Raw genomic sequence first — 519505 nt, forward strand, 5'->3', positions numbered from 1 at the left:
CTTTCCAAACTCCTTTCTCTCCCAGGTCTCTTGATTCCACTTGTGGCTAGAGCTGGGCTGTTAGAGAGCAACCAATTCTGACGCATTTTTTGGAAATGACCTCTAATATCTAGGCTCAGCCCTCTGCAGCCTCCCATGTTGTATAGAGCTTCCAGCCACAGCAGAGTGCTTTAAAGCACTGACAGATATTCTGAAATCTTAAGGCCAGATGAGAACACTGGATCAGCTCTTCTAACTATAACATGTACAATGGAGTTTCATCCAGTTATGCCAGCATGGGGCCTAATAACATGTGATTGTTGCAGCTTGTGGAAAAATACTAATTACTTTTCAGAGGTTATGTGTGTTATATATCACATAAATATGTTAACATATGCAAATTTTATTGTATGAAAAAAAATAGTTGCAGGAGGTTTCAGGATATTTTTGCTGCCAGTTTACGTGTCAGTCTGGGGCATGAAAAGAAGTTCCTGAAATGAGAGGCATCTTTGCTTTCTTGGTGAAATTCCTGAAAGTACCTAGGATGCAATTTCTTAGGCAAATGCCTGTTTTGTTCAAAAAGAGGAAATGTGAACCAGGTCCAGCTGCTCCTATGCTCTCTGGCCCTGGAGGAATGATTCACGTACCGGCTGGAGGGTCCAGCCCCAAGAGAGATGTCCAAGGGGACCCACCTGGCCTCCATAAGGATGCAAGGGGCTGCGTTCTCTGTTGTGTCTGCCAGCCCCGTGCAGCAGTTTTGGATCCCTGGCGGTGTCTCAGGAGGCACTGGAGGCTGGCGTGTGGGTGACTGAACCACTCCTTAGCTGTGCTAACACCACATGTGTACACATTAGAGCAGAAAATGCAGAATGATTGAACAGGAATAGGACCCTGAACTGTACTCTGAAGTGAGACTTGCCTATGGGTGTCTCTGTCCGTTGCTTACAATTAATCCAGAGACAGTAATTCTAATTCCTGTGACACCTTCTGTCCTCAGCCATGGTGCTCCTTCCCAAATCATTCAAATGGCCGTCCCTGCATGAGCCACAGGAGCATTTAGCTGGCTTCAGCTCGCAGTAGCCTCCAAGGGACCACATTTGCAAAAAAACTCCTTTACTTCCCTGGGCATCAAAGGGACAGGGCGCTGCAGGGTGCCGCCCTGCCTCGCATGGCAAACTCCGTCCTAGAGCTGCTGCAGGCTAAGCTGCTGAGTGACTGCAATTTCAAGTGCACGCAGGGAAGAACAGCTCTCCAATGTGTCCTTCTCATGATGCAGGCAGTTGGTTTCTCTCCTTCCCTGAATTTTAAGCACCTTCCCAATGCAGTCTATATCTACCTAAGTCAGTTTTTTCCACAACCCCCCAGAGAATATTTGAGCCTCCAACTCTTAGCAGTCTCGTCCCCGCAAGATCTTAATGCAAATTGTCCAAATTTGAGGACGCTGTAGGAAAGAAGTTGGGAATTAGGCCATCCTGTAAGGGTAAGTGGCTTGGCAGATTGTTGCAATTAAATCTTGTCCTTCACACAGGGAAAAGCCTTGGTAAGCTGAAGCAGAGCTGCCGGTGACACATGTGCATGGGAGGGAAACAGGAGAGGTGCTGGGAAAGGGGTGGCCTGACTATACCCTGCCAACTGGCCACACAGAGATGTCATTCACACAGGGAGGAAACGATAGGATTCCCAGAGCAAACACGACAGCTCCAGACAGCTCTCAACTGCTCCCAAGGAGCTGCTGGCGCTAGGAGGAACTGTGCCTCAAAAGACTAATAAGCCACATTGACTCCTTGCCTTTTGGTTTCTCTGCTCGGCCCAAGTATCTGAAACTGGGAGGGACAACACGCTCACCGTGCTGGGCCTCCTCTGTAGCACCAGACAGGGACTTCTCTCAGGTTTCACTTGAGGTGCTGGTCTCCCATCACTTGCTTGGTTCTCACCTCCTCTCCCGTGCAGCCAAATCTCCCCTTAGTCTCACTCTCTGGCAGCACAGCTCGGGGACTTCAACTTCAGTGCACCAACTGAGTGGGCAGATTTATGATCTGCTGTCAGCTGTACCTGGTGTAGAGGGTCCTGGAGTGGGGGTGAATTGTAACCCCTTGCTCGGTGGTGTCCTGCAAGAAAGTCCCCTCCCAGCTGCACCCTACCACAGTCCCTCCTCCATCAAATAAGCCAGTGTGGTGCCTTCAGGGAAAGGGGTACCTGTGATGTTTGCAGAAGGGCCAGTCCAAAGCGATATGGATGGAGGTGGTTCTTTGGAGCAGAGATGATGAGACTCAAGACACCATCCAAACCTTTCCCAGCCTCCCTGTAGTACCTAGCACCCCCTGCCCTGCCACACACTGTACCATTGGGATTTTTGCATATTCAGTCATATTAGCTGCAGCTTCAGTGTGTAACCACATGCTGGCCCTTTTCCTAATCATGTTTTCTGGGTTTGAAGTGTCTGGAAACTGTTTTCTGTGTCGCACTACACATGTACGAGTGAATCCCACTGCCCACATGCTCCCAAAAACACGGATTGCAGTGGACAGGCACAGATTTCTTCCTGCAAAGTCTTGTCCAGGAATACAGCCACCTCAGATTATCATGGACGCAGTGACTCCTTTCATTGTAGGTCTCTGGGAACGTTTCCATTAATGGGAAGAGTGGACAGCAAATGGTTTTTTTCTTGGCTTGCAATACTGCTGGATGACATTACTGTTATTAATAACATATTCTGCCATGCTGGAGCCCATGGGTCACAGCCTATTCCAGCAGACAGAGGCTCAGAGCTGATGGCAGGTGTCAGCAGACAGGGAGCCACTGTAAATGAAGTCATCAAAGATTAAAAAAGAAGGAAAGCAGGCACAGCCAGGCCTAAAGGGAAGAAAAGATTGTTTCAGCAGGCAGGTGAGGACGGCAAAAGGGGGAAGCAGGACAGGTCTAAAAGCATTAGATCCCCTTTCCTCAGTACTCAGCTCCCTCTTGGCTTCAGCCTCAGCTGATTGCAGCTGAATAATTAACTAGTTTGCAGCTCCCATTATAATTTGCAAGGTGGCAGTTTTCCCTCACTGCTCTCTTTCATTTCTCCAGTGCCCCTTCACCATGCTCCCTCCTCCACCAGTGCTGGGGCACCTCAGCAAGCAAATGCTCCCAAAAAGAAAAGACCTGATTAAAGTGCTCTGCGGGTCTGCTCCACGCTGCCCTAGGGACATGCTTACTCCATGCGAGGACATTGCTAAGCCACAGCAGGAACCTGGGGGATCTGAACTTCACCATCCACTCCCTGGATGTCCCTCGAGTGAGCTGCTTTCCTTTCCCCATGCCTCAGCTTCCCCAGCTGTACAATGGCAACAGCTCACCCTCCCAGTGAGACGGCAAGACTAGCCTAACCGATCTTTGCAAATTGCTTTCTAATCCCTGGAGAGAATGGCATAGTATGATTAATACGACTATTTATTTTGCAGGCATGCAGGAGGTAAAGGTGGAAGTGCTGAGACATATATTTGATTTGGCAAATTAACACATCATAAGACATAACCATAAAAAATGTGCAGTCTCCTAAAATTGCTTTACTGCCCCCCCCCATCCTTGCTGGATGTGCTGTAATGAAAGAATAAGGTAAGAGAACTGTCAAGATAATCTTCTCTGTTATACTCCACATAGTTGCAGGGATGGAAAAATAACACGTTTTGCAGCGTTCAGGACAGATCTCCCCATCAGTGAGCGAGGCTGCACGGCCCCCGTGTTTCCAGGCACTTACTCTGCGTAATGAGTGCTGCTCGCTGTGGAGTGAACTTGTCTCCATCCCGCTCTACTCCCTGCGGGTAGATTGCTGCATCGGAGGGAGACGAGCGGCAGGAAAGTGAGACAGGGCCAGACACCACCTCCCTCCTGCGCGAAGCCCGTCCTCAAAGGTCCCCACTCCGAACACTTTGGGCTGGATCAGCCATTCACGGAAACAGAGGTGCACCTACTTATTTGGGGCAGCTCTACTCTGCAGGGGATTGGTGCCTTCCTGTTTATTATTTATTGTTTATTATTACTGACTGTTCATTATTATTATCCTTTCACTCCTGCCAGGCAGCCTTGAGGTGCCAGGGGGCAGCGACACACAGGCAGGTCCCCTCTCCCCAGAGCTGGACACTGAAAATTGAGCCCTTTGAGCCAGATCTGGCCACCCCAGGCTCCCTCTCCCAGGAGCAGAGGGTAGAGCTTGTCTGCACTCCTTCCTGTAGGATGAGGCTGGTCATGGGATATAAGGACAAGCTTATTTCTCTCCACAGATGAGAAGGGGAACCTGCGATGACAGATCTAGTTTCAACCTCTTTTCAGCTTGAAAGCTGGCATCACAATCTTAGGGCCTAGAATCGGGTGCCCTGCCAAGGAGAGGGCATCTCTCCAGCCACTGGGCTTGTGCCTCACCATGGCTGCTAGGAGGTCATTCAGAGCCGGGCTTGAGAAAGCTGTGAGTACCATGCCCCTTCCATGAGTTTTTTGGTCCTGGTAGAATGGCTTATACTTTAAACCACCAAGATTGATATGGCCTTCTGGGGAAGCCCTTAGCAAATGTATGTGTCCTACCTAAAGTATCTCCTGCTTGTCCCCTCAAGGTGGCTACCAAGGGTGGGGGTGGGTGGCAGGGAGGTCCTGCAGCAGGACAAAAGTCTGACTGCAGGGGCTGAGAGCCGAGGGTGCATCTCAGGGTGAGGGGGTGAGACTGCACAGGTCCCAGAGTGGCATGTGGATCCGCACTGCAGTTAGGGCTGGCGATGCCCGTGCCTGACTGCATGTGTGTACTTGCCCTTTCAAATCCACCTTGTGGCTCACGGCCGGTGAGAGCTGCCTTTGACCCCTGCCAGTCCGCCACGCTCTGACTAGGCTGCATGAGAACATCATATAGGTTTGGAATAAAACGTCAACTTTCTACATCAGATCGGGCTACAGCAACCCAAAAACTGGTAGAGTTCCCGTCCTAGTGAAAACTGAAGGCTAATCAAGGCACAAGCAAAAGGGAAACAGGGTTAATGAGAATGAAATGCAGAGCCTGTCTGCAGAGCCATGCTGCTGCCAATAAGGAAGTGAATTTTGAATTCAATTGAGAGTTTCTCTGGCTCACGGTGACCTTTAGAGCACCCACATCCCCGCCTGCCATTCCCAGCGGCACTGGCATTGCAGCCAGCTCTCCATTCTCATCTTTCCAATTTTTTACAGCAGAAAAATTTATGCAGGTTTCAGGGGGTGCAACTTTCATCACTCAGACTGAGAGGAAACAGTCAGATCACAAAGCAGGCTACAGTATACAGCCCTGGGGATAGCCTGGTCTTTGGTAACGCTCCTTCCCGCGGCCTTTCTCCTAGAAAACCTAAGAGCAGGAAGGTCTGTGAAGCTGATCCCATCAGACCTCACGGAGAGACTTAGCCTAAACATCTGAAGGATGAGAGTCACGGAGAAAAGGGAGTGGAGGGAGAGAGTTTGTAGCAACAGCTTGAAATAGGAGAGAAGATTAGATACAGGACAAGAACATAAAGGAAGTCAGAGAAATAACATCATCTCATTTACCACTCAAGCATGCAATGTTTGTCATATTAAAATAAAAACAGTGGGGGATTACTCCCCATGGAGGCCTCCTTATCTGACTGCAGTAATGCAGGATAGACACATGTATGCATGCAGGCATTCACATACGTGCGCGTGCGCGTGCGCGTGCACACACACACACACGCACACACACACAGAGGATTGTCTTGAGGATGGGAAGGGAGCAAGGCACGAAAGCTTTAATCCACACTGGCAGAATGATAAAGTGCATCGACACCTCTCTGCAGCCCACAAAACCAGACACCATCTGTTTCCCCCTCCTGCCCTGGGTAAGAGAGAGACTCCGGGGGAGAGCAGCTACCCCATTGCGTATCTGAATGGTAGCTTGAACTTAGCAGGTTTTGGGCCGTGAAAGCCCCTCACAGGGTGGTGGCAAGAGAAACCCTCTCACAGAACTGGCCCCAGTTTGCCCGACTCCCTGCTCGTGCCTGGCTCAGCCACCCCCCAAGCAGGAGTAGCCATGTCCTGGGAAAGTACCTTCAGCCGAGCCGCTGGTTCGCCTTGGAGCGTCTCTTTGCTGCGAGCCAGTGCCCTGCCTGGCTGCCGTTGGGTTCAGCCTGGCTTGCTTTTCCAGCACAAAAGCCACTGCTTTACGCTAATCCTGCAGCCCTGCCCAGGCTTCCACTGCTTCAGCCTAGGGCTTTTCTAAGCAGCTGGAAATCCTTCACCACCTCACTCAAAAAAGTGGTGTTTTCCGTAGCGTATAATAACAGAAATGCTGCAGAAATGATTTGCCAAGGTCATTTCTGGACAGCACCTAGCACAGAGCAGCTCAGGTCGAAGCTGGGCCCCGCTGCTGATTTAATCTAATGCAAACACATAACTACCAACAATCTTGAGGCCACAATGAGAGAAAATGATGTTTAAACCCTTTTAAAAGCAATAGAGACCAAGCAAAAGGATGCTCTAAGAGCCTGATAAAAACTCAAATCATCTTCAGGGGGAAATTAGCAAGCACTGCTGCTGGCTGGATCCAATTTATTAAGGTCTCAGAGCAGGCAATCATGAAGAAAAGAGAGAAATAATCTTCAGAGAGAACAATTGCAGATCAGTTGTGACACAATCAGGAGACCAGTTTCTCAGGGCTGAGGAGAGGCGGGGATGCTGGGCCTTTCTCTCATTAATCAGAAATAAAAGCCAGAAATATATGTCTATCTCTGCTCTACAGTGGTGCTGCAATTGATTGTTAATTGTTCTCTTTGAAGATTATTTACCTCTTTCCCTCAGGATCAGTCCCTCCTCCCTTCTCTGCTCCCTCCCATAAAAAAAGAATGACCCTAATGTATCTTGAAAGGATGACTCGCATAGCAGGAGATGCTTCACAGTTGTCATTACCAGCTCCCAAGTAGCTGGATGGAGAAAGAAGTTACCCATTATGGTCACAATTTTGTCTATTTAGTGGAAAAGGGCAGAAAGTAGCTTTAAGAGAGGCATCAGAGAATTGATAGATGGGAAATCAAGCTGCATTTCCTTCTCTCTGGCTCTCAGTGCGCTTGGGTTAGGGGTTGTGTGATGTATGGAGAAAGGCTCAGAGCCCTGAGTGCGCTCATCTGGTAATGCTGGTAACACAAGGGTCCTGGCAAAGACCTCCTGAAACCTTGTGCTCTTCAGCAAATTAAGCAAAGCTGAGTCAAAGAGGGACACTGGGGTGGGGGCATGTGTGTAGAGGGGTTTCCTATTTTTTAAAGGTTTTATTAAAGGCTTTTTTTTTTTTTAGAGATTTATTGCATTCCAAAAATCTTATTTTGGCTGAAGCATATGATTAGGGATGCCAGCCTCAAATCTTTTAAACCCTTTCTCCAGCAAGCACTGGGCATGGGAAGATGCCTGAGATGAGATCGCTGGTAGTCAGTATTTTGGGAGGTAGCAGGAGGCAGATTGTACCTGGAACAGTAAATACCTGCCTGCTAGCCTCGTCTGCACCACCTCACGGCTGCAGGGAGAGGGCAGGGTGACAGTCTGGGCTCCTGAAGCCTGTGGGGTGATGTTTGCACCCGGACGTCTATGTGCAATGTGGGGTGAAAGACACCATGCTGAGGACAGGCACAGCCCAATGCTTCTACTTTTGCTTGGCTGAAGGCACCCAGTGGAGCAGCTGCTCTGCACGGTTCTGGGAAAGGTGGACTTTGGTCCCCCGGCACGGCTCATTTCTGAGCACAGCGTCTGGCAACTGCGTGCCGCCACGTTGTCCTTCGCTTACTCCACCTGTGGCGTGCCCCAACGTGCTGCGGTAAAGCTCTTTCAGTGCCTAACAAACTCAAACACCGTGTTTTGTTCATTTATTTACTTCTTTTCTTTGACAGGGTTTCTGGGTCTGAAGCAGAGTGTTTTGCTCCTTTGCTTTGCCAGACCGTGCTTGCATGTGCACCTCCGGGGCCGGCATGAGGACTGGGTGCAGGTGAGTGTGCCAGGCCCAGCAGCACGCTGGGCACCCTGGGGCCCCCCACACAGCACGGACCTAAAGGGTGTGCTGCCAAGTGGGAAGGAGCAGCCTGAAGGGCAGACCTCGAAAAGCATAGCGAGAAACTCAGAAAGCTGAGTTGCAGAGGGAAAGCTCCCTGGCGTGCGTCAGCCAACGTGCATCTCACCGCGAGCGCATGGGAGGGAACAACAGCTTTTGCTGAGTGACCCCACACTGTCATGGGCAGGACCTGGAGAAGACAGCGGTGAGGGAAAGAAATGCTTGTTGCCTTCCTCCACGCTCGTGTTCCCTGCCTGTAAAATGGAGATCATCTGTCCGCCTGCCGAAGGGGTGGCAAGACAAGATCTATTACTGTTTGGAGGCACTGAGGTCTCTGAGTAGAAGTAGCTACAGAAGGGCAAAGAACGATAATTATTATCACAGAAGAAATTCCCAACTGTGGGATCAGCATGTCTCATTAGCCTTTAAAAATGAGTATTCCCTAAAAGGAGAGCAACCTTGGATAAAGCTAGGTGTGAGGAGGAAACGTCTCATCCCACCTGCATCCAGCTGCAGAGAACAGCTTTCCTGCCTTCGGCATGCACCACTAGGGCCGGATCACCTGGAAGAAAGGCTGTTGCATCCTTTTGAAAAATCTGGTCACCTGTTAGGCAGCTAACTGGAGCCCGGAAAGCATCTATGTTCCAGTTCTTCCTCTCTCTGTGACTAGACACAGAAGCTCAGGTTTGTAAGACATGACATTTCAGAAGAGGCCCCTGATCCTCCTCTCAGAGCGCATAACCCAGTTTGCTCACAAAATACTCCTGCAGCTGCGAAAGAATATTCACTTGATTTCTTCACTTGCTATGCCTTACCAGGATTTAAGTTCACTCAAAATGCCTCTTCCTCCTCTGTTTTCCAGCTTGAAATGGTCATTACTTTTCTTTTTATTTGAAAAGGATGTTGCCCATTATTTTGTCATAAATAAATATATAAATCAAATTCACTGAACACAAAACACTCTGGTGCCAGTTTTGATGAGATTCTTTTTGGGAAGATTCATCAGTTCTTGGATGATATTTTTAATGAAAACCAAGAAGAGAGACACAAGATAGCCAGCAGTACAAAAGTTAAGCCTGGACAGGAGTGCATCACTGAATTCAGCTCTCCTACACCATGAGGTGGTCACTGGCATTGGCTAACCTCTAGCATTGCTCTTTCTATCTTTTTTTTCTCCACAACCCATAAATGCATTAAAAACAAAAATTAAGAATCTTGGTTTCACGCCAATGCAGGAGAAAAAGAAGTACAGTTTCAAAAATTTGTTATTTTCTGATAAAATGAAACTTGCTTTCCAGCTCTTCTGGCAGAGGAGGTGTCACCGTACTTCTGAGAGTGAAAAGGCTCATCAGGTGTGATGAATATTTGATGTGTGCAGAGAGTTCCCTATAAGATCGTCCACATCATCTGTACCAGCAAATATTTGTCTTCTGAGTAACAGGTAAAGGGATTCTTCAGTTGTTCTCTCAGCACTAAGGTCATTCAAGCTCTGGTACAACAAATATTGCATCTAATGAGAGCGAATAGCACTTGTTCTCCAGGTAAAGGAAGTCAAAACACATTTGGCGTGGTACATCCAGAGAGGGAGGGGGAGAACAAGCATCTAGAGAACAAAAGGAGCCCCAGGAGCACACGGATCTCGGAGAACAAAAGTAGGCGAGACTTCAAAGAGCACCTGTGAGGGAAGCACCGAAAACAACACAAAAATCACAAGTAAGCTTTCTTGTGAGGGCTGCTGCTCAGTCTCAGTGATCTCCTGTTGCCTACAGGGGAAGCAGAAGGGCAAATTGTGCTCTGATATTTCTTTCTGGACGTGAAGAGCAGCCACATTCACTTAGTTTCTCTCCTAGAGCTCAGAGAGGTCACTCTGCACTGAGATACAAGCATTTGGACTTCACACAACACCCAGAGGCCACCTCCTTCATGTCCAGAGACTCTTGTTGGGTCTCTGCAGCCGTGGGCACGGCGGACCCGCAAGACCCAGGCTCATGCGCGAGATGTCTTAAAATAGATATGACTTTAACTGGTAATTCCCTTCCATTTCTGCAGCACATTGGTGCCTTACATGTATCCACTGACAACCTCGCAGCAGCTGGGGTTTGTGAGAAGTGGTTGGATGAAGATAATTAGTTTTAATCTCTCTTTAATCAAGGCTGTGTTTTTAGGGCAGCTGGAGCAAACAAGTGCACAGCCCTGCCTCGAGGCCGCAATGGGAGCAGCAAGCTCTTCTGCTTTTACAGCCTGCAGGAAAACCTGTGTTTTACACAGCTTCCCCCATCCCTGCAAGGGAACGGAGCTGGACACAGCAGCTGGCAGGTAGCAGTAGCCCGGCTTGCTTCAGTAGTGTGGCTCCTCCATCCGACTCTTCCCTAGGGTGCCATGATTGTCTTCCCGGTGACAAATCACCCCGTGGAAGGCGTCCACCTAGAAATGTCAACAGAAGCTGCCAGAGGACAGCAAAGGAAAAAAAACAGTCGCTGTGTGGATGCCCCTTGCACCAAAGTTAAATGGGAAACAAAATCCCAGATCAGAGAAGGGAAATAGAAAATATAGCAGATAAGTTCCTCCGTGCTGGAGCTGTCACCCAGGAGTTTACATAAAGCTTAAGATACTCCTTCACTGCTACAAGCCAGCAGTAAAGGGGCCTGGCATTTATTTGGCAGCTTAGCTCTGCTCCTTCAGCAGTAAATATTGCTGGATCAAATACACAATGTGGAGCCGGGTCTGCAAAACAGACTGTGCTTTGAGGAAGCAGGGCCAAAGACTGCAACAGGGGCCAGGGACACTGGTGCTCCTAAACATGAGGAAGCATTGCGTGGCCAGAGTGATGGACAACTACTGAGAGAAAAAATGGGCGAGAAACCGGGCAAGGTGTCTGTACCACCGTGGCAGCTGCTTTTTATGGGACTGAGGGGCAAAGCAGGGTTGTGAGGATTTTCTAGCACATTTTTTAACCAGGAAAGCTCCTCCAGCCAGGGCTCAGCGTGGGCAATGGACTGGAGGGGCGTGTCCTTGCCCTACCGGACTGTAGAGGAAGCCAGAGCACGGTCAGGATCCTTCACATCCACCGACATCCTGTCTCAGCCCCCAAACTGCAACTGGTGCCAATCCTTCAGGACCCCACGAGGCAGAGTTAGGGGGCAATGCAGACTCCTCAGCTCACACACAGTTCACCACAGAACTGAAGTACCAACAGGCTTTGAACTCTGTGCTCTGCTCCTGGCATGTCACAACTCTTTGCGCCTGTGCCTTGGTGAGGATGAAAAGACCAACCCTCTCCCATGCTGGGGATGCTTCCGGGAGTCAAGCATGAGCAACTGGCAGACTGCTGATATTCATCTTTGGGAGTCCAGTGACAGCAACGCAATGGGGCTCTGGAGACACCAGGGAGCAGCACCCAGCACCCAGCCTTCTCTGGCCAGGGGTGACATGCCTTAGTAGGGGCATGGCTGCACAGAGCCGGTCACAGGAAAAGATCCAGGGCTGGCCAGAGCCATGAAACAAGGCTCTGAAAGGCTCAGTGACTGGCTTCTGTTTATTCTCATTTTTATTCTAGTAGTTACATGGAAGGCCCAGTGAAAATTTTACAGGCTCTGAGTACAAAAACATCATCTACTCAAAGCATTCACTTTTGAGAGAGGCATACAGCACGGGGCAGGAATGCCAGCTGGGTCTAAAGCTGCCCAGTAGGTCCAGGCAGGGGTGGGAGCACAGCAGAGCCCTTGCAGTAAAGCCCGACTACCTCCTGCAGAGACACCTTCAAGGAAGAAAAGCTCCAAGAATGGCTGCGTTCACCTTGCAACGCAAGTGCCCAGCTTGCCAAAAAAGACACAGTGGTTGGGCTGCTGTGAAGTGGAGGTGCAGGAAAAAATAAAAATAAAAACCAAAACAATCCCCAAACCTCCTCCCTGAAGTAAATTGCCCCAGAATAAACGTTGACACCAAACAGGCTGAGATTGTAACGTCTTAGCCTGCCTTGCCCTGCAAGGGTTGGCCAGGTAAGAAATAAATTCATGTTACAGTGAGGCATGGAGATGTTGCATGGGGGGCATATTAGGATCATTTGCTTCTGAAATGCCTTTAAGTCACGTTTCACAGCTTGCCCACTAAACGTGTGCACCTGGGTTTTATCGCATTTGCACAGATCCTCTGGTGCAACTCCAGCTGGATACTGCACCCTGGGCACCTTTCGGTTCATTAACTAACATTTGCCTGACGTGCTGTTTTCTCTCTCACCCTCTTGTAAGACAGAAAAACATGATAAGGAAGGCTGTGTTTCAGTTTGTTTTGTTTTGTTTTGGGAAGGAGGAGAGTGCTGGGTCATTTTGCTTCTGCTGTAGCTCCTGGCAGAGGAGGCAGCCTCTCCACTGGGATGCCCGTGCTTTTATACATGCAAGGAGCTAGGGCACCACTTCCTGGAGGACAGTATCCCTTCTCCAGAAATACCCATCGAGCTTGGGTTTGCCAGTCCATCAGCTCTGGGATGCACCGCAGGGCTGCATCCTCATAAGCCTCTGTCCACTCAGACCAAGCTAAGTTGCATCACAGTCATCATGGTTCAACTGGAAAAGGCTCAGAGATGTGGTCATGAGTTGGAGTTTGTCTTGGCTGGAGTGTGGCTCCTGCTCTCCTCCATCTAGCCAAGAGCAAGCACGCAGGTTGCTTGCTGGCTATGTCTCTGCATCCTGACAGCCCTCTCCAATCTTCTCACCCAAGAGCTGCTCTCAAGCGATGCGGATATTTTGGGTGCTCTCTCTGCTCACTAGTGTCCTTTCTCTGCACCTTGATGCTGGAGCTGCCCCTGCTATGCAGCCCACTCAACAAATGCCATTTCCACAGCAGCACAGCAGCACGGTGGTGGCATGTGAGGTAACACCCCTTGACCTGGCTGGCAAAGTAAGAAGAAAGGCAAAAGCACAGGCAGTAGCACATACATTGAAATGAAAGTCCTCTACCACATCTACGTGGGAGCTGCTGCTCCATGGTTGAATGGAGGAAGAGCCTGGCTGATTAGACCCCTCCATCTAGCTGTGCTGACCAGGGTAAGCGTTAGACATGGGTCCAGCCTCCATCTGCTGGAAACCTCAAGGAGCCCTGCACTCCTCTCTCCTCCTTCTGTCCTAACCCAGAGGTCCCCAGCTGGCATCTGCACTGATCCGTGTGTCCAGCCATTCATGGAACTCTGATAAACCCACCTGAATAGCGGTGTGGAAGGTGGCCCTGAGCTCATAAGGCAACTCCTTGGTCATATTGTGGGATGAAGGGGGTAAACAGTCCTAAATTAGTGCTGCCAAAGGCTGTCCAAGACAGGCCAGCACATCCCGTACAGAGACACCCAGTTTGTTGATCAAGCGCACAAGAGAGAAGAGCAGAGCAGTGTCTGTCTTTTCTCCCATTCTTTCTTTTCAATTAATGTGTTTCTGATTTAGCAGGCAGAGCAGCACACGCGGCTGGGGTTGTTCACTACAGTCAGGGCTCTGTATGCCTGGGAAGCCCTTTCATCAGCGCAGTACAAGTCTGGGCGTCTTCAGCTGTTTTCTGCTTTGAGAGTGAATTCATCACTGGTGGAAGGTGGGAGGCTGATGGAGCACAGACACTTTGGCGTTAAAGAAGCAGGTACAGCACTGTCCTGCAATGCTGCTTTCTCTTCTGACCTATTGATGCCAAGCCAATGGGTGAGAGGGCCGCACAGGCCTGAGAATAATTTTGCATCAGCTTCCTGGATGCCCCTAGCCTGCATTTTCCTACACCACACACGTCAGGCCCCGTCCAACCTTCTCACGGCATCAAAGGTTTCACTTCAGTGCAAATTTTCTGTTGTTTCTGATGTTTTTTTGTTTAATTATCATTCTGTGGAAAATTTCGAAATGACAAGTGTTCCGTCCCCTTTGGGGAAAAAAAAAACCAGACACTGAAATGTTGAGACTCCCCTTGGAGCAAAAATCCCACATTCAGTGGGAGAGGTCGGCGTCTCAATTTGGCTGAGGCTGGAGGGTGGCAGGGGATGGGGGTCCTGGAACAACACATTTGGGCCCTGGACACCTTCTGCCCTTGTCCCTCAAGAAACAGAGCCTGCAATCCCCTCAACCGTTCCCATCATCAGCACTAAAAGGCAGTCAGGACGCTGGCTCCATGCAGATCACTTGCAGAATGAGCCTGTTTCCAGGCTGCTTCTCCAGGGCTCAGGAAGGACTCTTCTGTCTCAGATGAAGCTTTTCTCACATCTGCCCTGTGAGTCTCCTCTCTTTTTACTTTCGGCTCTGCAAGACCCCAAGCACCTTCCCTTCCTCCTGCCATCCTTTCTGGGGTCCAGCACTTCTTCTCTGCTTCCTCAGCGGGGCTCTCTGCCCTTTCCTTGCTCCCCGAGTCTCTGTTGTTCCCCTGCTGCTGTTCAAGGAGTTGAGTGGGATGGAAAAGGAAGAAACAGAGAGTTTCCACGTGCCACCTCTTCCTCCTGAAACTTGAAATGTCGAAGTACTGTACCACTCGCAGTGTACTGTGCAGAGTTTCTGTTACACATTGCATGCCCGCATCAACACCGAAGGAGTTAGCAGTGCCCCTGTTGCCACTTGGTATCAGGACTGGCGCTCAGTGAGATGAGCACTGAAGTGCTGCTTGCAGATGAGAAACTATGGCTACAGTTGAGGTTTCTTATGGGAAATTGATTGCAATAGTACCAGGAACCAATTCCTTCTCCAGGCCCACCCTCCTGTCTTTTATTCCCTGTTAGCTTCAGTGGGCTCCAGCACACTGACTCGCTCGGATGCGTTAGGGCTCTCTCTCCAGGCCTTCTCCGTCCACAGATGAGGTCTGTAATTCCCCTCCTCCTTCGGCAGAAGGCTGGTTTCTTACCCCCACCTCTAATCAGTGTCACTTAGGGTTGGCCCCACCACGGTTTAAGCATGCAGCTGCTGGCCTGTAGCGCTGTAGCTAACCATCCCAGGACTCAGCAGCAGCTCCTCTGAGAAGACAAATCAGTCATTATGCATCTGAACAAATAGATTTCATATTCCAAATGGAGAGATCTGTCAGCAGCTCTGCTCCTCTGGGAAGCTGAGAATGTCAAGCCATTTAAGAGCCCTTTCCTAATGATGCCCCTGGTGAGCAGGCGTGAAGACGTATAGCCCCAGAGCTCGGCGAGAGTTTGCTGGAGACTATCGGGGTAGAGGGGAAGATTAGGAGGCATTAGCGTAGCAGTGCAGCTTGTTCCAGCACTTCCTCTGGAGTCCTGTGCAGCAGAAAAGGAGCACGAGGCATGGGCTCAGATTAATGGCTTCTTCACAAGCTGGCTTTGCCTTGACAGAGCAGAAAAATGATTGCACCCGCACACGCATGAACGACGGGAGATGGGCTGTTCTGCTTGGCTTGAACATTTTATAATGGAGAGCCTGGCTGGAAGAAGGAGGAGGAAAAGATGAAGTAGAGCAATGGGAATGTGATCCCTTTCTGACCTCCCCTCTTGCTTATTGACTGCAGACCCTGCGTGCAACGTGTCAAGGTTTGTTGTTTTGGCACTAGTCCCCCTGCCATCCCCCAAGGTGCACTTCTCCGCAGAGCCGGGGAGGGTTACCCCGGCTCCAGAGACTCTCGCCCAGGTCAGCGGGCTGCAGGAGGAGCCAGTGCACCCAGCAGTGCCGAGAGGGATGCAGCCAGCTGGGAGCCGGCCCTCACACCCAGCACCTTCGCCGGGCTCCCTGCTCCCAGCTGCCAGACTGAAGCCTTCGTGTATGGCGTGTCCATCGCCTGACCTCTCCGTGCCCGGGTGGGTGCTCTGCTCAGCAAATCCAGCGTTTCATTTTGAAAATAGCCAGGATGTAACACTCTCCATTTCCCAAATATGCATCCCCCTCCCACCTGCTTCTTTGCTAGATTTGATCCAGATTTACAAGCAGCGTCGGTCACCTTAAACAGGAGCTTTTTGACAAATTTAGGTTTGCCAGGAAATACACCTGTGCTGAGTGTGGCCAAGCACTTTGGACACCTCTCCAATCAGATGTGGCAAGTTCCTAAAAAGTAATAATTTCGTTTAAAAACAAAATAAAGCAAAATGTACAGACCAGGTAAAGATGACCAGAATCAAACGCCTGGCTCCAAGGGACGTGGCTAGTTTTAATTAACATTCCCTAACACCCCTAGACTTAAACACCTGCACTGATACACCCTGCCTGTATACGAACTGTGTGGCCCTATCTTCTTCTAAATGTGTTTTCCAACCAGTGCGTTATCTCTTCAGATAGAGGCATTTATATTAAGTGAAGAAAAACGCAAGTGTCTAGAGGCCACTTTTAATAAAGTATTTGATACAGTGCCTGGCAAAATCTTACCTGGCAAACGAATTCTAATTGGAGTGGATACAAGCTGAGACACCTGACGGAAAATTGGCTTAAGGTGTATAAACACAGAGCTATGATTAACTACAGGGGACCGCATGGGGAGGGATGTGTCCAGAAGGTGCCACAGGGATCGATGTTAGAGCTGGTTTTGTTTAACATCTTTATTAATGACAGGGAAGGAGAAGTAAACAACACATTAATAACATCCCAAGATGATACTGAACAGCGCAGCCCCATAGCCAGAGCCGAGAGGAGGAAGCTGCAGAGCAAGGGCTGACCCTGCAAAGTAGGAGTTTGCTTTTTTTATCAAGGTCAAGGGATAAATTGGGGACAGGCAGCAGGAGAGGGGCTGAGGGGAGGCGGGTAGGTCTAGAAGAGGAGCTCGGGCAGAAAATGTGAAAGGAATATTGTGAGATAGTGAAGGAAAACAAGTTTGGGGCCAATCCTATGCCATAGTCCCCAAGGGAGCCTATTTTGCCCCATGAAGAGGGTGCAACATCACTACACTCACATACAATGGGCTCTGTGAATCATCAGCTGTATATCAACAGCTAGACACTTCCTCCGAGATACCAAGGAAGATTTAGGCAAGCGTTTAAAATTACAAATGCTACCTTTCCTAACTCCAAAGTTATAGGGCCAGTATTAAGAAGCTCTGTGTCAGTAGGAGGGATAAAGATCGCTGCTTTGGAAATTGGTGACAGCTTGATACCAGCCATCATGGTTTCATTTCATTTGTTTCATCTTTCAGGGGACGGTCCTGGCTGGGGAAATATGTGCAAGCACAGATACACATACACACACGTACGCACACACACACGTATGATGCTTCAGAAAGAGTAATTTTCTAAATCTCAAGGCAACTATGAGCCAAATTGTTTGGAAGGAAGATGTAGACAGAAAAATGAGATGTTGAAGGTTGAACAAGAGGAGATGGTGCAGAAAAGAGTCACAGAAATGATTGTGGAGCTGAAAGAAAAACAGCCTTGCAATGAGAGACTGAAAAACCTTGATCTGCTTAGCTCATCAAAAAGAAGACTGAGATTTAACTGATTGCGGTTTGTAAGTGCCTTCCCAGGACAAAAACGTAAGGTGTGAAAGGCTCTTCAATCACATGGAGAAAGGAACACACAAGCCAACAGCTGGAAATTAAGGTCAGACAAATTCCAGTAAGAATTAAGGCTCAGATTTGAGGCAGAAAAACTCACCAGCTGTTCAGTCAAAATCCCAGGGATATGGTAACTGCTAGGATGTGATAATTTCTCCTCAACTTTGAGTCAAGGTATGCTTTTCTTTAAGAGGCTTTAGTCAAATGTATGTTCCTGGACTGAGCTCAGTAAAAAAAAGGATACAATCCCCTGCTCTATAGAAGAGGGGTATGCTGTCGAGGAGGTTTTGATAGATGACCTGGGATTTTATTCCAGAATTGCTTGGCTGAAAGAGGACATTTAAATATCTTATGCTGCATCTCATACCATTTCGTACCACAATCACTGATATATCTAACACAGAGCTGATTTTATCCTCTCTATGACCTTAATGCCAGACCTGCATTCCTCTTCTCGTGCCATATATATACCCCATAGAATGTCCGCATTTTGGGGTGTTTGCCTCATTTCCCATGCATTTTCCACACCCATAGTTAAAAACTCTATGGGACAGCTCCTGTTTTATTTCCAGACTTGCAGGAGCCTGTGATAGAAGGAAATTTATGAGGTGCTCCTTTTTAGGGAAGCTTTACTCTTCTCTGTGCTGTGTTAGATGCCTCTTTAGTCATGAGGCTAGCATCCTTCTCAGCAGCACAGGCTCATCTAGTCTTCTACTGCAACAGCCTGATGTAAAGTGCATTGAACTCAGCTCCAGGGAGGTATTGCTGCTCGCTCAAACCTGACTTAAAACTGCAGGAAGGTCTCAAATGGTCCTGGGAAGCAGAGAACACTGGGGACTGAGACTCCAGGAAGAAGCCAAGGTGGAGGATAAAGGCTGAGAGTTGTTTTGCTGTTATTATTTATGTTAACAGCAAAGGTAAGTCCCACAGAAAGAGTAGGACTGACCCTTACATTGCACTCCATAAGGGAGCTGGCTAAATGTGTTGTCTGCTTCCACGCAGGTTTCGCGCAGGGAGACATCTGGAGACAGGACCCATGTGGAGACGGGACCCCTCTCCTAGGGCACAGTGCTTATGGGACTTCCTGGACACTGTAAAGTTGTCAGGAATGCGAAGGGACTTCAGAAATGGGCAGGAGTGATGAAAGGTCTGAGAGAAAAGACCCAGAGGAGGCATAAGAGGGGGACTCGCCTGCCTGCAAGAATTTGGAAGGAGGGAGGGAGGTTATTTAGGGTCCCCTGGTGGTTTCACTTGGAGGAAGGGAATGAAATCGAGCAAGAAAAATTGCGTCTGAATATCAGGAAATGCTTTCTGTCACAGAGATGTATTAGTCTGGGGAATAGTCTCCTTAGGCGTGGGGTGAGAACATGGTTGCTCAAGACATACTCCACTAGCCTCTGAGCTCAAAGGCAAATATCCTGTTGAGGAATCAGTGTCTTGGAGCTGTGCCAAACAGGGACTGTCCCACCACTACTGTCATTCATGCGTCTTTCTGGCGTCGTGCAGAGGGTGCTGCTGAGCGTTCTGTGCATGGCTGGGACCTCGAGGTGTATGTTGTTGGGTGCTCTCCCAGCACACACATCAAGGAGAAGCGTGTGGTCTCGGGAGGAAAACCTCCTCAAGTCATCCAGAAAGCTGATTGGGGCTTTCTGTCCTGTGGCTGGCTCTGGTTCCCACAACTGCGTACAGTGACCTTGTCTTGGCTGCTCTGGTGGGAAGGAGTTTTTTACTCCTCTGTATTATATGAAGGTGTCTGTGATGTCCTGGCAGAGAGTATGATGCCTTCTACCCCCCTGCAGACTGGTCCTTCTTTCCAGGGTAAAGAGGTAGCTTCCGCCCCTCATCCCTCTAGCCCAGCCCTGAAGTACAGTCTAGTCATCATTCACATTCCCAACACTGTGGTGTAGCCTTATTGGTGCCACATTACAGACAGGCAGGCATGAAATAGTGGTGGATCTCGCCCAAAACTGCATAGCAGATCCAAAGCAGAGCTGGGCTAATTCCCAGGACCTTCTCCCATGGGTAGACACTTGGATAGCTCTCGTCTCACCTGCTCAGGTGCCAGCAGCGGTGGAGATGGGCAGGAGAATGAGGGCTCACCTGGGATCCCAGACATCTCATGCTGCTGTCCACACCAGTGCCTCTGCATTGCGGTGGGTGTCATGGATGGGAGGTCCCAGCTAGTCAGCATATCTCCATAGGTCCAAACTCACCTCCGATAGTGGCACTGAAGCTCTGGTGTGGCTGCCTCTCTGGTTTCCCTGCCAGATTTCTCCTGTGGGATTTTGGCTGATGTGTCTTTCCATTGCGTTCCCTCGTTCACCAGCCCAGCCTCTTGGACTGGGTTTGGCCGCAGGTGACCTGGTGCCCAGCGCAGACTGCCTTACCAAACTGGTGGGTTCCTACAGAAATCCTGCCTGCAGCAGCCAGCAGCTCCACTTCTCCAACAGATATATCTGTTTCCCAAATAAGACCTATTGGTGGCCTGTCTCTTATCTACCTTTTCCTCCTTTGTAGTCTCTCCTCTCCTCCCTGCTTCTCCTAGAGAGTTGTGTTGTTGCCATGGTTACTCCTTTATCTTTAAGAGATACTTTTTTTTTCCCTGCGCAGAGTGAAATTCCTGAGCTTCACCCTCGATATAGAACTGTCTCCCTCTAAAGTGGCATTAATTGAGCATGAAATGCTATGCAGCTAAATTATACCATAATTTATTCGGCGTTAAATGATTTAAGCAGTTGCTCAGGAGCGCTGGGAACAAAAAAAAAAAAATCACTCACCTCTTCGTACCCTCTTCACCTTTTTAAGAAGGTCTCAGCACGTCTCTCCTGCCCGCAGTGTAGCTGGGAGCATGCCGAGGGTCAGCGACCGGAGGAGTCGGAGGATCGCCTCCTCCAGAGAACGAGGAGCCCAAGGAGGGAGCAAGCAATTTTGTGGGCAACCTATGGCTTTTAGGTGCTTGTTGAAGAACCTGATCATGCCTAAGAGCGGCTCAGCCATGAGACAGTGGGTTTCCTGCAGTTTCCTGCTGCTGGGGATGTGACGAGCATCCTGCAGGGAGCACGGCCCTCTGTGGCCAAACCGCAAGGCATTCAGCCTCGCTGATCTTTTTTTTACACTGGGGAACTCAAGCTACCCCTAAATAAATAGGAAATGTCTTGTTTCCCTTTCTAAATTTTATTTATGAAATATCATTTTGAAAAAAAACCCAAAGGTTTCCCTTTGAAAGTTTTGACCTTTAGAAACATATTTCAGCATCTTTTCAGACTGAAGCTGGTTGGCAAAATTGATTAAAAAATTCAGAAAAATCCCCATTTGCCCGAAGTGTATTTTTAGAAGGAAAAGAGGAAAAAGTTGCATCTAAAACAAATAAAAAGTCACCTACTTCTACTAAGAACCGAGGCAATTTAAGCGTTGTGTAAGAGACTCCATGAGACATCCCTAAATAGAAAGGAAGGAAGAAGTATCAGCGTGATCAAAGATACAGAGCATCTCCCCCCCCCTTTTTTTTTTTTTTTGGTATGGGGACTATGGTTAAATGACAATGCTTCCAGACTTCTTCAAGCCAAAGAGTAACTGGAGACAAGGAACAGTAATCCTACAGAGCTGGAAGCCATAAGAAGAGCTATACAGAATCGCAAACAAGGCCTCTTCAGTCCATGCAATGCTTAAGGGATGATTAAGGATGGATATGACAGGAGTCCATGAAGTCTAAAATAAAATGGAAAAGAAGATTGAGGACGGATATTCTTCTACCTTTTCCAAGACATCACTACATAAAAATAAAGGTAGCAGCTTCAAGGGACGCTAAGGGATTTGGCTCTTTGTATATGTACGTAAACCTGTGTAACTGCTTGCTGCAGGACGTTGTGGACACTAACAGTTCATAAGGGTTAAAAAAAGGCCCGGATAATTTCACTGAAGGAGAATTCATTAAAAGCTGCTTAACCCTTCAGCTGTGTTTTGCGGGAAACTGGAAGATTGTTGTGATGAAAAAGTGTGATACATCGGTCCTGGTCTGGTAAACACCCTTGGGGATCTTTTGCTAGCTAGCATTGAGACAGGTTATTTAGTAGGATATTTGTTTTGACCAATATGCTCTTACTGCTGGATGGGAATTGGGTGATTCCCACCCAGCACGTCTGTTAGGACCCAGGGAAGGGACTACAGAGATACACGAGCCCGTTGCTCAGAAGTGCAGGCATCGAGAGCACCCCAAGCCTCCTCCCAAGCTGTGCATCCTGGATTGCTATTCCAGTGGAAAAGGTCAATTTATCCAAAGTATTTCGTTTAAAAGTGCTGCCTTTGGGATGAAACTCATTTTCAAAAAAAAAAAAAAAAAGAGGCAGAGCACTTCGATAAGGTTGATATGCTTCATCTGGATCCTTCTGGAGAGGAGTGTTTCAAGATGACCTTTTCCCCCTGTTTTCAAAGGAAATGCACCGTAAAATCAAATGCAAAATGAAAAAAGCAGAAACTGAAGCAGAACACTTTGAGTGATTCCAACATCTTTGCTTTTCTTATTCCTCTGCTCTTTTCCTTCAAGAAGACAGTTGAATTTGCCTGACTTTTGTTGCATTGCAGAATGGAAAACCTTTTAAAATTGCTTAACTCTCCCCAGATTCCTGCACAACCGTTTTCCTCCTCTTGGGGACGACCTCCTCAGCGGGAAGCAGAGACACCTAAGCCGCTTCTGAGCCAGCTGGGCCCAGGGGACAAAGCGCGAGAGCGCATAACGGGGAGGAAAGCCCACGCGGGCGATTTGGGAGGACAACGGGGAAGCGGTGCCAGCAAGGGACCCGGGAGGGTGCTGGGCTGGCACGGGCCAGCGGGCGAAGGACCACGCTCTCTGCTGCCAGCCTGCTCTGTGAACCGAAGCATTTATTTGCTTTGCTCCTCTCTCCTCCCATGTCCAGGAGCCCTGGAGGCAGTGTTTTTTCCTTGCTCTTGTCTCTTTTCTTGAGGTGTTTCCCAGCATACAGCAGCCCTCTAGCACCTCATGCAGTGAGGCCACGCTGCTGGCTAGCACACAAAATCACTGCCAGCCTACGAATAATAACTGAAAAGAAGCTCAGCTCAGAACTGGATTTGGACAAATAACATTTTTTTTCCTTTTTTTTTAATGCTTGGTTCAAAAATACCACTGAAAATGTTTTTAGCCCGGAAGTAAACCCTCTGGGTGAACTTAAAAGGTGAAAAACATTTTTCTGGCTCAAAAAAAGCCTCTTGTTTCCTTTCAGAACTTCTTTGTCGAGCTTCCCAACATTCCCTCATGCAATATCTCTGCAGAGAAAAAAATCCCAAGTTTCCATGCAGAAAATGTCAAAATGTAGTCTTAGTTATCGCAGAAGGGTTTCTTTTTGATTGCAATAGTCTCTTTTCTAACTGAAATTATTTGCAAAATTGGCACAACATTTCAAAATGCACTAGTCGCACCAGACCGCATACAATTTCACTCACAGGGTGTCATCACCTTCCATCTCCACTACCACGGAGGCATCGTGGAGGTCACAGGGATCCATGCCCACCCCTGCAAGGGAAAGGGCAGAAGAAGCACTGAGAGGGGAAAGCTGAATCGCTTTGAGAATTTTTCAAGTGAAAGAACAACCTTTCAGGAGCGGAAGTCCAGCCCTGGCAAAACAGATGTTGTAACTTACTGCATTTATGGTGGAAACTTAGGGCCAAGAGGGAATTCAAAGAGCAAAGCAGTTAACAGCATAAAACCAAATAACAAGAACTATGTAACTCGTATCAGAAGACTGCAAGGGAGTTGATTGGGCTGAGGGAGCAGCAGGGGGTAGAAAGGAGCAATTAAAGAGCAGAAGGAGGAAGAGGAGGCGAAGGAGGGCGCTGCTGAGGAGCCAAGGGGTACCTTTAAATCCGCAGGGGTAGAAATACATAATCTCTCATTAAAACCAACTGCCGTCCCAGCAGACCACGGTGCAACACGTGCTGTATCCATCTTCTGGAAACGACACCATCGGCTGGGGGCATAGTTATGGGGTGCTGTAATTCGCTTCCCCAAACTCCACTAACCCTGCGGGTGTGCACACCTGCCCTGCCGGGACATGGAAGAAGGCAGAAGGCAAAGCTCTGAAGCAAAACACGTCGGCAATCTGAACTGAAACTTTGGGAAACTCAGCTCCTGGAAGGGATTTATTCTGTGACACCCAAACCACAACAACCTTGCAGATGCACTGGCCAGACCATCAGCTCCTCTCTAAGCCAGTACAAAAGGCAGGACAAATTGTCCGTTTTGCCTTACTAACGCTCTACAGAGGCTGAACTCTCTTGCACTTCGGCTCACCGGCTGCCTCCCCCTTAAATGCTTTTGTTGACATGACGAATCGTTCGCCAGCTAAGCTATTACTTATCTGATTGTTTGTTAGCCTCTTTATCAGCTGTGCTGTACCGGGGCCTGTTTTTATGAGGCTAAAGTTGTGTGAGAAACTGCTTAGCAGGGCTGAATCTCCGTTGCAGGAAAGGGTGGATAAAGGAGGGTGTCAGAATATGAAACCGCCTCTGGCAAACAAAGCACATGGTTGCCTAACCAAGGGAGCCAGCAGTTAAGCAGTGGTGCGATCCTTGCCAGCATCAGTCTGCGGCTTGCTCAGATCTAGCATTCACTGTGTGCTATATCCTATGATAAGAGGAGAATGTTTTGCGGAGCTTTAATAAAGGTTGTAGCTCACAACGCTGCTTACTGAAGTCTTTCATCTTCCCTGTAATTAATTCATGCTAATTTCCTTGCCAGTTGGATACATCAATTTGGAGTCTAAAATAGAATCCTAGTTTGTTAGTAGAGCTGAGTATGTTGCAAAATGCAGCCGTTATATCGAAACATTGGTCTTCCAGATGGGATCTGGTGGGCTACGCGCAAGGTGAGGTGCAGTGTGGATTGGACAAAGGCAAAGCATTGCACCAGTACCCACGTCCACCCCACTTCTGTTAGAACAGGCAATTTACTCATTGGAAAGATCCTATCGGAAATCCCGTCCAATAACAGGGTCTTTCCACTCCTTGCGATGCCACCTTTGCTCTTACCAACATGAGGATGGGGTCTGCAGACTCCTTCAGAGTCACTCCTAAATCTCCTGATCAAAACAAGTTTGGTCAGAAGATGTCATTTCTTTGGGTGTAATGGGGTCTTTTTTAAATGTCTCAGTCCAACAATTTTTTGCCAAATCCAGCGATGGCCCTGATGGGTCAGGCGCAGAGAGCCATCATAGTCACCCTTTTCCCAAAACCAGCCTTTCTCAGTCCCTTCCTTGCAGATGTGTTGTTGAAGATTCCCCAAAATGGCAAGTCTGTTTCTCCCCAGGCAGTCAGCAAACAGTTCTTGCCACCTTGATTTACTTGCATCTTACTTAGCATTCCCTTTACTGTACGTAGTTCAAGCCTTTTCCTTCCTTCCTGTCCAGTCTTCCTTGCAACCCCAGCTTCTCTGCTTCTCTTTACAAATTGTTTTTATTAGGCCGTTTTCCTGCAGTGACACGGGTAGACGTTCAGACGCAAATGTGAAGAGACAAGCAGACACGTCGGAGATACATGTACATTGGCTCGCATGCGCACACATGTGCATCCAGACACGCACACATACACACGTTGAGTTCAGCCATTTTCTCCTTAAGCATTTTTTGCTAAGCCACTGGTGCCCGCTGAGGCTGTCAGATAAATAACCAGAAACACCATCCACACCTTTGGGATCCAGAAAGCAGATCCGGGTTTGTGACACTTCCTACCCCTAGTGGGCCTGGAAGAGCCAGAGAGCGGCGGACAGGGTGCAAGGAGCTGACCTGGCTCGTGAGCGCTCGCCCGGCGCCCTCCCTGAGCATGGATCAGAAGGGATATAACTCTACTAGGAGTGAGATGACGGGCACCCTCTGGAAAATGAAAGCGGCTGGGGATTAGGGTGCTCGGTGCTAACTGAATGCAGGTTTTTCTCAGACACCCAGCACTGCCAAGTGATGGACAAGCAGGAACAGACAACAACATCTGACATACGGTTCCTGCTACAGCTCCAGCATGTTGGAGAGGGGAAAATGTTTTTTCCCATGTGGAAAATCCCTTAGAATTCAAGAAGGGAAGAATCCAGCAGAAACAGTTGCAAAAGTCTCCTTACTCCAACCCTTTGTTTGTGGCTGACCAGCCAGCCATGAGATGGGTAGCACAGCAAAGAGAGTGCCCTCCAACCTTGGGTATGGTAAGACACAGGGTAAACTCCAAGGAAACGAAGGAACGTTTTGCTAGAAACGTGGCGTGTAAAGAGGTACTGCAAGTTCCAGACGGTTTGAATTTTCTCTGTATTTATAAAAAATAAATTGATACTTTATTACCTAATCAAAGTAGCTACTCATGCATTTTCACCGCCCTCTGCCTCCTCAGATTTAGCCTGGGTGTTTCAGAGGCTAATATACAGCTTGCAAAAGAACAAGAGAGCCTTTCTGTAAGATTTTTTAAGATATCTTGGAGGATGCTTAATAAAAAGGCAGTGTGAGGTGGTGTCTGGGTCAAGGGCTCGACAATTAGGATACTTGGATTTCTTCCTGGCTCTGCCGCTGCTCCAGAGCAAATGCTTTGTCACTCTGTGACTCAGTTTCCCCCCCCACAAGGTAAGATCTGGAGCCCACCCTGTCCTTTGATTTGAGATGACAGGGCACAAAGGGACACCAAAGTTGCCTGGGAGCCAGCTGAATGGCACCACCTGCTTCCACGGCCTTGTCTGTTCTGGATTTTAGCAAGCCAGGTGGGAAAAAGATTTCGGCTGAAGTGTTTTCAGGCATTGCCAACGGGAAAAGAAGAGGAAACGGTGAAAGTGCATGACACACTCTCTGATTGTTTCAGTTTCCAACGGGGGCAATATGCCACTGATGGAGGGGTAGGAAGGTGTGTTTTCTTTCCAGGTGAGCAAATATGGTAGAAATCAAAATATATTTTGCTTTTGACAGAATTTTTGGCAGACAGTTTGTTTGGCGTAGTCCTGTTTGGCGTAACTGCACATTTTGGTGGAAAGAACTGACAAAATGGAAAACAAGTCTTTTTTCCAACAATAATAATCTTTTTTTTTGAAAAAACAAGTTTTCTTAAAAACAGACATAAATACTGTGCTTTGTCTAGCTTTGCATGTAAAACCAGTGTGAGAGGAGACCCAGCACCAGGCATTTTTGTTGCCAGTTGTACTCTCAGCACCACTCTCATAGGAGCAGACGGTGGGATCAGCCTAGGACAAGCACCTTGTTTTGCCAGCTCTGCACACCCAACCCTGCAGGTGCGAGAGGGGTCTGGAAGTGCCTTGCTCTTACTTTGGAGCAAAGTCCTGTTCAGTAAAACACAGGACAAAGGAAAGTGTCTTGTAACAGCCCTCCCCACACACGTGTAGAATTGCTTTCTTCCTTATTCGTTGTTTCTCCCTTTGGTGTTTATTAGCTGATGCGGCAGGGGATGCTTTGAGACCTGTCCAATATGTCTCATGCAAAGCTGGGTCCATGAGGATTCACCCACCCCGATGCCCCACAGTCGCTGCCACCAACCTGTGCACGCAGCTTCTCCAATGACGCAGCCACAGCTGCAGCCTAGAAGAGTGAGACTTCGGCATTTCTTCATCCCCTGCTGCAGCACGGCATTCGGTCTGCCGGATGCTCCGCTCCCTGAAGAGGTACCTGAGCAAGGCCCAGGCACATTCGTGTGGTGGTCAGGCACGCGGCATACCCTGGCAGCAGGGGCAGTGGTAGCAGTGTTGCTGTCACCTCACGGAGATGAGCGCAGCCTACAGACCTGGGCTTTGGGCTGGTGCTCAGGGTGGCTGCCTGGAAGGGAGCCCCACCTGTCCACGCATTCCCTCTTGGGCGGGCAAACCATTGCGGTGGGTTTGGAGGTTTCCAGGGGACTTAAGGCTCATATGTGTCATCAGCACATGCGTGGCAATATGCCTGTCACATGGCTAAAATTTGGCAGGTTTGACACACGATGGGCTCCTCTCCTGTGATGGAAAGTTTGTAAGGCCCCAGAGAAATAGGCTGGAAAGAGCAATTTGTACAGCATGTGACATTTCTTGGATCCCATTTGGAGGTCTGCAAGAGGGTGGCTAAGAAGCAGCCCCTAAACGATGCAAGTTGTCCTCATGGGATGTAACAAGCTTAGCAGAAAGCTGACTTTAACACTTATGAAGCTCTGAACATCCTCATGTAACTCTTGCCATGCTGTGGTCTGGATAGCAACCACGCATTTTTGGTCCCATCAACTATATGGGCCATTATATGGAGCAAGTGGTTCAGTGAAGCCATCTAAGAAACCTGTGCCTTGATTGCAGATGTGTGTGGATTGCTGGACCTTGACACCATCCAGGTCTTCAGTCTTCACGGCTCTGCAAGGCAGACAAGAGCTGTGCCCTGCACAGCCACTGGGGAGGACAGGCAGGGAGAACAGGCAGTTGGCACAGAGAGCCTTCCTTAAGAAGACAGGAAAACATCAGGGTTTGTATACTTAGCAAATCATCCCTTAGTAATTCCAGAGGTCTTTCCCCATCCTGGAGGCTCATGTAGCAAGCTGAACACTCCCAAAATTCAGCTGAATTTACGTTTTGTCTCACATTGAATCTGCTGTCTGCAGGCATTTTTTTTTTTCCTTCATTTATTCCAAAGTTCTGGGTTAGACCGTGGAAGGGGATTTTTCCAGTAGGTGCCCATGGAGGGGAGAAGGAGGAAGGGAGCTGGTGACTCAGTTTCGTACTAACAAGGAGAAATTAAAATCTAAAGTGACTTCATACAACCAAATGCAGTGAAACAGGCCCTTGATCTAATCAGTGCTTTCTAAAGGAATTAAATGCCACTCTATTTTAAAATGCATTTCACTGCAACTTAATGAGGGCAACAGGGAAAAATCAATTGGTCGTGTAATTTGGAATTTCAATAATATAAACAATAAATGCTAATTAGGAACATCCTTATTAATGTCATAAAATTCTTGAATAGATGGTAGTCACACAATTAAAGTTTGACGAAGCTCCTTGAAGAGTTTGAGGCCTGATGGAAGCAAGCAAATGGCTCGCGCTGTCTGCAGCGAGCTCTTCCACAGACGGGGTGCAGAATGGCGGGTGCCTGTGCTCTGAGTTTCCATTGCTGCAGGGAGCAGCTGGATTCAGGGGGATGCCGAGTCCTGGGAAATTGGACCGTTCCAACATAGCTCAGCCCCTCCAGGTCACTCAGCTGTATAAAGACAAGGGTACGGAACTGAGCATCGCTCATTGGTACTAGCACTGGTACCCAAAATTGTCAAACTTATTCCCTGTCCTGAAGACTGCAGGGCCTCTACTGACATAGGATAGGAGTTTTCTGTCCTGACTTGCATCTAAAAACAACTGAGGTGAATGCAAGTTATGACCTAGATGTCTATGGGCTCCACCAGGTTCAGGGCTAGCTCCTCTATGGGTGGTGGGATGTCCTCCCTTGGCTATGCCACTATCTCTGCTCTTATTATATAAGAGATGAGCTCTAAGTAAGACAACTCACTTTTAATGTCTAAAGTGAAGTGAGAGTATCCAGTACCACTAAGGGATGACTCATTTCCTTCTGAAGTGCATGGATAAAATGCCTCAAATGAAAAATGTCTCTGCACCAAAGCATGTGCACTCCAGAAGCAAAGCCCTGCTTTGTGGCAGAAGAGGGACTGGGCTTATTTGCCCAGCCTCTGGCTGGAAACATAGAAATTTCTACCTGGAGCATTGGGAGGGGCCTGGATCAGTCCACGCAGAGTGAGATGAACATGACTAGAACAGGATCCTCATGAAATTGGCTTAGACAATGTCCGCAGCCTAGCTGGTTTAAAGTAGGTGAGTAACTTTCCCACACTTCACTGAGGAAAGTACAACTCTGCCTCACACCTGATCAAGGATCTTCCTAGCAACTGTTTTTCTCTGATGCCACTGTGAAGAATTACAGTCAATAAAGTTTTCAAAATATATATAGATATCAGAATTTATTATTTCAAAATTTTAAGCAATAAGGATCATCTTTCCACCCACTCCCTTAAAGTTTATGTTCCCTTAGAAGTGGTAACTTCCCAAGTTTGGGTGCCTTCATATTATATCTTCTTGCACTACTCCCCATATTCTGGCTCTTTCTCTTTTTCTCCTCTTTTCTTTGGAGTGAAAGAAAAGGAGATGGGGAAAAGAGAACTGAAGAAGTTTCAAGGTTGACTAAACTGGAATTACTTTATTAAAGAGATACTGAAAACAAAAAATAATTATTTTACCAGCGTTTGGAAATTCCAGGAATTCATGTGCTGTTGAAAAGTTTGACATTTTTCCCCCCCCCCCCAAAACCCATTTTTTGTTCTCTTTCAGATTTCCCAACACAGTCACCATTGGCATTTCCTCCTGCCAGAAGGGACATTTCTTTCCTCTTTCTCCAGCTTGAGGAGCGACAGGCTGCTTCTCACACCTGCAGCCTGTGCGCATGAGTACGGCAGCAGCTGCCTTCGCATGGCCTGAATCCAGCCCTGCCAGGGCTAAAGGGCACCATTGACCGGAGGTGACCTACTGCTCCAAAATCAGGCTCCTCCCCTTAAACTTACTGTTTGTGTTTAACATGCTAATTTAGCCATGTGGTTGGGTTCACGGGATTCAGCTGCAAAAGAGCTGCAGAGAGACATGGCAGTAAATTCTGGATTTACTTTGTCCTTTCCCTATTGCCGCTGAGAGTGGGAGGCAGCTGCAATTTCCCTGGTGAGGCATTTCCATCAGGAGCTATTCCCGTCCCAAGGCATCACTGACTGTTATTAGTCCCCTGAATTTCTCCCCTACTGAAGGGACAGAGGGAAACCCTCCTCTGGAAAGAAATGGGCGACACAAGGCTTTTACTCCGGTTGCCTCTCAGCTCCCTGCCTTCAGGACTGAGTTAAGGGACCAAAGTGTACAGGAATTGGTACCATGTGCTTGCGCCGCCTTCCCGGAGATTAACCCCATATGGGGAAAGAGCCGCGTTCCTGTCCATTTGAGATGGGGGTTGATCAAAATGTATAGCAGGCATTTTTCAAATATACGTGACAGCCCAGCAGACAGACTTCAAACATCGCCAAAACTGGCCCCCTCTCACTGATATTAGAAATATATGGTGTGACTGATTATGATGTAAATATACTTTCAATACACATTAACGGAGTCTTAAAATATGTTCCTACCAGGCTGTAGATTCTACGTGTCCTGACAACTGGCCTCTTTGACTATATTTTAAATATACAGGGTGTGGGCCCCGGCCGATTTGCCATTAACCCTGTGAACTGCCCCACAGATTTTAGGTTGGACCCTGCTATAGGTAAAGGCATTAAGCTGTGTAACTCCCTACAGCAAGAAGACACTGAAAGCAGGGACTCAGCAAAATTCAAGGCTTCTACCATGAGCTCTTGGTCTTGTCAAGGGTTATCTGTATAGATAATAAAACACCAAGAATTACCAGCCTTACAGACAATATATATTGGGAAGACCTTCCAACTTTGTGCTTTAAGCATCAAGAGGAACATTGCAGGGTTTACTTGCCAGCTGTAGTCGCACATCTTCCTCCAAAATGTCTGCTAATGGCCATGCAATCCCAGACTGTCCTCCAGTTTGATTTGGTGTAATCTGTTGACTCCAGGCTGGAGGGATACAACTGACAGCCCGTGGGCAACGTATCACATAATTATGGAATCAATTATCAGAGTCAGTTAAGATCATTGAAAACAGGTAGATGGTATTTTTTTTTTCTCTCAAATACTTTGAGATATTGGTGGAGTGATATAATTTGAGATTTGATTTTTGGTAAGTGCTCTTTTGTAAAAGAACATGTTACAGAAAACAGGAACACGTTACAGAAAACAGACTGAGAATGACCCGTCACTGTTAGCTTTGGTTTCAATTCAATTAGAAGTAGACTATAATGCCAGGTATACAATTAAGATTTCCAAGGACAGACTTTATGATGTGAAGGGATCTCTGTTGGGTAGCCAATGGCATTGAATTGGGCAATGCTACAATTGAATTCCTTCACAGAAAGTAGGAATCTCAAAGGGAAAGGCTCAGAGGTAGCAGGATGAATCTTGTCTCCAAATGGAAGCAGGGAATAAACAGAAACCCCATGGGGAATGGGAAAAAAGGCTAGCTCAGCAGAACGAGCTACGTGACAGAGGGCAGAAAACAAGGCAATAAGCTGAGCTCGAATTCCTATGTCTTTTAAAAATTCCAGAGGTGGTGAGAAATTTGCTTTTTAGTTAAGATTCCTAGAGTTTTGCTGAAAGCCTGTACAAGAACCAGCTGTCACAATGACTAAGACTGGAGGCAGACAGCACTGGAGGCAAACAGGGGTTACAAATTGACACAGTAGTGATGGGATGAACCTCTCAACTTCCTGCCGTCCTTTGGTGCATGGATGTATTATCCTATTGTCACAGCAACAGAGTCATTTTGCACGACATTTTTTTGCTTCCTGTTGGCAGGGGAAAATTGGCGCAAAAGAAACTGCTGTACCATTGTTTGCATTTCGCTTGGACCCTGCTGCCCTTTGGAAATGAGTGAGCTCACAGAATTGGCCATCTGGCTCTCAAACACACCAGCGAGGTCACGAAGGCAGCATGAGACTGATTAAAAATAGTTCTTTATGGAAAATGTGAGGTTTTTTCATTCACCTCTATCTTTTGCAGGTCTTGCAAGTGTTTTCTTCCCAGCGAGCCCGATCTCCCACACTGGTCAAATCTGTCCTGGTGCATCAGGCAGTGCTGGCGGAGCTGTGGCACGGGGCTGCAGCTGGGCCAGATCCTTTATCAAGGTCCAGATGAGCAGATATTCAGCAGCTACTTGCCCCTGCCACGGGCCATCACGAAAGTCCAAAGAGGAAGGTGGGAACCCAGTTCAGCATATGAGATCTGAGAGGCCTTTTTGGAGTCTGTGCTTTTTTTTTTTTTTTTTTTTTTGTAGTGGGTCTATGAGTAGAGATGAACCAAGGATGCACCTTCCTTTTGCATTTGAGGGAGAGTTACATGTCACTCAACAAGACACTCCCAACCCTTACCTTAGTGACCGTCCAGACTCAGTCGCAGATTCTGTACGTGAAGTTGTCTTAAAAGAAAGAGATCTAAACACTTCTCTCCCCACCTTCCCCCAAAATTCTAGTGTATCTCGGCTAAGCATGTTCAGAAGTGATTCTTCAATTGCTGTTTTTCTTCTAGATGGTTTCCCCAGCGCACCCCTAACAAAGACACAACCTCTCTGGAAGGAAAATGCCAAGTAGGTTAGCAGAGAGCTTTTCTAGCCTTGTTAGTTGCCAGGAAGAAAAATCCATTTTAAAAAGCCATAAAAGTGTAATTCTGCCCTACACACATTCCAATCAATCAAAGATAGCTAAAAGGATTTTCTTCAGTGAAAGAAAAAAATCATCATTTTTTGCCCTATACAAAGTATGAAAGTTTTAGTCTGAACAGAGGAATTTTTCAGAGGATGATGGTTGTGTGAAACTAAAGAGTTGGAAAGAAAAGCTCAGTGTAACCCAAGCACTGGCTTTTGCTTTATGAAAGCTATAATGTATGAAACACTACAGATCTATGGAAAATATATTCCCTTCAATGAGAGGAATTGTCGGAGTCCAGTGTCTATGCACCAAGATTGATTACAGGGGAACTGTTTTTCCAGTTGACATTTATTTTGCAGAGATATTAATGAGGAAACAATTTTTTTTCCCCTGCAGTTCAACCTGAGGTCATTTCCCGAGTCTGTTATCAGCCCAGGCAGCCCATCTGAATGTATGTGATGCATGCACTTGAGACATGAACTGTGTCCAGTAGGTATATTTGGGGAATAGCAGTGAACCCAGATTTCAACCTATTTTAAACTACTATAATTGGATGAGAAAGTGTTGCCTGCTGAAAAATGGAAAACATAAATGTAACTATATCTATTGCTTATGTGGGACCTACATAAGTTCGCAGGGCAGTGAAGGTAGGCAGAAGCAGGACCGTGCTGTTGCAGATGCCCCAAAAAGGAGGCGATGTCCGTCTGGCCATATATGCTGCGACAGAGGGGCTGTGAGCTCCCATTTTTCTGCAGCAGCTGATCTCCATCCTGTCCACACATCATGAGCAAGGCTTCAAGTCTGTCCCAAATGGCGCTTGCGTTATGCATTCACTTTTTCAACTGGCCTGTCTTAAATTTGTGTGCGAGGTTCAGCCTAAAAGCAAAGAGATGTATTGTTCTGGATGGAGAGCTAAAACATGTGCATCTGATAACAACTGTACTCTGACTCCTGAGCATGGACTTTATGAAGCTTTTCCTAATCTCTGTGTAGTACCCGAAGGACCAATATGTATGTCCACATGCACTGTCTGTGCCTAAGGATTGGCAAGGCTTTTAATTGTTCTCACGAATCTCTGCTCTTATTAATAAAGCAAAAAAATCTCTAGCAGATCTGATTGGGAAAAAAGTCATGAACACGAGTACAAGAGGTTCTGCTGCAGCTGCCTGGTTTGCAGGGAGCTTGTGCTCACAGCACTGAGCTGAGCACCGTGACTTTCATTGCAAAGGATGCAAAGTGTGTGTAATGACTCCTCCGGATTAGCAGCAGATTTAGTTTCAAAGGTTAAAGTAGGTTTTTCCCTGCACCTCTTTCAGAGGTCTCTACATCTGCAGTAAGAAAGGCAGAACATGCTGCTTCTGGCTGAAATGGGCCTTGGTAGATATTAACGAAACACCAGCCTGCAAACTGTGGTGGCTGAGGGACGGGAACGAGCCACATCCAGCCATCCCTGCTGCCGGAGGATTAATCACAGCAGATGGAGGGCATTCGGATAGCTCTGAGACTAGCCATGAATCGAATAATCTTATATCCCACAAAGGCTATTCAAAATCTCAGTTTTGTCTCCTCTTTCTCTGCTCACCCATGCACCCGAGAGTTTCACTATGCTTGTAAGTACACCAGTGTAGCTCCTGAGATCTGACTGTACTAGAGCTATCAGAAATGTTCTTTTGTAGATAGACTGTAAGAAAGGACATGCGGCATGATATGGGGGTGACCTCCCATCTGATACAGAAGGTAGGATTCATCCCACCTATTTTTGGATGTATTAAAGCTGTTTCTGATCCCTACCGCAGCTACCCTGTGTCCCTTTTACAGTTAGTGAAGAGAAATGGGACCCTTCATGAAAGAAACATCCCTTCTTCATACAAGTGTTACACAGATGAGGTGAATCTGCATCTAAAGTGCCCCACAAACAAGGGAGGTCCCAGGTGCCAAATGCAAATGAGATGGTGAGCTTTCAGACAGCTGAGTCTGGTGGAGAGAAGTCACACATAGTAGCTACTTGTTCTGAGCAAAGCCATAGCAGGGCTAAAGGAGGATGAAGCTGACTTTATTCTCCAAAGCAGAATGTGGCTTCTGACCCCTGGACAGTCCCTTTCTATCTTTGATACATGCTGCGGTGACAATGCAAGCGAGGCAACTGTGGAGAAGCAGCCTGCAGTGAAGCAAGTAAACCAACCACCGGGAGCTGTCATTCCTCCAAAGTCTCCTTTCCCCATAGGTGACTTTTTCTGATGAGCTGGGGTTTATTCCTCTACTCCCTGCCAGACATAATTAGCTACTAACGCAGGGAGAGATGGCATCCAGAAGAAACATCCCAGTGGATCGGCTCCACAATAGTGTCCCACCTCTGGAGTCCCTCGCAACGTCTTGAACTCACACGGACAAGCCTGGCAAATGTGCTCGGTGGTTAAAGCAGAGAGTTTGGAGCAACCACTGTGAGGAGCATTTGCCTTGACCAGACCTCTCTGTAGTGCATCCCAAGGGCAGCTGGAATAGCATGGTCATCCAGCATCTGGGGACAGGCCTTATTGTTTGGGAAGTCTTGGAGAAAACTGTGGGCATGGGTCTGTGGGCCACAGCTGAACACTAACCTCTCTTTAGTGGGAAGGGAAAAGAAGGAAAAAGCCCAGGGCTGCACTATATCCAGGAAAAATGGAGGAGGGCATAAGGCAAGAAAAACTGGCAAACCCTAGGGGAACATGAGCAGGGAACACCAGAGAGCACCCACGTCTCCTCAGCTGTATGCAAGAAGCTGGGGGAGGCTGTCCAGAAGACCTCTGCCTGGAGGCAGTTTGTGGGGAGGCCACAGAGCACCCAGCTCCCACACCTGGTGTTCTGAGAGGTATTCATCGCCAGGTAGATGTGGAGGAAGATGAGGAGGTGCTAAAAAGACCTCAGATGGGGGGAGTTCAGGTCCAAAATTCGCCAGAGGGAGGAGAACGGATGTCTTGTCACAGTCCAGGCTGCAATTCCTTGATTGCAACTGCTGCTTTGGAGCAAGAGGGACTGGGAGCATTCCCTGCTCACAGAGACCAGGTCATATACAAGAGGCTTGCACACGGTTCAGCTGCTTATTGCTGCTGCCTAGGCACATGGATAAGCAGCAGCCTCCGGCCCCCAGAGAGGCTGAGCCAGCCCTAAATCCACTTCAAAGCAAAAAAGAACGTTATGGCCTGTGCGTGAGGGTCTTAGCTTCTCACACGGCTCTTCCACTCTGGGTTTTATGGCGTGAAGCACACAGCCTTCCGACAGCACTTCAGCTGCATTTTTCTTGGCGAGCTTGTTCCCACCGGACATCATTCACGCACTCTTTGGAGTGGAAATGAAAAGGAGAGAGAAGTGGCCCCCTTGAAGTTCTGCTCAGCTGGGCTGCTCTTGTTCCTGACAAACACATCTACATTTTTATAACTCCCTGAGCTCGCATTTGGGGAGTCCCGGCTGGCTGTTTTTGCGAGGGGTGTGTGAAGAGGGTGCGTGTCCGTGTTTGATGACAGGAAAGGTGTGTTTGTGATCTGTGCTCCTGCGGGCATGCTAGGGAGCTGTGGGGAAAGGCAGGGGTGGATGCAGGGGCTGCTTTACGACGTGCGTGGGTGTGCTGGAAAGAGATGGAAAGCAGAGCTGAATGATGTGAGGAGAGTTATTCCAAAGCCAGATCTGGGGAGCCCCCTTTCCTTTCCCCAACACCTTTCCCTGTTCCAGGCAGACTCCACCACACTGCTTCTCCAGGAGGGAAGCAGACAGTATGGCCACGTCTATAGTAGAAGACAGACCAGGCCAGGAACTGTTCCCTTCCCTGAGGCCAGCAGCAACTGCATGGTTTGTTTCCGTATAGCCAAGATCTCCTACTCCCCAAACTGGGTGGTCATGTCCATACTACAAACCTTACCTGTTAGGAACGGTCCCTGTCCAGTGCTCACCCCAAACTGGCCCTGGACATCACCTGAGAGATGCTTCGAGGCAGTGCCAGGCCCCCTGTGAGTGCTGTAAGCATGTGTCCTGGCCATGCTGCTCTCATGACACTGGACACTGCCATCTCCTCACATCTCCTCAAAGCCTGGGGCCGCTCGCACTCCAGGAGACTGGTGACTGGGAACAGGGAAGAAGAGTGTCAACAGGGATAAGGGCAAGGCTCTCCCAGGGAGAGTGTGTCCAGTGCCAGAAAAGAGATAATGCAGTTTTCCCGTGGCTGAGACTGCAAGCAGGGCTGGATGCATCTTTGTGGGCACAGCCTGCAGCACAGGATCCCAGCAGGACTGGGTGCCTACGACAACGCAGCAGTGTCCAAAACACTGGGATCCACAGAGCTCCAGCCCTTCGACCCATCCCTCTCCAGGCATTTCCCTTCTCCCTGGCCTGTTCTGAGCATGCCACATCACATTGCACTGAGACGCCCAGTTCAGCATAAAAATAAGAGTTAAAAGACAAAAGACAAATTATTCTATTGTTATCCGAGACTTTGGGCACCAATTGTTCATTAGCTTCAGGCTTTACTCCAAGAGGTATTCCAGCCAGGCTGAGTCTCCCAGACACCCAAGCCATGAATGAAGCAATATGTATATTCTTTCCTGCGATGAACAGTCCTTTGGATTCTTTACAAAAAAGGACTGGATGAAGCCTGGAGAAGTGTTCTCGCAGGGAACCATCCTGCCTTGGTACTGTGAGCATGTGATCGAACACACTTTTGCCATGACTCATTTCTGTTGTTCTAAGATGAAATCAATAGCACAGGCAAATATTTGTCTTGGACTAAAGAGCATAGACGAGAGGGATGTGACTATCACCTCACTGCACTTCCCTCTTTGCATTTCAGGCTGACCTCTGAGGGCAAAATAATCTGGTTTTAGGCGTGCAATAGGGCAGCAGCAGCAAGCAGAGAAATTGTGTGTCATCTCACCGCTCCTGTGCCCAGTAGCACTTATTTTAATGTCACTCTCCCTGCAGCCCTCCTAGCAGTTTGGTGAACTTGGTGCATGCAGAGATCATTTGCCTGCAACTGGAAAGCAGCCACCTCTGGGGACAACACAAAGCAGCTGCTTCGTTGCCTAGATCTGTTTGCTGCCATTGCTGAAGAGAGGCTGGGAGAGAAGATGCTGCATCCAAGTAAATTTCCAGGGAGAATTTATTGAGGCAGGATGCAATTATCCAGCTGGAAGTTTTCCATGACACAGAGGCCAAGCCAGCAGTCTGTACTGAGCCCCCATAACCCAACAGTCCCTTCAACTCTAACAAGGCTATTGGCATGGGAGAGGATAGCTGGGGTCCAATCATTCCACTTTTATGGTCCTGTTTAAAGACAGTAATAAAATGCTTCAAGCCTAGTGAGATGTGGGGCAAGAGACAACACGACCTGTCTCGCTCACTTTCTCCAAAAGCTGTCATTTGGTAAAGGTGCTGTGCTGCATGTATGCCAGAGTAAAGGCTATCAAAACCACACACGAAATCAAATTTCCTTCATCCCTTTCCTCTTCAGCAGGAAACACGAGGGTGTCGGACTGTGTATCACAGTTTAAACAGTGGCGGAGCAGACACCAGTTTACCCTTCCCCATTCCGGATGAGCCTAGCTAGTGCAAACCCCCCATTACCATCCAGTCCCAAAGCCACCTTCGTTTGCTTTTGTCTCCCCCAGTTTGGGAACAGATTTAAGCTAAACTGAGGCAAGACTTGATCTCCCCTGTGCCTATTCACATGAAAGTTTCCATGGTTGTAATTAAAAGAGATTTGCTATAGCTAGCTAAGTGACCTGCTAACTCAGAAGTACTGAGGTTCGAAGGGATCTCTGGAGATCATCAAGTCCAACCCTTGGGCTCAGAGCCGGGTCAACCAGACCTACTCATCTCTGTATCGATGAGAGAAATGTGAGAAACCAGAACAAAGAAAGTGATTTCCTGAAAGATAGCTAATTAAAAGCAAAAATTTCTGCAGGAGAGCAGTGGAGTTGGTGCATTTGTCCTTTTGAAAACAAAAAAAAAACCTGGGGAGGCAAAACTCACTGTGGTCAAAACAGTCTATTTCAATGCTTGTTCAGGGTTGGGAGTTCCTTTGTGCTTCAAAATTACTTCTCTATCTGAATTACCTTTCTATCTGAAAAATTGAGCAAGTAGGAGGAAAATAAAATAAAAAATTAAAAAAACAGATTTCCTAAAATGCTGTTAAAAAAAGGGTCAATATGAAATATTTACCTTGCTCTAAATCAATTTTTTTCCTGGAGTTATGATGTCACTCCATTTATCAAGGTTTTGACATCTGTCCTCAATGCAGGCAAGAAAACACGACAAAATCTTAAGAGTTTTCCCAAGACAGGGAAAACGGCTTGTATCCATTTGTAACTGAGCTACTAAATCCCAGTCTAATGTCCACATTTTAAAAAGGACATGAAAATTTGAAAGGGAGCAGAGAAAAGTAAAGACTAATTTGAGCAATGGACCAGAATATATTGCGGTGAGAGATTTAAATCACCAAACCCATTCAGCTGATCAAAAAGAAGATGAAAAGGTGACTAGATAATAATGTCTAAGCACTCTCAGAAGGAGAGCTACAGAGTGCCAGAGAGATCTTTAATCTGCCACAGAAAGATACAAGAAAACCCTTCTGCTGGAAGCTAAAACCAGACATGGTTATATAAGAAATAAAGTGATCTATTAAGCCCTGAAATGGACTGATGTGGTGAGAGGTAGCTCCTCTGGCGGTGACGGTCCCCAGCACATTCCCAGACAGATGTTCCCAGGAGCAGGAGGATGCGTTGTGCACAAGGGCACACTCAATGGTGGTAGGGTCTGTTTGGATCCTAAACCCACCTGGCTCTGGGAGTCCTAATTAATGAAAGGGGTGTCCATAGCTGTAAGGCAGCCTAGCAGAAGTAGGCAGTCATTCAAACAAGCTCTTCATAGTCCTTCCTTGGTTTGCTTCAGCCTTCACTTTCTTCAGCTTGTATCTGCCCCATTGAACCCCTCAGTGAGCCTGAAGCATGATAAAGGCTGCAAAAGGTCTGTGTGGATGAGAAGAGATGAAAAATTCTTCAAAGAAACTTGTTTAGTATCAGCCTTTTAGGCTGATTCCCTGAGGAAGCAAGGCAAGGTCTGTTCCTCTGTCTTTCAAACGCTTTGGCTAACTTTATCCAAAACAGGCACAGGTATAAAGCTCTCGGCAGTGGAAAACCCTAAAATGAAAGCGCCCCAGGGAACCTGGCACCGTGAGACCTGCTGTCCACGGTCCTGCTGGGGGTTCACAGCTGCATGGCAACAGGACATTGTCGATGCCTGCTATAATCTCTGATCAAGTCCAGAAGCTCTTCTGATGGGCACAGTGAGCTGATCTGTGGATATAAAACATATAAAGCTATCTTCAAAGATGTGAGAGAAAATCCTTCTGCCCTCCCTTGCTAACCTTTGCTCTGTCCCATTTCCAGAGACTAGTGTTCCCCCATGCCAGCACAGACATGAAAACAGTGAAGCCGGTAGCACACAGCGAGTGTCTTACCGGAGTCTGCAAAGTATTTAGGACAAGGGGCCGGTGATCCCCCCTCCATTAAATTCGTTTGGCATTAGCGGCACACATCTAGCAAACACGAAGTGGGAGCAATGCTTGGCGCTCCAAGAGCTGATTCTCTCCAGTCTGCTGCCGACTTGATGTATTGCGTTGAACAAAAGCTTTTGTTTTCCCTCTTTGTGTCCTGTTTCCCCTACCTGTAAAATTGGAATAGCAGAACCAATGGCTTCTTTGCAAAGAAGGTTGGGATTTGTGTCATCAAAACTATGCTGTGAAAGGCCTTGCGGTTATATGAGTAATGAATCATTATAGCATCCTTGGATCCAGAACACAGAGTCCTTTGCCCGTTCCTTGCAGAGGTCTAACTCCGGAGAGCGGTCTCATCAAGTGAGTAAGGGGAGCATAAGGACAGCGCAGGTGAGCAGGAGTAGAGGAATGGGTCTAGCACAGGTGCAGAAAGAGGAATAGTGTTTGACACGAGCAGGGCACAAAGGGCAGTTCACACGCTGTCGCTTCAGTATGTCCCCCCAGCGCAGAAACTCCTATCTCTGAGACACTTTGTGTTGGCAAAAAGATAGTTGGAGAGAAGCCAGGGAGGCTGTGCACAGCTCCGAGCTGGCTCTCCTGGGCACAGAGAAACGCAGGAGCTAACCCCAGCCAGCAGCCAGCACCTGCCAGGATCAACAGTAGAGGAGCCATACACCAAGGGAAGATGGGCAGCAGTAGTGTGGACGACGGCAGAAATACCAGCTTTGAGGAGCTCAGGTTCAGGAGTCCAGCTGGAATGAGACACTTGCAGCCAAGTCCCTCATTTCTTCTGTTTGCCATGCAAGGGATGTATGGGTGGGTAGGGGTCTGATGCTGGACTCAGCAGCTAGGGCTTCTCTTTGAGCAGGACTCCTTTGCAACTCAGCTTAACATACTGTGCTGGCTCTTGGGCTCTACTTCCCATTATTTCACACACCTCTGCTGCAAGCTAACCCCAAAAGTTTATTTTGCAGTCAGGGACTGTCACTCTCCCTGGGGATGCAACCTTGCTAAGATCCGCTGCTCTGCTGGAGGTGTTTGTCCCATTGCAGTGATACCAGAAGGAGCCAAGGACAATTCTGTTCCTAATTTATCTGCCTCAGTGAGGTCTTTTATAGATTAAGTGGGATAAATCTAGGCCAAAGCATCTCTCCAGTGCCTGACAGTAGATCATTAGTCTGGTAGAGCATGATACTTGTTAATGAGGTGATCACAGGCTAGAGAGAGGAGTGCACACAGTCAGAGTTACACAAACTCAGTCTGTCAGAGCATATGTCTAATCAAATGCACTTTTCAGACATACTTTAATTTAGAGTGCTAATTGCATTGTTTCCCTTGGGCTTAGCAGAAGGAGCACGGAGACATCACGGAGGATGGTCTCGGGGCCTTGCTGGCTCTTCTGCAGCTGCTCAGCTCCCTTCCCTCTGCAAGCACACAGGGCACCAAAGGCCCTGGATTAGCAACGTGTGTGCCAACGCTGGACAATTTGCAGTTGCCTGCAGCCTTCTGCAATCAGTGGAAAGGCTGGCATTGACTAACGTGGGCTTCCTGCAAAGGGTATTCTGACGAAGGGTATTCAGTCCTTTATTTCCCCAGGTAAATCCCACCCTGCAAGACAGGGGTGCAGGAAAGTCTGCTCCTGGGGGATGGGGTGAGTACTGGCTCTGTTGGAAAGAACTCTGCTTTTTAAGCATCAGAGAATTCATAGATTATTTTTCTATCCATCTTGGCAATGTCCATTTTAGGCAGCTTAAGCAAAACTTGACCTGACTCTGAGGCTGGGAACTGATGTCAGAGGGAGATTTAGCTCATCGAATTACTCTTTGGTGGCAGAGCATTTTAAAAATAAGCTGAAATGTCCCACATGCTTTTTTTAGTGGAGAAGATCAAATGTATCCAGAGGGATTCAATAGCATTCCTATTTTTTCTTCATTGACATCTCGACACCAAGGCTGGGCAGGCCAGTTCCGCCTAGGTACTTGCTCCATGAGTTTACAGTTTTGTGCTAAGGCTCCTCTTCTTCTGGATGTGAGCTGGGTGACTTTGCTTCACCTTCCCTCGAGCAGGATTCTCAAAAGATTCCCAAAGCAAAATTTCAAATTGGCCACCCCAACTGTTCCAGCCCTTGCTTTCCTGAGCCACATTAGAATCGCCAGTTAATTCCTGTTTGCCTGAGCATTGGCCAGAAAATGGATTTGTGTTAGCATTTCCCTGGAAATTCATCTGAGCATGAATGTCTGTATACACACACACCATTGCCACTTTGCATGAGCATTTGCACAGGAGAGCCCTGTCCGAAAGTATTTGACATGCACTTGCACAAGCATCCTGGCTGCTCACTCACAGCCTTTGCACAAGTACCCAACTTTGTTTGCATGGATATCAAACAGTGTTTTCCTCTCATTTTGTATTTGCGTTCTTGTTTGCTTGTTAGCTCCCTTGCTTGTATATACGTGCACACACATTCCCTCACCTGGACATACATGGGGGGATTGCAGCACAAGTATTCACATCAGAATTTCTAGCTAATGCATTTGTGGACAAGCCTGTGAACAAGTGTTTCCCTGCTCTAGTATCTCTGAATAAGTGCTCACATGAGTACTCTTTTGCCAGCGTATTCGCAAATAAATCCTCATCAATTCATATAAGTGCAAGTACTTGCTTTGGGGTTTGCCTGCCAATACATATCTGAAGACACACTTGCCTGAAAATACCTATCCACTTGCAGCTCTGCATGCGAATGCACGTTCAGAGAATCTCACCTCGTGCTTTCCTTTTTCACCAGCACCTTTTCAGCCTGAATTCTATTGCAACGAGTATTCATAAAAAGCAAGCAATGGGGGAGGCAAAGGCCTTGAAAGCAAATCATGGCACTTATTCAGATGAATAGTGAAGGAGTCTTTTTTTATGATATAGTCCTTCCTGCTTTTGTGATATGCATATGACTCTATATGTTTCCATTTGAGGCCTGAGGAACTCTGCTGGTTCCCTCCTGCTGCCCAAGAGCCAAAAAGACGATAAGGGGATATAATGAACACAAACAATAGTGGAGACTGAATTTGACTTCTTTTCTCTAGGGGCAGGCAGGACTCACAGATGTAGGAATATTATTGAATTCCTTTGGATATATTTGATCTCTCCGCCAAAAAAGTATGTGGGACATTTCCGTTTATTTTTAAAACATTCTGCCACAAAACAGTAATTCGATTAACAAAAGCTCCCACTGATGTCAGCCCTGAGCTTCAGCCTGGCTGAGCATTTCACTGTGCTGTGAACACAAAAGCCACCTTAAAGGGGAGCAACCAATCTGCCTATAGTTGGAAAGGAAAAGCCTTCACGACATCCTTTATGATTAGAAGTGAAGGTAAGTAATGAATAAAGCGTGCTGCTCATTAAACTCACTCATGTGCAAACAGGCCTTCACCAGTTGGGTTGCACTGTTTCAGTCCCCCTTCAGGTGAATTTGAAGCCACAAGACATATCTAAGACTTGAGCTCAGGTGTTGTATCATGCTCCTTCTAAGCAGCTTACTTCCTTTTGCTCTATTCCCTCCTGGCAAAGAAAATAGGGGAGTCGATATAACTCCTCCACGAAACCAGCTTCATTTTCGTGCACTAATTCAGGGCGCCAAATTCTTCAGGTCAGAGCTGTTCAAAAGATGCACTTTCCCTGGAGTAACTCCCTCTTCCCTCCTCTAAACCCAAACAACTACCTTGGCCGTACGTTTTGTAAAAAGCACTTTTCACAAAGACAACATCTTCTGTGAAATAGGAGCTGACAGATCTCTTTTAATGCAACATTAAATGTGAGGTTTTAATCTCATAAACCTCAGGAAATTCAGAAGTTGATCTTCCCCTAGAAGCCTTAACTCTGCCCCCTTGTGCATATGCTGTCCAATAGGAGCATTCACTGCACAAGCACACAAAAATACTTTCTGCACTATAATCTAAATGCTACATGCATAATTCTGATGCCTCTCAGGTTGCAGAGAAAAGTGCAATTTAAACATAAATCAAAATCAGACAATTAAGGTTACTTAAAAAGTAATATTGGAGACACATTATTCAATATCATTTGGGAATATGTAATAGGATACGGAGATAAACTGATACCGAGATGCTGCAGTGGCAATGCATTCAAAATACCTAGGTAGTTTGATTAGAAAGAATACCGGGCCTCCAGGAGCCTTGCTCAAATCTAGCCAGGCTGAAAGAGAAAGTTGTTTCTATGTCAAAGCCGTTCAAAGTCGTCCACGAAACGAATCTCACAGATCTCTGTCTGCTCTTGAGGAGTGAATCTTTACACGGCAGAAAACTGCTGAGCTAATCGAAAACACTTTGCATGCAGTCTTAGCAGAGAGGCTGGGAGCAGCCAAACATAATGGACGCTGACTGGTCTTCTCCCACTCCAAGAGATGACCCTTGCTGTGGGACAGAGCTGGAGATCATCATCTGGCTCGTGTGAGGGAAGCAGATGGAGCTTGTCTGGCTCGGAGAGAGAAGGCTACACTGCTACGTGTGGCCTAATTGACTCCTTGCAAAAACAGCAAATTTCCCTCTACGCATGCATGTGTGCATATGTACCCATGTGCACACATGTGCACACCCAGACGATCCTCACCTGGGCCATGGGGATCCCTGCTCTGCCAGCTCCCAGGGGCCTGCAAACCTGGAGCAGGCAGCTCTGGGACCGCAGGGTGCGCGGCCATGCAAAACGCCAGAGATCGATGGAAAGGAAATGTGGAAATGCTCAGTTAAGCCCTGCAGGCATTGCTGCAGGTAGTGCAGGAGAGGGCTATGCCTTAAGGTTGGCCTCTCTAAACCAGCAACCTTTACATTCAGACCCGTTGCCTGGAGAAACATGCCTTGCCATGGAAAATGAACTGGCTGCTTAGCTACAGGAGAACAGGTTCATCCTCTTGCGTACTCGGCAGCATTTAGGGGCAGACTGCCAGCCTGGGGGGATATTGTAGTCTGAACAGAGCTTGAGAGTCTTATAAAGGGTTATACCAGCTCTTTACAGCAGTGTGAAGTGAGGCCTGGATAGTAAGGAGAAAGTTAATGGGGAAGAACTGGTTTTCTTGGCTGGCATATCCTTTGCGTAAGGTCTGGGCTCTGCTGCGCGCACGGCCTGACCTCCCTGTGAGCTGTGGGGCTGTGTGCTGTGGCTAAGCTGTGCACCACATTGCAACCGCACAGCCAGGCACAGCTGGGGGAGAGGAGACTGGGAGCCCTTCCAGCTCAGTGATCTCCTGGGATCCAAGGCTAATGCTACAAGTGACTTGTGGGACACGTGTTGGTGTTGCTAGTGCTACTCACGTTCCTGTGCTGTTAGAGGCTGAGGACAGGAGCAGACTGAGCCAGGAGCAGATTCCCTCTACTTCCCGCCAGACAGCTCCCAGTCCTGAGAAGCAGTAGGCACATTGATGGGTGGAGCGCATTGGCTGGAGCGCATTGGCTGGTCTGGCCCCACTCTGTGGGCCACCATAAGCTTGAAGTATGAGGTGAGATGAATCTCAAGATAAATATTTTGGCAAACTGTTGGATGCTTCAGGGCATTTGTGCATGACCCGAAGCAGTATTGCCACTATGCCCATTCCCCTCCCATGAAGCAGGGTGGCAGGGAGGTGTCCGGGTAAATAGTGACTTCTCTCCAGTTCTGCTCGACTCACAGGGCCAGAGCCCTTGCAGGCTGCTCTCTCCATGCAGCCTCTGGATTTTGGCACCTACACCACTTCTTGTTTCCAGTGGAACTGGTGACCCCAGAGCCGTCTGAACCCAGCCTACCCAGGAGCTGCAATGCCTCCGAGCAGCACGGGTGCAAACAGTGGGTGCGTGACCCTTCACTCGCCTGGCCAGCATGAGGGAAGGACATGCCTCACATGCTGGGCTGGCTGTTTCCAGCCCCCAACATGTTGTGCCTCTAAGCCGGCAAGGCAAAGCTGCATTTCAGAGGCAGAGCCGGATGCTTATGCCAACCAGCTTCAAACAAAGTCCTCATTCAGTTATCTGAGGCAAGGGAAACAGCTGAGGGTACCCCTGCTAGAGTCCTTCCTCCAAGCTCATCCAACTCCATCATGGCTGGGAGAGACCTTTTTGCAAACTGAGGCTCTTTGAGGAAGAGATCCTTCCCTTCAGGATATTAGAGGTCTGATCTGAGGTAGCCTCCTGCCTCTCATTGCTTCTGCATTGGAGATTCACTTTGCAAACCTAGGGAAACACTTGGACCCTTGTTCTGGGAGGAGAGGCAAGAGGTGTGGGGTACATGAGGGCGCCTAACCTGCAAACATCAGCCCCTGACACAGTCTGCCCCCAGTCTCTGGACCTCCCGGAGGCTGCCAAGGGCTGCCCAGCCACGTCATGGAGCAGGAGTTTCTCCATGCCAAAGTTGTCCCTGCTCAGCTCCTGGGGAAGGCTGGGAGCAGCCGTGTCTCCGTGCTGCTCAATCACGGCCGTGGACTCTGAGCACAGTCAAGAAAGGTTTTATGCAGTCTTCCAGTGGGAACAGGAAGATAAAGGGACAAAAAACGGAATCACAAAGTATTGTCTTAGAATAGTGAGGTATTTCTGTGCCTGAGCAGAGGCTGAGACTCCTTGGCTTAAAGAACAGGATAACGCAGCCTGCTTTTCTCAAAATCCAATCTCCCCCCTCTTCATGTCTCCCCATACTGAGGGCTCCTCTCCTCTCCCCTTCCTCTTCCTTTTTTTCATTCCTAAGAAAAAAAGAGAGGAAGGACAGAGCTGATGCTATTTTCCCAAAGTGTTTCCCCCAGGGGCCTTGTTGCAGCATCATATTTCCTTTGAAATGGCTATGTGGGAAACACAGTTTCTTGGGTCACTTCCCAAATGAAAAAAAAAAAAAGACAATAAAAAAAATCAAATATGAAAATAAAATTCAACATATGAAGAGCAGAAGCCAAATCACAGCAGCTTTCTGTCCTGTTTAATCCTTGGTCCTAGGGAGGAGACAGAAAGTGCTGTTGGGAACAGAGATTCTGCATTAGCACTTTCCCACTCCTAAATGTCTTCCTGGCTCCCTCCCTGGATTAGCCTTTTTGCCCTTTTTCCATTTAAATTCCACTAAGATTTGGGGCATCATCTATTCACAAGCTGAGTGTAGGAACAGACGGCAGAGTGGAATGTAATTCCTGGACTCTATTCCAGACCACCAAACCAACCCAGAGAAGAGGAAGGGTTTCTCTTTAAAGGACTGTTTGTGATTTAGAGAAAGACAGAGCTGATCATTATGGGTACAAGGAGTGGTATTTCTGTCTAGCCATCTGCCTCTGCTCTTAACCGATCCTTAGCTGTCATCTCTGTTTTGACCAGCTCCATGAAAAGACGTCAGTTCTCGCTCAGCTCTCTATCCCATGCAGCTGTAGGCACTCTGACTCCTCAGCAGCTGTAGATGAAGGTGCTGTGAACTCTTGAAAGCTGCATTCCAAAATCTCCACGTGGACTTTGCTGCCTCACACTGTTTCCTGTACTTCTCCTGGTGCCTGCTGACATCTGAGAAGCTTTCTGCAACCTGGCCTACTTGTCTACCACAGTTGCCATCCTACTTTGATCTGCTGTGCACAATTTTTGATCAGGAGTAGATCAAAATGCCTCAGATATTCTGTTTCTGTTTTCTGTACAATAAAGCAAAGGATTCACTTGGCTGAGGTCATTAATCCAGACCTCTCCACACCCCTGCTGGAACTGTGCAGGCAGATCTGCAAAGCATCCAAGGTTTGACCTGCACCAATGGAGCAGAAAGCTTTTCACAACTGAGATCAGCTTTACTTTCCCCATGATCCGCCATCCCCACATGTAGAACCTGTATTCAGACCGGTGCTGGCTGATACAACAGAAAGGCACCAAGAGAAAAGGCAGAGGGTAGACTCTTCAAGACAGCTTTCTTTGGGCTTTTGCTTATATATCATGGTTGCCCAGCCAAGAAAATGTGTGAAATACCCAGTCTTACTGAGACTTGAAAGTTGATAGTTCTGCTAAGTTGAGTTTTCCAGCAAATGTCCTCTCCAATCAGGTCATTTTCATGGGCTGTGTTAACTCCCCATGCACATAGTAAGTCAGCTCTGCTTTTGAGGTCTTACTGTGCCTCAAGGCTACTTTGCACGACTTCATGACATCTAGCAACCTCATGGCTATCCTGAAGCTTGATTTTCTGGTCCAGCGGAGCCAGGGCCCCTCCTGACTGAATCTGGTGATAGTTGTGCAGTGTGAGTTCCCTGAGCCCTGAATCCGGATCTCCTTATCACGCAGTTTGATTAAATCAACATGCTGGCATCTCTTGCCTGCAGCGCATCACCTCTGCGTTTCACAGAAATCCCATCAGTACAGTTTGTCCAATCTGGCCATTGTTACTGTCACGGGAAAAAATTTGGTGTCATTGACCACACCTGTGTCCAGCAAGCCCAAGTGAATCCCTGCCCCCAGATCTCCAAAAAATACCTGGATAATGGCACTGTATGGTACTTTAATTCAGCCTCAGCTTTTTGATACCCAAACAGTCTGAATTTTGGAGCCAGCATCTCAGTTTAAATACTTCATTCTTTCTCCAGGCTAGATTTTCAGCCCCTCAGGAATAACTTGAGGAAGGCTTAACAGAGGATTTCATTGACCAATATATCTCTCTCTGGTACCTTAGTCATGTTTGCTAGGAAAGGATAAATCTTGTTGTTGACTACATCAAATCATATGAAATAAATAATGATCAAAGCCAAATGTCATCTGTCTTTAATTAATGAACTGTCGAAAAGGACACAGAGTGTAAGAATGTTTATGGAGTCGGGCTTACGCAGACCTTATAGCTTCATATGTATTTATGAAGGTGTTGACTGGAAGGTTATAGTCTATATCAAACACATTTACTTTGAATATTTAGCTACGCTACTCAAGCCTGTTCCCTTTGCTGCATTACTTCAATAACTTCTACAGGGATGTACCAGGCCAATTCCTGGCTGGCTACCTGGACGATGCTGATTTTCTCTAAGTATCATGCTCTCTAGCTGGTGCCTGAGAAAATGGACTGGACATTAAACATGAAAAGTTCACCATAGTCAGGCTCCTTGGATACATCATCTCCTCAGAGGCAATAGCCACAAAACTAAAGTGTTATCTGCCACTGCTGGACGGACTCCAAAGGAAGTGTGGGAGCTTCACAGCACCTTTGGGTTCAGACATTTTACTGAGAATTTTTTCAGCACTGATGTTTCTGATCATCCTTATATGCATGAAAACAGTGAATTCGTGCAGACACAAGAAACCCAGCTGGTCGAACAGCTAAAAATACATTTGGCTTGGCATCTTTCCTCACGAACCAAGACTTTGCAGAATCTTTCATTCTTCAGACAAACGTGTACAACTACGCAGTCAGAGCAGTTCTTTTGTGTCACTCTGGGCCTCAAAATGAAATCCATCCCTGCATGTGGTATTCTTGGAAGCTAACGGGAATAAAATTCTGATATCAGCAACAAGAAAATTTCTGGCCATCAAAAGTACCTTCTACCTGTGGCATCACTATCTGGGAAGTACACAACGTTCAAGTCATTCATTCAGATCATAAGAAACCTGAGTATCCATATTCCATGAAGGCCGTGAACCAATGCTAAATCCTTCAGTCCTTGTTATTCTCCAGATGTGATTTCCTTCTGACATCTTGTCTGGGATCTAAAAATGGCAAGCCTGATCAATAAGCCGTCCTATAACAGTGAGTACCCTGACCCTGAAGGCAATATCAAAGAACGTGCCATTATTTTACCACTCTGTCAGTTTGTCAATGTCAGCTTGAAAAATGACTGCTATCTTGCATCAAATGCAGTCTACCCTGAAGTTCATTCAGCATTAAGATTGTGTCTGCCGAGGAGAGTGCAAGCTCAGCTATGAAATTCCAGACCAAGGAGGACATTTGTTTTGTTGTTGTTGAACAGAAATGCGCTACTTTCCCAAGCTATATATTAGGTCTTGTGACATGCTCTCAAATGAAGTGCCGCTGTGCCAGACTTTTAGGTGTCCTCAGTCCATACCTGCCTGCTTTAATCATGGTTAGGGATTTCCATTGAATTTGATTAAGAATGTAAGGATGGGTGCACACATGGAAACCAAAGGTCCGTTATAGTGCGATTAGGTCTCTGACAGTGGCCAACAGCAGGCACCTAAGTGGAGAACATAAGAACAGGGCAAGGATATAGTAATATTTCCCCTGAGTACTCTGCCAGCCTCCAGCAATTTGCAGCTCAGAGACTTCCAGAGGCAAGTAAGAACATTGTACATAACAGACACTTGTCCAGTCACTTTTTAAACTCATGTAAACTCCTAACATCCACAGCTTCCTGAGGAAAAGAGTTCGGCAGCTTAATTATATGTTGTGAGAGCAATTGCTCCCTTCTGTTTGTGTCATGCAAGTGAAGCTTTTTGAATCTTCACTGTGATTGACATGAGTCGGGTGCTGTGGCTGGAACAAAATGTCTGTTGGAACAAAAACGTTCCGCCTATGCGAAAAGTGTGATTGCTCAGGAGTGAGTGCATCTGTGAGCCAGTCATTTATTTTCAAATGTCACAGGTCGATGTTCTGCATTATTACTAGTAGTGAAACTCAATTTGTCTTATTATTGTGAGAACTGTTTAAAACGTTGCAAGCCGATAGGCACACCTTACCTGTCTATCACACCAAGATGGAAAGCCAGTTTGAATAAGTTAACCATGACTTGAACTATCCATTTTAGACTCACTGACTACTGCTGGATTTTACTTCTTCCACGTACTGAACTTTGCCTGTAACAATTCTAAGAATGTGTCTGTCAGCCACAACCTGCCACTTACTTCAACAACAATTTCATCTCACTTTGCCAAAGGTTTCTCATATTCCTGCAACTTAAAGCCTGATAAAGCATCTCCTGGCATCTTAAGGTCTGTAAGACCTTAAAGAACATACTGAGATTGCAAACAAACCATGCAAGGAGTAGATTTACTCTCATTATTGAATAGTCCTGGGTCTCAGAACTGGAGTAAAGTCATATTAGCGGTATGAGGTTTGAATTCATATCAGCTCTCATAGGAGCTGTGATTATTAACACCTAGGGTCATTTTGAATCACTCAACAAATTGAGTAGAGCAACCTTCAAGCAGGACTTAGACTGGAAAAAATCGATCTTGTGTTTCATGTGCTACTATTGTAAAAAAAAACACCAAAAGCCTTTCCCTCAAGCCATCTAGACTCTCTCCTCTCCTTGCGATGATATTCAAGCTTGTGAAGTTCCTGGTAAAATAGAACTTGGGTTTCAAAAGAATCTAATGAAGTGGATGTATTTAGTCAACAGCAAAAGATACATTATCAGTAGAACAGTCCTGCAAAATAGCAAGAAAATTATCTGTGTCCCTGATTGGTAGGAGTGCTTGAGAATCAAGACTTACCATAAGCCTGGAAGTCACTTTGAGGAAGGTGGCAGAAGCACAGTATGTGAGGATTTGTATCTGTGCAACCTTTTCCTTCTCCTGACCAGTCATGTACAGCCCTATCTGTCTCTAGGAAGTGCAAGAGCTTTGGAGAGTAGAACAAAGTGTCTCCTCAGTTGCATCAGTTACCCAAGCAGTTCTGTTCCTTGAACGCATGTTCATGCAGCCTAACAAAAGAAAATTTCCTTCTGGGAGATGTATGCTATGACTTTGTAAGCCAATTTCCCAAAGCTGAGGGAAAGTATGGACGTAACTCAGCAGGGGAAAAATGTATATATATATTTGTATAAATATATCAAGAGAGCTTTAAGGAGGGTTTAAGAGGACCCCAAAGCCATGATTTCATAAGAAAGAAAAAGGACAATCTTTGCCAAAAGCCCATTTTAGTTCAAAATTGACATGACGGCAGCAATTAGAACTAAAATAGTAAAGTAAAACAAGCACAAGAAGCAGAAATTAAAATCGGTTCAAATTTTAAGACAAAAGTCCAGAAAATGGAAAGGGGAAGCTATGGGTGGCAAGAAGAGATTCAAAGTGTTGAGGTGAATGAGGACAGGAAGGATTTTTCTAAGCTAATTTGGAACAAAAGAAACGCCAGAGATGTCATGGGCCAACCACGTGGAGACAAAAAGGTTGTGAATAATGATTTAGAGAAGGCAGAAACATTCAATAAATATGTTTGTTCTGAGTTTGGAAAGAAAGAAGAGGATATGTTTATATCACACGAGGATGTCGAAATACTTTCCACTCTACTAGCAACCAAGAAGGAAGTTAAGCAACTTTTTCTAGGGATAAACACATTTTACATGAACAGAATCTGCTAACTTGCAGCCAAGAGTCTTCCTAGAACTGGCTGAGGACATTTATGACCCCTTGACATCAATCTTGGATAACTGCTGGAGCATTAGGGAAATTCCAGAGGAGTCGGAGAGCTTTCCTAATGTGCCAGTATTGAAAAAGAGAAAGTGCTCCAACACAAGCAACTGTAGGGTGACTAGGCAGACATAATCTCATCGCAATAATGGAAAAACTAATACAGTAGTCAATAAATGCAGAATTAACACGTGGGAACATAATTAGGGCCAGTTAACATAGTCTAGTAGAAATAGGAGTTGTCAAATAGTCCTAATTTCGCTCTTTGATGAGAAAAGAAGTTGGGATGATGAAGGCGACTACCTATATATTTAGACTTTTATAAAGCTTTGGCTTTGCAGCTGCTGACAGCGTGATTAAAAAATTAGTGTGATTCAATATCCATGAAGCACACCTTAAACGGATTAGGAATTGCTAACTGAACTCCTAAAAAGTAGTTGTTTATGAGGCATCAAGGGCGGATGTGGGTGTTTCCAGGGAGGCAAGGTCCATCGGAGTAGGTAGGAAATCTGGCATGAGTGTGTCTTGTCATCTATAATCCGGGAGGAAAAATAAAATTGTTGCCAATAAAGTTATTTGGTGTCACAAAGACTAGCAATGTCGTTGGTGCTTACAAGGACGAGACAGCAATTCAGAGCTGGGAAACTGGGCCAACATCTTCTAGCAGAAGGTGTTTTCCTACAGCAAGAAGCAAAGTTAAACATCCTAGGCCTGGATGCGTAGGATGCACTTACAGCATAAGGAGCTGTCTCTGGAAAGCAGAGATTTGGGAAAGAGTTGAGAGTTTGTAAGCAGCAAGCAACTCATCATCAACTCTCCTTTGCGATGGCAGATTGGTTACGGGAGATTGGGATACATATAACTATATAGTGTGTGTGTGTGTGTATACATATATTAGAATATATAGTATGGTACAATATATAGTAGAATACATAGTAGTATATATACTGTACACATATATATAGCAGAAGCAAGACTAGATACAGGGAAGTTATTTTACCTTTGGAAATGGGGTTGGTGAAACTGCCCCTGGAATAATGTGTACAGTTTTGGTGCCCACATTGCAAAAGGTGCTGAAAATCTAGATAGGACTAGAAAAGTGCCACAGAAATTACTCCACGGTGGAAGAGAACAAGTGTCCTCATCTTAAGAGCTTAGGGCTAGGTGCAGAACGTGAGCACTGAGTCCTTCCTTTGGGATGTGGCTAGCTGAATTTCTCTCCAAGGCTGGGCGAAGCTGTAGGGCAAGTTTTCTGACTTGCTAGCTCAGATGTAGGGACATGAATTCTTTCCACATCTTTTATTGCCCGCCAAGCAAGTGGTCTCAGTTTTGCCCTCAACCTCTTCAGAGGAGTGAAAACAAAATCAAGAGATACGTTGCAACAGCACATACCCATATTAACAGGGTTACTACGACAGCTATTAAATATTTTCTGGAGCTGTTTGAAGCAGTGAGAAAGGCATGACAAGGACCAGTGCTGAGAACCTAAAGTGAAATTCAAACTGGAAATACACCCCAAATTTTAACTCCAAAGATGGTTAGAGAAAATGCAGAAAAGAAGTGTGTGAGTCTCTGTCTTCTGAAATCCTCAAGCCAAGTGATACCATCCCAAAAGAGAGTTTTTAACCAAACGCAAGTTACTGAGATAAACTTGGAACAGATGGATGAAATTTAAAGGCTCTTTACAGAGCGCGCCTTAAAATCCATGCATCTTTGAGTCTGCCTGCCGCAGAAGAAGATTGCTGAGCTCTTACAATGGGGCTCTGCTCACCTATCCAGTCCTTTCATGGTGTTAATTTTTTGGGTGACTGCATGCTTCAGCAACAGTGAATGAGGTTCCTATCCATGAAGATGGAGAAGGGGAAAGGGTTAAAAAGAAAGAAGGCAGAACTGATGGGAGAAGATAGACTCAATGGCTCAAAGAAGGGATTCTAAGCAAACAGAAGATCGGATATGGGAAAGAGTGGATAGCAGTGAACAGACACATCATCAACCATGTGGCTCAGCTCCCCAGCTGAGGGCTGCATCTTTCCCTTCCAAAAAGAACAAGGAATCAGTAAATGGAAGATGCTCAGGGTTTGGAAAGTATTTACTTGAATGTCTGCTTCTAGCTCTTCTTGGTAGCAATGCCTGGAGCTGTTACTTTGTTGCCTATGTGCAATTTGTTGATCCGTCTCCTGGCTCCTTTGCTCCCATTACCCCCATCAAAATACGCACTCAAACTTCCATAAAATGGAGCTCTTGTTGATAACAACAAGCGTGGAAGTACCAAAGAGCCTGAACTGCCCTTCCAGCCTATCACATAGAGATTCCGAGTTAAAGATGGAAAATATCTTGGGTGGCTTTCAGCCACCTGAATTCAGGTGTCTGCATGCAGTCGCCCACCCATACACACTCAGTGCCATCTAAGATAGCGTGTCTGAGACATCCACCTTGTTCTGGCAAATGCAGTGCAGAACCTATGGGAGACCCTTCTTTCTGGGGAAAGCCCAACGGGATCCCCAGCACATACCAAACGGGTCTCGATTCCTCTGGGTGGGTGAACTGAGCCATAGACAGGTTTGCAGACTCTCTGGATAGCACATTTCATGGACTACCTTTAATTCACTTTACCTCCCTTGCTGCTAGTTTCTTTATTTACACATGCAAGCTGCTGACCGCACTAGCGAGCTTAAAAGCCTCCTGAAACCACACATCCTACCACCCACACTGAGATTCCCCGGGGAAATGCTCTCTCCTGCCTTCACCCCTGCAAGCCCACCACCACCTCATGGACACATGAGCGGGGAGTCAGGGCATGCACTGTTCTGTCTCAACACCCTCCCCACAGAGCCACGCTGCCTTTCTACTCTGCTCAGACAGCTCCCATCATCACTCCCTTCCTCCTGGCCAGTGTCCTTTCATTACTGGGAAGACACTAGTCTGTAAAGGGAGCTGTCAGGTAGAAGTCAGTGCACCAATTTGTCGCTCATAACAGGAATGAGAGAGAACAAATAGCCATCAGAAGCTGTCTGTGCCACTTACCCATGTAATCCCAGGAGGGGAGACACTAAAGACCATTAATACTTAAAAAGAAGGGGGAGGAGGGGACTAAAAGGATGAGCAGCAATAAAAACTCCATTAGGCATTCGTCCTTCCCCAGCACAGGCCTTAAGTGCTTTATTTACCTCTGGTGCACAGGCGCAAGAGCCAGAGAGCTACTGCGCCTCTTCAGGCTGGGACCAAGTATTTTAATGCATATGAACAGCGTGCTGACTTCATTAAAACATTCGATTAACGCCAGAAAGGACCCACTCCAGACGCTGCAGTTGTCACTGAGGCGATGGCATATTTAGAGAGAGTGATTCAGTAGGCCGTTAGCATAATCTGAACAGATAAACCTACCTTGGGGAAAAAAAAAGATGTGGCTTTTAGTAGACCCATAAGTGCTAGTACGATGAATATCTATTGTGCCCATCCTTTCAGAGGGTGCATGATCAGATAGCCAGCAGAAGTGGGACAGGGTGGCATGCAAGAGCATTCAGTAATGCATGCCCTTGTGCAAATAGCATTGCTACTAACATCAGCAAGCAGACACTGACATGCCAGGCTCTCAGTTAGCTCGGCAGGCTGTCCCCAAAGCAGGGACACATCATGCTCACTTCTAGGAAACTCAATGGTCCTCAGGCAGGTGTCTCTTTGCAGCCATCAGAGAGGTAGGTGGCTCCACCATGAGATTCAGGTCTCAGGGGACTGCTAGGTCGAGAGGTGCCTCCCCCCTCCACATTGTTGATAGAAGGAGCTGAGAGCAACCGTGGTCCTGATGTGCTCTCCCCAGCCAGGAGCCCAAAGGTAGATGCCGTGACTCCAGGCACAAATGTCCCTGCAGGGCTTGGCACCCTGGGTCCAGCTCAAAGAGAGGAAAGGCCAGACCAAAGGCCCAGCGTCTCATCCGCAAGGATGGCCAACAGCAGATACCTAGACAACGTTAGAAGAGCAAGGCAAACTTCCTGGCCCAGCCCTCAGCAATCTGTGGACCAGGGTCATCCTGAACCAGCAATGGTAGCTTCTTGTCTGTTAGTCATTCTCTGCAGAACCGTTCTTCTGCAAATTTGCTCCATCCCTTTGTTTCATCCCCATCCTTCGTCTCTCCCCTGGCTCACCCATCTCCAAAGCAATGAGGAGTCTTCTTTCTTTTACGTTTATTTTTATGTCTTTGAGTTTCAGGGATTTCAGATTAATGGTCACAAAAATAAGTGAAAAGAGGCTGAAAGAAGACAAGAAGGGGAGAAGGAAAGAGAGAGTTAGAGGGAACTTACCCTTTGGGAACTGAAGAACTCAGTATAGATGATCTGAGGAGCACTTTAATGGCTGAGACATTAGAGTGTGTGTGTCTGTGTGTGAAGCTGGGAGTTTACTGGAAACTAGGACAGTGGTGGTTTAGCTAGAAAATCCCTAATAAAGGAGGAATAACCAGGACCATATTTCATAAAAGATATTTTTTAACAACCTCCTCGGGGAAGGGGGGGATGGAAGAGTATTTCACTTGGAAAAAAAATACATGGAAATTTTCCTTACTCTCTGGAGGCTGTTCGGTCAAATTAGGAGATGAAATCTGATCGCTAAAGTGTGAAGCAGAAGGATTTTAGCTCTGCTCTATGGTCAAATCTCAGTGCAGCTTGAATTTGAAGATTTGTACCAAAGATTTCTGCACATACATGTCACTGTAACACACACAACTTTGTATCGGTCTCTCTGTTTGCGTAAGGAGGCAAATACGTGTAGATGCAGGCAAAGATCAATTTTTTTTAATTTCTTTTCACCGCTAAAGATGTCAGTTTCTGTAATTCTCTATGCCTTATTCTCTAATATATGTGACCTTTACTAAGCAGGACTTAGAGTTTGACAGCAAGGACTACTGAAAAACGCAAGGAAATCCTGGCTGGATTAAATTTTTAGTCCATTTCATTTCCATCCGCTGCTTACAGCCAAGTTGTACGTGGATCTCAAACTAAAGATGGCAATTTGGGAGGTAATTTTCTTGAATTGCAGGTACAGCAGGATGCAGAGGAAATTAGGCAGTTAGACGTGGCATAAACATTTAAGCTACTGGGTAGATTTAATGGATTTTCATTCATTCACTCTCTTTCCCTCTCTCATTTTTCTTAAAATATCCATGAATGAGGGAGGGGAAAAAAAAAAAAAGAAATGCAGAAGCACAGGGCAACACCTTACCGATAAAGGGCTAAATTATTGGCTTTGCAGTTCCCAGCAGAGCTGGCTTCCTCCCATCGAAGAGAAACATCTCACTGAGGCATCTGCTAGTGGGCGTGTGAAAGGCTGCCAGAGATGCAGAATCAAGGTCACCCCACTTCCCCACGGGGAAGAAGCACCCTGCAGGCACCGGGGAAAGCCATGGACTTGGCTGTTAACGTGGTTTTTCTGCCCTGGCTGGAGTCTGTGGATCAGAAGGATAAATGCAAGAGCGTCCTTCATCCTTGATGCTGCAAAAGAAACAGTATGATCAGCACTTTTTTTGTTTTTAATGAGGATTTCGTGGCTTCTGGATTTTCCTGCTGATGATACAGTACAAAAAGGGGACTTTCAAGACCTGGTGAGTACATGTCCCTTGAAAAGCAAGCCCCCGACTTCCCATCGCAACATCTCAGACCCCTTCTCCAGAGCAGGCAGTCAAACTATTTCAGATTACCTGTTGGATAATGAGGTTTTGCTCTCACTCAAGTTTTCTGTCTGACTGTTAGTGTGGCATTCAGCACAGAACCATCCCAAGGCCATGGGATGGCTCAGCCATGCGATGCCTGGAGACGGAGCACGGAGCACTGAGATTGCCCTCACCAGGAAGATATAAAGGAAATGAAATTCAGCAGCACTAAAAGCAGGTCTATGTGCGTGCAAACCAGCAATGCACTTCACAGGTAGTTCCCATCTGCTGAGCTCTTACCCTGTATTGGGAGGGGGAAAAGACCCGAGTGCCACAACCTCTGAATTTCCAGCAGGGCATTTGCTCACCTCTACCAATCATTTGTGCATATTCAACCTGCTGTGAATGTGACCTGAATTTGAAATAGATGCAAAGGTCCACAAACCTGGACTTCCAGGTATCGGTAAAATGGTGCTCAAGGTGTACGTGGTATTTCAGGAGACAGATGGACCTCTTGTCAGGCATCCAGAGGAAAGCAGTGAAAACGATATAAGGAAAGATCAAAGACACTACAGCTATTTAGCTTCAAAAAGGGAAGTCCAAGACATATGCATAGTCTTTAAATGTTTGAAAAGCTGTTTCAGATAAGAAAGGAATTCTCCATAGGCAGTGGGGATGGGACAAGAAGTCCTCACCTAGGAGGTTCAAGTTAGATGTCAGGAAATCTCTAACACTAAGAATAGAAAACTGCTAGGATAAGTTATGTGAGGAAGAGGTGGAGCCTTCATCCTTGGAGGCATCTTCAGAGAGGTTAAACACACACCTGTCTAGGATGCTGTGGATGGAAACAATCCCACCTCTTGGCAGGGAACAAACACTTAGATGCTCCTAACTCTGTCTCCTCTTGGAGTATGGTTTCTACTGTGAACTGAGAAAGTGTGCCTTCCTAATAGACGTGCCTTGGGCCAAAGAGCAGTGTTAATAGTAAGTAAATAGGCTGGCATGACCTAAGGGACAGCAAAGAGATTGCGCTGCCAGTCACCATGGCTTAGCTGAGTGGCAATAACTCATTAAACCTCAGGATCTTGATTGCTTGCAATCACCTGGTTCCAGTCTTGTACAAGGCACTGGCAGCCAAACACGAGAACTGTAGCAGCAGACAAGCGTGAGCGGAATCGAGTCTGTATTTCCCTATGGAGGACAGTTAATTAACCCAGCACACAGAGACATGTCTGCCAGGGTGAACTTTTTCCATTGCCCGAAGCGGAGACAGAAACTTTTGCATGGTGAGTCTGGAGCGGGGGCAAGAGAGTGCTGGTTGTTGCTCCCCAGCCCAGCATGGGGGCTTCCTGCACGGCCCCAGCCACGCCAACCTGGCATCCTGCCCAGCGGCTTGTTGCTCTAGCAGTCACCGAAAGGGTCTAGAGCAACAAACCACTGGGCAGTTGCATCATTTATTCAGTGCCCCCTGCTCAGGCACAGAGCAGCACTGGCTGGAAATGAAAGGGAGATAGGAAGAGGCATGAACAGCCAGATGTACCCACATACAGTGCAGGGAAATGAAAGTCCGTTTGCTTGCATGCACAGAGAATTACACATACAAACACCATGTATTGGGGCAGTGGGCACACACAGGCAGGACACCTGTATACGCCAGAAATACACACAGGCAAGCACAGACACGCAGCCAACGCACAAATGCTCACCCCAACAGTACAGAGACACAGTTGTTATGCTGGCACACACAGATGCAGTGCCTGAGCACTGACCGCAAATGCACATAAGCTGCATGCCTCAGTACAGCTGATATATTCACAGGTAAACTGTCCACACACACACACACATGCACCCTCACAACCTCAACAAGCACATTTAACACACTGCAGACGTACAATGAGCGTGCCAGAGACTGCATACAGCACTGCGTCACAGACATGCAATTAAATATGAGCAAACACATATATGCACTGTAACCATGTGTTTGATCTATGCACACAAACATCGGTGCCCCCTCAGCACAGCAAGCACCTTCTGCACCTTGCTGACCTTCTCTCCTGGCAGATGGGTAGCCAAAATTTTTGCAAACTACTGACCCAGCCATGATGCAAAGAGTGGTCTCATTTGCAGAAGCAATCACCATGTGCGCAAAGAGGTTTTTCCACCCACCCCGCATGTAGCAGCTATTTCTGCAAGACCCTGCAAGGTATGATCAATGCACATAGAACTTTGTAGGTGCCACGAGGAGGTGGCCCCAGCAATTTTCCCTGCTTGTCCAAATGACACCCTGTATGTGAGCCCAGCAAAATGCCAGTGTGGATTTAGAGCCTGTTGCTGGCAGCCTGGTTTGGAAACGTCCTTACTGTAGCTTTAATAACATAAAAAAAAAAAAAAAACCGCTAATATGTCGTTCAAATGAAAGCTGAAGTTGAAAAGTCAGGAAATCCCCAGGTGAAGATTGCATGGGACAGTTTGAACTCTGCCAGCATGTAAGTCCAGCATGAGCTGGCGAACAGGATGGAGGTCACCAAAGCTCTGAAGTTATTGAGCAACTCGATTCCCTCCTGAGGCTCCCAGACTCAGCTGGACAGTTTTCCTTATTGACATGAGCACCATTTATTTTGGCTGCGCAACACTGTCTCCAACAGCCTCATGGATCCAGCTGTGTCATGAGAGGGCCTGCATACACAGCTCCGCATCCCACACGGGGTACAAATGTTACAGCCTCTCTTGACTGTGCTAGGGGAGGGAGCCCGATGGACCGGGTCAATCTGTCCCTGCGGGTGCACAGTGAAGGAAGAGATAGCTGCAAAGCTGGATTTTATCCTCGTCAATGCGAGTCCTGCTTCATTAGCTGTGCAACATCCAGCCTGCATGTGGCAGAACTGAATAGCAATTTGCCTCCGCAGCTCCCTTTGGCTTCCAATCAGACAACTTACCTAGGGGCCAAAGTCTGTGTTTAAGTGCCTCACTTCAGAAATGCCTGCTTGCGATGCTCTGTTGAAGCATTTACATCACAGAAATCTCCGCAATCTGCAGTTTCAGCAGTGAGGCCAAGGGCTGAATGAGTCACAAAGGTTCAATTTCCCTGCTGCACTCCTGGGGAATAGCATTTGCTTATCGACCCCTACCTGGGGCTTTTCGAGGATTATTCACTAATGCAGCCTGGCTGGAGAGGGGAGGCAGAGCTGGCGTAAGCAGATCTGCTCTGTTACTCTCAGGAAAGTTTGTTTTAAGCTTTAACTATGACATCTTGGTTGCTGGGTTTTTTTTTTTTTAAGATTTGCACTTCGCAAATCCGTACAAGCACAAAGCGTTAGTATTTTTGTTTCAAGAAGCAGCACCAAGGTTCAGGTGGGATGGATGGAGTGGGAAGAGTTTTCCTTTGCTGCTCTATCTTCTGCAGAGGAAGAAACTCCGATTCCCCAGGGCTGACTAGCAGTCTGGCTCCTTTCGCTAGTACTAAAGTCATCACAAACATGTACAAAGAATAAACCTGCCAAGGGAGGAGAAAACCAACAAAAAAACAAGCAGTGTTAGCTAGAAGGGAGAGATGCTGAGCAGAACAAATTTCCCACTTTCTAACATAGTGTCACAAGATATGGGAAGCTTTATGAAAAATAACCAAAGAATAATCATTCTTGAGAATCTGATATTGGGCAGGCACGTCTCCTTTGGAAAATGTCCCCTGCACTGGGATGCAGGTTAGCTCAGCACTTACTCTAAATGATTACTCATGATTGATCTTAATGGGGAGGGCAGGACAGAGCCCAGGGCTTTTTTCTGGATATCCCAAAAGGCGGCTTGATGGAGCTTGTGGAGTGTCCAGTCTCCCAAGGCTCCCTGGTGGCTATTGTACCTTGGAGCCCATCCTCAAGAGAAAGAGATGATGGACAGGACAATGTCTGAGCCTTGGTCAGGACTGCTCAGCCTGCTCAGCTGACTCCACCGGCTCTTGCATTCAGCCACATTAGGACAGGCTCTAAGAGCAGCAAAGAAGTGGTGTTTTGCTTAAAAGGGAAAATATGAAAACAAGAATGAAGTTCCCACTCAGTCTCGGTTTGGATGAACATGCCAACACACGCCAATCCCCTAGGGACCGACACCTGCTGTAAGAGCTCGCCTCCCTGAGCAAGCTGCCCGGCACCCAGTGACCAAGGATATTGCTATTACAATTTGCATCTCATTTGCCCTCAGCTATGTGTGTGCAGTCAGTTGTGGTGAGCTGTGCAGTGATAACAGACATGTTCCCAGTGTTGCAGTGGCACCCAGCAAGGGACCTGGTTCCTGCTTGGAGCTCCCCAACCTCTTGTGCGTAGTCACAAAAATAGCTCCCAAGCCATGGAAGAGCTTTCAGATACACCTCCAGGATAGCCCAAGCCTGCCAAGATGCCCATATTGACATATGAGACTTTATGAACCATCAGGGACTTATAAACATTCCTCGCTGCTCCATATTGGTCTGCAGTGGGTTTAACCAGCCTGGAGAAAGCAAAGAACGGGGTCTCAGCAGAGACCTCAGCCTCAGCGAATTTGCTCTAAAAGCACTCACAGAGTACTTTCGGTCCTGAACCTCAGCAGGTCCCACCTCACTTCTCCGGGACTCGAAGATTTATTGGTGTTGCAAGCCAGGCACAGTTATGCTGCAGCTGACAGAGGACACACACTGCCAGGACATCCAGCTGCCCCCACTGTGCTTTAGGTATTCACCTCTGTGCAAAGACTTGTACCTCATCGTGCAGGTGATGTAGCACATCCTTCTTTCAGAGGGGCACTGGGGATCTTGAATGACCTTGTATAGGCTGAGGTTCCAGCTGAGGCCTTAAAACCAAGGGCTAAGTATAGGCTGCAAACTTTTGCTGCTGTAAATGTGTTGAAGTGGTTGTGGTGAGGGGTAACGCCCACCGGTGCTATCCTACAGGCAATTTCTTTAGCACAGATGGTATCTGAGGAGCAATGCTGCACTCTGCATGTAGCGCTTGTTTTGAAACAAAATCATCACTGTTCTGGTCCTAGCTGAAATCTTGCTTGGGGTCAGCACTGCCTAAGGCTGGCCTGTCTGTGAGGTCTGATTTTGTAGAGGTTCAGTCCCTGCACAGATCAGAGCCCCACTCATAAATAGAGCCTCTGTTCTCCACCCCTTCTGCTTGCTTTGGTACCTTTGCAGGAAGACCATTAAGCTATTGGAGATGAGCCAGTAATTCAGAGCCAAATCAAAGCCAACAGCCCTAGACTGCAGCCTTACTGTCTTCCAGCGTAACAGGCTGCCTGCAGGCAAGTTCAAACAAATGCTCTACAGTGCCAGTCTTTCAATACAGGTACAAAACAGACATGACAGTTCAATATAGCCATATCACACTCTGACATATAAATAACTGGTTTGCAACATGAAGGAACAAGCCTAAATAAATCTTTTGGATAGAAAAATCAAGCCGGTACGGAGAAGGAAGCTGCTTCAAAGTTTCACTGCAACTTTGCAGGAAGGTGGGTAGGGCTTCCCAGTGTCCTCCCAGGGAAGGGCAGGACAGGAAGTTGAGTGGATAGGAAACAGCAGCCCAAGTGTGTTGCTAATGTCTGTTCTTACTAAATATTGCAAGAGTTAAGGAGCGATAAGGATGCTGACCATTTAAATGTGTTTGTGTTGATCAAAGCTAAGGACGTCCATGTGAAACCAGGCAGGAACACAGGGACTTAGACCCAAAGACCAAATGTATCTAGTCAAATTTTGCCAGTCAAGGTGTGCTGGGCGCAGCTGTGACGAGGGTAATCAGTATTGCTGTCCCCTTCTCCTTTGCGAGAGCACATTTACAGCCGCTGCAAGAGCTCACGTTCCTGGAGATAGATACTGAAAGAATTGTGCTGCAGAGAGTGGAGGGGTTTTCCCTCCGTGAGCTGCAACCCTGCTCAAGACTGGTTGCTGTTCAAGCATGTCTGTATTGCTACGCTAACAAACCCGTCCCAGGGCAGACTGCCTCACAGGCTAGGGAGAACGCATGGATTTTGCTCTATTGCTAGGTCCCTGCTGGGAGGCTATTTCTCTCTCTCCTCTGTTCCTCCATACTTTATCTGTCTCATCTGTATAGCCTGTGAGTTGCGTGAAGTAAGAACTGTCAGGTGTTGCATGTATAAACAACAGCCACAACATGGGTTTGTATTTTGACTGGATGCTTTTGATCCTACCAGTTAAAAAAGAAGAAAAGCTAATTCACACAAAAATAATAATAATAAGCTGAGCTTACAGGTGCATGTCTGTGCATTCCCAGCTGGACTGATCAATCCACGTGCCAAGCACAAATAACTGAGACGGATAAGGAGCAGCCGTTGTGGAGCAGAGATTACATAGCAGACATAGCGCTCAGGAGACCCTTAACTTGCTGAAGAATAAGAGACTTCGTGTTGCTTTTTACAGGCATTGGTACCCAGAATGGAAAACCTGATGTGCTAGAAGAGAAACCCCAGTGTCAGGAACAACACCAAAGCCTGCTGTGTGGCAGGAGCTTATAGTGCAACAGCAAGCAGCCTGTGAGAACCATTGATTGGAGCCGGTTTCCGATGGGAAGCTAAACTAGTGCTTCCAGGGGACGTTGCAACTCTCAAGGATGAAATGATAGGACAAGCCCTCAAAACATTTTGGTACGGGAGGCGGTGGGAGCTGTTGTCTAAACCCTTTCAAAGATGTGTGCATGAGTGTCCAGCCCTGGTTTGGGCACAGCAGTCTCTCGGCACCATTGAACAGCCGTGTGTGGGCCCCCACAGAACAGTGCTCTGTTTCATTCACTGTGTCCGTGCTCAGGACACGGCTCAGATACCAGTTCAACCCCTTAGTGTCCTCGGTGGAAGTTTATCGAAAGGTTATTTTCACTGGGAATCCTCTCAAAGGATGGGTCCCTCTAACTTCAGCACCTAGATTCCCCAAAGACAGGAGCCACCCTGATCTTTGGGTAATTGGGGGGGGGGGGGGTCACAGAGCATCAGGTGAGTACAGTTTTCAGAAGCACAGCACAAACCTATCTCAGCTCCCATGGGGCCTCCAGAGAGGTTGATCATGGATGTCTGCAGAGACAGTACCTCCAAGAGACCCTTTGTACAGTCCTGATCACATCACCATGCTTAGTGGGCTGCCTGCTCTCCCCCATCCCTGCTTCTGCAGCCCTGGGTCTAGCAGTGGCTTAATGCACTGGAATGACAGACATGTGGTGAGCAGAGACAAGATGATAAGTAGCACGGGGTCCTTCTCCCACAGGATGACAGTTATCTGCTCTGGGGAGTATGCTGCATAGCTGATCAATGGAGAGGTCAGTGCAGGTCTGTGCACGGCTGTGAGGCTGTTAGCGGGTCTCACAGCTGAGGAGACAGACAGAGGGCATTGAAGAGACATCCTAGCATCACTAGGTGGCTGCTGTGTGACGGTGATGTTCCCTCAGCCTGAGCTAGCAACTCATTTGAATCACAGTTTTCCACTGCGCTGCAGGGGACATCCATTCTCCTCCTGGTCTGCACATCCACAGCTGACTTGGGTGGGGGACCAACCCACCAAGCCCACCTTCCCCTGGAAAGCTGCTGAGTCCAACTGGATGTTATCAACTGAAGATGGGGTTACGGATCTTGTGACATTGGCCCCTGGGTTTCCAGTGGTCCTTTTGCCACCGTGGGCATCCCCTTGTCCTGTAGCAGCACTCACCAGCCACAGAGCGTGGCCTGCCGTAGCTCAGGGTAGCAGACAACTGACAGGCACAGCCCCTCAGCAACGAGGAGTAAGCAGCGTCCAAGAGTCGCATTTGGTTTTCCCCAGTTTTCTAGCGGGAGCAAAGATGGCCTCAGGATGATCCCAGTCTGCTCAGCAGACATAGTCTGTGATGTGCAAGTAAAACCCCTTGGACAACAGAGTCCCAGCCCATGACAAAGGTACTCAGAGGCCCCTATACACAATGTAAATCACACAGAATCACATAAATGAAGCTGCAAAGCAGCAATATTAATGGGAGTGATAAAGCTTCTCCGTCTTCTTAAATGATAAACATCGTTGGTGGCTGCTTAATAGGTAATAAGGGACTGGCACAGTCCCAGGGCAGATGTAACATGCCTGTGAGTATGCATATGTGTGACTTCCCATAAATCCACATCTGACACAAGGACCTTTATGAGTTGGCTCCTAAATAATTAACTGGGCCCATCTATATTTCTTTTTGCAGCACCACCATCAGTGGGATAAGAGCATAGGTCTCCTTCACTTATAAAGTCGTGCACGGTGTGGTTAGAAGTGACAGGTGATGGCTCAGGAGGTGTAACCCATCACAGAAACCCATCTGGATGTCCTGAGATGAGTTTGGCAGTTTGTGCTCAGCCAAGGAAACTAGTCCATCCTATCTGCATAAATTCCTCGAAGGTGAATGCAATATAACCTTTGGAAACTTGTTCCTGGTAAAAATTAAGGCTTATTTTGAGGAATTTACGATTACAGTGAATCAAGAACAGAGTCACCTTTCCAAATATAAGCTGGAGGTAGACCCTAATTTATTTCTTATGACGCATTTGATCTTGTTCTGTTGTCTTTGCAAATGCAGATCTTTATCACACTGACAAGTTTCTTCAGTTTGTGTTACATTTCTAATAGATATCTGATGCCTTGTTGATTTCCTGTATCATATTTCATTAGTCTTAGGGAGGAATGGAGTACTATTTTTATAAAAAACAGAAGTTTTAAAAGAAGTTTCCAACATGGGGCTTGTCTGCACTTAGCGAGTGATAGCTCTCTAACAGTGCCGGTATTGTTAGAAGTGGCACAACCTGCCTTCGCATGGACTTGGTTATCTCAGGATAAAGGTGCCTTATGCCTGTGTAACCATTTCCATGTGTGAAGAGGAATAGCTCCAAAACTATAAATCAAATTCACATTAAGGCTTTTAGTGACATAGCTTTAACTGGCAAAAATCACACTGCTAATGGAGCCATGGCTGAAGTGAGGAGAGAAATCCTGGTATAGAAGGCGAAATTCCTGGTATGGAAGCCATCTGTTTAGGTAAAAGAAGAGTTTCAGGATACCAGTCTGCAGTCCTAAGATACATCAGTATAGATTACTGGAGTGTACTGGCGTGATTGTGTGGTCACTTACACGGGCAATTAAGTATAGAGGGGATATTCTGCCTCAGGGCAGGGTCATCCGTGGGCAGAGGAAAACCAGCCCATTTGCCCCATGTGCTGAGGTGCCACTACAGGCAGAGGAGGGCTTGGGAGCTCCCCAGCACTCAACTCAGGAAACTGTTGTCCTGCCTGCACCCTTCTTCACCCTCCCGCAGTGACTCACGCAAAGCACACCCATGTGCACATCAGAAATCCCCAGCTGCAAGCACCAAGCATAGTGCAATTTGGGATAGGTTTCTTGACTCCTTTATTTGCTTTTGCCTTTTTTTTTTCCTCCCTCAGAAGTCAAGCAGGAGGTGAGGGCAGGAGATGAAGCTCATCTCCTGGCAGAAGCACTAACATAAGGCCTTGACGCTAGCTAAGCTCAAAATCAGTGTGACAGGAAAAGGTGGTAGTGGCAGCCCTGTGGAGGAATAATTCCCTACATAATCTGCTCAGCTCAAGGACTGAGTGTCCGTGTGTTTCTCCCACTACTGTACATCTCCATCCTTGTGTTACAATAAGGGGCTGAAATCTTTGTTATTCAGCTATCCTCCCCATGATAAACTACATTATCCTCAGTATTTCCAAGGATCCCTCTCATGGACGTATCTCTCATTTCCTTAACTCTGTTGCTTGTGATTGAATCCCTTTTTCTTTAATTGCTCTGCTCCAACCATCTCTGTTACTCTTCATAAAACAGGCAGACAATAATCCTAATATCCTCCCTTTTTTGTCACTGTTGCTCAACAAGAAGAGCCTTGAAATCATTGCCCCTTATTTCCCAGCCCTAGACAGCTGATAGGAAATAATTAACTCCTATCTGTGCCGACGGCATGGTGGCTGGTGTGTTGCCAGTTGCAGGTAGTTTGTTATTCTTGCTTTATCGCCTCCTGCAGAAGTAGGGCTGAAAGATTACTTAGCAAAGCTCTGCCTAGGTGTTTATCACTACAAGTCTGAAGAAACAGTGCTGGTAATGATTTCTTCTTTTTTTTTTTTTTTAATAAAAGGGTTTATTTAGCCTCAGTGTTGTGAGTGACAAACCTTCTTGGACTCATTTCATTACGGAACAAGGTTCTGGAGGCACCGTGTAGCTTGGAGGAGGAGGCAGGACAAGGTGAGGCTGCCGGTTGTAGACTCAGGGTATGTCTTTGCTGCAATGGGTGCTACAACAGAGGGTCATTCAGAAGCACCACAACCAGCTCAGAGCTTGCTGGCAGGGACAGGAGCAGAGGCTGCACAGGCCTCCAGATCCCACACAGGAGCTGGGGGTGTGGGCAGACAGCAGGGCCTCTCAGTGCCAGTTTCAGGGCTGCGGCTGTATGAGTTGTCCCCACAGCACACGTCAGGCAGAAGGCAAAGAGCCACTTGGATTTTGAGCAATCTTGTAATCATTTGTGTGAAAGCAGCTTTACCAGGTCACCCCAAAGTTCCCTGCAGTTCAGCCTCCCAGAGTGGCCAGCAACAGATGCCAGGAGAGGAGTATGCGCACAGGCCAGCATACCTAACTGACATTTCCCCACAGTACTATCCCTACCTTGTGACTTGCATCTCAAGGACTTTCTGCTATTAAAGGAGTTTCTGGGGTTGCATCCCATAACTTTTTGAACCTATTAAAGATTATTTACCTATTATTTACCTATACCTATTAAAGCAGCACCCGCAACATCCTGCAACAAGGAGTTCCACAGGTGAATTAGGTGCTTGTTTGGCCCTTGCACCTGCTAATTTCATTTGGTGCTCCCGATACCTGCATTGAAAAGGACAGTGAACAACTTTTCACTGCACTCAGCCCCCTGCCACTCAGGATTTATTATCTTCCTTCCCTCCAGCTGTGACTGCGAAATAACGTTGCTAAATCTCAGCTGGGGTAAAAATGAATTAATCACTGCCTTGATTAATTACTGAAGGATTATTTCCTCTCTATGTTACATGGAAACCCCCAAACTTCTCAAATCTGAAGTACACTCAAAGTGTTCAGTGTCACATCCATCATCCCCATGAACATCGCTGATGACAGAGGCACATGTGGTGGCCCAGACCTTGTGATGCTGACAGACTTGGATTCAAATTTTAGCAATCCCAGCAGTACACCTCAGTTTGTTTTAAACACCTCTCACATCCAATACTAAACTGATGCCCACATCTGCAATTTCCTTGCTTGGTCAGCTTGGCCGGGAATATATTTCCATTTCTCTGCAGTGTAGTGGGAGGGTAACCCCCTTCCTAGTGTCTTCTGGGAGTTTCACCTACCACATCTTCTGTTCTCTCAAGAACCACAGACTTTGCGTCTCCTGCATGCCACTTCCAGGACACCATAGGTGTAATTTTTAGTCCTTAGGTCAAATGTTTGCTCTGGTGCAGCCCATGTGCACAGCAGGCCTTCTGCAGCTCTTGGAGACTAAGCATCTGGTCCACGATCAACTCTGAAAGTGGTGGAGCCACTGAAAAGCCCTCACGAGCCCACATTCCGACAAGAAACGGCCAGTTTGTGTAACCATCCGGCACAATCCATGTTCAGCTGCGCAAACAGACTCAGAGCTGTCATACATGACAGTAGTGCCCATTTGGGGTACGCTGGGGACATCAGATTTAAGCGAACCCCATGCTCTGGCGCAGGAAAGGTCATGTGGCAATTCTGGAAGCTGCTGTGGTCTGCCTAAAACTTATCTCCCATGAAACACAGGCAGTCAAGTCCCTTTTTAAGTGTGGGTACCTGTTTCTCCAGGCAGGATTCCTGGCAACAGCATGGAACAGCAGATCCAAACAGTGACCTTGCGACCAATGTTAATTTATCATCATTCCCTGCAAGCACCTGTCTCTTTCTGTTGAACATAGAGTGATCTTCACTGATTATATGATTATTCGCATGACTGCTAGATTGGAAAAATCAGGAAAAGAGTCCTGTTCCCTGTGCTTTGGAGACTTTTTATCCCATCTCACAGAATAGTGGAGAAGGGACACGCCTCAGGCTTTTGGAAGCACCTAGTTGTAATGGAAACACAGATCTGCTTGGGAGCTACTAACCAGTTCCCAGTCCTGTGGTGAAAGTCTCATCCCTGCTTCTTCACAGCTTCTCCAGTGCTTCTTCAGTGACACTCTAGCCATCTCAGCTGTCACTCAAGACTGTGTGCACCCTAGAAAGTGAACGTCCTGGCTTTGCTCTGGGTTTATTCGCACTGCTCAGGTGTTACAGTTGTCTGTGGCGTGGTCTGGTCCAAAGGGTCCCTGAATTGAACACTCAGGGCAGCAGGACCCCAGAGCTGACCTGTGTTCCCCAAGTTTTAGCTCTTGGGGTCTGGGTAGACATTCATCTCACCACTATCTTCAGACATGTGGAAGAGCTCACTTAGGGATAGGGACCACTCTGAGAAACCCCTCAGCTTGCAGCAGGCCATAGACATCTTCCCATCAGTGAATGCGGCCTGGAGCCTGGACTCTGATCCGCTGCCCTTACACCCCTGTTTTTCCCTTCCTGGGCATGGCTGAAATATGTTGGGATCAGCAGTTGTTCTCCATCCACCTCCTCTGCTGCGCAAGACAGAGGATTTCACTTTCCAGGATTATCAAACTGGGGCCATCCACTGACATAAGATTCAGTTTAATAGAGGGGAGGAGGGTGATAATGGTAAAGCAGCTGTCAGCACGATGGTTGCAGCTGCAGGGAAAGAGCTATGTCATGTCATGGAGAGGATTCAGCTTTATCTCTGCTATGACTTCATGATACAGCTTCTCTCTCCATCCTCTGCAGCTTTCCAGCTTATCAGCTCCTCTGCCTGGTGATCAGCCAGGTAGTCTCGAGGGCAGGCAAGTGGGGAGGCAGTATAACATAGGAGCAGTGCATCAGAAAGAAACCCTTGGCCAGGAGCAGCTGGCCTGGAGTAAAACTCCATCAGGGCTCAGTTTGGAAGTGGATCTCCTCTGCCCCATATAGATGTTGCGGAGCAACCTCATCTTTTCCTTTGTTTTACCCTGTGGCTGCCAAACAGGCAGAGATGGGGATGCTGAGGGCCTATGATGTAGTTAAGCTAAGTGCTGATGCAGGACTCAGGGTTCTTGTTGGGCTGGGAGGTGTCTTTTGCACTACAAGGTCATGGAGCTGCTCTGGAGCTTGTGAAGGGTGACACAGAAGTTGTGTGGACCTTGATGGGCCAGATGCCTGGCTCACATTTCCTTGTTGGGTACTGAACCCAACAAGGGTGAAGCAGATCCTGGAGTCTGGCCTGAAGTCCCAATGTTGTCTCCATGTACAGCCCTGAGGGCTGGAAAAAGTTATCCTGGAGAGAAGGGAGAGGCCAAAATGGTTTAGGAGGCCTATCTGGAAGGGCAATGCCTGGCAAGATTTCCATTCACAAAAAAACAGAAGGGAGCTTCAGGTACTCATGCCATTTTCATCTGCACCCAGGACAGTACAAGGCATTGACCGGGAAATCCACTTTCAGCACAGCCCCCAGAAAGAAGACCACAACACTGGAACAAACATCCCCTATCCCATAGGTCTCAGGTCCCCATCCCAACTTTTGGGGCAGAACCCTTACCTATCAGGGTAGCGGAATCCAATTTCTGAGGCTGGGGTTCCCAGGCTCATGGCTACTGGCCATCCCTCAAGAAATGCTCTGACAGTACAACCCAGAGATAGTGTCTGATTCTTCCAGACACGACTTGGATGCAGCAAGCATTTCACTGTCCCCAGGGCTGTTTGGAGATGCTATGCCTCTCCAGTAGGGAGGAGGGAGGAGCAGAGCATTTCTAACAGGAGCCAAGAACGCTAATGGATACATTTCTTTTCCCAAGGCAGACAAATTATTTCTGCTCCCAGCTGACCCCTGGACCACAAAAAACACCATAAAACAGCAAGAGTGTGTAAAAAATAAACACAGGCACGCATCAGCCTTCCGGATTCCCGTCCCCTGAGCCAGAGGAGCATGGGCCGCGGGCAGAAGGAATGCGGTGTTATGTCGGGAGTCATCAGGATGGGATCAGGAACAGGAACATTTTACAAGTGGCCTCTGGACCCGCTGAGGAGCAGAGGGAAGGAAGAAGAGTGTGAATGATGATTCCTCAGATTACAAAGGGAGGTGAGTTTAAATCTCATTTGCATGTTTTGCAAGGACTGGGGCTGCTGTAACCACAGCATAAATTGCTTGCTCTGCTCCTCTGCCTTTTGCTGTTTTGGCTCCCCTAGCTGAGTTTGCATCAAGTCCATCCTGACCAGCCAGCAGCTCTGCAGACTAGATGTTACACACCGGGCACGATTTATTCTGCAGAGTCTCAAGGGTCTGTAGTGAAGAGGGTTTGAAGCAGTTTTTGTCCCCTGCTCACCTCGTGGATTGGTGGAGGAAAGCAAGGCCAAGCAGGTTTCCACACCATGACAGGAGTCTGAAGGTGTGCCAGGGCCAGGGTATGGAAGTCCAGTACAAGCCAAGAGATATTTAAGTTCACACCTAGACCAGATATCTTGCACTGAAAATGGAAACCAATAAAATCCATATTGAGAAAGAAACTCATGGTCTGCTTAGCTCTCTGACAAGTTGGCTTGGGGTTCCCTGTCCTGGGCAACGGAGCATGAGGGTCGTCCTTGCTTTACCCAGAGGTTTTCCTTGACCAAAATGGGAAGAGTTTGTGCTGCACACAAAGCAGCATGCTATTGAATGTGAACGTGAATGTGAAACCAATCAGCTTCAGTATGGGATTAAAGGGACTAAAATCCCCGTAGCTCTGCCCCTGGACTTCCAGAGAAATCCACTCCAGAGAGCTCACAGGCATAGAGATTACACAGAAAGATCTACCTCATGAGCTCTGCCCCCAGTTAGCCTTCACCAGCATCTCCAACAAGTGTGATTTCCAAGCATGCATTCTGCCACTGAGCACGAGCCCTGCTCAAATACAGAGCCGGCAATTCCATCCTGCATTGCTACCCTCCAGGAAGATGAGCACTGCAAGCTGCTTGTGCCAGGATCTCACCAGCTGGGGTCCTGCCCTTGCAGAGAATGGACACGTAAAGCGGTTGACTCTCTTCTTCCAACTATTTCAACTTACCCTCTCATGGCACCAGGAGTAACACAATGTTTCAATACCCAGTGTTCATGCCTTAGTAGCAAACATACATAATATATATACACACACATATATATACATATATATATGTATATAAAGCCATATTCGGAAAGAGAATATTGTTTGTGCCTGGTGGTGGAGGACACCAGCAGCAATTTGAGGGAAAATAAATCATTCTGAGAAATTCCCTGCAAAAAGTAACTTACATTTCTTCCTACCACTGACCCTCCAATTGTACCTCTTAAATGCATTTATTTTTCAAAAAGTCCAAAACAGATAACAAAGGCAACAAGTTCCTTTTAAAACCCATCTCAGCCAATCAGAATTAGAAATTAACACAACCATGGTGTAAATAAACCTGATGGCTTCCCTGGTGACTCCCTCCTGCCTTCCATTCATGAACCTGTCCCAGAAGTCAGGTCCCTCCTCTGGCTCCTGCCACTTCCAGCTGCCACCAGACCCCCTGGCCAAACACGGCAGTAATTGCAGTATGGGGATATGCCGGCTCTTGCGTTGGTGTCCATCTTGGCAGGCTGGCGCTGTGCCCACACCATGCCCCCGCATCTTTCCCTGCCCTCAGCGTGAGTGCAGGGGACGGTTCAGCCGAGTAATGTTGGTTTGCAAATGCTGGTATGAAAGACAATATTCACAATCCAAATGAGCTACACTAATGATGGTCAGCTTGTAACAAGCCGTTCCACATGCAGTCGTTCAATATCCCTTTCTTCTTCTTCAGAGAGCATTTGACTCTAAGAGTGATATTGATTTAAACTGCGGTTTAAAAACAGCTAAGGGAGTTAGCTAGTCACAGGTCCCATGCAGCCTGGGACTCTTAAGTGCTCAGCCCCTTACACTGGTTATATGCAGCACCTTCTGAACACAATTTGAAATATTTAAAACATTGCACTTCTCTATTCAAAATGTGGAGTGCTAAAGGGCATGGGGCCTGCTGCAGAATCCCAACTGTTCTGCAGAAACCGCTCGCAGAGCAAGGAGCTAAACCCGAGTTTATAAAACATGCTTGGAAGGAGCCCAGCGGCACAAATCCCAGTGCTAACAAAGCAGTTCTGAGTCGATCGCAAATAACAGGCTCTCACTGTCCAGCCGCAATGCAATTCCACTGAGTTTTGGCATCAGGTAATTCCGGTGTCAGATATTTCATGAGACCCTACTTGACATTTTGGCCGGAAATTCTGTGGCATGTTTTGATATTCCATGACACACTGCGTTAGCCGCACGGACTTCCTTCGTTGCTTTGACTGACACTGCTACCCACTCAGGCAGAAAGGAGAGTCTCTGGATGAGCTCTTCCTCCTGCCTCCCCCTTCCCTGCACACGAAGCAGCAGGCTATTGAAAGTACTTTGCTAGAGTCCAAAATCTACTGGGAGAAATAACCACAGTTCTGGAGCCCGCACGGCTGCATCCTCCCAGACAGACGCGTATGCAGTTTCCTAAGGCAAGGCAGACACTGAATATGATCCTTCTGAGAGGGCTATTCCAGAGGGGGCAGATAGTTTTGCTCCACTCTTGGCACTGCTAGGCTTGCCATCACCGAAAGGAGTTTTCTCCTAAGCTGATTCAAGCATTGCTGTGGTTTAGCAATGCACCGCTAACCCAGCAGCTCCCAGGTCTCAGGCGATGCCTCCTGCCTGGTCTGGATCTGAGGCGCTAGTGGTGCAGCACTACAGGTCTCTTCTGTGCTGCGCCCCACATGCCACGCGCAGTAGGTAGCCTGACTGCCTCTCAGCTGGCCAGCCCCATCTAGAGATCGCATCCATGGGATGAGAGAGGAGACCTTCCTGGACGGAAGCCCATGTCGCCAGCTTCTGTTCTGGGACCTGCCTCCCTTTGTCACGTGGTGTGACGCGTGGATGTGGCACATGAATCGAGGAGACAGTGCTCTGCTGACAGCCAGGAGGATGCTGAGAGGGAGCCTGGAGAAAATGAGGAATATTGGGCACACACTAGGAGGGATTTAGCTGATTTTTTGGACACAGATCTCCTTGTCATGACCCTATCTACCCTACGCGCCATGTGTTATCTGTCAACTCATATCCCTTGCACACCCAACTCCTTGTCCATCTAATCTATTCTACAATAAGACCAGGGCTAAGTGAAGCTAAGATCATGGCAAGAGACACAAGCAAAAACTCTGATCCTGCAGCACTGTTTGCTACCCTGCTCCCCACACCAGGTTCCCTTTAGGGTAAAGGAACGGCCCTTCTGACAGCAGGCAGGTTGCAGCTGTGCGTTGCCTCCACAGTCAGCCACAGACAGTAGAAATGGCTGCAGAAACCAAAGGAGTACCAAGGTTGCCTTGAGCTTTGGCAACGTTAGGGCTGCAGTAGTCCAGATGGCTGGACAGTGCTTTTCCAGAGGGGATGATGCTATTCTTGGGGATTTATCAATGATGTGGACCATTTCCAGTAAGCTGAGGATGCTGAAGACGTTCAAGAGTATAGCAGTGAAAAGATACCCAAGACACAATCCAGACAACTGCTATCTTATGGACTAAGCTTTAAATTCAGAAGCATGCACATCTCCTACCCATTCCGTATCAACACCATCTCAATGTCCTGATGACCAGTTTAGACCCTTTTGCTCCTGCAGCCGGAGCCTGACTATCTCCAGGGAGAAGGGAGGGAAGGGACACCATGAGCTCCACGCCAATATAAACCTCGGCAAATCAATGAGGAAGGCGGATCAGGCAGTGCCGGAGGCAGCAGGGAGAGGCAGAGGGCAGAATCCCAAAGGCGAGAGGCAGAGGATGTCGCCATCAGCTGTTGAGTAGGGTAGCAGGGAGCAGACAGCCGCAAGGAGGCATGGAAACACCAGACTGGGAGGCTGCCAAGGAAGGGAGAGAGTCACATTAAATCTTATTTGTCTTTAAACAAAGTGTTCTAATTGCTAACAAAGGGATTTCAAGCAAACTGTAGTAAAACTGAGTTATTCTGATCAATTACACAGTCAAGCAAATTACAGAAGGAGTCTGAAATATTGCCAGATACAAAAGAGAGGAAGAAAGAGGAGGAGGGGTTGCAGAGAGGGAGGGGGAGGTGGTAATTTGAGAGAGGAAAATTACTTGATGGCTTGATAAGGAGAATTATTAAGCATGAATTTGAGATGCAGGTTGTGCTAAATCTGAATACGAAATCAAGGGAAGAAATTGAAATCGTGTTTTAAGGTTGGTGAAATCTGAACAGGGGTAAATGCAAAAAAACAAAACATACAAAGAAGCATTAGAGGCAAATGTGGTATAGGTGTCTGCAAGGATCACCACTAACCACAGCAAAATGAAAGCAAGGCATGACCCAGAAAAGGACAGTCTTGTGGTGAGGATGGTGGATCGGTACTGAGCCGGCATCAAGCCATGTTGCTGCCATGGACTTCCCATTTGACCCACAGCTTCTTCAAAGCACTTAGCAATGGCCAGGTTTTGTCACTGGTGGAGTCACAAGGGCCACGAAGTAGCTGTGAAGGGAGGGGAGTCAGATCAGTGCTCATTCCTTAGCCTTGTTATGCCTTACCTGCAAACTGTGGCTGACACTGCCACAAAAAAACTGTCAAAAAAACTGTCTGTTTTGAGAATTTAAATCAGAATCACTCACTATCTATCCGCATAGCAAGTGCCCAGAGCAACAGGCAGGGATCTTGCATGAAACATAAGTCAAGCCAAACCATCGTCTTGAATGGACAAGTATGAAATCCCACTGTGACAGACAACTGCATGGGCTTTGGCTCTCGCAGAGGCAGCATATCTTGGGAGAAAGAAAATGACTAATCCCTGCCCCATGCCATTCCTGCGGGCTCCCAGCTGCACTGCTGGGGTCTTCAAGGTGCTCACGAAACAGCTACTGAACTGCCGCAGTTTCCAGCCTGGCACCTATGGGCAAGTTGTCCCCAATTTCATTTTTCAATAATGTACAATGGCATCATTTTTGTAGCGGATCAGTCGTGCTTTCCCACCTGTGGACCACCTCTTTATGGCATGCACAGAGCAGGTAGCAGGGCTAGGGAACACATCCTCACTGTTTGTGACAGAGTTACACAAGGACAATTTGCTCCACTTGGGGCTTGCAAGCCCCAGGCTCTAGCCTGCCACAATCAATAACACTTGGAGTTAGTCTGGGTTTACCTCCAAGAGTAGAAAAGCCAGTGCTTCAGGATCAGATCATTGTGTGGAGTACCTCTATAAAGCTGCTGCAAAGGTAGTCCAGAGAGCTGTACCCCAGAAAGTACAGCTGTCTTTGAGCTAATTTCCATATGCAATGCATAACCCTGCAGCTGACAAGGTTAATGGTTTATTGGCATGGAGTGCTACAGAGAGTTGCTTTTAAGAGAGGAAGACGAGAAAGACGAGAGATTATTTTTAATGGTGTTTATTTGCTAGCGAATTCCAGAGCTTGCGGACTTCTGTAGGGCTGGAAGTTCTGAGCCCAAAGAGGAGATAAGGGAAAGGATTTAGGGTATTACTGTGCCACTGGAGTTCATGTGTGTTATATTACTAATGTTTGTAAAGTACTTTGAAAATGAAAAGGACCATGAGAGCTCTAAGTGCTGTATTTAGCGGGAGCTGCAGAAGAGGAACTTAAGTCTGAAAGAACACTTCTGTGTTATCAGTGAGTGCACAGAGAGCTTGCTCTTCTGAGAGGATCCCGCAGTCAGATGCAGCCTGAAGTGGCAGACGAGTTGTTCAAAAGCTGGCATGAGGAGGGCATATGAACCACAGTGTGAGGAGGGCTACTGTGCCATGCACTAAAAAGGAAGCCATTTACCGTTTTTTGTATGGGGGTGGGGGGGGAACCATCCTGGCTGGCCCTTTTCTCTGGACCTAGTGCAGGAATGTTCTCTGTAAGGCACATGTTTTATCAAATCTTTCTTCAAAAGGCTCCTGGACAAATGATTTCCCCCCGCACTGTTTAGGAAATTTTCTGTGATGGAGGGAAGGTCCTGACCAGAGGGGAGGAAGGTAGGCGGCACTGGAGAGCCTCAGGAAGGTCCAGCACTTCTGGCCTGCACGAGCTGAGCTACATGGTCTCAAGCTGTTTGATGCATGGCTTGGAGCTGAGATTTTGGTTCTAGACCCTTTATTTTTGATACTATTGCTTCACCAGGGCAGTGGTTCCCAAACAGATGGGATGTAGCCAAGATGAAGCTGTTCATTACATCACTAAAGTCCCACCAACTCCAGAGCCCTCCTCCACCTGTGGTGATTGGTGGACTAAAGCCAAGAGTTTTGGTTTTTTCCTAGTAAAACCATAAATACAGCTGCAGTCTTCCCACTGACAACCCTGGGGAGCTTTCTGAGCCATCTTTGCTGAAGCAGAAAGACCTAAGGGCCAGCAGAGGCTGTAGACAGGTATTGATGGCATATAACACAGCCTTCCCCAGCTACAGACTTGTTCCTCCTCTCCTACTGCTTGCCACTCTCTCCAACGAGCAGGTGGCACATTCCTCTTCTCAGCCTTTTTTGGGATTTTGTGCAGATCTTTGCTCACGCAGCAGTCCTTCCAGCCGCTGTGTCAGAGCCTTTTTTATTTCATGTTCCCAGGCTACCCTTTTTCACCGTCAAATTAAAAACCTAAATCTGACCGAGAGGGGGGCATCTGCCAGGTCTGCGCATAACTGCCCCATTGGCTCAATCCGCGTTTGCAATCATGCATTGACCTTCACAATTTCAATTCCTCAGGGGTGGAGCCTTGGGCCAGATTCAGCTCTTGGTCACACCAGCATCAGTTCTGAGGTGATCAGAGGCTTATTAAGGCATTCCGATACCTGAGGTCCCAGCCTGCCAATACCCTCCAAGGGCTCCTCCCTCCTTCCCAGGTTTCTTGAGATCCCACAGCTGCTGAAGGACTCAGGAACCTTTCCCCCCCTTGTCATGACTTTATAAGCACCTAGTGCAGTTTCCAAGAAGGAGCAGGCTACAGCCCCTCTTCCAGAAGCTCTCATTGCAGCTGGGTGTGTGCTGTTCTGTAAAAGTGGTAGGTCACAGTGATAAATGTGGATATTTTACCCTCCCTTTCAGTATCTCAAATCCTGGTGCTGAGGAGCAGCCATGCAGGCGCTATTGCTTCCCCAGCCCGCAACATGACTGATGTTATATGTACCCAAAATTACATCCTTGCCACCTGCACCCCACATGAGCTCCTATCTCATATTTATAGCCCACTATCACCGCAAGATTTATGCTCTTCAAATATTTGTCAGCTGTTATCCCATCTCCCCTGCACATCATTTAACTGAGCTTGACGTATTTAAGCACTTTTAATCTTTCCTCATGAAGCAATTCCCTCCTCCCTGGGGTCCCTGATCAGATTTGGAGCTCTTCTTTGAGACGGTGTCAGTTCGTCATTGTAGCTCTGATAATACAGCGAGGCACACAGCAGCCGGCACACGCAGGCAGGGAGACAGGGGAGGATCATTTCCCCGCTCACTCACGCTCAGCTGGTCTGTGTGCTGCCCCTCCTAGGAGCACCTTAACAGGTTCAGCAGCTCTAAAAACTCTCCTCTGTGCTGGCCACCAGCTCACCGCTCCTGCTAAATGCCCAGGTCCTGGATTATTTTGCAATTTGCCTGAGCCCAAGAGGGATTTTGTTTTCTTTCCTTCCTGTCTTTCTGACATCTCCGGTGTCTCTTTCTATTATACCCAACCTGCGCTGGCATTCGCAATGCCTCCCAGTTGAGGCAGGAGAATGTAATTAACAAGCTGTTTACCTCTCCTTCCAGATCATTAATAAATATATTAAATGAGACCACTACCTTGCCAAGCAACGCACAAACCCGATGAGGCACGTAGATCTCTTTCAACTTTTTGCCTTTTTCAACCCGGGCTGGTGCCAGTGAGACTCCACCAGAGCAGATGCCTTTCTGCCCCAGCAGCTGAACTGAAGTTAATTCCCCCTCAACCCGGCACTTGTACGCTCCTTTACATCAGCTGTCATGAACCTGGTGAGGAGATACCAAAGCAGATGGCTGAAGGAGGCATAGGAGTTGTAAGTCAGCTCGGTTGCCTCTGCACAGGGGCACTGGGACCTGTCTGCACCAGCCACCGTTCATGTCGTAGCAGAAGATGTGTGGGAGGGCTAACAAGGCATACACATCTCCATAGGGCAAATTAACAGTCAAAGCAACTCAATTCAGCTGAGCATCAGCTAAATGAGGAGGAAAGAGACATGCACGAAATCTTGTTCTTATATTGCCACTGCTCATGAGTCACTGCTTTGAGCAAAGGTGTGGAGGATAAAGGCCAATCTGGCATGCTCAGATGGAAATGGACCTGAGCTGTCCCCTCTAGGTGGATTAGGCAGAAATTCAGGTGCAAACTGATAAGTGTGCAGTGGAGCAGGCAGTCCTGTCTGAAGGACCTTGCAGCATTTGTCAGCAATAGCTGCAGGAGGTCATGGGGCGATGAAGACTGAGAACAGATTAGGGATTTCAGAGGGTTAGAAGTTCAGGGGGTAGTGATGAGGCAGATCCTGCTTGCATTTATGGAGGATCTGGAATGAGCACAGGCATAAGAAATAAGCACTTCCTCCATGGGCCTCAGGAGCATCTTCTTTCTGAAGAGGTTTCCAAAGAGAATGACTAGGATCCCCTCTAAAAAGCATCATGAGAAGGTCCAGTTTGGGCTGTTGCACACCACAGACATCCATTCGGATTGTTTTATCTCCATGATCTAGGTCTTCCGAGGGTGGAACATCCCTTTCTGGTGTTCAGCTTGTACTAAGGCACAATAAAACACAGGACATCACTCCTTCCCTTTGCACAATGTTCCCTGTTTTAACTACCTATTGATATCAGACTTGTGGTTTCACTACAGAGCTAATTTCCCATTCACGGAGTACTGTTGTACACCCCATCCATGGGACCCCAAAGCACCATCAAGGATGAGTACTATTCTTGAAAACCCCGTGTCCCAAACTTTATTATCACTGATCTGGGTGAGCGTTTCTAAAGCTCTCCTGGCCTTTCTTTCCTGGCCAAAGGTACACGTTTATCACAAGAGGAGCTACAGAGAAGAGGAGCTCAAGGTAGACAGGTTAGAAAGGCTGTTCACTGGTAAATTTGATCTCTTTAGCCTCTTTTACATTTCTCTCTAAAACTTACCTGTGCAAGCAGGGGAGATTTTGGGGACATAAGGAAAGGCTTATACTTTTTTTCTGTTTCTTTCTTTTTTTTTTTTTTTTTTTGCTACGGTGGTGAGGAAAGTTAAATCTCTGTTGCCTGAGGTCTGTAAGGACAGTGTCAGAAACTCACGGTTGGTTTAGGTAGAGCTGATTCTGCTCCAGCGCAAGGAACAGACCGAAGAGCCCCTGACGATGCTTTTCACCTGTCTGGTTACATGATGTCCTTAAACCGGTCCTTCCAGGATCAGCCAGAACTGCAGTCAGTGTTCTCTGCTTTTCCTCATTGTTTTGCCTTTGCCTCACTTGCTGGAGGGACACCGGAGGGACTGTTCTCTGCACCCCTGACAAAGATGCTCTTGTCTTCTGCCAGATTTCTTTGGCAGTGCTATCATAAATTATGGAGATATATCTAAATATAGCCACAACACCAATTTCTTCTTAAAATAATGCTTTCCTGAAGGAAGAAAATTCTGCTCAATGGGGGACTGTAATGCTTTGAAAGTGTTCTGTTTTGAAAGAAGAAAGAGCTATGTGGGAATTCTTCAGGAAACAGGGGATGGAGTCTGAGGCAGCCCATTTGGCCATCTGCCCTGGCAGCCCACGAGTGCCAAGCAGCTGTGGAGGTCTGAAGTGACATTACCTGCCTGGGCTTCAGGTCTCTGGCCCATCACAGTCCTGCAGGAGAGCAGGTGGCCATGCCCCAGGGAAGGTCCCGGTAGACATGGCCCGCCAGCCTCCCGCTGCACCTCTACCAAGATGGAGGCATCTCTGCAAAATTCTTTGACATCCACAAAGCAGCAAATATGGCTGAAGGATGCTTTGCTAGTATCTTATTTTCCTGTTCAGCTCTAATAAGGGTGAAGATGAAGGGCACGAAAGCAGAGAGACAGAGGCATCCAGGAAGGCTGGGAAATCTCAGACTGTCCCATCTTAAGCTAGATGAGCAGCAGACCTGGCAAGTTCATCATTTGGATTATTATTACTCATATTTTTGATTTTATTGTGTAATTGCTGTCAGTGATGATACTGACATGGGTCAGGTATACATCTCTTCCCTCCACCAGACTCAGCAGAGCAGGGCAAGAAGGGGTCCCCCAGTCTCCTCCTACACTCCACAGTCACCTTGCGCAGGGAGACGGGTTTGCCAGTTTGTTTTCCTAATGAATCATTAACATTGCAGGCAGCAAATGACCTGGGAGAGGAGAGGAAGCTTGCAAAGAGTGCAGGCTCCCAGACGGTCCCTCCGGGCCGCTGCACGGCAATTTGGGCAGTTTGCTAACCTTGGCAGCTAGAGGGTCTTTCAAGTGACTTTTGCTTTCCTAATGCTCCGTTTGCTCCGAAGGTGCCTGACAGATGCCAGAGACATGTCTCAGCATTTCCCCGTCGTCCTCATTTAAAGGCCAATTAGTGGGTGCTGGTTTTGTTTTGAGGCCAGCAAGTTAGCCACCCCAGTGATTTAACAACTGCAATTTTCATTTACAGTTGACTTTGAACAGCCAGTTTTACAAATGCACAGCAAAATGATGGTAGAAGCAACCTAGGAAAATCCATTAAAAGGGTGTGGATGTTCGAGACATCGAGTACACAATTAGGAAACCCCAGGACTGAGATTACTGCTGAGATTTAATTCCTCTTTACATGGGTCATCTCTACACGGATTTGAGAAGAGAGCAATTTTCTCCCCAAGACTTTCTCACCAAAAGCCTCAGGATTTTTTTTTCAATTTTCCTTTTCTAAAGAAAAAAGATCAAATTTGTGAATGTAAAATTAACAAAAATGGTTTGGGTTGATGGAAACACTTGGAAATATTTTATGGTTTGTGTTAGTTTGGGTTTTCTCTTTTGGATTCCTTTTTAATCTCCAATTAGTTCATGCTTCAAAATGAGGAGCCATTTTGAAGCCAGTAATATTTTTTTGCTCTTTTGGAAAAGAGCAAAAGCTTTCCTCCATTTTCAAAGTCTTCTTTGCAGTTTTTTCCCAAGTTAGGCAGTTTCTCAAGCTGGTTGTGCCCTGGAGGAAAAAAAAAAACTTTCATAAATCTGCACTCCCTCCCCCTGAATGATTAAGAAGACATTCTCAGCCAGTTAACACAACTGCTGTTTAATCAGGTGTCCACAGACTGTTTGCTCCACAGAGCTGTGTGCACAGGATGGATAATATTCACTGAGTAAATATTTCTCGATATTTCTCTTTTTTTTGGCTCATCAGTTAGTTCTTTCAGACCTCTCTTCTGGACACTGTTCCCCCCTTGGATGAGTATTTAAATTCATGAAGTCGTCGTCTTGTGCACAGCACTCGTCGCTTGAGTCTGGAGGGCTGCAGTCCAGCCTCGCTGGGAAGAAGGAAACGATGGCTGTTTCCTACACGAAAACTGAAAAACGCAGTCTGCATCAGTGGGTATTACCAGCTCCTCGCAGTAGAGCTTCTGGGGCACTTTGGCTGTTGTAAATCAGTCCCACTGACTTGAAAGGATGGCGACTGAGTATTTGGTCTGAGAACTTGCCACGTGTGTTGGTGCCTACCACCCGGCCACAGCCCCTCTCACCCAGCTGCCTTGGCCCTATATTGCTGGATCTTGCCTCAGTCTGCCTTCACCTGGACCACCAAAGCCACACTCCACGACCAGTGAGCAACACAGCTGCACTGGTCCCTTCCTCTCCCTGTTTGCATTGATAAATACATTGAACTGCTCAGGCTCGGGGGTGACCTCGGGGCTCTCCACCATTAACCTTTCTGCCTGCTGAGAACTGGCCATTTGCTCCTTTCCTTCCCTCTCCACCTTATCTCAGTTTTAATCCATGCCTTGGCTTTTCCTCTCAGCCTGTGGGTACCAAGTTTCCTTAATAGCCTCCTGTGAGGGACCTTATCAAAAGCCTTTAGAAAGCTTAAATAAATTACAGACACCGCTCCACCATTCCTTGCTATCTTGGTAACCCTTCGGGAGGTTTTCCAGCTGAGGTTAGGGAAGCAGTGCCCCTGCCCATGCTGGGCCCTCAGTGCAGAAAGGCACTGTGGCCCACCACAGCTTCCTTCCTGGCCCAGGAAGACTTCTTGAGATGATGACAAATTTCCCTGTCCTTTTTCTCCTACCTCAGGAGAAAAAGCGACATCTGTGAACTGGAAAACCACCCTTCGATCACCTTCATCCCAAAAAACATCCCTTCACTGGTTGAATTTGGAAGTATTTGATTCCATTTCCCTTTCAATTTGAATTTTGATTTGCAATTGTGACTATAAATTGACAAGTATTATGCAGCAAAGACATTTGCAAGCAAAGAAAAGATCTTGTTTCATTAAAAATTGCCAGCAGATATTGAAAGAGGACATTTCAACAGTTTTTGAAAGGTCTTTTTAGAAGTCATTTTGAAGCAGAAGGATTCTAGTTGTGATGAATCCAGGTTGATGAAAAAGCTCTTTCAAGCAGCATGCTCTACCCCAGCTCCATGGCCCGTTCTTGCCATTTGAGCTTCAGCTCAACACAGGCCACAGGTGAAAGAGACATCCCTGCTCCTGGCTGAGGACAGGCAGCAGGCGATGCTCCTAGGCATAGCAGTTGCAACTTGCTTGCAAGATAGGGACATATTCGAGTGTCATACCTTTCCATGCGGGTGGTAGGGAGGCCAGGTCATTACTATGTCCTGTTTGGAGTAGACCATCCCCATCCCCTGCTTCTCCAGGTAACCTCTCGGACAGTGTGTGGTGGGGAACGCTCCCTGTCAACGAGATGTTTCTCTGCCCCCTGCTTTTCCTGAAACTTGGTACCTGGCTTTGAAATACCTCTTGCAGACTGAGCAGATGCGTAGCGCAGCTCCTGAAATCCCAGGCTTCCCTCGCATATCCCTGTTATTGCCCACTCCACCGCACTTTGCTTTCACAAAGTTTTCACAGAGGTCGCACCTGGGGTGTTCAACACCCTGAGGAGCAGGATGCTCAGATCCAGCCACTTCCTCAACTCCTGCCACCTCCAGGTAGTTTTAGGAGTCATGCTCCATCCTCCTGGATTTCCTCCTATCCCCTTGTATTTCAAGCAGTGTCTAAATCAAGGCGGCTCAATTACATTTTTGCTGAGATCTCTTGGGTAATTTGACAGAGATTGCCTCAGCAGGAAGCGATGTGCTGGCTCTGGCTCTACCAGGCTGGTCAGACACTGCGTGCCACCCCCATCGCCATGACAGAGTTCTGGAGCTCACCACCGCAGGTGAGGTCAGGTGAGCTGGAAAAAAAGATGCGATCACCTGCAGGAGTGTCTGGGACTGTGGGGAAGTCCAGAAAATTTCCACACAATCCAGAACTGCCCCAGGGTCCTGACTTGCTCTCCATCCTCCTACAAACCCTGTCTTTACACCCATCTCTTCCAGACACTGCCTTGCAAAGTTAAGACATGCCACACGTGCATTTATACTACGGTAACTGTAGACGGCACAGATGGACAAGAGGGGATGTGTGCTTGGTGCTGGATATCTCCAAGAAGATTGTCCTCCAGCCTGCTTTGGTCCAGAGCTAGCTCTCCATTGTTCAGATGTTCCCCCAAGCCAGACAGCCCTCATACCTGTTCCTGTTTTAGCAACGAGTCGCTGGGCACAAGGTTAATGTCTCTCTCCATTTGCATATAGCACTGCATACCTTGGCGGTTTGCTGTTAATAACAGTGAAAGGAGTTCTGCCATGTATTTGTACTTTTATGTCCCACGTAGCACAAGTGTGAATGCCTAATGCCTGCCTGATTATTATTCACTTGGTATTCAATAGGCTGAAAAAATAAAAAGTCCTATAGTTATAGAGTGAGATAGGGCTGTTTAATTTCAGGCCATTATCTCCTGGTAATTGCTGGAAGGATTTCATTCTGTGCCAGTGCAATGGAAAAAAATCAATTTTTTTCCCCCCTTTATGAAAAAAAAAAAGAACCTACTTTTCTCCAAGGGGTTCAGGGCTTTCAGGCCATGGCTGGGAGCGAGAGTCACGGCTGCTTTATCAAATTCGCATTTCATTTCCAGCACGCACCCAAGCCGCATGTAAATTATAATGAGAAAAGGAGAAAAAACAAAGAGATAGAGCTCAAGAGATGGAAAATGATAATGAAACCAAATGAACTCAGGGCCTTTGAAGACTTACGGAGCCACAGACCGATAGATATGTACATGGTGACAGAGAGAGACAAGTGAGACATGCGTGAGGAGACAGCCGGAGAAGCAGGCAGCTGGAGATGGAGGAAATGGGAGCTGTGCGCCCACAACAAGCACAGCAACACAGTGTGCGAGGAAGCCTGGAGGGGTCCCGTGGAGCTTATCACCTCAGATATGTGTGTCCATCATGTGTCCTCACTCAGGGACCATTTGCCCTGGGAGACAGGAAGGGACAGACATCCCTGTCAAGACCCCCAATAAACTGCTGCTTCCAACAACTCTGGAGACCCCACCACCAACCTGCCTGCCTGCCCAGGGATCTGAACCTGGGGCTGGGAAGTAGGAGCTCTTCTGCTGCTGGGTTAATGGCAGACCTCAAGACAACCTTGCATTTCTGCTGAATGTTGGTATTTAGGCCATGAGCCTAAATGAGCCAGGCTAATGAGAGCTCTGGTAGGGTTTTCAGAGTGCTCCAGTGGAGGAGGGACAGGAGAAGATTTGCTGCTCTCCCTGCCATTTTCCCATGAAATCTGTCCTTCCCCTCCAAATCCTGCACCTTCAGTGCAAGCACAGAGTCGGGCCCTGGGAATGACATTCTTCCAAGCCTGCCCGGCCAGTGGTACATTAAAGAGAAGATAGGTTCCCTCAACCTTGAGCAAAATTTGAAGACCCTGCCCCAAGATCTCCCACGTGCCCAGGGAGCGAGCCAGGTCTCTGCTCTCTGCTCCTTCTTTCCTATCTGCACTACTGAGCGCCAGATTCTGCACCCCAAAGGGAGCAGAAGAGCCAGCAAGAGTTCCTCAGTTTATTTTTCTTGAGCTTTAGGAAGCTTCATTCCTGGGCTCATGGAGCTGGAGGTGCAGGGAGAGCACCTCAGCCACTTAGCGTCAACCTCTAGCATCAGCCAGGCCAAGCAGCCACCCCATCACCCTGGTCCTGCACCCACAGTTCACATTCGAACCATGGCCAGTCCTTTACAAGGAAGAGGGCACAGAGGGTTCATGGGATGGCAAAACATCCACCTCCCAGGTCAGTTACTCCAGCAATTTACTCCCTTCACGTCTGGAAACCTGTGGATTGTTCCTAGGCTCAAAGGGAAATAGAAGGAAGAGAAGATAAGGCTGAACCTTTGGACATTCTCACTACCTAAATCAAAATCTCTTGAGAACAGCGAGGCAAATCCCAGCGCAGTGAAATCCCACAGTGTGGCCAAGTCCTGGTGCTGTGATCCAGACAATTCCCCAGCAAACCATGGAAAACACCTGTGCTTGCTTGAACGACTTCTGAATCACTCATGATGAATCACAACTCACTACAAATTCTTAATGACTTTATGGATGGTCATTGTCATTAATTACAGCAGTGGCTAACAATCAGTGCCGTTGGGTAGAGGGTAGGGTGCTGGGAGCAGATGGGGCACAAGGCCCCTCCAGCAGGTGTTGCTGCCGGTGCTCAGTGGGTGGCAGAGCGCTGCAGGAGGTCTGTGCTGGCCAGAAGACCTTTCCCAGCTCCCCTTGCAGAAGACAGCAGCAGCATCATGTCACCATTGGAAAATGGGCTGAGACACAGATTGCTGCTCCAGCTGGCCAAAAGAGGCAGGCAGGGAGCAAGTGGAGACAAGTTCTCCCTCTACCTTCCGGTGGGAGACACAAGGACAGGAGTGGCTGCTTCCCTCTGCCCTTGCTGGGTGCTGCCCTGGCAAAAGGCTAGGCATCGCTGAGGCTCGTCCCCTCCAGGACAGCAGTGGGTGGACCACCTGGAGGAGGAAGGTAAGCAACCTGCTCCTAAGGATGCTGGATGTGTTACAGGAGCCTGAGGTGTCTGGAATACCTGCTACCATGGGACTGGAGAGCAGCAAGCAGGTGAGAAGACAGCTGGGCCGTCTGCATGCCCTGTCTGCTACAACAGGAATGGTCTAGAAGGGAGGCATTTCTAGATTGGACAGCAATCCTGGCTAAAGCCCTCCCACAGAAAAGGGGCTGCCCTACAAGGCTCCAGCAGTCTCAAATCTGGAGTCTTCACACCATTGCAAAGCAAGCAAAAAATCTGCACTTTGCACGCTGGCATAAATGACTTTGGGCCAATGGGAAATGATGCTTGCAGCAGTTTTCAGGAGTGTGCTACCGAAATCCCAGTGTAGGGCAGGTTGTGCCCTTCACCAGACTTCTTGGTGCTCCACGGATCCCATGGGCCGCATATTGGCATTAACAGAATATAAATTTGTACGAGAATAATTTGAAAATCCTTCAAACTTGCTAAATTCTCCCAGCTCTAACAAAACTAATGCAGGAAAAGCAGGGGAAAAAAAAAAAAAAAAAAAGAAAAAAGGAAGAAGCCAGAGATTGATTCTTACCTCATATCATTAAAAAATAAATTGCTGTAGCGCTATAACATAAAGTAAGAATCAATCTTATTTTTTAACACCAGAAATAACCTAATGAAATACAAGATTGATTCTGAATATGGGCTTCTTGGTGGAGCCCCTGTGGGAATTGATTACAAAATTGAATGTCTCAGAGCTGATAAGATGAATTTGGAATAAATCTTACTTTTAACTACTCCCTTTTTATGCTCATAAAAAAAAGAAAGATTGATTCCAATCAAAACTTCTTTTAAAAAGTGAGACAGTTTCGATTTGTCGAGGCAGTTTTTCAATGGAACAACGCTGAACTTCAGAGCCAATCTCACTCCTAGTTATGCGTTCCCCAGGGAGGAAAAATACGAGGCACAATATTTCTGATTTACAGCTTGAAATGAGACAGTAATGATCATAATAATCAGGACAAGAAGAAGGAGAGAGCCTCAAGTGGATGGCAGCTCTCTTGACTGATGATGCCAAGGGTACTACTGGTTTGGAAAGCAAAGGTGGAGGAGCGTCTCCGCTCAGCCGCGCCACAGGGCGCTGCTGACGGTACCTCACACTACGCTGGCTCTGAGGTCTGATGCCAGCCTGGTTATGCTGCAAAAAAACTATCCAGGAGCCCTGCCAGCTTTCCAGCCCTGCACCTCCATCCTCACCAGCAGCCCCTCTCCCACACCACTCCCCATCTCTCCTGCGAGATACTGGCGGGTAGGAACAGCTTTGAGTTTCCAGCATCAGCTTATTTATAACCGGTTGAATCCTTCCTCTTTGTTCTCCCTGTGTGCTTACGGTGGACCCTGTCAGCCCTTGGTTAAATCAGACATTGGGGACTGAGTAAGCCTCTTCTTCACCAAACCTCCCTGACAAGGAGCGTGGCTCAGTTGGGGCAACCTGCCTTTGCCAGGCCACAGGGCATTTTTAGCCTATCTGCTGCATGTTATGTGCGCCCCTTTCCCAGCTTTTCCCATCACACCAAAACATGCTCTACCCACTGCAGGAGATGCTTAAATTCCCGCTAGCTGATGTACCTGCTTCCCAAGACAGAGAATGTCCAGTCCCGCCGTGCTCAACACATTGGATTTTTCAAGCTTCACCTCCAGACTGGCTGCTATCACTTCCATCCCCTCATTCTAATTACACTTCATGCCTTTGCTCCCATGGGCAACAGCACTAGCCTTATCAAAAAATGAGGCAAAGTGCTCATTTAGTCTTCAGTTCCTCTCTGTATTGTCTTTAATCTCTCCTCATCACTGCTTTGCAAACGGCACTTCCAGGACTCTTGTTGGTTAGGTAGTTTCTTCTCATCTGCAGCTTATATTTATTCATAGCCTATTCATACATATTTGTCCTTGTGATGATATTTTATTTCAGCTTCAGCAGATCTTCCTTGCACCTGGGCATCTCTGTAAGATGGTGGTTTGTTCTCGTGTCTTCTATCAAATTGTTCTACAGCAGAGAAGATTTGTAAGGAACATTTTTTTCTTTGAAATATTTCTTTTCACTGTCTTGAAGAAGCCTGCTATTCTGCTACTTGACTTGTGTCTGCTGAGCAGCTGCTAAAGACAATGTGAAGACCTTCTTTCCTTCCTTCCTGCCTTCCTTCCTTCCCTCCTTCCTGCCTTCCTTCCTTCCCTCCTTCCTTCCTTCCTTCTTTTCCCTCAAAATGACATGAAAAAGAACCATTATCCAGAGGAACTTCTGCATCAGCTAGAGTATTTTTTTTTTCTACAAAACTTGTTTGAGGTGGTAGAAACGCGGCCAGCTTTGCACTGGGATTGTGGGATCGTGAAATCTGGCCATGCTGGTTTTCCCACTATTGCGTGGCCCAGACCACTTGGCCGCAGCCCTGTCCCCGCAGCATGTGACCCTCCGACAAGTCACTCCTTCCTTTGCCAGGATCCTACATGCTCCCAGTGAAGGGCTGTGGCCTCTCACTCCTCCCAGACCCATACGTCAGACCCAGCTGGGTGGGGGAATCCTTTTATCTGCCAAGAAGTCATGTTGCTGCTGACATATGGGGTCCTGGAGAGAAAGCGGGCGCAGCGCAGCACTGCAGCTGGGGATGTACCATGTAGCAGGGCCGCCTGTTCAAAGGCGCCTGCCTGCAGACACAGAGCCCCAGCTGTGCCGAGCACCAGGACTCCCTCTCCGTCACGCACCCCGATGCGCCAGATGTATTCCCTGACGTTGTCCCACGCTTTGACGCACAGGAAAGTCGAGGGATCTGCAGGCACCCGCTTCATGCTCGCCTAGACTGGAAAGCCACGGAGGAACCTTCAGCATGCCACCAGCGTCCAGGCCATCTCTGAAGCTGCAGCACAGGGAGGAAAGGAGGATTCGTCCTTACTCTCCCCTCCCTGGCAAAAAGGCTGCAATTTCAAAAGGGCTGCAGGCTGAATTCAGCAATGAGGACCCTCCTGGTTCCTGCAGCTAGGGAGGCAGCTAGTTGCTGGGGATGAAGAATAATTTTATTCTCTTTTCCCAGTAAAATCTGGTCTGCATTAAAAATAACAAAAAACTCTCCCAAACCCACTGTGTTTAAATAATGTTACGGATCTGACTGAAAGCATCGAAAGCAAATTCCAAGCCCTAATGAAGAAGGATTGTCTGGCATGGTAATAATAATAAACTCAGTGCACATACGTACCTATGCATGTACGCCTAGAGAAAGAACTTCATCTAAAGAGCCGAGAGCCCCATAATTAGCCGGGTCTCCCAGCCTTGCTGAGACAGGTAAGTGCTCTTCGCTCACCTTCTTCAGCTTGGTAGAAGCAGGCAACAAGAAAAGAGGTTGTTCAGGGTTTATGTGAGAGCCAGAGGAGACAGAGAAGAGCAGACTGCCTTCTAGTCTATCCTTGCCCCAGCCACAGTCATGGGGCGACTGCTGGGCAAGAGGTCTGATTTTCAGCCCCAGCAGAGTTTGGTAGGAGAGCCAAGAAGACCCAGGCCCCTCTCTAGCCGCTGCCACATCCTGCTCTATCACAGATGTGCTGGCCTGAATACAGAGACCGTTCTGCTGCCACGAGGTGAAGGTGACACCAGTGAGGGTTTGAGGCCCTTGTGTCACTGCAAATGAAAGACGTAGGGGAGACACCGTGGCAGGTGGGCCAGGTCCCTCCTGTGCTCTGCTTCCAGGGACTGCCCACACTCTGGGCACGGGGCAAGGGCAAGCAATTATCTTCATTAGCCTCAGAAGACGGCAAAGATAAGGAGGTGGTAAGAGACCATGCACAGCTCCCCAGGGCTGAGCCCCCTGGAGCCATCCCCATCCCACAGGGCTGCTGCAAGTTTGCCCTTCCACACCATGGGTCTGCTCACCAGCCCTTTCTCTAACTTAGGTGATGATGCTTCCAGCCCCCCTCTAGGGACCCTGTTCAGCAGGTTCAGTCATAAGAATCTGCTTTATTATGCTTAACAGATCCTCCTCTGCCTTTCAGTTCCTGTCCTTCAGATACCAATGTGCTGGTGGGAGGGGACGGAAGAAAGAGAAGGGTGCCTTCTCATTCCTACCTGTGCAGGTAGTTGCACAGGGAGAGCAGGAGGAGTGGCGCTAATGAACCATGTGCTGTGGGAGCAGCAACAGCTAGCAGGTGCCCAGACACCACGATGAAGGACATGAGAGGAGTGCTGGCAAGGCTAGGGATACTGAACAGTTGAGAAACTCTCAGCCCAGGGCAGCCTGCACAGGGCAGTGGCCGAAGGGAAGTCAGATGCTGGTCTTCACAGCAGAGCCTGCTCCAGACCCACTGGCAGAGAGCTGGTCGGTTTGGAGCCATCTCTCTTGGTGTCCCTGTGACAGTCCTTCCTCGCTTCTCTGAGCTGGGCTCACTTGACAGTCCTGGATCATCTGAGGACACCTCACAAGAGCAAATCCGGACAGATAACTAAGCAAGCAGACACATATGTACTTGCAGTTACCTCAGTCTGCTCCCAAGGCCCCCATGGCCCTGTTAATCACCTGGGCTTGCTTACGTTGTGCAATTTGCATGGTAATTATATTTAACAAGAACAGCAATAAAGGAAATAGAAAGTGTAATGTTGTTATCAAGTCGTAATTATTCTTGAACAATTCCGTGATTACAGTTTGCTGTGGTTGGAACTAATTGTCACCAGGCCTCTTCGGTGTGCCATGCTCCCTCTTGCTTCTGCAGCTGCTCTGGCATCAGCTCCAGGTCCAGCCTCCTGCTTCTGGACCCCTCCAGGCACCGAGAGCTTTTAGATACCCAGACGTACTGCTTCGGAGCCTCCCGGATTTGCATCTAGCTGAAAGAGTCCTTGGAAATGAATATGATGAGCACATCCTTCCAGCCTCGTTCCTCCTCCGCAGGGTCTCTGCCACGTGCATGGAAAGCTCAGGGCTGTGCGCTGTGTCTGACACGCTTCAGCAGAGCCGTGGCAGGGCCAGGGAGGGGATAGCTCCCGCGAGGGCATCCCTGCGGGGAGAGATGCAGGTAGGTACTAAGGCGTCCCCGTCCAGCTGGGGCGATCACAAGAATTGGCATCTCCCTGGGAACACCAGCTGCCTCCCCCAGAGATACGCGTTACACTTCCTGCCATACAAGGCCTGGCAGACTAAAATGTGACTTGCCTGCCCAGCTCTCCCTCTCCAGACTTTGTCTGCATGCTGAGATTTGAGCCACTTGTGAGGGTTCACCTGGTCCTACAGACGTGCAGCAAGTCCCCCAGTCTGGCTTTCCCTCCGCTCACGCGTTTCACCTGCAGGCAGCTCCAAGGACAGGGTGCAAGGGAGGCCAGGGCTGTGGGTCAGAGCAGAGCTTCCATCCTTCCCTACTAGTGCAACAGAAAAACAGGGAGCGATTTAGATAAAAGCCAGCCTTCTCCTCATTCATAGCCCAGCACCTGGCCCTTCCCTGCACATGGGCTTTCCTGCACAGTGGAGAGATGTGCTCTCTAACTTCCCCAGTGAGACTCCAGGAAACCAGGAAAACGCTGTCTTTATCTTCTTCCAAGCTTAGGCAGAGATCAACAAGCAGTCTGTCCTGGGGGAAGAGGGTAACCAAAGTCTGACGCTGAGATCCCTTCCAAGCTGCAGCCTCTCTGGCTGCCATTTCTCCCCCTCTGCCCCAACCATGCCCTGTCCTGAGGAACACAGAAATGAAAACCCCTAAGAAAACAGGCATTTGCTCAATTGCCCTTTTACTGCTGTGCAGCACCAGCCCCGTTCCTGCCACGGCTGCAGGGACAGCAGCACATGAGCTGCTTTTGTTCTGCCAGGTGAAAGGATTTTGCCAGGTCTCAGCCAAGGATCAGCTGCAGGATGGGTGCCTGCAACTGTATGCTGAACATCTGCTTGCTCCAAGAAGCTTCTGCAGACTTCCAGAAAGGGATCTACATGCTCCCCAGTGGGTTTCTGGGGACACACAGATGACCACATGTTTTTCTCCAGCTCAGGGCAATAGATCCCACCAGCCTGTTCTGTGCTAGCTCATCACTTACTGCCCCAAGAAAGGCCTGTGGGACTGCGATTTAATTTCTCTTACAAGTTTGCAGAGACCTCAGGTCCAGAGCTCTGAGTCCAGCTCTTCTTCTCGGCTCTAAACACTTGTAGCTGTTTCCAGGAGTTTTCAAAAATCATTCAATCCTCCAAGACCTAAAGAGGAGGAGAAAAAAGCAGCCGTTCCATGATATTTAGCTGCTTTGCTCCCCAGCACGTCTCTGAAAACATCAGGCAAGGAATTCACTGGAGGCAGCATGCTTTGTAAATCACAGAGCACAGTCGTGTTCAAGTGCCTGGTAGTGGCTAAACTGAATCACTCAGGAGGCTGCTAATGAAGGAAGATGCAGGACACAAAAGCAGGAAGGGTTGCAAGATGCTGCCTGGAAAGCACAGGAGTGAGAGGAAGGTGTTTCCAGGGAGAAGGTGTGGGGGGAGGCAAGCTCAGGAGAAGCCACGATCTGTTGAACAGACTGAACCCGCAAGGCCTCAGACTGGGAAAATCATGCTGGAAATAGGCAGGTGAGATTGCCTTTACTCTCTCCCACCCTTCCAAAATGCACAAACAGAGCAGCGTGCCATTCTGCAGCCCATGGACGGGTGCTGCAGAGCGGATCCAAATCAGATATGCTGTAATGAGGACACGTCCCCTTGCAGCACCCGAATCCACGCCTGCACATGAGCCTGCAGCAGGCTACGCCCTCTGCCCGTGCTGTGAGCCCTCAGACCCTATCTAGGAGACCTTCCACAGGGGACGGTCCCCAAGGGTCTGTGTCTTTGCAAAGGGCTGGTTTCTGTCCACGCCGTCTGCACGGACCAGGCATGGGAGGGGTGGTGGCACTGGAGCCCAGCACCAGCAGCCATCCCAGCTCAGCAAGCAGTAGCTCCTGTTCCCAGCAGCATGCATGGAAAAAAACAGGGCTTAGCGCGTGGTAGCCTGGCTGGGAGGTTGGAGGGAAAGCAAGGAAGTATCTCGGCATCGCAACACCTTTGTAACCTTTATCCTTATCCCCGCTGGAGGGCAGGGACCCCATATCACCCCAGTCTGGTAAGAAAGCTGGTTCACCCTCTGCTCCAACCCCTGCCCTCTCTGCGGTTTTGGGCTGGGCTGGGAGACCCAGGCAGGACCCTAGAGCCACTCCTCCACCCCTGGCCTTCTAATCCCTTGCTGGACCAGGGCTACTTTATTAAGTGTCTCCGTGGATTAGCACCGTTTTACGAGCTGCGCTGGGAAGCACTTGGAAGCCGCAAATTGCAGTTTGCACCACTTAGCCCAGGAGCATCGCCGAAGCTCGGCAGACAGACGTAAAAAGAAACCTTCGGAAAGAACCAGGGGGATAATATGGAGCTTATCAGTGCCAAGCCTGAAAATTAATAGAGGAAATCAAAATTAATTAATAGACCAAATTCAATTAATAGACTAAATCCTCTCTGAAAACACAGTAGTCACCTCCGTGGCTGATCGTCTTTGCTCACTGCCACAGAGACAGACAGCTCAGGTTTTTTGACAGCCTGGGCTAAGGAAAGCCAGGCTGGAACAGCGAGGGGAAAGGATCGGAGCTTGGCGGGATCGGAGTTACGTGTGCAAGGGGAGGCCCCGGGACGACAGCCAGAGCCATCCCCCGGGGAGCCTGGGGTGGGCCTGCAGCAGGTATGAGGAATCCCTGAAACAATTAAAACGTTGACATCTTCTCTCTTTAATGAAAGCTCTGGAGCTAGAAACACGGCGCGTATTATGAGCAGTTGTAGTCCTGCTGGTTGGCTTGTATCTGGATTAGATTTGTGTTAAGGATGGAATATGATCCTGGCTAAGTATTCCTTTCCACAAACATTTGACTTTGAAAAAAAGCCCGAATGTGGAGTTTATCACGTTCAGACTCAAATACATTTCAACGGATACAAAGTGCAATAAAAGGTAACGGGAAAATGAAGCAAGGGGACACCTGGGGTGGGCACAAGGTGTGACGGGTGCAGGAGGTGGCTGGGACGGAGGGGAGGGAGCCGGGAGCTCGCAGTGCCACCAGCTGCTTCATGTCCCCAGTGTCATGCCCGGGCACCCCACTTGCACCAGGGCAGTCCTGCCTCATCGTCCAGCGAGCCCCAAGGAGCATTCGTCTCCCTCCGGATGCTGTAGTATTTTGCAGGTGGAGCAGGAGAGGGATCTTGCCCTTACAAAAACCAGTTTCATCTCACGGGCAACAAGGGAAGTCCAAAATAATCCCCCAAAACAGTGCGATTCTGTCCTCTAAATGCTTGTTTAGCTACTGTAAATGAGATTGTGGTCTGCAGAGTTTGCAGAAGTTTCCTATTGCCTAGTGCAGAGAAGGCTCCCCTCTCTTTAGCGGGTGGAGGGGGAGAAAAGGATCTCAAAACTGCTCTTAAAACAGGTGTGGGAGGCCTTTTCTTTGCTGAGTAACAGGCCTCCCTTGTCACCCAGTATGCCGTAAAAAATGACCCCAGGCAGCGTGGTATGAAGTTTCCTATGCCCATATGCCCCTGAAGCAGCCCGTAAGGCAGAAAGTCTTTCTGTGCTCACGTCCATCCCCTTCATCAGCCTGTGCCAGGAAACCCTCAAGGAAGCCACTGGACAGCTCTAGGGCAGGTGAAGTTATTTATAGGACCGTGTGAACATTTTTTTCAGATGGAGAGTTTACTTGCCAAAAAATGCAGTTTTGAGTCAACTGAAACTATTCATGAATTTGTGCCAAGGATGGCAAATACTTTGGGGGGGGAGAGCAAAAAAAAAAAAAACAAAATGAAAGTCACATTTCCAAGGCTCAAGTTTCCATTCCACAATGACACTTTGAAAGCCCATTCGCCTGAATGTGTTCGTGGCCGTTCTCAAACATCAAACAGAAAAAAAAAAACCCCGCAACGAGGAAATCATAGTATTTCTTTGAATGTCAAATGAGTTAACGAGTGATTAATCACAAAAAGCAGGCCAGTCTTCCCTTGGCTGTGCTCGGAGAAAGATAGCTGCTCACAGGCTCCAGATTTACCCGTGGCTTTGCAGCGGTGCATCTGAGAGGATGTAGGGGGGCAGGAAGGAGGCGGTGTTGCCCCGCAAGAGGATCCTGAATGAGGTGCCCTGGCGGGGTCCATCCCCCCAAACTGCAGACTTGCTTCCAGCCGAGCCGTGTCCCAGCAGGAACTGCTCCTCCTCGGGATGTCCCCAGTCCCAGCCACCTTGCATGGGTCCTGGGAGGACGTGTTTTCTATGCGTTTTCAATGCACGCAGCTGAACTGCCCCTGGAGCCGAGCGTGCCTCGGCTGCCCACCCCTCTGCCCCCCCGGGATGGGTTCCTCGCGTGCTGCTGGCCGGTCCGATGCCCGGGAAGCGCCCCAAGCTCCCGTGCAGCTCCCCAGCTGGGTGTCCCCCGAGGCCTCCTCCCAGGCACCTACAGCCGGGAGGAAATTCGGAGTTTGCTCCTCGGCAAAGCCGAGTGTTTCCAAACAATCCTCATTCCAAAACTGAACAAAACAAGGGCGATGTTTTCCCTGTGAACTGGGATTTAATCATTTGAGTCCCTCCAGTCAGCGCAGTTGGATAAAATCGAAATGTTTTGTCCTGATTTTAATTACCCGTTACTATTGAATTATTTTATATACATTACAGTATATTATGCACAAGCATTTTGATGTTTTGACCACTTCCTCTGTTCTTCTTGCTGTGAGAATGGAGTTTCCTCACAAGCCTGCATTTCCACAAGCTGTTTTGCTTTCAACAGTTTGGCATTTTCAATAGAAAAAAAAAAAAATCTGTCTGAAAACCAGCTGCACTTACAAACGCTGTAGGAGGAGAGTCATTCATTCAAAATGCAATTTCCACTGGATCCCTTTTCTTGGCTTTAGTTGCTATGAAGTTGAAAATCCAGCCTTGCTTTGAAGCGGTAACAGGAGGCTCCACATTAATTGTTTCCCAGTGACTCCAGATCAGTTATAAAATCCTATAAAGGAATTGCATTTTTCTTCCTAGCTACCCATTCCGGAGGCTTGAGCAGGGGTCAAGAGCAGAGGGTTTTTCCCTTCCTAGGCAATACTGCAAGTGCCTGGGGCCAGAGCATCCTTCCTGACGTCCCAAGGATGAGCTTTGGAGGTGGCTGGGTGAGTTTGCACAGCGCAGCCCCGAGTTGATGTTACAGCCCCTAGAGCCGCGACAAAACCCAGCCGTCTGCCTTCGGCCTCGCGGCTGCAGGAATCTGGGCTCGCAGGGCAACCGCAGGCTCAGCCCTGGCGGCACGGGACCTCCCGGGGAGAAGGTGCTCGTGCTCCTTCCCTTGAAGCAGCCCCATGCTGACAAGGGAGGTTAAGAGCTCTTGCAACTCCACGGGAGGTTTGCAGTACCAATATTTTTTTTAAGGGGCAAAGAGGATAAAATGAGCCTTGTTGACAACTGAGAAAAAGAGATCATTTCCACTGGGATATTTTCTAGTATTTAAAAATTTATATCGGAGGAAAAATAAAAAGGCTCATTTTTTATTGGGAAAAAAATGATAATTTTACCGAAGGGTGATCTTCCAAAGTAAGTATAGTCTGTCCCCTGTTTCCTTCATTTTTCATCTGGAAAGAAGAAGAAGAAGAAGAAGAAGAAGAAGAAGAAGAAAAGGAAGAAGAAGAAGAAGAAGAAGGAGAGGAAATTCCTACCTAAGTTGGAAGAAGGGGAGAACACCCACAAAAAAAATTGACATCTTTCAGGCAGCTGCACGGTAAAAAATCTCCTTTTAGGCAGTAGGGTCAGCAGGTCTGAGCCACACCAAGCAGCAGAGCCACAGGGCAAAGGGTGGCTGGGTTTCCAGGGGCTTTCCAGTGGCAGGCTGCGCGCACCCGTTAGTTATAGCTGTGTGCTTGTCTCGGCGCCAGCAGCACTTGATGTATTGTTATGGTTGTGTTTGCTGTATTACTAATTTAGCACCTCATTCCCTTTGAGCACTGTACAAATTACACTCATTGTTTATGCATTTGTGTCACTCCTCGTATGCTAAAAGAACTTTATGGGCAGTAATTAATCCACACAAGCGCTCTCCCGAGGTGACATATGTCCACACATACGTCCACGTAGCCCTGCCCAGGGAAACTGAGGCACGGAGGTGGCAGCACGGCACGTCAGTACCCGCTTCAAATCTGGGCATCTCAAACTGCTGCTGCCAGCTCTTCCGCCGCCTGGCCGTGAGTGCGAATGGATGCCGAGCCCGCCAGTAAATTTGGCTGGTGGAAAGGTACGGGGCTGGTTTGGGAGCTCCAACTGCCGCAGCAAAGTGCGGAGAAAGGATAAAGCTTCCAGATGGGGAATCAGCAGCGGGAGCTGGCAAAATCTTCAGAAACAAAGATTCTCTTTCTATGCAAATGTCCCTCAGAAATAAAACGCGGGGTGGAGGGGGGAAGAGCAAAAGGCAGCAGGTGACGTCAGCAGCGTTGTCTCTTCCCCGGCTGTTGTTCTCCCCCAAGCTCCCAGCGAGGCGTGAGCGGGTGGCTTAGGCAGATGTTTGCTGATCAGATATGCTGATGATCATGCCCAGGGGGAAGGAAACTTGAAGCGATACAGTTTAACCCGAATGAAATAATAACACTTTCCAATCGCTTCCTCAGCTTTGGTTTCTAACACAGCTGAAGGAATGTAAGAGATAATGATTAGAAACATCAAGAGGGTGAGAGAGGCTTTGGAGGCCTGTTCTGAAGAAAACCGGGGTTAGGTGGAAAATTTTTCAACCCATTAAAAATTAATTGCCAGAAAACTCTCTGGTGGGGTTAATGAATAATGAGCCTTTGAATTCCTCCACACAAGGGTAACGTTACTGAGAGATGAAGGACTCAGGTGCGAGGAGGAAGCATCTTTTCTGCTTTCTGCCAAAAAATCTCCCAAAAGGAGAGTGTGATGGAAAAAGCCTCCAAATTGCTCTGGAGCCTCCTGCGCCTTGGGCCAGCCCGGTCGTCTCCACACCATTTGGAAGCCACCCATGGGCGCACAAACACAGCTTGGGGTCAGGAACGCTGCTTCCCATGCCACGATGGAGAGGACAGGGTACCTGGGAGTGAATCCAGGCGGCTTTGCAGCCCTGAGACACGGGACCGACAGGGCTGGGTGACACAGGTGAAGGAGCCAGCAGGACCCCTGAACGGGGAGGCTCGCTGTTTCAAGTCACACCCTGAGGAGTGAGCGGCAGTGATTTTTCTGGCCACAGGCTCCAGGAGAGAGGGCACACAGCCAGTTCTGCCCCATCTCTTCCCATCCAGGCCCCAGTGCAACCCCTTGACCGCAAGGGGAGAGACGAGGCAGCACGGCACAGAGATTTCCCAGGACCCCAACCCGGCACGTGGCAGGGTGAAGCTGAGGCCCCTGCTCATGGGGCAGGTCTGAAGCTCATGCTGACTGGGCTTGTGAGCAGGTTTCCAGCCCCAACAGAGACCAGAGAGCCACGTGATTTCCAGCTCTGGCACGAAACCATCCCAGATCTTGCAAAAACATTTTAACTCAGGCCTAGCCCCCAGTGAGGAGGCATTGATGCCTAGGCACAGAGCTGGGAGGAGGACGGCTGATGAGCTCCCAGCTTCCCCAAGAGAAAACGCCCTCATCCTGCCTTGAACCCACCCCAGGGTCACAGTAGAGTGCCTTCATCCCCCTCACCCAGCCCCCGGTCACAGGCTGGACGGACTCTTGTTTAAACCCCAGGGGCAACTCGTTGCTCGGTTAACGCTCCTGGCCATCAGGATGGGTGTTCCCCAGCCCATCAGGCAGAGCTGCAGCCAGACACACTCCGGCGCCGGAGCAGGGCTCTAGGGCGAGCAAGAGGCTGCTGCGGGTCCACGGGATGCCTCCTGGCCGCGTTTCCCACTCACCTGCCTGCCCCACATCCATCGCCGTGGACTTGGCAGAGCCCAGCAGCAGCTCTCCCTGCCTCTCCCCAGCTGGGGCAGTGGGAGTCACTGCCAGAGTGGAGGAGAGAGCGGAGGGCAGGCAGCAAACGGGACTGCTGGGAGAGGGGAGAAGCGACGGGGGCCAGCAGGAAGGGCTGACACTTAAGCTAGTGGCAGGGGAAATGTGAGACGCGGTTGGTCTGGAAAGCATGCAGTTCCTGCCAAATTTATAGCTGTCTTGGGGAGGGCTGTGAGAGCCAGGGAAGGAAACCCAGGAGCGGGCTCGGGGGATATCGCCAGGGCCTGGCTTTCTGCCGGCGTGTGCTCCAGTGTTACAAGTGTCAAGAGGGCACCTTTAATGAGTGCAAGGGGCAGGGGCTGGGAGAGCTGCTCCACCTCCCCGGGAAGCACTGGAAGGAAACGCGGAGCTGGGGCTGCCAAGGGGACGGTGCCCCCCAACTGGCTCTGCAAAGGGAGAGAGGGACCAGGAGGGGACAGACGGCAGGAGGAAGTCAAGTTGCCAGGGTGGGGGCACCCTTGGGTTCCCACGCTCTCCCACCAAGTTTCCCTGTATGGATGAGAAAAGCCACAGTCCAGCCCTGCTTTTCCCTAAAGCCTGGAGCTAAACGGCCCCTGCCTGGCTGGCGACCTGAGGCTGCGGGAGGCAGGTGTGAAGCTTATGGGCTGGAAAAATCCACTGCCGCGAGCCATATCCTGAGCTTGACAGGGCTGCTGGGTCCAGTGCCACTTTACATTGGAGCCCTGCAGAGCCTGTGGGAGTGAGTGGTCTGATTTGACCTGCGTTTTCCTCCTGAAAAAAAATTGCATGAGAGCTGCTGGGATTTTCTGGTTGCGTGAAGCCTTCCAGCCAAGGCGAGCTGGGAGGCTCTGTCCCAGCAATCACAGGACGGCCCTAGCAGTGTGGGGACACATTGGAACAGCCACGGTCAAACATCCAGATTCATTTTAAGATGTTCCTTGATCCATTCTTTGGATGTGGAGCTCAGGATGACATAGGATTGGGTCAATGAATGCAGGGGAGCACACGGTGGGAGATGATGGGCAAGACTCTTGCTTTGTGCAGGAGATATGAGGAGCCCTCAGGCATGCCGGGGCCCAGGTGAGGGTGTCATACAGCCACCTTCGCTGCCTTCGAGGTCTGCTATGCTCTGCAAGGAGGTCTAAGGCTGCCCCTTGAGACTTGACAACTTGAGCAAAGGGGTTTCGTGACTTGGCCACAAGGCAGAGCCAGAAACAAAACAGAAACAAGGAAAAAGCAGAGAATTTGTCATTCAGCTGCAATTACCTGCCATAATAGCCGAGGCAAGGTAGGAAAATGGTCTACCAGGGAAATTGCTTTGGATAAAAATGATCCATTTCTTGCTCCTATCTTGCAGCCACAGAATTTCCCTTTTTAACCCCTTCTTGGGCTTTATCTTCCAGAAGATAAAGCAGCGCCCATGGTTTGGGCCATTACAATACCTCTCAGGAGAGGACAATTCAGAGGGTGTTGTCTCCACCAGAAGGCTATTAACCCTCTGCCGACTGGCTCTTCATGCCCATACGGTTTCTACCTCTTCCTTACAGACCGCTCCCAGTTTGAAGGCAGAAGAAGTCACTTCTTTACATCTCCCTCCCCCAGACGCCCGCTTGGCCGCAGCCGTGCAGGAGCAGCACAAAGACCAGCTTGCACGGCTGGGAGAGCACCACAGAGGCACAGTCCCTCTGCCTCCCACCGCACACTGGCAAAAAGACAGCAAGTTGGGAAATTGCAGCGTTCTCCGTCCTCCCGGCGCGTGGAAGGCAAGCAGACTCCATCTGCTCTGACCAGCGCCACGCAGCCCTCCCTTCTGCTGCAGGAAACTCATTAAGTGCCAGCAGCGTGGGGCTAATGACGTGCAGATGAGCACTTCCACCTCTGTCCGCCAGAAGGCCGCGAGGCTGGGAAGTTAGGGCAGTGGCACATTACCTTCCCTGACAACGGTGTTGCGAGGATTAATTAGGAAATACTCGCAATGCGCTCTGGCGCTGGAAAGTGCCAAGCGTTATTAATCAGTGTCATGACTTACATAAAAGAATTGCAGAAAACGTGAAGGGGCAGCGAGTGGGAGAAATAAATCACCCCGCGGCTTTTGGGGGGGTACGAGGGACGGGTACAGGTCATCCTGACCCCGCCACGCTACTGCCAGGCAGCCGGGCGCGAGCTCCCCGCCGGCTGCACCGCCGGCCGTGGCCGCAGCGAGCAGCGCTGGGTGACCCCAGGCCGTGGGCTTGGCACCCGTAAAAGGGGCTTTTAGGGCAGGCAAGCAAGAACAGGCACGTCGCCCTAGGACTCTGCACACCCTTGCTCTCGACACATTGGCATGATGTTGGTGAGGCCGGGGAGCCTGCAGGTGTCATCCCGCCCTGCGGAGACAACTCGGAGATGCCTGGGCACAACTCGGCGGCTGTCCCGCAGCCAGAGGCAACGAGCCCCCTCCTCTGCGGGCTGCCCCGGGCTTTGGGGAGAGACCGCGGAGCGACCCTCCCGTGCGTGGCAGGCAGCCACGTCCCCACCAAGCGGCCCCTTCCCTGCACGGCGTCTTGCACTGCAGTGAGGCTAGCAGTCCAGCCCAGCCCTTTCTGGCCTCTTCGCAGTCCCCAAAACCAGGGGGTGAAAAAACAGAGACTGGGAAGAGTCATCTCTCCTCTTCAGGCAGAAACCCCCTGCTCGGAGAGGGTCTGCTCTGTCCCACCAAGCCGGAGAGGAGAAGAAAAGGAGACCTCTGCTCCCATCTACGGGGAGCCGAGAGAAGTACCGTCGGGCAGAGAGACCCCCACGTGCCCCCGCAACGGTGGAGGTCACCAGGAGCAAGGGGGCACAGTGGGGCTGTGGCGAGTGGCATGATGGCTCCCACCGTGCTAGCGCAGGCAACGGCTCCTGTTTTGCAAGCCAACGGCACACCGTGGTGTCCGCATCAAGCCGGGCTTGAGAAAGAGCCTGACTGGGATTTTGCAGCGTTGGGTGGGTGCAAACAGGGGTCAGCAATGGTGTTTCGGGAGCAAAGCAGAATGGCTGAGCAAAGGCAGGCTCCTGCCTGGCATCTGGCCACAGCTGGGTGCACATTTCCCTGCAGAGCAGCCTGGAGGGCTCCAGAGGATCCACGAGCTTAAAAACCCTACGCGGGGTCACGCACGCGGAGACCGCCGTGAACACACGCCCTTCGCATGCATCTGTATGCAAACGCGCTCAGTCTGTGCCAAACATTTTTCATACCCTCCATGGAGGAGCAGAGACAAAAGTTTGCACAAAAAAACATTGTCCCATTTTTCTGCCCAGGGTTTGTCTGGAAGCGGACTGCAGACTCCTCAGACACAGATGGTAAGTCACAGTTATTGAAACATGCTGTTTAAATCTGTGATTTTTCTAAAAACAGCCAGTCTCTGTGAGGCCGAGCCTGTTGCAGCAGGACACGGCAGCTCAGGGTGGTTTCTCGTGTCCTGCTCCACGGCTGCCGCTAGAAACAGCCAATTCATCTTGGCGCTAATTTGCGTGCACAAGATTATGGCTTGCTCTCCCTGAGTCTCTGCACAGGTAAAACCCGAGGGCTAGATATTTGCAGAAAGCAAACACAGAAGAGGGCACAACCCAGACCGAGCAAATTCATTCTTCTAGACAAGTAAATAGTCAGGGGACTTTTTTTCTCCCCTGTGTTTGCTCATTCTATTTCAACGATTTTGAACATGTGGAAGGTCAGATTAGTTCCTCAAAATAGCTCCTTCTAGCTTACAGTTTTCTCTCTTCCTTTCTCTCCTCTCCTCTCCTCTCCTCTCCTCTCCTCTCCTCTCCTCTCCTCTCCTGTCCTGTCCTCTCCTCTTCTCTTCTCTTCTCTTCTCTCTTCTCCTCTCCTCTCCTCTTCTCTTCTCTTCTCTTCTCTTCTCTTCTCTTCTCTTCTCTTCTCTTCTCTTCTCTTCTCTTCTCTTCTCTTCTCTTCTCTTCTCTTCTCTTCTCTCCTCCTCTTCTCTTCTCTTCTCTCCTCTCCTCTCCTCTTCTCTTCTCTCCTCTTCTCTCCTCTTCTCTCCTCTCCTCTCCTCTCCTCTCCTCTCCTCTCCTCTTCTCTTCTCTCCTCTCCTCTCCTCTCCTCTCCTCTCCTCTCCTCTCCTCTCCTCTCCTCTCCTCTCTTCTCCTCTCCTCTCCTCTCCTCTCCTCTCCTCTCCTCTTCTCTTCTCTTCTCTTCTCCTCCTTTCTTCTGTTCTATTACTTTTTCTTTTTTATCTTCTCCCTTTCTTTTTCTTCCTCCCTTCCTTCCCTCCTTCTTTCTTTCCTTCTTCCCTTTTCTTCCCTTCTCTCTTTATCCCCATCTCTCTTTTTCTCTTTCCTTCGTTCCTTTGTTCTTTGATCCTTTCCTTTCTTTTCTTTCTTTCTTTTCCTTCTTTTTTTTATTTTCTTTCTTTCCTAAAGCCTGGACATTGACCCCTGGCCCCAGCACACACCTCCCCAAGGTTTCAGGGCCAGTAAGGAGGAGTTGCCCTGGGCAGCCGGCACCCCTGGGGCAGGGACAGCCTTTTCCTGTGCCCGTCCAGATCTGTAGCTGCTGCTCACCCCACCTGCCCCCAGGGCCCCACACAGAGCCACTGAATTGGGAGTTAATTTGAATTTGAGTTGACAAAATCCAGGCACATCCCCTCTGCGCAGGCAGGAAATGGCCAATGTGTTCACCTCCTAGTAGGGAGGGCAGGAGAGAGGGGAAATGCTTTTACCTTCCCCTCCACTCAAATTAGCTCTTAAAAAAAAAAAAAAAGGAGGGGGTGTTAAATAAAATAACACCCTGGGCTCACCTAAAGCCAAGGTGGAAGTTCCCCACCAGCATCCAGAGGAGTCTGGGGAAGGCAGGAAAACCCCGTCCCCCTGCCTGCTGGCTCCTAACACACCGGCGCGGAAACCCGGCCTTCAGCGAGGCCCGTCACGCTTTCCTCCTGGAAACCTCCCCTCCGCCTATAGCTGCATCTGCTGGGCTGTCAGACCACCACCTTCAACCACAGGGAACTTCGCCAGGGCCAGAAAGCGGCAGACTTCTCCCTCAGCTTTTCAGTCTTGCCCCCCACTGCTTCCCTGACATTTCTCTCTCAAAGACGGCACTTCCAGCTGATGTTGATTTTTCTTCCTCTGCAACAGTGTTCTTAAGCACAGGCAAGGCAGCTGGAATAAAATTAGCATTATTTAGCATTACCCAGCACCAAAGGCACTTGACAGACGCACGAGAACAAAGATTTGGGCCTGCAGGATGGGAGAAGGCTTTGTAACGCTTCCAGCGCTGAAAGGCGGAGAGAGGCGAGCCAGGAGACGCTGGCGCCGCCTTCCCCGAGGGCACCGACGAGCCGGAGCCAGGCCAGCGCACCCCCAGGCTGCGAATCCCCTGCGGCACCAACCACCCAACTCAAGCAACCCCCTTCGGAGGGGACCGCAGCGTGGAGCGATAGCCTTGCACCACCAAGGCTAATAATCCCCTGGGTTATTAGCTCCTATTACCAGTGATAAGGGGAGGGCAGGGATCCGCAACACGGTGGGAAGAGATTTGGGGGAAGGGAGGGGAGCAGCAGGCAGAGGATTTGGGACGGGAGCTGAACCCCAGCCCAGAATCTACCCTAACACTAATTTCTTTTGCCCGGCTGTCTACAGCCTCGCCTCACCTCTCGCCTGCCGGGTGCAGAGCCCTGGACGCTCCCGCCACCGCTTCGTGACCGGGCTCCAGCTAAGCGCAACGTCGCGGGAGCCGCAGCTTGTTCACCAGCTTCCCCGTGCCTGGCGGCAACGTCAGGTTTTTCCGGCGCTCTAGCGGCAAGCTGTCAAACAAACCCGTCCCCTCCGGAGACGCTCGGCTCAGCCTCGTGTTTGCACGGCCCCGTCCCGGCGAAGACGTGGCGCCGCGGCGGCGGCGGCAGGAGCGGCGATAAGCAAGCTCGCGCCGCGCCGCCTGCGTCTGTGCGCTTGCTCTCCCGAGGACTTTAGTAATTGCATCTTTGCCTTTAAATACCACGCCGCCCCTTTGGCATTTCGCTGTTTAAATGTCTCCCGCTTGGACGATGACATTGTCGGCAGGCGGACGGACCGGGCTGGTGCGCGCGCAGCTCGGCGCGGGAAACCGGCGGGGCTCTCCGGGTTTCTAACGTCTCTGGCGGCAGCGGGCAGGAGCGGGCGCTGGGAGGGCCGGGGGCTTTTGCAGGAGGGCGGTAGAAAGCTGGATCCAAGCCGGGAGCCAGGACGCCCCCCGCTCCCGGGTCCTCGCGGGGGAGGAGGCGGGGAGCGGTCCTTCCTCGCTCACCCTGCCCGTAGCTGGCAGGCGCTGGGCTGCATCCCCCTTCCTCGGAGGGCATCCGATCGGGAAGGGTGAGTCAGGCTCCCATCGCTGGGGCTGTTGGCCCCCGGCGCAGGCTGGGGCGCCCCTTTCGGACGGGGCTGCCCGAGGCGTGAGAGCCGGCGCCGCGCAGCACGTCGGCCGCGGCCGGGCGAACCGCCGACCTCCCCGGTGCCTGGGTCCCCGGGACGGGGATCCGTCCCGCCGCTCCCCGCCGCGCATCCCAAAGCATCAGCGTTTGATGCTTCTGCATTTTGTTTTCCTTGTTGCAAGCAACGGGTGAGCGGAAATGTTTTTGCAGTTAGCGTAACAGCATTGGGGACTGCAATTCGGAAATGTTCTTGTCAGGGGAGCGGGCAGCAGGAGGAATGTCCTTCCTTATTATTGGGGGGGGGGGAATGTAATTATTACCCCTTCGGCCTGTCTGCAGAAGGAATTAATAACGTCCAGCTTCGCAGCTGTCAGGACCCTGATTAATTGGGCTCCCTGTACTGAAACCTCGTCTGTTTGTCTTGTGTCGATGTGCAAATTGAAAACACAACACAATAAATCTTACTGGGCAGCCTGCACCTCTCGGCTTATCGGCTGCCCTCCTCCTACCCCCGTTCCCAAGCGGCCTGGAAGGGTCGAGCCGCTGGCTCGCAGCCGTGTTCGAGGTGGGTCTGGGCAATGTCATCACTGCCCTGGGCACGGCGGGGGTTAAAAGGCCCGGGACACCGTCTGCAGTCACACAGCCACCCTCCCTCTCTCAGAGTCCCACGGAGGGAAGAAGCTGCAGGAACGGGCTTGCAATTTGCTTTCCAGCTGGATTTGCCACTTGGTTAGAGAGAGGCCACCCGGCGAGGCTGCCTGCGTGTGTCCCTCATCCCTCCCGGGCGCCTTGGGGTGCGCAGCGAGGGGAAGGGTGTTGCAGGGGTTCAGGGGGATTCACGGATGATGTCTTGCTCAAGGAAGTGGGATTTGCCTCAGCTAACTTTTAGGCCGTGATTCATCCATCCCAAAGGAGGGATCGGGCCCCGAGCACTGCTGGCTCTGCCGAGACAGCAGGCTGGGCTCATTGCGCAGACAGCGGGCCAGGATTTTGGCTTCCCAATGAAGCCTTCCAGCTTCCAGCAGTACCACCAAATGGGTGCAGGGGCATTTGTATCTGCAAGGCAGCATGCTTTGCCCCTTGGTGCTGAATAAACAGATTACCATGATGATAAGGAAGAGCATTATTAATTAGAATGAAAGGAAGATGCTACAGTGCACGGGGTGCAAATCACAGGCATTTTTTGAGGGACATGAGGGCAAAGATGGCCAGAGCTATGTGGCAGTACAGTCTCAGAGCGGGGGATACAGACCCCTGGCAGGGTCTAGCCCAAGAACCGGGTCCTGCCCAGAAACAGCCCTGGGACAAGCTTGGTATTGCTCTGTCCCCTGCCTTGCATCTATGTTATACAGGGAACCGGAGGTAGAGGTGATAGAGGAAATAGGGCTGTGTCCCCCCTAAACTGCGACCCCAAGGGCCACGCTGTGCCAAGCGAGATGATCCATTGCTGCCCAGTGAAGCCGTTCCTGAACCTGACTGGGACAGGATCCCCCCAAACAAGGCTCTGCAGAGCCTACGGGCAGGTGGAAGACAATACTCTAAGTAAATACCCCCTCTCTATGGCTTTGTCTGACGCTCACAGAGTGGAAAAACAAGTGGAAAACTAGCAGGAAACCTCTGTTTGCCGTTTCTCATCCTATAATATGTAATGTTTTCTCAACGTGCCTTCAGGAGACTGTAAAAGAAACAAGTGCCTGGGAGCCCAGATTGAATGGAAAAGGTACAGAACAGGTTTTTAGAAATGCTGGGGAGGGGGAAAGTATGGTGACCCCCCACAGCCACTGCACGGTGGCCCGTGGCACAAACCCTAACAGGAGGAAAGGCTGGCCTTATATATAGCCTTACAGCAAAGCTTGACATGCAGAAAGGCAGGGGGAACTCCAGGGTCCCCGAGGACCTTTTGTCAATGCCCCTTCTCCAAAGGTCGCAGCCGCACCATCCACCTGCTTCGCAGCGGGGAAAAGAGCCCCCAGGCCCCAGCCTGGAGGTGTTTTGTGCTGTAGAAGAGCCTGCGCGGCCTCCCACCCCGACGCAGCCCGGCCACCGCGTGCCGAAGCCGCTAGCCGCGGCCCGGGGCTAAATCAGCAGCAGCGGGCTCCCAGGGAGACCGTATCCCGCAGCCAGGTCTCCCCGGGGAAAACAGCTCTGCAGCAAAGGACCCAAGGGTTGCAGCGGGACGGGGCGACCAGGCGGCGGCAGGAGCTTTTGGGCAAGGATGCGGAGATCCTGGCTAAGGCTCGGGGAGGGCCGGGGTCGGCTGGGGAGAGCTGCGAGAGCCGGCTGTCCGCGATGCTCTGGGAAGGCTGAGACCGAGGGAGGTGCCCTGGTACCTTCAAGGAAACCCTTCCCGGCGTCCTCCGTTTGCGCTGATCCGCCGGGGACCGCGCTGCCTCGAAACCGTTAGATCTATTTTCTGTAGCTGAGTAACTTTAATTTTCTACTCAGTTACCTTTTAGGTCTCGCTTCTTGTTTCTTTGGGTCTTAATTGCCTTTTCCGTCTCTCAGCGCTCCCTTGGCACGTTCTCCCTCCCTCCCTCCCTCCGCCGGCGTGCCCCCTTCCTCCTCCTGCCCTGTCTCCTTCCTCCCTCCCCGGCCCAGCTCCCAGCCTGTCTCCCCGGCGGCCTAAACCCCCCGAAAAAGGCCGATTCCAGCGGGCGCTGTGTGCTCCGGCCCGGCCGTGCCAGCCGCTCCCCCCCACCCCAGAACGGGCTGCAATCCTAAGGGATGTTGCACCTCTCCGGCAGGAGATGGTGCATGGCACCAGGATCAGGCCAGCCCTGGGGCTACCGTGCAGCTAAGTGACCCCCCCACCCCGTTGCGGACCAAGGCCAAAGGCTGCAGGTTGGGTCTCACCCGCTCCCCTCCTGAGCACTTGAGGGTTGCCTCTTTTAAAGAAAAAGCCCAAAAGCCCTTCGCCAGCCACGGTCGCCACCTCCGAGCCGGGCTGCCGTTGCCCCTGCTGGCGACGCAGCGTCCTGGCTCTGCCTCCTCCGCTCCTCGGCAGAAGAGCAGCGCCCAGACCACAGCGGAGCTGCTTCGTGCACCGCGGAAGAGAGCGAAGCCGCTGTCAACCTCTCCCGGCCGCCAGAAAACACCGCTCTCAACGGGTGCGCGCAGCCGCGGGAAAGAGCAGGTCGTGCGCTGGGAAGGCATCTCGCAGCACGCCAGCCCCAGCGAGGCCCCGCGCCGAGCAGACCGAGCCGCCAGGGCCCGCGGCGCGGCCCGCCGTCGCTCGCCGAGAGCCACCCACCGGCAAACCCGGGCGCGGGGCCAGCCGCCTCCCTGACATCGGGAACCAGAGGCACCCACATCGGGGCTCCCTTTGCTTCGAGAAGAAGAGGGAAGAAAAGGAAACGGCAACAAGCTGATCAGCGGAAAACCAGCTAGGGCAGCGCAAGGGACGGGGAGGGCAGGCGGAGGTCGGCAGCCAGCTCTGGCAGAGCTCGAGGGGGCAGGAGGGGACGAGGCAGGGCTGCTGCAGGGCGGGACGAGGGGCTCGCCGGCTGGTGCATCGTCTTGGCAGGCAGGACGGGGCGCCCCAAAACGCTCACCCTTCAAACGGGCGTCTCCAGCTCCGGCGCAAAACTCTGCCTGAAGAACAAGTTGGTACGTGGCGTGGCGTGCGCTGCGGCGCTGGCCTCGTTTCTAAACCTCTGCAAAAAGAATCGAATAAAAGGCAAGGGAGAAAGAGAAGGAAAGCGAACCGGACGGGGAAACGCAGCCCTCTGAAGAGGACGTGCCTCCTCCGAACCCGAGCTCTTCCGACGCCGCTCGCCAGCCTCGGTAAGCAACGGGCGTCTGAGCGCGCCGGCTCACGCGAGGGCTGATTTACACCAGCTCCCGTCGCCCGCGGGAGCGCGAGCGCTGCGGCCGGCCGGCCCGTGCGGCCGGGAGCGGGTGTTAGCCACCAGTCGGGGGGTTATTGGCTCCGTCCCCCAATTCCAGCCTCCTCTCCCCAGCCTGGAGATGTTGCTACCCTGGCCAAAAACGCCACTGGAAAGGCAGATAAATAACACGCCTGCAGCCTCGGGCTCTGCGCAGCTGGGGACGGAGGGGCGAGTCGGTGGGAGCAGGTGAAGGGCTGTCGGGGTGCTCCGGGGTCCTGCAAGACCAGGACCCTTCCCCTCGCAGGCCCCGTGCTGGGGTGGCCCCGCGTCGCGGTGCACGGTCGCTCCCCGGGCAGGAGCAGTGAGGCAGGGGACCGCTGGGGTCCTGATTGCACGATCCTGAAATTCAGGCAGTCGGCAGTGTCATTTAAACATCCCGGGCAGGGCAGATCTGATTGCTTTTGTTATCAAGATAATCTACTCCTCTGATATCAAGACACCTCCTGCAGATTCGTCCTAACATCACTGCAAGAAGAGCTTAATCCATAGGATGTATCGCCACTCCGGGATGCATTTGGTGTTAGCGTATTCCTCCGGTGTACACACACACTCCTAAACGCTAATGTCACCCAGAAGCCGGTATGCACAGTGCATTGCAAACAGGAAGAAATCGGTGCGGAAAAGTCTGCCTCTTGCTTTCATCAGGCAGCAGATAATGAACCCTTTCACCCGGCTCCCAGCGATTTCTTGGGGTTTTCTGCAGCCCAGGAGCTGGTCCTTCTGCAGAAGAAACGGTGCAGAGGGGGGACTGGAGCTTGGGGCTGGCATAGGGCAGGGGCAGCCACACACCAGTTCCTCTTCCATATAAATATTTATGCATGTATGTATGTATACTCATTTGTTGTCTGCTTTAATGAATTCACCGCCAGCTGGCTCTCCTTGGGAGCTGTAGCACAGGCCTCTGCTGGCAGTCAGAGAGGGGCTGCATCTTCCCCCGGCTTATCCATTTCCCAAACGTTACTCAGACGAATAGCGCAGGTCTCTAAGACGAACCAGGCTGCTGGCCTCTGACCTCTGTGCGTGCCCCCTTTACACATCCCTGAGCCTTTAAAAGGGAAAAAAGCAGAGAGAAAGCCTGGAGCATGAACCTGAAACCCCTCTTCCCACCAGGCGTCCCGAGGGAACCCAGGCGGGAATGGAGATACCCTGCGCGGAAGGAGCCAAGGATGCTTTGCTCTCCTACATAAGACATACCCAAAAGAAACCAGGCGAGCCAAAGGACGGGGTCCCATGGGGCAGGGTTTAATGACCTGGGAGGAGGATCTGAGGTGCAGAAAAAGCAAGAAAGGAGTGACAGTTTCCCATTCACTTGAACTCAAAGGAGCCCGAATTCCCATTTCAGAAATGGGTTGGGCCCTTCAGAAACCAACGCCCTTCGTTTTCTGCCCCTGAAAAACACAGGTGTTTTCACAGGAAGGAAATGCTGGTTTCTGGCCCGCTTGAGCATCTACCAGTTCAAACACGCTGCTGTTCTCCCCCGGTTTGTCCGCAGGTGCCCTCCGCTGCAGCGCCCAGATGTGGTCGTGGCGCAGACAAAGCAGAATTGCAGCTTTCCGTGGCTCACGTCCAGCCTCCAACATTGATGCATCCCAGGAGGCGGGCTGCCCTTTTTGCTAAGCCATCATACTATTGACTCACGCTAAGTTAGCGATCCATCTTAACCCCCTGATCCTTTCCTGCCGCCTCTGCAGGCTCCCCTGCCTGTACGTTTATGCGTTCGTTTATCCTTCCCGACGGCGGCACCCCGTGCTCTCCGTGCTAAATCTCGTCTGCCCGACGCCAGACGCTCTCCGATCCTTCCCCGTCATTTCAAATTCCGAGGCCGTCCTCCAAAGTTCTCGCAGCGCCCTCATTAATACACAGCCTTGGACTTATTTAGCAGATGCTGATATCAAAATGCATATGATTATTTCCAGTTAGCAAAGAAATGTATCTCTTTAGCCAGCAGGAATGTTTTTTTGGATATGTCTTAGAAAGAACTTCAATTGCTATCACTTGCACTGATAAAAATCCAAAGTAATAACTACTGACTCCAGCACAAATACTTCAAATTTATACTAGTAAACCTGAGAGCAGATTCAGGCCCGTTCTTGTCAGGCACCCAGCAGTCAGTCATAACATTGGTCTACGAAATGCCCACAATAGATGGAGCTATTTTATCCTCTCTCTCCAGTGAGAGATAGCTCTTCTTTCTTTTTTTTTTTCCCACCCCCATCCAAGCTGTTTGAGGAAAAGATCTCAGAAATGAAAAACAAAACAACAGGGGGAAAAAAAAAGCACTCTGGAGATGTCGCTTGGTAAATCGCAATCAGCTACTGCTCAGAAAAACAAGGCTGGTGAAAGAGCCGAGCTCAGTCTGGCTGCACTTGATGAGATAACACATGCTCTAGGACATCTTTTTTTATGTTGCAGCAGCTAGCTTTTAAACGTATTTCTTTTATTAATACAGAGCTTTTCATGGTAAACATGCCAGCAGTGCCAGAGCAATGAATCTCTCAGTGCCTGGTGCCCTGCCTCGAGTTTGCAGGCGAGAGCGTTTGCAGACACACAGATACCTGAAGGTGGAGAGAGGGGCTCTGCTCTGGCCACACTGCCCTGCCAGAGCCGTGACCTCAGAGCTGCCCCATTTCTGGGCTTTTTCAGCATCTTCTTTTTGGAGTTCGGCTTGGCTGGCCTTGCAGGACACGAGCTTTCGCTGCTGTGCCCGAGCACAGGGGCCCACGAGGAGCTGCCAGCACCGCACTCTGGCTCTCCCTGCCCTTCCCTCTTGCCCAGGAGGGGTGCAGGTACAATGCATCCTCCAGTGCATTCCTCCTCCAGCGCATTCCCAGCCTACTGCTGTTTTCATCTCAGGTGTTTCCTAAGCAAGAGGCAATTTCTGTGTAGCTACAAACCCTCAGGAGCTCCTTTCTCTGTGAAACTGCCCCATCTTCCCTTCGATCCAGGTGAGCTTATAGCATCTGTGGTAAGGACACTAAGCATCAGCTGCCAGAAGAACTAGCTTGCTTCAAAGCCTGGCTCCTCCTAACTTCATCCAGGGGCCCATGCTTCTCATAGCAGAAGAGACACCCTGCCTACCTACATCATGACTTAAATTTATGAGGAATTCTCTTACCCCCTTCAGCCTGCTGTGAGTTTGCCCATCCTTGCTATAAACCATGGGTGGGGACCAACCCACCACACTTGCAGGATGCTGCTCCTGTAATTATCAGTGATAGAGAGCGCCTTATTGGAAACAGGGGTAATTAGCCAGATGAGGCAGTGAGTTCAAGAAGGGGCAGCTAGGAGCCAGTGAAACCAAGGGGAATAGGTAGCCCAGTGCATGGGGTTGTATGTACAGGAGGTCAGAGCCTGGCTCAAGCATCTCTCCCAGCATCAGCCGGGGAGCTGGATCAGGGGACACAGAGCGGCTGCAGAGCCAGGCAATGGGGTCGTGAGTGCTTTGGGGCTGGGGGGAGCCCCAATTCTGCAGGTCAGGCTGGAGGGACACCGGCAGAGCTGTCACTGCTTGCACCGACACAGGTTGTGTTCCCCTTGCAGCACGTGCCTGTATTTCTCTTCCGTTTGCTGCTCAGCACTCCCCGGCTCGCTTACTTCTTTCTCTCCCTTTCTGACAGTGCCCTAGTGCAAGGGGGAGGGGGTCTCCTCCAAACATGCATTCAAGAGAGCTCTTTTCATTCTGCATTTAAAAGGAAAAGAAGAAAAACCAGAGCGAACCTGTCTCGCACGTAATCTGCTGCACAAATGCCAGCTCTCAGCAATCGATAGCTAACGCTCCCGGAGGGCTGTTTCCATTTCATAATATTTATTGGGTTGCTTTATTGTCAGAATCATTACAGTTCAATGTGCTGCATGGATTTTGTGCCAGCTGCGCTTAGTTTGTCTTGTTTTTAGCACTCCATACAGCTTACGTGGGGTTGTGGATACATCTGGGCTGGGACTGCTCTTAACGTGGGCTCCTCTCTGTGTGACAGGGGCAAGTTATTGCCCTTCGTTGGGTTTCTGCCCCCCCACCCCCCCACCCCCGGATAAACCATGGCTTGTCTAGCTAGCTGCAGACTCCCAGGGCAAGGACAGTCTCTGTAGGTACAGTATCTGGTACATAAGAGTCGTGATCTTGGCTGACCTGCTGGATGCAAAGTGGCCAAAGTAACAGAGCCCAAAAGGTGAAGGAGCTGTGAAACAGTCACAGGGGAACTGTGGGGAAGGGAGTGATGTGAAAAGGTGGGAATGAGGTTAGATGAGAGGTTACAGACAGTGGCTGCGGTAAAATATAACCTCTTCTGCGGGCACAGCACCATGGAGAGAGGGGTTAGGAGGGAAATTGGGTTAGAGTAACCATTCAGCAGAGGACTCCTTGCGCTGCTGGCACACTGCGATGCTCCCTGCTGCAAACCGGGGACCTGCAGGGACATGACTGTGCACCCATCACTCTGAATCCTGCTCCAAACCAGGGAGCTGCAGGGACGTGACTGGGCACCCATCACCCCAGACCGCTCCATTCCCCTTTCCCGCTCCTCAAGGCTGCCTGGGGATTGGGAGGGGAAAAGGAGGAGGCCGAAAGGCTCCCTCGTGTCCCCAGCTATGCCCTGGGACACAATCCCTCCCTGGTTGGACCCAGCAGCAGCATCCCAAGGGGCAGAGGGACAGGATGCCCCAGCTGGCCCCAGGGCAGGAGGTGCCGAGCTGGGAAGGGAAGCAGGTGACTCTTGACATCTCTCCTACAGCAGGTGTTTAACCTTTGCGCTCTGAAAAAGCCCATAATTTCTAGCTATAAAGGGAGCCTCTGGTGCTAACTCAGGGACTCATGACAAACCCTGGAGGCAAGTGTGGTTTGTTGTGGCTACCAGCAGAGGCACGTGGTGAGGATGCTTGTCCGGTGCCAGGCAAGTGGGTCCCCAGCACATCACCCGGGGGAAGTAGGCACCCAGGAAGGCTGTGTGGGGCCGCTGTCCTCCCCACCACTGCCAATTGTTTAGTGTTGTTATTGCCCGCTTGTGTAGGGAGTTATTATGCTGACGTGTGAGCCATTCGGTCGTGTCTCACTTTTTTTTTTTTCTTTTTTTCAATTACTGCCTGCATGCTGCCTTCCCAATTGCCCAGTGGGCCTTGGCTCACCTGCCTGCTGAGCATAATTTGTTTTTAATGTATGGCTCTGGCAAATTTTCTTCTCCCTCTCTCTCTTTTTTTTTTTTTTTAATTAAATAAAACTGATTATTTTTCCTATTCGTATTTATAATTAATCCCTAAACTGATGGCACCTCTGCAGGGCAGGAGGGGCTGAGCAAGGCATCCTCAAAGAGGTGAGATGGGCAGCACATCCCTGTGCCTATGATTGATTAACCCCTTCTGCACCCCCAGCAGCCAGTGAGGCATCCGAGGATGAACCGCTCCTAGGGCATGTCTAGCCCTACCAGGACAGAGATAACTATTGTGCTCGCTGAAAGCAGATCAGCTTGCTGCTAACTCAGGGCTGCCAAATCTCAGCTGGAGATCATTCCCAAGGAGGCCCTGGGAACAGGGCAAAGTGGCCAGAGACAGCCTGGAAGCATGTTGCAGGGCTTGTAATGAGCTCACCAATTTCTCCAGGGTGAGGGGGTGCTAATAAGTGGGGTTTTTTATGCTCTTTTCACTTACTGGGTGGTAATTACAGCACCACTCTCCCAAAACCTTGAGAGATGCTTGCAGCTGGGAGGGGCCCCACAAGGAGCCCTTTGCATCTCCAGCTCAGCCAGGAGCGGGGACAGAGCTCAGGAACGCATTCCTGCACTGGACACCGCCTCTAACCCCCCACACCCCTGCCCTCGCCGCAGGGGGCTGTGGGGACAGCAATGCTCTGCTCATAGCCAGGAGAGCAGCTCAAGTACCAGCAGAGCCAGCAGCCAATTTACACAGAAACTGCTGTTCAAAGGCACCGCTGGGCTGGGACGCAGCAGGGCCACGCTAACCTCCCTCCTTGCACTGACCAATGCCTTTGTGCTTTCAAGAGGGAAGCAATACCCAGGAAGCCCCAAAACATCTTCACACAGCTTCCCAGGGGAGCAAAAAAAGCAACCGCTCTTTAAAGGGCAAGCCAAGAAGGGAAACAGCTGCTCCTAATGACCCAATCCATCAAGGCAGCACCAGCCCTGTCACTCACCTCCTGAAAGCTCCTATCATCAGTGATTATCAAAGCTAGTCACATGTGTTTTGATCAGGTGTGATCAAAGCTGAGTGCAGCCACAAGAGTTGTAAAAGCCTGTGCAGAGGCCTGGCTGGGGGTCAGGAGGGAGCTGGTGGCCTGTGGGCTGCACTCCTGTCCTTGCCAGCCTGCAAGTGAGCAGCTTGGTTTGGAGCTGTCTGCGAAGAGGAGACCTGCCAGGGATGTCCACGGAGCCACGTCAGCAAAGAAGCACAAGAAGATCTTGGGATGTAGCTCAGGCAGGGGACTCCCCAGGCATGTTGAGGTATGAGACCTGCGGAAGGGGAGAAAATTGCCAGGAACAGGGCTTCTAGTCCTGCTTTTGTCACCAAATTATTTGGGGCTAATGAGTTAATATAGTCCATGCTCTTTTCTTTGCCTATAAAGGCAAGAAAATGTGAGGGACAAAATTCACTTAGAGCAGAAGATGTTCAGCCACTGTTTAAGAAAAGGCCCGCAGCAGAGTGAACATGATGCTGTCTGGCCATCTGTAAAGTGGTATAAATGAAAATGCAAATAAAATCATAGTAGTTAGCAACTCATAAAGAGATGAACACCAGGCAATGAAGTATGTGTTTGAGGCCTGCTGGTTGACACAAGATCTGGATGGTTATTGTGGTTCATGTGTTTGCAGTGGGTATCTGCCCACGAACTAGGTGTCTGGGAGATTCAACTGCTGTGAGGAGATGCAGCCAGTAGCAGTTGTTGCTTCGACAGGCAGTTTCACGTTCCTGCAAGCTTTTCCTTATGCAGGACACTTTGCCTTTGAGAAGGTGCTTGGTGCATCTCGAAGGTTTGATTTGCAGCACTTCATCTCATGTCGTTACAACTTCCAATTGCGCTAAAGACTTTCTATAATTTTGAGATTGCACCTGCTACAGTCATCACAGCCCAGATAGGAGAGGGGCAGTGCTGAAATAGGCAGACGGAGGTGAAACACCAGCAGGATTTGAGCTTTTCACACATTTCCAGCCCCCTGGATGTGCTATGCCCTGTTGGATCAGGCTACTGGAGCTCCCTCCTACCCTGTACCAGGCCCTGGCTAATGTCCTTCTGCCCATCCCCAAAGAAGGGGACCAGTGCCAAGGTTGTGCTCCAGCACTGAGTTGTGTGTGTTGTTGTGTGGCTGTGGCACAGGCTGCCCGGTGATGGGTGGGGATGATGCAGGAGTGTGGGAAGCTGTATTTAATGGGAAAAATAGTCCATCTTCATCCCTTGCTTTGCCTCAGTGACAAAAGATGATGGCTGTCACTGCCTGCCGGACTCCCCCTTTCATGACCTGCCAGCTCTTCCTGAGCTCTGTATTCTGGGGAAAACTGCCCTTTTCCACCCCCGAAATGAGCAGGTCCGATGCACAGTGGGGACCCTCGAACAAGGAAAGAGAAAGCATTGGGAGAGGCTAATGCTCCTGGCTGCTATGCCCCTCTTTCTGGTGCTGGACTCCCTCCCTTTGGGCTGAGCCTCGTGCTGGTGACGCAGAGCGCTTGAAAGGTTAGTGGTGCCTGTATTTAGCAGTTAAGATGCTTGACTCCCCAGGCTTGATTATTTCACTGTCATTAATGCAACTTGTAGGACACTGGCACAGACACAACACCACCATCTCCCTACCTGCTCTGAGCCACAGGAGCTGCAGCAGGGCTGAGGGTCTCCTCTCTGCTGCGTGTCTCAAGCTATGCTTTCCTATAGGGCAATCATCATGCTGGCAGGAACCGCAGGCAGCCAGTGAGCCTGTGCTCCCCAGCCCAGCCAGGCCCAGGCCTAACTTGTTCTTTAAAACTGATGATGATGATAGCTTCCACCGCCTCCCCAGCAATTGGTTCCTGTGCTAAGCTATCTGCATCATTGGAAAGTGCCCCTTAATGTCTTACCTAAATCTTCCCCACTGAGCACCTGTGATTTGTTATTGTTCTGTGCCTGGTGGAGGTGAGATCTGTCTGTTCCAGTCCTCTTTGCAGCTCCCTTTTATGTGTCTGGAGGCTGCTCTCTTCTCCCCTCTGCTTCCCCTGCTCCAGATTAAGTTGTCTTTATTCTCGCAGTCTTCCCTCCTAGGATAAGGTTTCTTTCACCCTTGAAAGACTTATGAAAGTCTCTGGAATTGGGACACTTCTAATGTTCAAGCAAAAAGGGGCTGCTGCTGGTTTTGTTGTGTCCTTAAATAAAACCTAGAGGAAGAACTCAAAGAAGAAGGCACCTGTGCTGGAGAAAGTGCTGGGGAGGAGAGAGAGGGGAGAGAGGGAGCTGGCAGCTCTGTGGATTTGGGCAGACCTATTTGCCGAATACCCCCAGCTTTGCTGGTGGCAGTGACAGCAGAGCCAAGGTGGAGGGTGGCGCTTTAGCCACCTTGTCTTGCACAGCTGCTCTGAGCACGTCTGGGAGAAGAGCCGGTTTCAGCTCCCAGGTGCTCACAGCAGTAGCGATAGACCAGCTGATCCACTGGGTTTTGGTAATATCTTGCAAAAAGCATGAACCATGAAGTAGTCTTCTGTGTTGTTCTGCCCAACATGCCAAGACCCAAAGGTGGAACAGAAAATGTGGCAGAGAGCCAGCAAGAGGGAGCTGAAGGAATGGTTCCCACCAGGGCATTTCCACCACTGCTGGGTGTCAGGTCTCTGTCACCACTGGAGATACTTCCAGCATGCTGGTGCAGAGCAGAGGGGATGCCAGGACGTGTGTGAGCAATATCTAACTTCTGGCATCCTTTCCTTTGCAGCAAAATGCTCAGAGCTCAGCCACTGATCCGGAGTCATCCTGAAATGTTAGAACTGTCATTAGCCTGATTAAAGCTCTAATGAGAGGAGATGAAATGCACTGGCCTGGTCAGCCTGCTGCACCAGGCCCCCTATGATATGTAAAGAGCTTTGAGCCTCTTCTGAAAGAGGTAAATCTTTTTCTTTCCCTCCACCTCGCTATGGTCCCAGAAGGAAGTTGGAGCAGACTGGAATTTCAGTCCTGTGTGCATTTACTTGCATTCAGAGCTTCCTGGAGGTGATGAAAACGTGTCTAGTTACATAATGTCTGCATTTTTCATGTCTGGGTTCCTGTTTTTATCTATGGAGATAAGTAATCTCCTGCTTAAGGATATTAAAATCACAGCAGTACAATAGCATCCCTGTGGGGGTCTCTGGTGCAGTCTGGCTGGCTCTCGTCCCTGCCTCTAGACCCATATTGGTGGTGAAAGCTTTAAACATGGGTGAGTGTGGTACACCCATTCTGGCCATTTGATTCGATAGCACAAAGCTGTGGTCTCGCTCCTGCATAGCACTTTGGATATTTTGTGGAGAACCTGTAGGTCAGTATTTCTCAACATATTCTCCGGGAGCTCTGTGGTGCTTGTAGGCGTCTTGCGGAGGTCCACAGGAGAGACCAATGGCAATGGTCAGAGGGCCTTAATGCACTAGAGGTTGGCATCTCTGCTGGGGAATGTGTGGAGGCCCCCAAACTAAACTAATTTGGAAAGCAGTTCTGCAGGTGGTGTGGGAAAGTGGCTTGATCCACTCAGGTTGGCTAACAACAGCAACAGGACATGTGACATGAGCTGCAAGCTGGCAACCAGAGCGAAACATTCGGAGGGGCTTCTAGCAGACATGGCTTTTCCAGGCTCTGGCTGCCTGGCTGTCCCACCTTCTCTGCCCAGTGCCTCCTACACATGCGGGGATGCTGGAAATGGGAGCTGTGAAATGGGCCCCAGCTGCAAAACGGCTGGATCTGGAGAGCATATGACTGCACCAGAACAGATGAGCATTTCCTCCTATTGGGTGAAGGGTCTGCGGTGGAAAGCATGTCCTTCCCCGTTCACACCTACGGAGGGTGCCTCCCCATGTTGTTTCTGTGGCTGCTATTGAAGAGCTGTTTGGTTAAAGACATCAGGGACATATGAGCCTGATACAAGGCTCGGACCCAGGTGTCCCAGGAGATGAGGCAACGCTGTTTCACAGTGTGGCTGTTGAGCCCTCTCTCAGGCTGTCCACCTTCCCCTCTCTTGAAATATTTCCTTATGGGGTTTCCATGTGAACACCCCAGCCTTCAGCCAGACTGATCCAGAGAAAGATGGGCCAGGCTTCAGAGGAACTGACTTTCAAGGGTCCTGTAGGGTGCACAATGCTATGCAGTGGCTGAGCCAGGCACCTGTGCCGGAGAGCAGTCCCTGCAAGCCAGAAGTCATGAGAGACCCCACTATCTGGGTGAACCAGCTATCTGAGACGCCTCTAGCAGAAATTCTTCTGCTGGCACTGATGGAGCTAGTCCCTGCAGCAGCAGAGACATAAGTGGGGCTCTAATATGGGCTAATGAAATCTTCTGAGAGGCCTGATCATTGCAAGCTGGGATGTCTGCCCAGTGCCCCAGGGACACCCAGGAGGACAGCTCACTTGCGAGCTGGTGATGCAGACATGGCCTGCGAGGAGGAGTAAGGAGCTCCAAACCCACGTTCTCCTCCTCCCACGCAGGGCAACACGCAAGAGAATCTCTCCAGTACACTAGTGTCAATCTTTCATTCCTCGAAACTGAGCTGGATGTTTCCAAAGCCAGTGGCTTAGCAGAGCATCCCTGTTGTGAAGGTTTCAGTGATGTGTGCTTCGGGGCTGACTCTCCGAAAGTAAACAGCCAGAGTCAATGGCAGCTTTTGGTGCCAGACTTTGCAATCTGACAAGCTGCCATTCCTAATTGGTGATTAATTAAGATTTGCATATGTAGTTGAAATCAGCTGGCTATGGCTGCTGACAGAACCGAGACAGCTGACAAACATGAACTGTCGCACCACAAAAACCTCTTGGTTCCTCTGCTCAATCCAGTGTAGTTATTTTAGATCACCCATTGGCAGGAGATATTTCAGAAGCACCCATTAACCCCTATGAGCACATGACAGACCGTACACTAGGCTTGCAGGGAAAATGTCTGTTCTAATCCCTAGAAATACTTGAGATTTCAGGAAAGTTTCCTGTCTCATACTGAGAAAAGAATGCAAAATCTCTTATTTTCTTGCAAGCTGGCAGTTCAAGGGCAGAAGGAAGGGAACTGATGTAGCTTGGTTTGATCATTTCAAGTAGTTTCATGCTAGTCTCAATTGTTTTGTTTGTTTGTTTAAACATACTCCAGTTTTGCGACAGCCCTATTTTGATTCATTTGCAGCTTTCTGGCCTGAAAGCACCTTGGCAGACAGTTTCACTTTATAGTTATTGCTGCTTTTGCCCCCAAAAATTTCTGTGCTGGGATGTTTTTTTTTCTAACTGGCTCTATTCCGCAAATAGTTTTGGTTTTGCTGAACCAGCGTTCTGGGCAAACACAAAAAGTTTGAAGCTGCAGATACGTGGCGCGTAAGTGTATCCCTGTCTAAGAACGCAAGCATATTTTTGTCTTTGCTTTGATTGTGTTTATTTTAGGCAAGAAAGTGAGGATTTAATATCAACCGGTTGCACAAAACAAGCTGGGAAGTTTTTATTTTGGCTTAGTTGTACTGCTAAATATCCCACACTTTCACCAGCATGGCTCAGGCTTTCTCCTGGCTTGTAGTCATGGTCTGGGAAGTGCTGGACCCCTGAGACCCTCCAAAGGGCCCATTTTCCCAGCTGCAGCCCAGTGTGCTGGTCACATCACCCAACCCACGTGTAGGCATGCCAGAGGCATGACCAGCACAGTGCTCTAGGAAGGCTGGTCTGATGGTCATAAAAAATCAGAAAAATGGATAGGGAAAAGGAGATTGCTGCACTTAACATGACAACACCTGAGCAAATCCTGCCAGCAACTCCAGTGATGGGAAGAACTTCTGTTTTTCACTCTACTCACGTGCATGGGTAGAAAAAGGCTTGCGGCTGCAGAAAAACATGTGTCCACTGGCTTCGCTTCAGGGGCCTGTCTGGGAGGTCCTTGACATCACACTGAGTCTGTCTGTCTGCCTGAGTTCACTTGGCTCTGGTGATCCCTTACCTGATCGTGTTATGAAGCCTAAGTCCAAATCCAGCTTGATTCCTGGGCCAGCTGTGGTATTTGGGAGCTTTGATTTTACCTCATTATGCTGGGAAAACCCTGAGCTTATATACACTTTAAAATGTGCTTTTGCCTGTGTTGCTTGTTTCATTCAGAGACTGGTTGGTGCAGTCTGGAGAAGGGACTTGGCCATCAGCATAAGCCGTGCCCTGGCTAGGAATAGCTCAAGGGATTTATTTTTCCTTTTGAGGATTGCAAAATCATGGCAGATTTAGAAAATCCAGCCAGGAGCTAAGGCTGGGATATGTTATTCAGTCTCCTTGCTAAGTCTGATGAGCTGGGGGCTTGTTGTCTGCTTTGTTGTGCTCCTGTGCTATGGCACTAAACTAACTAAAGCAACCTGAGAATTGTGTCAGTGGTCACCATTGTGGAGAAACGTTGGCTTGATGTGTGGCTGCTGAGCAAAAAAGCTGCAGAGCTGGAGTGCAGAGTGGTTTGAGATTTAAAAAGTGAAGATAAATCCACCTGGATACCAACCGGTCACCTTCTTTCAAAGGCCATTGCAGATCAAGAGGAGGGTCAGAGCAGGGAGAGCAGGACCATGGTGCACAGACTAAAGATGACGTGCAAAGCAGTGCCGAGGTTTCATCTCACCTGGCCACTTCAACGCAGTCGTAAGCCCTGGCTGTGGGAACGTAGCCCCCAGGAGATGTGTGCGGTGCTGCTCTGGGCTGTTCCACCTCCACAACACCCCAGAAGTAGCTGCACTTCTGCAATGACTGATATGACATCTCCACCCTGGGAGGTGAAGTGTCCTTCCGGACCAAGGAAACACCTTGTCTCACCTCTACCTCTCTCTATTTCCAGCCTTCAAAGTGAAGGGAGTGCCTTTTTTTTCTTTTCCAGTGTGTGGGGAATTCTCTACCAGACTTCGACTGCCTCTTCCATTTGGCTGCGGCCAGCAGCAGGCTTAGAAATACCAGGTTTAATTAAAACAATCTTTTATGTTCCAATGCAAGCCTTATTTCCTCTACCTGGTGAGAAACGGCCCTCGTCTCAATCAGCAATTGAAGTTGGAGATTGCTGTGCTGAGCAGAACGGGTGCCACTTTCTGTTAATTAAAAGTGCTGGTCTTTGCACAGCCGGGTGGGTTCCAGAGCGGCCGGGGAAGTCTGTCTCTGGGCACATAGATGTAGCAAAGGGACACAGGCGCTGATGGGATCCAGGAGGAAACCTGTTACGTGCCATCTCACTTCGGTAATTTCCAAAACAAAACAGAAGACCCTTAGGATTTTTTTTCTCTCTCACAAAAGTGCTTTTGTAAGTAAGTGTTCAGACAGCCTCCACGAAATGTACAGCCCCTCCAAGTGCAAGTACAGAGTTGGCGTTATTGAGAGTTTTCCTGTTCGATTGCATCTCTGGTCCCTTCAGGACTTCTCTCAGCCTGACTTTCTGCTTTCCTGCTGGATGCCAGAGTTTTGCTCCCCGCCACGGGTGCCTGCAAAGCCTTTCTTCACCCTGACTGCCGTGATGCCCTTCCCCTGGCTGCGCCATGAGGTTTCTCTGCTGGGTGCAGTGCTGCCCCTCAGATGGCTGGGAGCATTATCTGGTGGAGCTGGGCTTTTTCTAGCATTTGGTGTGAGGAGAGGGAGTGAGGAATTTCTCTTGACCGGCAGATGGTCCAGCCAGGCCAACTCTAAACAAGAGTTACAGTCGAAATAATGGGATCACTTAAAACACAGATTTGCAATGGTGGAATAAAGTCACAAAAGACAAGCAAAATAGCTTTAATAAGACTCTACTTAACTATAAAGATCCCTCCCTTGCTGCATCAGCACCTCACTTAGCTTCTTTCTTTATTTTACATTAAGCTGTAATCTTCCTCTATTAATATAAGACCAAATTTCTATAAAATACTTCCCTTTCTTTATTGGCCTCCTGCAGTGGGAGGTCAATGCAGAAAGAGTCCTATTATCTGTGCCCTTTCACATGGAGATATCTTTGTCTTGCTTACTTTCTCTGTACAAAAACTTCCTCCCTTGTTGCCCAGGCGTTTGCCAGCCCATGAGACAGCAGGAGGGTTAACTCTGCTCTTCCTGAAAGTCTCTTGCACCTGCTTGTACCGGGCACCCGCAGCCACGTCCCTGGCTCCAGCTCGCTGCCCTGCTGCTGCCTCCTGAAGACACCCTGGCAAAGCTTCCGGTGGTGTATTATGAGCAAATACAAAACGTGTAGCATCCTACTAGATTTATGGCTCCTGTTCGGGCAAAGGCTTCCTCGGGGTGGTAGAGACCTGCGCTTTGCAGCCCCGGGTGCCAGCTCTCACCTACGCAGCTCTGCAGGACTGGAGACGTCTCTGTGAAGCCACAGGTGGTCATAAATGCACTACTCATTTACAGCTTGGGACTTATTTCTGAGAAGGGGCTCCCCAGACAGAGCTACCAGCTCCTGCAAAACTCCGTTAACATTTTGGATTAAGTGGTGGGGACAACTGAGGGCTTTAAAACTTAATGGGCTGCTAATAAAAGACACAGGGACAGTCGGCTAAGGAGAGGCAGGGATGCTCCCATGATCAGAATAACAGTTCTCTCCCTCCAAGTGGTGGGCATGTGGATGGGCCGCTCCCGATGCTTCCTGCGTTTGGGGAGGGATTGCACACAACTAGGGGGAAACTGTTCCCATTTCACTGCCTGGTTCGCTGGCGTGACGGACTTGCCACCTTGGTAGCCAATTCAGCCTTAGAGATGCTCGTGCTGGGCAGCTGTGAATGTTGGCATGAGGCGGGTATCGGCCCCCGGATCGTTTTCTGGAGAACTCATGGCTTTCTGCCTGTGTCCCCAGCCTGGGAATTGGCTTGTCTGGCTTCAGGCTTCAGCAGTAACAGATGCTGGGTGAACTAACCCATGCCCAAACATATGTGGCCCCTGGGTGACAGACAGTCTCATGAGAATAGGGATGTGGCTGCACTAAAGCAGCCTCCCTTTGCCCCAGAGAAACTCAGCCATTTTCCGGGAGACAGCGTCCAAATCCAGCTGTCTGGCTTTCTGTGGCAAAACCAGGCAGAGCCGCAGCCGTGCTGGCCATAGGGAGTGCAGCTGAGCAGCCTTCCGGAGCATGCCGTTGTCACCCCAAGGCGGGAGGCAAGGAGCTATCTCTCCTGACAGCCTCATTTATTACTGTGGGCGTTTGGACTGTGCAGACCGCAGGAGGAGGGGTGAGGAGCTGGTTTCCTGAAATGTTTGCAACATATGAGCTGTCGCTCCGCTCCAGTGCAAACAGAAAGCAGCTTTTCCAGCAGCCGACAACAGCCCTGCCAGCACAGTTGAATCAGGCGGTGTTTCCCGTAAAAGAGGATCGACAGGGTCGCACACTATCCTGCCTTGTGCCATCCACAAGCGCTCACCTCTTCCCGGCACTGGCAGGAGTGCAGCTGCCCAACAGACAACTTTGCTGCAGCGGGGCTTCACCGTACTAGGGTGCTGCAGCCAGCAGTGGGCTTCCCAACCCTTGGATCTTGGATCTCTGGTCCAGGATCAGGATGTGCTCTGGTCTCTGGCATGTGTCTCTAGTAGCCCAGCTCCTCATACCAACTGGGACTGCGGTGGGAGGGATGGAGTGCCTGGTCCACCAAAGCCCCTGTCTTGAGTCCCCTGGAGGAATCACTGCAGCATCTGCTGTTGGGCCAGAGAGGACAGGAGACAAGAAGGGGAATAAAGAGATAGGGGTCCTGCCTTCATCCTGCCTCTCACCATTTTCCCTCTCCCATGCTCTGCTTTCCCTCCGGCTCTTTGCTGCTTTGAAAAGATAAAACTCAGAAGAGGAGGGAAAGCTGTGAGGATAGCATTTTCTCTGGCATCTGCTGGTGGTACATCTCTGGTACCTCATAGTCATGGCCCTGCAGAGCTGCCCTCACATAGCACATACGCTTCACTTCACCTGGCAAGGTGCTGAGCTGCAGCGAGCCCACTGCGTAATGCTGTCCGTTCCTGCTGCTTTCAGAGGAGGCAAGATGATAGCTCAGGGCCAAGGTTTCAGGGGCTGCAGCATGGCTCTAGGGGAGTGCTGATGGACCAAAGAGGCAGTCTTAGGGAGTGGAGGCTCAAGATGTGGTTCGGGAAGCCAACAAGATGGTCTGTCTGTTGTAGTATCAGTGAGGGCGGTGGTGCCTCCTCCACAGTCCCGGGCACCATCTGCTCCCAAGGATGATTTCATCTCATGAAGTCCCTGCTCTTGCAGGGCCCTGGATGGGGCGGGACATCCTGCATTTAGCTCCTCTACTTTCTCCCAGAGATATGTAGAAATTTCCAAGGCTTCTTGTCCTCTGTCCTGAAGATCTGTTCTCTAACATGCTTGACCACATCATCAGTTGCTCCTCATCTCTTATTGCCACAGTGGCCCTTTCTTAGCTTTCCAAGCCCGTCAGAGACCATGCACATCTGCATGAAACTTGGGTTAATATAAGGTACCTCCATCCTCTTCCATCTCTTCAAGGGTTAGCAGAAGCTTTTCTCTAGAAACCAGAGCTTCCTATAGTAGAACTTTCTCTGCCAGATCTCATTTTCCAGGGAGGCAAAACATGAGGCAGCACACAAATCCCATTCCCTGCAGCACCAAAGTGGCTCTACGCTGCAGCCCCCTGCAGGGAGCCTTGTGCTGGCTTTTTGCTGGAAAACTTGGTCCATGCTAGAGAGAAGCTATAGCAGTACCCAGATGCTGTGCTCCCAACTGCTACTACTCACTGCTCCTCAATAACTGGGCCACCAAGTTCAAAGCCAGCTGAGGCATATCTGCGAGAGAGGCAGTTGCAGAGATGCATGAGACCTGTTCACCCCCATGTTCACCAGAAAGTCCTTGGAGGGCTTCTCTATCCCCAAATGTTCCTCAGAGGTCCCCTTGCCAAGTGCAGGCCAGGCCCACCGCACTTAGTGCACTGGAGCTGTTGTTAGATCTGACACCACCTGAGATTTACTCCGTCCTGTGTGGAAGGAAAGTCCAAACCTTCACATCTGAGTTAATGAAACAGTCTGGGGAGACAATAGTTCCTGGCGCTGTGAGAGCTTGCATTAGCGAGCCGGGGTTACAGAGAGCTCTGATCAATAAATATGTTGCCACGGCTTTTCAGAGCATCTATCATTTGTCAGGAAATGCATTTAGGCTAATACCTGCAGAGGGCATAAACTAGCTATAGGAATTAAAACCTGCCACATGCCAAATGGTAATGCACAGTTTAATGATCAGAGGATCTGATAAATAAGCAAAACTGTGAAATGAATAAATACACTCTGGTAATAACATCTGCAACCCCACCTGGCCACATTTAGAGCCTCAAGATTAACCTGCAAGGTGCTCCTAGGGGCTCATCTGTTTGTAGTACGTGAGCAGCGAAGACAGCAGCCTGACATCCTTTCCCAGGAAAGCCCGCAGGACTCTCAGACCCAGCTTTTCTCGTCCCCTCCGACACTGGCATAAGCATGAAGCTAGCAGACTTCACATGCAGGGAAGGCTGCGGCAAAGAGAGAGGCAATAAACTCTTTTCCTTGGCTATGCCGGACAAAGTGAAACAGCGAGGGACTGAAACTGCAGGAAAGGGAATTTAGGCTGGACATTAGAAAAGAGAGAAGTGAAGGATCGTTCCTGATTGCGGAGTGGGGGGATTTTAGGAAGAGGCTGGACACAGGGCAGCCAGGGACAAGCTAGGGAGAGCAGATCCTGGGCAGAGGAGGGCCTGGAGGCCCCCAAGAGCCCTCCACCCCCAGCTCCCAATTGGATCTATCCCATGCTCCCACCACAACCAGCGCAGCCCGGGGCTTTCTCTGGTGTTGCCTCTGAGCAGCTAGGCACCAGGCATGAGGAGGGAGCTAATGCAGAGCAAGAAATAACCCCGTAACAGAGCAGGACATAACAGAGCAGAAAGTTCGATGTCACAGAGCATCTACTTCAGCATCCCCTGGGGAGAGCCTCTGCCAGTGCTGGTCCTTCCTGCAGGGCCGAGGAAGGCCAGCCACAGGGAGCACGCTCCGCTCGGGATGCTGAGCACAGAGCGTTCGCCCAGCAAAGGCTTTTGGCACCTGGAGTACTTTTGCTTTAATGATGCACCAACCGCAGCTCAGGTTGAGCAATGACGCTTCGTGGCATTTGAAACCCACTTGCTCACTTTTGGTGCTCCTGTCTTGCTCGAACACCTATCTACCAAGGGGATTGCTCAGCACAGAGAGGAGAAGATAAACAGCATGAAATTAAGAAAGGGAAAATTTCAGGTCCATAGCAAGAAAAAAGCTTCCTGACAAGAAGATTTATGAAACTGTGAAGTTTCTCCCAAGGAAGGTCTGGGACATTTAAAACTTGATTAGACAGTGGATCCAGAGATGCAGACCGGGGAACATGCTTGCACTGCAGAAGAGCTGGGCTAGAGGGAGCTGGGTGAGATACCCATTGCTGATTTTTACTAATTTATTCCTCATCTGCTTTGTTATCTATTCATGCTCTCATACCACATCCATCATTAAACTGCCTGAAGTCCTTGCCAATGGGGAGAGGGGACTTGATGGCCGGCGCAGACTACGGGGATCGTTAAACACCCCCCTCTGCCTGATTCGAGACCAGCAAACTCTCAGCTCGAGCACAACGCTGCGCTTCCTGTGCCAAAGCATAGCAAGTGCTGCTAACCCCCACAAAAGAGCCTGCAGCACTTCAAGTGAAACTATTACAGCACATGCAAGGAGAAGAACTGGAGGGCAGCTGAAATCGGGGTTACAGTTGGGGTAATTGGGGTTCTCCCTGGAATGTAGTCACTAAAGGGTCATATCACTCATTGCATCCCTGAACAGAGTTTGTCAGCTCTCGGTAACGCTGGAAATGCCAGGAGGAGGATGGGAGCGTTTTTTGCAACGTCCGCAAACTGCTAGGGGAGGCTGCCACAGCAGAAGCCATCGGGAGAGCTATGCTTTCAGCTGGTGTGCTCAGCATGTATGCTTTCAGCTGGTGTGCTCAGCACGGGGCACAAGAGAGGTGAAAACCCACCACTGCAAAGGGCCATCCTCTGCGTGAAGAGCGTGCATGTGTCCTGGCCCTCGCTGGACCTGCGTGGGAGGGATTGGGGCAGCAGACTCAGGTACAGTGTCCAAAGAAGAGAGGTTTGCAGGGGCTGCAGGCTGCGGCCAGAGCTGCCTTCAGCACGCCTTCCCCCTGGGCACAGTGGTGGCCAAGGATCCCACCAGTCTCATTCTCTCAGGAGACATGGCAACATGGCTAAAACACAGGCCTGGAATCAGGAGGTGGGAGCCCAGTTCTTGACCTTGGCCAAGTCCCCTCCACACCTCAGTTTCCCAGGGTGCACGGCAGGATCCTGCTTCCCCTGAGCGTGCAGGTTGTAAGCTCTTGGGCTTCTGTCACTGTGATCTGCAGCATCCTGTCCAGCATGGTCCTAATGCACCCAAATCTCACACGAGATGAAAGGCGTCAGCTACCTGCTGGGATTGGGTCTGGGCATCTCCTCCCCAAGAACCGTGCTGAAAGCACCGCCTCACTTCAGGCCATTGAATAGGTGTCTGTGGATTTCATGCACCCTGACCTGGACCAGCTCCTTCTCCTGGGACGCCACACTTCTCATCTGCAACCATTCAGGTCCTGCCCTGCCAGCTGCCCTGGGCACAGCCTGGAGCTGGATATGATCAGCACAAGGATCAGAGAGCTCCGCTGAACCGTACCCCAGGTTGGGCCTGAAACTGGGGGGGACAGGGGGGGACTGTGCCACCCCCAAAGAAAAGAAAAGTTGTTTTTCAGCCAACTCAGTGCCATTAGTTGGCTTGCCATGCGGTCACAAGAACACTGGTGATGGAGTATGTATAGGGGCAGCACTGCATTTAGGGAGCAGGCAGTACCTGGCAACCCATGTTCAATTTATGCTGCTGTGGCATTGCTTCCTGCAGCTGATGCTCATGCTATATTTTAATGAATCTATGCCAGCTCACCACCTCTGCAGAACACTGTGTCATTGAAGTCATCTTTATAAAAGAACAGAAACCTGCTTTTCCTAAAGAGTCCATGAAAGTATTTCCTGTGATAGAAAATTTTGGAAGAAAAATCTTGAAAGCTACCTATTATATGTCTTTTGTCTGGGGTTTATTAGCCAGTCTCACTTTTAGTCTTTGCTAGGGTGCTTACCTTCCTTCACAGAGAGCATCACTCGCTTTGCAGACATCTCCCCTTTTCAATGCCGTGTCCAGTTCTCATAGCATCCTCTCCCCGATTTGATTATAGAACAAGCAATTTGCTCTCTGATTAGCCCACCAGTTACCTGCTGCAACCCCCAGGTCAATGTGGGGGTTTAACAGCTCTCCAGCCTGACCTCCATTGGTATGTTGGTCTGCTCCAAAACCATTCATTGTCCCTACCCAGCCCCAGGGAACAGAAGAAGAGGAAACAGGCCTTACTAAGCGACAACATCATCAGGATGACATCTGCACTTGACTTTCCATGGGAGCTTTGCCTTTTCCCGTCCAGCCACTCCTAAAATTGGTTTTTCACTTCTGAGAGTATCAGGCTATTCCAAGGAGCAGGATCTCAACCTCATGGCCTCAGCAGCATCGCTCACTGCTGGAAAACCTTCAAAGGCTGTAACCACGGAGCTTGTCTCTGCACCCAGTCCCCTTCCAGACTGTGCAACCTATATGGTATAATTTTTGGAAAACTCTTTTGACACCATATAATCAAGCAGCACCATGCAAGAGGGAGCTCTAATTCCCAGCTCCTGTGTGTTGACAAGTGAGGAATCAGGAAAGATTATAATGCAGCACTGATTCAGACAGGAAAATTGCCCTCTGCTGCCCCAGGGCCCCTGTCATCACAACTATGGGACATCTACCTTCCCTCCTAGTCTGAGTGTGTAGCAGCAGAAGGAAGCTGGATCTGAGAACACCATCATCCGGCATGACCTCAACACATGCATACCCACCAAGTGCTATAAGCTTGGGGCTAAGCATATGCATGCCAAAAGAGAGCAAACGTGGCAGCCTGAAAAGCCACAGACAGCCCCCCACCACAGAGGAGAAGCACACCTGCTGCAACACAGCAATCCCTGATGTTCAGCAGCAGGATGGGAATGGAGCAAGACCTGCTGTTCTTGCAGCCCGTGGTGCACGAGAACATAGTAGTCCCATGGAGCATCCTGCTGATACCACCTCTGTTGTGCGCACACGTGGAGAGGAGGGCATACCCAGGTACGCGTGTGGTGTGCATACCGCTGTCACTGAACAACCTCAGTGTTCCGGCAAAGGAATGAACAAATCTACAGATATTAATGTCTTGCACAAATGCAGAACAGATGTCCTGTAAGAACCCATAAAAACACATAATTAAGAAGTAGATAGAGGAATTCTGTTCCTTTTTGCTTTGATTTTTTCCCTGGAAAGTGCTGTTGTGGACCTGAAGATCGTGCCAATGGCTCCCTGCAATGTCTCAGCATGGGATGGAGGAAAGATCCAGGATGCACCAACCCCCTTCTGGGATGAGCTATCCAAAAGCCGGACTCTTTTATTTGACATCTGCTGCAAGGGAAGCCAACTCAAGGAAAGGAGGAGCTCTGTTGTTTTACCATCTTGCAATAATTCAGGATAATCTAGGGAAAAAAACAGAAAACAACCCCAAAACCCGAAGGAGCGGGGAAAGAGAGAACAACTTGCAAGAAGAAAAAGAATCAGCCATTCCTGAACACGGTGTGGTGGTGCAGCCAAACCAAACAGTAATGATTCATTGACCTGTCTTCACCCTTCATTTTTCCTATAATGAGCAAAGAAACCACAGAAATGTGGAGCTGAAGGCTCCCTCTGCTCCCAAGGAATGGGGAGGAGAACGTACAAGCTGCTGCTTCCCTTCAGGGTGTTTTGTTGCAGCTCAACTCCTAAGTGCTCTGTTCAGCCCCACCACCAGACTCCTTGCCCATCTCACCGCAATGCGTGCATCATCCCCATACAGGTAACCCAGGCTTTTCCCCTCTGTGGACAGCGCTAAGGAGGTAGAAACAGGTCCCGCAGCCAGGTCTCTGCTCCTCCATTTGGCAGGGCTAGCAGATCAAGAAATATGTGTGCTCCCAAGCCAGCTCAGCTTGCAGCTCAGCCTGCTGCCGCTGAAGTCAGTGGTGGGGCTATCTCCATGCCAGGCTTGAGTAGCGTTGGCTGTGGAGCAGAGGCACACCCCATTTGGACATCCCTGCTGTGCATAGACCACTGGGCAGCACCATTCAGCAGAAGCCCAGCTAGATGTGGATGGGGCCCCCCGGAGAGGGAAGGGGCTGAAGACCACAGCTCAGCTAGCTAGTTGAACATGACAGTAAGCCCATAGCCACAGATGGACTTGCACTAACAGCTTGGTAACAGCTGCAAAAGCTCGAAATGCTTCTTCCTCCATCTCAAAGGTTTGGGAACCCTCTGCAGAGCTAGGGGAGGGACTGTGTTCTCACTTCCTGAGCTGCACCCAGCAAAGTCCACCGAGACCAGCTGAACAGCTTGAATAGGAGGTGGCAGAGCACACCCTGAAAAGTAGGGCTGATTCCCCTGCCATCCCTTCCTCCAGCAGGGCTAGAAGACAACAGCCTCTAACAAAGCACAGTGGAGAGCAACAGCACCTTGGATTCCAGCACAAACTTGTGTCCCCAGCCAAACTCCCCCAACCAGTGCAGTGGCCACCCAGGAGGGCTTTCAGGAGAGCAAGGTCCCTTAAGGATGTGAGTGTCCTTTGAGATGCTGCCTTGCTCATTTCACCACTGTGTGACAGAGCTGGAGGGGGGCTATCCACCATGTCCCTGCACTGCAGGCTACGGAGGAAGGGCAATTCATCATCCCGTTAACACGTCTGAGTCCATGCTCATCCACTGATTTGCTAAGGGACTCAGAGGGTCCAGTCTGCTCTTTAAAGCCACAGGTTGTCTCTCACCATCCCTCCAAGGAAGTAAAGAGCTCTCCACGACTTCCCAGGAGGTGAGCAGCTCACAGCCATGTCAAAACCAGGAGGTCCCCAGCCAGACATTCAAGCTAGGCAGGGGAAGGTTCATTTCCCAGCAAGGTTTGATCCCAGGGTTGTGTCTGGAGCCCACCAAGTTCCATCAACAGGGTCACAGCAATGACATAGCAGAGAGATCCTCTCCAAAAAGGAGCTGAGGGCGCAGACAGGTTGTGGAGGAGACATTACAGGTGAGTAAGGAGGTACAGACTGCTCCACTTCGGTAAGCCAGGGACTGCCCACAGAGCTGGGCTGGTTTCGGTGCTGAGCTCTGAGTGAAGCCCTGTTTCTAAGGGTGTCCAGGAGAAGATGCCTGGGGAATATGACTATTACCCAAGCATTATCAAGGCAGGCTTAACCTGAGCACCCATCCCCGCTCCAAATATCTGTATCACTTTCTGCATAGAAGCAGAGAGCTGGCCATGCTACCTGGTCGCTCAGCAGCCCAGGCCAGGCGTTGTCTGTGTCTCGCAAGGACTAGGTCTGCCAACTGGCTAACAATGATGTCCTCTCTTGCTCAAAGCACCACTTCAGTCACTGCTGCCATTCAGGTATACGAAAAAATTAAATCAGATCCAGCAGCTCAATAACACATTGCCTTGGACTTCTGCAGACAAGTGGCAGGGACCAGAGGGAGCAGTAAGAGATGCAGGAGAATTGAAATGGGATGTTCCTCTCGGTTATATTTCATTTTCATGCTGTCTCTGCAGGTTCCTGTTTGAGCTAGGAAGAAAAGAGACAAATTGCTGAAGACAAGCTGCTTTGTGAAAGTTTCCATTTCTATTTTGTGGCCCCCAGTGGTTCCTCCCACACTGCCCTGAAATCTCCTAGCGACCAGCTTGACATTTGCAGAGGTCGCTCACCTCCTCCGGGTGGAAATACAAGTGTTTGTTCAGCTTCCCAGGAGGCTGGTTATCTTGTTAGATTTGTAGGAGCGTTTAACAGGTTGCTTAGCTATCTGCCCTTGAAATAACTCAGGCAGTGTCATCCAAAAGTACCATCAGCATCATGCTGGGCTTGAGCTAATTAGCTCCATCTCCCAGCAGGGTGAGCCGGCTTAAGTCCAGCACTGCATTGACCCAGCCACAGGGCTTTCTCCACAGATATGTCTGCAGCTACCTGCTTTAAAGCCTGGACAGACACTGAGTGAGCACCACCTGCTTCCCTCCTTTCCTCATTTCCTCTCCATACCCAAATAAAGAGGCGACAAAACAACCAGATGGGTGCCAGCCCAAACCAAGACTTCACCTCTGCTGGCATGGAGAGGCTGTAGCACCCAGGCAGAGGCCCAAAACATCCCAAATTTTCAAGGGCCCTCTTGAGGTCTCTTGACCATCCCCTCTCTAGGACAGAAGTGATTCCCTCAAGAGTCCCTCGGGGCCAGGAAGGAGCTTGCAACTTCCCTGTCCTGCCAGCTCTATCCCATAGATTCCCTTTGTGCCATAGTAAATGTTTCCTCTCTTCTCTGCTCTCCTTTGTTCAGCCCCAGCTCGGTGGTATCCAGTCCCTCCTTTGCACCACCTGTTGGAGACTTGCTTATTGCTCATTACACTTCTTCTTGAACTGCAAAGGCCAGTTTCTTGTACTAGACAGACCCCAGTGAATCCTTCCAGGCCTCCTGATCCCCACTGTGCAGAGGGTCACAGCCCCTACCATCTCCCTCTGCTTCGCATGACACTTCCTTCTGCCGTACCTGTGGCTCCTGGTCAAATGAAGGAGAAGATAGCATGGTGATATTGCCAAGCTGGGCGCAGGGGTCCAGGAGGATGCCCAGGCCTGGGGACAAGCCCAGCTGTCTGTCCTCCCTCCCTACTGGGGCAAAGCCTGTGGAGAGCCCTGGCAGGGCCATTGCAGCAGCTGGGTAACTGGGGCAGCTGGGAGCTTGGGTAAACATATGGGACGGGGCAGTCACCCCACAGAGCAATAAATGTCACTAGTGCAAGCCATGCATAATTGCACCCTTGCTAACAGGTTCCAATTCATTGCATCACCCATGTAATTCATAACCACTTAACAAGGCAGTCGATGGCAAATTAGCCAAACATCAATAGGAAGGGAATGTGGTCATCACATTCACCCTGTTAACTGGTTGGTAATTATCTCATTGTGCATCCCATGTGCCAACTGCAAATTAACTCTTTCTTATATCCTATCTGTATCATGTAAAGATTAAGAATGATCCACACAGCAAATGTATTTTTCCCATCCTATTCATGCCTCTGTACACACTCTCTGAGTTACAATTGCAATTTCAAGGTACTGGCCTGCCCTATTTTTGTTAATGGCAATAGCAATTCAGAGAGGAGCTCAGCTATCCAGTGTCTCCAAGCGAGCACCCAGGCTGGAAGCGTCAAGAACAGGTCTGGGAGTTATCTGAACACCTTCTTATCTCTTGTGTGCGACAATGGGAGCGTGGAGCTGAGCTGCCAGGGCTCAGCCGATGCCTCCAGAGTCATGTCACACTGGCATCTGCGTGGACCTCACGGCACTCAGACTAGATTCAGCAACCACCCAGGCTGGAGTTCCCAGGGAAGCCCTCCTGCAAGGCCGCTTCCCAGTTATCTGGAGTTATCTGGCTGAAATGGCCATGTGACCTTAGTCCTTTCCTTTTCCTTTTCCAGCAGAAAATCATTCTTTAATCCCAAAAAACCTGTAAAAAAAAATCCAGCATTGAAAAACATTTAGCACGTCACTGGAAATACACCTTCCTTGGGGAGTATGTTGGGGACCTCTCCATATCCACCCCTGCCTCAAGTGTTAGAGATGTTGCCAGGGTCCCTTTGGGGGACTGAGGAGCCTGGCTGTGAAGCCAAGCTCTGGGGGGCTGCAGGCAGAGCTATGGGGCTCCACGCTACAAGCATCCCTTGCCAGCACCCTGTTTCCAAGCAGTCAATGAGGGGAGCAAGAGCCTCCTTGCCCAGCTGTGGCTACAGTGAAGGACGAGGCAGATGGAGGCCTTGCCCCAGCGAGAGCTGTTTGCCCTGAGCTGGGATGCAGCCTGGTAACACTGGGCTGGAAACACACCCTAGCTGCTTTCTGAACCTGGAAGGTGCTGGAAGGGAAACCTCAGGAGATGTTTCACTCAGCTGCCCTTGCTGTGCCCCACACCAGGGAAAAAGCACTGCAAACCCCACGCGTTGTAGCACTGGCCAGAGACATGGAGCTTTGCTCCGGGACACCTCACCTGATGCGATGCCCTCGGTCTCCCTTTGCTGCCCCTCCTTGCCCTCCCCAAAATCCCGTGTTGTCAACAGCGTGTATGAGGGCTGGAGGAGCCCCCCAGCTCAGAGGGCTGGTTTCCCCACCTGGACCAGGAAAGGAACGTCTCTCCTGGATGCAGAAATGGTGACACGCTGAAAAGAGGAAGCAGTGAGAGAAGGGACAGAAGGGGAAAGACTCCTGGAAGCATCCGTGAGCACCAGGGATTATGAATCCCTACCAGATTCTCCAGATGTTTAATTAATAGGATCCCAGCTTATCTGGCAAACTCCAGTGCAAAAGGCTCCCTGATTTGGCATCAGTTCGACTCTGCAACAGAACGGAGGCAGCTAGCAAGCTGCTGGGCCTGGAGCAGTTCCCACTAGCCTTCTTCCTGCCTAATTTGGGTTCTCGATGTCTTTGCCTGGTGGGGGGCAGGTGAGACAGACACCCAGATCAAAAAGGAGCTGCAACAGGGCCATATCCAGTCCTTGGGAGGCTCCTATCCCATCCCCACTTGCTGGAACTTCTCACGCTTTTGGTCTCCAAAGCAGCCATGAGGACTGACAACATGCAGAAAACATCCCCGCAGAGCAAGTCAGTGCTGGCCTCCAGAGCAGCCTGGTAAATTCTGCCAGCTGTGGGGCAGCTTGCCATGAAAACATCTTCCCTTTGAGCTGTGGGTCTGCTAAAACCCTAAAGTAAAACATTACTGTGGAGAGACAACTCCCGGCATAGCTTGGCTTGTTTTGGGAGACCGCTCTCAGCAGGAGAACAGAAACAAGCATGGGCAGCAGGAGTTGAGAGCTGCAAAGTAACTAATCGAGAGAACAACTCTGCTCTTGTACAAGCAAAGGTTGATAGCAAGAAAATTGAAAGGAAGCCTAATTCATGTTTCCTCCCCAACTTAGCCATTTTTGCCAGCTGGGAAGCCATTTCTCCCCAAAATGTCTGTGGAAGGCGATCTTAAGGATCCAGCTGCGTACATTCTCCTTCTTCCGACAGACCAGGCATAGCGAGGCAGGCAGGTGTGTTCATTGTGCTCCATTTTAGTGTGGAAACAGCCAGTGCTCAGGGCTGCTCGTTCAGAAAGGAGAGTGAGAGACCTCTCTTGGGGAAGGAGGAGGGATGGGAGGTGGCGAGGACAACACCACTGCCGACTTCCAGTTTGAAGGACACCTCCAGGGTCCCTTCCCGCCACAGCTCCTGGGTCTTGGTGAAACCAAATTAGCATTCATTTTCCTGTGCAGAGCTGAGATGGGTTTTTGGCATCGGAGAGGACTTTACACAGAGCAGTTGGTTCCAGAGCCCATGTGAGGAGCAGTAACACTTTGCTGTCTCCTCCAGACCAGTGCTACCCAAGAACCACCAGTAACGTGATCGTAAAGTACATGCAGGGATGGCGAAATTTCATTCCTCTAGTGTTTACTTGAGAGAGGGAGGAGGACATCATGACCAAGACAGGCACTCATTAGAAAGGATCTAAATGAGATAGATAAAGCACCAAAGAGATTAAACGTGTGCAGGCAGCATGGTGACTGTTTAAAGAAACCCTTGTGGACACTCAGCACAAACGCGTTCCTTCTCACAGACAAAGACTTTTGGAAGGCTGGCATGGTTAAACTGCAGGGCAAAGGAGGCTGTGAAGCGACAGAGACAATCTTCACAAGTTGAAGGCATATCCAAATGAGGAATTAAAGAAGAACACAGCTTCTGGCAGAGTAAATGTAAAAATACAGTAAGGTGGCCAGAAAAGAATTTGAAAATCATTTTGTCAAAGGTATAAAATGAATGGTTCCTCCTTCAGCCACATGAGCAGCGGGAGTGTGCAGGACCAAGAGATGATCAGATGGGGACAAGACCACAGTAGGACCATGCAGAGGACCACCTTCATCCAAGCACACTGCAAGTAAGTTTGGAAAGGTTCCCATCCTAGAAGCTTTCTTTACGGCCTGTCTCAAAATGAACCTGAAGACATGCAGCAGAATGACCATTAAAGGAGCTGATGTGTAAGCCAAAGAGCAGGGAAGGTTTTCTCCCTTGTTAGAAACAGGCAAAGAGGCCAGGACACAGGGCTGGTTTCTCAGTGGAGGAGTAGAGCCCTGCAAAGGTGTGGGAGGACCCAGGCTGTTTGATCTGTTCATAAATGAACCAGGGAAGGAAGCGGACAGTGAGGTGACAACATCTTCTGCCAATATCGTGTGTTCAGAGTGATCAAAAAGGAAGCTGATTTTGAAATCGCCCAGAGAATCTTGCAAAACTGCTCAGCAATGAAATGACAAATGAAACACAGCGTTGACGAACACAATGGAAACAAACTGACCTGGGCGCTGCTAGGGTCATGAGCTGGATGCTGCTGCTCAGCAGAGAGCTCTTGGACTGCAACAGTGAGCAGCATGAAAACAGTGCTAGTTGTTAGGAAATGAGAGCAAAACAACAAACATCACCGTGTCACAGGCTAAGTCCACACACCTGGAACGGAGTGTGCACTTCCGCTTGGCCAGCTCAGAACGGATCAAATGGAAATGACTCAGGGTCTGGGGTGGCTTCTGTACCAGGAATGACTGAGCAGTCTGGAAAAGAGATCATGTGGGGCCAGAGGGGAAAAAAATCTGTACAGACAAAGAGAAGGCATGGAGGAAGTAAATATACTCTTCACTGTCTCTTAATACAAGAGGAGAGGTCATCAAGTGAACTTGTCAGGTGACATGCCCAAAAATGTTCCTTCATGCTGGTTCCGCTGGAACTCACTGCCACAGGATTTTTTGACGGGGTTCAGAAAATGACTAGATGAATTCGTGGAAAAGAACTCCATCAAAAGGTAGTGGACAGAAAATGAAACATGTCTAGTTCAGACCTCCTGAGATGCAAATTATTAAGACATCTAAAATGTGCTATGGGGCCAGACCAGCGCTCTGGCTAGCCCAGAGCTTGTGGCAGGCTGAGATGTTATTTGGGAGAAGGAAGAGGCTTTCCTAGGCATGTGCTGTTGGCTGCTGGTGGAGCCCAGATACAAGGCTTTTCTTTTCTCCTCACTGGCTCTACGGTTCAACTTGACTCTGATATGTCCAGAATGAGCCCCGCTGTACGCAGGGAACAGCTCATCTCCAGAGGAGCTGCCTGGGCAGGATGGGAAGAAGTGCAACAAGGAAATTGTGGCAGATGGTGGTACCGCTCTGCGTTTTCCCAGTGCGACATGAACTTCTGCTCAGCACTACCTGGCTACTCTGACAACAGGTACGAAGAATCTGTTGGGAAGATGCAGAGGGAAACGAACTGGCGGCTTATGCTCAGACCCCTCTTTGCAAGCAGCTCCAAGGGAGTTCAGAGGCTGCTGGCTGGAGGCAGGTGCAAAGGAACTTGAACTGGTGCTCTCATGTCCGAGCTGGACTCCTGGGGCTGCAGTTGCTGGTAGGTGTAAGCACAGCATGGTGCTTTCACAGCACCTCCCAGCATCCAGCAGCCTCCATAAATACCCCTGTGAATGTCCATCCAGCCAACCCAGGGCTCCCTCCCTCTTTGTGCATCACCCAACATGCAGTAGTGCCCTGGCTTCCCCACATCCTGCTCGGTGAGGTGGGAAATTCTCCCAGTTCTGGAGGTAACAAGCTCATTTGACGAGCTGAAGCAGAAGAGCTGTCCGGCACCGCCAGCCCGAATGCTCCATTAAAATGAGTTATAACATGGCTGCTCTCAGTCCCGGTGCTGGGCAGCTCACAGCAGCACGGCTGGTGATGTCTGCAATGAAATCTGTGCCAATTTTGCCCGCACAATAGTGCCTGGATCAAAGGAGCCCGAGAAGGAAACTAAATGCAGTACGGGTAGGTTTCCTGTGCCTGCCCGTTATAAATGCACACCACAAATGTTAGCTTTTAGGCTTAAATTCCATCTCCTGAATGAATTCCTGAATCTCCTGAATTTCAGCACAGCCAAGCAGCCAGATTAGATTCTTGCTTTTGTATTTGAATGGTTAAAGAGGATCTGACATGCTGGATGCCTATGATCCAGCCTGGAGCTTTCTTCTGCGCCTCATCAGCCATGGTCCCCGTACCTCAGCCCTAACGCGGAGCAGCACAGGGCTTCAGGTATTGATCAGGAAGTGCAAAACCTTTACTGAAAAGTACCCGGTGTCCTCATGGAGTTGCTCTGGCTTCATTACAGTATCTGTGGCACTGGAGGGACAGGGAGCACCGTTTGCAGCACGAGCAGGTGCGGGGCTCAAGGGGAGGTGCGTCTCTCCCAAATTAGGGTTCCTCTCTCCCGTATTAGAGGCTAAACTTCGTGGCTGAAACTCAGTAGCTACCCCCAAGATGCTGCTTCTCGAAGAGGCAGGATGCTGGACACAGCATAACCAGATGCTGTTATATGGAGGGCGATAACAACCTGGTGCTCTAAGGACTGAGCTTTCCACACTGCTCAAGCTGCTTGTCAGTCTGTTTACCAGGAGCCAAATCCAATTTTAACAGTGATCATAGACAGCAGAAACAGACCGTGAAAGCCGACTATGTCCGTGCAGACGGTTTCATCTGAACACAAGCCTTTTGTCCCCTGCTTCAAGGTCATTGGCAAGGCAAATATCTACTCATGGGCTCCCTTGCAGCTGAAACGCAAAAAGGGTCTTGGCATGTGCCAACACCTCTTGTCTGCTGCTGAACAGCATCCTCCAAAGTGCTCCCTGCACGCAGGGTGCTGCAGGAGGCTGCCATGGTTGAGAGGGCAGCAAGGCTGAGCGGGGCTGTGGGAGCCCAGTGGGAACCAGTTTTCCTCAGGAAACCCATGACACAGGTGTCCATGGGCCTCCAGGCAACCAGGAAGGCTACTGAAAAGCGCCATTGAACCAGAAGCCAAGCCAAAGGCATGTATGGAGGCTGCAGTGGAACTAGAGCAGTCTTTCGATCTGGTTATCGAGGCGCCAGCAAGTCCCATTTCAAGGTAGACAAGGCAAGAATCAGGAAGGAGAAATATTCCCGGAACAGCATCGCCGCAGGTAGGCTGCAAATGTATCTGTTACTAACCTCATTAACAGCAAGATGTAACCAAGAGGGGTAGACCCTTTCCTCTAAACTTCAGAGGATGCGCTCTTTCCACCGTGAGGCCGTGGGAACGGGAGCGCTTCACTCCATCAGCAGGACCGGTGCTTCGCTCCGCTTTGCAAAACTGCAAGCAAGAGCAGGATCCAGCCCCACAGCCCTTTTAATATCAAAAAGAAACATCTGTTTCTTTGATTTTTTTAGAAAATAAGCCTCAGACAACAGCCTGAGCAGCTTCTTGAAGATTTTGTTTTCTATCCTGTTTTTTCAAATGGTAATTTCGGGCTGATGAAAGGGAGGTAATGCGAGATATTCACTGTTTAAACTGTCTCCACAGGGAGAAAACGGCTGATGCCAGGAATGCAGGGTGCTGCTCTGAGTCTTCCCTCACCTACTGATGCCACGTCGTTGCCCTGGGCCTCAGTCTCCCCATGTGGCAAAAGATGCTCACTCGTGGCAAGGCATGGTCCACCTGGAAGGGCACTTGACAGACAGTTTTTGGTGGTCCTACAGTTCTCCGCAGTAGAGACGAGTACGAGGCAAGGCTTCCTCTTGGCACTTTCTAAACTGCAGGAAAAAAACTCCAATCTCAGCCCTCGGCAGGGAGATTTCACCTCACCCTGCCCACCAGGTAAGGAGGCCAATTTCAGCAGACATCTGGCTCGTTAGGGACCACAAGATAGAATAGATGAGGAACCAATTCATTTTAGCCACCCCATGATGCAGTGACTGGTAGCAGTCCTCCGGGTCACAGGCTGCCATCCCCCTGTCCCCTGGGTCAGCTCGTGGGAGTCACCTACCCGCTGCCACCAAAATCAAGCATCAGAAATGATGTGGCTCATTTGCATCTCTTTGCTGGTTGGGTTTGGTTTGGTTTTCCACAGGCTATTTTTACTCTTGCCATAATCCCAGTCATACTTGGGATTTAATGTTTCAGCCAAAGCAATGAGAAATAGAGAGCAAAGAAAGTGAATCGGGATCCAGAGCATTTCAGTAAATTAAAAGAAAAAAAAAATTAGAGGGAAAAAGACACAACTCTACACAGAGGAAGCAAAGCAATCAGAGCAAAAGCTGTCAGCTTTGCCAGTTCCTGTTTGTTTGCAGATCTAACTCAATGTCTCTCCCGTCCAAAAGTAACAACTCCTAAGTCTCCTCCGCGCTCCCAGCGGAGGTGTTTTCCACACTGGAAACAAATCTGCTTTGACGTTCCTGAAGCTGTTTTGCCCAAATTACCCTCTGTCAAACAACCCCTTGCATTTCCCATTCACCCCACGCTGCATCCCGGGGACAAGCAAATGGCCAAGGTGACCGCTGGCAGAGCTGGCGCCGACTTGGGCTCGTGCTCAGCTGCCCCGCAGGTGCCTCCAAGGCCTCCTCTCCCATCACCTAAGGGCTTTGAAGAAAAACTGGCATTAGCCTGGGCTCATTTGGCAACCGAGCGCCAAACCGAGCACTGCCCAACTGGGAAGTGGCTCGTGGCCAATCTCCAGCCACAGCGATGTCTGTTCAAATGTCCTTTCCCTCCAGCACCCCAAAGCTCCACGTCTCCAGGGAAAACCTGCCTCATTCCTCCCAGGATCTTGTCACCAATGTGAATCCCAGGAAAGAAAAGAAAAAAGCGTTGCAATGGGGGTCGCTGTTGGACGTGACAGAGGGATGGTGCGCACATCTCCAGAGCCGCTTGCGTGCCCGAGCCCTGGGACAGCCCTGCCTTCCTGCTGGGCTTGTCAATGCCTCCACCAGCACCAGGGATGAGAGACATGACACGGCGCCGTTACAGCCCGCAGGGAGCGGCGGAGGCTCAGCCGGTGTCGGGCAGCTCAGGTGCAAACAAAGGGATGAGGAGACACTATACAACTGGCAGCGCCTTCAAACACCCGTCTCAGCACCTTCCCAGCTGAGTATCTCACTGATTACTGTGGGAGTCCTCCCAGCGGGGATTTCAGATGGTCCTAGAAATTGCCCCGAGGCAGCTCCTGCAGTGTCCGCTCCAAGCTGTGTGCCGAAATGTGCTGGCTGCCATCCTGGGTGCAGAGTCCCAGAGCGTCCCTGCTGCAGAAGTGACTGCACGGGGCTTAAATAAGTCATTTGTAGATCGTCAGCAGGAACCGCTCTTGCAGAAATGGTCATGCAGGACAGTCTTTTGTATGTAGCTAAGGTATGCAAGAGATGTTTTGTATGTCGTTAAGTCATGTCAGCAGCAATGAATTATGCTCGTGCTAGTGTTATCATGTAGGACCGTGGCCAGCCGGACTGTAAGAACTGAGCAAAACAGTGTTTCTCAGTCTCTCCCAACCCAGCTGAAGATGCCATGGCAGGGACCTTGCAACGGAGACTCCTGTCACCACCTAACAAGAGTCACCACCATCCTATCTAGCAGATTGTATTTTCCATGCAAGTGTTATCCTGTCCCAAGGTCCTAGTGAACTTTTTTTTCCTTTAGCGCTGTCTGAGTGTCTGTGCAATCCTTGAGAGCCAGAGCATCCGACAGGGCTTTTCTCCCACGTGCACCCATGGTCCCACACAGCCATTTCAGCTGGTTGCCGTTTGCAGATGCAGGACTCATCTCCCAGAGCCTTTCCCTAATTCTACCGACTGTTGCTGACCCAGCCTTGCTAACCCATTGCCAAGACAGGTCCCTACTACAGGTCCAAATGCCACCAGAGCTGTGGGATTTTAATTTGGTCCAACCGGGCACAGTTTGGAGCCGGTATGGTTTCACCAAAGTGACCAGTGTGGGAGGCAGATCAGCCCTGTCGGCCGGGGAGCTGCAGAGACCTATCCTCACCCTGGCTTGTTTGCTTGAAAACTATGCTCCTCCGTGTGGATTGCTGAGGGTGAGAGACAAGCAGAGAAGCCAGTTTAATATCATTTTCTGTGTTATTATCGCTCAGCTTCTCTCCAGCAATTTGCTCTAACTTCTATAAAACTCCTTGCCAAACAAGCCACTGCCCAGATAGAGCTCTGTGTCCACAGCACTCTATTTATAACCGAGATCCCATTTAACAGATAAGCCTAGGGAATTTAAGCAGGATTTAAGCTAAGCAGTTATCTGTGACCAGCGGACACAGTGTGCATTACGTTCGATTTACCGGGGACTTGGGAGGCGGAGGGATGGGAGAGCAAACAGCAGCCAGAGCGGCCGGCCAGAAACCTGAGCGATGTCATTGCCGCCGGCACGCAGGGCTGAGGCGGGCAAGGGGGGTGTCCCCAAAAATGGCCGTGCTGCTAGAAATAAGCTTTTGCAACGTGTGGAAAAGGTGCCCTGAGTGTTGGGGAAGCCCCGAGAACTGGAGGCTTTCTGCAGCCAAAAGACGGGACCCCCAGAGAGCTCCCAGGGAGCTGCTGAAGAACAGGGAGCAAAACCCCCTCCCTGGGACATGGGAGCACCCAGCGCTTCCAGGGCCACCCCTCCTCTGATCCCCGGGCTCACGGGCAGGTATCATCACTTGCAAGGGTTTCACTTGTCCTCCTGGCCAGACATTACAGTCGAAGAAGATACGCTTAACAGGGTTGTGAAATCTGCCATAAAGTTTACTGCATTACATCAATATAATGTCCTGCAAAGTTAATATGGGGATACCTGTTTTATAACAAGGACAAATAAAAACAACTGCCATTAGCCTCCGGCACTAGGAGTTGTATTTCTGATAGCCAGATGCTGCAATGAAATGGGGGGAGAATATTAATACGCATATGTATAAAGCTACGCACATACACACACCCATATATATATATATGCACCTATATTAAATTGGATTTGTTCAGAAATTCTGCAGTGTTCAGAGCATTTTATTTCCACGCCGCAGGAGAGATTGGCTGCGGATCCAAAGGCACTTCTCTGCTATTACACGATGTCAATTTTTCATCGTCTCAGAGGCCCCTGTCATGGAAAATGGATAACTTTAAACAAGAAATTGATCCAAGGTCAGAGTTAAACACCTGGACGTAAATGCAGCTCGCAAGGAGTAAAAAGCTGAGAGGAAGCAGTTACTCCCCATGCAAAGCACTGGCAGCGGAGCCGATCCTCTGGATGCCGGATCTGGGAATCCCTCTGGTTTCTCCAGGAAAGGCGGGTGGCTCCTGGAATAAATCCCCTGGGCAGCTGTGGGTGTTTCCGCACCACGGTGGGGTGGGCCGAGCGCCGTGCCCCACGGGGGCCAGCCCGGCGCCCTCAGCTCGCCCCTGCCCTGGCTTTTGGGGCATCCCAAAGGGGTGGCAGCAGCTTGCAGCAGCGGTTTCTGCTGTCACCCTCTCTTGCCCCGGCAGAGGCAGCCCATTGCCACCTCCGCGGTGCAGACCGCTCCCCGGGAGCAGCCGAACCGCCCCGCGCTGCCTCCAGCTGGGGGAACGGCTCAGCCTGAGGGGATGGGACTTTCTGGTGATTCAAAGCCTGGGGGAGACACAGGCGCTTTTCAGGGCAATGCACCTCTGAGCCCTCCTTGCCCTTCACTATCTGTACCCGTGCTCCCAAATGTCAGGTCAGCAAGGACCCGGGGATGCAGCGAGCCCATCTCAGCGAGCTGGACCGATGTCCTGCGAAGCTACGTTTCGGCTGAAGCTGCCGTCCACATTGCCCGGGGAGGCAAGCCCCCCAGAGCGGGTACCAGCCAGCATTCGGCAGAAGTGTCCATGACCCTTGGCCAGGCCAAAGAGTCCCCAACCCTTGCCCAGGCAAGGGCAGCCAGGAGCAGCCACAGTTTCCCTGGGCAGGATAGTCCATCAAAGACCAACATGCGAGCCGCGGCAAGCTGCCCCCCCAGCAGCGAGCCCCCCGGCAGCTGCCAGCCGCACCAGGGCTTGCGGACACACGGCGTCCCACGTCCGGCATCCACCTGCCCTTTCTCTCAGTGCCCTCTTCCTGCAGACGCCGTTACCTCAGCTTGTCCTTTCAAAATAGGTATTATTATAGATTTTTTTTTTTTTGGTCCTATTGTTAAGTGTTGAAAGATGTGAAATGAAAGGTATTAAACACAATCAAAGAATGTAAAGGCTGTGTCAGTTCGGCTCGCGGGAGTGATAAGAGGTTTTGCCTGTTTTCCCTCCAGATGATTGCCGCTGTCTAGAAATGGCACAGGCTGGAGAGCGCGAGAAGGGAAGCGAATACCGAAAGGCGTCAGCCGTCCCTGCGTCTAGCACGGGAAACATTAAAAGAAAGGTCTTACGAAAGGCTGGGCCCCCACCGAAAGCCTGAGCGACGGATAATACCAACCTGCAGCAGAGTAAAACATTAAAAGCCTCCAATAAAAAAAGCCCAGGAGGAATTGGTTACACATCACCATCACCTGCTGGGAACGGGGGGAAGGATTGCCAGATCGCCGCCGCCTGGCGAGGCAAGGCCACCCCAAAAAGTGTGCAGGACCCCCCCCCCCAAAAGCCTCTGCCTACCTATCAGATAGGTAAAGCAAGCAGAGATGTCCCCAACAGGAAGCCTGCCAGCATGAGGATTTTAAAAGCATTTGTGGAGCCAACCCTTTGCATTATCAGCATCAATCCCAGGCAAAATAATGGGCTGGCTGGCAGAGAAGGGGATTAATAAAGAGTTAAGGAAAGGCAAAATAATTAGGGCCCCGCTCATGGGGCATATGGAGAATAGGGCTTGTCAGGCTAGCTTGCTCTCATTTTTTGTGGAGATTACAAATTTGGTGGAGAGATATAATAGCGCCGCTCTAATGTACTTAGACCCTTGTAAGCCATTTGATCTGCCCCTGCCTGACACCCTGATTAATAAACTGGTGCGATAGCGAATCAGCACGGCGCACAAAATGCATGGAAAGGTGGTAAATGAGGATTCCCAAATGGAATTACAGAGCGGGGCGTCCGAGGGAGCGTTTCCCAGGACGCCCCACCGAGCCAGGCTCGCGCTCCTGGCGGCCTGGCAGGGATGAGGAAACCACCACTGGCATGGCCAGGACAGGGTTTTTTGGGATGTACCCAATTTGGTGCCGGTATGAGACCCCCCCAGGAAGGCTGCCAGCCCTCGTGGGGTGGGTTGCACCAGACAGCGCTCCCGGCACGCTCCCGCTTTGCCAAGCCGAATCCTCCCACCACAGAGGATCTCGAGCACTATTTTGAAGCATCTCTTTCTCGAAGTTTTAAACTAGACCCTAGCAGGGCGCACATTCGTATGGCTGCCTCGCAGGCAGGCTGGCCTCACTCCTTGCAATCCAAACTATTTGGATTGCAACAAAGGGATGCTAAAGGCCTGATAATGAGAAGTAACTGGGGAGAGACATGCTGGAGATCGGTTCCCGCGCCGTTCCTGTCTCACCACTCCTCCGTACGTGGCTCTCCCGGCGCTGTGCTCAGCCCACGGGCAAACACATCTCCGGGGTCCAAGGGGGATGGATAGCACGGCCGCCAGGTGAGGAATAGCTCGCTCCCAACCCGGCCAAGGCGGAGAGGAGCAGAGCCAAATCACCAGGACTGGGGCTGAAAGCCAGCGGGCAGGGGCAGCTCTTCCTCATGCGCGTCGTGAGCTCGCGATGCTGTCCGACACCTAGATCCCACGGGCTCCCAGCTGTTCTCCTGGACCTCGGCCAGATGCTCTGTCCCCCCTGAACCGGGAGGGCCCAGCTACCGCAGGGCCATCCCCACCACCGCAGTCATGCTCATCCTCAAGGTCCTGGCAGCAGCTTTGCCGCTGCCATCCCTGAGCACCATCCTGAGACCGCAGGAGAAATCCCATACGAGGCTCCCGCCTTCACCAGCCATCCCTGCTGCCAGTGCCCTTTGCTTTGGGATCGAGCAGATGCTTGGACAGAAATGCTCTTCCATCAGAAAAATGCCAGTTCATCAAGTTGCTTCCTAAGAGAAGGTCACTGAAGAGGAATTTCTCTTTCCAAAAACCGTGGAGGAAGAAAAAAAAGGATGTGCAATGGTTTAACTATCCTGTTTCAACAGCTTTAAATGAAAAATAAATCTTTTTTTTTTTTTCTCCCCATGGATGCCAAATGACTTTTCATTTGGAAATGGAAGATCATTATCATTCTCAGAAAAAAGAAATCAAACACAAAAGGGTGAAATCAAAAGAAAATATCTGGAAAACGTTAAAGTGGAACAATCTGCCGAGACCAAAACTGCAAGTGGGAGCCGGGGCCGTTCTCTGCTACGTTCCCAAGTGCAGCTTTCATCCCAGCTCGGGGCAGGACAAGATTCCCAAATCTTGACAAGCTTCCTGGGATAGCTGAGCTCTTTCCCACGCTCTCCACCCCGGACCAGGCCTTGCACCGCCAGGGAAAAGGACACGGCCAAGTATCTTTCAAACCTTGCATTTGACCTCATCGCTCTCTGGCAAAAATATGGCCTTTGGCTTTAAAATATTGCATAGTATTTCTCTTATTCTCGCTGGTTTTGGGGGTTGTGAAAAAAGTTGGAGAAAACCCATCACCTTTGTCTGAACGTGAGCCATTTGTCGCCGCCGGTGGGCAGCACCGGTGGGCAGCTCTTTCCCACCTGCTTTTGCCTTGGAGCAGCTCCAAAAGGGCTGGGGAGAGGCAGAAGTCGTGCGTGACCCAGCGGTTCGTAACGGCCACGGCTGTTCTGCGCGGGCGCCAGGCTCCTCCGCCGGAGCGTTTGAGCCCCCGCCACTGGGGTCCGGGCAATAGCCGCTGCCTGCGCCGGCTTCGCCGCAGCTGGGAGGAGCGAGGGGACCTGCAGCCTGAACTGGAGCAGCCGAAATCACTAGGACACCTCCTGGGCTGACGCGTCCCGCACAGCGCCCACGGCCGTGCACCCTTCAGCTCACCCCACGGCCAGGGCAGAGGTCCCACAGCTCGTCACACGAGCACCCTTCAGCTCACCCCACGGCCAGGGCAGAGGTCCCACAGCTCGTCACACGAGCACCCCTCAGCTCACCCCATGGCCAGGGCAGAGGTCCCACAGCTCGTCACACATCGGCGTCGCGGAGCATCAGCAGCCGAAGGTGAAGACGGGGGCGAGGAAATGCCGGCCGGAGCCGGTCTCGCCGGGGGGCGAGGAGCGGGGCCGAAGCCGGGGGCTGGTATTGCCGCTGCAGAGCATCCACGCGGGCTCGCAGCCCCCGGACGTCATCCCGAGCCCTCAGCTGTTACAGTTTAGGCGGTGCGGGGAGCGGGAATGCCTGCAATCAGGCGTGCAGAAGGGAATCCAGGCCCAGTGCAATATGGAAAGAAGAAGGGCTTTGAACGAAGTACGCTCATTTTCCCGTTTTGTCCTTTGCCAAGAAAACCGGGGGGATGGAGGAAGGGGTGACCGGGCCGGGCTGGGCCGGGGGGCGGGGGGAACGAATGGAAAAAATGTCTTGGCTGGGCCCTCGTTGCCTTTTATCTCGTGGGCAGCCTGCCGAGACGGGGTCTTCCCCCCGCTGCGCCCGCTGGCAGATCAAACGAAAGAGGAGAAGAATTATAACCCCGCGGCCCCCTGCCCGCCAGGGAGCGAGGAAAAGGGAAGGAAGAAAGGCGAAAGGGCCCCGCTGCCGAACGACTCCCGGCCCGGCCGGGGGGCACCCGGGGCGGGAGGGCGAGGGGACCCCAATATCCCCCCGGCCGCGGCGCGGGAAGGGGAGCTCCGGGATGCTCGGACCGCGCCGGAGCGGGGCTGCCCGCGACCTGCACCCGGGGGGGGACGGAGCCGGGTCCTGCCGCCCCGGTGGCTGTGCTGCGCCGGCCCCTGCCCAGCCGGCTCTCAGCAAAGAGCTTAATTAAACGTCTTTATTCCAAGGCCTCCCTCGGTGTGTTTGTGTGTTTGCGGATTAGCACTTAATACAGTAAGAGGCTTTATTGTAACTAAATTGATTTCTTCTCCTTCTTCTCCTTCCTGTTTGTTTGGCTTTTTTTTTTTCTCCTCCCCTTCACTCTTTCTTCTGCATTTTTCCCGCTCGCCAAACTGTCGCCTGTCGTTGCAGGGTTTCCCTGCACCAGCCGGGGGGGGGTTCCCGCGACGTGCCACGGACCACCGCACCGTCCTGCGCGCCTAGCGCCGGCGGGGACGGCAGCTCCAGCCGGCGCCGTCCAAGGCCGCTCGCCGCCTTTCCCGCAGCATCGAGGCCGTGGGTCCATACAATGAAATCGCAGCTCCAGCCAGGCCTGAAGACCCCCGTGAGCTTGCTGCTTGGCGGGGGTCTACGCCATCCCGACACGTTACCCGTTCCCAGCGCAGGGCCGTTTCCCTGCTTTATTATTGCATTGCTCCCAGCCCGCGGTATTTTCTCTCCTTCCTCTTCCTTTCCTTCCTTCCTTTTCCCTTCCTTCCTTTTCTGTTCTCCTTTCCTCCCTTCCTTCCTTTTCCTTCCTTCTTCTGTCCCTCCTTTTTGTCTCTTCCTTCCTTTTCCACCCTTCCTCTTCCTCCCTTCCTGCCCTCCGGCCCTCCTCCCTTCCTCTCTCGCCCTGCCTTTGGGCTCTGCCCCGGCTCCAGGCGCTGCGGGCAGCCCTCTCCCCCGGCCCTCCTCGGGCAGCGGGAGCCGAGGCGGTGATTTCGCTTGGCCCGCAGGAACGTGAATCGAAGGGCTGCTCAACAAGAAAAGAAAGGAGAGTACCAGCCAGAAAAATGCAAAGCCGGCTTCCAGCCGCCCGTAAAATAGATGCCGTCTCGTCTCCCATTGGCAGGGTTTGGCTGAGCGCAAAAAGCCTGGGAAGAGGATTTTTTATGGCTGTTATTTATAGCCTTGATTAAGAGAGGTGTGTCTGGCAGTGGATTTCTTCCTCTCGCTGCTGGCTGAGGCTGGGGGGAGCGGGGCTGAGCAAGCCGTCCCGGCCCGTGCGCGCGTCACGCGTGCGCCACGTGCTGGCACGCAGCCGGCACCCGCGCCGCGGTCCCTGCCGGGCCGGGACGGGGGACGGGGCATGGACACCACGGACGGCGCTGGGGTCACGCTGGATTTGGGTGAGCAGCACCTGGAGATGCCCTTTCGGCAGAGAGCGGGATGGCATGGGAGGGCAAAAGAGGCGAAATCAGGCAAGAAGGAAGGAAAAGAGCAGTGAAGAGCAGCTGCTGGCCCCCAGGAGCTTGGCCTTGGCCAACGTCCCCGCGCTTGGCCAAGCCAAGGGCTAGCTCAGCCCGAGAGCCACCAATCAGGACCATGGTCAGGACATTCGTTGTGTCCCCTCCCCGGCCTGGCTACGTCCGCGCTCCTGGCCTGGCTCTCACTCCCCTCTTCCCGGGCTTGAGGGATGCCTGGAAGAAGCTTTTCCTCCCATTTAAACTGGGAACCCGTGGGAAGATTCATCTCTTTTTGAACAAAATAAGTTTAAAATTGTCACCCAACTCCAAGCAAAGCTCAACCGTTGGCACTTCAAGGAGTGCGTTCATTAAATAAAGGAGAAAAAAATGGGGGGGGGGGGGGGAATACCTTGCTGAATTAATCAGGCTTCACCGTAATGTTCAGCCTTGGATTTTATTTCCTGTAATAAGCCCATTAATACGGGTGTCTATAGCAGGGGGCTTTTAGCAGCAGGCACCATTAGTGTAACGAGGAAGGGCTAATAGAGCTTTATTGGAATTTTTACTCCGACATCACAGCCTTTTAAAACAGCTGTCTCAATAGGCATTATTATTCTGATTAACATTTCGACAGCACAAATCACAGTGATGCCCTCGGTGTCCCGCAGGTTTTACCATAATCATTCCAAGTCCCCGACGCGTCGGCTGGTCCCGGCGGGGGGAAACGTTATGCGTTGACGGAGGCTGGGGGGGGGGGGGGCCGTTTCTTTTCTCCAGCGCCAATATTTCGGCCGCTTCCAGGCTATGACGGAGCCGGGGTCCCGCCGTTCCCAAAAGGCGTTCCCAAAAAGCGCTGCGCTCCGGCCTGGCGGGTGCCCACGTGGTCCTGTCCTTCTGTGCCAAGATCCGAAAGGTGGGGTGTTTTTTTTTTTTTCCCCGTTATTCTCCTCAAATACCAGCTCTCCCCGCAACGCAGAGCCGCCTGCTGCCGGGCACAAGAGTGCTTTGCATCTGCTAAACATTTGTAATTGGCTTTTTTTTTTTTTTTTTTTTTTTGCCTTAAGTGCCCAGCCGTGTCTTTCACGGAGAAGCCAGCGCGATGCGGCTGGCGCTGAGCCCCGTGGTTGTCCTCTGCCCACCGCTGGGGCCTCCGTCCCCTGCCCGGCCGCGTCCCCGTGCTCAGCGCAGGAGGCTCCCCGGCACGTTGCCGAGCCCTGGCTGGGGGGAGTCCTGCACCCCACACCTCAAATTTGGCCAGGGAAAGAGAAAAACCCAGAGCTGCAGAGGCTACACCAAGATCTGGAGGAGCTGAAGGCAGCCCAGGTCGGGAGGAGGAAGGAAAACGGGGTCAGTTTGGAACGCAAGCCGCAAGGGAAACGTTGGGACGTGGAAGGCAGGCAACTTATCTGCGGCTAGCACACTGGAGCCAGGACGGGGGAAATTCAGTGGCTTCGTCCCTGAAAGGCCCATTCAAGCACAGGCGGCAGCAGCCAAGGAGAAACTAAGAGATAAGGGCAAAAACAACAGTAAAACTGGAATGAAATGACAGCCGTAAAGCCAGTACCGGGAGGGACAGTAAAACCGGAGTTTGGCAGCAGCCAGCAGCCCTACACTAATTCCTTTTTTTCTTATTAAAACGCTCTCGTTACGGATTAACGCCCTTTGCTCAGTATTTATTGTTTCATCTGCCCTGGAAGGGGTCCCGCGGGCATTTCGGAGCCGGGATCACGAGGCGCAGAGGCACAGGGCTGCACGTCCTTGCCTTCAGCGGCGGCTTCTGCGGGGAGCAAAGGGAGGGGGCAGGCGGCGGTGGCTTGGGTTTAGGGCTCAGGAGGTCTGTGCCAGGGCTGCAGCTCCCTCGCTCCTTCGCGCACATGCTTTGGCGGGTGCTTAGGACATGCACACGTAGCCAAAGGTGACGAACGTGCCGGGCTGGGAGCTTCGTCTCACCCAGAGGTTGCGAGACTCACCCCTGGCCGCGGAGCGAGTCAGCGTCGGAGCCGGCGCTGCGCTGGGTCTCCCAGCACGCAGGAGCAAGACCTTTGGGCGATGCTGGTTGCCAGATGTGGTGCACGCATCTGTCCACTGGGCTCAGCACTGTCCGTCCTGCCAGAGCTCCTCGCCAAAGGCATCCCGTCCCTGGCAGGTCCCAAAAGCAGGTCTCCAGCTGGACGGACGGTGCAATGCCTGGTCCGTGTCAGGACCACGTCCTTACCCTCAACTGAGCCTTGCTGCTCTCAGTGCTGTGTCCTGGCACCCCGTATGCCCCAAAACGTCCTCCACCAACCCACACATCCCACCCCAACCTGCTCGGGCAGAAGGGCTGCTTTTGCCGAGGGTGCTTTACTAGACTTTGTTCTCCTCCGGACGAGAGGTTTTTTCTCCCAGGAGGGGCTGGTCCCCACGCGCCCGGTCAGGAGTCCTCTGGCGTCTGCCTGGTAACTAATTCTCGCAGAAGGGACTGGGCTGAGACTGAAGCAGTCTGACTTTACCACTCACCTTTATCACTTGACACCCACCCATGGCACAAGCCTCCTCCCGCCTGACACGAGAGACGATGGAGACGGGCAGTCCTGCAGCCCAGGGTGTGTTTCATTTTTCCCTTCAGTCGATCCAAGGCTCCAGCAGCAATGGGAAAACCACTTCCGTTCATAGCCTGACCCATTTGCCTCAGCAGCATCAGAAAATCAGATGAAAATGAGACTAAATTTCTGTCCATCCCTCCTCAAGTGGCTCTAAATCTCCGCATCCCCACTGGGCTAATACCTTGCTCCTTGCAGAGCGCGGGACGTGCCAACACGCCGACTCAGCTCTGGAAGCCAGCACTGAAGCACCACCGCCCTTTCCTAATCCCTCACAGCTCTTCTAACATGCCACAGCGAGAGCAAACGTCTCCATGGGATCTCGATGTGTTTTTAATGCGTTAACTCCGTGCCAGAGGGCAGCCACCAAAAAGCTTCAGCTGGAGCTTTGCTCCTTCACTCAGTTCGCCCTCGCTCTCCCTGTCACCTTCTGGTTGCCCTCCTCTTTCCCTCCTGGAGCGGTCCAGCATCGGGACTTCAGAGGATGGACTTGCCCGTATGAAACCCAGTTTGATGTGCGGCCAGGAGCAGAGCAGCACCAGCTGGACCCTGGAGGGGTAGTGCTTGGAGCACAGCCGCAGCATTTGCACTGTGCCACATGCGTGCTTGCAGCCCTGTTCACACCGCACACCATCCCTGTGCCCCCATCCCTCCTTCTTGCCCTGGCGGTGGTGCCGGGAAGGGAGCACATACAGCAGAGAAGAAGGGGCAGAAGATGGAAGGTGGCTTTTCTGGCCTAAACTCAACAGTTTTCCATGCAGCTGGCTCCAGGCTGGGACACTGCCGCACTCAGGGGAACTGGTGCAGGAGAGGTCTTCCTGTTGAGACGATGAGGCTGGGTATTAGGTATTGGGTATTGCTAAGTGGCAAGTATTGCTTCCTGGGCTGAAACCTCAGCCCAGCACATTGGTGCAGGTGTTGGAGATCTTGAACAAGCTCTCCACAACTAAAAAGCAGTGTAGCTTCGGGCTTCCCGAAAAGCCCTGTTGGAGGCAAGAGGGCTCCTGAGGTTCAGGACAGCGGCGACCCTGCTGTCACAGTACAGGGCAGGGGACATGCAGCCAGTTCCCCTCCTGGGGCATTGAGCATTGGCAGCCTCAGTTTCCCTTCAATGCTGCCAGGCCACGAGCGAGGGGACGGCTCCCTTCCAGCCACTCTGCTATCCCACGCCGGACCAGACACTTTCAATCTCTTCCCCATAAATTACTCCTCCACCTTTTTTTTTTTTTTTCGGGAGTACAGCAGCATTTTAACTACCGAAATATAAAAGGCTTCGGGGCCCTATCGCAAGGCAGTGATGGTTCCTGCGCATTGCAATGCATTTGCACCCCAGCCGCAGAGCCACAGCCGCTGTTTGCTCCGTCTGCACCGGCTCAGTCCCGACTCCTGCAGACACGAGCCACCCTCACCTTCCCGGGCCTAGAGAAACTGCTCCGTCTCTTCCTCTTGGGCTTTCCCACCCCCTCGCACACAAGCTAACAATACCCAGGCAAGCAGAGGTGGATCTGTCGCCTGTCGCAGAGAACAGGGGGAAGCTCAGTCCAGCTCCCACAGCTGCTGCCGGCTTCCTGGGAGAGCCGGGCCGTATCCCTGTCCTTCTCCTCCTCCCAGGCCTGAGGCTACAGGTGACTTCACCTCTGAAGTTTTCCAAAAATGTTTCCTGATGTGAAAAAAAATAAAAATAAAAATAAGAGATAACCCACACACCACTTACCCCAGCTCGGAGCTATTGCAGCAGCAGCTAATTTCCAGCAGCCACTACCTGGCAGGAACGGCAGCCCCGCGCGGGCATCCGCGCTCCTCGGCACACACCGTCTCCCTAGGTTTCATCCTAAATCACAAGGCAACAAACAGGCTGTTCATTAGGCACTGTTTAATTAAGCAATATGGATCCTGCCTTGATATTTACAATCCCACTTGTTCGGATTTATTAGAGAAAGTGTCTCGTCTTTAAAGACGGCGACTGTAAAGTTTAATACCGCTTGACTTATTGCGAGTTTCGTTTACGGCTCTGAGCTGACGCGACGCGGGCCAGGCGCGGAGCCGGTGGCCTATTAAATCAGAGCTAACTATGCGTGCAGGAAGAGATGACTAGCTTCGTTACAACCGGTTCGGTGGTTAATTACCCCAATCTGCATTCACATATTTAAGCCAATTCGCTGTCGCTTTTCCAGGCCCTGGGGAAAGCCAAGCAAATCCGAGGCCGGTGCGTGGCGAACGTGCTCGTGAAGAGATGGCGACTGCAGACGAGATGGTGACAGAGCCCTGCGGTTCCCAGCTCTCAGACCTTGCACAGGCACCGGCTGTCCCGGGAAGGAATAAGAGAGTTGGCAAAAGGCCTGGCTCCGAGCTGGGGCGTCTCCCTTCCTCCTGTCCCCGGGCTGAACGACGGCTCCGAGCTCGAGAGTCACCCCGTGAGCTACCAGGTCCGCGCGCTGCTGCCCACCGCCGTCTCGCGGGACCGCGGCTTCCCCGCGACGCTGGGAAAGGGCTCGGACAGCCGCAGGCCAGGCGATGGGCCTGGCTCGGGGACGGGGACATCACGAGCACGGGAGGAGGGGGCCCAGCACCCGCATCCAGCCCGGCTCCGAGCTCCCCCGGAGCCGCACGCTGTCCCGACCCGTCTCCAATCCCAACCCCACGGGGCAGCGATACGGGAGCAACGCACAGACCTGGGGAGGGGGAAGCAGCACTTGCCAGAAGTCGTTGTTTAGCAGGTGGCGAATGAATCCTGAGAAGAACATTCACCTCCTTGCAAGATATTTCTAGCCCCCAGGAGACCAATTACAGACTTTGCAATAATACAGGCCTCATCAGGGAGTTAAGAGAATGGCTCTTTGATGACAAATCAAAAAAGAGTTGCATGAGAACGCGACGGCAGATGGTGCTCAGCACCCAGCACCGCGCGACGAGCGTCCCCACCAGGGCACACCCCCAAGGCTGCCTACCCGCTCCCTCCAAATCGGCCCCGGTGCCAGCCCGGTTGCATCACTGCCCGGGACCAACCCCTGCAAGGCCCCAGGGTTTTCCCCAGCCCCAGGAGCGAAGGGAAGGGGCTGCAAGGGGGAAGCAGAGATCACAGAGCTGTTTGCAGCATCCCTCCAGCCCAACAGCCAGGCTGCTGGTCCCCCGGCCGCACGGGGTGGGCACAGAGGGGCTGGCAGCACGGTGAGCTGAGCTGGACCCACCTGCATCCCTCTTGGACTCAGGGAAGATCCAGCCCTCTGCTGCATCCCATCAGCTCCTGCAGCCCCGTACAGCACCCGCAGTACCTGCTGGCCCGCAGCAGGCAGGAGGAGGACCACGGCCAACCCGTGGCCCCAGGCAGAGAAGAGGAAGAGGAGCAGCCCTGTGGCTCAGCCCTGCCCCGCAGCAGGGGATCTGCGTGCTCAGCCTCTGTGCAGCCAGGGAGCCACAGCCAGCAGTTTCCATGCAGCAAGTTTGCCAGGCCTCAGCCCTCTCCTAGGAGGGCATGGGTAGACCTTGAGCGGCAGAAACACCTCCCCGCTGTCAGCTCCTCCCTGAGCCTGCAGCTCTCAGGGACAGGCTCAGAGCTCCCCCCAGGGAGGAAGAAGAGGCAGTGCAGAGCCAGAAACAGCAGCAAGTGGCATGGGGCTATCTGGCATCTCCTTTGCAGCCCCCAGCGTTATTCCTCCCGACGGCAGCTGGGGTAAGAGCCCCCCCACACAGCTGTACCCTCCCATGAAGGGCCAAGAGCCAGCAGGCCACAGGCAGAAGCACTTTGCTTACGGGTTTTATTGGACAGAGGGGCTGCGCTCCTCCCTGGGGCAGGCAAACCCACCAGCATCATTCCCAGCTCCACTAGTAAGAGACAGGTTTGAGAGGAGGGTAAGCCCTTCAGTGCTGATAACAGCACTCTTTGGAGACAGGAAGACGCAACCTGGGATGAGGAAGGAGACAGCGGGAATGGTATCGCCTGCACATGGATGCAGCAGGATTAGGACAGGGGTTACCTGTACACCAGCAGGCAAAATTGGCCCACAAGTGAGGCCCAGCTGTGGCAAGGCTCAGGAGAAGGTGCCTCAGCAAGGAAACTGGAGGGCTCACAAGTGAAGCGAGTTCACAAGCCTCAGCCTAGCTCTCCCTGCTACCCAGAGACTCCTCTCCCTGGCCCTGCTGAGCAAAGCCAAGGGACAACTCCACTGCTCCTCGTCACGATGCCTCCTCCTTGGGCCTCCGCTTGTAGTGCACTTCGGGGAGGTTCCTCAGGCGCTCGGCAGCCTGCGGGGCAGAGCACGAGGGTCAGACAGGCAGATCCCAGGGACGGCCCCGGCACAGGTCACCGCGGCCCCTGGGAACGCGCCCTTCCTACCCACTCCACCAACCCCAGCTGCGCTCACCTGCTCCGGGGTGAGGTCTCTCTGCGCCTGGGCGAGCATCTCGTAGCCGACCATGAACTTGCGGACGGTGGCGGAGCGGAGCAGGGGTGGGTAATAGTGGGCATGGAGCTGCCAGTGCCCACAGTCCTCCTCCAGGTGAGGGCCCGTGGGGGCTCCTGCCAGGGGTGCAAGTGCTGTGCGTGAGACCAGGCCCTGCCAGGCTCCCTGCCCCACTGTGGAGGGGACAGTGACACAGAGGACACAGCAATCCAGCCCCATGCTGAAAACCCAAACTGCACAAGCGTCACAGCCTTCTGGGCACCGAGAGAAACAGCCAGGCAGCTCCTGTGCCCCTGTAACCCTGGCGCTCAGAGCCCCCCAGATAGTCAACTACATGAGTAGGGGAAACTGAGGCAGGGTGGTCTGTACACCCTCCCCACAGCTGTATCCCACTCCCCAGCACTGCTGGATGCTCAGCCTCCCCACTAACCATCGCATCCTCTCCACTTCTCACGATGCAGAGGGAACCCAGGAGCCCCGGTTTTCCGCGCTCAGCAACACTGAGCAAACCAAGCCTGGCCCAAGCAGTGGGTTTGATCCCCTGCCAGGAGCAAACAGGCACCATGGGGTGAATGAGATGGTTCCAGGTCTATCCAGCACCCCCAACCCAGCCACTCACCATGCCAGCCCATGGAGTAGGGGAAGGAGATTTCAAAGAGGTTGTCATACTTGATGAGAAGCCTCTGCATGATGGACGCCAGGCCTGCAATGGAAGCGTTAGGGTAGTCACACCTCGAGCTGCCCATCCTGCTTCTCCTCGCGGCCCGGAGGGCAGGCAGCACCAGGCAGTCCACCAGGCTGGGGGCGTTTACCCAGGGCACCCCTCCCTGGGCAGCACCGCCACAGTGAGCTGCCATCCGAGCTGGCCAGGGACATCAGCGACAGCAGGAGAGATGCAGGCGGCATGCTGGCCACCTGCTTCCCTCCCCACATATTCGGACACACGGTGTCCGAGCAACGAGGCCAGAGGAGCACCCATTTCTGATCAGCCAGCATTGCAAGAGTATTGGGCACTATGTGTTTCATCACTCCAGAAAAGAATCTCGGTCCCGCACTGGCGTGGTCAGATCCCGGACACGTGGGTCTGTCCCCCCCTGCACTGTGCCGGGGAGGGCAGACGGGACGGGCATACCTGCCGGCCCAGAGGATAACAAGTAGGGAGCCCGTCTCCCACCAAGCTGACCCCTGCCCACCCCACACCCAGTCCTGCTCCCCACAGGGATTCCCAGCAGCCTGGCTGGTGCTGGAGAGGAGCTTCCTCTTAGGAGCCATCCCTTTGCTGAGCCCAAAGGGCCCAGGAGTCCTAGCTTTGCCACAGGTCTCTCCTTGGCCAGAGAGAGGGGATCACACCGTCCCCAACCAGGCAGAGCAGAGTTACGGGGTGCGAAGCCACTCACTGTCCCTCTCGCCCTCACGGAGGTCCTGCAGGCGACAGACGTGACGGCGGGGCAGCAGCAGGGTCTCGAAAGGCCACGTGGCCCAGTAGGGCACCACGACCAGCCAGTCCGCGTTCTCCACCACCAGCCGCTCCTGCAAGACACGCCACTCGAGGGAGCCATGTGCAAGCCCGTCACTCCAGGGACCCCAGCCCTGGGCTCACACACTCCCAGTTCCCACACGACCTGCTGTTGGGAGCTGGAAGGGCTGGGGGCCCCATCCTGTCTCCCCCCCCCAGCACACTCCCATGCTCCAACCTCTCAAGGGAAGGCACAGCAGACCCATCCTCACCTTCCTGCGAGCCTCCTGCTCGGCGTACTCCAGCAGCATGGGCACGCCATGCTGGCTCAGGTACTCCCGTTGGGTCCGCTCTTCCAGCTGGGCCTCATTCGGGAGGAAACTGCTGGCCCAGATCTGGGAGGAGGGAGGCAGGGCACAAGGACACAGTTATCCGCCCCCTCTCCCCAGTGAGATCTTGCCCACCTGTGCCCAATGGAGCCTGCCCCATCTCCCAGCCCACAGAGACCCACAGCCCATCCCCAGTTCAGGACCCCCTCGCTCTCCCACTGCTTGGGGACAGACGGGGGCCACCACAAAATACATGGAGCAAAAGGCCTTCCTGTCCCTCCAAGGACAGGGCCTGAAGCACAAAGGACAACTTGAGGCACGGCTGGAAGCACCAGGATGAACAGGGAGCTCCGCAGACCCTCCTCGTCCAGCTGCTCCGGGCTCAGGTCACAGCCCCCCCCCAGTCAAGCTGGGGGGAATCTGGCCATGCCCCCCACCCCAGCAAGGGGCTCTGATACCCCCTGGTACACAGGGCTGCCCGAGCCCAGCTCCCCATTTGCAGGCCCGTGCTGCCACCAGGCGGATAGCCGGACACGTGGCAGCCGCAAGGGACAGTCTCCAAGAGAGGAGGTGGCCGGACAGGCATGGAGGAAGGGGTCCGCCCCGCAGAAAGGGCTGGGGTCGCTTTGGGCCCAGGCACTCGGTTCAGGGGAGGACTGGCGTTCGCATCTTCCGCGAGGGTTTGCTGCTGCGGGGTCAGCCGGGGGGGACTCCCAGTTGAAGCAGGTCGCCCAGGGGACAGCCGGGCTCAGCCCTCACCTGGCAGTGGGGATGAGGGTTGGAACAGCCCATCATGGCTCCCTTGTTCTCGAAGATCTGCAGAACAAGGCGCGCAGGCGAGCAGGTCAGCGCCGGACACCTGGGTCCCCCCTCAGCTTCGTGAAAAGGGCTGGGCTGAGCCCAGCCCCCTCCGACTGCCTCGGGGTCCCCAACGGACCAGGAACGGAGCCCATACGAGGGCAGAGCCTCGGGGGTCCCGGCTCCGCACCCACCCGGGAGGGCTCAGCACGGCAGAGCCGAGGGTCCCGAACCGCGGCGGGGACACACCTGCACCCAGGGGTAGGTGGCACCCAGCTCGGCCGCGAGCTCGGCCCACTCGTCGACCACGGCCCGGATCTCGGCCGGCGACATGAGGGGCAGCGTCAGGTCCGACCAGGGGTGGAAGCACATCACCTTGCTGCGGAGGAGAGAGGCGCGGGGCTGGGGAGGCGGTGGGGGGCACCCGGGGCTCGCCCCCCGACCCCGGGTCTCGGCCGACGTCGCCGCTTGGACCGAACCCCTGGAGCGGCGAGCTGGACTCACCACGCTCCCCGGGCCGCCGCCGTCCGGAACAAGGGGTGGTCGCCGCCGCCTGCGGACGGACAGAGAGGGGAGAGGAAGAGGCGGCCGAGCCCCGGCCGTCCCTCGCCCCGACCCGCGGCCGCCGCAGGCCTGCTCGCACGCGCGCGACCTTACCGGGCTCGGGGGCGTCCGGCCGCAGCGCGGGGAAGTCGTTGCTGAAGACGAACGTGCTCTCGTACCGGGGGTTCACCTGCGCGGGGCCGGAGGCCGGCGTCACGGGGGCAGGCGGACGCAGCCCGTCCCGAGAGCCGTGGTCGCCGTCCCCCTCCCCGCCCCGGCGCCCACGGGGGGCCGCCGCTGCCACCCCCGGGGTGAGGGGACGAGCGGGGCTGCCGCGAGAGCGGCCCGGCGGGTACCTCGCCGTTGGCCCGGGCGGCGCCGGGGCACAGCGGGTTGCTCGGGTCCCAGCGGGCCACGTCCTCGGCGGGCGGCTTCTCCAGCTGCCCCTGCCAGGGCCGCCGGACGCGGTGGGCCGACACCAGCACCCAGTCGGCCCGCAGCGGGTTGTAGCGAGCGTGCTGGTGCTCTGCGCGGGGGGAAGAGAGGACCGAGGCGTGAAGGCGGGACGGCTGCCGTCACGGCCTCGGCCGGCCGCCGCTCCCTCCGCCCCCCCACCCTCCCCGGGCAGCCTGGCTCGGGGACGGGGCAAACTTCTGCTAGCCCAAGGGCCGGACTCGCTAGCCACAGGCCAACACGAGGTAACCCGGGGGGGGGGGTGCAGGCTGCCCCCCAGGCCGCTGCCCCCGGCCCCGCTCCCCCCTTTCCGCCTCGCCCCACCCGAGGCGGCGGCAGCAGCGCTTCCCCCCGGGCAGGCGGGGCGGGGGGGGCCGCAGACCCGGGCGCCCCCGGCCCTACCGCTGGCCCGGAAGCACCCGGCCGCCTCCATAGCGCTGCGCGGCCCCGCCCCGGCTCTCATGGCCACGCCCCTGGCCACGCCCCCAGGGCTGCGATACCCGCCCCGGCCCTGCCGGCCCCGCCCCCAGCCCCGCCCACGCGGCGATGATACCCGCCCCCAGCCCCGCCCCCAGGCCTGCGCTACCCGCCCCGGCCCTGCCAGCCCCGCCCCCTCGGCGGTGACACCCGCCCCAACCCCGCCCCCGCGGCGGTGACGCCCGGCCCCAGCCCCGCCCCCAGGGCTGCAATACCCACCCCGGCCCCGCCGGCCCCGCCCTCATCCCCGCCCCCGGGCGGTGACGCCCGGCCCCAGCGCGACCGGCCCCGCCCCCGGCCCCGCCCCCCGGGCGGTGGCGGAGGCCCGCGCGCCGGGCTCGCGCGGCGGCGGCGGCGGCATGGGGGTGCCGGGGCCGCGGGCGCTGCGGGCCGGGCTGGCGCTGGGCGCCCTGGCGCTGGTGCTGCAGGGGCTGCGGGCCTGGCTCGCCGCCAAGCGCTACGAGTTCCAGGCGGCCGAGATCGCCCAGCTCGCCCGGCACCACGCCGGTACCGCACGGGGCCGCCGAGGCGGGGCAGGCCCGAGCGGGCGGCGGGGCCCGGCGGGCGCGGGCGGCTGGCGGCGGGGGAGCGGGACTGGGGGGCGGGAGGGAGCGAGGAACCGGGAGAGTGGGAGCGGGATCAGGGGGGAACCAGGGAAACGGGAGTCCGGGCCGGAGGGAGGGGGGGAGCGGGATGAAGGAGGGACCGGGGAGCCGGTACCGGGAGGGGGGGGCGGGATGAAGGAGGGACCGGGGAGCCGGTACCGGGGGGGGGGGCGGGATGAAGGAGGGACCGGGGAGCCGGTACCGGGCGGGGGGGCGGGATGAAGGAGGGACCGGGGAGCCGGTACCGGGGGGGGGGGGCGGGATGAAGGAGGGACCGGGGAGCCGGTACCGGGAGCAGGATGCTGGTGGGCCTGGGAGCAGCGGGGGCCGCCCGGTGCTGGGGCCGGGCTGGGCAGCACGTCCTCGTCCGCCGTCCCGGTCCGTGGCGTCGCGGTGCCGGAGGGCTGGGGAGAGGCGACATCTCCCCTCGGTGGGGGGAAGGAGGCCTGGCAGGGCCTCACGGTGCTCCCCGGGTGCTGCAGGGCTGGACCACGAGCTGGCTTTCTCCAAGATCATCGTGGAGCTGCGGAAGAAGCACCCGGGCCACATCCTGCCGGACGAGGACCTGCAGTGGGTGTTCGTGAACGCGGGCGGCTGGATGGGCTCCATGTGCCTCCTGCACGCCTCGCTCACCGAGTACGTGCTGCTCTTCGGCACAGCCGTCGACACCGGCGGCCACTCGGGTAAGCGGGCTCGGGGGGGCCCGGCCCCACGAGGAAGGGGCTGGGTATCTGAGCTCTTTTTGCCTCGTGCCTGCAAGCAAGCTCGGGGCGGGGGGGACGCGCGTTCAGGCCTGGACGCCCAGGCCCGGGTGCACCAAGGGCACCGTGAGACCTTGGCAGAGCAGAGCTGTGCTGTCCCCTCCGCTCCCGGTCGCAGCTCAGCCACCGCGACGTGGCCCGAGAGTCAAAGCGCTCAGCTAGCACGGCTGCGGCCAGCTCATACCGCGGAGGCTGCTGGGGCGGCTCGGTTTCGTTTCCGCAGGGCCCCCGTTAACAGCGTCACAGTGGCTGGGTCGAGAGACTGTCACCGCCGAGCTGCGGCCAGCCTCGGAGGGGCTGACCGTCAAGGACGCTGAGTTCGCTGTAGCGAAGGAGCCCCTCTCGCTGCCCGTGCCGGACGTGGCACGGAGCTGCTGCAGACAGGGACGGGAGGTTGGCCGCCAGGACAGAGTCCGTGTTTGCTGAGACTCTGCGCCTTCACGCAGCCTTGGCAACTGCTGGCGCTTCAGCCCAGTTCGTGGGAAGAGGTCAGTAGGGCAATTGCACAGTAGCCGGCGATTCAGTAGTGGCACGTGGGCATCCTTTGTCCCAGATGTCCTGGCAGGTTCTGCTCGCAGCCAACCCTCGCTGGGCAGAGCCTTGACAAGAGTGTTTCTAAATAAGCCCTGGCTCCAGTGGAGCCTTTCCCAGGCTCCAGCAGGCTGAGGCTCGGGGTGACTCTGCCACCCCTCCGCCGTGGGCAGCTGCGAGGGAGCAGCCCCTGCAGCAGCCTCGCTCACACCGCGCAATGCTGTCCTGCAGCTGCTGCCTCCACAGCAGCCGAGCCAGGTCCCAGTTCATGGTGTTTTGGGCAGCCAGGACTCTCCGTGTCCAACTGACAGGCAGAGGCAGGCATCTCGTCTCCCCACCGCTTCCTGAGGGAGCCGATGCCAAAATGCTCTGGGAACAAAGGGCGCCTAAAGATACTGAGCAGCTCAGGCTGTTGGGATGTGACCGGTTACACAGGGAGCCAGGTACCAGTCCTGGTCCACGCGCTTCGGTGCTTGCCCAGGCTGCACTGAGGCCATAGAGCTGGTGTCCTTCCCCACTGGAGGGCTTCTTCTTGGCTCTGATCTCAGTCACCGAGCTGTCCCCATGCCCTCGGGGGCCCTGGCCAGGCACGCACTGAGTCGATGCTGTCCGTCCTCTCTCAGGTCGGTACTGGGCGGATATCTCTGACACCGTCATCTCGGGGACCTTCCGGCAGTGGAAAGAGGGAACCACCAGAAGTGAGATCTACTATCCAGGTAAGCCCAGGAACTGCAGTGCCCTGCGGGCTGCACACGTGCCTGTCTATATCCACAGTGCCGGGGCACAGCTGCTCTGTGGCCTGATCCTCCGCTGCTATATGAGCCTCCTCCTTCCAGCTGGCAAAAGCCCAGAGCTCAGGATGGGGGCTTCATAACCCCTGAGCCCATCCCAGCACCTTAGTGGGTGCCAGTTGGGTTAGCCCCAGTGAGCAAGGCTGGGGAGGGTTTGAAGGCAAACCCGGCATGGGGTGCGCAGGTCAGGGTGCTCTACACTACAGCTTCAGGGTTCCTCTTCACCTCCCCTGTTTGGGCACGATCTGGGAGCACCACCCACCGCTGGGATCAACACCGCACCTGTGTGTTGGCAGGGGACACCATCGTGCACCAGGCGGGAGAGGCCACGTCCGTGCAGTGGAGTGCGGGCACCTGGATGGTGGAGTACGGCCGAGGCTTCATCCCCTCCACGCTCGCCTTTGCCCTGGCTGACACCCTCTTCAGCACTCAGGACTTTGTCACCCTCTTTTACACCCTGCGGGTCTACGCCAAGGGCCTGCTCTTGGAAGCCAATGCCTTCTTCAGCACCATGGCTTGCTAAGCCCGGCTCGCCGGGGTGCTCTGCAAGGCAGAGCTGGCTCCTCTTCTCCTAGCCTTCCTCCCTCCTCCTCTTCCAACTCCCCAGGACGAGGCTCTAGCAGAGGCAACAGATCCCCTGTGCCTCTCCCCTCTCACTCTGTCCTTTCCCGTGTGCCAGCTCAACTGAGCACTGAGCCTGTAGCACCCTGTGCAAGTGGGTGCCAGGACAGATGGACCGTGGCAGAGTCACAGCAATGCAGATCACGAGTTCTCTTTCCTACTTGTCTGTCCTCTTTTAGTGCAGAGCCTTATCTTGCTTTTCCATCCTCCAGGGACAGCTGCCTTGCACTAGAGTGGCCTTGCAAGATATAAAGACCCCTGTGTGCTCTCAGAGGAGCTGGGCCTGGCTGCCCCCTGGCTCCACGAACTTTCCACAGCTCCCAAGACGTAAGGAAGACCATGCTGGTGTAAGCCAGGCTGCACCATCCCTCTCAGGGTAGGGAAAGCTGTCCAGAGACACGTCTCTGTGGGCAGCACCTGACGTAAAGGGACGCTGTGAGTTTCCCTGTCTCCCTCCTGAGCTGGCAGGCTGCCCCACGCTGCGGTCAGCGCAGAGAGCGGTGTATCCAGCTGGCAGCTCCTCTCAGTGGCTCAGATCCCAGCTGATACGTTTTGGCAGCACACAGTGTCCCCTTGGCACAGGCCATGGGCCGCTCTGCACTGGGACCCCCAGACAGCCGGGGGATGCCTGGCCTCTGTGCTGGAGGTCTGTCCCAGTTCAGGTACCTGCTCCCAGTATGCAAGTTGCCCTGGGGGGCAGAGGCTGGAAGAGTTTCCCTTTCCCCTGACCCCCACCCCCATCCATTCCTCCAAAGGGGGAGAGCCACCGTCTGTCGCCTTAACTGAGAGCCCATTCTGCGGTGGCCTCCAGGCTATGCATATATATAGTGTCTGCAGGTGCTGGGGAGCACCAGCCGGGAAGTGCTGTGGACACCCAGACCTCTATATTAGCTCAGGACAGGATCTCACCCCTCTGAACACTTCCCCCAGCTGAGAAACCTGAGCCCCCAAGTCCCCGGATCTCCCATCCCTGCTGCCTCCATCTCTAAGTAGTGGGTTGAAGCAGGCGCTGGCTGGAGGCCTGCCGGGGGAACAGCAACCCTGCTCCCCGCTTGGCCCGAGCAGCCTGGGAACGGCCCCGTGGCACGCGGGGGTCCCAGCTGTGGAGGGAGCAAGCAGGGCAGGCAACCGGGAACGCTGGGCCCCCCTCGGCTGCACCCCAGCTCCACTCGCTGCTCGCCACTAGGCTGTTTGCAGGGGTTCATCCCTTCTCCAGCCCGTGGTCTGTCCGTAGTGGCTGCCACGGCAGGTTTTTCACTGAAACGCAGGAAGAGGTGCTGGGCGCCCTGTGAAAGCCACTCTGAGCATCCCCTCCTGCCGGCAGCCAGAGCCTGGCCTTGCTCCGAGCTGGCCACGCTCCCTCAGCCCTGCCGGGGGGTGCGGACGCCCCACTCGCAGTCCTCGTGCCCGCAGCCCATGCAGGGTGCCAGGTCCTGGGCTCGCTGCTTGGTGGAGGGCTTTAACCTCAGTGCAGTTCCCAAAGTAACGTGTCCACCCCGGCCACCAGGCCTGTAGCATGTCCCTCCTCCTGCTCCTCAGACCACCCTCGTCCCGCCAACCAGCAGCCCCGCACATGGGCTACTTCTAAACTAGCCACCCGAGAAAAGATGTCAGTAATAAACATGTTCATCTGACCGGTTTGGGTTCTTGGGAGAGTCTCTGGAGCGTGCTGGGCTCCCTGCGGTGCAGGACTGGCGCTAGGTCAGTCCAGATGCTCCTGGCTCAGCATTTGAGCAAGGGGTGCCCTTGGTGGCTGGGAAGAGCTCAGCGTCCCCCCACCAGCCCAGCCAGGTGCCTGACTGAGCCCCTGCAGCAGGTCCTGCCCTGGGCCGTAGGAGCCGGGAGGTGTTGGGTGCTGGGCAGGATCGGGTCCGTCTCCGCTCCCAGAAGCCGGCAGGAGATGGTGCTGTTACTCTTTCCACCGCAGCTGCTCAGGCCTGAAAGCCTTAGCTAGCCCTCACGGCTGTGTTTCCACTGGGGACCCAGGAGCCTGGGAAGCTCCGTCCTTCGGGGGACAGTGCCCATGGCAGAGTGGCCGATGCCAGCTGGCAGTGTAGATGTGCCTGACTGGGGGCCGGTTTGGGGCCTCCCCCTGGCGTACATCCCTGGGCGATGCTCTGACTGCATTTGTGATGGACCCAGGTGTAGTGAGCTGTTCGTCCTAAGCAGCCTTGCCGTGTGACAAGGCCTTTTGGGCAAAGCACACTGGAAAAAATGTGCATATTGGAGGGGACTTGAGGGGCTCCTCGGGGATGAGTTCAGAGGCACTTAGTATTTCCCAGGTCGGGCCACTTTGGTCCGTGTCCAAACTGACCCTGAGGAAGGGGCAGACTCAAGGAGGGGGAAATGGACCCAAATGGTAAGAGCTGAGCCGTTCTGGCTGGGCTAGACCCTACATTTTCAGCCCGAGCCACGAACTCTCCCTATCTGCTTTGACGGCCCCCCCACGGTGACGTGGCTGTCACCGCCTTCCCCATCTGCCCCGTGGCTGATGCCGATGGCTGTGCCACGCTGGTGGGTGCCGTCACGGGCGTGAGCCCGGGATGCTGCTCCGCTGCGGTGTCCCCATAAGGAGCGCAACGAGGCAGTGACCTCCGGGGCTGGGACAAGGTGGGCCGCGAGCGTGTGGACAGCAGGATAACCGGACGCACACGCACCCCCCCAAGCACGTGCACGCATGCACACAGGTGCGCATGGCCGGGACCGGCTGCACGGACCACGGCAGGGCCGCGCACATCCGTGCCGAAAGGGCACGGGAGGTAAGCGCAGGGCGTAGGCGCAGGGCGTGCGTGCGCGCAAGCAGCCCAGTGGGGCCGCCAGCCCCTGCGGCCCCGCAGCCCGAGCTCCAGCCCCGCGGGTTTAGCAGGAGGCCTGCCGAGGAATATGAGTAATCCTGCGTCGGCGCGCGCGGGAAGGCGCTAACTCAGCAGCTCGTATCAATACCGCTCCACTTACAGCGAAGGCCGCGTAATGAAAATCCGATGGGCACGGTGGTGGGAGTAAATAAGTATGCCATTAAAATGAGAAAATCAAAGCTCTGGACAGGTCTTTTCTCTTGCCCATTGATTTCTTTTATTACGGAAATATTGCTGCTAAATAACATTAGTGTGAACAATCTCAGCAGTGTTTTCCTTAGCGGCCGTGTCAATAACCCCACCGCAGGCGGGGGGATCCCAGCCCCAGCCCCGTCCGGGCTAAGGGCTGCTCCTGGGCTGCCTTCCCCGCCGTCCCTGTGCTCCTGGCACGACGGCACTGCCTCGCAGCCCTGCTCAGCACCTCCCGGCCACGCTGCGATGTGCCCGGCAGTGAAACCAGGCAGCCCGGGTTGCCTTGGGTTAGTGCTGCCTTGCTGGAGTTGGGCTGGGACCCAGGAGTCCTGGCTGCTGCTGCAGCTGGGCGTGTGTCCCCCCGTCCCCGTGCTGAGCAGGACGGGTGGCTGCCCCGTGCCAGTGCCGGGCGCCCGAGGCTCCCGAGAAGCAACCCTTCCCTTTGCGCCGGGCGTTTGCAGCCTGTTATGGAGCAGCTCAATGACCTGGTGACCAGCGGATGAGGGACTGCTCCCAACCTCAGCGGGTCCGGCGGCTCCATGCCTGCCTGCAGGCTCTGCCCCTTCCTGCCCGCTCCTCCTCCTCCAGACCCGTCCGTGCCCACATTCGTGCTGGACTGACCTGTCTCTCTGAGGCTTGCCATCATTTGATTCACACTGGGAAACTGAGGCACGGAGCGGGGGAACTCTCACCGCGGTCACTCAGGGCCGGGGTTCGCAGTCGCCCCTTCTGGAGAGGCGATGGGGGGCTGGATCCAGTGCCTGGGAGGTAACAGCACCCTTACACAGGCAGCTCCTCTCATCCCACGGGCCTCTCGCACCCCGCTGCTCTGGCAAGCTGCCTTCCTCCCTGCGTGTCTCTGCCACCGCAGCCGGCAGGGCTGCACCCACAGCGAACCCGGCGGGGGCACCCCAAAGGGCACCAAAGCCCTGCGGGGCGGTTGGAGATGATGAAGGGCTCCAGCTCCGTCCCGTTGCTGGAGCGCTGCTCAGCGCTCCTCCCAAAGCGGCCGCGAGCTGCAGCTCCCCGGGCCGCGGAGCCGCCGCCGGAGCCGTCGCGAGGACAAACGCACGTCGCAGCCCACCGAACGCCCTCCCCCTGCGGCTCGCTCTATCTTGCTGTCCTTGCGCACGCGGTGGGTATCGATCAGCCCACAGGATCTATCTCCCGATTCCTCCTGCAGTATCTCTCTGTTTAGAGTATCTCTGCATCTGCTCCGCTGTCTGCCGTGCCCGTCTACACCTACAGCCTGTAGCTGCTGCCGCCTCCGCCGCCGCCGTCAGTACCCGTGTGGCTGGGGGATCTCTCTTTGTCCCCAGCCAGGAGCGTCACCAGAGCCTGGCGGTGCAAAGAGGCCGCTGAGCGGGAGGGTGGCAGGGACACGGCCCTCCTCGCTGCCTCGGGGGCCCTGAGCACGGACACACTTCATGACACGTGTGCCGAACCCCAGAGCTGCTGCTGCCACCGTGGAGGTTTAAAGGAGGAACGGAGCTGTGGCACCGTGACCCTTCGCCCTGAGCGGGGGGAGCTTCCCCGGCCGCCTGGGTTCCTGCGGGCCGCGGAGCAGCCCAGCCTGCAGTGGGGAAACTGAGGCACGGGGAAGCGGCCGAGCTCAGCTTGCGCTCAGCCTATCGCCTGGCCTCAGGGCAGCCGGGGCAGGAGGAAGCAGCACGGCCCGGAGCCCTTCGGTGCAGCCGTGCCGGAGCACCCAGGAGCCCTGGCGCCGGGGCCGGCACGCACCAGGACGTCCCTCCTCGTGCTGCAGCCTCCACGCCGCGGCGGGAGAGGACGGGCCAGGGCGAGCTCCAGCCGCCCAGGCCCGAAATGGGACGGCCGACAGCTGCTTTATCTCCTGCGCGAAGATAAACAGCGCCCGGGGGCCCTGCGCCAGCCTGCCGCGTCCGAGAGCAAAGCAGCTCCGATCCGCAGCAGCCGCGAGCTGCCGTCTCCGCGAGACGCTCCCGGCAAACCACCTGGCGGACCACGCCGGGTGGGACGGGGGCAAAGCCGCTCTCTCCTGCATCCCGCCGCTGAGGATGCTGCTAGGGATGCCGGCGACCGGCGCAAACCATCCGGCTGCCCCCGGCCAAAAGAGCCCGAGGAGGAGCAGGCGGCTCCTTCCTCTCCTGCCAACACTGCCCGCGGACAGGGCAGGAAAAAGTGGCTTCCCGTCTTGTCAGCAGAGGGGAAGCAGGGGGGTATTGCGGGGATGCTCCCGCCAGGGGAAAACCCTGCGTTTGCCGCAGGACCCGGCCCACCCCAGAGCAGCGAGGTACCGGGCTGGCGCAGGTGGCAGCGGGGCTGGGGTGCTGGGTGCTCACCCCAGCTCCTGGCTTTGCCCAACGTCCGGAGACCCACCTGAAGGGGGGAGTCCACCCCGCGCCTCAGTTTACCCCGCTGCAAGCAGAGACACGGGGCAGGTTGGCGGTGCTGAGCCCCTCCTGCGATGGAGCGATGCATGGCCTCATCCTGCCCACCCCAACAAGGGGCAAGGGCTCTGCGAGCCTGTTTGGGGGTCCAGGCCATGCTGCAATGCAGTCAGGCTGCCGGCCCTGCACGTTGGCCTGGCCCAGCCGTGCAGAAAGAGGCAACCCCAGGGACCAGCAAGAGGCCTCAGGACCAGGATCAGGCCCCAGCTGGGCACTCCCCCCCCAAGGGTATGTGCATGCCCCCGGGGTGGGTGTTAGCGCTGCCAGAGTGCCCAGAAGCATTGTCTGAGTCACCCCATGGACGGACGGACGGGTGCCAGAAGGAGAGGGTGCAACCACACATGTGCGTGCAGGCAGGTGGGTTGCATGCGTGCTGCCTGTGCGTGTGTGCGTGCACGGAAAGGCAAGCAAGCGTGCGTGTCCCTGGGCACACACTTGTGTGTGCATGCCTTCACGTTTGCATGCATGTGCACGCGTGCATGCCTTCAGGCACGGGCATGCATATGTCTGCGTGCACACGGATGCGCGTATGTGTGTGCCAGCTGGGCTAGTCTTGCTCGAGGAACAAGAATAAAGCAAATGCAAGAACGGCAACAAAGCCCCGGGCGTGCTGGGGGGCTCTGCAGCGCGCGCAGCTCGCCTGCAATGCCCCTTAGTAGCCTGCACACAGGCAGACAGTGTGGGTACACACACACACCCACCCGCCTGTGCACACACAGCACGCACACACACACACCTCTCCCAACGCAGACTTCACACACCTACAGGCAAACACACAAAATGCACACACCCACCTCCCAACACACACGTATAGGCACTTACTAGTGCTCCCCAACAACGTATACAGATACGTATGCACACACACGCAATGCACATGCTCAGCCCCCTCCGACAATGCGTATATACACACAATTGCATTTATGCACGTTTGCCCACCCAGCTCCCCACCACGTATGCACACACTGCACTCCCTCAGGGTGCACGCACACCGCACCCCTCCTTAAGCAGCGCGCGCGCACGCACGCACACGCACGCAACGCCCACTGAGCTCCTCGGCTGCGCGCACACGCAAACGCGTGCGCCAAGACACCGCGCGCACACGCATTCAGCTCCGCCACGGCGCCCACCCGCGCCTACCTGTAGGCAGGTGTCGTGCACACCCGACGCACGTGCAGCTCGCGCGCCGCGCGCAGGCGCGCGCACCCTTAGCTCTCCCTGCGTGCACGCTCGCGCTGCGCACGCCCGCCGCGGCGCTCCGCTCTCCCCGCGGGCCTCTACCTGCAGGCGTGCAGGCCCCCACGCTCGCCTCTCCCAGCGGGCGCACACGCATGCCGTGCAGGCAAGCCCTCACCCTCTCTGCCCAAACGCACACGCGTGGGCGCGCCTTGCCCAGCCTCGCTGCAGCCGCTCGCGCGCAGCGGACGCTCACGTCTCACAGGGCACGCGTGTGCGTGGAGCGCCCCCCCCCTCCCCGCGGGCCGGGGCCCGGGCGCTCCCCCGGGGCTGCCGCAAGCCCGGCCCTCCCCGGCTGACTCCCTTGACGTGCGCTAGCAAATGGGAGCGGGGAGGGGTGTTTCTCGCCTGCCTGCCACTTGTTGCAAAAAAAAAAAAAAAAAAAAGGAAGAAAGAGAGAAAGAAAGAAAAGAGGGGAGAAAAAAAAAATCCCACCCACCCTCATCTGCTGCGGAATAAAAGAAATATCGGCGGCCGCGGCGCCATGTGAGCGGCGGGCCGGCACCGGGCGGAGCAGGCGGCCGTGCCCCGGGACGGCGGGGCGACCCCGGGCGGCGCCGTCGGAGCCGGCGGCACGGCGGAAACCCCCAGCCTGGCGGCCCGGGCGGCGCCGGTAAGGGCGGCCGGGGGCCGGCGGCAGCGGGGGGGCGCGGGGAGCCCCGTCCCCGTAGCGCAGGGTCCGCCGTGGGAACCGGGGGGGGAGGTCCCGGTGAGACGGGGTCCGCCGTGGGAGAGGGACGGGGGTCGCCGGCAGGGCAGGGTCTCCCGTGGGGCCGGGGAGGGGGGTCCCAGTAGGACACGGTCCGCGGTGGGACGGAGGTGGGGGTCTCCCGTGGGGCCGGGGAGGGGGGTCCCAGTAGGACACGGTCCGCGATGGGACGGAGGTGGGGGTCTCCCGTGGGGTCGGGGAGGGGGGTCCCAGTAGGACACGGTCCGCGATGGGACGGAGGTGGGGGGTCTCCCGTGGGGCCGGGGAGGGGGGTCCCAGTAGGACACGGTCCGCGATGGGACGGAGGTGGGGGTCTCCCGTGGGGCCGGGGAGGGGGGTCCCAGTAGGACACGGTCCGCGATGGGACGGAGGTGGGGGTCTCCCGTGGGGCCGGGGAGGGGGGTCCCAGTAGGACACGGTCCGCGATGGGACGGAGGTGGGGGTCTCCCGTGGGGCCGGGGAGGGGGGTCCCAGTAGGACACGGTCCGCGGTGGGACGGAGGTGGGGGTCTCCCGTGGGGCCGGGGAGGGGGGTCCCAGTAGGACACGGTCCGCGGTGGGACGGAGGTGGGGGTCTCCCGTGGGGCCGGGGAGGGGGGTCCCAGTAGGACACGGTCCGCGGTGGGACGGAGGTGGGGGTCTCCCGTGGGGCCGGGGAGGGGGGTCCCAGTAGGACACGGTCCGCGATGGGACGGAGGTGGGGGTCTCCCGTGGGGCCGGGGAGGGGGGTCCCAGTAGGACACGGTCCGCGATGGGACGGAGGTGGGGGTCTCCCGTGGGGCCGGGGAGGGGGGTCCCAGTAGGACACGGTCCGCGATGGGACGGAGGTGGGGGTCTCCCGTGGGGCCGGGGAGGGGGGTCCCAGTAGGACACGGTCCGCGGTGGGACGGAGGTGGGGGTCTCCCGTGGGGCCGGGGAGGGGGGTCCCAGTAGGACACGGTCCGCGATGGGACGGAGGTGGGGGTCTCCCGTGGGGCCGGGGAGGGGGGTCCCAGTAGGACACGGTCCGCGATGGGACGGAGGTGGGGGGTCTCCCGTGGGGCCGGGGAGGGGGGTCCCAGTAGGACAGGGTCCGCGATGGGACGGAGGTGGGGGTCTCCCGTGGGGCCGCGGAGGGGGGTCCCAGTAGGACAGGGGCCGCGATGGGACGGAGGTGGGGGTCTCCCGTGGGGCCGGGGAGGGGGGTCCCAGTAGGACACGGTCCGCGGTGGGACGGAGGTGGGGGTCTCCCGTGGGAGCGAGCCGGGGTCCCCGGCCGGGCAGAGTCCCCGGTGGGGCCGTGCAGGAGGGCACGCTCCCCGGTAGGACCGAGGTGCGGGTCCCGCTGGGGGCCAGCGGTGGAGGGAGGGGGGTCCCTCCCTCATACACCCCCCCCCCCACCAACGGGTGCGGCGGGTCCGCGGCAAACTTCGGGCAGGGCCCCCGGGGGCAGGAGAAGAAGGGGTGATGATGGTGGAAGGGACGGGTTGGCTGTGGGATGCTTCCTCCCCTCCCTCCTCCTCCTCCTCCTCCCCCCCCCCCCCCGCCCTGCGGCGCCTGAGGCCGTGCCCTGTGCCCGCAGCCGGCCGCCCCGCCGCGGGGGCCCGGGGCGGCGGGGGGGCTGCGCCTGGCGGCCGTGATGGAGAGCCTGCAGCGGCAGCAGGCGGCCCGCCTGGCCCGCGGCCCCGACGCCGCTCCCCGACGGCCGCCGGCGCAGCCCGGCCCCGGGCAGCCGCCCCCCGCCGCCCCCCGCCGCCGCCCGGCCCCCGGCCCGCGCCCGCCACCGCAGCAGCAGGAGGAGGAGGAGGAGGAGGAGGAAGGGGAGGAGGAGGAGGAGGAGGAGGAAGGGGAGCCCCGCGACCCGCCGCCGCCCCAGCCCCACGAGTGGACCTACGAGGAGCAGTTCAAGCAGGTAGGAGGCATCCGCCGGGCATCTCCGGTGTCCCCCGGCCCCCGAGCCCCCCTGCCAATCCCAAACAGGCATCTGCTGCTGCGCCCAAACCCCTTCCTTGTTGTCCCCCCCTCCCCAAATAGGCGTCCCCAGTGCTCTGCACGCACTGCCCCCAAAGCCCAGCCCCGGCCCACCCCAAAGCGCCGTCTCCGGTGCCTCCCCCCCTCCAACTTCGCCCGAGCCCCATCCCAGTCCTGCCTCGGGTGGGCGTCCCTGCTGCCGCCAAATTTCAGCCAAAAAAAGTTACCCCTAGTGCACCCAACCGACCTTGTCCCCAAGCCCCATCCCACCCTACATGGGCATCTCTGGTGCCCCCCCACTGCCCCCAAACCCTGTTTCCATCCCACCCTACATGGGCACCCCTTAGTGCCCCACTGCCCCGAGCCTCATCCGTGTCCCTCCTGCAGGGGGCACCTCCTGCTGCCCCCGTCCCCAAGCCCCGTCCCACCCTGATAGGCATCCCCTTGTGCCCCCATCTGCCCTCCCCCCAAACGCTGTCCCTGTCGCACCCCAGATGGGCCCCCTCCCCGCCACCGAGCCCCATCCCACCCCGGCTTGCCGCTCCCTGGTGTCCCCCGGCTGCCCGGTGCTGTCCCCTGGCTGAGCGGCGGGGACGCTCGCGGCGGGGCCATGAAGCAGCCCGGCCTCGAGGACAGGGCTCGCGCGGCCCGGCAGGGCAGGGGCGGGAGGCGCCGCAGCATTCGGCTTTGCTCCCGGCGTCTCGCTGCCAGCGGGACGCGTCGAGCGCCCGGCCTGGGGTGGGTGCCGCTCACCCACCCAGGACGGGGTGGGGGGGGGACGACGGTGGCTCTGGCCACCCCGAGGAGCCGGGGGGTCTCTGCAAGGGACTGGGCGGCGTTACGGCTTCTCCACGTGCCCGGTGATTTCCGGCGTCGGCCGGAGGCAGCGGCACGGCGAACCTCGGCGCTTATTTAACGTTGCGCCGTCGCGCCGCTCCGTTCGGAGGCCGGCAAGCGGCCGGACGAGACGCGGCCCCGCTCGACGCCTACCTGGGACGCGCCAGGTAGGCGAGCCGGCGGCGCTGGCCCCGCGGCCCGCCGCCCTCGGGACTGTTTGCCGCGGCGGCGGCCGGAGCGGCCCAGGCACGGCCGGGCTTGGCGCGCTGCATAGGTCGAATAGCTCAGCCGGGCGAGCGTTGCGTTACACGCGCGGGAAAAGGCGGATTGTCCGGTTCTGGGGGTCAGCGGCTCCTCCCTGCCGGGCCCCGGCAGGCTTGCGGCGAGAAAGCATCCCAGGCATTTCTCTTCCCGCCTCGCGCGCCTCCCTCTCGGAGAGCGGCGCGCGGGGCAGGAGCGAAGCCGGCGGCTCTCCCTTAAACAACACGTAATGTGAATACTCGGGAGAGGGATCGAAGGGAGGATGCTGGCGGGGGGTGGGGGGAAATGAATCCCGCCGGAGCTTCCCGGTGCTGGCTGGCTTCCTCTAGCCTTCCCCAAAGCCAGATCGGAAAGGAGCCGGCTCCCCGTCGCAGAGGTGTTCGCGTGCCTCCGACCCGTGGGGACGGCTCGGCTCCCCTTCCCAGCTGGCGCCGTGTCCCAGCCAGCCCGGGGCACGGCGGGATGTCCCTTCGGTGCGGTGCACCCAGGGACAAGGGGACCGATGGCCCCGGGGTGGCTTGCACGGGCCGCGATGGGCTGAGCAGGAAGGAGGTACCGGGACCCGCGCGGGAGCCGGCGGCGGTTTGGGGCCGGCTGCAGTGCCGTGGGGTCCGCGGGGCGGCCGTCCGCCCGCTGTCACTGCCGCGAGCCCGCGGCGTGGGGTTTCCCCGAGGCCGGCACAGAGATTTCGAAGCCGAGCGGCTGTGCCGGGGCGGCCGGGCTCGGTTTGGGAGAGGGCAGGCGGGTGCAAGACCGACGCCAGGAGGATGGACGGCCCCGCTGCAGGGCGCTCGCTGCTCCGCCGGCCCAACCACCACCGCCTGCCCGTGCCTCAGTTTCCCCATCTGGGTAAGGGGGTCAATCATCTGCCCTGCGTTAAGCTCTTTGCTCTCTTCCAGACGGGGGAGGAAGCTCTCTCTCTCTGCTGTCTTTGATCCCCGCAGGCTGCCGACGCCAGGCTGTACGTCCTCTGCCCTGGCGCCGGCTGCCCCCCGGCCCTTCCCCGCGGCGGGGCCGCGTCTCGCCCAGCCTGGAGAACCGGTTCTCCGCTCGGGGCAGCCGCCGAGCAGCCGGAAGCGGGCAAAGGAGGGGAGGGTGGCGGGGCTCTCCCCGTCTCCCGAGGTTGTGCCACGGAAATCGCCCCCGAGGATGAGGGCGGCCCCGAAAGCGGGGCGGCGCTTGCAAAGCCTGGAGCGGCGCTCCCGGGCTGGGCTGGCGAAGCACAGGCGTCCCCAAATCCGGGGGGGGGGGGGAATGGGGGCCCCGGCGGGGACGGAGCGGGGTGGGGGCGCAGGACCAGCCGCCGCGGCAGCCGCCTGGGGCATCTCCTTGCCCCGGGGGCTAAAACCGGGGACGGCGGAAGGGCTCAGGGCTGAGAAACCCGAAAGCTGCTTCACCCAGGGGCTTTACGGCAGGGAATACGTGGGGGACGTATCCTACATACGCGCCCTGTTCTTATGCATTTCCTGAGGTGCCCGTTTGGGGGGCTGGAGAGACCTTTGCTCGGCGCTGGGGCAGCGGCTCTGCTGCTGCACGTCGGCGAGAGCCCCCTGCCTCTTGCATCAGCCCCCGGCGACGGTCTATGTACATTTGATAACGGCACGTGGGTAGAGACCCGGGCCAAGGTCCGGGAGGTCCCCTGCACCGCGGTTGCAGGGAGCCGGGGGTCTCCTCCGCTATTTGCATCGGCACGTCCCCGCGGGGCCGGTGGCGGGATGCAGCCTCGCGCGTGCCGCGCCGGCGAGCGCGGCGCTGACCGTCCCCGCGCCCGGCGCGGCGCCTGCCCCGCGGCCGCCGTGCTCCTGCGCTCCCCTGCGGGCCGTTTCGGCCCTGGGAGCGGCGGCCCGTGGCGGGGAGGAAGGCGCGGGCGGCCGGCGGCGGGCGCCAGCCCCGGGTGCCCTTTCTGCTCGGCCGCGTGGCTTTTCCGGCCGTGCGGAGGCGGCGGGCAGCACCTGCCGGGGCCGGGGCCAGGATCACCTTGCCGCGGGGGCGCGAGGGTGGGAGGGTCACTTAGCACCCCCAACACAAGCCCTGGGGCACGCTCCCTCCCCTAAAAGCACATTTACACTGGATTTCGATATACACAAACCCCATGTGTGCAGACACGCGCGGTGTGCCCAGACGTACACGCATACCTGCTGCACGGATGCGCGCGCACACACACACACAGACCAGGTTTGTGCATGCACACACGTACACATGCACACACTCACACCGTGTGCATGCACACACGCACCGAATTTGTGCATGTGCGCACACACACACACACACACACACACACACACAGTGTGCATGGCACATATACACACACACACAGACCAGGTTTGTGCGTGCACACACGCACACACATGCACACACTCACACAGTGCGCATGCACACATGCACACCTTGTTTGTGCGTACACACACACACATGCACACACTCACACCGTGTGCATTCACACACGCACCAAATTTGTGCATGCACATGCACACGCACACACAGTGTGCATGCACATATGCACACACACACAGACCAGGTTTGTGCGTGCACACACGCACACACATGCACACACTCACAGTGTGCATGCACATATACACACACACAGACCAGGTTTGTGCATGCACACACACACGCACTCACACAGTGCGCATGCACACACGCACCGAATTTGTGCATGCGCACACACACACATGCACACACACACAGTGTGCATGCACATATACACACACACAGACCAGGTTTGTGCATGCGCACACACACGCACTCACACAGTGCGCATGCACACACGCACCGAATTTGTGCATGCGCACACACACACATGCACACACACACAGTGTGCATGCACATATACACACACACAGACCAGGTTTGTGCATGCGCACACACACGCACTCACACAGTGCGCATGCACACACATGCGCACCTTGTTTGTGCACGCACACACACACACATGCACACACTTAGACAGTGTGCATGCACACACACAAACGTATCGGGTTTGTGCATGCACACACGCACACATACCAGGTTTGTGCATGCACACACGCACACACATATCGGGTTTGTGCATGCACGCACACCCCCCCAGTGCACATCTGTGTGGTCATGTGTGCGCAGTGGGTGTGCAGCCCGCCGGGGGTGAGCATGCCTACAGCCACACGGTGCATGCACACACACGTGTGCCAGGCGTGCCTTGCACACCCCGAGGCGTGCCCAACCCCCCCCCCCCCAACACATGGGTGCCCGCCAGCCTCGAGCAGCGCAGGGGTGCACACACCAGCCGGACCCGAGGCGGGTGCTTCCCCAAACGGGTCCCCGGAGCTGGCGGCCTGCCGGGCAGCAGCAGGAGGAAGAGGAGGAGGAGGAGGAGGAGGAGACTGCCGCGCCTCAGTTTTCCCTCCTGCGAAACGGGCCCAGGCCGGGGGCCGAGCGAGCCCTGGCCGCCGGGGAGGGGGCTGCCGGCCCCAAGGCCAGCGCCGCCCGCAAACAGTCCCTCACCTTGCCCCCGGCCGGGTTAATGTTTGCAGCAGGCGGCTCTGGTGGCACCGCCGGCGCCCGCACACCCCGCTCGCCGGGCCGGCGGCGGGGGGGTTTCACGACCCGCCGGATCCGCCGCGTTATCAGCGCTGATTAAACCTGCTGCCCTATAAAGCCCCGTTAAATATTAAGCGGGACGAAAGGCTGGCGGCGAGGCCGCGGCGCCGGCAGCTCGGGGCCACCGGGCGTCCGGCCGGTGGCGGCGGGGTGCGCGGAGCATCCTCCTCATCCTCCTCATCCTCCTCCTGTCCCCCCCGGCCGCCCGCTGCCCCTCGCAGGCTCCGCGCCGGTCCGGACCGCGGCCGGCGGGCGAAGAGCCATCGAGCGAGCTCGCTGCGTGAGCGGCAGCCGGCTGGAAAAATTAGCAGCGGGGCTGATCAATGCGGTGCATGTTAAGCAGCTTTGGGGGGTGGTGGGGAAAGCGAGGCGGGGGGGGGGGGTCGGAGCGGGGCTTCGCCATCGATACGGCCCGGATTAAGCGGCTTAAACGCCGGTCGCCGCGCTGAGCGGCGTGAGGGGGGTCCCGAGGGGTTTGTTCCCCCCCCCCCCAAAGTGGGACACCCCTCCAAGGAGGCGCCGGGACCCCGGCTGCAGCTGGGGGAGGGCAGCACCTCCTCCGCCAAGGAAAGGTGCTAACGAGGTTGTTTAATCGCTGGCAGGAGGCCGGGGGGGGGGGGTGAGGAGGGGGGCGAGGGCTATTCTCATCCCTTTAATAAACCCTGTTCGACCCACTGACCTTTAACCTGCCCGACGAGCCCCCCCCCCCAGTTATCCCCAGCCTTTAAGGAATAAAGACGTCGCCACGGCAACGGGATGAGGGGAGCGAGCGGAGCGGGGCGGAGAGGGGGTGCCCGGGGTTTGGGGGGGTCCCCGCGGCCGCGGAGCTGCGCGCCGACGGGCTATCGATCCCCGGGCCCTGACAGTTTAATACTTCTGTTTATAGAGGAATATAGTTACATCGATGGCGTTAAATGAGTTACTAATTATATCAATACAAACACGATTAAAAGGGTCGTTGCTCATAGGTCACTGCAAGCGGGAGCTGCTGCTGGTGTTGCACAAGGGCCCCCCCCCCCAACAGGGTTGTGCGTGTCCGTGCGGGGTTGCGTGCGCCGGTGCGAGGTGGTGCACGCTCGTCCGGGGGTCGCGTGCGCCGGTGCAGCGTTGTGCGTGCTCATGTGGGGTTGTGTGCTCCGGCATGGGGGTTGTGCACAGGCAGACGGGGTTGTGTGCGCCGGTGCAGGGTCGTGCGCGCTCCTGCGGGGTTGGGCATGGCTGCACGGGGTCGTGGGCCCCCCCGCAGGGCTGTACGTGCCTGTGGGCGGGTGTGTGCCCCTCTTAGGGTGGTGCGTGCGTGCACGGGGAGGCGCGGGCGCGCGTGGAGCTGTGCGCCCCCGCGAGGGGCGTTGCGCGCGCCTGTGCAGGGTTGCGTGTGCTCGTGCACGTCTGTGCGTGGTTGTACATGTCCGTGTCAGGTCGTGCATGCCCTAGTGCGGTCGTGCACGCTTGTGCAGGGCTGTCTGCTGTCTGTGCAAGGAGTCACGAGTGCCCGCGGAGGGGACGGTGCGTGCCTGCACAGGACTGTGCGTCACCGCGCAGGGCTGCGCCTGTGCCACGTAGCTAGCCCGTCCCCAACGGATGCAGGGGAGGGGGACACCGCAGCGCCCACCCTGGAAGAGGAGGACCTGCGCCGGGGCTGGAGCCGGGTCCTCCTTCAGGGCTGGGGGTGCCCGGGGGTCCCTGCCTGCTGGCTGCCGGCCCCGTGCCCTGCTGCACGCGGAGGCAGCTGCCCCCCAGCAGCAAGCGAAAGGGTTTCCTGTAATCCCGCCGGCCGGCGCGGGGATCGCTCTGTGCTCCTAACGAGCTCGGGGCAGCTCCCCAGGAAGGCGAAGCCGCTTATGGTTTATTAACGGGCCAGGCGCATCCCCAGCTCCGGCTGGCTGCCTGCTGCGCGCGGGGAGGCGCTTGCCCTTCCGCGGCTCTGCGGGACCCCGGCGGTGGGGGATCGTGCCCTGCCTCGTCCGGCCGGCGCCCGGCCCGCCGGCCCGCTGAGGGGCTGAGATTTTCCCGCCGGGCGGCCTCGCGCCCCCCCCCCCCCTGTAATTTGGCTATTGTCGCCGCTTGACAGCCGACCTTCGCTCCCTGCTTGACGTAACGTGGTTTTTGCGCGCGGCCGCCCCGCAGATAAAAGGTTAGAGGTTACTAAGCGGTGGGAAAACAGATAGCGATGCTCGGAGGTCGCCCCTGTTTGTGGGGCTTAGAGCCGGGCTCGGCGGCGCCGCGGCCGGGAGCGGTCCCGGCTCGGCGGCAGCAGCAGTACGAGTCGGGGAAGGGAAGCGGGTGCCGTTTTGGGGGGGTTGCTCCGGCGGACGCGGAGCCGCAAGGGAGGGCGAGAGCCCCGCGCGCCTGCCTCGCAAAGCAGCCGCCGCGGGCGCGCCGAGCCGGACCCAGCTGGGGCGGTCGATGGCTCGGCGGGGGGAGCGGGGCCCGGCGAGGCGCTGGAGGTGGGCAGGCGGCAGCGGGCGTCGCGGCACGGACGCGTAGCACCCGGGCACAGGGAAGGGACGGGCAGAGGTGGGAAGGGACAAGGAGTTAGCGCTATGGATTGGTTTTGAAGCAGGTGGTCAGCACCCATGGGTTTGTTTAGGGACGGGCTGTTAGCACCCGTGGGGTAGGGTAGATGCAGGCAGCTAGCACCCATGGACAACGTTAGGGACAGGGAGCTTGCACCCTTGGATGAGGTGAGGGACAGGCTGCTAGCACCCATGGACAACGTTAGGGACAGGGAGGTCACACCCTTGGATGAGGTGAGGGACAGGCTGCTAGCACCCATGGACAACGTTAGGGACAGGGAGCTTGCACCCTTGGATGAGGTGAGGGACAGGCTGCTAGCACCCATGGACAACGTTAGGGACAGGGAGGTCACACCCTTGGATGAGGTGAGGGACAGGCTGCTAGCACCCATGGACAACGTTAGGGACAGGGAGGTCACACCCTTGGATGAGGTGAGGGACAGGCTGCTAGCACCCATGGACAACGTTAGGGACAGGCAGGTAGCAGCTATGGATGAGGTGAGGGACAGGGAGGTTGCACTCATGGGTGACGTTAGGGACAGGCCACTAACACCCTTGAAACAGGTTAGGGACCAGCCGTTAGCACCCGTGGATGAGGCAAGTTTGCCGGACGGGCAGGACGTCCCTCGGAGGGCCCACGCCGGTTGCTGACACCTCTCCCAGCTCCGCTCCCTTTATCCGCCCGGTGAATGATGTGTTGTGTGCAGGGGTGGGGGGACGCGTCTATTGGTTTTTAACGGCCTTTCCCAGGACCATTGTTTTTTAAACGACTCTATTTTGCGCCTGACTTTGTTTTGCAGCTTGCATTTCTTTGTATATGTTTTGGAAATCCATTCTGGACTGCTGAGTTTTGTTTCTTTTCAATGGCTTTAAATTCTTGCCTGGCTCGCTGGGAGGAATCGGTGTCTATAGCGTCTTCGATTGGTGCTAATTTTTCCTTGGTGCGCTCTGACTTTTACTGCTGGGGCCATCGATCTGGCGGGCTCCAATTTGTCATGGTCACTGAGGGCCTGTGCTGGAATCAGGCGGGCACGGGGCGTTGCACGGCACGGCGCGCCCCTGCTCTCGGGGGTCCCGTCGTCTCCCCGGCTCCTTCCTGGGTGCCTTCAGCTGCAGCTCTAGGACTCGGCTCAGCCTGCGGGTTGCGTCCGCGGGTCCGGAGCCGAGTCCGTCAATCACACAGACGTGCACGACCACGCGCATGTCTCTGCACGGTTGCACGCGTGCCCGCCGGCTTGCACGGGCGCAGCGGTGCACGCACCGGCTCACGCGCGCCCATCTGCGGACCCGCTCGGCCGCTTGGCCGGGGTGCAGTGGGGTCAGGCGGCCCTGGAGGTGCCCCGGGCGTGGGGAAGAGACCTCTTCTCTGCCAGAAGGGCTCCTCACGCTCTTTGGAGAGCGGCTGCTTTGCCTGCCCCGTTGCCCCGGCCCCAGGGACCTGCTTGCCCCGTGGCTCTGGCCCTTCGCCGCGGCTCGGCGTCATCTTCCTCCCAGAAAACGGCGGCGAGCAGCAGGGAAAGCGAGGCACACAAGCAGCCTCTCGGGCAGTGAGGCCGCACAGCGGAGGCGCCGGCGGGATGGGGAGCGGCGGGCGCAGGGCGACCCCCGTGCCGTGGGCGGCAGCGGGCTGCAGCAGAGGCGGGGGGCTCCTCGGCTGAGGGGCGCTCAGATGCGCGCGCTCGCCTGCGTCGGTGCCCGCGCGCTGGCAGCCGTTGCAGCTCTCTCGCTCGGTTGCGCCGCCCGTTCGGACACGCGGCGGCGCTGACCCCCTCTCTCCCGCCTCCAGCTCTACGAACTGGACGAGGACCCGAAACGCAAGGAGTTCCTGGACGACCTCTTTGGCTTCATGCAGAAGAGAGGTAAAGGTGGGTGGCTTGGGGTGGGCGCTCGCTGGCACCCGGCCCCTGCCCGCGGCTCCCGGCGGGTACTCGGGCACCGAGCTGCTCCAGGCCTCTGCAAGCCCCCGCCGTACATCCCGTGGGCTGCACTCAGACCTGCCCGGATGAACACACGCGTTATCGCACAGGCTGCCGACGTTGTCACTGTCACGCGTGCACTTACCCACCCCCAGATCTGCCCCCCGGTGCCACGGGTGGGTGCCCACCCTGCAGGGTGCTGCTGGCCAGCGGAGCTCCCCAGCACTCCCGAGCTGTCCCATTAGTGGTACCCATTAGTGATGCTCATAAGCGATGCTCGTTAGTGGTGCCCCGTGGTGATGCCCAATAGCGATGCCCAGCGATAAAGCCCGTTAGTGCTTCCCATCAGCAATACCTGCCCAAGCTGCCCGTTAGCGGTGCCCAGCGGCGATGCCCAGCAGTGATGCCCGTTAGCGATGCCCAGCGGCGATACCTGTTAGCGGTGCCCGGCGGCGCTGCCGCGGGATGCGGGGAGCGGGGCCGGCCCCGCGGGCAGCGCCGGGCGCCCAGGGGTTAAGAGCCCCGCCAGCCGGGCCGGCCGCATCGGAAATCTTTGCTATCGGCGCGGGGGGCCGAGCCAGCTCCCGGGGACTCGATAAACGCTTTAACCTTCGCCCTCCCCAGCTGGGCTTGCGACAATTAAAAGTTGCCGAGCGCGGGCGTGTGGCCGGCCGTATTAATTAGAGCCTTTTGCCGGTGTGTGGATTAATGAACACGCCGCTCGATAGCCAGTAAACCCCAGGCAGAGGTTAATGCCGAGCTAATTAACGGGGGAAGGCTGGGGGGTGCAGGGGGGCTGGCTGCGCGCGGGGCGAGAGCAGGGGCGTTTGCCCCCCCCGGCCCGAGCCTTGCCCTCCAGAGCGATGGGGAAGCCTGTGGGGTAGCAGGGACCAGCCTCGGGGCGGGAGGGGGCTGAGACCCTACAAACTCGTGTTGCTCAGGGCTCTGCCACCCCCCCCCCCCGAGCCCCAGCTCCTCGCAGACGGGGCAGCCCCGGGTGCCAGGTCCCACTCGCCGGCTCCGGGGAGGAGGAGGAGGTGGGAGCGCCGGCGCTGCCTGGTCCCCGAGCATCCATCAGCGCACGGGGCCGCGAGATTCATGGGCTGCTCCGCACCTTCATTATCTCTCTCTCCTGAGCTAATTAACTCCCTGGCTGGTGGGGTCGGGGCTAATTAAGCGAGCACCCGGCAGCGCGAGGAAGAGGAGGGGGAGCCGGTGACCGCTCCTGGCCCCTGTGCCCCGCTGCTGCCCGGGACGGACTGGGCGGGGGGGTGCACTCGCGCCCCCTGTGTTTTTGGGGCCGGCGGGGTGCAGGAGAGCCCGGCTGGAGCCGAATGGCGGGGCATCGCCGGCGGGTGGAGGAATGTCACTGTTTACCTCCGGAGGCTGTGGGGCCGGCTCGCAGAGCTCTGCCTGCGGCTGCGGCCGCGCGCGCCTGCCCGGGCGGCCCCGCTGGCGCCCGCGTGCGGATTTTGGAGCCGAGGTGCGTGCGAGGGGCTGGCGCCAGGCAGGCAGGGGCCGCACGCAGGGAGGGCGCGGGGGCTACGTGCAGCAGGGACGGGACCCCGGGGGCTGGCGTGGAGCGGTGCAGGCTGGCACAGGCTCTTTGGAGGGGGCACAGGGTTGCTGGGGGTGGCACAGGGTCCTTGGTGGTGGCACAGGGTCACTGGTGGTGGCACAGGTCCTCGGGGGTGGCGGGGGCGCGTGGGAAGCTGGTGGCCCTGGCGCACAGCAGGGCAGCTGTGGCCCCAGCAGCACGGGCACCTCTCGGGCTCCGGCGGGCACCCAGGGGCGCGTGGGCAGAGGGACCGAGGGCTGCGGTCCCGTGCCTTGTCCCCGGGGCCATCGATGTCTCCATGGCGAGCCCTAATGAAGGGGGCTGCACGCCCCCCCCCCCCCATCTCTCAGGGCAATTAAAGCACGGGCATTCGTTAGCGGGATGCAAAATTAGCTGGGCTGAAAAATGGGCCCTGCTGGGGACGGGGGGCACCCCCCGGCTTGCCCCTCACCGCAGGGCGCAGCACCCGGCCCCGGAGACGCCTCGGGGTGACGAAAGGGGTCGGGGGGAGCAGGGCCCGGGTGGGGGGCCACGCTGCTGGCAGGCAGGGAGGGCAGCGCCCGGGGTGGCGGGGGCTGCGTCCCCCCCCCACCACCCCACACCGAGCCGAGGGCCCTGCCGATAACGCGGCGCCGTTAATCAATCAGGGAGCTAATTGCAGCGCCACAATGAACGCGCCACCTCAATGGGCTTTTGTGCGGCGCGCCCGAGCCGGGGCTGGGGCCATCGCTCTGCCTCTGCGGCGGCGGCCGAGACAGGTCCCTTTGTCAGCGGGACAGGCACCGGCCGCCCGCCCCGGCCCCCAGATGGATGGCGAGCCCTCTCCATTACCCACCAAGGCTGGGGGGGGGGGGGACATGGGGAGGAAGAGGAAGGGAGAACGGACCGCCGTTCGTTTTGGGGCAGGCGCGGGGCCGGAGGTGGGCGAGGGATGGGGATTTGGGACGGGGGACGGTGCCGGGCGAGCGGCTCTCGCTGTTGCCCCCCCCCCCCCGGGAGCTGCGTGGGACTGCGCTTGCTGCTGTCCCCATCCTGGTGACCCCAGGCGCCGGAGCCCGGGCAGAGGCGGTCGGGGTTTCTCTGCCTCTCTCCCAAGAGGAGAAACTCCTCTTCCCCCTTCCCGACCAGGGCAAACCACAGAGACGGGGTTGGGGGCGCGGGGGGGAAGAAAAGAAAGTTAAATGAACGCGGTAGAAGAATAAAAAGAGCTCGTTTTTCAGGCTTATGCGAAGAAGCCGAGCCAATATCGGGGCCATAAATTAGGGATGCTGGAGGACGGCGGTGAGTGACGGCTCCGTTTGAGGGGCGAAGCGCGGCCCTGACAGCCTCCGCCGGCGAAACGGATGGCTTTCCGATACCGCCCGCTCCCCGCCGCCGGGGAGGAAGGGATAAGGAGGGGATGCTGGCCCCCTCCTCGGCCTTGCCGCAGCCCCCGCCGCCGCGCTGCGGGCTTGCCGCGTCCGGCCCGTTGCAGCGAGGGGCCGCCGGGCTATTTGCGGGGGGGATATTTGGAGATTGGGGAAGGGGATGTATCGGGAGCCGGTGGCCATGGGGATGGTGCTGGGCCGTGCTGGTCTCGCAGAGCCCAGGGGTGCTGGGCACCCCTAAGGGTGTGGGGGGTCCTACGTCCCCCTGCCCCGGCACGGTGGGTGACGGCCCGGGACCGCGTCGTGCCGCCGGCCCCTTCCCGCAGAGTTGCAGCGGCTGTAATTCTTGCTGCCTGTTGAGGGCTCTGGCCGTAAATCGGGATGGCCCCGTAAAGCCGGAAAGGCGAAGGGCAGGTTAATGATGGCGGGTCAGCCCCAGAGGGAGGGCAGGGGCGCTTCAGGGGCTGGGGCAGCTGGGGACGGGCTCTCGTAGGGTGAGGGTCAGGGTCTGTATTTCGGGTCGGGTCTCTCAGGGGGAAGTACTGAGGGCGTTTAAGCAGTCGGGGGTGCTGGGGGGATCTGCGGGTGGGGGGTATCTCTGGGGATTTGTGGAGAGAGACCCTCTCTGGAGCTCTGAGGGGGGTTTATAAGAGACTCTCCAAAGGAGGCACTGAAGGAAGTTATAGGGTGCGCTCCTATCTAAAGGTTATGGGGGAGTCCTTCTACAGAGGTATCTGATGGGGGTTTTAGGGTGACTCCCTCTATAAGGGTTATGGGAGGGTCCCTCTTTATGTAGCTCTGAGGGGAACAACAGGGAGAGTCCCTGAAGGAGGCTCGGAGAGATTTAGGGGGCAGATGCTCTATAGGGAGTTGTAAGAACATTATGGAGTGAGATCCTCCATAGGGGGCTCTGAGGGAGGCTCTTTGCCCTTCCACCATGCCCCTACATCTCAGCGGGCAGCGTGCCCGTTCCCCTGCCACACTGACAGCTCTGCAGGGTCTCCATCGATGGGGACGCGGTATCAGAGTGATGGGGTCTACCCTGCTCGTGGGCACCCTGGCAGTCCCGCCTGCCCGCCCCCACACCCCCCGCCACGTGGGTGCTCACCCTGCCAGCTGCTGCACGCCCGCAGCTTTGGGAAAGGAAAGACTGGTCTCTCTTCGGATGTGCTGCTGGACAGCCGGTACCCGCAGCGCCAGCTCTGATGCCTGCGCAGGGCTCGCTCAGGGTCTGCCTGTGTCTTGGGCAGGCTCTGCAGCCCAGCATGAGCCCCACGGCTGCTGCTGCGTGGGGTGGCAAGTGAAAGCCCTGCTCCGGCAGGCATTCAGAGCCCTGCTGGTGCAGCCAGCGCTGGCGCGGAGCAGGGCTGGGGGACGCAGCGCACGGCTGCGGTGGTGGGGACGAGGCTGTCATTGTCCCAGGACGGCTGGGCGAGGGGCGGTCGTGTCCCTGGGGAGCGAGGGTCTCCATCCCCGTGGCCTCACCCTGCATCCCTTTCTGTCTCCCGTGCGCGGCTGGAAGGGACGCCCGTGAACCGCATCCCCATCATGGCCAAGCAGGTGCTGGACCTGTACACGCTGTACCGCCTGGTGACGGACAAAGGGGGCCTGGTCGAAGTCATCAACAAGAAGATCTGGCGGGAGATCACCAAGGGCCTCAACCTACCTACCTCCATCACCAGTGCTGCCTTTACCCTCCGCACGCAGTGAGCACCCAGGCGCCGGGTTTTCCCCACGCCAGCACCCAAGCGTGGCCCTCTCTACCCACGCTATGAGCTGCGGGGCATCCTGCTGGCTCAGGAGCCCCAGAGCCCCGACCCTGCCCGCAGCGCCTGACTGGGACTCTGTTCGCACCCACGTGCTGCGTTACAGCTGGAGTGTCCCATGGGGAGACAGAAGGCTCTGCTTCTTCCCAGCATGGGTGCCATCCCCACCCCAGTCCCCCCCGCTTAGCCCAGGGGTGGCCAGGAGCCGCGTGGTGCTGGGTCTCATCCTGGCTCCCTCCCACACAGATACATGAAGTACCTGTACCCCTATGAATGTGAGAAGCAGGCGCTCAGCTCTCCGGGAGAGCTCCAGGCTGCCATCGACAGCAACCGGCGAGAGGGACGGAGGCAGACTTTTGGGACAGCACTCTTCAACTACTCACCCACTGGCACCCCAACCCTGCTGGGCTCCCCCAAAATGTCCCTGCCAGCCCTCAGCATCTCCACACACAGCTGCAGCCAGATCAGCCAAGTGCACACCGTTAAGAAAGGTGGGTGAGGGCCACGTCTGCTCCCCACTGGGCATCTCTCCCAGAAATGTGTACCACTGACAGCAGGCGTACCTCCTCGGCTGCTCTTGCCCGGTTTATAGGGAAAAGAGGAGCAATTTTGGTCATTTGGTCTCTTGGGACTGAACAAGCTTTATTTTTCCTGTCTTACCCAGTTCTAGAGGGGAACCAAATCCAAATGCTCCCAACGGTGCCCTCCTCTCTGTGTCCCCCTTGCCCACTGGTGCTTAGCAGGAGCAGGCAGCCTGTGGGCCAAGACCTGGGTGCTTGCTCAGCTGGGGATGGAGAGATGGGCGCTGTCTCCGGCTCTCCGCCATCCCCAGGGCCGAGCGGTACCTGCTGAGCTCTCCCCATCGTTGCAGAAGACAGCGCGCTGTCAGCACCGGTGCCCGGCCGCATCGCCATCCCCGTGGGACTGGCTGGCCACCACCTTGTGGCAGCCCAGGCAGCAGCTGCGTCGCAGGCGGCGGTGCTGGAGCAGCTGCGGGAGAAGCTGGAGACGGGGGAGCCCCCAGAGAAGAAGGTGGCCCTGACGGCAGAGGAGCAGCAGCGGCTCATGCAGCACGCGCTGCAGCACAACCTCCTGGCCATGGCGTCCCAGTTCCCCATGAACATCAAGATCTCCAACAGAGGTAGCAAGCACGGTGCGCATTACCTGCCATGGGGACACCCTGGGTGCAGAGCCCGGAGGGAGCAGCCAAATGGCTTCGAGGACCCAGGGCGAGCTCAGGGATGGGTGCGCACCATGGGAGGCACAGCCTGGCGCAGGGAGGCCAGAATGCAACCCCCCCAGCCTCTGCCAGCCATCCCCTGGCACCGAGTGCCCTGGTTAGCCCAGGAGGACTACCTGGTTAGCCCTGTGATTCCTCTGACCTTCAGAAAGCCCTGCCACGGCCAGCGCACCAGCTGGAGATGGGCAGGTATCCGCCAGGCCTCGAGAGCCGAGCTGCCCGGAGAAGATGGGGCCCCATTTCTCTTTCTGGCAGGTTCTTGTTTCTGTTTCTCTTAACGCTCATATTGGTATTTCCTCTCCCCAGATGACAGACAGGAGACTGCATTGAACCTGTCCACCAACGGCATTAGCAGTATCAACATGTCAATAGAAATAAATGGAGTTGTCTACACAGGTAAATAGAAGGGCCGCTTGGCCCGTGTAATTGCGGCCGGGAAATCCAATAACTTATAGCCACTGCCTGGCCAGCAAGTCCTTCCTTCAATCTGATGTCTTTACTATAAAATCCATTGTAATGAAGTGGCAGGGCCTGGGGAGAGGGGGCAGGTGAAGGAGGGGGACAGCAAGGCTGGAAATTGTCCTCCGGGAGGGGCCAGCAACAAAGGACCAAGGGGGTGATAGATTGACAGATGGACTCAGGCTGAGAGGTGCAAAAAGGCCCTTGGGCAATCCCAACCATGGGGAGTCTGAGCCCCACAGAGAGTGCTTGGATTTGGGGCCATCTCAATGCTGTAGTGCCCAGGAGGTCTCAACCTCCTTAGCTGGCCCCCCGCAGGGTGCAGCGAGGGGTGTTGGGTGCAAGGGGGCTTGGAGGATGTGGGCAGAGGTGGTGGATGCAGAGAAAAGGGCACTCAGGTGCTGGAAGAGATGCCGGGCTCGGGACGCTGTTGGGATGCCTTGCTGGAGCAGAGGCTCTGTCAGGTACCAACAGGCACCCAAGAGCCCAGCGGCCCTGGGCAGGGACTGGTACGAGGAGCCTGGAGGGTTTGTGGGTGCCTGGGGAGGATGCACCAACGCCTGCCCTGCTGGCACCCCGCTGAGGGGCCTGGGGGGGCCCACATGTGCTGGGACGCAGCCCCGCTGTGCCAGGCAGGGCAGGGGCCGCTGCCGGGCCCTGCGCAGCATGGGCATGGGCACTCACGTGCCCCTCATTGGCTAAGCAGCTTGCCCCATGCCCTCCAGCTCCCTGCCTGCCCTGCTGAGACACCCCTAATTAAAATAGAAGGCTTTTCCATCAGCAAATAAATACTTAACGAGCTGGAAAGGTCAGGCCTAAGAAACATAGGGGCCTGCCAGCCAAATGGTCCTGGGCCACCCCAGGGGCTGTCCCACATGGGCAAGGGCATCCCGGGGGGCCTGGATGAGGGTTCACGGGGACAGAGACCCACTGAGGGGAAGAGACAGGGCCTGGGGTGTAGAGTCCCAATTCTGCCTGCATTAGCAGGCAGCCCCAGGCTGCCCTAACACCGTCTTTCTCGCTCCCCAGGCGTCCTGTTCGCCCGCCGGCCCACGGCCCCCCCAGCGCCCAGTGGCCCCGGTGGAGGGAGTGCCCAGAGCCAGCCAAGCCCCATGCCCACCCCAAACCCACTGCTCCCGGCCCCATCGCACAGCCACACTCCCGCCAGCACCTCACCATAGTGGCGATGCCCTCCGAAGCAGCCGGGAGTCCCTGGAGCTGGGCCAGCCCATGGGGAGCCCCCACACATGGACACCATGGGTGCCCCAGCCCCGGAGACAAGGCAGACTGGTCTGTCCTCCGCCTGGGGGGCACGAGGGGCTGTGCCCTTGGCTGTGGGTGAGAATGTGGCCTGGCAGTGGGGCAGAGCTAGTCCCATCAGTGGCTGGTTTGGGGCAGGGCTGTGCCCACTGGGATCTGGCTGCGGGGCTGGCCCTGGCTGCTCCTGTTCTCCCGGGACGTGACCTCGTGAGGCAGCGGGTGGGGTTATGAGGGGACCCAGCTGGGCCACCAAGGTGGGATGGGAGACCCAGGGGTGCCTCTTGCTGCAATATCGTGCAGTGATTTAGTGCAAGGCTGTGAGCACCCGTGAGAGCCCTCTTGCCACGCATGTGTCCCCTTTTCCAACATGTGCCCTCCTGCACAGGCGCCTTCTCTGCCAGGCAGTGCCCCCGGGTGACTCCCCAGTACAGCTCCTGCTTGCCCTGCTGGCCTGGTGCACCTCAGAGCCCCGCATACTGTGTCCCCTGTACACTGCATCCCCTACGGACACCCTTGCTGTGCACACACACCGCATCCTCTACGCACGCCCTCAGTGCACACACTACAGCCCCTACACGCTGCATCCTCTGTACACACCTTTCATGCACACATTGCACCCCCTACCCACTGCACCCTCTATGAAACACTCAATCCACACGTATCTCCTACACACTGCACCCCCTATACACCCCCTAAGTGCACACATCGCATCCCCTGTGCACATCCTCCATGCACACACTGCAGCCCCTGCACACCGCAACTCCCCTCGCACACTGTGCCCTCAGCACGCCTCCCTCCCGCACTGCCTGAGCTTGCTGTCCCGGTGCCATTCCCCCTCGTCACACCTGTGCTCTGTGTCCCCTCACGGCCCCTCTGATCCCCGGGTGGCCCCCCGACCCCAGGGTGGTGGTGTCCCCATAGTGGGGACAGCTCAGGCCCCAGCACCCCAGCTCGGCCCTAGTCCAGGCGCGGGGTTGTGCCAGGGGAACTTCACAGGTCAACTCGGGGGCAGATATTGGGGAAACTGGTGGGACTGGTGGGAGTGGAGCCTCGTGTGTGAGGGTGTGGCATGGGATGGGGCTTCATGCACTGGGAGGAGCTTCTTGGGTGCAGGAAGGGAGCAGGGTGGCAGTGGCACAGGGGGGGCATGTCACAGGAAACGAGGCCCAGCAGTGCTCCCACCAAAGACCACCCGGACACCGGGGTCCCTGGCCCAGAGTCGGGGGACAGAGGCCGCTGCATCAGGCATGCCAAACTACCTCGTTGGGGCGGGCAGGCGCCTCCTCCCGCCCACTCACACCCTTGGGTGACAGAGCAGGCCGAGCGCGGGGCGATGCTCACCTCTACCTCAGCGTGCGGCAGGCCAGGCTGCGGCTCGGTGCCACCGGGGCAGCTGGCCAGGCTCCCGTGGGTGCTCCCGCTGTGGCAACGCAACTCTCTCTATATATCTATTAAAGGAAATGAACTGATGAACCAAACTGGTGTCTAGGGTAATGTCTGTGACACGGAGTCACCCACTTCGCTCCAGTGCCCAGGCTTGGAACAATTCAGGGGGTGCAGGACACCCTCTCAGCCCCTTTTGGGACACCATAAGGTGGCAGCTGCTGTGCCCAAGGGCCGCAGCCCGCTGACCTTTGCCTCCAGCACAGGGTTGCCCCAGCTCCATGGGGAAAATGCAGCCGGCTCTGGGGCAGCCAGATGCCCTGTGCCCCCAGAGATGCCCCTGTGCCCTCAAGGGCGAGTAGGAGCAGACAGGGCGCTGAGGTCCAGATGTGCCAGCCAAAGCGTGGGGCTGCCCAGCCCCAGAAGGTGCCCAGGGGTAGCTTACCCACAGCTGGGTGGCTCCCTGAAGCTGCCTGTGCCAGGCAAGAGACACGGGGCACGGCCATGAGGCTGCAAAGGCCACAGCTGTGGGGCTGTAAAGGGCATGGCCGTGTGGCTGTGAGGTTGCGGCCAGGTGAGATGCAAACAGTGCCGGGCCAGTCTGGCACTCGGGCAGTGCCCGTGGAGGGCATGAGTGAGCTGGCTGGAGCTGAAAGGGTTGCAGGTAGACAAATGGGTGCCCACGGCTGCAGAGATAGGTACACATGGGTGAGTACGGAGGCACGCAAGCAGCTGAATCCCCACACTCATACACACAGGTCACTTCAGCGCGCTCCCATTCACACGCACAAACTGACTGGCATTCACGCTGCCTTGTGCACGCACACTCAGATGCACACACAGTCGCGCTCGCACACAAGCGCTTGTGTGAGCACACACATGCCGGCACTCCCACATACACATGTGCTTGCACCCACTCACAGGCACCTACGCATGTGAGCAGACTCCTCCCAGCACCCAGGGGAAGAGACCCGGGCAGGGAGGGCATCCATGGGGACAGACCCCTGGCACAGAGAGCACGGACGGGGTCAGATGCCAGCACCTCTGGGGACAGACCCTCCTGGAACAAAGGCACCCATGGGGACAGATCCCGTTATGCCTGGGGAAAGACCCCCAGCACCCCTGGGGAGGGACCCCGATACCCCTGGGGACAGAGCCCGGCGCTCCTGGGGACACCCCGGCCGGGCCCCCCGCCGCGGCGGTGCCGGCGCTGTCCAGGGTGCTGCAGCGCCGAGCGCTGCCGGGGCGGGGCCCGGGGACGGGGACCCAGGCGTCCCGGGATGGGGCGGGCGGGGGGGTCCTGGAGGGTCCGAAGGGGACCGAGAGCCTTTGTGCCAGCCCCCCAAGAGGGGGCTGTGCGGTGCCTGTGCGTGGCGGCCCCTCCACAGGCAGCACTCCCGCAGCCCCCTGGCACAGCACGGCACGGCAAGCGGGGGGCCGGAGCGGGATCGATCCGGCCGTAATTGGGGTCTCGCGTCCCCTGTCACTGCCAGGCAGCGCTGGCCGTGGCTCATCGAGCGCCGAGGGCCCCGGGGGGCCGGGAGGGCGCACACGCCCCATGTTCCCCCTCATTAGGCGGCTCAGGGGGAGACGTGCGAGGCCATGCTCCCCGGGGGGCTCGGGGACACGGCTGCTGTCACCTGAGTAACCAGCCCCGATCGATGCCCACTTCCCGCATCCCGCAGGGCCTATAATTGAGTGGGAGGGAGGAGCCGGAGGGCGAGGGGCCGTGGGGACGATCCAGCCTAGCCAGAGAGGTGCTGGATCAGGGCCTCAGCGCCAGGCGGTGGGCAGGGGCCATGGCACTGCTGCGGGCTGCGTGCGCTGGGCCTACGTAGGCCCTGGCTGCCCCCAACCCAGGGACGCGGCTGGAGCATCCCTCTCCTGCCCAAGAGCATGCACACGTGTACGTGTGGGTCTCTGCTGGCCCGACAGGGCATGGAGGGGTGCATGTGCCACACAGAGGTGGCATCTCTGACCCCTTCCCCCCTTCCCGACGTCAGTGCCTCCCCACAAGACCCCTTGCCCTGCGTGTGGGGACACCCCAGCCCTGCCGGGGATGCCGTGGCCTGGCTGGGATTCCAGCGGTAGCCAGGGCACCTGTGTGGGTGGCTCTGCCCCCAACCTTGGGGGCTGGCGTGCGTCACTTCACACCTCTTGCTGGCTCAGCCTGCCCTAGCCCCGCAGCTTGCTGGTCTTCAGTCCTGGGGGGCCACGGCCCCGACCTCCCTCCTGTCCTGGTGTCACAGGGACAGGATCCACGGGGCTCCAGCAGGGAGGCCAGATGTGGGGCAGCAGCTTGCGCTGACCCTGCGCAATGGGTCCACCCCAACACCTGCCTGGGGTGGTTCTGGGCACCCCTGGGACCCTCTTTTAGCATTGACTCCCCCCTTGTGGAGCTGGGGGGTCCCAGGGCAGACCCAGGACCCAGGGCAGGGGAGGGACAGGGCTCTCACTGGGGCCAGGAGGGTGCTGGATTTGGCTCCTCCACCTTCCCCCGGGCCCAAGGGGTGTCCTGCCCGAGCCGGACCCTGGTCCTGCTGCCTTGCAGTGTGTGCTGAAGAGAGGCAGGGTGTGTCTGGCTCCTCCGCTCCCTAAATCTTGTGCTGGAGGCCTCCAAGGGCTGGGGCTCCATCCCCAGCCGGTCCCCAGGGTCCAGCAGCTCTGGGCCCTGCTCTGTGGATACCTGCTTGGGAGGTCAACCCTGATTTGGACATCCCTAGAAGCCTTCAATCAAAGCCCATGGGGCATCTGTGCACCCAACCCGCAGGGATCTCGCCCCGAGGGGGTCACTTACCCCCGTCACACTGTGGGGTGGGCTGCAGGAGTCCTGCTTGGGATCTGACTGCTTGGGGACACCGGGCTTGCCAGGATGACACCAACCCAGCCAGAATCGCCAGTGTGGGGTGGGAGCAGGGCAAGGCCTGTGGTGGGGCACAGGGAGACCCTGCTCGGGGTGCTGCCTGGGGAGCAGCCCCAGGCTGAATCGCCTGCTGGGGGTCACACAGGAACACATGGGCAGCCCAGAACTACAGCTTCCCCCCTGCTCCCAGGCTCACCTGGCCACATGGGATTTGTCCTCTGCCCCTAAAGCCCCAGTTCCCAGAGTCCCAGGACTGCCTGAATTTCTCAGCTCGGGGGTGGGGGGTAGGTTGATTTCTGACCGTCCAGCACGAGGATTTGGGTTTCCACAGGCATCGCATCACGCTGGGCACAGGCCACAGTACAGCTGGTCCCCCGCAAGCTCAGACCAGCAGCACGTGCTCAGCTGCCGGCCCCCTCTGCAGCCCCAGCCGGTTCTGCTAACGAAGCTGTTTTTAATTGTCGCCTTTGTGGAACAAAGCTGGGCTCCTTCCCTCCGAAGGCGTCTCTCTCGCAGCCCAGCTATCGATCCCTGGGAAGAAAAGGCAGAGCGCACTGGGCCTCAGCTTGCTGCCTTCTGCCCGAGTGCTTTGCACAGCTCCTCCAGGGAGATTTGAGGGGCCACAGGGGTTGCTGGGTCCCTGGGCCACCCCACAGCTGCCTCCTACAGCCCAGCGATCCCATACAACTACCCCTTCGAGCACAGACAAAAGCTGCAGTAGAACATCTAGAAGGGTGTTGGCATCTCAGGGCATGGTGGGTTTTGCTCTCTGCAAGGGGCACTGTGGGGATCCTCAAAGCCCATCAACCACAGTTGCCTGGCAGGCTAATGAAGCATATGCTGTTAGCAAATAGTTTTGACGCAAAAGCCTGGCCTGAGATTATCTGAAGCCGGTTAGGGATTCCCTAGTGCCTAGGGCATGGCAGTGCGAAGCCCAGCTGGGAGCGAGAGGGGCAGAAATCAGCCTGGGGCAGCTCTTCCACCACTGAAGCTAGAGGACATGACGGGGCAGTGACCGGCTGAGTCCTGGGGCACAGGGGATACCGTGAGATGCTTTGGGAGCTCCCGAACTCCTCTCTCTCCAGTTTGGATGCAATGGATGCTGCTGCCACGAAGCCATGTCATCTCATCCTTTTTAGAGATCCCTGTAATTGCAAGTGCCAATTAAAGGCAGTAATGGGGCTCGGGGTGGCTGTTGCATTCATTCGTGTCTCGCTTTTTAGTAAGTGTCACCTGCTTTGATCGATAGGAGAAAGGTGAACCCAGGCAGCCTGAGGCCTGGGGAAAAGCCTGCGGCAGCCTCTTGGATTTCAAAGGCCCTGCTTCCATGCAGCCCCGATCACTATATCTATTTTTTTTAATACATTTGAGTGCCTCTTTCCTGAAGGACCACACTGGAATGAAGTAGTTATCGACCAGTCGGGTGGTGTGAAGCCTACACATGGGAGGGCACCTCCTTCTACAGTGCAAATCAGCATTGATTGGCTTTAACATCTCCTCTTTGGCTTTGAGATCGGCTTCACATCTCCCGCTCAGCTCCCCAAAAAGCCAATTTCCATTACCTACCTCCTGCACATCTCCCCCTGCCTGGTGTCCCAGCCTCATTACCTCTTCTGAAGAAGGACCTGGGGAGGGGAGGCGCAGGCCGGGTTTTTTCACTCGGCGAGAAGGAGGAGATGGACGTGTCCTTCAAAGATCGAAGGTCTCCCAACTTCCCAGGTGGCGAACCCTGAGCCTGCAGAAGCGGTGCTGGGCCCCAAGCCCCGGCACCCACCGCCGGCTCTGAGGGGGCCGGGGCAGACGGCTGGGGGGAGCAGGAGGGGCGTCCGGCACGGTTTGAGCGCTCCTGCCCGCGCCCCCGCCTGAGGGATGCCCCTACCCTCCTCCTCCTCCTCTCTGCCCCCTGCCCCAGAGAGGGCTCTGAGAAGGGGCGGCGACCCCCGGGCCAGCTTCGGGAGAAGGTGCGGGCCGCCGACAGCCCCTCGGGCCCTGAGGAAACGCCGTTCCCTGCCCTCGGCCGCCGCCGTTCCCGGCGGCCCCGTTCCGGGGCCAAACGAGCGTTATTGCAGTGGCCCCCGGAACTCCTAACTGCCGGTCGCACCTCAGGACACGGCTCCCCGGCCGCAGCGGGGCCCCGGGTCGTGCTGTCGCGACAGGGCGCTGTTGTCGGCGACAGGGCCTCGGACAGGGCGCAGGCGGCGGCGGCGGCGGCGGCGGGGCGGGGAGCGGGGGTGGGGTGGGTGGGAAGGATGGTCTCCATGGTAACGCGGAGGGCGCGGGAGGGGGGGGCGTCGTCTCCACGGCAACGGCGGGCCCGCGCAACACCGCCCCCTAGCAACGCGCCGCCATGGCAACGCGAGGGCGGGGCCAGCGCGCGCCCGCCGCGCCTCCCCGCCAGCGGCTTCCGGGCAGCTGGGGGGCGGGGAAGGGAGGGGAGGAGGCGGAAGTCCCGCCCTCCTCCTTCCGGCCGTCGGCAAGATGGCGGCGGGGGCGGTGGAGCTGCAGCGGCTGCAGCGGCGGGTGGAGGAGCTGGAGCAGCGCGTCTACGGCAGCGGCGGGGCGCACGGGCCGCGAAAGGTGCCGGGGGGCCTCCGGGGGAGGGGACCCACGGGGGCCGGGCCGGGCCGGGGCCTTGCGCTGCCCCCAGGGGGTCTGCGGCCCGGGGGTGGCTGACGGGCTCGGTCCCCTGCGTTTGTTCCCCGTCCAGGTAGCGGACGGGCTGGTGAAGGTGCAGGTGGCGCTGGGTAACATCGCAAGCAAGAGGGAGAGGATCAAAATCCTGTATAAGAAAAGTGAGTGGCCTTCTCGTGCTTGCGGGCGGGCGGGCGGGTCTGTGTAAAAAGAAATAGAGGGGAAAAACAAAATCGCTTGTCTTGGAGGCTTCACGTCTTTAAACAGAAAATGTCCCCATGTCCCCGCCGCCCCCTTGCGAGCACCTTTGCTTTTGGCTTCGTATTTTCTATATTTGGTGTAGAAATAAGTAAATAACTGAGTAGGGAGTCTTTGTTCTCATGCTTCTTGTGTGGGGGGTGGGAAAGGGCCTGCTTAAACGTGTTGTTATTTGCTTTACGTTTCCCTGCGTCAGAACAATACGCGACAATTAGCTCCACGTGAAATGCAGCTCTTCAGTATTGTTAGAGCATGAGCTTCCAGCATGGCTTCTTGCATGTTCGCGTGCTCAGATTTTTGGTGCATTTTAGAGCCCTTCTCTTCATGTGCAGTTGGAACAAGAAGGATCACGTGCTGCCACCAGTGGCTGCATCTGGGGAGCTGTCTCTGAACCGGGGTGTACCTGAAGTGGATGCAGGAGTGATGCTTTGTGCTGCTAAGCCACCTCTTAACCAAATTTACTTCTATGGTCACTGGTGTTGCAGTAGTAGCAGGCTGTGTAGTCCAAGACCATGGTGCCTCTTTGGTATAAAAACATAAATTGTATGTTTGTAGCCGATTCTAAGCTTGCTTCTGTTCAGCAGTAAAATGAGACCCGGTTATTTGCTAATTTCGCTTTCAAGGCAGGAAGACAAAGAAGGGATGTGCCTTTAGCATTGCTAACCAAATATAAAGCAAGTGTTACAGGTGTTACACAGGCTGTGCTTCTGCAAGCAAGCAGTTATGGGGCTTGAGTCGTTTTGTAAGCTCTTGGTTACAGTGTTCCAAAGTCACCTATTTTAAAGTGCTGTCGCGATTCATGATTCTTGGCAAAAAGAACCCTAAATGAACATTATTCACAAAGTAACCTTATGTGTACAGCACAGTGGAGACTTGCACTTGCAGAGGTCATACTATTTCTTGTACTTCTTGTCTCCATATTTATTTTTGCTTTTAGTTGAAGATGTAATAAAATACCTAGATCCTCAGTACATTGATAGAATGGCCGTTCCGGATGCCATGAAGCTGCAGTTCATCTTGGCAGGTATGGCAGGAAATGAGAGGAGACAGTTCTTTAACACTGCAAAAGTTGTCTTTTAAATAGGCTGGAAAAGGGTGGGGTTTTTTGTTTTTTTGTTTTTAAGCTTATGAGGTCTGGAAGGGCACCCTTTTTGGATCTGATCAGAGATGTGATTAGAACAAGGCGATCTAGTGCTTCCCTGCACACGTTCATGCCACAGCTTTATCAAGTCTAAACTTTTTAGTGTTGAGTAGTTCAACCCTGAACTGATAATAGAATGAGAAGAAAAACTGGAACTAAGACAGTTTCCCACAGCCCAGTCCTAATATTCACTGGACTGTGACCAAAAAAAAGTAGATCTTTGGATGTATGTTGAACACTTTCTACGCTTATCCTATTTTTCCCAAAGAAAGTGGTTCCATTTTTTTTATAGTCCATGAATGAAGCTTGGTGGAGATTCTCCTGTCTTATATTAGGGTGAAGGAGAATTCAGTGGTGAGCAGCACAAAAGGCTAAATAAAATCAAGCGCAAGTCCTTTTGTGTATAGCTAGATAATCTGGAAAGGGGCAGCTGGAATGCAAGTATCAGTCCCAGCTCTTTCATCGTCAGCTTGGGGTAGGACAGGTCACCTTTTGGGGCTACAGTTGACTGTTTAAGGGCAGTCTGTGGTTGAAGACTCCAAAGCCTCTGAGTACTTTGTGGGGTCCTGTGCATGACGTACTCAGAGGCTTTGGAGTCTTCAACCAGGGATTTGCACGCCTTCCTTCTAGTTTTTTATTTAGTTTGTAAATACTTTATATTTGACAAGATGCTCTTTGCTGTGTTAGGTGTGAGCAGTTTAAAAAACTGATCCATACCCGTTACTCCAAAGTTGGCTTTCCAGTATTTGTAAAAAGCCAAAGCACTGTCTTGTGTTCACTGATGTTCCTTCTCATCTCCCTTCAATCAGAGGAGCAGTTTATTCCTTCCCAGGCAGCCCTTCTGGAGCAGGTGAAGAACCTCCAGCCCATCTTGGACAGCTCCTGTATCCAAGGTACTGTATGTTCTTCTGCAAGTTTTTTTCTGAGCTGCAAATGTTGTTCTCCAGCTACCTGCAGCCTGTGCCACTTTTTTTCTCTTAAGTCTCAGACTTGTGAAAAGGAGACCTAAACACGTAACCTAGTGTGAGTAATGCAGATGTAAACGTAGTGTTCTGTCTGCTCATCCCTCATGCTGCACCACTGTCCCAAGGAAGTCCTCTATCCAAAAGCACGTGGCATCGTGCAGAGCGTAGCTGAGTGTCGTAGCTGTCATCCAGCAGATATCAGTAGGGAATGGGGCTGATGCATAAGGTTGATTGAGTAAGTTGAGAAGCAGATTAGAGACAACATCTTTGCAGAGACCAGAGGCTACACGCTGTGTACGATTACCAGACTGACACAGAGCTGCTGCCAGAACGTCTCTGCTCCTGGCATAGGCAGAGATTCCCTTTTAATTGCCTGCTATAATGTTCCAGCTATTCTGATGTAGCTCTTGAGTAACCCTTAGTGCAGGCATCACCTAACTCATGACATCCTGAAGTAAAGTAAAATGAACTTGATATTTAATGTACAACGTAGCTAGGCACATTTTACAGTATAAAGGGTGTGTTTCCAGCATGTGGCATTTACATTCAGAGAGCAGAGTTGTGCTGTGGTTTGCCTTTGGAGAAGTAACTGTTTTTATTCTGGTAGCTAATCTGCATGATGTAAAACGAACCAAACAGACTTCTCTTCTGTGCTTTCAGCCGTTCCTGACCACGCAGCAAAACTACAGCGACTCTCTCAAATCCACATACAGCAGCAGGTAATGTGAATGTTCATGGCAGCACTGGCTAGCAAAGAGAAGGGGCCTTTTGTTAGTGGGTGTACTAACACTCCAGTGTTTGCAATAGTCTAGCTGTTCATGTATGCTATTTTTTTCCATCTTGTCCAGGATATTTATCCTGCTGTTCTGAAGAAACTTAGGCACCCTGTTGGAGGGCTAGTCAGGATTTCTGAGAACTGAGTATGGGTTGGAAAAGCGCTCTGCCTAGCATAAGCCTGTCCCAGAGGTTTGGGTGCAGCTCATAAACTGCTTTGGCTTTAACCAGCTGGCTTTCCTACTTTCGCTGGGACGCTGAGGTAAAGCACTGTGCTCGGCCAGAGCCCCAATCTCTGGAAGGCTGTTGATACTGTCACCTTGTCCCTTCTCCCTTCCGTTCCCCATGTGTTCGTTCCTTGAGCTGGTGATGAACATCCTGGGCAGCACCTAATGCACCCTTTCAGCAGTTCTGCTGTGAGTGTTTTAATACCCGGTGGCCAGGCGTGTGCAACAGCGTGCTTTCCTTCTGCAGCAAGTGAGGTATAGCTTGAGGAGAGGCAGGCAGTAGTGCAAGCCCGTGTGGCAGTTTGTGTGTGCTGATGTTTCTGTGAAACCTTTCCTTTCTCCTGACTGTCAAAGCGCTTCCAGCTACAAGAAGCTCTTATCTCAGTACTGGCTTCGGATGAGTTTCCCCTTTCCACTGCCAGGAGCTGGGAAGGCAAATGTCCTGGAGCTTATTGCTCACTCGCTAAGGCTTCCTTCTTTACAGGAGCAGTGTGAAGCTGTCACTGATGCTGTCAAGGTGCTCCTTGAAGACTACAACAAAATGGTATCCTTTTAGCTGATGCCTTGGGCATGACACAGCTGAACCGCTAGTCTGTCTCCTGTGCCTCCTTGCCCCATCACGTACTGTTGGCAGCAGACAGCCCCCAGCGCCAGGTTTAATAGCATTGTCCTTTCTGGTGCCATGACATCTGTGTCCCTGTCATTCCCCTATCAGGAGCAGAGCTGTGTCACAGGGCTACCCGAGAGCCAGAACTGCCCACCTCTCTGAGACAGGAAACACGAGCTGTTGCCTGCAAGCCAGAGGCTCTGTGCTGGATCTGCTCACAGTGTAGTTTGGCGCACAGGAGCACTGGGATGTGTCCTGAGCCTGGAGGGTAGGGAGCTTTGGGCCGTTCTGGATCAAGTCCCTTGAAATGCTGTGCTGTGTCAGTGTTCAGGAGTGTTCCTGGACATACGGCATCAGTCAGTGTTTGATGCTGTAGGATGGCTCAGGGCTTCAGCAGTTTGACTCAGTGTGCACTTTCCACATGCTAATACCCCAGGTCTCTTCATCTGTCAGTCAGGGTTGCAACGGCGCTGTCAGGCTGCCAGAAGGTTCTCAGACGGTGTTTTGACCTCAGTTTCCTTCCCTGAAGTTTCCACATCCCCCTTTCCTTAAGAGCCACGTCTAGACCCTGCTTCTCTCCAAGCAGTTTGTCCAGTGGGATGAAATGCTGACGCAGCTGGAAATGGCCAAGCAAGTGAAACCTGCGGCAGAGTGATGGCAGTGCTGGGAGCGAGGGGAGCCGCAGGCGGGGGCCCTGGCGATGCTGGCCTTGGGAATCTCAGGAGAGGCTGCAGCACAGCTCGCACCCAGGGACCTGTCGTCTCAGCGTGAGCGTGTCTTTCTGCTCAGCATGAGCGTGCTGCGAGTGATGGCGCAGGCTCTTGGGGGCGCCCTTGCTTTGTGGCTGCACTTTGTCCGCCCTGAATCAAAGGCACACTCTTGGTGTTCTCTTAATATGCCACTGTCTGCAAATCTTGCACTTCCATGGAATATCTTTTGGTTTATAACTTATTTAAAAGTCCCTTTCTGCTGTTACTGTGGACCATAGTAAAGTCCTAAAACACTAATTGGGTTGCCTCTCCTTCCCCTCGGTGTAGTCACGGCACAGACTGACTGGGGCCAAGCTCAGAGTTGCAGCTGTATGTGGTGCTTGTGCAGCCTGCAGGTAGTTTGTGATGAGGAAATTTTATCCCTAGCATGAACTGGAAGCAGCCAGAGGTCAGATGAAGGCAGACGGTGTCCTTTTGTGGGGTCCTGTGCATGAGAAATGAAGAGAGAAATAAAATGCCTGTGCCTAGGATGGGTGCTGGGGTCCCTGCCTGGGGCAGGAGTGTGAATGCTAATCCCCCTAAAGGCTAGCCTTGTCTGGTGGCTTTCCCTAGCAGTGAGCCCTAGAGAGCTCTCTGCAATCTGTGTAAGAGAATCCCACTGTCTTCTGGTACAGCAGTTTCAGCCTGGCAGGTCTGCGTCTGAGGGCAGGTAAACCCCCTTCAGTCACGCCGGACCTGGGCTGAGGCAGGGGAGCCTCCTTGTGTGGGTAACCTGCTTCCTCCCATTTGCTTGAGCTGCCTGTGTCCTGTTAGCGGTGGCATGGTGGGCTCGTACCCGAGAGGATGTGAGCCTGACAAGGTTTTTCCCCTGAGGAAGTTCTCCCATCCCTGCGCTGAGAGAAATGAGGGACTGTTGCCTTTGTCCTGCCACCGCTTACTCGAGCGGCTGCTGCGAGTTAGGGCTCCTGGCCCCTTCTTTCTCAGTCAGAGGGGGGTGTTAGCTGTGCCTTGTCAGGGCTGCGCACAAGCAGTAGGAAGGGCTGCGCCCAGGAAGGGGCGCACAAGCGCTGGCTGTTCTGCAAGGGGCAAAGTGTGATAGCGATGGGCGGTTCATTTCAAGTTCTTTGCTGAATTGTCCCTTACCAAACCCAAACCTGGTGCTGCTCTGGGCAGAACTGGAACTGAGGGTAGTTCCAGAGCTGTCTGATCTCCAGTGTGCATGGGATGGGCAGTCTCGTGGCCTGGGCTGAAAGCCAAAGGAAGCTTTCCATCTAAGAACTGTAATAGTTTTCAGAGACTTGAGTGTTTGCTGCTACTATGCATATCCCCTGAGCAAAAACTCCAGAATCTCAAAGGAATCGGGACTGCCCAGCAGGCATCAGGCAGGATCCCAGCTGGAAACTGCTGTAGGGGCTTGGATATCTTATATCACTCCCTCCTGAGTGAGGCAGCACTGGAGTACTGCTGTGGGGCCAGCAAAAGCTTTCTGGTGCCTGGTGCTCTCTTAACGGGATTGGTGAGCTCACATCTGGGCAAACCACTCCAGAGCTGCCCACGAGAGGGGGCTCCAGGCCAGCAGCAAGCCACCATGCCCTTAAAGGGGCCGAGAAGGCCCGGCTAGCCCCTGGAATCCACCTAGGACTTAAGTTTCTTCTGCGTCAAGGTCTGACGCACGCTGCCAGGCTGGGCCCCCATCGTGCTGGGGTTGTATGGACGTGCCGTGGGGGAAGGCTTGTAGGAGGTGAGAAGGTGATGTTCAGTGGTGTGGAGGATCAGCGAGGGGGAAGATCCTTCCAGCCTCGTGCTTCAGTGTTCATCAGCCTTAATGACAGCAGCCCCCTGGAGCAATCATTCCTTGTCCCTAGAGGAGGTGTGCAGGTTTTGTGTATTGGGGTGGTGGTAGGGTGAGCACTCTTTCTGTCTGTGCACAATCACAAGCAAAGCAATAGGCCGGAAGAGAATAAAAATTGCTGTTAGACAACTGGGAGTAACTTGAGGCTGCTTCAGAAGCAATATGAAAAACAAATCATTCACATGCAACTGCACTCACGTGCAGGTGCCCTTGGATAGGCGCACGTAGATGCACGCTGGTGTGACCAGCTCAAGAGATGGCTTTGTGAGGGAAAGGACTATTTCTGAGGCCACAGCGGGGCAAGGGGATCCTGCAGGGCTGGGGGCTTGTTCCCCAGGTGTAAAACAGCCCCGTGGCCTTGCTCCAGCTTCTGCCGTCCCATACAGAGGGCAGAGCCAGCTTGTGGATCACAGGTTAAGGTGGGACTTGTCCTTGCCAGTGTGAAAAGCCTGACTTGCTGCAGGAGGAGCTGGCAGCCTGCTCCTATTGCTGCTGGAGCCTGCAGTCCCATCTGTCACGGGGCAATGCAGTGTTTGGGGTGCTGTGACCCCAGGCTAGGATCACAGAGCGCCCGAGGCTGTCCCCTTGCCATGGCCAGCCAGGGCTGAGGACAAGCTCCCAAAGGAATGAGCTCATCCTCCTCTCCTCATCTTCCTGTCAGGACAGCACAGCTTCCCTGGGGCTCCAGAGCCCATCTCCCCTTTCCCATCCCCAGCATAGCCTGCCCCCCTGGCAGAGTGAGGCCCCCTCCCTCCCCCTGAGCTCTCTCAATAAGAAAATAAGTAATTTATTAAGAAAATAGAGGTTTTCTAAACCAAGCACCCCACAGAGCCTGGCACCACCTCTCTTTGGAGGCTGAACGGCAACTGTGCTCAGTGCTAGAGCTCTCCAGGGACGGCGACAGCTTGCTTTGCCGAGAGAGCGTCCTGCCCTGCACCGAGCGGCGGTTATCCCTGCTCAGGACTGGCGCAGTCCCCTGGGCGCTGCAGCTGTGGGCTTGGTGCAGGTGGCATGGGCACACGTGCCTGGTGGCATGGGCATCGCAGTGCTCCAGTGAGGCCGAGCTGTCCCTGTGGGAGGTGTCTTCCTCACTGGATGATTTAAAGGTGCGGTGTGGCAAGACTGCCTGGCTCGGCATCCCCCGTGGGATGCTGCTGCGCACCCGTCTCCCCTTGAAGCTGCTGTGTTTGTGGGTACTCCAGGACCATGCCCTGGAGGCTGGGGCGCTGTTAGGGCTGGCAGAGCGCTGCCCCCCACGCCAGGACCACTGCCTTTGCCCTCCGTGGCCTGCCCCAGCCCTGCGAGGTGGCCGCCGCCTCAGACCGCATGCCCTCTCCTTGCCTGGCGTGTCCCTGCTGCGTGCTCCCGGGAGCAGGGCAACGCCACCAAACAATTTGGTGCTTGCCTGAGGTGCCTGCTGCTTTTGGGGGCCGTGACGGGGGACACCAATACGCTCATGGGGACCCAAGGATGCTGTGGTCCCCTCTGTGCTGGTGGATGCCTCTGGAGGGATTGCAGGAGCCAGGCAGGAGCTGCTCTCAGGACTTCTGGCCCTGGCCTTGCTGCCGCCCCAACGGCCTTGCAGGGTGCCTGGGGCTCTTCTCCCAAAACGGCCATGCGGCCAGAGCTCATCGTCGCTGGACAGGCGTCCTGCTGCAACGCCGTTGTGTTGGGGGTCCCTTCGCACCTCGCTCTTCCCATGCCACTCGTGCCCAGGGCCCGCAGTGGGGCTCCTTGGGGCCGTGCGGTCCCTGCCTGATGCCCAGGGCACAAGGACCCGGAGGAGCCTCTGCAGGATGGTCCCCACCGCAGCGTTGGAGCCCCGGCGCTGCTGCTGCTCCATGGGGCCGGATCCTGCGTCCCCGGCCATGCGCAGGGCTCGTTTTCTGCTGCAGGTGTTCATGCCCACCCTGGGTGCTGAGCCTGGAGCAGGGGTGCTGAGCGCCGCCTGCCCCTGAGCCCCCCGCAGAGATGAAGAGCGACCCGGGCGCCTGGCAGCTGCGGACCCCCTGCCCGTCCCCTCTGCTGGAGGACGACGCTGCTGGCATGGCCATGAGGGGCCGTGGGGGGGCAGGGGTGCCCACGGCCCCTCCATTCGGGGCTGGGGGGCACAGCACGGGGTGGCCCTGCTCTGACGCTCGGACCTGTGGCCCCGTTGGGTCCTGGCGGGTGGGCGCAGCCCTGCAGGGCCCTTCGCCACAGGGGCTGGTGGCCGTGCTGGGCGCAGAGTCTTGGTGGGCTCCTGGCACCCGGCCAGCTCGGTGGGCCGCGGACACCTCTGCTGGCTCCTGGGGGCTGCCTTGCCCCGGACCCCCCCGTGCCCTGGGGGTCGGCACCCACAGCCCCGTCTGGCCCGTGCGGCCTGGTGGGCGGCCTGGGAGTCCCTGACGCAGGGGGGCAGGAGGAAGGTGCCCAGCGCCCGCTGCACCACGTGGTGCTCCAGCCAGGGCGCCGAGACCTGCCGCCGGGCTGGGGGGGTCCGCCGAGGTGCGGGCTCCCCTGGTGCGGGGTTGGGGGCACCCAAGGGCCCCTCCACCATCTGGGGCAGGGCCCCCAGGTGTGAAGGAGGGGAAGGAGGCTGCTTGGGAACAGGTGTCTCCGTCCCGTCCCGCTGGCTCCGGCTCTGGGCCATTTCCTGCAGGCCGGACTCGAGCGCCCGCAGGATCTGCCTCCTGCTCCAGCGCAGCGTGGCCACGGAGGCCGGCGGCGAGCAGCCCCGGCCCTGCCGCGGGGGGCTGCGGTCCCCGTGCGGGGCTCCCTGCCGGGGGGCACGGCACCGCGCAAGGACGCCCTGCCGCTGGGCCGGCCCCTCGCTGGCGGCCGGGGGCTCCTGCGCCGTGGCGAGGGCCGCCGGCGCCGCTGCGCTGGGTCTCTCCTCCGTCCCGGCCGGCGGCTCCTCCGGCGACGCGGCGAGGCCCCAGGCGGGCTGCGGCTCCCGGCCGCGGGCGTTCGCCTCCTCCTCCTCCTCCCCTGCCTGCGCCTCCGCCTGCGGCCGGCTCCTCGCCTCCGCGCTCGCTCTCGCCTCCTTCTCCAGAAACGGCGGCGCCGCCGCCGCGTCCCCCCTGGCCGAGCCGGCAGCCGCGGGGACGAGGACCGGAGAGACCACCGCGGCCGCCGGCCCTGCCCAGGGCTTCGGCGTCCCCCGGCTCTTCCCCGGGGCTTCGCTGGTGGCGGCCGCCTCGTCGCCGGCGCCGCCGAGCGCGCCGGGCAGGGAGCCGGCCCCGGGGGCCGCCCCGCCGCCCTCCTCCTCGCCCGGCGGCGCCGGGCCGGGCCGGGGGCCGAGCAGGTCCCCGCGGCGCTGCAGCCGCTTGGCGCGGACGTGCAGCTCCAGGGCCTCGCGCTGCTCCTCGGGCAGGAACAGGGCCTCGGGCACCGCGATGTGGACGGGCGGCGGGCGCCGGCCCCCCGGCGACCTCCCCGGCCGCGGCCGCGCCGCCGGCTCCGGCGGGCAGAGGCGCTCCGGCGGGAGCTGGGGCGGCGCCGGCCGCGACGCTTCCAAGGACCGCCGCACCGCGGCGGGGAGCATCCGCAGCCGCGTCTCCAGGCACTTCCTCGCCGCGTGCAGCCACAGCCGGCGGCGGACGTCGCGGCTCAGCTCCGGCTTCGACGCGCCGACGGGCCCCGCGGCGCCGGGCCGGCTCCCGTCCTCGCCGGCGGAGGAATCGGCCTCGAGGTCGGCGCCGGCCTTCGGCGCGGCCGCTCCTGCCGGCCCGGCGGCCGGGCTGGGCAGCTCGGGGCCGGGGGCGGCCGTGCCCGGAGCCAGCGGCCCCCCCGGGGGCTCCTGGGCGCTGGGGGGCAGCCCCCCGCCCCGGCGCCGGGGGCCGTCCCGCGCCGCGCTGCCCGGCGTGCGCCCGGCGGAGGAGCGGGCCCCGGCGGGGGGATCTTCGGCTCCGCCGGCGGCCTCGCCGCCCCCGGCCGCCCTCCCGGGGGGCTCGGGGGCCGGCTGCTGCTGGAGGCGCCGGGGGGGCCGGCCGGGCCCCCGCGTCCCGGCGCCCGGGGAAGAGCCGGCGGAGGAGGCCGGGGCGGAGCGGGGCGCCGGCGGGCCCCGGGGCGGCCCCGGGTCCAGGGGGGCGAGCAGCGGCGGCGGGCAGGGCACCAGGCGGGCCAGGGACTCCTCGGTGGGGTTGGGGACCCCCCAGAGCCCCTGGAGGTGCTTCTGCAGCACGTTGGCGGCCACGGCGTCGGCCTTGCCCTGCAGCCAGGGGCAGAGCCGCCGCCGGGCCAGGGGCCGGGTCTGCCCCGGGCCGATGGGCTTGGGCAGGCCGGGGCGGCCCTGCCGCAGGGCGGCTCGCTGCTGCGACCGCCGCACCGGCCCGGGCAGCGCCCCCAGCCAGATCTCCAGGCCTTTCCGAGCCAGGTGGCTCTGCAGGGACGGAGAGGCCCGGCCGTCCCGCTCGGAGCCCGGCGGGCGAGCGGCTCCGCGCCCGGCGGGGGCTCGTCCCTCCGGGCCCGGGGCCGCGGCGCTCCGGCTCCGAGGGGGGCTCGGCCCCGGCTCCGGCCGCGGCTCCGGCTGCGGCTCCGAGGGGGCGGCCCGGCCCCGGGGCGGGGGGCAGAAGGGGCAGCGGTGCCCCGAGCGCCCGCCCCGCCGGGCCGAGCCCGCCGCGCTGTCGCTGCTGGAGGAGCCCCAGGAGAGGCCGCCCGCCCGCACCAGCTCCTCCAGGTCCCACCAGGCCGCCCGCCACGTGCTGGAGCCCCACGAGGCCACCGAGCGCGGCCCCAGCCCGGCCGCCGGCCCGGCCCGCGCCGCCAGCACCCGCCGCTGCAGCTCCCGGGCGGCCGCCGCGCAGCGGGCGCAGCCGGCCCGGCGGCACCGCGGCTCGGCCCCGGCGCTGCTGCTGCTGCTGCCGGTGGGATGCACCTCCGGACCGGGGCCGGGACCGGGGCCCTCGCCCAGCGCCCAGCGCCACCAGGCAGCAGCCAGCAGGGCGGCAGCAGCCACTAGCAGCAGGAGGCCGGGGCCGAGCAGGGCCTCGAGGGGAGCCAGCCCGGCCCGGCGCCGGCCCCAGGGCGCCCAGCGCGGCGCCACGGGTTGACTGCGGAGCGGTCCCCGTCGGCGCCGCTGTGACGTCACACACCCGCCGCTGTGACGCCACAGACCCGCGATGCTGAGAACAGGGCGGCGGGGGCGGGCGCCAGGGGCGTCGCCCCGCCCCCTGCCCCGTTCTCCCCGCCCACTTGCCCCTTGCGCCCTGCCCCCGCCGGCGGCGTCGCCCCGCCCCCTGCCCCGCGCGCTCCGCCCCGCCAACGGCCTCGCCCCCCCCCCCCCCCCCCCCGCCGCCATCTTGTGGCGAGCGGCGCCGGGCGCGCTGAGGTGGCGGCAGGTGAGAGGCGTTTCGCGGTGCGTGCTGCCCTGCGGCGGGGGCGGCCGGGCTCCGTCCTCCCTCCCTCCCTCCCTCTCCCCCCCCCGGAGCCCCTCGGCGGGGCTGCCCCCTCTCCCTTACCCGTCCGCCCCGCTGCCGCCTTCCCCCGCAGCAGCGGCCTGGCCTCCCCTCAGGCCCCTCTGCGAGCCGCCTGGCCTCCCCTGCCCGTCCGCAGTAGTGGGGCCCGGCCTGCCCCTCCCCCCCGACCCCTATAGCAGCGGCCTGGCCGTTTCCCATTGCCAGGCCGCCATAACCCCCCCCCCCCCCCGCCACTTCCCAGCACGTCCTCTCCAGCGTGATCCAGCCGCCTGCCACCACCCCCTATAGCCCCCTGCAAGCCTTAGAGCCAAAAGCCAGCCCCCCCGTTGTCCCCACAGTGGCAGGCCGGATCCCTTATAGCAGCGGTGCCCCTTATTGCAGGGGTCTGGCCCTCCTGCTTCCCCAGCCTGTGCTGGGCCCCACAGAGGAGAGGGAGGCCTGCAGCCAGGCTGGGGTGAGGGCCTCCAGGGAGAGCACGTGCTTCCTAAATACAGAACAGGGGCACCGACCTGTCCCTTCTCCACTGGGGATGGGACCTGAGAGGCTGGCTCTGGCTGCAGCAGAGGAGATGCGCTGGCCTAGGGGGTGAGCCTCCAGGCGTAAGGCTAAGGAGGCATTAGTGCTGCATGCTGAGGTGGCTTTGGTTTTCCCTGTGGGGTGGTTGGTGAAAGGTTAGCCCGGCATCAGTCAGGAAAGCAGAGGTGGAGGGACGCTGCCTTAGCACACTCACTTAGCACACCCTCCTGCCAAGTGACTGGGCCTCTCTGTCTTTATTCACTTTCCTTCTGAAAGCCCCTTACGTGTTCATAGTGTGCCTGCTTCTTACTGGCCACGTGTCTCCAACCCGTGGCTCACAGTCTTCTGCTGTTAGCTGTACTGTGTCATCAAATATCTGATCCCTGGCCTTATATCTAGGCTAAGGAGCTAGGTCCTTTCTGCTTATGTACCCCCTCCCCAAACCTTCCCATGAGTCTGTTTCTATAACATGCTCGAGTTGCTGAAGGTGAAATATGCCCAGGTTCATAGCGTGCGTGTTTTAGTACTGCTGATGGGATGCAGCAGTGGTAGATATCCCGTTGCTTTCTGTTCCCATTTGTTCTGTGCTTTTGGCTGAGGTACTGCTTGTATTTTTCCTTTCATCCTGCTTAGGCTCGCAAAACTAGACCTGTTCCTTCTACCTTCTGTTTTTCAGGGCCAGGCTGTCCTGTGGGAAAGCTTATGCTGTAGGTATATGCGGAGGGAGACTGAGATTCCAGTGACTGCAGCAGGATTAGTTTTGACTTTCTTGTTGATATTTTTTTATGTGGTCTTTTAGGATCTCTGATTCTGATAAATTAAAATTGCCCTTTTGGGGAAAGATTATAGCTGACTTGTTTGAGAATTTCACTGAGCAGCAGTTACGAGAGATGTTTGTCAAGTGCAGGTGTTTTTCTGGACCTGCTGAGTTTTTCCACGTGGCTTTAGGATACCCAAAATCACACTAATTTGCTGTAATTAGGCTGCACAAGTAACTTCCAAGTAGATACTGCCTTTTCTTACAAATATGCTGGGTGCAGCATGAGGAGTTTCTTGGGTTTTACCACATTAGAAGGAGTAAATGAAGCTATTGCTTCAGTTACCGAGTCGCTGCAAAGTTGGCACAGGATGTTGAAAAGTCATGGATCCCACTGTACTTCTTGCTCTGACCTGGAGGGGTAAACTTACAGAGACTGGTTTTCTGAGCCATAGTTACAAGTATTAATGGATCCATTTTCCTTTTCAGCACTGCAGAATGGAGAACTATAAGAAGACCAAGATTGTGGAGAAGCCTTGTCCTCTTCCTTTCACTGACCTGCCCCCTGATATTATTGAGATGAAGGTGAAGGATGGGAGCAAAATCAGAAACCTGATGGGATATGCTATTGGCAAGATGGAGCTGGACTCGGTGAGGCAGATCCTTTTCACTGGCTCGGGCAAGGCCGTCAGCAAGACCATTACCTGTGTGGAAATCATGAAACGAAGGCTCAAAGAACTCCACCAGATCACCAAAGTGCTCTTCAAACAGATCGAAGAGATCTGGGAACCCATTGTGCCTGAGGCAGGCCTCGATGCCTTGACAGTGAAGAGAAACATTCCTGCCATATGTGTCTTGCTCAGCAAAGATGCCCTTGATCCCCAAGAGCCTGGATATCAGGCTCCAGGTTCTTTTGAAGCCTTCTGGATTGAGACACTCAAAGCAGAGTCCCAGGGTCAAATGAAGAGGAAGCAGGGTGCAGGAAGAGGAGCTGGCAACACAGGAAAGCACCCTCGGTCTGTCGGAGAGCATGAGGAGTCCTGCGAAAAGTCCTGAGACGAAGACGACGCGTTTGGGTGTAACTTGGGGGATTTAAGGAACAAGCCAGCTACTGTAGCTGGGAAGCTGCTGAACACATGGGCTTGCAGAGCTGTTAGGGGAGGGTAGGAGAAGTTGCTGTTTCAAAATGGACATGACTGTAGCTGTCTGAAACTGTGTTTTGACAAGTTGGCTTGTCAAAGGCTGCCAGTACTCTGTAGCTTGTGGTTGAGGAATGAACCAGATGGGAACCATCTCTATTTGAGCATGGACTATTGGCATCTCGTCAGGGGGCCCAAATTAATGGCTATTCACTGAGCTGGGTTTAAGCTGCTCGGGGAGATGCAGCAGGTGCAGCACACCACCCGCTCGTGTTGGAGGAGGAGGTGGCTCTTGCTGTGGCGCAGATGGGAGGTGTGACCCAGCTTGGATTTCTGGCTGCTGCCTGTGTCGCCAGAGTTTGTGTATACAGAAAACACGGTACTGGGCTGGATCAGCCACTTAATCTGTGCCTGAAAGTCCGTCTTCTCGTAATCCCTTGTGGCAGCCTTATGGTTTGAATGTAGGGCTGCAATCTCTCCTCAGATATGACTCCATCTGTGATTTTGTGAGAGTTGCATCCTTTCTGTCCTCCTTTGACCTCCTCTGTGGAGTTGGCAGATGATGCCCTCTATCTGCCAAAGTGTCAGGAGTTGACTGATCTAATAATCGGCCCGAAATCCTGAAGCTGTGCGAGTGCCCTGGGGTTGTGGTAATGGTTAGCTCCAAAGCACACTGTTTTCCTTTTCTGCTCGTTTGTGATACATAGAAAGGGGTTTAAAATAAAGTTTCTTCTTTATTTAATGTGAAATTTGTGATGTCTTTCTCATCGTGCTGGAGGTCATTTTCTAAACATTAGTGATAGAACTGCAGCTGTGGCTGTGGGCTGAACCTTTGGGCTTTAACCTGCTTCTGAGGAGGAAGGGAACCTGCATGTGGGAAGTTTTTTCTCTCATAAAGGAACTGTAAGTGGGCCGTGGTGTGTATTTGGGGAGTGGGGGGGGATATTTTTTCTTTCCTTCCTTTGCAGTTCACCTTCAATATCCAAAGAAGGGTCAGCGCTTGTTTCTTCTGGGAAGCTTTTTGCCTTTTTTTTTTTTTTTAAACTGCCAAGAATTGCAGTCTTAAGTTCTTGGCCCAAACTTTGTTAAATTAAATGAGACACAGCATCTTTTCTTGCTCTACAGTTTTACTTCTGGAGCAGCTGAGGTAAGTAAACACAGGGCAGGAAGAAAGTGCTGTTACTCTGAAAGCCTGAACTCTTGCCAGAACACCACCTGCTTAAACCGTGTTGTGATTTAAACCACTGCCTGTCCTCCTTACTCTACTTCCTTTTCAGTTAGTATCTGTCAGCCTGTGCAGAACTGCCACAACTGCTCTACTTTGAGGGATCCTTTCAAATCCATGGGAAACAAATGCCTAGAGAAAGGGTGAAAGGGGAGAGGTGGTGCCTTACCTGTGTGGCAGGAGACCTTCACAGCCAAGCCTGAGACTTCCTCCGCCTGCATGGCGTTTTAACTTGCATCAGGGCACAGGCTGAGCTCCCAGACCAAGCCAGAACGGTGCCAGACCCTTGCACGATTTGTTTTTGTCTGATGCTTATTCTCACTCGTGGATGAGCCATTTCATTCCTTTGCCTCTTAACATGTTTCCCCAAACTACAGAAGCTGTATGAAAACATGCTTTCTGAGTATTTCAGCAGTGTCTTTCTGGCTAGCAGCAGCTTCTGTTGTTGAGGGCCACGCAGCAAAAGGGGTCATCTTCGGAGTCTAAACGTAATGACATACAAAACCAAGAAGTAATGGAAAGGGAATTAACTTGTGATCTTCAATTAAAAAAAGGAAAAGTCGAAGACAATAATCTGAGTTGTTCTCAAGGCTAGTAAACACCTTCCCCTCCCTCCCCCCGAGGATGCTTTGGCTATAGGTAGTCTGGGTTTAGCTCTCAGTAAAGCACAGCTGCTGTTCAGACATGCTTGTCCACCAGATGGATAGAAAGGATGGGGCAGCGTTACACCTCGTAAAGTTGTGAACGCGCGGTGCTGGCTGTATCCTACTGCTCCAATTTTGTAGCGTTAGGTGCAAGTGTCTGTGTCGAGCTCATGCTGGTCTGGAATTAAACATTGCTGATTTTACATATGTTGTCTCACTTCATCCTGAAAGGAACATTTAAAATGGGAGATGATGCCGCATGAGGCGTGTAACACAGCCTGCCTGACGTGGCTGGCATGAGCAGCGCCCTTACGCGGGTGCGTGTGATGAGATGCAGCTTCGGAGCTTGTGAAAAGGTTTCTGTTGTTTTCATAGACTGGAAAATAAGCTATTTTGGGGGAAATCTCGTGGAAACGTTCTGGAGTGACTGCTGAGGAACCTCAGGGGCACGGCGGCAGCCTTGCCGCAGCGCGCGGGCTGTTCGGTCGGCCTCATCCTGGCCCCGCTCTCCTCGCCCGGCTGCACGAGGTACCTGTGAGAGCAGATGAGGCGTTTTAGTATATGGCCAAAGCAGATGAAACCTGGAGATGGAGCAGAGTTAAGCTAAGGTTATTTGTCTTTGCCAGAGCCCTGCTGTTCCCAGCTGCTGTTCCCTCACATCCAAGGAGGAGACTGCTCTTATTAAATAATCAGCCGAGCTTCCCTCCCCAGGGCGCTGGCGGCGGCCCGGCTGCGCAAGGAGCAGACCTTCCTGGGGGCGGCGCACCGAGTCGGCCCCCGCTTTTGGGCACTTGCTGCCTTTCCGCTGGCGGGGAAGCGGCAGGTGCTGCCCCGGCCTCTTTGGGAGCTCCAGTTGCCGCAGAAGGATCTCAAGTCCGAAGGCGCCCGAAAACCCAGCCTCACCCTGCGATGGCAGCGTGCGGTGAACGACGCCTCAAACCCAAGGAGCGTGGCGTTCCCGGGCGCTGAGCGGGTCGGGCAGCCTGCGGCACGCGCGGCCCCCTGCACAGCCTGTCGGGTTTGCTCCCCTCAGCCAGGAGAGGTCCCTAGCTCACTTGCCAACGCGGAGCTCATCTCCAGCTCCGTCTTTGCCCTGGTGCGACAGGTTTGCGCTGATCCGCGAGGAGCCAGGTGGGCCGCCCCGGGCCGTAACGCTGCTGCAGGCAGGGAGGAAGGAGGGTCCGGGGCACCTCGTTCCCCACCCAGCCTGCTGAGGCGGGAGATCGAAGGCGAGGGGTGCCACCTCCGTGCGGACAGGCGAGTGGCAGGGCAGAGCTCTCGCTGGTGGCGCTGGTGATGCTGGGTCCTGCGGGGCCGCGGCGTCCCTCGCCGGGAGGGCAGAGCCCTCCCCGGTACCCGAGCAGGCTCTGTTTGCTCGCAGGCCCCTCCAAGGAGAGGCTGTGGGGCTGCCCCCTCGGCCCGGACGGCCGCGGCGTGAGCAGCCTTCCCGCGGGCCCGGCGAGGTGGGTCCCCTCCGGGGAGGTGGCTGCACCTTCCTCGCCCTGAAGCGGGAGCTGGGACCTGAGCGATCCCCGAGGACAGTTGCTCTCATCCCCTGAAACGGCGGGGGGGGGACCCCGTTTTGCACCCCGGGATGCTCCCCGGGACCCTGCAGTGCACCCCATCCTGCAGGGACAGGGCTGGTTCTCGCGCCCGCAGCCCTGCCGGTGAAACAGGGTGCTGGAGAGGACCGACTGCCTGGCAGACGGGCTCCGAACCACTTTTGCTTCGTCCGGGGCTCTTCCCTGCCGAAAATTCGCTCGCCTCACGCTCGGGCGCCTGCGGCGGCTCGGGCCGGGCAAGGCTGGACGGTGGGTTTGGAGGTGGACGGGGGCGTGAGGAGCACAGCCGGGGGGGCAGCGGCAGGGTGCGCTGCGCTCCGTGCCTCGGGCCGCCCCCAGCCCTGCTCCCTTGACCCCTCAGGTGACAAGCGGCTCCTCCGGGGACGAAGCCGCCCTCCCACCACGCTCGGCCGAGTTTCCCTGCAGCTTGGCCCTGGGTGGCTCAGCTAGTGGGTCTGATCCCGCGGGGCGTTTGGCTTTACCGTGCGAGGACCCTCTGTGCCGTCCCGCGGCTCGCGTCCCGGGCACGGCTTTTTGGAGCACCTCTAGGTGCCAGGGTGGTCCCACGTGAAGAGGAGGAGGGAGCCGGGCCCCAGGCTCCCTGCTGGGTCCTGGCCCAGGAGCTGCCTCCGGGGAGGTGGGACGCGGGCACGCAGGGGGACGGGCACCCCGTGCTGGACGCGTCACCCCTCTGCAGCCTCGCCTCGTGGCCCGGCACTGCTCTAACCGACCTGGGGCAGGGCAGCGCCCGGCCCGAAGCCGAGACCTCGCTGGCCAGGGCTCCGCAGCCGGCCACGGCACCCCGCACGGCCCCCCGGCTTCGTGCCCCCATGGGAAGAGCCCCCCGCGCACCCTGCTGGCCGTGGGGTGCTGGGATGCGGGGCGGGGGGGGGGCTGCAGCCGGCGCCACGCTGCCCACGGCCCGACGGGCCGGCCGGAGGGGGCGAGCGGGGGACGCTGAGCCCACGGGTGTCCCCAGCCCCGCCGGAGCCGTCCGGGCTGGGGGGCGCGGCGCCCCGCGCGGCTTCCCCACGCACCCCGCCTGCTCCCCCTCCCGGCGCCGGCCCGGCAGAGCCCGGGCAGGGCCGAGCCGAGCCGAGCCGAGCCGAGCCGAGCCGGGCCGAGCCGAGCCGAGCCGAGCCGAGCCGGGCCGGGCCGAGCCGGGCCGGGCCGAGCTGAGCCGAGCCGGGCCGAGCTGAGCCGGGCCGGGCCGAGCCGAGCCGAGCCGGGCCGAGCCGAGCCGAGCCGAGCCGGGCCGGGCCGAGCCGAGCCGGGCCGAGCCGGGCCGAGCCGGGCCGGGCCGAGCCGAGCCGGGCCGAACCGGGCCGGGCTGAGCCGAGCCCGCAGCCCGCCCTGCCCGGGCGCCGCTCACCGCCGCTCACGTGGGAACGGGGAGGAGGGGGCGTGGCCGAGGCCGAGGGCTCGCCCAATGGCGCGCGGCTGGCGGGGGTCGTCAGCCAATAGCCGAGGGCGGTCCGAAGGGCGGGGCGCCGCGAAGCCCCGCCCTCCCGATGCCGGCGGGAGGGAGCGGGGAGCCGCCGGGCTGCGGCACCGACGGGGCGGCCCGACCCGCACCGGGCCCGACCCGCACCGGGCCCCGCTCCGGCCCCCCCAGCCCAGCCCAGCTCGGCCCGGCTCTGCCTGGCCCGAGCGCCGCCCGCCGGCGGGGGTCCCGCCGCCTGCCCGGCGGGGCGGCGCGGCTGCCCGCCGCCGAGCGGAGCCAGGTAACGCCGGGGCCCCGGGCCGGGGGGGGGGGGGGCGGCTCCGGCGGGTGCCGCTGCCGGCAGCGGAGCGGCGGGGCCCCCCGGCGGGCGGCCGGGCATCATCGGCGGCGGCGGCCCGAGCGCCGCCCCGGGGGAAGGGGCTCCCGCTGCTCCCGGGGCCCCTCGGGGCTGGCAGAGGGGGGGATGCAGGGGGTGCCGGGTCCCCCCCGGGCCTGCCCCACCGGTGCGGCGCGGAGGGTCGAGGGCGCCGTCGCTGCCGCCGTGCGGGGTCCGCTTCAGCCAAGCGAGCGGGGGGATTTCAACCCTCCCCGTCCCAAATGCCGCTGCCGGCGGGTGCCCGCTCGGCGGGCGCGGGGTGGCGGGGTGTCCGCCGGGGCGGCCTCCCACCGCCGTCCGGCTGGCACGGGAGGGACGGAAAAGAAAAACCACACGGAGGGTGGAGGGGAGGCTAGAGCCGGGCCAAGCGCGCTTCGAGTCATCCGGAGACGGGCTGGCGGCGCGGCAGGGACGCTGCGGTTGGGACGGGCTGCTGGCGCCCCGGCGGGCTGCGTCCCGCTTGGGCACGCCGCGGCTGCCCAGAGCCGCAGAGCTCCGGGCGTCGGGTGACGCTGGCCCCGCGGCTCGCTCCCGGGGGACCCGTCCTTGGGGTGCTGGCGGCAGACGCCTCCTCTCCCGGCCCCTTGAAGGCAGCGAGGCTGCAGATGTGGGGGCCAGCGAAGGCCGTCGGACCTGGCTGCTTTCCCGCAGCGGAGGTTTGCCAGCCTGGGCCTGACGACCTGCCCTGCCATTAGGTGCCGGGAGCCAGCCGGCGTCCCCTGTGTCCCCTCCGTTGGTTGGGGTCCTGCTGCCAGCTCAGATGACGGGAGAGGGCAGCCCTGGGCAGAGCCCTGCACGCCTGCTCGCCCCTCCGATGCTGCGTGTGCCCTGCTGGGGCCTGGGGGACACGCGTGGGCTCTGGCCCCGTGGGGGCCGGTGAGCGGGTTGTGGAGCACGGCGTGACTCTCCCGTGGTGACTGGAAAGGCTCCCCGCGAACAGCAGCTGCCTCTGGGGTGTCCCGGGAGATGCTCCAGCCTCTCAAACCTCTGCGGAGGGGGCCGCGGGCTCGGAGGTGAGCAGCTCCCTGTCCCCACGGTGCATCCCAGCATCCTCGGGGCCGGGCAACCCCAGAACCGGCCACTGGGGCCAAACCACCTGCTTGCAGTCCCATCTCCATGCCTTGCCCAGGCAGCCACCTCGGAGGAAGGTGGCAGAGCCGAGGGCAGCAGGGCGCTGGGCTCAGCGGCTCTGCCAGCCGAGCACTAGCTTCCCTCTCTTCCCGCCCTGGCAGAGCGGGACCGGCTCGTGGCGCAGCCGGGAGCTGGCCCTGAACGCCTCGACGGGGAGGTTTGCAGACGGTGGCAGCTCCCTGCTCGGGAGGCAGGGGAAGCGTCTGCTGGCAGCCCTGTCGCTCCTGCAAACCCTCGGGCACCTGCACCCTTGTCCCGGTGGTGACGGTGACACTTTCTCCTTTCCAGGTGCATGAGGGAGGAGCGGCGTCCTGGTGTCCCCGTGGTGCTGCTGGAGGAGGGGAAGCCGAGGCCTGGCCGTTGGGTCCTTTTTGGCTGCAAGCATCGCTGTGAAGCAACCGCCGAGGTCGTAGCTCCGCGCGGCTAAGCTGCGACTCGGGTGACGCCGTCCTGCTGCTGCTGCCGCCGTGGCCCTGCTCGTCCGCCGAGCTGGGCAGCACGTGCCGAAGAGCCGTTTCGCCTTCCCCTCCCCGGAGCGGGGGCCCAGCCTGGAGCGCTGGGGGGCTGCCCCGCTGCCGGGACCGCAGCCGGGGCCCTCGGCAGCTGCGGTCGTCGCCGTCGTCCCCCGCCAATGCCTGCCGGCGGACGCTGCGCTCTCCGTCGCTGCGCCCGCATCCGGAGTAGCGGGCTGAGGCCGGGGGCTGGCCGGGGGCCCGGCGTTTCACCGTGGAGCGGGGCTGCCCCGCGGGGCAGAGGCGATGGGGGCGGCTCTTTCCACCGGAGCAGTCGTCGCTATTTCTTTTAACTGCGTCATCGCGTTGCTCATCCTCATCCTGTTCCTCATCCTCTGCAAGGCCTGCAGGACCCCGTCCTGCCCGAAGAAGAGCCCATCCTCCGACGGGGACGAGACGAGGAACGAAGAGAAGTATCTGCTGCAGCCGTGAGCGGCGCGGCGAGCGGGCAGGCGGTGCCGAGCGCTCGCGGGAAGGGTTGGCGGCCGAGCCCTTCATCTCTTGTTGCTGCCCCACGCCTGGACCCGGTCGGCCGAGGGCTCTGGGACTGGGTGGCTGCCTGGCTGTGCCGAAGGAGTTGCACAAGTCCGGACACCGCATCCGCCCTGGGACTGGGCTAGCTGGGGTGCTGGGCCGGACAGGATGAGAGCCGGGGGGGCGCTGAGCGGCTGGCAGGTGCTGTGAAGCTGGGCAGAGCCCTTCCTTCGTGCGGTTTTGGTGCCCGAAATCTCCGCGGATGCCCGCAGCGACCGTGGGGATGGAGGAGAGCCAGCGAGCGCGGGCGCGAGGCCAGCGCCTGCGGCCGGGGCCGCGCCGCGGGGACGGCCCGCCTGCCTCTCCGGGCAGCCGGCCGGCGTGGCGGCAGCCCACCCGCGGGCGAGCCCTGCCTTCGGGGCTAGCCGGGGTGCTCCTCCGCAGCCCCGGCCCGCGGCCGCGCTCTGCCCTTGCCTCGCGGATGGCGGCACCCGCAGAGCTGAGCGGGGCCGGTCGGCGGCGGGGAGGCAGCAGGGCCTGTCGGGCTCTGGGTGCCTCGTGGTGGCATGCAGCCGGTGGCACCCAAGCGGCCCTGGCAGCTGCAGCTGGGCCTTAGGGGTCCCCAGGGTCTTTGGGCAGCGGGTGCTGGGAGAGCAGGGGGCGTTTGGCACCCACCTGCCCCAGCAGCTGTTTGTGTGAGCCAGGAGGGGGCAGAGGGCTGCTCGGCTCGTCCCTTTGTCCCCGGTGTGCCCATCGGGTCCCCTCCAGCGTTAGCACCAACACTGCCATGCAAACTGCCCTCCTCCTGGCTGCTGAGCCCGGGGGGGGCAGAGAGCTGGGACAGGGATATTTGGAAGTGGCGGGGAGGCGAGAGGCTCCCGAAGAGCTGCGGGCGCCCGGGCAAACAGTGCCGAAGGGTCTTCCAGCCCCATCGCTTGGGGGCTGCCAGCTGGTGCCAACGGCGGCTCGGGCGCCGCGGGGACTCGCCGCGGGCCCGGCCCGTCCGCCGGCCCCGCTCGCTGCCCAGCAGCAGCCGGAGCAGGGGGCTCCGGGGTGACCGCTCCCCGCCGGCGCAGCCGCTGCGACAAGGGGCCGGAGGGCTGGGCTGCGCCGGCGGCGCGAGAGCCGGGGGCCCCGCGCGGGCATGGCCGGGCCTGGCTAAGCCCGCGATCCCTTCCCGTGTGGGTGCCCCGCCGCCAGGCGTAGCTAACGTGTCCCTTTGCAGTGGTGTTTTTACTAGGCTAATAAACGGATCGTAGGAGCCAGGTGGCGTCTCCGAGCTCTGCCCTGCGCCCCGGCGCGGGCACCGTTTGGGGGGAGCGCTGCGGCCTGTCCGTCCCCGCAGCCCTGAGCAGGCACCGCGGGCGCACAGCTGGCGGCTGATGTCCCTGCAGGGTGCGAGCGGTTTGCTGGGAGACCGGGAGGAGGAAGGGCTCGTGTCTGCAGCCGCCTGCGGCTTTTAAACCCCAGGTGAGGAACGCGCCTGGGTATTTCATGCCATGCAGCCGTCGGCGGTGAGCACCCCCAGCCCTCATGCTAAAAGCACCAGCAGGTTTCCAAGTCGTGGCCTAAAGTTACAGGGCACAGGACACTCGTGGGGGATGTGGGTGAGTGGGGCGGGCAGAGGTCACCCGCCACCACCGTTAGCCGGTGGCACGAGCGCCGCTGGTCCCCGGCCCCGGCTGCCGCGCGCAGGGCTCCGGCGGCAGCAGCCGATGGCGGCTCATCAGCATGCAGCGAGGCCACCGCGGCTCCTACTGCCACCGCAGCCACGCAGCAGCTAATCCCTCTGCTGCAAAGCCGCGAGCGGCGAGCAGGCGCTGCAAGCCAGCGCGCCCGGCCGCTCCTGCGGCCGTCGGCTGGGCAGGGGCAGCCGAACGCCGGGCCCAGCCCCCTCCGGGGAGAGGGGAGGCGTGAGCTGACTGAAGCGGGTGGCGGACAGCTGCTCTGATTGATACCCCAGCTTAAGCACCGGCACATCCCTCTCCCGTGAAGCCAGCCTAGTTCCCCGAGCATCCTCTGGCCTGGGCTCCCACCCCAAAAGAGAGGGCACCAAGCCTACGCGAGCCCACAGCTGGCTGCGGTGCTGCAGGGTTGCCCACTGCGGCCGCAGGCTCCTGCTCGTTCGGTGGCTGCTCGCTCCGGCCACCACGCGTGACGGGGCACAGCCCCGGCTCGGGGCACCTTGCTCTTCGCTGGGACGGTGCAGCCCAGGTGCTGGGGGGCCCAGCCGAAACCATCCCAGCCCTCGCCTGGCCTCCGCGGGGCTCTCGCTCGGCGCGAGGGCGGCCGAGAGCGGGGACGAGGCTGAGGGCTGCGGGGCCCAGCGAGGTGCCGGCTGCGCGCGGAGACGGCTCTGCACACTGGGCGCCTTTCAGCAGCTCTGTTTATTTGTCCGGGCACGGAGGCGAAGCGCTCGCGCTACGCTAAGCAAAGCGCCGGCGGTGTGGGGCCCGTGGCGTGCATGACAAGCAGGCGCTGCTCAAAGGAGGGCTTGTGTGCCCGGCGCGGCAGGGCCAGGCGTCCCGCTCGGCCGGCCGAGCTGCCCGCCTCCCGCCGCTCACTGCCCTGCCTGGCTGGCCGGCTCCCTCACCAGGTTAAGCAGCTTGTCCAGCTTTGCGATTTCCACCTCAGGGCCCTTCTTAACCTCCTGGCCTTTCTTCTCCTGCGGAGAGAGCAAGCGAGGCAGAGCGGTTAGCAGGGAGGACCGCAGGCGTGGGCTGGGGGGGGGGGCCTGGCACAGCGCCCGCATGAGGGAAGGGTGCTGGGGGATGCCATGTCCCTCCCTGAGGGCCCATCCGGAGGGGGAGGCATCTGCCTGTGCCCAAATGGCCCCGAGAGCTGTAAAGGTCCCCAGGGACTGAGCGGGCGAGTAAGGAAGGGGCCGCTTGTGCCAAGCCCGACATGCACCCCAGCGCAGAGAGGCCCAGCCGTTCCTCCCGGGGCTCCATCCCAGGCTGCTAGAGCAAACTGCCAGAGATCTTAGGAGAAATCACTTAGCACAGGGGAAACATGCCTGTCCGGCTCGGTCCTTGCTTGCTTGGGAGCTGCAGGAGTGATGCTCGCAGGCCTGGTGGGGGTGGGGGGTGAAGACCCAGCGAAGGGTGCCAGTCCCACCTAGTGCTTTGGGAGGAGCGTGTCCTGCCTGCCGGGTGGCTGCAGCAGCAGCGCATTGCTCTGATCTGACCCTGGGCCTTTGGGTGTGAGCACCGCAGAAAGCAGGTGCCGTGCAGAGGCGAGCAGGAGGGCCAGCACCCTGGGGGAGCCGGGCAGTCGGGGACGCTGGCTCTGGAGAGGGGACAACGGGTCCCCGAGCCCCGCGGCGCAGCGTGGGGGGACGCCGGCGCCAGCGGGTGGAAGCGAACGGACACGCGCACGCGTGGAGCCGGCTGCTCCCCTGCCCCAATCCGGCACAACCCCGACGGAGCAGAGCTTTCCCTCAGCTGCGGAGGACGGGGCTGGGGTGAAAGCAGCCCTGGGCTGAACTGGGGGTGTTTGGAAAAACCGCCGAGCTTGAAAAGATCGTCCCGTTTCTCAGCTGAGCCCCGGGACAGATTAGGGTTGTTTTGATTTCCCAAGCCCACAGATTATATGCTGGGGAGGTGCTGGCTTGTCTTAACGCCGTTAACTGAGCAACGCCCTTCGTGGCTCCGGTCTGGGCACGCGGAGCGATGTTTATACTAACGGCCCACGTCACAGCTGAGCATCTCTCTAAATGAGCGTGTTCAGATAAACACAGCTGCTCGGGGTATTTCAGGACCCAGCTATTTCTCCGGAAAAGCTGCTTTGCTGTCTGACAGCGTTCGAAACCCTCCCTGTGTCACCCTGCATCGCCCACAGCATCCTTGGGGTGTGCTAAAGAGGTGACCGCACTGCTCAGCTGGTCTCTCCTGGGAAAGGGGAGATGCTGAAGGGTCCCCCACCAGCCTGCCTCCGGCCCAAGCCCTTAGCTCTCTCCATGGGCAGCGGCAGTGAGGGTCCCTGAGCTCCCCCTAAAACCCCGACTTTCACCCTAGCTCAGCTCCGTTGCTGCCTCTGAGCATCCTGGAACAAAGTCACGCACAAGGCAGTAGTCAGCCGTAGCCAAACCAGAGCCTCCAATTTAGCAGCCGCAGCATGACACAGAGAAGGAAAACTATGACTTCTTTTTGGGGGCACCGGCACAGAGAGAGGTTTTCCTTCCTTTCGGCATGGGGCGAGTGCGCTCGGGCCAGGGCCGATGCCCGCTGGCTGACGGCAACGTGGACGCGGCCCCTCGGAGCCTGCTTCAGCGCACACCTTAGCTTCGCGCAAATCAACGGGGTTCAGCGGCACCGGGCCTCCGAGGAGGCAATGGCTCTGCTGTTTGGCCTGGTCAGGAGACAAAAGGGAGCTGGTGCAAAGCATCCCCCCACGGCGCTGACAGATGTAGAGCTGAGCTTAGGACTGTCCCCAAGGAGCTCTTCGAACGGGAACCGGAGCCGCTCGCAGCAACATTTGCATTGATTTTATTCCTTAAGTGTTCCCAGCGAAAGGGCGAAATGCTCTCAGTTGAGGGGATGAGGAGGAAAGCGCCCAGCTGGGGATGGCCAGGGCAACACCAGCTCCGCGTGGGGACAGACCCTGCCCCGCTGACGGGGCATGACCCAGGGCAGGGGGCAACGGGCTGAGACCCCCCCCCCCCATGCACATCCATGCCATGCATCGGCCGCGCAGCCAAATTCCTCACTGCCTCGCACTGCCTCATGCCCACGCGCTGCCCTGGCTCTCCAGGCAGGGAAACTGAGGCACGGCGGGAAGGACCACTGGCTCCTGACCCTATCGGCACAACTGCTGCAGGCCCCTTGGCTGTCACGCCAGTCCTGAATGCCAGCACTGATGCTGACAGTGAAGTGGGAGGCAGAGGAACGGGGAAGGAGGAGGACGGGCTGTTTGAAGATCCCGGATCCGTTGCCCTGAGAGCCCCAGCCCAGTGCGCCACAAACTGGCCCATAATGAACTCCACACCCATAATATGGGAGTCATTTAAACTGGATTCACTGCCTCTTGGCTGATGCCTTCCCTCCCTAGCTGAACAATAAAACGCCAATTTAATAAAACCCTCTCATAAAACCCATGATGCTGGCCCTTTTCAGCAGCCCTTTTTTTCCCCTCATTGGTGGAATAGTCATAAAACATCTGCTGTAAGCTTTGGATTGAGCAAAACAAAACATGTTTATGTTTTAAAGCAGCAAGAGTGTCAGCCGTGCTGGCAAGGGCATCAATGGAAAATTCCCCCTAGCTTCCCCGGGGGCAGGCTGGACCCTTTCTCTCCAGCTGAGTCCTGGCCGAGGGGCGCAGGGCTGGCTCTGCCCTGCGGGGCCCCCTTGGGCCGGGGACGCTCCCAGAGCCTGCCGTGCCCGGCAGGATGGGATTTCTAGGCACAGCTGCATGATCCGACCCCCCTTTACAAAGCATCCCAATGATGTAGGATGCCGGCTTCCCACGCAAAAGGGGCTTAAGCTCCTACAGGCCAAATTAGAAGGGGATGAGGAGCTTCAAGAAGCCACTGACACCGCTATCTAAAACTCCCTGACGTCTCCTTATTATCCTCAATGGGAAGGGACACTCAGTCACCAGGACTTCACAGGAGCTTTGCTTTTTTAGTTGTCTAAATCCCTTCGTAAGCCCAGCATGCAGGAGGCTAGCCCCCTGCCCCCTCCTTTCAGTAAGAGGGAGGCTCGTAGTCACTTCTGAGAGTGGGGCTTTGCCTGGTGCTCAGCAATGGCTGAGGCTGGAGAAGACCTCTCCTCCTTCCTACCCTGCTCAGGACAGAGGCTGGTCAAGGTGAAGACCTCAAGAGTGAGGGCTCCTCTGTTAGCCAAACACACCCATGACGGGACCAGAGATTTCAATGAATGAAGGCAAAGAAGAGACTTCCCTGCGTCATATCTGATGGAAAGACCAAAGAAACACAAACTTTGCTGTGAATACAGCAAGATTTTCCACACCAGCTCCAGAGTCCACCAACCAAATACGAATTGAGCAAGTGCAATCCGATCTGCAGCTCTGAAGCCTTCCAAAATCTACACCCCCGTGTCCCTATTGCAACCCAATGCTGTTATACTGCAGGCGAACCTGGGCTTCACTTACGCTCTGAGCCTTGACGCCCAGCAGAGGAGCCGAGGCTGGCTGAACGCTGAGCTGGAAATGATGGCTGCACTAGGACTGCTTTGGGGCCCTCAGGAAGCCTATTTACATACAGCAGCAACACGCTTATCAGCTGCCTAGAGCCTGGAGTCACACTCACAGCCTGATTTGACAGCGTTGCTCCCGGCCCACAGAAGAATTAGCTGACAGACTGGAGATAAGGATTTAGGCATATTTTGCTACTGTTGGGAAATGACGCAGGAAATGTTCTGCTGGCAGGGAATGAAACCTGCAGAAAAGCCCAGGGGATCACCGGGTCATTCAGGCATCAGCAACCACACAGGATCTCGGGGCTTTCCACACTGCCAGACACTGACCCAATAGATGCTTATCCCTCTATCACCAGCTAAAGCCAACGCTATTCAGGGCAAATACCTCTCCTTGCTGTAGCTCACATACTTGGCTAAGACCTCTACTAGCATCTGTATCAGGCCACCTCAGGACATAGACTGGAGAGACAGGTCTCATGGCCCCAGGTCTAATGCAGACTCCCTGAGTGACCTGTCTTTGCTCATTGGAGGCCCCCAGTGAAGCCGCTGGAACCAGCAAAGACACCTCGATGGGACCAGCCTGCTTGCTCCAGCTCGGCAGCACACATTCTGCCGATAAAGCGCGGGAGCAAGAATCAGCGATTTGACAGTCAGGAGGTGCAAACAAAACCACATCAGACCTGACAGGCGCTGGGACTATCGGAAGTGCACAGACCAGCAGGAAGTTCAGGGAAACCCAAGAGGGCTGGGCAGACATCTCCTGTATCTAAACAGCACGTAGCTGTGTGCAGTGTGCCACTGCATAGATTGGCTTAGAAGCACCCATGGGAGAGAGAGCAGAGATCATTCGACAGAAAGGCCAGGCTCCAGCAGCAGCCCATAGCTAACAGCAAGGTCGAATGCTCACCCATGGTCATGTGGAAGGAAAGTTACTGCCACAGCTCCATGTCTGCTCTTTGCCAGAGGAAGGCTGTGACCCCCATACCCACGTTTTCCCCCTTTACAGTGTTTTCTGTCCATGCAAAAAATGTTCACACAGGTGGAGCCAAACCCTTCCCAATGTGTTTCTTCTGGCTCCAGCGAAGCCAGGCCACGGAGGAGTTTGGCTCAGCCAACCTAGGAGCTCTTGCTTTTGGCCTACTCAAATGTCGTGGCATGATCTGTACTGACTCTTAGCAAGGTGCTCGGGAAATATTAAGCAGTGAGCAGCCAGCGCATGGTGTGGCAAGATGTGCTAACAGGATTTAATGAACCATCAGCAGCGCCAAATTCTGGCGGAAGAAGAGCTGCCAGCTGTAACAAGATTAGGAGCATTAGACACTGGGTGGGAAAATGTCTGGACAGCTGCTGTGATTCTGCTCGCTCAAGACACAGTCCCATGAGGATCTCTGGTGAAGGACTTGGCCTCAAAAGGCACTTGCTAGCTGGCCTGATCCAGCTGTACACCCTGGCTGAGCGCAGGTATCTGCTAAACACTTACCGCTACCTGCTTAGCCTGTCTCATACAGGACGCAGTGCACAGCCTGGCCGCAGTGGCCCCCAGCTCGGGAAACACGGGCATCGTGCTGGTGGGCACCACGAGGCACAGGACAGGCAAGACCACGGTTACCTCATGTCTAATAACGGCTTAGCATTGAACTTTTCTTTTTGGCCAGCTGAAGAAGGGGTTTGGCTTCCAGCCACACTGAACGCTCTCTCCCCTTGCTAACTTCAGCGCCTTGAGCAATGTCTCTTACACACCACTAATTTAGGCACCTAAATATAGCCATAAGAAGTCCAAATATAGCAGTCGTGCATGAAAACCTGAGCAAGCGTGGCGAAACCGAGCACAGACAGTGCCTGGGGCGGTCCCATGCCGCTCCTCCCGGCTGGGCATTATAATGACACTTTAATTCCATCTGAATTTATCACCAGTACCAACAGCAGAAAACCACCAATCACATTTAAAACTCTAAGGAGAGTGAGAAACGTGTCTCAAGATGTTTAATCTATCCACCAGGAAACCCTCCCAAAGAAACGCAGAGACGGGGCCTGCTGCATTGCCTGTGCATGGGCTGCTCTGGCCAGGCCAAGCCGGACATGCAGCATGAGGATTAAGCTGTGTCCTTGAGTCACCTGGATGTGAAACCTCCCTCTTCTGTTTTTTCCACATCAGTCACTTATGGGTTCAAAATGGGGATGTGGTCGCGATCCTCAGTTCAAATATCACCAAACCACAGCCTTTAAAGTTAAGGCTGCCTGTGAAAGTTATTAAAAGACATTAAAGTCTGCAACGGACCAGCTAAGCAAATAACCTTAACTCTGCCCTGCACTGACACTGCGCAGGAGCTCCGATTAGGAAGGGTGAGCCACAGGCTCTCTTCTCCTGGATTAAATCAAGCTGGCTTTTGCCAGCCCTGGGGACACTTTGGCCACACTCTAACTGCGAGCAGCGTGTATGGTTGTCTGTGTGGAGAGGGGATTTTGATAAAAACCAGCATTGTCTCCGGGCATCATTACCCTTTGTCACTGAGAATAGCCAACTGCAGCCACTTCGAAGAGGGCACCATGAGCTCACGGGGCTCATGGAAATGACTGTCAGTCATCTCAGCTCACAGATTTAGCAGTAAGAGCTGAGAAAAATCATTGTGTGCTCAGTGTGCAGCACAACTACCCTCCCCTCGGTACCCCTTCCCTGGCTGGAGGGGAGTAGAAAGCCCTAAAGGTTTTGCTTCCAGCCCAGGAAAGCATGGCGATGGGGTGTGCACGTGCATGTGTGCGCTCCCCCCGCTCAGCACAGCTCGCACACCCCTTTGCTTAGGGCTGCTTCGCTCGATTAACGGCAGAGGGAAGGGATGCTCTTTCCTTGGGGGGGACAGGCAGTGCATCACCCACCGCCCTCAGACGCTGGATCCAGCCCTACCGGGTTCAGACCTGCCAAACCGCACTGCAGTTTGTCTCTTCTGGATGGGATCCATTACTGTAATTAGCTATTAGCACCACTCAGTGGAAAGCCCTGTTCCCAAAAGCCTGCCCACGTGCTGCGTGTTTTAACGGCGTGACATGCAAAACCTGGTGGGGGCATTAGTCCCTGTGGTTTTAGCTATGGGATCTCCCAAACACAAGCAGCAGGGAGGAAGGAAGGTAGGAAGGTAGCAGCGGCCCAGGCTCCCCCGGCTTTCCCTGGTTCTTGGGCCTCCCGAGAGGAGCCACATGCGCGGCACCTCTTTGCTAGGGCTGCGACCTCCGCAGCGAGCAGCTCGGGCCGGCCCAGCACCAGTGCTCATGTACATCAGCCCTCTCCAAAGGGATGAAATCACGGAGGCGCGGATGAACCGCAGCAGTCTTGAGCTGCAGCCCTGGCTGCCAGGTGGCAGGTAGCACCGTCAGCTTCCAGGTGCCATTTCAGCATCTCTTATTCTTTTCTCATTTCAGGTTTAAATTAGTCTCATTGTATGACAGCTCAGTGAGCCGTTACGGATTAGAGTTTAATAAAAGCAACTAAACGTGGACTTGGAAATGCAACTCCAGCAATACTTTAGTACCTCCGCATCTCACATAGTGTAACATCTCATGAGAAACTCTTCACAGTTGAACGAACAGAATATTTTAAAAGATTATACTTCGTTTTGCAACGCTCCTTTCTTGGACCACCATTGTCAACATATATCACCAGTGATCACCTTTTAACTGCCTTAAGAAAGTTCAGCTGCTATGTCTCTCTTCAACACTGCATTTCCTTTAAAACTTTTGTCATACCAGGTTTTAAATATAACTCATAAAAACATTCGCATAGAAAACTTATTCTTTTTTGCTACTAACACGGAAGTGTGTGACTATACTTCTCTCTGGGTAAATACAAGCATTTTGTTATGAACAGAAGTGAAGATAAGCCTCTATGCTCCTAGATGCCATATATTTAATAACACTAAATGCCAATGCATGAAAGACATATTACAGTTTAGAGTGTTGTGCTTCCTAAAAGAGTTCAGTTTGCAATTTAATGTCAGGCCACAGTGCTCGCGCTCTCCTGTTCTCTATGACTGCACTTGAATTCCGCGATGCTCCAGAAATAGCACTAGATATTCCAACTGCGTGAACAATTGTGTCACCTCGACAACACATTCGAGTGTGTAGGTTTCATTTAAATCGCAGCATCATTTAAAGCATGGCTAGGAGAGGCCCTCAAGCATCCACCGGTCTGTCCTGGTCCACGGCAGGAGCAGCTACTTTTAAATTGCTTCTGACAGATGCTTGTCCAGTGCTCGACCTGGTCCTTGGGGTGCCTGGCGCAACGTGCCCTGAGCGGTGGATTTTCACGCTCTGCTCCCATCACCTGCATGGCCATTTCTTTTAAAAACCTTCCGTGATGCCAGCCCACCCCCAGGCGACGGCTATCAGCGCTTCTCTCTCACCCCTGCTAAAACCTTTGCCCTAAGCCTTACACTGCTGTCTTGCAACCTCAAAGCACTGTCTTCCTCACCCCCAACCCCAGCCTGGCACCTCTCCGGGGCTCATGTCTCTCTGCACCTCACAGCTTCCAGCTGCTCAGCTGGCCGTGTTGTCCCCGCTGCTCTCCTGCTCATCACATCTTTCAACGCAGTGCCCCCAATCCGAGCTGAGGCCTTCCTGCCACTCAGCAGTGCGGAAAGATCAGCTCATGTGTCCTACTTACACCTCTCTCGTTCACAATCCTGATATAACACCTGGTTCTTCTGCTATGGCAGGGCACTGCTGGCTAGTGTTTGAGATCTTCTGCAAACCTCTCCAGCCAATTATTCCCATTTCCTTTTCTTCCCCTCGTACTTCGCCCCTGCCCTCATTGCAGTGCATCCTGTTTATTTCAGACCATGCATCCAATTTGCCACAAATTAAATGGCTTGCACAGAATCTCTTTGCCTGCTACACAGGAAACAGCTGGGCAAATTACAAACGCCACACAAATCCTCCCAGGCCTGAAAACTAGATACACCATTACTTTGGACTATGTGGGAAGTCGCACTAAATCACTTAATCAAGGACCGAGTTATGATGCAGCATGCAAATTAAGGCTTAAAAGGGGTCAGCAAGAAGCTGACTACAAGACAGGAGCATGGGAAATCCGGCAGCTAGAGGGGCTGCTTTTCCCCAGGATCTGATCCTCTTATGGCAGCTGAGAAACCACTTCCTGACCCAGAGAGATGCAAGACTCTGCTGTAACCCATCACAGTGCCCCTTTGCTCTGCGAGCTCCCAGTTAGCAGCAGATACGCTGGTGTCAATCCTTTCCAGAAGATATCCTGGGTATGGTGCTGTTTGGTGCAGGATACTCATCACTGCCTGCTGGCACATCGGTGCAGCCTGCAGTGATGTTGGGTGTGTTTTACACCCTCCTCATTCACGTTCAGTGGGCACCCAGTGGCACCAGATTATACATAAGGGTCTGAGTAAGAGATATACAGAGAGGAAGAGGATTTGCCTTGGACTGACTGCAAATGCACGGCCTGAGGGCTGCAGGATACAGGATAAAACAAGGCTGGAGAAAGCCAGTGATGTACTGGAGAGTGGGGCTGGGGAGGGAGCTCCCAAATGCTCCTCTGGAGTGCAGACACTCGTGGAGCACCTCGCTTCCTTCTGGGAAAGAGAGATGAGCAGGTCTGTCCTGAAGAAAACTCAGTCCAGTTAGCAACTGTCCCCTCCATGGGAAACAACCCAGAACAGGCAGACCTGAGCGCTGGCTCCCTGGCAAACAGCAATGGCAATGGGGATGAGGATGAGCATGGGTATGGGCACGGGGATGCTCCTGTACCGTCAGCAGACCCAGAGTCCACAGGTGCCACAGAGCTGTCCCTACTGATGTCCCACTCTGGTCCTGCAACTCTCAGGAGCATGGGATCTTATGGGTACTGTCTGCAGACGAAGGTGAGGTGCAGCCTGACTGAAAAAGTAGATTTAGAGCCTGTGTTCAGGCTAAGCTGTCCAGGCGGGAGGCAGTCACTTTAATGACAATCCAGTCTTAAGATGCTGATCTGGCTCCAGTCCGAGTCCTTGTACTAAGCTCCTTGACATCCTGTTAGGAAAGTATTATTAAAATCTAATCGCTTCATGCATATATTGCTGTTTTAATTATAACAGAAGCAGAAGAGAGATGCGAACAGTAATCAGTCTCTCTGATGCTAATACACACCCGTGGAAGGAACTGGACATGGGAAAAGTCAGTCCAATGTCATCTACTGAAACCAGGGGATATATTCCTAGTGACTACCCATGCTGCCAACAGCACGGTCACAGTGCAGCCAGGGTGGCCTCCTTGAACTGCTCTTTGCTTTGAGTCACTGACCAGGATGCTGCACCTGAATTAATTTTATGTGTTTGCTGTCTCTCTGTTGTACTTAAGCGTAATTACTTCAGTGCCATAGACCAGCTAAATCCATCTGCTCAGCTGGCTGCTGAAACTAATGGAGCGTCTTTGCAACCGAGTATAGCAAAATAAAGGCAAGCTGTGAAGAAAACAACATAGAAGTCATTAAGCTCCTTAAGGTGAGCGCTTCCCAAAGTAATCTCTCCATTACTCAGCAAGTCCCACCAGTACCACCAACGGAACGAGGTGAACCCCCAATCTACAGCTTCAGCAAGATAGTGGCCAAGCTGGCAGGAGTAGATACTCAAAATTAATTGTTAGACTTAAGGACTAGAAGGATCCTATTAGCTGAGGTTAACTGAAGCCGGGCACATGCCTAACACAATGAGGGCAGATAAGCCACATTAAAACAACTCTGGTATAAAACCTGTCTCCTTACTGAGGCTGAAAGCCTCAGACCAAGATACAGCCCCAGAAAGGTGAAAATAGACTGCTTAACTTGCCCTTCCACACACCAACAAACATGGCCTGATCCTTGCCCCACTCTTTGTGCTGCTGGAGGTGGGACAGAGGGAAATGGCTGGGGCATTGCTGCACTGCAGCTGCCAGGTAAGCAGCCAGAGATCATCCTGGAGGGCCCTTGGAGGAGATATCTCCTTGGTGGAGATAGGGGAGATCTTGCTGCATCTGGGCACCAGTTCTGGCTGCGGATTTCCCCAGTACAGTCAGATCATCATTTCAGGAGGGATGACTTCTTCCCAGGGTCTCCCGTTTCCATTCTGATCTGAGTTCATGCATGGATCCTCTTGCTATTGTCCAGGTGTGAGGAGCTGCCTGAAATCCAGGGATGTAATAAGGCTGCAAGTTTGTGAGGAAGCAATAAAGGCTGAAGAAGAATCTGATTATGTTTCAGGAGCCCTCAGGACGATAACCAAAATTGCTCTTTCCCATTAGCGCTGAGGAGATGCCTAAACTGATCAAGAGGAATAGTGGAAACAATTGCTTGATAGAAATAAAAGCACTTGAAAGCAGCCGATAGGACTAAATCAGCTGTCATCTGCTTTCGTTCCACAGTGCAGAGAGACAAAGAAGGGAACAGGATGAACAGGAAGAAAAATATCTCAGGGGCTGGAATGAGAGCGCTCTGTTAGAAGGGAGTATGAGTACAGTAGGGCAGGCTCAGGACTCCTTCTTCCAAGACGCAATGATCTAGTCCATAGATCACTCCTGACCTTAGGGAAGTCTCAGCACTTACATAAAACTCACCACTTCTGCAAAACAGTTAACAGTGTGGATCCTGTTTGTAAAGTGTCATGAAATGTATATACCACAAACGCCAAGGAGACACGACTTTCACCAGGCTTTGCTGATCGAGTTCTTCCCCTTCGCCTGGGGCTAATACTCAGCATCATTCAAGAGCAGGGTGAAACACAGCCCAGGAGAGGCTGTACCTGGTGTGCTACTGCATGTCCAGCACTGCACAAGCACCTGTGCACCAGGAAAAATCCTGAAAAGAAATGTTTTGACAGCTGGCAACTGAGTAGGAAATAGAAGAAAGACAGAAAGGAGCCGTTTGTGTTCAGAAAATTAAATCCAAATTTAATTCCAGCAATTATACTGTCATTTACACCCTATTTGCCATAAAGATGCGTAAGATCCCCAAGTGAGAAATGCATTTGCTCTAAAGGTGAGAAGAAGGTAATTGGGGAAATACTGCCAGTTTTTCCCTAGACTATAAAATCCATAAGTAGTCTGGATCATTGTGAATGGTTATTGCTCGTAATTTAACTTCCTCAGCAACGATCTGTAAATGAGCCAGACAGCCAGAAATCCAGCAAGAACAGCAGAGAACCTGAAACTGAGCTGATTTATTCCAGCATCCCCTGATTTAACCGCAGACAAACACAATGTTTCCTATGTGACCAGCTGGGGCTTGGATGCTATTGTTGCTAATATAATACGAGCCAAACTCTCGCTTCTCTCCCAGCTGAAATCACACCACACCAGAGTCCTTGACGAGTTGCTACACCAGGCCTTGGGCCAGGCCTGGGAGTCATGTGATATTAGCATGGCCAACGTGCAAACACATTCAAGAGAGCTGAGGGCCTGAGGACTATTTGTCGGGCACCAAGGGCTGGCAGGGGATAATGTAGTGCTGAGTCCCTGGACTGGAGAAACCTAGTCCGAGCTCTGCACCGAGGAAGGATCAGTCAAACCCAGACAGCCAAAACCAGCCCTGACAGATGTTCGATACTTTGCGCAGGTCTTTACTGAATTCACCTCCTTGATTTCAGTTCATCTCTCCAAAGTTTCAAGGTCATGCGGAAATCTGATCCAAAGTCTTCCAAAGCCCTCATGACCTCCCATACCACCAGACCCTCTCAAGACTTTATAGTGAACCCTCTGCTACCTCATCCAAGGAATGAATGTAGAAGTTGAGATGCCAATGAGAACAAAAATTAACCCCCCCCCCCCCCCCCCGCCCAGGAGAGATCCACAGGCTTCTCTGAAAGGCCGTCCGAGGCTGACCACAAACCACTGATAACTGCTCTTTTGGGATGATTTTTCAGCCGAGTGCTCATCCCACTCACAGAGTGCCTTTACAGCCCCCTGGCTTAGCTTGGCCATGAACTTGTAATGTGGATCTGCAACAAAAGTCTGAAGAAAGGCAGGTATACAACCACGTGAAGGTTCCCTCAGGAGAGACCTGTAAAGCCAAGGATGGATACAGGGGCTTAGGGTGTTAATCACACTCAGACTCTGTGTAATGCCATGGAATAAGAGTAGCTGTCAGTCTAGCTAGAGGCCTAAATGTTCAGTATTTCCTCTCATACAATGGATACAGCTTTAGCAGATTTTCTTCATAAGGCTGCAACACAGGCAGGCAGCTCAAAACCAGAATGTGCTAATTAAGAAACACAAGGCAAGTGTTAATGACAGAAGATTTGGGAGGCAGGAGGAAACAAGGGTGAAACCCTCTCACCTCCTGTCCCTGGTGCTATGTGTTGTCGCCTTTTCGGTCACTGGAAAGAGGGAAGGAACTTCCTAAGGAGTAAATAAGTAAGATAAGGACACGATAGCCAGTGCTGGCTCAGAAGAGCATCAGCGCTTCTGTGCACTGCCTCAGGTGATGAAAAACAGATTGTAAAAATCTTCACTTACAGTTAATGTGTGGGAAAGTTCCAGTTTGACCTAAGGGAAGAGAGGTAGAAGGCAGTTCAAGGGCTGAACTGAGATACTGAGAAACTGGACTGAGTCTAGCAGAGGCCACCAGGATAGTCAGGGGCTAAAGTACCTGCCCTGCAGGGAGAGGCTGAAGGAGCTGGGCTTGTTCAGCTTGGAAAAGGGACAGCTTCAGGGGCACCCACCAGCAGCCTTCAGGCTCCTAAGAAGAGGTTGTTACGAAGATGGAGCTGGGCTCTTTACAGGGGGGTACAGCAGGAGAATGAGAAACAACAGACATAAACAGAAACAGGGGAGGTTCTAACTCGTCGTAAAGAAGATTTCCTCCGCCAGGACAATCAGACATTGGAACAGGGGCTCAGAAAGGCTGTGGGATTTCCAATCTTGGTGGTTTTCTAGAAGAGAGTGGATAAAGCCCTGAGCATTCTGGTCTCATCTCATGCCTGACTCTCCTCAGAGCTGGAGGTTGGACTTGAGCCCTCTCAAGGTCCCTTCCTTCCTGACTGATTCTGAGTTTGTGAGGGTGGCAGCGTGTCCTGTGTATCCTGCTGAATGGGAGGTCGGACAAGATGTCGCCAGTCCTCAAGTATAGTGATGCCTGGGGACGTGATTTACCTGTGTAAAGATATAATCTAATCTTCTTGTAGAAGAGTGCAGCCAGCCTCTGCCCTACCCAGGAGTCGCTGCCCAGGAAGGTGTCATTTCACTCCTCAGGGCTACGTGGGAGGTGAAATGTAGTAGTTATATTTTTGCTCTTTTAGCTTCAGGGTTGGGGGGGGGGGGTTGTTCCTGTTCATCTCAAGAAATACAATGGCAGAAAGAATACAGGTGTTGCACAAAGGACTTATGCTATATCGGTCTGTGCAGTCACACCCCGGGAGAAGGGCAGTCTCCCCGCAACACACTTCAAGGGTGACCAGGTTGAGCCGAGCACAGCTCAGCCCAGCCAATGCTCTGGCAGGGCGGATGTGCACCTGGAGGGCACCGGACACGAAACCAGAGTAGGAATCCATGAAGACCTGGAAACTGAGGTAGGCGGCTAGAGGACTAAGAGGGAACCTGGACTATGAGTATTTGAGAGCTGAAATGCCAGGGATCAGAGAGCAAGAACTGTTTCCCAGTGATAATTGGGAAAGCTCCAGCCTGAGATAAGCTAGAGGGGAGCGTGCATGGTCCTCAGGCAGTGGAGTATGTGTAGCAGTGACTCCTTCCCCACTAGGCTAATTTCAGCATCAGACTAGGAATAACATTGATTTGATGTGTCTCGTCCTTGACACACTGATGCTCACTATTATTACAGCACCTTTTTATCTCTGAGTGCTTAGAGTTTGACTGTTTAACACAGGAGCTAATAAATAAAGCAAAATTAAAAGAAGTGAAGAGTTTAGGAGTCTGTAATTCTCTTCATATAAAACTGCCTGGTGTGTGCCAAGCTGTGAATATCTCGCTATAAAAGTTGTGATTCTCTCTTTATAATGCTGCCAGTCTATCCCAGATCTTTTCAGCAGGATCAAAGGCAGAAATAGATTTAATAGATTTTAAGCCCAGAAGGAATCTTTAAGATCCATGCAGCCCTCAGTCAGTAAAATCATCACACCTGTGACTCCTCTTGGAGGTAGAGCATATCTTTTCGAGACAGGGAGTTTTGACTTGCAGGGGTTTGAAGGGTGCAGATAAGCTCGTGCCACTCACTCTAACACCACATGCCTTGGTGCTTATCTGAATTTGCTTTGCTGCTGTTCAACTGCCAAATCCCATTATGCCTCTTTCTGCTAATTTAAAGGGCCTTCCACTGTTGGAAATCCCTTCTCCTTGCAGGTGATTTTAGGCTGAGATCAAATTACTGCTTAATTTATTCATGAGGCCCTGAAGAGCTCCTTGAAGTTACATTTTCCAGACCTAAGATCTGTAGCTCTTTCTAGATTCAGTTTGCATTTTTCATCACCTCCACTGAAGTGTCAAACCCATAAACGTGCATCGCAGCCAGCAATGGATTTAGTAATGCCACCCTCAAACATGAGCCCCTGGTGTCTCTCCTGCACCAAGTAATCCCAATGAGGCAGCCAGAGCCTGTGTTTCGCTCAGGGTTTCAGCGTCAGGCTGAGAGTTCACGGCTTCCTCTATGACCCTGAAGCCTCTTTCAGCATCACCAATTCCCAGACACAGCTCCAGAGCTGGGAGGACAATTTGCATGGGATTTAATCCTAGCCCCACCACCTTGCCCCTGCTAAAACAAAGCCACGGTCCCGAGAGATCTGGGTTGGCCTCTGAGAAGACCATCTTACCCCCAGCACTATTTACTTGGCACCAACATTCATATCATCTGCAAATGTGACTGCAGACAGCTCCCTGTCCCTCCGAGCTCTGACAAAACTATCGACAAGAGCTGGTGGCGAACATACCCTGCTGAACCTTGCCAGACCCATCTCCAGAGGGCTGAGATCCCTGCCTGCAGATTCCTTTTGAGATCTGCCAGCCCCAGCTTCCTTTAGCTGAAGTCATGCAGGTGTTGGGTAGTGCTTTTTATTTTAAATCAGGTGCTTATTTTTAAAAGGATGGTCATGTCAGGCCCTTACAGGACTATTCTTTCAGATTTTAGATAATGCCTCGCATCAGGACACGGTGTCTATCACCAGAGCGAGTTGAACACCACACGCAAAGCAAGGTTGAAAGCCTATGAAGTGAGCAATAAGCACGCAGGGAGCATGATGATGTTTAAGAGGCCTCATGTTGACAGACAGACAATTCTTTCCTAAGCAGGGGAAACCACTCAGTCGCAGTGTTTAAGTTTCCTCTAATTTCCTTAACCACATCATATAAATGTTTGCTACTTCTGTGGCACCTTTCAGCCCCCGCTGCCCAAGCCATTTACTGACTTGGGGCTTATTTGCTCTCAGGGCAGAGCAGGGACAATTTATAGTGAGTGGCTTCACCTACAAGGCAAACACAGCCACTGCAAAGCCCGCGGGGAGCCCAGGGCCGTGGGCATAGGACTGCGCCTCCTCCAACAAACTCCAGCCAGCAAAACCAACCTGGGTGAGAAGCAGGGATGGAGGGGAGAAATCAGTTGCCCTGCTCCTGGGAAACTCCAGCTCAGCTTGAGACAACTGTCACAGCTAGCTCAGAGATGAGGGAACCAAAGGCTGGAGCAATGAAGAGGGGGCCGCCAAGCCCTTTTCTCTTATAAATCCTCCCTCCTTCTTCCTCTGCAGGTAGCCAGGTAAGCAACGATGGTCTCATGCTTGTCTTGTTGCTTTTCTCCCCACGTCGTCCAGTGGGTACCTACCTCATCTGACCCTCCAGCCTTCATCCCTGCCCTGGGAGCCGGCGTGCTGGTACACGATCCTGGCACCCCCTGCCTTGCCAAGCGCTCCTGCCTCCCTCTCCGACCTCTGTAATGCTTCTAGCCACGTGCAAGTCCCCGGTCGGCATGTGTGAGCATGTCCACAAGGCTGCCACTGTGTAAATGTGTTTTTCAGGACTCTTGGCAAACTCCTTGGGAGTTGGTCCTCAGGCTAATCTGGGCTCAAAAGGAAGCTCTATCATTCTGTAGAAGACTTTCTCTACAGCACCAGCCTCAGAGAAATCCCGGCCTGGCAGTGCTTCCCTGGATATGAGCAGGATATCCAAAGAATACTTTGAAGAAACAAATTTCCCTATGCAGGGAAGCAGGATGTGACTTGCAGCTTCTCCCGCCAAAGGCAGCCAGAGCCTGGCTGCTGAGATTACAGATCCCTCCGGGAGGTTTTTCCCCTAAGACCACCCCAGCATTTTCATTCTAAGAAACCTTACTTCAGGCCAGAGCTCCCAAAAGCTGTGGGAGGCAGGACCAGAGCAGTGGCTGGCAGTTGAACAGAGATTTCTCATGCTGGACCTGCCTTTCCTTCTGCAGCCCAAGTTTCCCAGCCCCCAGGTTGCAGGAGCTGTTTAGGCTGCAGGGCTTTAACAGTTCAGCTTTTCTCCTTGAATAAGCAGTTGTAATTGAAACCCAGTTCGTCAGGCTCCTGCTCCCTGGCTCTGCTCTATTATGAACTCTAGCTATGCAGCAAACCCAGCTCTCTCTTTTTTTTTAAATGATATGAAAGACACTAAATAATTCATTTATTTCACTCCTGCTGCATGTCCTCTGGTTTGCCCAAGCTACATAAAACGAGTGCTTTTGAGTGCCTTTTTCTGGCTCAACAGGATCCTTCAGTGGGGATCCATTCCCCTTTCCTGCAGTCCCCAATCCCTGGGATATCACAGCTGATACCAGAAACAAAGCAGGGAGATCTCTGCTCCTGCTGAGCAAGCCATGGGTTAGAGCATACTCAGGCAGTGCAGGCTAGTGGGGAGAACCAATGCCTTTTCCTAGTTCAACTAATACATATCTAGAAAATAGAACACAAGCTTTATGGTACCTACACCTGCCTTTTCTTCCCAGGTGTATTTGTTTGCCTAATAAGAGATATTATCTCTCCTCACAGGCCTTGGTTTGCTTACAGTGTTAGACTGTCCTGGCTACAACAGCCCCAGTCCCTTGGTATGTCAGCTGTCTTCAAATTGGCTCAACCTAATGGACTTAAACCCAAGCACTGATCTTGGAGAATATCAGAGGATGACAGGGACTGAAAAGGTGAAAAAGGCAAATACGGTAGCTATCCTAAAAAAGGAAAATCATAGCCCCTCGGTTTAGCCTCACTTTGCAGAAAATGAGTGAAACAACCCAACAACCTGTTTTAAGTGACTGCAAGGAGATGCATCCCAGCTAACACAATTTGTACCAAAAAAGTCGTGCTGAACAATCTGATTTTTTTCTGCAGTAAGATAATAGATCTGGTGGATAAGGAAGAAGTCAATGTCTTTTAGCTTGACTTCAGGAAGATTTTGCCACTGCCAACCTCAATACACTTATCTTCAAGTGAGGCAAAAGGCCTAGATAGAATGGGCACAAGCTCATAAAACACAGTTGGATAGCTGTGCCCAGAGGGATGTGTTGTCTGCAGTGCAGACCATGGTCTGGACTTGTTTTGGTCACTGTTTCTGTTAATACTTGGGCACGGGGACAGATGGGAAGGCTGCGGGTGTTCAGGAAGGCAGGATAGGAATTTGAAATGACCTCGATGGACTGCAGATGCGGCTTGGAAAACGAGGAGGTGATTTAAAAAGGGATAAATGCAAGATACTGCATGGGAGCAGGGACTGTTCCCTGCACAAACACAGGATGGTGGGGAGGAAGTGTTCTCCCAAAAGGACTGGAGTGAGAAGGATTCCCATCTGGCTGGGATTCGGCACTCCTGCGCCAACGCTGTCCCACCACAAGAAATGCGAGCGTCGCGGCCAGACACATGAAACGATCCTGGTGCTCTGCTCAGTGCCAGAAAAGGTGGTGGGAGAGCTGAATTGACAGGGCACCACGTGGCAAGGACACAGCTCACGGGACAGAGTCTGGGGGATAACAACAAAAAGGACTGACCAGGACTCCACGGGCAGTGAGCAGCTCAGACTCACCCTAGATCAGGAGCAGCGGGATGGGGGGCAGCTCCCTGCCAGGAGAAGGGAGGGGAGAGCAGGGGAAGTTTGCCCCAAGGCTGCCCTGCATGCCTGGAGCCTGGAGCCTTGCGCCCCGTCCCAAGGAAGCAGTCAATGAACTGGAGCGTAACAGTTTCCCTCCAGGAAAGGCTTGGAGCTGCTGAAGTGCTTTGATTGCAGAGGCCGCTGCAGCTCCCGAAGCCAGCAGGACCGTAATGCAGACCCCCTTCTTGTCTGCTTCGGAGGTCTCTTTTTTTCTTCCTTTTTTCCACGGGATAAAAATAATCCTTTTGCGTCAGCTCCATCACCGTGAGCAGTGAGACGTTTTATTCATCTATGATTCCTTCCCTTCTCTCATTTAAACAATTCCCCATTGAGCCTATCAAATTAATTTGAGCAAGAAACATTTATTTGGCCTGCCTGCCAGCACAGGCGTCTCCCTTTCTTTTCTTTCAGAGCAGGCTGGTAGATGACACGAGTGTGTGGCGGGGCAGAGGCTTGGCAGGGGCTGGGTGATAAACTCAGTGTGAGCATTTTCATCGGGGTGCACAGGGGCAGGGATGACTGTAAATCTAGGTGCCCAGTGTCAGCAAACACACAGGGCAGGTCTGGATGCAAAGGGCATTTTACGCATATATGCTGGGGATGGGTTTTACAGCGGGACAGACACGCTCCCCCAGAAAGGAGCTGTCCTCTGTGTTTTCCCCAGCAGCCTCACCCCTTTCTAACTCTGGCCAGCTGTTTGGGAAGGCGCTGGTAGGCTCTGGCAGGGGCTCAGGAGGAGTCACAGGGCTATGCCAAATCTCAAGCTGTTCCTCTGGCTCTGGTAGCCCATCCCCTCCCACTCTGCGTCCTGTCTACCTTGCTGCCTTTGTCACCACGGCAGATGCCACCAGGCTATGCAGTGACAGGCAGTGCTCCAGAGAACCCAGATGATGCCTAGGGACAAGTTACGCAAATGCTGCAAGGAAGGAAGAGCCAAAGAGCTTGAAGAAGAGTAAAATGCCAGAGTAAAGTCTCCAAGCTCTGCACTTGCCTGGGGAGTTCCTGGGGTCACTGGGGCAAAGCAAAAACATGACTGGGAAGAGTCTTGTAAATTAAGGACAATACACCATTTACCGCACCTGCTGAGTGAGTCCTTAGGGAAAGGTGCCCAGGACACCACACAGCTATGAGCTGGAGAGAATTAGTTACATTTTTCCACCTAAGTTGCACAACCAGCACAAATGGAGGCCAAATCCATCCCTGTGGAGGTGCAGAGCTAATGGAGAACTGCTCACCTGAGTCCCAGGATTTTGCATGCTTTGCTGTCTTGGACTCCCATGGGTCCCTGCTTTTCTTTGCTTCCCCAGAGATCCAGCTCTGCAGCCCTCCTGTCCTTTCGTCCATACTACTGCTACTTCTTCCCTCCGCCCCATGCCAGGACCTGCATTCTCATCCTCCCCTTTCCACGCCTTTGCCCGCCAGGACAGACTGCACTGAGGGGCCACATAGGGCCAATACAGCTGGAGTCACAACAGCTCGCACATCGGTGCTGTGTCTGAAGGCTGCAAGCAAAGGCTCTCCTGGTGTCCTATTTCACTTTCTAATTTTCACCAGTTCCCCAGGGATCTGGCTGTCCTGATCTGAAATTTCGGGCTTGATAGCCTGTGACATCCAACTGTCATGTGATGGACAGCGCAGGGAGGCAGGAGACCCTGCCAGGCACTGGGCCCTGGAAGGACATGGGCAGCAGCACACCCTGAACCTTGGCTCCTCTCCTCCTCCCCTCCACAGAGCCTCCTTGGTCCAGCTGGTGGCCTGAGGTATGAATGTGACAGATGTGTCCCCAAAGCACTCAACAGATCAGGCAGAGGGAAGCATGAAGAAGACAGCCCACAGGGGAACAGGTCCGTGGTGACTACAGACACCTCTTGCTCATCCCAGGGAGATGGCTGTCACCATCCCACTTTACCAACACAGGTGCCAAGCGTGGAGAAGTGCCACATCTTCACTGTGAGGGTGACAGAGCATTGGAACAGGTTGCCCAGAGAGGTAGTGGAGTCTCCTTCCCTGGAGATATTCAAAACCCGTCTGGATGTGATCCTGGGAAATACGCTCTAGAGGTTCCTGCACGAGCAGGGAGGTTGGACTAGATGATCTCCAGAGGTCCCTTCCAACCTAAACGATTCTGTGATTCCGTGATTCTGTGATCTCACCCAAGGAGACTCAGAGGCCAAGGCCAAGACCAGGGTTGGGTCTCCCGGGCTCCAGCCACTGCTTTGCACTGCGTCCTTGTGAAAAACATCACCTTGCCCTTCAAATGCACCCACAGCTCAGGGACTGAGCTAACAAGCTTTCCTCCTCTGCACCCCTGGGGTAGAGCCAGCTCTCAGTAATAGCTGCACTCCTCATAGCTGTTCAAGGATCTCTGCCAAAAGAGCGGCTCATCCTCAGATGACCTGCAGGATCAGTACCCATGTTACCTGACAGCAGGGAGCCCTAATCAGCTATGGCAGGGGGTTGAGCACCAAATAGCCTCTGCAGAAGAGGTTGCAGGCTGGCAGACCTGCTCTCAGTGCAGCATAAATGGATCCAGACATTAGTCGGAGAATGAGTGTCCCGAAAAGCCTGCCTCGCTGGCTCTACTGAGGGTACGCTTTGAAAGCAGCCCGTTCCCACGGGGCTCAGTTTGATGTGTGCTGACTCTGCCTTTGTTCTGTGGCTATTCTTCACACAAAGAGCAGGGATTTCTAAGGCGCCTTCATTTTTCTGGAGAGGATTTAAGTCATGCTCACAGAAATGAATCCACAGAGGACAGCTACAATAAAGAAACAGGGAGGAAAGGCGAGCCAGGCAGACTGCAAGGTAGGGCAGTGCCTCTCTTGCCGTAATGCTACACTGTGCCTACTTCTCTGCTGCCAAATAGCTTCCTGCCAAGACTCCGGAGAAAGCAGAAACTTTGGCTTCCAGGAGGAGCTGTGCAAGCTGAAAGGACACATTCAGGAGATCACAGGTGTTCAGATCTAGCCCACAGCAAGTCCTTTGAAGACGCAAAGCAGGGTTCCTTAGTATGAGGCGTTTCCCAGGGCAGCAGGAGATGGCTCAGGCTGCGGAGGAGCAAAGCCCAGCCTGCCACGTCAGCCCTGGCTCCACACGGTCCTGAGGTGGTGGCCACTGAAGTACACACACAACCCGTCCACGAGGAAGACGATGCAAAGCTTTCGCGCAAAGCACCTCTTATATGAACGTAAGAGTGCCAGTATGGAGAAATACAAAGGAAGGAGTAAAATAAGACCTCACCAAAACTATTCTGCAGGGCCAAATTCAGATTCCAGTTACCTTTGAATACTCAGAGAACAGCAAATTCGATGGAAACACGCTAGATTTCATTCAGAAGAGGAATGTTTAGCTCAGTGACTTAACTATTATTGATTACAAAGACAAATGCCCCAAGCTTTTTCCTCAAACCTCTCTTCAAACTCCTAGCACTGCAATGTGGAACAGTCTTCCTTCACTTTCCAACTTGGGAAAACCTTTTATTACGCAGATCTTCAAAGAAGAAATTAATAAGTCAAAGTCAGTCCCAGGCTATGGAACGCACTATCCCACAGACAGCACTCAGCACCTCACAGAATAAGCCTTGCACTTGAGCAATAATTTATAAGTACTATTGAGTTCTCCTAAAACGGGGCCTTCTCTTGTTCAAATTGCCAGTGTTTCCACTTCACACACTAAACACACTTCATCCTGACCACTGAGAACTGACTTCAGCTTAAAATAACCTGCAAATATGCTGATGCTGTCTCTCTACCAACTGCCAAAAAGAGAGGACATTGAAAGGCACATTATACAACAATAAGGATAGAGACACGTGACCAGAGACAGAGAAAAGAAGAAACCCCTCCGCCCGGCTCTTTGACCTTGAGGTCCAGCTAAACACTGCAGAGATATACAATTCTTTTCTCCTTTTATGTACTCTGATGCAAAACAAAAGTAATTTCACTGAAAACAAAGAAAACTGGTTTCATGAGAGAATATTCAAGCCCTTTAGGTCTACTGCCGGCTGGTTTGCGCTAGCTTTCTAAACAGCGTTGGTGTCTAAGGTTGCCACATCTTTGCCCGGATCCAGAACTCTTTGTACCTGTGGTGTGACGCTTTCAGACATTTGGATTTGTGCAGTAGAGCCACTCTTCTGTGCACAGTGGATATGTCCAGGATCTCCAGACAAATATCCAAAGCCTTCAGATTCTGAAATATCCTGATCTGGGACAGTGGAGGAAGGAGGACTCTTGGGGGGCTGTGAAGCTCTACCTGGCAGTGGGATTCCCAGTGCAGTGGCAGGGCAGTGAGGGACTGAGGGGAAGGAGCAGGGCAGAAGGGGGAGGAGAGTCTGTTTTGTCAGTGAATATCAGTATTCCCTTCAGTAGATGTTGATCTGTAGTTATGAGTCACAGATCTGCCTAGCAGGACACAGTAAAGTTGCTCACACACTGACAAGCTGTACACAAGTGATATTGCCTCTTGCTAGCTTCAGTGTGCGCTATGACCAGCATGTGCAGACAGCAGGACTGTCACAGCAGGACAGTCCTGCCAGGTCCTGACATCTCAGGACCTTCCTGCTCCAAGGCAGGCTCAGCGCAGCCTAAGCCCGTCTCTACAGATGTGCCTTTAACTTGCTCTTAAAGGTCTCCAGTGCGGGGTCCTTCCCATACCAAGGAGTTAATGGTGGGGAATAGCTATTCCCCTAGTTCATCCCTCTCCTCAACTCTCTGACCTCAGTCTCTTTCTTACTGCTCGTAACCAGGGTCTTAATCACCATAAATGAGGAGATCAAACTATTCCCCTCCTCTTTGCAGCAACAGTTTGTGTTCCTCTAGTGTGGATGGAAGGTTACGGCATGAGATACCAGCAGAGGGTGAAGACCACAGGAAAACAAACATTCAGGACTCAACAGACACAAGATGGACTAGATGCTGCTTTAGTAAGCTGAACACTGGCTCTGTAGGCAGAGTGGAAAGCATCGCCCGCTGTGATGAGGACACCCCAAAGGAGCTTTCTCCTGAGGTCTGCGAGGTTCATAGCTTGTTCCAGCCGAGAGAACTTGGATCTCAAACTTGACCTGCATGGTCAGCCCTGGGAGAGAAGACAGAAAGCATGTGCTCACAGATCCCAGCCCTGCTGCTGAGAAGGAGCTAGAACCTCTCCTCTGCGTGTAAAGGCCCAAATGCAGCCAGGGCAAGTGCAGAAAGTACCCAGTGAGGCCACTGAGCAAGCGTGTTTCCCGAGCTCCTCACCCTGCGGTGCAGACTGCTACCCTCCAGAAGTGGTGTCTGATATCCAGAGACAGTTCTGCCCAGACCGAAATATAAATCCAAGCAAACGGGCAAGCACTGAGTTTAGCTAATTGCCAGGAGTTCACATGATCTTAACTCTAGGCCAAGACAGGGACTTCCAGGAGAGTCCTGGCCCTTTCCTGGGGAAGCGGCATGCTGGTACAGGGCACATGCAGCTCATGGCCACAGCACCTGAGTCTCCCACAGCCTGCAGGGTACCCAAACACCTGGGGCAGTGCTAGCATCTCCATACCACTCAGGTGAGTCACCAGAAGATGAAGATTTTGAGGGAGCAAGCTCCAGAGTTAAAGCAAACTCGTGTCAATCAGTGAGGTGTAGTGCCTGACTACTTACTTAAAACATCTGCCCTTAAATGGCCTACAGAGCTGACACCCAAAAGCTGTGAAAGGGCAGAAGCAGGGTTTCACGAGTCCCTTGGTCCATCCCACAGTGCTCGACTGTTCTCATAACAGTACAGGGAGCAGTGATATGCAACTAGTCCACATAACAGGGGAGTGACTGAGGAAATCAAAAAGCATTTGCAAATCTCACAGGGAGCAAGGCCATCAAGCTGGGGGTCAGTTTTGACAACACTCAAGCCTATTTGCATGTGCCTCCTTATCAGGGGGCCAAGCTGCATCTGGAGGCAGCAACCCCGATGTACGCGAGGCACATGATGCACAACAGCACTCGACGCTGAATTCCTCCAGCACTGCTTGTGCTCTGTGCATTTGGGTCACTGCACAATTAGCTCGCCCTGAAGAGATGCAAGGAAACCCAGCCCTCACTCAAGCTACACAGAAATGACTGTGTGAATTTCATCTACAGAGGAGCAGTTTGCATGAAAATAGGGAGACTAGCAAAAACACCACCAGAGGAGCAAGGTTTTTGAGCGGTTGGAAAGGAGAGATGAGCACTTCTCTCTGGAAAGAATGATATCACTTGAGAGCTGTTAAAATAAAAAGTTTGAGGACAAAATGTACCTCTCCCAGTGCTAAACTGCTCACCAGTCCAGGACTGATATGACCTTGGAGAGCCTATCTAATCTTCCTCCTGTTAATACAGACAGTCCCGCATGAGAACAGACTGTACCTCACCGGACAGAAGTGACAGAGGTTAGGTCCCTCTCCCACTGCCGGTCAGTTCATCCCACACAGCTACCGAAACAGTTCGCACGACCAGAGGAAAACACAAAGAACAGAAACTCATGGTCCTTAACTCTTCCTGGTCTCTCTCTATCGTTCTAAATCACAGCAATACGCAGCTACAAAGCAGTGAGGTTCAGGACCAAGCATACAGCAAGCTGATTGCACCACACCCTGTGTTCACACTGTTCTAGCTCCGTGCCAGCTCTGGACCTGAGCCGCATCCCCCCTGAGGCAGGGTAGAGTCAGGGACAAAAAGAGGGTCCCTTGTCCAAAAAGCATCGTGTGCTGTTGGCCCTGCTGGGGTGAATGAGGAGGGGGTGTCTTTGGGCCCAGGGGATTGCAAAGAAGCCAGGGCCAGGGGAGGTAGGCTGGACAAGAGACTTCAGGCCCTCTCCTAATGTCTCCCTAAAACTTCCCACACTTCCATCAGTCCTCCCCAAACACCCTTCCCATCTTCACCTCCCGAAAACCTCAGCATCCTCCCACTCTCAGCCCCCTTGAATCCTGACTGATCCTTCCCAGACCCTCACGCCCAGCCACAGTCAAAGATCCTGAGCCACAGCTAGATCCTATCGCTACAGATTTACTCTCTGGGAAGTAACTTGATTGTCCCTGAGGGACAGAGAAAGAAGTGACTTCCATATAAAGAAGCCAGTGGCAGGAACAGAGAGCCGCCAAGACAATCATCAGACCAAGAGGCCAGCTACCTCCCTGGCTGTGAGTCTGGGAATGGGCCAAGGAATTTTTCTTAGCCTCAACAAATGCTTCATTATAACCTTTCTCTGACCTGCTTTCTTTTCTCCCATTCCCCTGTGCCCTCCCAACTGTTACACTTCTAAAAACTCTTTAGATTATTTTGATTCTCTCCTGTTTGCCTTTGGCATTGACAGAGCTTGTGCCAGGCTATTCCAGCAGTTTTAAAAAACCAAACCAAAGCCCATGAGCAGCTACATTCTTCTGACTGTGATGACAAAAAACTTTAATTCCTCCAACCCTCAAATGAAAAGAAGCCAGAAAGATTTACTAACTAAACAGCTCTGCCCCAAACTGATTCTTCTTACAGCAATGCTTCTCTCGTGTGAACTCAACCACCAAGGCAATTACAAATTAAGAACAATTAGCTAAACAATTCCTGCCCAACAATATTTAAGGAGAACGTGGAGTCCAGAAGTGGCTGAGATGACAGCAGAGAGCCACTTGTTCTTACTGCTCCATCTAAAAATAAGGCAAGCATTTCTACTCCAGTTCTGAGCTCCAAGCAGAAGGCAGAAGGATCCAAACCAGTTTCACGAGTGCTCCCCACAGGGGAAAATACCTGCTGCCTGGGAGGGGGCTCTGTGCTCAGGGAGACGGGCAGCACTTCCAATGCAGGACCAGGCTGGTGACACTTATACTGCAAATCCTCTGCTGTGGGACTCCAGATTCACCCCATCAGCACTGCACAGCCCTGGAGGCAATGGCTCTTGTGCCAAGGCAGCGCGGTGTAACACCAGCACTGAGCTGGGGTTATAAAGTGCACCACGTCCAGCACCTGGGCACAGCTTGGCACGGCAGCGTGGAGCAAGGATGCCCGCTGCCTGGCACGAGCAGAGGGAGCTCCATATGCTCCCTGTGCACAGATGTGCCCTCAACCCCAGTGCCTAGTAGGTGGCAGAGTCTTGGTCCCCAGCTGCCTCTGAAGATTCAGGTGCTCATCAAGGGCACCTTTTCCCGTATGCCACTAAATGAATTAGGAGGCCAAAACTCATGAAGAATTGATCGGATCTTAGGCTGTTTTTGAAGCTTTTAGTAACTGTCCTGGTGAAAGTTACTTCTGAAAAGACAGCTTTCAAAAAAGGTTCCCCCTTGGCTTATTGTTTTGCCAAGTGCTCATACATTGAGCTGCACCAATGCTACTGACTGCAAAACTTGAAGTATTAAATAACACTTCCGAAAGATCCCAAAGTGCTTTACAAACATGAATTAATTAAGCTGCAGATCAACCCCGTGAATTATTTTAAGAGCTGCTGAACCTCCCCTGCTATCTCTCAAGGACACAAAGAGAGGAACAAACCAAGGTCTGATGAGAACCTGCCCTCCCCATTTCCACCAATCCACCTTACTGGCTTTAACTAATAGACAAACCAAAATAAATTCAGAATGCCTAAAATCCCAGTGGGATGAAGTTAGCTCAGTCTCTCCTTGGTGAGCTCTATCTGGGAACCCCAGCTACTGCCAAGGAGTCTGTAGAACATGGAGCAGACAGCACCGTGTCTATTTTTAGGGGAAGAGAGCGGGTTTGGAGTGACATGTGGCTATTAAGAGCTCTCTCTCAACAGGGTGATTAGTGTGCTAGTCATACCTGTCAAGAGCAGCTGTCCCAGCTGTGTGGGAAGCCGGCAGGGAAACTTCACAGCCAAATCCCTTTGGCACTGGTGGGAAACAAGAGGGTCATGAGACCCAGATGAGGCACCCAGCTGCTGTGTCCCATCTGCATGCTGAGTTCTGCCAGACCCTCAGCAAAAGGCACCTTCCCCTTTCCAAAAGAGCCACCAGAAACATCATCAGAGAGCACAGACATTGGGGTGGGTGGAGAAGGCCACTACCTCCAGAAGCACTGGCTGCAGCTTCTCCTCCTGGGTTTCCCCCAAGGCCTCTGCAGAGATCAAGTACTGGAGAGGCCAGACCGTGATACCCAGGTACCAATCCAGGCACAAACAGGCTTCTCTATCTACAAGCAGATTGCCAGGATATCAGGGCTCCTCTGCACAATTTTGGACCCTCTGTGCTTTTAAAAAGCCTATGGATATTCTGCTCATGTTAACCAAGCTCTGGGCACTCCTGAACAAGATGGAGGAGCTAAACCATTTTACAGAGGAATACTGGCTGCGCAGAGCAAGGATGTAAAGAGCGCACTGATTTTACCTTCAAAGGAGCTGGGGCTGATACTCTGAAAGCACACCTGGATCCCCACAGTGAGACGATACCCTCGCAGTCATGGCTGGGAGGTTTGCTGCTAAGGATATGAAAGCAGGCACTGGCACAGGGAGGAGGTGGACAGGAGGACGCCTGCCACAGCCCAAACACGCAGAGCTGTATTTCAGTGGATAGCACTGCCTGTTCTGCCCAGGTTTGCTTTCCCCCTACTAAGACACCCTCTCACAACCTCCTCATCGGAGTGTCCCTGAACACCATTATTTGGCACTACAGGTGCCACATCAGCCATGTAGGATGGGATCAGCGACCCTGCTCACCTGTCTGCTCGCAGCACAAAAAGACAGCTGGACTGGCTGGGCCCGATCTGCCACCACCACTCTGCCACTGCCACTACATGTCACCTACCTTTGGGTTGTTCATCACTTTTAGACAAAAGCTGGATTTAGCCAGGGGGCCTACTTACATCAGCAGCCATGCCTAAACGTCCCTCCTCCTTCTCTATATGTGGAGGAAACACTTAATTCAGCGTTCAATGTCCCTTCAAACCTAACCAAGCAAGTAAAAGACAGCTTAATAACATCAGAGCAGCAGGGTCCATCATTTCCACCCTATTTATACATTGCCTGGGATATGGTACCTTTTCGTTTAAGGTCAGCAGTGACTGTGCTGTTCCTGAACTCACAGCTTAATCTGCCTTGTCAGCAACATGTAATTCAACTCTGAAGAAAGTTTGCACAGGAACAGGATTTTAAGAGACAGCAACATTCACACCTGCACATGGCTGCCGGCCACCAGAACTGGAAGGAGACGTTCAAATTCCTTCTGACCCATCATTGTCAGGTGCTGCTAACCACTCAGCTGGCTGCTTTCAGTAGAGGAGAGCAGCCACGCTCATTTGTGGGTGATCAGTCTCCACTGGTGAACCCTTGTGAAACTAGGGCCAGTGACAGACATGGTGGCTGACATATGACCAGGAAGGCCTCATAAATCAACAAGGAAACTTGACCTGAGCCAAACTGACAGCAGACCCAAGAACTCTGATGGCCTTGGATTGTGGTTTTGATGGAAACAAAAAAGCCTGAAATGTATGAGACTTTCTCTTCCATGGATCCCACACCCTGTCCCCAAACAGATTGCCATGCTGCTGTGTTTTCTATACTCTCTTAGCACAGGGTAGATTCTCATTTCCAGCAGTGTCCAGCTGAAGGAACTTGCTTAAAATAGGTCAAAATATCCTGGATTGACACCAGGGTGATTAGTTTCTGGCCAAAGACCCTGCTTAACACAGAGGGTTAGCAGAGTATATAAGCCTTTGGGGATGTATAAATAAAACATGATCATCCTGAGAGATTGCTTTCTTGGATCAATTCTAAAAAGCCTGAAACTGAAAAAGCTTCATTAAATGACACAACTGGAAATGAGAATTGTACGGGCTTAGAAAGGCGGTTGTCTTTTACAACAATACAGCTCATGGGTGGCTGAAGCCCAGAAAGAAAGTCTAATAAAGGAACCTGGTGGGGGAGGTCAGCATCCTGTATGACTGGCCCTTACGGCCAGGTAGAAAAACGGAAAGGGGCTTGTGCATCTCATTCCTGTCATTTGAGACAAGGATCCCGTATCTTCTTATTAATGAAAGACAGTACTTGCTTATTTACAGAAGAAGTGATGTACAGTGGTCAGAGGAGAAGCTCTGACGATGCAGGAGCACAAGAGGACATGCAGCATGGTCTCAGTAGGAGGACTCGGGAGGGGTTAGGACCTCTTTCACTTGGTTCTAAGGAGTTTTGCAGACAAAACCCAAAGCTCGGAAAAGATGTGAGCTTTGGGAAAGATGTGAACATTTGCAGAGCTTATTGGCTTGTCTGGAGCACAGTGAGAAAGCGCCTTCTCACTTACAATTATCCCACAAACACCAAACCTCCTTCCCACCACTCCTTGCTTCCTAGGAAGGAACTCAGCCTTCTGACTTGGAGAGGAACAGAGGGCAGGGATCTGACATCCCAGACATCCTACTTAAAATGCTCGGGGTAATCTTAAGTTGCTTGCAAGTGAGGGGAGCTTTGCCAACCTCGTTGTACAGGAGAAGGGACAGTGAAGAGGCATTACGAGACCCGCTGTGATTCAGTGCCTCAGATAGGGAAATGCTAGTCATCCTTACCTTGGGCATCTTGCGGAGGTTGGGAGAGAGCTTCAGGCAGGTAACATGGCCTCGGTCATCTCCAATGATGACAACAGGGTAGACAGGGTTAAACTGGACATGGGTTATTTTGTTTTTCTTCTTGGCCACCACTACCTGGGTGCATATAGCTTCATACTTATTAACACTCAGATCAAACACACGGGCCTGGGAAACAAAGGCAAAGAACACAAAAGGGGATTAATCAGGTGAGAACATGCTCTCAGCAGAAGAACAAAGCTTGGAGAAATCGCAGAAAGAAAAGGTCCTGTGGAAAGGCAGCCTCAGCCCAGAATTACCATCTGCAGTCAGCACCTCTGTGCTTTTTTAAGTAAGGGATGGGCAGAAGCTGTCTGCTGCTTTTGAGGGGTGAGAGCCTGTCCCTCACTGTGGGTGCGAGCTCTTTGCAAGGGCCTGGTGAGGCTCTAGCTGACCTAGACTGGAAAGGGCTCAGAGCCAGCATTGCTCACCTCAGAGGCCTTAATCCCCCTTCCCCATATAGCAAGTAATGAGACAACCAGGTGTTAAATCACCGTCTAACACAGACTGATGAACAAGGCCAGGAATGTTGTCAAAAATACTAATTACCCTTCATTGCAGAGCTTTCCAACATTTTGGGCTTTAATAATAATATGAAATAGCCAAATCAGTAATCAAAAGGGAAATGATGGGAACACGGACAATATGATTCGGAGTGTACCATCAGGGTAAAGCAAGGGAAGCAGAGCGAAATGAAATGTGCAGCACAGAACAGCTTGGTGCGGGCAGCCCACTCCAGTTCAGCTGCTTTGGACGCTGTGCCTACACAGATATCCTTCTCCTGGAGCGTTGACGCAAATGCCACTGGCTCTTAAAGGCTGGCTAAACGGGAAAGGCAAGCATGGAGGGAGGCAGACTCTAGACCTGTTCAGGAGGATTCCCTTTGTAGCAGACTGCAGACCTGTGGCACTAAAACAGTAGTGACACAGACCTGCCACATCACTACTTGCATGATAATGCGCATTTCATCATGACACCAGTGGGAACAGTGGTAGTTACTCAAGTAAATGTGTTAACTTAACATCATCTCCCAATAATTGCAATTAACTCTTGTCATCGCTACAGCTTGCAAAGGCTAATAAAATATGACGTTCCTGTCTTCTCTGGTGCTGAAGTGAGCGGTCTCTGGCATCCTGGACTCCCACCTTGAGTCCACCACGGAGACTTTCAGCCTCAAGTTTCTTTTCCCTTTTTTTGTCTTCAGAAAAAAACTGAGGAGGGGAACATTTTACGCTAACAAGTACAATGGGAATACGGGGAAAATTAGGACCAAACTAGTTGCATATCTCCTGCCAGCTGTGTCTTGTTTACCACCACTTAGGAGCCAGATGAGACATATTATTTTAACTTTGTGCCATGCTCACAATTTGAATCTAGGAATTAGTTGAGAACTGTACCCTATAAAATGTATTTAAAAGAGCATGGAAGATTTGTAACAAATAACTACATGTACTTTCTCATCACACACCAATGAGCTGGCGGATTTTATCTGAACCTGCACCTAACAAAGAGCTGGGCAGTCTGCAAGTGCACATGTCCCAGGTGGTCTCACATGCTAGCATGTCTCCATAGGACTCAATGTCCAGCAGTATGTGATATACTTGGTCTGGGCTGGTGAACCATGCAAAGGTTTTACAGATGCAGAAAACAAGATGAGGAAGAATGCCTCCAGAGCAAAGCAAAGCAAGAGACTTCAAGACAGAGAAGAGCTTGAGAAGTGGACAGATATCCATGACAGCTTACAATTCAAGACTGGAATTCAAAGCCTCAGCCACAGATGAGGATCCACAGCTTGGAGAACCCTTCCTTTCCCTTCCCCAGTTGTCAAAAGCATAGGTGGAAAACAAGATTTCAGTCTGATCCATTCAAAACGTCAGCTGTCACGAACAAATACTGAATCTACACCTGCAACTTGAGGTCCCACTCTCCAGCCAAAGCATTCCCAGTTTCCTACCTCTAGGCATAAATAAAGGCGGCTATCCTAGCTTGCACATTGTGCCTGACATTTTACTGTTTCTGAAATAGAATAAGCTCTCTTTTAAGCATATCAGCCTGCCAAGACCCACACTCACTGCAGATATAATTGCCTGGCTTCACAGAATATATTTTCCTTAATTCAGGGTCATGATTCATCTCCCCAGTGACACAAGATCAGTGCGTAGTAACCTAAGAGCCTGGGAAATGCCCATTTCTTCAGTAGCATCAATTAATTTAGGAAAAAAAGGCAACATGGAATCAGTAGCTGGGTTTCTTTTCAGGAGTAAGATCTGCACTGCTGTTTTACAAGGCTGTCAATGCATTGCACCTTTACACCACAGCCAGGGCTGCAGTGTAGCAAAGATGGCATTGTCTGAACGATCATTTTAGGAGTGCTGGGCAATGCAAATTATTCTGGGTGAGGCTGTTTTTCAAAAATGCCACTGACAGCCCAGACAAGCACAATGCCTGGACAAGAACTCGAGACCATCAGCAACGCGGAGAAGGTCAAACGCAAACAAGTTATGAATGTTCCACTATAAAGCTCCTCTTTTATGAGCTTCTAAACAAACGGGTTTGTTTTCCTCTGCCAAGGGAATCATGGAAAAGAACAAGCTATTTCAGTTTTTCAGCTGGAAACATCAGCCTCATATCAGCTGGCAGACTTTCCAGATGGAGGGGTGGGCCACGAGTGTTAGGAAGGACTTTAGAGGTTTTGATTTAGAGGCTTACAGACACTCTTAGGGGAGGGGGAAATGAGGTCAGATCAGCACTGTTATTGGTGCTTTGGGGGAATCTTAAAATGGATACAGGGCTTTCCACAACACTTGGGGCAGCTTCTTGGTGCTGTAAAGTAGTAGAACGGCATAGGATCAGCACTGGCTGCAGATCTGCCTTGGGCTTTCTGCCCAAGGAACAGAAGACTGAAATCCTGCATGTCTCCTTGAGGCTCCTGGTCCCATGAGTTGCTCTGTGGTTCAGGTCCTAGGGTAAGGAATATAGAGCAGGCTCCAGCTGTATCTCCCATCCTAACGACTCACAGGAGCACACAGCTTCTCTCCACCCCACAGCCCTGATGGCCTTCACCTTGCCAGCCTACAGATCACTGCTTACAGGTGAAGACAGCCTCATAGGTCTCACAGGCCGAGCATCTGCGTTGCTCTCCCTGCTTGTCCCTTCCCTCCTATTGCCTGCAGCTGCAGCCTGGCACCACTGTCCCAGTCCTGCTCAGGGATGGCCAGTGCCGTGGGCAGCCTGGTAACAGATCCCAAAAACTTGGAGCAAAAGAAAGCGTGGCCCTGTGCTACCTCCAGTTGAATGTACTGTGAGAAGTCACCTTCCCTGCCTAATGCCACCAGCTCACTCTGGGTGCATGACCCAGAGAGCTGCCATCTGAGTCCATATAGGTCTCGAGCATCAGCGCGGTATGAAGCTGCAGCATCCTCAGTGGCCCACGACAAGGCCGCGGGTCAGCACTGGAGCGGGAGGCCAGTGCTGCCTGCATTGATATTCATGGGGACACAGCTAAGCCCTCTCTGCAGAAAGCAGGTGCCACCTCTCAGGGCACACGTTCATCCAGCAGCACCCGGATGGAAGCTGTCACCCTGACACTCTCAGGCAGCTGGTGCAAATTGCCATTTTTGATGGGAGCTGACACCTGCTTAATATTCAGCATGCGGCAGACAAGTGTTAGTAGATGCTCACTGATATACAATGCGTCAGGATGTCCTGGGCTCCTACAGCTCACAGAGCAAGCCTGTTTCTCTGCCTCTGGCCCCTGATTCCTCACTCAAAATCATAGCAGCACCCACAGAACGTGAACCACAGAACCATCCAGAACGTGACACTTCACAATTCAATGAATACACAGGAAATATAGCAACTTGCTCATGGTCCTGAAAGCAGAAAGGCTACCTTTGATGGGAAGACAGATACAACACCATACCAGTGCAGCACTCTGTGCTGGGACACCTGCCTGGGTATGTTATGGTGCCAAGAACTGCACAGGAACAAAAAGCAGATCAAAGAAGTATCCTTGTTTGCGCTTACAAACCAGTGAGGGCCCCACTGTGGATAGTCTCCTCTTACCTGCCAGTCCTGAATGCCACTTCTCAGGTTGTCGAGGCTGGCCCCAGCACCCCCCTCCCTGCTCTGAGGTGCCCCGGGGGTGGGAGCGTGCTGTAGCATGGTAGTGCCCTTCGTTCGCCTCCCCCACCACACTCATCCATGAGCAGTTTAGAAACTATGGAGCAGGGGTTTCAAACCTCTGATTTGCAGCCCTCAACAAGAGTTTCCACACATCCATCCTCAGAGAGGGATTGGAGCCTCCTGACAGTAAACTTGCTTCTCTAAGATACCTTCTGCAGGTCACTTAGAAACAAACCAGGGACCTGCAGCGTCTTTGCTGCTTGCAAATCATGGTAGACACTTTCATCCTTGCTGCTAATAAGCATTCAGATAATGAGAATGCGCATTTCAGTTCTCTTGTTTCACAGTCCCTAGGAACAATATGTAGCCACTTTCTTAGCAGGACATAAATTAGGCTCTGAGAGCTGGAAACCTGGGAAGGGAGGGGCACAGACAGGGAAGAAAAGGAAAGCTGAAAATGGCTGAAATGAGGAAAATTTAAGAACCCTCCTTTTCTCCCCTCAGCTCAGCTGCAGATCCCTGGGGAGAATAGACAGCTGGGCAGTAACCAATGATTCCAATAGCTGTTTTATTTATGGTCCCTCTAAGCCTGCATGCTCACCCCAAAGAAGTTCAGGAGGACATACACCACCCTCCAAAGGAAGTCCCAGCTGCTCAGCGAAGCAATTCCTTGCAGCATGGGGATTTATGAGCTGGCATCAATAACCATCACAGGAAGCCTGGACTCCCAGGACTGAAGTGACAGACAGGTCTGATGGCAGATATGACAGGCAGGTGTTCAAAGCAAACTTCTCCATGGTGCAAGGACAGTAATTTTGATAAGTCAGTAGTCCCTGGAGAGGAGCACTGAAGTTAAGCAGATGCCCAGTTATCTCTGAGCTGGGATCAGATGAACCCTGCAGCCTCTACCAGATACTTTCTATTCAATAAGAACATATCTAAATTACTGTCAGGGTAACAACAGGGCCTCCACGCTTGATGTATAGGCAATAATGGATATAGCTCTGCTATGTTAGTTGCAGAAAATATTTGACATAAATAAGCTGCTTTGACGCCTGACTCTTGAACAGCAAGAGGAGGAATCCAGCTCAGACGCATCCAGACCTACAGCTCCTTTGTCTATGAATCGTGCAAATATATCCCACCTTCCAAAATACAGCAGCTCCCAAATGAGGCTCTGCACGGCTGCTGTAAAAGCACAGCACAGTGCAGCTCCAAGGCTATTACTCTATCTCCAGCATCAAACCATGCTCGGAGTTTTAAACAACACACTTCTCCCTACCAGCTCTGCAAACTCGGCTTACAGCCTGAAAGTCAGATCAGTCTCTCATCTGCTCAGCAGTTCCCAGCAGCTCTTTGGTGACTCGGCCCCTGCAGTCTTTATATTGTGCTGTCACCCACAGGCCAACAGTCTCAGCACTACCGTTAGAGGCACGCTGCACGCTGGAGTCATTTGAAATGCCAGCAACTCACTCGTGGAGGCACAGGAAGGGAACAGACGGATCCTGCCCTTGGCCAGGCCAGGCTGGCCCTGCCGCTCAGGACAGCTGAGCAAAGGCAGGAAAACAGCCTGGCAAGCCCAGAGAATGAAATGCCAGGCGATTTGGTGGAGAGCTGGACCCTCTGAACAGCGCTACCGAAAGGCAACCAACCTCTCTGACAGTAGAATAAACTGATTGACTTTTGCGGTCCATCGAGATGGGAACCTAAGAGCTACCAGGACTTATCCTGCCTTCATGGCATGGCTCGAACACAGGTTGGGTCTGCAGTGGCTGCAGTCTTTGCCGTCCTTTTCTCCAGCCCTCATGAGCTTTCAGCCCCCAACTACGGTCCAGGCACCGGTAGCATGCTCAGAAACAAACTGACAGCAACCAGAATTGAGACAGGGTAAAGGGGGTGGGGGAATTTATACGTGAACAAAGCAGATACCTGGTAACTTGGCAACAAAGAATAAAATCAGTGCAAGAGTGAAAGGTGAGGGATGATTTAATATCACGCTGCCCTTTATCAGTTGACATCTCCCTCACTGCTTGGCTTTCACAGTCTTTGTGATGGATTTCCCTCATTTTCTTGACTGAAAATCATGATACCTCATCCACGGGCAAACCCCATGGCTGATTTGTTTCAAAGTCTCAGGTAATATATTTAACAAATTGGCAGGTTTCCCCTAGCCTTCACCTAGCACCAGGATGCCTGCCGGAGCATCCTAAAGATACATGGCAAGCAAAGCAGCCCCAGCTTGTGTCGAGGCCAAGCTGCCATGCAACAAAGGCCTTATTTATGTGCTTGTTATACTCCTATTAGAGCCAGGACAGGCTATGGAGCAGCTCCAACACATTTCATCTTTGCTAGGAGGACATTTCCAGGTTATAAATACGGCTTTAAAGACATTATAAGCTTTTTAAGACATTTAAGATAGCCTCTCCAATGCACGGGGCCATCAGGGGCTCAGCAGAGCAAAGGGGACCTGACTCAGGAAAGAAACATTCATCAACTCCCTGCTTCAGCAAGGAGGATGCAGTAACGCTGCCCCGATAACAGCATCAGACAGGGGTACAGAGAGAGGAGCCAATGCGCCCTTCTCACCTGCAGCACCTCAGCCCGCTGCCTGGGGCGATATAGCAGGGACCAGCAGGCCTCTGTTGACAGGCTTAGCACCTTGGGGAAGGCTCCACTTTAGGGCGGCATCTCTCAGCTCTTCTTCATTCAACAGGAACTGAGCTGCTCCTCAGCAGGAAAGCCACAGCTGATTTGACTCAGCTCCCACAAGCCAGTAAGAAGCGAAAGCTTCAGCATACAGGAGAAGAGCTGTTATTCATTCAGGCAGGCCGAGGAACAGAGATCTGACCACCTAACCTCTTCAGAAAACATAGTTATGTTGTTTTTCAAGAACGTGCTTGTTTATCCTAGCTAATTTCTATGTCGGTCACTACTTTCTGCCAACCTGACTCTGCTCTGACAGTCTCAGTGATTAGAATAATCTCCTTCACGTCTCTGTCCTGCATGCTCCTGAATGCTGCCGTCTAGTACTAAACAGCTGCTACCTCCTATCCCAGAGCTAGACTAGATGCACTTCAGCTTGGTCTAATATGATTCTATCATGTTGCCTGTGACTCCTTTTTTTTTGTTCTCTTTAACATTTATAGTATGCTTTGGAATGAATCACAAATCGAGCTAATGTTTCTTACACCTCCTCACAAAGCCTCCTTTTGCTCTTCAGTTTTGTACTAAATTTAATTAGTTACTTTCCAAACCAGTTCTGAAAGGTGTGAGCCAAGCAGAGAAATTAATCTGTGCTGAACTCCTGAGATAACTAGGCTGATAATAGCGCCCAGCACCTCTGTGCTACACTGCAATCTCTTCTGTAGCAACAGAGATGACCCTTCCTTTGAGATCGGCATCCAAAGCCCAGCCCAAGCCCCGCTTGTGCTCATGGGGTAATTCCCCACTGCGTCTCCTCAGGTTTGGCTCCACAGCTGTGACTCAGAAGCACAGCTGCTGTGTTTGTGAGAGCGTGGCAACACAGGCAATCCCTGGCCCCAGCCAGCCTTGCAGTCCTGCTGCTTCCTCAATTAGTGCTCATTTCATATTGCACATTTGGTTTCTGTCTTTATTGAATTTCTCCTCACTGACTGCAAATTGCTGCTGAGGTTGTCAAGCCCATTTACAACTCCAGTTCTGTTTCCAGAGTACTTGTAAGTCCTGTCTGCTTAGTCCCATCCAAACTGCTGCTGGGTTTCAGTGTCAACCCAGATCCCTGAAGCATCCCTAGCTGTACTGCACACTCTGCTGAGGATGGGTTTCCACTGTGCTATGCTCATCTTCTCACCTGCATCGTGGTGTGCTTATGGGTCTAAGGCAACAGTGTTCCTGAAGTCAATCTCTATTACATCTACTCCTTCCTCTGACCTATCAAGCCTGTTACTGTCCAAAAATAAATTACAACAGTTTTACATCACACAGCCTTTCTAAAGGCTTACTAAACTGGCTGCTTCTTGATCTGCCAGGGCTTACAAGTAGATTGTTCAACGATTTGTTCCAGGATCATATTTAAGTCACCTAATTTCTCCCCAAATGCCGTCCTTTTGAATACTTGAATACCAGGCAAAGAGTCTTTCCTTCAGTCCTCTGACATTTCCCTACTCTGCCATCCCATTTCAAAGGCCTGGTGAAGAACAGGGAGTGGTGCCCAGTGATAGGATAAGAGGCAACGGGCCTCTTATCTGAAACATAGGCAGTTCCATCTGAACGTGGGGAAAAACTTTACTGTGAGGGTGACTGAGCACTGGCACAGGTTGCCCAGAGATGTTGTGGAGCCTCCTTTCCTGGAGATATTCAAAAGCCATCTGGACACAATCCGGGGCAATGGGCCTTAGGTGACTCTGCTTGAGCAGGGTGGTTGGACTAGATGATCTCCAGAGGTCCCTTCCAACCTCAACCATTCTGTGATTCTGTGCAACTGTTTCAGCTAATTCTTTATGGGGCCTGGGGCAAACTTCCCAAGGCTCTGCTGCATGAATATATCCCAGTGGTGCCAGTCCCCCTGCTCTCTCCCTGTTGTGGCCAACGGTCCAGCTTCACTTGGTTGCAGCGTCCTGGCTAAACGCTGCAGAGAGCCGGTGCTGGAGGCTGGGTTGCGTGCGAAGGCAGGCAGAGTTGCACAAGCAAGAGCAACTCAGAGTCTGATGGGGGGAGCAGTCACTGCTCTCTGCCCTGCTGCTCTGCCCTTTGTGGCCCCTGCAGCAGGTCAGCAAAACTGCTGATAAGGTAACTATCGAACTGCCACAGTTCAAGACTCATTTAAAGCATACCAACACTAATTTCAGGTCATTATAAAATGCAAACAATTAAGGTTCAGGAGCTGCTGTCCCTGTGCAGCAGGACCAGGATAGACAGCTGGGGGGTCTCAGCATGGTAACGGTCCTAATGCCCATCATCCCCACTTGCAAGTTCAAACCTAAGGGAGGGTCTGACAGGTAAGAGCAGAGAAGCTGCTAGGGGCAGCTTTCTAAACTGTCTCAGTTCCTCCTGATGGGTTCAGTGCCCCTGGTAGGTTTTCATGCAAAGTCAAGCAGGTTAATCAAAGCAATCTTTGGAGATGCTGTACAAACCATCTGTTCACTCAGACATGTTCTTACAAGCAGGAGAGCACAAACTTCGTTCCTGTGCGGCTGAATGATCTAACGTCAGCAGGCTGCTTTAGTTAAAATGCTATATTTCATAGCCTGAAAGAGCAGTAGCTCTAGCAGTGAAAAACTGGCCTGGGTAAGAAACAATCCCTGCAAAGCCTCTGAGGAAAGAGGTTTAAACTCACTGGTATGACTTTGCACTGAAACCCACCACAGTGCTCACAAAGCCATCTTACCTGCAACTCGGTAACTAACGGGCATAAGGCAGTGAAGAGCAGTGTCCTGAGCTGCCTCATGCACAGCTTCAGCTTTGGGGCCCACCAGAGCACTCTGTAAAGGGACGGGAGCTGCAGCATGATAGAGGTGAGGGCTTAGGCCCTGCAGGGACACCCTAAGGTCTTCAGGGCCTCCCTTCTTTCCAAAGAGCAGCTGCTGAGAGAGAGGAATCACAGTGCCGAGAGCCAGATGGCTGGGGGGGGGGGTGGTGAGAAGGGAGCCCCGATGACAAGAAAGCCCAGATAGCATGGAGCAAGTGGACAGCAGCATTAAGCCCAGGGACACTGCCCATCTACTTCATTCAGCTCTGAAGCCCCTTGTTTTAAAGCAGACATGAGTCTCCCCAGCAGTTCACATTAATCTCAAAGATTCAGCAGGGAATAAGAGAGTCTTTTAGGTTTTGTGGCAGAAGAAAATGAGCAGTTTTACTAGAAAACAATCACTTTGCTGTAAATGCAATTTAGAAGCCATTTTAAGAAAGTCCCTGCCCACTTCAGAATACTCAGAGGCCCTTGCAGGAGATGGTAAGAGGCACCTGCATCTATGTCATGTTTTCGCACCCCAACTATTGCCATGGCCTCTGCACAGAGAGCAGCGAGAGGCCCTGCTCCCAGCCCAGCAGAGCTAGCAGCAGCCCCGCAAGGCCCGGATGGGCTGCAGCAGGAATGGGGGAGAGGGGAGCGAGGGGGTGCAGGCAGCACAGCTGGAGACACCTGGGGAAAGGCCACTGCTGCAGAAGGGTAGGAGGAAAGGCTCGGACATGGCAAGTGGTAAGGGGTTCATGATCAGAGCTCCCTCGGGCACAAGCACTAATGCTGAGAGATCTGCTGGCAGGCCTGATCCATGTCCCACGACAAGGGCGGGTTTGGGTCCAAAATACCCAGGGAAATATTTGTAAAGCTGGAAGGTTCAGCAAGCCTTTTATCTGCAAAATCTTTCAACCTTTTAAAGACAAAGACTGTTTTTTGCCTCTGGTCAGCGTTAAATGGGCAGCAAGTCTCTAAGAACTGCTCTAAGAACAGGTACAGATGCTGGTACTAAACAAGTATTTCTGTCCTAGCAGGGAAAGGGTGGGTACCAAGATGATAGGCATTTCTTCAGCATCTTATATTGTAAGTGAGATACAACAGGAACCTGGCCTTCAAGATTTCTCAAAAAAAAAAAAAAAGTTGTTCAGTAAAATATGTTTATATAAGCAGGAAAGGGCACACTTGCTTCCTGAGCAGCACAAAACATTAGCTAATTTCCTGAAGGTTTGGGTCATTTCAAGTATTTCATATCTTGAAAGGTCAACAGCTTCAGTAGTGGTGGAAAAGCCCAGGAGCATGCGTGTGAGCAGCTTTCTCTGCAGAGTGTACACTTGGATGGCATTTATCTTGAGGCTATCAATATTTACTAAGGGCAGCTCTAACATCACCCTGCTTTCGCTGCATTAGTCATGAAGGATGCAAATCACAAAAACATGACAGCAAATGGACTTGCACTTAATACATGCTCCTGAGCCACCTGCTCTAAAATCCCTGGGGGTCCTTCTTCTCCCACAAGGATGCTTCATAGTGTCCCAGAATCACAGGTTGGAAGGGATCTCCAGAAGTCTCTAGTCCAAGCTACTTCCCAAAGCTGGGTCAGCACTGAAGTCAGATGCGGTGGCTCAGGGCTCTACCCAATCTGGTCTTGAAGCCTCCAGGCAACAGAGATAGCACAGCCTCCCTCACACCCTTCAGAACTGTTGACTGTTTGCTGCCTGCTGTGTTGCCCTTCCAGTAGATGTTAGGGAGGTTGAAGTCCCTCACAAAATCAGAGTCAGGGATCCAGAGGATCCCCCAGGAATCAGGGATGCAGAGACTTTAAAGAACCGTGGCTTCTGGGCAGAAGAGTGGTGGAACCTTCACTACCATATCCCAAGGCTATCTAGACCATACATGCTGTGAGAAAGTGAGTCTTTTAACAAATCACATCATTATTTTCCATTTAGTTTCCTTCCTAATCTTAAACTGAGGAGACTGACAAGTCTGTCTGTATCTTCTTTTGTGATTCAACCTTCAGCAAGGATGGAGACTATCACCTGACTCGTCCTGAAACCTCCCAGGCCGCAGAGTTCTAGCAGCCTTCAGCATTGTCCACAGATCACGCTGTAGCCTTCCTGACATCCTCTGAAGTAAGGATGCTGGTACAGCCATTGCAGGTGGCAGCTGTGGCCCGCAGTCATCTGGAGACACTTGTGACATGGGTGTCTTTGGCTTTGTTAGCAGCAATAACAATTATCCTGAATTCAGCATGAGAAAGCATCCACATGCCCAGACTTGGAGGTCTGTGGCATTGGCCTTGTAGGGCACAACCTGTCAACACCATTTCCTTACTTAAGGAAAGTAAGTAAAAAAAATTCCCAGGTGGGAAATTTCAGGTATCCGATTCCCACTTTTACATGTTTCATTGTCTACTTCTGCTTTAAGTGTAAGTGAGATGGGGCCAAAGCAAACTCCCAAGGTGAATCCTGCTGACTGCTTCAGGAACTGAATTCCTCTCCTCCCCATTTCCATGCCCTCTGTCCTTGCCATGGGCTCACCAGTGTCCCCAGATCTCCTCCTCCAGTGCCCTAAATGTGGAAGTCCAGGCATTCAAATCCACCTCCACAGTTTTTTTATATCCAAAGCAGGTCTCTCATCCCAGCTAGCCTTTTTCTCCATGTCAGGATTTTCCATTTACAGCCTAAAGCCACTAAAATATGGTGTTCTCTAACCTTATTGTACTCCAGCGCCATCACATCGGCATCTGCACCCAGGCCACTGCAGCATCAGGCAGCCTGGAGGGACTGGCAGAACTGCTGCCAGCCAACTGACCTGCAGGACTCAGGATTAGAAACACAAGATCTCTCCACCTGTCTGTTTTAGGAACCTGAGTCTTCAAGGAAAATAAGTGTCATCTGAAATGCAGTCATAGAGCAAAACTGCAGCACACTTAGCAAACTGACTGAAACCAAAGCTGAATGCTTACTAACAGCCTTTCAGAGAGTATCTAGCAGAGACTTGCTTCCACAAAAGCAGCTGGCTGTCCAGTCCGTTTAAAATCAGACCACTTATTTAGGCACCTAGGTATAGATTTAGAAGTTCTGTTCAGACAGTGACCTCTCAAAGATCATTTCATTTGATCTCAATTTTCATTCCAAATCATTTATACTCATTCGGAAATAAAACTACCATCAGGCAGACCAGGAGACTAAGGAAATTACCTAGAACATGATAAAGGGGAACAGCAGCAATCAGTGTCCACTGCACCAGCTGTAGCACATATACATTCAGGTTATTTATGAGGAGATTGTGCTGTCCGGAGCAGACGCCCCACTGCCAACGCTCACGATTTATCATGATTCCCATCATAATTATACCTTTTCTTATATCCCTACCTCCTGGAGTCATGGGATTGTGAACCTTTTAGATTCTAAAATGCCCTGATTCCCAAGCCAGTCTTATGAGTTGGGGAACGGATTCACACATTTTGGACGCACAGGATCACCTTAAGTAAGAAAATGCGTTTTCCAAAACATGTCAGGTGTCCCTTTAAGACTGCAATTAGGGCCTGAGTTTTAAAACCACCTCCAGGCAACCTTCAAGTTTTGCAGACATAATTACGTGTAGATACAAAGCTAGCGGCTCTTTCTGAACAAGAGAGCTTTAATGTTTCATTCTCTGGCTGCATGTCCTGTAGTTTTCCGTAGCCTCTTAACATAGATTTCTTCCCAGCATTAATGGAGCCTGCCCTTTGCTAGGCGCTGAGCTATTCCCCTGAAGTTAGTTCTGTTACAAAGCGTAGTGTATCCAGGAATCAAAAGGCTGTAAACAACTATCTCACTTCCACCGCAGATCTAAAAGGTTATGTTTAAAAAAGAAATTAAACTATGTCTCAGGCTTACTCTGCCACAACCAACATGGTTAGTGGCTAGAGGAGGGGACCAGGATTTCTATCAGCATCAGTCCTGGCCAATCTACTGCAACGGGAAGGCAGCTCTTGGTTGGACTTTTCCTGCTAGGCAGCCCAATGCTGAGCTGCTCCTGACTGAGGATCACTCTTCTAAGAGTTTGGATTAAATGCGATCTCGATTAGGATATTGCGGATTAGGATATTTGGTGCTCCCAAACCAATCAGTCTTTTGTTTTAGCACTGCTTCATTCTCATATGAACTCCAGGCTAGTGGATGATGCAGCTAATGTGACTCTGCAACAACACAACTCGAGTCACGGCAGCAGTGGCTAAGACAAGTGAGGGGCTGGATGGACAGATCTCATGACAAAAACTCTCGCTAAGACTGAAAGAGCTTCTGTGCAGTTGGTAAAGCCCTGACAAAGAATTTGGTCCAAGTGAGTAGTCTGAAACCTCCCTGGAGATGAGCTGTCGCAGCAGAACCTTGACTGTGTGAATAAGAAATCCAAGTACAGCCAGCACTCACACTACATCTGCACATATTGTCCAGGGTATGTCACCGCCTGCAGATAGCCCCATCCTCTTTCCCACAGTTGGTTATCAGGACACAACTGGGGTACCTACAGCTCACTCTGCTGCTCATCCCAGCACTCAGTCAAAGCTGTGAACCCCAGCAGGGCCCTTGCCAGGTTGGGGGAGGTTATACAACTTCTACTGTGGGGAACAAGTCAGAGGACATGCAGCACTGAATGTTTAGGCCCTTCATTTGGTATACGGGAAAACAGGGACAGACAGATCCATGAACAAAGGGTCAAATCATGATCACAGCTTGGCAGTGGAAGGAAAAGCAACAACACTGTTTTCTGCAGGCTGCAGCATCCTGAACTTCCCAGGGAGACCATGTGCTCCAGTACAGATGATATTTCCATTGCTTAGCTTGGGAGAAACAAATTCACAGCCTGAGCCACTACATCAGTGAAATGAATTTTTTGCTATAACAAAAAGATTAAACTGCAATAAAGTTGCCAAGGCACCAATTCACTGATACAGATATACAAAGGCCATCTTTTTGCTATAGTAATTTGGCCAAGCCATGCAGACTTTCCAATTTACACCAGCATTAACACGCAGCCCATGGTGACAGAGTGATGTGGTCTTACAGTACAAAAACAGTGTTGATGGATAGCTACGTGTCCTGGCTGCTTGCCAGACCTGAACTAACCATCTGAGCTACTAGGATGGATGGCTAGGGGCAAAAATATAACTGCCATCATCTCAACATTAGGATTGTTCTAAGTACTTCATTACCAAGTCATTACTCTTGGAGACAGGCTCTCACAATGGAGAAAATGCTGATCTCATTTTATTTAATTGGAACAAAGTTCTATTGGCTGGCCCTGAGCCTATTACTATAATTGATTTCAATATAAATCAATATCAATATAAATAATATCAATATAAATACGTAGTCACTTTAGCCTGTTGCTTCCCCATGCCTTGGAGGTTTGGGAACAATGCTCTGATGTAAGCTGGTGCTGGGGGTGCTCTGGTCTGCAGCATCATCTCTCTACCCTTATGGATGCTTTGGTTAATGAGCCAGTTTCACACAGAGGGAGGTAAGTGTTTTCTCTCTTGGCACTCACCCACTGCAAGCTGCACATGTGCAGTGCTGTGGTCAATGTGAGAACAAGCGGGGAGTCGTGTGAGTTTGCAATGCTTGCCTTGCTCATTCCTTCTCTACGCTTGCTTCAGCGCACGGGGAGCAGCGTAGAGAAGGAACGAGCAATTCATGCCCAGGGATATACATGCCAAGGACAGGAAAGCATAGGAAAAAGCCTGTTCTCTGTTCCCTGTCCGGCCTTCCACTCTGTTCTCTGAGTAACTCCAGTCCCTGGAGCAAGAGGAACAAACCAGGACTGCAGGGAGGCTTGACTTGCTTATGCTAGGGGTTGTGTTTGGTCACCAAGAAGCACCCGTGCTTAGAGGACAGAGGAAATGCGCATCCATGAAGGGTTTATCAAGGCCGCAGAGAGACATGCAGCTGATCTTTAGCATCTACTAAAAGCTCTCCAATTTGTGCTTTAGCATAAACTACAGAGTTTGCACGATTGGACTGCAGTTGAGAGATTTCTGGCCTTGTAGCTTGTATGAGTGTAGTAGGCCTTAGGGAAGAAGGAATAAGAAATGCTGTTGCCTAGGTTTCCTCACCTCTGTTGCTTTATGACTTCTGTGTCCTAGGAAATCACATTCAGCAAAAACGAACTGATAGTGTTTGGGACCTGGAGCTACCAAAATGGCCCCGATCTCTCTAGGCAAGCAGCCCACACCTCAGACAACTCAGCCCCAGTCTCTGTGATGGATTCCTGCTGGCAGGAGATCCTCAGCTCCCTGAGGTGCTTAGCCATGTTTGGGCTCACCTGTCCCCCAGGCATGACCCTAAACTCCTTTGACCTTTTCCCAGATTGAAGCAGAGCAGTGTTGCTCCCAGCCTCTCACCTTGCCATCAGTGGTGACTGCAGCAAAGACAGTGGAGGAGTAAGGGGACCAGGCAACATCCCCAACAGCAGAATTCAGGTCATAAATAAACATCGGAGTCCTGGAAAGAGAGACCCAGGGAGAAAAGCACATTTAAACACATGCCACTCTGGAAGTGAAACTTAGATATAAACACTTTGATGCTGCAGCCTGGTGGGCTGTGCTTTTCAAAGCCAACTGCAGATGTGGGAGACAGATAGGATATTTCCCTGTGTCAGCTATTAGCCAGCACTTGAGGCAAGGCCCCAGAAGGCAAAGCAAAGCTGCATATCCACCCAAATGGGCCTGGATTGATCCCAGCGCAAAGAGCAGAAAGGCAGCCCATTTGTTTCTTTCTGAAAGCACTTTGAAAGCTTCCTCTGCACATACAGTGAGATGGAGTCTCTCTGGTTACTAATCATATGGGAAAAAGTGATTTCCCTCTCCGGACCTCTGACAATACCATTGAATATCAGAGCAGTATTGGCAATAGGAAATATTTGACTCTGACTGATTTACAACAAAATCAGTTTCCTAATTGAAAGCAGACATTCCTCATCCACTACCCTTGAACTTCATTATGTATTTTTAAACGTTCTAATTTTTTTTTTTTTTGCCTCTCTAGCTCACAGGAGGTTTCTGGGCCCTGAGGCCATATGGCAGCCCATGATGTTTCTTTGCATCATTGCTGCTGCGGAATAACCCTGCTACAGTAGGTGCTGTCTGAAGAAAGCCAGGTCCAAAGCAAAGCAGTCAGGTTCTGTGCTGAGCTGTGCTGCTTGGCCAGTCCCTGGAGCAGCCTATGCTAAAGTTTATACCTGTTATTCTAGGAGGGCAAATCCGATTCATCAGCCCCAAACAAAGCAGATTAGAAAGCAATTAGCATTATGTCCAGTTAACAGGGAAACTGTGACTGAGATCCAAGTAGAGTCAACATGTGCCGCCTGCATCTCAACCTGGATGAGGACGACCTCCTTGCCCACACCAGAACACAGCAGGACCTACTTGATGGTATGATCCCAGATCTTGACTGTCCAGTCAGAGCTGCAGGAAATGAAGACCTTCATATGATAGGGATTCCAGCTGACCGCATCCACAGCCATGTGATGGGCTTCAAACACATCCAGAAACTGGCTTGAATAGCATTTTGAACACTGCAATGGAAAGAACCAGTCAGTAATCAGAGCTAGACCTTCCTCTGGAACTAGTATTCCCAGATAAAAATGTGTGTGAATATTTATAAGGCCTACCAGGCTCTTCTGGGCTGGCTGGGATGAGGCAGGTAGTACCCAGAGGTGCTACAGAAACCAAATCATTTAGCAAATGCTGTTTTGCCCCCTTGGCAGGGGCAAAGCAAAGGCATGGGGACTGGAGTGGAAGATGTTGTGTTCGATTTGCAGCTGGAGCCATGCTGTGGAGCCTGTTCTCCACTGCAGAAACTCCATCATCCTCCTGCCAGCCTCGGCCCCTGGGGCATCTCGGGAGAGGCATGGAAAAATAGCTATTGTGTTGCACAGGAGCACTCAGCCCAATCTAAGTCATTTCTTATCTCCAACAGCAGTTGGTAGAAGATGCTCAAGGACAAGCCTATGGAATGGGGCAGGGACAGAGTGAGCCCTTCTCCAGCCATAGGCCCCCAATCCTGTGGGTCAGCAGTTTAGGGTATGCCAAGCGAGAACCTGCATCTGGACTGCTGCATTTAACACTTGCAAAAATGCTGCTCTCAGGTAGAGCATAAGTCACAGGAACAAACTGTCAGAACCTCTGAAAGATTTTGGGAACATGCCGCAGGCCCCTTCCCTGCCATCATCCTGTGACAGCCCGTGCCAGAGCCTGCCTCGTCAGACAGCTCTTCCCTGTAACTCTTCCTCTTGTGCCAACATGCTGGGCCACCCCATAACACAGCCGACAGCAGCCCGCGAATGGGGCAAACACCAGGTACGCACGCGAGGATTGGCCCGGCAGGACCACAGCTGTGGGGACTAGTGAACGGCAAAACAGAGGATGTGAGCAAGAACCAGAAAACATTTGGGATCCTTGGAAAAGTCACTTGGTGCGTGAGCTCATGAAGTGGGGGGAGAAATTACAGTCTGCTTGCCTACACTGGCAGCATGTGGGACTTGATCCAGATCCCCCGTCAGTTCTGCGTTCACAGAGGAATGAGGTTGTCGTCCCCAGCTCTCCTCCCCACAGAGGGGACAGGAGGATTCTTTTATCAGCAGCAACAATCCTTCTCTGACAAGGAAAGTCCTCTTGGCTGTGTGCTGACATGCAAGCCATAGCCACGCAGCAAGTGCAGGTTCGATTCAGTCTGCCTCAGTACTGTAAGGACCTTTCAGCACCTTTCTTTATTCCCAAATGAATGTAGCAACATACCATCTGCCAGAGCAGCAGGACTGCTAAGTGTTAGGTGAATCTAATTCTTGCACACCAAAGCTTGACTGCACAGACTCTAACTAATCATGAGGCTTAACTGTTTATTACACACTACTGTTTATTACATTCACTGTCTACGTACTTGGACCTTTTTTATTTCCAATGCTCCTGTGCACTGGGACAGGTACTGAATTCAGGATGCTAAACTGAAGTCCCTGGGAGGCCCACTACAGTGGGAGCTGGAAACAAGAACATGGCTTATGTCCCACTGAGATTTACTGGCAGCAGGAGGTGGTGTCTGTAGCTTGCTAATAGTTTGGTGCATACTCTGTCACTGAGCTAATGCGCCTCTATGCAATTATGGTACTGAAATTTCCTTTAATGACATGTTCCATAGCGTTACTTCATAATTCTTAATGTTCAGCCACTGGGGAAATTGGTACTTTGCATGTTTTGAAAGTCACTTTGCTAGGAGCAGACAGAATGGGTCATGAGTAATTTGATGCAAGAGAGACGTTGTTTTTTTAGTTGTCATTCCTAGTACTTGGATTAGCAGTCCCTAATACCTGAGGACTTTTATCAGCAAGATCCTTACCAGATCTGTCTGCATCCAACAGAACTGTAACATTCAAGGCTATGTTTTGAAGGCCTTTTTGGGTCTGTGCCGTTGATTAGTGCAGCGCTCCGGGCATGGGATGGGCGGCCTGTGACACTCTGGGATGGGCTGACCCACGGGACAGGATTTGCAGTAAGCAAGTGTGGTCCAGAGCTGAGGCTCAGCCCCACACAAGAAAGGGAAAGGCAATGTTCCCATACAAATTTCATCCACCAATTTGAAATTAGCAGTAAAGTGGGTTCTGTAGGGTAGATGCCCAACTGGTGTCCCTGGTGGGAAATGAACCCGGCCTGCCAACTCTAACGCAGAGCCACACGCTGTGTCCCAGCACTGCCTGCCACCTTGACACCACATTCATCCGGAGCTTTTTGGTGTCTTCTCTGATGTGCGAGACAGAGCCTTGTTCTTCTCAAGATCTATTTTGAGGAAATGCCATTAACCTGAGAAAAATTTCAGAGGGAAGTGTGATTTTAACTACTAAAAGAGCTTCTGCACTAACTAGAACCGCTAGCAGTCTTCCACTACCGGTCTCTTTAAAAACTGCCGTTATTAGACACGTCGGGATGAAAACAAACCACCTGGAAAATGTGATCCCTAACTTCCAGGACAGCTTTCGAGAGGAGGAGTAGACTCAAGGACCAGGCATTTGTGCAGCTTGTCTGATCTTCTAGAGCACTGCTCAGATTTGCTGAGAGTGTTTTTCTCCTATTTGAACGGTGGTAGATGTGTGTGAATAGTAAACACTATTCTTTTGATGAGACAGTAAAGCAGGAATGTGTCTACTACAGCAGTACAAGAAATCAGTAACAAGATAACTGGTGACAGGATTACAAAACATGAGAGAGGAATACTGAGAGGAAAAAAAAATTCCCAAACCACAAAACCTACTCATCATCTTCATTAATAGCACTTCAGTTTATACAAAATAACATTAGCCTCACACAAAACTCCTCTGTCTCCACAGTGAATGGATGGTTATTAGTGTCCTCATAACGTGGAGGGCTTCATCAGTTCGCTAACAGAAATATTGTGATGCTAGGTAACACACAAACCTAATAAATAACCTTTTTCAAAGGAGGTTTGTAACAGGCAGCAGAAAGAGTAGTGCACAATGCTGGCACTCGCAGGAAGGTCAGGATACACAGCTGAAGGCTCGTTAGAAACCACTGACACAGACGTGTCTGGTGTTGCTGCTGACCCAAGGTGTTGCCTTGGTTTTCACTTAGTGCCTTCTTGCAGAGATTTGTAACTGAAGTACTAAGGCTTGTACAATGGCTTATGAATGGACAGAGGTGTGGGTGAATGCATCGGGAGAAACAGCGGGAAATGGCAAAAGAACGATCCTGTCTTAATTATAATGTTAACTGATGGCAAATGTAGTAACTCAAGTGACCAGATAACAAGACAGAGAGCAAACTGAAGGCACAAAGACAAGATAGTGAGAAGATGAGGAACAGAACTCAAGCCATAAAATATCCAGATAAGGAAAACACCGTTGCCTAAGATTCATATGGGGTGAAAAAAGATACTGAAGCAAAAGATGACAATAGCTCTCGGTTCCTAAAGGGTTACCGGAAGGCGGAGCATGTCCAGAACCCAGCTTGTCATCATCAATTAAGGAAAAGCCAAGAGATGTGATAAGGACTCAACAACTGCCATCCTTCATCTTCTGTATAACCACAAGAAATCCTGGCTGGACCACAGATACAAATGTCTTAGTGCCTGGTGTGAGAGAATGAATGAGCGAAACCTATGAGGGAATGAGTATGACTGCAATCAGTTTTGCTTAAAATAAAAATAATCTTTCATCTTTCATACAGGCTTGCATTGAGTTTTATTATATTAGTTTTTTACATTCTCAGGTAAGCTCCCTAAGATTGAAAAAGATATATCTCTTATGCCAAATCTCCTCACAGTTTTTCTGTTGAGGTTCTGCTGACTAAGAAGTAATTCTGATCAAAGAGTTGAAGACACAACACCGTTTTAATCTGACTGTCAGGGACCATCATTTCTTATAACAGAGCTGAACAGTTCCTAAACAGCAAATGAGATGTGCAAAGAGGCAGCCTTGCATTACAGGACCATATTAATGCAGAAACAGTTTGTTCTCTGTGTAAAAGGGCAATAGATAGGCCTGTGTGTAATTAAGATAATGATTTCTTGGCATCAGAAACACCATTAACTAAGCCGTTGTTAAAAATTCAGCGTAATCGTTCTGCAGCTAAAGAATTAACATATTATTATGCTATTTGTTGGCCCGCTCTGTCTCTGAAAAAAATGTCTTTCTGAAATTCACTTTTCAATTTATTTAATAAATAATCTATAATTTGGCCCACGCAGAGAGCAGTCCATGCTTGATCCTTGGCTCATACATACAGCATATATGGAGTCTGTCCCTCTTACTCAGCATGCGTGGCAATGGGCAAGTGCAGCACAGAGACTTGAGCAGCTCACTCCAGCTCAGAGCAGCCATACGACCTGAGAGCTGCCTGAAGGGCTGCGGGACTGTCACAGCTAGTTCCAGGAAAGCAACCTGGAACTTAAAAAGTGCAGCCTTTCAATTAAAAGAGGGATGAGGAAGATGTGTGGCAGTCCATGAGAAATGTTTGGAGCAGCAGTGACCTGTCGATCTCGAAACTTTTGAAACTGCTTGCAACAAGATCTTGGGGTACACTGAAGGTCCAGGCACTCTTCCCCCTGTTTTTGCAGATACTATGGAGGCCTGCTTGTGCTAAGCACGAAAGATTCCTGTTTCCTGTGTTAATCCATGCAGTCTAGTAGAGGATTGCTTCTTCCTTCTTATAGGGACACCTGCATTTTACATGGAAGTGTTGCACGATGTGAGAATGGTCCAATATTCCTCTAAGGCTCACCAATGCCACAGGAATGCTTTGTTGCCTGCCAGCAACCCTGAAATTAGCCTTAGCACTAAGAAAAGTCAAGATCCCCTATAGCAGATTAACTCTAAGAGATATCTAAGAGGTATTGGTCTGTGTTTGTCCAACTAAGAAGTAGTAAAAATGCCTATGTGGCTTCATGGCTGAGATCACTGCTTATGCTAAAACCCCATCCTATGTATAGTTTAACTGAAAATGATCCAAGGCAGTGAGACCTACAGCCTCGTCTATACAAACGCTGCTAAATCTATTCCTACTCAGTCCTCCTCCACCGAGGATTTCCTTTGTTGTGTAACTCAGCCTGGATATCAGCCTTAATATTTCTCCTGAAGGTTTACTGACTGCCCCCACCTAATACTGACATACGCTGGCAGACACTGACGTCCATCATCTTCCTAAGCACAGGGAAAGCTGAACATATGGTTCATTACTGCCTCTTGCCAGAACAAGAGACAACGGTACTCAAACTACTTTGAGTACAATACCCAAGGTACCAACTACCCTGGGCGATCTGCCAACTCAGAACATCTGTCCATGACTAAACAGCTGCTTTGCATCCTGAGAGCAGCAACAAAAAAACATCTCACCTTCCCTGTTGCCCATCACCCCAGGATCCCCATTTCTCCCATCTCCCTTCTAAATCTGTCTTGTCAAAGGCAAGTGAGCACAACTCAGAAAGCCTCCCTAGGGACAGCCTGGCAGAAGGAGGGATTTCAGTCAGTGTTGTCCCTCTGAAAGGGAGAAACTGTCTGCTAAGTTTGTCTTGCCTAAATAATTGATACTGATTTCAGAATGCGATTTCCTTTGGGTTCCTTTTCTCTGTTTTTCCATTTTGCAGGTGAGACATGAGGAGGGAGCTTACAGCATCCTCTGGAGAGGGCTGGACAGTTCTGCTCTGCGAGTCAGCCCCCTTTCCCCTCACCAAAAGGCTGTGGCTACAACATTAACAGAGCCCAAAAGCTAGCTCAGAGGAATTCTGTGCAAACAAAAGTTGTGTGAGTAACACGAGCTGTTACTGGCTTTATTTGCAAGGCTACATGCAACAGAGCTCAAAATTTCCTACTTTTAGCTTGGTTTCTTAAGAAACCACAATGGCTGTGACCTGCTTGACTTGACTCTCCTCCCAAGCAACTTTGGACCTTACTGGCAATTTCAGCCAAAGCTGGCTGCGCAGGGGCCTTGGCTATATTAAGATCTTATGAATTTCATAAAAAAGGGTGGCCCTGAAGAGCACAAACACCCACAGGCAGTGCCCTTACCCAGAGAAGAACAAGCAAAACTCAGCCACTGCGCTCTCCACCTGGCAGGAGCTGGATGCCCAGCAGCACTCCCAGCAGACAACAAGAACCATGGCGTCAGGCTGCAGGTGGACGCTCGAAGGGAGGTAGCTGACACTTTCTGAGCAAATAGAGGGCTACAGCATGGTGTTGGAAGCATTGAAACTGGGGGAGCATGGGGCTGACCAGAGGGAGGTAGGATTAGAGAACATAGCAAAAAGTTGGAGATATGAGGCCAAGGGGAAGGTAGGACTCGGAGGAGGACCTAGGCTGTAATTGTGGAAGGGGAGCATTGCAGGACACCAATCCACAGGAAACAAGATTTCATTAGCCTCACTGCTCATAGGATAAGAGGTCTAAAAAAGAAGAGAGGACGTTTTTCCTGCCATTTTCCCATAGCCAAAAAGACAGAGGATCAATGACTTTTAACTTCTACTCTGATCAGTTAGCACCTCACTTGCACAGCTGCAATCTGCAAAGCATTCTGGGATGCAGTTTGCATCAAAAACATTTCTGCAAAAGGTCTTAATTGGGTCTGTGCAGACAGATCCTGCAGTCCTCTGGGGCTCTACGTGGTATCGGGCTCACCACAGGGATCTGAGGGCAGGACTGGGCTCTGAAGTCGTACTTTGTTGCTGTCTGAGCAAACAGTTAAGATGATGAGACTGAAAGATGAGCAATGGCAAGGGGATGTAAAGCAAGGGACAAAGAAACCACTCTTACCTTATAGATCTTCCCTTCTTCAGTACCAACGAGAAACAAGTAGTCTATCTTTTTGTGAAAATCAAACGACGTCCCACAGCCTATTAGCAGACAAAAGGACTGTCAGACAGAGCTTTGGTTCATCAGTCCAGCACACATTCACTGCCTATGGCACACACACGCTGCCAAGGTTTTCAGAAGTGATTTATTAGCCAGAAGCCCCCAGAATAAACTAGAGCCACCACTTCTGAAATGCTTCCCAAGCTGCCCCTGTCCCCAAGACAACACAGACAAAGGGAAAAAGAGAACTGGAAGATGGGTGAGCTGGCTTGGAGAAAGTTGCACAGCAGGTCAGGAGCAGAACGGAGCTCTCTGAGTGCCTGCCCCATGCCATACCCGTTAGCCTGTGCTGCATCTCCAGCTGGTGACAAAGATCAGTCGGTGAAGCCTATATATCTGAAGCCTATATAACAACACCCACAAGACGTAACTTGCTTTCTAAAGCAATGACTACCCTGAGGCTGCCTCTGAGAGTTCAGACTATACAAAAGATAACACGGAGCTCCATGAAGAACTGACACAGATCTGTGATTAGAAGTGCCTGCCAGGTAGCTTCTTTAGGCAATGGTACCCAAGGGAGGCTGTATCTTTCTCTCTGGGGTCAGCCTCAGGCACCCGTGCGGATAAGAGAGCTGTTTAGAAGCAAAACTTCTTTTCGAAAATATCTCTCATCGTCCCAGAGACACCTCATGTTCTGGTTCAAACCCAGCCTTCTCTCTCCTATATAACTTCAAGAATGATGCTAGGTACAAAAAACAAACCAGTGTTGCACTCTGCCCTCAGTCATTGTTATTATTCCCATTCTCATCCATGGTCACACCAAACCTCCCACCAGGTTTTAGTATCTGTCCTTGATTCCAAAAGTCCTTAAGGTCTCCAGGACTCCCTCTGCTCTTTACACCTTTGCGGAGTTCCAGAACAACAGCGTTCTCCAGTGCAACAGTGGAAGCAGTGAATGTTAACAGCGTTTTCTCATGGACTGGCCCAAAACTGGGATTCATTCTGGTAAGAATTTAAAATGCCTGGTACAAATGTAAGAGTCATCAGGACTAGGCTTGCCTTCTAATAGAATATTAGCAAAGAACAGATCTTTTTTGTTTGCTTGTTTTTCACAAAAATACAAATGGCTTCCTATGCCTAAAAGGGTTCAGAGAAGAAATGTCATGTGATGCCTCCTTGTGTCCTTTTCACCCCTAGCTCAGAAGCCATTTAGCAAGCTCATTTCAGTAAAACCAATAGCAAAGGGTATGATTCAGGAACAAATCTTTCACCAGGCACTGAAGCCTCCTCCTGACTTCAAAAGCCCTGAATCGAGCAACATTGTGACCTGTGTTTTATACAGGCATCAGTCACAATAGAATGTGATTCTGGGAGATCCTTTGGGTTCTGCTCCCAAGGCAGATGCAACATCATCCAAAAAAGCCAACTTGTAATCTCATTTACATTTTAAAAGAAAAGCTGCAGAAAGCAGAAGGCAGAATTGAAAGAGACATTCCTTGACGGGCGCTAAGTAACGAGAGCCCTCAGGAACCTGCTAGCTCAGTAGTGAAGTGAGGAGAGGTCAGCGCCTTCAGCACACTCTGCCAGCCAAGGACAAATGCAGTGAAGAGGTGGGGCCACACACTTACAGCTCCAGTGGCAGTGTGCATGCAGATATTAGCTGGTAAGCAGGCATTAATCAGTAAGAGAGAAGGTACTGGGCACAGAGGAAAAACAAAACACTGTCCAGAAGCAGGCATGATGGTGAAAGAAAAGTTCAGGAGGGTCCTTGAGCAGAAGATGGAAGATGGGATGTCTGAGGACCATCTGGGGCTGCTGACCAGCAAGGACACCCACAGTAGTCATCAGAGGAGGAACAGGGACAAGTAGATAAGGCTCAGAACCAGAGAACTTCCTGCAAAGGCAGCTAAAAACTTATGTCTTAAATGTTAAAAAAAAAAAAGGTAAACCTCAAAGGAATTGTTAAGGTTGTTTCAACCCTGTAATACTATCTGCATTTTTAACATTTAAATAGATTGTTAAATATTCAAGGCAAGTCTTTGAAAATCCATTTCCCAGTAACATTAACAAATAATCCCAAATTCCCTGGAAGTTCTACAGTGCACTGCTTCAGCTGGTCTCTTCCAAACTGTGCGGCAGAGCAAAGGCTTCTCACAAATATACATTGTCCATTAATTATTAGCCTAGAAAGAGGGTGATCCTTAAACGCAGAGCAAGTGCCTTCTGCAAACCCAGGCCATAGCTTCACTGCCAAAAGCAGGCGCTTTCTACTGGACATAAGGGATTTCTCAAGGCTCCTTATGTAGTCTAGGGCCTCCAGAGCTAACTCATCCCATCTTATCTCAGACACAGGAGGGTCAGGATGAGGGGATTCAGCCTGGAAGTACTACACTGTCTCAACTTTCTATAAAGGGAGTCCAGCCAACGGGTTCAGAACAGATGCTGAACTCTTAAAGAGCCAAACCCAGATGAGGGGTATCCCACCACAGGCCGGACAAGCAAGAGTACCCAGGAAAGAGCAGAGGTAGCTTTTCATCTTGATTTGGCCAGTCCTGATCAATGTCTGATAGGAGGAAAAAAGTTGATCTAGTTTTGACAAATACAGGTAAAACCCTATGTTTTGCCTATACTAGGATTTCACAGCAAAACCAGCCATTTTTGGAGTGAATGTTCATCTTTTTCTGCAAGCAGAGATAAGATTTAAGCAGCAAACCTTGACCTCAATTAGTGGCCACTGCTCCAGACAGATTTTGCCCTACTTCATGATCAAAGAGAGGAGGAGTAACCTTTCTTTAGCTCCTTTGTAACTCACCACCCCGCTCCCAATTTAATTCCCCCAAATGACTGATTAGAGACTTTGTGTCAGTAATTAATTGGCATGGCGAGGACTTGGGCTCCTACCAAGCGTTTGCAGCTGTAGTCCCTCTGGTCCCTGCATCGTTGTTCCCTCTACTGACAGCTTGATGACATCTGTATGAACCAGCTCATTCTGCAGGCAGAGGAGATGCCACATGAATAACAGGCTTTACAGCAACAATACAGAGACATTCAGTACTTCAAAATGGCAAATTTTATGGAGGAATTTTAAAAAGCTGTCCATAAGTTGTTTAATTTTTCATGCTCGCAGTTGGCAGGCTGGTAATGCGCTATTTTACATAAAGCCTCCAGGAACCTGATGCTTTGACACAGTGGTACTGAGGGCCACTGCAGCACACCATGCAGGCACACGGAGCTGACCCAGACAGCTCTGGGTTTTTGGATTAACATTTCAAGTGTGAGTTGACACTGTTAGCCTAAATCATGGTGGTAAGTAACCCCACATGCTGTAAGATGGGCATTGCATATCATCATGGGGCTAACTAAGACCATACTCTTTCTCTGCTAAGGGATAGTAACTTACCACTTTGCTGGTCCCTGCTTCTTACCACCTTCCTACTATTACCAGAGTAGCAGAAGGTCCCAATACTCATAGACTCCCAGGCCCTGGGATTCAAATAATAACCACATTTAGCAAGCAGCTCCCATGCCCCATATTGCTGCTATCATCAGAGCTCTAAAGAGCTCTCACCACAGGCCAGGACACCGCTGTGCTGGGTGCTATACAAACACAGAACAAAAACGCTGTATCCCAAAGAGTTTACAGTCTGGACGGGAGAAAAAAGACAGATGAAAATAGACACAATGTGGGTGAGTACGAAGAAACAATGAGAGGGCAAAGATCCACTCTTAGACTAGCTTTGGGAATTAGAATACCTCTGCAGAATGGAGTTGGTTGTGAATATAAGAATACCCTAGGGCTGATAAAAAGAACAAAGAATTAAAGATTAAATTAGTGAGCAGTGGGCTAAGGAGTGGATGTTTTCATGAATCTGCAGATTTCCCACTGGAGTACTGTGAGAATAAAACATAACTTTTTAGCTCAGTGAACCAGGCTTTGGCTGGAGCCCAGAGCAGGACTCAGGTGGATAAGGAGATTCTGCTTGGGAAAGTCAATCCCAGGGAATTTTCTGTTAGGGAAGGTGGGAAAAGACCTTGTGAACATCTGCTCAGTACTGCAGTTCAGAAAAGACAATGCTCTGTAATATAGTTTTACTACATTTTGCAGGGGGCAAATTCATAGATGGTTCAAGAAAGTTCAAAATCTGCAAAACAATTTACCTCCTTCTCCCTTATTTGCACTGCCACATATCCATGTGCCCTTGCTGACTGATGGGAAATTCTGCGGGAGTAACTTATATCTGTGACAGCAGCGAGGAGTAGGCCAGACTCCTGCAGCATGCAGCATCCTACCTTCCATTAGTGACTCTTCCTGCAGCATACGAGTTCCATCAGGTCAGATTCAGTGGGTAAATTGAGAAGTGGCATGTAAGAAAGGGGTCATAGAAGTCGGTATACGTGAGAGTTGGAAAGAGCAGTGCCCAGCGTGTCCAGGAGCAGAGCATACTCCACGTGCTGCTCACTGCCCAACTGAACAGACCTGCTTTGGCTGCTGTGAGCACAGTCAGGACATGCTGAGCAGAGACTTGCCTCTGCTCAGGCACCGAGGTCTGCCTGCTCTCCGGAGGGCGCTTGCCTGCATCCGAGTCATGTCTGGTGGCTGCGTGACTCCCATCTGAAGAGTGACTTTGGAGCTGCCCGCAGCTGATCATGTTGATACAGACAGTGTGTCTAGTAGAGCCTGTACTGGTCAGACATGTGCTCTGCATAGAGATTTGCTAACACAGGCAATGCCTGTTCGGGTAGAAACGCAAACCATGTGAGCCTGCCACTCTAAGCACGCGCCTTCCTGGGGCCTTTCTCTGAAGACCTTTTGCAGCACCTCCACCTGACCTAGGCCTCCTCTGTGGACAGGTTCTGTAGCCTCTCACCTCACAAAGGATCATGCATATTGTGCTGCTTTTATTTCGTATCCAGTACTGCAATCTGGAAAATGCATCTGCTCCTGGGGCTGTTTATCGCCTGAGCCATTCACATATTCCTCTGGGTAAACAGCCTGTTGGCAGTCTGGCCTTCCAGGAACACTGAACAACAACATGTTGCCTCTGCCTAAGAATTGTGAAGCACTTTGTAAGCATTAGTGAATTAGGCCTTGCAGCTGCCTATTTCTCTTTAGTCACTATTATTCTCCAGTAATGGAGGAACCCAGAGCTGTTCAGTAATTTAGCTCTAGGTCATGTAGGAAGGGTGAGCTATGACTAGTAATCAAACCTGGGAGTGCTGGCGAGCCGCCTGAGAAGCACTACTAGCCCGCATCCCGACCAATTGATTTCTTGATGTCGTTCTGACAACTCTCCTTTTTGATACGCAATGTGTGGGAGAAGAGAGTCACCCAGCTGCAGAAGTCCTGCATCCTTCTTTGCAGTTTTAGACCTTCATGATAGGTCATCCCAGAAACAGGCCAGGACTACAGCCTTAGCATACACAGCTCATGCACTAATGTTTTGTGAAGTTTGTCCAGAGTGATCGTGTCAGTTCCTAACAGAGACAGTCACCACAGTCAGGGCCGAATGGCTGTTCCTAGCTAACGTTTGACAACTCTTCTATGCCAATTTTGAGTGGGGCTTGCCAAATTTCCAACTGGAAGTATGAATGAATTTATTTGCTCTGTGCTCGCAGTGCTGGAAGTGTTAACAGTCTTTGAAGAAGCTTTAATTCTGGATAGTCCTTTCAAAAAGATTAATGAAGCTCTCCTTCATTTATTCTATATTTGCACTATGGATTTCCAAACAGAAGATCTGGAGTTTCTTTAATTTTATTCAAAATAAAACTCAGAGATTGTTCTTTTGTAAAACTATCTGGAGTTCAAGCTGGTTGTCTTTTCCTCTTGTCGGGTACAAAACCACAGGTAACTAAATGCTCCCTTGGCTCTATCTCTTGCTTTCCTTGTCAATCTCAGCTCAAGAAAAGAAACCTGACAACATATAAAAATGTGCTGTTTTCAAACCTTACCTGCTAAATACATAACAGCTCTGCTAACTTCTTCTTAAAAAAATTAAAATTCTAATAAAATAGAGCTTTCCTCATGGTCAAGCTGCAGCCAAGCTTATAACAGAAGTGCAAGGAATGAGTAGAAATAACAATGTGCTAAGCAGATCTCAAAATTCACACCAGGGATGGTTAAGTCAGTATAGAACATGTGCGGGAGGGATTTGGGACAGATTTACAAGAGCGATTTTTGTATATAAAGTTGCATATATGAACCTGAAGGAGTTTGCAAAGCAATTAATAATCCATGCATTCTCCTACTATGTTCACCGGAAGGAGCTCCCTCTCCTAATGTAACCACGGGACTAAATATACACAGGGCTAGGCCTGAATCCCTGCCCATGGTGACAAGGCCTAAAATGCTCAGAACAGACAAGCTTTGAGTGGCTTGATATAAATGGTTGAAAAAACAAGCACCCAAGCCTGTAAAGAACTTTCTTTGCTTGCTGGGGAATAATTGCATGGCCGTTTTGAACTCCATGTATTTTAGGGTAATTCAATTATTTGTGAAGTAAAGATTTTGAAATCTTCAAGTGTAAAATCAACTAGCCAGTAGAAAAAAACAGAGTGAGATTCAGAGACATAAATCTAAGGGTCATCTAGGGACATTAATGTTAAGTCTCTATCAACGCATGTGCTCCAAAAGAAAAACTGATCAAAGACAGAGTATGAAGACATCGTACTGGAGCTGGGGAGGAGGTTGCACCTTCTCGCTCCCATTCTGAATTGAAATATGTAAGGGAGCCTTTTTGGAGTGGGAGTCTTGAAGATGAGGAAGAAAGCAGATCGTTCTGCCCTATCTCTGGGTGACAAGGAGGAGGACAAGGAGGGATTCAATGCAAGGACCAATCTTGAATTCCTGCAGCTGCAAAGCAGGAAAATGATCTCTCATCTCCAGGCCCATGGATCTCTGTTCTGCAGGCTGCAGCTGGTTCTGCTTATTTCAAAGCTTAACATGGAGCCCCAGCCCATGGCTGGAGGCCAGCAGCAGCAAGCTGTGACTTCACCTGCAATCTATTGCTGCCACTTCTTTTCAAACCTGACCCATTATAAATAATAATAAATTTAGTGCATCTTTGAACTGTAGAAGCATTTGGTATTAATTTGGCTGGGAAAGGAAATTGCCACCTACTGCTTACCTTAACTAAAGTCCATGACACAATCCGCCCATCCGAGGAGACAGAGAAGAAGTTCAAATTATTGTCCATGTCATCCTTCTGCCACTTGACCTTAAAACAAGCAAACAGTCCCAGTCAGCACAGAGCGCTCAGCATTAGCAGAGCAGAGTCCTGGGCACTCAGCTGTGTCCTCTCATATCCTTCCTAAAGCGGATGTAGTTTCCACGCAAGACGCCTGATGCTGGGCTTCTCATAGCATCCACATACACTCCCTGCTCTCCACAGGCAGCTTCGCAAGTGCCCCCACGACTCCCATCATTCAAGTATGGGACTGTGCCTTTATTGCAGGGATGCTGGAGAGAGGGCGGAGTCCCACCCTTGAGGACTCTGTACCTAACCCAGCACCATCTCCCACAGCACTGACAGGAGCACTGCTATCAAGGACAGGTCTTTTGAGGCATCTGAGGTGCACAGCGCTAGACGCTACAGCACAGCACTGTCTCAGAGATTCCTAAGCCAGCTCCAAACAACAGCGGTAGTGCCATGCAAGGGTTCCCAGAGCAGGACATTCACATGAGTACGTGATTACCCTCTGCAAACTTACTCTGTTCCATTTGGCTAATTACTCCAAGCGCAGTGCCACATGCTTACCCTTCAGCCAGCCCACTTCAAATTAGCTTTCTGTCCCTTTCAAGCCCCTGCAGGCAGTGCATGACAGAGGTCTGTAGGACCATCCTGTTTAAGGGGGATCAGAACATCCCCATTAAAGCTGAAATCCTCCCTACAGCTTCAGAGCATCTGTCTGCCTGGTAAGGAGATTTGTCTTTTGACTGTGACAGCTCAGCAGGAAAGATTAGAACTCTGATAAATGGCTTATAGTTTAGAAAAGACATTTCAGGTAGACCAAAAGCATTAAGAATGCTTGATTTTCAGATCTGGGAATTCAATCAAACTGAAGGGAAAAGGATGACTTGTCACTGGGCCTGTCAACATACACTCCTGTTGGCATCTGTCAGTTCAGGATGGGGAAAAGCACTTCCGCAGACTCTGCTGAGGTTTTCAAAGGTATATTTGTTCCCGTCTAAGCATTGCAGGAGATACATTTTCCTAAACATCATCCATGATAAACAGACATGATTATCCTAGTGCTTACCAAATGGTTCATCTATGACCAGTTATTTATCTGATACCTATTTCCAGAAAATAAGCAGCATTCACAATACTTTAATTATACAGATTGGGTATCCTGATATTACTTCCTTGGGAAAAATAGTGTTTATTCTATTTTAGAAAATTGTTTATACTATGAAGTTCTGTGGAGCAGGAAAATTCAGCAAGAGCCTCACCAAAGAGTAATTAATCCTCTAGTGAACGGGTTTCCTATCTAGAACACACTGTTTTCAGGAAAGAAAAACAAAACATTATGGGAAGCCATCTGAGAATAAATCGAAATGCCAGTAACACAGCCATGAGTTACAATTGAAGAGTCTCAAGAAGCAGATTGCTTTGAACATCCTTCCACCAGAGAAATAATAAGGTTCTTGGTGGTTCCTTCTGCTATCTTGCATTAGAGGAGTGGTATATTATAACACAGCCCAGAATAAAACGGCTAATGATGCAAGAACAGGTTCAATGGTGCATATAGGGAACTGTGATTTTCAAGGCTGGAATCACGCCATAATGCATCAAACGTGCTGGCATCTATTCCACAAATGTGTTCCTGGGATCACGAGTCACCACTAACAATGATGGTCATCACTGGATCCGTCAGATGACGGGGTCAGCGCAGTGAGGATTTTTAATTCAAAATGAGAAATGTGGTGTTTAGGAGAAACGGTTACAAACACAGGCCCCAGGTGTCTCATGTGGGACACGTACAAAAAGATGTTGTTTCAGATTTGAAGTTTTTTCAAATGCCACTCTAAACCTGTCTTAACAGTAAGATCTTTTTATTCGTATGTCCAACATATCTCTCCCTTAATTCATGTTCCTCCTCTTCAATCTACTTTCCCAAGTGTTTGGGAAAAACAGTCATACCTCCCAAACTGCCTCTAAGGCAAACTGACTTGGCTTGAGGTAGCGGAAGCAAATTCCCAAGGCAGTTATCTTCTGTGAAAAGACAATGCAAGGGTTTTGCTATCTAAGCCTGGGAACAGTTAGCACAAGTGCCTCAAATATCGTCTGCTGGGCCAGGACCACGCCAAAGGAAAAGGGGACCGCCAGTATCCGAAATGTGCAGACCGAACCCAGGAATACCCTGAGCTACACATGAAAGACAATTGCAGGTCACACACGTCTGTGCTGTGGTCAGTATGGGTCTGAGCCTGTCCTTAAACCTACAGCCACCATCCACACTGCTTACACAATGTATACGCTAGGATCAGAGCTGATCCAGGCTCTCTCTGAAGGGAGAGTCCCAGCTTGCTCCCTATCAAAGCATACATCCAGGCTCTCATTAGTGAAATGTGTTCAAGCTGGGCAGGGGCAGCTGAAGCTGATTTCACTGGCTCTGCTTTTGCTAAGCACAACGTAGACATTTTGCACCCGAGCTAGAGCCACGTGACAGCCCCTCATACCGACAGAAAACATGTGGATGAAGGCCCAGCTGCTGGAATCTGTCCTTGATCCCATTGTGTGAACATTGCCCCAGAGTCCTCAGGTCTATGCTAACACAACATGTTGTAGCAAGTTAGTTTGGAGGTGACCAACGAAGCAAGTGCTGCTGTGAGCTCATGCCCTTTTTTCCAAGCCAATTTCCTTCCAGCATTCCCCAAGTGGACCCTTTCCCCACGGTTTGCACTCTCCGAAGACCCTCTCCCAGATGGCGATCTATTCCAGTCTTTTACCATCAGTGCTCAGTTAGGTGTTACAACCACTTCTCCTCATCCATTGCACAAACAGCTGGGGCTGACAGCCCCAAACAGCCAACTGGGCTCATTTGCTCGGTGTACCCCTGCTCCTAGATTCAAATCAGTCAACTGTGGCTAAGTTAGGTACATATGGTAGGGTCTGACCACAGTTCCTCAAGGGCAGCAAGATCTAGTCTGAGATGATGGTCAGCACCCTCAGTGCCATTAGCTTGAATTTCAGAAAACAGAAATTGGCACTTTATTCTTTCAGTTTGCCTTCATCACCTCTGACACCTAAATAGTGTTTGTGATTTTTTTTCTCCTGATCTTTGAATTCCATGAACGCTTATTAGAGTAATTAACCTTCACAATACTGCAGTCAAATTGGGTATCTGCTCAGAACTGGCCTTTTCTCTGCTCCCAGAGGCCTGTGAACATGGCACAACCTCCGGTCATTAGCAATACCTGTGCTGTGTGGGGTGGGACATTTGACGAGAGCACTAGGCAATTGTGTGTGTGGTAGGAAGAAGTTAATTCTTTTCCGAAGCTTGTGATAATGATCCCAGGATTTTGACTGCATGATACAATCATCTAAAGCAAAAATTCAATTATGATATGCTGAAAGTAAAGAACCACATGAGAAAGAAGAGTGTGTGTAAACAGTGGAATGGAGACAAGTAAACATAATGCTGTAAGTCATTTGCTGCGACTGATCATTATGGGATCTGTAATAAAATCAAGGAAAATTGTTCTTTTTTGAATATGATCTTTAACCTGACTGTTTCTGCAATGCAAAATTAGCCTGTGAAACTCGTTGCTATGAGGCACCCATGAGAAGGGCCTAGCACTTTTTAATTTTTATTTTGTGAAGCCTGGTCTTTTGAAGTAAGACTATATAAAACCGTATTTGTTCATAAAAAAAAGGTAGAAAGCTGCATGTTCACTGCTATGTACAGAGGGTTAGCAGGGCAATAATCCATTAATTCTTAGCAAGAGAATACTATCATCTTTGTCTGTAGCAGCTGGGTAATGGCTCCTGTCCAAGGCAGGCGATTAGACCATTTATCCAATCTGATTTGAAAATTCCCATGTTTCTGATGTCACTTTTGTAAAAGAAATAACATTAGATCAGCTTTCATGGCGTGGTGGCTGTTAATCACTCACATTGGTAAAATACAATTGGCCAAAATGATCTCTGCCAATGAAGCTGACTTGACTGCTTTCTCGTAAGGTGACACCTCCTATTGCAAACACAGATCCCTCCGGCTGGCTCTTGGCTTGTCAAAGCCTGACTGTGGGAAGCAACACACAACAGATGCACAATAACTGCTGAGCAATTCCTTCCGTTCCTATTAATTATCTTTCATGGAGCCCTTTGCTGGAGTTGGAGTACCAGGGCTCCACTGATTCCTGTCCTAAGTCAAAGGAGTTTTGGTCTTTCAACGCTTAAAGTCTGCCACAGGTAGGGAAGAGGATAGACTAAAGCATTACTGAATCCTCAGGTCCCCCTTACAGGAACTGTTTAGGTAGGACATGCTCAGAAGACGCCAGCAGGTGACAAGCTCCATGGTGAAGAAGGTCCCTGATAATGTAACCTGGAGACAAATTCCTTCCAGTGCCAACCTGGTAATCAGTGCAGTCCTAAGCAAAGTAATCTGTGGGGTTCAGAAGGGACCGGAGAGGACTTCTATTCTGCTCTGAGGCAGGCTTAGATGCACCTTTTCCACCGCTGACAATTTATCTAGCCTGCTCTCACAAGCCTCCAATGACAGCCACCTCCTATGTGATGAGTGTCAGTGCTTGGCCTTTATTATATTATTGTTGTTATATAATAATATAACATATATATTTCCCTGTATATGTGAAATCTCCTTTCCTGCAAATCAAGCCAATTACTCCTTGCCATCTCTCCTGTGGACACAGAGACTGTTTATTCTCTTCTTAAAACAGTTTTTAAAGGGACAAAAAATGTTATAGTGTCACTGTTCCTTTCTCTTTTCGCTCAACCAGACAAAACCTATTACTTCAGTGTTCCTTCCAGGTCCTGCTCTTTAAGCCTTGATCATTCCTGTCCCTCTCCTTCAGCCCTTCTCTGCAGCTGGAAACATGCTCTACTTGGCCTCCCCTAGGCATAAGCAGACAGGAGCTGCAGCCTCCCGTATCTTAGATTCCTGATAGCACAGCAGAACAGCATGTGTCTCTCTGCAACAATACTGCATTGCTGACCATTAGCCGTGATCTGCTATGATACCTGTTCTAGCACCCTGCTGCCTAGCCAGTCTTTCCCTGTTTTGTATCCATGCATTTAATTTCCTATTTCTAAATGCAGTATTTGCTCTTGTCTTTACTGAATTTCACCACATTGATTTTGGACCTTTCCTCCAATTTATCAAGATCATTTTGAACATAATCTTCTCCCACAAAGTGCCTTGTCCTCCCAAGGGGGCTTCCTTATTCTATAATTGGAGTTGTTAATGAAAGTATTGATTAAAAGAAGACCCTGGACTGCCAACGGGAGGGTCTCACTTGAAGCATCTTCACAGTCTGACAGCAAGCCCTGGATAACTGTTCTTTGACCACACTGCCTGAGCCACCTGAGGAGCCTTTTTATGGTGATTTTATCTAATCTATATTTCTCCGCTTTGCTTATAAGAATGTCACTGTGTGAGCCTGGATCAAAACCTTTAGTCAAGGCAAGATGGATAGAGACGATAACCTTGACCGCCTCCCCCTTCCTCATGATGCCCATTTCTCTGAAACAAAAGAAAAAAAAGAAATTATACTGGCTTGACAGTGTATTCTGGACAAATCCATCTTGGATTCTCTGAATCACCTTGTCATCTAGACATTTACAGATGGCTTTGCCATTTGTTCCAGTGTTTTTCTAGTCATCAAAATTGGTCTGGCTGGTCAGTAATACCCTGGGTCCATTTGTACCATTTTTCCCCCAATATATTTTTCCACTTTTCTGGTCCTTTGGGACCTTTCCTCCTTTCCATGTCTATGCTTGTACTACAAGCCTGAGTGTAGCCTGCTGCACTGCATGCTCCATCATCCACACTTTGAGAACCCATGGCTGGTTTAGGATGCCTCTAGCCTGGCTGAATTGTTCACATGCTGGTTTCTGGGCCCTGTACCCATTCCATGCCATGGTCTCTCCTGCGTGAAAGGAGAGCTCCTTCAAGGAAAGTACCTGCAGGAACCTCTTTTGCCAGGTATTGGCTCCCTGACATCGCTGAAAAGTGTTTTGGGATTGATGAAAGCAGACTTGACATGCATCCCTATTCCAGTCCACCCACGTTACAAGTATTTTCATCCACTGGAAGCAGCAGAGTGATGTTTCCTTGCATCCATGCTGCAGAGCAATCCCCAGCCCTGCATCTGGGTAGAGACTTGCACTCAATCAGTCTTGATGCTGCATACGGGCTTGCACAAAAAAACCAGCTTATGTTTACAATTCAGGATGGATGTAGCCCCAAAATTCCTTAAGACGCTTGTCAATAGTCTAAGATTGCTCTGGCTAATTCTTTAAGTACTCCAGCATATTTTTAAGCAGGTCCTGCTGATGAGCGCACATCTGTCTCATCTAGATACTCTCTAACATGCTCTTTCACTGTTCTGGCCTTTGCTCTCATTCCCTTCTTGCATTAATTATATTTAGCAGCCAGTTTCAGATGTTTATGGTATGATTAAACAATATGGCATCAAATATTTTATCCTTCATATGACTCAGTACTAACTGAAAGCTTGCTTTAATTATGGGCCTATACTCATTATTCCTTTAACTTCTAATGTACTTCCCAATATTTCCTCTTCCCTTTTATGACCCATGATAATCATAGCTCATTTTGCACCTTCACCTCCTCTAGTTTTGTTCCTATGTCTTCATGCTTTTCTCTAATACTCAGCTTTAGATGTGTGTCCTTGTTTCCACGCTTCAGAGTTCCTTTGTAATTCACTGAAGAGCTCTAGATACAGCTGGACCAGGCTCTCCCTGCACTTCTTGCCTTTCCTTTGCTCTCGGATACCTTGCCGTTCTGCCTAGCACAACAGTTCAGGGTGTTCGCCCATCTGGCTTCATATCTGAATTGCGTCAGAGTCTCTCATAGGAGCCCATCTGCGAATTACGGGAATGCAAGTGCTTCCCAGCCCCTCCAGGGACCAGGTGATCTTTTGCAGCATGAACCCTAGTTACCCAACCATACCCTGAGAACACATGAGATAAACAGGGAGATTTAGACACTTCTCTGTTACGCTCACAGTGGCCAAAGACTTTTACCCAAGACCTAGATCAAGGCCTCCTGCTGGCAAACATCTGCTCCTTGAGCAGGCACCCAAGCACAGCAAGAGAATGACCCCTCAGCTGTCTCTGGCTGTACTTGCCCTAGCAGCAAAGCACAGATATAAACCCACTCTCAAGTCCACAGCTCCACATGCTCTTTGCACACAAGCCTGGGCCAAAGCAAAGTGCTGGCAGAGCTCTGGGACTCTCTCGAGGTAGGAGCGCTGAACATGCTCTGTGATTTAGTGCGGGTGCAAGTTCTCACGCACGCAGCCTAGACGCATCAGTCACACGATGGCCCAGGACACCAGCTGACAGATGAACACAGTGTGGATGCTCAGAGAGCCAGACATCAAACTCTATCTAGCAATACTCCTCCTTCTTAAAGCAAAAACACTAAACCTGGGCATGCTGTTTGAACAGTGGCCACCTCTCGTCTGTGTAAAGAGACAAGGATACTTTCTCCATTTTGCTGATATCCTGTTTTTATATGTCTACAGATGTGGTAGGTTGCGTCAGCATCATGCTGAGAGCTCGTGCTGAAGGGGTGATCCACTATAAACTGCTTTATAAGTCACTTCTTTTGGAGCTGGGCCATTTCCTCCTGTGCTCCTGGAGAGAATGTTCTCCTGAACTCCCCTACTGCAGTCTTTGATTTGAGCTAAGAAGCAGGTCTCATTTCTTCCCTCTATCGCCGCCAAATGTGTTTCTTGTCCGTTCCTGACAGCTATTCTCAGCTGAACAGCATCTGGGAGGATCAAGTCATTACCAACAGAGAAGAAATCTTTCATATTCTCTTTCTTCCGTCAATGACAAAGTGTTAGTTTTTGGTTTATTCCCCTCCCCTTATCACTCACCTCTGCAGTTTGCCCAAAGGATCCACTGTGGTGAAAGTGCCCTAGGACAGTCAGCCAATCCCAAGTCTGCTGACTTTCAGTTTCATTGGAGCAAATAGCCTGTCCCTCCTCACTGCTGACACAAAGTAATGCCTATATAACAAAGTCCCCAAATGCCCTGCATTAAGCACATTGCCAGCTATTCTTTGTTTGCTGCTTATTAGGCTCATCAGCCCGGCCCCATAAGCGGGCCCTGCTGCTTAGCTGAGGATCATCAGTCAGGTATCAAATGTGATGCCAAGGCCTTCACCTGGGGGAGAACACATAAAAAGCAAGGCTGCTCTCCTGAAAACAGTCACAAGAGACCCTAAAACACCAACCCATTCAGTCATCAGAAAGCACAGGCTACTTCACTCACATGCAAAGTAATACCATTGTCAGTGGTTATGCATCCCAAGTGACAGGCAAAGCAAGTTTTAGGGGTGAGAAGCAGGGCAGTGTGGGGGATTCCCCATGCTAACTTAGATAGATAGCAGTACAATTTGTCCTATGTGTAGGCTGGAAGAAGGAAGACAGAAAGCCTCATTCCTCACAATGGTTAGTTGGAATGAAGGCAAGACTGGGCTTAAAGCAAATGACTCACCTTAACTCGAGGCAAGAACAAAGATCTTATGGTGCTGTGATAATTGAGGGCAGACTGCTTGCTCCACATTTTAGGTCAAAGCAGCCCAGTCAGTCTCTTTGGCTGGGTCTATACTTTGGGGCAAGGGAGCTCCTGGGTCCTGAGTGCACCTTGGCCCTCTGACAGGCCACATGGCAGAAAAAGATTTGACTGTGTACTGGCTGCTTGTTGGTCTGAGCTTCCTGCCAAATGTAAATCTGGGAAGCAGAAAGGAAGGAGCCATGGTAAGCTCCAGCAGGTCCCCTAATGAAGGGGATCAGAACTGTGGGGCAGCCAGCGTGCCCATCTTGAAGCCTGCATGGCATAAGACAGCATACAGAGCTCTTGCCCTGTAGTGCATCCTCAGCAAAAGAGGTTGCTGGGTTGTATCAGGACTTGTTACCATTCCTGACCATTACATTGGGAAACAGACAGCATTTGTGCTGTGGTACATGTAGTTAAGAATGAAAAATATCAGACAAAATAACAGTTTCAGTCAACATTGCCATAAAAGGCACAAGCAATGAAAGCACACTTGACTTTGTTCTCAGGAGCCCAGCAATGAATGCCTTGTCCCCGTCCCCGTCCACATCCTTGAGCTCTAGACCAGGTGCTGGTAAAAACAAACAGGATAGAAGAATCCAGCCATGACTGAAGAGCTGCCCCAGAAAAGAAGAATCAGGCCTGCCACATGGGGAGAGCTGAGCTACCGGGCTCACTATTGGCCCCAAGAATCATTGCATGTCTTGAAACTTAGCCACCGTCTAAGATGCATGCAGGAGGAAGAAGCTGGAGACTCATTTCTGAGGGGGCTGTAATCTTTTGGGCCAGGACAGGGGTGCCTGCATGGAGACAAAATCAGATGTTCCAGAAAGGTTCATCTGAGCCTCTGACTGTTAGACCCCACTCACCATTTACATAGAGGAAAGTAGGTCCCACTGCAAACCACATGTAAGGCAGAAGTATCCAAAGCCTTCTTTGGTTCAGTCCTGTATAGAAAGATAAATTGTGACCAGACATACAATAAAATTAACTTTAAGGCCAGAATGCTGAGATAAGACAGATATATTCAGCTTAGCAAGGCCTGATGAAATTCATCCTAAGGTGCTTAAGACAGCAGCTGAAGCAATCTCTGAATCATTTGCAATTATCTATGAGAACCAGAAGATAGGAGAGGTCCTAAAGGACTGGAAAAGAGCAAAAAACTCCCCCAGGAAACCTAAAACAAAGCCTGTCTTGAAAGATAGGTTAGTGGACTGTAGACCAGTCAGCCTAACGCTGAACCTGAGAACTGAAACAAACTATTAAGTAAGTCATCATAGGATCTCAACCATAGGATAAGATACTGGATGACTCCTTGATAAGAAGATAAGAAACAGTGAATATGGGCTTCTCAAGGAAAGATATTGTCAAACACAATTGATTTCCTTCCTTGACAGGGTAATGGGTCTAAAGAATTAGAGGGAAGCAGCAGATGTGATTTACCTTTAATTTAGTAAGACTTTAGACTTCATGCGATGTTTTCAGAAGCAAGCTAAGAAAATAAGGTCTAGATGTAAAAAGTGGATGAGTAATTGAAAAATGAATCTCCAAGAGTAATAATCAGTAATTTCCTGACCACCTGGGAAAACCTCTGTAGATGAGTCCCACAAAGGATTGTCCCGAGTCCTACTCTATTCAGTAGCTTCATTAGTAACTTGCAAAAGGGATTGCAAAATGTAAGGGATATTTGCAAATGACACTAGTTTAGAGGGAGAGGATTCTGTTACAATCAGAACTCAAATGAATCTTGACAAACTGGAGACAGTCTGAAAACAAGATGAAATTCAATAAAGACAAATACAAAGTGCCACAGAGAGGAAGAAGAAAGCATATAAACAAGTACAAATCAGGGAATTTCTGGTTAAGTGGCAGTAGTGCAGAAAGAGATTGGAGGTAAAGTGATACTGCTAGGGAAAAAATACAGAAATCCTTTTCACAAGCATTAGGAGGTGTGTACCATGTAAGACGTAGTAGGTAATGATTCCAGTCTGTTCAGTATTGGTGAAGACAGCTGGATTATTTAGTCTCATTTGGAGAAATTCACTTCAGGAATGATATCGCAAGACCTGTGATGCCCTGGCTGGGAGGAAGGGGACTCTCCTCTCACAGACTCTGCCAGTTCTCATTTCTGTGATTCAGGAACAGTTCCTCAGTTCCAGAAATGAAGGTTCAGTCTGATTTTAAATTCAGTCTCATGTCTCATGAGTTTACTGCATGTCAAGTTCAACCACACTGTGACTGCTTCATTCACTGCAATAGATGAGATTCCTCTGTATAACAGACTAGTCTTATGAGAGTGAGTAAAAGCTGATGGAGAGAGATAAATAAAAATTACTTTGATTTACATATATATATAAAACACTTAAAAATAAAGCCACTGAAGAATGTTCCTAATCTGAAGATCTAGATTTTCTCTTAAATGTAAATGCTTCAGTTATGACAGCAATCTACAGATAAGGGAAAAGATAAGCAGAGCAGAGTTCTCAGTGCTATTCCGTCCTTTGTAGAAAAATGTCTTCATGGTTTATTATAAAATCATGCAACGTGACAGAATGGATCAGCTCAACGTGCTTAGGAAGTAAACTTGCCTCCATGATAGAAACCATTAAAGAGATAAGGTCTACGACGAGTACGTTTTCCTAAAGGTAAGCCAGTAACATTTAGATGCTTGGCTGTACTGTTTGCATTAGAGAGAAGATGATTTAGATGGGTGACAAATGTCAAACTGTTCAAAGATCCCAATAACTTGCAGTCTAGCTTGTGCTCCCTTCATTGCTCTTACATCTTTAATGATGTAAGTACTCCCTGCCATCTCATCTGAAGCAGAATTAGGGACTTACTCTGATGTCTCCTGACTTTATCTACCGCCTTTTTCTCTACACAGCTTTCTTGATAATAAATATGCTAGTTTGGAGAGTCAGGGTGGCTCACAGGTTTGGTTTCAGTTGATAGGTACTGAAATGAAGACAGCTTCTTCATCTACAAAGATGTTAGGCAGCATCCAAGGCAGCCAGCTTGGCAGGACAATAACTCACCAAGCAAATATCCAGGAGGCAGAACTCTTCAGGCTACCGCTATGATAACCCAAGGCATCTCAAAGCACCCTGAAAGGGAAGGCACAACACAGGAGTTGAGTAAGAGGTCAGGTCCCTGAGAGCCTGGATGCTCCTGGAGCAGCACTCTTCAGGCCACCAGTTACATGCTCATGGGCAGAAAGCTGGCAGATAGCTTTATTCGTGGGTATAAGCAAACATCAGACTGATCTGGCGTGAGATGGTTACTCCTGCTGCAGGCGATAGTATGAACTTCCTGCCTGATAATTTACAGATGCCTCCTCTCATTCTAGCAGCATATGGCAACTTGCAAGCCTTACTACTGGCCTTCCTCACGTTTGCTCCTCCTCAAAAGCTTCCTCTGCCAAACAGGTGGGGCAGTGGGGTAGCCAGCATGCCTACCACCAAAGGGAACCTTTCAGCAGATGTGTTCATCACCACTGAGGATTTCACATAAAATAAACTCCCATGCCATGTCACATTGAGCCTTATAAACAGTCCTCTTCCGAAAAACACCTCTCTCCCACATGTAGACCAAGTGCCTTCCACCTTGACTGCCTCCTCTTGGGACTCACAGCCCCAAACACCATCTCTTGGACGCCAACGAACTCAGGAGGGCAAGACCAACGGACAGGAGAGAAAGATCAGTCACCGCTGCGTTCACACACCACACGTATGTTTGGGAGGCAAAAAGAAGGTAGTGAAACCTTTCCTACCAAAAAGCACATTCTGTGATATTGGGAATGACTCCAGCACTGAGCTAAGCAGAGCGTATGGCCATGAGGGTGACATTCATGCAGGGCAAAGACCCACCCTGAGGCCTGTGCATCATTCATGCTTTAGAGACTCAAATTTATCTGGAGGAAGCACAGCTCAGTTATAAATAGAACTGGATAAGGCTGGCCCTACTTTCAGTTTGTTCTCTTCCTGCTGGGATTTGGATGCTCTCCTTGGTACAGTGTTTCACCAGGAATCTGCTTGCTTATTCTCCTCACAGCACTTCCCACTGTACTTATTAGGCTTGGATGTTAACAGCTGAGGAGCAAGGAACCAGACATTAGACTCTTCCTGTTTGTCTCGTCAGTGGTCGTGTTCTTGCATCAGACACAACACGTAGCTGAACGATGGGTGCCAGAGGCCAGCAAAGCTCTGGGGTATTCAACCTATTGCAATTCATGGCTCACAGTTTCAATTCTGACTGTGCTCATTGAGCAAGATTTCCAATTTACAGACAAAATATGAAGTTGCCTGCTCCACGTGTAGGACAAGCAGATACACACAGCAGGCAGGCTCGCATCCAAATCCCCAAACTGTCTGATGCTGCTGAATCAGAGACAGCATCTGTAATGTGCCTGACAGAAGGTTCCCATCACTGCAGAATCGAGCAGACTCGCAGCAGGGAAGGGGAGAGCCAGCTCCTGGGCATGCCAAGTGCTGCGCGTCTCCTAGACCGTAGCTCACCCTGGCCCTGTGGGCTCGCAAGAGGGTGCAAAAGCTCACAATGTATCAGCAATGCCCAGCCCTTGCTTCTTGCGCCCTGCTATAAATCGGTATGGCTTCACTTACAAAGTCCCTGCCCAGCTTGCATCTAGCTCCGCCCTTATTTCTCTCTTATCTCTATTTCCTTCTCCTCAGTGAAGCACTCCATCTTTCACAGGCTGGGTCAGTGCTATTAAGACCCATCTGGTCTGTGTGCTTTCTCCATCTATTTTCAGGATCTAGCAGTCAGCATTTTAGACTAGGGCAGTCACATTTTAGAGACCACCACAGAAATACTTTTTTTCCACAGTTTCCTGATTCCTGCTAAATATTCAGTTAACCTTTGCAACTGCTATAAAGTCATAGAATAGGATTCAAAGATTCAAGCAACCAAACAAATGCATTACAACTTCTCTGCCATTTGAAACTGCAGGCTAACATTTTCCAGCATCCCAAGGCCTTCAGGGACTCTTAAATTTTAAAAGCAAAGTTTTCTCCATGAACTAGCACAACTACAACTAACAAGCAAAAAATTAAGTAAGCATACTTTGTTTGTAGACACCAGAAAAGAAATAAACAGCCTGAAAATCCACAATAAGATGGTTCAGATCTTAAGTAAAAGGATGGGGAGGGAGAAGAACAATATAGTGCTAGAAAAAAATCTATTTAGCAAGCAGCAGTGACAGCAGAAGGCAGAAAGCTGGTTCAGCATCTGTACGAAGTACAGAGGAAAAGCAGCATCAAAGGAAAAAAGCTTCTTTTCAGACAAACCTTACATGATCTGCAAGGGAGGATTTCAATGCTTTGCAAGAGAATTTCTAACCTGCAAGAATCCAGACCCAAGGTGCAGTTTAAAAATAACCAGCTACAGAAACTGAATCTCCAGAAGGTAGATTCTGATACTATCTCAAAAAAATACATCAGTGTTAAAAGATCAGTGATTTTGTCCATTAACGTCAAAGATACTTAGGAAGAAACATCTGGGCATTTACCTTGTCTAACCTTAAAGCGGCTCCAAGAAGTTGTCCAAAAAGTTTTAAACATGGTATAAATATGCTGCAAAAGCTTGTATCAAGCAGTTCTGCCATAGCACCGTGTCTTGCCTCAACCACCTCCAGCTGACTACAGGAGCCCTCTCCATTCCAGAACTGCTATGGCAATTCCTACCTCCTTCCTCTTTCGGTTGGTCTACAACAGGGCAAATCACCTGAACATGAAGCTGGCAGCACTTGGGAAAATGCAGCGTGCACTGATTCATAGCACATCCTGTCAGTAACACAGGTGACTGTGAACAGCCATCATATCTGTCCTCTCATTCTCTACATGTGGTTCTCATACACCCACCTTCACGTCCTCCAGTCTTCTTGCCACTACCAAGGCCAGGGCTTAGGATGCCAAAGTGAGCCTAAGGCTTCCGGATGGACCTCCCTGGCTCAAGCTGGCTTTCCCTAATAATGGTGAAACTTGACTGCGTGGGAGACAGGATTTTCTCCAGCATGGCTGTGACTCTGCAGTGACCTCTCCAAGCTGCTAAGGACAATTGGAAAGCTGTGGTTCTTCATCCTGCTTTCTACAGCAAGCATACAGCTACCCTTCCTAAACACAGCCCTTCCTGCCTACACTTCCCTCCAGGGGAGGACAAGGGAGCAAACATATGATAGATGGTTGTCAGCCACTAAATGCCTCCCAGTGCTACAGTGATGAGTGCAGTGCAAGGCTCTGGACAGTTTGGGGCAGGTAATGCTGCAACACCCTGTTACTGGATGCAGAGTTCACTGCAGGGAGCAGGACTGCACCAAATGACTGCCGTAGCAAGGCAGCTTTTGCCAGACCACGGTCTCCTGGCCCCAAACCCATGCTGGTCGGCATGTGGAAGCTCTTTCCACACCTCAGCACTTCTGTGCATGAATGTGCTGAATGACTCTCTGGTGAGAACACAGTGGCTTCCTTTATTTCTAGGACGTAAGAGGTTAACCAGGCTTTTTGCCCTGCTTGCACTGGGTCTGGTATGCAAGGCAGGGATGGTAGAAAGAAAAAAGCAGCAGAAAGCTACTGGAGGGCTGGAGAGGAAGGTCTGCTGTGCAAACATTGCACTGACCCAGAGTGAGAGATGCAGATTACTTGTGTCACCCTAGATGCTTTGTGCTAAATGAACCTTGCTGTCTGGTTTCTGTTCTGTTTATCCCTTCAGTTTATGTTCTCCCACTTGCCAGCTCTCAAGACAAGCCATCCTGATTGTCTTCATCGCTATCTCCTGTCCAGCCTTCCTTGTCTCAGGCCTCCCTTGCTCTCTTTTCTTCTTCAAATTTCTACTTCTCCTCTGGATTTCTTCCCTAACAGTAACATCATAAAGTTGAATGAGGGTCTATCACTGAACTACCCCCATAAAATGCCCATTTTGTGCCCCTTAGCAGGGAAGGCAACAGAATGAGAGTTGAGCCCGTTTTGAGACAGCTAATTTTTATTCTGACCTTGATAGCAACCTTCTGTCTCTCCTTTTTATTTTCTTTGCATCAAACTCTTTGTTCGCCTGAAGCCAAAGAAACACAATATTATGTGAAGCAGTAACATCTCAGAAGCAAAGCATGCTGCAGAAGCTGTTTGTCTGACTGTGGATGACAGATTTACGAGATTGACAGTCATCAGCAAGGAAACAATATGCTGGTGTGACAGTGGATTACAACAAAATGGTTTTTCTTCTCTTATGTGCAGAGTATACAGTTAGCTCCCTGGAAAGGCCTTTTTTGTGGAGCTGTGCCCAGTAGTATGAAGTAGGGTGGAAAACCACAGGTTATGCGGACTGTAAAGGTATTCTGTAACTGAACTCATTTACTTCTACCAGCAAAATAAGATCTTGCTAGGTGAGTCTGAGGTGACATCACGTATTGCTAAGACTCACTGAAGAGTTACTTAAGGACTTAGATAAGAACATAGAAAGCAGAGATGGAGAAGAGATTGCACAATTATGAGAAAAATTCCAGTGAGAGAGTCTCAGGTGTGTTTTATTTGATTTACACCTGAGATGGGACTTCCACAAATTCTACTGGGAAACTCTTATGCAAGTTGATACTTTCTCTAGGTTCCTTTGGCAGAATGCAGACTATTAGAATGCTGCTGTGTCCTTTTCATCCTAACAGTGAGCATCCCGTTTAACCTGAATAGCATTTGGCAGAGTTAGCAAGCAGTGGCCAGTCCTTTCTCCTCCCATGCACAAATACGACGCAGAAAATAATTCCTTCGGGATGCCATCTGAAGCTCCATGTTGTCGGGTCCTCAGGCAGGACAGATGAGATTTAGTAAACTAACAATGAATAAAGTTGTTTTTCTAACCAGTGATCTCTCCACAGAAATCCCAAGCCAAATTGTGCTCGTGGGTAAGCCTGCCACACTGAGATTTGCTCTAAGCACAGCTGAAAGAAAAGTTCCCTTTGCAGATTTTAGGGTCAATACTCTGCAGTTGGGAATTTAGTCAGAAATTCTGATTGTGAGCAAGCTAAAAAAAAAAAAACATTCCAACCCCTTGCAGCAGTACTGGCTCTGTACTAATCCCAGCAGCAAGCAGAAATAAAGTCCTTATTTTGATGTGAAACTATGAACTAGAAACACACAGTGGAAACAAACCTGTTGTATAAGATGTGTTTTAAGAGAGGGATTGAATAGCAGAAACAGATTTGACTCCGCAGATAGTTTCAGTTATCAGTCTCTGTTTCTGAAATGCTCAAGCTTCCAAACTCTTCAAACTTTCTCAGCTGAAAAAGTCTATCTATCTATCTGCATTATTTTAGATTTGCATAAAATATTTAGCATATTCCAGTGTCAGAAGGTAAGAAAAAAAGCACTCTCCCCACCTGTAAATAAACCTAATCATCATATTTAAAAAAAAAAAAAAACAAGGGAGAAAGTAAAAATGAAACTTGAAGCTGAGGGTGCCTTCCCAGCAGGCGACGCTTCTCCCCAAGGGACACTGCTCTGGTGGGCTCTGCCAAGGTGTGTGGCACAGTCTAGTCAAGCTGTACCACCTTGGCCACCTTGACTGACATCCAGAGCCAAACTGTGGGATTTAGCTACTGGCATGAACAGATGCCCTGTCCAGGGACTTGCTTTCTAGGAGTACTCGGGGCTGGAGATGATGGAGGGATGAGGCTTTTACTGATTGATTGGATCACTCTCTTGGTTGAAGTGGGCTAGAGTCTAACCTCACAAAGGGTTTTGCCAGGCAAAACGCCACAGATTGGCACTGTTTCCCAGGATCTCACTCCTTTTAAGCTGGTGTTTGATTGTACCATGTAGTCAAAGGCAGAGGCCTGAACTCACTGACCTGGGAGATCATTTCCAGTGTTATGTTCCTTTAAGACTTAAGGTTTCAGTAACTATATTAGCCACATTGCACTGCATACATATGTATTCACATGTCTGTGTATGTGTTTATTTGTTTCTGGCTTTGGAATTTAATCAATTGGTAGAAAGAAATTAGAAGTATGTCATTTAAAATAAACCAGAATTTTCTATTGTTTACACTGCAGTAGGACTTAATACCTAAGAAGCCACTGCTATGCACTTTACGAAAGGGGGGCCAGTATCAGGCAGACAACCTCATTCTTAGGTAACAGAATTAGCAAATTTGTATATTATTTTGGTCTTAATAATAGGCTATGTTACATTGCCTTTGTTTTATGCAAAGTTACTGAGATATTACTAAGTCATTGAAGATGAAATAGCAAAAGAAAAGAACTGTCAGGCCGCTTTACTCACTTCCTATTTTGCTTCTGTTGTGAAAGGGACTGTATTGTTTCAAAAAGAACAAGCCAGGCAGTCCAAAGAACAAGACTCTTAATTTTATGGGAGACCTTTGTTACTTTTCTAATCGGTCTTTAAAGTCATGGGCTTGCAGTCTCTACAAAAGTGAGAACTGCACAAGGTAGTCTAGACAAAGAGGAGGCATTCAGACTATACCTGTGGTATTTGCATGGGGAGAAACAGAGCATCTTTGAACTCAATCTGAGAAGCCATCACCTTCTAGAACCTTTTAGCGCTGAATGAGGAAGAACAATCCGGTGTCTCGGCCGAACAGACCATCCTTCATGCCCGTTTTTCTCCCGTGAAATGAAATTCAGAAATCTCTTTTAACTTTTTTGGCTGATGTTGACAAATGCCAACAGTTCAGGTCTTTCCAACAGAGGTACAAGCTCTTCTGATTGCTGTGCAATCACCTGATTACTATGGTAATGGGAGGAGCTTGCAATTCTTTGCCCTCTGTAATGTGAATGTGTGAGTGTGGGTGTGCATGTGCACACATGTGACAAATTCTATGATAATAACAACCATGGCTGGAGATCCTGAGTAAACCCATAAGAAGAGCTAAACGTTCTTTCTAGAAGAAAAGCTTTGGCCTGACAAAGAGCAAGCATAAAATTCAAGTCTTCTTGGAAATGCTGCATTTGCCCATAACCTCTCTGTTTACAGCTAGCGCCAGTCTTGCTCTTGGCAAGTCCCACATTCATCTGCAGATTCATCAAGATCCCTTTATTTCTTGGACTTTTATTGGAAGATGCAATAACAGGGGGCTATGACGGGGACAACCTATGCATGACATGTGCCAAAGTACAAGGAACATCGACAATGTGCTTGGAGGCACGACTGTATTAGGCAGGAAAACCTAACTCAGGTAACATCAACAGTTTTGGTGGCAACATTGTAGCCCTGGCTAGCGAACCAAATACACACCTCTGGACCTCAGCAGGCTCACAGAACTCACGCTGAAATCTGTGCTGGCACACTTGTACTGCTATGAAAGAGATCAGAAACACATACTTCTTCCAGTGCTTCAATTTTAACTCAGGTTACAGTGTAGACATAGGTATAAAGCCAGTCGGATGTAACAATATATTCACCCTGGCCCTTTACAAAACTAGCTGTCCGGAAGCTCTTTGTAACAGATGCCAGGAAGGCTTTTTAAGGGTCACTAGTTTAAGAGCATCACTTGCACGTCATAATCCTTAATTCACTAGAAATCTTCAAGGTCAATGACAGAGTATTGAATCCCAGTAGCAGCTAGTTTCATGAGGAGCTGTCCCGAGGCCGGCTGTGTCCTAACACAGGTCTGTTTTAGGGCCAATTATGTTTGATGCTCTGCTCATTAGTGCCTGCCCTTTGAATTTGTATTTGGAAAATACACTGGCACTAATGGTAGCACTGAATATGCTAGCACTGAATGCTCGTATATACAGAGGAGACCAGTTCCTCCCCAAACAGAAGTCATTTATAATAATGAAAACGAATGAGGAATAACTATTTAAAGCAGAGGTCTGCTCACATGTTTCTGCTGAGGACCAAGGATTCATCCGATTTCTTTGCATTTCTGTATAGTTCCAAAGTAGTTTTACACATCACATTTGAATCGATCACTAATGCATGTACTACACCAACACCTCTGCCCCATAGGACTTTTCCCAGCTGTGCCCAAATTCAGTGCAATTAAAACAAAGACAGGTTAAAGGAAAGCAAAAGCAGGCTCACCTGCCATACTGGATCCGTGTGCTTTCCTGACTTAGCATTACTCCTGTAGCTGGGCTGGGAGCTTGGCTTCTTGAGATTGTAGATGGCCACATTGCCATCATAAAAGCCCACTGCCACGAGGTGGGGGTGGTCACTGTGGATGTCCAGACACATGATGCCACTCTCACTGCTGAAGATGAACTCAGGGAAGGAGGGGTTCTTCATGGTGTATAGCAGAAGCATGCCCCGGCTCTGCTTCATGAAGTCATCTAAACAAAGAGGAGTTTCACTGTCAAATCAGTTTCCCAGATTTTCTGCTATTGAGACGTATGATCTGACACCACTGACCTATGCCTGAAAACAATCTGAACACAAGGTCATGTGGGAAAGACTTCAGTTACAAGACAGAACAGTCATGTTGGGGTGCTTAGACCTGAACAGCCTTTCCTCCATTAATATACCAGCCCCAGGACTTGGGATCAATGTGCTTATGCAGAAAAACTACTCTCTTAGCAGGTTGTTTCTACGAGGGGAAGTTGAGAGACCTTAGAGGACAAATGCATTCGAAACTTCTGGACACCTACCTCTTTGGGTTTGGATTTCATTAACATTGCACACACGCAGACAGAACCAAGGATAGATGCATTTCAATTTCTATATTGGCAGTGTTTCATATTACAGCTTCTTCTGCTTCTTCAGAGAAAAACATGTCATTTAAGTGCGTATACAGAATCACACCCACTGCCATTACACATAACTGTGCAATGCACATGTCACTGCTGTTTTATTTTCAGTTTATATCCAAAGTCTCCTCCTTGTTTTGCATAAAAGTTTTCTTTTGCTGACAATTTCTATTTTCTTTTCCACTTATTTTTACCTTTGCTTTTTGCAGCCTGCAATTAGCTCTCCCTAGTCTCAACAGGGCTATTTTTCTTTTGGTTTTATCATGTCTGGACTGTCCTTTGCAGTTCTTAGGTTTTTTGCTTGTCTAAAAAACAATTTCCAAATTCTTTCAAAGGGGTAGAAAAGTTGTTGATGCAGATAAGCTCCCCAGAAGCAAAGAAGGAGGTTTCCTAAGCTATCAAAACAGCGCTCTCTCTGAGGGAATCCTAGCCATCCTTCCAAATGCTATTTTTTGCTTTGGCATGTAGTATATGGGAAACAAATTTACCACTTTTTTGTGCTTCAACTAGCTACTATATGTCTTATTTCCAGAATAGTCACCTTCTTTTAAAAGTACTTCCTACTTTGCCTAACATTTTGACCAGCCTGCAGGATAAGCACTTGGTAGGTGCATACCCCAGAGATAACACTAATTTCTCCTTGGCAGTGAGCTGTTCCCAAATCAGCCTGCACGTACAGATGTTGCTTCCCTCAAACTTATTGAGGCCACATACACAAAGAACTTTTGAAGAATTAGTAAAGCAACCCATACATCAACAAAATCATTAATGCTGCTCTTTATTTGGACCGCAGAAATATTCTAACTTTTTAATTATACATGGGACCCTCTGCAGGTTGGGGCAGGCAGGGGAAAGGGTTTCCTGATTTTGCAGAAATGTGAGATACCCCAAACAATATTTTTTAACATATTCTTTGGAAAAAAAGGGGAGCTTATTCCTAGAATTCTAGCTGAAAAGAAAATAAATTTGCTTTCTCTGTAAGAGACCTGCTCTATCCTTCTCAGAATTCATAGAACTGCCTTTGTTCTTAGCCAATTAATGTCATCAAACTGTTATTAAGTCTACGCCCAGTCTGGATAAAGATGAATCCCTCTTCTCCTCAGCAGGAGAAACACTCAGGAAGGGTGTGCAGATGACCTACCAGGAGCGAATCACAGGAGAAGGAACTAGGAAGTCAAATCTGCTAGCTGGCCTTTGAACTCAATTTATTTCTTGCTCTAATTCCTCCTGGAGTGTGCTGAACAACTAGGCATATTTCCAAAAAGTCTGCAGTGTACATTCATTCTCTGTCCGTAGGCACTGAGCTGAGGGGCCTAGGAATGCTGTCCCCCATGCTGTGCACAAACAGCAGAGACACATCTCCAGTGACTAAGTTAGCCCACCAAAGACCTGAACTGTTTTCTGGAGGTGCCTCTCTGCTGATCTGGCAGGATCATAGGCCAGTTCCATTCCTCAACTAGAGGGGAAGCAGTAGGGCCTTTATTGGGTAAAATAACTCAGCATTAGCAAGTAAATCCACCTGGAGAAGGTTAGCCTCAAAGAGGAAAGCAAGGTCTCGGAAGAAGCTCTAACAGAGGTGAAACACAGGATTCAATTGGCAGATTAAGACACCTAAATGCAGGTCTACTAGTGGCTGTCTGCCAGCTCACTCAGAGTCTAAGCTCCTACTGTGATCAGTAGAGATCAATCAATCCACTTCACTGAGCGCAGAAAACTCACCTTAAAGAAGATCCCTGTATTTGATCTGCTCACTTACTCTCCAGGCTCCACTAACTGTAAGGGCCAAGACCGGAATCCCACCCATTCTCTCCTTTGTGTTATAAAGTACACTGGATATGGGTTAAATCAAAGATGTGTGAATATTTCAGATAAGCCTAGATAATATAACAGAATCACACAGAATCACAGAATCACGGATATGATTGCTAATGTAGAGCCTGTTTCTGATGAAAGGTAGAGTGATGAGAATAATCCACAATTAACACTGAAGCATGGCATATAAATCCCAGTAAAACAATAAGCTCCAGAGAACAGGCATATAAATCCATTTCACTGAAGGGTGAATTCTCACCCAGAGTCCTAAGCTGTGACATACTCATATCCTATTTAACAAATGAAAATTATAAGCTGATTTCATTAGCAATAGTCAATATTCCAGAAAGCACATACTCAAAACAGCATATCTCAGTTATAGTTTTAATGCATGGGTTTTTCAAGAGGAAGATTTGTGTGTTTCAGTAAAACCTAGAAGAGCACTGCAGCGTGCCCCAAATCCTGTGCAGTCGATCTCTCAAGATGCAGGTGACTTACTGAAATAACGTTAAAAGAGTGTAGAGCATGCAGTGGAGCAAAGGGTGCAGACCCAAGAGCTAGCAGCAGCTGGAAACCTGAGACAGCTTCTCTGCTCAGTGCTATTACATACTGCACTATTACAGATGCACCAGCATGAACTGAAAAAGCAGAAAGCATCTGCCCCATGCAGACCCTCCAAGTGCAAATTAAAATGTGACTCTTTTCCCAAGATATACGGCCTGGAAATAGCTGAGTTACTAGATGGTTGTTCTGAAAAATATGCCAGCAGGAGTTGTTCTTCCACTTACAGGAAGACACAAGGCAGCACAGCAATAAGAGGACAGCAAACAGACTCTTGCTATAATGAGGAAGAGCTGTATGTGATGAGGATCCCAAACGTCCATCTGAGTGGAGCTTAAATTTCAGATCCTGACACAGAACAAGTGTATGTAGGAAGAAAAGCTTTGCTAATGAAAGCAGCAGATAGTGTTAATACTGGGCTCAACCTGGAGAATTGAGCCTGTAAGCACCACATGCAATCAAAATAGCTTTCAAACCAACTGTTACTGCTGTATAAAATATTCATCTGCATTTGCATTTAGAGGTGGGCAGATTCAGCCCAAACCTTTTTTCAGAAAAATGTAGATTCAGTTACAGCAAAATGATTTGCAATATAATTGTGGCATCACCAATTAGCTCATGCAAAAAAAAAAAAAAGAAAGAAAATACATCTAAACATTTCATTCTGACAATTGCTAAATGTCCATTTTATCAGATTTTCCTTCAGTTGAACTTAAAAGCATCAATAAATGTTGAACATCAGATCAAAATATTTTGTTTGTTGGATAGACAGACCCTTTCCCTTTTGGTTCACCACAGACCATCAGGCACACACGGATTTCCTCCATTTCTTAAGAAATGCGTAGTAGGTGGAACCAGTCAGCTCGAAGCAACAGTACCTTCAAGTTAGAAACCATAATACCTTGGGGTAAATCCTGCATTCACATAGCAAATCTTAACGTGGGGACCCTCAATCATCATCAGTCAAAGTAGAGATTTGTACTATACAAGAAGCCAATGCTACAGTTTCTTGCTTGATAAACTGGATTGCAGGATTGCAGGATTCAAAACACAAAATACTGCAACCTTACCTCCTAGATCCTACGATACACAGCTTTTAATAAACCAAGAGTGCAATCTGTCTAGCTGATATGACTCGAGCCAAGAAATCACTGTGCTAGAAGTAAACACTGCTGCTTAAAATCTGTTCTTTCTCCTCCAAGATCCCATCCAAAAGAAAAAGCAAGATGGGAAAGCACGGTTCGAAGCAGGTGCTTGTTTCTGAGCATCACAGCTGCACGAGCACATTGATTTTTCTTTCCTAAATATATCTACACTTTGATGAGCTGGCTGGCTGGGGCTTCTTCCTTTCGGCTTGAATTTCTGAGAAGCCAAAGGAATGGGCTGGCTGTGCTCTACCCCCGAACACTGGTAATACCATCTCTTCTGCGGAGAAGAGATCAATTTCAAAAACAAAAGTTTTGGTACCCAGAGAAGTGGCTCAGCTGCTTACATGCCTTTAAAACCTTTAAAGTGTAAAGGACAAGAAGAGGATTACTGCAGGCCAGCAAATTTCTCCAAGCAAAGAGAGTTCTGCAAAACCCTGAGTACAGCCTAAGCATAAGCCTGTGCTATAGCCTATGTGGCACAGGAAGATGACTGAGCAAGCCACAAATTAATGAATTCTCAAAGTACTTTTTTTTCTATCAGTGAGTAAAACCTAGGCAGTGTGGCACTGAGCACTGGCTAATCTACCCTGCTGCAAAGCATGATGTGTGAGTTTGTGCTGCTTCAGCAAGACTCTCTCCTAGCTTATTTAAATAGCTCAGCCAGCTCCACACTACGCTGTAGTCACAAAAAGGACATCCCAAAAGAAAAGAAGCGGCTGGCGCTTTGAGTTCCACTGTATGCCAACAGAAGTTGTTCAGAAAAATCATGTATTTCCTTTTTATCGCCAAGAGAGCGAGAAAGGCCTGTGGAGCAGACTGCCAAATGCAAGCCTGCAAGCTGGAAGAACAGGGAGCAGAACTTAGGACTTCACAGGAATCTGCTCAAGGCGGCCCCATCCCAGGATCCCTGAGAAATTCCAACAGGAATCGCTGATGCCTACTCTGTTTCTACTCCCTGTGAATGCCCAGAAGTACTCGAGTATATTGCTATATTGATACAAGCCCAGATCACTGTGGCTCTGGCTGTGAATCACACTGTGGTCAAGGAAAAGACTAACACAGAACTTTCAAAACCACCACTTCCTAGAAAAGAAAAAGTTTAGAGAATTCATTACTTTGCAACTTTATGCCAGAAAAGCCTAGGCTTCTTTATATCACAGCTCACACTGCTCACTGGTATGTCCTGTTTTGAGTCCCATAACTTGTTTTTGGCTTGTACATGCATTCTTCCCTGGAAGACCTCAAAAGTCAGAGGAGCCACTGTGTCATTTGGTAGTTTGTTTTAATGCTTAATCACTTTGAGTGATTAAAAAGTTGCACCTAATTTCTCATTTGACTTACCTGGCTTTCCCTCCCCACTGCTAATTATTGTTATATCTTTCTCTGCTGGATTAAGGACTTCTTTCTTAGCTGGTGTTCTCTCTTCATTAAGATACTTAAAAACTGAACACTTATCACCTTTCAGTCTATTTTTGATAACCTTCACGGATTGAACTCCTCAAGAGTCTCACGTCTCACATGTTTCTACCAGTCCTGTATATAGAGACCTGCTTAGTAAGAAGCAGGGAGCCAACATGAGCCTTGTCACACCAGCCCAAGGCACTGTCTTCACAGCTGCGACGAGGAAGCTGCTTTTCAATGGACAAGGAGAAAAGTAGGAAACAAGGGACTTGTCACAGCAATATGGAGGACATCGCATGACTCGGACTTGTGTTAGGGGTAGGTAAAATTCACTTGCAATCTGTATTTCAGCTGGATATTGTCCTCTCCTCACCACCCTTAAGGCGTCTTCTGCAGCCCTTGAATCAGCTTGGGGCTCTTTGCTGAACTCTTTTCAATTTTTCTGCATCCGTCAAAAAATGTTGGCTCCAGAGCCACACATAACATTCCAGCACCACCCTCACTAATGCTTAAATCATACCTCTGCTGCCACTCAAGACTCCCAGTTTGCATTCCAGGATCATGTTAGCCCTCCTTGCCAAAATATCACACTGAAAACTCAAATTTATTGTTTGCACACAAAAGCCTATCTTTTTTAGAGCTGCTGCTCTCCAGGACATGGCACTCCTGCTTGTTTACAGAGGCATAATGTTATATTTGTCTGTATTAAAATGCACTTGGTTTGAATAATTCCAGTTTACCAAGAGATTAATAACTGTGTACAACAGACCTGTTCCCAGCATGATTTATGACTTGCCTTTTCATCAGCCCCATATTTCCTTGGCTGTGAGTTCGTACTTCCATGCAGCGGACCTATGAAAATAACACCTAACTCCAGGCCTACCACTGATCTCCACAGCACCGCCTCAGAGAAACTCTATCAGATGATAACTTGACTAGCATTTATTCTGTGACATCTGTCAGCGGAAGTTGAATCCCGCTAGTAAGACCACCTGCTTTTGGCTGAACTCAGTGAGCAGAGACATTTCCCACCCTCAAGGCAAATGCACACACCCTGCGGTCAGCAATGCTGACTTTGCAAGATCTGCAAGCTCTGAGAGATCCTGTCAGTCTGGTGTAGGCAAATCGTAGATGGTTTTGTTTTATGCTAATTCAGACATTTGAATGTCATCATTTAACATCCTGCCTGACACCTTTCACCAATCGCTGGACTAATTCCTGGTATTTCTGATCAAGTTAATGTTATTAGCTGAGGGTCTGCTTAGGAAGCACAGAACTTTCCACTCAGATAGGAGAAAGAACAATAGATTTTCTAAGTCTTTTGGACATTTCAGAAAAGACAAAATTGACAGGTGACAAGGCAGGCTGTAATTTATACATGTCCTTAGGCTGTGTCATGGTCCTAATAACTGCTGTGGGCTCTGCACCCATCAGAGGCAAACCACACGCCTAAGAAACACAGAGTGATAGATAAAAACAACCTTTTTTTTCCTAGGAAACAAGCTGTCAGGTGCACGTGTATCTTACTCTGAAATACCATCTGGCAAAGTAACACAAGAGACACTGCAGTCAGCTGGGCCACGAGAAATGAGAGCCCCAAGAAACGCCTGGAACGATGCACCATTTGTCATTGCATTGGAGAGCAGAGGTTCAGAAGTAGACAAGAACAGAGGAGAAAGGAATGAAAAGATGCATTGCCTCCCTGAAAACAACAGGCGCATTTGACTGGCAGCTCAGCTTTCCCCGGGTTCACATAAAGGAGAGCAGGTGAGCATTAGAAAAAGAGAAGGAATACGAACTGGGCTGAGTTTGCAGTGCTGTATGTAAAAACAGACTTTTCTCATTCTAATCAGACAGGGTTTTGCCTGATGGGTCTAGTAGGCACCAGAATTCTCTTTTGAAATCTGCTCCTTTAAATAATGTACTTACAAAGGTTTGATTTCACAATGCAAATATAATAGTGCAGCTACCCCTATGCTATAAATGCTAACTTACACACTGAAGATACTCATATAATAGCAAGAGATGGTCCATATGATGAAGGGGCAAGCTGAAGAACTAGAGAGTTGTATTCCAGACTCAGCTCTGCCAAGACTGGCTAATGTGGTCTCAGTCCCTTCCTCTCTGCGCTTCACTTCATAGCACCTCTGAGGATACACATCACAGATGGGGGAGGAAAAGGGAGTGACAGATAGGGCTATAAAAGTTCCATATATCAATAACATCAAAAGGAACACTCCTACTGTTGCCAGGATTGCATTTATGTTTTATCCCTGAGACAGACAGACTTATAATTTCACATAATGCACTCACAATAACATGGAGAAAAGCCAGTGCAACCACAGAATAGCAAAACCCAAGCTCCACTTCCCAGAATGCCTCCAGGACTTGGTGACCTTTTAACTTCACACTTAGTACCCTGGTGCACTTTGCTCAGATCCCATACATCACTCCCAAACACTGCCCAATTTTTTTCGCTCAGAGCTTTTTTCCAGAGGTAAAAGCTTCAGCGCTTCAACCTCCTCTTCCAGGTCTTTCTCAGAGGTTCACTTCTTTGGTTTCTGATCTTTCGCTGCTTCATCATGTCCACCATGACTCCCTTCTCCCACATCTTGGAGAGGACATCAGATATTGACTCAAAGCAAGTGGACACTGGCAAGTAACTCACCCTGCATGCTCGGAAACTAGGGACTGAAGGATACTTCCCAGTCCCAACACCCAGGAGGACGTGCTTATCTCTGCAGAGCACTCTGGAGCTAGGAAAGTAGACAAGCGCTAATCTTATTGTTACATGTTTGGCAGCAATCAGCACAACCAAATGAACTCTTATTCCTGCTTTTGTTTTGGTCAGCTTGGGTCTTGCTGCAGTCTTGATAGTGTTTCACTATTTAATGCCTGAGGGTCTGTTTCCCCTATTGCTGCCCTGAAAAACTGACATGCTTGAATAGCATTTGCAACCGACTAAATATTTAAGAGTGCCATCAAGCGGCCAAACGCTTGTTAGCAGTGGGTGGCTTCCAACAGCCACATGCTGTTCTGACATCTCCAGGATCAGGCAACAAATGGACATCTATAAATGTGCCTCCTTTGGATAATCACACCAGCCTGCTGTTACTGCAAACAAGCCAGGCTGCCTGCATCTAAGTATTTCTGACCTGACGAGCTCTGAGGGCAATGCGCGCACTGCAGGAGATGCTCATGTATTCCATAATTAAAGGAAAGAAACATCAGTGTTTTATGATGGTGCTGTGGCCTCTTGGAAGCAGACAGATGCCTGATGAGATGGACGTGTACAGCCTAGACCATGGAGGAGGCAATCAGAAATGATATAGCTGCTCAGAGAACTTTTCTGAAAACGTTTGGCAGAATATGCAGATTTGATTGAGGGGCAAAGAGAGAGCTGAGTAAACACATGATATACACTCCTGCCAACCTGCAGTCAATTTTGCACAGGTATGTACTTTAAGCAACAGTGAATACAAGAGCTGCCCTTATAGCTCAGACATCTGACCCTATCCTGTTCCCAGCAGTGGTTAACATCAGATGCTTAGGGAAGAGAATAAAAATAGGGCATAAAAGCAGTGGTATTTTTCGAGAATACTGTCTAGATGTCTGTCAGTTTGTGGTTAAGTATCTCCCAGGTCCCAAACAGTCATCTCCCCCTTCCTGTGTGCAGCAGCCAGCCACAGATCATTATGTCAGGACTTTCCACACTTCTTTCTGCATATGGCTAGTATATACGCCAGATAATCAGTTCTTCTCATAGTAATTCCTTATTTTTGGATTGTTTTATTTTTAGTGCACGCAATATTTTTTGTCTGAAGCAGATCTGCGAAGCAGATGATTGGTGGTTATTCTAAGTGGTTTGTAAGAGCTTCTAAAAGTAGATTTCAGAGTAAAACTATTCATTTTCTAAAAAGCTGAATTAAAATGAAAGTACTTCTATTTGTACTAGTCCCAAATAAAGCCAGATGGCTAAGTATATGGAAACAAAACAACAGGTTGCAACCCTTTGATCAGATAACAAAAGCAGGGAAGAAAAGGTAGTGATGGGAAGAGTAGAGAAGATCTTTCAGAGCGAAATCTCCAAACAGCAGTTAATGGAACTGGTCGAAAAGGCTCACAAAAAGCATTTACTTCAAATCTATGTGCAAAACGAGGGCCAAATTTGGGCTCACATTTGAATGTGATGGGAAAAGGCTGAAAAGGAAGAAGAAAGAAAAGAACTACAGAATCACAAAATAGCTGAGGTTGGAAGGACCTCTGGAGATCGCTTGGTCTAATTCCCCTGCTCAAAGGAGGGTCAACTAGAGCGGATTGCCCAGGACCATGTCTAATCCGGTTTTGAATATAGCCAAGGATGGAGACCCCATAATCTTTCTGCGCAACCTGTACCAGCATTTGACCACCCTCACAGTTAAAAAGGTTTGTCTTATGTTTAAATGGAATCTTCTGTATTTCTCTTTGGGCCCAAAGTGCCTCTTGTCCTTTCCCTTGATACCACTGAAAATAGTCTAGCTCCATCTTCTTTACTCCCTCCCATCAGGTATTCATACACATAAGAATAAGCTTTCACCTTTCTTCCATGACTGCCAATTTAGCAGATTCCCACTCTGGGAAGCCAACCACTACGTGAACTAAATCCAACTACAAGTGTGATCAAGACCATTGGTTAATTGTGGGAGTTACTCCTGCTCCCTGGGCAATCTCGCTTCCCTCCACCTTCTCTGCGGCAGAGGAAGAAGTCTGGGGCTGGGCAGCATCTAGGAAGCAGGTGTTGCTCCAGAGCATCACTCTCCTACCCTATGCGAAGTGGGCAGAAGAGCACAGCTGGGTATCCCCATGTACACAGAAGGGTTGCATCAGGCCCTAGGCAACAAGAAGCTATCATGTCTGAAAAACTGAGCACAACAAAACACGCATACACTTTACAGAGAAAATACCATGTTGCAACCTGAAAAACAGCTCCCAGAAGTTTGCAGGGGTGATCCTGTTCTTCTGACCACAGTTTGACAGCTTGGACACAAACACAGAATCACAGAATGGTTGAGGTTGGAAGGGACCTCTGGAGATCATCTAGTCCAACCACCCCTGCTCAAGCAGGGTCACCTAAGGCCCATTGCCCCGGATTGTGTCCAGATGGCTTTTGAATATCTCCAGGGAAGGGTCTCTGGGCAACCTGTGCCAGTGCTTAGTCACCCTCACAGTAAGTCACCCTCATAAGTTTTTTCTCGAACATACAGTCTAATGCACCAAGGCTGCCCAGGAAGGCTCTGCACTTAGCCAAACATCTCCAAACTTCAGGACTCTTGGCCACACAATAGCATCTTGAGAAGCTACTGTGCTGGCTTCTCTTTTAAATCCTCACGACACAATAAAAATGATGATATAGCTGTTCCTCTATAGGGATCTCTTATGTGATGCTGGAAACCACTTCATTAGGCACAATTTGATGGGAGGAGCTGGAGCATGTCAGTTAGTCCCATTTGGATTACGACCCCCATCACTATCAGAGTCAACTTTCTTATACATGGAGGAATCTACTGAGAATAACTCAGAGCTGACTGCTTTGGAAAAAGCTTTTGGAACAACACACACTACCTTTCTTTTATTGCAGATGAGACTCGTTCCGATGGCAGCCACTTGCTAAAATTTAACAATGAACTAAATCCAATGTGATAATTTTGCAAAAATCATTAACTTCGTAGCAAGTTAGATGCATAGATTAGCCAGTACTTCACATAGAGCTAGCCTCAAATTCCCTACAAGGAAAGCAGTATTCTCCTTATCTTACAGCTGAGGAAACTGAAGTGAAGAGTTGCTGAAGACACAACCCAAAACTAGCTACAAGATTCACAGCTTAGATTCCTCACTGATGGAGATCTAAGCATCCCTAAATAATTCTTTTCTACCATCTGTAGTTGACTTCACCCCACACTATCCTAAAACTCACTCTTTTCATCTCTCCCCTGAATTTCAGCAAAGTGATATCCCCGAGCACAAAACATGCAGCATTCAGAGAAAAAACAAAAAAATGGTACAGAGGTTTTCATACATTTGGGCTGTACTTATTTTTCAAAGACCAAAATTTCTGAAGTATTCTCGATAGGCTCTAAACCTAAAGTGGCCTATAATAAGAGTCAATGGAGGTTAAAATTCAGACATTCCTGACTATGTTCTGACAGTTAGGAAGCTTAGTGAGTACTACCAAGCATGAATTGAAGAACTATGAGTTCCCTAAGTGGGGATCAGCTAAGAAAAAAGTTACGTTGAGGAATATGTATTTTTGTTGTGCAGTGACAAAAAAGCAACCGTAAGCTAAGAAGAGTTTAGATGTTTCATGAGTTTCAACTCTGATGAAAACATTACTTCACATAGATTTCCTTCAGGTTTTTATAAATTCTCTCTGTTGAAAAATGATTCTCACTCACCTCCAGAACAAAAGACAGAAGAGAAGTCTTTGAAGAAAAAGTCTTTAATGGGGCTTTATACAATTTCTTTGTGCAGTTCTGCCCTGGGAATAATGGCAAGCCATCCAACTTCCAGAGCTTACAAAGTAACTTACATATTGCTAGGATTAATGACGGAATGAGACCAATGTAGATTCATAAATTCTAAGGCCAAAGGAGATCACTGTGATGAATAAATCCTGTATTTGCTCCTATGCTTAATTACTTCCACTATCAAAACTTCAATATATTTCCAGCTTTCTGAGATCTCTGAACTCTACTTTCATTTGCTATATTCTATCCTAGATGAAAAAGTAAGATGAAAGAGTTCTCTTCTGTCAGGTATCTCCTTCCCCAAGAAGTAGCTAATGGACAGTAACCAAATCACTGCTTAAACTTCTCTTTGATAAGCTTTGGTAAGTTTAGCTGGTTTAGTATTTCACTGTAAGGCAGGGTTCCAAACATAAATCTTAGGGCACTGATGTTGATATTGTAACCATGTAACTCTCAATCCATGTAATTAGTAGTTCTTAAATGAGAGCTAAAGAGGAGCAGGTCTTTAAAGCTGCCCTGTGACCCAGTTCTCAGACTGGATGCTAGCCAGCAAAAAGCGCTTCCTGCTCTTTGCAGGAGTAGAGGATGGCTGGGACAAGGAAGAACTCTCCAAAATAGAAACACATGGTGAGAGGACTGGTCTGCAGAATTAGAACTGCAGGTTGGATAACCTCTCTGAAAAAATTCCCCAGAGTCACTGCCTTTTAATGAGAATTGCTGGAATAAAGCCTTCTGTACAGACAAATGGAGCTCTGGATATATGTTACCTTCTGCAGGTCCCTGCAGGTTGTCTTCTGGCACATGGGCTTGGCTTTCTCATCAGTAAGAAGGGAATCAGCATTGCCAGACCTCATTTGGAAAGAAAAAGATAGTCAAGGCAGAAAGGAATTCAGATGCCAAAGCAATGGAGACCATTTAAGAAACTAAAAGAGGCAGACAAAGATCCTGCCCACTCTGTAATCTCAAGTCACCACAAAGGAACTCTCAAGCCCACATGCTCTGAAGTCAGTTAAAGCAACAAACATGGATAAGTGCAGCAGGAGGCTGAAAGGCAAAGGTAATTAGCAAAGAAATTTGCTCTGCTGGGAGAAGTGCAATATGAGATATCCTATCCTCCAGCTAAACATCCCGACAAAGTATGTCTGACCTGGAGGAGGGCTGGATCTTCAGGTTTGCTTCCTCCTAGTCTGTAGTGGCCAGACACCACAGCTGGCGTACAAAGTGCTTTAAATGAATGGTAGAAAGCTGACCCCTGGCGTCAGTAGCAGGGGTGTAGAGAGGAGACAGCAAGGAAGCTGTGCTCCTGTACTCCTGGAGTCTGCTTTACAGTCTAAATAATTCACTGATAAGCTTCATTCACTAAGCACTACGGTAGGACAAATGAGTATAACCAGCTAACTAATAAAAGCAACATATAGCAACAGGCTACAGTGCTTGGCAGGAGTATTGCTGTGTTCATTTCTGTGCTTTCATATCAGTTCTTCCACAAAGCATCTAATCAGCCGACGCCGTACAGTGGAAAATGAATGGTTTCCTTCAGAGAGCTGCCTCATGATGCCAGAAAGCAACGCGGGTTTGTTTGTAAATATTTGATTAGAAAAAGCAAGTAAAATTGGCATGAAAACATGCAGGAATTAATACTGTGCCACTATCCAATAGGGATATTTATAGGACAGAGAGGGAGATGATGCCAGCCAACATAATATATGTGGTACCACACTAAATCCCTTCAGCAGCAACTCTGCCCTTACAAAGCGAGCATTTCCACAGATCAGGTCTGTAAGTAGCTGATTGACAGGAGCTGACACAGTTTCCAGGGACCATATTGGATGTTATGTTCCTGGTCCGTCCTCACACAGCACACAAAGGAGGGCACAGGAGTATCCTCAAAGCCCTTCTGTACACTAGGAATGGGGCTAAGGAGGGGAACGCTCTCTGCTTCCTCTGGACTAAGTGTCCTTTGAAAATCTCCCAACCAAGAGTAAACTACATGAGCAGTTATCAACCCAGGCACATCCCTCCATGGGTGTTTTCGTACAACAGGACTCTGCTTTGGGAAGGTGTTTCCTTGGAAGACCCTCTCTCTGAACAATGGGATCTAGGTAGGACCATGATGAGTTTAAAGGTACTCTGCATACATGTCTGCTCAAGTCGTTAACAGGTTACTGCTGCCATGGGGCTAGGAGGGGCAGCACTGCAGAAGGAAAGGAGACTCTCCTCCAAAAGGATGGGTTCTTGCTCTCCCTTCCTGGCTGAAGTGGGAAATCCCTCTGCTGGTTTCCAGTCCAAGCTCTGTTCCTTTACTTCTGAATTTCAGCTTTGGAGAAGTATTGAACACTGTGGCAAGGAGTGTTAGGTGCCCTCTTGCAGGTTATTTTTCTCCAGCAAGTGAGTCTGACAGTGCTGGAACAGGCTGATTAAGAGGAAACAGAGTCCCCATCCTCTTGAGCTTTTAAGAACAGTGTAGCCACATATCTGTCAGAAGCCATTTAGGCAGAATTAAGCCTGTCCTAGCATAGATAAGATGATTTTCTGGATGATTTCATTCCAGACAGATTTTATATCATTCTTTGACTTTTGTATGAGATCAGCCTTGCAATATCCAAAGATCAAAATCAAACCAATATGCTAGTTTAGTTCCTTCCACCAAACAAGAAAAAGTCATATGTTGTAATGCAGAAGGTAGAGATTGCCAAACACCTTCCCAGTGAAAACAATAAGCTGATTCTGATCTTGTTTATGTGAACAGAAATTAGACATAATTCCATTAGAACCAGATAAGATTGTAAGCCTAGACAGGAAATCAGAATTCAGCCCAGGACTATTTTAGATATTGCCTGACTGTCCTGTCCTACCCAACGCAGCAGGGAGTGTCATGACCACAGAAAATACCAGTAAGGGGTGATGAAATCATCCTTACTGGTAATAAGCTTTCACTGCCCAATTATCTCAATCATTTCATGTAATTTTCAGAATTCCTGCTCTGCAACTGTTTGCCCAAACTGACAACAATTCATTTTTCCATTTCAGCTAGAAAGAACATTCTCTCCTTTCTCTGAAGTAACTCTGCAGATGTGTAGAAACATGTGCTAAGCCAAAGAAAAAAATGCATGATTAATAGCGAAATGCCACCCATTGAGGCTTGGAGAAAGTTGAGGATTCAAGAAACAAGAGAATTGCAATGGGAAAGGCAATAGCTTGTTAAAATGTGAATCAGCTGGTGGCCAATGGCCAACAGAGAATGCAGTCCCAACTGACTGTCATTTGGAAATTAATTGAGATTTCCTGTTGGTGGCACCTACCTTGGGAGTCCAGTTGAAGTCATTTATACGCTGCAGCAGAACTCAGAAACAGCATCACAGTTTTAGTATTCAGGCCGGGACTACAAACTGTCAGCTGTAATACCATATGCAGGAAATGATAAGAATTTGTTTCAAAGAAGAAAATGAAATTGCAATTTTCAGAGCATACTGTGAAGTCTGGAAGGATTAGAGGCTGTCAGAGATTCTGTACTACAAGAGGCATATAGGAAGAAGCTAAGTTCTGGTGCCTTTAAAATATGGGAGATCCCAACGAGGCCAGGCATTTGGCTAGGAATCTTGAAAACATTTTTGCATATTTGAAAATGTAGTTCAACTTTCCTTCACAAAACTTAACTCATGCTGCTCAATGGGAGTCCACATTCAGAAAATTTCATTTAAAAGTCAAAAAGTCAAACTCATCACAACAGCAATCTAACCATCACAGGTCAATTGAAACAGTTCAAGGGAAGCACGTGAACAGCAAGGAGCATCAGACTAGCAAAGCTGGATCAGACCCATGATTTACCAGAGATTTCCTAACTGTATTTCAGGGATCAGAGTGGAGCTGCAAGCCGGTCTGACAAGTCACGCGAAATGGCAAATGTCGCAAGTCATCAGTTCTGCATAGCTACAAACCCACTAGGAGGATTTCTCTCAGGTCCCAAAACTCCATTCAGTCGGGGACCACTGCCACTACTGCCATCAGGGGACAACTGCTTAGAGAGCCGTGCAAGGCATCCTACAGCCAGGAGTCACAATAGAGCTGCCAATTCCTGCAATTTTATCAGGAGTACTGCAATAGCAGAAGGTTTTTTCCAAGCCTCAGCTTCATTATTTAAACACAAGCTCAGCTTTCACTTTGTTTCAGAACAAAACATTCACAGCCCTCATGGCAACAAAGGAAGGTTTTAAAACACCAAACAAGTTCCATCCCGAAAATAGAGGAGGCAAATAAAAAGAAGTCAAGTTTTATCACTCGTAATAATGCCACGATTTTGAGAGCCTGCCTTACGATCTCTGAATGATGAGACTTGGCAATACTGTACGAATCTCTGGGAAAATTTTCCTCACTGGTAAAGAAATGTTCCTTATTCCATGAAACGTGAACTCTCAACGCTTATTAGTATTACCTTTCCCACTTCTAATTTTTCCTATTCTCTCACTTTCATACATCAAACGCTTTTTTGCTGAAGATATAAATTCTTACACTGCACCCAATATGATTTAAAACATGTTGTTTTCATCAAATATAAAGACATATATATTCCGTCATTCCCCACCCCCTTAAATTCTGGCCCATAGACTGCTTTAGTGAGCTAAATTATTTTGTTTTAAGGGCAGCTATTAAAATAAACAAATATTTGTTAATATATTTGTCAAGTGACTTCATAAAAATAGAGAGAAATTTGTGTTTGTAGAGGTTGGTAACATTATTTACATATATGGCCTTGCATTTAAGGGTGACTATTACAAGCAGTGTAGCAGGAAGCAAATTAAGCCACAGAGAGAAGCTACACAGAGGGAATTTTGCCTGCTTCATGCTATGTTTTCATGTCAATAGCTTTCTGCACTCTAATTTCATTCTAGGGTTTAACTGACATGCATGCTGCTCATGCTGATTCATACAGCCATGCCACATAACTCACATTCTCTGCGTAGATTCTTCCAAAGTGCCCGGTATTTTGGTATGAGAGTAACAAAGCTTAATGATTAAAGCAATGAAAATGGGAGTTAGGTCAATAACGAGCCCTTTTGGCCAGTGCAGCACCAACAGTTATACCACTGCTAATAACGTCTGTATAGAAAGCTTGATCACAAGCTCTGCAGACCTCACGTGTAGCGATTTATCTTTTCCCCAGCTGAACTAGAGAGAAGACAGATGATTTCATCTCAGTGCACAGATAAGAAAGTATTGTCACAATATGAAGTAATCTAACACAAACAAACTGTTTGGAGCAGCATGTTCAAGGGTAGTTAGGCGTTACAGCTGAAAGACTTCAAAATTCATTTCAAGCTGGTACATCCACTAGATCTCAGCCACATAGCATTGTGCTTATTAAGAATTCCTGCAGTACCTTTCCCATCACAGGACTGAAATAGAGATGTTTTCTATAGCAAAAAGAAAAAAAAAAAGAAACAAAGAAACAAAAAACTACCATCTTTTCCCTCTAGAGAACTGCTTGCCAAATTACAGACTCCACAGAAGGATTTGTCATTGAAGTGACTCCTTAGTTTGAGAGACTCAGTATGCAACTGAAAGGTGCAGATCACCTGATCATGTGGCTGATTTCACAGCCAAAGTTGCATTTGGGAAACAGAGGATATGGACAAACCGCTCAGGTCACTGGGTCCAGACACTTTCCCTGGCAGGAAACCATAGCAAATCCATAGCATACTAAACTCTCCCCTAAACTAATATTTGTGCCTGCACTGGCCTTAAATAGCTCTTATGCCTCCCTGGCATTTATCACTCCTGATATATTTAAGGAGAGCTATGCAGGCTAAACAAACCAATTCTTTCAGTTCTCTCTTGTGTGGAGGCTATTCTCTTTCCCCTGCTGATTCCCATAACCCTTCTCTTTGCTTATTCTAGTTTGAATTTATGTTTCCTCAATACAGGTGACCCTGGACAGCATGTTGTGCTCCAGCTGAGATATCATCACAGAACATGAATGCTGCAGAACAAGACCCTATTTGTACTGGAAATACTTCACCTGACTCAAACTAGAACAGTTGCACAATAGCCCATAGCTATTAATTCAAAATAAGCAGCAATTCAAACTGGCAAAAGCCAGTGCCTCAGATGAAAGGGTGGGAGGGTTGCATATTTAGTGCAGAGACCAAAACAAGGAGTTACGGTAAGTGTAAATCATTTAAGATGAGAGTTCCTGCCACCATCAGAACACACCACCCGCTTCTGCCATCTCCTGTTTAAAGCCTTCTGAGATGACTGAGACCTTTGAAATCTCACTGCACGCTTCACTTCTGCTCATCTCCTGGGACCACCACACAGAAGACAGATTTCCCCCATCTTTTCTCTGCCTTTAAGTCATCCCTTTCTGCACTGTTGTTCATCCCAGTAAAGGAACTTACAGACTCTGTTCGTTTCTGTCACTGCTCAGAACTGAGACCACTTTTCAAGAAGTTTGCTATTCTCTCACCACTCATTTAAAAGTCAAGTATGATCAGGATGAGAAAATATTTAGGTGGAATAGACGATAACATCTGAGAGATATAAGTGGTGTCAATGCCTTAGAAAGGGGTAGTAGCCACTCCGGGTTAGCAGAGTTAATAACCAGAGCGTACAGGGTGCAGTGCTCCAACACTAGCTTCCCCATGAGATGCAAATCCAATCCTTCCTCTTGGGATCTCTAAAGATCTCAGTTTAGTACCACTAACCATTACAACAAAAAAAAATCAGTTGCACTTTGTCCTGACTCCTACCTAAGCAACCACCTCTGCTAAATTTCCTTCAAAGTCTGTCTAACCAGTTACCACATTCTCCTTCAGGTGCAATCCTACACCCTTCAGCTTAATCGTCATGCATCAGCTGAGAGAAGCCACTGTTGTATCATACCGGAATTCCCCTGAAGAAAGTGCCATATAAATCTGGTTTATTGTCAGGTAAAAGGATTTCATAAAATACCCAGCCTTTGTGAATCTACCCAAGTTAATGAACCTCCCTCTTGAAGTCCTAATGAAGAGTTAAATCACGAACAAATCTTTGATACAGATTCATATGTTATTTATAACATATTTCATATGTTATTTTAGATAGAACTAGAACCACTCAGATTAAGTAATCTGCTTTGGGGACCATATCAAGGTTTTAGCAGTGAAAAGGAATGCAAGCAGAAGAACTTCCAAAGTACAAGCTAATTCGGAAAAAATAATTAAGCAACGGGCACAAGTAAATAATTATGGCTAAGTTACGTTAGCTTGTTTTTTATCCAGATTTTACTTTGCTGTTTATCTACCTAAACGTTGGTTTATCTGAGGAACAGAATATGCGTCTGGGCTTAGCAAGGGCTGGCTGCTCCCTAAGGGATGGGGAGCTGAAACCCTAACACAATAACACAGCCAGCAGGGCAGGGTCCTCACTAGCCAGGGCCCGTCCCACCGCCCCCGAGCGAGGTGAGCAGGGAAGGCCCAGAGATCATGGCAAGGTTCAACCAAGAGTCCAGATCATCAAAGAAGTTTGTGGTCACAGGACTGGGCTGGATGGTTACCTGCAGATTGGGGTTGCGATCAGCAGGGCCATGGCTGGGCAGAGACAGGGTCATGGTGGAGCTGGAGCCTGGCACCACTACAGATTGCTGGCCAGGGACCAACAGCCTGGGCTGGGCTGAAATGGGGTCCTGGGCCTCGGCACAGTGGTGGGAGCCCCTAGGGGAGGTGGGTAGGGACAGTAAAGCCTGTTAGTGCCCTCAGGGCCCCGATCATATGATTGCTCATTAGATTACAGTGTGCATAGCAGACTCGATTCCAGAATTTTAGCCAACTTCATTCCAGACGTTTGATACTGAAAAATCAAGCTACAATAATAACATAATCTTAGTACTGGAGTGGAGGCCTAAATGCAAAAACAAACATAATACTGTTCAGCTAATAGAATATGGATATAAGGACATGTATATTTCAGAAAATGAATCTTTAAAATAGAGGGGAATAAAAAATGACACTTTTAGGAGAGTGTATAGAGCTGTTTTGCCTCTCCTCAACATCTGTTGATCATGTCCTGCTAAGCCAAGCAGTTTCTCAGTATAGAAGGGAGGAAAGTCTTTTAGTAGGTTTTCATTATCAGATCATTGCCTTGACATCAATAACAAAAAGAGTTAACACATCTCTGCTTGGCTTCTGTTGTGCAAATACTAAAAAAAGAATTCCCACAATAACTTAACAGTAGCAGTTTTCAGGGACAAAACTAAGAAAGAGAAGGCGTCAGACAGGTAAGACTCCATGGCATACAAATGTTTAGTCTCCTGAGGATCAAGATGCATTAATCAAACTAACTGGGCTAGACACAGAGGTAAGTGGATGGAAGTTAATGGCCTGCAATGCACCGGAGACACGACAGGATGGCTGAGCAGTTCCTTTGATCCTCAGGCTGTATAAAACCTCTTAAAATGTCTTTTTCCCCAAACAAATCAACAGAGCCCTTTACTATTTCATGCTTAACAAAATGCTACAGCAAAAGACTACATTATGAATTGATTTAAAATTAAATGAATCAAAAGGTTAAGGCTAGGAGAATTAGGCAAAGCTTAGAGAATTTAAATTACAAATCAGTAATTAAGTCACCAACCGGAATTAATCTTTCGTGTGATTCATTCAATGTATTATACTTACTAGGTTATATTTACTAACAGAGTTGACAGTATAATAGGTACCGTCAGTTGTACACTTCCAGAGCCTGTATGAGTAGTAAGAGATAGTCAGTATTTGGAAAAAAGATATAAAAGTGCTGTAATTTTCAATGTAATTATGTTTAACTGACCACAATTAATTACTTATCTCAATAAACCAAATGTATGATGGCTTAAATTTCTAACACAGCAGAGGTTTTCAGAGATCTCCCAGACCATGGAGGAGGATGCAGATATTTTGCACGTCAACTTTGAAGTCTCTAACACTAGACAGCGCAGACAGCAGCCTCAAAAAAGGCAAGACTAATACATCAGACTCCTGGAGAACATAAGCTATGAATAACATAAGATTTGTCTACATTAATTCTTGTTTTAAATCAAACAATCATGCCTGCCAAAAGCAGAACTTACAGGCAAAGATCATGTCTTTAAAATTTACACATTCAAAAATTTCCAGAAGTTGAGAGTTTACTACACTCCAAAGTTAATTGTTCTCAATTACCTAACTGCTATTAAAAAGCCACACTTTGTCTGCTCTGAATTCACGCAGCTCCAGCTTTTCTTAGATCTCATTACAGCATTTCTCTGGCAGATTAAAGATCCCCTTGTTACATGATCTGTCTTCCAGTATTAGGGAGTCAGCAGACCGCGATCCAACTATCTAATAAGCTTCTCATTGACAAGCTATCAGACTGAGTTCCTTGATTTTTTCTAAGGTCAGTCCTTCAGTTCTCAGATCAGTCTTTCATGCTTTTTTGAACCCTCTCCAGTTTAGGACCCTTCTCCTCAGCACGTCAAAACCAGAAGTGAGCACACCATTCCAGGGTGATCAGCACCAAATACCAAGGTAAAAGAGTCTCTCAGTTCCCTCCTGAAATTCCCCTCTATATAGAGCGAGGGGTCTCAGAGGCCTTTCTTAACTGCAGCATAGCGTTGAGGTTTCACCACTGCAGAACCACAGAATAGCTGGGGTTGGAATGGACCTCTGAAGATGATCCGGTCCAATTCCCAGGCTCAAGCAGGGTCAACTACAGCAGGTTGCCCAGGACCATGCCTAATTCAGTTCTGAATATCTCCAAGGATGGAGACTCCTCAACCTCTCTCGGCAATCTGCTCCAGTGTTCAACCACCCTCAAAGATAAAAAGTGTTCTCCTATGTTCAGGTGAAATTTTCTGTGTTTCAGTTTGTGCCCATTGTCTCTTGTCCTATCACTGGGCACCACCGAGAAGAGTCTGGCTCCATCTTCTTTACCCCTCCCATCAGATATTTATGAATAGTGGTAAGAGACCCCCTGAGCCTTCTCCAGACTAAACATTCCCAGCTGTCACAGCCTCTCCTTATGAGACAGATGCTTTTGTCCCTTAATCATCTTTGTGGCCTTTGCTGGAATTGCTCCAGTGGGTTCACGTCTTTCTTGTACAGGAGATCCCAGAATTAGACATAGTACTCCAGATGTCACCACACCAGGGCTGAACAGAAGGGAAGGATCGCCTCCCTCGACCTGCTGGCAGCACTCTTGCTAATGCAGCCCAGGATACCACTGGCCTCTTTTGCCATGAGAGCACTTTTCTTGTTCATGGTCAGCTTCTTGCCCACCAGGACCCCCACGTCCTTCTCTGCAAAGCTGCTCTCCAGATCAGTCTGTAGTGGTGCAGGGGGTTATTCCTCCCCAGGTGCAGCACTTTGTTTCTCCAGCCTGTCTAGGTCCCTCTGAAAGGCAGCACAACCATCTGGTCTATCAGCCACTTCTCTCCATTCTGCATCGTCTACAAATTTGCTGAGGCTGCGCTCTGCCCCATTGTCTAGATCATTAATGAAGACGTTAAACAATACTGGGGGCAGTAGCAACCCCTAGGGTACATCGCTAGTGACTGGCCTCCAGCTGAAGTTTGTGCCACTGATCACAACCCTCTGAACCTGGCAGTTCAGCCAGTTTTCAGTCCTACTTACTGTCCACTTATCTAGCCCATACTTCATCAGCTTGTCTGTGAGACTGTTATGGGAGACAGTGTCAAAAGCCTTACTACAGTCGAGATAAACATCTATTGCTTTCCCCTCATCCACTAAGCCAGTCATCTCATTGTAGAAGGCTCTCAGGTTGGTTAAGCATGATTTCCCCTTCATAAATCCATGCTGACTACTCCCAATCACTTTCCTGTCCTTTACGTGTCTGGAAATGGTATCCCTTGCAGTTTTCACGCTTTTTAAAAAATAACTGCTCCTTAGGATAAGGCTCTACCATGGATGTACGGATTGAATTTCTTTTCTAAGAAGTATGAACATACGCTTGGACACTGTAATACATCGTGATTCTTCTACTCAGCTACCAAAGGGATCTAAAGTGCTCTGTGTCATTGCTCTGATTGTTCCATTTCTTACCACTTCCTAGATTATTTGTCTCATCAAAACATTTTATCAGTAATGATTTTCTGTTTACTTCTTCCTCATGGATGAAAACATAGACTAGCATTGCGTCTAGTTTTTAATGACTTTTGATATGCTTGCCCTAGAGGCATCTTATCACTGGGTTTCATTTTCTGCCTTTTTTTCCCCAACAGCCTCTTTTAATTAGTACAACGTAGTCAATAAATACTCCTTACAGCTATTAAAAAGTCACATAACAGACACAGTATTTATAAATTAATATAGAGCAGGCCCGCGTCCTCCAGGCTTTTCTTTTTGATTGTGGGGACACTGAGCGTGCATAAAAATGTTCTTAAATTATTCACAAATAAGACTCACATTTTCCCTTTTATTTTTTTCTCTTTGCTTATTTGGCTGATGCATGTTTTCTGCATTGTTATAGGAACTCCTTCAGAGTAGCAACTTGGTGTATTACTTAGAGAGGCTTCAATTTGCCTGCTATAACAAATATAATCAAGTAAAATTACTGGCAACTAAGCAACCATTAAGTTTTAATTCTGTGACTTTCATTTTTCTTTCTCAAGATAAATTCTAACGTAACACTGACTGTTAAATAACTACCATTAATAACTGACATCATCAGTATTGGCAAACAGTCCTACAATTGATATACAAATGCCCCAACATGCCAATAAACAATACATTCACAGCCAAAAAGAAATATTCAGCCATCATACTGGCACAACACAGTTCTCAATATTGTTACCAAAAAGTCAGAGTGATCCTCCTGGGTCTGCTAACATTGAAGACCTATTTAATTTTAGTTACATCCAATCTATGCTAGGCACAAGCCTTTGAACTAACACATTTCCCAAAGCTGGGAACTGTTACGTTGTTTTCCTGCTTTATACAAATATATGCCAAATAGGAAATTGAATCCACACTAGAACATGAATCTCCCTTAGAGGTGTGTGCATGCAACTGTGGGCCACATGAATCTCTATTAGTTTTTTGTGGTTCTGTACTTAGGAAAACGCAGTAGCATTACATTGAGGTCTTAAAAGGCCAAGGCTCCTTGCTGGACCACCCACACGACGGCGGAGCTGCCAGCCCCCCGCTGTAGTGTAATCCCCTCATCTGAATCACTTGTGCACACAGCCTTATACAAGACAAGGAATTTATTTTAACCAATCTAAAATGCTTTTTCTCTCTCTGACAAGGTCTTCAATCTCATATTCTCAATACTAAAATAAACTCACGCAGCTTGGAAAAGCAGAACTCCCAGTAGCATTCTCTGCCCCTTCTGGGAACACAATTAAAATAGTTATACATCTACAAAACCACCTGGAAGAGACCTGATTCAGAGATCTGAATTTCTTAGCCAGCAGTCAGTCCTCTTAGTGCTTTTACTTTCTAAAGCTCTGCAGTAACTCATCAGAAACTAGAAAATTTAATAGCAGGTTGTCATGTAAATCCAATCCAGACAGTATCTTACACATGCCACATCACAGCCTTTAAATCTACCACTACAGAAAAGAAAATTATCCACAAACAAACAGCCGGTACAGTTTCTAATACTGCTTCTCCTTTATCTCACAGGCTACATCTTCAAATCTGAGTTTCCACAGACTTACTTGTAGGGTTCTCAATCTCAAGACACATACTTCTCTCCTTGTCAAAAGGATCCCCTGTCAGTTACAGGGCTTTTTCTTTCAACTGTGCCGGGAATTACACTGCATGCGATCTTGATTAAGTTTGACTAAGGTTAGTTCTCCAACCTATGTTTTAAATAAAAGTCCTGTCTTGCATAGGAATGGACTAACAACTTTTTGAAATGCTTTTCAGTTCTATTTTCTATGACTTTCTAATGTATCTGTGAGTGTGAAAGAGCTGGACTTCATGTATCATTGATATTCACATAATTTCACCAAGATCTTGCGGAAAACTTCAAGGTTTTATCTTCATTTCAAGATCAGATAAAGCGTTATAACTTCTAACAAGTAGTAAACTTGAATTAAAATTCATACTCCTTATCCTTCAGCGTGAGGATCCCAGGCCTGTTAAATTATCTCTCCACTTGCTTAGGTCACAAGACCTACACAGAGGGTAAATGTCTCAGAGCTGCTGTCCTTTTTGTCAGGATGACTGATGAAGTAACTCTGCTGACAGAATATATTTGTGTATTCCCTAGGCATTCAGTTGTATTCATCATAATATGTGATTTAAAAGCTTTTATGATATGGAATTAGCAGAGCACATTAAAAACTGGATTAAAATGGATTAAAAACTGGCTCACTGCCAGACCCTAAAGTGAAGCTGTAAACAGAGAGAGAAGAGAAAAGGGCCGGTTTCTTGTGCAGATTCCCAGTTTAGCCCCACGCTGCACAATATTTTTTATTTTGATCTACTTAATGATATAAAATGTTTGCTGATAAAGCCTGAAGATGACACAAAAGTGGGTGGCACAGAAATTTAATTATACTTTATAATTATATACTTTATAATTTATATTTATACTTTTCTATACTTATATGACAGCTGCTCTTACAGCACGCTCTGAACCTCTTGGTTAAATGGGCACCATCGCATGTCCGATTTCCATGCTATATTTGGGAAGCAGGAATGAGGGTTACATTGAGGAGGGAAGGCTACAATCTGGAAAGCACAAACTCAAAGATGGATTCCAGTTACTGTGGATAAACCCATTACCATGAGCTGTCGGTACACAGTGCCTTGGTATAAAAGCGAGAGGACCGTGAGAGATGCAACTATGTCTCTATATGAAGCACATATAAGATGGCAACCGGATTGGTGTGTTGGTTATGGCGTCTGCACTTCAGAAGAATGTGGATGTGTTGGAGAGAGGTCAGAGAAAGCCCATTGAAATGACATGGCAGATGGGAAAGAAACCTGCTTGAGTATGGCTTAATGAGTTCGGCCTAAAGAAGAGAAGAACGAAAGACGTCTTCATCAATGCATATGAGCATTTACCCATGCAGAAGGGACCTGCTGAAAGGGCTTTCTGAGTTTGCTGACAAGAGAATAATGAGTTTCAAAGGCCGGAAATTTAAGTTAGATAAATTCAACCTTAAAATGACATATCATTTACTACCAGGAAGACCAATTCAAAGTTGAAATAGCATAGCGGCGGGTGGGGCTGAAGGACTCACCATCAGATGGAGTTTTGACAAAGAAACTGAGCATTATTCTAAAAGGTATGCTTTGATCCAGCTTTTAAGAAAAGTCCTCCAGCCAACATGTGGTGGTGGGATGGGATCCAGCCCTGCTGTCCATTACTTTCTTCCTTGACCCCAAGAAGAACATTGTCCTCGCCATGTTCAGAAGGCTTGCCTTAAGAGAGTTATCATCAGAGCTTATGCTTTAATGCTTCAGTTGCTCATCTATTGGGATCAGGAAAGAATCCTTTCCTGATGCCTAACCTGCCTCCGGGATTTGTGGGTTTTGCACGTTTGTCATAATCAACAAAGAGTGTCCATAGCTGAAGTCCTCCACTTTGCAGGGCAGGGCATGATTATGCGGTGATACCAAGAGTCCTTTCTGATGCCTGGCCCAAGTGTCTTGTCTTCATGGTCAGGATCCTACACCCTCTGTTAAAGAGAATCTGCCCTAACTCAGACTGCCAAAGACTTCAAGATTTCAATGTCTTTCTATAGCATAAAGTATGAACCGCCCTCTGAAACCATCAGGGTAAAGGGTGCCTAATGAATTTCCTTCCCCTAGAAGTACCTGGGTACGGGATACCTCAGCCTCTCCTATTCTTTACTTGTGCCACTTACATTTTTATTTGGCAATTGCCAGAAAACTAAGTATTTGGCCTAACAAAAGTCTTTAGGCTTGCAATAGGCTGCATATAAGCCAAAATAGTGTGTAATAGGGAGCTGATCTTAATTTTTATGAAATCTTTGGGGTGAAGAGTGTATTAGGAATTTACTACTAATTATTTTTTCTACTATTTGCTTTCTAGATGGCGGGACCCAGGTGTCTTGCACAAAAAGAGAGAGAGAAAAGGCATGCCCCCCCATATAATCGCTTAGGCCCTGCAGGATGACTTTCCCCCTTCAAGAGTGAGCAAGTTTTGTTAACAGTTATTTTCTTTATTCTGAACTCCAATTTAAAGGCTTGATTCCTCAAATAGTCATTGCCAATCATGATGTGTAGTGAGGAACCCTCTCTTCAGCTGTCTGTTCAGGATCAGAACCTTCCAGAGAAACTGTCTGCAAGGGAAGAGAAGCAACTCCCTTGACCATGCCAATTTGATTTCATATTCATCTTGCTATCTTGTCTTCACTATCCCTCCTGGAGAGAAAGTTTCTCTATGTTACTGAGGAGCCAGCTCTCTGAGGAGCTACTTTATCCTTTAGTGCTAAGTGCTCCTGGAGCACCGAGGATGAACAGATTCAACTGATTTGAAGAGTGGCAGGTATGCTGTAGAATGAGGCCTCCAGTGGAGTGGGCAATGCCTTTGAAGCACAGAAGTTAACAGAAAGTTGCAATACATTGTTGTGAAAGCTGCCTGGCTCATTTTCTCCTCTCCCTGTTCCCTCTGAAGCACCCTGAGTATGTCCCATTGGGGTATATCTTTTTTGTAATGATGTCCTTTGGTCAGCCTCAATCAGAGGGCAATAAATAGCTGCTATGCCCTAGATCAGTGCAGCAAGAGCCCTCCTGTGGTCTCAGTGTTCAACCATGACTCCTCAGCTCCTAGAAGTCTCGGAACATGTCCTATCAGATACCAGCTCATCTCTGTCAAAGGTCTGGCCCGGATTTTACACCAATTTAATTCAGTCACAGAGTCATAACAACCCTTACTTTGGATGCAGTCACACCAGTAGAAAAGGGCCCTGTAGCAGCATAGCTCATCCTCCCGATTTTACAAGAAAGCTAGATCAGTACAGATATCTTTACGTGGCATAATTCCAGCCACACGAGGCTTCACAAACCAGATCCATTTCAGATCCAGTAGAACTGGGTGCAGATACCTTTTTCAAAAATCTCAGACTGCCAGTGCTCCGGGTGTGAGTCTGTACTCCTTACCCATCCTTGTGATGGGCAAGTTATATCTGCACAGTGCAAAGAAACAACAGAGGAAAATACATTGACCAGGCAGAAACTGCTTTTCCCTACCCACCTCTTGTGCTAGCAGATGGAGCTGCACACAAAAGCCATCTCTGAATGCTATCACTGATACATTTACTTCTGGAACATGAAGGAAGGCGACTGCTAAGCCCTGCATTTGTGTTAGTGGTGGTCCTGTGAGCAAGGCAGAATACACACCCAACATCCATGACAGCTGCTCTGAACCCTATACTGCAGGCTGCCAACGTAGCCAGAAACTCAGCAATTTCATTCATGCAAAAACAAAACAGAGAGACAGCTCCTCCTGACGGGAATAAAAATTAATTCTAGCCAAACAGCAAAGACACAAATTACGATGACAATATTTCCGTGTTCAGAGGAGACTGTCTTATGCCAGTAAAGTGCCATTAGCATCAGCAACGTGGTATTTGTCCAAACAGATCATTGGTGAGAACTCCAAAAAATGCAGGGAACAGGCCAGGGCCTCTTTGTGAAGAACTCCCCACACTGGAGTGAAAAGGACCCACAGTAAACAGGGATCTTTTGTTTGAAAAACTGTACTTTGGCCAGGAGGACAAATGTGTTACTTGTATCCTGGCAGTGCTGCCAAATCCATGTTGCACAAAAAAATGCTGATGTAGTTATGGCCACCACACATGGACTCCAAAGATCTGGGTTCCTGGCTCCTGGCTCTACTCCAGCTCGTACGTGTCTCCAGGACTATTCACTCTGACCTGGATTCATCTCTCCTCACTTCAGCCATCGAAGAGTCTAGGTGCATCTAGTCTAGGTGCTCTGCCTCTGCTCACTCTCTGAGGAGAGACCACCACTTCCAGAGGGCTATTTAGCTCTTTTGCTTGGACACCATCCTTAGGACAGGACAGGCACCTTCTGGATGTAATGATCTCTCACGACTGACTAAAGGGGAAGCCTAGGGCGGAGACTCAGCTTCTAACTGTTCACTGGCTACAGCTAGGTGAGATGCACTCTGCCCTCTGCATCTGCTATAAAACTGGGACAAGAAGTCTTCTGAATATCTTGCATACTTAAATGACAAGCCACTGACTTAGGATCTGCCTCTCTCTACATCTGTGTTACACTCGGCACAATGGACCCTGGCACAAGTAATGCAAACAACAACTAATTCTGCACAACCCAAAAAGCACAGATGTCAGGGATTTGCTTAGTGTAATGAGTCAGAGCAATTGTCATAACAGGCTAAGTGGGGAAGTTATCATTCTTGAGCTTATATCTCTCCTTATGTCCCTGGGTAGCAGGGCAGTGGGAAGGCTCTGCCTAATTCCTACACTCCTCTGAGCATAGGAACTGTGAACACAACAAGATTTTGCTCTGCTGTACAAGGCAAGGAGTATCCTGAGCATTCCTCCCTACACTTTCCTTTGCAAAGGCTGATCCTAATCTGCCCTTTAGAATAGCTGCTGCCTGATGAATTAAAGAGATTGTTAGGCCAATTTAGGCTTCTTGGCAAAATGAAAGGAACACTTCCAGGGCTCATATGGAGTGAACTTTAAGAAAAAAAGGTCATTTTAAGACAAAAATGTAGTGTTGCAATATTGCAGGCAGAATATAATCCTCACTAGCATAAACGAAGGCAACCCATCTGTTTTTATTGTCAGAGTAAAGAGAAATACATAAGAACAGCTATTCTGGGCCCACTGGGCCCACTGAAGGCCCCTGTAGCCCACTATACTCTCTCTGAGAGTACTGAGCAACAACTGTTTAAAAAGCATAAGAATTAGGGCAAATATAGGTCTATCCCCGTGCACATTCTCAAAGCTTCCAGCAACTTGCAGTTATAAACTTAGTGAATCAGACTTTTGTCCTTGTCCTTTCCAATGGTCATGAGCAAACTGGCCTGCCATGAATTAGTCTCATCCCTTTTGAAATCATGTATACCTTTGTCCTCCAGAGGATGGAGGACAGGCACAAAAGTTCCACAATGTCATCTTGGATCACACTATTCTATTTTAAATTTGCCTTGGTCCGGCTCTTCAACAATTTCATAAGGTATCCCTCATTCTCTGGCTACAGAAAATAGTGAATATTTGACCCCTTTTCACTTTCTCTATGCCACTCTGGATTCTACAGACCCATATCATATCTTCTCCTCCTTGTCTATTTTAAGAGTCCTAGTCTGTTTATTCTCTCTGATACAGAAGTTGTTATATTTATTTCTGCTCATCCTTTTTGCCCCTTTCTGGATCTTTTCCAGTTCTTCCATAGACTAATATATTCCTCTGCAGAGTTCACAACCAGAACTGCATATCACAATCAAGATGTCAGTTTATTATGGAACTTGTTTTCTGTTTTGTGTTCTATTGTTGTTTCTATTGGTGTTTTATATGTTGTTTGCTATTTTGTTTCTATTGTATCCAGAAGTTCTGTCTACTTTTTCTTTCATAGCAATTCCCATCAATATTTGTTCTGCCTTTTTGACTATCGCTGAGCGCTACTGGGTGTTTGAAAAGAAAAACCTACAGTGACTTCAAGATCACTTTCCTGAATAACAATAATTTCCTTGAAGCCCAGTGCTGAGGTTTTTTTATCCTGTGTGCACCACATTTCTGAATAAAGAATTTCATTAGTCATTTTATCACAGCTGAGATCCTTCAACGTCCTTTCAAAAAAAAAAAAAAAAGGTTCCCTTAAAACAAACCCCAAACTACTTGTCCTGTTGGTTCAAAATGTTCGCAACAGATTCTAACTTTTTCAACCCGAATAGCACTAGCAAAAATGTTCAGTTGTAATTTTCAAGTATATGTAAAGCAACTCAAATGTCTGGAGGGCAAAGATGTTCTTATTTGTAGGGCCCCTTCTTTAGCTTCCCCACTCTCTGTTCTCCACAAAGAACTCCTGCGGTTGTGGTGTTTGGGGTAAAAGTCTCAGTGACTAATGGTGCTATCTGCTGTTCTCAAACACTGTTACCTGTAGCAACGTGACTGATTTTCATTTCAGTTTCTACCTATTTCAAGCTAGACAGAGAATTATTATCTACTCTAGAGTCATATTTTATTTAAATAAATAAAAAAACAGTCAAGGAAGAAGGACAACTGTCGTGGTAGAGAGGATGGGGAGACTGAATGGGTCAACATACCTGGTCCCTCTTGCAGATATAATGAGTACCATTCTGCAATCTATTTTGGGATTTTCATGGTTCTTCTGTATTTCCTTTTGCTAACAACACCTGTCTCAAGTAAAGGTGAGGTTTCAAGGTCAACATCCCCTATACGAGAATGCCAGCAACATGACTCTACTCAAACTACCAATAATGGAGAAAAGCAGAGTCTTAGTGAGTCCCAGAGGCATTTTCATGGGTCCTGAGAAATTTATGGAGTCATCTGCTTACAGGATAACAGTGAAAAGTGAATGCAGCCTTGGTGAGGAAACCCCAAGAAAACTTGATGGAATCTTGTCTCAGGTGAGGACTCCTTCCTATAGGAATTTCCCTGGGAGGCAGTGATCCTAGGAGGAAACTACCAGAATGCTGTCCCTGGACGAAAAAGTATTCACTACAGTCAGCACTTCAGTTACAGCCGGAAAGAGAAGAGAGTGGGGAATGCAAGAGCTAAAGCTTATGTGCAGTGACTTTGCTATCTTGTCTGGACAGGAGTAAAGGGGCAGAAGCGACGGCAAGAATTCAGAATATAGCAGTCAGTTTGTCTGTAAGCAACAAGAGTTACCAATCAGGAAGAAAGCAAGGATGTTGACAGAGATCTCAGGTTTAAAAGAATTACATTCAGGGAAGGTGACAGAAAATGGCATTGGATGGCAATGGTATTGTTCTAAGGCACTACTCCATGGATGATCATCACTGCACACGGCCCTTTCAAAGAAAATATTCCCTTGCTGTGCTTGCAACACCTGCTGCAGGGAAGCCACACATGGAAACAGACTGGATATGTTGTAAAAAAATGAGAGAAACTAGCAGTTAAGTGTAACACATATAACAAAACAGCAACAAAATGGTGAGAAAATACTGGCTTGTTAGAATTCTTTTCCATTTCCTGAATGTAAGAGCAGTAATACTAGATACAGATTAATATGGAGAAACACAGGAACCCCTGAACAAATGTTCATAGCTGCTCATAGTTATCCTATGTCCAGTCCTAGATACCCCAGCAGGGGAAGAGTCTCTCACAACATCCAGGCCTGATGTGCCCTACTGGAGATTTTATCCTTTGAGACATCCTGAAAGAAGATGTCCTCTAACAAGAAAGCAATGAGTTTACACTTAGAGAAGTCTCTCAGGATTGGCTTGGGGCAAAACATAACAGATCTGGTCCTTCAGCAGTCAGAAAGGCAAGAGCAGGAAAATGCCAATCAGAGCCCAGGAGGAAAGATAAAAAGGATTGACTGCCGGAGAAGGCAGTCTTTGACCGAAGGGATACTCAGCACTACCATAAGCCAAAAGCCCTGGCTAACACTGCCTATGCCTTTCTGGATGCTTATAAAGGCCTAATCTGGATGCCTTTCTGGATGTTTATAAAGGCCTAATCCCTATCTTGAGTTAAATATCAATCTACCGCTCCAAAATCACTTGAGATCACCTATGAGACGCAATCCACGCCCAGAGTATTATATGATTTAATCTCAATGCACCATCTTAATATTCTGAATATCTCAATAATACTTTCATACTTGTTACTTACAAGAGCCATACCCCACTGCAAAAAGGTCATTGTACTTCGGATTCCTGTAACGAGAAAATTAACATAAGACTGCATTGATTATTAACCACACAGCTCAACAGAAATGCATAGTGTTTCACACATTAACATCAGAGTTCATTCTCACAGGACTGCGTACAGTCAAAGAGTTTGACCCTGTGAACGCACAAGTAAAGCCTGCATGAATAATTTTTCTGGACTCAAGACTCATAAAAGAAACAGAACACCAGAAGACCACAGCAGTACAAGAAAAGGATAAAAAGGGCACAGAGTGAGATGCCACGTCAATCTCCAGCATTGTTCAGCTTGTACACTTCATCATCACTGAAAATTTACTTTTAAAGGTGAGTCCTCAAGGAAGGGAAGAAAGCAGGGATGTGTCAGCTTCCATCACTCAAGGCAAGAATAAAGGAGCTTCTAAACCACAACAGAATAATATTCAATATACTCACTTTCCCTAACCTGTCACTAAATAATGATGGATGTTCAAGAGATAGCTATCAGTTCAATAATTCATGACCACTACCACAGACCAGGAAGGGAAATTCCCTTCCGACCCAGTTGGTGACCAATATATTTGCTGAAGCATAATGACTATGAGCATTTAGCTATCTCTGATGCCTTCTACAGACCCTTTATTGAATGACATCTACCTTCTTTACTACTGCTATGTGTGAACAGTTACTGTAGGGTTTCCATGGGACAAAGATCAATACTATTGCTGCCCTTGTGCTCACACAACACAAGCGATGGATAAAATTCTGTGACATAAATGTATGTCAAACTTATCTAATGAATGTTTTCTCCAACTTTCTATTCTGCATTGATAAAGTAAAAACACTTCTCTTTTCATTTCTCTTTTTTCACTTGTGCTAATACCCAGGAATGCTAATGTCCTTGCTCTATCCATTAGGAACACTGTCACTAATAACAATGTGAGAACAAAAGTAAATTCAGAAACCTTACTGCATAAGTCAGTTTGGGACTATTTTTCCAAGTCTAGGGCCATCTTTCTGTTATTTCCTGGTGTAAAAATAATAGCAGCACAAAGTAACTATACAAGATGTCTTTTCTCATGATTTTATATCTCATTTTGGTATTATTTTGTAATTGTCACACAGCTGCATCCTCCTTTCTTAAAGTTTAATTACTGCAGTGGCTTGAATGGATGTGAGACTTCACTCATACTCTGCCTCTCCACAGACTTTGTTTGGCAAGACACTGAGCTGCAAACAAGTGAGAGGAGGCCTGGACGCCTGGGAGCAGAAAGCAGGAGACGACTATATCAATCTCATGCTCGGTGCATGGACCAAGCCAGCTCCGGAGAGGATCAAGTCTGCTAGAAAGTAAAAGGACTCATACCTGGTGCTGAGAATTATTTCATCATAATAACTACTGCCTCAGAAAAAGAGAGCTGATTTGAAAGTATCAGTGATAGTTTCTGGACTAGATACAAAAGTGGACTGTAGGACACGTGGCTACTACCCTGAACTGTGCAAGATCTTGATGCACAATAACTATTGTTGTCTGCACAAATACCTTCATACGGCCATGAATAAACAGAGTACTCTTCTTGGAGCAGCACTTTAAATGTGTCACTGTCATGCATAAAGGTCTTGTCTGGTATCAGTGTTTCAGCATCTTATAGCCTATGGTGATACCTGACTGACGCATGCAACACTAGCATTTCCCTTTCTACTGCTTTACTTTTCATTCTGTGATGATACTTTTCAAAAATATATTCACTGTCCCTTCTCCTGCCCTAGGCCATGCAGGATTGATTCTTACTGAATATTCCCCAAAGCTAGGACATGTTTCTCCCAGCTTGCTCAAGAAGGGACTCCTATTTGCTCTGCTAACTGCACTTGCTTTGCCCTAATACTGTGCACAGAGCCTGCTGTGTCTTCAGCTTTTGCTGAAAGGTGCAAGCCTGGCACCATTCATTCTCACAGAAGGTGCTTTCCATCCAGAAGCACCCGGCATGCTTAAGTGCTGCCAAAAGTAGCTGACTGTAATTATTTAAAACAGTGTTCCCAGAGAAACAAGCGCTGCCTTGTAAGGTGGTATGACATTCAATTCCATTCCTCCGCAGACCAGTAGAGAGCAAGTTTGCAATACAAAGACTTACCAGGAGATGGCAGTAACTGCAAGTCTCTTGGTTTTCTCATACTGGAACTTCCAGAGCGGGAGAAGGGTTCCCTGCTGGTCTCTGTATTCATCGGAGGCATCCTCAAAATATTTAAAATCTAAAAACAAAAATCAAAGAATAAGTTCTGGTGTATAAAGGTGGAATAAAACAGCATGGTGCAGAGCCAAGGAAGCTTTAGAAAGGGCTCTGTCATTCCTGACAGCTTCTCTACGACTCAGTTGTTTGTATAATGACTGCTTCAGTCCTGGAGTCTTAACCTCAAAACAGCACCTAAGCCCTGTAAATGCGTTTTACCAAGCACCAAGTCGTTGCAGCAAAAAGCTTATAGTCCAAAAGCAGACACAGGCTGAAAAAGAAAGCAGAAGCCCAGAGCAAGGAGCAACGTGTCCAAGGCCAGTGGGGCTGTGGGAAGGCTAAGCCTATAAGCCAAGTTCCCAAACCACAGTTCAGAGGCCAGAGGATGGGACACTGAGTCAAAAGATCTCATTCTTCTGGGGACACCTAGAATCATCTGACCACTAGTTTCTCTGCTTGTGTATGTCACCAAGGCACAGACTGCCATATACACATCAAAGGATGAGGGATTCCTGCTTGGAAGAATGACAAAGCTGTGGACACAGAAAAGCAGTGTAGAGAAAAATGCTCTGGTCAAGTGAGTAGACACAGCTACCCGTTTCCTGGTACTCTGCATACACAGGCCAGCATGAGTGCACACTGGCCTTTTGGGAGGGAGCTGAATAAAGGTAGCAGCATCCTTGCAAAATGGCATAGGCATGTGTCCCCATGGCTGGGAGCTGCATGGCAGCCAGGGGGCTGCTCTGCACTGGCTACTTAGTCACCACAGCCTCTGACCAGGAGGGAATGTGCCCTAGGGGGCTACGCTGAGCTGATGCCTATCAGCTGGCCCTGCTGGCCCCAGTCTGCTCAGAGCAAGGCTGATGTGGCATGCCCTTTAAATGACTGGGGTCTGCTGTTTTGTTGTTCTTGCGTAAGTCACCAGGTTGCTAGCCCTGCTCATTTTGGCTCCATTTTCCAACTGTTCAGCAGAGGCAAGACATTTGAGATACCAACATGCTATACGGTAACAAACCAGTTGCTTGCATAAAGACGCCAACTGTGCCCTAATCTTCCATTGCTAATTTCTGCCTGGGTATAATTTGGTGAAATCTTTGGCCTGCTTCCTTTACTACAAGCTGACTTCTCCAAAAGAGCTGTTGTGACCCTTGCTACAGTTGTGGCCACTCATCTGCAGGAGTACTGGCTTGAGTGCAAACAATGTCTCCTAGCAGGCCTGTACCTTGTGCGATGTCATCGAATGTGTTCTGATTCACCATCCGCTCCATTATTTTGGCAGCCTTTGAGACCTTGGTTATATCATCACCCTGTTGAAAAGAAAAACAAGAAAGAAAAAATGTATATCCCACGTGTTTATAAGTCCTTCAGGCCTTGTCTGACTGGAAAACTCTTCAGTACTTTGATCTTTACTCGAATACAGGATAACCTGAAGCTCCTCACACCAGCACCCAATGGTAAGGGCACTTGAATTAAGGCAATCGCTTTATTTGAAGTTTAGCAAGCTCCCATTCTTCAGCTGAACTGCAGTAACTTCAATACTTGCTCCTGATTTAGCGCAATTGCAAGGTGTTTGTCTAAACCTCAGTGCAAATTGTTTGAACCCGTCTTCCTTAGTCCATCACATCTACCTCATGGTGGAATGAGCTAAAAGCACACACATGATCCCTCCCCCATCTCATTTGGTAATAGTTCATTAGTGTCAGTGACACAACCATATTTGACCACGTATCAGCATCCTCTGGTCTCTGTCTGAAGACCTTTAGGGTCTCATGTGTTAAGTAAAGATCAAAGGATTTAGGAGCCCTTCAGTTAATCACTGGTAATTCCAACCAGTTGCTGGTTGGAACTGGTAGTTCCAACCAGTATATGCAATTCTGATGCATATACGCAGATCAATAAGATCATACAGTATATAATAAACATGCAAAAGGCAGTGCGTTGTCCAGCTCTTGTGGAAAGTCAAGAAGAATTCAGCTCCTGCTTGGTTTGACTCCTGTGAAAAATCCCATCTTCCTAGCCTGGGGCCACTACAAGTGGCAAACTTGCATGTGGGAAGGTATGTAGGCCAGATTTCGCAGATAGTTAAGGGGCAGTTATGTGAGAAATGTCCAAACTTCAAAAATAATTAAAGGGAAGTACTGGGGAAGTTTTGGGGAGTGACACCTTGCAAAGCCAGCAGTGCCTAGGCAACTGTATCAGTAATATCATGGAAGGCCAAGAATGCCTAGGTTAACCATGTCAAAAATACCAAATTGGGGTACGGGCATAAGAAAAATGTGACCAAAAGGGAAAAAGTAATGAGGGGTAGGTTGTTCATTTGGAAGGAGACAAGAGTGGAGAAAGGGAATGATCCAGGTGGATGAGGGAAAAACAAGCATGGAGAAGTGGGGAGAAGGGGATATAAAAGGGGCTGTTCAAGTATAAGCAGGTGGCTGGACAGTGTGCTTGCCTGACTAAGCTGCGTGCCTGATCACCCCAGTCTCATTCTATCTCCTTATTAAAGTCTATTCCTAACTATTTTCTATGTGAGTGTGCTCTCTATCCTATGTGTGTGCATATGCAATCACAGGTAAACTCCAAGCTGGATTAGCCAGCAAGTAGAACAAGAGGTCTGGGTGCCAGCAACTGGAGGGACCAGGACCTGGGAGCCAGCCACTGGATAGATGAAGTGTCCAGGCTAGCTACTGGCAGGATCTCTCTGTGCACGTGACATTAGTGAACTTCTATCCTGATCAGCTGAACAGAAGGAACAGGATGCAGTTATTTATGTTGCTCATGGTTATGTGAGTGCTGTTTGTGCTTACATGGGTTCTGGTAAAGGCACTGCTCTCCGTCTGGGTTCATCTGTGTCACCGGTCATGTTACTATTGTATGCATGTATATATCTGCATGTTTGGGGTACCTGCTTGGCATTGCTACTTAAGAACATTACCCTTTCTGGAGCAGTCCAAGCTCTGTGGCTCTGACCTGTTTAAAAGCTCTCAAACTGTGCTAGGCCATGAAGATGACACCAGCTCAGCTCTTGCACAATGATGTGAGAATGCCAAGGGCACACACAGCGCACCGACAGCATGCTACTCCAAAGACCTAAGTCACCATCTACTACCACTGCCCCAAAGCCCCATCAGTGTCTCAAAGCCTTCCATCTACAAACCACTTTTAGGGCCTTATGGCTGCCAGCATAATATGCTTTCCTCGTGAAATGAAACTTGAGGACACTAAAAAGAAATCCATTATCCCTGGCAGGGTCCAGAGAGTGTCCTGAATGTGGAAAGAAACCATGAAATGACTTGCTGAAGATTATACTACACAGTCCCAGTGAGAACTAAGAACATGACTCTGAATCACATGCATCCCAGCCCTTTGGGGACTTTGCACAGACTCAAGGGAGACAAACAGTCCTACTTCACCAAGGAACTACATAAAAAGAACAAGACGAAGAAAAAAATCCCAATTCTATGAACTGCAACACCTTTTATAAATCCACAGTTTGCTCACATCTTCAATCCTGCACGCAGGCTTGCTTCCCCACCGAAATAGAACTTGGAAAAGTTCAGAGAAGGGCAACAAGGATGATGTAAAATCTGGAACAGTTTCTGTACCAGGAAGAACTGAGTAAAAAAAATGACAGATCTCTTAAAAAAAAAAAGACAGATCGGTGGAACTTCTTCCAGAGGGTGTTGTAGACACAAGAATTACAGAGGTTCAAGGGAGACTGAACAAGTACTTCCATCCATGTGCCAAACCACATCAGGCTTGAAAAATCACTGAAAATAGTTGAAGGCTGGACGAATATTTGGCGGGAGGGGGAGGAGGAGGGAGGATGATATACGCTTGCTCTGTTCTTACCACACCCTACACATTCACTTGTGGTCACTGCTGGAAGCAGACTACTGGGCTTGCGCTTTGATCTGAATCAGTATGGCCATTCTCACGTTCTTCAGGTTTTCCCTGGGTTTGCGGGAGTAGTTCTGGCGAACCGCACAGAGAATTTGCTATAACGTTCAGAATTTAAGAAAGCACAGGAAGAGAGGTTTTCACATTTTAATCCAGTTTGCTTTTCTTCAAAATGTTCCTTAGACATTAGGACTTCATAATTATTAAGAGAAATGAAAGAGGGAGAGAAAGAGGATGTTTCAAACATCCCAAGCAGAAATCAATACTCTCAATTGCTGAGATGTCACTCTTTTGACTTTTAGGTTGCCATTATTGCTTCTGCCATGAAAGGACCTGTCATTCTCTAAAACACTTCCTAAAAAACCGATTCACCTGTGCCAACACTTGTCCAGCAATATTGGCATCACAACTATAAAAATGTCATTGGTTGCTACCAGTACATTACTCTTGAGTAAGCTTAATTGACAGAGGTTAAATGTTGGAAAGGTTACAATATGATTCAAGAAAAGAAAAGAGCAATAACAACTTTTCTCTCCAACACAGTAAAAGTCATAGTTACAAGGTATAAGGAAAAGATATCCTGGAGTCCTATTTGTTCATCAGGTGTGTTAAGTAGCTAAGCTGCCTTCCGTTCACCTACTGTTCACCACTTTGTAGGTAAAAATTTCTCCTTCCTTTAACATGCATGCACTACTGGAAGGAGCTGTGGAAGAATGGCAGTGCTGTCCCCTATAGACGCAAGCAGTTGTAGCTCTTCTTCTCTTTTATGTCCAAGGAAACTTGCACTCCAAATACTCCAAATACTCCAAATTTTCAACGAGACACGTCATTCTGGAGTGAAGACCAAAAGATAAGGCTTATTTTATTGTGTTCTCAAAGATGCATGCTAAAACCTGCATCATCTATAACAGTCTTTCTTTTTTTTCTTTTTGTAAGTAGGAAACAGTCTTACCTTAAAAAAAAAAACTGTAAATACAGGAACAATATATTATTCAATGGAATTTTTTTCTGCAGTGCAGGAAACTGTCCAGATAAACTGAAAGAATTTTAAGTCAGCTTTCTTATTAGCTAGCTGGGCAGCTAGCAATGCAGCCATGAATAACTACAGTTTTGGCATTAAACTAGATCAGAGTAAGTTATTTTCTCATTGGATCATGTGCTATTTTGGGTTTGATTTATTCTGCATTTTACTGAAATATATCTTCAGTGGAAGTGACAGGCCTAATTTATCTTTTTTAAGATTTTTCTGAAACTGATTTTTATTTTGTGGGCCAACCCTTGGCTAGACAGCCAAATGTAACGAGAGCTCATCAACTAACAGATTTGTTTCATTTATTTCGGTGCCTAAGTAATTTTTAGAACAGCAATAATGTTAATGGAGTCCTATGTCAATATGGATAACAGGCTGGTACTTTGAAAATAAATGTCTTGGTCTTGCTCTACTATTCATTAACGCTAATTGCTTCACATTTGCCTCTCAGCAGCTGGACAGTTGCAATGTGTAACTCCAATAGACTGAAGCATGAAACAAGCTCTGCTGATGCATAAATGCACATCCAGAAGACAAATCCCATCCTACAACCAATACAATAATTGCCTGTACCTCTGGCAAAAGGTATACTGCTACTAGGAGAAGTCCCTGCTTTCAAAGAAAAAAGCATAGTATAATTGTGTTGTCACCAGCTAACACCTTCACACACTACAAACATCCACTGTAAATCACAAAGAATGTCCCCTAGGTTGAATGCTGTCAAGCAGTTGTTCATTTTCAGAATTGTTCTCATCTGTTCGTTTTCACTACTTGCTCTTAATAGTGATACTCTGCAAACAGCAGAATGAAGACAAGGGAATTGGTAACAACTCATCCACTCCCCAAGATGAACAATTATTTGAAGATTAAATGCACTCAGATTTCAGTTGTTATTTCAAAAATAACTCGTGGTCATCCAGGAGCTTCCAAACGATAATTATGACCCTGTGGGCCAGGTTATCTCAGTGGGCATATCTCAGAGTTAACTGTACTGCTATAGTGAGATGCACAGGTCAGGCAGGACCTGAGATTATCACCAATCACATGATTCAGGAATGAGCATTTCTGCGTTAAGTCTAAGTTTTGTTTGGACTTTTAAAGAAACCTTTCAACCGCTTCTGCTTCAGAGGGGTTGAGAGAAGACGCTGCTTCTGGTACACTACTGTGACAGAGCACACACGAAAGAGGGCTGGAAGACACTTCTAGGGTGACATTGGGTTACTGGTTCCAGATCCTCCCTAGCACAGGCAGATGAGGCATATTTTCTCTCCTTCACAGTCTCCGTGAACTCCCTCCTGGAACTTGGGAGAATTTGTCCCTGTCCCAGTGCAATAAGTTCCAGATTTAACATATTCATAAATGCTTCATATCTATTTGTACTTCTGTCACACTGTCCTCAGTCTTAATAATTCTTTTCCCTCTCTGGAATCTCAGACTCTCTGGTATCTCAGGTTCCCTCTCCACCTTTGCACTAGCAATAAAATAAGCCAAGTGTTTTTAGTTGCTTCTTGTGTTCAAGCTTTCAATTCCTTATATTCTTTCCCATACCTGTTAAGGTTTGTAATCTATCTATCTATACCTATTTATGAAAACAGATATTTTAGGTGACCAAAATTATACTTCCCTGCACTATTCTAGATGAGTTCCCCCAGCATCTTGCATAACAGAAATAACGTTTCTCTGCCATCCCTCACAGAACATATTCTAGCAATGTACTTGCCTTTTTTATAGACATGTCACAACTCACCAACTGACAGTCATGTTTCTTGCTGTCACTTCAAACAGTAAGCCCTCACCTTGTCAAAGATTTTTTAATCAATCCTACAATGCACAGCCTTCCTCTCCAGTAGTCCCTTCCAACCTGTACTAATAACCATCTTTCCTATTTATCTAATCATTTCCCAAAATATATTATAGCAATAGCTTGACAGAACTTCAGGTGGATTAGCTTTACCATACTTTCCTTATTCAGGAAAACCTTAACTGTTCTCTTACCAAAGAGATGAGATTATTCGGACACAGCCTACCTTTGGTAAACTCACGTGCTATTTTATGCCATTTCAGATTTACTACCAAGTCTCTAATTATTCTTTCCCTCCAAATTAATTCTAATAGTAAAAGCCACATTATTGGAACCATTTTTACTCTTTCTACATATAATCTATCTTTGTTACTCTCCAATTGCATAGTTCCACTCCTCTTTTGATAGATTTGTTAAAGATCCATACTATTAGACTTCATCGATTTCATTTCCTGTAGTCTCAGGGTAAGAGGAGCTAGTTTTCACCAGTGTAAGTGCTTTAAGCCCTTGGGATGTTGATTGCTGCCTCTCGCCACTGCATCCTTGATTTCAGCCCTTCGCGCAGACCAGCCACACCTCCTGCCTGATGTTCCACAGTTCTCCTTCAGCAACGGTCAAAGGCAGGATGCCCTCAGCAAGCGTTTAGCTGGAATGTCTCTGTTACAACTACTATGCGCAGCCCAAAATATGTAAGATATGAGTTGGCAGTTCCACAAAACCCATTTTCCCATTTGCTGACTTGAGACTAGAGGTACAGATTTTGACACTATTGACCTTTATTTCCATAGGCTTACACACGAGCAGATGTAATACCTGCTACAAGTCAGATTCTAGCCTTGGATTACGTCAAGTTGCATGTCTCCAATGTTAACGACTGGGAAATTCAGCAGGCTTTTCACACGCTTCAAGTTCACTCAGCAGCCTCACAATCAGTCTCAATTATGGAGACTGGCTCTGCACAAAGAAGCTTTTCCTTTCACTTTTCCAGCATCCTGACTTTTTAGTTTCCCTGCAATCCCCCTGGAAAGCACCAAAGGGAGGATCACGGGTGCATGGTTTTCAGCTTCTCATTGTTGTCAGTGGAGCATGCAGCAGCCTGTTACAATGTAGCTTCACCAGTAGAATTCTTATTTCATTTTAACGATCAGCTTTTAGCAATCCATCCATTAGGCCCATAATTATATTGCTGACTTCAGGCTTAATTCTCCAACGCTTACTCAGGTGAAAGACTTATTAGTTTTAGAAGGAACTGTGAATTTCAATGGCACAGTTCACACAAAGAAGCCTGTCAGAATATGTTCCTGGTTTGTTTACACCAAGAGGCTGTTGATGGCAGAGCAATAGTGGGGTAGCTAAACCAGCAAAATCCTCTACTGCCACCTCAGCTGTATTGGTATAAAAGTGCTTATACTCCTACAGTTAGAGCCATTTTTAGGAGCCAGCATATATTATAGAGGTACATCATAGTTACAGTGACATAACTACACCTATTCAAGCAGCAAGCTAAGATTTGACTTCCATGTTTTTATATCATAGCTTTCATTGCATCTAGCTCCAATCATTACAAAAACTACTTCAGTTTGTCTTCTAAATGGTTTAACTTGGATAGACTAAGGGGAAGAAAAGAACTGCCCATAATTCTGTACAGATCAAATCCTGATGAAAGCTTCCTGAACTCCCTGAAAACATTCTGGAACGTGAAGCAAATCTTTAGAGGTTGCTATATTTTTTTCCCAGTGCTTGAAGTGGGATGACATTTTTAAGATGGGATCATTGCTGTGGCATGCCTGCAGGGCACTGCTAGGCTACTCTGATGGAGCAGCCTGAATTAGGAACCAGTATCAGCCTAGCAGCAAGCTCACAGCACCAGCTGAGTTACAAGCTTGGCACAAGTTATGATACCTGCTACTCAGAAAAGCCAGACTAGTGGGGGCTGCTGGGGTGCAGCAGCCCTTGCCATTCATCCTGCCGCTCTAGAGGGTTCAGGGTGCCTGACCTCTCGTGATGATCGCAATACCATGGCTGAGATATCATTTTGCTGTGTAACTACTTAATTACAGCACTTCGAACATTGGGCAGAGACGTTTCTGACGCTGTCCAACTAAATGAATAAATGATGCATCAAAGATCCGGCCCCCCTCTCACCTGGTCAAGCCTCTTAGAATGACTCTTCAATTCTGAGTATGCAGGCTTAGATTTCAATAATTAAAAAGTAATTATTAATAAATTGTATATAAATTATAATATATATATAGCATATAGATCATTATAAATGATAATTATACAACATTATACCAAAAATACTAAAAATAGTCAAATGTGTTATGCTGCTTTAGTAACACCTTGAAAGGATCACAAATTTCTTTGACTTTCAAATCGGAAAACAGCTAAATCCCTTAGAACTCCTTGAAAACTCATACTCATACTTATTTCATCCTTGTATCCCTCACGTGCTAGTCAAAAACGGAACGTGATAATGCACATCACAGTAAAGCCACAAACCTCATTTGGAAATCAAATTTGAAGTCAAGATGATGGCATCACACTGTTTTGCATTCTCATAAAAAATACAGTAACTCGAAAAAGGAAAACCTGTTTGGGAAATACAGTTCCGGGCAAAAAATAATTTCTGCATTTCTTAGGTCTGTTACTTGCCAGCTGAGAGAACTAGTTACACAACCCACATGAGCTCCTGAATTTCACCTAACGTGCACTATGGATGCAACCACTAACAGTCTGAGTAAGCATCTCCCAGTATTATGAAATGTGCACATGGCAGTACCTGCGACTCCAGGGAGGTTAACATTCTTCCTCTCTTCTTCTCTTCTTTCTTTCCTACATGAGCTCTTGGTTTTTCTTTCTCTTTTGACTTTTCCATTTTCTGAAGCTCCTCCACATAGGCATCATAGATCTCCCACTGAGAGACAGATAGAGGCAGGGCTTATAGAGACCTGATTATACTCTGGAAAACAAACATCTGCACCATCACAAAAACATTACAGTGTTCACAACAGTAACACTGCCCCTGGAATCGGTCTGGAATCAGTCAAAAGACAGTGGGCTTGTTGCTTGCACAAAAAATGAAGGATTGCACCCCAGTATTTTTAAAGCTTCATGGGGCATGCCTTATTTTTTGAGAAGACAGTATTGCTTTCTTAACTATTTCCTTAACCCAACTGCCTTCTTGGTGCTTTGCATCTAAATCTTTTCTGTTAGCCCTGTTCGGCTATTTGACCAGTGTTTAACAGGAAACATGCATCAAAGATCTGCTTCATGACATTTCTCGTGTGGTGTTGAAAAATTGTATTGTAGCTGCTTAACACAATCTAAATCTTGGACTCTTAATTCTGAAGCATATGATCAAATGCAAACTGAGAGCAGTTTCACATCTTCTGCTCTGCCACACACCAGAAATGTCTTACTTGAGTAGATTTGTAAGTAATTTTTCCACATGAGAATTATTCATTTGTATTAGAGGGCTAGTATGGTACGAAGCAGATAGGTTACTTTCAGAACAATGAAAAGATAAATCTAATTTTGACATATCAGCTTTGGAGAGGAAGTATGACTCAAACACAAACGGAAGATTAAAACATTGGCATAAAGAAAGATAGCATAAATTGTCATCAAAAAAACTGTACTGTGTTAAAAACTATAATATAGGTGGCAATGGGAAGGAAGGATGTTCCAAACATCACGGAAAGGATAAAGAAGATGTGATGAGAAGAGTGGGAGAAGGAGCAGAACAGACAACTTTGGAAGAGTAATATGTAAGCGTAAGGAAGAAAAAGAAGGAAGAAGAGTTGAGGAAAAAAGAGCTTTTGTTAAGATATTCATTTATATTTATTCAAATATTCAAAAGAATAAAAAGAAAACAAGGGAAAACTTCCTCTTAGTTTTCAGGCATTTTCATGCAAAATTTCAGCAACAGTTTCTTATCTTAATAGTTCTATTTCTCAAGCTTTCAGGTCATCTTACTGTCAGAAAGAAATCAAAGGAAACTCCAGCCGGACGGAGAGAAGATCTTAGGCCAATTATTCTGTGATTTCAAGTTCAGAAATAGACTGGGTTACAGTTTTCAGCTTAACAGAGACACTCCCCCTCTCCTTTCCTATCACCTTCCTGCAATGTAATTTTAAAAGCTGTTGTACCAGTTTACCACAGGAACACCCAGGTAATACTTTCTCTTGTGGTAAACTGGTACAAAAATTAAAGTTTGACCCAATGTTCATATCAGTGACAAACACAAATACATTTTGGGAGTATCTGTGAGAAGCAGCAGAATTGGCTGGATTTCCTTTCCAGTGAAAGCTATGGCATATTTGACGCGTAAAATGCCACGGTAAATAATTTTTTTACATTTTTAAGAGACGGAAGAAATACTGCATAACAATTTTGGAATAGTTCTTCCTCATGAATAAATAGGCACATTCCCACTACCTAAAATGGAGCTAAGTCTAATTCAACAGGCTGAGAGTGGGCCTTCCATGTGTCTTGTGCTCTAGTTCTCATTGTGTTTGGCTCCAGCTTTTAGAAACCTGTTGTCTGCTCTCCCAAGATGGTTCAACTTGGACAAAATAAAAAAGCCAGTTCTGCATATATCAAGTTCTTGACCATATTCCTGAAAACTCCACGAACCCCTGTGAACTCCCTGCTGTATGAAATCTTCAGAAGTCTCTATTCCATATGTGCAGCGCTCAAAGTGGAGGTACTATGGAGTCACTCTTTTTTTCTTATTTTATTGCTCCATATGGGGAGACCCCATTGATCCTGCCTCTTAAGGAACCAGCTGACCAGAGGTATCCTGCAGCTGACCACCTGCTGAATGCGGGATCACTGCTCCTCCTCAGTGACCAGGAGCTATGAGACCCCACCATGCAGTGACAGAAGATCTTCAATGGCAGGGCAGTATCTACCCAGTGAGAGCTGTGTCCCAACAGAAGTCAGTGTCTGTGAGAGGCAGTTGCAGTTGTGTCCCTGTTTCCGCAGGGTTCAACAGGAACCAAGCTCTTGCTGAGCCCAGAACCACTCCCTCACCAGGGTTTCCCCGTTCCCACTCCTTTGAGACGCTATAAAACAGGCTGGCCAGGCTGGCTGCTGAGACATAACTCAATAAAAAGGGGCTCGCACCTTAGAGAGATCCACCATCAGCAGGTTCCCCAATTAAGGCAGGGAACAGGGCCACACTAGTTTGTTCTCAGATTTAAACCAGAGGTCAAAGCCACAGTATCTGAGCACAATCCAGCGCAAGGAATACAAACATGACAACTTTGTTTCTCCTTTCTCTTACCTCTTTCTCCTAAGTATATGCTAAAAGAGCTTACAAAGTCAAAAACAGATACCTGGTTAGCAGTGGCTGAAAAATTTTTACAAGGTGTAGGCTCCGATTGACACGCTCTGTCCTGAATAAAGAAAAAGCATAAAGAAGTGCAATCATACCGTTAACATGCTGAAACTCTTTGCAGTGACGTAGTCCTAGCTGTGGAAACTAACTTCTCATAAAATTTAGTTAGAATAATACAGAACTTGCATTAATTCAGCATCCAAACGGCTCCTAAAGCACTGCACAAATGTTATTACGGGTTGTACAACTACAAATAGATTGTCTTATAGACCAAAAGAGGCTGATTTTTTCCCAACATTATTAAAATATTTAACTGCAGTATTTCATTTTGAAAGTGTTAAAATGGTTTGCATCAGCTCTACCGTTTGAAACATTGTGCTACTTGCTATAGTATGCGATCAGATTTAAAACGTTTTGACCTATATATTAAAATTCCAGCCGGATACATCAGAGTCAAAACAAAAGAGTTGAACAGATTCATTACCTTTAAACAAAACATTTGATCTTAGTGAAATAATATTTCCATCACCCTTTCATCAAATATCGGAATAAAATTAATGTAACTATGAAACACTTTCATTTCATGGAACAGTGTTTTCTTTCAGAAAACTGTTGTGTCAGGACATTTTTAAGAAGCTGCCTGTAGCATTTCACTGGCCTGTGAAATGCAGCAGTCTGAGAGGTGGAAATTGCACATCCTTCACAGTGCACAACAGTACTTCACAGCTATTTAAGGGCTAGATTCTGCTTTCAAAGGCATTCAAGCATTTTTCAGTAATATCAATGGGAAAGGAATATGCAGAACTCAGGAAAGAGAAACAGCAAATTCTGTGGCCATTACAGGGATTTTAAAAGATGTAGAATCTGAGCTCAGACTTTGGAGTAAGCAACTCACAACTGTACAAACTCTCCTTAGATCCTCCATCTCTACTAGGGACTCCTCTTCTAGGAGACAGTAGCTCCAGTGACATAGTAACTCTCAGATTTCTCCTAGCTCGTCAGTCTTACAGGGATCTCACCTTAGATGGAATGGCTGCAAGCAGGCAAGCAGGCTCTCTGGGGAAGCTGTATAGAGAATGGACTCCATGGCAGCAGGGGAAACAGGAGAATTTTCGCTTTGAAACATGTATCTCAGATTCAGAGGAAGCTGCTGTATGAGCTCTCAGATGGGGGCAAACATCACTGGTACTATTCTATCGGAGGGCCCTGTGAAGACACGCTCCCTGGAATGGCCGTAGACTCAGCAAAAGGTGTGGGGAACATCAGGTTTCGGGTCTTTACTGACGACAAAGCGCAGGCATGGAGTGGGAAGGGAGATGTACTGTGTAGCAGCAGTTAACATCTGTCACACTTACACAAGCCTGATACTGTAGCACCTGAGCTTAACACAAACTTTAACACCTTTATCTTTACAGTCCTCTTGTTAAATGACAAATGGGTGCTTATATCCCTGCTCTGTAGTTAAGAATCGAAGTACAAGGTTGAAGCACAGGGAGGTCTGTGGCAAAAGAAAAATTAACCCAGGGATCCCAAGCCTTCAGCTACTGCCCTAACCATTGCTCTATCCTTCTTCTTTTTCAGATAAGAAAATAGATATGAAAAATGCTATATCCAAGTAGAGGTGTAAAGATTTACAGTGGCACCAAAACCTCTTGTAGGCTTGACCTCTTGAACCAAGAGTCCATGAGGCAAGGATTTTTTTGTCGCCGTTTTCACCACCCCAAATGTTTTACCATAGTTAGTCACTGTTTTTTTCCAGAATCGGCAGGGATTACAGGATATGACATAAAAACAGATGCTCTACAGATCCTCCCCAAGGAAGCCTCCTCCCAGTCACTGAAGGAATGGCAGAGGCAGCATACCCGCAAGGGGTTGTTGAGTGTCTTTGAGGCTCTCTCGATGAAGTTGAACTGGTTCGCAAGCTTGCGCTCCTTTGGTTTTGGGGGAGGAGGCTTTTCGGCCTCTGCTGCTTCAGCCACTTCTGCTGTTCCTGCCTCCTCTGCCTCTTCCTCCCCTGCAGCCTGCAAGAGAGTAGAGTAGAAACCCTGCACCGAAAGAATCAGACATCTCTTTCCCTCTTCAGAAGGTCTTTATCTCAGACAGCTGGATTTCTGCTCTCTAGCAGAGGAAATTGTTATTGAAGATTGAGGGGTCAGTAGTGAAACAGACAAATAAGTGAATGTGGCTTTTTCAATCCAGTTCATGTATAGCTGAGAGGACACAGTACCACAGAAATACACTGGGACAGGTAGGGGTACACTAGAGGGAAAAAGCTATTTCAGTTTGAAGACAATATTGGCACAATTTCAAGTGGCTACAAGTTGACACTGGGAAAATTCCCTGGAAATTAACTGGAAATTAGAAGATATCTAGCTATCAGATAGTTACTTTAACATAGAGCCTGACATGAATGGGGTAATATGGCTTGATTGCCTATGACAAAAGGAATTGGACCCAAGGACCAGGAGAACGTATTCTAGTCCTGTACCCTGTGTTTTCATTTCCTTGCTAAAGAGATCAAATTTACCTGAATTTCGTCAGATCTTGATTCCAGGGCCTGACACAGTTTGGGTAAAAAACTTCTCACAACATGCTCCTTTCCTGAGCAGCCAACTACCTTTAAGTCAGTCAGGCCACTACTTATTTCAGGTAATTATGCCTGCTTTCAGCTCTCCACATCTTGTTTTTGCCCACTGTCCCTTTCAGGGACAGACAGGAAGTTTCCAGGAAGTTTCCAGGTCCCAGAAGATTACACTCCATCTTGATGGATTCTCTGGATGAAGATAGACCTGGTATGCAGGGACCTGCCATCCCTCTGTGTGGCTCCTCCAAACCAAAGAACAGAAGGAGGACCCCAGCTATTCAGTAGAATCTGCAGAATCTCAGCAGAGACATCTCAGGCATAAAGAAATCAATTACAGAAGCTTCTGAGACAGTCCATTTTATAATAAAGTGAATTTCAAATCTAATATTAAAAATAAAATGGGCAGCTCTCAGCTAACTATGGAGAATTACCTGTGTATCTTCTACGCTTTCTTCATCTTTAATCTCTGCCTCTTCAGACATTACTGTAAAATCCTCAGCAGGGGGGGTTTCTGGTAACAGAGCAGGTAAATGCATAAGCCCTAGATAATAGGATGTATTAACCCACGTTCTGCAGATCCCTCTATCTTCTAAAGCATTACTACAGATGCATTCTTTTCTAACGCTATCTCATCAGTCAACATTGTGACCCATTCTCATTTTGCAGGGTAATAGTTTGCTCAAAGCCACAACAGGAGACAGTATTATTATTATTATGATACTGCAGTAATTCTGGCTGTACAGAAATCAAAACTCTGATTTCCACTCAGATCAAATCTCTGAAATCCACTACTGATCTGGGTAGCTTTCTTTCTGGATATACCTTCAGCTCTGGACTTTTCTGCCCTGCAAAAATGGCTGTAATTACTTACAACTACTAAGAATGACTGGTAAAAAAAAAAGTGGCAATGTGGTTTGTTCTTATTTACATGGATAAAAATGAATATACTAGCTACGTTAGAGAATGAAGGATGTCTACATTCCAATCACAGCCCTGAGTATGCAGTCATGCTAGCATCAAGCTATAAGCTTACTTTAAACTTGCTAGCTTGGAATCTATGAAAACATGCACTGCCAGCAACAACAATCCATGCTGTTGTGGCACTGAAGATCCCACTTAGCACTCTGTCCTACTTCAAATCCTCATACACATTTTGTTAAGTGTAAAATAAAAGAGGCAATGACCCTCAGAGGTAACAAGTAATAGCTATTCTCAGGAGCTTATGTAATGGTACCATTGTGCCTGAAAGCTACCACTTTGAAAAGGCAGTCTTTGTGACACAACTTCTCCTTTCACAAACAGCAGGAATAGAAGAAAATCTCTACACAGTACATCTTTCCCTGATGAAAATTCAACCTAGAACTATTTACTGAAACAGCTTTTGAGCCTCTGAATTAAGGTATCTTTCTTAACTAAGACCCTAAGAATGGCCATACTAGCTCAGATCAAAGCTCCAACTGGCCCAATATCTTGTATCTCACATTGTCCAGAAGCAGATGCTTTGGAGAGAGCGTAAGAATTAAACAAGTACATGATAGTTTCCGGAATGCTCATCCAGCCTCCAACCATTTCTGCTTTAATACTACCTTAAACTTTAAATCATGGCTGAAACTTTCAAAGCAGGATAGGGAGTTTAGACATGCATATCCAACTAATTGTAGCGCAAGCTGTTTGAAAGCCACTAAATAGCTGATGGTGTTAATGTTCACCTAGTCCTGAAAGCATGCACTGTTTTTTGCACTGTAGCAAACATCTGACTGCTTTTACTTTTTTCTTTCACATGAAGGATACAAGCCAAAGTAAAAGTTGTTCCATTCTCTAGTCATGAAGCATGATCACTCCATCACGTTGAATAAACGGTATCAGTGGCTAACCAAAAATGACTGTGGTTTCAGATAATAAACTTACCTGCTGCATTGCTTGATCTGACACTCTGCCGCCTGCCTTCATCTGAATCTTTGAGTATCATGTTTCCATTCAAAGAGAAGTGAATAGCCATTTGATCCACATAGCTTATTGGCTTGTATGCTCGTTCCTACAGAGAGGAAAAAACAACAAAATGAGTGGGGAGAAATACATGATTTTAAGCCAGAAATACTGCGTAGCCTCAATTGCTAAAGCCAAGCAAGTTCCATACCGATAAATATATATTGTGCTTGACATATTTATACCGAATTTCTTCCAGCAGCTATTGATATCTCAGAACACTGAGAGCCAGAAGTTTAAAACACAAGGAAAAGAAGCAAGAACATGAAACCTCCAGTTCTCCACCAGTACCACAGCAAGCGACTTTAAATCTAGTTTTGGTGCATCTCTACTACACAGCAATCACTAAAAGACTCCAATGTCATGTTGTGCTGAGATCCTTGAATGAGCTGTCGTACCTATACAAGAGCAGCACCATTTAGAGATACCAGCTCTGACCTGGTGACAGTACGGGCTCTTAGCTTTGTGCCCCGGCTAATAAGTACTGCACTAATTCAGCTATTTGAAGCTCGTTTGATTGGCACTTGCTTGTAGACCACTATACAGCACAGACTTAGGCTCAAATCACATATTAGGACTTTGACTTTCACCTAAATGCAATTAGAAGCCACTGCAAAACTCAGATGCTTCACTAATTTGTTCTCTGTTAAAAATACCATTATTTTCTGTACCGATCACAACACAGCACCAAGCTTACTTCAGTCACTGTGAAGCATTTGAAGATATGGATCATTCATTACCTATTTCCATCTCATAAATATTGAAAACTCCAACTCCAAGGAGAAGAGAAAGTGACCCCCTCTGCTTCCACAGGATCTGATTCTTTTCTCTCCTGATCTAGCCTACCAGTTAGCCAAATTTGCTACAGTAGCACAGAGATGAGACAGGCTCAGGATGGTTGTCCAATCCCTGCCTAAATCTGGAGATAATCCAGTACTGGGCTGGAGGAACTGTCTCTGAAAGCTCTCATTTCTTTCACAGGCTGCAACCCTTTCAAGGAAAGGATGGGAGGCATGGCCACTCTTCCACTTCCTCCCTGAAGCAGGCTATGTTGCTAGTGGTACAAACTAGCTGGGGAAGACCGCTCCGGGGCAATACAGCATTTGCTCTGCACACAGAAATGTGAAGGTGTGACTCCTGGAAGCTTCCTGGCAGGCATTGATGCACCCTCCCCTGCTCACACCTACCCATCATGAACAGAGTTCTTGTCATTGATTTCACAGAGCACATTTCTGAGCTCTCCTATAATTCAAACAACTGAATCTTGATGTGAGGACACTGAGGCATAAATGTCCTACACATTGCATAATGTGTCACCTTTTCTGCTCTAACCACCACTGAATGGAAAAAATTATTGCCTGAGATTAGCTGCGCTAATTATGTTCACTGGCAGAACCTGTTAAGTAATTTTTATCTCCTTTTTCTGAATAAATAAGTATGTCAATGATGTCAGACTCTCACCCTCCGCAAAAACACTTTAGGAACCACTGGCAATAAATATGCAACATGCAACACGAAGCCACATTAAAAAGAAATTTACTTGTTTATAAATTAAAACCAAACACAAAAGCAGCTAATGACAAAAAAATCTCATCCGGGATTTAAAGGCCATGCCATGCTTACTTTAAAGCTGTATCTCACGATATTCTGGGGAGCATGCGGATTATTGGCTGTCAGGATGCGTGTAAATTCCTCTTTTAATTCCTGCAGAATGGAAACAAAATAGTATCATCAATAAAATTCTACTGTTACTGTAACAAACAGCATAAGACGATCATCCTTTATGCTCATTTCTGTGATACTCAGTTTGCTGCAGATATCTACCTTACAGCTGATGTCTCCACAAGAACGATGGCTGGAGCACAGCTAGCTCAGAGGAGACCAAGAACACAGTCATCCTGCTTCCTATCTTGAATTCTTCAGCTGTCATGTAAATTTTTAGCTAGGGTGAGGTAGCACTTGCAAAATGCTAGATGTCTTCTATATGGCAAGAAAGACAATCCCTGTTTTGAAGCTATGCACTCCAAAAATACAATGAACACTACGCTCAGCAGCAATGCTTGCAGGATGGGCCATGCTTCCAAAAAGCTATACTAGCAGAAACTGTTTTCACTCCCTGACCGGGGGAAGTATGTGTAGCTACCATTTGAGAGTTTATACAGCAGTGGAAAACAGTGAAACAGCTGCAGTCAGAAGGGTGAATGACTCTGCAATGCCACTGAACCAAGTTGAGAAGAAATAGCCACGTAGCTACAGAACCCCTCCCTGTCTCGTGTAGCAGACTCCCACTGGCTCTTGAAAAGCTCAAGGTTGGCTGCGGAGCCCTTCTCAGCATGGGGAAGCCCTAGCCACACTCCCGCATTGGAATAAGAAGGAAAAACTTTCCATCTGGAGTTACTCTGCCTTAAGCCCAGGGCTGTGCTTCAAAGCACACACTCCCAGTTTTCCTGCTGAAAGCCATTTTGGTTTAAACTGCAGATATTGTATACTAGCAAGCGCTGGAGCTTTTCACTCTGCAGAATGTCCGTCAAAACAAAGGGGTAGGAGGCACGCTTCGTTTTAGGGAGTTTTGTATATTTCTCACGCCAACTCCAGGAACAGTTTTACTCACAGCTTCTGTCAACTCCAGTTGATCTGGGGGTTTGATTAGAGTCTTTGCTGCTGCCCATTCATCGAGCCCCTCTCCCACTTCAGTGAACACATCTTCATCCTAGTATAGAAACGATAAGCTCATTAGTGCACCAAGACTATGACCATTTCACTTGCTTCCAAAGCAGCCCTTCTCCAGGTGCGGAGTGAGGAAGAGGAACCTGCACTTCCCTGTCCATCTGTGCCCGGACCAGACCAGATAACCCCAAATGGCAGGCCCAAATTTTAAGATTGTTGAATGAGTACAGCTGCCAGCAAGAGTGCAGTGGGTGTGAGCAGGACAACTGAGAATCTGCTCTCAGTTCGAGGAGCTGTGGTCTGAAGACAACTCCTGGCCTCTAACAAAACTGGAGTAGCTCCAGTAACAAAATTCAAGTAACTCCACTTGAGTTTCAGTTCAGAAGTTTGTAACTTTTGGCCATATAATGCCCAAATGGGCTGTAGTTTAGATCTGATCAAAGACACAGTTCAAGGACTCGCAATTACTTCTGAAGTGCTATTATATGAGATACACTTAGAAATTAGTTCAAGATACAAAACTGTAGGGATGAGACTTCAGGAGAAATGTTAACCATTTTCTTGCAAAGGCCAGCTGGTCTGCACTCCCACAACACAGAGAGCTGGTCTCCTTGGGCTGGGCTTGGGCTGGTGTCATGATATGGTGTCATTAATAGGAAAGGGATCACTGCAGGGATGAATTTCAATTACTTGTTATTACAGATAAACTGCCAGAACACCAAGTTGCTGATTAAAGAGTTTAGCTGCTCAGAGCAAAATTTCTCCCTCAGTTTGAAACGTGTAATGAGTTGATTTAAAATAAATCAGTCATTCCTTTAAACACAATTCTCTCAGGTCTATTAAACTTTATAGCCATAGGCAGCTGTCGATGAGTCCAGGGTGTAAGTGAAGGCTGTTTGCAGGTAGAGTGACTGGAGTATGGATCACAGGAACATTCCAGGATAAGAGGTGTGAGTATAGGGCTCCAGACATAGAAAAACATGCCTAGGAAGTTCCCTATCACTCTAAACACCAATGAGGCACAAGGAATCACTCTAAACACCAATGAGGCACAAGGAAGAGGCTCGAGTGGGAAGGAGGAGAAAGAACATCCTCATTTTTGGTTAGTGCTGCTGCCCCAGCAAAGCACTACTATCTGCAGAGCACCGCAAAGGTAAAAAGCAGAGTGCCGTGTATAAGTGCGCAGCAGCTGAAAGCAACAGAGAATTTTGCGTGTGCCAGGCACCTAAGGAAACTTGCAGGCTGCGATTAAGTTTCCACCAGGAAAAAGGGAACTGAAATGAGGTAAACAGGAGGTAAGTCAGGATCTCTCGTTCTCAAGAGACCGCGACAGCAGAACAGTTGTTTGTGATGCAATGTTACCCACGTGAACATCTGCTTGTAGGACATTTATCTTATATAATTCAATGCCAGCTAGTTCAGTGCTGAGACGATGATTAAAATACTGTTGGGTTTTAAATAGGTAAGCAATTTTTTATTTACTTTTTTATTTAAAGGTAAATGCCTTACCGTTTTTAAAGGATCAAAAGATGAATGTTTAACAAGGCTGCGATTTGTCTTAAGAAGTGAAAAGCTGTTTACAAACCTTGCCTGCTTAAAGAACACTGGGTTGAGGTTAATTTGTCTTCCTCCATCCATGTCAATGGAGCTAAGCCAATTTACATCATCTCATGATTTGGCTCTACATAAGAGGAAGGCAGATTGAATAAGGGTGCTCCCCTAAGGATTTATTTGCCTGGCAATGAAAAGCGTTGTGATGAGTCTAACAGTCAAAAAGTTGACACTGTTCTCTCTAATGCTGTACTTCTATGTTAATTATATGAATCTGGGCTATGTTTTGAATTTTCTAACCAGAGAAGGCAGTTTTTTCCACAGTCCATGTCAGCTTATATTTTGGAACTTACATCACAAACTTTTTTTGATCCTTTCATTTTGTAGTTTATCTAAATTGTGACTTTGTTTTAGTTTCCATTTTTTATTCTAATTTGCTAGTGAATTCCCTCCTCAATGGAAATCTATAGCAAACCCTTACTGCTAAATACGCTATAATGTTACCAGTTCTGTAAAATATGCCATTATTCAAATATACTCTAGTTTGCCTCTCACAGATAAAGAGGAAAAGAAAGATTTTTAAAAACTCTTGGATTTGTGGATCTTACCCGTTTTTTGGATACAGATTTAGCAGGCCTTGGTAGTACTGCCTTTCCTCCCGAAGGTCCACTTTGGCCCTGGAAAAATAACACATCCAAGGTAAACCTTTAAAACATTTTGTTTCCTAATTTAGCCACGGCAGAATAAAACTTCAATGTGCTTGTTAACATTTCCTGCAATGGTATGTTTCAAAAGCCAACATATTCCAGTGCTTTGCCTGTAAGTCATTGGAATGAAAAGCAGTGACTGTCATAATATAAGACAACAACAGTTTACCTGCATGAAGCAACACTGCGCTTTACCCTGGTTACTGCTAATTTGTTACACACCTAAATGTTCTGCACCCTGCATTCTAGTGCCCTGTTCAAACACATGAGAAAAACTGCTTTTGCCCCAAATGCTTGCATGTCACGGTGAGGCAAGGGACAGCAGATTAATACCTACAGAGTAATGAGTGCTGAAAAGCAATGGAAAACACTGATGAACAGCTGGGACGTCAACCACTGCCTGAGCTCATCTCCCTGAGTGCATCAGAGCATTAAAAAAAAAAAAGGTTTTAAGACAGGCTTTGAAGAAAACAATGAAAAAGGTACAGGGAGCCTTACAGTGTATTTCTAGGGGAGGTTACATAGAGGTTAAAGAGTAGAAGAAGGGCACCAGTGGCAAAGTCTTATGAAAGCTTTACAGAAAGTAGGAGAGGAAATGAAGAGGATCCTTTTGAGAGGACACTGAGGGACAAACAGGAAGAGAACCCAGAAGATAGTGAGAGAAAGTACCTTATTCCAAGAGGAGCCTGGCTGACCGTATCAAAGAAAACTGATAACTCAAGGAAAGGAGAAGACGTTAGAGAACTTCGTAAGAATAGTTTCAGAGAAAATTTACATCAACATATTCTATGAGGCTGAAGATAAAACGTAAGGAGAAAAGGAGGCTGGTAGCCAATGACGCAAGTGGGATCTACAGTGTGGAGATTTTTATTTAAACCTCCTGGTGTTAGGAGAAAAGCCAGAAAAGAAATACGTTCCGGAGATATGAGAGAAGGTATAGGAGTGGGTACAAAAGTGATAAGGAGATCAGATGGGCTGTATAGCAAAAATAGGGGAATTTACATGGAAAAAACTTTTGATTTTGTGAGAGGGCAGAAGGGTATGCAAGAGGAGAAGTGGGAATGAAAACAAAGGGGTAGGGAAAGCGCCCGTGTGTTTTTCATTTTTCTTTGGAAGAACACAAGAGTGTGCCTTTCAGCTCAGATGAACAGTCCACTTAGACAAGTATCTGTCTCCAACAGTATTCAAAAGCAGATATCTATGGAGCAATCTCCAGGATGCCCTTTCAATCTCCAATAGGGACTTCTTGAACCAGATATGCTATCCTTTTTATTTCATATCGGCAGACCCTTTTCTCTTCAAACTTATTCAGTCATTTTTGAATCCGTTTACATTTTTAGCACGCACAACTTCTCACAGTAAGGACTCCCACAGTACAACTAATGCTAATGCAAAGAACCACTGCTTGCTGTTTAAGTCTGCCACTTGCTATTTTCATCTGACTTTCCTAGTTTTTCTACTGCAAAGTCTAGCTTTTTCACATTATGTATTATTCATCCCCTTTTCCATATATGTTATAAATACCTTATGGAGCATGGGTGTCTATATAAATTCCTAGACTCTCCCCTCATGATTCCCCTTTATTATGAAAATTAAATTTCCACTTCTCCCATCTGCTTCCTATGTATTAAGCAATTATGTAGTCATTGTGACTTTGACCCAACTTCCCCAAGTCTTATTTCTAAAACCCCATTATTTGTTAAGGCTTGGCAATAAGAACTCAGAAGAAAAATATTTTAAGATGATGAGAGATTGAGAGTTTCAAAGTTGTTTCCCTTTGTACAAGTCAAGGCATGTAAGATTGCTGACATTAACAAGGTGTCAGGGTTTTCTTTTTATTCTGGAAAAGGCATATCAGAAACAATGAATGAGAAATGAGCAGACATACATCTCTACGCTTAGAATATGTCCCCCACTTTGAAATATAATGTCTTATTACTCTTAGAAAAAATAAAGAAAGAGTTCTGACATTTCCTTCAAATCCCACCATGGGCTGGTAGCAGGGCAGAGCAGAGCACCCATGAGCCCTGGTGTCACAGCCACTCCTCACACCACCGAATGACACGGCCGGCCTGCTCCCCCAGTGCAATTGCTTGTTACCTGCTTCCTATCGGTGCAGGTAACACAGCACCCTATCCCACAAGGAGCATGCTACATGTGAACTAAACGGGATTTAAGCAACAAAATTTAAGATAGATTTTCAGAGCAGAATTTCATTTAGACCCAAATCGAAATCAAACTGCTAATTTTAAATACAAAACAAAGCCTCCTTACTATTAGGCTCTGTAAATGAGTCTATAAAAGCACTTATCCAGCAGTAAAGGCATTGACAAGGCAATCTGAGGGTAATTGATTTTGGCAGTGGCACACATTTCAATTAACATAATCTAAAGAGCTGCCAGTGAATAAATATCTGCAACTCTACGAAAATCCAAATGTGACACTGAGGAAGCTAGAGTCTGATGCCCCTGGAAGGAAGCAGCAACCCTGCCCTGCTCCCCACACCATAAAGGGTTTGCAGGACAGCGAGCGAGCCTAGGTGTCAGAAAGGCAGCAATAATTTAGCGCAGCACAGGAAGTGAGAAGTGATACGGCACGAACGCCAACGAAACCCAGAGCAATGTGAATATGGCCCAAGGCACCACTGTCACAGGGAAGCAGCGAGGTCTCAGCTTCGTGCTGCCATTCTCCCACTCTCACTGCCCTGAATTCCTCGGCTTGGGAACGTTCTTCCTACTTGGCCTCTCACACTTATAACTCACCTGTTCAGTCTTGCCCCAAGATTTCTTTCGATTTGCAACCATGTAGCCCTCTAATGCAGTATTGCCATTGCTAATAACAGGCCACAGGCGTTGTACTGAGTTTGCAAGGCCTCAGGACTGAGGCTTGTCAGGCTTGCTCCTCCTAAGCTTTTCTTGATCTGCCTGTAGTTTTGTTTTACTTGGTTTAGCCGAACAGCAGCTTTTCTAATGGACTAGGTGATGACTTTTCTAACTGACTGGCTAATTTATTTTACTTTTGTTTCTCATTGTATGGTACCACCACGGTTTTATGACTGTAATACAACGACATGGTGTAGAGAAATATAGGCCTGCTTTGATAAAGAACATCCTGAGAAGGATTGTGTGTAGAGGACTACAGGCATGGGATGATAGAGACAGGGCACAGGCTTGACACAGGACACCCCACAGCTATAAACAACTCACCAGTGGTCAGCTGAAGAAATGCAGAGCTGGAGCTGGATAAAATTGATTTTAGTGATAACAAAGAGAAGAAGAAAATAGTATTTAGCATACTTTAAAAGCACCATAAACAGTAAATTCGGATGTAATGTGGAACACCAAACCAATGAAGATAGAGCACAGTGTGAAATCATGTTATCAAACATATTAAAGCGAACCCAAGTGGATCTTAAGGTAAGGAAGAAGAAATCATCAACATGAACATCACATTCTTCCTGGTGAAGGACTCCAGATGCTGACAACGCGCCATTACATCCCCATCAACACTAAAATTAAATCACTGACCTTGGGACCCAGAGGAGCAGAAGAAGGGTAAGCACAACACTGGGAAAAGGGGTAGAAACTAAGAAACTGTGTATAACAATTGTAAAGGTATTATTATTATTATTATTATTATTGAAACTTTTTCTTCACAGAAGTATTTCTCTTTTTTCTAAAATAATTAGATATGGACCAATAATGCTTAGACGTTAAAGATTTCTGTTAACAATAAAGTCTTAGCTACATATATATAAGGTGTGCTTGCTCTTTGCCCATAAAGAAGATAATTGAGTGTAACAAAGTTTACAGACTATCACAACAATGAACCAGGCTCTGAAAGCCTTCAGTTTTATTCCATGCATGCTATTATGCTCTATCAGCCAGCAAAATCGACAGGAGTGCTACATCCAGTCCTGTGAGACTGGGAGAGGGTGTGCAAGGGAGGGGTCTCGTTGCACCAGTTGGTGGGATTTGCCCACTTGCTCACCGTGTCTCATTCCCACCTTACTGCCAGACCTCTCTCCCTGCCTGCCTACGTGGTGCTCCTGCCAGCTTGCTTGAGGCTCCTCTGGGAGCAAAGCAAACTAATTCCCCACAGGAGGGAGCAAGGACACAACTGACCGGACAGTTTGCTCCAGGATCTACATCAGACGGGCTACAGTTGGACTATACACCCTCATTTTGAACTAAAAAAAGAAAGCCAGTCCCTTCAAAACCCTAACAATTATGCCTCAGGGCTGCTCGAGTACCACACAGATCTCTTCCCTGTGTAGTCTACACAGACAGGACGGACAGCTGGACCAGCTGAGAGCTGATTTGTCTGGCAGGCAGGAGGAAGCACCAGGAGGACATTGGTCTTTATCTCATTCCACAGTCCTTCAGTCCTCTCTCTGCTGCTTAGACAAACCGTCCGTCACAGTACTGCTCTGACAATGGCAAGCTGACGATAGTATTTGCGTGTTATCCTGGACCGTGGCCGCTGAAGGTAAAGACTGCAACTCTACTTGACTCAATATGCTACAGAAACCAGTGTAAAAAGCAGAAGGCAGCCTTCGGTATGCAAGCACCACTCCTGCTGGTGTGCACCACAACACCCTATAGTTACAGCCTATATCAAATTCTGCAATATTAGCAGTAGGGAACACTCTTTGAAACTAGCAGATCTGTTTAAAACCTATAGAAGAGGCAAGACAGAGGGCAAACACGGGTCAGTCAAGAGAACAAAACCTTGTATGTTGTCTCCTCATTCTGATAATACCACAAAGCCTACCGCTGTGCTGTCTGCTGAAAAAGGCAGTCCTGACATCCCTTTTTGGGGGGTAGCACTGTGTTTTGTCCTCTTTATTTGTCTTTTGCAAGGGAGTAGCTCCCTGTGAACCCTTCCAAAGCCCGCACATTGTCCTTCTTCAGATCTTTCCTTAAAACTCCTCTCTCTCACATTAGCTGTTAGAAGTCCTCAAGAGCATCCAGGTAGTTGAGGTCCTGCCACCGTTGCTCAGCATGACAGCCACCATCTCCACATTCTTTTCTTTACTATATCAATCTGTTATTCAGAGAGTATTATTTAAGCTGTAATCCTTTTGCAGTATGAACTATTTCGTTGTTCCATATTTATGCAGTGTTTGTACACTGTACAACACTGGTACAGTCAGTACCAGGTCACAAACAGGTGACAAACAGGTCACAAACGCATCCACAATACAAACAATAAATAAACTATAACTGTAAATCAATATAATGACTGTATGTTGACTAACAAGATCCTCATGACAAGGACCTGCCTTCATACATGTCTCTAAAATTCAAGCACATTTTTGCTGTTATATAATTAGCTAGACAAAGAATCTTAAGTTAACAGACTATTATTAGGATCACAAAGAGAAGCATTCAGAAGTTAGAAAACATGAGAATTAAGGTTGCTGTGGCAACCTTCATTTCATCCAATTGGGCACAGACAGTATGAGATACTGATTAATTACCTAATCATATACTTTTTTGGTAGGCTCCCTGCCTCTCTGGATCTCTCTCAGGCTTACTAGCATGGACAGAGTTCACATAATAAGTTACTAGGAGAATTTTTGGTTCATATGGTTCAGCATCTGGGAGAACTGGTTTTTAATGTAGCCTGTGTCAGACACCCAACAAAGCACAGTTCAACCCAAACTGTTAAATTATGGCAAATCCTATACAAACTGAAGATGGTCTTACTATAGAAACCATTAACAGTCTTCATAAATCCTTATAACAAATGCTGCTACTATACCTGCCTGTAGTAATAATAATTAATAAGAATACAAGAGTGAATAATTATGAGAAAGTTGTATTAGATAAAAGAGCCATTGTTGCTAGGGAACCAAGGAATAGGTAGAAGGCATAAAAGAGTTGCAAGGAGTTTCTCATTGCCAAGTCATCACTATAACTCAGATCACACTGGGAGGTGCTGCACTGCTACAGTGCAAAATGCCAAAGCAAGAATTTATGCATGCTAGAAATGTTTTTCTCTGATGACCATTTGCATCTTACACGGAACAAATGAACAGACTTAGCATAATTCCCGCAGCGAAAAGAAATTAGAACTCCGTAACAGTCACAATATCTAAATTAAGGATCTTTAAAACTCAAATGATTGGCCTCTTCTGTATCTTTCTTCCACGACATATTTATGATAGTAGCGCCTAGAAATTCCTACCTACACCAGACACTGACATTGCTAGAAAATAGCCCCTAGAGCAAAGATACAGTAATCTAACAGGGCAACAGAGATGAAGAGAGGAAATAGCTGAAAAGTGATGTTTTAAGTGCCTTTTAATTCTCCTTTCCCTCCCCACTGCTCCCCCTAAAGCAGATAAGCCATCAGGAGATACAAATAGCAGCAAAATCAAGTCCTTCAGCCAGAAGTTCTCCTGTTGCTATGCTTGAGCTGCCCAACATTCATTTCTAAGTGTATTTTTAGGTAGCATTCTTGGGCTGTCTGCAAATTAAATTCCTCTAAATAATTTTTAATTATAAAATCAGTAAATGAAAATAAGAAGGCATTCACAGCCACTTTCCAAAGTGTGGAACACTTTGCTGTATACACACTGCTGTATATCAGAGGGGCATTAACACGTTGGCATTTGGGGAAGAGCTATCCTGTTTCTGCATCCATATTTCTGAAGGAACATGTAAGCGGAGGGCAAGCATCAAAGAGATTCCATGTGTGGTGAGAGTTTTGCCGTTACACCCTACTAATATGCTTCCAACTCGGCCTAAGAAGAGGAAAATGTAGAATCACACTTCACCATCCATCCATGCCTTGGTCTTCTTGCTAACTCTATCAGCAGTGATTACTATTCTCTTTTTGTTGATGATGTGACAACCCACTAATTGCTGATCTGAGACTCATTAACTCATTTCACACAAAACAGACAGAACTATCAGTCTCTGCCTTCTTGAATAAATAGCAAAAGTTCAAAAGCTTTTCCCAAGTCCAGGAACAATCCTGACCACTTGTTTTTTAACAGATATTTTGTATAGCCTTACTTTTCAACTATTTACCCTCTGCTGCAGATAACTTCTGAGTTGTCAGGGGTAATGCTGACGGTAAGTAAATCATCTAGGAAGCAGAGATTTACTCCTAAGAGCAAGTGTTCATTCGAGAACTGGGTCAAATCCTCAATTCATGACTACAGAAATCCTTCAGAAAAAAATATGTCCATCCTTCATGTTCAGATCCAAAGCCTGCCTGGACTAATCAAGTAGGAGATGCAATGACATTGCCACGTATGCTGTTCTGCCAGCCAGGATAAGATCCCTCACTGTAGCCTTCGCTGGGCAGTGCATCCTTCTCCTGTGCTGTCAGATTAGATTATCCCTTCCTGACTAGCTCTTGCAACTGGTCACTGCATGCACACTACAAAGTGAGGAGCTAGATACCTCACTATACAGTATCTCCTTGAGCAAGGTGAAATTTCTCCCTGTACTTAAAGCAAAAGGAGGGCTGAGCTGCCTGGGTTTGCAGATCCAGCCTAAAATACCAGATAATTTGGGGGAGGGATGAGGCAGGTTGATTACTTTTCAAAGAAGAACTGTCAGTTCATATTAAGCAAATTTTTCAAGGGCTGAAAATCGATTACGTATTAATGAAACACTCAGCACAGGGCAATGACAAACCCAGACTATGTTTTTTTAAGATCACTAAAGAGACATTCCTACAGCCTCTTTGCTCCCTACATAAGCTCAGCAGAAAACAATCAGACTGCAAGGCTGAGTAATCACAGAACACTCCTGCTAAGTTTACTTTAGCTTCCTGAGCAGAGACATTATCATTCCTTCTTCCCCTAGAGCACGGCACAAAGGTTAACAGGTAACCTGAAAAAACAGAAGAATGAGGCTGCTCGTAGGATTCTGAGGGGAAAAGGGAGAGTCTGTTATAAGAGCTAGGCTTGACATTTCTGTAAAACCATTTAATAATTTCCTGCTAGCTTTTTATCCTTGTTTTGAATATTAGCAGTCTCCATAGTAAACCACTGCTTGACACAACGAGCGGGGAAGCACGGCATGGTAACAAAGCCAAAGGAAGCAAAATGACTTCTAGCCTGCCCTGCAGCAGACATCCATTTACACACACTAGGGATGCCAATTTAAGAGCTATTTACCAACACGTTTTTTAATCTGCTTTCTGAGAAACACTAAACTAACTGTTTATTTTATATTACATAGATGGTTTAACGCATGTGTAAGAGCCAACAAGTACCTTAAAGCCTTTGCTGACAAAAAAAGTAAAATGTGTCCAATTGTTGACTGCAGTGGGGAGAGATCTCTTTGTTTTGCTTTGACAACTTGCTGAACAAAAAAGAAACTGTTTACAGGTTAGTGGGTGCAAGCCCACACATCAAGTGTAAGGAGAACTGCCTCGCTGTCCACATCCAGATGCTTTGCTTAGGCTGTGAAAGTTATCTGTTGCTGAAAGTGGGGATTGATCCTAAGTGGTAAGTCCAGCCAGCCCGGTTCTAAGCACAGGCATGCTGTGAATGCAGACAAAGAAGTGCATGCAATGTCAGTTAAGAAACCACAGTCAAATCTAGTGTTTCCTTGCATGGGTCCAGCCACAGACATACACAGCAGCACAGGGTACACGCCAATGCTCAGACAAGGCTTTTCCCTGAGCCACACAGTGAAGAAATGGAACTCTGGATTCAGCATAGCCTACACCTCCAGCAGCATGTGTGACAACCACACTTAAATAATTGCTTTTATAAATCTCAGAATTGTTAGCCACTTCCTCTTGCCACCCAGGGCAACGCACAGAACTGGCACAGGGCTAATACAGTCCTGTGCCCTGCCCTACCAACAGCTTTTTGCAGGTACTTGTACGTGTCTCACAGGTCAGTGTTTCTGAAGAACATTATACTCCTGAGTGTTTTGCTTGCCATAGTCAAGACCTAATTTTCAGAGGAGCTGAGAATCTAAACCTTCCATTGACTTCAGTTAGATTTGGAGATGCTGGCTTAAGCTTTCCCTAACTCTGCCTCTGCCCAAGATACTGCTGGGCTCGGTTACTTGCAATGCATTTCAGATCTGAAAGGGAAGATGTTACTAAAGTACAGAGCATATCTGAGTTTTATTTTTTACAAAGCTGCATTATGCATACAAAGAGCTAGGGATACCCAGTTATTTTCATAGACTTTGAACACTGAAGCACATTCCTTATTAATGAACACACAGACCAGGAATGGCCTAAAGACAGTTCTCATTAAGGACCACATCAAGTCATTCACCTTGAAGGACAATGCCTTTATGCCTGATGGCACACCAGCTTTTGACATATAAAAGACATCTGGTGGCTGGAGACTGAACTGGAGATGAAGTCACCAGGATGAAGAGATAAAGAGCGAAACAAAGCAAGAAGCTGACATCAGAGAAGGCAGAGACAAGAAGGGCACAGAAGAAGAGCAGACAACCACCACCTGGAGGAAAAATAAAAAAAAAAAGAATTACTCAAGACCACGTGAAGAACACATAGCCTTGAAAGTGAAGGAGGGCCTGTACATGACGTGGTAAAAGCGAAGAACTTGATAACAGTGAAGTAACTATCTTGGCTGTGAGAACCACCTTAGGAAGAAAAATTTCAAAGAGAGCGGTCAACAACGAAAAACCTAGGAGGCAGAGCAGAACAAAGGAACCATGCAGGAAGCAGAACAGAGGAATGAAGAACACAGGGACAAGTGAGACCAACAAAGTGACAGAGAAGAATCTGCAATGAAAGGGACAAGAAAAATAGTCCATGGAAATAGTGCTCAGTAGAAAAAACAGGCTCACAGACTAGTAGCAGGCTTGTTTCCTGCCTCATTATGATCACTGACAGAGAGGAAAAACATGTATGAGAAAGGACCTAACTTGTTTATTTTCAAAAGAGATTTTCTTGGCAAGAATTAGAATCTAGACTTTGACTCACCAGTCTATTTTATACGGGCCATCAGGCCTCAGCAAATAACAAATGTCAGGCTCTGATTGGGAAGTGAGGCAGGCACAGGCACAGCCATTCAGCATTGTGGCTCTCACAGCACCTGTGGTGTGGGCTGCATTTTGAGTCAGTGACAATGGGGCAAAAGCCCCTGGACTCCGGAACCAGCTACCGGAAATACATACAATTCCTCCACTGCAAAAATATTTTAGCAGACAAAAGTACATGAAAGAGCAATCAGATATAACAAGCACAAGGCAAATACAATCAGATTTGACAAGTACAAGGAAAGGCAATATAGGATGAGTTGCAATAACTTTAAAGATAATAATTTTATTTAAAGTTATGTGAAAAGTCAAAAATCCAAAGAGTTTAAACAGTTTATGATTTTTCAAGAACTTTAAGAAAAAATGAATGTCTTTACAGAACTTTAATTAAGTTTTTCAAGTAACATGTAAATCAAAGCCTATTCATTTCAGGCTATTTAAGATAATGGTTACCGAAAATGATTGAATGTATTTATGTGGAAATTGTAAAATTAAAAAAAAAATTAAATTCACAGCAAGCATTTCAACCTGAGTTTAGTGCATATCATTATTACCATTAATGGGTTATACAATTTCAGCATAAACATCTCCATTATCGAGGACTGAATGTGGTCTTTGGTTTTGAATTTGTGGCAATAAAGCCCTTTGTAACTTGAAAATTGCTAGTTCTTCATAGTTGAAGCATTAGGAATGTTACAGAGATCCTCTCTCTTTTCTTTCACTACTCTAAAGCCAAGAAGTCCTCTTACCACGTGTGCAGAAACAACCAAGTGGCATCCATCAGACATCAGGCCCACAGACCACTTGAGTACTTCTGGGTTTCGGGTTCCAGCACTCAAGTTATAGGAGCAGGGAGATCTGATCTGGCTCTGCAGAGCTCAACACACAGTCAGCTCACATCTAGCAGGGTTTAATAGCACAGGCTCCAGAAGCTGTATAGGTCTGCACAGAGTCTACACAACCATGGTACGGGAAAGCCACAATCCAGATGAGTCGCTCTCAGATAATTAGAAGTTACTTGATCATAAACCAATCCAGAGAGGGAAAGATCAGCAAGGGTTTCTGTTCCCTTGTTGCATGCATCCTGACAGAGCTCCACTACCAGTGTCCGTGGATGGGGTTTTGGGTTCTCTCACAGACCGGCAGTGATTGTCCAGGGATCTTGACTACCATCTCACTGCTTTGAACCTTCCTATCTGTCCCCCTTTGTTTCCTTTCAGCTTTTCTTGGTCATTTATAGTTTTCTGGCATACCTTCTGGATTAAGGAAGCAGGTCTCTCGTTCTGGGTCACCTCTGGCCCACCTATGCTCACCCTCCAAAAGATCAAATAAGCTGGAATTAACCAAAACCTGTTATGAAAACTCTTATCCGCCATTTCACCTTCTGCTTTAAATCAAACATTTTGATACTCCAGTAGTACCCAAGGTGCAGGACTGAACCTGACTTGGCCCTTCTTCCTGCAAGGTGATCCATGCTGACAGGCTACTGTCCCCTTGCAGAGCCCTAACGCAGCCGGTGAAGCTTCACAGAGCTACATCCACCCACCCATTCACTGATCCCAGGGAAGGGCCTTACAGGTTAGCAGCCTCATTTTGTTGTCGGAACTGGGAGAAGACCAAACAGTAAAACAAAAGCATACTGATATAAGGTGCAGCTAAGTGTAATTGAAAGAAATTTTAAAAAATGAATTTAAAACAGGTATTTGAACTTTCCAATTCAATGTTCCTGAAAGGCGCCCATACTGGGGACATCTCAAGCACATTAAAAAGCTGCCCAGGAAGGAAAGTGTTGTAACACAGTGCTGTAACACTGCTGAGATGGTATGACATAGCGACATTTGAGGAGCGCTGCAGGCTCACAAGGAGGAGCAGTGCAGTGCCACAGCGTGTGGTGGTGCTGCTTCGGGACCCGGCAGTTTGACAGAAGAGGGTGGCGAGGGTGCCAGGGTGACGAAACACCTTCGTGCGGGGACGGACGGACGGACGGACACGATGTGATGTAATCACTCACCCAGCAGTGTCAAGGTGGGGATCCCACCCAGCGCTGCGGGATTACAGCTCAGAGGGGCACCCTGGAGGGTAAAAAGCGCCTGCCACAGAGTGACATGATCCCTGGGCCAGGCATGATGACGTAACACGCAGTGCCTGGAACCGGTGATGTCATCATAAGCCTGGCGTCGTGCCAGTGACATCGCGGCAGCCACGCGGAGCAGGAGCTGAGGGTGGCACAGCCGGAGCGGGGCCGCTGAGCAACGCTGCTTCGTGTGAGCCGCGACTCCCCCTCAGCACGCGGCACTGCAGTGACGCCATGTTGGGGGCTACGTCACGGCGCCGGCGGTGACGTCACCGCGGGGCTGTCAGGCCGTCGCAGCAGGCCGCCCTGCTGCGACGCCGGCGCGGGGCAGACCCTTACCTGCTGGTGCCTGTCCGCCGCCTTCGTCGGCATGCTGCCTGCCCTGCCGCTGCCCGCCACCGACCGGCCCCTGCCAGACCCCCGCGTCTCCTCCGCCCCTCACCGGTGACCGGAAGTTGACAGTGGCAACCATGGCAACGCGCCGGAAGCCGCGCGCGGCCAGTCCAGCCTGAGGAGGGGCTCGACGCTTGGGCGCTACCCACCCTTCCCCCCTGCCACCAACGGTCTCCGCTCTCCCCCCACGGAGAGGGAATGGTACATCCCACGCGGCGGCAGCGGGGGGGTGGGGGAACCCCAGCGGGGAAATGCGCATGCGGGCTCCGGCGCCGCGGCCCGAATCATTCCAGAAGCCCCGCCCCGTTCGTGAATATGTAAGAAGGGGGCGGGGCGCCGGCGGCCGGACCCGGAAGCGGCGCGGCTGAGTCACCTCGACGGCGAGCGGCGGCGGCGGCAGCAGCGCAGCGGCGGCGATGAGGCAGCAGCAGCGGCGGCGGCGGGCGGCGTCCTTCGGCGGCTGAGCAGCTCCCGCGCCCGCCCGTGCCCCCCGCCGCGCTCCCGCCCCCGCCCCGCCGGCACCATGATGGAGGAGATAGACCGGTTCCAGGTGCCCGCCGTGCGCGCCGAGATGCAGCCGCTGGTGAGGGGCGGGCGGGGCCGCGCCGCCGGGAGCCGTCTCGCGGGGGCGGGGGCGGGGGAGGGGGAGGTTAACGGTCCCCCGGGGGCGCCGCTCGCGCTGCGGCGGGCGGGGTCGCGCGCCGCGGCCGTTATGTAACGGCTGTGCGGGCGGCGCGGGCGCTGCCGCCGGCGGGGCTGGGCTGGGCTGGGCTGGGCTGGGGGCCGCTGCCGCCGCTGCTGTGTCATGTCGGGGCGAGGGGCCGCCGTGGGGAGGCTCGTTCGGCCGCGGCGCCTTCGGGGCGCTGCGGGAGCCGGGAGCTCGGCCGGGCGGCCGAGGCAGGGGGCTGGGTGGGGGCCCCCCACCCCCGTGTGATCTCTGCAGCAATCGCCCTCCGGGTAAGGCTCGTAAGTAGTCGACGGATGAAGAATCGAGGTGTTTTGCAAAGAAACGTTTCCGCCAAACTACCGTTTTGCTCACATACCATTGGATTATTTTTTTTTAAGTCGTTCATTTTTAAATCTGTAGCTTTATTTTTTTTTCCTCCCGTGCCAAGCGATAAAGGATGTTTTTCACTTCATAGATACAGTTATGCTCAATTAATGAGCTCTGAAGAGGTTGGCATAATGGTTACGCTACTACATGGGACCCTGGGGAACCCTTCCAGAGAAGGAAGTATACAGGCTCCCAGGATTTTGTGGTTGCTTAAATGGGCAAGTAGAGTGGTCCTGGGCTTTGGTAGCTTCTACAATGACACTTAGGAAGGAAGGCCAGTTGGCTGGCTGCCATGGGAGGTACTTGCCCATTGCCAAGTAGTCCAAGACTTCTTTCTTGCAAGCGTATAGCTGCTGTGCTCTGGTAATGAAAGCTTGCTTGCTTGTATTGTGCCCTGGCTGGTAACGAAAGCTTGCTTGCTTGTATTGTGCCCTGGCTGCATGCTGTAGAACACTTGAATTTATTTGTCCATTTTTTGTTTCTGGTTTGGAAACGATTGCCTCATGTGCTACTCTCCCCTCTTTCCTGCCTGCCTCACTCTCTGTTTGAAGGTACTTTGCTATGGGTAAGTGGGGGCCTGTTGAAACACAGAAATGCAGTTCACCTTGGTGAACTGGAATGGAAGCTGGATAACAGGCTGACTCACACAAGATGTTGATTCCCTTTGGCACCTAGAGTAAGCAAATTTCATCTCAGCATCTGATTGTGTGAGATAGTGATAGGAAACACGTGGAGGGATGGAAAGAACTTTAATGAAATACTTCTAGAGATCCTCTTGACGGCAGTTGAGAGTAGGGTATCGGCAGGTTCATATTAGTACTCAAAATATCCACTACTGAGATTCCTTGTACGTCAAACTGTTATCTAGAATTGATGTACCTCTCTATTCCTTGGTTTCTTGTTGCTAGTGTTGGTGAAAAGTTGAGAACAAAATAATTACCTTGTGAACAGAGATTTTCCTGTGAAGTTGTATAAATTCTAATCACTCCACAGTGACAAGAAAAACACTTCTATTAGGGTGGGAGAGTTGACAAATTCTGCAGATCTTGGGGGACATGTGCACACACACACACACACACACACACACGCACACACGTTTGGTTCTTTAGTTTCTAACCTTTAAACCTTAATGTTTGTGGGAGGGGAAGAAAGTCCGCACAAACTGGTATTGGGTTGTTGCATGCCTTATTTCTTTCTTACATGGTTTTGCCAAGCAGAGGCAGTGGATGTGACAAGGTCAGCCCTCTATTCATACTGTAGGGGGTGGTGGGCATAGTAATGAGATTAGCACATTTGGAAAAGCTGTTGGTAGACAAAAAAAAACCCACCTCTTATGTATTTGCTAGAAGAGTTAGAATTTTTGATTTCCAACAAAAACTGTTATAATAGTAAAGCAGTGGAAGTAGCATGTTATATGCATGCTACTGCAATATGGAGTGAACAGGGCCTGCAGAGATTGTCTCACGCAGCCCTGCTATCTGAGTGGGATGATGTATCATATAACAGTGGTAGCAAGTTTAAGAAGTAGCCTGTTTCCTTTCCCTTTTCAGCAGCTCAAGAACTAAGACATTTTCACAGGGGGATTTCACATTGTCATTAAAAAAAATACTCTGAACACCACTTCAAAGATAATTTTTTTTCCCCTCTGCTTCAGGGCTTAAGTTCTTGTTTGTTAAATAATGGCCATCATAGTGAGACCTTGTGTATGTGAGGGACTGTTGCAGTGAGCAGATGTGTGAGATTCTTCCATATGCTTTGAAATGCTGGCGCTGGTCTCAGATGTGGGACAGAACAAGTCTGGTACAGTGCTTCCAGTGCCTTGAAGTTGTGTGGCTTGGTATGCTTTGGAGCTCCTGGTCTGTACCTTGCAAATAGGTTAAGAGCAAGTAAGGACTGGATGCTTGCAGGAATTTGTGCAGCTCAGCAGCTGGCTTGGGGGTTTAACCTAATATTTGCTTGGGTAACACAATTCTGCCCAATACTGCTGCTTTGTTCTGTTAGTTATCTTTTTTCTTTTTCTCCTCCCCTTCTTCCCTGTCTCCTGTATTTTAAAGTACAGAATAACCTTACCTCTCAGGACTTGTTTCGTCTTCCTAGTGTAAAAGCTTTTTGTTCCACCTGGCCTCAGAGATGGATTACCCAATGCTGAAGGCCAAAGGAGCCAGCTATAATTGTCCCCATTCAAAGGCCTGAGGTAGAGGCTTGTTTCCCGAGTATGAACTGCTGCTGGAGCTTTTAAAAAAGAAATGTTTTGAAAGACAATCCCCTGCTGAAAGCAAATAGAGAATGAAAAATTCCTTGCTTGGTCTGAAGTGCATACCCTGTATGAAATGTGTTTTTGTCCTGTTTAGGCTGGATGGTGTGCTAGGAGAGCATTGTCCACTCACTCTGGCCAGTCCCTGGCAGCAGTACAAGGGTCCTGAAGTATGGCTCATCTCCAAGCTCTTCTTGAAATCCATAAAAATGCTGCCGCATTCTTGACCAGCGTGGATGGTCAAGCACCAGAAGTGCTAGGACACTTCTGAATGTCCTGTTCATCTGCGAGGATAAAGTGTCATCTTGACTTTTTGAAGTCTTCATGCTGAACTCCAGGATAACTGCCAGGGATATGCCTAGAAACTGCTTGACAGTGTGGCCTGCCGATCTGGTATTGTTCAAATTTGACGTGGGTACAGCTGTTAGGTGCTTAAGGAAGGCCATTCTTAGAAAGTAGTCTGAAGCCTTTGCAGTCCCCTTGGCCTCCAAACAACTGATGCTGGCACTATTGATCACCTGTCTGTCAGGGGTGATGGTATACTAACATCCAGTGACTGCTAAGAATATATCCTGACAATAACCAGTGTTGTATTTACTGAGCAGGAACAGAGAACCTGAGGCATCTATAGCTTTTTGCAAAAGTAACTCCTTTAAAGCTCAGATGTTGAGCCTCGAGGGTGGCAGGGAGCCTTCTCTCTTTGCTGGTGCCGTTCTTTGTTTGTAGGTGCACGGTCAAAACTTGCCTAGCTAAGGACTGTGGTGGCATCTTGTAGCAAGGCTGAGGGCAGCACCTAACTGATATAAACTGGAGTCACGTGGAGCACTGCGTGCTCTGAGAAAGCTTACCAGGATCTCTAGTTGCTACAAGTTGCACTCTACTAATGACAAAGCTAGTTATGGGTTGCGTGGCAGAACTGAGGAACGCTTGGTCTGCAGGCTATATGTTGGCCAGCTCTTTCATACAGCATTCCCTACGCTTTAGACACAGCGATGTAAAGTTAAGAGAGCAGGCAGTCATTTCTTCCTCCCTCCAGCCTGTTTGGATAAGCATCACTGGACTCTGCCTGACCTCCTCTACAAACATGCATTATAAGAGAACTGCCAAATACTAATGCAAACCCAAGGAAAGACTTGGTGCAGGACTGAATGGGAAGGAGTTGCTGTAGAGATGTCTGGAGTGGCACACAAACCCTAACTAAACATGAGCAGGTTGCAGGGTGGGGCCCAGTGTTCCACAGCTCTGCAAGGCATTACTCTACATATTTTGATGTTCTGGCGTAGTTCTGTGCATATTCATTGTGGAAGAAAGAATGACTGATAACCTGCACTTGGTCCCATTCACATGGACACATTTCACAAGAACGGGACATTCGTCTGGTCCCTGTTTCCTATCTTGAATATTGGAGGTTCTTGGCTTTCCTCTCAGAAATGGCTGTCTTTTCAAATTCACATAAATCAATTTTACCTGGAGTCTTGTTTGTTCCTAACTCTTACTGTGATATCTTCTCTATCTCTGTAATGCAAGGTCAGCTGAGGAAACTGTTCCCCTTTGTTTCTCTCTGATCTCCGATTCATCTGGTCATGATCTTTCTCTACTCACAGAAAGGCCTTGCCCCGTTGGCTCCTGGGAAGTGGGTTAGTTTCAGATAAAGCCATTTCCCTGCATTGCTAGGATACATGGTAGGATGAGGCATGAGAGCAAGCAGTTCTGAGACGGTTATACTTTGTAGGTAACTAACTATCCCTGTTGATGTTTTTGGTATTTGATGTACCTTTACAAATAGACAAGTCTTCCCAGTCTATTGTTGTTGTGTTGGTTTGTTTTCCCTTAAGTTTTCTTAGTCAGGAGGTTTGACTAATATGTACTTCTTGTTGCAGGGGTAGATATTAGAGGGAGGGAGAGATAGAGGGATGTTTGCACAGTGAGGATGCTGCAGAGAAAGATGATTTAAAATATTCTGTGAAATAGCAATGAGAGGGGCCTGTAATAAGATATAGATCCTCTTGAGCACTGGAGCCTCACTACTTGTTCTCCCCATGACTTATAAGCCTACATCTGTGTTGTTTGACAGCTGAACTCTTGCAAAATCCTTGAGTATTTTGGTTTAAAACAAAACATACTTGCATTATGTGCAATACAGATTCTGCTAGTACTTGAAACCCTCTTGAATCTCTGTCTCTAGCACACACCAAGCACTGATTGGTATATGATAGCAAGCTGTCAGGTGAAAGTGTTGGATCACACATCGCTACTATTAGTTGACCTAGGCAGTTTGTTCTTAACACAGAAATGCAAGTAGAGTAAAATTGCAGTTGCATGCTAGCACTAGTACTACTTTTCATAAGAAAAGCACCTTTCGAAGTGCAGCAGCTTCAGAGAAGCTTCTTCACAAATTGCTGGGACCTTGGCTTGCCTTCTGAAACTGGGAACGGGAACATAATTTTTTAGTTTCCCACTTCTTCATCCACGTGAAAAATGGGAGTCCTTTTCAGAGAAATTGGGCTAATGATTTCTCTATCTAGTTCTGAAGCGCCGTTGCCAAATTGGTTCCTAGGAAACGTCTGCAAGGCTGTGGTACCTCAGGCTGGTAGTTCTCGTTGTGATGACTAAGGCAGACCTAAGGATTTTGTTTAGCCACATCCTACAATGAAGCTGTTTGCTTTTCTAGCTGAGATGCCAAATTTACACTGATCCTGGAGGTGTAAAATTTCCAGGAGCCTTGAAGATAGAGAAGATGCATTTCTATACAGATTTTTTTGAAAATTAGAAACTAAAAGCTGAAAACAAAAAACCTAAATTGAAATATCTATCAGATATGCCTTCAAAAATGAATTATAATTTCAGCAGTCAGTATAAAGTGCTCCATGCACTTTAAATCTATGTTCTTTATTTTTAGAAGATATTGGCTATATCTCATACCAGAGAAATGCTGTGTGTTCAGATGGTTGTTTTGTCCGATGCTTCTCTAAAATAGGGGAAAGCCTGAAAATAGAAAAGCAAGAGTAACTCATAAGCAAAGAGAAGGGCTATACCTGTAGGGCGTAGAAATAGTATGCTAATATAACATTAGGTCTCTAGTGCAGATAAACAATAAACTCATCTTTCTAGAAGGAAAAAGCTAAAATGAAAATGCCATCCCTATGTTTATTCATTGTAATGCAGCCCTAGGCTTACATGGCTATGTTGTACAAGCGCCTACAGTATATCGGAATTGTGGTGGCCCAATGCTATAAGTCCTGGAATAGAAGTATTTCAGATGAAGCTTCTTTTAGTTGTGTTATTTATAGCAATAGTCTAAAAACTACCTCCCTGAATACTCGGTTCTCTCTCCCCTCCTTTCCTGCCACCTTCCTCTTTTTTAGGGCTTTCATTCAGAGGCACCAGAGCTCCCACCTCTTTACCCCCGAGCCTTTGTATTTCTCCGCAAGCCGTGGAAAAACTCGAGCAATTATTTTAGTACAGGCTCTCAAACAGCCACGGGAAGGAATGTGGCTGCTGTTGTTAGAGGATAACCTGTCAGGACATAGGAGCATGATCTGGCTGGCACTGTCTGAGCAAGCACACAATTTCTTCTTTTCTACTTTTTTTGCACAAAGTCTTAATCATACCTGTTCTGTCGGTCACATTTTAAAATCTCAAATAAAGAAAAGTGTTTAAAGGGTCACTGTGAACTTACAAAGAATTAAACCTGCACAATCTCCTCTTTGTCTTTTCCATAACCCCCAGGAGTTCCATATCTGTAGGGTATCTTCTCAGACACCAACTTCTTGTATGAAAATAGCTGTATGCTCTCTCAGCCAATAGGTAGTGGCAGGTCCATAAAGAACCAAAATGCTGAGGCAAGAGGGGAAATAACATGTGCCTTTAATTCTGCAAGCTTTCATTCAAAGAATGGCTTCAGCTTACCCGTAGGGCTGGATGGCATGTGTGACTTATTGAGAATTGTATCTTCAATTTCAGGGCAAGGAAGGTTGAACCCAGTAAAAACAGAGGAGAGGACTGTCTTTATCTGTTGGGTGTGACATTCGGAAGTGAGGGTGGCTGGCTAAAGATAAAAGTGGGAATCGGTCAGGAGGATGATGTGCCTATTTTTTCCCAGACGTTTTAAGACTAGTAGTTGCCTTTCTGCTTTTGCACAGATCAATTATCTATCACTTTCTAACAACAGTTTGTAGAAACGTGTCTACGCTTTCCCTCTACGCTTGCACACGCCGCGTGTCTTCTGTGAAGTCTCGTGCCATTTTGAATGTAAGGTCCCCGTGTGATTATTCTATGTCTGTCATTATAAAATTGACCTCTTAGTGATGAAGCAACTTGCAACTAGTAAATCTGTCAATTCCAGCTCTAACCCTGTTTAGTCGTCTTGACTGTTTTTCATCCTTCTGAGATTTAACATCTAATCTTGTTCAATGGGTCAGTGTCCATTTTTGAGCATGCAATAAATAGCAAGCATTTGCTTCTCTGCTTTGACCTTGAGGGTAGTGAGTTGGAGTAAATGCAACCGTAGGTGGACATTTTCTTCAGTTTTGAATAGCAGATAGTAGGGAGGTTTCTGCTCAGCTTTTGGGCATATTCACCTTCAAGTCACGGGGTATCAGGGTTTCTCACTGCTTTGGGAAGGAATGCTCTCTTAACGTGTAGAGTGTACTGGCTATATCTAAACTGCTTTTACTAAGTGGGTTGCAAAGTCCTCCTGGGGACTGGATAGATCAAGAAAAGGGTTCATATTTTTCGATAGTAGGGGTGATGGTAGCAGGACCTGCAGAGAAGAAAAGTAGTGCTCTAAAGATGGGTTATTGAAATGCGGTTTCTTCATCTTACCATGCAAGATCTTTTTTCCTATACAAAAGGAAGAAAGGAGAGCATTATTTGTTATGTCTTAAAAAGCTATTCCAGCTATACTGGCAAGCTGTCTTGTGAAGATGCAGCTTCAGCCAGCAAACAAGTCATTTTGCTAGAATATTTTAAAAAGCTTCCCTGAATATAATGTGTAATAGCATCTTTATCTGTGGATAAATTGTCTCTCTGGAGTTAGTGGACTGTTAGTGGTTTGTTAGTCAACAAAACTGCAGTATAGATCAGGCTATCAAATAGCTAGCCACCAAGTAACTGGTGTTGAAAGCTCCTGTAACCTAGCGCTGTTTCTGTCTACTAGATTACGTCTCTTAAGCTCGTGTATGCTGTGCTAAAGGAGCTGGGGTTGGCCTTTCTCATCAACTGTTTGGGGATTTTTCCCTACATGCTTCCCAGAAAGCTTACTTACCTCACAATCTGTTTTGAATCTGCTGTCAAACTTGTTTCCTCCTGGGTCCAAGACCATCAAACATGAAACTTTCATCCCTGGATGTGGTACAGTCTCTTCTCATGCTTATCTGTCACTGCTTTTCGCAGTAGCTTTTCAGTGTCCTTCCTGAACTAAAATTCATTAGTATGAGCAACTAACCTTTTAGGCTTTACAGAGTTCATTCTAGTAAATTCTGTATACAGTCTCTTTTCATGAGAACCCAAGCACAGTGTTGGTGTGTTAATGATGATGATTTGTCTTGTGCATTTTACTAATTATGTAGGGGAATGCAGGTTAGTGATTTAACACACATTCAAAGAAGCTGATTACTTAGGTTATGACTTGTTTCAGGTTCTTGTATGCAATCTCAGTGGAAAACAAATCTCAGGACAGCATAAGCCCCTCATGTTAATTACTGTATTTCCCTTCCCTCCCCCACCCCCCGCAACTCCAGTGAATTTTGGAGGGGTTTCATGTTTGATCACCGAGTTTGCTGCACGTGCTGGAAGAGCCTTTGAGCTGGCATGAGATGGCCTACTTTGGCCTCTCCTGATTCTCGCTTCTGAACAGCGCTCTCTTCTTGGTCAGATGCAAGTGTCTTTAAATGTGATATATTTTTGCGTAATTATGAGCTGTTCATTTCATCCCTACACACAGTTGCCTATTGTAACTTGAAAATTTTCATTTTCTTGTGCTCACCTGACTTCTGTGATGGTATTCTCAGGCTTAAGGTACTGCTGCTTCTGTTTTTCCCTTAAAGTGAGAAAGTAGTGCAGTCCTCAGAAGAGCACATTGGCAGTGCATTGCAGTATTTAAAAGGATTTGCTGGCTAGAGCCGTACTTCCAAAACCTAAGAGGTTTATGCTTGTCCAGACTCCCTTGTTGGTATTGCTTAAATCTTGTCCCCAAATAGTAATCTATGTTGATTTGACTCTTTGGCTGATGTGCCAGTCTGACTGCAGACTTTGATGGGATGGGAAAGCAGATGGGACTGCTCATTTTTTTTGAGCCAAGGTAGTCCTAGGAATGAAACTTTTTGGAACATGTTAGAACATGCAGGTCTTATTTCTATTAGAGGCAGGAGTGAAAGTAGATTCAAATCTATTCTTGCTCAGCTTCCCAGTCCTGTAGAATTGCTAGCTTAGTTCCCTGATGCTTCCTGTGAAATGATTATTGCTGTCTTGTTCTACAGTGATGTCACATGTTATTTAAGGTCGCAGTATCAAAAAGTTACTGAAAGAGATATGAGCGTCCAATAATTCCAGTTTCATTCTTGAAACGTTCTTGAGAGACTGCCAAACAAAAGGCACAGAGCCATAGTGGTGGCGATCATATTGTTCAGATGATGTTTGAATTTTACATGAGTAGAGCAGTCCGTAAGTCAAGTCCTCCTGTTCATAGTGTTGGTTAGAAACATCTAAATGTTGCCAGTGGTCTGCTTGCATACATAGCTTTTCATCTGCAGTGGTTAATGCAAGTAAAAGTCTGTAGTACTTTACTACTCTTGGGGCTTATCTTTGTTGGTATTCCCTTAATTGAATAACTTAACTTGGTTAACTTTTGATCTGAAACTTGTTTTGTGGTCAGTTGTGGCAAGTAGCTTGAGGGGGGTTAAGGCCAAATTTCAAAGTGGTTTCTTAAGTGTGCAGTACTTGAACGTTCAGTACCTCAACAGATTCCCCTTCTGAGGGACAGGAAAGGGAGGAAGAGCTGTTTGCGTTGCATAGGGTGCATGTTTTTAATTGAAATTAAAAACCAAATAGCAGTGTTCCTGACCAGAGATTGCGTTGTAAAGCTTTTGTCTGGCAGGATCTTGTGACTGACACTTCTGAAAACAACACGCTCTTTTGTGTGAAAGCATGATTTTCTTCTCATCCACACACATGTGATGCAAATGGGTAATGTATTCAGTCTCTGACAGCTGGAGCTGGCCCCCCCCCCCCCCCGGTTGAACACCGCATAGACATAGGGCTTTTGCAGGCCCGGCTCTGTCAGCTGGGGTGTGGAAAGGGATCTCTGCAGCTGATCACACTGATGGAACAAACAAAAAGGACTTGTGGTATTGGTCATGGGACTTCGTTCCAGGGGCAAAGTAGATTGAGTACAAGTATAGCCTGAGTGATCAAAATGCCGTAGTGTATTTTTAGTTGTAGCATTGAGCTGTAATGATTTCAAATATGAATGCTTTTTGAAAGCAGAAGGAAATGCATAGTACCTAAACCTTGGTTCTTATAATGGCTGGCCTTGGAATGCACATTGAGGGAAGAGACAGCTAAGCATAATATCCTCTGAGACAAGCTATGGGGCTGATGGCAGGCATACTCTGATTTGGAAAGAGTTTTGAGATCTTGTGATTTAAGTGTGGAACAATACTGGAAAGGAAGAGACTTTCAGTTGGTCATGTAGCTGGTGAAAGTGTCATAGGTGTTTTGCAGGATCTGTGTGATACGGAAGAAGCAGGTAAAACAATCTTGCGCTTTTTTTTTCTTCCCTTTTTTCATATAAGAGTTCTTAATCTCCAAACAATCCTGCAGCAAGATTATGGTGCAGTTCAGGGACAGACTTGCCCACCCCTCTTTCCCTTCCCTTCTTTGGGGTCTCTAGGTCTATCTAGATCTCTGTAATCTTTCCCATGTATAAGGGAAAAATATATTCTGAATAACAATCCAGAGAATAGTTATAGGAACAGTATGTTCCTAGGCTTTAAAGATGGAGGTCACCTAGCCCACTGGAGCATGTAAAAGCTGCCCTTCACATTGGGTTGTTGGCAGTTGATAAGCCTAGGAGAAACTAGTATCTAGCATGATTCAATTTCTGTAAAGCTGTGTATGTCAGAAGTTGGATTTTGGTTCCAGTTTTGATCACTGCAGTAGGATTAAGGGAAAGGAATATGGTAAAAGAATTGCAGGAAGTCCAGCACTTCAGGAAAGCATGGTATGACACATCTGTACTGCAGTTTAACTGATAAGAATTGCCACTTTGGGATGTAAACGCAAAGCCCTACTCTATAGTCTAGAATTCCACAAAGCACTAGCGATTCCTCTGCTGCTCTGATGAAGTAGAAAGTCATATTACTACTTGTCTTCATCTCTTCCAGCAGGATCAAACCCTTCAGTGGATATACTTTAGATAGCATACCACTTAAACGCTTTCCTGAAAAGAATTTCATGTAACTCTTGCAGAAATCAGGGCAAAATGATTGTGAAAATAACTAATATGATCTATGCTGTGCATGTAAGAATTATTGTAAAGAGATTATCTGGATATCGGAAAATGCTTCATTTGGATTATGTAGCTACATATAATTCACTAATTTAAGCTCCATGCCTTCTGCAGATAAGCTTCCTCTGCTGCAGTGGGAAATGTCTTTTATTAACACTTCAGTTTCTGTATTTGCAGCATTAAATTCTTGAAGATTAATCTCTGAATTCAGAGAAGTACTTTTTCTTACTTTAGGTGAAGATCAAATCAGCAAAAAAAAATCTGTCCCACCAGATTCAGTGCTAGTGCACACATGAAATCTGCAGGTGGCTGTGTTGACTTTGAGGCGTGAAGGTTTGCAGTGCTTGTTGCTTTGTTAGTAGCTGTAGACCATGTTTAGTTTGACAAATGGAGAATATACGAATTAGATGAGTACTTAACCTCTTTTCAGTGACTAAAAATCTAATTGTTCATCCTTCTCGGTATGAAGTGGAAGAAGTATATGCATGCGTTGCCAAGGTACAAGCTCTCTTTTCAACTCTGCTCGAGAAGGCAGTAGTCCAGGGTATAGAATGCAACAGAGCCTAAGTTTTCCCTTTCTTGGCCACATGATTAACCACTGAGACAATATTTAATACTGTATGCCTGTATAGTGCTGCTGATTTGAGGACCTGGTGGCTAATATCCTAGTAAAAGCCTGGTTAGAGAGACATGAAGCGCTTATACTGACATAGGAGGTGTGTACTTGATGCTGTTTGACTTTTCTCATCTGTTTTTATGGTCAAATTGTGGTTGGTTAATTTTGTTTTCTGACTTATCTTTTGTGGAAGAACAGTTAGTTATAAGGTTTTGTTTTGCGTATGGGGTGTGTGTGTGTATTTTTGTGCATAGGAACTCCTAACATGTTTCTCTATCTGCTTCTTATTTCCAGGCTGGTTGGTTTCAGGTTTTGGGACTTTTCAAATGACCACTGAAGTCTGGCTTGCTTTTTTTAATGAATAACCAGGGAGAAAGCTAGATGCTTTTACTGCAGGTATTCCCCATTAGTATGGAGGTTGATAGAAGAAGTTGCAGAAGAATCCGCTGGGAGACTTTGCATAAATTCAAAACTCATTAACATCACAGGGAATTACTAGCAGTCGGTTGCAGTGGTGATAAGGTTTTCATGCTGGCCTAGAGAGAAGCTAAGAGGCATGGTTGAGGCAGGCCTATCAAATACCACTCCAAGCTTGACCTTCAGAAGTGTATTAGACCCTTGGTGGGATTTTATCTCCAAGCTGTCAGGAACCTGTTCCCTTGGTTTAGCAGGCTTGAGGGCTGCTTGTAATAATCTGAAACTGTACTTCAGGCTGTGATCTTAATTGATGAACAAGGCAAATCCTGTAACTTTTCATGGCTGAAACCAGTTCATCCTTTTTATTATGCAAAGGCAGAAGTGCTTTTCCTTGGTCATTACTAGGATATGGGATTTTTAATTCAATTGACTGCTGATGATGTTAACTTCAGCCTAAGTGGTAAATCATACCAAATTCAATGGGTGTTACTTCCAGATAAGTATTTTGGTAACTGCAGTAGTCTTCATCCTGCCTTTCCTTGTGGAATAACTACCAAGATGTGCCTAAATAGTAGGTTTTTAGTCAGACATCTGCCTGCCATTCAAAATAGGGCTGCTTCCTGGGCAGGTTGTAGTGTTATACGTTCTGTACTGCGGTGATACTGAATGTTATTAGGGTTCTGCCACAGCCGCCAGAATCCTCCCAAGCTCAAACTTCGAAACAGTTCTGCACATATGGAAATATCATCCTTTACTCAAACCATCCGCTGATAGCGGTGTTGCTTGCCGTTTGGTATTGATGGGTCAGCTTTATCAAAAGCGGGCTGTTTTCCGTCTTTCCGTGAGTTTCCAGATAACTTTTGCTGCATTTGTCAGCCCAGCCTTCAGCCAGTACCTCAGCTGGCTGTCCACAGCTAGAGTCTATTGTAAGCAAACACTTTCTGAACTAGTGTTGCTCTGTGTCGACTGGAGCTAGCGGTCCTCCTGTAGTTTATACAAATAGCACTCTAAATAGGTATTACTCAGTTTTTTAGCAAGGTCCTGCGAATACGTGCTCCAGCCAGGTTCTGCATGTCTCTGTTACAGTTTGAAACAGGGACATTGCACTGCAGTTGCTCCCAAGTGATGGAACGTGTATCTGTACGTGTGTGTTTATATGTATATACACACATATATATGTACATATACATACACTTACACTCTTAAGGGATGGAGGGACAAGAGGGATGTCCTTATTACTTCTGAAGCTATTTAAGGGTCACTCTACTTTAGTCTTGCAGAAACTTTTGTAACTGGCAACATGAAATCTTAGAGGAATTTTTATTGCTGTATTTTACCAGATTATTTAGCAGTTCTGTCTGAATGCGTCCTGCTTCTACCTGACTGGGAGATATTTACGGGTGTCTTGGTAATCCTTCTGCAATAGGAAGGAGAAAAACCAGTGGGATTTATTAATATTTGTTTCGCTACTTGCTGAAGCGTAGTAGTATGCCATTCTGTAAATCTGGCCTTCTTTCACTTTGGCAGAGCACCTTCTAACCGTGTCCAGTGAATGTTTCTGCCTAACTAATGTCTCCTGACTTGGCTTGCTGCTCTGCAGCTCACCCGGGTTTGTACCCGGAAAGAGCAAAAACTTTATTTAGGGCAGTGGGGAGTGCCAAGCAGTGAAGGTGCATTACAAAGCTCTAAATGGAAAGCAAAGATGTCTTTTGGCATGGAAAGGTTGATCCCTGAGACCTCAGCACCCCCTGTGCAATGATGATCTTTAACAGAGAGAAACAGCATAACATCTTATGGAGCTGTTATGCCTGGGTGTGCCTCCATGTCCGAGGATGCCTTTATATTGCCTTACCCTGTTTCAGGCATTGGGCAGTCTTCCGACTTGTCTGAAATGCAGCACGGTCTTTATATGGGCAAAATTTGAGGACTGTGATGGAGGCTGTACATCCCCCAGCATGCAGAAGATCCATACAAGTCTCTCAAATGCCTGTACTTTCCTTTAAATGTATAAAAGGCTACATCCTTGAAGAGATCATACCTTGGAGTCAGTAATTGGGAAGCATTTTGTTTGTTACTGAGATGGGTATCTGTCCTGTCTCGCATCAGTAGCCTGTGCACTGTAAAGAGCTTAAGAAATTGAGTAACCGGGGAGACCATCTGGATGATTGATACCTCAGAAATAGAATAGCTATTAGAAATCTCCCTTAAAAAGAACAAAGGAAGTGCCTGCAAACATCTAAGTGGTCAATTTTTCTGGGATATGGGATGGTATGAGCACAATGAGGGACTAGAGTGGGGAGATGAGGAAATGCTAAAGGTGAAATTGGGAAACTGAAAGGGTATGTAAGGGGAGAGGGGGCTGCAAGGAGAAACTGAATGGAAAGAAAATGCATATACAGTCCTGTTAGAGACTGTTGCAGCAGTTAAGTGGTGAGTATAATTAAGAGGTAAGGCAGAGGGCTTAACCTGCTTGAATCTGTCATATGTCAGGAGACCTGTTCTGTAGATCTTTGTACAAGTGTCATCAAACTCCTAAATCCTGTTCTCAGCTTTTGAAAAGGCTTTAAAAAGTGATACGCTATAAGTGCTGTGCTGACGCAACTTTTTGTTTAGGAAAAATCTATTTCTGCACTAGTTGAATCAATAACTCCAGCTGTCACTTTAGCCACATTTTCTTATCCTTAAGGGTGCGAAATAGTACTGCCATGCATAATTGCCTTTAATATCGGCAATCGGAGATTCCTTTTGAAAAGGGGAAGTGTGTAGCTTTGCAATCTGAGTAGGGAGTGCTGGTTAAATGCAACAACTCTCAATACTTTCTTTTCTTGTTACAATGGTGTAAGGGAGATGGCAGTTTAGGTCTGTTCCCCAAGTGCTCCGTAGGAGGCATGGGTTAAAATCGGACTTTATTTTGAAATAGAGTACTGCAGTTTTTCTCAGGTTGCTATGATAGTGTAAAAGCTGTTATGCAATTAAAATTAATCTGCATCTGTATTAATTTTTTTGTCTTACCGTGTTAGAGTGCTAGCTTCAGAGATAATTGCATGTCGTTAGTAGGCAGGGTCCATGTGTAAATCAAACATGATGTGGTTGCATGTTGGAAACCGCAATGTCACCAAGGGGCCCTAATCAAGTTTGGTGAGTTCTTTGGTGGAAAGACACTGTAAAGATGCAAGATATGTATATATATTATATACTATAGCAGTCTGTTTCTAGACACTGGCCACTGGAGGGGACTTGCTAACAGTTGTATGGAGTTGTGCTTGTGAATTGTCAAAACTAGCTTGCTTTGCTGTTGCAAGCCATGATGTCTTGGGGTCTTGTCCGACTCTCCTAGCTTTGGTATAATTTATCCCAAAGAACCCTTTTTATTTTTGTCTTTTTTTTGTATAACGGGACAGCACAGGTCTCTCCTATCTGGTGTCGATACAACTCTCCCACTAGCTGTCATGGAAAAAGGAACAAACTTCCATTAATACCTACTCAACTTCTCCATCTCCATGATTCCTGCCTCCCCTCCCACCAGAAAGAAATACGTACAGAAATAAGACATAAAGGAGAAACCTGGACCTTTAGTCCTGTTGCAGTCCTCAGGTGGTAGATTTAAGGGATGAGCAGCATCTTTCCTTGAAAGCTGCGTTATTGCCATATTAGTAGGGAGGACTGGGTGAGATTTGTACAGCTGCCCTTGGAGAAGAAACTCATCCTGCACATCTCTTGGCTGTTGAATCCCAGTAATTTCTCTTTGTAACAAGGATAATACTCCTGTGATTAGTTCTTACTTGTGCACTGAGCACTAATCTGGTTGTTCTCAGATGCTAGCTTTGGTGCTGCACTGGGCTTTCATTGGAACTAGATAGGAATGCTAGTACTGAAGTATTAGAGTTGTAAATGTCAATGCAAGTATCTAAAATAAATGAATGCATGATGTGATTTGAGTAAAACTGAAATGGTTTCATAGTAAATTGGCTAGCAGTATTAGCATGCACACTTGTCACTTTAGGGCAAACCAGGTTGTAAATTTACCGTATGCTCAATGACTTCACTGGCATGTGATTAATCTCCATTTACACAGCTATGTAAACTTTTAGGTGCCTTGCATCTGGTGTGGAGTTGCTGCAGGCTTCTGTTCCTTGTTCCACAGAAAGTTGTGTGTGATCACCACCTCAAGCGTGTATGTGCCAGGAGGCATCACAGGACACTGACCGGCTCCTGCATCATGGTGTGCCACGTGCTGCTTTCACTGGAGCATTTGAAAACAAATCCAGGTTCCTACATTAAAAGCTGATAGTAAAGCAACTAGTGTGGGCTCTTTCAGATCTCCAGAGGAGCTGCTATTTGAAATCCATATCTCTTTCTGACAGCTCAGAGTGTGTTTTCTCCAGATGTGGCTGTGCTTGTGGTACCGGGTGAGGAATTTCCTTACTGGGACCCTACCACAGGGCAGCCTTCACTGTCCTGAATGCCCTTTGCCCTTGGGTGCAAGGACCAGGTAGTAACTGAAGGAAAAGTCAGTACTCTTTCAGAAGCTTTTCCCCAGCTCTTAGGACTGCACCAATTGCATCATGTGAAACGTTGTATTTTTTTTTTTTTTTTAGGACAAATGGGTCCTCTAGAAAACCAGCAGCAGAAATGTCAGCTTTCAGGACTAGATATTTAGGTTGGAGAAATTGAGTTGTGTTACAAGGTCCAGAAGAGGAGTATGGCCTGTCTTATGATGGCTTTGTTGCAGGTCTGCCATCTGGCTAATTATCAGGGTAGGAAGAATACTGTGTGGCTCCTTTAGTACCTTCAAGTTTCTGAGTTTGGATGAAATGGACCACTTCAGGGCTTACAAGGTAGAACCTTTCCATAAACTGTTGTTCTGCTGTTTGGTAGAGTTAAGCACATGCCTGCTACATCCCAAAAAACCAAAAAAAAAAAAAAAACAAACCCTCAAAAGCTTGTGTTTTGGGCCAGCCAAAAAGCATGTGTATAGGACTTGTGGTGTAGGCTGAGTATCTGTGATCTGTTTCCCTTCACTGGAGTTATATCTGCTCATAACATCAGCTGTAACCCCTTTGCCTGCCTTACGGTCTGCTATGGCAAATTGTCTCACCTATCTAGCCTTGCCTTGGGGAAAGGTGGTTCTCTGATGAGATAGAAAAATGGCACCCAAGCTGCCAGTTGCCATGATCTGCTCCGAGAATTTTTAACAACAAAACAAAACATCTCTTCTGTCTTCCAAATTGTTTGAATTTATTCCACCTGTGAAATTGTCTCCACTAGAGAACCATTGGAAAGAAAGGACTGACGTGGACAGCTAGTGATGGAAAGTTCCAGCTCTATGGTCCCTCCCAACCATTTTAGGATAAAAGCCTCAGAATTGAGCTAAAAGCAGTAACATTTTCTAGTAAGTGGGAGAGACTTTTGCCTTAACTCTCAACAAAGAGGCTCTTGGTCCACTTGGGTTGATGTGCTCACTGCTGGCAAAACTGTGATCTTGTTGAAACTACTGCAGAAGCCCTGCTATAGCCCTGCTGGGTGGGATTCTGTCGCTCCTCCTGCCTCTCAGGGGAGCTCTATATGAGAAATTAAGTGGTGACTTCTGTTTTCTGGGGAAGAGATGGCCCATGGTAGATAACCCAAATTTAAAGCCCTTTCTCCAGAGCCAAAGATCACTTTTTATAAGGGTTAAATTTTCTGCAAGCAATGTTAATTAAGAACAAGATAGTTTGGTGGTACTGTATCTTTAAGTATTCTTGTCTAAATAACCAGGTCTAGGTGTTAGAAAAACAGCTCTTGAACCAGATAGTTGTACTAAAATGTCAACTGTATGTCAACAAAAGCCTTTGATTAGATGTGGGCTCAGTTAATATTGATTAAAATTGCAGTGTCAATTAAGCAGAGTTTGGTGATAGTGCCCTTGTGTTGCTATAGGCAACCAAGGTGTTGCAAACTTACTGAATATTAGATTTATGTTTAATGTTTCCACTGTGCTTCTGCTGGAAGCAAGGTTTCTTCCAGTAGATGAAGAATGCTCTGACAGCCCTGCAAGTACAAAGAAGCTACACTAACAAGATCAGGGATTTAGATTTCTGTTCTCAATTGATTGTTTTTTAATGTGTTTCCACTGTGGAACAGGTTTCTATTTAAGTCATATTTTCCTTTGCTTCCTGGGTGGTAAGGGGCAAACACAATAGAACCATGTGATGTTCAGCCTGTATCTTTATTTTAAAAGTTGAATTGTAAGCTTACACTTCAGCAATGCCTTTGAGATACTGGTTGGCCCCCCATCAGAGGTAATAGCTACCGTCTTGAGAAGCCAGTAAGGCAGATGAGGACAAAATAAAACTAAATTAATATATTGTTCATGTCGAGTTTCATTTGGAGCCCAGCAGCTCGTACATCTCACTGAGGTAGTGGGAGTTCTCCAACAAAAACAACCAAAACTAAAATTACATTACCAGGGTAGAATTAATTTTTAATAAGCAGTGTCAGAAACATTATGGTTCCTGAGTGGGAAGTGCCTGCATTTCATAGATGTGATCTTGCAGCTTTGATTTTTTTTTTTTTTTTGGGGGGGGCGGGGGCGGGGAGGGATGGGTCGTCTTTATATCCTCTGGTAGTTCTCATTGAAATCAGATGGTAGTCAGCAGCCATCTTAGGCTGGAGACAGCCTTTCTGGATATCAGTGTGATGCCCAAATTCCTTGTTCTCTCTGAACAGCTACTACTCTTCTTGCTCCTGCGGACAGAGTATTACAAGCTGGCTTAGTACAGGACCTGCAATTGGGAAACCATTTCATCTGTATGTAGGCTGGAAGTATATGAACTTGCCTGTTCCAGAAAAGAGAATATTTCTGTTACAATTTCTATCTCTTACTCCTCAGTAATTGGACTAATTGACATGTAACTAGCTCTCTTTTACTGTGAGCAAATTATCATTATTTTCTAATGGGTTTCTTAAGTCTCTTCAATGAAAGGCATCTGCTACTGTCCAGTATGGGATAGGATGCTGTATAGCCCATCCTTGGCTTCACTGCGGTGATGTCTGTCCTAACCAGGAAAATGGATGGGTCTCTGGTACTGCTCTCCCTTCCCAAGAACATCTGAGTGTACATCCATGCTGCAGCTCCAGCAGCAGTGTAGTGAAGATACACAAATTAACTTTAAACCAAGCATCTCCATCTAGGCTTGCCAGCATGGAGCTCAGTGGGTCTGCAGGGTCTGTCCCAGAAGCAGGTAAATTAGCCTGCAGTGTGCGTCACACTTTTCTGATTGCGTGGTGAAATATTTCTCAGGTAAGTGGCTTAAAGCAGTGGAGTTGTCTTTCTGCTGCACTGCAGTAACTCTGAAGGTAGTCAGCCTTCCAGAGCAATGAATTTTTTAGCTACACAGAAGAATGTGCCTCCAACCTATGCAAGAGGCACATGCTTAGGTTGTGCCTGGGTTGTATGTCCTTCACTTACTACCACATTCAAGCCACTTCAAACCAGGTTATCTGCTAAGAGAGAGTCGGGAGAGAAGATTTTGAATAGTTTGTAGGCTTATTTGAATGAGTTTTATGGGTCCTAAAGGATGTGTTTTGTAGGTAACGTTGCAGGGGAAGCAGAGTGGAAAGCTAAGCACAGGTGTCCTTGCCTAAAAAACGAGGAAGAAAACTTGGTTTCTCTTGCAGTCATTTTTTTTGAACTGAACAGTAACTAAATTTTTAAGCAATCTGAGTTCTGTAGAACATCTTAGTTTTATATCCTACCTGCTTGTGCAGAGCAATGAGTACAGGGGGCAGTCCCTAGAGCTCTTGCGGTGTAACAGAGGGCTGCCTACCCTGTTCTCCACAGTGCTGTCTTCCCTTCTATAAAGTTGTCCAGAAGCTGGAAAATCTTCTGATAGAAGGACTTTTGCATCCTGCTGCTACTGGGAAGGTGTTTAAGAACACAGTGAGTTGTATGGATTGGCCTGTGGTGCCCTCTGTTCTTGCTAGAATGAATTTTACAGAGCAGATTTTTTTTTTTTAAATAGCTCTACTTTTGTGTGTGTGAGAGATCTTGTAGCTTTAAAAACACAAAGAGAGAGAAAAATCCAGGAGTGATAGAAAATGGTGTCCCTTGTACAAAGGGCAATAAATTAGAGGTTAAGTTAAATAATGGGACTTGTTGTATGATTCCCTGTACAGGTAACAATTTTCATGTTGCCAATTCCCTGTGTTTTGGCACTTAATTTTAAGGCAGATGTCCCTTGATGTAGAAGCCGCTGATAAGCGGTCAGGTGTCTCCACTGTTGGATGCTTCCTGCAGTACTTTGGGCGATGAGCCCAGAGGCTTATGGAACAGAAGGCACTACAACTTATGTAGTGGTCACTTGTGCCCCAAATAGTGAATGGATGGAGTAGACAGCCTCGTATTTAAAGATGTTGACATAACTTGGAAGCCTGCACATGCCATACAAACAGTTGGGGGAACACTGGCTACCTCACCACGCTTGGGTCAGCGGCCTGGCTTTCTGAGCAGCTTGTTGCCTGGCGCCGAGAGCAAAGGGGACTCTGCAGCCAGGGGTTTCTGGTGTCTGGTGAGGTGACTCCAATGCTGTCATGGTACACTAGGCACCGAAGACAATTGGAAACCAATGGAAATCTCTAAACTGCCCCTTTGAAAGCCACCTGATAAGTTTTGAATTATCTTATTGGCCTGGGTTGAGCCTGTAAAATAAGCAAGTGGGTGGGAAATATGGAGACTTGCATTAAGCTGGTCTCCAGATTCTATGCTTAAAGAAGTAATTATACAGGACTCTTCTAACATGTAATTGTTTAGGGACAGTCATATCAAAAAGTGTGTGTTAAAGCAGAAGCTCTTAACAGACCATTGCTGGATCAGTGTGGTGCGTGGGAAAACAAACTGATGTAAAAGGTCAGTATAGGTTGATTGTAGCATTGCTATAGCTTGAGTTCTGGCTTTGAGCTGCTATGCAAGATTTTATCTCTTGAGGGCAAGTAGCCCCAAAGGACTTGACATGTGATGTTATTTCCTGGTGACCTGAAGGCCTTTAGGACCCTAAGCAGGCTTCTTGAGACAGGCTTTTTATTTGCAAATAACCACACAATTGTGCTCAGAAGGGGTGCTGTTTTGGCTGTGACTTTTTCTTGATTAAGATGTCTGTATTTCACATGACACCAGTTTGCAAATTAGCTAGTCTGCTTTCAAAGACATCACTAATCATGCTTTTTCTTAAGCAGCCTCCATTGCTACCAACCGTCCCACTACTGTCCCACGCTGCATTACTTCAGATTGCCTCAGGGCCAGATTTGACTTTAAATAGTGGGCCACAGCTGAGTATGTTTGTGTGCAATTGCACACTGCTGTCCTTCATAAAAAAGCCACTGAGCTTTATGTGCAAAGAAATTGCAGATAAAGAATTGAGGAAGGAGGTCTTGCAAGCTCCCAGCAGAAGTTTATAAGGGGCTTTTTGTGCGATAAGGTGTAACTCTGCTGCCTGAGGGGTGACAGCAGGCACCAGCCCACCAGGTTATGGGAACACCTGAGATGAGACAGAGGCTGTTGCGTCTAGGACAAGTTGCAGTCTAGCAGAGGAAAAGAGCCCCTGGAGAACTTCAAAAAACCCACTTATCAGCCCTTCCCCCACAGAAGAGGGAGCCACAGGCTTGTCAGCACCCCTGTCAATACAGAGTGGTCTGAGTAGGATGGGCTTTCTGCCAAGGAAGCAGCAATTAGGCTGTGGTGGTGTTAATAATGAAACACCAGAGGCCAGTGACATTTAGGAAGGAGCAGCCCTTGGAAGGCAGAATCTTCTCCAAAGTTGGGGATTCTCTGAAATGTTGGCAGACAGAAACCTGCCACTGAAACCTGATGAGATGGAGGGAGCTTTTCCAGGCAACACTTAAGTGTATGCATGAGAGGTGTACTTTCTGTTGGGGTCCTAAAATCTTAGTGGTACTCTCAGTGCCAGCTTCTTTTCCAGATGATACCAGCTAAATTACCTCCCTCTTCAGAGTCTTCGGGGGGAAGAGCCCTCTACCTTCTGCTAGACCCCTCTTTTTCTGCCCCAGTGAAGGGGGTTGCACGGCAAGGCCAAACGCCTTCACAGTGCACATATAGGAATCAGTGCAACAGAGAGCAAAAGTAATTGCAACGTTTTAAAAAAAAAAAAAAAAAACTTTAGTTTAAGCAGTGTCCAGCTCTTTCTGGCCACCTTATTTTAAATGACACTTTAAGAAATTATTGTCAATGCATTGACAGGGAGATCAGGCACTCAGTTAATCACTCAAAGCATTAATAGCTCGGGGTTTGAGACAAGTGCTGCAGACACCTGCTTGTTTTGCAGTGCACTCCTCAACACCTGCCTCGCAGCAGAGCAGAGCTCGAAAGTGGAAAGGGTGTTTTTTCCCCTACAATTACTCAAGGCTACACATCACTTTTGATCACTTCTCCAGCAGCAGAAAGCAGTTTACTCATAGGAGAGCCACGTTCTGGTTAGGTATACATGCTTGTCCTATACCAATCTGAACAAAATACGTTTCTGCACCCTGGAGACAAATGACAAAGCTTCAGCTGTGTCTATTCACTTATGAGCCTGTTCTGTGCTGCTCTTAAACTTTCTCTTTTCACTTAAAGTGCTTACAGAGGTCCTATGTGAAAGACGTAAGCAGAGAAAGTGTCTTATATCCAAGTTTAAGAAAAGTTTCTTGGAACATTACTGCAAAAGTAGGGAACACAGTGGCTACTACATGCTCTGTTCTGTTTTTTTAGCTTGAGCTGCTGCCCTGGCTGCCACAGGCTGCAAGTGCTATCAAGCTCAGAGTGGCCTTTAATTATCCATGGCAGGAGATTAAATGTTTGGGAGCGTAACGATGGTAGTAAAAAGGTAAGAAGAAAAAGGGGGAGATACTTGGGGTGGAGTGGAAGGAAAATGACTAGAGGCATGCAGAAGCACTGCTTGCTTGGAGAAATCTGGATTATGATATTCGTGCAATCTCAACCCGGTGATGTCTTTCAGATGGGGAAAGATAATCATTAGGAATGTCCCTGGCATTTTCCTGTTATGAGGTGATTTTAAAGATTTGAGGCCAGTATATATTTCAGAATGAACCTGTGTGAAAGCTAAACTTGCTCCTGTATAAATAAGACATTCAGAAGACTGTGGTATAAACACTTCATGGTCAAACTAGCAAACTGGAAAAGTCAATATCTGAACGCTTGGAGCCTAGGTTTGACGTATGAAGTTTCAGCTTTTTTGATAATAGTCTCTTCAGGGGCACGCAAAAGATTTTTCAGCTTATTAAACTGAACTAGTTGAAGAATAATTTCACAGCTGAGGAATCAACTGGGAGTTGGAGGGGAAAAAAAAAAAGGGGGAAGAAAACTTACTTTCCCTCAAGCTGTGAAAGAGGTCTGAGGCAGAGACTTGTTCTTTCTGAAATCTTGTAGGACATTCAAAATATGCATTTATAACCTCAAATGTGCAGTGTTTTTTAAGATGGCCTTAGCTACTTTTTAAAAGCTGGATTTGTACACTTGAGCTCCAATTTCTATTGAAACAAAGTTTCAGCAACTGAGTAGAAATTTAGTTTTAAAAAAAAAAAAAGATTGATCAGTCATGACACCAGGGACTGGATAAACATAAAGGCAGATGACTGCTTCTGTATACAGACTATTTGCAGCAAAAATAGTGACTCTAAGACTAGATTTAGTTCCAAACTGAAAGTTAAACTTGTCTGAAAGATGAGGAGAGGCCAGTCACTGGAGTAGTAACTAATGCATATATATAAAATAAGTCATTGATTTAAGTCGAATGTGCCATGCTTACTGATTTTTAAGTCACTGACGTTGAGAGAGATAAATCACTTAAAGAGAACTCAATTCATCCTGCTATGTTGCACTTTAAGACAATGCAAACAACCGGCATTGGAGAGGATGTACTAGCAAGAGCAAAGCTGGCTTTTGCCTTGTCCATTCTGTGTACCAGGTCATGCTAACCTGCTGAAACCTGATGCCTTCATGCGCTCGTGATCAGTACAGCACAGCTCTGTCTCCGCTCTAGCATTCTGTAAAACTTTATGGAGCCTTATGTTTCAACATGTTCTGTTGGCTTCGTTTCCGTTGTTTTGGTTAATGAATGTTTACTAGCACTACTTGCTGTTCAGTAAAGCTCACTGCTAGAGATTCACCTGTTCTCATAATGTTACATGTTCTGTAATCATAACAAAGATGCCTGCTCTTGAAAGCACTGCAAAAAAGGAAAACAAACTTCCCTTGTAGAAATAGCTACTCATGGACTAATAATAGTGTTGTACAATCAGCCTTCATTCACGAACCTTAGTTCTAATCTCAAGGCATAGGATGCTACAGTATCAGTCAGTCCTAGTTTAGTGCCATTTAGGGAGGATAGGCTGTTTTTTCCAGGGAGCACGGGGGCTGAAAATCCTTCTACTGGCTTCATCATAAACACAATATAACATACTATGTGGAACTGGGGGGGAAGGTCTACAGTGTAGCTTGTCTTATTTGCCTTTCTCTCTTTCCTTCTTCATCTTCCCCAAAGCCCTGCCTCTGCCAGTGCCCAGGTACTCTCTTGTTCTGCTAGAGGTTTTATGAGACAGTTGTGTGCAGGGCAGGCATACTGTGCCCAGAACTGTCCCACCTCTCTCTCCCCCTTAGTGACTCAACAAATCTGCAGGTGATAGTAAATTTGGGAGAGTTGCTGACACAACCAATGGCAAAGCTTCAGTCTAGAGGGACATAGATCAACTTGAGGAGTAGACCAACAGAAACCTGATGAAATTTGACAAGAATTGTGAAGTGCTGCACCTGGGAATGCAGCTGGATACATTGGTGCTGAGTAACCGAGTGTCTGAATAGCAGTTTTTCTGAAGAGGACCTGTGACTCGCAGCAGATGCAACCAAGATTGGGGCATGTGGCCTATGAGAAACGACTGAGAGAGCTGGACTTCTTTATTCTAGAGAAGAGAAGGATCTAATCGCAGCCTACAGGTACTTGAAGGGGAGCTACGAAGCTGATGGAGCTAAACTTCTTGCTATTGGCAGAGAGTGTAATGAGGGGCAATGGCCACAAGTTGAAGCATTAGGTAAAACTTACCCAGGAGTCTGCTGCCCTGGAACAGGTCCCCAAAGAACTGGAAGTTCCCCACCCTTGCTGATTTTCAAGACTTAGCTAGACAAAACCATAGCCAACCTGGTCTAGGGCTGGTGACAGTCCTGCTTTGAGGAAGAGGTTGCACTAGAGACCTCCAGAGGCCTCTTACCACCAATGCTTCTATGCTTCAAAGACCAGTTTTCTTGAGAGGATTAGCTCTTCCTGGTTTTCATTTTCTGAAAGTCTGAAGAACCTGGATGAAGTGAGTAGGGTACAGAGCAAGAAGTGAAAAGGAATGGGCACAAACAGCTGAACTCCAAAATGGAAATGATAAACTCTACTTCCTGAGGCTTTATCTGAGGAGTGGCCTTGACTTGTAATGTTACTGGTATTCCACATTTGCTGTCTGGGTTACCCCTCACCTGTCTTGGTGGGAAGATGCTGTTTATAAGAGCAGCTTAGTCCAGGACTGGATGGTCGCAGGAGGCTTTCTGCTTTGTGCAGCGTCATTTGTAATGGGAACTGTACGGGCCAAATTATGCCCTCTCTGACAGCAATGATCTTCCGTTCAGCGAGGTATGGTTGTGAGTCTTTAAAAGCATTCAGTGCTTTATTTATAGGTGAGGGAAAGGATCCTGCCACAGGCTTACATTGCACACTGCTAGCCAGGAAAATATTTCTGGAGAACTTAAGTGCAGCGTGTTTGATCTGGGCCATTGAGATTCACTAACTTGGAATTCTGTAATGATATTTTTAGAACGGGTTTCCAAATGTGGAGCCATGCTTTAATTTCTATGCAGGACTGAAATGCTGTGGTGGCTGACCCTTATAAATGCTTGAGCAGGTTTGGAAGAAGCACATCTGTGTCTAATGAATCTAATTAGAGAGGAGAAACTTGAATTTCTACAGCTTGGGGTGTGGAGAAATGATTCTAACAAAGAGGCTATATCTTGATATGAGCACTATATCTGCGTGATTGGAAAAAAGGAAGGCTGACCCAGGGGAACTTCTCCCTAATTTCTTCCAGATTTTTGAGGGGTGTGTGCAAAAGCCCAATTATTTTTACTCTTGAAATATTGTTCAGTGCTCTAGAGGTAAATGCTGTTACACATTTCATCTTATTTAAAATGCAAGTTAAGACCTATTTTCAGCAGTTCATGGAACGATGGATATGTATTACAAGATGATTCCTGATCCTACATCCATAATTCTCGTTCGATTTTGGAAGGCTTATGTGATGGTACTGTCTATCCATTTTTCCCCAACATAACATTTTTGGTTGGCTGATATTAGCCAATTTTAAAACCTCCTTTCCAACGATGATTAGGATCCTGTATTTCAGGTTCACCGGAAAACCGTATTAGGGTAGAGGAGAGATAGACAAGTAAGTGCCCTGCTGTGGGAAGGACAAACGGAGTTCAGGCGGCCTCTGTGCTCAGCCATTGCCCGCAGGCTGGGTACACGCACTCCTTCCTCTTGCCTGGCCAAGGTGCTGCTTTTTGCTTCCTGACAGTGGTGATCTGGATATTGGGGAGAGCTGGCATTATTGCACTGGGAAGAGGCAGCAGAGGACAAAAGAGACATCTTTGAGAAACCAAGATGCACTAGTCCTGCTGCGTAGGTAATGACCTGCTGCTTTTTTGAAAAAATCAGAAGGGTTGATTTTTAGAGAAAGATCTGGCTGCAGACCGGGATAATCTATGAGTCACCAGAGCAACAACCTGTAATGTACAAAGCGTTGTAACGAAGGGCAAACTTTCCAAGTGTCATTATAACACTGGACTGGATGAGACAGTTTAGTCTTTTCAGAAAGACCCTTCTGAACATCATTTAACTTTCATCTTGTTTTGAGACTGTAGGCTTACTCCTTCTACCCTGTGTTTCAGCAGCTGTATTCCTGGTTCTCTGATGCATCTCCTCTTGTCCCCAGAAGCCCGATGTTCCTCTGTATACTTTTTTTTCTTACTTTAAATGATAAATTTTGATTTCCTTGAGGCTGAAGATGAAAAAAATATCTAAGCAACAGATTAAATTACTCTATAAAAGCCTCAGTTACAATAGTGCTGGCGTTTCCCTCTCCCACACAGATTTAGACTGAATGGAAACTGTTATTTGGGAGAAAAAATATATTGGAAAAACCTGCGCTAGTGTTTCAGATCCTTTAAATGAATTAGCTGTCCATCATGTAATTACTATCTCTGGATAAGAGTACAGCAACTCAAGTCCTGCTGTGCAGAGTTCAATCTTTTGCTCATACAGACTCCTTTTAAAATCAAAGTCAAAGTAAAAATTCATTCCTGTTTGCAGCTGTGACGTTCTGGGGCCAAGTGCCAAGTGCAGCAATTATAAATTGCCCTTGCACAAAGTCATCTATCATGTCCTCTGCTAGTGTGTGTATGTCCCCTGGGAAGGTAGTGCCTTGGCACCTGGATCTTAAGAGCAGACCTGCTCAGGCCCTGCACTAGGGGTAGGCAAGGAAGGGTGAGACTACTAGCCAGCAGCCAAATTCAGAGCAAACCATCTGCTTTTGCACAGCAGTGTTGTGCAACGATCTCGGCGTGTTTCCTGCCCTGGGAACTTTGTGCAAACACATTTTCAGATGGTGGATGACAAAGAAGCCCGAAATGTTTCCAACCTACAAAGCAGCTGTAAAAGCCGTAGCCAAAGCGGGGGGGGGTTGATGGCCAGCAGAGGTGCTAATGCCACAGCCAAAAAAGAGTTGCTATGCTGCACGCACGCCACTTCCACAGCAACCTGATAGATTGAGCTGTGGTTGGCTGAGTGGGGCTTCCTCAGCCGCTCATGAAGGGAAGGCAGATCGCTGCCCTGTATTTATCTCTGTGGAGAGACAAACCGTTGTCTGCGCAGCCTAGAGTGTTTCTCAGTCCTCTCCTGCCTCTGCCATCAGGTTTCAGCTTTAAGGGTAGTATTGCTAATTGCTTGTTTCCTTCCAATGGGGAAGGTGGGGTTTTCAGGGGTGGCTTTTTACCCATTATTTTAGACTTCAGATCTGTTCTCTGTAACACTGCAGTGCAGCCTGGGCTCACCTGCTGCTGTTCAGGTGGTGCTATGCAACAGAAGTTGTATCTGTAAACCCTCATTCTCCCACAGTTCCTCTTGAAGGTGGCTGTGTGCCATGGGGCAGCATCTTCTGAGCTGGCTGAGGATGCCAGGAAGAGGAAAGGAGAGGGGATGTGATGCTTGAGAACAACAGAACTGGTTCTTTCTCCTGAAACTTCTGTTTCCCCATACTCTGAGATCATATACCTGTCTGACCTTTAAGAAAGTAACCAAGCTTTGGAAAACTCACAAACTTGTTTTCCATAAGGTGGAGTGCAGGATGGATAGAGTAGTATAGTTGCTCTGGAGGCCTTATAGGGCTCAAAAAACATACCCTGATACCAAGAAGGTGGGACAAAATTTGGGGAGAGGCGATGCATTGTCTGACATGGCTTCTGCTGGAATCAAAAGTTGTCAAGATTCCTGCTAAAGTGATCTTGTTCTCCAGTATCCTCAAGTCCCATTTAGCCAGTGTCTGAAGAGCAAGAAGGTACCTGACTTGGATCTTCCAATCTGTTTTGTTGCAGGGAAGGAGGAGTGTTATCTCTTTGAAGCCACGTTGTTGGGGTGATGAACAAGACACCTTTTTCTGTTGCTTCCCTATCTTTTGGGTCTTGTCTTTTTCAGCAGCTGGTAGCTGCTAATCACACTGTTCTAAAAGCAGCAGAGTAAAACAGAGCTTATTCTGTTAAGTTTTACTGCTCACTATCCTGTTCTTGGGTCTAATGGGAGAAGTTCTCACAATGTTTTCACTGTGCTGCTACTGGCAGAACACAAGCAGCTGCAGAGATGCTGTCCATGTACAGACTTAAAACAGCATTGCGTTGCCTTACACACAAAAGCAGAGGGCTCAGGGCTTCACTGCTTTCAAACGGCAAGGTAGCTTTTCCAACAAGTGTAGTCCTGTCTGTTAGGGACTGAATCCTGAGGTACTGGTGTTTTTTTTTTTTTTTTTTTTCCACCGGCCTGCATGAGTGACTGCTAATAAAATCTACAGTTTAAATCAGAGCATCTAGGTGAAAAGCTCTGTCATCCTTCATCAGTGCCTTACAACATTGAGGCACTAGGCACTAATCTTAGGAAAGAAATTCAAAAATGGACAAGTCAATTTTTAATCTAATTGCCCTTGCATTTTGATAATCAGTTGGAGCCACTGACCCTTAAATGTGTCAAAACCTTCAAATTGTTGTCTTGGACAATAAACACCTTGACACAGTATCCAAACGCAATGATAGACTACAGTTTTATGCGCTCTTTTAATAATTAAAAAATATACGATGCATTCACCTTCAGCAAGTTAGATGCTTCCCTCTGAAACTCGTTAGAGAATGAACATCCTTACATGAAAAGGAAAAGAAGTCAAATGTGAGAGAGGTAAATCTACTGGGGTTCTTCTGATCTGGTCACTCTCTGGTGCAGGGTTTCAGGCTATTCTGATTGGCAAATGGAATATACTAGTCTTAAAAATGTTAATGAGCCTTTTGTAAATGAGTTTTAACTTGTTAATTAAGAATTCCTAGTTATGGTTGTGACCTGCAGGGAAACACTTAATTGGCTGTTTTCCCTAGCTGGCTAACTGTCTCCTCACTAGAAAAGAAGCAGCATGTATGCTTACGGGATTTGAATGCCTTAGACCTAGTGTGGGCTAGGGTTACTGCGCTTAACACTACAGCGGAAATTTTCATGTGTAGCTTCTTCTGCAGGGCAGCTCTCTACTTCAGAGCAACAGAGCAAGCGCTCACTTGTCTGTCTCTGTCTGCATTCACCTCTAAGGTAAGAGCAAACTAAGTGAGGCAACAGAAACCTATTCCTCGCAGCCAGAAAGTGGGGGGGGAGGGGGGAAGAGGGATGCGCACTCATGATCCCAGAGAGTAAGGCATGCTGTGAATAAGCAGTTAGCAGAGGTGCAGCAGTCCAGAGACGTGCAACTGGAAAGTTGTAGCCACCGGCCTGTGTTTGGAAGAAGAACGGCCAGGTTTTGAAGGATGAAGCTACTGTTCCCTGGTGAAGTGGGGGTGACAAGAGGTTGTGCATGGAACCAAAACACTAACAGCTTGTGCTGCCAAGTGGAAGTGTCTCTGTGTAATCCTGACTAGCTTTCCAGGGTCCAAACCAACAGCCTTCACTAGCTGCTGAAAATCCCATTGAATTACCGCGTGCTAGGCTAAAATCCAGCTGTTTTATTCCAGTTAAATACAACCATGAAACCATGGTTACAATGCTTCTTACAGTGACAGGAGTTTTCCCTTCTGCAGAAATGCAGCTGCCTCTTGAGAGAGTGGTAACGCTTGGGCATTGTGTGGGGCACAGTGGGAGCAAAGGTGCTGTGTGGGCAGGATCATTGCCATCTCTTTCGGTTAGTTGGGATAGAGCTTTCCTGCGTAAGAGAAGAATTCTTTAATACCTAGCACTGGCACACTTTCTGCAATACTAAAGACGACAAGGAGAATGTTTCTCTAAAAGTACTTTAGTACTTTTGTCCAATTATATTTTGAAGACAATGATTTGTAACTGCACTGCAGCTTTCTTTTTAAATGATTGCTTGTGGCTGAAGACGGTCAGAAGCTTGAATTCACCTTTTTGGCTGCTCTCAGCCAAAAATCTGGAAATCCAGTCATGTCTGTGTACAGCCATTATTGAAACTGTGTCTGCAATAAATGGAACCCTGTTTTTCTTTGATCAGCCATGAAATCTCTCACTGTTTAAAAACTGTCTCAGCAAATCTGGGGTGAATCCCTGATTGAAAATTACTGTCTTGTAGCAGTGGCCCCATGGAAACGCCTATGGTGGCCTGGGTACGACTGGTGAAGACCCCTCTTTCTCTATTCCCTTATAAAACCCCAAAGTAGGGTGGTGTTTTTTTTTTTTTTTGAGGGAGCAGCAACATGGTAGTTGCGGCTCTTGGACATCACTGCACTGGTTCAGATGCACTGAAATGAGCAGAAACACCAAAGGAAAAAGTGAATATAAAATGAGCGAGCACTATGAGTGCAAGAAAACCTTTAAAGCAGGCTCAGTTGGAACAGTGAGCAATATTCTGCTTATTAATATAGACTGGAATTTCCTGCTAGCTGAGAATAATGCAAAGGTCACTCACCAGCTGCAAGCAAACAGCATGTGGTTGATTCTAAAATTAGTTAATCTCTAGCATTTCCATTTTCTCTTCCCTGCACTACTTGTTCTCTACCTTAGGCCTGGGAATCCTATTAAAGGTACTGTAAGCTTGAAAGAAAAATCACTTTTTTTTTTTTCCTCTCTATAAGTATCTGTAAACTGTTGCAGTTGAGGTGGCGAGGTGTCTTTTTGCCTGCCATTATGACCAGGATATTATTATGGCCCTGAAACACTTTCCACAGGCTCACGATTGACTCCCAAATGGCATGGCATGGCATGGCATGACTTTGATTCTCAAATGGCTTAGAGTTATCTCTTCCTCCCCATTTGCTGGCAAAACCATGTTATCTAAAGCCATTTTACATTGTGGGGTTGTTTTTTTTTTGAGTTTTCTTTTTTATCTCTTGGACTCAGAGATAAGCTCAAGGAGAACCTGAATAATTCAAATACCCTCAATTTCCTTGTGCTGGTGAGTGATGCGCCTTTTCTCTGCAGGATATTACTGGGGAAACTAGTTAATGTGCTATATATGTCACAGGTAATGGATGGCCAGCCAGTTGCTGTGCTGAGTATACAAGTGTTGTGTATCTGCACCAAAGGTGAGATCTACATGCCTCCCTTCTGTAGATGGATCTCATGTCTCTGCTCACTCTGTTGGTGCCTGCTGCGGTTAGAGCTGTGTGCAGATCTGATTTAACACAGCAAGGTATATTGGACATAATTTTCATTGCATTGCTAGTCATATCAAAACAAGAGGGTACCTTGTAACTGATGAGGTTCCTCTCATTTTCTGAAAGCCCCTGTAGTTGGCAAAATGTGATCTGGAAGGCCTCTTATCCCAGAAGTGTGACGGACATTGCACTTAGGTAGGGAGAGCTAACAGCACCTTTCTGTGCAAAAGTCTTAGATGTCTCTCCTTTTTCTCCAGCCTGCAGACCCTCTGCTGTCTCTTTAATAGGATAGGCAACAGTATGTTTGATAGCTTCTTTGATCTTCTTATTGATTATTAAACCTGGAAGAATTTTAATTTTAATCTCTTGTTAAACATTCCTGAACAGCAGCATCCCAGAACTTAAAAATTACATAGTTCTTATGTTACTTCTTTCGACTGGAACCAATCTAATATTTTCTCAGGTTGCAGAGTCAGATGTTTCCTATCTTCTCTGTAATCAGTCTAAATATTTCTGTTTTAGGATTTGGATTTCTCACTTCTTAGGCACACCAGTCAAGATTACTGACTCCTGTCATCTCTTCAGTGTTCTGCCTGTTTAAACAGATCTCCTGGCCAGTCAGCCTAACAGGAATATAGTATAGAAGATATAAAATGTGAACATACTTTAATGTTGATTGTATAGAGATGTTCATGTTTCAGTATAGTGAAGAGTGAGCATCATCCTAGACGTTACTTTCTTTCACCTCTCACAATTTTGTGATGACAGAGTGCTTAACAAGGCAGCAGAGGCTGCAGAAACTCTGTTACACTAAATCTAAAGCAATGCCATTACAAGAGAAGGATTTTCTTCACATTTCCGTGGTGGACTGCGTGCAGAATGTGATCTGCAGTCTTGTGTTTTAAGCAGGGAATATCTGTGTATCAATTATAGGTAATAAAACAGAAGAACTAGCCATTAGGGATGTGTTCACTTGCACAGAACATCCAAACAGCAGCAGTGAGAGGGAAGGACCCCCCCCCCCCCCCCCGCAACCGTGTCCTCCTGCACTGGCCTCACCGATCTTTAGTGCGACCTGACTAGCGTAACTTGCGTATCGTTGTTGTCCAGCATTGTATTCCTAGCATTGTCCGCATGTGACCGGCTTTTGGCTGTGTGTGCATGGGGTGGGCAGGGGGAACATGTCGGTTGTCAGCGTGGCTTGCAGTTAGGCAGCATGAGGATTTTACAGCCACGTAGACGTTCTCAAAGAGGCAGTGTCTGATCTTGTATTTATGTTCAGCTTTGGTTTCTTTTTTAGTAGATGTCCGACCTCCTTTTCTAGACTGTTCATGAGACAGTTGTGAAACATGGCCTTAAGGATGGGGTTATCTATGTACTACCTCTGTAGTCACTCAGGATGCTTGTAGTAACATGCAAACTGTGCTAAAAGAGGAAGAGGGGAGAGATGGTCTTTAGAAGAGCTGATGAGTAGTGCTTGTTTGGATATTCTGGAATGGCATTCATGGACTTGTAAGCTACCAAGAAAAAATAACCCACGCTGACACAAGGCAGAAAATATAGCAGCCTGAACTGTGTGCTGCTCAGCTCTGCTCCGTAACATCCGGTTTAGGGGCAGCAATAGCAAAAGGTTAAATCTTAAAATCCATAAAGCTAAACACATCTCTTCAACCACTTATGTATGCCTCTTTCACTAATCTTGGAACAACTTACCCTCTTGACCCTTTTTAGTTCAGGCTTCCATTCTCCCTGTCTTTCCTAGCATGGTTTTCATAATATTCCTGAAAGAGACAAGTGATTGAAAATCGATGAGATGATAAAAAACGTTCCGCACTTGAACTGCCAGTTCCAGTGCAGCCAAGTCAATAACCAAGGGTCATTGCAATGCAATAGTTATTCGGACAGAAAACCGCAGACTTTCATGAAGGCAAAATTGTGCTATACAGCAGCCCATATAAAAAAAAAAAAAAGCAATTTATGAAACACACTTTGTGCTAATCTCTTTCTTGATCTCACCAGACAACTGCAAAGGAAAGCAGTTTTGGTCATCCTCTAGGTTGGTGAACTTGCCATTCCTTACTAGCAATAGATCTGTTTCCACTTGTTAGCATTTAACTTGGAAGGGCTGTGTGGCTCTTGAGGATGGCCTGCCTTGCCCCCTGAGCACTGCAGGCTGCTATCAGTCACTTCTCCAAGGAGAGGCTGGATTGCTGCTGGAAGCACTAAAGGGTCCAGAGAGTTATGATTCACTGGAGCTGTAGAGTGGCTGGAGGAGCATCTCTAGCTGTCCCGACAGATAGTAGCTCTGCCAGGTTACGTCAGGATGATGGCTACCAATGCACAGCATTTGTATTCGCCCTGGAAATTCTACTGATAAAAACCTATTCCCACTTCCTATGTGGGGAAAAGGGACAGATTTCCGTTGTCACCTTGTGTTTAGTCACCTAGGATTCGCCTGGGGCAGGTTTCTGTTCTATCCTCATTGCTACAGGAAAACACTTTGGTTATGAACATCCAGATACTCTCCTGTCTCAGGTTTTTCCAGACTCCTCCTGCATAGTTCCTCTCTTCCCTTTCTCTTATTGCATCTGTGAATCACTCTGCAGCATGTCGTCGTTTATTTTTTACAGCACACTGAAAGGTATAATAGGGAACTTATAAATACGTGGGGGGGAAGCCAATGAAATAGAAAAGCTTCCAAATGCTGCCTTTCTAAGCTATTTGATTCTTTATTATGTCTTGAACTGCCTGAAAATATACTTGGCTACAATTAGAATTCCAGATACAATAGGTGAATTGTAAATGTAACCCATCCAGTGGAAAATTACACTATTAGCCTAGAGCAGTAGCCCTAATCTTTATAGTTTATGGTGTTGCACAGCCTACACATCTAGTAACGTTCTGTGAGTCCATAAAGTTGAGGGGACAGTCTCTTAAAAGCAAAGCAGTTTTTTTTTAAACTAAAGTCATTATTACATTTTTTTTACATTTCTTTATTATTTGTTAACATTCTCAGGCTTTTCCACACTAGTCTGGTTTAAATAGAAAGTAATTTACCTTTGCCTTACCAAGATACATTAGGCAATGTTCCTGAAAGGGCTACATTTAATTAGTTTCAGTCATAACTTTAGTACCTGCAGGATGAAGAAGAAAAAAAAAAAAAGTAGGTAGATTTCTCTACAGGGAAGAATAACAGTAATTGCAATTTGGAGCCTTTGTGTTCCAGGGTAGCACTTGGATCTTAATCTGACCTTTGCCTAATCAGAGTATTGTGTTGATGGCCCGGGTTTGCTGCCTAGCTCTGTGCTTCATCAAAAGGCTATACTGAGTGTACTAATAAAGGCCGTGGGGCACACCTTCAGCCATCACTGATTTGTGGCAGTGTTCATTTTGAGAGAGAGTGGCGATGGCACAGATTGGCACAGGAAGAAAAGAGCTACAGCTATGGAAGAATGGTTAGGGGTGGGGACCACATGCATCTAGGTTCAAAAGAGCATTGAACAATTCGGAGTACTCACTCTCTAGAGCTGTCATGTCCTGCCTCCTGAAAAGAAGTCATGGCAGTGGCTAAGACTGACATCGGGAGCCAGCAGTCTGCATACAACCCCTTCTTCTGCATACAACCCCCAACTAACTGCACTGGGTGCCGAGGGCATTTCAAATGCCGCAGGAGGTGGTTTGAATAGGGTTTCCAGCCATTATGTTAGTTGGCTTGGGCACAGGACATTAAAACTAACATCTTATCCGCCTACAGTTTAGGATTTGATTCGATACCAATTTGCATAGTTTTGCCATAGTTCCTAAAATAAACAGAAACAAGAGAGGAGCTTTCACTTTATGTGGCTAAAAAGAAGAGTTCTAGATAAGCAGCCCTTCAACTGGCGAAAGGAGTGGGAGATCCTCCTTCTGCTTCGTCTCTCTTACTTCAGCCTCTTTTTGCAAGTAACACATAATATTCAAAGTCTTTAGCTTTGAATATATCCACAGATTGTTTGGGAGGTGTTCTTAGCAAACATGGATCAATAGCTTGATATGGTTCTCAAATGATCTGTTACATGATATAATGTGTTAAATGAAATTGCTTGGATTATCAGATGTAGAACACCACTGGCTGTGTTTTGAATTAGTGATATGCTTTCCTATTTTCCCTTGAGAAAGGAGAGGAGTTTCAGTGGCATCTTCCTTCTTGCAATTTTTTTTTAAATACAGCAAAAAGATTCTCTTTGACCATCTCTTGAAACACATAGTATTCCTTTAGATTTATACTATCTTTCTAATTCGTGGAGAACAGCTGTGGAATTGTTACTCCAAGAACACAAGTGAATCTCTTAACAGATGGCTCTCACACTTTCTGGGACAAAAGCAGACTCTTCTGTCCTGATTCGGCTTGTTTGTTGTGCTTGAATCCAGCTATCTTGACAGGGCTAGAATACGTTTCTGCTGTTTTTATTGCGCTATAAGTATGGAATTGCTGCAGTAATTCTGTGTTTAAGTCTTGTCTTCCTCTTTTAATTTTTCTATCAAAACTACTGAACAAAAGCATTGGCTTTTTTTTCCAATCCGCTCTGGTAGAACATGTTCAGTGAGAGAGATCTGAATGGAAATGTAAAACTCCTCCAGCTGGAAATGGTTGTACAGGGGATGCATTGAACTTGGTTATGTCAAAGACACTCATTTTAGAACTTGAAACTTCCTTCCTTCCTTTGCCTCAAGTGAGGAAAGTTTGTTTTAAAAAGCAAGAGATATGGGTCGTGTAACAGTTTGCATATAAAATACCAAGCCTGCTCAGGTAACATTTAATCTCCCCTTTCTGAAGCAGGGATGAATCCTCACCCTGCAGAGATGTGTTGAAACTTACTCACCTTGCCGATTTTAACAGATGCAGGAGTCTCTTGCTAAGAGTCTATTTTTTTCACCTGCAGTGTTTTTGTGACAGTCATCCTGAATATGGCACGAAATCTACCAACACCCTCCCTTTGCTGTGATAGCAGAATCCATTAATCAGCACAGCCCAACCCAGATGGCTGCAGGGGGCCAGACCCTGGCTTTGAGGGCAAGCTGATATGGTAATGGCTCCAACAACAAGCACTGGGCTGCCTGCATGTGTGAGGAGAGGTGCAGCCCCAGTCTCACTCCTTCCTCTGGGGGAGCGCAGCAGCTGCTCAGACTCCCAGCACTTGTCAGTACCACAAGTTTGAGGAAACGATCAGATGTTGGGGCAGCCTATGCTGCCAAAACAGCCGTTCCCTCGCTCCTTCAAGGAAAAAGCAGCATGCCATCCTGGGTTCCCTGCAGCATGCCAGCTGTGCTGTTGTATGTGATGAAAGAAATACAAAACATATTGTAAGCAAATGTCATGATTTGTGGGTGAGTAACTTGTCAGTCTAGCAGTTGGTTGCAGTTGAAGGAAGAAGGCATAGCATCTGAAGGAAGAGACTCATCTGAATAGCTGAGGCCTTTATTCAAGTTGTCATTATAGACTGTTTTGTGTTGGTCCGCCTCTGTTGGTTCATGTTTTTGTGCAGATGTGGCTGGTTAGTGATTTTGCACACTCCACTTTTTACCAGTCTTCTCCAAATAGTGCAACTCCTTGAAACTTCTAGCAGAAGAAACAGGGAATCCTCTTTACAGTGGCTAGATAAGAAGCCCTCTTAGTTGGATGTTACCGGGCTGGATTCTTCTCCCATAAGAAAACACCTTCACCATGATAGTTGTCTCCTATCGTGGTCTGTATTGGTGGTACCAGACTTATGCTGTTTCTGGAGTCCTTGGTGGGATGATGTTCTTCAGGAGAAGCTATATAGTACAGCAGTTGCCAGATCTGGCAGGAACTGGAGACTTTAACTGGAGTTAAACTGAAGCGGGGGGAGAATGCAACTTTAGCATCTCTGTTCTCACGTGGCTGCATTGTTGTGAGCTATGTCTTGGCTGTGTATAGACAACAATACTGGCTCCTGTTCTACTTGGTGTAGTTTTTAATTCTCAGTTTAAAATATGGCATGTTAATGCAAATGGATACCTACAGGTGTGACGAAAATATAGAACAATTACTAAAATGTTTATGCAGGATGAGCATGAGCAGGAACATCTGAGTTCAAGGTACTGGGCATGGTTGTAAATGAAGAACTGTTTGGCATGGCTCCGATGTAATTAAGATGCTATACATTGTCTCTTTATGCGTGGGTCATTCTCAGCACCTCAGTTTTATCATGGGTGGGCATGACTGTAGCAGGCAGCTACCTGCATAATTTGCTTCATGTAAAAGGTGGAGCTAAGAACTGGCGACTCAAACTGGAGTTCAAATCAGCCATACAGATGTTTTTGAACACTTAAAAAGTAGTCACAAATTCTGCGAGTCCTACCCCATTATAGCTAGGGGAGTAGTGGTACCTGAAGAGCCCTTGAAGCAGTTGGAGTAAATGGTCCTAAACTGTACTGTTTGTGCAATTTAATATCTATTTCTGCTCAAAGCAATTCTGCAGGGGCTTTACATACAGTAAGAGCAGAATAATTTCATTCTGCTACGTTCAAGTCTATTAGCTCTCCTGCAAACAGAAAATACTTCACAGCTTCTTGATAACTCGGAAATGACTGAGGTGGGAAAATCAACTGAATTACGTGTCTTTCTGCAAGCACAGGTATATGTTCAGTGTGGAATACATTGCTTTGCTTCAAATGTTTGCAAATACTGCAGAAGTACAGACATAAAAATTGGAGAGTCGAGATAGATGTATCCCAACTGTCCCATGTAGCACAGTCTTAATGTCATTCTTAGCATATAATATTTATCCTAGTGGCTGTACCAACTGGATGCAATACAGACCAGAATTGAACTGTTGGTCCCAGTGGCACAGAAGAAATACAGCAGTTGTTGCTGGTGTTTTCTGGTTCTGACCCTCTTTCTGTTTGTGCATCCTTTTCTGCTGGGCTTAGGCCACTGCTTTCTGCTCTCTTGGCTTCACCCCACATCACACCCCTCAATTAAAAGCCAAGGCTCTGCAGGCACTTTATACGAGCTCTTGTGATGGTGCCCATTTTCCAGATATAACACCGATCCCATAACTTAGATTGAAAATGTTGCTTTGGGAAAAAAAAAATAGTTATGAGGTGGATTTCGATGCAATGGTTATAGACAGAAAAGAGTTTAAATGGAAGTGTAACCAGATCAAAGTAAATGGAAAGCCTCCGAGTTGTGATGTATTAGAGCGTAAGTTACAGGTGGATTAGAGTGCTGGCAGTTCACGGCAAGTGAGGTGTCTCACATAGGAATGATTATCTCGACAGGAGGCCCTTTTCAAGACTGATGGGCTCCCAGCTATGGACAATGAGCTACTTAAGAGTGAAGATAAAAGGTCTGGGAATAAGGAGTGGGAGCTTGTAAGAGGGAAAGAGCAGTAAAGAGCAAGGGAACCTAAAATCATGTCCTGAGATAGCTGCACTTAGCTTACAGGCTAATCGTTAACGATTTGCGTCATCAGTACATTATGTGATTATACATTGTAATGGGCCAGGGCTCTGCTACCTTTTCTGAAGGTCATTACAACGCATTTAGGTATCTTGTCTTTGTACAACGTGAGCATCAGCTTAGATAGATCTGTATGCAGTGAAGTATGCTGAAGATGGGCCCAAGGGTTAGGCTGTATGTAGATGAGCTTTTCAAAAAGCGAATTTCATCTAAAGCATCAGGAGCTCTCTCTGAGCTGTGGTGCTGGGGGCAGGACCTAATGAGAATACTTTAATGCAGCTCTAACATACATATTAGGTAGCGATTGGAAAGACAGCCTATCTTTCAAGGTTTAAGCAGCACTTTTAGAAAGTGTCTTCAATGACACAGCTAATGACAAGCTTTCTTCAGTGCTTCTCTCATTATCTCATGTAGCCAGATAATGAGGATGCTCATCCAGAGAGACTCCAATTTATTTACCATTTTTTATTTCATTGGGGGACTTCTGGATATTCGAGCCAGTAACATTCCTGATTTGTGCCTCGGAAAGTCAAGTGCCTGAGCTTAGCTTAAATCTGTCATGGCTTTCAAAATTTACACTTTCAGATAGCTTCTTCCATTGCACAGATGTTGCAAACATTAAATTAATGCACAAAGCTGCTTCTACCTATAGAAGATGGAACTAATAGATAAGGAAAACAGTATCTCTTCCCCGTGTCTGTCGTCTTAATGCTAATGGTAATTAAAATATCTACAAAGAGCTAGTTCAACTAAATCTCATGTCCACCAGTATTTGAAAAGAGAATAATGAGCTGAAAGTGTTTCTGTGCCCACCCGCCGTGTTAACTGAAGACCATGAAGACAAAGAGGTAGAACTAGACTCAAGGGACCTTTCTTACTGAAACTGTGTGAACCATCTCTCCTGCATTTGGATATGTTTTCTAAGCCATCCTTATTAAACTAAAAGGCTTCAGTGGTAATGAGAGGTCTTTGTAATTCTCTCCTCTGTATTAATTCTACAGGCAACTTGAAAATTACATTGAAAGCCTTGTAAAGACCCTGTTTATGTTACATTGACTCTGTGCCTCTCTGCTTTTCCATGCATACTAAGCACAGCAAAAGAAATGGATGCAAACATGATCTAGCCTCAGAATTTATAACTGAGGAGGCACCTGAGGGGAAGATACAGAGGAAAGTCATGCTTTTTTATTTGCTTTTTAAGGTCATGTGTTAGTCTTATCCTTCTAATTGTGAGCTCCTCATAGAAATGAGACTCATGAGGGAAGAAATTGTCAGATGTGACAGACAGTAGAGACAGGACGCTTTACATTGATCAGGGATGTGTGACATAATTGAAACATTGGGGAGGTCTGTCCAAATTACAGTATTTTGGATGATAACGAGAAAGGAGCAAGTTCCTGAGAAAATTAACTGAGTGAAGAGCATGAAGCACTTCATAAGGCAATTCTGGAAAAACCTTTGCCTGGAAAAGGAAAGTGATAGGTAAAAGAAACAAGCCTGTATACTGAGGCCAATCTTTAAAATGTCTGGGGAACAGTTGTGAGCTGAGACTTGATTTGTTTATGCAATTTTATATTTAATATCAAATATGTGCAGGAAGGGGTCGCTTTTCAGCAGTGTAATATCGTCCTAGAACTGCAACTCCTGACCACTTTCATTCCCCTGCGTGCAGTCTGAAGTATAATATTGGTAGTTATTGCTTTCTGGTGCATGCTATCAATTGTATTCAGTAGAAATGTATTTATGAAAATGCTCTTATCTGGGGGGATAGAACCCTGGAGGGAGACCCAACTCTGCTGCTGTTGTATTGAGCAGCTTCACCTCTTTGGATCTCAGTTTTTCCAACTATTGAGTATGGGCTAATGATTCAGACCTCTCTTGCAAAACACTTTGAAAGATGGAAAGGAAGATAGAAAGCTGAGACACAGGGAAGAGAACTTAGCATCACTGCAGGGAACACAATGAAGCCATCTGTGCAGTGTGGCAACAGAGGTAAAAGGCAAACAAAAGTTCAGGGCGATTAAAATGCAGTAGAGAGTAGACAAAATACTGTGAAGCCATTGTAGTTCAGTAGTATATTACCTGGGACACTGGGTGCCTTTTTGATCATCCATCCCAAAAAGGATACTGCAGAATCAAGAAGAGTTTGGGGATCTGCAGCAAGAAGGAAAGAGATGGTGAAAATACTGAGATTGTTCCTCCTTGAAGCAAATAAGAGGAGCCAGGCTAAAAGGAGGAAAATAGTAAAGGAGATAGAAAAAGAAGATAAGGCTCTAGAGGATGCCCTGACTTCTACTCCAAAGCACAAGGTATTAAGAACACTTGGGAAGACTGAAAGATGCAGATCCCAAGGCTGTTTTAGTGGGGCGACAGAGAGGCTGGAATGAGAACCATCCCTACAGCTTGTGGAGCCACTGGCACAAGGCACCACTTACCCATTAACACTCCCATTCTGGTAAGGAGAATACTCAGTTTTACATTAAAGTAAAAATAAACAGTCTTGAAGGGATGCAGACATTTGTATTTCAGTACTTCTGGCAGCCGTCTAATTATCAGAGCTTAAAAGGGAACTTTCCTGAATACCAGGTCATCCTGAAAAAGATTTCTTACCTCATTTTGGGTGAATGAGTGCAGGCCTTTGGTAAGGTTGAGGTGAAGTGTGATGAGACTGCTGGTCTGATTTGTTGTGGTAGGTCCTTTGCTCTTATTTCACTTAATGCTCCCACTCTATTGGCTATCAATAGAGAATGGCTGTATGTGCAGCGGAGCTGACGCTAGCAGAAAATCTGACATGGTTACAAGCCAGTACACCAGCTGGGGAAGGAAAAGCCTACTGACCGCAGAAGGACACAGCGGTAGCGCACACAGGATGAAAAGAGGCATAAAAACTGCCAAGTTAGGCCTCCACAGATCTGATTTGGATCTAATGCACTACAGGTAGTGCATGGTCATGTAATCCAAGACCATTTCGCTCTTCAGATGGACTGGTTTCAGTTCACAAACGCCCTATTTGTATTTTGCTGTAGCCTCATTGCTCTTTTTGGGTGTCTAGGTCTCATTTACTGCACACTGGTCAAAATTCCATCTGCAGGCCAAACAAATCATTTTGTGGGCTGTTCTGTAGGGTTTGGCACTACAGATAGTGATTGAATACTTCACAAACTCTGGTTACCTCTGCAGCCCTCCTGCTAGGTGAGAGGATGGATGAGAGTCTCATAAGATCCTCCCAGGACTCTCAAGATCCCTTCTGACTGGCTCTCATGTGATCATGTGGCTGGACAGATAAAGGGCTCAAACAGGAAAATGCTTAACTTCAGAACATTGTTTGGATTTTCAGTGCAACATACCTAGTATCTGACGGTTGTTTTTTACTTCCTAGTTCATAGCTTTTTGCCTATTCAAAGCACAGCTCACACTGACATTGGTTGCAGTTGCGCGCACTCAGCAAATCACACCCCAGGGCTCTGAGCCAGGAATCCAGCAAAGGAGGGAGACCTTAGCAGTGACCCTTTGGGGGATATCTGATTGAAGAGACTTGACACATTTCACATAAGAACTCCAAAGCAAAGGTCTCAGTTCTCTAGGATAGCCCTGACTTGCATAGCCAGGAGATCATCTTTCCTCCTGTGCGCTCTGCTCCCTTGTTCCGTACACAACTTGCAACTTCTGCAAGAAATCAAGTACTTGGGCTTCTGTCACTTCATTGCATAACCCTGATTCATCTCCAGCATAGGTCCATCTTGTCCCCTGAATTATCCAAGGAAAAGGGACTACGTATGTTGTTAAAGGCTGTTTCATAGCACATAGGTTAAAGGGGCTCCAATTAGGCTACAGTGGCTGTATTTGAGAGCTGGGCTAACCAGCCCAGGTTGTTCTTTCTAAGGTCAGTTCCCTACAGTTTTAACAGAAGAAAATGGAATAAAAACAAATTCTATCATGCCCTGGCACAGCAGCACTAGCATAGCTTGGGGCATAGCCTGGGAGTGCTCAACTCTGTGTCACAAACCTTAGCTGAAGCCAGGCCCCAGAGACAACTAGATTCCTAAATCCCATTGATTTCTGTTGGTTGCAAGGGGTCTCCTAGGATTTTAATGCCAAGTTAGTCAGGGGCCAATTGGGGCAGTAACAACAATGGTAGGTTGTTGTCTTTGTGTGCACAGCACAAGCCCTGAAAGAGCATGGAAATGCCTCATATCACAGACGTACTCCTAATGTCCTGTAGTGCTTACAGCCCCATAAGTCTTTTTCTGCCTCTGTGTGTGTATATTTTTATATATATATACATATGCATATATATATATTTTAGATCAGGCTGAGAGAAATGTTCGGAGTGGAAAATTTGGGCATAAAAAGTAGACATTTGGCAAATGAAAAAGGAAAAAAAAGGGCAGATCTGAGCAGAGAACAAAGCAGGCAAAACCGTCTATGGCTTATAGCAGTCTGCCTTCCAGCAAGGCCTTTGGGAGCCCAAGTGCAGGGCTCTGGGCTTGGTTCATGTCTCTGTGACAGAAGGAGGAACGGCTCAGAGGGATCTGAATAAACAGCAAGAGCCAGAGAGCGTGTGTCTGAGCCTGTCCCTGGGAGCTCGGATTGCTGCAATCACACTTTCATCTCCGTACCCACATAACTGGCTTTCCCCAAGTGTGGGGTGAAGGTCATCCGATTTGGCTTTTTGTGCGTGTAATGAGCTTTCTTGACCTCCTGTTCCCACCTCGTGGGGAGTTTCCTCTTGTGCTTGGCAATCCGGTGCATCCCCCCTCAAAGGGGGCTTGGGCCATATGGCTTGACTTAGGCTGATAAAGGGACTGCCTTCAAAGGAGAACTAAGGCAGAGGCAGTTTGGCCTAATATCTCTTTTTGGTGCTGCCAACAGGAGGCTGAGGAGACAGGCTGCCCCTGAATGCAGCCAGATGGAGAGCAGCTCTGTTGCAGGGAACACAGAGGGAAACAAATTTTCCTTTCAAAAGGCTCTCTTCGTACCATTAGATGGGGTCTGGTTGCCTGTATTTCAAACAATTTCCACCTCACCTCAGTATATGGGGCATGTTCTGGTCTTTGCTCTGTTTGCTGCATTGTTTGAAAGATGACAGCACTAAACTATCTTCTCAGGGGACACCCAGCAGCGTGGCAGGTATTGTGTGTACCATTGGGTTTAACCTGAACATGGTAAATACTCTGTCTATCCTCGTCGCTTCCTATCTGCAGCGTCTGGCAGCTCTGCGACTGTCGAACATCTTGCTGAGCTGAGCCCCAGCTGGCTGCGTAGGGCTGCCATCGTGTCCAGGCTCTCTGTGGCTAATAAACTGAAACCCTGCGATACTGCAGGAAACAGAGGAGCAAGCTTAGCTTCCCTGCTCTCAATAGAGGAGAAGATAAAAGCTGCCTCTTCCAGAAATAAAAACAAATTTTTCTTCAGGCATCTTCATTTTGCACTTTTTTTCAGTCCTGGGCAGGGAAGAATCATATCTCGCCTTTGGAGACAAACTAATTTATAAGCTGTGTTTATAAAATGAGCGATTCCCCTTTAAGTCAGCTTTTGTGCCTTCATTTGGGCTTCCTTGATTAGTCACATAATGAGGATATTTCTAATACAAATGTATCAGGGGAGAACTGAGCCAAACAGCATTTTATCAGAGGAGAATCTGTATCCCCTTGCATGCTAATTAGTCACCGAGAGGTAGACGTGGAGCAGGGGAAGGCGTGAGTGAGCCCTGATTTTTAAAAGCTGAAATGCTTTGTGCCCTCAGAACTTCTTGCTCTTGGCTTGAAAGCCTGGCCAAGGTGGAGTGCGATTTGAGCTTGCCCCTAGCCTTGGCGGTCCCCGCTCCTCAGACATGTTTGCCTTGCTGCTGATTCTGCTGCTATTTGTGGGGTTATTTCTGTCACAAGCTTGGCAGAACAGAAACTCTCTCCTTATAAATATGGAAATCAGATGATTGAGCTCTCCATCTCTTGGGACAAGTTCAAAGCGTTGTGCTGAAGAGGAAAAGGCTGCTGAGCACTCTGCTTGGCGGCTTTATTTTCTGTACTCGGGGAGACAAACTGGTAACGTTTTATAACTGGAATGCATCTCTGCAGAATAGGCAGGTGACCTCTCAGGCCATGTTCAGGGCGATGTGCTGAAGACCTTGAAGTAGAGCCCAAGCTGAGCGTGGCAAGGTAAGGAGAAGAGCGGAGAGCATTGCTGCCTACATCATGCTATCCTCTCAAAGGCCGTTAGCGTTACCAGCCAAACTCCTCTCTGAGCACATCAGCCTGAATGGCAGGTCAGGAGGCAGTGCTGGGAGGATCCAAAGCTTGGGGTCAGGCATGGGCTGTGGCCCTGAAAATGCACATATACGTGGGTGGCTTGGCCAGACAGTAGCGAAGGGTTATGTTCCCAGCCGAGCAAGCCAGCACAGCACAGCTTTCTCATTCTCCATGGTGCAGTGCCCCACTCTGTCCAGGCTAATGCAGTGTCCACCTCTGAGATCACACTGCAGACGGGTGGAGACAAACATGGTTGGTGTGTGAGCCTTGGTCAAATGTTCCTCCTTTGGGTTACATTGAAAAAAGTCTGTATTTTTAGTTTCCTTAAACAGCTTTGAATGCCCCTGGATGTTCATTTTTCCTGAGAAGTCTCTTGAAATCTCCATCCCAGAGTGGTGGGTTTCCACACTGCTCCTTCAGGGCTTTGTTTAGATCCTGCTTTACAATCTATCTCCTTCCTTCTGTTTTCTCAGTGTCTTCCTGGGGCAGAGGTGGCTTTGGTGTTGAATAAATACACAGGTCATTTGCTCTTCCTTTCAGCCTCCTGACTGTTTGCATTTGCTGTGCAGCCTTCCCAGGGCACTGAGTCCTTGAGATTTCTATGCTGGTGACTTTTCCTTTTTCTTGAACCAGTTTTGTCCAAGTGGTTGAAGGAAGGTGTGATGATTCCCTGCTGAAAGTCCTCATGAGGTCCCTCCATGTCCTTGACTGTGAGAGCATGCTGGGTAAACTGGAGGCTTACAAACTCACCTTGTCCTCTAAACAGCAACCTGCCCAAGATGTCTTGGATTGAAGGGTGACAGGTCTAGTAAATGCAAAATAGGTGTGCAGTAGAGAAGAAACCCTATGGTTTGGACATGAATCCAGAGGCTAAAGAAAGGTTTTGTGCTTTTCACATATTTCATTTTCATTCCAGAAGTGTCCATCGTCAAATTGACAATTGGCAGACAGCATTTTTAGTTGCGTGGGTCTCCCCCTTGACTTGAGTCATCAGTCAGAGTACATGTAGAGCCAGACACATCTGCACTCTCGGAAAGGCAGGGATTTACCACGGTGAAAGGATGAAGAGTGATGACTGGAGAAGGGGTGAATAGGAGGAGCAATCAAACAGCTCAGAAAAGGATCTGAGGGAATGGATACAAGAGGCCAGAATATTGCTGATGCAAAAGGCAAGACCTCATTCATCTTAACATGTATAGGAGTTGAACATGTCGAAAATCAGCTGCCTTTCTTAAAGATGGTCCTAACTGTTCACTAGAAAAGAATAGGTGGGCCCAGAGGTATGCTAGCAGTAACTGTGCTATTCCTGCACTGATTGGAGCTCTTGGTCTGTTGAAAAACAATGAACGTGGGACCGTCCTGGCCTTTTCCTGCTATTGTTCTCACTGCCAGATGCAGTGAAAGCTTAGCAACGTAGGATTTGCCACGTTGGATCCAGTGCATGACCTATGAAAACAGTTAACCAGTCTCCAGGGCATTGGAGGGAACTTGCGTCACTGGAAGTAGCTGTCGTTTGTATTGTGTTGGGACTTTTTTGTCAGAATACATCATCTCTGCAGGATCTGCAGAGCCAGCCAACTTTTTTAGCGTTTCCTTCAGGCAAACTTTGATTTCATCTATCAAGTACAGCTGGAATGGCCTAGCTTTGTGCAGAGAGGCCTGAGGCAAGAGAGGCTTGGTACACCAGTTCTGCATTGCTCTTGAACATGGCATTTCAGCAGTGATGGCACCACTTGTCTTGCACTTTCGTGGCCTGTTTCTCTGAGTGTTAGCTGTCCCTGGGAAGGAACCACAGTTCCTCTCTGCCAGGCAGAAGAGTCTTTGGTTGTCTGTTTCAGGTGGAAAATACTCTCTTTTAAAATAGAGTTTTGTTCTTGGTGATGCTCTTTTAGGGCCTTGGAATAGCAAAGATGGGACATGTGTTTGAAAGAAGCTCTAAACACTAACCAGGGAGCGTGAATTCAGTCGCTAACAGATCCTGCTGTGTTCTCTCTTGGGCAGCACTAGGGCCATGCAGAGCACTGGTGCCTTCTACAGGATATGGCTAGAGCATGTAGCCAAGAGTCCTGTTCCTGCCTGCACCCTCCGCACTGTGACCTTGGGCTAACATGTGCCTCAACTTTTAATCATTTTCGGAATCTCCCTCGTGAGTTGAGGTTTAAAGAGTGGTTGTGAAGTCTTTCGGGAGGTTTTGAGGGGGATCCTGGTTTGGACACGTGCCAGTTGCTAAACTGGCTCTTACTAAAGCTACTAAGGAATTTCCCTGCGATGCTTTATTGCCTTAAAGACCCATATGTCTCACATTGGACCTCTGAGCTACGGCAGTATGATCAGAGGGCCAAGAGGAAAGGTGTAACGCCCTTAGGTATGTGCAGCCTTTACAAGGAAGGAAATATTTTGGTATTAAAGCATCCTGAAAACATACCTCAGTTAATGGCTGCTTTTAAATAGTTATTGTATGCCAACTGCTGGGCTGCAGGCAGTGGCGGGGAGGGAATTTGGCCTTTCTCTGATTTGCAATGTTAATGATCCAATTTAAGTCTTGTAAAGTTAGCACAAGATACCAAACCTATAAACGGCTGTGATAATAGTGATGGTGCTTATGTGCATGAGAAGAGCCTGGAGGGAAATAGAGTGGTAAATGTGCTCTATCATGGTTGAAAGGAAAGGACCAGGGGATGCTTGTGCTGCTGGTTTCTCTGATGGGAATCTAACAGCAATCAGGTAATTACTCCCATTTTTCTTCCTTGTCCCTCAATTGCTTTCCGAAACTATTTGTGTGCTTACTGACTTGGCGCTTCCTCTGTTATATTAAACAGGATTCCCAGGATCCTGTTTAATATCCCAGGATTAGACATACATGATCATCTGAAAAAAAAAAAAAAGGGGGGGGGGGGACTCTCTCCCCAGCTCTGAAAATACCATTTTGATTTGGAATATAGGCGTCTAAAACTTCTTGTACACCTTCCACTGCTTATGCCTTTCTGTTCGTTGCATTTTGTTCAGCTTGAAAGGAAAGCCAGGCAGTCTCTTCACTGCCAGGGTTTCGAGGGAGCCTTTCAGCCCAAGCACTGCAGCACAGCAGCGCAGGCCAACACTTCTGTTGCGTACCTGCTGTAAACAAACCAAAGATCTGATGTCCTCATTACCCTCCAGTGAATTAAGCTCCACCTTACAGGTATATACGGTGGAATGTAACTGTAATACTTTTGAATATGCTCGTAATTCTAGTGCAATTTAATTAAGAAGACTTGAGGTTTTAACCATGCAGCAATGTTAACACTGCTGGCTTTTCAGTTGCTGAAAAACAATGACTTCAGATACTGGTTTGACTTATAATTATAAATGGATCTGCTTCAAAACCTGGATCCTGTAGTGGATATCGCAGGCCTAATTTGTTACTGTTAAATAAGATCTGTTCAGTTGTTCAGAACAGAGGAGAAAAAAAAAAAACAATGTTGTAACTGGTGCACTGGCAGAGCTAGTAGAAAGTCAATAAACAATTGTTTGTTGCTTTTTAAAACTGAGTCAGTGGCTCTCTATGTATTTCAGTGCATCAGTCGCTGAGTCACCAAAATGCCACTTATTTTTACTCGGGTAAGAGGTGGCAACGCTGAGATAAGCAGTTAGTGTTTTGGATAAGCAGTGTGCACATGTTGATGAAAAGTGCAGACCATGGCTTCCTGGGAGACTTTTGCTTCAGTCCCCTTGTGATTCTGGAGCTACCTGAACATGTGAGAGTCAGGAAAATGATGTTTTCTTCCTCCTTCAGCTCACTGAGACAGAAGTGAAGGCCAGTCATGGTCCTTGAAAGTGGATAGGGAAGTTTGGAAAATGTCTTGTTCCCAGGGTAAACTGGTGTTCTGCATAAATGAAGCGGAGTCCTCTCCTCTGAAGATGGATAGGGGGGAGGGAGGGACCAAGTGCACTGCAGATCATCCTGAGGGCAGGTTGGAGAGAAAAGACTGGAGCCTGGGAGCCACCCATCTGGGGTGGGTCCCAGGTAGGCTGGCAGGGCAGCAACCTGCAGGGTGTTACAGGATGGCTTTCCCCAGCCTGGATGGATTAAAGGTAGGAGACTGTAGGCTTAGCACAGTGTCCTGGCGTCAGTGCCCCCCTTCACTGTTTGAAAGAGTTTACGGTCTTTCTGTAGGCTGAGCCCTGAGTACTGAATTCCTTTCCCTGTGCGCAGGACAGACTCAGTGTGTGCGTTTGCGTGCCATAGTTCTGATTCCCTGAAAAATAGTGCTGGAGCATGAAAGAGATGTCTTGTCTTTGAGGGTTTTTTCAGAAACATAGCACTGCTTAACTCCTAGGTCAGGGGAGCATCAGTTGCTTTGTCACCTGAACGTTGTCTGTTGTAAACCAGATAAATTACAGAACTTAGGTCACCTCATAGCCACTATAGATGACTGTTACCAGTCACTTCTGGCCTACTAGTAGACTGTCTAAGTGTGCAGGCATGCCTTCTTACCAATTCCCGTAAGTCATTTATCTTCTCAAATCTCTTTTTGCATAAATACAAGGTCTGCCTTTGCTTATGTTGCCACTTGGAGGTGTCAGGGCTATAGAAACCTACTACTGCCATGTTATTCTGCTCCTTCCTAACCAAGAGTTTGGCTCATGAGTTCTTCTACAATTTTATACTGAGCTTACTGGACCTCTGGTCTGACTCAGTAAGACAATTCGTGTGTCCTTATTTGTTTCGTATTTCATATATGTGTGAAATTTCTCTAGAATTTGAGAATTTCTCCAGAACCCTGCTTTAGAATCTGTATTCACAAAAGTAGTATGAGCTCTTGAATCTCTTCCTGTTATTTAAACCCATTTGACTAAGACTCAGTTAGATCATTGCTTCACACCTATTAAATGTTCCACAAGAAAACAAACAAAAAAAACCCAAGCGAAAAACAAATCCTTGTCTTCAAATACATAAGAAGTATGTGCGGGACCATAGTTAGCTGGCAATGAAGGTGAATCTACATCTAGAAGAAAAAGGATGAAGAAGTTGAGTAAGACTAACAAACAGAGGAAGATAGGAAGGAGGGCTGAGTAGGGCCTACGAGGATCATGGACCCTCCTATCAGCTTGCTTCAAAACCAGATCATCTTGTCCCAAAAGCAGATCAGGTCTACTGACTTTCTGCCTGACAAATCTGTTCATAACCTAGCCTTAAAAGCCTCCAGGAACAGGGATTGCACAGCTTCGTCAGGCAATTGAGCAGTTCCTCGGTCTTACCTCTGTACGGTTTTCCCTAATATTTCCTTGCAACCTTGGTGCAACGTAAGGTACTCATTTCTTGTTCTCTGAATCAGACAGATGAAAAGAAAATTAATCCTTTTTTCTTGGTGGCAGCCTTTCCTGTATCTGAAGACAGCTGTTACATTCCTCCCTAGCATTCCCCTTTCTTCTCTAAGCAACCCAATTCCTCTGGTGTTCCCTGATGGTCAGAACTTCCAGCTTTTATCCATAGGGGAGCTGAGGGGACCACATCTTTCTTGAAATACAGGCTCCAAAACTGGATGTTTAAGCTGGAGCCTGGGGGATGCGGAGCAGAGGATAGGAGAGCCTTTTGTGAGGTTTGTAGGTTACGTTCCTGCCTGACAGCCCCCTCTGACACTTTCCTTTCTCTCGCAAAACTTGCGAGTACTGTTTCAACTTGATGCACTATAAATCTCACATCCTGTGTGCCTCTCCTTTTATACTGTGTTTCACATCAACTATGTATGTTTTGGTTCTCAATGTTTTCTTGAGCACTCCGTGCTTATAGACATTTAAAGTTTATATTGTAGTGATACTTAGAGGCTGCAGAGGCACATCAAGGTCCCTTCCCCAGGAAGCTTGCTGTCTAAAGCTGCGTTTTTCAGGACTACCTAACGTGGTACAGCTCGAGGCAGAGTGAATCTGTGAATGGCATATCGTTTTCTGTTCTTGGGGCAGAGAGACTGAAGGCATAAATATTTATTAGCGGGAGCAGTTTCCTAGCCCAAGAGGCTAGGATGACAACATAGGAATGACAGAAACCCCTCAGTGACTTGAATCTACCCCCTGTATTTGAGGTACACGTGGTTTCTCACTTGTCATTTTGTTTACTGGCTCAGTCTCATGCACAGAACGTTTATCGAATTTTCAAACTCTGTGTTTGACTTGAAAAATAGGCAAAACACTTGAGCCTGAACTTTCTTGTTAGCATTTGTCTGGAGTGCGTGACCCACATGGGCAGCCTCGGAAAGCAGGAGCCCCTGTGAGTGTTCACTGTGGGCTGTCACACACGTGTTGGCACCAAGGCTTTCAGAGTCTTTAAGCTGAGCAGAGGAGAGCAAGCACATCATCAGCTGGTGCTGGGGAAAGACAAAGTAATGAGCATTCAGCTTGTAACGATTCAGCTCTTGATAATCAAGCCAATGCATCTGAACTGTATAGAGAAGTGATGGGTAAAGCCCTGTATATTAGTTCTTTCCTTGAGATTTGAGGCTAAGGGCAATGTTCTCCCTCTGTCTTATCCAAAAAAGGGCTACTTTAATGGTCACCAGATTTCTCGTAGAGAGCAGAGTATTGAGCAGTATTTTTCTGTGGCTATAAATATGACTGATCTTGAGTGGGAAGGGTGGGCAGACAGAGACATCTGTTTTCAGCTCTACTTACGGTGCATCTTAAAGCCACAGAAACTGCGTGTGCCAATTCTCTTCCTCATGCGTGGGGGTCCTGGGGGAGTTACAGGGTGGAAGGCAGAGAGCTGTTAAGCTTGCAAGATGCCAGAGGACTGTGGAGGAAAGGAAAGGAAGCTGCACTTTCAAAGGTGCTACAAGGATGTGATTGTACCTAGAGCCCAGCTCCGTTGCTCAGGGTAAAACACTGCCCAGTTTGCTAGTTGTTTGGGGTTATCTCCTGCCATAGTCAGTGTGGGCTTTTGGGAAAGGCAGATGGTGATAACAGTAAAAAGACTGTTGGCCTGGTGCATTACAGCAGATCTTGTGTTTCTTGCTAAGTACTGCAAAAAGGGAAGGGGAAAAAAGGAGGAAAAGAAGAAAAACCTCACTGTGTGCACCATATTCCTTAAACTCCTGATTTAATTTTAAAGTGGTTTTGGCTTTTCTCAGTGCCCCTTCATACCAAGGGTTCGCACTACTTCTGCTCCATGAAGGCTCGCTGGAACTAATTTCCGATGTTCAGAAATGGCATACTGTGCACATGGTAGGATCTTGCTGTACCTAGCAGGAGGGCAGAGTTGTCAAGGTCCACTGTGTCAAGCCTGTAGAATAAGCCAAACTAATCAGGAACTGCCCCACCATTTGGATGCTGTGACTGTCCATGCCCAGTTAAGCCGTGAGCCTATGGGGAGAAAACTTTTGATTAAAACTCTGGCCCCAGCCAAGTGTTCTTGCCATGGCCTGATTGCATGTATTTTTTCCCTAGGAACGAAGACATAAGGAGGGCTCAGGAACAGAAAAACCTAAAACGTATTAAATTCCCAGAGCCGTTTAGAGCCCCTGTAGGCACAGCTCAGCACTTGCTTTTGATTGGGAGCGTTGTGTTCCACCCAGTGAGCAGAGAGAAATCACGTTATCTGGCCTGGGACTAGTCATACCGCATAGCTGTAATTTTGACATTGGGGTCTCAGCATCAGTCCAGAGAGGCTTGTAAATAAATAAAGAAAAATAAAATTGCAAAGTAAATTTTAATAGCAAAAGCACATGGTAAAATTTCATTGTGCTCATAGGCATTCACAAGCAAAAGTCTAATTAGTCAAGTCAATTTTTCTCTGGGTAGGTCACATATATGTAGCAAAACACACATATTCAGTAGGCATAAAAGCAAAATGTGTTCATTCAAAGAGGCAATTCTAGCCAAACTACCATGGGAATTCTGTCGTTTTTGCAGTCAAGGTTGTTACTATGGAGTCTTGTATGTTGCTGCAGAATGTATAGGAAGTGATGGATAGGAAATATCACTGGGCCTCTGCGCTCACGGGCAGGAGTAAATACATGCTAGCATTAGGGAAGCTGTCTCTGGCCGAGCTCAGTTTTCCTTTTACCTCTGTTTTAAACCTTGGAGGGAGAGGACCTGGCCTATGTGCTGCCATGATGATGGCTCAGCCCCTGCAGTTGCTTTGTGATCCCTTTGCATTAGCGATATATCTGCTGTAAGGCAGAAACGTATTCCCACCCGAGCGTGCTACAGAGGTGCAGTTCACAGAGCTGAGGCGGAGAAGTGTCATTCCAAACCTCAGAAAGGAATTCCTGGTGTAAACTGGCTTTGTTGTAGGCTCTGCCAGTGTGTCTTTCATCATTCCAACCTTCCCTGATGTCTAGTCAAGGGTGCAACCTCAATCAGTTGTTAGGCCTCCTCTCTAGTCAAGGGAGAGAGACCTCCAGGGACTGATTCATCTCCTTTTGTGGTGTCTAAGATAGCATAGAATGAATGACTCTTTGAAAATCTTCTCTGTCTTCACTGATGGTCTGTAAGCCTTATCTAGTTGTTTAGACTGGACCCCAACTTTGAGATGGCTGCAGTTGAGTAGAGCAAGTCCAGATTCAAGTCCGGAGTTCAGATCCTCAGAGGCACTTAAGAACATTTTCCCCACTCCCACTTTCCATGCAAACTGGATGTCTGACATCTCTGGCAGGTTACCCAGCAATTTCTGAGTAAAGTAGGGGCTGTTTTCAGTTTAAAGGGATTAAAGCATAAACAGTTTAAACGTGAGCTAGTCCAGGGGGCAGGGTCTCCTCCTTGCCATGTGAAATGCTGGCTGTGGGCTCCCTCCGTGTGGGAGCTCACAGGTCGGAGTGCCTGACCACGCAGGCGAGGAAGGTGATATGCAGCCATCGCATCATATCCTTTACTATAATATTTCTGCTCCCATGTCCTCCTTCAGTCTGCACGCAGCAGATTGTGGTTCCAAGGGCTTGCTGGAGGCATCCAACTCTTGGAATCAGGCTCTTTAAAAATAGCTGTATCCTACCTTTTCCCAAAACATCAGAGAGAAGGTTCTCATGCTGGAAGCCTGGACTCAGGTCATGGGCTGCCAGCTAGACCACCTTACACATCCCCTCTCAGTGAAGTCCTGGTGTGGCTGAAAAACCGCTGTCCTTCCTACGGTCTGGCCATTCCCAGGAACATCCTTTCATACAGCCTGGATTCTGGTCCAGCACATTCAGCCGGGCGTGCTTGAAAGACCGATCTCATGTTACAAAGATGCTGAGAAAGCCAGTCTTCAACTGAGATCATAAGAGGTTGACACCAAAAATAAAAATCACCATTTCAGCTCAGATTAAAGGTCTCACCTACCCCAATGTCCTGTCTTCAAGAGGACAAGAACAGGGTGAGCCCGTAGTCCTGCCCCCAGTTCACTCCGCAGCCTCCAGCGATGGGTGGCTCAGGGGCTCCCTGTGCCAGAAGCAGCGCTTTTATGTTTAATAGCCCTTGATGGATATTTCTTCCATTCATTTAGCGCACCCTTTCCTGAGCCCTTTTAGCATCTACAGTACTATGTCATCTGTTGCAGGGAGAAGTACGGTGTTGGTTTCCAGCTGCTGCCATGTTAATTGCCACTTGATGATGCTATCTTGTTCTTGTGTTGTAGAAAACAAAGGCAAGGTGATCCGTATTCACATTGGCATCCCCCTCGGGACTATTTAGACTTCTCTCGGATCCCCCATCAGTTGTCTCTTCCCAACTGAAGTGTCCTAGGCTGCTCAGTTGGTCGCCTAATGGAAGACACTGCACACCTTTTGATTATCCTGGGCTCCCTGTTCCAAACCGTTTTTTAAGGGCGCTGTACTGCTTTTGGGTTGGCAGGAGGATGGAAGTATTGAAGATGGAGGCACACCCCTGTATACGCAGTGCTGTTATGAGGTTTTCTGCATGACCTCTGCTCCTTTCCTGATTTCTGACTTGCTTCACTGCTGTTGAGTGCTGAGCTGATGTTTTCATAGAATTATCTCCCATAATCCAAATCTCTTCCTTGAGGGACAGTAGCTAGGTAGAGCTCCTCATTTTCAAATGTAAAGTTGGGACTGTTTTTCTTCTGTGTGCCACACTTCATTTTTATCTTCATTTAATTTCAGCTGCTGTATTATTGCTCAGTTGTTCCGTGTTGTTGTTAAAGATCTAATATTCCTTTTCATAAAAGTAGAACTTTTAGCTTAAAATCCATGTGATTCATCATTCATGCCTAACTGCGTTCTCCTGGAGACTACCTCGTTTGTTTGCAACCTACTCTAACCTTTATCACCCTGTCGTTAAACGACTACCACATTCCTCGCAGCAGTGGTTGCGTTAAGAAGAAGAAATCCTGTGAGGTTAAAAGTTACTTATTTGGTGTCATTGAACGTAAAGTCTTGTAAGCACTGTCCTTTTTAAGTACTGTCAAAGAAAGTCTACTGGAGAGTTTGAAGGAGCAGAATTTCATTGAAACATTATCACCCTACCGGTGATATTTGACCAGTTGCTATGAAAACAGAGCCTAATTTGAAAATCATATTTTATTTCATAAGCACAGTATATTAAAAAGAGCTGATGTGCACTGCAAAGAGAAGGCACTGGGGAGGAAGGGAAGGTAGTTCACTGAGTGATTTTTCTTTTCTGAGTTGAGGGGATGGTCCCTTGCTTTGAAACTCTGACTTCTTTCCTACAGATGTCAGTGCCAAATCACGGGGTGCATTTTTATAAGAAAATTTGTAAATACACACTCTAGAAACTGAGAGATGGAAAATCTTAATTAGCCAGCTTGGAATGGTGTTCCCTATATAGTTTCTGAAGGTTTGTTCCATTTCTTGTGAAGTGATGATTTCGTCAGATATTTGAACCTAATATTGAATGTATATTTTCCCTGTACAGCTGCCTATTATAAATGAGATTTTTCTATATGCATATAAACATATGTATGTTCGGTTTAGTTTCTAGCTTCTAGATGGGAAGAAGCAGAAATGTTTGACAACTGATTTTAATTTTCACTGTGGTGCTGAATCGTGGCAGTTCCAACATGTTTGAAGCTTGCAGTGAAAGGACTTTAATATTTTTATCAGTGATGGAACTGCCTGAATTGGTAGTTTGTGCATTAGAGGATTCAGAGAGAGACTATACCATAGAGCACACTACTTGGGCTAGACTGTCTGCAAGTAGGCCTACTAGAGCAGACCTTGTGTTTTGGGAGCTTTTTTTTTAACGGAGGATTTTGGTGGTGGTGTAAGGTGCTGTGTTGACAGATACTGAAATTAATCTTTTCAGTTAGCCACAAAATAGGTCCAGCATGGGAAGTATAAACTTCTTCAGTCTTTGCCAAGAGGGACCAGGGATTGAATTCTCATACTTACTTAGTCTTTGTTCCTTCCAAGCTGGACTTTCACGCGGCTAGTCAGGAGCTTTTTAGTTTTAACCATAAGACTGGCTGGTCCACTTGGAACTGGGCTGAAACTGCAAATGCATTTCATACCAACAGACCAAACTGTCAACACACGAAAATGGTTTTGGACTACTGCCAGCCCGGGTTGAATTTGAACTGGTGACCCTCCCCTTCATATTATATTCCCAGTGTCATCCATCATGCAAGTCTGATGGTGAAAGCTGACATTTCCAGAGGTATTTTGAGCGTACTCAACGTGCTTCCAAAATCCTGTCTTTTGCTCCTAGATTTCAGTCCTTTGAAACAGAAACATATCCTCTGTTCCCTCTGATTGCAGGTGGGGACTCTCCTAACAGCCAGTTAGAAAAATGACTGCTCAACTCTTTTAGCTAAACCCTTCGTTTTCTTTCTTAACAGGATCCAACAGCTGCATCAATATCGGACAGAGATTGTGATACGAGAGAGGGAGAGACTGTAGCCATGAACTATAAGCCGTCCCCACTTCAAGTAAAATTAGGTGAGTCTTTGTTGATGGCAAATGAAAATGCTGTATTCAGGGTCTGAAGTATGGTGTGGTGCTAGTGGGATCGTATGCAGATCTCCATTTTTATGGCTGAGCATGCCAGCTCAGCTCAAGCAACCTGTCAGAGCAATTTACCAGTGTGATGCTGCTGCTGCTCAGAGAACCAGCCTACAAACATTCAAGGGCCCTGTGTTTTGGGATGGGTTGGAGACTCTCTTTTGAAAGGAAGGCATAGTTTTTCGCCTCTACAAATTTTTATCAAAGTAAGATCAAGGCTTGGCCAGAAAAAGAATGAAGGTAATGTAGAGGGACTGTAAAAAAGAGGAGAAGGCAGGATGACTGCAGATAAAAGGGAAAGGGTCAGAGGCTTAGACCATGACCAGGAAAAAATAGAGCAGTTTTACTGTGAGGTAGAGGGTTTTAGGTTTGTAGAGGTTCACATAGAAAGACTCGTGCTGTTTCTGAGCAGTATTTTGGAAGTTCTGTGAGCAGAATCATCATATTAGCACAATACACCACTTCCTCACAAGGCTAATGCTTCCAGGAGGACAGCAATCCACACTATTCTGCTTCTAAAACTTGAGCCAGTGTCGTACCTCACAGATTCAAAAACCTGACAAAAAACACATCAGAGGAACAGTGTGTTTTCTGCTCAGATCATGGATAAAACATGGTAATCTAAGCCTAGGAAATTTCCGAATAGGAGCAGGAAGCAGTCTACTAGTTGTCCTTCAAATCAGAGCAAATGAGACGGATAGGACACTGCTGGAGCTGATTCAGGGTGACTATGCCATGTTGGGGAAGGCTCTGAAAGAAGTGAATGCTCAGGTGTTCAGTGGAATAGCTCTAGCCCCTGCAGAATGAGTGACAGTGAAGGTCAGCAGACAGCTAAGGTTAGAGCACGATTTGGGGAAGTCTGAGCACTGGCATATGGTAATGAAGAGATTTTCTCAGTAGATGACTATTACCCAAGGACCTGCAGCACTGCTGCAAACACTGATGTTGGCCTCGTTGATAAGAGGAGCCTTAAAGAAACACCAGGAAAGGCTAGGAAGCACTTGTGTAATCTCAAAGCTCTGCCTGACTACATACAGATAGAATAATCAGGCAAATCTGGGCATGGCAGTGCATAAAGGAATATCCCAGAGTCAGCAAAGGAAAAGAAAGTAGTAGCTGAAGCAAGGTATTGGTGAAGGACTAGGGAGGAAAAGACAAAAAAAAAAATGGATATACAAATGCAGCAAGATTTGTGGAGGAGCTTGAACTACTGATCTGGGATATGAACAAGTGCATTGGAACAGTGTTATCGTCCTGCAGCAGCAATCATGGGTACTCTAAAGCCAGTAGCTGCTGTTCAGGAAAAGGCAGAATGTAGCAATATGTGTTAATGACGGCACAACTCGGAGACTGGTAAAAGATTACCACTGTCAGCATGCCATATGCCACCAGAATCCTATTCTGCCAAGAGAGTTCTATAATGTTATTAGAGAAATAACTACTACTGCAGTATTTGTTATGGGATAATTTAATGACAGGAAACGGGTTGGAGCACTACTGATGCTGTTATTAGTACATCAGAGATATTCCTGCATTTCTAGTCAATAAAAATATCCGCCAGAGATTCACTGGAGTGACAGGAAATGCTGCTGTTTTAGACTTGGCTGTGGTAAGTCATGAGGACGTTATAGCAGAGCTGATAATAGGAAATAGCTTTAGGTTCATGGATAACAAGTTCAATTCCTGCAAATTATAATGAAAAGTTAATGTAAAGTAGATGTGCAACAAACTTCAGAAGGAAAACTTTTGTAAACTAACCGCTTAAGCAAAGGCTGAATTGAGGTGCCCAGGAACTGAATGGCTGAATTGAGGTGCCCAGGAACTCGAACACATCAGGCAGCGTTGAAGGAGAAAGTATCGGATGAGAGGAGATTACTAATGAAGTTCACCAGTAAGCACTCTTATGACTAATCTCTTTTATATGTTCATTAACTTTGACACAAAAGGCAGGAATTGGCTAAGAAAATTTACTCATAACTTATTTGGGAGGCCTCAGTGCAACAAAGAATCAGAAATACTGTAGAGAAAGAACATTAAATCAGTAATAATAGAAGTGAGAAAAATTTCATAGGAGAAAATCAGTCTGTTGTAAACTGGGATTTTACCCACTGGAAATGACTAAGGAAGAGGAAGGCCTGATACATTAGTTGATTGCAGGCTAACTTATTATTTTCATGTATTAGTTCATTCTAATATGTCATAGTCACATTTCTGCAGAGTTTACTAGCTTTTTTCCAGACATCAGATCACAGAATCGTTTAGGTTGGAAGGGACCTCTGGAGATCATCTAGTCCAACCTCCCTGCTCAAGCAGGGTCCTCTAGAGCATATTGCCCAGGATCACGTCCAGACGGGTTTTGAATATCTCCAGGGAAGGAGACTCCACTACCTCTCTGGGCAACCTGTTCCAATGCTCTGTCACCCTCACAGTGAAGAAGTTTTTCCTCAGGTTCAGATGGAACTTCCTGTGGTTCAGTTTCTGCCCATTGCCTCTTGTCCTGTTGCTGGGCGCCACGGAGAAGAGGCTGGCCTCATCCTCTTGACACTCCCCCTTCAGATACTTGTACACATTGATGAGATCCCCTCTCAATCTTCTCTTCTCCAGGCTGAACAGGCCCAGCTCTTGCAGTCTTTCTTCCTAGGAGAAGTGCTCCAGCCCTCTAATCATCTTGGTAGCCCTCCGCTGGACTCTCTCCAGGAGTGCCATGTCTCTCTTGTACTGGGGAGCCCAGTACTGGACCCAGTACTCCAGGTGAGGCCTCCCCAGGGCTGAGGAGAGGGGCAGGATCACCTCCCTCGACCTGCTGGCAACACTCTGCCTAATGCACCCCAGGAGACCGTTGGCCTTCTTGGCCACAAGGGCACACTGCTGGCTCATGTTTAACTTGTCCACCAGCGCTCCCAGGTCCTTCTCTGCAGAGCTACTTTCCTGCAGGTCAACCCCCAGCCTGTACTGGTGCATGGGATTATTCCTGCCTAGGTGCAGGACCTTGCACTTGCCTTTGTTGAACTTCATGAGGTTCCTCTCCGCCCAGCTCTCCAGCCTGTCCAGGTCCCTCTGAATGGCAGCACAGCCTTCTGGTGTGTCAGCCGCTCCTCCCAGTTTAGTATCATCAGCCAACTTGCTGAGGATGCCCTCTGTCCCTTCCTCCAGGTCATGGATGAATATATTGAACAAGACTGGGCCCAGGACTGACCCCTGGGGGACACCACTAGCCACAGGCCTCCAACTTGACTCTGCGCCATTCACCACAACCCTCTGAGCTCGGCCATCCAGCCAGTTCTCAATCCACCTCACTGTCCACTCATCTAGCCCACGCTTCCTGAGCTTACCTAGGAGGATGTGATGGGCGACAGTGTCAAAAGCCTTGCTGAAGTCCAGGGAGACAACATCCACTGCTCTGCCCTCATCTACCCAGCCAGTCATTCCGTCATAGAAGGCTATCAGATTGGTCAAGCATGATTTCCCTTTGGTGAATCCATGCTGACTACTCCCGATCACCTTCTTGTCCTCCACATGCTTAGTGATGACCTCCAGGAGGAGCTGTTCCATCACCTTTCCAGGGGTGGAGGTGAGGCTGACAGGCCTGTAGTTTCCTGGCTCCTCCTTCTTGCCCTTTTTGAAGACTGGCGTGACATTGGCTTTCTTCCAGTCCTCAGGCACCTCTCCTGATCTCCAGGACCTTTCAAAGATGATGGAGAGTGGCCTAGCGATAACATCCGCCAGCTCCCTCAGCACTCGTGGGTGCATCCCATCAGGGCCCATGGATTTATGGATGTCAAGTTTGGACAAAAGATCTCTAACCTGATCCTCCTCCACCCAGAGAGAGTCTTCCTTTCTCCAGCCTTCCTCTCTTGTCTCCAAGGTCTGGAATTCCTGAGGACTGGCCTTAGCAGCGAAGACTGAAGCAAAGGCAGCATTCAATAACTCTGCCTTCTCTGTATCCTTCGTCACCAGGGCACCTGCCCCATTCAGCAGCGGGTCCACGTTTTCCCTAGTCTTCCTTTTGCTATTGATGTATTTGAAGAACAAGATATAACAGAATGGTTATTCTTTCTGCCAGAACTTCTCCAAATCCACATAGGGAAATTTTTATTCCGTTGGCTGCTGCTGCGTGCTATTATCCACCAGTAAAGCAGCAAAGGGAGGTGTAAGAGGAGTCTGAATCAGTTTTCCATCAGATAAAGATGTATCATTGCGATTGTGAAATGCCAGGGTGAGATGTTTGCAATGGTGTGTAACCATTCTATCTTTGCAGTTCCACCAAGCAAAATTCAAAGTGGACTAGGTATAGAAAAGGGCTACAAATGATCAGGGAAGTGGAAAGTGTGTCTTGTGACAGAAAACTAAAACAGGTTGGTTTGAGCCTGGTTAAACCAAGGCTGAGAAGGGATTTGCTTATCATTTATAAATCCATCATGGAGTAAACACCAGGGCCAAAAAAAAAAAGAATTACTTGAGCTAACAGACAATGTCAGCATTGGAACAGCTGGTCATAAATTGGTGAGGAATACATTTCATCTGGAAATTAAAAGTATTCTTAACCATGAAAACAGGGACTCCCTGGACAGGCTTCTTCTGGGAATAACAAATCTAGAAACTCTCCAAAACTCCTGTTCAGTTAGAGCTCCATAGGACTATAAAAGGGAGGCAGTGATCTTGCTGCCTGCCAGGACTTCCTTTCTAGCTAGCACTCATACCCAGTGAATATTCAGTACTGACCACAATATACTCATGAAGGCAATAGTGGCCTACCTAAGGGCAGTTGTCCGACAAGACTGATGAGCATGTTCCTGCCCTAGTGCCAGAGAAAAGTCAAACACCTCACTCAGCCGGTGGATATAATCTACTTTAATTATGTGAACGCATATCTAGTGGCATTTGGATCGACTTTCTACTCTTAGGCATACCCAAGTGAGCTCTGGGTTACCTGGGACAAAGTGAGACTAACTGTATTGTCTCCAGCCAGTGGAACATGTCTTTAATCCGCATCAGCTCCTGCTGCTTTTATTCTTAAAATCTGCCCAACCTGTAGAATATTCAAACAGTTTAATGGCTCACATCTCTCTGTTCTGGCCCCTGTTCATCCAACTCATCTTTTGTCTCTTTTTCATTAAACTCATCAGGATGTGGATTGTCTTTTAATCTCTTTAAGCCTAGGCAAAGTTGAGGTACTACATAAATGTTTAATAGCTTAACTAGCAGAGCCATTGTTGGGGTTGTTAGCGACTCGGATTCTAATCCTATTGCAAGTGTTCTGTATGGATAGTGGCATTTTTCACTGTTAAATCAGAATCAATTGTTCAAATGTCAAGTGCTCTGATGGAAGGTTGATAAATGTCATTTTTTTCTCTGTGAAGATTCATATATAAATCTGTCATGTGTGCTTGCTGGAAGCCTGGTTCAAATGAGCTCAATTAAATACCAGCCCAGCATGAATACAAACTTTTACTTCCAGAGCCTACAGTGATTGAAGTGTGACAGAAAATGTGTGCTGTGCTGCATGCACTGGACGCAGACTTAGCCTGCTATTTAAATGTCCTTTCTATGCCTGTTTCTTCCCTTCTGTCATAAATACATTTCACTGCTGCATGTTTGCTTGGGGGTCAGTTAGATACAAGAAATGCTTCACGGATGCCCTCTATTTCTAGTGACTTCCTAAAGATTAGACCTGGTTTATAAGTGGAATAGTAAAACGTTTAGCTTGCTGCTGGGGCACATGGAAAAGAACCTCACATCAAGGGCAAATAATATCTCCTGGTTCGTGTAGTTCATCATCTCAAGCCCTTATTGAAATTATATCCATATTAATTATATATTTCCTACTTTTCTAACACTCCTGCTTTGTATTTCTATCAGAAACTTCTGGGCTTGATCATACTTCTTTCTGATATGCAAATCATTGGCTAAGGAGGATCCGGCGAGTGCCATAAGGGGGGTGGGTGTTCCTTCGTGCTTATGAGATGTCTCCAACGCATCCTTATTAGGAGGCATATCCAGATGGACTACATACCACAAGCCTTTTGAAAACAGAAAAGTTGTGATAAGGAAACAGGGAGAAACAGAATAATCCAAAAGTGTAAATCTCAGAGGCTCTATATCCTCTGGAAGGCAGCAGATCCCCATGGGATCCCCAGGAGATGATATATTATTTTAATGAGGCTTGCACCACCTGTTTGTCTACTTTACATTTTTAATTTCGCTTCTCTGCACTAAAATCCCCATCCAGACAGTCTGCCCTACCTAGCAGTCAATGACGAGACAGTTAGTGTTAAAACAAAATTGGCAATGTGGCGATTGATTGGACTGTTGCAGAGCATGCCACAGTGGTGATGAGAGACTGTGGTAGTGGCATCTTCATCCAGAGCATCCACCACACTGGGAGCAAGGGCAGTAAATCTCCACCTCATCCCCATCTGCAGATGAACATGAGAGAGAGTGAGAGAGACTCATAACAGCCATTAGTCCTCCAAGACATCTCCGTTTCTTTTCCTTGCTCAGTGGCTGTGACTTGCATGCAGGCTGGCTTCCGTGCTGGTTTTCATGTGATGTCAACCATTGTATGGGGTAGCAAAACTGGAGTGCCTGGAGTGTAACACGTGGCCAATACATTTAATGGGCTTGAGGGAGATATTCCACGTGCAGAAGGGTGTCCCTGACCGTAACTGGCTTCAGGAAAACAAAAGGGCAAGCGATGATAATCAGAATGTAAAATCAAGCTGGCACCAGGGAGTTTTGATTGTTTTGTGGGCACTAAAGACGTTCTCCTTAGTTGTGGGTTCTAGAAAAAGAATAAATCTTCTCTAGTTGTGAAAATACATGCTATCCAGACCAGATTCAGACAGGACTTGCATGATGTAGTTGATACCTTTCTCCCCAGCTTTTTGACCTCTGAATAATTCCCTGTCAACTCTTTCACCTAGACACCCATCAAGGATCCAACCTGGCTAATGACAGCCCTTCTTTGCATCTTTATTTTGGAAAAGGTACTAGAGCTGTCTCTTAAGTGCCTGTTTATAAAGTTCCCATTCAGCCAGTGGGAGGAGGTGGGTATTTTTGGAGGGCTCTGGGAGGATCTTGTCTGCTTAGATGTAAGCACGTCCTCTGTTTGACTAGTTAGAAGAATAAGGCACTACTGGAAGACTGCCCAATGGGTTGCCTAAATGTATGTGAAAAGCAAATGCCTAAGCTAGGCGCAAACTGGATCCCACCCTAAGATTCAGTGAGCTACATCCAGATGAGGTCGTCTGTCATATTACCCAAGAGGAAGCCTAGTTCATATTGATGCTGGCTTGAAAGTGTTTATTTTTTGTCTAGATATTCATTACAAATCTTCTTGTAAAAAGTAGCTTGAAATGCAGAGGTAGCAGTTCATTTTTCTGCTTTCCTGAATGCAGTTTCATTCCCCTGCCAGTTTAGATCTCATTCTGACATAAACCTTAATACCAAGAAATGCAATGGATGATATGGGTCAGCCCCATAAGGAGAAGCAAGTTTGACAAAGTTGCCTTTGATGTAAGCTACTGCAGCTCAATTATATGCTCGACCAGCCTAACCAGACACTTTCCTTGCTTCAAAAAGCAGGAAGCAGTCATAACACTCATACAGCAGAGCTATTTCCTGAATTAATAGGGTGCTAACATTTTCCTCCTACCAACTGCATTGTAGGATGTTGCTTTACAGATTCCTCTTAGAGCAGGTCGGTCACAGCCAAGCCACTGGGAAGGAAGTTCTCCTCACCTGGAACCTGGACCTATTGCTAGGGTGGGCATAAAAGCCTCTTGAGTCATCCCAGCCTGGCCTTTTGGCTTTCTGTATGATAATATAGAGATGAGAATAACTGAATGGCCTTAGGGAACATATTGTGATGTGGAAGTGAAGCCTGAGCCATGCAGACAGCTCAGGAAGAGGTGAAGGAAGTCTTGGTAGAAAAAGCCGTTCTCTAGCAAGTAACCTTAATGCTCACGCTCCAAGAAGAGATCTTGAGTTAGACCACCAAGGGCTCTTGTCAGCTTCTACTTTTTTCTGTATTCGGTCCTATCTTTCCGCATGAGATGCTGACAACGATTAACCTTGAGTTTTCCAAGAGGCTTTTGCTCTTCCTGCTTAAACTAAGAGACTTGCTGTTCATCAGTGGAAGGTAACCCTTTGATTTTCAGAGCTGGGTTGTAGCATATGGATACATGAACAGTGGCAGCATAAATCCATGCCCCAAGGAACGGACCCAACCCCTGCCTCTTGCTCATCACTCCATCACTGTGTAAAATTTTGCCTGGTTTCCACAGTGTCTAACTGGGGATGGGGATTTTGTGTGAAGCTGCCATTTAAGTGTGCCAAGCGTCAAATTACTTTCCTTGTTCTATTGAATTAATTCCCGCTCCTTAACGAAAAAAATTCTCAAAAACCTCAAGCAACTGTCTAGAATAGATGATCAATTAGAGCAAGCAACTCTGAAACAGTGAAAGAACCCCTGTCCCAAAGAAATACAGCGTGTTGTTCCCTGACATGCTCGACTTGGGCAAAACTAAGGATCTAATTTATGGCTCGGCTTAGATTCTGGGCCCCATCTTGCCAGAGATCAGAATGAATAGAGGAAATAATCCATTTGGGGACAGAGGCTGACAATGCAAGCTGTGGTGTTAGCTCCTGCCTTCCAGCCTGCTGCCATGCATTTGTGGCAGATATTAAATTGCCTTACTGTCAGGAAGGAGCAGTACTGGGAGTATCAGTCAATGAGCTGAGAACTACAAAGCCCAGAGGGTTCAGCGTAACAAAATTGGTGCACTTCTGGTTGAAACTTTACAGATGGTCTGTAATCTCAGTAAAGGATCGACTTGCCTTTTTCTCTCCATGTTGCTCCTGAGGCTATGATTTTTCAGTTTCTGTAGTTAGTTAACCCTGCTCTCCTAAGGTTGTGTGTGAGTTCTGAGTTTGTTTTAAAGCAGCTCCATCAAAGAGCCTCAAAGTGCACAACAGAGTGACCTATCCCAGTGCTGTTCAGAATGCTACCTGACACGGGAAGGTCCTCTTCCAGGGCTGCTCTTGCTACAGGTCAAGATGAAAAACTGGGTGCTGGCAGATGTAGTCCCAAACAAAGTGGGAGACAAGCTTCTTGTGTAGAACCGGATGACCCGGTACCTGCCTCTGTCCTTTGCTCCTTTCTGCATTATCTCTTCCTAGTCTGCTTCACAGCTTGTGACTTCTAAGTGTTTCATACAGAAAACAGAGTAATAAAGGAAGGTTGTAGTAGACTGGACAAATCAATGCCATTAGTGTATCCTTTTGTCAGTACCTCAAGTACCGCACTATTCCCAGTTGTTCTTCTGCAACAAGGCGATTAATGCTAATTAGGTACAGCAGCTGTTGTTTCTGGGAAGAAGCTCTGTAGGTAAATTAGGGAAACATTTTATAAAAGAAGCTGTAACTCTTTAGCTAGGTCCCCAGGTTCCAGCTCTATTGACAAAACTGCAGATCTCCATATCCATAACCATTTGCATGGCGACCTCAAGTGACATCATTACCTTAAGTGCATAAAGCCATTTTCCTCCCCTGGGAGCACCCATTTCCTTGAACACAGACCGTACTTTGTACTGGGAGAATGAGTAATGTGGAAGCCAGAGCGCAGTGGCAATATAGCACTGCTATTGATTTTCTTCATGAAGATAGAAGTGCAGCCTACCACTCGGAGGTCTCCTGAGGCTGGGAGGAATTTATTTAAACATTATTTCGTATGTTATTACTCTTTCCATTTGTAAGAGAAACTGCGTACACGGATTTATTGCAGCATCCTTCCTGTAGGATATCTCCAGGCTCCTTTGAAAGGGATGAGCAAACAGCTGCATCAACGTTAAGGATAGTAGGGCTGTCTGCAGACAGAGCAGCATAAGATGAGGGCAGAAAAACAGTTGTGACAGGCGTATTATTGCAGATTTGTTAGAGGAAAAGAAATGGGGCAGAAAGGAGGAGGTGGGTAAGACACTGTAGCTGACATAGGCTCCAGTAAACAGTTAAGTCGTTAGGAGACTGGAACAGAGCAACTCACTGTAGTTCAGCAGAGACCTCTGGGCAGGAGGGAAAGTGTAGCTGTGTGAGATGGAGAAAAGGAAGGTACTAGTCAGCAAACTCCTAGAGCAAAGCATTGGTAAATGGAGGTTAGCATGATGTGCCGAATTATTTACACTAAATGAGCCTGCTCTTTCTGGAACTGCAGTCTGCTGGATTTGTTATGCCACACCACCAGGGCCCCTCTGGCTGTCCCAGCCCTCTGTCGTCATATGGACGCATGTCCTGTGACAAGTTATTGGTTACTGCGGGTATCCACACGCACCTCAGAACCCGATGTACGTGCACCACTGACGTCATGTATTGCACACAGTACTCTCAGCTAATATGCCTTCGAATATAAAATCGTGGAGGAGCAGGCTATGAGGTAACCGAGTTGTGTCATGGCCGTTTTCTGGCCATGCTTTAACCACTCTGAATTTTTACTGCGCTTGTCGATTTTGGTAGGCAAGGAAAGGGAGCTAATCCTGAAGATCCACTTTTACACAAATGATCTTACTAATATAATGAGAATGGTCCAAAATATCTGTAATCTAAATGAAGGTTTTGTGCTTGAATCAGAAGATCATGGCTGCAAATTACCGCTTTTCTTCCTTGTACTACCCTGACCCACCATAGTCTGTCATCTCAAATATGAGAAGCAACTCAAATCATGTAGCACTTATTTCACGAGCAGAAGGTTGTGAGCCAAAACAAATTAGGTAAATCACTGAGATTCTCTGATAGGAGGGAAAAATGCAGTAATTTGGAAGTAGCGATCAAAATGAAAACTGCCTGGTCTAGGAAAGCCTAAATACAGCAGGCAGCACCACAGAAGTGATAAACTGGTGGTCTGCTCCGGGGTCTTGTTATGTGACACGTATTACTCTCACCACTGTTTTCCATGCAGTGAGTAGACAGCTGGTGTGAAAGAGAGAGATCTCCCCAAAGGTGATCTGCACCTTAATTATTAAAAAGACCAGCTCTAGCTGAGCTGACAAGGCAGCCTATTCAGGTGCTGGCACTTTTGACAAAATCAACACAGAAAAGTGGCAATAACGCTATTTCCTTTGGCTTATTGGAGCCCTGTATCCTCAAATGTGGGTTCTGTCAGCTCTTCTAGCTCATCTCAAGGGAACGTTTCCCCAGTTCTGAATTAGCCAGGTGATATCATTTCTGTAATTCCTTTTAAAGTCTGCTTAGGTAAATTACTTTCTGTGTAGCACTCAAGGGAAACAAGTAGAACCCAGTGTAATTAATGTAAACTGTCTACAGAACAGACCACAGCATCCACAGATAATATTATACAATGCATTTTTTTCTGTGTTTGATTTATTAATGATGAGCCTTAAACTATACCTGACAGTTAATTGAATTTGTTCTGACTATTCAGTGATGTGAGCTCCCCCTTTGTCTTCTCTGTGCTGCACACTCAGCTCTTAACCAGGAAAGGTTACTGTCTGCTTATTGAGTGTTGGGGCTAAAATGCTATGTCAGCAGATCAGAACTCTATATTAAGTAGAAAAAACACACGCTTGTCAAAGAGAAAGAATTTGTGCTAGTATAAGAAGTTTACTTCAACCTTTTTTTTTTTTTTTTAACTCCTGTCGTTAAGCACAGAGGATGCTCTCAGCACCCTGAAAACTTTCTGTCGCTTTTCTGAGATCTTAAAGGCTTCTGCAGAGACTGAGAGCTCCGAAGAATCTACAAACCTTGGCATGCCACAGCCAGAGAGCATGACAGATGAGAGGGTCGTCAGTATCGCTGGTCCTGGCAACAGCTGGGTCCTTGTTAGGTGAGGATGCCCTGGTGGTCTTGGAAGCAGACCTCAGCTGAGCATGAACAAAGGAACATTCAAGGAGCCCTTCTCCTCTAAACTAACGTGGGTGGTCTTTCTTGGCTCCAAGTACCCTAAGCTGGGCACAGCAGAGCCCCAGTGTGCCAAGCAGTGAGGCAGCTAAAAGACCACCTGTGTGCCTATGTGCTTACTGTGTCAGTCAGTGAGATGTAACAAATGAAATGGTGGAGAAGAGATAGGATAGAGGCAGCAGAAACAAAACAAGCTTCCCCCCCACCCGCCCCCCAAATAGCAACTGTCAGACTTCACTGTGTCTATCAGTTTCACTTCAGAGGTCTGGAGAGAAGCAATTCCCAGAGGTAGGAGGCAGTGCAGGAGAAACCATGGAGGTTTCTTCCATGGTTCTTGATGGAGGGAGAGGAGATTGAAGGCGGCCATGGAGCAATACACGCCTGTGCTGAGTACGTGCAAAAGAGGCTGTTGCTTATGTCAGCAGACAGGCAGAAGCAACTTTGCTTCAGCTGTTCTCAGGTATTGAGGTTGGGGTATATACAACCAGCTCTTAAACAGTACCACTGCTTTATGGAGAAGTTGTAGCAGCAGGAATGAAACAGTAGTGCAGATGGTGGGGCCAGCTGTGCAAAGAGGCTTCTGGATCTTGCAAATCCTGGCTGCGACTAAGAAGGGGCTCTGCATGTTCCCTGACGGTCACTTCACGCTTGGCAGTAACAGGGCACGTGTCCTCTTCAGGAACGACTGCAGTCTGAACCAGTTGCAGTCCTTCTGCTCTGCTACGTGCAGCAAGCGTTTTGGCACCTCTACTCCTTTTCTTTCAAACCTCAAGCTTTTGGCATAGCTCTCTTCTTGTTCCAGTTGGCAGTCATTCTCTCTAAAGCAGGTCCCACGGAAGGAAAATAAAGCCATTTTTATACATGCTACATATTTACCAAGATATGATTTTATTTAAAAAGTTGTAAAGTCACAGCAGTAATTGGACAGTCTGATTCCATTTCTCCAGTTGTTAAACACAGCTATCGTTCAAAGAGCTTTAATTACTGCCTGAATCCTGGCTGAATAGCTTGTGCTGAGGGTAGGCATTTATTGCATCGTTCATGGAAATGAGACATCACAGTCTGGTACAGTGCAAATTAGCTGTATTCCTCTTTATGAAACTTATTCCAGAAGGAAAATCTGGAACTGTTCATCAGATTTTAAAACAGAGTCCTAAAAGAAGGCATTGAAAGTCTTGTCATAACCCATTGCCCTACAAAGCAGTGAAGTAAACAGATGACTTCAGATAGTTGAGTTACAAGGGCATACATTCCCACTCAGCTCTCTGGGACTACTAGTCACACATATATCCTGGGCCTGCTCCAGCTACAAAATCGAATGTATTAGCTTCCTGTGGTGGGATCCAAGAAGAGATTTGCCTTACAGGTAGCTTGAGGTAAGGCTTTTTTTTTTTCCACATTTGGTATGAGCAAATAAGGTGCACGCAGTAGGTTACTGCATTTCAGGCAACACGTGGTGACTTAGTTTCTTGTGGCATCTATCCATATTCCAAGTCTACGAGAAGATAGCTTTAAATCCCTGGTTTATGGGCTCACTATGACCAGTTGTGTTATATGAGATCATGCACCAGGTTCATGCTGGGACTTCAGTTTTATTTTATTGGGACCAACTCCTCCTATGTCAAAATCTTACGCAAAGTATTTACTGGAGGAGTATTGTTCTGGTACCAAGGTATTATGCCACAAGCTCAGTCCCTAGAAGGTGCCTGTAGTTTCACAGTTAGAGGAATGTGCCTTATTTCCAACTTGACTGTAACTTCAGCTTTCAGCTACTGACCCTGCCTTTGTCTACTGGATTAAATAGTTTTCCAGTGTCAGCTCTCTTCCCTGCTGTTAGCAGCATCTTCACCATTTCTTTAGGAAGAAAAAAAGACGGAGCTTCTTTATAATGAGATAACATTCCACAAACCCAATTTGTAAGAGAAAAAGCAGACCCCATAGGCAACAATTGTGTTCCTTTCTCCAAGGCTGGATAAGAGGGGGAAGGAGGGATAAGAAGTGCACTCTTGGCAGAAAGATCCATTTGAAGAAAAAGGGACCTAGCAGCTTTAAAACCCAGCCCTTGCCTCTCCAAGCTGCTGAAAGAGTCATCTCCAGCTTGTCCTGTAACCACTGCAACCTTTTTCTCCCTGCCTCCACCCCCTGCACAGTACTAGCAGTAGACTTCTGCTCTCTCCACTCTGCTTTTTGCAAACTGCTCCTTTCCCAGGCTGCTCCTGATTTCCACATCGGTGAAATCATTCATCCTCACCTTTTAAGACACTGCACAGCTCAGCCATTTCTTCTCCCTGACTCCTGCTTTCTTCTTTGTGCCCCTTTTGACTGTGAACTCTGCCCAAATCTTTTCCTATCATCTCTATTCTCTGCTGTTGTTCTTAACTGTGTGCCTTTTTTTAATGTTGCTGCTTACTGTGATAAAAACCTGAACAGATTCAGAATAAGCCTCTCTGGCTGAGGGACTGTTTCAACTCTGCTTGCAGAGTATCACTGTTTATAGCACAATAATATAAATCCTCTGCAAGGTCTTAAGGCACTTCTGCTGTAAACCTGAAACCATTGTGTTATATTTGCTTTAACTTTGAAATTTTCTGCCTTCTGCTCTAAATGCAAAACAATCCCTGCTTTTTCCAAACAACCTACATACCTTCTTGCCCATAACTTTGTTTTTGCTTACTGGTATGCAGTTGGTACAGTCAAGTCAGCAGGTGTTGATGTCTCTTGAAGGAATGATGCAGTTCTCCCCTCTAGCTCAGTGATCTGAAGTTCGAGAGCTAAAAAGTGTTTTCTGCTATGAATAAACTGTGAGCTGGATATGAAAATAGATTTTAATCACACTAGGTGTTTCAGAGCTCCAGGCTGCTGGCAGCAACTTTGCTGCAAGGGAGCTCACATGTAACACCAGCTACTCTCCATGTTAGAAAATAGCCCTTCTCTGTCTCCCTTCACTACTGGGCCAAAAAATAAGAGAGCACATTTTCAAAATAGAAAGATTTACTTTGATTTATTTTAAATATTGGTTGTAGGACTAGTTCTTTGAGAGAAGAGATGAATAGTACAAGTAAGACAATTGTACTTTGTATAGGTTGATCTGCGGAACAGTGTTTGACATATTGAGTGACACTGAGCTAAAAATATAGCTTGAAAAAGGCTAGTATATTTAATATTTAAAGTGATGCTGTCTGGCGTGGGTAGTCTGAGACCAGAACAGAGGCTGCTTTTAAAAATTCAGATTTTGCTTAAAACTTTTAATGAAAGCAGGATATTATATCAGGGTTAAAGTGTCACCAGTAAAGCCTGGCATTAATTTTTTTAGTAAGTTCACTAAAAGAATATGGTTTTGATGATTCCAAAACTATTCACAAACTCAGGTCTAATTAACCTGGCTTTTCTGGCCAGAAAAATTTGAGAGGCTCAAGTCACAAAACAATTGCGCCTTCTTTAGCTAGTAATACAGACTTTCAGCCAGAACATGGAAGATTCAAGTTCAGTTCTTCTCTCTGCCTGAATGCTTTTAACTACCAGGCTGAAAACGTGGCTTTACTCAGCCTCTGATCTGTGGGCAGGGAATGAAGCAATTGCAAAATGTGAAAACAAAACCTTGACGTAGATGTTTCAGTACAGGTAGTCATTCTGTTTTATTGCCTACCAGCTCACATAAGTGGCTCACTCCTACCTCTGTGCAGAGAAGCTATGATGCGAGACACTCCTTGTATTGCTTTTTCCAAAACGTTCTGCTGCCTTTCACCAAAGGGAGGTGACCAGTAACATAAAGAGGTGATCTCAGGTTGTTTTTGACCATGTTCTTCTGTATATCAGCCATTAAACATTCATGGGAACCAGGAGTTTCTACCTCCCTAGAAAGCGGTGTCACGGCCACACGAGAAAGTCTACAGTTGCTTTGGGTCTCAGTGACTAGATGATTTGGAGCAGCTCCAAGAGGTTTCCAGGGCAGACCTTACTGCCCAGAGATGGCGGGGCCTGGATGGCAGGGCTTTTCATCTGACCAAGAACCAGGCTGGAAGCTACTCTGCTTCAGGGCAGGTCAGAGGGAGAAAGGGAAAAGAGCAGGAGGAATAAAGGGGGACAAGACTGTACCAGCAGACTGCATTTACCTGGTCGTGACCATCAGATGGGAGAGGGCCACTGGCTGAGTTGGCAATGAATGGCCTGCAGCATCTAACACATACCACATTCCCAGCCTGTTTCTTTTCTCACCTTAGTCACCTTAAGGAAAAACTTCCTCACCATGAGGACAGTCAGGCACTGGAACATGTTTCCCAGAGAGGTTGTGCTGTCTCATCCTTAGCGGTTTTCAAAACCTGACTGGAGAAAACAGAGCAACCCAATCTGATCCCCTAGTTGGACCCCGCTTTGAGCATGACATTGGGCTGGAGGCCTCCTGAGGTCCACTTCCAATCTGAATTACCCTATGATCCTATACCTGGTTAGGCCTCGTTATTTTTTCAGATGCCATATGCTTTCTAATCACTACTTGAAAAACCTGGACTAAGTCCTCTCTAATTATTTCCCTGGTATCCCAACACAAACCTAGTAAATTTGCAGATGTTGACTTGTGTAACTTGCCTGCACTGGCACAGAGCATTCCTCTTCCCTAAGCAACAGGTCCAGTGATAAACAAGAGAAACTCATTTGCTACTTCATTTTCACTCTGTTATAAATATTTTTCTTTTCTAATTGTAATTATTGCTCTCTGGTCTTTCTCTTCAATTCATCAAACATCCTTGATTGCGTAGTGATTGAATTCGAGAACGTATTAAAACTAGTTTTCTCCTTTACTTGTGCCTTATCCTGACTCCAGTGCACAGACAGAGATTCTTTTACATATGTATTTCCCGAGTTGCATTTTATCCATGGTTCTCAATGCTGAATGATCTCTTAATACAGGCAGGCAGGTAATTTATTGTACCCGCTATGTCCTAGCGACAAAAGGGCCTTCACGAAGTGTAGCAAGGGCAGCAGAGCAGCAACAAATGGTTTGCAAGTGTGCATGTGAGGTGTACAATTTGACCTCTTGTGGGCGTTCATGATGACTCAGGCAGCCATGTTGCACATAGCAGTTCAGTTTGAGATTGGCAGAGAGATTTTTTTCTGCTGTAATTTGGATTTTTAGGGGGACTTTGCAAGAAAAGAGGCTGGCCATCACACGCAGAACCTTACCTACTGCATGCCACAAATAATTATGAAAAAAGGAAAGAAGAAAACAAAAAAGTCAGTGAATCCTCCCATCCCATGCTTTTTCCCATTTGCATCCTCCGCATTTGTTCTGTGGAACAGGAGGAACTGGTTTTAAGCAAAGAAAGTTAAAACCTATCCTGATGAATGAGGTCTACTATTTTAATAACTTGACAAACACTGTTTTGGTGTTCAGATGAGGAATATAGGGCAGGAGTGAAGGCAGCGGGCAGATATTCAGAACTGTTAGAGATGCAGAGGTTCCCTTGGGAAAAAAGGAGTGCTGGTCTGGTGCAAACTCTGATGTCTTGCCTACAGCCCAAAAGAAAAAATCTCTTTCGTCAACTTGGAGTTTGGAACAAAGAGATGCTTGTGACAAACTGATTGTTATTTCTAACAAGGTTATAGAATAACACTGAAACTTTTCAAATGTACGATAAAACAAAAAAAGAACTTTCCAGACCTCGTAGACCAGTTCAGTAATCCAGAGGGAGAATCACAGAATTGAGCGAAATTAAGCAGAGAATATTTGGAGATCTAAAAATCAAGGTTCCTGAGTACATTTCTCATGCTTCGTCATTTCAAAAGATCTATTTACTCTTGCTTCATGACCACTCATCGTGCAGTTAGCACTCAAGTGGGCACTTTAGCAGTAGTTATCAAATCTGGTTGTTGAAAGGCTCAGTACTTTGAGCTCTGATCTATGGAGGAAACTGCAGTATGTCAGGTAGAAGAAAAGGGTACATGTTGGGATGTTCTGATTTGTAAATGGCCACCATTGTAAAGCCTTTCTCATTAAAACTACTCTTTGGGGCAGTCCTTGAAGACTTCTAGGGCTTGCTATATAGAGATCCCTCTACCTGTCCAGCAGTGTTGAACACTACAGTCATACAAGTCAGGTGCCCGTGGTCCTCAGAGACTTCCAGAGGCAGAGAGTGACCCATGGGAACCATCTGCCCAGACACTGACTTTCACTTTGTACCTTTGGCCCAACAATGTTTTGAGACATTTTTAGTTACCAAAACCTTCTCTAAGACAGTAAGTTAAGGAGATCATTTTAGCTGGCCAATCCTAGTTGCAGACGGTGGCTTCACTTGGAGACCATCAGATATACCTGGTAAATGTGAATTCTCCCAGGATAGTGCTTTGCCACGTCCTCAGCACCTTGCGTTGTCATCGGTGGACATCTGTTGTCTTTCCTAAGCATCCGTGCTTTCGTGGTCTGTGCAGATGACCACGTACGTTAGTAAGCAGTGAATTTCAAGTATGATTTTCTGCAAGGTCAACCAAAGTAAGCAGAGTGTATTTAACATTTGAAGTAAAGTGAGAAAACCATATAGGCACTGTTCCAGGCACTGAGGCCTTTGGCATGCACAAAGTTTGATAGGTTTTAGCCCAAATTGTACCTCTCTGTGTTACTGGAATTTCTATTCTCAAAGAGCAAAATGTCATTATTAGCATCTGAGAAATAAACCTAAAGCTGTCACCCTGCCGCAGAGGAGAATCAGCCTGGAGCAGCAGGCCACGTGCTGCTGCAAAGCACCATCACCAGCATAGAAGCACTTAGTTGGGGCACACGTTTATTCCAGTCCACTGGCTTTAAGCATCAAATTGATTCAATTTACAGAAGAAAAGACTTTCTGTCCCCAGTTTCCGATACTGTGCTCTCCAGAGGGAGATGGAAGAGTGAAAGCTGTCTGTGCCTTTCCCACCGGAGGTTGTCGCAGAGATGACACCCTCAGAACTGCTCTGACAGCACTGTCAACGTGGCCAGGAGAGATGCAGCTCTCTCCCCCTTATAGATTGCTGGCCCCTGCAGAGCTGGTAGAAGAAAATCTTGTTATTGCCATTGAACTGAGCTAACGTGACTTAAGGTGCCTAGGGAACAGACGCAGGGGATAGAAAGATGCCAGCTTGAGCTATTTTTCTTGTTCTCCTCATTTTTTATCTCTTTGTGCTACAAGTCGGGGAGCATCTCCTCGCTCAGCTGGCTTCGCTGTGTTATGTACCGGGTGAGTGGGAAGTCATGATTCTTCCTCTGCCCTTCCCCAAAGGCATAGCACCCCAGCGGATCCTAGTGCTCCAAAATTTTTGCTCAGGTGGCATCCCCAGAAAGGACAAGGCTGTCAATCCCTGGGCATCCTCCTCATCTCTGATGGTGCTGAATTGGAGAGAAGTTAAGGCTGTTGTATTCCCAGAAGCCTGGCATTGCCCTTCCATTCACCTCGCAAGTGCAGCTGTTAGCAGCCACAAAGGCCTGTTGAAAGCAGAGAGTATTTTCTGCCACCCTTTCCCTCTGCTCACAGCTTTTCTCGGTCCTCTTTGCTGCATGTGCCAGAATCACTGTGGTGGAGAGACTGTCAGGAAGTCTGGATGTTAAAGCTATTTCTGTTTGGGTCTTGGCAAAAACCAGGCTCTCTTCAGCATATTGTGCGTGAGAAAGAGATTCTAGGCTTTAGAGAGTTATTGAAGTAAGTGTGTGTGTGTGTACATACCATAGCTGCTTCATCCTCCCTGCACTTGCTTGGACTTCTTCCCCCAGGGGAACTGGTGCCTCATTCTCCCGCACTGTCTCCTGCAGATGCTGCAGCCTGTGCGTTCAGAGATAATTTCTGATGTTGCTTCATACTGAAGTTCTCTCCAAGATAGATGTTACCCATACTTTCTGTCCCCAGCGTAATTTGAGAAGCAGTAGTACTTAAGGTTGCTGATACTTGTACAGAAAGAAATAATGAGACAAAAAGATGATAATTGATATTATTAGCCCAGCATGCAGTTGGCTGGTAATGGAAATCTCTGTTCTTGATTCAAAACAAATTATGAGCAAGCAAATTAGTGTTTCTTAAAAAAAAAGTTTACCAAAAAAAACAGGCTTGTATCTCAGCCAAGGCTCTCTCAAATACTGCCATGCCTTAAGATGACACTCTCCGGCTCCTCATTTCTTCTGCTCTAAATTACAATCTGCAGAGTTTTGTTCCTTGCACATCTTTTTGCCCAGTCCATCGGCAGATATGTAGTACCCAGCCAGCTTCTCCCCACTGTTGAGTCCTCCTCCCTCCCCTTCCCTTCCTTTCTTTTCCCTTCCCTTCCTTTCCTTTCCCTCCCCTCCCCTCCCCTCCCCTCCCCTCCCTTCCCCTCCCTTCCCCTCTGCCTGTCCATCCAGCAGCATCACCTGGCTGGAGGGCAGGCAGGTCATTTGCTGTAAAGTCCTTTAAAAGTGATTGGAATTAGCTCCGACTCTGGCAAAATTGATTATTCTTATCAGAAAAGAAAAGCTGACCCTCATCATTCCACTTTTTCGTCATTAAATTCAACCTGCTTTCTCTGTGCTTAAGTAGCTGTATGTAGAAGTTAAAACCTATTGTAAATGCTAATTATTGGATCATAATTCAAACGGAAGCTGGAATCGACAAGAACTGTACATCAGTGAAACAGCTATGATTTTAGCTGCCTGTACAGCTTATGCAAGTCTGTTTTCTGTCTTAATTTCCTCAGGCAGGGAACTGTCTTATATACACACTCATTAGTTCCTTAGCGCTACTGCAATAAAACCTTGCTTGCTAAGGCACTCAGGCTGTTTCTCTCCTCTTTTCTTCTGCTCTTAACAACTCTTCTGTTCCTCTCATTTCACCTCCAACTCCAATCGGGCAGCCAAACGTGTAGCTATACCGTAATAAACCTTATGTGCATTTGCAGTTGGCAATTTTAGCTCATGAACTGTGCCAAGCAAGACTGAATATGTGTGCAGCATGACCCAATGCACACCTGACCCCAGCGTTTAAGGGACACAGAAATTACAGTAATCCTCATATTGCTTTTGTTTGCATCCTCCCTTTTGTCTTAGAAATACTGTAGAAAATTCTTAGCTAATGATCTTCTGATAAGCAAATCCAAGTTGGTATTTTTTCTCCCTTCAGTGAATATGGCTGGCAATCAGGGAGGGAGGTAAAAATGTTAGCCTGCCAGAATTTCTGCCTCACTGGGTCATTTAGCAGAGTCGGTCAGGTAGCAGGGACTCTGCAGCTGCAGCATTACGAGGGATCTCATTTAGTGCTATGGTGGAGAGAGCACACAGCTGGGAGGCATCGTCAGAAACCTCCCCTGCCTGCTGTTTGGAGGAGGTGGACTCATCCGCCAGTCAGTGGGATCTCATCAGGCCTTCAGTGGAGGTGAGAAAAAGAAATTCCTCCTACAAACAGGGAAAGGAGCTGAGTCTGTGCAGTAAGATTAGAAATCTGGTGAGTGAGAAAAAGGGTCTGATGTTCAGAGCCTAGTTTATACTTTCCTCCCCTTTCCTCAGACTCCCTTTTGCAGTCCCTAAAGCAATGTTAAGCCTTGCTCAGGTTAGCTGTGCTTTAGCACCCCTTCTCTGTCGGTCAGGTTGTCTGCAGTGTGGAGCTGTGGATGACAGCCACACCACAGCGACCAGCAGCGATTTACACTGGGAAAGTACTGCCATAAGCACAGCCCTGAGGAAGCTCTCCAGCCACTGCCAGCTTGTGTCAGCAAACTACTTCCGAGCATTGCTCCCTCGTGTACTATTCTGATAAAAGAAAGATTTAAAATACATCAGCATGAAAATACTCCTAAATTCATTGACATCAGAGTTATATTATAGGAACTGTCATCGTCTTTACCTGTACAGTATTGTTATCTTCAGCACGTGTCAGGTTCATGCTTCAGCCTCTTTGAACTCTCCCTACCACTAGCATTGCAGCATCCCCGACAAGGGCTTCAGCTGAACAACATACATATCTGATTTCCAGCCGTGGGGCTCTGTGTTTTGGGATGACATCCCTCATCCCCCGAGCTCCACTTCGCCTCCTGTAGCACTCAAAACAGCTGCAGTCAGAGAGTGTAGGCCCAGGAAGCTCCTTCATCTTGTCTTTCAAGCCCCTTTCGCAGGGGTTTTGCAGGGACATCAGCTTTCTCCAGCCAGTCTTGTTTCCTTCTGCCATTCGCTGCCAGGCTGTATTTTGCCACCAGTCTCCTTGAGAGGTGGAAGGAAAAGGCAGCTCCCCAACCCTCAGGCCTTCATCCTATCTCTGGAAGGGGGACACTGAGCAGCATGAAATAGCCTCTTCCCTACCCATCCTCTCCCAGGCCACAGAAGAGGGGTGCTGCAATGGCCAAGGCAGCTGACACCAAAACTACAGTGAGGAGCTGTTGCTCCAACACCTTTTCCTTCCTCTTCTAGCCAGCACGTCTTTCCAGGTGACAGAAAGTGTCACCAGGCTCCTGGGAGGTCGTAGGCCCATCTACTCCCTAAAACTGGCAGATAACAGTCCTGCCTGAGAAAGGAGACGGGGGATCTCTTGAGGATGGGAAAAGGTTTAATCATTTATGATAGTTTGGGACAAATTCCTGAGACCAGTTCTGTTTTCTCCTCCAGTGCAGGGTCAGAGCTGGAAGGGCCATGAAGGCCTGGCCCTGTTTACCAGGGCACTACATGCAGAGCAGATCGCAGCAGCTGGCTGGCTTCATCCTTCAGAGTATGCAGCAGAGGGTGGAAAGCCAGAGGTGAAATTGAGAGCTTACTCTGCGCCCTCTGCAAAGGGAAAAAAGAAAGGAGTTCCTGCTCCTCCCTCGAGGAGGGCCAGCTACTCAAATCCATATGAGAGCGATGCGGATGTCAAAATGACAAGCTAGACTCTGAAAATGTACTTGTGAGATCTGCAGCTGCCCTAGATAAATTGTGGCTGCCTCCCTCCACGTTGTCTGGCAAGAGATCAAAAGAGAGGAACGGGGGCGTTTTAGCTGCACCAAGTATAAGTACTAGGCTGTTATCCTGAATGGTCCCCATGGGCCACCATGCCCCAGGGATCTGGCAGCAGCCCCGCGTGCCACCCAAACAGCTTTCACAGGTATTTCAGCAGCAAGAGAGAGAAGTATTGTGGCATGCCGCACAGAAGGGCTCCCACAGAGATCCCCGACCCTGCTCCAAGAGCAAATGTACTGAATTAGGGGCCAGTATCCCTCTGAAATAGAATTGCAGCCAACCTAATTAACAAAAGCTTAATCAGCAGATTGGTTAATCATAAACTTATTAAATAACTAATTGAGCTCTAAGGCTGTTTGTCAAATTTCCAGACAATGGAAATCTCGCTAACAGAGAGATCAGGTCAGTAATCCTATTACGGGAGCATGCTGGCCATGCAGGAAGGCTCTCTAGCTGAGCTGCTGCTTTTCCAAGTACCAGGGACTTAGGCTGATAAACTGAATAGCAGGAAGAGGCAGCCTGGGCAGCGCATATCCTGTTCTCCCACAAAGATTCATAGTAAACAGGCAATCTGTCTAATGAAACAATGCCTAAAAGCCTCCTTTTAGCGAGTGAAATATCTGTAGGGCTGCACAGCAAAGTTAATAACACTCTTTCTTTCCCTTTCCCAGGGAAGAAAGTAGTAAGTACCGTACTGCAGAGTAGGGATTTGTGAAAGCTTGAGAAAATTAGGAGCATCCATTCAGTATGTTAACTAGCCTGGTTGGATTGAACCATCTACCTTCATTTTATTAAGTAGAAAATGTAGAATTTTGTTTGCGATGCATAGGGTGGTAGAAACCCTATGCAGCAGATGATAAAACTGAATGAATCAAATATTTGATATTTTGCTATTAAATCGAGGCCAGAAATGCAGCAGCAGCTGTAAGCGACAGTCCAGTGCTGGGAACAGGAAAAGTCCAAAGGTCCCTTCAGGCAGGACACTGGAGTCAGCGTCCTGTCAGATCCCTTCCAAGCCTGCATGCTGCCTGCAGGATTAGCGCTTCTGTCCTTGCTTGTTTTGGCTACTGTGGGGATGCAACAAGTCGTTCCAAGCAGTGGTATCTGCCAGCCAGTGAAAGCTTCCCCAGCTACATTTTAAAAACAAATTAAACCTATGATTTTTATAGGCTATAAAAGGCATGCTCTCTGCCATAGACCTATCTTTTATTATGTATTTTAGACTCAGGCAAGCATGTAAATTTGGTTAAGCGTGTATGCAGTTCAAGCCTACTTATGTCAGGCTCCATTCAGATGTTTTTATATAAATGTGCTCTATACATTGATATCCTCTGTAACTGGAGGCCATGAATATTTTCTAAAATCTTTTGGCTAAGCAAGTTTTTACTGTCTATGCATTACGCTCTCAATGCACACCGTGCTTACTACATGCACTGGTGACCTTAATGCTTCTTTGTAGAACATCAGGACTCATTACATAACAAATCTGATACGCACGAGTATTAAATCTGTTTATCTGGTAGATTATTACTGTGCTGTTAGCATAGGTGACACTTTAAATGAAGAGAGCTGTTATTGATAGAGTTACATTTCATTTAATGGACTACTTACTTTTCTTTTTTCTTCTTTTTTATCTCATACACGATACAGCAGGCTCAGGCCAAGCAAATGAGTTTGTCTTAAACCTGTGTTCAGTTGAGTAGAAGTGGTGAGTGTGCATCTGCAGAAGTTCTTTCCAGATGAAATAACTTAATTTTCTCTATCCCTTTAAAATATGTCAAAGAAGAGAGTAGCTCTAATTTATGGATTATATTTTGTAGAGTTCAATTTATAAAATGGAAATTTTCAGCTAGTCTTACCAGGTTGCAAACACTCCCCCAAATATCCAGCTTTGCTATTCTGTCTGGTAGGAAGAATATTCTTTCAAAAGTACTTTAAAATACCAAATAAATCCCTTTCTGAAGGTAAAATATGTTTAAATAAAACTGATGTAGTTTGTACCTTTCAGCTTTGACAGTGGTGGATGAGATCAGGCAGGGGATTGGGAGCCAAGAATCTCAGTTCTTTACTTCCCTGCAGCTATAGATGCTTTAGGTAGCTTTAAGGTAAACCAGTTAACTGTTTTTTCCCATCACTAAAACATAGCTTCTTGTTTCACAGAGATGGTTCATGCTTATACCATGCCATGAAGTAAAATGCTCTATGTACAAAATAGTAAATTCTTTCACTGAAATTTACAGTCATAAGGTTTTCTTTGCTAGGTAGCTAATCGCACTGGATGCCCTGCTCTCCTACGTGTCAAAGCACGGTCATGGATCTAAATAGAAAAATCGTTTCTTCCCATGATTATGTGAAGGTCAGATGTATGAGCTTTGGGGCTGGAGCAGCACGCCTTGGGCCCGGGGGCCTGCTGTCATCCATGTTAGCACGCTGCTGAAACATAAAGCCGCTTTTGGAGACACTTGTGGCATAAGTGGATTACAGTTTGGATCAGATCTGGAGCAGTCGTTTTCCTGTCCTCCTCTATGCTAAGGAATAGCATGCCTGTGTAGTTCGGTGTCTGCTTTCTGAAAGGCAGCATGAATAGTAAGATCAGCCTGGCCGTAAAGAAATCTCTCCGGAACTTGTGCAGCCAGCGTTTTCGATGAGAGCGTTTCCAGCCCCTTCTCTTCCTGAGAATTAAACCTGCATTGCTGGGTGTGCAATGCACTGACTTCTTGTTGCAGTACCTTCTATATTAGAAGCGAAGAGCTGCAGCCTCATTTACTGTCAGAAGGATGCAAACATGGCCTTTGTATTCCCTGGATCTTACACCGGTTCTGTGTCTGGTCAGGCCCTCAGGGTAGCTTAAAACTACTCAAAGCCCGTCTATATGTTTATGCCAGCTCTCAGCTGTGCCAAGGGGACAGAATAACAGCTAGATCAGCAAAACATAGGGAAATGCAGCTACTTGGGTGCTTAAAACACTGGTCCAAGAGGGACCTTTGAACACAGATTTATATGCCTGCTCTTGCTGATCAATTCTCACAATTATACATAGTTCACTGATTTCCCCAAACGTGGGTGGGTCAGCAAAAATGAGATACTTCAGCTAAAAATACTGTGGCTTGCAGAACTGGCCCAAGTTGGTAGCTGGATGACTTAGTTATCTAACCTTTGCCTATCTGAAGACTTTCTTCCGAAGCTGGTAAAAGAAGTCGTATTTCAAAAAGACTGTTCTGAATAATCAACACTGGGGCTCAATGCTTATCATCTTTAAACCAGATTCCCTGTATTCAGAGCCGGGAGCTGGCCACAGACAGATCCTTTTCATTCCTGCTACTCCTGTTTAGTAAAAATCACTTTCTTTTGCCTTCTCATGCAGGGAGGCACAGCCATCAGCTGTGCTAATACTATCCATGTGGTCCCAAATACTCTCTCCAAATCTCCGCAGGGAGCGCAGCCCTCATGGTAGCCACAACACACTCGATTCTTTTACTTTCCTTTCTATACAGCCCTCTCAGTGTGCATGCAAAGCTCCTATTGATGGGCACATTCAGGGGGGAATGTACCCTGAAACCTGTCCAAGAAGTGACACAGTCCTAGCTGACAAATACTCTCTGTCAGAGGTGAAAGTTAGTGAAGGTTTCAGCACTGACTAGATGCATGCTAATGTCCTGGAGCTAAATGATGCAGTGAGCTGAAACTAGGACTTGGGTTTGAAGTGGAAGTTGTAGTCAGCGTTTCGTTCTTTCTCCCTCCTTTTGCTCACGACTCTCTTGATCATTCAGCAGGATGTGAACAGACAGATTAATTTTATTTACTGTGTAATTTAAATTCTCGGCTTGCTTGAGAAGGTAGAATTCATCAGGAAATTGCTGCAGTCCTCAAACTCTGAAATGATATCAGCTGGCAGTGGGGGACACAGGGGCAAATACCTCCAAAAATCTCATTTCATAGATCTCGAAGTTGGAAAAATGCAATTCTGTCACACGGGAGTCATTTCTCTTTGTCTTCCCACTGCGGGAAATCCCATGGACCAACATCATACTGTCCCTGTAGCAGGAAGCTCTGTCTCCTCCTAGTCAGGCAGGCTCAAAAGCAATTGGGTTGGCGAGGTTCAGCTCATGGCTCTCCGCAGGCAGGCAGGAGCAGCCAGTGCCTGCGTGCTTCTAGCCCCCAGTACAAAGGAAGCAAATCAGTCTAATCTGACACTGAACGGCTTTTGTCGTCAGGCTGCTGCAAACAAGAAGAATGCAGGCAATCGAGCACCGTGGCTCAGCTGAGAGGCAATGTCACCCTACACCACAGTGCTGCCTCCATTCACAACTGTCTGACCATAGCTAGAACCAGTATCTAGGGACAAATGATAAGCATAGATTTGGGGGGGTCTGGTCTCAGCATAGCTCTTCAGCATAGCACAGGCTAATGTTTACCATGCTTCTGAGTTGTCTACTTTGCTTAATATTTGCAGTAGCTCTGAAGGAGACCGACGCATGTGACCACTCTTGCCATTTCTGTTTTTGGGCAGAACGTAGACAAAATCAGTGCCACATGTAGCAACGTGCACAAAAGAAACCGTTCAGCATTTCATTTTTAAAAGACAGGAAAATGTAATTAAAACTGGTTATGATTTCTTTAAGACTGAAACCAAGAGGATTAATTGTAAGGATTTATTCAAGTCCAATTTTTTACATAGAGATGTTCACATAAGTGCATTCTGCATCACGTACTCCATTACTTATCTTCCCTCATCGTAAAGGAACTAGAGACATCCAGCCAACTCAAAAGGCAGTCATTTTAAATTGCATTGGCTAATACAGTATTGCTTGAACTCATTCTTTGCAGCTTGGTTAGGTCAGTATCTAACGCCCAGTGATAAGCTGATCTTCCCCTGTGGCAATAGGGGGGAAATTAAACCTCTTTCCTTTAGACATGACTAAAGGAAATGACTTCCTCTAACTGAGTTTTCCTGCAGGAGTATGCTCTCCTTTTGTCACCAGGCAATTATTGCCCATCATCTGACACATCCTAAATTAGCCAGGTGAAAGCACCCAAAGGCAGGAACCGTTTGCCGAGTGCTTGGCATACTACTGCACCATCTTATTTGAGACCTTTGCATACAGCTGTAGCGTAACACCATGGCCAAACAGGATGCAGACGAATTATGTTCCTGATCATGTGTGAAGCGTCTATTTCCTTTGCTCCTTTATATTTATGACTTATTCCTGTCTTCCTGAAAGCTCCTTAGGCTTTCCTGCTTGTTTTCCTGTCACTAGTAGAGCTTGCCTTGAAGAGCACTTGGAGCAGATGCTGAATGGGACAGAATGGGTCAGCAAGAGAACAGGCTAGTGTGAGGTTAGCACAAAGGCAGCAGCCTTTGCGGATTCGTCAGGTGGGTTCATCTTCTTTCTTTAAAGGTTTTAGCACGTAAGGGGACAAAGTGCCTCAAAGATGGAGTGAGAAAGTGGGCAGGAAAGGGGAGGTGAGATATAACAGGGTGGTTGGCAGGCCCTGCAGAAGGGCTTCCCCTAGTACTGTTCAGAGCGGTATGGTGGTGCCGAAAGGATCCTGGAACACCCCACCACCACCACCACCACCACCACCACGCACACACACACTCACACACATGCATGCACACATAGACACGCATGCTGCTCTCTTTCCCTCTTCTGACAATGTCCAGGATTAGCCTAAGTGGAACTGGTGCAGACAAATTCCCCAGTGCATCAGGCTGAAAGCACTGCTCCCTGTGTTCTCTGATCTTTCCACTGAAACTGAAGCTAATGGTGCTTGGCTCCACTCAAGCGTGGAGCCAGGTAGATTACTCTGACACAACTTCCCTGCTAATGATCAGGCAGGAACTTCAGACTCCTAATTGAGCATGCTTCCTAATGTCAGAGGCGCATGCAAGCTGCTTCGTACTCTCCCAACTTCCTCTGCTGTGTCTTGCTTCTTTGAGGAAATGCCTGGCTATAAAATCAGTAAAAAGCTGGCGGGAACCTGGATTTGGGTAAAGCTGTCTCTCCTCCAGCTATACCAGCCCTGCCAATATTGCTAATGCCTGCCTGTTGGCTCTGCCAGCCATCACGTCTGTACTCACAGCGTGCTCAGTCACCCCTAACTGCTTCATGGGAAGGGGGGGTGACAAACCACGTATGTGTGAATTTTTAGCTAAGTGCTATGATAATAAAAAGTATTTCAGCTAAGTGAAATGGAAGCTGAACGACTCATTTCAAATACTTGCAAATGTCATGTAGAGAGCATTAATGGAGCTCTGCTATTATGCTGCCCTTTTACTGCCAACAGTTAGTGATTTCTCTGAAATAGCTGGAGAATAGCCTCGTTTCATTCTGGTTTCCACATCTCCAAGCCTCTTTCACCTTGTATGTCTGCTATATCAGCTTTTTACTGAGCATCAGACAGCAAGACAAGACATAACCAGTCTCTGAAAATCACTGCCCTCTATTCCTTCATTTGTTCTTGTGTGTCCCGTTTCCTCTGAATTTGGCAGGAGTGCCTGTTAACAACCCTTCCTCATTCTTCTGGTGCCTGAGAGTTGCCCAGAATTAGATAGTTTTGTAAGAGTTGGAATTGATTTTCCAGCAAGCTGAATTGCCTTTTTGGAAGCTCATTGCATGTACTGGAACGTAGCGGGCAGCACAGTCCCGGACGAGGAAAGCCTTGTCATAACCAATGCCGGGAATTCCCAGGTGCTGAGGACAAGCTATGCCTATACCATCTGCCTGATGTCTCAAGCTGAGCAGTGGCCCTGAGGCTGCAGGAAACCTGTGGGAACAGAGGTCTCTTCTAAGTCCAGTGGGGAATACTTTCCTGCTGTACTGGGCAGTCTAGGACAACTCAGAAGGAAAGTCCTAACCATGAGAATTGCCCAGGCATTTAGTTTCCAGGTTTCACACAAAGTTTAGCAGAGCTGGCTGAGTGAAAGGTTGTGATGTTGGGATTTATGCTCGTTTGGATGTACCATCAGTCAACATGAGGCAGACTTAAAAGAAAGATGCTATTTACTTATCTAGACTAGACTGGTGCCTTCTCTCACCTTCTCTTGACTGTATTTGTTTATGTATTTGATTGCAGCCTCTGTGAGAACTATTTTAATTTGTGAATTGACTGATTTTTGTTAAAACGTTGGACCCTGAAAGTAACATCTTCAGCAGTGCCTAAATCAGTCACATTTCTAAAAGGGACTCAGTACTCAGAGTCTGGGGTCCTGGCCTTCAAACAAAAGTCCGGGAGCCAAAACCAAAAGAATTGGAAGCCCAGGACAGAGTTCACTGTCGAGAAATGGGGTTCACGAACTCCGCCTGCTAAGCAGCAGGAAGCACCAAACAGAAAACGGGCCTCATTCCGATATGCCTGATAGTCGGTATGTGAGGCTGGAATTTATAGCCCAGAATTATTTCAGGAGATAGGCACCTAGGCAGTCCCTTTGGGTGCAGGCAAACGTAGTAGTTCTTAATACTCAGAAGACTCAGATAGCCTCAACACCTGAAGTAAATCATACCCATCTCCACCACCTTCCCAGAGCTTGTCCTAACACCCCAGGGCTGGGCCCACCTCCCGTTCCCTCCTGCAACTCCTCACCTTTGGGCTCAGGATTTGTAGAATCCGAGAGGGAACTGAACTGTTGTCTCAGACTTAAGAAATTTGGCTGGGGACACAAGCATGGATGTGACAATGGCATTATGTTCCTACAGTGTTTACATTGCTTTGGAAATGTTCACTCCAAGCACTAAATAAGCAAAAGAAAGGGTTAAAGAGGAACATCATGTCATTCAGATCCGCACACTGCAATAGCACTCCGTAAGAACATGGAAGTAGTCACAGGAAGACCTACTGGAGAAAAGAGATACTTAGCTAATGTCCAGATTCATCAAGCAAATGAGTAATCTGAATTGGAAAACAGAATTAGTGCTTGTACTGAGTAATCAATAGAAGGCAGAGAGTGCCAGTCCGTTTAAAAGGCTCAGGCAGGCCTAACTGTCTTGATAGAAAATGAAACCTGTAACCTTGTTTTTGAGTCAGGTGCTTTTGTGAATTATGCAGTCTCTTAAAGTATTGGCCTCTTGTCTCAAGGATGTATATTTATGGTCAGTGCTAGAGCTTTTGGTATAGATGGGTGGAAGTCTTTGTATTTAGGATTGTAAACGTTTGCTTCCATAAAACCCTGCTTTATCCCGCTACATATGAATAGAAAAATTCATGTGGCCTGCAAAATACCGGCCTTTTATTCCGGAGACAAAGATAACCAATGCATTTGCAAGTTACAGTCATGAGAAATTACCTTGATTTAAGGTTTTGACTTCGATCCTGTATCAATCTCTTTGTAGTTCATGCCGGAGGGAGTTATTAGCCTGATCCTTTTCCTGCCAACTTCAATGACCATTCATTCGCCCCTGCTGTCAGCAGAAGCAGGGCTGGGCATGGCTCGTATGAGTATGTACTCTTCTCTGCAGGTTCCTCAGCCACACTCACCACCACCGCTATCTAGGCATCTTCTCTGGTTATTTGCCCCTCAAAAAAGAAGTCTTTGGACATGTGCCCCCCTGCTTTTACCTTTGTGGAAAAGACAGAGTTTGCCCATCTTGCTCTTGCAAGCTTGCAGCTTTCCTAAGACAGGTAACAGGTGCTTTTTTCTCAAAGGGAAATAAAAAATTCTACAGGAGAAAAAAAGAAAATATATATATATGCGTATATATATCAACATATTTCACACACCACAGGGGAAGCAAAAGCAAAACAAATTCACTATTCACGTTCCCCAGGCAGCAGCCTGGCATGGCACAAGAATAGTTTCCAACATTTTCTCACACTCGGGAGAACTGTATTTAGCTGGGCTTTTTCCTTCCTCATTGGTCTCACACTGCTTTGCTCTGCAGGCCTCACCTGGCATTGCAGGGTTAGGCTGGGGCAATTAGCTCAGCTTTTGTGGCTAGCTGCTGACTCACCCTAACTAATTTCCCAAAAGAAATAAGGAAGGAAATTGAACAAGAAAATTGAATAGCAAAACAGAAAAAAAGGTGAAGATACAGGGAGGTCATCCTTCATATTCTACCCTTCTCCCATTCAGTTTTCCTGCACTCAGGGTAAGCTCTGTAAACCACAGGAGAAGAAACACCCTGTGTGTCGCTCTGTCCCTAGTGTGTAAGATTTTCTGGAGGCAGGGCTTTTTAATGTTTAATGTGATAAGCAGAGATGTGTTAGTACAACACAAAGATTGCAAATCCGCAAAAGGCTTAAGCTTTGGGGCTCTCAGACCTGAATTCCAGTTGTGTTCCTGTGACAAGAAGTTATTAAGAAGTAGTCTCTCCTCAATGAAAAGCTAATTTAAATCCTCTCTTGCAGTGAAAACAGCAAAACCGCCACCACGTACTATCACAGTTTTAAGGTTACATCTCACTGGCAACTGGAACATGCTCTGAAAAATAAACAAATTATACACTATTTAAAAATACAGCTGCAAAATGTTTCACTCCCTTTTTTTAAAAATAAAAAATAAAGCCCCCAAGATTCAGTGTGAGATAAAAAAGGAAGATGCCCTGGGGACATCACAGGCTTCCAGGAGGAGAAAAAGGGAAGGCCACAACATTTTCTGCTATGGGGTGTAGCATCAGGGTATGTTAGCCTGAGCCTGGTGCCATGCTAACGTTGCTGCCCGACTTCTGGATCCGTCATGGCTCGTGTCCAGCTAGATCAGAGAGCTCTCGGGTCTGTTTGCATCCACCCATGTTCATATGCCCCTAGCCACCTTGGAGGGAACGGAACACAGCTCAGCCAGCCTTTGTGGTGTCCCTGTGGACATCCCTGGGGATGGAAAGCTCCAGTTCCTGCCTATTAATTCTGCCATGCCTTTCAGCTCTGTCAGATCCAGGTTTCTGCGGCTGTATGGTGGCCAGCCAGGCTGTTGCCTTAATTCTGCTTTTCCCCTTTGTATCCCACATGCAGAGAAACAGAGGGAGCTGGCTCGGAAGGGCTCTCTGAAGAACGGCAACATGGGAAGCCCAGTTAATCAGCAGCCCAAGAAGAACAACGTGATGGCACGAACAAGGTAAAGCACTGAAAAAGCACTCCGCTGTACTCTAAGCTGCCATCCCTAGTGGCCTTACGATGGGGCAAGGACGATGTTCATTGCCAATCACCAATCACCAAACACATTGCAAGCGCACCAATGGGGCTTCCCACAGCTGGCAGGCCCAAATGCTCTCTGCTGTGCTGCATGCTGTCCCCAGGGAGAGGCAGGGACAGTTGGGCTCAAGACCAGTAAAAGGATAAATACAAAACCAGTGACAGTACAGCCTGCAGGGAGGCAGAGGCAGCCCAGCCAGGACTTAGGCAGGGGTTTTATCTGGTTGTCTTGCATGTTTTGAGTAGTCTCACGTCCCACGTAATCCTACCAGCAGGAGAAAGTGGAGTGCTGCTTCATGTAACAGCATACTGCTTTAGAGCTTAGTTCTGACTTGGCTGCTTTTGTCCCAGTAGTTCTGTTCCATTTTGAAAATGACCCCTTGCCCATTCTGATTGACTTAACGTAGGCTTGTGAATAATACATCTCTGTGTGCTTTGCTATACATCTCCCCTGCACTTTAAACAACGTGGTCATACTTTGCTGGAGCTGCTTTGGCACATCTCTGTATGACAGTATCAGACTGTGCCACAAACCACTGGAAACAGAAAAGCTCTTGGCTGAAATTAGCCTATTTCAATTTTTTTCCAAGCAAGCTTCAGTACAATAGCATATCATTTACCTGCATTCAAGAGGCAGGAACCCCTCTGAGTCCACAAGAGGGCACACTTTGCATGCTATAAGAAAGGTGGCAATTTTTAATAGAGGTCCTCACTTAAAATGACAGCAGAATCTGCATGAAAGCTGGATGTTTATTGATGAATTAGAAAGTTGCGTGGATTACCATACATTAAGTAAAACTGGAGCTGCAGGTCAGAGCCTCTTTGTATGCAACACATCCAACAGATGAGGTTCCTTGTTCAAAGTAATTCCCAAAACCCACAAGAGCAGTCAAATCATGCCAAGGCTTTGTCAAGTTTTATTTGTAAGTCCCTGCGATGTTGGTCGAATACGCCGCATTGCTCACTGCTCTCTGTTTGCAAGTTGAGGCCATATAAAGGAGCCAGGCCTTTACTGGCAGTAAAAAATTCAGCAAATGCAAGAAACTCACAGCTGGGTTTTCCATGCCCACTGCTCCTTGTTGTCTTCCAAATACAAGCTGGATACAGGCCAGAGACTTGGATTCTTTTGGCAGCAGGCTGCACACTAGCTTCCCAAGAGGAGTGGTGGCAGATTTGCTGCTTGAGAGGTTTAGAAACACTGAAATTAGCAGGCAGAGGTGGTAAGGGAGAGAAGGCAAGATGATTATGAGGCCTATCTGTAAAATTCATGACTTCTATCAGGAGAGGTTGCTGTTTAACAGCTGCAGATGGAAAGAAGAGTAATTTGGGTGAGGAGAGGCAAGGCAGTGACGCCCACTGACAGAAGCTTTAGAACAGCCAGCTCGGTTTTATTGCGTTTGTGAATACCTGAACACTGTTCAAGGGACATGCAGACCCTTCCACAGCTGAGTTAAGCCTGCTGCCAATAGACTTGTTTTTCTTGGTTACTTTTCACAGGTCTTTTAGAAGCATCCCTTGGGATCCCAAAGCAAAGGTTTGCAGGTGTTGCTTTAGTAGCAGATGTAGCCAAGCTCCATTGCTCCCATGTGGCTGGGAGGTGCCCAGCACAATGCCTCACTGGTCCATCTTTTCATCCCCTAGCTTGTTTGACTTTCTGTGAGCCAAGCAGCACTATGGGCAGAGCCCTAGCAATACCTCAGCATGGTTTGGCCTATCTTGTCATAGATACCCCAGCCCCAGGAAGGCAGAAGTCCTGCAAACTTGTTCAAATAGCTTGTTTTCACAATATAAAGGTTTCAGGCCAATGGGAAGTACTCCAGTGGGAGTACAGCAAGTCCAGCCTTGTAGTTGTTCTTTAAGTCTGAGCCATTGGGTTCCTCCAGTGTGCAGGAGGAGAAACAGCCAAAGCCATTTCTCCCTTTCTAACAGTCTGCCTTTCTCATCAAGTATCTTTTCTTTCATTCAGGTAATCTGCATTGTCTCTTCCTTGCCCCACTCCACCTCCTCCTCCTTCCCCGAGTTTTGGTTCCTCTGTATTATCTGTCTGAACTCCTGACATCCGACCTCGAGTACCAGGTTGCCTTCACCATTCTGTCTCCTCCAGGTGGGAGGGCACAGCCAGCCTCAGGGGTGAAAGGATGTGGAGGCGTAATGTGCCCAACCCTCCTAAGACCAAATTAAATGTTTACAAGGCCGGTATGATGCTGGCGTACTCACTACGAGCCCAGGTGGAGCCCACAACACCATCCGCACTGCTTCCACAGAGCCAGATATTAGACTGCTGACAGAAATAATATCATCAGTGTAACCCTTTCCAAGCTTGGCATCTGCCCACTAGGAACTGATCTAGGAGAAGAGCGCGTTTCATGTAGGCCAGCAACGTGACGTCGTTAAGTGATCAGCAGTCTCTCTCTTGTAGCTAACTGGTAGCTTTCGCCCCTTTGCCTCTATCAGATCACATCTGAGACTCCTATGCATGTTTTTCTATTACAACTGATTGTCTTCTCTCTGTAGTCCACTCTGAGCATAGGCTAAACTCAGATTTTGTCATAACATATTTCATGTTAGGTAGCTGAAAACCTCAAGACAAGAAGCTCATACTAGATCACCTGCAGATGAAAGCAGGTACAACTGCAACTCAGCTTTGTTGCAGGGACAGCGGGAAGCAAGAATAAGGACAGTTAGGATGTGAGGGAAAGACATATGAGGAGCAAAGATATTGTCACAGTTTCTATCTATTGCAGAAAAATAGATAACAACTGCTAGTGAACATATTTGGAGGTGTGTCTTGAAAACCGGAGAGTGAGCATGGAAGCCAGTACCTCTGACATCTCTGCAGGCAGGCTGCTCTGCCAGGTCACAGCTTCAGTTGCTGGTTCCAGACATCTTTGCTTCTTGACTTCCTACCTAATTGCTTTAGGACTAGAAGGACCCTCTGAATGCTATGGGAATGGTATTGAATTTTGCAGGTGGATCCTTTCTCTGGTGCCAGAGGTTGGAAATTATGCATCAGTTTTAAAATTAAATTTTTAATCTTGAGTTTTAATGAATGCAGTAAGAAAATGCAACCAGTCATGAGCGTGTGTACCTGCTTTGATGTAACTTTTGATAGATTTTACTCTTCCTGAGCCTTGCCAATCTTCAGTGCCTAGCAGGCCTTCATATAATTTGTAACAAATAGCTTCCTAAAATTTTCTGAGGAGAAGCCATAGAGCATTGCAGCTGATCAGAAAGCAGCTGGAGCATGGAAGGGGTTCAGGTTTATATTTGCCAAACTCTTAGTGAAGCCCTTCTGTACCACTGTGTGTCGTTAAAGACCATTTCTTCATTTGGAAGAAAATCTGAGCTAAGCCACTGAACAAGGAGATGTTCATCCTGCTGTTACTGTTCCCACCTACTGAACACAGACTCTTGCTCCGTTTTCCCATTTTGGTTGATCTTATTTTAAACATGAACCAAAGTCCTTGTACAGTTTTGTAGCTGAAAGAATTCTATGTTGTGAACCGGATACCATGGAATTAGTGTATTTTTCTTTTCCTAGCAGCTCTCAAGTCTATATTCCATTACATTACTCTCTCGGGCAATTAAAGGTGCAAACTCATAATCAGCCTTTGTAATACTTCTGATGAACGGAAAGTCGTTATAAAATAATGGGATTTTAAAAGTGCTAATCTGATTGGGCTCTTACGCTGCACCCACCAGCTCATATTTCTCGTATTACTAAATTTAGGAGTGATAGCTCAGAAGCGTTCTGCTGTGGGGGCTGGGTAGGGACTCAGACCAAATGGCCAAATCCCTGATTTTGAATAGCAGGAGTACAAGCCACTGCCTTCCCCTAGCCTCCTTCTCCCATTTACTTATTGGCTAGTGTCACTTATTCATTGCTAGGAAACGCAAAACAAAAAGGAGCAATCTGATAGGACAAGCAGTGCTAGTTGAACAGGTTCACAAGAATGAAGCACGGAGTGTCCCAGCTGTTCTGTCTTCCGGAGAGGAATGTGTTCCCAAGGCATGTTCAGCATTCATCCCTGTGAAGTTGTCCTGAACTATGCAGAGACACAACTTACTTCCTCTGAATTGTACCCATTTAAAGTCTTCACCAGTGAGGGTGAACTTGTGAAAAAAATGAAACAGGGAAAGCCTCACTATCATGTGACTTTGCCCTAGACTATGTATGGTACTGAGCTTTCTTGTGTGGTTAATGGACGACATTTAATTATTTCAGGCTCGTCGTTCCCAATAAAGGCTATTCGTCACTAGATCAGAGTCCAGATGAAAAGCCACTGGTAGCCCTGGATACAGACAGGTATGCAAAGTGTTAATAAGATGATATACCTTACAGTGCAAGCAGGTTTTTGTGCGAGAATGTAACATTGAAGCTAACTCCTCCTTGGACCTCTGCTGAAAGTATTCTTGCGGACCACTCATGCTCTTCCTTGCTGTGCCCTTGGGCATACGCTGTAACTGGTCTCTGTGTGTAAACAAGTAGGAAGAGACGTGAGTTAAGAGCACCCTTATGGAAAGGTCTGAGGTTCACAGATGAAAGCTGCTATCCAAGCCCTCTTGGTATAACTTCTTTGTGCCTAAAGGACAGCTTCATGGCACAAGATAGGACTAGCCAGGGAATATGAATCTCTGTAACTGTTTCCTTCTTTGCTGTATGTTGTACTTCCCTGCAGTGATGACGACTTTGACATGTCCAGATATTCCTCCTCGGGATACTCATCAGCTGAGGTGAGTTGTACTCTCTCCTGCCATGCTTGCCACGGTTGCTAATATTAGAGCAGACAGAAATGGCTTAGAGTAGCCTTGTGCAGCCAGAAATGGCTGCACAGGCAATTTGACAGTGGTATAAACCATGTGAATCTGGAAGGGGTTGTGGCAGAAACTGTCATGTTTCTTTCTTCCTCAGTGATCTAGTTGGCTCCCTTCCCTCACTGCTATGGCACAGGCATAAATTTGCCCGCTGTCTGTTTTCAGAGCTACCTTTAGCTTCACTCAAGCTTTTCTCAATTCTGTTCAGGCCTGCAGCGTTGGCCCAAGATGTGCAAAAGCATCAACTTGACTGTCATGGCAACTCAGTAGCTGTCTACCTGCCAAGGACACAAACAGGGGCTCTGTGGGCATGCTGTTGTTTCCATTTCCTGTGGGGATCAGGGTCGCCCAACGTATGTTTACTTGGAGCAGACAGAAATTTCAGAGAGGACTTGCAAACATGAACTCTTGCCCTTTCAAGGAGAAAAGGCAGGAAGTTCAGGCTTTTTAATCCCTCTGTATTTTCTGAATACATTCCCAAGCCCGCTAGTGAATCAGTTGCTCAGCCTCTGGCTACTGTTTCTAAAGGATCCGATTCTACATCCAGGGTGCTGAGCAGCCGTTCTGCACGCAGGCCACGGAGAGCTTTTCCCCCTTGCATCCCTTCTTTGGGCAAAATGCCTTTGAAACTTTGAGTAGCAGCCAAGAGCAGGGACCAGATCAAATGATCTGGCCATCTCTGGGCCCTCACATCAAGTGTTGTTCTCTCAGATCTGGCTAGACAGCACCTGAATCTGAATCTACAAAGAACCAAATACTACCAGCAGTGACTTTACCCCCTTTCAACTACTACAGTGCCGTGGACTGGCAAGGGGGGGCTGTACTGCCGCAAGTCTGTTTACTGTCATTACTATTACATTACTTTAAATCAGTACTCATCTTCATGGAAACGGAATTCCAGAGTAAAATAGCATATAAACTTCAAGGACTGCAGCTGCTTTGGATTGTCTCACTCTGTAGATACTCCTGTTCTGGAAAAAGTGAGAGCAACAGAAGGCAGTCCTCATCTGTGTTAAAAACCTGGGACTTTTTTGTTGGTGGGACAGATGTTAACGATAGGGAAAAGTATTCCAGAACAAATGACCTCCCTGCACTTCTGACCTGTCAGAAGAAAGAAGTCTCAAGTATTTGACTGTTTGTCTCTTTGTCTGTAGCAGATCAACCAAGACTTGAACATCCAGCTGCTAAAGGATGGGTACCGGTTAGATGAGATCCCAGATGACGAGGACCTCGACCTAATCCCCCCTAAATCGGTCAACCCTACCTGCATGTGTTGCCAAGCCACCTCCTCCACCGCCTGTCACATCCAGTAGTGAGGCCGGCAGGCTGTGATCAGTGCTTTCCACTATAACTGTAAAACTTAACAGCCATTGCTTCCTCCTATGGTAGGACGTGCACCTCTTGTGTTTATGGAGCCAGGAGAAACCAAAAAATCCATTTTATGATTGGTTGATAGGTTATTTTAAGCTATGGTTAAACAAAGCAGAAATTGCTCAAAGTGCCAGGCAGTGCCTAGCAGAACTGACTGGTCTGGAGAGTGAATGCAGAAAGGCCCAAAGATACCTCCTTGGTAGACACTGGAGATGGTTTGTAAGGTGTCTGTTCCAGAATGGGAAGGATCAGGTGGGGCTCCAGTTAATCCTACCCAGCAAAACCAATCCATTTGCCAGATCAGCGCTGAGTCTGAGATGCCAGGGATTTTTAACCGTGGCAGGAGGTCAGTTCTTATTTCATTCACTAAACCTGATCAGTTTGTGTCAACCAAAATTATTCCGTAATCAGGGCACAGGAATGAGAACGGAGTAGGGCATCCAATATTATGGCAGGGCTAGCCAGGACTAACGTAACACAATTCATTCACTTGCAAAGAGTAGCAAGCACATGGCATTTCACTCTGAGTCGGTACTAGCTAGAGCTGTCATGTCACATACCAATGCAATCTACCCTTAGTTCCACATCAAATTATCATCAATCAGATCAGATTCAATCTGCAATCCATCCATGCTCTTCTGGGATTCAGTCCTTGCCTGAGAATACCATACTCATGAGTTCAGTCCAGTCACATTTACTGACTTCAGCCTATGCTTAATTCCTGTGAGACCCGTATGCTTCCAGAAATGTTAAACTTTGTTCAAATAAGAAAAAATGAGCCCTGCACCAGAACAGGACTAGAGCTGTACAGTCTGAAGGTCAGTGCAGAAAAAGCTAGTTGAAGAAAGCACATTTTTATGGGACTCAGCTGTTGATGTTCCTTTGACCCTTAGTCTTTTCGTGCCTATAGAAGAGATTTGTTACCACTGAAGGCATCTGTGTGGTGGTGTCAGACATTAGCAGAGTTTTCAGAAACAAAGGGATTATGAACAGTTTCAGCTCAAAACAAGCCATGAGAGGAAACTGCTGTTTATCTCATCTCTGCCCTCTTCTGAAGCAAGTTTTGTTTGTGTTAGAGCAGTCCTATGTAGGGAATGATTGTGTTTATTAGGTGCTGGAATAATTAGGAAATCTGGTGGTAAATTAGGTTGCTGGACTGAATTAGCAGTTTACCAACAGTTTGCTTTTAATGCAAATTTGTTTCTAGAATTAGAAAATGTGTTCTTTCCCTGGTCAGCCTTTAGCTGTTGGCTTCAGAATACCCAGGACTCAGGTGATGGTTGGGTTGGCATTTTTCCCTGAGATGGAATCCTTTGACACAGACACAACTGTGTGTTTTCCTGCTCTTTCAGGAAGAAGGAGTGCCCGCCTTGCTTCTGTGCTTGCTTTAGATCCTGGTGAAGGCAAGAAGTGAGGACAATTCTAAGTTTTGCATCCAAATTTCCTGTCCAAATTCCTCTGCGTCACAAGAAAGAGCCTGAATTCCCCCCCTGAAGTGCAGATCCTCTATTTGAAATTTGCACATAGTGAGTTGAGTCTTTGAGAAGTCTTCTTAGTGATTAGGAGAACACTTATTTTTAAACGTCATGGGTTTTTAACTCTGTGCAATGCAAGGCATGGTATTGTCCGCAGCGTGATTGAAAGATCAGGGATACAGTAACCCTTGGGCTTTATGGTCAACCACTGAAGCTGTGTTTGTCCCCCTCCATAAAACAGGGGCCTTGCTGTCTCCCAGGGAGCAGAGAGGATTGGGCGGTGTTTACTGAGCATATCTGCCTCCCCATGCAGACATGCTAGTTAACTTGCTAACTCCTCTAGAAAGAGGATGTCCCTTAGCATGAGGGTCAAAACTTAACAGAAATCCCATGGTCAAACCAAATCCTACAGGACACGGCCAAGTCTCTTTAAATGTTCATTGTCCTAAAGCGGGATTGTGCAATTCAGCATTGGTACCATGCAACGTTCTCATCATATTTGTCCTCCTGGGTCAGTGCCTGCCCCTTCCAGCCAGGCTGCACAAACTCAGCCTTCCCCAGAGCCCTTGCCCAGGAGCTTAGAGCATTTCGGCATATCTGCTAGAGCAATGAGGCATCCTGTTTACAAGGGTGAACCTTGGCAGACTGTGGGTCCCACAGGTCTCTGTCACACTATCTCTGTGTTTGGGCAAAGATGGAACGAGACATGCTGAGACTGAGTCTTCCAAGGCTACACCTCCCTTCTGAAGGCCAGACCTCCCGTAATAATCATTGCCCAGTCCAGCGCTATCAAGTCCTTTTATTGCCCCTATTGCTGGTTCTGGTTTTTGCCTGCCATGTGCCCTGAGGCAACCCTATAACTCTGCGTTTGCCCCCAACCCTTTGGACTGTGTGATAGGCATCTGCTTTCAGCATAACCCTTTAGGGTCCCTGGGAGGAAAATACTCTTTTGCATATAGGACGGAAAGAGATAAGTTTAAATATTAGCTACAGCCAGTGCTTCCCCCAAATACAGACAGAAGCACAAGCCAAGTGTTTTTTCGTGCTCACAGAAGGAGTTGGTTGCACAAATAGCTGGTTTGGCATGATAGTACAGGACCATAAAATGACAGTTTTTTGGCTTCTCCTCTCTATGCTTTGTGTTCATATATTTTACTAGGGGAATAAAGTAGAAAGGGTGGGGAAAGTAGTTACCTGTGTAGGGTCATTATCAGGAAGGCTGAATGAATTAAGGCAATGCACATGTGGCTATCACATAAAATTGACCACTAACCCTTCTGAACTGCAGCCCCGTAAGCAGGTTATGACCTGGGATATGTTTGTTGGCTCACTGTGGAATACGATGGACAGCCCGGCAAGACGTATTAACTGCAGATTGGGTTGGCTCTCTCTGTCTGGTCTCTTGTTCAGACTTTTGCTTTAGCCGGAAAGTTTTCCTTGTGCCCTCAGTGGAGGTTAAGCTTTGGTAACTCTCCTTGGGAAGGTGTCTAGATACGTGGCCGTTCTGTCACTGCTCTCCTTAGACTAGTCTGTGCTGCCATGGCCCAGAGAAGGCAAGAGCAAAGGGCACAGCTGCTGGCTATCTGGCACAGCATTATAAAGCCCTGAAGTCTGCAGAGCTTCTGGGCGCTCTCCTGACTGCAGATTGCTTGCAAGAAAGCAAATCATTCCTTGTTCCAGTCTTTATACTAAACCAGATGGTCTTCTCAGGCCCCATTTTCAGGTCTCTGCGGAGACCTGAAGAATACCCAGGGGAGGAGCACCACAGAGCGTGAAAGGCTGCATCACCATCCGTATAAATTACCATGCGAGTAGGATAACTTCTGATATTGACGTTAGCACCTCCACAAAAGCATTTGCATTTGATGCCCCCTAAAGCCAGCCTGGCTTTTTGTTAGGACCTGTATAATTTTAGTCACCAAATTATGTGAGTGTAAGCAAATCCTTTCCCTTTATCAGATGTTAACTTTGCCTTTGAACGTGAGCTGGCTTTGGACTGCAAGGCCTCAGCACTCAACTCTCTCTCCTGTAAGTCTGTAAACTCCTCATTTCCAGATACCTGTGCGCAAGGAAGGCTGAGGGTGACTATCTTGGTGTTGAGGGAGGTCTCTAGATAGCGTGGTCTAGTCTGTTTTTCTGATGGTTTTATTGTCGCATTTGTCTGGAAGAAGGCTGATGTCCAGGCAGCTATCCTAAAGGCTCATCTGATAAGATACCTTATCAGACATATCTTGACGCCAACCTTTGGAAGAAACCACTGGATCATTTCTGACATTTCTGCATGCCATGCACCCAACGTGTATGTTTGGCTGTTGAGTCAGCAGTGCTTGTTTGGCTGTCTTGCCTGCAGATGCTTTGCAACTGCAAAAGCAGGTGGCGAAGCCTGCTGCCTGGACTTCAGAAGGGACTTCAGGAAGCTGTGCTCGCCCACGGACAGGATGGACTGGGCTGCTTCTGATTTGGCTCTCCAGCTCCTTTCCTGGAAAGAGGTGCCTGCTCTGCACAGTTGTGTATTGGCTGACACATGTGTTTGAAATCCTGAGCAAAAAATCCTTTCCTCTCCATACAGCCTGTCCCTAGACTGGCCTGCAAGCTGTACAAAGGAGTGCAGGAGGCTTGAAAAGTACAGCACCCTGTATGTGACTGAACAGAAACAAGAAGATGCTTTTGAAGAAAGGGAGGACCCAGCTAGGCACCGGATGGGATGACAGAAAGAGAAGAACAAGCAGTAATTGGAAAAGTTGCCAAGTGCTGCCTTGGCCTAGGACAGATCCCAGTGGTCCGAGTTAATCTATCTCAGTACAATACTGATACCAGCGGAGAGCAAAGCTCACTTTCAGATGTACACACCAGAAACACAGTGTTCCCAAGATGGCATCACAGCCAGAATACTACGGCAGAGTCTGCTGGACTGTTAGAGCACAGAGGTGCAATCTGGGGTCCCTTCTTGCTACTGGTACATGGTACATTTGCTGTAACCTCAGGCAAGTCCCTGCTCCATGTCCATTTCCCTCTGCAGCATGTGGGAGAAACCTGCCTTCCCAGGAGGCTAACACTACGCTGCATGGATGTTGCCAAGTGTGCAGCCGGCACCACTGGTAAGATACATCTGCAAGCAAAATGCAAAAAGGATCCTGTAAAAGCATTGCACATATTTTCAAAGTACTACAAAGAACAGCAACGCAACTTTCTCTCCTTCTGTTTACTCACTTCTGATATTTCTTGCATATGCCAGAAGGCTGCAGGATGGAGGTTAATAGAGAGATTGAACGCCTCTGGGGGCAGATGTCTGGCAAGGATTTGTTTCCTGGTTATTTGGCAGCTGGCTTCTGCACAGCTGGCTTCCTAATCTGCACGCTGCCAGAAGGAATGTGTAAAGAAGATTTGATGGCCCAATAGCACCATCCCCTGCTAGCAGAGTTAAGGAACTTAGGAGTGCAAGTGGATTTGCAATTGGGATAGTCAGTGCAAATGGGAGGGAAGAGAGCATTAAGGGACTCATTTGTGATATTTCCAGGGCAGTTTCGTGCTCTTATTTTTTAACATCCATATAATGATTTGATAGTATAAACAAGCAGTTTTCCCTGGGCTCTGCTTTTACTTTTCCATTCTTCCTTCAAGTGCACCTGGGATATGGCCACTCTTACCTAGAATGAAATAGGCTTTGTCATCCGAACGCTACTTGGCTCAGCAAGCACGAGCCGTCATGAATTTACCCTGGCTTTGACCCTGACTGCCCTTTAGCGCTGACTCTGCACAGCACCCTTCCTTTCGACTTCTCCTGTCTCAAAAGAAACATCTGCATAGATGGGAAAGTGCACAGCGGAAGCGCAGCTGGATTACAGTACTGACGCTACTGGGAAGACATGGGAAGATACTCATTTTAAGGTGCCTTTCAGCCTCTGGGAGAATGCGGCATCCTTGTCACTTCCTTTCAAGGCTTTTTTGTGTGAGGGATTGCTCCAAACTTTGAACTGCATCTCATCAGACAAACCTGCCTGTGTTACAGAGCCACACGCACCCTGAAGCAGAAGGCCCAGCAACTTGACATAAAGGAAGAGTTGTGACCTGGGATCAGCTACAAGAGATTAATGCCAGACTGATAGGGTGCAGGATTCACACAGGAGCTGGCATCCACATTTTAACTCTGTCTTGTACAGCTGAGCTGCTGCACTGAGGAAAGCTTCCAAAAAATTACAGCCACATCCCCTCCTTCAGCCTCCTTGACGCTGGTGGCATTGCTAAGATCACAGCAGCTAAATGCAATCTGACTGAGTGCTCCTCTGACAGTTTGCTGGGACAGCAAAGGCCAGGGGCTAAAGGAAGTTACCCGGAGCAGAGCACAGTGGCCCACGCAAGTGGTGAGCTCAGGAGTAGCATGGGGAATCACATCACGGAGCTGCACTGACACTGGCAGCACTGCTTGCACCTTTCCCCTGCAGTTGCAGACAGCAGCTCTTCCCACTGCTTCCCAGATCCGTCTGCCAGCAGAAAGTGGTGATGGGTTCAAGCCCTTCTTTTCCTCGAAAAAGCTGCTGTAGGAAAAGATGTCTTTGCCATTGGTAGGAGCGTGTCTTACTGATTGTATCTGGTCTGTGAAGCGCCCATTTCCATAGTAACAAGTTGTGATAGAGGCAGTGGGATTACATTAGGGAGAGGAGTGTACAAAGAAGGCGTCATTAAAATGTGACTGCCTCAAACACACAACTGGATGCCACCACAGTAGGTGCCAGGAAAAGAAAAGGCCACAAAAAAGCTATGCTGAGATAAGTCCGAATACCCACCCACAAAGACGTTTGCCCCCTGGAGCAGCATTTTCCCCCTAGATGCCCGTTCAGCTGCCCTGAGTGAGTTCACCCGGAAACATTGCTCTCCACCCTGGCTCTCACGTCTGGTTTGGGTGGCCTCCAAAAACGCTGGGACTCCATTTGTTACCCGTCCTCCTCAAACCCGCGTGATTTGGGAGACATGAAGTTTGTTGGGAGATATAATACAGATTACAGAGAGAGCTGGAAAAATTGGACAAGCTGTCTTCAGAACAGCCTTTCTGGTTTTTATCACCTTCCTTTCCTTCCCCAGCTCATGGATTTCTCTGCTCAGTTTCCTGCATGGAAAAGCTGCCAGGGATAGCAGATACGTCCAGCTTATAGCCACCTCTGTCCTGAGACAAATCAAAGGCAAACAGCAGACCAAGAGGAGATCCAACAAACGTGATGGTGGGTTAGCTACAAGGCAGACCTCGATCTCTGTTCAAACGCCTCAGCAGCCTGAGGTGCTAGGGAAGGCTGTGTGACTGGAGGTTAGCCAGACTAGCATAAAACCTCTGTCTCTGGTCCAGCAAGCCGAGCCGGCCACCTTCACCTTTCCAGGGTCAACATTGCAGGAGATCTGAATCTGGATCCGAGGCCTGCCTCTCAGTAGTCCAGGTGCTACCTTCATGGGTTCGAGGCCCATGGCAGAGGTGGGGTGAGAGGTCTGTTGGCCATCCTCTTGCTGCACTGGGGCAGCACGCTGTAAGGCAAGCAAAAGCATTGTAGGGCCATAGTTCTGCAGAAGGAAAGACTCTTGCAGAGGATGAAGTCTTTGCAGGGGAGAAAGTTCAGAAAGATTTTTTCCCCCTTTTTGCACGTTTAACCATTGTTACTCCTTCTGCTGGGTTATTGAACCCTCAGTTTAATAAAAAAGGAAATAAATCACCATTAAGTAGCTCTGTAAAGGGTTCTGAAAGCAAGCGCCACTTGCATGCAGAGACGATCTGTGTCTAACACGCTACTTCCAGACCTCATTTTGCATCCCATAGATGAGTCACCTTGTGTGCTGGGATGGGAGAATCAGCGCTGACCCTCACATCAAACAGCTACAGCTTTCTAAGCAAAACCAAAAGAAGAATCAGACAAAGAGGGGGGGGAAAGCAGCAGCAGCAACAATAAAAGTATAACTAGTTGTCACAGGTAAACTTTGGTATCCGTGTCCAGTGGTTAGTTCTAGAATCGCAAGCCTTGTTATATTGCACACGTCCTCCTTTCACTCCTCTTTTCTCAAAGCAGCCATTATCCTTTTCTTTTTTTTTTTTTTTTTGCCCATAAACTAACGATGAGCAGCAGAGGCAGTTGTACCAAAATGGCTCTCAGCCCAGTTCTGCGTCCCCCTCTCCCACTCAAACCCAAGCCAGCCTAGACAATTGTTGGCCATCGCGAGTCTTAATTTTTAGTAACTCCACTTGGGTTTCTTTCCTTGTGTACCGTAGCTTCCTCCACGAGTACTTTAGCAGGGCAGTACGGGAGGCTCTTGCTTTGTCCCAAGAAGCTTCTTACCCCCCTGGCAGCACCTTGCAGACATGCACCTTACTGGGAGTGTCCTGGGTCGATGTTGGTGAGATCTGGCACTGCCCGTCTTGCATACGTGGCAGCTGATGAGAATTCACCACGGGAAACTGGCAGGAAGTGGCTACTGTCCCTTTTCTTTTCTTTTTGGAGGGAGAGGGGGATTTTTTTTAGCGTTATGATTATTGTGCACCTCCCAGTGGCCAAGTTATGGGCTGCATTAATATTTGGGGTCGATTGGCTGTCCGGGCACATGTGGAGCTTCACACTGACTTTCGTAGCTAATGCCGTGGCTGTACCCAGAGCCTGGATACAGGTTGGGTTTCTCCCTTACTGCAAAGAGCTAGCTGTGCTTTCAGCAGTGTCACTGGCACCAGTTAACAATTCCTGGCAGACAGGTCTGGATCAAATTTGAATTTCCATTTTGTGTTCTCAGCTTGAAGAAAACGAAACCCAAGTAAATGTTTCCAAGGTCTCCTTTCACCACGCGGTATGTGGTGCCCCAGGGGAGGGGATGGCAGGAGGCATTTGTGGGTCACTGGAAGCGAGATCCTTTTTGGATATATTTAATGAAAATGTCTTTCAGGCAGAGAGACCTCCCAACCTTTGTGTAAATCTCAGAGCAGGAGATGCATTTTTTGGCTGTCCTTGCATATAGTGAAACATAGCTGAAACAGCCAAATGCAGAGTAGAGTTAAACATAGGATTTGACCTGAATAACCTTTTAATTAGGAAGATAAATTTGTTGTAGCTTGACCTTAGTCCATGTTAGGAACCTGCTAATCATTTGACATGCAGAGTGTATTAATGCTGCACTTAACTTGGCCGTTGGTTTTAGTATCTGGTTTTGGGGTGTTTTTTCACTCCTGAAGCATCAATGTGCATCTTGTAAAGGTTTTAATTTTTCTTTCCCGTTCAGAACATGTAGCACACTGTTGTACTTCTGTTCCCGTCCGCGTAGAGTATTGCCTTAAACAGATCAGTTGTGTTGTGGTTTGTTTGTTTTTTTTTTTTTCTACCATCAGTTTTATGCATTAATTTATTTAAAAATGTGTTTTTTTGAAAAACATGAAACATGTATAATATTTTTTTTAACATTTCCATTGCAGTATTTATCATTGTTACTGGTTGTGTGTAGTGTAACAGAACTAATGATATTAAAAAGCATACATATGAAAACCGGCCTGCCAGCCTTTGTCATTGGAGCGAACTGAAAGAAGGGATGAGAGGATGCAAACTGCAGCTTTTCATCTGAGGCCCCAGCAGTCGCTGATACTGAAATCAGGGGATGGAAGAGGGGACGGGGAGAGCTGCGGATCAGACATTGCTGTGGCTGTCCCCACCTCGGGAGACCCTGGCAGAGCAAACAGTGAAGGAGACACTTAAGCACAACGTTTTGCACCGATGCCCTTCACTTGGCCTCCAGCTCCAACTCAAGGAAGACAAGACCTCTCCTGGAGGAGGTCCTGGGACCAGTGGGGAGCAGAGATGGTCTGTCAGTGAGATGATCCCTAGAGCCCTCTTGGAGGAATCGGGGACTTAGAGACCTAGCCCTGCCCTCATGTGAACAGTCCCTCTGCATGGTGAAATATTGCAGAAAACTTCTTTGCCAGCAACACCCTTGGCTGATGTGTTGTGTTTGTAGGGGCATGGTCTGTTGCCTGCACTTAAGCAATGAAGTGGCAGGTTACATATGCTAAAGCTGGGAGGGGGCTCTCTTATTATATCGGGAAGAAATGGAGCTTGGCTTTGCCAATCTTCACAGTCAAAACCAGCCTATTTGGGCCCAGTAAAAGCAGATGGTGTGGACCTGGGCCATGTTGCACAGTTCAACCTGCTGTGGCTACCCTGACATTTGGGAACAAATCCTCCCCAAGGCAGTGGGAATGTGCATGGGATTGGACTCAGTCCTTGCAGCAGGGCTGCATCTTTCCTCTGAAGAATAACAGAGGCTGCAAGAAGCGATGGATCTATACAATGCCAATAGGTAAAATAACCTGTTCTCCTGCTTTGCAGCTGTTTCTAACCCTCAAAGCCATTGGCACAAGAACTGAGTGCTGATTCTGCAGTCCAACATCTTACTGTTTAACTAAATGAAAACTGTACTGTGTTAAGCCCTGTGCCTGAAGCAGAGGGTCAGTTTTAGCAAGGGAACACAGCCAGAAAGCCCTGGTTTGAGCTCCCACCAGCCCTGGCTGGCTTGGGAGCCTTCTGTGAAAACAAACTGGGAGATGTCAGGCCCTTTCAGAGGCCAGCGGCAGCCCTCCCTAAGCAGTTTCAGTCAAGGCTCAGGACCGCTGGCACCCCCAGCACGGGCGACCAGCCCTGCTTGCAGTGAAACAGCCTGGAGAGGGAGGCCAGGCTGTGTCTTGGCTGGGCAGGATCAAGGCGATCTCTGCTGCTGGGTGCTTTGCTCAAGCAATAGCATTTTTAGGCTAAAACCCAGCCCCAGCATGTGTTAAAATGTCATCAATTTGCATTAGTGAGCTTGATGCTCCTTTGCATGGGTTTGTCTGAGAGCTGGGGCGGGTAGCGTGGAAAAGGGTCAGTACTGCTGCATTTCCTCTCAGCTCTCCTCCCGTGTTGTTGCTTTCCTGCCTTTTCCTTCAGCTCATCCACGGATGACTTAGATCCACTGGTGAGAAATGGAGGAATCGGGCAGTGGTCCTAGGACCCTGGGGGGAGCTGCAGCAGTGGCATAAATGTCTCAGTACTCCCAACTTCCGCTTTCTTTCTAGTTAACTAAAGCAAATCCCTGCATAAGAGCAAACCCCCAGCTGTGGTGTCTGTGCTGCTCTCGCACCGCCCAAAGCAGTGGGGGACAGCTGGTGCTGGAGAGGACCCCATGGGGCCGTGTGACATGGAGGTGCTGCTGCAGCAGGCTGGGCAGTGAAGAAGGGAGAGAGGGGCAGTACATGGTCAGACCCTCCTTTCCTGCCCCCCAAGGTGCTGTCGCTGTGCTGCCAAGGACACCGGGCACCCGCAGGCTGGGAAAGGCTCCCAAGAGGGGATGGGGCTGACAGAGAGCCTAAGCCTGGGTCACTAGAGGCCAGCGGGGTGTGAAAATCAATGGCAGTTTGTTTTCTTGGTTTGTTCTCTAGTGGTGCATTAGTCATGTTTGGCTGGAGGTGTCTGGGTGCCCTGGGCTGCCAACCCAATGGAGCCCAGTGCTGGCGGCAGCCTGCCATCCCTAGCAAACATGTGGCAACTGCTGGGTTGAGCTGCTGAGAGCCCTCATCGAGCCAGAGCCTGGGAGCAGAATGGGGCTCTGAGCTGGCCCAGTGTAACGCTGGCCCCACTGGCTACAAATCCAAACCTCAGGAAACACAAAGCATCAGAAAATAAACACTTGGGGCCAGCTGGGCCCTGCCCTCTGTCAGCAAGTGTCCTCATCGTCCAGGCACGGGGCTTCTGCTCAGCTCCCAGGCTTAGGCGAGCTGATGCTCCCTGGCCAACTGCAGCTACTGTGGCTCCTGGGGCAGTAGCCTTGTCCAAGCCAGCGTGTACAGCAGGATCTCAGCTGGGGGGACCCATGCCCTCTCCCGGCCCTTAGCCTGTATCCTGGGTCCCAGCTCTAGCTCCCAGCCTTTGGTCACCATTCGGTTCCTTATTTTTGCCCTGGCTCTGATTTCACTGCCTGGACGTACCGATGAGACTAAGGTAGGTGAGATAGATGACCCAGATGCAGGAAGGGATGCTCCCGTAGATCCAGCTGAGGGACTTACAGCCCTGCCCCAGCAGCATTAGCAGCCCAGCACCGCTATCACCGTACTCATAGCCACAGGACTCATCTGGGAGCCCTCCTTGTCAGGAAAGCAGTCCCTGTCCCCTTAAAGCCCTCCTGAGGTGGAACCTGGCTAACTTGGCACTGAAACGGGTGTGGATCGCTCACTCTGACCGGCCCTGCAGCACCCTGCTCAGCACCCGCTCAGAGCGCAGAGCAAATGAGCTGGGCAGGAGCACCAAAATCCAGCTCTACCTATATAAAGAGGGGAGACGGCTCCCCAGAGCCCCAAAATCCCCGGATTCCCCAAAATCACAGACTGGTGCCACTTCCTGGGGGCAGACTGGGGGCAGCGAGACAGGCCAGCGGTGCCCCATGCCGTGCTAAATCCCAGGAAGCAGCCTCCCTCCATCCAGCGAGAAAACAAACTCTGGGAGCAGGGGAGCCAGTTCCCAGCAAGGCAGCACCTCCCAAAATAAAATCGTCTTTTACTAGGATGGGCCAGAGCAGTTTTCTGCTATTGTCATCCTAGTTGTCTGCAGGATGGGAGGAAGCCCGGAGGCAGAATCCAGCTGGGGTGGATGCAGCAGTACCCGAAATCACAGTGCATGGTTGTGTCCTTGCAGCATCCCCAGGGTGAGGTACCACCAGGGTACCTCATCCCCAGGGTGAGGTGAGGTACAGCCGCCACGGGGCGCAGCGAGGACCGGCGCGGTCCCCTGCGCGGACGCTTGCTCGCTGCCTGTGCGGTGTTCTCAAGAAGCTGCGCAGCGATCTGCCCCCCAAAATGCAGCCACGGGACCGACAGAGGCAGCAGGGCAGGAAGTGACCAAATCCTCCAGCTCCCACACTATGACATCACCGGTGATGTAAGCGCGCCCCCCCCCCCGGGGCCCCAGACGGAGCCCCATGCAGCTGAGGCAGCGCCCTCGGCAGGCGCCGCGTGCCCGGCCCCCACGAGGACTCCTGGCCCGCATCCCGCCCCGGCGGCCCGCAGCACCATGTTCCTCTTTGCCCAAGAGACCAAGACCCCCGTCAGCACCTACACGGACTCCTACCGGCCACCCAACTCCGTCAAAAAGACTTTCCAAGAGCCTCCCTCACTGCTCTGGAAAGAAAACAAGTTTGTGACCAAGGTAAATGTCCCCAGAGGAGGCGGCATCCTCAGCCCACCGTGGGGGTTTCTTCCTTGACCCGGCATGCGGTGCCATGCCGGTGTGCGTGTCTTCATCCTCTCCCCCCCGGTCACGCCTGATTTTGGCTTTCACAGCGCTGCTTCAGTGCTCCCGTATCTCTCTTCCCTCCGGGTTTGCTATCTCCTCCTGGCTGCACCCGCAGCAGCAGAGCAGCGTTGCCTGGGGCTCGTGGGGCAGGCGGTTGCTGGCATGAGCTCTTCCCTCTCAGCCCTGTCCATCAGTAGGTTTCAGAGTACCGAGAGGGCATAGCCACAGAGGAAGGGGAAACTGAGGCAGTGCCGAGGCTCAGCCCAGGCTCGCTGGGTGGCAGGATGGTGACGGGGGCAGACCCAGCTGCCCTGAGAGCTGCTCCAACACGCTGCCCCGAGGCTGGGCACCGCCTGGGGGGGCCCCTTGTGCCAGCGGGACCCCGCGCAGGGCCTGGACGGCATCCGAGCGCTGAGAAACCTCCCCCAGGCCCAGCTTGTGAGCCAAGGCGGCAGGGCTGGCCTGCGAGCCGCAAGCTTGGAAATCCCCCGATGGCCTGGCACAGCCGGCGGCGGGGGAGAGCGGGGTGACGGAGCAGCCGGGGCCGGCGGCAGTTTGCTCAGAAACGTCCGCCGGCTCGCAAAAATGCCCCCCGCCGCGGCCTGCCCGAAGGTTTCGCCCGGAGGGACGCGCGGCACCTCTTCGCCGGAGCCTGGAAGGCACCGCGACGGCCGCCGAGCTGACGCCTGCGAGTCTGAACAGCTCAGCTCAGCTCTGGGGATGGGAGAGGACAAGTCCTGCCCCTAATCCTGAGCCTGGTCACCCTTGCCCCCCTCTCCGGGGGCAGCCCAGCTCTGCCACGCGCCCGGCTGCCTGCGGACACCGCGGGTGCTGTGGGGAGAGGAGCCGGCCGTGCCCCACCACGCTCCCTCCACCGCTTTGGGGTGAACAGGAAGGTTTGGGGGGGGGGGGGGCATCGTGATGCTGCGGCGACCCCGACGCGGAGCAGGGCCGCTCGGGGCTCGTGGACGCGTCTCCAGCGTCACAGCCTGGCCGAAAATCCGCTTTGCCGGGACGCCCGCGAAGGCGGGGGCTGCCACGCAGCCTGGCTCTCCCTCCCGGCTCTCTGCTGCCTCCAGGGATTAGCGATGCCCCCGGTGCAAAACCCGGCGAGCCAAGGTCAGCCGGAGAAGCTGCTTAGGGCGGCGGCGCAGGAGTACGCCTACAGGAACGCCACCGACCCCACCGCCTACTGGCCCGAGAAGTACTGGGTCACCCGGCAGGAAGGTAACGGCCGAGGGGCCCCCCCCGCTGCACGTCCCCATCCCTGTCCTGAGGCCGTCCCCACGCCAGGGGGGTCCCTGGCTCCCCTGGGCTCCTTCCTCTGCCCGTGGCGCCCAGATCGCGCCAGGCAGATGATGCTGGAGGAAACCCTTGCTCGCACCGCCCGGCCCGGCGTGGAAACCGGAGAGCGCAGGAGTCGGGAGGTCCCGGATTTCAGCCTCCCGGCCCGCGCGTTCGAGAACGGCGGCGAAGGGCCCGAAACCGCAGCGCTGGCTCACGGGGGGGACGCCGAGCCGGCGTGCTGCGGCCGGGCTGCGACAGCCCTTGGGCCGGGCGGTTTCCGGGCTGCGTAGCTCCTGGCAGGCTCTGCTCGGACAGGGATGAGCGACCGACGGGATGACGGTGCTGTCACCTCTAGCACGGCCCAGGCGGCTTTACCAGACCCCGCCAGCAGCATCTCTTAAATGTCACCTGCTCCCGGTGGCGCTGTGTTTCTGGGAGCTGGGGAAAGTCCCCGGCCTGTCCGGGGGCTCCAGCAGCGCCCCCGTCCCGCACCCCATCCCTCCCGCCCGCGCCCCTTGCGTTGCAGAGAGGTTCAACCCCGTTTTTGTCGACGAGGACACCTACGTTACCTGGCGAACGGCTCCCTACAACAGCGCGGCCTGGAATAAATACACCGCCTACCTCCCCCGCCTGCCCAAGGTAGGACCCCGCACCCCGCCGCCGCCGCCGCCGCCGCCTGCCCGCGCCGCGGCCGCCCGCCGCTCCGAGCCCTCGGGCGCCTCGCCGCGTCCGCTGGCGCCGGGGGGAAAGCAGCACGCCGGCGCAGGGCTTGCAACCTGCCCTTGCAGGAGGCGAAGATGGAGACGGTCCCGCGCGGCGTGCCCCTGCGGCACCCCCCGAGACCCGAGCACCTCGATCTCTGCGGTAAGCGGCCCCCCCCGGCGGCCGTGCCCGCCGCCCCGGCTGGCGCCCTCGGCCCCGGCCTCACCCTCCCTCCGCTTGCAGAGGGGCAGGCCGTCGCCGACGCGCTCGGCGGCGTATCACGGCCCCAGCTGCCCTCGCTGCAGCGCCCGCACGCCGCCGCGGCGAGGAAGCCCTGCCAGGGCTACTACAGCCCCTGCTCCGGGCGCCACTACTGCCTGCGAGGGATGGACTACTACGCCGACGGGGGCCTCGCCGCCAGCCGCCACCTCCACCCGCTAGCGGAGAGGACTGTAAGGTTGGGAGGGGGGTGGGCCAGGCACGACCCTCCTCTTCCTCGGGGCTGGCCCCGGCTCCCCCCCTAGGGCAGAGCGGGGCCCGGGCTTCACCCTGCCGCCCCCGGGGCCCCGATGGCTGCAGAGCCCCCGGGGACCAGGCGCAACCAGCCCCAGCCGGCTGCGTCCGAGCTGCTTGGCCGGGGCATCCCAAAAACTGGGCCTGCGGGACCTGCCCTGGCCATCGCTAACCCTGCCTCTGGCGGTCTCTTCCAGGAGTATCCCGTACTGCAAGTGCAGCCCCGGAGTACCGTGCTATGCACTTTCATGCAGCCCGCAGCCATCCTGCCTGTATACGAGCCCTAAGTACGCGCAGCTCCGGTGGGGGGTGAGCCCGCCCTGGGCGACGGCAGGTCGCCTTGGGGGGCAAAGCCGTGCTCCTTCCCTGTTCGAACCCCAGCGAGCACCTCCCTGGTTTCGGGGCCCCGTCAGCGGTCCCTGGGCTGCTCTTGTATGTCCTACAGCAGCTCCTGGCGTCATCGCTTGCTCCTCTTATCCAAGGAGCCTGTTTCCTCATCATGCTGTTCTTTACCCAGCCGTCAGGCCTGTCCTTCACCCACCGGTCCAGCAGCACTTTTTAATCCCTGCGTGTTTACCCTTAGGCTCTCGCTGCCGCAAAGGCAGCGCTTTCCTGGAACGGGCCTCGGGAGGCAGCAAGGGCAGAGGGGAGGCTCCTTAGCTCAGCCATCGCCAGCAGCTTAGCTATTGCATCAACCTCGTGCAGTCCAAAATTAGGAGTTTGCAGAAAACGTGATCGGCTTTAAATTCACGAGACCAGGAACTAAAACCAAACGGCAACGATAACAGGGAGCGCTGAGCTCCCCACCTGCCGTCCCACTGCTGGGCCTCGGCGAGATGTTTCCCGCCGTCTTCCCCGCTGTGAGGAAGGCAGATTCCCGTGTATCTGCAGGGCTCCAGGAATTCAGTTTTTAGGAAGACGACAGGGCAGGGAGGGGTGGGTGTTCGCAGGGTGAGAGACCTGCTGGAAACAGCTAGGTGAGATTGCAGCGCTGGGGAGGCCAAGCTCCGGGTCATCCGCCCGGGCCTCGCTGTGGCCTCTGCGCCCGAGAAAGGCACACGGCTGCGGCAGTCGGCGTTCGCTGCCTGCCCCTGGGAGCTGGCAGCCAGGACCAGATCTTCTGCTCTTCTTCCTCCCTGGAGTTTCTTCCTCCGCGCAGCTGAAAACATCACGTTTATCTCCTCTCCTAGATGGGACACAAGCCACTTCAGGAAGGCTGGAGGAGTCCAGAGAGGCAGCTACACCATTCATCCCGAATTTGTGTCCGAGTCCCACTTTGCTCCGTTGTGCTAGTGAAGAGCAAAGACCAGCTTTCATTAAAACTGCTTAGGGCAACCCTTCCCGGGCTCGCCGTGCCACGGCTGTGAAACGTCCCCTCCTCGCCTGGCCAGGCAGGCGCCGACGCACGAACGGGGAGCGATGGGGAGCCGCCAGCCAGCCTGACACCCGCAGCTCGGCAGCACCCTCCCAGGGCAGCTTCCCAATGCTCCCAACACGCTCACGGCGCCGCTTTGGGCCAGGTGAGGAGACCTCTCCACGGCATCCGCTGAGTTAGGCGTAAGCTCAGCGCGATGCTTTGCCTGCTGAGAGGGTGCTGCTTGCAGGGGCTGGTTTTAGCAAGCAAACGTCTCTTCCCCATGGCAAGAAAACCCATGAGATCCTTTCCAATAGGCCTGCAAAGTCCCTGGGGAGCAGGCGGTAAAATTTAGCAACTCATTAGTAGCAGATCCAGGGGATTGGTACCTACCACCATCTGCAAGCCAGAGACCAAGAAAGCATGTGAGAAAAAGCTTTCAGAGTGTAATAGCACAGCCAGAAATAGAAGGACTCGTCGATGCCCACGTTCATCCACTTTGCTTTGGGCTGTTTATGACAAACTTCCTTTGGCCAAGTTACCCAGGAAGAACTGCTGTCTATCTGGGATCCCGAGCACTGAAACTGCCTAAATAAGGAGAGGGGTGACAGCAACATGTAATTAATGAACAGCATGAAATGCTCTTCTGAAACTAAGATCTGGAAGCCCAGCTTCGGCGGGGATACTGCAAAGGGCTGTCCGCACACGCTGCGGATGATAAATTCCCCCGAAGGCTTGGCTAATGGAAGAAATGCCACGTCTGCCCCACCACGGAGGGAGCTCGTCTGGCCGGCTTCTGCACCAAGCACAGCGCAGGTGCCACCAACCAGCTGCCCGACAGCCTTGGCATGGCCCAAGGCGAAACCCCGTGGGGAAATTTAGATGATCCTTTAACTGGAGAGCAGCCCGCGCTGCAGCCACGGTGCAGGGAACTGGCACGATGCCTGCAGGGGAGGGGGGATTCTTCAGGCTCAGCCCAGGTGGGCAGGACTGCAGTCCCCGACGGGTGGACATCCCAGCACGGAGCCACCGGGGCAGCACTGTGATGCCTCAGCCAGCGGGATGCTCATCCCAAGGGGCACCCTGACCCCGCTCAGGGGGCTGTGCATGCCACGGCATCGGGGATTGGGGGGGTAGGGAAAACCCCCATCAGCTGATTGGGGCCGGGGCCCAGAGCATCCCCGTAGAGCCCCATAGGTGCCAACCCCCAAACGGCCCCAGATAGCCACAGTGGTAGGAACCTTTCCTGCGCCCCCAGCACAGCCCCCTCGGTACCAGCCCCCCGATGCCCCCAGCACAGCCCCATCGCTACCAGCCCCCCACTGCCCCCAGCACAGCCCCATCGCTACCAGCCCCCCGATGCCCCCAGCACAGCCCCATCGCTACCACCCCGCCGGTGCCCCCAGCACAGCCCCATCGGTGCCAGCCCCCCACTGCCCCCAGCACAGCCCCATCGCTACCAGCCCCCCGGTGCCCCCAGCACAGCCCCATCGGTGCCACCCCCCCGGTGCCCCCAGCACAGCCCCATCGCCACCAGCCCTCCGGTGCCCCCAGCACAGCCCCATCGGTGCCACCCCCCCGGTGCCCCCAGCACAGCCCCCTTGGTACCAGCCCCCCGGTGCCCCCAGCACAGCCCCATCGCCACCAGCCCTCCGGTGCCCCCAGCACAGCCCCATCGGTGCCACCCCCCCGGTGCCCCCAGCACAGCCCCCTCAGTACCAGCCCCCGATGCCCCCAGCACAGCCCCATCGCTGCCAGCCCCCCGGTGCCCCCAGCGGCCAGGGCGGGCCGGGCTGGCCGAGCCCCCGCCCGTCCCCAGCCCCCCGCCCGGCGGCGGCCCGGCGCGGACTACATCTCCCAGCGGGGAGCGCCGCGCCGGGCGGGCCGGGGCGGGCCGAGCCGGGGCCGGGGCTGGAGCCGGGGCCGGGGCCGGGGCCGGGCCGGGGGCGGTGCGGGCAGGCGGGCAGCGCCCAGGCCGGCAGCGGCGGGCTCAGCCGCGGTGCGCGCAGCCCGGCAGCGGTGCCGCAGCCCGGGGGCGCCGAGCCCGGTGCCGCCCGCCCCGCGCCCGCCTGCCGGCAGAGCCCCGCCGCGGCCCGGCGCCGCCGGTAAGTCGCGGTTTTGGCGGCGGCGGGGCCGGGGGCTGCTCCCTCCGCGGGGCCGGGCGGCTCGGCTGCCCCGGCGGTGCCGGGCGCTGCCCGCAGGGCTAGGCAGGCCTGCGGTGAGCGGGGGTGCGTTTGCAAAGCGGCGCCGGGACCTCGGGGCGCGATCCTTGCGCGCTCTTCAAGGTAAGCGCTGCGCTGCTGTTGCCCTGCAGCCGTGAGCGACAGGAGTTTTCCCTCCCAAGAGGATTAACTGAACCCCGCGCGGTCCGTCTGCACCGCTGGACAGATGTTGGGCAGTGAAAACTTCATCCGCGGATGGGTGTACGGCGCAGGTTGTGCAATGCGCTGGTTTGGGTTTGGCGTGGTTTCTGGGACAGCTCCTTTACTAGCAAGCGTTTCCAGCGGTGGAGAGTGGCTAGCGCTGTCCGAGAAAGCCCCGATCCCCTTTCCCCGGTTCCTCTGCCTGTTGCGCTGCTCGGAGGTGGCTTGTGATCCCCGTGGATCCCCAGGGCGAGCGCCCAGCCCCGCAGGCAGCCGAAGCCCGGCAGAGCGGGGAGAGCCAGGGGGCTGTGTCTCCGTGGCTGGGTCCGTGCGAGGAGTAGCTGCTGGTGAGGAGTTTAACAGGCCGATTATTGTGTTTGGCCCAAGGGTGTCCCACATCCTTGGCACCAGTAGGTACAGGTGGAAACTCGGGGTACTGAGACACCAGCCTTGCTCCTTGAGTCATCAGCCACTCTTTGGAGCTAGAAGGACCTGGAATTTTTCAGTGACTCAGTGGCTGGAAAATTGCAAACTGCAGCAGAGGCAGCACCGAAGGGCTGTGCTTAGGTTTCTTTTTCTTCCTCATCTCATGTTATGGTGCTCCAGTGTCAGACGGGCTCAGGTTTCAGAGTGCCTCAGCGTCCACAGTGCTGAGCTCTCCAAAACCTGAATCAGGGCTTTTTACTTACATGCTTGGACGGGGACTTGGCTCCGGTGGCGAGCTGAGCACTGTTTGGTGTGCTGAGCCCTTCTGAGGCTTCAGACACGCCGGCAAGCAGCGGGGAGCAAAATGCTTCTCAGCAAATGAAACGCCAGAGGGAGAATTTGGAACAGGACCACGGGGTCAAGACTGCGGGACGTGAGTTGGAGCTGGCATCCTGCAGGGCCCTGGCCGTGGGGTAGTTTGTCTTGGAAGATGAAGAAGATGAAGAGCAGGAGAAAGGATAAAAGCCTGTGAGAGTGCCGGGGAGGAAAGTCCAAGTGATGGGGTGGTGGTGGATGTACCTAGTCCAAGGGTCTTGGCACAGGTACCTGATTGCTAGTTTTATTTGGCATTTTGCTTCCACTCCTGCCGGGCGTAAGCTGAGTGTTTTTAGAGGAGGGCTCTACAAGAGTCGCTGGCATGGTGGTATCTGAGATTCAGGCAATGAGGAGCTACAGTTTTTGGGGAATCTCTGCATCGGGTGACACCGGGCAGAGAAACGGGGACCAGAAGTTGTGGGAGGCCCTGCTGGCAGCCCGAAAGGAGGGGACCGGAGCCTGTGCTCCCTCCCGTTCCACACGCTCGAAGTACTGCAGGTAGCAGGAGCGCTCACCCCGTTATAAAGCCTCTCCCAGGAAAGGGTAAATCTCTGCAGAAAGTTGTTTCCTGGCATTTTCTGCAATTTCTTCCTAGGGGAGGGAATAGCAGAGGAAGAAGGTAAAACATCTGGCAGCTTTTTTTTTCTTTTTTAAGTAGGTAAAGATGATGATTCCTCTGCTGCGAGCAGGAGCGGTGGGTGGCACTGATTCAGCCAGCCCGGCTGGCCAGCCCCCTGGCACCTGGAAGCCCTGAGTTTGGTCTCTCCAACCTGGAGACCATTCAGTAATATAATTCCATAATATAACTGTTGGGTAGAGGAATTAATTTTGGGATTTGTATTTTCCAGGGTTTCAGGTGCCAGCTTGTTTAATTCTCTGGTCTCACCGGGGTGAGTCGGGGCGCTCAGTAATCCTGACAAGCCCCGAAACCTGCCTGCGCTGAATGTGGCTCCGGGTAGGGGAAACCGAGACGGCTCGGGCTCATGGTTTAGCCATGAGCTGGCAGCACTGTGAGCAGGGTGCCTAGTTAAAGCGAAAAACCCGCCTATGAAAACTTCATTTTATTAATTAGCATGCTGTGGCGAGCAAAGAAAGACCATGCTTTAAAGAGGGAATCGTCAGATGCATTGAATATTCAAGTCATCGGCTGCCAGACTCGACCCACTGCTTTTTTTGTATTAGAGTCACGGTCCAACACTCGATCAGATGTTCAAATGAGTTTGGGGCATCTCTTGACGCTAGCTGACTCTAAGGAGCGTAACTGGGCTGTAGAAAAGTGCCAGTTCCTATCATATAATCAATGTATTTCAGAGGGAACGTTGCCGTTTCAAATCTCTTCTCTGTTTTGGCAGGCCAAGTCAGGTCCCAGCAGCGTTTTTGCATTCAGTGCGTGAGGCGGGTTTTCGGCTGTGGATTTGGGATTTTATCCTGTGGGTGCCCGGTGCTGCTGTATAATGCTGCCTTCCCAAGGGGTCAGCAGCGAGGGGGCTGTTGGCTGCTCAAGGCAGCCGTGTTACTCTGCTGAATCATGACGGTGCTTAAAACCACACGACTTTTTGGAGGGAGGGAAAAAAAAAATCCTGGATTGTTTTTCTTTTTGCCTTCTGATTCTCCAAGACCTACGAACGCGCGCAGGACGCGCGTCTGCTGCGTTTCCAGGAAGCAAGACCAACCGCGACCCCCGATCCCGCCGCTCCCGGCGCCGAGACTTTCCAAAATCCGCCCCGCCGGAGCCAGCGAGCGCCGGTCCGCCTGGCGCGCCGGGGGCCGCGGCGGCTGCCTCAGCTGCCCGGGTTTCCGTCGTGGGGCCGAGAACGCGCTGCGGCGAGGCGCTCGGTGCCCTCCTCCTGCCGGCGCTCCCCGCGCGCAGGGGACGGCACGAGCCCCCTGTGCCGAGGGTTCCCTTCCCGCGGAGCTGCGGCAGAGTTGTCATTTCCTCCGTAATTTGCAGTCCTGACTCCTTACTCTTTTCTGGGTTTGGCGATGCTCGGCGGCGAAGGCCGCGGCGTTTCGTTAGCCTGACTCCTGCCAAAATATTTGGGGAGGGGACAGCCCCACCCGGCGCCGGAGGGGACGGTTTCTCAGCAGCCTGGGGTGGAAAGTCATGAGCTTCCCCAAGGCTCGGCTGAGAGCTCGGGTCGCGGAGCGGTTCAGACCTGAGCCTACCCGGGCAGCGAAGACCAGCTGAACGTTATTGACCCTCTTTAAACGAATGACCTAATTGCGAAGGTGCTGGGGTTAGTGGCGCTGTGGGTCTCGCAGCCCGTGTTTAGCAGCGGTAAAAATAGAACGGGCCAAAAAATGGATTTTTATTTTTACTCCGTGAAGCGTGCCCCGCTCTGGTGTTTTGCTTTCAGACAAGAAGACAGGCTCCTTCCATCCACGCAAACGGGGAGGAAAAGCTTCGTTTCGGGCCAGCTGGGAAGGTGCACCGCAGCGAGCTGCAAACACGCTGTTTGGCTTTGACAGCCGCCGCTTCCTATGTGCTGTTTTTAGATGAGGTAAAGGTCACTGCAATGTCATCGCGGAGCAAAATAACGCGTTTGCGTGCCAAAAAAGGTTGAAAGAGGCCATCGGCTTTGCACAAGCAGACACCTCCCCGGGCGCTGGCTCGCGGGTGAGAGGCGCTGCCGCAGGGGAGCTTAGGAGACGCGATCGGGGACGGAGACGGATCGCGGGCTGCAAAGCTGGATGCTGTCTGTGTGCCGCCGGAGGTCTCCTCGGGGCTCGGCAAGCATGCTCCCCGCCGCTCCCACCCCGAGCCTTTAGTGCCTGCAGTAGCCGTGCGGCGGATTTGCCCGTTTCCCCGGGTTTTTTCTGCAAGGGGCGGTGGGAGCGGAGGGCGCCGCGGCCCCGACGGCGGCAGATGGAGTGGGAAGCGTGTCGGGGGGACGCTGCAGAAACGCTGCTTCCGCCGACGTCTTCGTTTGCCTCCCTCCAAAGGGGACAGAAACCCGCGGGGGGTAAGTGATGCCGACGGGCGCTCTGTCGCAGCCTGAACCCCTCCTCGGCATCCTGACCTAAGGACGCCGGCTCCGGAGCTGTCTTGCGCGTCACAGATGCCAGCCCGTGGCGGTGGGGAGAGAAGAAATAGCCTAAAAATAGATGAGCTTCATAGTTGCTCATAAATAATAAACCAGTCTCCTGGAAGGGAGCTTCAAACCCAGCAGGTCCCTGAAGCCCGGGGCCGTCGCTTTGTTGCCCTGGAGAGAGGCAGCCGGATCAGCCGTTCCTGGGGCTTGACACCCGAGTGAGAGCTGGGGGAGAGAGCCTGATTTATTTCCTTTCTCTCAGAAAACGCGAGAGCTTGTTAAAAAAAAAAAAAATCTTTTCCCAAACTGATCGGTGGGTTCGGCTGGGTGGACGGTTGCATTTTATTTTCTTGTCCTTGAGTGAAAAAGCCTTACCCTTCCTCAAGCCCCCCGGGCCTGGGATAGCACGGCCCCCCGCGCCCCGTCTCCGGCAGCCTCTCGCCCCTGCTGGCATCCCAGGAATTTCCAGTGCGGAGAGGGAGGGACCTCACTTTGCTTTAACGCATGGATTTACGTTCCTCGAAGCAAGCGGGTGCCAAACCCGAGCACGTCGTTTCCATTCTGGCGTCGACACACCCAGCGTCGGACCCCTTCGCCTTGCCCGGGCCTCTCCCCGCGGATACACGAGCCGGCAGCGACGGTCGGCAGTAAATCATTTTGCAGCATCCCTGCTGCAGATCTCCCCCATCCCCGTCACAGCCCCCTGCTGCCCCATCCCGCTTAACCCTACACCCCGGCGGGGTTGGCAGAGGGGCATGAAGAGATGCTCCAAAAACCAGGGTCTCCCACCGTCTCCCGTCTGTCGCCCGGTTTTGCAAGCGGCTCGGCTCAGCCTGAGCAGCGTCGGCGAAGGGGGCTCGTGCGGGGCCTGCGGTGGGGCAGGAGGCGCCCCGCGGGGTGGTCCGGGCTCTGTATCCTCCCGCCCGGCTCTCCAAGCCGGCGAGTGAAAGCTCCCGGGGCTCGGTGGCGCTTGGCTGCGGTACAAGTCCTTTAGCTAAAGCTATCACCCAGTCAGGCTAATCGCTTCCTAATTCCACCCTAATCCCATTTAAAGCAGCCGGCAGGCTAGGAAGTTACAGTAGATGGTTAAATAACCGTCCTGGGACAGTCTGAGCTGGTGTGTTCATCTCCTCCGGTCACCAGTTGCATCCTTGTCCCACTTCCAGTTCCCCGCAGCCCAAATTGCCCTCTCATCGCTGCTCGGCTCGCTCCATCCCTGCTGGTTCCCAGCGTCTGCCCAGTAACACGTGTCGCCGAGCTCCCAGTGCCGGGAGCAGGGCCACATCTGGGGGATATGGCCGTGATGCCACCCTCGAAAAAGAAGAGCCGTATGGATGTTCAGTCCTGCCCTAGGAGCTGCAGTTGGCCCCGGGGGAACAGGACTGTAGGATGCTCTGGCTGGTCCGTACCCTCTCGCAGCGGGGCAGCAGGGCTTGGCCATAGGAGCTGCTCCAGTTCCCGGCTCAGCCGTGGGCTGCAGTTTGATTTCTGCTTGGAAACACTGAAATGCTTAAAAGAAACACGCAGGCCGGGGGCCAGAGATGAATATCCTACTGAGGGCAGAGCCTGAGGCCTGGCAGTGGCTGTTGTGCCGACGGGATGCAGGAAGCCTCATCTGCTCCCAGGCTTTTTCCACCAGGTCGGCTCCTTGCAATGAGAAGGTCCCTCCAGCTGCAACATCTGGCCCAATATCCACTTCAGGACAAATATAAAATGCAGCATAGTTTCTTGACCCCATGCCCAGGCGCCGCGGCCCGGCTGCTTGGGTTTCCGCGTGTGCGTCCTTTGGACGCTGCTGATACTTGTGCGGTTGTTTCACGCTCGACAGACTGGAGGGTCCTGGCGGGACTGAACCCGATGGCGGTGCTGCATGGTGTCCCCGTGCTGTGCGGCCTCCGCGGTGCTGCTCGGTAGCTGATTGCCACCCCCCGGTGCAGCGCAGGCTCGCGCACTGCTTACCCCGGCGCGTCGCGGTCGCTGTGTATCGTGCTCATACGCTCTGTCGAGCCAAGGGAGGAAATAAATAGATTTCACAGAAGTTGGTGGAAGAAACAGATTTCGGCTTGGCCTGCTTTATTTTCTTTTTCTGGGAAAAAGATCTGTTCAAAGTGCAGAGGAAAGTGTGCTCTTGCAACGAATGCAGCAGGGAGAGCGCTCAATTTTGATGAGGCGAAAGGAGAAATCACATTTTCGCTCTAGAACACTTTTTTTCTTCTGAAAACAAACTAAACCCTTCGAGGAAATCACTGCGACCAGCTTCATTCTTGCTGGGAAAGAGGTTTTTTCCTCCGGTTTGCTGGGCGTTACACAGGTGGCGGGGGCCTGCTGCTCCCGCGGCCCGCAGCCCGGTTGCCCGCTCCTCTGCAGCTTCTCCCCTTCCCTCCGCTCCTCCTCCGTGGGGTTTCGTTTCTCGCTCTCCCATGTCCTTACTTTACTTTTCGCCTCTCTGAATCCCAGCGCTGTGCTTGGCTGGGCCGAGTGAGCCCGCAGCCAAGAGAAATCCATTAGGATCTTGGCGTATCCGCACTAGCTTTATAAGCAACCTTGTTCCCAGCAGCCGTGCGGGAGGGCGCGGGCTGGAGTTGAACCGCGGCCGGCTGAGGCTTGGCTGTCCTGTAGGAAAAGCCGTTTGGTGGCCCCCGCCCAACAAAATTAATCTTTCGCCTGCCCGCAGGGAGTGGTTGCAGGGATTTGCATACGTGGCAGGAGCGAGCCGCTCTCTTCCGGCGTGGGGTGGTTGGTGCTCGGGCTGAGATACCTCCTGCATCCCCGCTTCGCTGCATAACGCACCTGCTGTGTGCCCCGGAGCCAGCCATGAGTTGCCTGTATAGCCCAGCTCCGTTTGGCTATCAGGGGATGTGGAAAAAATAGGATTCATCTACCTTTGCTGCAAAGTGTCCTTGGGTACAAGCCCAACCTGGAGCAGCCGGGGCAAGCGGGGGACAGGGAGGGAAGGGCACAGTAGATGATCTGAATTAAATCTGCCGCGAAAACTTTTTGATTAAAATTAGGATCAGCTGCTGGATTTCATTGCATGGTATCTCTTATGGCTGTTAATTAGCCCTATCCAGTAAAAGACACTTGTCTGTGCACCAGCGCTGCTCCCGCTCAGCCTCTTTGCCTCACCTTCCCACCTCCTGCCCCTGCCCCTGCCCCTGCCCTGTCTTCCCTCCCTGTCCATCCAGTAATGATTCCCTCCTTGCTGGTTCTCGTTCCCCCTCTCCCCAAATAATTAAGGCAGTGATTTGGCATTTATGGCCCCCGGGGTTATTCTGTGCATGGGAGGGGGCAGGCAGCTCTCCACATGTGTCGTCTCCCTGGGGGTATTTTGAGGCAGTGTCTGCTGTTTCGTGTACAGCATCTGGCACATTGCGTCCTGATGGTCATGCAGAGCTACTGAAACTGAGATGGCAAGGAGATGACAAGTAATCCTTTGATTCTGAGACTCTTCAGAAACTATTTATATCTTTCTTCTTTTTCACAGGCTGGTGCTCTGGGACATAATGGAGGTGGGAACTCTCTTAACAGCCCATTCGCTTCTCTTGAGCGCCTAGTAACATCTCCATAGACAGATAGCAAGACACCTGCCAGTCTCTGAGCTGCAGGACTTCCTGCAAAGACGTCTTTCTTCCTGCTCCTTTGAACAAAGCGCTAAAGGAAACAAGCGTCATGTACACCTTCCTGCCTGAAAACTTCACCCCGGTGAAGCAGAAGCCCTCCAAGGAGCTGAAGCCCATGCTCGGGGCCATCGTGCTTGGCCTCATCCTCTTCATTGCTGCCGTGGTGGCCTGGTGCTACTACACGGTGTCCCTGCGGAAAGCGGAGCGTCTGAAGACGGAGCTGATGGACCTGCGGCCGGACGGGTTTGTCATCAAGAACCAGAACGGGGAGGTGGTTTTCCGACTGGCCTTCCGGTCGGGGAGCCTCGACCTGGAGTCGTGCTCCAAGGAGGGAGAGATTTTGAGCTGCACGCGGTCAGACGGGGGGCCGCTGAACTTCTTCATCCAGACGGTGAAGCCCAAGGACACGGTGATGTGCTACCGCGTGCGCTGGGAGGAGTTTGCGGCCGGCGTGGCGGTGGAGCACACCATGTTCTGGGAGGATGCCCACTGGTACGGGGGCTCGGAGATGAGCACCCAGCACTGGCCCATCCGCCTCGCGGGCTACCAGGAGCCCGTGCCCTACGTGACGAGTGACGTCTACTCCTTCCGGGACAGCTTTGGGGGCATCCTGGAGCGCTACTGGCTCTCGTCCAAAGCGGCGGCCATCAAGATCAACGACTCCGTGCCCTTCCACCTGGGCTTCAACGCCACGGAGCGCACCCTCTTCTTCCAGGCCCGCTACAAGGATTCACCCTACAAGCCCCCGCCGGGGCAGCAGCCCTTCCCCGAGCTGAGCTACCGGGTGTGCGTGGGCTCGGACGTCACCTCCATCCACAAGTACATGGTGCGCCGGTACTTCAACAAGCCCTCCAAGATCCCCTCCGAAAACGCCTTCCGCTACCCGATCTGGTCCACCTGGGCCCTGTACAAAAACGATATCGACCAGGATAAACTCCTGAGATTTGCAGAAAAGATTAAGAAGTACCGTTTTAACTGCAGTCACATTGAAATCGACGACACGTACACGCAAGCGTACGGGGACTTTGACTTTGACCCCATCAAGTTCCCCAATGTGACGGAGATGTTCACAAAACTGAGGGAGGATGGGTTTAAGGTGACCCTGTGGACTCATCCTTTCATAAATTACAACTCTTCCAATTTTGGGGTGGGGATTGAGCGGCAGCTGTTCATCAAGGAGCCCTCGGGGCGGCTGCCGGCCATGGTGGAGTGGTGGAACGGCATTGGGGCCATCCTGGACTTCACCAACCCAGCGGCTCGGGACTGGTTCCAGAGCCACCTGCGACAGCTCCGCCACAAGTACGGCATCTCGTCCTTCAAGTTTGATGCCGGCGAGACCAGCTACCTGCCCAAGCAGTTCAGCACCTTCCGGCCGCTGTCGGACCCCAGCATCTGGTCCAGGCGCTACACGGAGATGGCCATCCCCTTCTACGAGCTGGCCGAGGTGCGAGTAGGCTACCAGTCCCAGAACATCTCCTGCTTCTTCCGCATCATCGACCGTGACTCCGTGTGGGGCTACGAGCTCGGCCTCAAGTCCCTCATCCCCACGGTGCTCACCATCAGCATGCTGGGTTACCCATTCATTTCAGCTGACATGATTGGCGGTAATTTTTTCCCCAACAAGACAGAGGGTGCAGTGGAGATCCCAGACCGGGAGCTGTACATCCGGTGGCTGGAGCTGTCGGCCTTCATGCCCTCCATGCAGTTCTCCATCCCGCCCTGGCTCTACGACAAGGAGGTGGTGGAGATCGCGCAGAAGTTCACAGAGCTGCACGAGTCGCTGGTGGCTCCGCTGCTGCTGGAGCTGGCCGGGGAGGTCACGGACACGGGCGACCCCATCATCCGGCCCATCTGGTGGATCTCCCCGCGTGACGAGGCCGCTCACAAAATTGACTCCCAGTTCCTCATTGGGGACACCCTCATGGTGGCCCCCGTGCTGGAGATGGGCAAGCAGGAGCGCGACGTCTACCTGCCGGCAGGCAAATGGCGCAGCTACAAGGGGGAGCTGTTTGAGAAGACCCCGGTGCTGCTCACAGACTATCCTGTTGACCTGGACGAAGTTGCCTATTTCCTCTGGGTTTCATAATAGACTCCTCCACCAGATTTAAGCTTGGGGATAACCATGCCTTACAATAGGAGTTTATGACAAATAACTATTCTAATTGCATATTTTATTTCGGACTGGCATTGAGGAGGGGAATTAAATGGACTTCACTGTCTTTGAAGTTCTTTTGTTGCTTGGAGCAGGGTGGTTTTTTTTAATTTGGAACAGGTAGGAGACTCGAGATTGGTTATTATAGCCAGAATTTTCTGTGTGTATGTGAAGAAAGAACGGCGATGCTGTCTGCAAAGAAATAGTTGAACCTAATACCTTTTCAGTTCCCAAGGGTTTTGAGAGGTGAAGGTTGGTTACTGCCCAATGAGAATGTTTTTTCCCCTGTGGGAGTGCCCAGCGCTGGGCAAGGGGACATGTGACTTGGGAGGGTTGCTAAAGCACAACCTGCCTTAAGTTTTATAATATGGCAAACACATTTAAAAGGACTTTTTTAAGTGGAGAAAGTTATCTAGAGATATATACGTAGATACATGTGCAGATATATAGATTATATATATTTTTTTTTCCTTTAGTCTAGCCTGGGACTGGACTAACACTTGCCCTATACTCCTGCTTTCTCGAGTACCAGGCGGGCCAGGTTACTCGATCAATGTGCAGGTATTTTGACCGTACACACTGCATATTGCTTCCTGGGGCACCTGCATCCCACCTAATGCCCACCTAATGCCTGCTGTAGGGCTCTTGCTTTTGTGGTTTGCCTTCAGAGTCAACATTACCTTTCCTAGAGCAGAACCATTCATATCAGTTTGTCCAATTAGTCTTTTTAAAGCATTTAGCATCCTGCTTTAAGACAATTATCCTGGAGATATCTTCCTTCTGTTTTTAAGGAAAGATGGGCTTTCAGAAGGAAAGATGGGCTTTCAGGTTTGTTCCTGGCAGAAGAACTGCCTGAAGCAAGGCAATTCTCAAAAGGTATGTGTGACTTTTCCCTGGGAACAGCAGGTTCTCACAAGTCGCACGTGTCTTGGATTTATGAGCCCTGATGGTAACATTTGCTGCTAGCCAGCTTGCTGGTGGGTGGAAAATACTGGCTTTTGCACTGATGGTTTTGTGCCAGTGGGTGTTCATACTGCATCCGAGGAAATGTTCTCATGTACCCTAAAAATTAAGCTAATATCTATCTCCGTCTCAGGTTGGAGTTAGAGAGACCATGATTTTGTTTAGCGTTTTTCTGAAGCAGCTCTTTTCTCTCTCAGAGATTTAGGGGCCTTCCTCAGACAGCATTTGCAGACATGGAGCTGAGGCTGGTGTAAGAGCCTTCTCAGGGGGACACGGAGCGACATGTGCTTCCACCCAAATCCCCCACCGCCAGAACTGGTGAGATCCTGGTTCAGGTCCCTCTTCTGGCCTAGGAGGGATTTACCCCTGCATTTCTTTCCCATCCCTCTCTGGATGAAGTAATGCAAGGCTGCAGGCGTCTTTCTCTCTCAGAGTCTTTCCCATTAAAGCCATTCAGTTTTGTACGGGAAGTTACATTTACAAAGAGACATTGGCAGTCTCTGCTCCAAGAAACAGCTAATAGTATCCGAGTCTGGCAGCCCTCCTCCCCAGGGCAGGACTTTCCCTGCTGTGCCCAGGATAGGAGTGGGTCTCGACACATGAATTTTTAATGAATCTGTGCAGAACTTAACTGCTCTCACTGGGAGGATTCGGAGTGCCCTGCCCATTCTGCGGCCAGCCGAGGAGAGCTCAGCATACACAGGGCTTTGCAGGTGATTGCATTTGAGCTGAGCATGGGTCTGGCATGAGTGTGCTACATGCCACTCAATACCAGTGATGGTCTTTCTCAAAGCCCACCTCCTGCACTGGGCTTTGCAGGAGGCAGAAGAGGTGATATGCCAAATCTGTAGATCGTGGTGGCATCCAGGAGCAGAAATGCAGGTGCCTGAGCAAAAAATCTAAAGAGCTTGTATGATTAGGGAGGAACTGAGGAAGGTTTTGGAGATGCACAATTTGAGGGACTGTTTGGAGCATCTTCTGAGGTCTGAATGGACCTGCCCTGCATAACTTGGTGTTTTGGCCTCAAAACCAGATGTAGGAGAGCCCTATGGTTCCCTGTCCGCCAGGAGCACAAACATGTCCTAGGCTCAGCTCCAAAGCCTGCTTCTTCTGGTTTTAGCTACAAAGGTCTCGGATTTGCTCCCTGGCATCAGTCCAAATAGTGATCCTTGTACCACTTAGAGACATGCTCTGGCAGGGAGTTGACTCTGGACCCCTGACATAGATGATCATGGTTTTTTCTGAGAAAAAACTTCTTCACTGTGAGGGTGACAGAGCATTGGAACAGGTTGCCCAGAGAGGTGGTGGAGTCTCCTTCGCTGGAGATATTCAAAACCCGTCTGGATGTGATCCTGGGCAATATGCTCTAGGTGACCCTGCTTGAACAGGGAGGTTGGACTAGATGATCTCCAGAGGTCCCTTCCAACCTAAACGATTCTGTGTGATTCTGTGTATGGCTCCGGCAGGGTTTGGCACTGGCAGGGTTTGGCCCTTGGACTGGAAGGAGGAGATGAAGGTGAAGAGCTCATGGACACAAGTCTGGTTGCTGCCTCTGAGGAAGGTGAGGTGCGGAGAAGGCCTTCTGCTCTTCCCTGGCTTCTGGTGCTGTGTTAGGTAGACAGAGGGCCTGAGCCCTGTCCATTGCACAGTTTCCTCCTGACCCTGCTTATCAGCAATACATTTCCAGCCCCAGAAAAACATAAAGGCTGCAGATCTAGTTCTTCACTTTCAACCTTGCCTTGTGAAATGGCTTGTTCTCCCTTGGCTCGGGTGTAGCCTTTGCTGCACAGTCCAGCTGCCAGTGACACTCTACAGCCCCAAACGCTGAACTGCATGTAAAAGAGCCCACTATGACCCATGGATGTTGCACATCTTCTCCTCCTCTCCTCCACTGTGTCACTCGCTGCAGACCTCGCTAGTAAGGGGTCAGGCTATGTCAGCTGGTGAGGAGTAACTTGGCATTTCCTTTAGCGTCTTTTTATTATCAAAATATTGAGAGTAATGCGATGAGTGTTTTAGATCTCCTTGCAGTGGTTTCAGGGGTTAAGAAAACCTGGTGTACTTTGTACTGGACCAGATGAAGAGAGCTCGCACATGCTGCTACCATGTCTCCTTGCAGGAGATAGATAACTTCTCCTCTAACACCATTTGATGCGGCTCACAGGCACTTGCCCGGTCCTGTGTGTGACCAAAATGGCCATGTCACTACAGCCCTGCTGTCACCAGTGAAGAAAGGGAGGACAAGGGCATCACAACCAAGGGCAAGGAAAGGCATCATAGAGATAAATTTTCCAGTGTGTGCTTAGAGATGTCAGTCTCTCTCTTTCAGGACTTCAGGGGAACCTGGAAAGTGTGAACATATCACAGAGAGGTCAAAAGGCAAAGATCAATTTGGCTCTCCCTTCGCACGGCCTAATCGAACCAACGCACTGGCCATTTGGAGCAGACAGAAGTTTCTAACATCTCTGGGTCTTTGAATTGCTGTGGGCTACTCCGAAATGTATACCATACTGGGTGCACGAGAAACTGCAATTCAAGCTGTGCTTTCCAGTTTCCCTTTGGTTGTGGTGGCAAACTAGGGCATTCATGTGAGTTATGAGATTATAAAGTCTATCTAAGGTGGCTGGATCCTGGCAGTTGTGCCATGAAAGCACCAAAGTTCAACTGGGTACTGTCAGGAAGGTCCGGGAGGAAATTCCCCATAGACAATCTGTCTTCCTTCCCCTCCCCTCAAAAGAAAGAATTTTATTACCATAGTTTTTTTTTTTTACTATCTTCATAAATCAGTACAGTTATAGACTGTCCTTTTATAAGTGCTGTAGTTAGAGCATAAGTGCCTATGGCTGTTCAAAGCTCCAGCCAGGAGACAAAGTGAAGTTACTGTTACAAGGACATGAGGGATGAAACTGAAGAGTGGGTGACTGACCAACGGTCCAGGTGGGTGGCTGTCCAAGGGCCCATGGGACCAAGGCTTTCCCCCATGCTGGGGACATGTTCTTCGGCAGCCTGCCTTTAGCATGGGTTTTGCTGAGGGTGGTAGCTCGGAAATGCTGCCTCGAGACATTTTGCAGGCCTCTAGGTACCCTTTCCATGAAACTTTTTATTACAAACACTATTTAAAACACTACTTTACTGTAGTTTTGCAGCCCAGCTATAATATCCATAGGGCCTTGCAGACCACAAGCAGTCTGTGCACAAACGCTTTGGGAACCACTAGCCTCAGATCGTTTCCCTGGTTTGCACCATGGGTCATCGTCCAAAACAGGGATTGTTTGACTCAGCCAAGGAAATGGCCAGGGACAGGTTTGGTGGGTTGGTTCAACCTTTTCTAGTCCATACGGCTCATACCCCTGCCTGTGTCTGATCATGGCTGAGCAGCGGGTCAACATGACTTTGATGTGTTTGAATTTGAAGCTTGCACTGTCATATTGGGTTTAATGGATGCTTGTGTTTGCACATGCCTTCTTAAATCAGACTGTAATGTTGCTGCGTTTGTTTTTAACCACTTTTCTAATTCGTAATTGTTATGAAAACAAACTGTAACATTAATTGTCTTGATTGATATAAAACTTTGCAAAACAAAAGGAAGCTTCACTATGTCCATCTATGCCAAATGAGTGGGGCCAATTGTTCAGGCAGTGAATAACACATTTTGGGCTGTTGTCACCCCAGACTTTACTGAAATTAGAATTGAGATTGTTGGTTTGTTTAAAGCTTGCATTTTGAGGCTTTTACATGTATTTGAAAGAGAGGAAGTGGCTGCTCCCACCCGCCCCCCATTTGCAGAAGTAGTGGGGGGTTGGGATAAGAATGCTCCATCCTCTACCGTGGGCTGGTTTGCATCAGGAATTGCCCTCCCGGGGATCCCTAAAGCAAAGGGAATAGCTGTGTCTTGGGGCAGGCCTGGAAAAGACCATGCCCAAGCAAATCCCGCTGCTGCCTCGGCCCCCCCCAGGAGGGACTGGGCAGCCGCTCTCCTATTTCTGCAGGGAAACGGCAGCTAACACCTCAGCGGTAGCTGCTCCGGCCCCACGGCATCACAGCCCAAAGGGGCCCGTTTGCATTGACACCGGGGGCGGACGTGTTATTGGCAAAGTAAGGAGACTACAGAAGAAAACCAATTCATTTCAAACCTAATTTCAGAGAGGTTCCTGGGGGGGGCGGGGGGGGGGGTGAGAGCAGGGCAGTGACCGCTGACCTGCAAGAACCCCACCAGGGATGTGTCCCTTCCCGATGGAAATCACAGCTTTTATTAAATAGTAAGAAAAAAAAAAAAAAGCAGACAGATAGATAGACACAGACCAAGCCTGGGGGAGAAACACATTAAAAGGACACGCTGACAACAACAGATTCCCTCCAGGCACCCAGCCAGGCTGGCTACCTTAGGAAAAAAAAAAAGAAAAACCCTCCTCGGTCGCAGCTAGGCTTGAACCACGCAAGAGCTGCCAGCCTGCAGGTCCCTCGCTCCCTCTCGGCTCATGTAAAAACCCAGAGGCCAAGTAGAGAAAGGCAGTGATTATTTTTTTTTAGCTGGTGGGGGTTAGGTGATTTTTAGCTAAGTGACAGCCAAAGATTAAAGGCAATACAATCTCCAAGAAACAGGCAGTCGGGGGCTCGCAGTGGGCTGGGGGAGATTGCTGTGGCCAGCAAACACGGAGCTTACTTGGAGCTAGGAGCACAAAACAAAACGAGCCAGGGCTGAAGCTCAGCAACGCAAACACTATGTTCTCCTGGCGGCAGGAGGCCCCCGACGCAGCGGGAGGGCTCTGGCATGCGTCAGCGCGCGGCTCGGCGGTGACGCCTGCTCGCGGGGCGCCGCTGGCTCGGGTGGCCCCGTGCGACCCCCCCAGCACAGAGCTGCAGGTCCACGGGAGCCCGCGGCTCGGCTCAGCCCCTGCTGCGCAGGGTGTAAGACAGCGAGCAAAGGCGCTAGCAGAAAAAACAGAAAGGGATGGGGATTTGGGTGTGGGAGGATGCCTACCCGGACCCTTTCATTCCCAGAGCCTGGCTGCCGATGGCCCCAAACCAGCAGCCGAGAGTGGGGCTCATCCTCTGGGAGGAAACCACTTTCCTGGGGTGGGAGGAAGCCCACGGTAACAACCCAAAGAAAGTCCATTTAAGGACTGCTGTAAGGTACAGCACAGCTTTGCCTTTCACGCTCCTGGATTAAAGGGTTCGGTGGGTTTTTCCCTCCGTTGCCATGCCTGTAATAGTGTTAGAGTGGCGCGAGTTAATTTTTCACCTTGCCCTTAGGGACATCTAGAAAATATTTTGGCTCATCCCCAGCCCGTCACTTGACATTGCTTTTTTGCAGTGATGACCATGCTGGGTCCTTGCAGCATAACAGAACCACCGATTCCCCCCTCCTCCCCCCCCCCGCCCAGATCCAAGCTGGTTTTGGAGCAGCTTTCGCCCGAGCACTGAACTGGATGGATGCTCCAATGGGGCCGTGCTGCAAGGGACGGCCGAGCCTGGCATTAATGCGAGATAGGGATGGGCATTATCGCTGTGTTGGGGGGCCGGGAGCACCTGGTCCCCATCCAGCATAGCCAAACCGCATGGTGCTGGCTATGTGTCTGCTGCCTCCGAGCCCTGAGGGGCTGCCCTGGGGGACAGGGCATGGACAGGAAGGGGACGGGTGTATGGGGTGCCCCTGAGGAGAGTGGCTCTCTCCTGCCCTGGAGCCATGTGCAGCTCTAGCCCATGGCTGCTGACCCCCTCCCCAGCGCTGCCAGCACCCAGCAGCTGGAGCGGGGGAGACAGGCTGTGGCCAGCATCACCCCACTCTCTTTCATGTCATGGGTTTTTCCCCATACAGGCTTATTTGTGTTGGACATCACGAGATGTTTCCAACGCTAACAGTGAAGCTCTGCATGGTCAAAGGAGCCAATTAAGTGAAGGAGAGAGCAGACATACAAGGAGGTGGCTGAGAAGGAATCGGTATCTCATTTTGGGAAGGAGCATCATGCCCAGAGACCCCAGGGCTCTCCTAGGCCACTCAGGCATGTCAAGGGAATTTTTTTCTTTTTCTCCAGGGAATTTTTCTTTTCCCCACAGCAGTGGCAAGGATGCAATCAAGAGGTGAGAAACACGTGGAGAAGCTTCCATGGATCAGTGGCTCATTGGGGTGGGCTCACTCTGGATTAATCTCAGATGCCAGTAAGATTTCAGCATATGCTTACAGGCTTCAGTGAAACAACACTAGAGACACGTTTCTCCATAACTTCTCCTAGTGAAGAAGGGAAAATGGTTGTCACAGCGTTACTGAGTGCTAAAGTTTATTTCTACTTGCTCAGTCCATGGGGAATGTGATCTCCCTTTGCTACTGCATCAGCAGGCATCAGAAGTGCAATCTGAAAATTTGGTCGCTCTCTCTTTAGGTTAATCACAGACCGCTTTTTTTTTTTTTTAAGTAAGTACTCTACTCCAACTACTTCCTTCTCTAAAAAAATGAAAAGTTATAAATATCTCAGGGAACCAGCTACACAATTGGATTAAAATAGAGCCCATTCAATTTCCTTTACAAAACTGAAATGTGCATGTCATTTCTTGCCAGGAACCAATAACAAGCAGAAACTGTGTTGCTATTTGTTGTATTTATCATACTGCTAAGGCCAAGACATCCACCCAATATATTTTAGTGACTAATTTATTCTGCACCCATTGCCACACAAAATAGAGGTCATAGGGATTACTTCTAATTTGATACTAAGGTATTTTTATTTTAAAAACTATCAAAACCCCAAGTCATTAAATCTTTTGGTTTATAAATCCCCGAGACTATTGCAAAGCCAATGGAGGAGTCTATTATGAAACCCAGAGGAAATAGGCAACTTCGTCCAGGTCAACGGGATAGTCTGTGAGCAGCACCGGGGTCTTCTCAAACAGCTCCCCCTTGTAGCTGCGCCATTTGCCTGCCGGCAGGTAGACGTCGCGCTCCTGCTTGCCCATCTCCAGCACGGGGGCCACCATGAGGGTGTCCCCAATGAGGAACTGGGAGTCAATTTTGTGAGCGGCCTCGTCACGCGGGGAGATCCACCAGATGGGCCGGATGATGGGGTCGCCCGTGTCCGTGACCTCCCCGGCCAGCTCCAGCAGCAGCGGAGCCACCAGCGACTCGTGCAGCTCTGTGAACTTCTGCGCGATCTCCACCACCTCCTTGTCGTAGAGCCAGGGCGGGATGGAGAACTGCATGGAGGGCATGAAGGCCGACAGCTCCAGCCACCGGATGTACAGCTCCCGGTCTGGGATCTCCACTGCACCCTCTGTCTTGTTAGGGAGGAAGTTTCCTCCAATCATATCCGGCAGTACAAAAGGGTAACCCAGCATGCTGATGGTGAGCACCGTGGGGATGAGGGACTTGAGGCCGAGCTCGTAGCCCCACACGGAGTCACGGTCAATGATGCGGAAGAAGCAGGAGATGTTCTGGGACTGGTAGCCTACTCGCACCTCGGCCAGCTCGTAGAAGGGGATGGCCATCTCCGTGTAGCGCCTGGACCAGATGCTGGGGTCCGACAGCGGCCGGAAGGTGCTGAACTGCTTGGGCAGGTAGCTGGTCTCGCCGGCATCAAACTTGAAGGACGAGATGCCGTACTTGTGGCGGAGCTGTCGCAGGTGGCTCTGGAACCAGTCCCGAGCCGCTGGGTTGGTGAAGTCCAGGATGGCCCCAATGCCGTTCCACCACTCCACCATGGCCGGCAGCCGCCCCGAGGGCTCCTTGATGAACAGCTGCCGCTCAATCCCCACCCCAAAATTGGAGGAATCTCTGTGTATGAAAGGATGAGTCCACAGGGTCACCTTAAACCCATCCTCCCTCAGTTTTGTGAACATCTCCGTCACATTGGGGAACTTGATGGGGTCAAAGTCAAAGTCCCCGTACGCTTGCGTGTACGTGTCGTCGATTTCAATGTGACTGCAGTTAAAACGGTACTTCTTAATCTTTTCTGCAAATCTCAGGAGTTTATCCTGGTCGATATCGTTTTTGTACAGGGCCCAGGTGGACCAGATCGGGTAGCGGAAGGCGTTTTCGGAGGGGATCTTGGAGGGCTTGTTGAAGTACCGGCGCACCATGTACTTGTGGATGGAGGTGACGTCCGAGCCCACGCACACCCGGTAGCTCAGCTCGGGGAAGGGCTGCTGCCCCGGCGGGGGCTTGTAGGGTGAATCCTTGTAGCGGGCCTGGAAGAAGAGGGTGCGCTCCGTGGCGTTGAAGCCCAGGTGGAAGGGCACGGAGTCGTTGATCTTGATGGCCGCCGCTTTGGACGAGAGCCAGTAGCGCTCCAGGATGCCCCCAAAGCTGTCCCGGAAGGAGTAGACGTCACTCGTCACGTAGGGCACGGGCTCCTGGTAGCCCGCGAGGCGGATGGGCCAGTGCTGGGTGCTCATCTCCGAGCCCCCGTACCAGTGGGCATCCTCCCAGAACATGGTGTGCTCCACCGCCACGCCGGCCGCAAACTCCTCCCAGCGCACGCGGTAGCACATCACCGTGTCCTTGGGCTTCACCGTCTGGATGAAGAAGTTCAGCGGCCCCCCGTCTGACCGCGTGCAGCTCAAAATCTCTCCCTCCTTGGAGCACGACTCCAGGTCGAGGCTCCCCGACCGGAAGGCCAGTCGGAAAACCACCTCCCCGTTCTGGTTCTTGATGACAAACCCGTCCGGCCGCAGGTCCATCAGCTCCGTCTTCAGACGCTCTGCTTTCCGCAGGGACACCGTGTAGTAGCACCAGGCCACCACGGCAGCAATGAAGAGGATGAGGCCAAGCACGATGGCCCCGAGCATGGGCTTCAGCTCCTTGGAGGGCTTCTGCTTCACCGGGGTGAAGTTTTCAGGAAGATGGGTTTCCTTGACATTCCCCCTTCGAGCAGTCCCATGTTTTCCCGCACGGTGAGTAATCTGATTCTCCATTATGCCCCAGAAGCGTCACCTCCTGGTTAGAAACTTTGCTGCTTAATTTTTTTCTCCAAATGGGGAAAAGAAAAGCCAAAATGCAGTATCAAGGTGGTCACAGCCTCTTCATCAAAGCCCCGCCTCTCACACGTGTGCTATTGGTTTATGAAACAGAGGATTATATACACTGAAATTTAATCTTCTGAGTGGTCCTCCCTCTTTGCCTCTTGTTTGGAGACCTGCAACCTCCCCAGCTCTGCAGATCTGGCTTGCTTTGCCGTTTGCTATGTGCTATTACACCCAGTTCACTGGAAGCTGAGCTGAGCTGAGCTTTTTCAGGGCTGGTCTATGCCAGGATTCCCGTGAGCTTCTCCTGGCTGCAGCCTCACTGTGTCCCACTGAGCAAGGACAAGGGGATGAAAGTCAGACCAGAGCTCAGAGGAGAACAGGGGTTTCTAAGCAGAGAGAGGGGCTGGCACCAGAGGATTCAGTCTGGAAGCCAAGAACTGATCTGGATTTAAATGCTTTGTTAAGTGTATGCCCTGCTAGATTTTTCCCATCTGTCTTCTACTTCTCTGCATCGAATTCAGAGAGGAAATGCTATGTCAAGCTGTTCAGCCCATGCCAGCTGGTTCCCCACCACCCTCCCTGGGTGCTGCAGCAAGGGGAGCCAAGGTTTTATCTCCCTGCACTTTGCTCCTTCATCGAGCTGCAGCGGTGACGTGGGGACACGCACGTGTTGGGGCAGGCAGCCGTCTGCAGCCAAATCTGCTTCAGGGAGACACGGCAGAGCCCTTCGGCTGCCTGTCGGCTGCATGTCTGGAGCTGGTCCCTTTGGGACAGCCCATCTTATCCTGGCTGCAGAGGAAGAGGATGTTTCTCTGCATCTGATCTGGCTGCAGTTCTGCATTTGATGCATTAATTCAGTTCCCGTAACACCCAGGCCCCACGTCTGGCTAGTGACAGAGTCAAGAAGCTGCAGCACTGCGATCCCACAGGGCTGGATGACAGGTTGGGGTTGCTTGGGGTGGGGTGGGGGGGTTAAACTGCAATTACTACACAGCAAGGACCATATTAAAACTAAAAATCTTCTATTCCCGGCAAAGGCACAATAATAAGATACTCATCCCAGCGGCATCAAGGATCGCCAAGTCAGCTGGCCCCGCGCGGCTTGCAACATCTGAAAGAGCGCCAAATACCAACAGAAACGACGGGCGAAGGCTGGCGTGGGAAACTGAGGCAGGCAGCAGGGTTAAACCCTCTCACTGGACTGAGGGCATCTCCAACCCAGTCTTTCCCTTCATCTGGATGAAAAAAAAAAAAAAGAAAGCAAATGTTACTGTTTTTGTCAAACACAATCAGCGTCGGGAACGCCCGGGCTCCCCTGAGGGCAGCTTCTGCCCCGTCTGACGGGGAGAAAACTTGCAGGAATAACCCGCAGGGAGAGAAGATGAAAACAAGGCAGCTTGTCCGGCCGAGCCGTGCCAGGCAATGCATGCCTCGCGGTACGTACCCGGGCCGCCGTGACATCAGTAGCTAAGTATACAGAAATGATAAGCTGCCCAGGGAGCCACTAAAAATACCAGAGGTCATGGAGGTGGGTATCGATCGCAGCCACTTCCTGATGGCTGACAGGAGCGGCCTGCTTCTTTTTTTTGGTGGGCTCTCAGGGTGAGTAAGGCTTTGCTGTGAAAAAGAGCCGGAACGGATAAAAGCTTTCCCGGGCAAAGCTTGTTTTGGATGTTTTGCAGCATCCGGTTGTGTGGTGGGGAGCCCTGGCCAGGGGACTCGGCGTGCCGGACGCTGGGCTTCTGGAGAGGAGAAGAGCGGCTGCTGCCCTGAAGAGACGGCGATCCAGGGACTGCTTGTATGTGTCGGACAGGGGAAATACTGGGGAGCAGGCTCGGGTTCGCATACACACACATACATGGGGACGTGCCGGGACCTGGCAGGCTCCCCGGCGCTGGCCCGGCTCCAGCCGCTCGGGCTGTTTCCAGCGAAACCCTGGTGTTTTCGAAAAACACCCTTTCTGGCTGGGAGAGATTTTGACGCACTGGAGATGGAGCTTTTCCTCCTTCGGCTGCCTTCCTTCTTCCGCCTCCTCGGGCGGACTGGAAACGCGAACGGCCTTTGGGATGAACCTCACCATAATCAGGAGTGGGAAAAAAAGGAGAGGAAGGAGCGAAGGAAATAGGCTTTTCAGTACCAAGTGTCACCACCTTTTTTTTTTACTGTTATTACTAAACAACAACAGCAACAACAACCACCAGGAAATCAGAACTCCAAAAATCCTGCAGAATAAAGGATCTGTGGAAAGTTTCCCAGCTTTTTGAGCAGCCCCCCCCCATCCCAACCCATGCCCACCTTGGCCCTGCCTCTTCCTCCTCCTCCTCCTCCTCTTCCTCCTCCTCCTCCTCCTCCTCCTCCTCGCAGCCTGGCCCTCTGGGAGAGGAAGGTCCCGGGCAGGGAGGGACAGCAGAGATGGAGGGTGAGGCCGGGCAAGGAGAGGGCTCCCTGCCCAAGTGCGCGCACGCGGGCCGCGTCGCAGACCCGGCGACTGGCTCCAGCCCTTCTCCTCGTCGCCGAGCTTCACGCGCCATCCCCTGGGTGCTGGCGTCACGGTGTCTCTGCCCCACGAATATTCAACCGGTCCTTGCAAAGGCTCCCTGCGCCGGTGAATATTTCTATTAAGCCGGGCAAGGTGCATCCGCTGCAAAGGCGAGGGTGCAAAAGCTGGATGCGCCCCGGCGTATTCCCGTCCCCCAGGAGCGGAGCCGGCATTCCTCGCTCCGAGGAGCCGGGCAGCCTTTGGCACGCACAGATTAAACATTGACGTACCTGGCACCTTCACGTGCAGGAAACAGGCCAGGACTTTCAACTCTCTTAAACAGCTTTGCGAGGGTTGAAACGCAGGCGGCGGCCAACGTGAAGAGGCGCTACGCACCTAAACCCTTGGGCCAACCTAGCCCGAGAGCCCCTCCCAGGTCACAGCTATCCCCAGCCACTCCGCTGATCACCTGGCACGAGTGTGTTAGGTCTCAGCCCGCATCCCAGCTTAGAGCTGACTCCTCAGACCCATTTTCCCCGGGCTCGCAGTGAGGTGCGGGAGCTCCCAGTTACCTGCCTGCCGGTGCAGGGCGTTGCAGGAGAGCATCACTAGCAAAATAACCCCTGAGGGAGCAGTTCTATCTTTAAGTAAAGGGATCCGGCTTTATATTAAGATTCCTTTCCTAAAGGGCTGTCAAACACTTTCAAGTTGCTCTCAGGCGCTCGCAGGCAGCGCATATGACACGTTCCAGCAGAAAGTTTCCTGGGTCGCTGTAAGTCACAGCTACAAACAAACCGCTGCTCTGCCTGATTCTATAGCGATGGATTAATCATTTACTACCCCTTTTTAAACTGGTTAAAATGGGACTTTAAGCGAAAGCACACCCAAAATAAAAAGTGGGTTCCCACCAGCTACCATTTTCCACAGCCCGCTGGTGCACGCAGGCGCTGGGCCTGGCTGTCCCGTCGTGCGGGGTTGGTCCCCGCGGGGCTCTGGGGCCAGGTTTGCTCGCCCTTCCCCTTCCCCCGCGTTTAGATGAGATGACAAAAGAGGCACCTGCTATCACCGCGGACAAGGCGGGAGGGAGAGCCAAGGTCATCGCACAAGCTGCGGCAGATTAGCTGCAACGACAGCCCGGCTTAACGCATAATCACGGGGGGGGGGACGCAGGCGGGGACGCTCCCGGGGACGCCCCGAGGTCTGTGCGGGGGGAGACGGGGCACCCGTCACCCCGGTGCTTTGGGGAACTCTCGGTGCCTCCAGCGAGGAGAAAGGCCTGGGGCAGGCTCTTGCTGGCCCCCATCCTCAGCTGCTGGGGATCTTATCGCAGCCGGTCCTTGGGGCTTTCCTTATCCAGAGGATCCCAGACCCTCGTTACTGCCAGTAAAGCAGAGTTTCCTCCATAGCTCTTTTGCTGTAGGAGCTGGGAGCGGAAAATCCTGCTCGCGTCCTCGTATATGAAAGCACTCCTCCTTCCCGAGCGGACAGAAGAGAAACTGCCCTTTCCGCCGGCCCCACAGCCCGGCACCCCGCTGCCCGCCAGCCGCCCGTGCGGCCGCCACCTGGGGAAGTAGCTCCATCTGCCGAGCCGATGGCACAGGCTGGAAACTCCGGCGGCGTCCGCTCAGGCTCCCGCCGGGCGGCTGCAGAGCCCCTCGGGTCCCGCTGCGCCTGGGTCTGCTGTCGCGAGGGGCCCCCGGGAGCAAACGTGGGCTTTGAAGAGGCCCTAAACTGATGAAGAGCTCGAATGAACGGAGAGCAATAAGCCAAGCGCAGCCGAGGGCGGACGGGCCGCTTTGCACGGCAACTGAACTCATGCTAGGAGATGGTCAAAATACAGGCAAGGTCAGGGCGCTTTCATTGCAGGCTGCCCCCCAAAAAAACCCACTCTCGGACTCTCATCCTCTTGTGAGGATGAGCCAGAGATGTACTGTGAGCATCGAGCGCTGCAGGTAAGGTCCTTGGGGGATGCTTCAGGCTCCCTTACTCCCCGGTTTAAACCAACCCCTCGCGTCAGAGTGAAAGCTCCTGCGGCAGGTTATCCCACGTCTGCCTCCCGTGGGACCTCTCGTGGGCGCCGAGGCGGCCAGCGTGGGGACGAGGCTCTCGGGAGGGCAGAGCGGGGTCAGCTCCGGTCTCCCCCTGGCCTCAGCCTCCTGCTCCCGTGCGACCCCAGCGATGGAGGGACCACGTCTCATGCAGGCAGCTCTGGAGATACTGCTTCATCCCAAACTGGCTCAGCTTCCTGGGAATGAGAGAATTTTGAGATGCCAAAATATCCTGTTCCCTGCATCCCTTTTTGGAGATGCAGGATCTTTGCTGTGGTTGTTTTCTGACACATTTGATGCCAAGGGCTTGTAAGCGATCAAAGGTTTGACTGCAAAGACAGGCAGATACCTTGGCTTGCCTTGATATCTATTTATCCAGGCTGGAGCAGGGCAATGACAATCTGTCTTTGATGTGGATGCAGATGGAGGAATGAATCATGTTCAGCATCAGCCAGAAGAAGGAGGGACAAGCTAGGGGCATTGCTACCTAAATTCAGCCCACTCATAAATAAGAGAGACTTCCCTGCGTTTATCAGAAATTTCCCAGCATGGCTAAGTCTGATCCCTGCAAAAGCACTTGGGGCCAGGCATCCAGAGAAGAAACAGGAAAATTTCAGAAGGTCGGATGGGGAAAGAAAGCTAATGAGCATTTGCATCTCTGCCTGAAGGAGGTTGCCCACAGAGAAAGATTTCATCTCTAAAATATTATTAACCTGAACAAGAGGAGGGATGCAGCTATTCCTGCTGAGAGGCTGGGCAGAAAGGGGAGAAGGTCTATGCCTGGTTGGACCAGGCTGTCCTGGTTCTCTGGGATGAGATGGAGCAACTTGCCATCCCTCCCCGGGACAACACTAGGAGCTGCAGAGCTGTGCTCAGATTTTAAACTGGGGCTCAGCTCACTGACGTTCCCAGAGTCACACATAGGATGGCTGGCCCCAAGGCTGGGGTGCAATCCTAACTTTGATTGCCTTTGTTTTCCTCCTCGAATTTCCCTCTGGTTTTAGACTGCCATAACATGGACCTCCGCTCGCTCTCCCGAGCTGCTGGCCAATGCCGGCTGAGGCTGCGTTTTGGTGATTGGTGAGCGGTCTCTGCAGTTTGAGAGGTGGGCTGACAATACCACCTACTAGTCCTGAGACCTGGTACCCCAATATTTCCAGTTCCATATAATTTCAGTCTGATTAAATTCACCACGAGGTGCAAAATGAAAAGAAAAAGCAAAGTCACCATCCAACGGGTAATGCGGCCAAAAACAAAGCTGTTTCAGGGGTCTGGGGTGGGCAAGGACTAACTGTAAGTGCAGATTACATGACTGCAAGCCAGCAGTTATGGGACCATGCTGCTCAGCATGGGAAACACCACGCCTGGAGGGTAGCTTGCTCTGTCCTATGGGCAGCCCAGGAAAAGCTGTGGAAAGGATTCAGAAAAAGTGTCCTTATGTGCTAGGCTAAGCCATGCCACAAGCAAGTGAATTTATTGCAGGAAAATGGGCTCTAATGGCTACAGAGCAATTTTACACGTAAATACTGTCCTGCATATGTAAGAACTAAGGTGGCAGTTGTGTCTAGGCTGTGTAAAAGTACGCTGGCTTTCAAAACAGTGGAGCAGAACGGTGCTGTTCTCCACATGAGTCTGTCGGATAGGGAGAAGAATGATACGCTTTCTTGAAAACTAAAAATATCGGTAGCTGATGTTAAGCTGGTTTATTTCGGTCTGTGCTGACACTTGCATTTTCAGGCTGACCACTTTTCTGCGGGGCTCAAGAACGTCATCGGTCTCTGGTTCAGGATCCCCTCAATCCAGTGCTAGCGTGGGCGAGTTCAGTGGGAGCTTAAATGTCCTATAGCTCACTAAGGAATTGTCAAAGGCAGAAAAAAAGGGGTTTGCACTCAAAGGGCAAAGCCTTTTCTTATAGTGCCCTAAAATCAACATCAGGATGAAAGTATCAGGTATGGGTGTGTAGCTGGGAAAACATCCAGCTCCAACCCTGTGCAAAGTTGCCCTTGCAATTGTTTCCTGAAACAACACCTTTAATCAGTAACTCCAGCTTGCAGTTGCCCAAATGCCACCACAGCGGTTTGCCTTTGAGGCTCTGGATGTTGAATTACATTGCGTGCCCAGCTGGAGCACGTGCGTGGCCTGGAGCTGGCGCGAGCACGGCCAGCGGCGAGGAGGGAAGTGGGGCTTGGCGCTTTGCAGCCCTCGACGCCCTCGACACTAGTGGTTGACCACTCAGCACAGCTTACCCAGGGGACAGCCGAGCTGAGCTGCAAAACTGCTTTGAGCATCAGTAACTCCTGCAGAGGCAGAGGGAACAAAGTTTAAAAGTCTTAGTCCCTTTTTTTCCCTAGGGCACTAACACTTCTCTGTGCACAGCGCCATTTGCAAAGGCTCGGGCTGCACTTTTGGACAAGGACAAACCATGACAGCGACACCAGTGACTGCAAAGGATTGACTCTGTCTTGCAGCTGAAGGCCCACCCTCTACCATGACAGCCTAATTCCCTACAGGAGCAACGAACACCAAAAAACTACCACGTTTGCACTCAAATTCAGAAAGAAGAACTGCACAAAAGAGAGGAAGCTTGTTCAAAAGAAGGTAAAAGGGGACGCTCAGGGAAATAAGGCCTCACCAGAGGCACGGAGGCTGTGTAAGGACACCACGTTGGAAGCACGGGGCCAATACACACCGTCTATAAGAAAAGTTAGAGAAAGGGCAAAGGAAGTGACAGTGACCAAACAGCAGGTGGGAGAGATTATTAGAAGCAAGAACATACCCTTCAAAAAGCTGAAATCACATCCTGGTGAAGAAAACAGAAAGCCCCCCCAACCCCAACGCTGGCAGACTGATTGCAGATGCTCAGCAAGGGAAATCAATAGGTTGCAAGGGAGAGCTGGGGCACACAGGCCTGCGAACCTGCAAATTGGTAGACAATGTAACAAAAACCAGAATTAGTGGGTGTTTGGATGAATATGAGCTCTTTAGGAAGAGTCAGCAGGCCTTGCCTTAAAAACCTCTTGGACTTCTTTGAAAGAGTCAATGAGCGTGGGAATAAGGATGGTTCAGCTGAAATAGTCCACTTGGATTTCCTAAAGGCTTCGGAAAGAGTTGAAAAGGCCCTGTAGGGAGCAGAGCAGACTCAGAATAGGCGGGAAGGTCCTGGCAAGGTTAAATACCGGGTTAAATGATGGGAGGCAGAGAGGATGGGGAAGCGGTCCGTTCTCCCAGTGGAGGTGGTCAAAGGGTAAAATATGAGGCTCAGGGCTGCCCGTTGCACAAGGGGAGGAGATCTGCTGGGACACTGAATAAAACACACCAGAACTGGAAAATCCTGAGCTGAAAATTGCAATAAAGCAGTAAGACAGCAGCAGCGTCCGTGGTAAAAGAGCACAGTGACATTTCTAGCAGGATATCTGCTGTAACGCCCTCCATTTGCCTGGGACACACCTCAATCCCCAGGAAGGAAACCAAGGTCTTCTCTGTCCTCCTCTCCTGTGGGGGAGACTCACTTCCTCAGCAAATGTGATGGAAAGAGTTTGCATTTTCAGCCCTAGAAGCAAAGCAATAATGCGGAGGAGAGCTTAACTTAAAATATGTGCGCTTTTTAATTAAAAATGCCTGGTATTTAGTGCAACTTGACTATGGGAAAAAGAAACCGATAATCCTACTTGTGCAGTGTTTCTCTTAAGGGCAGCGCTGCAGCCGGGCAGGAACAACCTTGCCAGGGCAAGAACTTACCCCAAGTTTCCCTTTTGTTTGGGTGTAGGATATCCCCACCACGTCCGCATCTGGCTAGTGAGAGACAGTTGAAGCCAGATACCCCACCGGAGAGTGGGAAAGTTGTGGGAAAGTTGTGAGTTGTCAGCCCGAGGCCGGGCATGGACGGCAAAGGGGCTTTGGGGAACTGCACCTTTACAGGTGTCTGGTCAGAGCCATTCCCGCGTTGCTGTGACATTACGCCGATGCTAATGCCGTGGTGTTTTAATTTGGCAGCTCAGACCCTAAATGAAGCCGCTCCCAGCTCTCTGAGCGACTCCTGATCTCATGAACATAACTCCAGCGTGACGTAGGAAAGATGATATTGGTGCCATCCAGGACTGCATCCCACAAGTAAAAGCAAAATCATCATTTCTATGTGTTTTTATGCAAAAGGTATCTCCTGCATTAAGGATCTATCCCGCTGGGAATGATCCCAGCAAGCAGGTGGGACAGCCAAACGCGCACAACCATGCAGCTGAATGAGAGCATCTCTCTAGTAAAATCATTTCTCTGGCCGCCCCTGTCGCTGTTTTGCTCGGCAGCCTTTGCTGCTGTCCCTCCGGGCGGGAAGGGTGG

At 49.8% G+C, this 519505-nt stretch overlaps 10 protein-coding genes across 28 annotated transcripts; 7 read left to right on the forward strand and 3 right to left on the reverse strand.

Annotated features, from left to right (window-relative positions):
• Positions 1–157350: 157350 nt before the first annotated feature.
• Positions 157351–163946, reverse strand: LOC104152021 (galactose-1-phosphate uridylyltransferase-like). Of its 2 annotated transcripts, XM_068926773.1 has the most exons (11): positions 163874–163946; positions 163375–163544; positions 163133–163208; positions 162980–163028; positions 162725–162854; positions 162437–162493; positions 161621–161743; positions 161290–161422; positions 160512–160595; positions 159854–160008; positions 157351–159734 (listed from the first exon to the last, which is right to left on the reverse strand). In XM_068926773.1, exons 1-11 carry the CDS (start codon positions 163932–163934, stop codon positions 159666–159668), a joined length of 1107 nt encoding a protein of 368 aa, XP_068782874.1. In that variant the 5' UTR covers positions 163935–163946; the 3' UTR covers positions 157351–159665. The 2 variants fall into 2 exon arrangements, with proteins under 2 accessions (XP_068782874.1, XP_068782875.1); XM_068926774.1 differs by lacking the exon at positions 163375–163544 and having other exon boundaries at positions 163874–163919.
• Positions 163947–164296: 350 nt separating this feature from the next.
• LOC138064408 (sigma non-opioid intracellular receptor 1) lies at positions 164297–168891 on the forward strand. Its single transcript, XM_068926775.1, has 4 exons — positions 164297–164455; positions 165036–165236; positions 166469–166561; positions 166933–168891. Exons 1-4 carry the CDS (start codon positions 164308–164310, stop codon positions 167157–167159), a joined length of 669 nt encoding a protein of 222 aa, XP_068782876.1. The 5' UTR covers positions 164297–164307; the 3' UTR covers positions 167160–168891.
• Positions 168892–176277: 7386 nt separating this feature from the next.
• Positions 176278–194856, forward strand: LOC104152018 (AT-rich interactive domain-containing protein 3A). Of its 7 annotated transcripts, none has more exons than XM_068928049.1 (7): positions 176278–176565; positions 185601–185673; positions 190178–190361; positions 190668–190912; positions 191293–191562; positions 191968–192057; positions 193150–194856. In XM_068928049.1, the coding sequence occupies exons 1-7, from the start codon at positions 176293–176295 to the stop codon at positions 193299–193301; spliced, it is 1287 nt and encodes a 428-aa protein (XP_068784150.1). In that variant the 5' UTR covers positions 176278–176292; the 3' UTR covers positions 193302–194856. The 7 variants fall into 7 exon arrangements, with proteins under 7 accessions (XP_068784150.1, XP_068784149.1, XP_068784147.1 ...); XM_068928048.1 differs by lacking the exon at positions 176278–176565 and adding an exon at positions 178042–178274; XM_068928046.1 differs by lacking the exon at positions 176278–176565 and adding an exon at positions 178042–178274 and having other exon boundaries at positions 191293–191574; positions 193150–194855.
• A 5181-nt stretch (positions 194857–200037) lies between these two features.
• LOC138064562 (dynactin subunit 3-like) lies at positions 200038–205236 on the forward strand. Its single transcript, XM_068927732.1, has 7 exons — positions 200038–200203; positions 200334–200418; positions 201453–201539; positions 202466–202549; positions 203282–203340; positions 204107–204166; positions 204795–205236. The coding sequence occupies exons 1-7, from the start codon at positions 200105–200107 to the stop codon at positions 204882–204884; spliced, it is 564 nt and encodes a 187-aa protein (XP_068783833.1). The 5' UTR covers positions 200038–200104; the 3' UTR covers positions 204885–205236.
• A 6812-nt stretch (positions 205237–212048) lies between these two features.
• On the forward strand, positions 212049–215344 carry LOC104152003 (ribonuclease P protein subunit p25-like protein). 2 transcript variants are annotated; one of them, XM_068928585.1, is made up of 2 exons: positions 212049–212112; positions 213953–215344. In XM_068928585.1, the coding sequence occupies exon 2, from the start codon at positions 213962–213964 to the stop codon at positions 214517–214519; it is 558 nt and encodes a 185-aa protein (XP_068784686.1). In that variant the 5' UTR covers positions 212049–212112; positions 213953–213961; the 3' UTR covers positions 214520–215344. The 2 variants fall into 2 exon arrangements, with proteins under 2 accessions (XP_068784686.1, XP_068784687.1); XM_068928586.1 differs by having other exon boundaries at positions 212082–212129.
• Positions 215345–224338: 8994 nt separating this feature from the next.
• On the reverse strand, positions 224339–374660 carry LOC138064683 (dynein axonemal intermediate chain 1-like). The gene is made up of 20 exons (XM_068928400.1): positions 374550–374660; positions 362043–362111; positions 359828–359926; positions 358840–358920; positions 357139–357265; positions 355662–355741; positions 354509–354667; positions 352645–352704; positions 350085–350219; positions 341797–341881; positions 340479–340596; positions 338333–338376; positions 305446–305693; positions 285749–285838; positions 281526–281613; positions 278586–278665; positions 271702–271850; positions 270679–270778; positions 254678–254863; positions 224339–224635 (listed from the first exon to the last, which is right to left on the reverse strand). Exons 1-20 carry the CDS (start codon positions 374580–374582, stop codon positions 224531–224533), a joined length of 2136 nt encoding a protein of 711 aa, XP_068784501.1. The 5' UTR covers positions 374583–374660; the 3' UTR covers positions 224339–224530.
• Positions 374661–374950: 290 nt separating this feature from the next.
• Positions 374951–481133, forward strand: LOC104152014 (protein FAM219A). Of its 3 annotated transcripts, none has more exons than XM_068927629.1 (6): positions 374951–375186; positions 432861–432960; positions 465791–465893; positions 470196–470276; positions 470650–470704; positions 471940–481133. In XM_068927629.1, exons 1-6 carry the CDS (start codon positions 375127–375129, stop codon positions 472096–472098), a joined length of 558 nt encoding a protein of 185 aa, XP_068783730.1. In that variant the 5' UTR covers positions 374951–375126; the 3' UTR covers positions 472099–481133. The 3 variants fall into 3 exon arrangements, with proteins under 3 accessions (XP_068783730.1, XP_068783731.1, XP_068783732.1); XM_068927630.1 differs by having other exon boundaries at positions 374967–375186; positions 471943–481133; XM_068927631.1 differs by having other exon boundaries at positions 375003–375153; positions 471943–481133.
• Positions 481134–484679: 3546 nt separating this feature from the next.
• Positions 484680–488696, forward strand: LOC138064819 (sperm microtubule inner protein 6-like). The gene is made up of 7 exons (XM_068928795.1): positions 484680–484814; positions 485981–486128; positions 486715–486827; positions 486977–487052; positions 487134–487347; positions 487601–487705; positions 488594–488696. Exons 1-7 carry the CDS (start codon positions 484680–484682, stop codon positions 488694–488696), a joined length of 894 nt encoding a protein of 297 aa, XP_068784896.1.
• Positions 488697–490778: 2082 nt separating this feature from the next.
• On the forward strand, positions 490779–505272 carry LOC104152013 (myogenesis-regulating glycosidase). 5 transcript variants are annotated; one of them, XM_068927837.1, is made up of 3 exons: positions 491932–491979; positions 494279–494422; positions 498438–505272. In XM_068927837.1, the coding sequence occupies exon 3, from the start codon at positions 498623–498625 to the stop codon at positions 500657–500659; it is 2037 nt and encodes a 678-aa protein (XP_068783938.1). In that variant the 5' UTR covers positions 491932–491979; positions 494279–494422; positions 498438–498622; the 3' UTR covers positions 500660–505272. The 5 variants fall into 5 exon arrangements, with proteins under 5 accessions (XP_068783939.1, XP_068783940.1, XP_068783938.1 ...); XM_068927838.1 differs by lacking the exons at positions 491932–491979; positions 494279–494422 and adding an exon at positions 490779–490862; XM_068927839.1 differs by lacking the exons at positions 491932–491979; positions 494279–494422 and adding an exon at positions 490955–491042.
• A 2685-nt stretch (positions 505273–507957) lies between these two features.
• LOC138064669 (myogenesis-regulating glycosidase-like) lies at positions 507958–513909 on the reverse strand. Of its 5 annotated transcripts, XM_068928328.1 has the most exons (4): positions 513695–513901; positions 512502–512715; positions 511702–511878; positions 508177–510724 (listed from the first exon to the last, which is right to left on the reverse strand). In XM_068928328.1, the coding sequence occupies exon 4, from the start codon at positions 510590–510592 to the stop codon at positions 508496–508498; it is 2097 nt and encodes a 698-aa protein (XP_068784429.1). In that variant the 5' UTR covers positions 510593–510724; positions 511702–511878; positions 512502–512715; positions 513695–513901; the 3' UTR covers positions 508177–508495. The 5 variants fall into 5 exon arrangements, with proteins under 5 accessions (XP_068784426.1, XP_068784427.1, XP_068784425.1 ...); XM_068928325.1 differs by having other exon boundaries at positions 507958–511878; positions 512088–512715; positions 513695–513909; XM_068928327.1 differs by lacking the exons at positions 512502–512715; positions 513695–513901 and adding an exon at positions 512939–512971.
• Between the last annotated feature and the right edge of the window lie 5596 nt (positions 513910–519505).

This window comes from Struthio camelus, chromosome Z, assembly GCF_040807025.1.
Source record: "Struthio camelus isolate bStrCam1 chromosome Z, bStrCam1.hap1, whole genome shotgun sequence".
Classification (NCBI taxonomy): domain Eukaryota; kingdom Metazoa; phylum Chordata; class Aves; order Struthioniformes; family Struthionidae; genus Struthio; species Struthio camelus.

Coding starts and splice junctions, on each gene's coding strand:
- LOC104152021 (XM_068926773.1), bottom strand. CDS start 163,934: ATGAGAGCCGGGGCGGGGCCGCGCAGCGCTATGGAGGCGGCCGGGTGC. Junction 162,494..162,724: donor CCACCTACCCCTGGGTGCAG/GTGTGTCCCCGC, acceptor CTTGTTCTGCAG/ATCTTCGAGAACAAGGGAGC. Junction 160,596..161,289: donor CCGTGAGGGCGAGAGGGACA/GTGAGTGGCTTC, acceptor CTTCCATTGCAG/GCCTGGCGTCCATCATGCAG.
- LOC138064408 (XM_068926775.1), top strand. CDS start 164,308: ATGGGGGTGCCGGGGCCGCGGGCGCTGCGGGCCGGGCTGGCGCTGGGC. Junction 165,237..166,468: donor CGACACCGGCGGCCACTCGG/GTAAGCGGGCTC, acceptor GTCCTCTCTCAG/GTCGGTACTGGGCGGATATC. Junction 166,562..166,932: donor AAGTGAGATCTACTATCCAG/GTAAGCCCAGGA, acceptor GTGTGTTGGCAG/GGGACACCATCGTGCACCAG.
- LOC104152018 (XM_068928042.1), top strand. CDS start 178,185: ATGTCCCTTCGGTGCGGTGCACCCAGGGACAAGGGGACCGATGGCCCC. Junction 178,572..185,600: donor GCCTCAGTTTCCCCATCTGG/GTAAGGGGGTCA, acceptor TCCCGCCTCCAG/CTCTACGAACTGGACGAGGA. Junction 191,563..191,967: donor CATCAAGATCTCCAACAGAG/GTAGCAAGCACG, acceptor TCCTCTCCCCAG/ATGACAGACAGGAGACTGCA.
- LOC138064562 (XM_068927732.1), top strand. CDS start 200,105: ATGGCGGCGGGGGCGGTGGAGCTGCAGCGGCTGCAGCGGCGGGTGGAG. Junction 201,540..202,465: donor GCTGCAGTTCATCTTGGCAG/GTATGGCAGGAA, acceptor CCCTTCAATCAG/AGGAGCAGTTTATTCCTTCC. Junction 204,167..204,794: donor TTGAAGACTACAACAAAATG/GTATCCTTTTAG, acceptor AGCCACGTCTAG/ACCCTGCTTCTCTCCAAGCA.
- LOC104152003 (XM_068928585.1), top strand. CDS start 213,962: ATGGAGAACTATAAGAAGACCAAGATTGTGGAGAAGCCTTGTCCTCTT.
- LOC138064683 (XM_068928400.1), bottom strand. CDS start 374,582: ATGCCGACGAAGGCGGCGGACAGGCACCAGCAG. Junction 355,742..357,138: donor CAGATCAAGCAATGCAGCAG/GTAAGTTTATTA, acceptor CTCTGTTACCAG/AAACCCCCCCTGCTGAGGAT. Junction 352,705..354,508: donor CACTCAACAACCCCTTGCGG/GTATGCTGCCTC, acceptor TTCTTTATTCAG/GACAGAGCGTGTCAATCGGA.
- LOC104152014 (XM_068927629.1), top strand. CDS start 375,127: ATGATGGAGGAGATAGACCGGTTCCAGGTGCCCGCCGTGCGCGCCGAG. Junction 432,961..465,790: donor CCCACTTCAAGTAAAATTAG/GTGAGTCTTTGT, acceptor TCCCACATGCAG/AGAAACAGAGGGAGCTGGCT. Junction 465,894..470,195: donor AACGTGATGGCACGAACAAG/GTAAAGCACTGA, acceptor TAATTATTTCAG/GCTCGTCGTTCCCAATAAAG.
- LOC138064819 (XM_068928795.1), top strand. CDS start 484,680: ATGTTCCTCTTTGCCCAAGAGACCAAGACCCCCGTCAGCACCTACACG. Junction 484,815..485,980: donor AAAACAAGTTTGTGACCAAG/GTAAATGTCCCC, acceptor TGCTGCCTCCAG/GGATTAGCGATGCCCCCGGT. Junction 486,828..486,976: donor ACCTCCCCCGCCTGCCCAAG/GTAGGACCCCGC, acceptor CTGCCCTTGCAG/GAGGCGAAGATGGAGACGGT.
- LOC104152013 (XM_068927838.1), top strand. CDS start 498,623: ATGTACACCTTCCTGCCTGAAAACTTCACCCCGGTGAAGCAGAAGCCC.
- LOC138064669 (XM_068928326.1), bottom strand. CDS start 510,592: ATGGAGAATCAGATTACTCACCGTGCGGGAAAACATGGGACTGCTCGA.